The sequence below is a fragment of the Macrotis lagotis genome, chromosome X (assembly GCF_037893015.1).
Source record: "Macrotis lagotis isolate mMagLag1 chromosome X, bilby.v1.9.chrom.fasta, whole genome shotgun sequence".
Taxonomy (NCBI): Eukaryota; Metazoa; Chordata; class Mammalia; order Peramelemorphia; family Peramelidae; genus Macrotis; species Macrotis lagotis.
In genome coordinates this window covers 172891451-173460812 of record NC_133666.1, presented here as the reverse complement: position 1 = coordinate 173460812, position 569362 = coordinate 172891451, and the positions used below count along the sequence as shown (strand labels likewise).

Below are 569362 nucleotides of genomic sequence, written 5' to 3'. Positions count from 1 at the left end.
GCTGAAGAGGTAGCAAGGTGGTGTGGTGTATAGGTCACCAGTCCTGGAGTCAGGACGACCTGAGTTCAAATCCCATTTTAAACATGATACTTTTCTGTGTGACCTTGGACAAGTCACTTAAGCCCATTGCCTTGCAAAAACCTCAAATAAAATAAAATGAACTGAAAAAGGAAATAGCAAACCATTCTAGTATCATTTCCCAAAAATGGGGTCATAAAGAATCAGACATAAGTGAAAAATGACTGAATAACACATGCAAATTACTCTTTAAAGTAGTAAGCTACTTTAGGAAGAGTCTTTTGCCTTTTTTTGGTATCCCCCTAGTGCTTAGCCCAATATCTGTCAATAAATTAAAAAAATGATTATTGATCAATTGATTGAAGTACTGGTACTAAGTAGTAAGTACTAAGACATGAATGACACAATGACTGACCTCAAAGAATTTATATTCTTGGGGGTCTGAAGTGAAAGAAATATAAATATAAAGATTATGTTTCCCCCCATTCTGGACTTGTAATTTCATTTGTCATCTTATGAAAACTACCTATGCAGACAAACCTAGGTTTCTCATCTGCTGCTTAGGGAATAGATTGAGGAATTGAGAGGCTGTGAGTAGCCAGTAGTCATACAATTAGAGTGATAGGGAGAAATTGAGTTCAGATTTTACTGACTCCAAGGCTAGCCCTCTTTGCCACACTATCATAAATTTAAGTATAATATAAATAAAACAGAAATGTGAAAACACTAATAATGGAGATGGGGTAGAGTGAAAATTGGGGGAAAACAGATACTGGGTATGGGGGATGAGTTTGTAAAGGGTTATGAGAATCAAGTGAGAGAATATTAGAATAGATCAAGTGAGAGAATATTAGAAAGCTCTGTGCAATTCTCTTATAATACATATATAATTACACATATAAATATAACAAATACATACATACATACAAATATAAATACACATATAAATATGCATTATATAAATATATGTATATATGTATGTAAATGCTAGCTATTATCATCTTGCTTACTGTTTAGAACAGTATGAAGATCTCCCAAGTTTTGGGAGAGGAAGCCTTTTTCCCCCATCTCCTCAAATCTTTGAATTCATTAAAAACTGGTACTTATATATTCCTCTTAAGTCTGCAAAGTGCTATTCATAATTCTTTCATTTGAGCCTCAGAACAAACTTGTGAGGTTGGTACTATGGCATTTTTTTTAACAGATGACAAAACTGAAGATGGGACACAATTTGTTTGAACACAATTGTTTCTAACTACAAGTCCCCTATTCTGTCCATTATGCGATGCTGCCCATATTCTGTTCATTATTCCATGCTGCCCCCTAGTCACTGGAAAGGGAAAAGATTGAATAAAGATATTAATCTTCAAGTTCCTTATTTGGGGAGGAGGGAAGGCAGGCAGTGTCCAGTTGTTCTTTTCTTCCTACTGAGAAGGGGTGGGGGTAGTGCTGCAGGTGGGGGCATGGGGCAGACTAGGATGAAGGGGTAATGGCAATCAACATTTGGATCTATCAGGTTTGACTTTCAGATTTTCTGATAAAAATTGATCTGCTGTTGTAGAACTCCAAAGCTTTAAGAAATATTGTCTTAAGTATCAAGTATTAAGTAAATAACTATTCTTAAGTATCAGCTAGAATATCTGGGTGGCACCATGGATATAGTGTCAGGCCAGGAGTGAGGAAGACCTGACTTCAAATTCAGCCTCAGACACTTACTAGCTCTATGACTCTGGACGAGTCACTTAATTTCTGTCTGCTTCAGTTTCCTCATCCGTAGATATTTTCTACCTCTGGAGGTTGTTATGAGGATCAAATGAGATGATAATTATAAAATACCTGGCATGATATAAATATTGTTGTTATATACAGGGGCAGCTAAATGGTCTAGTGGATAGAGCACTGAGCCTGGAGTCAGGAAAACTCAAGTTCAAGTCTGATCTCAGACACTTTTGACCATGTGCAAGTCACCGAACTCCTATCTGACTCAGTTTCCTCTTCTGTATAATGGAATCAAATGAGATAATGATTGTAAAGTATTTCATACAGGTCCTGGCACTTAATAAGTGCTATAAGAATTTTAGCTATTATCCTTGCTATTTAAAGGTCTACAAGCACCTTTAACTGAAGTAGCTCAAAAGAAACTTGAGATATGTAACTTGATGGGGACTATTTGTGCCTAACTTGTAAAGCTTTCCAAGCTCATATTGATCTGATCAGATACATGATTATTTGACCCCAGAATAGTGATGTCATTTTGGTTCTCTGAGCATGAAGGACAATCAACCAACTAACCACGTGTACATTTAAGAAAAGAGGTAGGCATTTCATTCACCCTTCTATGGACCTTTATCTATGCCTGCAGTGCAGTCCTCACATTTATTCATAGCTATCAAGAACTTTGGCATTTGGTGAAAGGTCATCAGCTACAATTACAGACTGTGTGGGTAACTCAAACTCGTAACATTTCAAAGTAGCTGCAATGGAGTATGACAGAGCCACCTGGCTGTCAGCTGTAAGGCAGATGGTGCTAGAAATAGCCAAGCCTCCGTGGACTCCCTTTTCTAGTCTAGGTTACAATTCACCCTGGGATAGAAGTTTACTTGAATAGGATGTTGACAAGATGGCATATCACCTCCCTCCCAATTCCACTTTTAGGTCAATGTTTCAATATAATTCCATTTTTATTGACTATCTGATATCATCACTACCACTTCCTAAAATCATAGAATATTATATCAGGAAAAGACCCTAGAGAGATTAACTAGGCCAACACTCATTTCACAAAAGAAGAAAATGAGACCCAGATCACTCAGCAAATTAGTTACTTGGCCAGAAGGAGGCTACTAATTCCCAATCTAATGTCTTTTTTTCACCTTCTCACAACTTTGGTTTTAAGCAAATGCACACACACACACACACACACACAGAGAGAGAGAGAGAGAGAGAGAGAGAGAGAGAGAGAGAGAGAGAGAGAGGTTTTATTGTTTTTTATTTTTACATGAATCTCAACTGATCTCTCATTGAAGTAAGGCAAATCTCACTTATCAATTTTATATTCCATTCATTATGGCAGCTATTATCAATCTTCTCTTTTCCCTTCAAGCTTCTCATAGCACCCCCTAACCCTACCTTTTCAGCTGAGATCCTCTTCTCATATATCACTGAAGAAATTGATGATGTTTGTTGCCTTCTATTCATCTCATATATTCTCTGACATCTATTATTCTTTCCTTCTTTACTCCAGTCTGAAGAAAAAGAGGTCTTACTCCCTGTCAGTCATTCTCTTTACATGGACTCAAAGATCCATTTCCTCTGTATTATTCCTAGTATTTTACCTCTTTTACCATTCTGACTCTCTAATTTTCAATCTCTGTCTACTGACTCCTTTTTCACTGCTTCCTTGCTGTGTGTAAGTTAAGTCAAGACAAACCAATTAAAGTCAAGAAACTTTAGAGCCTACTGTCTAGGTACTATAACAAATACCATGAGTACAAAATTTAAAAAAGTAAAAACTTTCCCCCAAACAAAAAAAAAATTAATTCCTACCCACGGGATGTTCAAAGTGTAATGAGGGAGACATTATGAAAAGAACTATGGACAGATAACCTACATATGGATAAATTGAAAATAATCACAAGCAATATTAAAGAGGACTGGAAAAGGTTTTTTGTAGAAGGTGGAATTTTACCTGATGCTGGAAGAAACCAGACAGATCAGTAGGGAGAGAATTTCTGGCAAAGAGAACAGCCACAAAAAAAAAATATCAGAATTGAGAGATTTGAGTGTTTTGTTCTAGGAACAACTGAGTACCAATTAGGGATTAGGGTATAAGAAGACTGGAATGCAAAAAAAGGGAATAGGCTAATTGGGGTTTAAAAAACTAGAGAAGATTTTATACTTAATCCTGGAGGTGACAAGGAATCACTAGCATTTATTGAATGACATAATGGTTAAGATAGCTTGATTTGTATTTTTAGAATTATTGTTTTGACAATTGAGTAGAGAATGGATTGTAGTGGGGAGAGGCTTGAGACACGGAGACCAAATAGCAGGCTAGAATAGTTTATGTGTGATGTAATGAGGATTGTTGGTGTTAGGGTGTTGGTAGTATCAGAGGAGAGAAAGGATCATATACTAGACATATTCCAAATGTAGAACCTATAGGACTTGGCAACTGATTGTATATGGGGTGGGGGGAGTTGTAATAGAGGGTGAGGAATCAAGGATAGCACCTACATTATGAGCCTTGGTGATAGGGAAGGTCATGGTACCTCTCACACTAATAAGGAAGTTGGAAAGGAGAAGGCTTTGGTGGGGAAAATTAGTTCAGTTTTGGACATACTAAGTTCAAGATATTTATGTGATATCATTTTGGGGAAGGAATCCAGAGAGGTTCTAGGGACTCCATCTTGGTTCATGGAAGATTGTGAAAGAACTCTCATACAGAGAAAACTGTTTCAGCCAGTCTTTATTACACAAAAGCTCTCAGAGTCAAGAAAAGACTTGACTATGGGGGAAAGGGAACTGTTTAATAAAGAAAGATTTTTAGACTTTTGCCAGGTATGCCAGAAGCTAGGGGAATTTTCCATTTGTAAAGCTTTCAAGGATGGCATAAGAGAGGAAGGGAGAAAGGGAGGGCAAAGCAAGGGGAGCTTAGTGATAATGGTACTGAAGGTTGTACTCTGAGAAGGCAGTCTTTACTGAGATCAATTTACAAAAAATATGCTTATGTTCATAATTCTCTGAGACTTCTTTCCACACAAAGCTAGGTGTCATATTATTACAGCCAATCCTTTCATTTCAAAGTCCAAGTTAAGCCCATCAGTTAACCCCATCAATTTTAGTATTCCAAGGTGAAGATTTGAGTCTGAAGGACATGAAAGAAATTAGGGCTGGATAAGTAGGTCTAAGAATCATCCATATACAGATAGCAATCAAATCCTTAGGAGTTGATGAGATCATCAAGTGAAATACTGTAGAAAGAGAAGAGGACCCACAGTTTGTGGGAATGACTGTATGAAGATTCAGCAAATGAGACTAAGAAGGAGCAGTTGATCATAAGGGAAGAACCAGAAGAGAGCAGCATCACAAAAATTTAGAAAATAGTACCAAGAAAATGTAAATTATTAGCCCTGAGGACTATGGAGAAGTCAAGGAAGAGGATTGAGAAAAGGTCATAAGAATTGGCAGTTAAGAGATTGTTAGTAATTTTTGGAGAGAGGGATTCCAATTTAATGATGAGACTGGAAACCAGATGGCAGAGAGTTAGGAAGACATAGAGAAGAAAGGTAATAGACACAGTAATTGAAGATGTCCTTCTTAAGAAGTTTAGTCATGAAAGGGAAGACAGACAAAAGAGGATAGCTATTGGGGTGAGACAGATAAAGAATATCTGGGTGTCCCTGATCCTTAAAAAATTCTCCTATAGATCCTACTATCATCACAAAGTGTTGTCCTATATCTTTTTTCTTTTTAGCTAATATCATTGAAAAAGATATCTATATTCAATTGTTAGAGGAGAGATGTAGGAGGAAAGGAACATTAATGCACTGGAGATGCCATTCTATAAAATATTTTGAAAATATACCCCAAAGTTACAAAACTATGTATAGCTTTGGTCCTATTGATATCACTATTACTATGTACCCTCAAAAGTAAAAAAGGGGCAAGAACCTACATGCACAAAAATCTGTTAGCAGATTTACTTTTGTTGTTGCTGTTTTATTGATTCCATTAGAGTCTTGGCAAATCTGCTCCCTCATTTTTTTTAGGTTTTTTTTTTGCAAGGCAATGGGGTTAAGTGGCTTACCCAAGGCCACACAGCTAAGTAATTATTAAGTGTCTGAGGCCCGATTTGAACTCAGGTCCTCCTGACTCCAGGGCTGGTGCTCTATGCACTGTGCCACCTAGCTGTCCCTTGCTCCCTCTCATTTTACAGAAGAAACATAGGCAAGCAGGGATAAATGACTTGGGTGTAAGAGTCTTCAGACCTGATCTGAAATCCAGATGAGTCATCCTGACTCTAGTCCCAGCATTCTGTCCATTGTGCCATCCAATGTAGTGGAATAGAAGAGCAAGATGAGACATATATGTTCAGACACAATAAATATATGAATTTGGAAGGTTTTATTTTGGAGAGAAGAGCTGTTAGAGGTGAATGTGGGGGCAGTGATAGTGTATAAAAAGGAGAAAGCAGAAAGAAAAGAGTATTAATTAAAAATTTTAAAAATGCAAAAGAGAGAAGGATGGGAATTCATAAGGAGCCTTCAATGAGCAGGGCAGTGATGGTGCTACTTTGCTAAATTTAATATGTTCTTTAAAAAAAAGCAAACTACCTCTCAGACTGGCCAATATGACCAGAAAGGATAATGATCATTGTTGGAGGGGTTGTGGGAAATCTGGGACACTATTACATTGTTGGTGGAGCTGTGAACTCATCCAACCTTTCTGGAGAGAAATTTGGAACTACGCTCAAAGGGCAACAAAAATGTGCATACCCTTTCATCCAGCAATACCACTACTGGGTCTATACCATGAAGAGATGATGAAAAAGGGTAAAAACATCACTTGTACAAAAAATATTCATAACAGCCCTGTTTGTGATGGTAAAGAATTGGAAATTAAATAAATGTCCTTCAATTGGGGAATGGCTTAGCAAACTGTGGTATACGTATGTCATGGAACACTATTGTTCTATTGGAAACCAGGAGGGATAGAAATTCAGGGAAGCCTGGAGTGATTTGCATGAACTGATGCTGAGTGAGATGAGCAGAACTAGAAAAACACTGTACAACCTAACAGCAACATGGGGGCAATGATCAACCTTGATGGACTCGCTCATTTCACCAGTGCAACAATTGGGGACAGTTTGGGGCTGTCTGCAATGGAGAATGTCATCTGTATCCAGAGAAACAACTGTGGAGTTTTAACAAAGACTAAGGATTATTACCTTAAATTTAGAAAAAAAAACCATGGTATCTTATTGTCTGATCTTGTTATCTCTTATACTTTATGTTTCTTCCTTAAGGATATCATTTCTCTCTCATCATACTCAATTTGGATCAATGTATACCATGGAAACAATGTAAAGACTGACAAATTGTCTTCTGTGGGGGGTGAGGGGAAAGATTAGGGGAAAAATTGTAAAACTCAAAATAAATAAAATCTTTATTTAAAAAAGCAAGCTGTAGGTAAAAGAGTCAGATTTTCATGTTTTTGTTGTTCTTTGTAGAAAATTCGCATTTATTATTTGTGAAATTCATAATTCAAAAAATAAAATAAAAAACAAAGATATAAAAAGAATAATTGTTGCAAAGGACAAACACTAGAAGCTTTCTCAGTATATCAAGTTTAAACAATAAAAATGTCTTTCCTTTTATTTGACCAAATCTAGAAGTGTCAAACAGAACAAAATTAAATGTAGTCATTGGTCTGTTCAGGAAAATCCCTGATAAATTTTATGAGACTAGGTCCATTTGATGACTTTGTCATGTACAATTAGGCCTTCTGAATGTGGCTCAGTGAGCACTGTGGGCAGGGAGGGGGAATGTGGAGAGATGTGCATATGTGCAGAATGAGTGCTTTAACTCCCCCCCCCCAAACAGTATAGATTTTTATTTTATTAGGTATCTTGATTCTTTAGATTTGTATATTTTGTTGTTAACTACTCAACATCTGGTGTGGAAAATTTTTTAGAGAACTGAAAGTGAATGGAGAAAGTGACAACTGTCATCTTGTTGGTCATGTGATTCCCTCCCTTCTAATAACTACTTTTATGTATTCTTTATATGTTACCAAATACCAGGACATAGAAAGCATTCCTTAAAAAGGTACCAAGTGCTTTTAAATGGTTTGGGGTCAGATTGCTAATCAAATTGGCCTGACCTAGGCACAGGAACTAGGGATCTGACCCATATTGGTGAGGATCTTAGCCAGATTTCCAGATATATTACTCTCTAGGCAACATGCTGTACTGAAGCGCAAATATCTGTCCTGGAAAGCATCACTGTTATTCTGCCAAGGGCCTCTGGGTGGGGATTGGCGATTCATCATGGAATACCCTTGGAAGACTTCGACCTGAGGAATTGTCTCACCAACACTTTGACTACAAGACCATCACTTCTTGGTTGTCTCCTTAGTTTGAGAAAATAGAGAATGGGAAGTACCCTCTTAATCTTTAGAATCTGATAAAAGAGTCAAGTATAACACTTTCCAAGAATAGATTTTTCTCCTCTGTCTTATGAATGTTCGGTGTCTTCTTCCAACAAAGCTGCTCTAGAAGGATCTGCCTCATTTCTTATCTAGCCTTAATCATTGCTTCAGTCAGATTGAGACCTAGGAAAGACCTTAACTTAAAAATTAAGGTCAAGATTTTCCATTGTCTGCACAGCCATCTCCAGATGTACTAATCTGTATCTTGCTACTGGAACCAGATGATTCTAGAGGAGAAAGTGAGGCTGGTGACTTTCTACAACCCCACTTCACTTGCATGTCATGGCATCACTTCCCTGAAGTGATGGTCCTTTTCTAGAATGAAGGACAAACAACAACAACAAAAATCTAGAAGTCTCCCAATCATGGATTGTCCTATGAAGTCACAAAAAGATATTGCAGGAGATTCTCTGATCCCTATAATCAGTGCTCAGAGTTGTGATTTTTTCAAAATCCAGGTTAGAAGCTAATCCTGGCTGATATTCAAACCCAGAATCATTCCTTTTGAGGAAGAATGCACATATGCAAAGGAGGAGCTATCCTTTCCTAGAGGTACTCCTGAGAGTCCAGACTCTGGACCTATAGTGGTTACAGATATATCAGAAGAGAAACAGGGACTTAAGGTGACTTGGAAATGATGGTATCAAATTCTTGGTTATCTCAGGGAGAGAGGGAAATTGAGCATGGGAATTTTTTGTGAAAAAAAAACCCACTGGTTTCTCTTTACCAAGAATCTTTACCAAGGATCCAGGAGAGTAGACACATTACCCCATGAATGGTGTTTGTAGGGCTTCTAAATCCATTTTATGGTACTTGAAGAGATCATAAAAATAAGCAAGTATCAATTAGGGCCCTATGGGTCTTTACTATTGATATAATATGGAACAATAAACCCCATAATCATTATGTGAACTAAAATTAAGACACCCAAATGAATTTCTTGGCATTGCTAGTGAGTGGTGTAGCATAGGACCTTTCATTTTATATTTTTATTCTTATTTATCTAGTTTAAAGATAATTAATAGGAAGGAAAAATGAAAAGTATTTTTCATTCAATATTTTAAATCAATTGTAAATATAGACTTGGGATGGGATGATAATTTTTAATAAATTTTTAAAATGTCTACAAATAAAAGAAGAAAACTATTAGTGAGAAAAAACCTTGTTTTGTGTTTAATTCCATTTTTGCTATTACTACTGCTATAATTTCAGACACTCTTAGTCAACCTTTCCATTTTAAAAGATGGATAAATTATTTTCAGTATTAGGTATATCTGAACATTTATAAACTGCTTTGGGATGCATTTTGTCATCTGCAAAATAAATTGACTAGATGATCTTGAAGTGACATCTAAATCTATCAATAATATTTATATAATCACTATTGAGAAGTCTCAAGTTCTAGACTTAAGAATCAGAAAATTGTCAGTTTGAATTCTGCTTCAAACACTGTTGTTGTTTGTCCTTCCTTCTCAAAGAGAATCAGACATCTTCTATGAACCTGGGTAAGTCAGTTATTAAGTCATCGCTTCTTTAAAATGAGTGTACTAATCGCCCTTGCATTGAGGATGAAATGAGATTTTATAGATACATACATACATATATATATATATATATATATATATATATATATATATCTTTGTAAAAGTGCTTTATAAATGTTGACTGTTATTATATACAGGTTTGAAATTTTAGGGTAGAAATCCCTAGGAATACTTATTTTTTCCTCTTTAAATAGATATCCTTCCACCCATTAGTCACTGCCACTTCTTCCTCCTTCCCCACCCTTTGATGATACATTTCTGATTTATGTCAAGTGGTGGTAGGTAAGATGTGGTTCACCAGGTAAGTGGACTATGGGAGGAGAAAGCATACCTTCCCTAGGACTTCATGAGGTTCCAGATTTGTTGAAAGGGGGGAGGCATCCTTCTGAAGAGACCTACCAAAAAAGGGCAATCTAGGGAGAACTTGGAAGGGAGATACAGGTTTCCAAAATTTCACAAAAAAAATCATCAAAGATAAAGCCTGATGCTTGAAATAGAGACTAATTTTTGACAAATGAGATTTTCTGAAGTGCCTTAGGTAGGATCATTGTTCCCCAGACCCCACTGATACCCAGAGAGAATATCTTGCAAGGTAACCCTTGAGGCATTCCTCCCTCCATTGGTTTCAACTTTGTCCTACTCTCCCCACCCCCATAGTGGACTGCAGTTGGTGGGAAAGTTTGAAATGCCTGGGGAGGTAGGCAAAGCTATATGATCTGGGAGGCAAAGGCATCTCCAAAGGACAAGATAGCACCCAATGCCTGAAAGGCTGGAGTCAGCCTCTGACTTTCTATACCTAAAATATCCTCTCTTCTTTTCTTATGTAAACTGTATCTCTTTAGCAGATATCCACATATATATATATATATATATATGCATATATATATATATATATATATATATAGTAAGATGGCTTAAGAGAGTTGCTTCAATGAAAAGGGACTGGATCCTTTTGATTAAGTGATGAGTGGGAATGTTGTGTACATTGACAGTTGAAGTTACTGTATCAGATGATTATGTTTAACTAACTTTTAGAAGTAAAGGTTCATTGAGCTGGGAAAAGAGAATGACAGTGATATAAAAAACAAAGACATCAATAAAATGGATTTTTTATATAAGGGGATGGGATAGGGGAGTCCCTGATTAAATCTAGATGAATTAACCTCATTATAGGGAACTGTTTTGAAGGCAAATACACAGTTCCTGATTATTGTCTGAAAGGATTACACTTCTTAGTGGTCTTATAAAAAAGGAAATAATTTTTTTCCATGTTTCAGAATTTCTTCTTCACCTTTCCTCTTGTATTTTCTGAAGGGCCGTGGGTGATCAGAGGGTGGAAAACTTCTACCTCATGTCCTGTTCTTCACCACAGCAACAGTGATGATGTAGCATAAGAATCTGCTTTCACATAGTCTAAGAGGGTAGTTGTAAGACATTAGACCTAAATCATGATACCCTATGGGAAAGGAGGGAGGAATTTTGAGTTCTCTTGACAGAGGCACCCTGAAATTTGACTTGGCTAGTCAGAGAATAGAGTTCTCTGGAAAGTATCAGTTTTGGTTGTTGACTCCCAAGTAATTACAAGGGTCAGTAGTTTCTGAGTTTGACAGTTTAAACATTGTATTTTAGAGAGAGATTTCTTGATATAATGTGCTCCTTGAAGAAATAAGTGAACAAGTCACACCATTCCAGGCTGGTGTCCTATTTGGAAAGTAAAGCCATGTGAGTTACTTGGACATTGAGGTGCCAGTCTGATGGAAAGGCGTCCCCAAAATATGATTACCACCTTCCTGGGTGGTATTAGAATTCTTGTGGATACTGTGTAATAATAATAACAATAATAATAATAATAATAACAACATGTAAATAGCATTTAAAGGTTTATAAAACACTTTACATTTGTTACTCATTTGATGCTCAGAACATTATTGTGAGGCAGTTACTAAGGCTTTTGTTTTACAGGTGAGAAAACTGAGACAAGGCAAGGCTTAAGTGACTTGCCTAGGGTCACAAAGCTAATAAGTATCTGAGACAGGATTCAAACTGACATCTGTCCTGACTTAAGTCCAATATTCAGCCCAACTGTATGGCTTAACTACTTATGCAGCAATAGTAATGATAGAAGGTTGTCCTAACAAAAATGCAAGTTTCTCTATTTGTTTATGGGCTTCTTTGAATCCTTTAAATATTATAATTCTCTATGGAGAGAAGTAAAGACTGTCCCATACTCAATACCCATATTATTCAGCTAGTAACAGTAGAAATTGATTCCTGATGGGGGTAGGTTGGAAGTGAGGAGGAAAGAGAGGAACAGGGACAGAGATAGAGACTGAGTAGTAATATTCCTCTAAGCCTTGCTTGTGTAGCTTGGAAGACATCCAGGATTAAAGATTCCAAAAGGCATTTCCCTGAGGGGTATTCCAAGGTATTTATATCACATGGTTTCCTCTTAAAAACCCTGGCATGGCCATTACATGTTTCTCCTTAGCATTAATATAGTCAACCAGGAGACTCAGCTCTTGAAAGAAAAGAGAGATTTCTTTCACTGAGACAAGAATCTTTGAAATCTCTTGGTCCAAATGGCAGACAAAAGCCCCTTCGAGACAGATATGATCACCCTCACCAGATATGTTATGGAAAAGGGCCGAAAAGCTAAAGGGACAGGAGAGCTCACCCAGCTGCTGAATTCAATGCTGACAGCAATCAAGGCCATCTCTTCAGCTGTGAGGAAAGCAGGTCTTGCACATCTGTGAGTACTAATAAGAAAAGGAAGGTTGAGGTGGGGTTAGAATGTGACCTGAATACAAAGGGTCTCATAGGAGGATTTTTTTTAAAGAAATGCTTCATTGGGCACAAAATAAAAATATTTAAAATTAGTTGTAAGCAAACAAGATACAAATAAAGGAATCTTTCAAAGATATGAATATTATATTAAAATTTAAAACTGCCTAAAAATTTTTGGGACATCCTGTATTTTACAGCAGGGTAATAGTAGTGGCCTAGCACTAAGGAAGAATTGAATTTAAGTCAACCCTTATGCACACTGCCTATGTATTCTGGCCAAGTACATTAACCTCTCTGTGTCCCACTCTAGAAGCTCTCTAAAGATCTCACAAAAGATCTGTCAATCTACGGTGGGATTTACCACCCCCCCCCCCAGGAATTCCTTAGACTAGAATCACTAGTGTGATTCAGAACATCTGTTAGGGTGTTCCTGAATCCTTTTCAAGGGAGGTCAAAACTACTTTCATAATAACACAATGTCCTTTTACTTTCTAAAATAAGAAATATCAATAAATATAGCATAATCAAAAGCTCTTGTAAAAGTGTAAAGGAGATCTGAGACCAAAAAGCTTGAGAACCACTGCCTTACACAAATGAATCACAAGTCAGCCTCTCCCCCAAAACCCTTGTCTTCCAAAAAAGTAAATAGGAAAGAAAAATGCATGTCAATAAACACTGACTGTTATTTTGTTTCTAATGTAAAGGTAGCAGGCTGAAATTTAATTTTTTTTTTTAGTGCATGTACACAAAAAAAAGCGCTATGTGATAGATGGGACCAAATGTGATCTATCACAAATATGGAGCCTTTTCACTACTCACAAAGGCTAATAGACTTAGTAAAAGGGGTTTATGAAAATTTTCATAAATTAATTTTTCAAGATTTTCTTCTGTCTTTCTCTTGACTTTATGCATCAGATTTGTTATGTCTCATTTCCTTCTCTAATTTCCATCCTTTTCCTACCTTTTTATTTTCTACAATCAGATCAAAAAGTGTAGGGTTTGTGTTGTGGTGGGGAGAATTCAAAGAGAGTCATCAATCGATAGTCTTTCTTTCCATCCCTTCTACTTTAATATCAAATTCAATTTGTAGCAAGTTATAAAACTATGGGATGACTTCAGTCCAATTATTTGATGAAAAGAAATGACAATCTTTTGTTTTCTATTTTGGTTTTCTGTGCATTAATGTGAATGTGTCACCCTATACAAATGACTTTAGGGCTGAAAGATAGACTTCCAATTTGGAAAGAGTACACCATCTGGGAATTAGGAAAATTGTTTTGTAATTTAACTTTTAACTCTTGATTTCTCACTAACCACTTGATCCTGAGGGAGTCATTTTACTTTTCAAGTTCAGTTTTAAATACCTGTATAATAGGGATAAAACTACTTTGAAGTACCAAAGTCATTGAGTTTTAATGAGAAAAACAACTTCATAAATCTTAAAGACCTCTGGAAATGAGTGATTTCTTATATTTTTGACTTTTGTCTCACTTATTACTTCTCTTGATTTCATTATCATTTGGTGAGTATTTATTGAGGACCCACTTTGTATAGAGTGCCATCAGGTACTGTTCTTTGGATTCCAACAAAGGGCTCCCTTTGAAAATATTAAAGTGATCTCATCTGGCACTGAGTAAATCTGTTTATGGTCAGTTAATCTATGATGCTATCCAACCAGCAGGTGGCAGGAATAACCAATGGAAACCAGTCTTGGTATTAAGTTTTATTTCTTTGATACTTCAAGAGGATATACTCTGTTTTTCATTTTTCTGTTACCTGCCTTTAACATATCAGTATATTCTGTTTTAAAATAACAACCTGTAACTTTAGAACAACTTTTAATTTAGTCAAGTCAAGTAGCATTTATTTGTTACTGTTGTTCAGTTGCATTGATTCTTAACTATCACATTTGGGGTTTTCTTTTCAAAGATACTGGAGTGGTTTGCTGTCTCCTTCTCCAATTCATTTCACAAATGAAGAAACTGAGGCAAGCAAGACTAAGTTACTTGCCCAAGGTCATACAACTAATAAATATCTGAAGTCTCATTTACACTCAGGTCTACCTGACTCCAGGTCCCAGGTCTACTACCAACTAGCAGATCTAGTATTTATTAGACACTTAACATTTTCCCCATTGTTTTAAGTATTGGAAAAAACAAAGATTAAAAAAAAGTAGTCAGTGCTCTCAATGAACTCATCTAATGGGAGACAAAATATAAATAACTGTACATACAAGATATATGGGGTAATTTGGAAGTGATCTTAGAAGGCAAGCATCAGTAGGACTGGGGAGATGGGATGAGAGGTGGGGCAGGAGAAGCCCTTGTAGAAGATAGAATTTGAACTAAGTCTTGACAGAAGTCAGAAGGTGCAGGTGAGGAGGGAGAGTTAATTACAGGCATGAGGAATAGTCAGTGAAAGGTTATGGAGTTGAGAGATAGAATACCACATGTGGGAAGCAATCAGAATGGTAAAGTATGTGCTAGGGAGAAAAGTATTAGAGGACTGGAAAGAGAGAAAGGGGACACATTAAGGGTTTCAAAAATCAAATAGATGATTTTATAATTGATCCCAGATGAGTAGATGTCGTTACTGTTGTTCAGTTGTGTCCAACTCTTTGTGACCCCATGTTCACTTTTTTAAAAATTTCTGCTTTTTCTTCATATTCCATGGTTTTCTTTCTTTTCCCTTAGTCCTAATTCCTCATATACAAAATGACTAATATATAAATATGTTAAATACAAGAGTCCATCCCTATCATTTTACAGATGAGGAAACTGAGGCCCAGGTCTGATGCAGGTAAGCCTGTACAAATTGCTGTGGTTCAATGTGGCAGGAAACCTAGCACCCAACTGTGTCATATATCTTTTTACCTTTTACAGTAATGTCATTATTTGTCTACTGTTTTTACATCCATTATAAAATCAGGGAATACCAAAAAATTAATAATTATATGTAAAATTATATCACTATCAGCAAATATAGTTTTGTCTGCCAAAGAAGTGCTAATCACTTCTACTACTCAAGCTCTATTATGGTCTTGAATTCCTGGACCTCTGTGAGTTCTGAATTTTTAAAACTCAGTCATAGCTTGGTCCATTCTATGTCCTACATTTATTTTCCTGAGTAGGAAAAAAAAAAAGGAAACGCGACAGAGCCAGAAAACCATTACTTTGTGTTCAAGGCTACCTAGAAACCTGGGTTGGGAGATAAGAGATGGAGGCCTCTCTCTATCCCAGAAGGCTTACACATTCCCCACTCCACCTCCCTTAATTGCCATCATGAAAAGGGATCTTGATCTGGCTGGTTTGAGCTTTTTGTATTCACACTCAGCTCTGGTTCAATAGCTAGTCCAAAGGTTTTTCTTAACCACTTAGTAAGTAGACAGGAAAACAGTCACAGAATACTTGTGCAGGTTCTGAACTAAAAGCAGAAATCTCCAAAATGTTATTGTTCAATCATTCAGTCATAGCCTACTCTTCTTGACTCTATGGACATGACATTCCAGTTCCTTCTGTCCTCTACTTTCTCTTAAAGTCTGTCCAAGTTCATGTTTGCTGTTTCCATTATCATGTCTATATATCTCATTCTCTGCCATCCCCTTTTCCTTTTGCCTTTCATCTTTTCCATCATCGGGGTCTTCCCTCTCTTCTCATTACATGGCCAAAGTATTAAAACTTCAGCTTTACTGTTTGATTTTCCAGTGTCTGAATTGATTTAAGTTATTTGACCTCCTTACTGTCCGAAAGTCTTCTCCAACACCACAATTTGAAAGTGTTAATTCTACTGTGTTCAATTTTCCTTAGAGTCCAAGTTTCACAGCCATACATTGCTATTGAAGAAACCATTGCTTTGATTATACAGTCCTTTTGTCAGCACTGTGATGTTTTAAGGAGCAAATGTAAGGTACACTTTCCATCTGCAGCTATCTTTGAGCCCAAGAATATAAAATCCGCCATTACTTTCATTTCTGATAGAACCAGTTGCAAGATCTTAGTTGTTTTTTTGATGTTCCACACCAATTTTTATACTCTTTTTCTCTCACCCACAAGAGTCTTCTTAATTCTTTTTCACTTTCCACCATCAGAATGGTATCATTTACATATATGAGAATATTGATATTTTTCCTGGTTACCTTAATTTCATTGGTTTAGAAAAATGCAGTTTTTGTTCCAATCCTAAAAAATGGGCAATGTCAAGGAAGTTTCAAATTACCAAATAATTACACTCATTTCACATGCCAGCAAAATTATACTTAAGATTCCACAAGCTAGACTTCAGCAATATGTGAAATGAGAATTACCAGAAGAGCAGGCTGGTGTTTGAAGAAGTAAAGGAACCAGAGATCAAATTGCCAATATTTGCTGGACCATGGAAAAAGCAAGTGAGTTCCAGGAAAATGTCTACTTTTACTTCATTGACTACACTGTGTGGATAACAAAAAATATGTAGCAAGTCCTCAAAGAGATAGAATTACCAGATCATCTTACTTGTCCCCTGAGGAATCTGTAAATGGGTCAAGTAGCAACAGTTGGTTAGAATTGAACATGAAAATTAATTGGCTTAAAACTGGAAAAGAGGGGCAGCTAGGTGGTGCAGTGGATAAAGCACCGGCCCTGCAGTCAGGGATACCTGGGTTCAAATCCAGTCTCAGACACTTAATAATTGCCTAGCTGTGTGACCTTGGGCAAGACATTTGCAACCTAAAAAAACAAAAAAAAAAACTGGAAAAGAAGTATAGCAAAGCTTTATATTTTCACTTTATTTATTTAACTTTATATGCAGCATCATGCAAAATGCCAGCTTAGATGAATCAAAAGCTGAAAATAAGGTTGCTGTGAGAAAGATCAAGAATCTCATTTATGCAGATCTCCACTGTACATTATCTTATACTCATAGAAGCAGGTTCTGTGGGTTGACCACAGGCAGAAACTAATGCACATGCTCTCAGAATTAGGTTCTCATTGGCCAGTTTCCCATTCTTCACAAATAACTGTGTGTGTGTGTGTGTGTATGTGTTATACATATGTATGACTATGTAGAATATGCAACACATATATAAATAATATATATTTATAATTTTTCCCTTGAGCATTTCTTAGTACTTGTGACTCAATGAAGTCAATAGAGTCTCCTATATAGTTACAATTTTACTGAATCAATTTGTTTTTTAAATGTAGCTTTCAATGAAAATGGTTTCAAGCTGGGAATTTGTGGTATAATTTAAAAAAATTTCACTTCTATAATTACAAAGAGTTAAATGGCTTTGATATACATGCTTTATAAACACATAATTTTTCTTTTAAAGTATTTGTTTTTAATTTTAATTTTCAGATTAATAAGACTATCAAAATTCTAAAAAGTTTAAAATTTGACATTCTAGTGAAAACAAGCAAAAAGTATTTTTGAGTAGGTAATTTTAAATGTTACCTTTGTAGGAGTGTTGAAATTGAGAAAAGTTGCAATTGAAAAGTATGTACTGCAATGTAGATTTTAATAATATGATACTTTAATTTTATAATTTAATATGTTCTTTAAAATAACTTTTATTTTCCTCTTTTCTATTCAATTTGTATACCATTTAGGGTATATTTGGTTAAGTTTTTTGATTTTCTATATCAATAGGGATACTGTATAAAGATTTTTATCCCTTTTCTCTTCTCCCTAGTTTTTTGTTCTTGCTGTAGTTTTTAAAAATTTCACTAGAGCTCAGAGAGATTAAACCTCACAAAGGTAGGAACTGTCAGAAGCAGAATTTGAATCTAAGTTTAATCCTTTGAATTCAAAGCTGGTGCTATTTCATGATACCACATATGGAATCCCTATATTACATCTGTGTTCTCTATCTTTTTAGGTATGGAATTTCAGGGGCTATCAATGTGACTGGTGATGAAGTCAAGAAGTTAGATGTATTATCCAACTCCCTGGTTATTAACATGCTCCAATCCTCCTATAGTACTTGTGTCCTAGTAACAGAAGAAAATAAAGAAGCTATTATTACAGATAAAGACAAGAGGGTTTGTATATTCAAATACCTTTAAATCTTTGAATGGATTTGAGATGCGTTCTCCAGTTTACCAGTAGATGGGGCTATCACACTGATTTTGTATTTGTTGTCTGTTTTTAATTGGTTCTTTATCAATGAGTCTATGGTGTTGGCTAACTAGATAAATCATATTTGGAGAGCGACTCATTCAGGAATTATATGGGGGTGATTTAGGGAAATTCTTATTACTGACTAAGTGACAAGAGAACCAGTAAAGCAGGACTATGTGCACACCTTTGTGGCCCTGTCCTGGACAGGCATTTGGGAATACTGGGGCGGGCGATCAGTCTGAGTTAGAGAACAAGGGGAAAGACATGGGATATAAGATCATATGAGAAAGTTTAGTTGCCTTTTCCCCCAAAACAACAAGCAAAACATGGTACAGAAGTGTGCTTCCTGTGGTCTGAGATTTCTTTATAGAAGGAATGTCCTTATCTTTTTTTTTTATGTCATAGACCCCTCTGGCAATATGGTGAATCATATGGTCACCTCAGAATAATGATTTGTTATGATTAGAGGAAATACCAAATTTCATTTAGAGGTTGTAGAAAATAAAGGGCTTTTTTTTCACTATCCAAATTCATGGACCTCTTAAAGCTTACAGAGTCCAAGGACCCCTGTTTTATAGAATCTAGCCTGCTTTCCTAGTTTTTCAAACTGCTTGCTTTTGTAAGCCAGAAAGTTTTCCTTAACAGAGAGTGATCAGGAGTGGCTAGGTAGTGCAGTGGATAGAGTACCGGTCCTGGAGTCAGGAGTACCTGAGTTCATATCCGACCTCAGACACTTAATAATTACCTAGCTGTGTGGCCTTGGGCAAACCACTTAACCCCATTTGCCTTTCAAAAAAAAATAATGAAGTGATCAGAGGTAGACTCCCCCAGGTTGTAGATTCATTTTATATTTTTTCTTCCTCTGGCCTTTAGCCCTTTTACTGCTAGTTAAGCACTCACTTCTCCTTCTGATAAGAAGTTTGGCTTTAATAAAGTTAACCAAATAGACAGGGTCTAGCTTAAAAAGGATCTCTAAATGTTAGATCAATGGACTAAATATAAGAAGATGAAATTTAATGTAGAAAAATATAAATTTCTACACAAATTTGTAAAAATTCAACTTTGAATGCACAAAATGAGAGAGAATAAAAATTTACATAAAAATGGACTAGGATTAGCAGACTACAGCCTAAATATGTGTCACTAGTAAGGTAGGAAAAGGAGGAATAAATATTTATTAAGCACCATCTATGTATCTGACATAGTGCTTAAGTGCTTTAAAAATATTATCTCAGGGCAGCTAGGTGGAGCAGTGGATAGAGCACGAGTCCTGAAGTCAGGAGGACCCAAGTTCAAATCCAGATTCAGACACTTAATAATTACCTGTGTGACCTTGGGCAAGTCATTTAACCCCATTGCCTTAAATAAAAAACAAATGTGCATCAAAAAAATTATCCCATTTGTTTTTCACACCAACCCTAAAAGACAGGTGCTAATGTGGCATGACATAAGTGACATGATCACTAAAAAGACTAATTCAATCTCTGACTGTATTGCCCTGAAAAAGGAAGGTGATAGTTTTACTGAATTCTATCCTTACCTACATATACTGCATAGTGTTTTGCTTTGGTTACTTTATCTTACCACTTTCTTGGAGGAACACATTACATTCTTGCTAAATGTGCTTAAAGGGCATTATATTAACTTATATACTTATATTAACAATTTATGTCCATGAATCATGATTTACCCCCCTGTTTTGGATCAAATCCAAATCAAGAAACAAACTGAATTAAATATTTATGTATATTTCTGAACAAAGAATATACCAAGAAAAAGTCATGTTAACAATCATTTATTAAGCACCTGCTTTATGCTAGCTAAGTACTGGGGATACAAATGGCAATGGATAACTCCTTATCTCAAGGATACTTATTGAAAACAAGGTAGAGCCAGAATAAATTAGGGGGCAATCTCAGCTGAAAGGTACTAGGATTTAGGAGGATTGTGAATCAAATTGTTGAAAGAATATATATCACTAGTTTATTTAACTAGTTCTGATAGATATTTAACAATTTTGTTTTATTAAAAATCTTGTTATGCAATCAATAGTTTTTTTATAAAAATGTTGATGAATCTATTTTATTACTTGTATTACTTATTTGAATATTATTGATAAACTCTAGAATTTATTTTCTTTCATACTGAATAGGAGTATGTGATATTTTCTGAAAATTAGAGAAGAGACTAGAAAAGTTAGGCATATCTATTGAAGGATTCTTAAGTTGAGTAGTTGGACTAGGTGGACTGTAGGGTACTCTCCAATTCTGAAATTCTGCAATTTTTGTTAGCAAAACAATAGCAGATTGAAGACAGCCTGATGGAGTGGAAGGAACACTGAATATGAAATCTAAGAGACCTATGTTTTAGTTCTGCCTCTCTCTCTCTCTCTCTCTCTCTCTCTCTCTCTCTCTCTCTCTCTCTCTCTCTCTCTCTCTCTCTCCCCCCTAAGCTCCTAATAAGTCACTTCTCCTTTAGAGGCCCCTATTTGCACATCTGTAAAATGAGGAGGTTGGACTAGATGGCCTCTAAGCCTCTGTCTAATTATGTAAATTGTATGATTCTGAGAGAGAAATCCCTGATCTTTGAATGGACTTATAATTTTGACCTGCCCATGATACTTCATTACATATTGGGAAGATCCCTGAATAAAGAACCAAAAGACCTGGGTTCTAGTTCTTCCTTTGCCACTTACTCAGGCAAGTCATTTAATTTCTTTGGGCCTTAGTTTCCTCTTCCATAAAATAAGGGATTCTGAATTAATGATTTCTCAGATTCCTTGCAGTTCTAATATCCTCAATCTAATATCCGTACTAGAAGGATGGTCTCTAAATATAGTTGCAAAACAGATAAAAGTTTTTCTTTGGAAACTTCTTCCTATACTCTTCCCCTATCTATCTATATCTATCTATCTATCTATCTATCTATCTATCTATCTATCTATCTATCTATCTATCTATCTATCTATCTATCCTTCTTTAGACTCAGTTCGACTATCCTGAGTAGGAACTTCTTCATTTGCACTTGACCCAATACTGCCATCCCACCTTTCCAGTTTCCACTTGAGCAGAATTCTTCACTGGGAAATTCTACTCTGGTTGATCAAAGGGTCCCAAATTACCCTGAAACCCAGTGTTAAGTTGTTGCCATGTTCTTTTCTTCTATTGAAAACCATTTGTCCACTAACTTGTCCCTATATATATATATATAGGGACAAGTTAGTGGACAAATGTGTGTGTGTGTATATATATATATATATATATATATATATATATATATATATATATATATATATATATATGGTAAGCATGGCCTTCTAGGCATTACACAACCTCCTCTTTTCATCTGACCCAAGGAGTGACTCTAAAGGTAGGAGGAGGAAGGGTGGTACAACCCTGGACTGGTGGGGGTAGATGTTTACTACAGGAAGGGCCTTACCCCTTTGTAGGCAAGTCACCTACATTGCTTATTGGTAGGGCTGGCAACATCCAAGTAAACTGGCCCCACACCCTCCTTATGTAGTTGGTTGGATATCTTTGATAATGAAATTCTTTTTATTTAAATCAAAGGTAGAATTTAAAGCAGGTAGAGGTCTCAGACACTTAATAATAATTACCTAGCTGTGTGGCCTTGGGCAAGCCACTTAACCCCATTTGCCTTGCAAAAAAAAAAACCACCTAAAAAAAAAAGCAGGTAGAAGTATATCTGTTCAGCAGAAACTTACTACCCATCTAGGAGTCCCCTCTAAAATCTTCACATAGATGTTTGAGCAGAACCTGAATGACCACTTTGTCTAGGATATTGAAGAGGAGATTTTTATGTGGGTAGGGTAGACTCAGTGATCTCTGGAATCCTTTCCAATCCCAACAGTCTATGATACTAATGTAGCTATCTATCGGTGATACAGTGTTTGTAATTGCTTATGTATTGTTGTATTTGCTTAATTGAATGTTATTATGTCTATCCTATTCAGGGTAAATATGTGGTCTGCTTTGATCCACTAGATGGCTCCTCCAACATTGACTGTTTGGCATCTATAGGAACTATATTTGCAATCTACAGAAAGGTATGTATCTGTTTGTTCTTATATTTTAGATTTCCTAATCTTTGAGGCCTAGTAGCACACATCTAGGACTAAACATTAGGAGACCTAGATTCTTCTAGTGCTTCCAGATCAGCACTTTCAAGTAGAAATTGTCTCATGTGAAGATTAAAGAAAGATTGATTTGAAGTTGTTTATTTTAATATTTGATTAGTAGTTCTCATAGTTTAAAAAAAAATCAACACCTCTCTACCATGCATAGCTCCAAATGGAAGAAGTGTATTTGCTAACTCATGATGCTCATTTTCTGTCAATTATATAATTAAAATTCAGTTAGTCAATATCCATCTTTCTTGAAGTCAATCTGTTGCTCTTGCAAATGAATTAGAAGGTGTTACATTTTTATATTTTTAACAAATGGTTTCAAAACCCATTGAAATACTTTGTTTCTCTTTCCAAGTTTTCTATGTTGTACAGATAAGAGGCATTTTGGGAAAAAGCTTAGTTTTAAAAAATGCATTGCTCATAGCTTCCTTTTCTCCATTAGCTAATATCTCAAAGCACAATATATACATAGGATGAAGCTCATCATGTAGGACAATGGATATAAATCTGTATTTCCAATAATCCTTATAATTTTGAATTTTTTGATGATCTCAGATAGGGAGCTATCATTATTTTTATTTGACAATGCAATAGAAGAAGAGGTCATATTAGAAGTGTCAGTTCTGTCACTTCCCAGATTGCTTGTACTCATATTTTTAGTTCTAATTTTCAATGTATCCTTGTTTTGTAAAATCTTTTAAAGCCAGTCATCCATTTTATGAATAGCTTATATAATTGGTAAATCCACTTAACCTAGCATAAGGAAACTTCAACAAGTCACCATATGAACATCTCTGATAATGAACTCTTTTTGATTTAAATTATTTTTTGGATGTAAGGTTGTCTGGTGGAATTAAAAGTGGAAGTTCAACAGACAGATTTCTGTTTATTCACTACCCACCTAGGAAATGCTCTAAAATTTCCTCATAGGTATTTAAATAGAACCTGAAAAATCACTTTATGAGGGACATTGAAGAAGATATTTTTATGTAGTAGGGGAAGACTCAGTGATCCATGGGTCCTTTCCAATCCTAACAATCCTAACTAAGGAATAGACTCTTTTACCCTTTGAAACAAAGAACTCCTACTTGTTTCCCATTTGTTTATGGAATGTACTATGTGACTTTCTGACATACAAGCTGAGTGATAGTCATAGTCAATCTGTATAGTAAATTAAATAGCTTAATTTCCTTCCCTTTTACAGTCAAACAGTGATTTATAAAAAATAAAATGTAAAATAATTTTAAAATATAATGCTTCCAAATCTCAGTCATAGGATTCAAGTAAATTTCCTAGAAAATGAAATGGTCTAGTATCAAGTAATTATAGCAATCCTCCAGATTTTGCTAAAGAATCAGTAAGATACACCCCCAACTCTAAAAAAATACAAATTAAAGCAAGACATTCTGCAATATCAAAGTGACCAAAGTTCAAATAATAATTTTAAAATTAGAATCCAGTGACAATAGTAACACAAAAAATAGAGGGGGTGGAGGAGTGAGGAAACCATTTTCATAAGAGGAGAAACAGAGAAAAGGCAAGTTTCTAAAGGGAGCCTGGAGCAGGAGTGGTCTGCCTTAAGACATAAAGGAGGATGATGGCAAGGAGATGGGGCTTGGGGGATCTGAACCTTGGCACGGCTTTTAAAAAATGATCTTTTCTCTTCTGGGAACTTATTTTTTTCCTATATCTAGAAGTAGCTTAATTCTAGCCATCACTCGATTATGATTCTGCTCATTGCAACTGTTGCCCCCTCTGCTGTAGCCCTGCTTTTCATGCACCTGGGAAAGATTATAACTGGCTATAGTTGTCAAAGTCTCCATACTTATTGCTTATAATTGTTGCAGAAGCATTGGTAGCTCCCGTCACTGATTTGCTATTTTAGTCACCATAGCTGTTAATTATCAATTCTTTTGGAGAAAACATTCTGTGATGGCCACCCTGGGAAGTCCCAGCCCCATTGCTATCCTTATCATCTGGATGTATATTTTCACTGGACAAATGTCTTTTTCACCTCTACATAAGGCCTCTGGAAGGAGTGAAAATTTAATATGTCCTGTCTATGAACTTCAAAGGGGTTTTGTATGTATTTGTGTGTGTGAGTGCATGCATGTGTTTGGGAATCCAGGTCATTGTAAGTTACATTTTCTTTTAAATCTCTGATAGATAGCTTATTTACCTTACACATGGGTACCAAGATAGGTAGAGATTTTCCTGGTCATGCTTTAGCATCATTGTGTTGATGTTTAAGAAGTGACACAAAGCAGCCCTAGAACATTGACCTTCTCCACATTGGAGCATGTCATAGAGCTGAACCAGGAAGATCACTTTGTTTGGGGGAATTTAGCCTATATAAGCCATCAACATCCTAAAGAGCCCCCCTAAGCTAGACATGAGTCTAACTTATTTGTATGTTGAAGTCACTGATAAACACTTTCGACAATGGTAAGATCATCAGTAAAGCCCTGACTTTCTCATCATCTTTAGAACTTTGTCTTTCTACTGACATGTAGTTAAATTTCAAGGGTACACACACACACACACACACACACACACACACACACACACACAAACACACACACACAGTATCAAATTGGAAGCAATGCTAGAGGGAAGAACTTTCTCAAGGAAAACCAGGAGAGAATGTCAGGTATGAGCACAACCAGTGGAAATGCCCAAAGTTAGAAGGAAGGGAATAGTATCTATTATGTGGCACGTCATGTGCTAAATTACTTTTCACAAATATTCTTTCATTTGGTCACAAAGTGGGGGCTATTGTTTTCTTCATTTTATAGTTTAAGGGATGAGTCCTGTGCAAGGAATAGCAAAGAAACTGGAAAAGGTAGAAGGGGGACAGATTTTGAAGGACTTTGAATGACAGCAAATTTTATATTTGATATTGAAAATGATAGATAGCCACTTAAATTTATTGAATTGGGGGAGAGAAGGGTGGGCATGCATTATGGTCAAACCTGTGCTTTAGGAAGATCATTTTTACATCTGAGTAGAAGATGGCCTAGACTGAAGAAAGATTTAAAGTGGGTAGATCTAGCAAAAAGTTATTGCAGAAGTCTAGATTTAAGGTGATTTCCTTATTCTTATTTTAGTTGGGACTTAGCTGAACAAGAACAACCCAAGCAAATTTGGAGGTGGGGTGGGGGTAGGGGACTCAAAGCCAAAGGCAACTGCTAGATATACATGAAGAAAACAAACAGCAGAGGTTGGAGTGGATAATGTCTCAGTATGGAAAAAAAGGAGATAGAACAGAAAACTCTCTAAGCAGAAGTGGAATGATGTTTGTCCTTCATTCTTGAAGGAGATCATGATATCTGGAGGTGATGCCATGGTGTGGATATGAATAGGATTTGAGTGAGGAGTGAAGGTTGAGTCACCAGCCTGACTTTCTTCTCCAGAGACATCTTGGTCCAGTGGTCAAATATGAATCAAAATGATTGGAGATGGCCTTGAATCGGGGTTAAGTGACTTGCCCAAGTGTCAGGTGTCTGAGGTCATATTTGAATTCAGGTCCTACTGACTCCAGGAATGGTGCTCTTCCAATGAGTGAAAGAGATGAGATCACTAGAATGGACTTTGACATTTCTAGGAGTGCATGGAAGAATTTTATTTCCTACACTTATCAGAAAAAGAGAGAAACCCAAAGCAGGTACATTTTTCCTTCTTTCCCTTCCTCTTTCTTTCTGGGAGAGCTGTGACTATTGATTTGAATGAGGCAGATGTTTTCAAAATGGAGTTGGAATGAGATATGGTAGGTTGGCCATTTTTCTCTTCTATTGTCTTCAGGAACATGGTTTGAAAAGAAAACAAGCCCTCCAGAGGCTCAGAACCTTATGCCCAAAGGGAATATCTAGGAAGGATTAGTGCCACCTTCATGAAAGTGGGGCCAGAAGGAAAAAGAGATCACCCTCCATCAGAATAACTCTCCCTCCTTCCATTCTTATGCCATACTACTTTTCCAAATATTCAGATAGGGTCATTTGTAACTAATCTGCTGCCTTTACATGGATAATACTATATGCAGGTGTCTTGACAAATAATAACACATTACATAAAGGCAAGGAGAAAATTCTATTATTTTCTTTAAGTATTGTTTTAGGGGACAAAATTTAACCTATTTACAAATTGGATTATTACAGGAATATCATAATTTTAAGAATATGCATATACTTTCATTTTAAAATATTTTTAATATATTTCCATTATCATAAATTTTCTCTAGAATTTTCTGCCAGAGAGATTATTCAGAAGTTGAAAGGTACATGAAATATATCATATGCCAAATTAAATAGCAGAGTATACTGTGATAGCGTATAGTTAGGTTATGATTTATATAAAGTTTAATTTAACATGAATTTTAAAAATGGTATTAGACCAGATTTAATGTGAGAGAGTTGAGGATTTGGGGACACTTAGATGGTGCAGGAAATAGAATACTGGAAGTACCTGAAGTCAGGAAGATAGTTCTTCCTGAGTTCAAATTTGATCTCTGACACTTACTGGCTATAGGACCAGGTGAATTATTTAACCCTGTTTGCCTCAGTTCCTCTTCTATAAAATAAGCTAGAGAAGGAAATGGCAAGCTATTCCAGTATTTCCAGGAATACCCCAATTAGAGTTTCAAAGGGTTCAATATCTGAATGACTGAATAACAAGTTGAGTGTTTTAACAACTCACTATGTCCTCAATCTTCACTTGCTTAAGGATCAGATAAGTTGCTGCATATATTAGCAAAGTTAAAGAATCCTTAACCAAATAGGACAAATGAAATAATCCTTCAGAAAGAAATACTGCCAGTGCAAAAAGAGAGACTTGTTTTTACATTAGAATAAAATTGATATAATTGATGTCAACAATCACAATGTCACAAAACTTATGTGAAAACTAGATTTTTACAAGAGAAATGAACATTCATGTGGAACCTAAAGTGTTCACATTTCATATAGAAGTTCACATATTTATGATAGCAGGACAAAAGAAGGAGATACTAGGAAGGGGCAGTTCATGGGAGGGGGAAAGGTACAGTAAAAGCAGGAAAAGAACAAGTCCTCCCTGAGGAACACAGTCATGACAAAAGCCATATAAGAATATAACAACAACTAGACTATGAGGGTAGGAGGCTCAGCTTATCTGCAAAGGACCCCAGCTACACAAAAAGTTTCCCAGTCTGGCATAGACTGGCTGATGCTTATCTTACCTTGGGATGCAAGCAACAAATTAAATCAGCTCAGGGTGGGGGGGGGGTAGTTTGTCCTTGACACATTCAGAGCCTCCTGATGCTCAGGGTCCAATGTTCCTGGAAAATATGACAATTCCAAAAAGACAATTTCTGGGGACCCCTTAACCCTCCCTTAAAAACCCTCCTGTTAGTCAAAGGCAACCTCTGGGTACACTAATGATCACAAAGAACATATGGTAAAACAACTCCAATTGCAAAGTAGGATCAAAATTATTAAACAAGCACAGTTAATGATTTTTCTGTTAGAATGGGAAAGAATTTAATGACTCAGAAGCTACCATATTTTCCCATGTATAAGATGCACCTTAATTGGGGGCCCAAAATTTGAAAAAATGTATTTAAGGTTATTGGACTCAAGTTTATTCATCATGAAATTCAAGGACCTTCTACTGATATCATTCAGGCATCTTTTGGGTGAGTCTGGTTTGTGTACACATGCTTGGTCCATTCTGTTTCATGAACCTGAAGCACCAATTGTGTCCTTTTGTTCATCAACAATTCTTCTTGCCTCCTGCTGAATCATCTTTGTGGACACAGGGATTCCACTTGCCCTTTGCTCTTCAATCCATCTCTTCAATTCCCTCTCTAACTCAGTTCATTTTGTTGACTTGCCTCTCATGGCCTTCTTATGCTAGGGCATTTTCAGTGGGGTTTCTTCGTCCTGTAGCCAGGCTTGGATTGTTTTCTCAGTTGGAGGAGAACAAAACTGATGTTCAGCAGCATGATTTCCATTCACTTTTGCAAACTGGATCACTTTGAACTTGAATTCAGCACTGTATGCAAATCTTTTCTGAGTCATTTTTGGACAGAACATGGCAAAGGTAATCTAATAACAAATGTAAAACAATGAGCGTAAAGACAACAAGCACAAAAAAAAAGTGGAAAATACAAGTAAAAAAACTACTACCACAGTATAAGACCCAGTTTTTAGACCCTAAATTTTTCAAAAAAGGATGCATCTTATACATGGGGAAATATGGTAAGTCAGATTAGAAACTTCTAGTTTTAATTTCTCTCTCACCAATCAATGGGTAGGTAGGTGGCAGTGGATAGAGCACTGGCCTTGGAATCAGGAGGACAAGAGTTCAAATCCAACCTTAGACACTTGACTTACTAGCTTTGTGATCTTGGCTAAGTCACTTAACCAGGTTGCCTCTCCTCCAGGGAATCTCCAGTCATCCTGATTCATATCTGACTACCAGATTCAGATGACTCTGGAGGAGAAAGTGAGACTGGTGACTTAGCACAGCACTCCCTCACTCAAATCTAATTCTCGTACTGGTATGGTGCCACCTCCCTGAAGTGGTGGTCTTCAAAAATTGGCAAACATTATTATTATCAATCAAGATTTTTCTATTGGCCTACATGAAGGGAATCTGACTTTTTAATTTGTTGTTTACCAAGTCCTGTTTACTATAATCTCTAATTCTAAACTATCCCAGTCAGAGTATTTAATCCAAATATATCAATTTGAGAAACACATTCTGTTTTTCAATTAACTTCATTTCAGTAAATATTTATTAAGTATTCATTATGCACAAGGTATTTTTTTGTTAGTGCTTGGAATTTTAAAAAAAGTTTCTAACTTTAGGAACCAAGCAAACAAAATAATGTAATGCAAACTTATTTCCAAAATGAGAGATAGCTAATAACTGGGGAGAGTGCAGAGTAGAATTAGGAAGTTGGAGAAAGCTGAAGATGCCATGAGGCTAAGGTGAGAAGGCAGTGCATTCCAGACAGGAGTAAGAGATGATACATTGTGAATGAGGAATAGCTAGCAAACCAGTCTGGTTGGAATAGAAAGGATGAAAGGCAAGATAGATGGAAATCATATTGCCTGGTATTCTGCTAAGTACTGGACATATAATAAAGGAAAAACAAAACTCAGAACCTGTTCTCAAAAAGCTTAATAGCCTCATGGGGAAGAGGACATGCAAATATCTATGTACAAACAAGGTATAGATAGAACAGACTGGGAGTATTCTCAAGAGGAAAATTGAGAAGTGGGAAAGGCTTCTTGTAGATGAATGACCTTTAGCTGAGACTTGAAGGATGTCAGAAGGCAGAAATGAGGAGGGAAAGAGTTTCTAATTGAGATAAGGAATATTACTAAGTTGGAATATGGAGTATCATGTGTGAAGAAGAGCAAGAAGGCCAGTTTCACTGGATCTCAGAGTAATGGAAGGGAGTATAAGGCATAAGAAGATTGGAAAGATAGGAAGGGGCTAAAGGACTTTAAAGAAGGAGAGACTGGAAGCAGGAGGCTTTTGCAGTAGTCCAGATATGAGAAGATAAGGAACTCAATCAAAGTCTGTGTGGTCAGAATGAAGGGGATAGATGCCAGAGCTTCAGTAGAGGTAGCATTGCCAAGAGTTGGCAACTGATTGGATATCTTGCAATTGAAATTAAGGGAAACTGAGGCAGAAAATTCTGAGCAGTCAATTTGCTGGTAAGGCTAGCAGTTATCAATAAAAGAGGTCTTTATCTCCTCAGTAAACTGAAAGCCAGATCATTTTTACAAACAAAAGAAGGCACATCCAAAAAAACTAGAAGTTAGCATCACAGATGGGGACAATATGATTGGTCAAAAAGTCTGAGGACCATAGTAAACAGGACTTTGGCAAACTAAAAAGTCAAATTCCTTTCTTGTGAGTCTATACATAAAATTAGAAATCTCTATCTTGATTTGTGTCTGAGTCATTTAATCATTTCTTTTCCATTCCAATAAAAAATGGAATATTATAAAGCTATATCCTAGGTAGTTCAAATAATTAATTCTGTTGAAGTCTCTATGGAAAGCTTAAAATGGTATACACATTTGCCTGGCTAGCTAGTTTCACAGAAATAACAGACCAGACTTTTTTTAAGGACAACCAGTGTTGTAAAAATAACTAGCATTCAACTACATCCTGCATGCATAACAGGTTTCCTCAGTATAAGAACAGAATAACGATTTACAGGAAAGCAGAACTTCCAGACTTATCTTGGAGATAAATTAAGCATGATTTAAGTAGCTACACAAAATATTGGCGGTGATAAAAAGTGAAATCAATTATAGAATAGAATCAATTTGATTTTCTCAATTTTCAGATGTAAGGATTGAGAAAGAAGGAAGAGTCATGAATAATTCCAGGGTTATGAATCAGAGTCACTGGAAGGATGGTGGTATTGATACAGGAAATTATGGTCACAGAGAAATATTATAATTAGAAATAAATTTTTGCAGTCTTTACTGTTAAAATGTTTAAATCTTATTATTTTTCATATATATATATATATATATATATATATATATATATATATATATGGAGAACTGATTTTTGTAATCTTCTCTAGACCTTTACTTTTACCCTGTCCACACACTCACCTGTGGGTCAAGCTAAATTACACAGATTCAATAGAATAGCATGTTAAACCATGTAAAAGTCTCTCCTACAGCCACTCCTCCTATAGCAACTTCTCTGATACCAGATCCCCAACCACTCTTAAAAATGCCATCCCTTCTATCAACCCTAGAGAGACATTTGAAGGAGTCTGCCAAGTGGCTTGCTCTCTTACTTACCTCACATCTCTAGCTACCTCTATGCTGGTTAATCATCAGTTGGACTGTCTGGTTTAAACTATGGCATCCAATACTCATGTAACCTTCAAAAAATTCTTAACTTCCTCATGCTTTCTCTATTTTGTGTTTATAGCAAACTTTTAATAAATCTGTCTTTTTTCTTTTTACACCTGCACTCTGGGGTCAGATAGTCTATGAGTTTTTTATGTAGGATGTACCAATCACCTGTCAATACTACATCAACAGAAATGGGGACCTTCAGAGGAAGGATAGGTTTCGGGGGGGGGGGAATTATATTGTTCTGATTTTTTTTCCTCCAAAATTCTTTTCTTGGGGGCGGCTAGGTGGCACAGTGGATAAAGCACCGACCCTGGAGTCAGGAGTACCTGGGTTCAAATATGTTCTCAGACACTTAATAATTGCCTAGCTGTGTGGCCTTGGGCAAGCCACTTAACCCCATTTGCCTTGCAAAAAAAAAAACCCCGAAAATAAAAAGAAATAACAAAATTCTTTTCTTGAATTCAAACAGAGATATACACATGGGGCTATTCAATAGGATGCTGAGTATTTTCTTAGAAAATTTTTTCAAACATATATTAGATGCATGTCTATCAGAATTTGGAGAGACACAAAAACAGTTTAATATGGCAAGTCCCTTCCTGGAAGAGTCTTAGAGAGACTAATTAAGTTACGTGTACTTAAGCTCAGCACAGTTTATTAGATTCTTAAGAATAATACAAATTTGAATCCCAAATTTGAAAGAACCTCAAAAAAATGGGGTTAAAACAAACATAACAGAAAATATATAGATCAGAAATGAAGTTGTATTCTCTGGGATTTATCAAACAAAACCTCACAATGGTAAGTGGATTCTTTTTTCTTTTTTTTGCAAGGCAATGGGGTTAAGTGACTTGCCCAAGGCCACACAGCTAGGTAATTATTAAGTGTCTGAGGCTGGATTTGAATTCAGGTCCTCCTGACTCCAGGGCCGGTGCTCTATCCACTGTGCCACCTAGATGCCCCTAGCAAGTGGATTCTTGTATCATTTAGGTGTAGAAATTTAAGTCTTTTGTTCTATATTTGTCGATGTTCTAATAGCCAGCTAGGTTATTGTATGTTTTGGCATGTGTTGTCCGTCACATGTTGCTATAGTCTATTTTAAAATATTTTAAAGAGAAAACTTAAGGGGAAATAGTGTCCTCCAAAAGAGGGTATAAATGATGTAAATGTCATAAGATAATGTCAAAAGTAAAGCTAAGTTGATTTCTGTTTGTAACTGAATGCAAATTGTCAACCTCTAAGAAGTTCCAGAGTATTATTTCCTAGTACTAATGGAGATTCCTCAAGTAACCTGAACTGAAATAGACTCTAGAACAACATCTGATCTTAAGGGAAACTGAGGTCCAAATTCTGAGCAGTCAATTTATTGGTAAGGCTAGCAGTTATCAATAAAAGAGGTCTTTATCTCCTCAGTAAACCGAAAGCCAGATCATTTTTACAGACAAAAAGAGGCACATCCAAAAAACTAGAAGTTAGCATCACAGATGGGGACAATGTGATTAGTCAAAAAGTCTTTTTTTGCTTATTTGTTTTGTTGTTTTTGAAAGACAATAGGTTTAAGTGATTTGCCCAAGGTTACCCAGTTAGGAATTATTAGGTGTTTGAGGTCAGAATCCATAACATTCTTAATGACCTATGCATAGAAATTTACTCAATATCTCTAACCAAAACTGATCTACTAAGATTATCCATTTTGTATCTTTTCCTGAATTTTTCTCTAGTCTCTTCCTGGGAGGATAAGATTACAAGATTTAAACATTTTAACAGTACAGAAAATATTACAAAAATTTTTTCCAATTACAATTTCTCTTTAAAATATTTTAAAAATAGACTGCAGCAACATGTCTCCTTACATTCTGAGCATTGTTCTCCTAGATAGTATGATTAACACACCAAGGGTTAATTTCTAACTAGTAAGGCAAAGTGACCTGATCTGAAGCCAAGTATTCTCTAACAAAATTAGCCTTCTATCACAATATAGTTATGAGAAATTATTCTTTCTTTCACAATAGTTTCCATTTTGATCACAGCTGACATTATTTATGTCAATTATAGATCACATAAATAGGTGTAGACCTAGGGTAACTAGAAGAATGGACAGGAAACAAACATAAAGTCAATAGAAGAAGGGAGGGGGCATAAGGATGAATGACACACTTACAGAATCAAGGGGAAGGTTACAGAGATCAAAAGAAAAAGGGGGCAGTCCCCTTTGATTAAATAACCCATACAAATAATGCAAAAGGGAAAAAAAGAAACAATAACATAAACTATAACATAAATTTCTGATCCATTTCTTCTGGAGCCATCTGAAACTGGTCTATTTCTTCTTTTTTATGGAGGTATCTTCATTATGGCTTCAATGTTGGTCTAGAGTCTACTCAAGTTCAGGCTACTTGTAGGGATCTTCCTTAGTACTAGGAAATAAAACTCTGGAACTTCTTAGATCTTGACAATTTGCATTCAGTTACAAACAGAAATCAACCTAGTTTTGTTTTTGACATTTTCTTATGCCTTTTAAATCATTTATACCTTTATACATTATAAAATAATTTAAATCATTTGGAGGATACTATTTCCACTTACATTTACTCTTTAAAATATTTTAAGGTAGACTACAGCAACATGTGACTGACAACACACGCTAAAACTAGTGTTCAATATGCCTACTGGGTTTTGTTATTCCTGGTTCTATGATTCACCTACATTTCTTTGATATTTGGATTTCAGACTTAGGATAGAAGGCCACTTTTCAGTCCCATGAAATCTTTAACAGCAATTTCCTTTAATCAGACAGAGATTTAGCTCTAAACTTTATAGTCTAAAGAACCATACAATGTCATGTAGTGTTTATAATCTTATTATGATAACAATAAGAAAAATATCACAGAAAAAATCACAAAATTTTGTCTGTTTAGATATCATTGCAGAAATGGAGAAAGAGAATGAGTAATAACATTTTTTAAGTATAATCGCCTCAGGGGCAGCTAGGTGGTATAGTGGATAAAGCCCTGGAGTCAGGAGTACTTGGGTTCAAATATGGTCTCAGACACTTAATTACCTGGCTGTGTGGCCTTGGGCAAGCCACTTAACCCCGTTTGCCTTGCAAAAAAAACCCCTAAAAATAAGTATAATTACCTCAAATATATATAAACAGATGGAAAATATTTTCCATAATAATGTTTGATTAATTCAAATTCATTACCACATATCTTAAAATACAAAATTATGTCCAAAAAAATCATGCCTAATCTTATATCAAATATTATACCAATCAGTCCTTTCTTTTGAGTCATTTGGGGGTGAATAACACCAAAAGAATAAGGGACTATAAAATTTTATATTTCTTCAGAGGGTAGGAAAGAAAGTTATTTAAAATATTCCTCATTCTAACCAAATATACTTATATTAATCTTAAAAAGAAAATGAGATGCTTCAGGAACTTAATCTTATACAAGATAATTTCAAAATACCAATATAACTCTTACTTATGCATGAATGGGAAAAAAAAACCTTTTCTACTTGGAATTATTATAGTAAAGACTTTTAATATTAACCCAATAGCTAATTGTTTCACAAATAATAACCTTGAAACATAGAAGCTTTTCTATGACAGCTAACAATAATATCATCACATTATTGCAATAAATTAGCTTACAGATTTGAAAATTTAGTATACCACATGCAAATCACGTAAAAAAAAAACTTTTGCAAAACAGTCTCTAAGTTTTTTTAAAAGCAGCAATAAATATTCCTGATGTTAAAAGGACAATACTTTAATATGAACCTGTAAAATGCTAGATATCTCTCTTGTTCAATCTTCAAGTAATAACTAAATAAGCCCCCCAAAAAAGTTCTTATAAGAATCACTTTCCTTGAATCAAAAAGCCTTTACAAACAGAAAGCTCTGTTTGCTTAAAATAGAGGGAAGATATGCAATAACAAAGTTCACTATTTCAGTTCTCTTTATCCTAACTTTTTCACTAGGAAATAATTTTATTTTGTCTTTAAATTAACCAATATTTCTTAATATTAGAACATTTAAGAATATCACACTATGCCATGATTACAATTATAGTTTAAAACTTAAAAACTCTTTGAGTTAATGCAATAAATAATTTTTAGTAATATACAGAAAACCTACCCATATTTGGGTATCTAATTAAAAAAGTGATCATATAGTTTTAATGCATTTCTTAATTTAGATAGTTCTTTTCCTTTCTCATACAGAACTAATTATGAATTAAATAAAACCAAATCTGGACTTATAAGTCAACTCCTGATACATATATTCCTCTCCTTTTTTTTCCTGCAAAACAAAACAATCCATTTTTTTCCTGCATTTTCTAACTAAAAAAAATTAATATCAGAATAGGATTTTCAGTTTTCATTCTTTATTCAGAAACCAAACATAGACTATTTCATAAGAATTCACTAAGCCAGCACTGTTTCATGATTCTAGGATTCAATCCTAAGCCACTTCAAATCTGTGTTCCACAGTCCCAGAAAGAATTCATTACTTATTTTTATATATAGAGAGAGATAGTAGTAGATCAAACACATTGGTTCACTGTGTTGTGAGATTTTAGGGGACTCTGGCCTAGCCTCCCAAACCCCAAGAAAAGTCCAATGACATCCTCTCAGTTCTCTAGGCCAGTGGAGAGGAGAGAAGGGATACTGGAAGCAACATACTCAGGGACCTCTCATTCAAATTATTATTATTATTATTATTACTATTATTATTATTAATTGAGCTAATTACACTGTCAAAAATTATTTTAAGATCAATTATAATTTTCTTTAGGTACCTCATATTACATATTAAGATTTAAAATAGCCAATCAGTGATCAAATATTCAAATTTATCTCTCATTAAATTTTTCTTTGTTATAATACAGATATCCTTTTTTTAAACACTTTAAGTTATTTACAACCAGCAACAAAACATTTTCAAGTTACTTTATAAATTTATGAAGAATAAGACCTTTTTTAAATACATATATATATATAATACAGATTTTAAAATGTATTTGTTTCACATAATTTGTATCCAAATTCTACATATCCACAATATGCCTTTCAGATCAACAACATTTTCCATTGGAATAATCCTTAACTTGTAACCTTTAAAAATATGCCCAATCAAACCTAAATATGTCTATTCAAAAATAAAAACAAAACTTTCAGTTTAGAATGACAGCTAGTCTGTGCTATCTTTTTAGATTTAGAGAGAGGCAGAGTTAAAAGATGTAGGAGAGAAAATTTCCAATGTGAAATTAGATAAGGAGAGAGAAAGAAGAGGGAGAATTGGAGAACTAGAGAGTTGTAGAGCTGAAGAGTTGCACAGCCAGATTATTAGAATAAAGTTTAAGAAATGAATAGATCAGTTTTAAAAACAAGACTTTCCATGTAAATTGCCATCCTTCCCATGTAAATTGCCATCCTTCCCATGTAAACACAAAAAAAGTATTGGTTCTGGGATAAGCAGGAATGGAAAAATAGATGCTTCATAGATCAACCACAGTGAACACTACAGCAAGAAGGAGGAATGAGAGATAATAGGATGTGGGGGTTCAGTACCACAATAAAGAGAGGCAGGACAATAACTGAAAGAGTTCTGTCCAGGAGTAACAGGAAGAGGAGAAGTTTTAAAAGCTTGGAAAAGTTGTGTGGAAGGACTTTTTAATTCCTGTTTTTTGTTGTTGTTGCGCACAGTTTCTTCCAGTGACCTGGTTCCTTGATTCTCAGACTGCCTCCTAGTGATGGGCAGATTTTGGTTAGGAGTTGTTAACTGCTTAAATTGCATAGTGTACACTTTCTTTCTTAACTCTCAAATTTCTTTTTTTTTTCCTGGAGGTCCTCCTCTAACTGGGTTACTATGAATTGGGGAGGCTTAGTTTGCCATTTTGACTAGTTAATTTTAATATTCCATGAGAGAGAAGGTTGAAGATTGTTAACAAAGTAAGAGCGAAACTGAGTCTGTCTTTCTCCTATCTGATCATGCTTTAAACCAAAATTTGCTTTACAACCCTCTGCTAGGGGCGGCTAGGTGGTGCAGTGGATAGAGCACCGGCCCTGGAGTCAGGAGTACCTGAGTTCAAATGTGACTTCAAACATTAAATAATCACCTAGCAGTGTGGCCTTGGGTAAGCCACTTAACCCTGTTTGCCTTGCAAAAACCTAAAATAACAACAACAACAACAACAACAACAAAAAAACCTCTGCTAAATGATCAAAAAATTGAAATACTTTTACATTATGTCTTTGAATAATGGTTTTGATTTTTGAAAAATCTATTGGTTGGGAGAAAGCAAGTGGGATTGCCTCTATTAAAACTTCTCCCAAAGCTTTGTGTCCAAATAATGTCTGCTGATCTGTATAAGTTACCCTATATGGCTCCTGAAAGTCCCCAAACCTTGTTTTCACTTTGACCTTTCTGAACCCGTTCTTTGCCTCTCTCTCTCTCTGGCCAACTAAAACTATGGTAAACTGGAATTTCAGGGCAATAGGATTGCAGAGTAACTTTAACTTGATCACTAAAGTCTATTGGATCCTGACAGGAGTCAGAGAAATCTTTTTTCAAAATCTGTAATTCACCTCTGACCCTTGGCTTAAATTTATTCTGTGTGACAATATAAAGCTTAATATCAGATGTAGCCCATCCTTCTCCATCTGTAGTTGGAACGGGTCTGAGGGCATGGTCTATTTACTGCCTTAAAAGGAGAGATTCCATCAGGGTCAGGATTTGGGCTCTTAGCTAGAGCTGGAGCAGCCTCATTAGAAACAGGATCTCTCAGAGCAAGTGAAGGAGGAGAGGTAGCAGGGACATAGGAAGGAGTTGTAATAGAAGAACGAGAGGAAGGGACAATGGGATAATTTGGAGAAGAGGAAGAGGGAATGAAATAAGGAGAGGATCAATAGAAAGAGGAGGAAAAGATGGAATAAAGAGGAGATGAAATAGGAGAGTGAGAAGAGTAAATGGACTGAAATTGAATAGAAGAATAAGCAGAACTATAAGAAGATGAGATAGGAATACAAGAAGAGGCAATTGTAGGACAAAGAGAAGAGATAAGGGAGGGATTAATATTGGGGGGATAAGAAAGATGAAACAGAAGGCAGTGGTGGAATTCGAATAAATTAACTGATTCTCTGCCCTAATGACCATTTCAAGTATAGAAAAAAATAGCAAAAGGTAGCTTAATATTTCATGCATTTAATACTCAAATAAGAACAATAAAAGAGTTGTGCATAAAACTAGATTATATTAAATTACACACAGTGAGCTAATATATCCTTATGGAGTGAAAGCAGCCACATGACCTCAGCAGCCAATGTTGGAACATTCTACCTATTCTCTTTTTTTCTTCTTCTATTTCCATTGCTTCTGAAATGGGCAGTAAGATAACTTTTGAAATCTATATTTCTATTGGTTCATTGAGTCCCAGCTTCTTATTTGTTCCACCATTCAGGAAACACCAGCACACTCATATCTTTTTTCTTTACTGGTTAAAGCTATTTTGTTTATTTTTTTATTAAAGATATTATTTGAGTTTTACAATTTTCCCCCAAATCTTACGCCCCGCCCCCACGGAAAGCAATATGTCAGTCTTTACTTTGTTTCCATGTTGTACATTGATCCAAATTGAGTGTGATGAGAGAGAAATCATATCCTTAAGGAAGAGACAAAAAGTCTAAGAGATAACAAGATCAGACAGTAAGATCTGTTTTTTTTTCTAAATTAAAGGGAATAGTCCTTGAACTTGTTCAAACTCCACAGCTCTTTCTCTGGATATAAATGGCACTCTCCTTTGCAGACGGCCCAAAATTGTTCCCCTTTGTTGCACTGATGGAATGAGCAAGTCCATCACCCCCATGTTGCTGTTAGGGTATACAGTGTTTTTCTGGTTCTGTTCATCTCACTCAGCATCAGTTCATGCAAATCCCTCCAACTTCCCTGAAATCCCATCCCTCCTGGTTTCTAATAGAACTATAGTGTTCCATGACATACATATACCACAGTTTGCCAAGTCATTCCCCAATTGACGGAGATTTACTTGATTTCCAATTCTTTGTCACCACAAACAAGGCTGCTATGAATATTTTTGTATAAGTGATGTTTTTAACCCTTTTTCATCATTTCTTCAGGGTATAGACCCAGTAGTGGTATTGCTGAGTCAAAAGGTATGCTCATTTTTGTTGCCCTTTGTGCGTAGTTCCAAATTTCTCTCCAGAAAGGTTGGATGAGTTCACAGATCCACCAACAGTGTAATGGTGTCCCAGATTTCCCACAACCCTCCCAACAATGATCATTATCCTTTCTGGTCATATACACTAATAATATCTTGGGGGAATTTGGGGCATAACACAAAGTGGAAATAAATGATAGCTTGTCACTCCTTTGCCATTTGACACTTTTTTTCTTTATGTTGTATGCTTGTTTATTGAAGTAACAAAAATGAGGGAATTAAAATGTAATATTTCATAAAAATATAATGAATAAATGAATAAATAAATAAATAAATATTATAAGCATAGTCCTCTCAATTTTTTTTCAACTATGGAGGGATGAACATTATTAAGGGCACTTAGAAAATGTTGTTGGGCAGATGAATACTAAAAAAGAGTAAGTATATAGATGTTTGAGTTTCACATTAGGCAGCTGTCCAGGTACCACTTAGAGAGGATCCTGATTATGAGTGCCATTTTAACAACTGGTTCACCGAACTCCATATAAAGCATAAAATTAGGCATTGGTTCTGCAGAACCAGTGTGAGTAGGCTGAATCCTACTACTGTAGGAAGGGGAAGAAATTGGAGAACAAAGAGAAGAAGGAATATTACTGGGATAAGGATTGAGGTAAAATAGAAGTAGAAAAAGAGAGATTAGAACAAGGAGGAGAGAAAAAGAATGAGTGAGGAAAACTAGAAGGACAAGGAAGAGGAGAAGAAGAATGAGAGAAAAGGAGAAAGAAAAGGAGAAGGAATAGTGAGTGATGAGTGAAGATGAGTGGGAGAATGCGAACTAGAGACAGAAGTTTCCTTTGGATTGGGGAGGGCAGGATAGAGGGGAGACGATAAAAATGGGATTTTAGAAGGATTTAGATTGTGACCCAGGTTTGCAGATGGGATGGATCCTCCAAAACAAGAGTCATTATGGGGTAAAGAGAACAATGAATAAGGAGGGGGGAAGCTGAAATAAGGAGGAAACTGAAAAAGGAAGACAAGCTGGAGCTTTTGAAGAGAGGGGAAGAGTAAGTTTGGAAGATTCTGGTGGCTCAGGAAGGGGAGGGGTTGTTGAGGAAAAAGAAACATGTGAAGCTAAAATCTTTTTACGAGTCCTAAGTGAAGAAATTTCAGCTCTGTACTCTCTTTGTAGCATCTCCCTAAACCAATGATGGAAATATTTTCATTTCTTATTAAAAATCTTAATAGTTTTTAAAATTAATTTTGTTTTAAATTAGTTCAATTTAGCTCTTTCATAAGAACCCATCTGGACCAACATAATTTAGGATCATGACTTGTTACTTTACACCAATGCTGACAAAATTCATGGTCATTAGAGTCCTGATGCTTAGTCATATAGAAAGCAGATATCCCTTCTACTGGATCGCTAAGCCTAGATTTAGATTGTCCCATGATCAGATACAACAAACAATTAAACAGCAATAACTATACACAAAACCAAAACACCAAAAGACACAATAAGACACTAAACCAAAAACATATTTTAGATACTGAACAAAGGACAGGGATGCCAGACAAAATTCCTTTCATTTTACCAAAAAAGTACCAGAGATCTAACCACTAGATTTTTTTTTTTTTTACCAAAAAATGTCTCACTTAAATCTAGGAATAAGTCCTCAGCACCTATCCTGCCACTAAAAACCAAAACAATTCTCATCAACCTGTGAGAATTCTCAAAACAAAAAAGTAACCCCCCTAGAGAAACTTCAACTTCAAAAAAAAACCCCAGAAAAACAATAGTTCAAACTAGAGCAGTTAAGTTTGAAAAGTAAAGAAACCTCACCTACAGACAAGACTGTTAGAGGCTCAAACTCTGTCCTGGTTTTCTAGGAATCCCTTCTTGTGGTGTTATCAGGAGGAAAAGTTTTCTTTTCAATGACTGTGTCTAGATTCAGTCAATGGCACAAAAAACTGTGAACCCTAAATTTGTAAGAACCTCAAAAATGTAGAGTTAAAATAAACATAACAGAAAATATATAGATTAGACATGAAGTCTTATTCTCTGGGATTTACCTAAGAAAATCTATTGGTAATAGAGACGATCCCATAGGGATAGCTTGTGAATCTTATATCATTTGAGAAATGGAAAAAATCCTTAACATTCTTAGTGGCTCATGCTCAACATATCTAACCAAAACTGATAGGAAGAATATAGGGTTTTTGGCCCCCACAGAATGTAATTTAATATATAAATATATATATATATATATATATATATATATATATATATATATATATAAATGCATTACAAAGACTGGGGACTACCTATGAATGTACCTTTGGGTAGGTATGTGAGTGAAAGACAAAAGAATTGACCAGACCCAATCAGGCCTGAGATTAGATCAGACCTGCCCCATCTGGTTTCTAGTTGACCTAGGGTCCTTGTCCTTTACAAGTGTGCCTGCTCAAGAAGGTTCATGCATATTACTGTTCACTCCCCTGTGTTCATTAGTATAATGATCAGGAAGTGGGGGGAACATATGGGAGTGAATACATTAATTAGATTGTGGTCCTGACCAATGATTGGCATAAAGGGGAGGAACAAGCCTTTCAAACTGTATATAACACTGGACATTGCTGTAATTCACTGCCTTTCTTGCTAGGAGAGATGGTCCTTTGCAAAAAATTTAATTAATAAAAGCTATTTTAATTACTCTGGACTACGTATTTAAAATTAATAGCTACTGATAACAATTGATCTACAAAGATTATCTTTTTTGTATCTGTTCCTGAATTCTTCTTTTGTCTCTTCCTGGGAGGATGGACACCTTACATTCTGAGCAGCGTTCTCCTAGAAATTGTGATTAACATATTGGGGACTTATTAGGTGACCTGATCTAAAAACCTAGTATTCTCTAAATGAAATTAATCATCTTTCACAATATATTATTGTGAAATATTAGAAATTATTATTGCTTTCACAATACAAAATATTTTATAGGTTCATAAAAAAGGTGCAAAGTTTTCTGATTTGGTGGTGGAAAGTAAGATCATTACTTGGAATAGTAAGGGATAGAATGCAGGACATGCAATCAGAAAGGTCTGGGTTTGAAATCCTATCTCAGTTACTCCCTGATTTTGTGTCACTGAAATGAACTTAACCTTTGTAAAATGAGTGGATCCCATGTCCTTTCAATCTCTAAATCTGTGATCATTTGCTTTAGGAAATAAGAGGAGGCTTTGTTGAAAGAGGTAACATTCAGGGTGGCTAGGTGGCTCAGTGGATAGAGCACCGGCCCTGGAGTCAGGAGTACCTGAGTTCAAATCTGGCTTCAGACACATAATAATTACCTAGCTGTGTGGCCTTGGGCAAGCCACTTAAACCCAGTACCTTGCAAAAACTTCAAAAAAAAAAAAGAGGTATCATTCTAATTGGATCCCCTACAATAGAAAGTCACTTTTCTCAAAGTATCCTTTAAGGTAGTGGTGCCAAGCTCAAATAAAAAATGAGTGACTGAACCCTACATAAAAATCTTGTCAGTAGTTTATTGAATTAAACAGGTGTCAAACTCATGTGACCCAGAGAAGTTCATCAGTGTTGCATGTCAATTTTATGACAGCATGCTTACCTGGGTTCTGGATAGTAGGTGATGCTTTTGTGATTTCCCAGTCACCATTGAGTAAAACAAGAATGTGTCTTTACTCCCATGCTTTTTAGCATGATGTTTTCAGCCATGCTATCAAATGCTTTCACTGAGTTTGAACACAGTTTCAAGGTCAGTTACTGCACCGATGGTAAATTCTTCAACGAAAAGGCTGCAAACCAAGACCAAGGTGGAGGGAGTGCTGGTGCATGACCTTCTGTTTGCAGATGATTGTGCCCTCAATGCAGCCTCTGAAGCTGGGATGCAACATATGTATAGACTGATTCTCTGTTGCTTTTGCTAATTTTGTCCTAACAATTAACACCAAGAAAATACAAGTGCTTTATCAGCCAGCACCACACCATCCATATATAAAACCATTGATAACAGCAAATGGAGAAATTTTGAGTGCTGTGGATAAGTTATTTACCTTGGCAGTGTATTTTCCAGGGCAGTACACACTGATAATCAGGTTGACACAAGCATTGCCAGAGCTAGCTCAGTATTTAGGAAGCTCCAAAAGAAAGTGTGGGAGACAAGAGGAATTTGACTGGCCACCAAACTGAAGGTCTACAGAGACTTTATGCTGACCTCATTGCTGTCTGCCTATGAAACCTGGACAGTCTACCAGTGTCATGTCAGGAAACTGAATCACTTCCATTTAAGAAAGATTCTGAAGATCACCTGGCAGGATCAGAAACCAGACACTGAGGTCCTTTCTCAAGCTAAACTGCCAGACATTCAGAGGTTACTACAAAAAAGAGCAACCACAATGGGTTGGCCATGTTTGAATGCCAAACATAAATTTGCCAAAAAGACTATTTTATGGAGAACACTCATAGGAAAGTGTTCAGAAGGAGATAAACCAGGAGACTCTGAAGATCTTTCTTAAGAATTTTAGAATTGGGACGGCTAGGTGGCGTAGTGGATAAAGTACTGGCCTTGGAGTCAGTAGTACCTGGGTTCAAATCCGGTCTCAGACACTTAATAATTACCTAGCTGTGTGGCCTTGGGCAAGCCACTTAACCCCATGTGCCTTGCAAAAACATAAAAAAAAAGAATTTTAGAATTAATTATGCAGCATGGGAGGCACTAGCTTAGGACCACCCATCATGGTGTGCCCTCATCAGAGAGGGTATTGTAGTCTATGAGCAAGACAGAATTGAGGCAGCTCAAAGGAAATGTGAAAAATGCAAGTTTAGAGTAAACACCCCAGCTGTTAACATGGACTATTTGTGCCCAAGCTGTAGTAGAGCATTCCATAGAGGGAGCATCATCCCCCAAACTTTCCTGCCCCAACCCTTCCCTACTACTTGCCTTGTCTGTTAATTTTGCTTGCTTGTCTTCCTGTGAAGGCAACCGGCACTGGGTGAGTGTGATCCTCCAAATAACCTCTTATAGTCTTTCCTCCCTTGATGTTGTCACCAGCCCAGTTTGTGACTTTTTCTTCTTTACTTAATTTCACTACTTCTACTGAAGCTCTCTATCTTGCTTCTTTACAAAAGAACGTAACCTGTGAACTTCTTGTAGTCACCTATGAACTTTATGGAGTAAGTTGGGTTTTTTGGTTGTTGTTTTTGTGCAATGGGGTTAAGTGACTTGCCTAAGGTCACAGCACTAAGATATATCAAGTGTCTGAGGCTGAATCTGAACTCAGATCCTGACTCCAGGGTTGGTGCTCTACCCTCTGCACCACCTAGCTACACCCTCTGTAGTAACTTGTGAACTTTTTGGTTGGAGCCTGTGAACTTTTGCAGTAATCTGCGAATTAAAATTTAAACCTTTCTTGAAAAATTCTTCACAAAATGAACTCACATAGACCCTTAAGTCTCCCCCTCCCTGAGGTCCGTTTCTCCTGTCTCTGTCCTTATGTCCTCTTTCTCTCTTAGTTAACTTTCTCCTGTCTTCAATTTGATGGGATAAGAATTCCTGAGTTTTCTGGGAGGACTTAGTTGTAAATATCTGCTAGGAGGTGATGGTCAAGATTGAAGTCATCTCAAGAAGCATCCAAATTTCTCAAAACTTTGTTTATTGTTTTTTTTTATTTCATATTGTCATTTCATTTATGGGTGTGTTTTGAGTTTTTAATGCTAACAAATTTACTTGGGGCAAGGTTATTTGTTTTCTATTTAAAATAAAACATAATCTACATATTGCTTTCTTTTCTTATTCAGACCACAGATGATGAACCTTCTGAAAAGGATGCCCTGCAGCCAGGATGCAATATTGTGGCTGCTGGCTATGCTCTCTATGGCAGTGCTACCCTGGTAGCTCTTTCCACTGGACAAGGAGTAGACCTCTTTATGTTGGACCCTGTAAGTATCATTTTATCCATATCTCACATCCTTTTCTGTGTGCGACTTAGAGCTTTAATTAGGGTAGGGCAGATACACATGGATAAGTAACTCAGAAGGTGCTGAAAGAACCTTTCCAAACTATGGCCAGGATTATGACAGGCCTTATTTACCCATCATCTTCTTTCCCCACCCTTTCTTCCCTGTCTGCCCTGCCATTCTCTGAATCCAGAAGTGGTGATCTCTACTGAATCTTGCCTCATCCCTATAGCTACTCTGTAGAATTCCACTCCCAGGAGTGGTAGAACAGTCTTGTCTGCTAGTGATGCCTTTAAATGTGTCATCCTGCTCATCTCTATGTCTGGCAGTCTTAATGTTCTTCTCAACATATCCCCACACACACACACACACACCCAGACCCCATGGGCCCCTCTTTCCCCAGCCACACGTTCAACAAGATAGAAATCGTGAAGTAGCCTAAGGCAAACTTCACCTACACTCAATTCTCCCCTGTCTTTGTCTCAGGTGAAAATTTTACTAGTTCAATTCAAAAAACATTTATTGAGCACTTCCTATAAGACAGACATGGTGCAAGATTCTGTCAGTATTGTCCTTGTTCTGGAACTGCAAATACAAAAACGAAATAGTCCCTCCCCTCAAAGAGTTTACTGGAAGGAAAAATGTACATGGATAGATCAATACTCAAAATCTAGATGAAGAGTTGAGGATGAACAATGATTTATCAGGCACCTTTTTGTTGCTTAGTCATTTTCAGTCATGTCCAACTCTTCATGATCCCATTTGGCATTTTTTTTGGCAAAGATATTGGAGTCATTTGACATTTCCTTCTCCAGCTCATTTTGCAGATGAGGAAACTGAGTCATACAGGGTTATTTGATTTGTCCAGCTTCACCCAGCCAGTGTCAAACTAGATTTGAACCTAGGTCTTCCTATCTCCAGGCCCAATACCCTATACACTGAACCACCTACTTATATGCTAATCATTGTGCCAAACACTGAGAGTACAAAGAAAAGAAAATAAAAATATAGCCTCTGTAAGGTGTTCACCATTAAATGAGAGAGTGAACTCAAAACAACTATGTATATCAAGATATAGACAGGATAAGTTGCAAATCATTTTTGAGGGAAAACATTAGCACTAAGAGAGATTGGAAAAGACTTCTTGTAGAAGGTAGGATTTTTGTTGACTTTTGAAAACAGGGAATCCAGGGGTCAGAGGTAAGGAGGGAGAGTCATCCAGGATAGCTAGTGAAAATACACAGAGTAGATTTAGGAGTCAAGATGGTGGAGTAACAGAAGAAATATAATCAAGATCTATTCTCTTCCAGGATATTTTTATATTACCATATTAAACCATTAATTTTATTTCAACTGAAACAACATCTTTAGGAAGCATTAAGAAAAATTCAAAAAAATCTTTTGTCAAGATCTAGATAAACCAGGATAACCATCATTTAATATAGGCTCTAATACCCAGCAAAAAAAACTCATTTGTAACTTGTCCAAAGATAATATAATTATAAATGCTAAAGTACACTACCCTAGTCTACTGGTGGGGGGGTACCAAGTTTTGCTCTGGGGGGACCCAAGTACTTTTTAGCTTTTGTATCCCTTTCCTTACTACTTTGTTACATAGCTAGTATAAATATTATTATACATATTTTATAGGCAAGGTTCAGAGATGTTGGAATTTATTTGTCCTGGGGCACCAAGTTAATGAATGATAGTGGCATGAATCTAGTCCTCCTTCTTCTCAACAAAATTGCTCTTCTGTTCAGAAGATAATAAGAAACTCAAATACACAACTATCCAAGGGCTGTGAAGATGCATAATCAAGCCAGAACTCCTTGTAAGAAAAACAACCCTGAATACCCTCCCTCCTCATACCTCTACTAAAAATCTGCCAGAAATCTTTAGAGAGTCAGAAGGATAAATTTAGACAATTCCCTTCTTAGACATAGAATCCAATGTGATAAGTAACTAGAGTCAACAGAAAAGTTATATATGATTCATGGGATATGTGAATGGGAAGGGTAGGCACATGACCTGTTAACCTTTTAATTTGTGAATTATTTCATATATTGAATACAGGTAGGCAATGACTCTGCTATGAACTGTCTTAAGTAGGATAAAATAGATATTTTTTTCTGAAATTGATTTATTAAATAGGGAGTGGATGGTACAATTTGTGTTATAAATAGCTCAAGTTGCTGGATCAGGGGAGTAGGGAAGAAAGGGAAGATAAAATTTCCAAATATATTTTTTCCTTTTTTCTTTAGTATTTTATTTTTCCCAGTGACATATAATAGTTTTAATAATTTTAACATTTATTTTTAATACTTCGAGTTTCAAATTCACTCCCATGCTCCTTTGTCTCTCTCCCTTCTTTTCCTACTTGCCTTTGAGAAGGTAATCCATTCAAAACAGATTATACATATATTGTCATGCAATATGTATAGTCTGTAATAGTAATATATAGTCTGTAGCTGGGATTTCCCAAAAAATTCTCCAGAAAAAAAAGAAAAGTTTAAAAAAAGATGTTTCAGCTTTCTGCTGGCTCCGCCATATTCCAGTGAGTTGCCAAAATGATGAACACAAAAGGAAAAAGGAGAGGGACTCGATACATGTTTTCTAGACCCTTTCAAAAACATGGTGTCATCCCTCTGGCTACATATATGTGCATATACAAGAAAGGTGATATTGTAGATATCAAAAGTATGGGCACAGTTCAGCAAGGAATGCCCCACAAATGTTATCATGGCAAGACTGGATGAGTCTATAATGTTCCACAACATGCTGTAGGCATTGTTGTAAACAAACAGGTTAAGAGCCAGATTCAACCAAGAGAATTAATGTACGTATTGAGCATATTAAGCACTCTAAGAGCAGAGATAGCGTCCTGAAGCAGGTAAAGGAAAATGATCAGAAGCAGAAAGAAGCCAAAGAAAAAGGCACTTGGGTTCAACTAAAATGTCAGCTTGCTCCACCCAGAGAAGCACACTTTGTGAGAACCAGTGGCGAGGAACCTGAGCTGTTGGAACCAATCCCAATGACTTTAAAAATAACCAATAAAAGATTTCTTGAATTTGGGGGGGGAAAAAGATGCTTCAATCTGTATTCCAATACAAGCATTTCTTTCTCTGGGACTGGATAGCATTTTCCATCATAAGTCTCAGAATTGTCTTGGATCATTGTATTTCTGAGAATAAATACATCATTCACAGCAGATAGTCTCACAATATTGCTATAATTTTGTAATAGTACATTTTACTTTATATCAGCTCATGTAAGTCTCCAGTATTCCATCATAATTACATGCTACAATTTGTTCAGCCATTCCTCAATTAATGGGCACTCTCTCAATTTCTAATTTTTTGCCACCAGAAAAAGCTACTATAAATATTTTTGTATATTTAGATCCTTTTTCTTTTTGTTTTTGCAAGGCAATGATGTTAAGTGACTTACCCAAGGTCACACAGCTAGGTCATTATTAAGTGTCTGAGGTTGGATTTGAACTCAGGTCCTCCTGATTCCAGGGCCAGTGCTCTATCCACTGTGTCATCTAGCTGCCCCTTTTTTTTATTTCTTTTGTAATACAGGTCTAGTAGGAAATTTTTTTCAGATTACATCTCAAAAACTCATAATCTTGATTCTAATTTTTTTTAAATTTTAAACTAAATGTCGCATATACAGGTTTCCTTTAAGAAAAGGGAAAAGAAAGAAATTCAATAACATAAGTTCATTTATATTTGCTATAAATTGCCCCTTAAGGAAAAATATCTTTTGGAGGAAGCCCACAAAAACTTTCCATAGAGAAACTTCTGTCCCATCATTACTGAAGGCAAGTGATACTTTGCTAATGGGGATGTTAATCTAGGGAACTATAAAGAAATCATGGGACCAAATCCAGAACTACCTTAGTCATGTTACTAGGCCTTTTTATGAGAGTAGGGGTTCTTAATTCTGTGTGTGTGTGTGTGTGTGTGTATGATGTGTATGTGAGTGATGAAACATTGGTAATCTGGTGAAGCTTTTGGACTTTTTACTAGAATTGTGTTTTTAAAAATCATAATAGAAGGAAATGTTGAATTTCAGTTAGAACTTAGTGAAATTAATGGTAGGTGGAGGAGCAGATAGAATACCAGCTCTAGAGTCAGGAGGATCCGAGTTCAGATTAAGCCTCAGATACTTATTAGCTGTATGACCTTCAGCAAATCACTTAATCCCATTGCCTTGCAAAAACAAAAAAGAAAACAAAAAAAATGGCATTTTCTGTTCCAAGTTCATGAGTCCCTGAAATCTATGATGCCAAGTTCAGAACCCCTATTTGTTTGATTGTTTTATTCTTAATATATATTCTTTTTTTTTTCTCTTCAGGCTCTTGGTGAGTTTATCCTGGTGGACAAAGATGTCAAAATTAAAAAAAAAGGGAAGATCTTCAGCCTCAATGAAGGTTATGCCAAGTACTTTGACCATGCCACGACTGAATATTTACAAAAAAAGAAATTTCCTGAGGTGAGAAAGGTTTTGCTTGTCAGCTAGAGATATATAGCTTTACAATGAGACTTGATTAGAGAGGTCTATTTAGATGAATGAAATTCAGTTCATCTAACTATAAGTTGAGTCTACATCTTTGGTATGATAGTGATGTATTCTGTCTTCTTAAGCAAGGAAAAAAATATTCTAGTTAAAACATGCCTATTATTGTCCAGCTTATTAGCTTCCCACTGAAAAAGAGACCCTATATAATGAACAGACACTAAAAAGTTGGGGGGAGAGGGTTGGGATACTTTCAAAAATATCTGCATATGTCAACCTGGAGCAGGCATATATACACCAACAGAATTTAGAAACAAGGTGCAAGTTAGAGGAGATTTATCAGGCAGACTCTTAGAGACATTTACTCAAGATAAACTATAGCTAACTTGCCAAATGTGTGAGAGTGAGGCTAGTCATAGACTAAAGGAAGACGTCTCATCTGATTATCAGTGATGTACTAAGAGATATAGAGCAGGTTGAAGGAACTATTGGAACCCACTGGAACCAAACAGATTCATTAGGGATAGGGAGAGGAGTCACATTCTCAAGGATTTTAATTCTATTAAAAGAAAGGAATTTATAAGTGGTAAAATTGACAAGCAATATTAGCTGAAGCTTTGGGGAGAAAAAATGGCTATTGCAAAGAATGCTACCTTTGTCATATGCTCAGATATGAGTTCTTTCTGTGAGCAATTATTATTTTGAATAAACAAATGCTTTTGTTAACCTAAGTTCTAAGGGTTTGCAGAGTCTTTTGAGAGACAAAAGATAGATTCTGATGTTCTGAGGGGAAATCAGAGGTGAGAACATGAGCTATCAAAATTATTATTAGAGATAGGGTCCTGAAATTGGACCAACTTCTTTGTGTTAGAGATCTGGGTCTGATACATCATTTATATCTGGGGGGCTCATCCATTTATTTAAGTGCCAAGCTGTGCCAGGTGCTGTTTAGGCTTCTGGCATAAGTAATGCCTATTATCTATGTGACCATGGATAAGTTAACCTCCCTATGGTTGATTTCCCATTGAATAGTTAGTCAGTCAACAAACATTTATTAAGTGCTTTTATGTACCATCATTATATTAAATTCTCAGGATATAAAGAAAGGTAAGACTAGTTCCTGACCTCAAGGAATTCAATTCCTAATGAAGGAGATAACATGTAAATACAGTCAGGTCCTGATTCTTAACATAATATGTTAATCAATTTCATATGGCATATTTCTATTATTTCTGTCTTGAAGTAATTACAATTTTTTACACAATTGCTAAATTTGAATTCTATAACTAGGCTACTTTATAGGATTCATCATTCTCACTAATGAGACCTAGGACTAGAAGGCAAGCCAGGTTAAGACAAATGTTAGGGGGAAGGCTGAAGGGATTAGAAATAATGTGCTTCCTTACAGAAAGCATTGTTTGAATTAAGTCTTGAAGGAAGTCAAAGAAACCAAAAGACAGAGTTGAGAAATGCTAGCATTCCAAGAATGGGGGACAGCTAGGGCAAATATCTAGAGGTAGGAAATGGACAGTTGAATGTGAGAAATAGCAAGGAGTCTAAGAATAGCTGGATCATAGAATTCATGATGGGGAGTAAATTTTAAGTTAAGAAGAGGCTTCAGAAAATACTGGCCACTGAGTCCCTCAGCTCTCTCACATTTGGCCTGGGCTATCAGGGGGAAGGAAGGGGAAAGAAAGAGTATATGTAAGGGTTTACTGCAGCAGGTCCTACTTCCTTACAATATTGTGACTGGCTGTCCTTCCTGATTCACTGGCTGAATCTCTCTGACTTAGCCCTTCTTTCTCCTGCCTCCATGTTGCCATGGCAATGAAGACAAACCTAAACTTGAATTTTTGCCTTTGCCTCTTTTGTTTGTTGTTTCATGGTCATAGGCAAATAAGTATTTTGAGGTGACCATATCTAAGACTGGGAGCAACCTTATGATTTTTGAGAAGTATGGAGCTCCTGGTAAGAATGGTCAGTTACCCAGAGTAGAAGTAATATTTGAAGCAATTTAATTAGAATTAAGTATAAAGTCGTCAATTTGGCATCTAATGTTTCCCATGACCTGGCCACAATTTCTTCTTCTGTTAAATGGGAACAATAATAGCATCTATCTCACATATTGTAAATATTTGTAAAATTCTTCATAAACCTTAAATGATGGTTATTACTACTACTATTATTAATTATGTTCACTTATTTTTATAAGATTTTTACTTCTATGCTTTTTGAATATGCTGGGCTTTTGTAAACTGAATGAGGCTATCCCTGCCAGGGTTATGTCATAATATGTTTGGATTAAAATGCAAACTCCTTGCAAATAGGAAACATTTCAGTCTTTATATTTATATATTCAGAAGTCTAACACAATTCCTTCCTTGCAAATTTTCAATAAATGCTTGTTAATTGACTGAATTTCCCAAGGAAGATGTGTGTCAGGAAGAAGGTAGACATTTATTCTGGTATATCTAGAGCTAACTAATCTTTCTATGATCTCACTGAGATCAGTTCTAGCCTATTCATGGTATCAATGGCTCATGAACTTAGAGACAGAAGGTAGCTTGAGGATCATCAAATCTAACCCCATCATTTTACAGAGGAAAACTGAGGTACAGAGAGATTAAGAGACTTGCCTAGAGTTACACAGCTAGTAAGTATCTGAGGTAAAGTTTGGATCCAGATAATCCTATCTCTGAGCTTAGTACCCTATCCTCTTTACCATAAATACTAGCAGCAAACTATGCAAAGAGTCGAAAACATTCTGGTAATCCATGCCTTTGGGACAAAACTTACAGGATAATGGAAGACTGATGGACAAGAGCACTGGGGCTACAAGAAGAGGAATAAACTCAGTGGAAGACTGGGGTGTTTTTACTGTTTGAGTAGACTACATAAGATGTGTCCAAGGGACAGTGCACAGGATTCACTTAGATGACTACAAATTTTTTGTGTAGGGCTCCTGGAAAATGACTTACAGAGAGGGAAAGAACTCTCAGGGTCTTGTCATTCATGTACCTCTCATTTAGTGTGGTATTAAAGATCATAATGAGGTGGATTACTAAAGCATTGAGCACAGTCCATAGCACATGGTAGGGGCTTAATAAATGTTTTTTGCCTGACTATTAAATAAGGCAACTAAGTGTTATGTGATACATTTAAACTGCCCTGTACCGATCTGCTAGGTGGCACAGTAGATTCAGCACTGGACCTGGAGTAAAACTCATTTTTGTTGAGTTTAAATCTTGCCTCAGTTTTCTCATCTGTTAAATGGAAACAGTAATAGTATCTATCTCCCAAGATTATTATGAAGATCAAATGAAGTAGTATTTATAGTTGGAAAAGGAAATGGCAAACCACTCTGGTATCTTTGCCAAGAAATCCCCAAATGGGATCATAAAGAGTCAGGCATGACTGCACAACAACAACAGCAACAAGAACAACTTGCTAGATGACCTCTGGTTCTCAGTGCTGGATCTGTATAATGATCACTCAGATAGATACTGTGGCAGAGGAAGAGAAGGCAAAGACAGTCTTCATCAGTCTATGAAAAATCTACTAATTTAAGTGCATGTACCAGGAAACTCCAAGTATTGGTTTACTGTATGGTCTTATTACATTTAGGAAACCTCTGGAAAGGAAGAGATTATTGAAATTATTAGCTAAGCTAAGAGGTCTAAAGCAACCAATGAACAATGATCACATCTGTTGAAGAATTGGTATAGTCATATGGGTTATATGGTAATCTTATTAGCTTCCATGCATTTAATGATTATCTCCATGAAGATAATTCTCAGATATATAAATATACCTAGTCTAGGAGAAACAATCCAACAGTACACAAACTATCTATTGTACAATTTCAACTGGATATCCTGTTGCTGTTGATATTCAGTTGTTTTTTTTATCATATCTGACTCTTTGTGACATCCATTCAAGGTTTTCTTGATTGAACTAGTTTGCTGTTTCCTTGTCCACCTCATTTTACAGATGCAAAAACTGAAGGAAAATAGGTTAAGTGACTTGTCCAGGGTCACACACCTACTATGTGCTTGAGACCAGATCTGAACTCAGGAAGATGAGTCTTCTTGATTCCTAACTCAGTGCTCTATCCACTGAACCTCCTAGCTGGCCAAGAAAATTCCAATGAGCTCATAAATGGTTGGATTCTTCAACTTTGGCACCAAGAGAATAGAGGTCACTTATAGAGCCTAGATCCTTTAACAGTTCTGTTTAATCTAGGCATTTCCTTGTTCTGTGGTTGCTGATACAAATCAATGAACCTGAGGACAAAGGCTCTTCCACAGAGAATGGAGAAAGATAAATATTCAGAAGAGACAGCAAATAAGAGCACCATAATCTAGACCACATGGTCTAGCTGAAGTAAAACACTCAAAAGTGATGTGAAGGCACTAGACATCTAATTTAGAGGTGCTTGCTAGGTCAATACATCATATTACCTTTAGGGATTGAGAATATGCAATATTTCTAAGATCTATTATATATAATTATAATGGGAAATATTGTACAATGTGTGCCTTCATGTGACCTATGATTCTGGTATGTTCTCCCAGTAACACAGTTGTGTGTGACACATTGATGTGGGATAATGCATGCTGGTGGGAAACATATGCATACTTTTTTGCACATAGCATTAGTATGAATATTTTATAATGTTTATAAATCTGTACCTATAGACTATGTATACAACCAAAGTGATATGTAGAGGCTGTCTATTTTTTAAACTGGGGAGAATATTGTCAACTTGATAATATGAGTAGAGGTAAACCTCCCTATTGCATAGAATGAACAGTAAAGTCAAGGTGACATATAGGAGACCAGCTTTTTGTGATGCTACTCCTAAGATACTAGGGTGACTAATAGAGACTTCTGGTGCCATTCTGAGAAAGTTCAGGAATGAGATCAGCTTTGAATTAGAATGAGGAAGCAATGATGCTACTGTGTTGAGAACAGCAGGCTAGAATATGGGACCTACTGCTGCTCTTGTTCATTCTTAGACTTTGCTTTGCTCAGGATTAATACTTCCCTTAAACTATACTCCCTCTTATTCTCCCTCTTTGTTCTCCCTTTTTCCTATTTCCTTGTTGAGTAAAATGTATTTCTTTGCCCAAATGTGTTTGTGTATGTGTTCCTCCTTTGATGAGTTCAGATAAAAATGAGATTCAAATGTTTCCTGCTCCTTCTACCCTTTTCTTTTTGTCGTAGTCTTCTACTTTTGTACATCAATTGCGTGATAAACTTCCCCTAACCTTCCTTTCCCTTGCCACCCCTTTGCCCCCGTGTATTACTCTTCTCTTTCTCTTCTTCCCTTAAAATCATTAAAACACGATCAATCCCAGACCTTCTGTCTAATTAGATTCCCTCTATAACCCCTAATGATAATAGTGTTCAGAGGGGGATGCATGTATCAACATGTATCTTCTAGTTTCTTATGATTGCTTGTTTATGCTTACTTTATGTTTGTCTTGATTCCTGTGTTTGTACTTCAAAGTTTTTGTGTAGCTCTGATGTTTTCATCATGAGTACTTGGAAGCCCTCTGTTTCATTAAAGTTTTAGTTTTCTCCTTTTAGGATTATAGTCAGTTTTTCTAGGTAAGCTATTCATGACTTTAAGCCCATATATCATTTGCCTTCTAGAATATTCATATTTCAAGATCTTTGATCTTTGCTAAATCATGTGTGATACTTATTGTGGTTCCTTGGGCAGATATGTGGCACAGTGATAAGAGCACTCACTGCCCTGGAATCAGGAGGATTTGAGTTCAAATATGACCTCAGTCCCTTGACACTAACTGTGTGACCCTGAGCAAATCACTTAACCCTCATTGCTCTCAAAAATATATTTAAAAAACAAACAAAACAATATCTTTCCCCCACCCCCCAGTTAAAGGGCAGTTAATGGATAGAGCATCAACCCTGGAGTTGGAAGGAACTCAGTTCAAACCTAGTCTCAGATACTTACTTACTAATTATGTGATCCTGGGCAAGGCACTTTACCTTTCTTATCTCCGAGGGGGAAAAAAAGAATTTAAAGAGAAAGATACTTTACTGTGTTTCCTTGGTGCTTGCAGACTTTGGCCTTTCAGGAACTTGCTACTTCTGTCAGCCACTATGAGTAAGGTGGAATAAAAGTACTAGCTTTTCATTGGTCTGTGATTTTTTTTGCCTTGGTTATTCCTCTGCATGGTTCAAATTAGGCTAGAATTTGGAATGCCTTTTCCAAGTATAGGTTCCTTTTTCAGTCCACCCTGGACCTGAAACATGAAACTGAGTGTTGATTGTCAAAGCTGACTGTTGACACCTGTTCTTGCATCCTGAACAAAGTTGGGGTATTCTGAGATGGTCTGGACCTCTTCCTACTCTAGTGCACAATTTTAATTCTTTTTCAGTTCCTGGAGGCTGGAATTCCCCTATGGTGTTCTACTACGGTCAGACCCCATCCCAATGTCCTCAGACCTTTTTGTCTCTATGCGTATCTGAGCTGGAAAAATGACTCATTGTGACTTTTCTTTTTATTTTTCATCAGGATTTATTCTGGTGTCTTTTCTTGATCTGTATAGAGGTTTGTTGTTGTTTCAGGGGATGGGGTGGATGTCACTGATCCATCATCCTGGTTCTTGATTTTCATATTTAAACTTTTTTAAAAAAAAGGAATTAATTTTTTTAAAAAAGGAATTAATATTCATTTCTAATAGGATTTTCTGTACTATGATAGGATGAACAGTAAAGTCAAGGTGACATATAGGAGACCAGCTTTTTGTGATGCTACTCCTAAGATATTAGGGTGACTAATAGAGATTGCTGGTACCATTCTGAGAAAGTTCAGGAATGAGATCAGCTGTGAATCAGAATGACAAAGCAATGCTGCTACTATGCTGAGAACAGCAGACTAGAATATGGGACCTACTGCTGCTCTTGTTCATTCTTAAACTATGAGTTTCTAGGTTTCTTTAGTTATTATTCCTTTATTATAATAATTCTATAGTATCTAATAAACAGTTTTTCCTCTTCTCTTCCTTTTCATTAATTGATAAGATTTGCAAGATTCTAGGCAAAAGGCATTCTTACCCAGCCTGTTAGGTGCATTCCATCTTCTTTCATTCCAACATTTTAAATCATAGTTGGAAACTCAAAATCTCATTCTCAAAAAGCATCACTCTAACTACTGTTCACTTTTCTGACTTTCTTTTCTGCTCTTCAGTACAGAGCAATGATAAAAACACCACTCATGATCACAGAAATCTTCACTTGCTTGCTGAAGATGCTGTCTTTAGCAATGTTCTCTCTGTTCATTCTTTCTCAATCCTACTTTATCTAAGTCAGTGTTACATTAAGATCATGGGAACAAATGGACTTGGCACATAAGAAGCTGTTCCTTGTGTGTAAATAAACAGTTTATGTGACCTTGTTCCTTTATTTAGTAAACTTATTTGAGGAAGTAGCTATTGAAGAATGAGCTGAGTGTGTTATCTAGTCTGTCCTCAGTATCATTTTTATATAAGAAACAATAGCATATTCTTAGAAATTAAAAGATTTGCCCTAGAGAAAGTTAGATAATAGTTTAGCAATTTTAAAAATAATAACAAAAGGCAAACAATCAGCCCACTTAGATTCAAGTTTGCATTCAGGTTTATTTGAAGGATAATAAGACCAGTAAAATTCTGCCACTACAAGATGGTCCTGAGATAAAGGACAAATCACTTAACCTGTGTAAACCTAACTTTCTTCATCTGGCATATGCATATTAATATCGATAGTATCTATCTCACAGGATTGTATTATAAGATTTGCATGAGCTGTAAGTCATTTCGAAAATTTGAAAGCACAAAATATGTGTGCTTTGATTATTTAACATGTTACTGGATCATATTAATAAAAATTAACATATTAACCTTGTCACATGGATTGTCAATTATTCTATAGATGCCTTTTAATAATGAAATTGATAAATAATAACTAGCATGTATATAGTTCTTTAATGTCTGTAAAACATTTTGCAAATCTTATCTCATTTTAAATACCTACTATGTAAAGTAGTGTCAGACACTGGGAATGTAAATTCAAAAGAGCTGTCCTCAAAGAAATTTTGATTAAATGGGGGAGGGGAGGATAAAACAATATACAAATAACTATGATTTGAGGGAAATGTAAAAGAGCTCAAAGTGTTTTGAGAGAATTTAGAAATGAGACTGCTGTCTTTAGGGTTAGGAGTGGGAAACACTGAACTTAATACCGAGGTGAAAAAAATATAGAGAAAGGGAATCGCAACATAACCTCCTTGTCATCAGGCACTTGCTCTATCACCACATTCTCCCTCCCTCCCAAAACCTCTACTCCACTTTGCACACACACACACACACACACACACACACACACACACACACAACTATTTTGATGGATCCATGACAAAAATAGCAAATTTTTTATTCCTTTCCATCCTATGAAATTCTTGCCCAAGTCTGTTCATAAATCTTCCACAGTTGATCCAATATACTAAAGGTCTTCCTCTTGTTCCTTACTAGCTCAGAGATTGTTATTTACCACCTTCACTGACCATCTCTAGGAATTTCATTTTATCCTATAGATATTAGTGAACCACTGATGTTTTTTTTTTTTTGAGCAGGACCAGCATTATGATCAGATAGACTTAACATCTATCTCTCATGGTTGTGAGGATAAAAATGAGATAATATTTCTAAAGTGCTTAGCACATGTCTGATAAAGACTGGTAACAGTACACTACCCCCTCTCTCAAATTCCAATTCACATGCATATCATGGCATCACCTCCCTGATGTCAAGGTTTTTTCTTTGAGAACAAAGGACAAGCAACAGTGTATGTCTTAAACATAGTGAAACTTAGAAAGATTATAATGGCAACTATGACAGATAGGAGTGGGGAGATACTGGAAGTTCAGAGACCAATTTGAAGTCCAGATCCAAGGTAATAAGGGTCTGAACTGAAATGACCTCTCTGTGTTGTGGAGAATGGAAAGATTGGGGATACAGAAACAAAAATTAAAAAGTTCCCACCCTCAAAAAACTTTATGTACATGGATAAACAAAAACAAAATACACATAAAATAAATGCAAAGTCATGAGAGGGGGTAACATTAACAACTGGTGTAACCAGGAAAAGCACCTTAGAGCAAATGGCACATGAGCTAAGCCTTAAGAAGAACTTAAAGATGAAGGTAAGAAATTTCCCTAGTATCCAAGAGTTACCATTTGTCAGTGGAAATTCATTGCCCTATATAATGAGAAGTAGTCTAATGAAGGCAGGTAATAATGAAATGTTTATTGAATTGAATTGAGATGGATCTTCCCCAATTGCTTTGTTCTTATGTTCAAGAAAAAATGCAACATCAATAATTTGTGTCATATTTTAACTTTCATTTTTGTAAAAATTCTGTTTGCCTGACTCTCCTCAGTTTTCTTAGGGTAAGTGATGGTACAGTAGATGGAGTACTAGGTTTGGTAGCCAGAGACCTGGAGGCTTTCCCTCTTTTTTTTAAAAAAAATCAATTTTACTTTATTTTCAGTTCCAAATTCATTCCTTCATTTTATTCCCTTACTCACACTTTGAGGAAGGCAAGAAGCTTTACCTCTTACTATGTGACTTTATCCAAATCATTTTATTCCTCTAGGTCTCACTTTCTACATCTGTAAAATTATAGCATTGAACCAAATGATCATTTGGATCCTTTCCATCTCTAAAGTTTCTGACCCCCTCCCCCTCTTTTTTGGTAGGACAATGAGATTAAGTGACTTGACCAAGGTTACACATCTAGTAAAGTGTTTGAGGCAGGATTTGAATTCAGATCCTCTGGATTCCAGGGTAAAATCTCTGATCCTAAGGAGGAGAGGAGGGAAATGTTGATAGGTCTGTTTATATAATTTTCTTTTTTATTTGTCAAAAGATGTGCTATGAGCATGGATTACTTGACCAGGAGTTTGAAAAATGTTCATTTTCAGTTTATTTTCCAGCCCTGATAAGAGAAGCAAAAGAACAAGGTCAGGAGCAACTTACATGGCCAAGCTAAAAACAATCATTAATCTGCACAGCTGAGTATGTAGCCTATGTTTGGTAAAAATCAGTCCTCCCTTCATTCATCACATGGCCAATTGGGCTTTGATGCAGTATTAATCAATATTGCTAAATTATGTATCTTTGTGCCAATGGGGTTTGACATTGGGAAAAAAAATCAGTCAACCAACAAATATTCTTTGAACCCCTGCCATCATGTACTATGCTAGGTAAGACACTGAAGGTCATGGAATTTGGAGTCAGACCTGGTTTCAAATCTGTGTTCTGCTGTGATCTTGAGCAAGTCATTTCATCCTAATAAACCTCAGTTCCTCAACTCTAAAATGACAGATTGAAAAAGGGACTTTAAGATTCCTTTAAACTTTATTTAGTCATCAACTGTTTATTAAGAGGGGGCAACTAGGTGGCGCAGTGGATAAAGCACTGGCCCTGGAGTCAGAAGTACCTGGGTTCAAATCCGGTCTCAGACACTTAATAATTACCTAGCTGTGGCCTTGGGCAAGCCACTTAACCCCATTTGCCTTGCAAAAACCTAAAAAAATGTTTATTAAGAATCTATCATGTAGGGCGGCTAGGTGGCACAGTGGATAGAGCACTGGCCCTGAAATCAGGAATACCTGAGTTCAGATCCGGCCTCAGACACTTAATAATTACCTAGCTGTGTGGCCTTGGGCAAGCCACTTAACCCCATTTGCCTTGCAAAAAAAACCTAAAAAAAAGAGTCTATCATGTCCCAGGCATTGTGCTAAGCACTAGAAATACAAATATGAAAAAATAAAGTTCTTTCTGTCAAGAATCTTACAATTTAATGTTGTTGTTCAGTTCTTCAGGACCTTATTTGGGTTTTTCTTGGCAAAGATTCTGGAATGCTTTGCCCTGTCCTTCTTCAGCTCATTTTACAGATAAAAAATTTGAGACAAACAGGTTTTAGTGATTTGCCCAGGGTCACACAGTCAGATTTGAACTCAGGAAGATCAGTGTCTTCCTGACTCCAGACCCCACCATCTAGGACCCTCCAATTTAACAGGGGAAGACAAAAGCCAATAGAAAACTATAAAGGAAAGGAAAGGCTTATTACATACAGGTGTATAATGGAGAAATCCCAAGGAGTGCAGCTAGAAGGGAAATCAATGACTAGCTTGAGTGAATCCTTAAATAGATGTTTAGAGAAGAACTCTCCATTCTGCCCTCCAATCAAAGGGGCCCTGGGGACAGAGGGTACTGATGGAGTATGAGTTCTACAGCTGATATGCTCTTGCTGAATGAAGAGGTTCATGGAGTATGATAAAGTCCTAAGACAACCAGTTCAGTGGTGAATGAATCAAATCTATGATTCTACACTAAAAGTGATGTGCATCTGTCCCCTGGGGGCTTTTTTGTCAATTGGCATATGTTAAATGTCAATCTTAGAACAATTAGTGCTCTTTGATTTTGGAGGAGGAAAAGTTTATAGTGAACTGCAAAATTTACCTTCTCCCAAATAAAATGTAGAGCAAGATATAGTTGAATAAGGAAAGAAAGGAAGAATAAATTTTTCCTGATGGGAAAGGCACCAAGGAAAGACACTGTGTTAAAATAAAGTTAAAACTGTGAATTAAGAGATTTGAATTCTAGTTCCAGATGTGCCACTAACTAGCATTTCTGTAAATTACTTAATCTTTTTGGTGTCTCATTGGTTCCAGAGTTTGATAGATGACAAGGTCACTATATTTTGTGAAATCTTGCAAGTAGACACTTATATGCTTGCATGTTGAAACAATGATTTATATCACATAAGTAGCAGAGAATATGGTCATCTCTTTGAGAGCCTATAAAACTCCTCAGAGAAAGGATGGCTTGAGGCAGAGCCAAGATGGCGACAAGAGAGGATCCTCTCTTAGGCGCTCTCTCATAAAACTTATAAACTAAGGAATCTAACTAAATTTTTGAGATACAGAACCCACAGAGGGACCCAGTGAGGCAATTCTCCTACTAAAGGTAACCTGGAAAAGAGCAGAAAGGCTCTGCTCCCTGGGGTTGGAGGGGCAGCCTGCCAGAGGGGTAGTCTGTCAAAGGGAAAGAACTTCAGTCTCCCAGAGGCAGTCCCAGGGTGCTGGGAGCTCAGGCTCACAGCAGCGGGGGAGTTACCTGATTTACACCCCGGGGAACACCAGGCACAAATTGGGGGAACAACGGGGGACCTCTGCCAGAGTGAGCACGTGAAACCCAGTCCTCAGGGCACACAGCCAGCAGCATGACCAAGGCAGTCCAGATCCAGGAAACAGAAGCAGGCGGAGCCAGTTATCAGGAGCCCCCAGGGAGCCCATTGAACCTAGGGAGGGGAGTGAAGAGAGAGAGACTGCCTAGCTCTGTCCCTGGAACAGGACTCTGGGGTTCTGACCACATTCAGATTCTGATCGCAGTCTAGGCCCTACCCATAGAACAGCAGGCCCCCCCCCCACCTCAGCCCTGTGGCAGAGGGGGGCGCATATGGTCGTTTATAGACCAGGAGGGAGGACAGAGCCCCACACACTGAGATCCTTGTGGGGGTGTCCCAAAAGCTCAGGAAGTACCCCCAAAACAGGCTAAGGCTGGGAAAATGAGCAAGCAGAGAAACAAGAGGAACACCATTGAGAAATATTTTGCCTATGAGCCCAAGAAGGATCAAAACACTCAGTCTGAAGATGAGGAAGCACAAGCTCCTGCATCTAAAGACTCCAAGAAAAACAGAAATTGGGCTCAGGCTATGACAGAGCTCAAAAAAGACTTAGGAAGAAAAACTGGGAAAAGAAATGAGAGAGATGCAGGAAAAACATGAAAATGAAGTCAGCAGCTTAGTCAAGGAGATTCAAAAGAATGCTGAAGAAAATAGCATGCTAAAAACCAGCTTAGGTCAAATGGATAAAACAGTTCAAAAAGTTATTGAGGAGAAGAATGCTTTAAAAAGCAGAACTGGCCAGATGGAAAAAGAGATAAGAAAGTTCTCTGAGGAAAACAAATCCTTCAGACAAAGAATAGAACTCAGGGAGATTGATGAATTTACGAGAAATCAGGACTCAATACTTCAAAACTAAAAGAATGAAAAATTAGAAGAAAATGTGAAACATCTCATTGAAAAAACAACTGATATGGAAAACAGACTTAGGAAAGATAATTTAAAAATTATTGGAATACCTGAAAGTCATGATCAGGAAAAGAGCCTTGACATCATTTTCAAAGAATTACTACAGGAAAATTGCCCTGCTATCCTAGAAGCAGAGGGCAAAATAGAAATGGAGAGAATCCACCGTTCCCCCCCAAGAAAGAGATCCCAAAAAGACCAACCCCCAGGAATATTATAGCTAAGTTCCAGAACTCCAAGTCAAAGAGAAAATATTACAAGCAGCCAGAAGGAGACAATTCAAATATCATGGAGCTTCAGTCAGGATCTCACAGGACTTAGCAGCACCTACATTAAAAGCTCGTAGGGCTTGGAATATAATATACTGGAAGGCAAAAGAGCTTAGAATGCAACCGAGCAAAACTGAATGTCCTCTTCCAGGGAAAAAGATGGACTTTCAATGAACCAGGGGAATTTCAAATGTTCCTGTTGGAATGGCCAGAGCTGAACAGAAGGTTTGATCTTCAAATACAAGACTCAAGTGAAGCATAGAGATTGGAGGAGAAGGGGAAAATATGAGGGACTTAATGATGATGAACTGCATGTATTCCTGTATAGAAAAATGACACTGATAATACTCATATGAACCTTCTCAGTTAATAGAGCAGGTAGAAGGAGCTTTTATAGATGAAGCACAGAAAAAAGCTGGATTTGAAGATAAAATATGGTGTAAAAATGGAGTCAATAGAAAAAAGGGAAATGTAATGGGAGAAAGAAAAGGAGAGGGGGGAATAGGCCAAGTTATTTCATATAATAAGATTTTTCTTTATTACAATGAGCTATTGCAATGATATGAAGGGGGGAAGGCAAGGTGGAATGAGGGAATCTTCGCTCTCATCAGAGGTGGCTAGGAGAGGAAACAGCATATATACTTAATGGGGTATAGACATCTGGAGTAAGAAGGGGGGGATGGGGGAAGGGGTGGGGATGTGAATGAAGGCGATCATGGACCATGGGGGGAGAGTGGTCAGATATAACATTTTCTTTTTTACTTCTTGCAAGGGGCTGGGATTGGATGGCCCATCTGGGACCATAGAGCCAGGTGGATGCTGGGCCTAAGGGGTGGTATGGGGGCTCGGGGCTGGCTTGGGGCCTCTTGGCCCCAGGACCAGGGATCTGTCTGGTGTGCCACTCAGCTACCCTACAGCAGAGTCAGTGAAAGGAGAGAGAAAATATAGTACATAGTAGTGGAGAAATACGAAAGGAGGGAGCTGCGATCAGCAATGGCAACAGTGGAAAAATATAGAAGTAACTTTTGTGATGGACTTATCATAAAAAAATGTGATCCATCCATGACACAGTTGGTGCTGTTAGAACAGACTGAAGCACATTTATTATTATTATTATTATTATTATTATTATTATTATTATTAATTATTATCATTATTGGGGGGGTGCAGGACAAATGGGGCTGGGTGACCTGCCTGGGGCCACATAGCAGGGTGATTGCTGGGTGTCTGAGGCCAGATTTGGACCCAGGTGCTCCTGGCTCAAGGGCCAGTGCTCTGTCCGCCACCCAGCCACCCCTACTATTATTACTATTTTATTTTATTTTAGGTCTTTTTTTTCTTTTTATGGTTTTTGCAGGGCAGTGGAGTTGGGGTGGCTTGCATGTCACATAGCTGGGTGATTGTTGGGTGTACGGGGCTGGTATGGGCTCAGTTGCTCCTGGCTCCAGGGCTGGTGCTCTGTCCACTGGGCCACCTGGCTATGCCTACAATTATTGCTATTATTTTTAAATTTAATTTTAATTTTTTTCTCTCCCCTTTACTTTATCACTCAAGCCAGTCTATATTTTGGGGGGAGGGGTATTTTGTTTACTCTTAAACAAGAATATTTTATTAATGTATAAAAAACATTATTTGTACAAAATGAGAATAAATAAATATTAAATTAAAAAAAAGAAAGGATGGCTTAAGGCTAGTAGGGCTGGTATATGTTTCTGAATTATTGGATGAAATCAGCAATGTATAAAAGGCTTGTGAGTGACCTAAAACCAGAAATAGTCTATCTATCTTCTTGCCGCCAGGGAATCATGCCCTTTCAAATAAAATAATTATAATCTCAAAATCAAAGTCCCAAATCCATGATGGGAAATACTCAGAATTGAGATTCTTTAAAAGTTTTGGAGCATATTTCATAAACAACAGTGCATCTGGCATAAAATATAGGATAGTGTCTTTTAGAATCATGGCAGGAGAAAGAGAAAATTACTGAGAAAACAAAGATTTGTGCTTCCAAGCATATAAATTTATTAAGCAATGCTTACCAGTTGCCCAACAAATCATGAACAATAACCTTCCTCATTCTTGGCACTGTGCTCCAAATATAGGGTGAAATAGATTTTTATTACATTAAAAACAATTAATCAAATAAGGTCAACTAATTAAAATGAAATAAAACATTAGATGGTTTGATTCCTAATTGGAAGAGAGATTAGGGACTTTCCAAGTTGTGAGAGGGAGACAAACTTTTGCAATTTCTTGAATTCAGAAAAAGAGGTGTCTTACTCCCCCAAAACATCTGTGAATAATCAAAGGAACACAGAAATAATAATTGATTGATCATCATGGGGCCAGTTTTCAGATAATACCGATGCGTTACTTGAGATGTACAACTATGAGAAAACTATTTATATCAATCTTAGGATCTGATTGGCTTTCTGGTCAACATAACATAGGTCCAGTTTATTCTTGTTGTTCAGTTGTTTCAGTCATGGCAATCATGTCCCCATTTGGGGATTTTTTAGACAAACGTACTTGAGGCTTACCCTTTTTTTTCCAATTCATTTTATATTTGAGGAAACTAAGGCAAAGAGGGTTAAGTGACTTGCTCAGGATTACATAACTAATAAGTATCTGAAACCATATTTGAACTCAGGTCTTCCTGATTCTAAGCTCAGCACTTTACCTACCACACTAATTAGCTGGCCTAAAGGCCCTTAGTTAATTAAGGACCTCTAAATACCTGGTAGAGGTTGTTTGGCTTTCCAGTTACATAGGGCTATGTTCAAAGAATGCAATAAAATTTTCTTCCAATTTTCATAATTAAATGAAGTTTTCTCACAAGAAAGAAATTGTGCTCCACTCATAACTGATTAGAAAGAGACTGAGGAAGTTACAGAACTGAGTCACAAGATGGAGTCACTGTGTTCACTCAGTTTCCTCCATCATTGTTTCTCCAACCGCCTTAATTCTCACAGTTATATGGATACTGAGAGAACTATAAGAATTCACAAAGGGAATGGAAAGCTCTTCAGAACAAACAGATATAATCTAATAAAGAAGAAAAAGGCAAACTGTTCCCTAATCTCCAACCCCCCACCTCACCCCAAAAAGCACCTATGTGGCTACACAGAGAATTCATGAACAAAATTAGATTAAAGAAAAAAAGAAAAATAACATAGGCACAGAAGATGGAAGCAAGGGCAAGTAGAGTAACTGAGAATGCACACAAAAGAGTATCATATAATCATTTCAGGAGCACTAAGCAAGAGAAGCTGAAGCTGACTGAATTTTAAGAAAATTTATATAAGAAAGGTTTTCAAAGCTATTTTGCAAGAGATAAAGAATTCAAATGAACATTTATTAGCTATCTACTTACATTCTCTGTGGTTACTATCTGTAGGCTAGGATTATTTAGGCACTGTGGTTCTGAACTAGAAACATGAAGACAAAACTGAAACAATTGTTTATGTCCTCCTAGGTAGATTTAGTTTATGCACAAAAAAATAAATACAAGAGCATGCACAAAATCAACCAAGAGTACGAAAGAGCTATGAACGGGGTCGATCAGGAAAAAAACCTGATTGTGGTACTGCTTGAAGGGAGCAACAGATTATGAGGAGAGAAGCAGGGAGAGGAGAAGGAAATGTATTCTGGACTTTGGTTACCACTTACAAAAACGGTATGGAGGGGACAGAGGAAAATTTGCATACCAGTCTGATTGGACTTGAAAGTATCAGAAGGGAAGTAATATAAAATTAAGATTAGAATGGAAGGTGGAAGTCATATTGCAGGGTGTTTTAGGTACTATTATAAAGAGTTTATCTCTTATCAGAGAGCCACTGAAAATTTTTGAGTAAAGGACTGAAAAATTGAAACTATTTTAGGCATATAATTTTCAGAGCTTGTTTGGAGGATGGATTAGAGAGGGGAAAGAGAAGAGGTTATGAAAGGCTGAACTAGAATAGAAGTTATATGAGTACCTAGAAAGGAATGGATGTGAGATATCATATAGGTAGAATTTGTTAGGCTAGATGATAATGAACAATGTATTTTTTATTTTTGTACAGTTGTTCCAGACTCTTTGTGATACTAGAATGGTTTGCTATTTCCTTCTCCATCTTATTTGTACAAATGGAGAAGATGAGACAACAGGGTTAAGTGAGTTGCCCAGGGCCACACAGTTAGGAAGTTAGGAAGTGTCTGAGACCATATTTGAACTCACAAAGATGAGTATTCCTAATTCCAGGCCTGGCACTCTTAACCCTTGAGAAAGTTGCCCTTAATTAATCAATACATCTTACATTTTTTTCTTTTCTGCCAAGATGGATGGAAAGGAAATGGTAAGGCAAATCTTGTAGATAGTTAGCACCTAAATTTCCTCAGTGAGTTCAAGACATCAGAGCTTTATGAATTGCATTTCCCAGGATAATCAGATTTATATAAAATGAATGAACTATGTTCAGTGAGCTTTCAATTACAGGGTATTGATATACTGAGTAGGATGTTGACTTTGAAGTCAAAAAGACCTGAGTTCAAGACAGATTCTGACTCACATGGACTCTGTGATCCTGAACAAGCCATAGAAATTCTCAATGCTCTTTGGCAACTTTCCAATACTAGAACACTCTCCAGTCTACAATAAGAGAGAAGACAGGGGGCAGCTAGGTGGCACAGTGAATAGAGCACTGGCCCTGGAGTCAGGAGTACCTGAGTTCAACTCTGGCCTCAGACACTTAATAATTACTTAGTTGTGTGGCCTTGGGCAAGCTACTTAACCCCAGTGCCTTGCAAAACCTAAAAAAAAAATAAAATAAAATAAATAACAGAGAAGACTTCCTCATTGGGAGAATCCAATAGGCTGAAATCACATGTCCAGATCAAAAAACAAAATATAGTTGAAAAAGATAGTTAACATGATTAGATGATTAGAATCAGGACCCAAAACTCTCTTAAAAATCTAGGGCAATGAAACTAAAGCATCTCTGAGGTACCACCTCACACCTCTCAGACTGGCTAATATGACCAGAAAGGATAATGATCATTGTTGGAAGGGTTGTGGGAAATCTGGGACAATAATACATTGTTGGTGGAGCTGTGAACTCATTCAACCTTTCTGGAGAGCAGTCTGGAACTATGCCAAAAGGGCAACAAAAATGTGCATACCCTTTGATCTAGCAATACTACTACTGGGCCTATACCCTGAAGAGATGATGAAAAAGGGTTAAAAATATCACTTGTACAAAAAATATTCATAGTAGTCCTGTTTGTGGTGGCAAAGAATTGGAAATCAAGTAAATGTCCTTCAATTGGGGAATGGCTTAGCAAACTGTGGTATATGTATGTCATGGAACACTATTATTCTAGAAACCAGGAGGGACAGGAATTCAGGGAAGCCTGGAGGGATTTGCATGAACTGATGCTGATTGAGATGAGCAGAACCAGAAAAACACTGTACACCATAACAGCAACATAGGGTTGATGATCAACCTTGATGGGCTTGTTCATTCCATCAGTGCAACAATCAGACAATTTGGGGCTGTCTGCAGTGGAGAATACTATCTGTATCCAGAGAAAGAACTGTGGAGTTTGAACAAAGACCAAGGACTATTATGTTTAATTTAGAAAAAAAACTGGTATCTTGTTGTCTGATCTTGCTATCTCTTAGACTTTATATTTCTTCTTTAAGGATATGATTTCTTTCTCATCATTCTATTTGGATCAATGTATACCATGGAAACAATGTAAAGACCGGTAAATTGCCTTCTGTGGGGGGTGGGGGGAGGGAAGTAAGATTAGGGGGAAAATTGTAAAACTCAAAATAAATAAAATATTAAAAAAATCTAGGGCAATGGTTTAATCCAAAAGATAAAATTTATTAAAGATAAATATAAAAGGGCAGCTAGGTGGTGCAGTGGATAGAGCACTGGCCCTGGAGTCAGGAGTACCTGAGTTCAAATCTTGCCTCAGACATTTAACCCTATTGCCTTGCAAAAAAATAAAAAATCCTAAAAAGAAGATAAATACAAAGCCCTACTTGGTCATTCAATTTTCAGCTGTGCCTGACTCTTTGTGACCCCATTTTGGAGTTTTCTTGACAAAGATGTTGGAGTGGTTTATCTCATTTTATAAATAAGAAAACTGAGGCAAACAGAGTTATGTGACTTGCCCAGGGTCACAGCCCTAGTAAGTGTCTGAAGATGAGTCTTCCTGACTTTAGACTCAGCACTCTATCTATCTACTGTGCCACCTAACTGCCACTTAAAGTCTTGTATTTACATAAAAAAAATAACTTCCCAAGATGGAGGAGGCCTGGCTAGATAACAGTTCACATGAAAATGATCTGTCTTTCATATGTAGTTATCAATTTAAATTATCTAATAGGTACAAAACATGTGCACTTCCAGTTAAAGGATTCCATTCAACTCAATTCAATTTAATCAACATTTACTAAATGCCTACTATAGTTATTATTTCTAGAATAAAGAACATTTTTGCTGAAGTAGATATAACTGTGCCCTTGGATCAGGAAATCTAGGGTCTAGGTCAAATTGTATATAACATAACAACCCCTCCATAGAACTGACCACATTAGCAGTTTTTGCTACCCCTCTCATTCAAACATCTCTCCATTAGAAAAAAAATCTTCCCTATTTAGCCATTTCACTGAAAAGGAAGCAAATTGACTTCTTTTTTTTTTAGAGAATGTAAATACCAGTTTCTTCATTTATCTGAGGAAAAATAAAAAAGGAACTAAATTTTGGGGGGTAAAATCAATTTATCATGTAATTTTCAGCCCGGTATCACAGGCATTGTTAGATTAAACAACTGTAACTCTTGGTTCCTGGGTGAACAGAATTGAAACTACTTCCCTCCTTCCCTCCTGAGCTTTTTCTGATTGGTTGACTAGCAAGCTGTTTTCCTCATAGTTGCACAGAATTTTTAAAATGAACTTTTTTTTGGCTGACCTGGAGCACATTGTACTTTGGACAGTGTCAAGGACTAGGTATTGTTATTGATTGTTCTTTCTTTTCTTTTTGGTTTTTTTTTTTTTTTTGCAAAGCTGTGGGATTAAGTGACATGTTCAAGGTCACACAGCTAGGCAATTATTAAGTGTTTGAGGTTGGATTTGAACTCAAGTCCTCCTGATTCTAGGGCCAGTGCTGTATCCACTGCGCCACTTAGCTGCCCCCCTGATTGTTCCTTCTAAGACATGACAATGCTATGAGAAGAAAAAAAGGTTTAAGTCTAAGCTTCAGTATACAGTTTTATGACCTTTATCTTAAAGCAAGACCCAGAATGAAGAGAACTGTGGAGATTTCAGTTATTAATGAAAGCTGGTCCTCTTGGAACTCTTAAGTTTCTATATGAGGAGAAATCAAGATTGAGAAGCCACATTGTAGTGGAAAGAGAACTGGAAGAAAAATTTTATTAAAAATAGCTAAATAAATTGTGACATATGAATGTAAATGTAATATTAATTACTTCATAAGAAAGTGAATACTGAAATGTCAAATAGACTGGAGAAAATAGACTTAATCAGGAGAATGATTTGCATGATGAGCACAGCACATTAAAAAAACATGACTTCAGAGTTCTTAAATTCTCAATAAAACTCTCCTTTTTCTTTCTTTCTTCCTCCCTCTTTCCTTTTCTTTCCTTTCTTCTTCTTCCTTCTTCTTTCTTTCTTTTCCTTTACTCTGTCTCTCCTACTCTCAACAAAACTTTGGATAGGAAGAAAGATTTGAGTTCTAGTTTAGTGGTACCACTAACTAGCAAATTACCAAACTTCTGGCCCAGTAATTTCTGCTCCTGAAAATGAGGGTGTGAGAAAAGATGAATTCTGTTGTTACTTCTATCATTAATATGCCATACCCTATAATCTGTACAACCAAGTGGATAAGGTTATCTTTTGAGAAGGAGTGTGTAAGGAGGTAAGTATGCATGAGAAACTTGGAAAAGCATTTAGAAAGTATAGGTGGAGGAGAAAGATGACCTCAGATGACAGAAAATAAAGAAACATAACTTGCCACATGTAAAAGAAAATACAACTTAGGTATTAAAATGGAAAGGATCTGACCTCAGATACATACTAGCTGGGTGACCTTAATTCCATTGCCTCACAAAACCCAAAAAAATAAAAAGGAAAGGAAAACTGACCAGTTTAGTTGGGGCAACTAGGTGGTGTAGTGGATAGAGCTTTGAGTCTGGAGTTCAAGAAAACCTGAGTTCAAATCTTGTCCCAATTACTTAATAATTGTATAACCCTGGGTGAGTCACATAATCTCTGTTTGCATCAGTTTCCTTATCTACAAAATTGGGATAATAATAGAACCTACCTCCCAGCCTTGTTGTTGGGTTCAAATGAGATAATAATTTTAAAGTATTTAGTGCCTGAAATATAATAAGCACTATATTAAATGTTAGTTGTTCTTGTTATTATTATTGTTAATTTTATTATCTCCTAAGGTTTTAATGAAAAAAGCCAAAGGATAGCTTTTAAGAAAAATTTTTTTGTCTTGAAATTCATTCTTGCTCTGTTCACCACATGTCACAGGCTCTGAAAAAAGTAACCAACTATTTTGTATAATCAATCAATCAACAGACCTTGATTAGGCACATACCATGTTCTAGACCCTGTATTAAGTACTGAGAATATGTCAACAAAAAAGAAAACTATTCCTGTCCTCAGGAAACCTAAAAACCAATGGGGGAGTCCATGAAAGATAATCTTAATGGAGAAGGTCCTAGCAGTTAAGGATGACCAAGAAAGACTTCCTGCAGAAGAGAAGGAAAAGCATTCAAGATGAACTATCTTCATCTATTTGGCTTGATCTATGCCCTGACAGCCAGTCCTGAGATCCTGTGAACTGTGCTATGAATATGCAAATCAAGAGACATGATTCTTGATTAGCTAAGAGATCTCTGTTCTATGTAAGCATATGTGAGGGAAAGGTGACTTCAAAAGAATCAGTTGTGATTGGCAAGCATAGGCCTTTGAATGGCTCACTGAAGATCATCCCAGAACTGATGACAGGCTGCTCTTTCCCCAAGCCATGTATCTTGATTCCTAACACCTGTTCTCTAGAAACAACTAAGAATGTGATCACCCAATTCATTTTGGCAAGATTGTTCTCTCTCTCTTGGTTGACCTGAGTCTTACCTTATTCCTGGCGATTAGCTCATTTACTTAATTTTTTTTAGTTGATTCTAATCTGTATAAACTCTACTCATTTCTATTTATTGTTCACTTCATTAAAAGAGGTATAATATTTATTTATGATGGTCTTTTGTGAACCAGCATTTTGTGGAAAGAAGATAAATTAGGAATAATAAGTCAAGTGTTACCCTTCAGAACAGCTAAGGAAAGTGTTATACAAGAAGTAAGCCAGAAAATATTTAACAATCCATTCTCTGAAAAAAAAAGTAAGTATAAAATGCTTTTTTTTTCAAGGCAATGGAGTTAAGTGACTTGCCCAAGGTCACATAGCTAGGTAATTATGAAGCATCTGAAGTTTGAACTCATGACATCAGGGCTAATACTCTATCAGCTGCACCACCTAGTTGCCCCATATGAAACTTTTAAGCTTAACTTGAATTATTATCATTTTCTCCAATATTTTCTTGTCTACACAGTCAACAAAACAGTAAATCAAGCCCTGATTTATAATGTTTGCCAATTTCCAAAGTGTAAACCAAAAGTTAATAATGTTTTCTCAAACCAGTTTGACCTTTTTCCAGGATTTTCCAGTCATAGTGATCCTGAACCTTAAAAAACTTTACCTCTAGACTACCAATATTTGATAGTAAATATAATTCAAGGGTAGGTAGATGAAGTGGACAGAGTGCTCAACTTGGAGTCAGGAAGATTCTTATGGCTCTGTGACCTAAGACAAATCATTTAACACTGTTTGCCTCAGTTTCCTCTTCTGTAAAATGAGTTGGGGAAGGAAATGGCAAGCCACTCCAGGATTTTTGCCAAGAAAACCCTAGATGGAGTCCTGAAGAGTCAGACACAACTGAAAATTATTAAATAACAAAAAACATAATTCAAACCTACTACCCTTAAGATGTCTTTCCTGATTAAACATTTTCCTGGTCTTTCATATGTTTATATGCCCTATAGATAACCTTCTTTCCATAAAAGTAAAGTAAAACCTATATAACCTCGGGCAAGGTAATTAACTTTCTGCTCCAGTATCTTCATTTGTAAACTGATGGGGTTAGGTTAGATGACCTCCAAAGTCACTTTTGACTCTTAACTCCTGACTCTAACTCTATTAAACCTATTAGAGGTATTCCCTCATCATTCCTAGACAATCATAAATACCCTAAAGAAGCTAAATTCTTTGTCTATTCACTAAAACAAACCAATATAATAAACAAAAAGATCTAGGAAATTGGGGCAAATTTGCCATTGGAAAATTAACTGAGAGACCTGATATCCTGGAGATTTTACCAACCTACTTTATGAAAGTCTTCAAATTCTGTCTACTACTACTATACAAAATATATTTTACTAGATACTGTGTTATACTATACTATCACTACACTATAATATACTGCACTATATACAGCATATACTATATAATATACTTTACTATATAATATAGTATACAAAGGTATCTATTAATATATTTTGCTATTACTGTATTATATAGATAGTATATATAATATTATATAGCTGGATGGCACAGTGGATAGAGCACTAACCTTGGAGGACAGGAGTTCAAATCCAACTTCAGATACTTGTCTCTTAGCTGTGTGATCTTGAGCAAGTCACTTAACCCTGATTGACTGGAATCCGGGACCAAGCCCAGTCATCTTGATTCATATCACACCACTGGATTTAGATGGCTCTGGAGGAAAAAGTGAGGTTGGTGACCTAGTACAGCACCCCTTCACTCAAATCCAATTCATGTGCTTGTCATGACATCACCTCCCTGATGTCATAGTCTTCTTCAAGAATGAAGGACAAATATCATCAGCTAGTATATTATTATAGTACAGTATACTGTCCTGCATACTATGCTAACCTATTGTATACTACAATGCTATACACTAGTATGCTATTTCTATTTTATAATACATATATTATATTCTACCATATTTTATATATAATATTTAGAACTATGATAGGATACTGTTAATAGTACAAGATTTGGGTTCCTTTAACAATATCCCATCATTGCTCTAGGTAATATTATGGACCTTAAGAAGAATATGAATAAGAATATGAATAAATTGGCATATAATTCCAATTTTATCCATCTAAAATTAAAATACACATAAAACCCTATCTATTCTATCTCTTTTCTGAAAAGTTCTTTTTTCTGTACCAGCTAGAGTCTATTTTGCCTTAAAAAAACTAGTGGTATACTAGGTCTCTTTCTTAAAGAGATAATGAAAAAGAATTAAAAAACCCACATATACAAAAATATTTATAGCAGCTCTTTTTTGCAATGGCAAAGAATTGGAAATTGAAGGGATGCCCATCAATGGGGAAATGACTGAACAAATTGTGGTTTATGAATCTGATGAACACTATTGTTCTATAAGAAATCAAGAGGGATATGATTTCAGAATAGCATGGAAAGAATTGCATGAACTAATGTATGAAATGAGAACTAGAAGAACATTATACACAATAATGCAGTATGAGGTGATGATCAACAGTAATGGACTTGATCATTTCTGCAATACAATGATTAAATACAATATTAAAAGATTTGTTATAAATAGAATACTATCCATATTCAAAGAAGGAACTGTGGAGTTTAAATGCAAACCAAAGTTTGCTATCTTCAATTTAAAAAAAAATTTGTCTTATGAATGATGTCATTTTTTCTCTCTGTTTTTTCCTTCCATTTGAATGTGACTCTTCTTTCACAATGTGAATAATATGGATCTATGTATAGCATGATTATAGATGTAGAGTCTATATTACATTGCTTTCTGTCAGGGGGAGGGGGAGGGAAGGGGGGGAGAAAAATGTAAAACTCGATTGTTGAAAAACTACTGGCATCCAGGACCAGTTATATATATAAAGAAAAATAATAGAAATGGAAAAATAAAGAAAGAAAATAAAGAAGAATTAAAGAGGGGGGGACTTCATTTGGGTCTCATTGTACAAACCATAATCCCTTTGGTAGTACTCTGGACTTCATTAAAGATAATCTATTTTTGGTTCACATTCCTAAGTAACCATGTATATAGGTTCTAATTCAAATTTGTCAGGTGATTGTTCTCTAAGTATTTTGAGTATATGTCTGAATTCAAACCTTTAAAATATATTATGTTCAATTATTTTTTATTAAATTTGGTCTTTCCTCTTAATATTGTCATCTTTGGTAAATTGCTTGTTATTTGCTCGGGATTCACAGAAACTGGATTTAATCTTAGGGAGTCCTAATTCCAACTTTTACAACATTCTTCTTGCTCATTAGATCTCCATCAGAGAGCTTTGGTACAAATCTTTTAAACAAAACTTAGGTATGGCTCATATATAGTGTCTCTCCTCAAGGTGACTAGCAAGATTTCTTCCATTTTATATACTCAATGGACAAAATAGAGTTTAGGAATAGGATTTTAATTATTGCCTCCACTACAAAAGGAATGCTTAAAACACAAAAGATTCATAAGCAATATTAACAAATACTTAAAATACAAAACAATAACCCAACACTATCAGTGGTAAAGGCAACTTTATGAAACTGATGAATAGCCATTTCTTATCACCTTAGTCCAAATTTCCTGGCCAGTCAAAAATGATTCTTTAGGCGTGGCTAGGTGGCGCAGTGGATAAAGCACTGGCCCTGGAGTCAGGAGTACCTGGGTTCAAATTCTGTCTCAGACACTTAATAATTACCTAGCTGTGTGGCCTTGGGCAAGCCACTTAATCCCATTTACCTTGCAAAAAAAAAACAACTAAAAAAATGATTCTTTAATCCTTTTAGTCAATCAGTCAACAGACACTATTCTAAGTGCTAGTGATGTTAAGAAAAAAGCAAGAACCATCCTTATAACCATGCTAAACATTGATCCATATTATTCATATTATGAAAGAACATAATATACATAAAGTAATATATTAAGGAGCACATGAGACACCTATGGATTATATAGAAAATAACCTTAAAAGAGAAGGCACAAGTGTTGGGTAACAGCTTATAAAATGTCATTTCAGATTCAGGATAATCCAGGTGACTGTCATCTTCTCCTCTGAAGAGTTTTCACAAGTACTATCTACTTGGCTAGATGCACCAACTCAGAAAATCCTGACCTTTTCAAACTCAAGTGGCTATCTCCAGGACAGGGAATATTCATTTCTCAGGATCAGGATTTGGTCATCTGGGCTCAAAAGGAAAGACAAAACAGAAGGGTCAGCAGGGTCTTGAGGTCCAGATTCAAGTTAGCCTAGTCAAGCATACATTTTCTTTGCAATGATCTCATAGTTACCAGGGCCACTGAAGGAGAGAGGGGAAGAATTACTCTTCACTGAAAGTCCAAAGAAAAATGTGTCAGAATGCTGACTGAAATGCTCAAGAACTTTTCTATAACACTTCTAGCTTACTGAGGCAAAGTTCCTTGAGGCTCAATTGTCAATTATCTTTGACACTGCTCCTCAGTCAGAGTACTAAGGTATCCACAAATTGCAGCGTTTATCAAAGGTCCAGAGTATGTTTGCTGTGTCTGAAGTACTTTAATTCTTTTCAAAGCACAAAACATAGAATTGATACCTAAGATATTTCTAGGGATTACCAGATAGTTGAAAGAAATCACAAATGGGCAGCAGACTAGAAAAAAAAACCAGCTGTAAGATGAGGCAGTTAAACAATACACTAAATAGAGGAGTGGATCTGGAGTTAGGAAGACATGAATTCAAATTCTCCCTCAGAACTTAAAAAGATAGCTATATGACTTAGGCAGGTCATTTAACTTCAGTCTGGCTCAGTTTCTTCAACTGTAAAATGGAAACAATAATAATAATAGTACCTATCAACCAGGGTTTTTGTAAGAATCAAATGAAATAAGATTTTTAAGTCCTTTGTAGCAGACATTACAGGCTATTATCATCATTATTCTTTAAAAAGGATTTTTTTTTGGGTGGAGCCAAGATGGTGACATGAAGGGATCCAGTCTTAGGAGCTCTCTGATAAAAACTCATAAGCTAAGGACTCTAACTAAACTTTCAAGAGACAGAACCCACAAAGGGACCCAGTGAGGCAGTGTTCCTGCTCAAGGTAACCTGGAAAAGAGCAGAAAGGCTCTGCTCCCTGGGGTCGGAGGGGCGGCCCGCTGGAGGGGTGGCCTGAGCTGAAAGAACTTCAGCCTCCTGGAGGCAGCCCCAGGGCGCTGGGAGCCGTGGCTCACAGCAGCGGGGGGAGTCTCCTGAGCTGCACGCCGGGGAGCACCAGCACAAAGTGGGGGAACAGCGGGGACCTCTGCCAGAGTGAGCACGGGGAGCCCAGCCCTCAGGGCACACAGCCAGCAGCTTGGTCTTTCTGCAGCCCAGACCTGGAAACAGAAGCAGGCTGAGCCAGTAAGCAGGAGCCCCCAGGGCATGAGCCCATTGAGCTGAGGGAGGGGAGTAAAGAGAGAGAGACTGCAGTGGCCTGTCCTCTGCCCCTGGAACAGGACTCTGGGGCTTTGACCACATTCAGATCCTGATCCCAGTCTAGGCCCCCCCATAGAACAACAGGGCCCCCCCACCTCGGCCCTGTGGCAGAGGGGGGCGCTTATGGTCATTCACAGACCAGGAGGGAGGACAGAGCCTCACACACTGAGACCCTTGTGGGAGTGTCCCAAAATCTCAGGAAGCACCCCAAAACCAGGCCCAGGCTGGGAAAATGAGCAAGCAGAGAAATAAGAGGAAGACTATTGAGAAATATTTTGCAAATGAGCCCAAGAAGGATCAAAATACTCAGTCTGAAGATGAGGAAGCACAAGCTCCTGCATCTAAAGACTCCAAGAAAAACAGAAATTGGGCTCAGGCTATGACAGAGCTCAAAAAAGACTTTGAAAATCAAATGAGGGAGTTGGAAGAAAAACTGGGAAAAGAAAGGAGAGAGATGCAGGAAAAACATGAAAATGAAGTCAGCAGCTTAGTCAAGGAAATCCAAAAAAATGCTGAAGAAAATAGCATGCTAAAAACCAGCTTAGGTCAAATGGATAAAACAGTTCAAAAAGTTATTGAGGAGAAGAATGCTTTAAAAAGCAGAACTGGCCAGATGGAAAAAGAGATAAGAAAGTTCTCTGAGGAAAACAAATCCTTCAGACAAAGAATAGAACTCAGGGAGATTGATGAACTTACGAGAAATCAGGACTCAATACTTCAAAACTAAAAGAATGAAAAATTAGAAGAAAATGTGAAACATCTCGTTGAAAAAACAACTGATATGGAAAACAGACTTAGGAAAGATAATTTAAAAATTATTGGAATACCTGAAAGTCATGATCAGGAAAAGAGCCTTGACATCATTTTCAAAGAATTACTACAGGAAAATTGCCCTGCTATCCTAGAAGCAGAGGGCAAAATAGAAATGGAGAGAATCCACCGTTCCCCCCCAAGAAAGAGATCCCAAAAAACCAACCCCCAGGAATATTATAGTCAAGTTCCAGAACTCCAAGTTAAAGAGAAAATATTACAAGCAGCCAGAAGGAGACAATTCAAATATTGTGGAGCTGCAGTCAGGATCTCACAGGACTTAGCAGCAGCTACATTAAAAGCTCATAGGGCTTGGAATATAATATACTGGAAGGAAAAAGAGCTTAGAATGCAACCAAGCAAAACTGAATGTCCTCTTCCAGGGAAAAAGATGGACTTTCAATGAACCAGGGGAATTTCAAGTGTTCCTTTTGGAATGGCCAGAGCTGAACAGAAGGTTTGATCTTCAAATACAGGACTCAGGTGAAGCACAGAGATTGGAGGAGAAGGGGAAAATATGAGGGACTTAATGATGATGAACTGCATGTATTCCTGTATAAAAAAATGACACTGATAATACTCATATGAACCTTGTCAGTTAAGCTAGCAGGTAGAGGGAGCTTTTCTAGTTGAAGCACAGGAGAAAGCTGAATTCGAAGATAAAATATGGTGTAAAAATGGAGTCAATAGGGAAAAAGGGAAATGGAATGGGAGAAAGAAAAAGGAGAGGGGGAATAGTACAAGATATTTAACATAATTGTTTTTTATTACAATGAGCTATTGAAATGATATGGAAGGGGGGGAGGCAAGGGAGAATGAGGGAACCTTTGCTCTCATCAGAGATGGCTAGGAGAGGAAACAGCAAATATACTCTATGGGGTATAGACATCTGGAGTAAGAAGGGAGGGGGGGGCAGGGGGAAGGGGTGAGGATGTGAGTGATGGAGGAGAGGATGGACCATGGGGGGAGAGTGGTCAGATATAACACATTTTCTTTTTTACTTCTTGCAAGGGGCTGGGATTGGATGGCCTGCCCAGGACCATAAGGCAATGTAGATTCTGGGCCTAAGGGGTGGTATGGGGGCTCAGGGCTTCTTGGCCCCAGGACCAGGGAATCTGTCTGCTGTGCCACTCAGCGACCCTACAGCAGAGTCAGAGTGAAAGGAGAGAGAAAATATAGTACATGGTAGTGGAGAAATAAGAAAGGAGGGAGTTGCGATCAGCAATGGCAACGTTGGAAAAATATGGAAGTAACTTTTGTGATGGACTTATAAAGAATGTGATCCACCCATGACAGAATTGTTGGTGTTGGAACAAAGACTGAAGCACATTTTTTGTTATTATTATTTGGGGGAGGGTGCAGGGCAAGTGGGGCTGGGTGGCCTGCCTGGGGCTACATAGCAGGGGGATCTTTGGGTGTCTGGGGCCGGATTTGGACCCAGGTGCTCCTGGCTCAAGGACCAATGCTCTGTCTGCCACCCAACCACCCCCTACTATTATTACTATTTTATTTTATTTTGGGTCTTTTTTTTTCTTCTTTTTGGTTTTTGCAGGGCAGTGGGTATTAGGTGGCTTGCATGTCACATGGCTGGGCGATTATTGGCTTTACGAGGCTGGATATGGACTCGGGTGCTCGTGGCTCCAGGGCTGGTTCTTCGTCCATTGCGCCACCTGGCCATACCTACAATTATTGCTATTATTTTTTTAATTTTAATTTTTTTTCTCTCCCCTTTACTTTTTTCTCCCAAGCAAGTCTATCTATATTCATGGGGGGAGGGGTATTTTGTTTACTTGTAAACAAGAATATTTTATTAATGTAAAAAAACATTTGTACAAAATGAGAATAAAAAATAAATTAAAAAAATAAAAATAAAAAGGATTTTTTTTTTAATCACTGTAATTTCCTTTCCTAAGAGGGGTTATCCCATGTAAAAATTTTTTGTTATTGAGTCATTTCAGTCATATCCAACTCTTTGAGATCCCATTTGTGATTTACTTGGCAAAGATGGTAAAACAATTTGCCATTTCCTTCTCCAGTTTATTTAATGGATGAAAAACTGAGGCAAGCAGGTAAGTGACCTGTTCAGAATCACACAGCTTGTAATTAATTGAGGTTAAATTTGAATTCAGGTCCTCTTTTTTCCTAGAATTGGTTTAACTACTGTGCCCACCAAGCTGACTCATATAATAAATAGTATTTTTTTTAAAAGAGGAAAAATATCTACAAATCAGATCAATTTAACAAAAAATTCTGAAAATATATACAATGTACAACCCTGTGAACTCACCTGTGCAAAGGTTTTTAAGGGTATGGAGCATCTTCTCTTATCTCTTCTTTCCAGTCAGGTTTGTTCTTTATGCAATGTTAGCTTTTGATCTATATATGATTGCTCTTTCCATTAATGTTGTTAAATCATTGCATCTATTGTTTTCTTGCCTCTGTTTGTTACACTCTGCATGAGTTCCTAAATTCTTATACTTCTTATATTCATCACATTTGTCATTTCTTACAGCACAGTTAATATCCCATTATATCCATGTACCACAATCTGTTTAGCCATTTCTCAATTGACATCTACTTTGTTTCTAATTCTTTGCAATCATAAAAGAGCTGCTATAAATATTCTGTAGTACATGGGGAGCTTTTGTTCTTATCAATGGCTTCCTTAGGGTATAAATCCAATAATGGAGCTTCAAAGGGACTAACAGAAAATTTACTCACTTTATTTGCAAAATTCCAAATTGGTGGGCATCTACTTTATTTTCAATACTTTGCTAACAGAAAAAATGTTTCTTCAAATATTTTGATGTATATGGGGACCTTTTTCTTATCAGTGGCCTCCTTCAGGCATACATCTTATTTTATTCCTCACCCTTCCCATTACATGCAAAAACAAGTTTCAACATTCACATCCAAAACCATGAGTTCCAACTTCTCTTCCTTCCTCCCACCCCACTCCCCCTCATTGAGAAAAGCAAACTACTTGATATAGATTAAAAATGTGTAGGCATAAAAACATTACCACGATGGTCATGTTGTAAAAATAAATATACCCCCCCCCAAAAAATAACTCTCAAGAAAAATAAAGTAAAAAAAAAGTCTGTTTCCTGACACCATCAATTCTGTCTTTGGAATGGATAGTATCCTCTAATCATAAATCCTTCAGAAGGGGCAGCTAGGTGGCACAGTGGATAGAACACCAGCCCTGGAGTCAAATCTGGCCTCAGATGCCTTGTAAAAATAAAAAAAAATAAGTCCTTCAGAATTATCTTGGGTCACAGTGTTGCTGGGAAAAGGTAGGTCATTCACAACTGATCTTCCTACAACCTTGCTGTTACTTTGTATACATATAGTACATTTCCCATTGCATCTGCTCATTAAGTTTTTTTCTGAGAACATCCTGTCCATCCTTTCCCATAACAGAATAGCATTTACCTCAATCAAATGACACAATTTGTTGTCAGTCTCCAACCAATGGGCATTCCCTCAATCTCCAACTCCCAGCCACCAGAAAATTGCTACAGTAAATATCCCTATACATATAAGTTCTTTTCTTCCTGTATTTCATCTCTTCTGGATTATAGACCCAGCAGTGGCACTACTAGGCCAAAGGGTAGGCAAGATATTATAGTCCTTTAGGCATAGTTCCAAATTGCTCTTCAGAATTATTGAATCATTTCACAACTCCTCAACAGTGAATCAATATCTTAATTTGCCCACATTCCTTCCAACATTTCTCATTTTCTCCTTCTGTCCTATGAGTCAATCCAATAGGCATAAAGTAGTACCTCAGAATTGTTTCAACCTGCATTTCTCCTATCAGTAGTAAGTGTGTGGTATAAAAATCCACTTAAAAAAATATGGAGACTCCTCTGAGCAAAAAGGGAAGTTTATTTTGGCTTTTCTCCAGAAAAGGGCACACTCCAAGTCTCACAAAGATAGTGAAGATCAAGGAGCTGCCCCGAGGTGATTGTCGAGCAAGATTATATGGCCTAGCACGATCACCCCCCCCCCTTCCAATCTGATTGGTTAAGGTTTTCAGAGTTACAATTTTTATGCAAAAAAATCTACCCAGCAACAAAGAGAAGAATAAAAGGTTTTCATAGACTATGACCTCACCATCCAGATGGTTGAAGGTATCAGAAGAAGATTTCTAATGACCTTCTGTTAAATTAATTAATGTCTGAGTTTGCAAGGTCTTCTTAGTTTAGCATGTAACCAAACAAGAGAAGGCAGGCTACTGTTCTCACAGTCCATTATCAAATAGGTGGCTAACTAAGCCTGCAAGGTCTCTTCTCTGGAAGTATTCCACTATTTCCCTCCCTAACAGAATCAATGCAAGTTCTTGCTGGAAATAATCCACTGTTTTACTCCCTAGCAGAATCGGGAGGGTGTCTGACTGGGAATGCAAGGCCACTCTCCCTCTTCTAAAAATAGTCTAAGGGGTAATAGTTTGTCTTTGTTTTAAAGATTTTTAACACTGAGAGGACTTCACTAGGAATGTTAAATCTTAAGAGGGAATATTCAACTCATAAGTTAGGTCATTTTAAAAAAATGATTAAAAATTTATTTCATCTGAAAACTGTTCATATCTCTTAATTATTTATCAATTGAGAAATTACTTTCATTTTTTATAACTTTGACTCAGTTCTCTGAGAAATTCTCTCTCCCCTTTCACCCTTTCTCTTCTCTAAAGTATTTTGTATCTGACTACTTTCTCCCACAATCTTGCCTCCATTCTATCACCTACCTCTCTCCTCTCCACTCCCTTTCTCCCTTCCCTTTTGACTCTTACTTTCCTCTATGGCAAAATAGGTTTCTATAACCAATTGAATGTGTATGGTATTCCCTCTCTGAGCCAATTCCAATGAGAGTAAGGCTCACTCTCTCCGCCTCACCTTGCCCTTCTTCTACTCCACTGAAAAGTTTTTTATTGCTTCTTTTATGTGAAATAACTTACCCTATTCTATCTTTCCTTTCCCTTTCTCCTAGTATATTCCCCTTATCCATTAACTCCACCTTTTTAATTATATCTTCAAATTCAACTCTCATCAGTGCCTTGGCTATATATGCTTCTTCTAACTATCCTAATAAATGAATTATCAGTATCATCTTCCTATGCAGGAATATAAGCAGTTCAACATCTTTAAGTCCCTTTCTGTTTACCTTTTTTGTGCTTCACTTGAGTCTTACATTTGAAGATAAAGTTTTCTGTTCAGCTCTAGTCATTTCATCAGCAAAGTTTGAAAGTTCCCTATTGAATATCCATCTTTTCTCCCTAAAGAATATGTTCACTTTTGCTGTGTAGTTGATTCTTGACTATAATTGAAGCTATTTTGTCTTCCAGAATATCATATTCAAGACCTATGATCCCTTAATGTAGAAGCTGTTAAATCTTATGTTATCCTGTGGCTGTACAATATTTGAATTGTTTCTTTCTGATTGCATGAAATATTTTATCCTTTACTTGGGAGTTCTGAAACTTGGCTATAATATTCCTCACAGTTTTCATTTTAGGATTTCTTTCAGGAGGTGATCAGTGAATTCTTTCAATTTATTCTCCACTTCTAGACTATCAGGACAGTTTTCCCCTCATACCATATTTCCCCATGTATAAAATGCTCCCATGTATAACATGTACCTTAATTTGGGGGCCCAAAATTTGAAAAAATATATTATATAAAGTTACTAAATTCAAGTTTTATTCATCATGAAATTGAAGAACCTTCTGCTCATAGCTTTCAGGCATCTTTTGGGCAAGTCTGACCTGTACACGTGCTTAGGCCATTCCATTTCATGAACCTGAAGCACCAATGTGTCCTGCTTTGAAATCAGTAACTAGTTTTTCATCAGCAATTCTTTTTGCCTCATGCTGAACCATCTTTGTGTACACTGGAATTCCACTTGCCCTTTGCTCTTCAATGCATATCTTCAGTTCCCTCTCTAACTCAGGTCTTTTGGCTGACTTGCCTCTCATGGCCTTCTGCCATGTGTGGTGTTTTTCATTGGGTTTCTTCTTCACGTAGCCAGTCTCGATTGTTTTCTCAGTTGGAGGAGGACCAAACTTATGTTCAGCAGCATGATTACCATTCACTTTTGCAAACTGCATCACTTTGAACTTGAATTCAGCACTGTAGGAAAATCTCTTCTGAGACATTTCTGGGCAGAATGTGGCAAAACATAACCTAATATACTGGTAACAAATGCAAAACAATGAGTACAAAGATAACAAACATGAAAAAGTGGGGAATGCAAGTAAAAAATCTACACCACTGTATAAGACAGTCCCAATTTTTAGACCTCAGATTTTTCAAAAAAGGGTGTATCTTATACTTGGTAAAATATGGTAATTTCTTGAAAAATGACATCTTTTTTTGGTTATGACTTCCAGATAGTCCAAAAAATTTTTAAATGTATGCTGGATCTATTTTCCAGATCAATTATTTTTTCAATGAGATATAGTTCACATTTTATTGTAGTTTTTCATTCTTTTGGATTTTTAAATTATTTCTTGATTTTTCACAAAGTGATCATCTTGTTTTTGCTCACTTCCATATTTTAAAGAATTATCTCCTTCAGTGAAATTTTGTATCTTTTTTTTCCATTTGGCCAATTCTGCTTTTTAAGGCATTCTTCTCCTCATTGATCATTTGGACCACTTTTTCCACTTGACCAGTCTGGTTTTTAAAATGTTATTTTCTTCAGTATCTTTTATATCTCCTTCATCAAGCTGCTGACTCTGTTTTCATGTTTTTTCCCACATTGCTCTCATTTCTCTTCCCAATTTTTCTCTATCTCCCTTAGTTGATTTTCAAAATCCTTTTTGAACTCTTCTGTGGCCTGAGATCAATTCATATTTTTCTTGGAGACTTTGGATGCAGAAGCTTTGACTTTGTTATCTTCTTCCAAATGTGTATTTTAATCTTCCATATGATCAAAGTTATTGTCTAAGTCATATTTTGTTTCTTCTGATGTTTGCTCATTTCCCCAATACATGACTTTAACTCTTTGTTAAGGTGAGGCTCTGCTTCCAGGGTAGAGGACACACTTTCCAAACTTTTAAGAGTTTTTACAGCTGTTTACAAGTCTATGCTCTGGTCTGTGGGTGACTACTCCCCTGTGTCCTGGGACCGTGAAGATAGTCCCTGTTCCTTTAAGGTAGTAAACTCTGTTTTGCTTTTTCCTGAGACTGGATCCTGGATCCAAGTATAGGCAAAGCAACAGATTCTTGCCTCAAGGATAGCATAGAGACCCCTGAAATCTCCCCCACCCCACTACTGTTCATAAGCTAAGAGCTCCATTAGTGATTCCAGGCCTGCTTCTGGTCCATTGGAATTGGGTCTGTACTGTTGCCTGGGCTCCACTCTCACCCTAGTGTGGCAGAGTTTTCCAGCCAAGTTGTCCTTCTTAATTCCTGGGCTGAGAGATCAGGAAATTGCCTCTGCTTCCACTGTTCCAGGTGCCTGCAGTCTGTTCCTGAATGACTGGGACAGGTTTCCTTCAGTGCAACCTGGTCTACACTTCAGGTCCTTTCTTATCCCAATGTAACAGACCCTTCCCATGGATCTTCCAAGTTGTCTTGGACTGGAAAATTGTTTCATCTGGTCTTTTTGTGGGTTCTACCACTTCAGAATTTGGTCAAAGTCATTATTTAAAGGTGTTTGGAGTGGTTTAGGGGAGAGCTCCAGTGAGTCTCTGTATTTACTGCACCGTCTTGTTCTGTGCCCCCCATATCTCCAGATAGACATCTAAAAATGGAATTTCTGCATCAAAAGAATGGACATTTAGTCACTTGCATAATGCTGATTAGCTTTCCAAAATGTTTGTATTTCACCAACATAAGTATTAGTATGCCTATCTTCCACAATTTCTCCACATTGACTTTTGCCACTTTTGTATCTTTGCTAGTTTACAAGGTGTGGGATAAAAGCTCAGGATTTTTTGATTTCTATTTCTTTTATAATTGGTAGAAGACACTTTAACTATAATATTAGCTGTTCTCAGTTATATTTTCCCCTCTAAATCCACATACTAACTCTCATTTCATGACTGATAGAAGTCAAGTTTTCCATTGTTCCAATGTTGCATTCCCTTTGAAAAAAATTTTAATCATTTCCCAGATGAATTGAAGTTTGAGCATTAATTGAAGTTCAAACAAATTTTTATTGTACTCAAAGACCTGAGAAAACCTGGGAACAAGATCAGGTAACCCATAATTTCTAGAACTTTCTAACCTGACTGAAATTGTTCTGAATTAAATACAAGGAAAATACCGTATCAAATTTATACAGTTATGAATATACTTGACTTTTCTACAGGGTTCATTTTGATATGGCAACAGTTTGCCACTAGAACCAAGCATTTGTTTTGAGGTTATTAACCTATTTTGGGCCATGAATTCCTTGGATAGTCTGGTGAAATTATGAACCTTTTCAGAATGATGTCTTTAAATGTATAAAGTAAACTTACATAAGATTACAAAGAAAACCAATTGTGTCAAAATACAAATGTAAAAATATTTTTAAAACCAAGTTCAGGGACAGTAAAGGCAGACAGTTGGTGAGCTCTCCCCAAATCACTTCAAATACCTTAAAAATAATAACTCTAAACAAATCTAGAGTGGCAAAATGCATAAAAAACTGAATGAAACAATTTTTTTCAGTCTAAGACAAGCTGGAAGATTGACAAGAAGGGCCTATTACATAGAGGTGAGATAGTAGGCAGTGCAGAATGAGCCATGCTAGAACAAACCAGCAATCCAACAATCCAGGAACAGAGAGTAGGTTGTCTGGATCAGTGACAATGCTGGCAGTTTCCAGAGCTTTAAGTCCAGTGGCTGCCAAGGACAACTGGGAAGTTTAGTAGGAAAAGTCTGTGGCACCCGGGTGAGAGTGGAGCACAGTTCAGTGTAACCCAGGAGTGGTCCTTGGGAAGCATTGAATCAGAAGCAGCAGCTACTTCTGGAGCTCTGGGTCCACAGATGAGAAGGTCAGAAGGAGTTTACAGGGTTCTCTTTACTATCACTGAGGCAGGAATCTGTTGCTTTGCCCATACTCAGTTCCAGGTTATAGTCTTGGGTCCCAATCCCAGGACAAGGAGCAGAAACACAACAGAGCTGACTGCCACAGCCAATCAGGGACCCTCCTCACAATTCCGGGGCTGAAAAGAATACTTGTGGTCACCCACAGACCAGAGCACAGGCCAGGAGGTAGTTAAAACCTCTCCATAGATGATCATACCTTGGAAGAATTGAAAACTTGCAGGTCCCTAGAAGTAGCTCTGAAAACAGCTGCAAAAACCACCAAAAATTTTGGAAAGTATGACCTCCATTCTGGAAATAGAGCCTTATCTTAACAAAGAGTTAAAATCAGATCATAGGCTGGGGAAATGAGCAAACAACAGAAAAAAATCTGACCACAGAAGATCAAAACACACACGCAGAAAAAAATAACAAAGTCAAAGTGTTCCATCCAAAGCTTCCAAGTGAAAGGATTTTGAAAATCAAGTAAGGGAGATGGAAGAAAAATTGATAAGAGAAATGAGAGTGATGTGGGAAAATCATTAAAACTAAGTCACCAGCTTAGTGAAGGAGACAAAAAAATACTGAACCAAATAATATCTTAAAAACCAGACTGCACATCTTATACCAAGATAAGATCAAAATGGATACAGGATTTAGACACAAAAAACAATATTATAAATGATCAAGGAGTAGTATACCTGTCAGATCTATGGAAAGGGAAGCAGTTTATGACCAAGGAAGAGATAGAGAACATTATTAAAAACAAAATAGATAATTTTGATTACATTAATTTAAAAAGCTTTTGCACAGACAAAATCACTATAACCAAGATCAAAAGAAATGTAGTAAATTGGGAAACAATTTTTACAATTAGTATTTTTGACAAAGGACTCATTTCTTTTCTTTTTTTTGCAAGGCAAATGGGGTTAAGTGGCTTGCCTAAGGCCACACAACTAGGTAATTATTAAATGTCTGAAGCCAGATTTGAACCCAAGTACTCCTGACTCCAGGACCAGTGCTCTGCACCACCTAGCCGCCCCAAAGGACTGATTTCTAAAATATACAGAGAACTGAGTCACATTTTCATAAAAACAAGCCATTCCCCATTTGACAAATGGTCAAAAGATATGCAAAGGCAATTTTACAGCTGAGGAAATCAAAGTAATCCATAGTCATATGAAAAATTGCCCTAAATCATTACTTATTAGAGAAATGCAAATTAAAACATCACTGAGGTACCACCTCACACCTCTCAGACTGGCCAACATGACCAGAAAGGACAATGATCAATGTTGGAAGGGATGTGGGAAATCTGGGACACTAATATGTTGTTGGGGGAACTGTGAACTCATCCAGCTCTTCTGGAGAACAGTTTGAAATTATGCCCAAAGGGCAACAAAAATGTGCATACCCTTTGATCCAGCAATGCCACTACTGGGTCTATAGCCTAAAGAGATTATGAAAAAGGGAGAAAACATCACTTGTATAAAAGTATTCATAGCAGCCCTGTTTGTGGCGGCAAAGAATTGGAAATTGAGTATACTTTATTTTTCCTTAAGGATATGATTTCTCTCTCATCACATTCAACTTAGATCAAGAAGGGAAGAGTATGAAAGAGAGTAGTCAGATGCAAAACACTTTTGAAGAGGTTACAGAGTGAAAGGAGAGAGAGAGTAGAATAAAATGGAGGGAAATAACAGTTAGCAATAGTAACTGTGGGAAAAAATATTGAGTCAAATTTCTCTGATAAAGGCATTGTTTCTCAATCATAGAGAACTGAGTCAAATTTATTAAAAAATAAGAGCTATTTTCCAATTGATAATAGATCAAAAGATGTGAATAGTTTTCAGATGAGGTTATCAATGCTCTCTATGGTCATTAAAAAAAGTTCTAACTAACGTTGATTGTTAGAATAGAAAAATTCTAATGTATTACCTTATACCTATTGGATTGACTAATAGAAAAAAAGATAAAATGACAAATGTTGAAGAGGATGTAGAATGAGACCTTAATGCACTATTGGAGGAGGTCCAGAATGATTCATCAATTCTGTAGAGCAATTTGGAACTATGCCTAAAGCAGGCTATAAAATCATGCCTACCCTTTAACAGAGTAATGCCACTACCGAGTCTAAATTCCAAAAGAGAGAAAAAGCTGGAATGAAAAGGACCTATATGAATAAGAATATTTATAGCTGCTCTTTTCTGGTGGCAAGGAACTTGGAATTGAGGAGATGCTCATCAGTTAGGGAATAGCTGCACAAATTGTCATATATTATTTTGATGGGATGCTATTCTGCTATAAGAAATGAACAAGATGCTCTTCGTAAAACCTGGAAAGACTTACATGAGCAGATGCAATGGGAAATGTATTATATACAAAATAACAGCATTATTGTAATATCCTCAGTTGTGAATAACTTAACCTTTTCTCAACAATGCTGTCACCGAAGACAACTCCGAAGGACTTATGATAAAGAATAGTAATCATCCCCAAAGATGGAGCTGATGGTATCTGAATACAGATTGAAGCATACTTTTTTTTTTTACTTTTTCTTGAGGTTTCTCTTTGGGGGGGGAGTGGGAGGGGCTATGTTTACTCTCACAACAAGACTATTATGGTAATGTTTTGCAAGACTACATATTTTTAACCTAGATCAAATGAGTTGTTTTCTCAATGAAGAAGAGTGGGGTGGGAAGAAGGGAAAGAATATGGATTTCAAAGTTTTAAATGTAACTGGGGAAAATACAAAAGGTAAACTAATCCTCCATTAAAAGTTAACTTTCCAAAGCCAGAAATTTCCAATCTTTTAGCTCTTCTCGGTTGAATTGCCAAGGAAAACACCCTAAAAGGCTATATTCAGAATTCAATATCCATTTATGAATACAATGCAACCCACATCATCTACAAGCACAGTAGCAAACATGACATGGGCCTTCTTTGAATGGGCTGGGAGAACCACAGCTTGAACTGACCTGTTCTAAAGAGAGAATATATCATATATAAGGGAATGGTAATAAGGATAATGAATTGATCCATAAGAAATGCAACTAACATATCCTTTATAGTCTTGGTTTTATCTTGCTCAATAAAGTGTACAAAACTGAAATCATTCATGATGGCTCAGCCCTCAGGTGGTGCTATGGAAATTTTTTATTTCCTTTTATTATTTGGGATTCAGGGACATTCTATTCCTGCAAGTTTTGGTTAACTAAATATCTCTTTTAATATTAACCTAAGCTAAACAAAAGCCTTCCCATGGTATGTAAAAATTTACTTGAGAATTTTAAGTCTTTATTAGAAAAGGAAGAATGTCAACTTTCCCTGACTTCTTGGTGACATGTAAATCTCCTCCTCAATCTATTTGTGAGCCCTCTAAATGTAATTTAATCTGTAACCTGACTTTACCTGTAGAGTTGTTTGGTGCATTTTTTTTTCCTTTGGGGAATGTATGAGATTATGATTCAACTTTTGTAATGTTGGAAGAAGTTTAAGATTATGAATCAATCATTTCTTTAATCATTCCCTAAGAGAAATGTAGAAGATTGCAATATGTAAATGAATGATTTCTCTGTCATTTTGATGTAATTTTACTTACAAGATGCCTTATCAAAATCCTCATAATCATTCGTGTTTTCACTGAAACTGGAACCTAAAATTGAGTATACTAATAAAACCTAGGCTTTCCCCTCACCCCTTAAAAATTAAGTTCATGGGTCCCAGATTAAGAATTTCAGGAAGACTACTATACTATTCAGGAAGTCTATACCATGAAGAGATGATGAAAAAGGGTAAAAACATCACTTGTACAAAAATATTCATAAGGGGTGGCTAGGTGGCACAATGGATAAAGCACCTGCCCTGAAGTCAGGAGTACCTGGGTTCAAATCCGGTCTCAGACACTTAATAATTACCTAGCTGTGTGGCCTTGGGCAAGCCACTTAACCCCATTTGCCTTGCAAAAACCTAAATATATATATTCATAGCAGCCCTGTTTGTGGTGGCAAAAAATTGGAAATCAAGTAAATGTCCTTCAGTTGGAGAATGGCTTAACAAACTGTGGTATATGTATGTCATGGAGCACTACTGTTCCATTAGAAACCAGGAGGGATGGGAATTCAGGGAAGCCTAGAGGGATTTGCATGAACTGATGCTGAGTGAGATGAGTAGAACCAGAAAAATATTGTTCACCCTAACAGCAACATGGGGGCAATGATCAATCCTGATGGACTTGCTCATTCCATCAGTGCAACAATCAAGGACAATTTGGGGCTGTATTCAGAGAAAGAACTGTGGAGTCTGAATAAAGACCAAGGACTATTACATTTAATTTGGAAGGAAAACTGATATCTTATTGTCTGATCTTGCTATCTCTTATACTTTATGTTTCTTCCTTAAGGATATGATTTCTCTCTCATCACATTCTGTTTGGATCAATGTGTACTATGGAAACAATGGCAAATTGCCTTCTGTGGGGGGTGGGGGGAGGGAAGTAAGATTAGGGGAAAAATTGTAAAATTCAAAATAAATAAAATCTTTAAAAAAAAGAATTTCAGGAAGCAATCGTGATCAATGTTGGAGGAGATGTGGAAATGTGGGACACTAATTAATTGTTGGTAGAGTTGTGAATTTATCCAACCTTTCTGTAGAGCAATTTGGAATTATACCCAAAGGGCATACCCATTGATCTAGCAATACCACTACAGAGTTTGTATCCTGAAGAGATCATGGAAAAAGGTAAAAATCCCATGTGTACAAAAATATTTATAGCAGTTCTTTTTGTAGTGGCAAAAAAATTGGAAATTGAGGGGATGCCCATCAAATTGTGGTATATATATATATATATATATATATATATATATATATATATATATATACACACATATGTGTGTGTGTGTGTGTGTGTGTGTGTGTGTGTGTGTGTGATGGGATACTATTGTTCTTTAAGAAATTATGAGGGGTGGGACTTCAGAAAAGCCTGGAAAGATTTCCATGAATTGATGATGATTGAGATGAGCAGAACCAGAAGAACATTATACACCCTACCAACATGGGGTGATGATCAATTTTGATGGACTTGCTCACTCCATCAGGGCAATAATCAAGGACAATCTTAGGGAATTTGGGATAGGGAATACCATCCATATCCAGAAAAGGAATTGTGGAATTTAAATGAAGACCAAATCTTATTATCTTCAAATTTTAAAAGTTGTCTTATGTAGTATGTAATTTTGTTATCTCTAATGTATTCTTTCTTCTTTTTGGATCTGATTCTTCTCTCACAACAGGTTCAATTTCAATTTCTGTTTAGCATAGTTACACATGTACAAACTATATGAGATTGTTTTCTATTGGGAGGAGGGGGAAAAGGAGGGAGGAAGAAAAATTATAAAACTCAAAATCTTGCAAAAACTGATTGGCAGAAACTATCGTTGTATGTAACTGGAAAAACAAATAAAATATTTATATAATAAAAAAGAATATTCTCTGAACACGGTGCTGATTTTACAATAAACTTGTTTCCAAATTCTGAGGAAAAAAAGAATTTCAGGAAGCTATTCCTTCCTGTCATTCTATTACTTTTTTTTACACAAACAGACAAACAAGGATAGAAGCATTTCCATGCAAGTTTGTATACTAACAGATATTTAGGCAATTAGGGCATTGGGCAAGAGAAGAATAGGTACTGTAAGTAACATAGAAATTTTTTTTCAGAATTTGCAATTTTGCAAAACAATGTACGTAGTACAATTTGCAATTAATTATGTGACTGAAGATGTGAAAGGGCACAGGGAAATAATGTAATCTTTCTCTCACTGGACTTAAAGGTGAAGCCCTTTGGGATCCCTTTGGGATCTACTATGTAAATCATCATGCATGCACAATGAGTATTGCCTTAGCTATTACTTGGGGGCCACCCCTGTGGCATACCCATTGGAGAAACCTGGTACTAAACCATTCCTCAAGCACCAACCTTGTCCCACCTACTGGAAAGGTATCTATAGACATCTGTTGAGGGCTTGACACTTCCGTCTTGCTTTTCTCCTTTCTGAACTCGTTCTCTGGCTGTCTCTAAGTCATACTCATATGGCCTGGCCATGTGGCTGGAACATATATGGCCCCAGCTCCCTATGACTAGATCTATATTGATCTAAGCTTCTCTATCCTTTCAGCGTGATTACTTTCCTGGCTTAAAACTACCCATGTGAACCCAACTCCAGGCTGGATCCATAGAGGTCTAAGCCCAGTCATCTCTCCATAGCTGTTTTCCTACTCCTTTTCCCCTTCCGCTCCCGGATTTTAGCCTCAACCTTTGTTATTCAGCCTGTATATTAGCTCATTGACTCTCCGGGTGAACTGTTAATTTATGAACTGTTTACAATCTATAATTCATATGAATTTTGCAGGATTGTGAATTTAAATATGAGTTTTTTCATATCTCTGGGATCAATTCATGAGTTTTTCACTTAAGTGAATCCTGATCTTTAAGCTCTTTCACTGAGGGAGTTGTGGTCCTTTCCTGTCTTCACACCACTGTGTGTGTAATGTGTCACTGATGATATGAAAGGCAAAATGAAAAGCAGCCTCTCTGCTCTAAGAGAGTTTCCATTCTGCCAAACATGACAATGAGGCTGTGTCTTTAGCATTGCTGTTCCTTGATAGGGTAATAAGATGCCATTACTTTTATGTTCATCTCATGGTTTTATTTACTTTCCTTCACATCAATTCAATTTATTTCAATTGTGGTATAATGGAAAGAGCACTTATAGTCAGAGACCTAATTTCAAATCTGGGTTCTGCCATCTGTAGCTATGTTACCTTAAACAAGTCACAATCCCTCTGAGTCTCAGAGGGATAAATATATAAATATAAAAATATTTAAATATATTTAAATATAAAAATATAAAATGGGGATATGAAACCTGTGCTACCTTCTTCCCAGAACTGTAGTGAGGATATACTGAAACAATGTTTGTAAAAGTGCTTTACAAATCATAAAATATCATAAAATTAATGTAAACTATCATTACATAGTTTATATAATATGTCAATTATTTATTAGATAAACTATTGTGTATTATTACATAGATGAATATAAATTATTATTATTAAATTATTTGGAGCTATAGGGAAGAAGGCAGAGTATAATGAAAAGAAGGCAGGGGTTCTGGGCTTAGGAAAGCTAAGGCTCAACCCCATTTGGAATCTGAGTTGTTCTAAGCAAGGCTTGACTTCTGTAATTGTCAGGCCCACTGGTAACAACAGCATTATTTTTTTTTCTTTCTGCATCTTTTAGGATGGTAGTGCTCCTTATGGAGCCAGATATGTCGGATCCATGGTAGCTGATGTTCACCGTACCCTGGTCTATGGAGGGATCTTCATGTACCCAGCAAATCAGAAGAGTCCAAAAGGGAAGGTAAACCCCAGATCTTTGTGTCCTTTTCAGTTTACCCTGACTTTTTGATAACTTTCATACATGTTTGCATCTCTGACAGAGAAAAGTCATAGGGAAATAAAAATAGTTAATACTCAACAGTGAATACCAAGATTCTGGAGTGGGGGTGTAGGGAGGGCAGAGAGGTGAACTGTGTCTAGAATGCTTTTCTCATCTACCTTCATATAGCTTAAGAAATTCTTCCTAAGCTTCAAGGTTAAACTCAGATGCTTGAGTGGAACAAGTTTTTACCTCCATTGATCCCTAGCAATCTGAAATGGTATTTCCTTCCCTGGCTGAGCATTTTTCTAAATAGCATTTGGTGGTGGTGTTGTTTAGTCATTCAGTTGTGTCCAATTCTTTGTAACCCTGCACATCATAGAATACCAATAATATTCAAGGGATTTTCCTGGCAAGAGTGATTTGCTATTTCCTTCTCCAATGGATTAAGGGATACAGAAGCTAAGTGACTTACTCAGTATCCCACAACTAGCAAGTCTGAGGCAGAATTAAATTCAGGTCTTTCTGCCTCTCTAGTAGCTAATAGCTGTTATTCACCAAATCCTGTGCTCTATCCACTGAACTATCTAGCTAACTCAGCACTTGGAGGGATCCTCTACCTTAGTCATGGCTCCCCTAGACAAGCTCCTTCAGGTTCATGGTAATCTAAGGGGCTCAAACTCATAAACCTGATCAAAATTATAAATCATTAAATAACCATTTTTTGGGGCTATTCAGAGTACTCAATCAATCCCAAGTAAATGATTTAGCAAAATAGCATAGTATAAGGAAGTGATAATAGGACATTTGCTCTATACAGCTGGAACATAATCTCCCAAAATAAGTACTCACCTAATAAACACACTGGAAAATGCACACATATACAGGATGTGTGCTGGACCCTATCTTCCCAGCCTTCTTATATTTCATGAACATTCATGCATTTTATAATCTAAGATGGCTTACTTATCATTTCTTGAACATCATATGCAACTCTCATATCTGTGTCTATTTATTAGATGTTCCATCCCCCTATACATAGAATGTTTTGCTTATTTCATAATTCAGTTCAGATCCCATCTTCTGCAAAATTCTTTTGCTGGTCTCCCTAGCTTCTACTGCCTTCCCCTCTGATGGTAAATTGAGTCATCCTTTGTGTCAAATGCCATCCAGACCTCAGTTATTAAATGGGCATGGCCTCTGACAAACAGAACTGTGAAAAACCTTAACTGAGAAAGACTAAGATCACCTGCAGTATCATGGGCCATCACCAGTAGCCTCGACCTTTGTATTGCCACTGAACTTTGATGACACTGAAGGACAGGGTGAGGCTGATGACTCTGCAAAATTGTGCTTCACTCTTATCTAATGTATGAGTGTCAAGGCATCACCTTTATGATGTTATTGGTTCTCAAAGGATGATCAACAACAGCTTGGTTGTTTTCATAGATACTAATGTTTTCTTCTACGCAGTCCTCCACTGGGCACAAGTTTGTGAAACTTCTCTCAGTTTCCAGTTTCTGGCTTAAACTGGAATGCTTAGCTAAGGTATTGCCTGTCCTCTATAAGAAGAAGAGTATGCTCTGCTAATAAATACACTTTTAGCTCAAAATCCAGAATCTTAAGCTATAGATAATTTATAAAAGCAAGGCTTTCACAGCCCAGCCCTTGGATTGTGAAAACACCTTTAGAAACTTTTCTCACCTACAAGGACAATCTATCAGTTCTTAGAGTCCTGAATATAAATATTTCCTTTCCAAAAGTAGATTCACCTATTCCAACTTGATACTCTTTGGAACACAGTCAGTTAAGCAATGATTATAAGCTCTAAGTTTGCACTTCCTTTGCACTAATGCCAGAGTGTATCCAAAGTCTTTTTCTGACTTAGAATAAGAAAATTATTGTAACTCCCTACCTAAAGACTAATTATGAAAATGCACCCATTTAGCATAATTTTTAAAATTGCTCTTTCAATAAACCACCAAGAACCATCTAGTTTTTAGTGAGCATTTCTGATTTGTTTTCTAAACTTCAAGATTTTTTTGGTCAGTCATGAAAATAGGGTGTAAATAAAAGCCTTTAGAATGACTGCTTGAGGGTAGGTATTCCTGTCTACCTCAGACTTTTATCTCTGATTTAATAACATTTATGTTGTAATTGTTTGTCCTTACTCTTGAAGAGGACCATGACATCAGGAAGGTGATGCCATGACTTGCAAATGACTGCATATGGCCTTGGCTTTTTTAAGCTAAGGTTTTTCCCAGGTTTTATTTTGGCTCCATTCAGTGATTAAGACTAGATAAGAAATTAAGCAAAGAATGGCCTCTTTTACCTGGTCAATTTAAAAAGAGTTTACTAAGTACTTGGTTCTGTGCTAAGCACTTTGACAATTATTATCTCATTTAATCCTCAGGACAACCCTGGGGAGTAAATGCTATCATTATTACAGTTTTACTGATGAGGAAACTGAGGCAAACAGATTAAGTGAATTGCCCAGGGTCACACAGTTATTAAATGGCTGAAATCAGATTTGAATTAATAATGATGACCTGGTACTCTACCCACTGTGCCTCTTTTTTCTACCTTTAATTCAAAAATATGATTCTCCTCAAACTTTTCAGGCTTTCAGTCTACAATTTTCAGATGATTTTACCATGATATTAAATCAGGCTAAATAAGGAGAAACATGTCATCTACAGAGTCACAATAGGAAAAAAGACCAAGAAGACAAAGAAGCTAGCTTCTTTTAAACCAGGGTCCATCTTTCTTCCCAGAAAAAAGGTTATTTTGCTTATTTTTGCAGTAAGATTTCGAACAAGAAAATCTTAATGCATTGGTCAAGATGACATTTTGCCAGGGAACTTGTTGCTCACTTCTGCATCCTAATTAGAAGGCAGATATCCCAAAAGGCATGAAGAGCAGAAGTCCTGAGTGCTATCATTTCTTCTCAGGTTGATTGGTCTCTGGACTAGTGGGGAATCTAAAGATATTTGAGATGAATGCCAACTGGCAGCTCCATCTCTCCCTGGGGCCGAATTTCAGGTAGTTCTCATAAAAAAGTTAAAGAGACAAAGAAGGTAGAACAATTTTAATTCTACTGTGTATTTTTAAAAAGATTCAGATTTTGCCATGTGTCATGGATGTGTTTTTCTACAGCTTCGTCTCCTTTATGAATGCAACCCAATGGCCTTCATCATTGAACAGGCAGGGGGCATAGCAACCACAGGCACTCAGCCAATATTGGAAGTGAAGCCAGAAACCATTCACCAGCGAGTCCCTCTCATTCTCGGGTCTCCAGATGATGTGCAGGAATATTTGGCTTGTGTTCAGAAACATCAGCAAAGTGGCCAAGATGGACGCTGACTCTACTTTGTTTCCATTCTGTTCTCAAAACCTACAAATTACCCAAAGTCCAGCACTGGCCTGAATGCATATTATCTGATGAAGATAACAAGGATAACTTGATATGTACATTGGAACAGAAAGATAATAAAAAAAACAAGAAATATCTTGATAGAAGATTAAAAATAAAATAAACAAGGTAGTTTTGTCTTGCTTTCTGTTGTGTCTGAGAAATAACAAGATTTGAAATACTACATTTGTTAACACACACACACACACACACACACACACACAGGCAAAAACAACAGCAACAGCTGGCAGCTATTCAATTACTGACAGGGATGAGAGCATTCTTAGATTTCACTACTATTGATTTTGAAATTTGAATCTGACCTACTATGTTGTGGCTGGATTTTTTTTCATACAAAATGAAAGAATATATGCATGTTTGTATTCATATGGATATATGCATATACACATATATTTTAAGTAGTCAATACATTCTCTTGTAAAACATCTGGTACAAAGGCATTATATAACCTTTTCTTCCAGGTTTTCCATATGAACAGCTTAGGACAAATTCTGAATGTGATATTTTTAAAGAGGTAGATAAGTAGTGCAGTGGATAGAGCACTAAGGCTGGAGTCAGGAAGATCTGAGTTCACATCTGACCTTAGCCACTTACTGTGTGACCCTGAGAAAGTCACTCAACCCAGTTTGCTTCAGTTTTCTCAACTATAAAATGAGCTGAAGAAGGAAATGGTAAACTATTCTAGTATCTTTACCAAGAAAAACCCCAATAGGGTTATGAAGAGTGGACATGACTGAACCACAAATAACATGTATTGACCTTGAGTGACCAATAAAATTTGACTTGAATGGCAGAGTCAGTCATTTTAAAAATGACTGCCTCTTTTTTCACTGCTTCTTGACCTCTCTCTTTTATATTCTAAATGTCATGTGGTGCAATGTAAAAGAGCTCACAACCTTCCAGCAGATGACTTTTTTCAAATCCTCACCCTCACCCTCACTACTTATGGAATCCTAGGCAAACCAATTAACTTCTCTGAGTTCTATTTTCCTCATGTATAAAAAAAGTTGTTGGTCTGGATGATTTCTTAGCTCTAAGTCTATGATCCTATGATTTGGATGAGTTGACCTTCAACTCAAATCTCAAGCACTCATGGGTCAAAAGAGAGGAAGCTGTTGTCCTTGAAATTATAGTTTGCTTGAACATGATTTCATAGGAGTTATAGCATCGAATTTATAAAAGTCATCTAAACTTCTGAGCCGAGGCTGAGCTGGAAAGGGACATAAGAGAACATCTAATCCAACCACCTCTTTTATAAAGTAGAAACCTGAGGCTCAGAGAAGTTACCCCCACATCACAGAGGAAGTAAGTGGCAGAGACAGGAATTGATTCCAAAATGAAGAATATTTTCCTATCCAATCTCATCATTACAAAGAGGAGAAAACTGAGGTGAAAGGACTTCCTCAAAGTCATATAAATAATAAAAAGCAGAGAGGGAATTTTTAATTCAGGCCCTCCAGCTCCAAATCCAGGATTTCCCCATTATATCATTCAATTTCTTTTTTTTTTTTAAATAAATTTTTGTCCATAATCTCTGTTATTCTTTCCCTCAGGCTGGGGCAACCTATTACAAAAATGTACAATAATGTAAAATAAATTGCTCCACTGACCATATTTTCCAAAAACATGCCTCAATCTGTACTCTGACTGGGGGTGAATGGCATATATACTTTATCATGAGTCTTTTGGAATTGTGTTTGGTCATTTTATTGAGAGAGTTTCCAAGTTTTTGAAAGTTGTTTATCTTTACAATATTGTTGTTATTGTATATTGTTTCCTGGTTCTATTTACTATACTCTTTATCAGTTCATATAAGTCATTTCAGTTTCTCTGAAACCATATCTTTCATTATTCCTTTTTCTTTTCTTTTTGATTTTTGCAAGGCAATGGGGTTAACTGACTTGCCCAAAGTCACATAGCTAAGTATAAAGTGTCTGAGTGGATTTGAACACACATCCTCCTGACTCAAGGGCCAGTGCTCCTGGCTGCCCGTTTTCATTAGTTCTTAAACACAATACCATTACATCACATTTAGAGGGCAACTAAATGACCTAGATAAAACACTGGCCCTAAAGTCTGCAACTTAGAACACTAATATTTAACCCTGAGCAAATTATTTAACTTGCTTGCCTCAGTTTCTTTGACTGTAAACTAGTACCTACCTCCCAGAATCAAATGAGATAATATTTTTAAAACATCTGGTACAAAGGCATTATATAAATGATAGTTGTCATATTTTAACTTGTTCAGTCATTCCTTAAATAATGAGTTCAGTTTCTAATTCTTTGCCACAAGAAGAGCTGCTATATTATGTTTGTATATTTTTGTAAGGGTTCTTTTTGTCTGATTTCCTAACGGGGGCATTCCAGGTTCAAAAATTTTGCACAATTTAATAACTTCTTGAACATAACTCCAAATTGCTTTCCAAACTGACTGTACCAATTCATACTTCCATCAACAGTGTGTTAATCTACCTGTTTTTCCCATTGTTATTCCAGGATTTGAAATTTTCCTTTTTTTGTCAACTTAATTTGATGAGTGTATAGAATTATTTTGATTTACATTTATCTAATTATTAGAGATTTAGAGCACCTTATATGATCATCGATAGCTTTGCATTTCTTCCTCTTAATATCATTTGATTTCTTTAATAACTTTCTTTCAAAGACCTCAGAAAATATTACATTTATAATCTTTTCACCTCTAGTATTTCATTTATTGGAACAATAGCTCAGAAGGGGGAAAAGATTCACTATCTCATTTCATAAACTGAGAAAACTGAAGTAAAGAATGTTTGAGTTAAATCACTTTACAATAATACCCAAGGTCCCAGTGAGTTAGTGAGAAATCAGATTTTCTAACTAATTATACTATGTTGCTTCTCTGTCATAATCATAAGACTTCATTCTTGGAAGACTGATAATCTGTTCAAAGACAATCTTCTTCTTGTAAACTAATCTGAAAGCGCATGACAGGATCCTGTGATGCAGTCACATTATAAAAGCTACTTGGAAAAAATAGCTTGGAGCAAAGGTTAGGGTATATTAGATAATTCATTGCAAATGTTTCTTTAAATTGGTGGTTTGTAATTTATGTCCATACTTTAGTATTAAATAAGATCAGTATTTTTTCATTTTACTTTTTGACCATATGGAATAATTTACATTGTGTCATAATCAATAAGAATTCATTTGCTTACTATCCTATGTCCTTCATAAATATCATGTTCTTTCTGTACCTGGCAGGAAAAAAATGATGTGGGAAGGGGGACAACGGGAGATATATCAGTGTAGAAGAAGCTACCAATGTTAGAAAATAAATTTTAAATGCCTCTTATGAATTAGCTAATATGTTTATATTATTTGTATAAATAAGCATATTATAATAATCACATTAAATTATAATATGTTTAAATTATAAATTAATAACGTGTTCAATTCCCTCTTAGATCAGCACTCATTGCTCCTCAGTGTTTTATTTTGCTGGTAGGAGTTGGAATAAACAAGAGGGTGTGTAGGAGTCTAAAACTTATAGGTGCATGCATCCCTTGCTCTTCTCAATTCAGACAAAACTCTATATAGATTTCTGAGTCTCCAAAGGAAATGACTCTATGCATCTTAAAGAAAAAGACAGGAAATGTTGCCAACATTACAAAACCATTATTTTCCCTTCAAACTTCTTTTCCCTTAATATTTCTGGTCTTTTTTCTGTTGGGGGCTCAGACTTGTCCAATTCAATTCAATAAAAATTTATTAAGTGTCTACTATGAGTAAGTCATTGTATTCTATCTAGGGGATGAAAATGACAAACTGTCTTCAGGGAGCAGCACACAGATAAGAATAGTACAAGGCAGGGTAAGATGGGAGACAAAGAGTCAAAAAATTTGAAGCAGGGAAGAATATTTTTAGCTAAGAGTTGGTGGTAGAATCAGGGAAAACTCCTGGGATCTGAACCAAGTCTTGAAATGTATTCTGAAAGATAAAGTCCTGTTGTAGGTTACAGATTTATATAATCAAGTAGAATTTCAGAGCAAAGAAGTGCTTTTAGAGATATATTATTTAGATGAAAGGAAATAGCTAAGTAGTACTGTGTACAGAGCACTGGACCATGAGTATTCATCTTCCTGAGTAAAATATGGCCCCAGACACTTATTAGCTGTGCACCCCTGTTTGTCAGTTTCCTTATCTGTAAAATAAACCAGAGAAGGAAATGGCAAACTGTTCCAAGTATCCTTGCCAAGAAAATCCCAAAAGGTTTCTTTTTTTTTAATTTTCTTTTTAAAATTTATTTCCATCCATTTGTACATGTATATTTCCAAGTTACAAAGTTTCCCTCCACCCTCCCTTCCCCCCTCATTTGGGAACAGTCAGGTTAGCATTTTACATACATACTTTGTTTAACATATTTACAAAATAGTAGTTTTTGGCATGAGGAATTAGGATTAAGGAAAAAAGATACATAAAAGATAATTTTTATAAAGTGTCGATCAGATTCAGTAAGGGTGGATTTTTTTTGTGTATTTTGCTTTGTTTTGTTTTTTTTTCCCTCTGGTTGGGGATAATATAATCCATAATCTGTCAAATACGGTTGTCCTAGCTCTCTATACTGCCTAAAGGGGTTGCTTCCATCAAAGTTGTTCATTTCATAATGCTGATGTGTAAATTGTTCTCTTGGATCTACTCCCTTCACTCAGCACCAGATCCTGTAAGTCATTCCATGCTTCTCTAGAGTCCAACCATTTCTTATAGAACAATAATACTATGGAATATTATTTTTCTTATAGAACAATAATATTCCATAGTATTCATATACCATAACTTGTTTAACCATTCACCAATTGATGCCATCCCCTCAATTTCCAATTCTTTGCCACTACAAAAAGGGCTGCTATGAGTATTTTGGAACATATGGGACATTTCCCATTTTTTACAATTTCTTCTGGATATAATCCTAGAATTGGGATTGCTGGGTCAAAGGGTATGAACAGTTTTATTGCTCTTTGGGCATAGTTCCATATTGCTCTCTAAAAGGTTGGATTCATTCACACTCCACCACTAATGCATCAATCCTCCCACAACCTCTCCAAAATGAATCATCTTCCCTTTTTATCATCTGGGCTAATCTAATAGGTGTAAAATGATACCTCATTGTTGTTTTAATTTGCATTTCTCTAATCAATAGTGATTTGGAGCATTTTTTTCATATGCATATATATATATTATATATATATATATATATATATATATATATATAGAGAGAGAGAGAGAGAGAGAGAGAGAGAGAGAGAAAAGTAGTAACAAAATTCATTTGGTAGTTTGATAGGCATGGCACTGATAAGTAATTTAATTTGGGTAGAATTGTCATTTTTATTGTATTAGCTCGACCTAACCATGAGCATTTGACATTTTTCCAATTATTTAAAATTTACTTTATTTGGGTGAGGAGAGCTTTATGATTGTGTTCATACAGTTTCTGGGCTTGTCTTGAGAGGTAGATTCCCAAGTATTTAATGTTACCTACAGTTATTTTAAATGGAATTTTTCTTTCTATCTCTTGTTCTTGGCCTTTGTTGTTCATATATAGAAATGCTGATGATTTAGGAGGATTTATTTATCCTGCTACTTTGCTGAATGTGTTAATTGTTTCAATGAGTTTTTTAGATGATTATCTTGGGTTCTCTAGGTATACCATCACAAAGAGTGAAAGTTTTGCTTCCTCATTGCCTATTCTGATTCCTTCAATTTCTTTTTCCTCTCTTATTGCTACTGCTAGCATTTCTAATACTATATTGAATAGTAATGGTGCTAGTGGGCATCCTTGTTTTACCCCTGAATTTATTGGAAATGCTCTGAATTTATTCCCATTAAATATAATATTTGCTGATGGATTTAAATAGATACTATTTATTATTTTAAGGAAAACACTATTTATTCCTATACTTTCTAGTATTTTTAATAGGAATGGATGCTATATTTTATCAAAGGCTTTTCAGTATCTATTGAGATAATCATATGATTTCTGTTGGATTTACTGTTGATATGCTTATGTTGAGTGTTTTCCTAATGTTGAACCAACCCTACCTGCCTGGTGTAAGTCCAATCTGATGATGGTGTATTATCCTGGTAATTAACTTGCTGTAGTCTCATTGCTAAAATTTTATTTAAGATTTTTGCATCAATATTCATTAGGGAGATTGGTCTATAATTTTGTCTGTTTTGGTTCTTCCTGGTTTAGGTAGCAGCACAATATTGGTGTCATAAAAAGAGTTTGGTAGAACTCCTTCCTCTTCTATTTTTTTAAATAGTTTATGTAGAATAGGAGTTAATTGTTCCTTAAATGTTTGGTAGAATTCACTTGTAAATCCATCTGGACCTGGAGACTTTTTCTTAGGGAGTTCATTGATGGTTTCTTCAATTTCTTTTTCTGAAATAGAGTTATTTAAGTAATTTATTTCCTCTTCTATTATTCTGGGCAGTTTGTATTTTTATAAATATTCATCCATTTCACTCAAGTTGTCCAATTTATTGGCATATAGTTTGGCAAAGTAGCTCTTAATTATCTCTTTAATTTCCTCCTTATTGGTGGTTAGTTCATTCTTTTCATTTTGATACTGGTTATTTGGTTATCTCTCTTTTTTAAAAATCATATTAACCAGAGGTTTGTATATTTTATTAGCTTTTTCATAAAACCAACTCTTAGATTTATTTATGAGATAATGGGTTTTTGCTTTCTATGTTATTTCTTTCTCCCTTGATTTTCAGAATTTCTAGTTTGGTATTTAATTGGGGATGTTTAATTTGTTCTTTTTCTAGCTTTTTAGTTGTATACCCAATTCATTGATCTCCTCTTTCTCCATTTTATTTATATAGGCAATTAGAGATATAAAGTTTCCCTTCAAAACTGCCTTGGCTACATCCAATAAATTTTGTTATAATGTCTCATTAATATCATTTTCTTGGGTATAATTATTGATCATTTCTATTATTTGCTGTTTGACCCACCCATTAGTTAAGATAAAGTTATTTAATTTCCTGTTAGTTCTTGGTTTATCTTTCCCTGATCCTTTATTACATGTAATTTTTATTGGATCATTATCTAAGAAGTGTGTATTTATTATTTCTGCCTTTCTGCATTTGATTTTAAGGTTTTTGTGTCCTAGGAGTGGTGAAGGTGCCATGTACTGCCAAGAAAAATGTATACTCTTTTCTGTTGCCCAGAAAATTTTGTCTAGAGGTCTATCGTATCTAAGTTTTCTAAGATTTCATTTGCTTTCTTAACTTCTTGTTTATTTTGTTAGATTTATCTAGTTCTGAGAGAGGGAGATCTCCCATTATTAAAGTTTTGCTGTCTATTTCTCCTTGTAATTCACTCAACTTTTCCTCCAGGAATCTGGAAGTTATCCCACTAGGTGCATACATGTTTAGTAATGAGTGGAATATTCCCTCTTAAGAGTTAATATTCCTAGTGAAGTTCTCTCAGGGTTAAAAATCATTAAAACAGACTATTCTTAGAAGAAAGAGGGGAGAGAGGACTTGCATTCCCTGATTTTGTTAGAGAGGGAAATAGTGGAATACTTCCAGAGAAGAGACCTTGCATTCTTAGTTAGCCACCTATTTGATGATAGACTGAGAGAACAGTAGACTGCCTTCTCTTATTTGATAAGTACTAAGAAGACCTTGCATACTCAGACATTAATTCATTTAAATAGAAAACAAAAGGTCATTAGAAATCTTCTTCTGATACCCTCAACCATCTGGATGGTGAGGTCATAGTCTATGAAAACATTTTATTCTTCTCTTTGTTGCTGGGCAGATTTTTCTAGTAGAGATTATAACTCTGAAAACCCTAACTAATCAAGTTGGAAGAGAGGGGGCTAGGGAGGGGTGTAATCATGCTAGGCCATATAATCTTGCTTGACTGTCACCTTGGGGCAGCTCCTTGATCTTCACTACCTTTGTGAGACTTGGAGTATGCCCTTTTCTGGAGAAAAGCCAAAATAAACTTTCTTTTTTACTCAGAAGAGTTTCTATATTTTTTAAGTGGATTTTTATCCCACACAATAATGATATAGCTTCATTTCCAATGGTGCCTTTTAAGAAGATGTAGTGTCTTTCATTATTCCTTTTAATAAGACTGATTTTTGCTTTTACTTTGTCTGAGATTAGAATCAAAACACCAGATTTTTTTACTTCAGTTGAGGCATAATATATTTTGCTTCAACCTTTTACATTTACCCTGTGTATATCTTTCTGCTTCAAATGTGTTTCTTGTAAACAACATATTGTAGGATTCTAGTTTTAAATCAATTCTGCTGTTTCTGTTTAATGAGAATTCATTTTATTAACATTTAGTTGATTACTAATTCTGTATTTCCCTCCATGCTTGCTATCTTTCTCCATTTATCTTTTCTCTTATTCCTCCTCACCAAAATTTTACTACCTTTCCCCTTTGATTTATTTAAAAAAAAATTCAAATTTCATTTTATTTTTACTTATACCTTCCCTTCTCTTTTATCAGTCCCTTCTTCCCTTATCTTCCCCTTTCCCATTCCCCCCCTTCCCTGTAGATTAAGTTAGATTTTTAAACCCAAGTGGGAATATATTGAGTGGAATATTCCCTATTAAGAGTTAACATTCCTAGTGAAGTCCTCTCATGGTTAAAAAAAACAAAGCCATATCATTTCTTGAACCATTTGTGCCCCTCCCCCCGGCCTATTTTCTTTTTCCACTTTACCTCCCCCCCTCCAGGATACTTAACACCTTGTCAAGTAAACCAAGGCCCTTTGTCTCTCCCACTTTACCCCCACCCAGGGTACTTAACCCCTTTTTAAGTGAAGCATCCTGATCTGATTAACTGAAAGGTATCTTGAAGATCTCTAAGTACTTGGAGACTCTGGAGATCTCACTGAGAACTTTACAAGTGATTGTAAAGTAATAGAGACACTGTCTCAGGTCCTTGCAGCTTATGATGCCCTCATTAGACAAGGTATTTAGCACCTTGTGATTAAAGCCAATCAGAGTATAATGAGATACTTAAGTTAAAGTTGATACTTCTGCTTTTTTCTGGGGTTTTTATCTCAAACATAGTGATGTGATCTTGGACCTCTTCAATTGAGAGACAAGGTCCAATTAAACCCATATCTTTTAGGTTCATTCTCTTCAATTATATTCTACCCTCTAATTACCCTTAGAGAAGTAATGTTCTAATGATTTAAAATTGTTATATCTTCCCTTTTTAGGGAGAAACATTTCTTTAAAAGTTTTTTTTTTCAGTTCCCTTTTTCATTTACTTTTTTATGTAACTCTTCAGTCATGTATTTGGCAATTGAATTCTCTGTTCAGTTCTGGTCTTTGTGTCTGGAAATTCTGGAAGTCCCGTATTTCATTGAACAATCATCTTTTTCCCTGACAATATATGCTGAATTTTGCATGGTAGTACATTCTGGGTTGTAATCCCAGGTCCTTAGCCCTCTGAAATATGTTATTCTAGTGCTTCCCATCCTTCAATGTGTTAGTCTAATTGTGTTCCTTTGGATTGAATTGTTTTCTTTTTGCTGTTTGCAATATTTTCTCTTTTATTTGAGGGTTCTGGAATTTGGCTATTACAGCCCTTGGAATTTTTATCCTGGAGTCTTTCTGGAGGTGTTCTGTGGATTCTTTCAATTGTTGTATTGTTATCTTGTTCTAGTAGATTAGGGCAGTTTTCCTTTATAATTTCCTGCATGATATTTTTCCAGGTTCTTTGGTTGGTCCAGGCTTTCTAGTAGTTCAATGATTCCTCGATTGTCTTTCCTGAATCTGTTTTCCAGGTCATTCATTTTTTTCCCAGAAGGTACTTTACATTTTCTTCAATTTTTTCAGTCTTTTTTTTGATGGAATCTTATAGTCTTATAGATTCATTGGTTTCTAACTGATCAATTCTAGTTTTTAGAATTTTATTTTTCTGAAATTACCTTTTGTGTTTCCTTTTTAAAGGTGTTGAATTTTCTGGTCAACTTTTCACAATTTTCCTGCATGACTTTCATTTCTTTTTTTCCATTTTTCTTCTTCCTCTCTTCTTTGGTTTTAAATTCTTTTTTAAGCTCTTCAATGAGCTTTTGAATTTGAGTCCAATTTATACAGTTTTGATACTTCTGTAAGTGATGTTTCACAGCTTTCCTCAGACATGACATTGCTGTCATCTTTATCTGTGAAGTATCTTTCTATAGTGAGTGCTCTTTTAGCTTTTTTTGTTCATCTTTATTGTAGTAGTTCTGTTCCTGGGGTATATGGAGTATAAATCCAAGCTTTTATTTTGCTGGGGCTGGGGTCTGTTGTTGCCAAGATGTTGTCTGTGCAATCCAGGTCTTGTCTTTGCAGAGGTTCCCCCCCTTCTACCTTTATGTCCAGGTTCTGACTTAATGGAGGGTTGTTCCCGACCTAGTCCTGTCTTCTACCCCAGTGTTACTGGGTTCAGGCTTTGTTTGTGGTTGGGATCCTCCCTGCTGGCTTGCTAACCAGCTGCTGGAACCTCTGCTATTATTAACTTGTTGGGACCTGGATTACACTGTGGCTAAAAGCCTCTTACTAGCTTTCCCTGCTCTCCGCCTCCTGGACTTTTCTTCCCCTTTTCCCCCCAAAGAGACAGACCTTCACTGAAGATCCTCCATGATATCTACAGTTGAAAACTTCTTTGAATCTTCTCTTTTTCTTGGAGGGATCTGTAATGTGAGTGTCAGAGTAGAGGCTTCATATATCTTTGGTAGGGAAATGGGAGGTTGTTAACTTCTCACCAGCATCTTGACTCCTCTCCAGAAGTCCAACCCCAAAATGCTTCACAAAGAGTTGGAAACAACTAAACAACAGTATGTCCAAAACTCATTTTTCCTTAAGGTGAATAATTGTCAGAAATTCTGAGAAGTCAAATAATTTGCCTAAGGTTACACAATTAGCTCTGAACTGGAAGTAAAAGCCCCATTTCTTGACTCCTTCTCCATCAGGATTCAACGAAATCAGTTTGGAGAAAATTAGATCATATGCTTTGTGTATATCATGGAATTAACATGCATGATAAACTATTCATAGGTTTTTTTAAAAAAATTTTTAATGTGTGTGTGGGGGGAATGATTACCATTGCAACATCTTCATTGTGATACTATTTGGAGTCACAGGTCCTGGGTTCTGATGCAGACTAAGCTACTTTCTACGTGGATGACCTCTGAAGTTCATTTACAAATCTTGATGTAGCTTAAGTGAAGGTGCAGACCAGAAGGCCTTCCCAGCTCTAAATCTATGACTCTGAATTTCTAGGGCCTCTTATCAGTCAGATTACAGAGAAGACCAGAATGTTAGTCCTGCTTTAAGCAAAAATTGAATTGTATCACTCTGGTAACTCTGGTAACACTTCTGACAGTTTCATTTGTAAGATGAAGGGGTTGGAATATATGATTTCTTTCCCTTTCCAGGCTTAAAGTTCTGTCATTCTCTGAATTTAAAAAGAAAAGTCAATCAAGGTAAAGGATGGCAGTCTTGTTAGTTCAAGTGGAGTGCCTGAATGCTAGTAAATTAAGCCTGGGTTCTGAACTTTCAGACTCTGAACACTTGTCACCTCTCATAAACACACACTGTCTCAACAGCGTTCATTCCTCTGCCAACTGGCAGGCTCCAAGCATCTTATTTCTACTTCAGTGCTTAGCTTGGTTTTTGTTGTTGCAGCTGAACAGATGAAACCTGAAACTTAGCATGGAGTAAGAAATGAGCACTCTTCAGTGTTTAAAGAACTAAGAGCAAAAAAGATCGGGGTGGGGGGGGTCTATCTTTTGAGGAACTCATATGGCTTTATTGAGATGTAGCTGTCATTTTTAAAAAATGGAAATTTCCCTCCTGGTATCCCAAATCTGCCCCAGGAGAATTTGGTTGCAGCCTCTCCTGAGAGTAAGTAGTCTTACTCCTTACAGATTGAAAATATTTCTGTTGATATTATCTAGAAGGTATCAAGGCAGATCACAAAGAAGTAGTCAAAGTAACACAGATTGGAAGTATAGAATTGATGAGTTAGAAAGTCTTGTAAGTACCTTTTCAGATTCCTGATCTGGTTATGGCAAGACAAAGAGGAAAAGTCCCTTCTTCCAGAGATTCATAAATGAAATCTCAAACTTGCTCTTATCAACTAAAGCTGGACTCTGATTCTTGTCAAAAACACATCAGTTGCAGATTGTTGTTTTTAAACAGGGAGAGGGAAGTCTTCAAAAAAAGAAGCAAAAAAAGGAATAGAGGGAATAGAAGCAGGATTTGACAAAGTTGGGTGACTTCAGTGGGGTGAAGTGAGCAAAACTTTTTAGAGAAATGACTGGCAACCTGCCACCCCTGGGGCCCCTGGACTGCCTTGGGTCTCTGGAAGAAGGCCAGAGCTTTCTGGTTGAGAGAACTGTAAACCAACCACCAGGAAAACAATCACTGAGCTCAACTCTGGTTTGAGGGGTGATGTACCTAGAGATAAATCCCAGCCGGAGGCAATGTCTCTGGTGTCATAGTCAGTTCAATGTGTAAAACTCATTTTGCATTATAAGCCTTGAGGCATTTAAAGGTAAAAAGGACACCACAGTTCTTTCCTCAGTGACCCCATGATTCAACTTAGTCACTAGAGCAAAAGATTTTAGAATTCAAAACTGAAAGGGGCCAGTGATATCAGCTGGACTAGTTTCCTCATTTTGTAGATGAGTAACCCAATTCCCAGAGAGGCAATCTGATTTATTTGAGGTCACATAGGTAGGAAGAAACAGAGATGGAATTTGAACCCAGATCAATGAAACAAAACACACCAAAATAAACCTACAAAACTTCTCCACCCCACTGTCTGCCTTCCTCAGCTCTGTTAAGCTGTTCATGATAACATCACTTTTTTTTTTATCTTTAGGAACAAGACTTTGCTCTAGACTTTGTTCATCAGTTCTATACTTCCATTCTGTATTAATCTACTTTCTGTTCTGCCTTGACACTTTCTAGATAATATCAACATAAATATTTTCAGTTAGTAGGTTAGTCAGTCAACCACCTAATCAAGGACTTCCTGAATACCCAAAAGAAAGCAACCACAATCCAAGGTGGCCTTTGCTAGGGAGAGGTTTGCCCTGATTGATAAGGATTCTAATTTCAGCAGGGAGACCAGACAAACAACCATGCTAACAATATCATACCATACAGTTGAATATAATTTTTTGTTTAGTGGTAAGTAGTGGAAAGCCAGGGTCAAAATGACAGGTGTGAGAAATTATTGTGGTCTGATAGGTAAAACAGTTTGTAGAAGGCAGTAGCCACAAAATAGCAGTGATAGTACATCCAAGTACAAAATGACAAGTTCCTGGGCAAAAAATTAATTAGTAAAAATGATTATGGTCCTTTTGCATAATTAAGAATAGACTAGTATCCTCCTAAGAAAGAAATTTTTTAAATTAATTAATTTTTAATTTATGTAATAAAACTAGCATTTCCATAACAGTACAATAAAAAGATGATGATTGCATATGAAATTGCAAATCTGTTATGCACAATTTTCTATTCCTTTCAAATATACAAAAAATTATCATGTAAATTTCTTTTCCCTATCAGAGAGAACCACTAATAGACACAGAGATATATGTGTGTATGTATATTAAAGCTTACACATATACTTAAAATCATTCTACACATACTTTTATTTATCCTTACCTGAATGCATATAAAATTGAAGTTATAATATTTCCTCTATATTTTACTCATAAAGAGAAAACAAATCAATATGGGAATCCCATTAGAATAGACCCAATGCATTCTTGATTTTTCTCTATATGCTTAGCCAATTATGTTATGACATGAAGTATATATTCTAACTCATCCAACTAGGGTTTAAGTATCTACTATTTGCCAGCTACTGGGAAACAAAGGATGCAGGCACTGATCTCAAATAATTTACAATATCATGAGGAAAGGATAAATACACAAATAACTTTTATAGATCAAGTAAAATAATAGCAAAGAAGCTCAGACACTGTTGAGAAATTTGAGAAATGAGATCATTTTTCCCCTGGGAGATGGGGAAGAAGGATTAGGAAGGCTTTGCTAAGAAGGCTTAGCACTTTAGTTAGACTTTAAGAAAAGTGAAAGAGTTCAATAGAACAGGACAATAGGGAAAGTCAGTTCTAAGGGCGAGAGATGTGGAATAAGCCCAACTCAGGCTGGCAACCTAGGCAGTTTAGATATACTTTGGAATGAATTAAAACACTAGTAGGTCATTCAAACTAGGTGATGCAAGATAGAGCACTGGACTTTGAGTCAGGAAGACTCATCTTTTGGAGTTTGAATCTGGTCTCAGTTTACTAGTTGAGTGTGCCCTGAGGCAAATAACTTAATTCTATTTGCTTCATTTCCTTATATGTAAAATGATCTAGAAAAGAATATGGCAATTCACTCTAGTATCTTTGCCAAAGAATCAGACATTGAACAACAAGGTCATTTAACTAGGTGGTGCAGGGGATATTGCACCTGGAGGTGTTCATCTCCAGGACAGCCTGGAGGAGTTCAAATCTGCCCTCCTACTAGCTATGTAACCCGAATTAAACCAGTTAATCCCTATTTGTCTCATCTGTAAAATGGGAACACGCTGGAGAAGGAAATGGCGAACTACTTTACAATCTTTGCCAAGACAAAGTCCATGTGATCATGTCGAGTCAGACACAACTGAACAATAACAAGGTCATTCAAAAGTTACCAAAAGGAGGTTGCCTTAGCTGAAGCCCAAGGAGGATATAAATGTCATACTGATTCACCTTAAGATTACTTCCTGTTGTTGATATCATTGTCAAGAGCCTTAGTGAACAGGAACACCTCATGGTCCTCAAGTGACCAGGAAGCCACAACTCCAATGTGAGTCACTCCCCTTAACCAATCAAGTCTCAAGGAAAGTTTCAATATTTATTGAAGAAAAGAACTAGCCTCACCCAGATGGGGTTAAGACCTTAGAAAAATTGACCCAGTCTTCATGCTAGGAAATAGTACTCCTGTCCCATATAGTTTGAAAGCAATATGGAGATGAGAATGAACAGAATGAAAATTGAAGATAGTCAAACAGGAAAGTAATCCTGTTTGATTGAAACAGAGAATACTTGAAAGAGAATTGTAAAAGAAGATTAGACAGGTTGATCAGTACCAGATTATGAAATGTCTTGCATTCTTAACAGGAATTTACCTGATTAGCAAAGTGAAAATATTGAAGATTTTTAAATAGAGGAATGACATGATCAAAGCTGTGTGTTGGGTGATGTAGTAGATAGAGAACTGACCTTGGAGTCAGGAAACTACCTGTCTTCAGGGAGCTTACATTCTTCTGGGGCAGTTAACATGCATACACACACACACACACACACACACACACACACACACACACACACACACAAGTATATATTCACATATACTTACACAAAACCACTCACTTATGTCCCTATGTTTTATTTATAAATTATATAATGTATGTATATATTATTGTTGTTCAGTCATTTTCAGTTGTGTTCAACTCTGCAACCCCATTTAGGATTTTCTTTTTTTTAAATTTCTTTTTTATTCTCATTTTGTACAAATGTTTTTTTACATTAATAAAATATTCTTGTTTACAAGTAAACAAAATACCCCTCCCCCCATGAATATAGATAGACTCAGGGGTGGCTAGGTGGCGCAATGGATAGAGCACTGGCCTTGGAGTCAGGAGTACCTGAGTTCAAATCCGGCCTCAGACATTTAATAATTACCTAGCCAGGTGGCCTTGGGCAAGCCACTTAACCCCATTGCCTTACAAAAACTAATACATATATATATCTATAGATAGATAGATAGATAGATAGATAGATAGATAGATAGATAGATAGATAGACTTGCTTGGGTGAAAAAAGTAAAGGGGAGAGAAAAAAATTAAAATTAAAAAAAATAATAGTAATAATTGTAGGTATGGCCAGGTGGCGCAATGGACGAAGCACCAGCCCTGGAGCCACAAGCACCCAAGTCCATATCCAGCCTCGTAAACCCAACAATCACCCAGCCATGTGACATGCAAGCCACCCAATCCCCACTGCCCTGCAAAAACCAAAATGAAGGAAAAAAAAGACCCAAAATAAAATAAAATAGTAATAATAGTAGGGGTGGTTGGGTGGCAGACAGAGCATTGGCCCTTGAGCCAGGAGCACCTGGGTCCAAATCCAGCCCCAGACACCCAAAGATCAACCTGCTATGTGGCCCCAGGCAGGCCACCCAGCCCCACTTGCCCTACACCCTCCCCCAAATAATAATAACAAAAAATGTGCTTCAGTCTTTGTTCCAACACCAACAACTCTGTCATGGGTGGATCACATTCTTTATGATAAGTCCATCACAAAAGTTACTTCCATATTTTTCCACTGTTGCCATTGCTGATCGCAACTCCCTCCTTTCTTATTTCTCCACTACCATGTACTATATTTTCTCTCTCCTTTCACTCTGACTCTGTTGTAGGGTCGCTGATGGCACAGCAGACAAATCCCTGGTCCTGGGGCCAAGAAGCCCGGAGCCCCCATACCACCCCTTAGGCCCAGCATCCACCCAGCCCTATGGTCCTGGGCAGTCCTTCCAATCCCAGCCCCTGGCAAGAAGTAAAAAAGAAAATGTGTTATATCTGACCACTCTCCCCCCATGGTCCATCCTCTCCTCCTTTATTCACATCCCCACCCCTTCCCCCTGCTCCTCCCCCTTCTTACTCCAGATGTCTATACCCCATTGAGTATATTTGCTGTTTTTTCTCCTAGCCATCTCTGATGAGAGCAAAGGTTCCCTCATTCCCCCTTGCCTCCCCTTCCATATCATTGTAATAGCTCATTGTAATAAAAAAAAATCTTATTATATGAAATATCTTGGACTATTCCCCCTCTCCTTTTTCTTTCTCCCATTCCATTTCCCTTTTTTTCTATTGACTTCATTTTTACACCATATTTTATCTTCGAATTCAGCTTTCTCCTGTACTTCAACTATAAAAGCTCCCTCTACCTGCTCTATTAACTGAGAAGGCTCATATGAATATTATCATTATGATTTTCTATACATGCAGTTCATCCTCATTAAGTTCCTCATATTTCCCCCCCTCTCCTCCAATCTCCATGTTTCACCTGAGTTCTGTATCTGAAGATCAAACCTTCTGTTCAGCTCTGGACATTCCAAAAGGAACATTTGAAATTCCCCTGGTTCATTGAAAGTCCATCTTTTTCCCTAGAAGAGGACATTCAGCCTTGCTGGGTAGTTCATTCTTGGCTGCATTCTAAGCTCTTTTGCCTTCCAGTATATTGTATTCCAAGTCCTACGAGCTTCCAGCGTAGCTGCTGCTAAGTCCTGTGTGATCCTGACTGCAGCTTCACGATATTTGAACTGTGTCCTTCTGGCTGCTTGTAATATTTTCTCTTTGACTTGGGAGTTCTGGAACTTGGCTGTAATATTCCTAGGGGTTGGTTTTTTGGGATCTCTTTCTTGGGGGGATCAGTGGATTCTCTCCATTTCTATTTTTCCCTCTGCTTCTAGAATATCAGGGCAATTTTCCTGTAGTAATTCTTTGAAAATGATGTCAAGGCTCTTTTCCTGATCATGACTTTCAGGTATTCCAATAATTTTTAAATTATCTTTCCTAAGTCTGTTTTCCATATCAGTGGTTTTTTCAATGAGATATTTCACATTTTCTTCTAATTTTCATTTTTTTGGTTTTGAAGTATTGATTCCTGATTTCTGGTAAATTCATCAATCTCCCTGAATTCTATTCTTTGTCTGAAGGATTTGTTCTCCTTAGAGAGTTTTCTTATCTTTTTTTTTCCATCTGGCCAATTTTGCTTTTTAAAGCATTCTTCTCCTCAATAACTTTTTGAACTGTTTTATCCATTTGACCTAAGCTGGTTTTTAGCATGCTATTTTCTTCAGCATTTTTTTGGATTTCCTTGACTAAGCTGCTGACTTCATTTTCATGTTTTTCCTGCATCTCTCTCCTTTCTTTTCCCAGTTTTTCTTCCAACTCCCTCATTTGATTTTCAAAGTCTTTTTTGAGCTCTGTCATAGCCTGAGCCCAATTTCTGTTTTTCTTGGAGTCTTTAGATGCAGGAGCTTGTGCTTCCTCATCTTCAGACTGAGTATTTTGATCCTTCTTGGGCTCATTTGCAAAATATTTCTCAATAGTCTTCCTCTTATTTCTCTGCTTGCTCATTTTCCCAGCCTGGGCCTGGTTTTGGGGTGCTTCCTGAGATTTTGGGACACTCCCACAAGGGTCTCAGTGTGTGAGGCTCTGTCCTCCCTCCTGGTCTGTGAATGACCATAAGCGCCCCCCTCTGCCACAGGCCGAGGTGGGGGGCCCCTGCTGTTCTATGGGGGGGCCTAGACTGGGATCAGGATTTGAATGTGGTCAGAGCCCCAGAGTCCTGTTCCAGGGGCACAGGACAGAGCTCTGCAGTCTCTCTCTCTTCACTCTCCTCCCTCAGCTCAGTGGGCTCATGCCCTGGGGGCTCCTGCTTACTGGCTCAGCCTGCTTCTGTTTCCCAGTCTGGGCTCCAGAAAGACCAAGCTTCTGGCTGTGTGCCCTAAGGGCTGGGCTCCACATGCTTGCTCTGGCAGAGGTCCCCCGCTGTTCCCCCACTTTGTGCTGGTGCTCCCCGGGGTGCAGCTCAGGAGACTCCCCCACTGCTGTGAGCCGTGGCTCCCAGTGCCCTGGGGCTGCCTCCAGGAGGCTGAAGTTCTTTTGCTCTGGCAGGCCACGCCTCCGGCGGGCTGCCCCTCCGACCCTGGGGAGCAGAGCCTTTCTGCTCTTTTCCAGGTTACCTTGAGTAGAACTGCCTCATTGGGTCCCTTTGTGGGTTCTCTCTTGAAAGTTTAGTTAGAGTCCTTAGCTGATGAGTTTTATCAGAGAGCTCCTAAGACTCGATCCCTTCTTGTAGCCATCTCGGCTCTGCCCAGTTAGGATTTTCTTGATGAAGATACTGATGTAGTTTACCATTTGCTTCTCCTACTCATTTTTACAGATGAAGGATTGAGGCAAACAGGGTTAAGTGACTTGATCAAGGTCACAAAACCAGTCAGTGTCTGAGGTCAGATTTGAACTCACAAAGATGAATCCTCCTGATGCCAGACTCTGCCTTCTATTCACTAAGCCACCTACCCACCCCATATGTTTATATACACATACAAATACAGACATATAGGTAGCACCCTTTCTAAGCTATTCCTTTAACTAGAACTGAAAAGTTGAGTACCTCTAATTACCATAGAGTTCAAGACATTTCATTAGACTAAAATCCTAACTCTATAACTCATGAACCCTTGCTAGTATGTTTATTTTTAATAGTTAGCCAGATGAACCAATTAACTCAAGGCAAAGGCATTTACTGTGAAGGTTATTATTTATTTTTCATTATATTATTCAGAAAATGTATTATTTGTTTAAATTCAACTTTATGTGACTAGAGATTATTTGAACCCAGAATGCTGCCCTGACTTCAGTAACTCTGCAGGAATGCCAAAGATGACCACAAGTAATTGTGGGGTCCTCCGGGTTCTGTATCCATCCATAGCATTCTTGCTTTGGACTTGTTTTGGGTCTACCCAAGCTTGTGTGTTAAATTTTTTTGTGTTTTGATTTCACCCAAATTTTATTGAATTTTCATGTTTACTAATAACCATCTCAATCTGCTTTGCTTTCAAGTTGCCTTCTCAGCATAATTGCTTAACCACATCTATGTGGTTCCTGTGTGAGTTCCCTTATCTAAATCTTATATAACTATGTAAACTCCTTTGAGAACCTGGGCAGGATGGAGCCACACCACATTCATAACCTGCTCTCCTCCACCAAATGACCCAATAAATTGCTTTCTAAAACTATTTAAGATTTTGGGGGTTATTCTCATGAATAACAACTAATACGGCATTTTTTTTATAAGCCTTGAGCACTCTCCCACAACTACACAGGGCACTCACTTAGAAATATGCTAGTAGCAAGTAGAGAACATAGGTGGTCAAGACAACCTAAACCTCTATGAAAGCAATATCATTTCCCTTTTTGTGGTATCTTCATGTTGCTCCCTCTAGATGAAGGATCTCTAAAGGTCAAGTTGTTCAACTGGGCAATTTAAGCCTGTTCTTTTTCATAGTCCAGCTTCCAACCAGCCAGGACCTCACTCTCTTCTTGACTCACAGAGGTCACATTCCTCAGAGCTATCTTCTGCCTCATTTATTCAATTCACTCCCTCACTGGGTTCAGACTCTCCTACCAAGAAATTAACTCTACTATAAGATATCATAAGATAATTGGAGGAGGTAGAGAAGAGAAAAATTTCCTTTCTCCCCGAGAGTCAAGGAACAATTCCTTCTCAAGGGTTGAGTCCTTCTTTCATAAGTGGCTCTCTTCTCTGCTGCTAGGACAACACTGCTACTTCATCTGACTCTTTAGATAGCAAGTGTGTCTTGGTTTTTAAAGGACCACTGGGAACAAAGTCAGTTTTTGGCTATCCAATGACTAGCTACCTTTTAATTCAATTAATTTTGATTAGAGAATTTCTTCACACTTAATAGAGGCATATCTGTGTAGATACATTTATATTTTGAGGCCTTATCATCTGTGGTCTCTGTTACTGTCCTTTATCTTCTGTGACTTCATCAGTTAAATCAAGTGGAAATAATTAGGGGACATCTTTATCAATTCCCCTCCTCGCTGCATTTAAAAAAATAACAAATACAAGGTAATTTGGTAGAGAAGAAGAGTTAGGAACTGAGGGATCAAGTACCCATCAATTAATACAAAGGTGGTATTCCTTAATGTGTGTCCTGAAAGATTCTAAATATTTTAAGAGGTAGATTTGAAGTGGGAATGAATTTGAGGCACTGAAGTAAGTCAATGCAAAATCACAGAGATGGCAAATGAAGAATTGCATTTGAAGTAAGGCCAGTTTGACAGGAGCATAAAGTATATGGTGGGGGGGGGGGGGGGTAAGGTGTAATAAACCTGGAAAGGCAGGTTAGGACCAAGTTGTGAAGAACTTTAAATGCCAAATACTGGGAATGACATGGTCAAACATGTACTTTAGGAAAATCCCTGAGGCTTAAGTGTGTGAGATGAATTAGACTAGGGAAAGACTTGAGGAAATAAGACCAATTAGAAGACACTGTAATTGTTGAGTCAAGAGATGACTAGAACTGAACTAGGGTGTTGGCTGTGTGAAAGAGAGAAAGAGGATCACTTTGAGAGTCATTCTGGAGATAGAAACAAGAATGTAAAAGGGATAAATAATGCTTTCAGTACTTAGGTTCACAAAACTAAATGTGTAAAGACAGAAGGGAAAGACATGTCCAGACAATAATTTCTGTGCATAAAGAATCAAGCTTGCTGTGTGGCAGCCAATAGAAGCAAATGTAAACATAGGTTGTATTAACAAAAGCATAGTACACTAGTCAGACCACATCTGGAGTATTGGGGCATTGTTGGCAGCTCTGAATATCACATTTAAAGGGAATTGACAAACTGCAGGATAACTGGGGAAGTGAGGGAATTTCAAATAATACCACATTGTACACACTCATAGACAGACACACACAGTGACTGTATTGATTGGTTTTACTCAACTGTTTTTTTCTGTTATAAGGGAAAGCCCCAAGGGGAGTAGGGAGAAAGGTTATGTCTGGGAATGATTGTGATGTAAAAGCAAAAGGCATCAATCAAACTTTAAAGATATATAAAGATCATTTGAAATAACTGGGGATGTTTTACCTGGAGAAGAATTCAGTTCCTCTTTCTTTCTATTTCATAAGCTCTTCAAAATGCAGCTCAAATGTCGTCTGCATAAAGCTATTCCTGGGGTGGCTAGGTGGTGTAGTGGATAAAGCACTGGCCTTGGAGTCAGGAGTTGCCTGGGTTCAAATCCGGTCTCAGACACTTAATAATTACCTAGCTATGTGGCCTTGGGCAAGCCACTTAACTCCATTTGCCTTGCAAAAACCTAAAAAACAAAAAAAAAACCCCAAAATGAAACTATTCCTGAAACCTCAACTGATATTGCCCTCCTTCCCTAATAAATACCTTATATTCATTTATTATATATATATATATATATATATATATATATATATATATATATATATATATATAATATATACATATATAGAGCATCTAGGTGGCACGTGGGATAGAATGCTGAGACTAAAGTCAGGAAGATACACTATTGTGAATTCAAATCTGGTCTTGGACGTTTACTAGTTTACTAGTAAGTCACTTAACTCTGTCTCAGTTTCTTCATCTGTAATGAGCTGGAGAGGGAAATGGCAAATCACTCCAGTATCTTTGCCAAGAAAGTTGGACAAGACTGAACAGCAACAATAGCTAATTGTTGTCAACAAGATTTAAATGTAAATTCCTTGTGAAATGATGTTGTCTCATTTTTTGTATTTGTATTTCATTCTATGTCTATCCCTGATGCCTGGAACATAGTAGATATTTACAAATTCTTGATTGATTTAAGGGAAATGTGTTGGATGTTTTCAAGTATTTGAAAGACACTCATGTGAGGGATCAGACTAATTATACTTCATCCTGTGAGACAAAATTAATTGTAGTGAATGTAAGTTTCAGAGAGTCAGATTTCAAGTTAATACAAACACAAACATTGGCTTTAGAGCCATCCTAGTAGAAGGAACTGCTTCAAGTCAATGAGTCCTCATCACTGGAGATCTTAAAACAGAGTCTGTATAATTAATTACTTCTTGGGTTTTTATTGAAGAGGCTTTATCAGATAGGAGCTGGATTAGTTGACTACTGGAATCCCTTCCAATGTTAAGATTCTATGTTTCTGTGACTTTTATAGATTCGGGAGACACTAGGAGAAAAGTGGAAATTAAATTTATGGGAATATATGAGCTCACCAAGTAGAAGAATATATAGAGAGATTGTACACCAATGGAACTGGAGAGGTTTGAGGAAGCTGCCCCACCTTCACCACCCATGTATCCCCTGCCCTTGCTAAATCTTAGCCAGGACTATTGTGAACAAAGAAATAGTGGTAGAGACCTGAGTTACTGTTCAGTTGTGGCAAAGAGATGGAGTGATTTGTCATTTCCTTCTCCTTTTCATTTTATAGATGAGGAAACTGAGGTAAACTGGTACTTGCCCAAGGTCACAAGCTAGTGTCTGAGACTAATTTTGAACTCAAGAAGATGGATCTTCCTGATTCTAGGTCTCCAACTCTATTTATTACATCATCTAGTTGTCCAAGACGGCCTGAGTTAGTTTGGGTTAACTTTGTCCCAGGTACATTGATCTGGAAAACAGAACAAGTTCTCCGGGGGTCCCAGAAAACCTCTTTTTTTTAAAATTGCTTTAACCTCCTTGATTATGGCTTTTATCCTCCAGATTGCTTTTACCTGCCTGTTTTTTTTTTGTATATATATATATATATATATATATATATATATATATATATATATATATATTGCTATTTGTGTGTATTTTGTAAATAGGATATTATTTGTATATATTTTTATTAAAATGTTTGTGAAATGATTTATTGTTTGAATCCTAATGCTTTGAGTGATAGATTGTAGCAGATATGATAAACCACTCAGAATATAATGTATAGAAATGAAATGCAAATAAAATGCAAAATCTTAAGGAGGACCCATATATAAAGAGTGGTAGGAACATGAGAAGCCAAAAAGGAATCATAAGAAATGTAGGCACTAACCATGAAAGTGATGTGCCAAAGAAGGTAATGGAGGAGAGGGGTAGTTTGCAGTATCAAATGCTGTGGAAAGGTCAAGAAAGGATACTTAAATGGAGCTGTGATCTCATTGTTTTGGGAGTTCAATCCAAAGATAAGCATGTTGCCCATTCCATGTAACTCTTGTCCATATTATCCAGTGTACTGCACATAGGAAGAACACCTAATATGTTGAATACCTTTCTCCTTTTATGTTTTGACTATCTTGCCCTCTATGAGATGTTGATTTTTAATTCTTTGAAGATTGTTGTGTACTTTTCCTTGCAACCGCACAATAATATTGATAGAATGCTGTTACTTTAAAGAGAGAGAGAGACAGAGACATAGAGACATAGAGACAGAGAGACAGAGACACAGACAGAGAGAGACAAAGAGACTTTTTCCCCCTTTGAAATTTGGTGCAAAGACAAGCTTTTCAGTTTACATAAATCAATCTCAACTTTCAGAGAGAATCCCACTTCAACTTGGTATGGGATCTCTTCCATCACAGGAGTGATCATTTCTAGCAAGCATTTGGCTCCCTTGTTCTATTCCTCATCTGATGCTTATGATCAGAGAGTTGTTAAATAGGGTTATTTCTATATTTTTGTCATTCAAAAAGCCTTGGGGGAGTTTGATGAAATAGATAGGAGATATATTGTTGGAAAAGAGATTTTCAAGGCAACATTTTTCTAGGCCAAATCAAGTGTTTTTTTTTTTTAATTAGCAAATACTAAGCAAAAGGCAATCTTATTTGCACTATGCTTTTCATTGTTGTTCAGTCAATTTTCAATTATATCTGACTCTCTGTGACCTCATTTGGGGTCCTCTTGGCAAAGATACTGCAGTGGTTTGCTATTTCCTTCTCTGACTCATAATACAGATGAAGAAAAGAGGGCTAAATGACTTTTCTAAGATCACACAATTAGTAAGTATCTGAGGTCAGATTTGAAGTAAGGAAAATGAATCTCCCTGACTCCAGGTCAGCACTCTCTCTACTGTGCCCTCATATCTTGACTTTGGAAGATCTGTCCTCATTGATCAACAGTTTGCGCTTATTTGTTTTAGTCATGTCTGATTCTTTGTGACTGCATTTAGGGTTTTCTTGTCATAGAGACTGGGATGGTTTGTCATTTCCTTTCCAATGGATTAAGGCAATTAGAGGTTTTATTTCATTTTCATATTACATATATATGTTTATATATATAAACATATATGTATAGGTATATAGATATATATATACCTAACTCCCTCCTAGAGAAAGCATCCTTAATGTTGTTGTTGTTTGGTTGGTTCTGTCCTGTCCAATTCTTTGTAACCCCATTTTGGGGTTTTCTTGGCAAAGTTACTGCAGTAATTTACCATATCCTTCCCCATCATGAGGACATTGAGGCACATGGAGTTGCCCAGCTGATAACTTTCTGAAGTTGTGAATTTGAGTCTTCCTGATTCCAAGTCCAGTGCTTGACCCACTGTGCCCATCTTAATGTTAGAGAAGCAATACTGATGGTCCAGTAGATAGAATACTAGGCTTGGAAAAAGGAAGATCTGAGATCAAATCTGGTCTTAGACCTTTATTAACTGTGATCCTGGATAAGTCACTTAACCTCTTTTTTGCCTCAGTTTCCTCAGCTATAAAAGGGAAATAAAAATAGTATCAACTCCCCAGGGTTGTTTTGAAGATCAAATGTAATATTTGTAAAAGTGCTTCACACAGTCTCTGGTACATAGTAGATGCTATATAAATTCTTATCCCCTCTCTCTTTTCTTGCAAACTGGCAAGGTGTCTAGTTTTAGAATAGTTTCACATCTACTAATTTTACATCTACCAATTCTATCTTCTTTGTCCCACAGTCACCAAGATACCTCAGCAAAATTGTCACTTGTTGAACATCTTAACAACAAACTTGGGCATCATACCATTACATAATTCTTTCAGTGTTCTTCTGGACTGAAGTTGCAGCAAAGTGCTAAGATTCCTTCAACTTTTCTCTCAGTTTACAGATGTACTAGTTATGAGTGTGTGCAATTTTTCCTTCCTCAAAGATTCTAAGACATGAGCCAGTAGTCAGGCATATTTCTTATGCAAATCACAACATAGGGACTAAAGCCAATGGTATCATTCCTGGTGAGATCTTATACATGTACTAAGAAAACCATATGCTGATTCCACTAAGATTTTTGTTCTTGCTTCAGTATCCCTAATGTTTATTCTTGTAGAGATGAAATGTTCATGTTACATATCCTTGATAGTAGGAAGGTGTTACTTCTCTCTAGCTATATGCTAGCCAGATCTAACATCTCTTCGGTAATGTGCTTGTGCTTTGATTCTCTGATTTCAAAGTCTGAAGAAGAATTTCTCCACAGAGAAATATATTTCTAATGATATTTTAGCAATCATGAAAATTTTTGATTTCTAATTGGCTATGCCTTTGTATACCTTCCAAAATGGTCAATCATTCCCAATATATATCCTGTGTTCTTCCTATTAACTTCCAAACACACCAACAGAGACAAGTTCCAATGTCTGCTAGTTCTTATGATCTCCAAATATGGCAAATGAACTGGTAATACTTTTCTCTGTGATGGCAAGCACAAATCTCACATTTGAGGGACATCTTCAACTGACTTTGTTCAATAAAATCTGTTTGTGGGCCCTTTCTTGAATCTTTCAAGTCCAAAGTCATTATGCCCATGGAGTCAAAGTTTTCATGGCCATGGAGCAATTTTCACTGAGCAAAACCTCCTGCTTTCTTGTATAATATATGGAATCGGAGATATTTTATTGCATGGCCCCAATTTCTGCCATTGTCTCCATGAGAGGGTATTAAAATATTATTAAGAAATAAAAAATAAAAGCAACTTTAAGTTCCTCATCACATCTCTCAGCCTGGCAAAGATGATAATAGAGGGAAGAGAAAAATGGTAAGGAGCTGTTCTAGATAAAATATATGTACATTGTCGGCAGAGGCATGAATTGTTCTAGGTTTTCAAGAATGCAATTTATAACTATGCCCAAAAGTTTAGTCATAACCTTTGACTACTACTAAGTTTATATCCCAAAGAAATGAAATAAAGAAGAAAAGAATGTGCGCGTGCGCACACACATACACACACACACACACACACACACACACACACACACACACACACACACTTATACATTTATAGCAACTTTTTTCATGGTAGCCAAAAATTGGAAATTAAGAATTTCCTCTTATTGGTGAATGACTAAACAAATCATGATATATGAATGTCATATTATTGTTCCATAAGAAATGATGAAATGGACAGTTTTCAGAGGAAATTGGGTAGACTACTATGAATTGACACAGAGTGAAATGAGCAGAATCAGAACAATGTAAATAATGAAATTGTTATAAAGAAAAACAACTTTGAAAGACTTAAAGAAGTCTGTCAGATGTGATAATAAACCATTAATCCAAAAGAATGCTACCTACCTCGTAACAGAGGTGAAAAAAACATACATTTTCAAATATGTCCAATGTGGAAATTTTGTTGAGACTACACAGTTTTGCATTAAAGGCTTCATTTGTTTTTTTTTTTTTATTTTTTTATTTTTTACTTTTTTTGCTCAGTGGTGACATGGGGTCAGATTAATTTTTTAAAAACAAAGAAAAAAGAAATCAAAATGATGTAAAAATAAAAATGTCGATTCCTTTGATTTGTGGGTGGGTATCAAAGGAAGCATAAAGGTAAAAAACAAGTTAGGAACTTCCCCCTAGGCTGGTCCTGGACTTCTGCTGCAAATAATTATTTTTTTCTCCAGAGAAAGAGAAAGGAGAATTCTCCCTCTCCAACCTACCTTCCAGTGCTTTTTATGCATTCCAATCTAGAAGACCAAGAGAAAATAAAAGCATATAGAACAGAGACCAAATCATTTCACAACTCCCTTTTATATAGGTCATAGCTCTTTAAATACTGTTCTGTTCCCTGCTGCCCCCTTACAGTCCCAACCATCAGTTGCCAGGAATTTTGAAGACATTCCTAGTCTCAGGGAACCAATCAGCAGATTCCATGAATACTCTTTATCAAGGGTATATATGTCTACCTTCATGGGAGATGCTCTTCCAACAAAGATCCATGGACAGATTAGGGGATTCCTCAAATTGATGTAGTGTTCCTCTGCTAGCCACTGCTCCCTGAAAACTGATTACTTTTGATATCTCTGATAATTATTAAAAATCCCTTGTGGTCTGAGGGTCTTGAAATATTTCAAATAAGTTGTTGTGGTTGTTGAGTTGTTTCAGTTGTACCTGACTCTCCATGACTCCATTTTGATTAATTATTTAATTCAATTGAATAAATATTTATTAGGCACCTACCAAGTACCAATGCTTACATTCACACTTGATGGGGGGAGGGGGAGGCAGGAGGGATTAGTGAGATGTAATATGTTCAGAGATAAATAGAAAATATATACAAAATAAATGCAAAGTAATTTTATGCTTAATATTGAGGAAATCGTTAAATGCCCTTGGAAGAGACCGTTTTGGGGCTGTATAGTGAAGGAAGCAAGGAATTCTAAAAGATGGAAACTAGAAAGGAGAATATTTCAAATATGAAGTTTAGCTTCTGCAAAGATTTGAAGATGGCATGCATCTAGAGAGCAAGTGGGCCAATGTGAGTTGGAACCTTGGTATATGAGGGAGAGTTGTTAAAAGGGTCCAAAATGATAATTTGAGCCAAACCATATTTGGTTCACTGAAGCAATTTATATTTTAACCTATAAGGAAGGGGAAGTTGTTGAAGTTTCCTCAAACCATTAATGAAATAGTCAGACCTGCTTTTTAGGACTCAAACTGCCACATGAATTTACTAAGTACCTACTCTGTACCAGTTAGGTGACACAGTGAATAGAGCACCAAGCCTGGAGTCTGGAAAATCTGAATTCAATCTGACCTCAGACACTATCTGTGTGACCCTTGGCAAGACACTTAACTTGCTGGACTCGGTTTTCTTACCTATAAAATAAACAGGAGAAGGAAATGCCAAATCACTGCAGTATCTTTACTAAGAAAATCCTAAATGGGGTCACAAAGAGTAGGACACAACTGAAACAACTGGACAGTAACCTAATATGTGCCTAGCACTGTGGATACAAAGATAAAAACAGAAGTTCCCACCCTCAAAGACTTCCAATATGCATATGAGGAGGGGAGAGGGATGATAAATAGTTTCCCTGGTCTGCTCTGCCTGACCCTTTGCCTTGGCTACTTCTAGGGAATCATGTGCCTCAGTTTGGTATGAAGCAGCAAGCCTGGGGTGGGGGGTGGGGGTCTCTTGGTTCCCCTACACACACTTTCACCCACCTCCCAACAGAAGAGGAACAGAGTACTGTATCCCTTTAAAAAGAGAGACAGCTTCTAGTTCTTTTGCTTCCTGTTTCTGGAATGTAGTTCTTACTCCCTAAACTTCTGATGAAAGGGAGGGTTAATACCCTATCCTCTAACCCTGACAGTATGACCTCTGCAAGAAAATGACAACTAAAAGAGGGGCCTCATCCAGGTGATTTGAGCTTGGGCTTTGGATCCCTGACTGTCTTCTATAGTTCATGTATTCTTTTCTTGAATATGAGTGAGGAAACATTGATCCTGAGATTGTCAATCTTCAGCCTTGGAGGCAGACTTGTGACAATTGACTTGCATCAAGAGGAGTTTTCACATGAGAGAAGATGACTAGCATCAGGAAGATGAACTCAACCCTTGCCAAAAACCATGACCTAGGGGTAATTATTTGAATAGAGTAGACCTGAGGTCTTTTTTTTTCAAAGATCAATGCTGCATTCTGACAAATAGCTTCAGGTCCAAATCTCAACATAGCTTGAAGAATATTATAGTAAGTATATCACTTCTATTGCTTGCCTTAAGTCTTTTAAATGCATACTTGCATGTCTTGTGTGTGTTTAGAATTGTTTTTAATCCTATACTTTGATCTGCATTAGAAATTGAACACCTTTCTACTTTTCCCTTTTAGAGCTAAAAATGAACCAAACTTAAACTATTAGTGATTCTCTCTCTGGAGTGGAAGTGTTTATACACTTCCAGAGTCAAAAAGATCAGAGTCTTTCTTTGGAGGTCAAGATTCTCTAGTTATAAATTCAGTCCATGTACAAAGCTGAGAAGAGATCCTTTAATGGAGAGGGAAAATATCTATGACAGCCCATATAGGTTTAGAACCAGCACTTATTATATACAAATATAGGTAGATACAATATATGTGTGTATGTATATATATATATATATATATATATATACATTATATGTATAATTACTAAATCAGTTTGCATACATCATAATTAGCTAATTAATGTAATTCACACATAGCTATAATATGTAATTATGAATATACATTCATGCATGTTTATAATTAATTAGAATGATTAGCATAAATATAATTAGTTAATTAGGGGACACTGGCAGCTGGGGAACCAGGAAAATCCTCATGTAGGATATAACTTAAGTGGGGCTTTGAAGGAAACTAGGAATTCTAATAAGGAAAAGTGAGGAGGAAGTACATCCAGGCTTGCTGGACATTCTATTCAAAGGTATGGAGGAAGGAAATTGAATATTGTATGTGAAGGACAGAAAATAGGGTAGACTACGGTGCACATGAAGGCAATAGGAAGTTACTGGAACTTAATAAATAGGGGAGTGATATGATCAGATCTGCATTTAAGGAATATTATTTGGGGGGGTTGTATTGGAGCGGGTAGGGAATGGAGGCAAGGAGATTAATTAGAAGGCTATCACAGGTCTAGGTTGAGAGGTATGAAAGGACTGAATGAGGGTGATGACCCTGTGAGTCTAGAAAAGAGGAAGTAGAATAGAGATTTTATTGAGGTAGAATTGATAAGACTTGACAGCTGATAGTCAATAAACATTAAATTAGATTAAATTGTGTAAGACACTGCTAAGTACTAGGGATACAAAAAGAGGCAAAAAAAATTTCTCTGCCCCCCCACGGAGTTAATAATCTAGTATTTTATAGTATATTAAGGGGAAGGGGTAAAAGAGAATGATGACTTTCAGATTGCCAATGAGTGTGACTGGAAGAATGTCAATACCTTTAGAAGAAATAGAGAAGTTAGGAAGAATGAAAATTATTTTCTAAACAGACAGAAAGTTAATTTTCACCTTGCCTTATCTTTAAAGCAAAAGAAAACAGTGGGGTCACACATCTGTTTACCCTGATCCATTATTATTCAGTTCTTTAGAACAAATTTGTGTTTATTTATGTCCCGTCACTACTATATTAGCTTAAATGAGATTTCCTATTACCAGAAACTAAGAATCTGAATTAGAAAACAATTTTCTTGCAAATGTCTTAAAGTATAAAAGGAAACATAAATCTCCTTTACTAATTTACTTTACTGATTTCTGCTCCATATCAATGCCCATTCTATTTTGGGGGAATTACTCAGTCAAATGTGGAGTAGGCACACTTAGGAGCTATATGCAAAAGTGATTCTATAGTCTCCACAGAAATTACATACATTTATTAGCTCTGAATGCTCATAAAAATAAGATGAAATGCAATAAAAGAGAATAGAAGGGATATTAACGATAAGAGCAAACCCCTTTAAGGATTAAAAAAACTGAGTCTCAAGGAAGTTTGTTGACTTGCCCAAGGTCATAGGCAGAAAATAACCCTCAGGATTCTGACCTCCCAAATTCAGGGTTATCCCTTGCATGTTTTCCTTTACATTTCACATTTTTTCTCTAAAGAATCCTTGGGTTAATCTAGGCACTAAACCAATAAAAAGAAATGCTCTAAAATAGAATATCAGAACAGATAATGAAATGTTTCCAGTGAATAAATTGAGGGCATATCCTACATCTGGTTCCTGGCCTTCATTATTGAAGAAGAACAAAATGACATCACCATGTTTGAGACAAATTACAGTGTGTCTGACTGGCTAATCAGACCAACTTGAGCTCAGAATGATCTACCATAGGTCGAGCACAAATAGTCCATGTGAATACCTGGGGATGGGTACTCCAAACTTATGTATGTCATGCTTTCTTTGAGTTGTTTCAATTCTGCCTTATTCATTAAAGAGCAGCACCATCACAGATGAGGGCACATGCTGGGCAGTCCTGTGCCAGTGTCTCCCATGCTACACAATCAGTTCTAAAGTTCTTCAATGAGACCTTCAGGGTACCTTGCTATCACTTCTTCTGACTCCCTTATGAGTGCTTACCCTGTGTTATTCTCTTTAAAATAGTTTTTTTTTGGCAGGCCTACATCTGGGACCAGTCCACCATAGTTGCACTCTCTGTAGTAATGTTGGAATGCTAGGTGGTTTAGCTCAAGAAAGGACTTCAGTATCTGGTATCTTCTCCTGCTGGGTGATCTTCAAAATCTTCCTAAGACAATTTAAATGGAAGCAATTCAGTTTCCTGCCATGGCACTGGTAGACTCCTGGCATATAGCAATGATATAGCAATGTCAGCACAGATTTTCAGTTTGGTAGCCAGTCTAATACCTCTTCTCTACCACACTTTCTTTTGGAGCTTCCCAAATGCTGAGCTAGCTCTGGCAATGTGTGTGTCTACCTCAATGCTAATGTGTACCTCCCTGGAAAGGGCACTGCCGAGGTAAGTGAAATTGTCCACAGTACTCAAAACTTCTCCATTTGCTGTAATCAATGGTTCCATATATGGATAATATGGTGCTGACTGATGGAGAACCTGTGTTTTCTTGGTGTTAATTGTTAGACCCAAATTAGCACAAGCAGCAGAGAATCAATTCATGCTTTGTTGCATATTGAGTGCACAATCATCTGTAAACAGATCATGCACCAACACTCTCTCCACTTTGGACTTGGCTTGTAGCCTTTTCAAGTTGAAGAATGTACCATCAGTTTGTTAGCTGATCTTGAGGCCATGTTCATCTTCAGTGAAGGCATTTGATAACATGGTTGAAAACATCATGCTAAAAAGTATGGGAGCATACTCCATTGGTGGCTGGGAAATCTTGAGAGCATCATCTACCATCCAGAACCCAGTGTGTGGGATAAGAATCCACTTAAAAAATATAGAGACTCCCCTGAGCAAAAGGAAAGTTGATTTTGGTTTTTCTCAAGAAAAGGGCACCCCCAAGTCTCACAAAGGTAGTGAAGATCAAGGAGCTGCTCCGAGGTGACAGTCAAGCAAGATTATATGGTCTAGTGCAATTCCCCCTTCCCTAAACCCCTCTCTTCCAACCTGATTGGTTGAGGTTTTTCAGTTACAATCTTTATTCGAAAATCTACCCAGCAACAAAGAGAAGAATAAAAGGTTTTCATAAAATATTACCTCACCATCCAGATGGCCAGGGTATCAGAAGATTTCTTTTTTTTATAGGTTTTTTTTGCAAGGCAAATGGGGTTAAGTGGCTTGCCCAAGGCCTCACAACTAGGTAATTATTAAATGTCTCAGAACAGATTTGAACTCAGGTACTCCTGACTCCAAGGCTAGTGCTTTATCCACTATGCGACCTAGGCATCCCATAAAACTCTTATGTTTTTATTTTTATTTTTATTTTTTTTTTAGGTTTTTGCAAGGCAAATGGGGTTAAGTGGCTTGTCCAAGGCCACACAGCTAGGTAATTATTAAGTGTCTGAGACCGGATTTGCTTTATCCACTGTGCCACCTAGGCGCACCAGAAGAAGATTTCTAATGACCTTCTGTTAAATTAATTAATGTCTAGGTCTTCTTAGTTTAGCACTTATCAAACTAGAGAAGGAAGGCTACTGTTCTCGCAGTCCATTATCAAATAGGTGACTAACTAAGCCTGCAAGGTCTCTCCTCTGGAAATATTCCACTATTTCCTTCCCTAACAGAATCAATGCAAGTTCTTTCTGGAAATAGTCCACTGTTTCATTCCCTAGCAGAACTGGGAGGGGTCTGACTGGGAATGCAAGGCCTCTCTCACTCTTCTAAGAATAGTCTCAGAGTGATAGTCTGTCTTTGTTTTAATGATTTTTAACCTTGACAGGATTTCATTAAGAATATTAACTCTTAAGAGGGAATATTCCACTCACCAGGCAAGCATGCTGTTGTGAAACTAACATACAATACTAATGAACTTCTCTGAGCAACCAAATTTTGACATAATTTTCCATAAACTGTTGTATACAGACCTCTATTCTATTATTCTATTCCTGATGTTTTTCCTGGAGTTGTCAGGTGGCAAACACTGTACTGACTGTTAATCCACCCTTTATGAAGCTACATTGGCTCTCAAGGAGGTGACTATCTTCCAGGTGAAGGATCAGCTTATTGAGAAGGACTCTGGCAAGAATCTTTCCAGCAATGATTAAGAGAGAAATATCCCTGTGATTATCACAAGACAATCTATTCCCTTTACCTTTATAGAAATGGATGATGGAGGCATCCTTGAATTCTTGCCATATAATCTCTTCATGCCATATAACCTGGAAAATTTCAGTCAGTTTTTGTTTTCACTTGTAGATCTCAACTGGAATATGATCAGCACCAGGTGCTTTGCCACTTGAAAGGAGCCTAAAGGCATTCAATACCTCTTCTTCAGTTGGAACTTCAGCTAGGGACTGATTGTCTTCAACTTGAGATAAATGATCAATGGCTTCTGCATTAGTTGATGATGGTCTCTTAAGAACACTATGGAAATACTTAGCCCATCTCTTTAGGATCAAGTCCCTTTTGTTAATCAATTCATCAGCACTGAGGAGCTGAGATGCACCATATATCTTTGGTTCATAAATAACCTTCAGGGTATCATAAAAGCATTTTAGTTTTTTTACTGTCTGCATAAAATTGAATTTTCATCTGCCTTCTTACTGAGCTGAGTCCTCAATCTCTCTTAGCTTCACTTGGACTTCACTTTTGATGGAATTAAATGCTGCCTTCTTAGAAATGGATGAACTATCCTGCAGGTAAACCCTATGGGGTTCTTGATTGTCATTTGGCAGCTTCTGTATTTCCCCATCATTTTCATCAAACCAGTCTTGGTGTTTGTGAGTGCTCTTGTCCAGATGAGCAAATGCAGTGCTGCATACCAGATCTCTGAAAGCTGCCCAATCTTTTTCTGCTCCATAGTTGCCAATTGTGTGTTTGCTCAGTTTTTCCTCCAAGTTAGCAATAAACTGTTCCCCCTCAAAGAGACACTTTAATCTCTTGATATTAATTCTTCTATTTTGCCTTGGGACTGCTACTTTGGTTGAATGTAAATATTTAGCTGATAGAGGATGAGTCTGTGATCAGTCCAGCACTCTGCACCATACATTGCCTTTGTCACTCTCACATCCTTTCTCTCTTCTCCTTACCATCACATAGTCCAACAGATACCAATGTTTGCTATGAGGATGTATCCAGGAAGTTTTATCATATTTAGATAAATGGAAGACAGTGTATGTGATGAGGTCATGAGATGCATAAGTCTTCAGTAGTAGGTGACCATTGCTGTTGCTGTTTCCAACTCCATTCCTCTCAAGGCCTCTCTGCCATGTCTGTTAATCTGAGCCTATTCTAGCATTAAAGTCACCCAGAATTATAAATGTGTCCTCTTTTGGTACATTGATGATCAGGGTCTCCAGGTCTTCATAAAAAATTTTTTTTAACTTCATCAGTATTTGTCATAGTGGGAGCACAGGCTCTGATAATGATGGCATGGCATTTTCTGGGAAGTAGCAATCTTATTGTCATGAGTCTGTTGTTCACTTCTTTTGGTAGGCATTCAAGAATGTTCACTAAAGTAGTTTTAATTGCAAAACTTACCCCGGCTTCACTGTGTTCCTCTTCACCATAGCCAATACAGAAAATCAGCATCCAGCTCTGATTTCAATAATCTGGCCTTCATTTGCCAGCCTTGTTTCACTCAAGTCTGCTACTTCAATATGATATCTCTCTTGAAACAAGAGCTATTTATCTTTCATGGCTATTGAATCTTGTGTTGTCTATGAGTGTGCACACATTCCATATACTTTTGGTGAGGGGTATCTTCTTTGAATAAGTTTTTGTAGAGTTTTTTGTATCTTGACTGCACTGTGAAATCCCTACCTGCCACAGTTATCAGGCCAGGTAAGCAGACAATTTTTAAGGTACCTTTTCTATACTTTCCTCACATCAGGAGGTGAATGGTGTGATCCTTAAAAGGGCTGCTCAGTCACTCAGGGGACTGATGAATCTTACTATGCTTTCAGTGGGGAAACAACCCAATGGCCTGGGTTGCCTTTGTCCAGGGTTGTAACAACAGCTCCCAGTGTATCTGCACCTGCTGCTTCATCACTTGCCTATCACCACAAGACTTTGAGGAATGGTTATGAGTGATGTCTTGTGTGGGTAAAGTGGATTTAAGTGAGGTAGAATTACATGAAGTCATCTGCCTCACTCTCTCTTCAAAAGTCATCATGATCCAGCATAGCAAGGTGGTCAAGACAACGGGTGATGACTCTAGATGCAGTGGATGACCTTGGTATCTTTGATGACTAACCAAGCTCTAAGCACTTAACAGCACCTGTTTCAGCTGGCTTCATGGCCATTGGAACAATTTGTCCTCTTCTGCCCATTCTACCAGTGGATGACTTTACATACTTGGGGTAGACACCCCACCCCCCACTACTCACCAATGATCATGAGACTCCCTCCATTACTCTCAGCCTGGTTCAACATGCCTGACAAGACAGTTTATTGGGGTTTGGCCACTGTACATGCTACAGTTTCTTAGAGTCACAGATGAGAGTTAGGTGGCTCAGGTGGACCTCAGTGAAAAGCAGGACTGAAGAGGGCTGGGTAGCCTTCATGCCAAGGTACTAGTCTTCCTTGTACACAACCTGTCTTTTGGGACCTCTTGAAGTCAGTGATTAGGCCTAAGGAGTCTCTACTCTAACCAAGGGATTCACAAAATGACTTTCTACTTGTCTTTCTTCCCATCCCCAAACTGTGGAATGACCCAGAGCAGTGTGTATGTGATCAGTCAACTAGAAGGGGACAATGTGGTTAGCATCCTACCCTCAAAATCACAGAGATTTTTCTTCTATACAACCTTGTTACAGCCTTCTCCCCTTATTACCACACCACTTGAATCCTTCCTGTGGTTAAGGAAGCTCCCTTCTCCCCTTCTGTACTGGGAAAGGGCTTCCTGTAGCAGTTAAAAGCTATCTTTGGTATATGTACCCTCTGTCCCCAGCATACCCATATACTGACCCCCAAATCACCTTGTAGATGCAGCAGTTGCTTCTTAGCTTACTATACCCTTCAGGAGGCTCTAAACCCCAGGACAATGGTTCATAATTAAGAATCCTCTCTTCCCTTTCCCCTTTGTTGTAGGACTGAGCAGGACTTGTGGAATGAACAGGCATGAATGGGTTGAGATCTATATTATAGATCTCATATTACCTTTCCCTCATCACCCACTCTTTTTCTGAACTCTAACCTACTTTATGACTGCCAAGGACATCATCATTCTTCCAGTCATCTAGATGGGGTCATAATCAATTTTTCTCTCTCCCATACTGTGCATATCTAATCAGTTGTCCATGTTATTCTATATATACATACACAAAATCAGCACCCTAATTTAGGTTCATCATCTCTTGCTATTGTAATAACTTCCTAATTGTTCTCCCTTCCTCAGATCTCTCCTCTTTCTAATCTGACCTCTACCTAACTGCCAAAGTGACTTTCCTAAAAAACAGTTTTGAACATATTGCTATCTTGTTCAATAAACTTCCAAACTTGGACTCTAGTATCAAATATTATTTTGACTTTACCTTATCCTTTAAAATTTTTGTTAACAAAAATTAGTGTATTATATAGAGACCTCTAAATGACCCAGTGGATAGAGGATGATCTGAAGTCAAAAATACCCAGGTTCAAGTTCAGCCTCAGCTACCCATTGGGTGTATGACCCTAGACAAGTCATTTAACTTCCATTATATATATCTACACACATGAATACATTATATTACAATATAATATAATATATTATATATACATATATATACATATATATATATATAATATTCTTGCTCAAAATCTTTTTCCTGATAGGTATGCACAATCAAAAGTTTGGGGAACCTTGTTGCAATCAAATAAGGAAAGAGAAAAATAAGGAGAGAGAAAGCAAGAGCTATTACAGTGTCACAAAAAGCCTGGGGGGCGGGCTAGGTGGTGCCGTGGATAGAGCACTGGCCCTGGAGTCAGGAGTACCTGAGTTCAAATCCAGCCTCAGACACTTAATAATTACCTAGCTGTGTGGCCTTGGGCAAGCCACTTAACCCCATTGCCTTGCCAAAAAAAAACCCCTAAAAAAATATGTTTTAAATGTTTTTAAAAACCTTGGGGAAAGAAACTATAGAGGAGAAATAAGTAAATGTGAGTTATTATTATAAATTGAAAATTTTCTTATTTGTTTCCATAAATAACAGAATATGTAGGTATACACATATATAACTGTGTATGTATCTATATGCATAAGTATGCATATATACATGTATATACATATAGAATAAACCATTGTTACTGACTCAAAATTTATCAGTCACCAAAAATCACCTGTATTATTAATTTAATTCCAGGAAAAATTTCCTATTCAATCCCATTTTTCTCATTTCCTCTCTCTCTTTTTATTTGAGTCTCTTCCCTCTACCTTCTTTCTCTTTCTGCTACTATCAATGTTGTTTGATCATTTGTTTCAGTCATGTCCAATTCTTCATGACCCTTTTGGGATTTTCTAAGCAAACATCCTGGAGTGGTTCACCATTCCCTTCTCCAGCTCATTTTTGCAGATGAAGAAACTGAATCAAATAAGGTTAAGTGATTTGCCTAGTCACTTAACTGAGTGTCTGAGGCTAGATTTAAACTCATAAAGATGAATCCTCTTGACTTCATGCTCAGAACTTTAACCTTTGCAAAGAAACCTTGATAAAAGAAACTTCTTTGAAATTGAGGAGAATGTGGGAGAGGGAGAGCTAGAGAGAGCTGCGTGCTTTAAGGTTAGTAAAACTCTTAATCTTCATAATAGAGCTGTAAGGTAGGTATCATTAGTCCCTTTTTACAGATGAATTATCAGAAACCGAGAAAAGATAAATGACTTGCCTAGGCTCAAAGGGATAATGTGTTGAGGCAAAAATTTGAATTCAAGTCTTCTGACCCTTAAATCCACTGCATTATCCACTATGCTACTTATCTAGAAGGAATATTGTTTACAGAACACATGTTGCAACAGCCTGGATAATATAAGTTCATTTTTATTTTGCCTGAATGTTGAAAAGAATATATCTTGCTAAGCAATAACTAGAAGACAATTAAACTGAAGACTGTTTAAGATTTCCCTAAGAACTAATTTATAATATCAAACTATGCTTACATAAATTTGAGAGAATTATCACTTATAGGGTTAACTTAATTCCACAGTATGTGGATTAAGATCAGTGTTATTCAGCTAATAAAGTTTTAGCCTCAGAAACAAAACAAAATCACTGTTACAAAATGTAAGCTCCTTGAGGGCAGGGATTGCTTTTTATTTATACCTTTGTCTCACCATTATGCTTGTTCCAGAAAAGGTGCTTGATATAAGTTTTTGAAATCCAGTCTAATTGAATATCATTTTTTGACCAAGAAAATAAAATTCCATATTTATATACTCTTCATTCAATGATCTGTAAATACATTGCCATTTTTAGTTAGGTTTCTGAGAAGCATCCCTATTTGGAAGAGTAGCTAAGTGACTTGCCCCATATTTTCAAGGTGAATCATCAAATTCAATAAGGGAGGGAGAGGAAAGTAATTAAAATTTTGACTATTGGAATTAGAAAAATGACTGACATTTTAGGGTCTGAATTGTAATGTTGTCTATTACAGTTGTTTACCCACAGTGATTTGTATGATGTACTTTAGAGTAAAAAAGATCTAGATCAAAATCCTGTTTCTGACAATTGTTAGTTTTATTAGCGAGTAACCTGGGAAGTCATAACCTCATTGGCATCTTGCAGGATTATCGTGAGGATTAAATGGGATAAGCCATGTAAAGAGCAGAAAAGTTTAAGATAACTATATTTTATACATATGACAATGGCCCATGTACGGCAAAGGCTGTTCCTTCACATGTAGCATGTGGTATCTTTGTGTGACTCCAGTAGACATTTCTATCTTTTTCTCCTCCCACCTTTCTTCAAGGGAAATTTTAATTTCTTCCATGAGGTTAGAAACAGAGGTTTCCCTGTACCTTTCTGAGAAAGAGGGTACCAGACTAGAGTTATCTCTATCTGTTCCCTTAAGTGTTATTAATCTAGGGAATGAGATTTTCAGGGTCAATCTAACTTCCAATTGCCATTTCATTATTGTGGACCCTAAACTTTCTATCTGAGGTTTGACTTCCTACTAAACATCAGTTCCACAATGAACATATATAATCCATTTATCCAAATTGGTAGCAAAAAAGAAATCAGAGAAAGTATACATATGAGAATATTGACCAGGCAATACAGAATAAAGGAAATCTCATTGGGAGTGAGGTAAACAGTTCAACTAAGAGAGAGAATCTTAGATTTCACCCAAGGGGAAGTTCCTTGAAATCTCTAGTGAAGCGAGGTGGAGATAGAGACCATGATGATGACTGCTGGTTACTCTTCTATCTTTTCAGTCTTTTTCCTCCAGCTACTTGAAATAGGGTTGACTTCATGTATCTTCCCTCACAAGATTAGAAGCCCAAAGAGCTCAAAGCAGCAATGGGGCCTCCAGCAACTCTAAACTTGAAGAAGAGAATTCAAAGAAATTAAAAGAATTCTCTTGTCTCTCACCAAATCAAATCTGTTCTGTTCCTAATTCAGGGCAGAGCATTATTCTCCTCCAATAAGGAGAGTGCCATACATATCCATGGGGTTTCGGGTTGGGGTTACATGCCATTTATACAATTTTATTTTATAAAATATCATAAAATAACATTATTTAGAACTCCTGCAGCATATCCATCCCTTCTGATGACCAATGAGGATTGCCATATTGGACACTATTTATTATCTAGACAAAGTGGGGTACTCTTATCAAGTGCATCCTCTAATCACTGTTGGTTTAGGAAGAGTGATGGAATTCCCCAGGGAGAAGGTTTTTGATCTTGAAGAAGGAAGAGAATGCTAGTGATAGATCTGGGGATCAGAACAGAAAGAACTCTATCTGGAATCCTTATACTGGACTTTCTCAGCTTGGTAGTTCCTGCTTAACTGACAGGGTCAAGAGGAGCCCTAAGAACTAGAGGCATAAATAGGAAGAGTTATTCCAGATAAAAAAACATGAAGGAACTGGGGACTATTAGTAAGACTAGTGTGAGGTTCCCACCATTCTCTCCTGGCTTCCCTACTTCTCTGATATCTATTTTCATCTATTTCCTGCTATTTAACAATTCCAACAAAGCTTATTTTAATAGTGGGCTGAGTGACTAGCATTTAGAACTGTTATATCTTGAAGCAATAGGGCAATTAATAGAGTTAATAGAGTAGTGCTGTGCTTGAAATCAGGAAAACCGGAGATCAAATTCTGCCTCAGAAACTTACTAGTTGTGTGACCCTGGGAAAGTCAATTAACTCTGCCTCAGTTTCCTCATCTAGCAAATGAACTGAAGACAGAAATGGCACACTCAGATATTCTTACCAATATAGCCCCCAAATGGAGTCACAAAGAGCCTTGGACACAACTAAAATGATGGAATAACACAAAAATTGGATTTTCTTGTTACATGTTTATAACTATTAAGGTAGCCCTTGAATTTGTGCCAATTCTATTTGCTAGAATATGCACAAGGCAGTTGAAAGGGGGGGAGATGAAATTTGAAGAGAAGGAAATCTAAATTACTGAGATTTTATCAACCAATTTGGAGTGTGGAACTATGCATTTAGTAGGGAAAAAATCTTATTTGAAAAAAATAATCCCCAGGAAAATATATGCCTAGTAAAGGCAAGTTCATGTGTCCCCCAGTCCCAAAGGGAGAGGAACTACTGGTAGTCATTTTTTCTTTCCCTTAAAAGATAGTACATACCATAATTGAAAGGAAAGTCAGTGCTTAGAAAAGGAGAAACTTGCTAGGGAAGCTTCACCCTTGTGAAGAGAGGGGAAATGATTCCCTAAAGTTATACAAGAAAAAGGTGGTTGAAAGTTCCTTCAGCCTAGCTCACCCATATTGCCTACTGGTTATGTTATTATAAATTGAATCAGTAAACATTTAGTAAGCACCTACTATAAGCCAAAGGCAAAAACTAGTCCCTACCCTTGAGGAGCTTACAATCTAATGTAGAAGATAACATCAAACAACTCTATATGAACTACATGTTGGATAAATAGGAAATAATCAACAGAGAAGATACTAGAATAAGAAGGATTAAGTAAGGTTTTCTGTAGAGGTGAGATTTTTATCAAGGACATGAAGGAAGCCAGAGAAGCAAGGAGAAAAGAGATGAAGAGGGAGAGCATTTAAGGCATATGGGACAGTCAATGAAAATGCCTGGAATCTAGAGATGGATTTGTCTTGTTCAGAAAGAGCAGAAACAATAGGGCAGCTATCACTGGATCAGAGTATATGGAGAGGGAAGGGGTGTAAGTGCCAAAAAATGTCTGATTTTGGAGGTGATAGGGAGCCAATGGAGTTTCTTGAAAAGAGGGAAGAGCATGGTTTAACCTGCCTTTTTAGCAGTTGAATGGAGGATAGACTGAACAGAGGAGAGACTTAGGGCAGACAGACCAAGTAATGGGGAATTGCATTTGTCCATACATCAGGAGATGTTGATGGCAAATTCCCTCTTTGCCTGTATCAAGGTGGTAGCAAATTCTTTCTTTCCCTTTCCCTTTTAGAATTCTCACTTTCATTCAGTTACTACCTCCTTCACAGGGCCTTTCTTGATCCCTCCAGTGATGAACATCTTCTTGAAATTATGTTTATTTCATTTACTTACCTGTACACATGCTGTATCTCCCAGTAAACTTCTTGAGGGCAAGGACTATTTTATTTTAGTTTTTGTATCCTCAGCATTTGGTTCAATTACTTACACATCATAGACTCTTAACAAATATTTGTTAGATTGAATCAAAATTGACAACTAATATAGACTATTAGATCAATATCACATAGTAACATCTAATATTAAATGTTATTACTATCTAATATTTTATTGATATCTAACTTTAGATATAAATATATAATATCTCTATTAACATCTGATTGAGAGCTCCATTAGTTGCAAATTCTCTCCTATTCTCCACCCCTCCCCCACTCATCAAAATAGTAAGAAATAAGTCATTTCCTTTTGATGAAAGGGAGTTCCATTCCACACCGCTAAAAATGGAACTGACCTCAAGAAGAACTGAGTTCAAATTTCACCTTAGGTATTTATTAGCATTGTGATCTATGGCAACTCACTTAACCTCTCAGTACCCTAAAAAAACTCTTTAAGACTATTGGCTACAGAGAAAACTGTCCGTTTTCAGATGTGATATTTTCCTCAGTGGGAACTCCCTTTGTAGATGAAATCACAGATCTGTTAAAAGAAAAAATACATAGAAAATTACTTGAGGAAGGGAATATGTCTTGGTCCTTAGCTGACTGGATTAGGTACCTCTGATATCATCATGGGATGATAACCTCATAGATAACATCTCTAATCATGAACATCTCTAATCATGAAATTATAGCTTAGAGTTGGAAGGTACATGAGAGGTCATCTCATCCCATCATATCATTTGATGATGAGGAAAATGAGACCCTGAGAGAAATGTTTTATGGTGAGTCAAGTATGTGAATTAGAAGTAAATTCTCCAAGAGCAAAAGTTCTGTGAATTAGAATTTTCACCCTAATACTTAGGTTACTATAATTGTCAACATAAATGAATTAAAAACCACATTTATTTGCTTAAATTAATGGAAAGGTCTGTTTTTTTGACTTTACATTTGAAAAGATAGAAGACTACTGGATTGTTCACACATAAGAAATATATATGGTCTTTTCAAATTTTGGTTTTTTGTCTTAATACTTAAAATGTTGGTACACAGAAGATAGCAATAGAACTTAAAGTGTAAATATTAGTCTTGCTTTCCTAATTACTATAAAAGGCTTTTCCCTCCCTCGTTAACATACCAAACATGATAATATGTATTCTAAACATCTCTAGGCATCTGGATGACTCCCTCTTAATGACTTGTTGAGTCATTTCTATGCCATTGACTCTAAATGAAAAACAATTGAAAGGAAATAATATCCCTGAGATCAAAACTTTAGAAATAGGACTTTTAGAGGTCATATAGTCCAACTCTATCATTTTACAGATAAGGAAACTGAGACCTACAAAGGCTAATTTATTACCCCAAGGTCAGAAAAGGGGGGAAATTGGCTAAGTCAGGATTTAAACTGAAACCTAATCACCACCATTCTATTCTGAGACCTACCCACAAAACTAAGATGGTGAATGATGATGTAAATGTCTTAAGTTTGTTGTTGTTGTTGAGCCATATCAGACTCTATGATCCCATTTGGGGTTTTCTTGTCAAAGATACTGGAATGGTATTTCCATTTCCTTCACTAGCTCATTTTACTGATAAGGAAACTGAAACAAATAGAGTTAAGTATCAGCTAATAAGTGTCTGAAGTTGGATTTGAACTCAGATCTCACTGATCTGACTTTGAGTCCAGTAGTCTATCTACTGTGCCACTTAACTTTCCATTATACTGCCTACTTACTGAACTAAAATAGTGACTGATGATTTGAATGTCTTAAACTCAGAGATCCCTATTATAAGTGAAACAAAGGATATTATGTTTCATAACCAGATTTTCATGAAATTACATTAGTATTTACTTGTCTTCAGAGAAATGAAGGGAAAAGGCTGAGAAGATCATAAAAGGAGAGAAAGGCTTTCCATATGCATAAAGAAACATATGAATATATAAGAATATGAAATCCTTGTTTCAGTTCAATTCAGTAGATTTATGTAGTTCCTAGAAATTTAAGTTGGAAACTTTAAAACACAGATATATCATTGTTTATGTAGTAAAGGAGCAAGTGCATTCCAGACATGTCAAAGTCAGTGCAAAAAGGCGTGAAGAAGAGAGGTGGAGTGTCTTGTTTGTGGAACAGAATCCTAAGTGTAATTGAGAGGTTAATTAAAAGAATTAAAGTAGAAAAAGAAAAAGAACCTGTCAGAGATAGAACACAGGAATGTAGACATTCAACAAGAAATACTATAACAATGTAAAAAAAGACAATCTTTTTTTTTTAAAGGCAAGATCCAACAATTTACAAATGGACTTGAAGGGAAGGAAGAAATGAAAGTCTGATTATCTGAAGCAATTATTATTTAAAGCAGGCTTATCTGATGAATTTCTGGTCCTAAATTTTTTGAAAGTGATAGAATGATGTTTATGGGAAGAATAAAAATTAAAAATTGTAACCTTGACTGCTAGTTGTCTCTGATATTCAAAAATCTCTTAAGATTTGCCATAAATCTATAAAACTAAGAAACATTCTCTAATACACAAGTGGTCAAACAATATGCATAAAGTTTTCAAGATGAATAGATAAATGACTGACTTTATGAAAAATTTTTCAAAATGTGTAATAATCAGAAAAATGTTAAAACAACTCGTGTAGCTACCTATGAAACTAGCAAAGGTGGTAAGACTGAAATATTCATTATTGGAAGGTATATGAGAAGATAGGAACTTTGCTTCTCTATTGAAAATTGGTCAAGAGCAGGTAGTAGCACAGTGGATGGAGCCCTGGCCTGGGGGTCAGGATATCCTGAATTCAAATCTGACCTCAGACACTTAATAATTATCTAGCTATATAACCACTTAATCTTAATTTTTTTGCTTTGCAAAAAAAAAAAGGAAAATTGGTCAAAACCATTTGGAACTATGCAAGAAGTTACTAAATTATTCATATCCCTTTGATTCAGACATCCCACTATTGGGTAGTTATAAGGATATATAGTTATAAGGAAGTTAATGACAACAAGTGAAAAAACATACCTCATTCAATAAACTCCATAAGTTCCTTAACTTCAAGACCAAATAAAAAGTCCCTTTTTTGTTATTTAAAGTTCTTTACATTACCCTTTTCTAGAGAGAGAACTGATGAAGTCTGAGAGCAGATCAAAACATAAATTTTTCACTTTTTTTCTTGTTAGCTAATATGGAAATATTTTTTTCAATTATAGCATATGTATAATTGATATGACATTTCTTGTCTTCTCAATAGGTGGGGAAGGAACGGGGAGAGAATCTGGAACTCAAAATTAAAAAAAAAATGGAAATAAAAAAAGTATTCCTACCTTTGCAATTTTCTTATATTCTGTTCTTTTCTACACATTCTGTGGAAAACACAATACTCCATATCATCATTTCAGTGCCTTCCCAATCTCTTATATTAAAATCATTTTGTTATTGTTCAGTTGTTTCAGTCCTTCTTGATTCCTTGTGACCCCATTTGGGATTTTCTTGGCAAAGATACTGGAATAGTTTGAGGGTTAAGTGGCTTACCCAGGGTGTCTCTCTGTCTCCTCTCTCTGTCTCCTCTCTCACTCTCTCACTCTCTCTCTCTCTCTCTCTCTCTCTCTCTCACACACACACACACACACACACACACACACACACACACACACACACACAAACACAGAGTTAATAAGTGTCTGAGGTCAGATGTCTTCCTTACTAGCTACTCTACTAGGTCTAGGCACTCTATCCATTACACTACCCACCTGCCCTACACAAGTTGACTCTCCTATTAAAATGTAAGGTCATTATCTCCAGAGCTGAGTACATATAAAGCCCTAAATAAATATTTCATTATATATTTTATTTACAGATTTTGGTTATCACAAATCAAGCAAGTAACTTAAATTCTGGTGATAATAAATATAGACCTTCTTTATATTCTAAAAGGGAAATTATGCAAATAGGGAATGGGTGGTCTGGGAATGGTGTTTTGATGTGAGAAGTCATAAAGATAACAGCATATTCCATTGACAAGCCCTTTTCACAGGTCATTAATATTTTCACAACTCAATCAGTCAGCCAAACAGCATATATTAAGCAAGAGTTTATTCTCTAGGCCCAGTGATTTAGTTGCTCCCAGACTTGGCCTTATATGTGACCAATGACTAGAAAGTAGTCAAACAAATTATGGTATATAAATGTAATGCATTATTGTCCTATAAACATTAAAGCATAAAGAATTCAGCGAACCACACTTTGACTAGATGCAAACAGAAGAAAACAGAGCCAAAAGAACAATTTATGTACAATAATTACAACAAAGAAAATAAATCTAACATTAAAAAGTAATAAACCTAGGGTTAAATGCAGACTGTCCCAAAAGTCTTGGTGCAGTATGATGCTTTAATGACTTAAAACTGCACTAAGGCTTCTGGAAAATCCTGTAAAATAGAAAATGACAGTAAAATCTTAATATTGGAAAGTGTTTAATGAGTCACATTCATTCTGTGAAGTTTTTAACTGTAGGAGAGTATGGAGGAAGTTAAAAACTTCAGTTATTTTGGACTCAAAGTATTTATCAAGCCAAAACAAAATATATTGAGATTAAAGAAATTCTAGGAAGTCAATCACCATGGGACCCCCAAGAATAGATTATTTAATCCTTTTTTTAAAGTCCATGAACTTCACATTATCATTAATAAACTTCATAATATTTAATCATAAAAATGTTTTCCATTCTAGAATGAGCCACTTGGCATATTGTGTGTGTGTATATTTTAAAGGAATACCCAGTATAAATATCTCCAGGGAAACTTAGACTTGGTGCTAAGGAGTTACCTTTTTGAAAAATGATTATTGTCTGATATCAATTTTTTTTAGGTTTTTTTCAAGGCAAATGGGGTTAAGTGGCTTGCCCAAGGCCACATAGCTAGGTAATTATTAAATGTCTGAGATCTGATTTGAACCCAGGTACTCCTGGCTCCATGCCCAGTGCTTTATCCACTGCACCACTTAGCTGTCCCTGATATCAATTTTAAAAGGTCTGAGATGTACCATAAAAGTTTCCTTATGACCTCTTCTGTCTTAAACTTTCTTGAACCTAAATGTATTATTTACTCCCTCAATCTTACCTGTCCACATTCCCTCAGTCTTAACTCTTTACATAAGTCAAATCTACCCTTATTTAGAAGAGGCTAAAATCCTAGAAACATCCCTATCCTATCACATCCCTATCCTATATACATGTTGCTCTTTTTCCCCAGATGTTTCAATTCTTTGTGAAGTAGTAACATTTAGATTGTTTGCTAAACACTTTAGAAATATATCATTTGACCCTCACATCAACCCTAAGAAGTAGATACTATTATTTCCATTTTGCAGGTGAAGAAACTGAGGCAGAGTGACTCCCAAGGATCACAGTATCTCAGGCAGTATTTTTTTTAATTAAAGATTTTATGTATTTTGAGTTTTACAATTTTTCCCCTAATCTTACTTCCCTCCTCCCATTCCCCACAGAAGGCAATTTGCCAGTCTTTACATTGTTTCCATGGTATACATTGATGCAAATTAAATGTGATGAGAGAGAAATCATATCCTTAAGAAACATAAAGTATAAGAGATAGTAAGATCAGACAATATCAGTTTTTTCCCCTAAATTAAAGGTAATAGTCCTTGGTCTTTATTCAAATTCCACAGTTCTTTCTCTGGGATACAGTGATATTCTCCATTGCAGACAGCCCCAAATAGTCCCTGATTGTTGCACTGATGGAATGAGCAAGTCCATCACCCTCATGTTGCTGTTTGTACACCCTAACAGCAAATCCCTCCAGGCTTCCCTGAATTTCCATCCCTCCTGGTTTCTAATAGAACAAGTGTTCCATGACACACATATACCACGATTTGTTAAATCATTCCCCAATTGAAGGACATTTACTTGACTTCCAATTCTTTGTGAGGCAGTATTTCTTGACTAGAACTCTATCCATTGCCTTATCACCGAGCTACTTTTAAATTCTTGCTGTATGTTATGCTTTGTTTAAACCTAATCAGTAATTTCCATTTTAATTTTGCATTACAAGTGAACAGATGAAACAGAATTACAAGATTATAGATTTAAGAGCCAGAAGGGAACCTGGAGAGGTAATCTAGTTTTATCGCCTCAATTTGGAGGTGAATGGAAATGGAAGGCCCCAGTGAAATTGTTACTTATCAAAAATCCCTCCCTGGGGAGTAAAGTGGGGTGATTGTCCAAGAGGTTTGCTTGGGAAAGGAATAAAGGGTGACTAGCCACAGCTAGTAAAAGTCTGAGACTGAATTTGAACCCAGGTGACTTGAGTGAGGTGAACCTAGGTGACTTGAGTCACCTAGCTGCCCCTCACATTTCTTCATTTCTTACTGGGTGCATTTCCACCCTATCTAGATCTTAATTTTGTCTTGTCTTCCCTAAAGAACACTATAAGCTCCTTGAAAGCAGGGCTATCTTTTTTCATATTTATATTCCCCAGTAATTACCTAAATTAAGTAAATTATTATGTAATGAGCTTTGCCGACCTTTTAAAATATATGGCATATATGGCAACTGTGTGGCCATCTAATTTAAAAATGGTATATTAGAGTGGAGTTTGAACAAAGACCAAGGATTATTACCTTTAACTTAGAAAATTTAAAAGATGGCCAACTAACCTGTACAGTGATTACTTATGGTTGCTAAAAATTAGTCTTATTCCCATGTTTTACTTTTCAAGTAATTGAAGTAATGACAAAGCCACACCCAGACTTATTGATCTGCACATTCAGTAGGCTGTAAAGAGGTAGTACAAAATGTTGCATTCAATCCCAGAAACTAAAAGGACTCCCCCATCTTAGAATAAAAAAACCAAAAACTCAGCTCTACTATCCTGATACAAAGTGACACATTGAAGGAAATCAGCTCATCAAATAAAACGAATTGAGGTTTATTTAAAAAGGTAAAGCTTTATACATACAATTTTAAAATGAAAATTTATTTATAAGTCTTTGAATGAAGCAATATTACAAGCTATTTATAACAAAGTAGTGCTTATATTTCACAAATGTAAAAATGTTGCAAGAAACTCAAATTGCAACTTGGATCCTGGGTGATTTGAGGTTTTTCCCGAAAGAGACAGGTCAGACAGATCATATCTCTCTGTGAAGCAGTCCTCCTTCAGTCACATCACTAAAGGATAGCTGGCTGCTGTTGCTATTCCACAGTGGTTATTCTCGTCCTTGGTCATGAAAACGTACCCGTCATTGCCCCAATCCTTACCCCAGCTGAAAATCAAAGTATTTAAATTTCAGAGCGCCATCCAAAAGTACATTTTTACTTTAGGGTCACAAAACATTCTGACAGCTACTGATTCTTCATGACCCCATTTTTACTTCTTAAAGTCACTGGAGTAATTTGCAATTTCTTTCTCAAGCTCATTTTCCAGATGAGGGAAATTGAGGTACACAAGGTTAAGTAATTTGGCCAAGGGTCACACAGTTACTAATTGTCTGAGGTTTTATTTGAACTTCCTCTTTGACTATGAAAATGCCTTCCCCTTTTCACAGGATCCCAGGAATTCTTATCGTTCCTCTTCCCTCCCCCTTCAAAATGAAATAACAAAAAATTGTCTACAAGGCAATGACATTCTAGGTAAGAAGTTGGTTTACCTGTTCTTGACAATCCAGTATTTCTTTCCACTTTTCTCCTCCACACCATAGCCTACGACCAGCACTCCATGATCAAGTTCGTCACTACTGCAGTTTGGTTCAAAATAAACACCTAGGATATTCAAGTGAAATATTAACTTGAGAAATACTAGCTATTAAGTGGCAACAATATGGTTTATGTTCATCAATACAGAAATAAGAAAAATGCTTACCAGTCCGATAGAACTGGAAGGATGGATGTCCTGCATCAATAGCAACAGAGATAGGACCTTTAGTTGCCACAGCCTTAGTGAGAGCCTTTTCCTGATGGGCTGGGATGTCTACAAATCCAGTGACATTAGCACCAGAACACTGTACCTTGTACCGACAACTGCCATCCTTTTAAAATGAAACAAATATATGGTCTGGTTTAATATATCAGTGACACTGCCTAGATGAATAATAAATTATATGGACAATGTTCTCCCAGTCAGATAGCTGGATGTGGGAGGATAAAAGACTATTTGAAAGTCACATTGGGAAAAAAAAAGCTGCATAGTATAAACCAGAGGGCTAGTAACATTGCTACACATGCATCCTGCATCCATTCATGCATTCAATGTTCCCCCATTTCAATATGAATGATACCACTGGTGTAAAACAACCAGCTAATTAACAACTGTAAAGAGCCTACCAGGAGTATGCTATAGCCAAAAAAAAAAGCTACCAGTTTAATATAATCATGGGAATGAGGCTGAGAGATTACCAGAAACTGCCCCCTGACAGGGCACTGAAGGTCAATTGAGATTAAGCAAATGGCATGCCTTGTTAACCTTAAGGATGATAAAAACAGCATCTATTGTGCAACATTAGATTTGATTGTTATTTACTTCACTGCTCCTAAGGAAGCACCACCTATTGTGGGAACTAGGTGACAGTGAGGCATGAATGCTAAGATACAAATACAAGAATGAATTTAGGCTGAGGGAATCAGGAAAATATATCATGTTGATGATTTTGAACAAATCATTGTAAAATGAAGCTGTCTGACTAAATAATCTATAGTGTCTGAGATACAGTACACATAGTTCCTAAAGGATCTTATTCATTGACTATTGTATCCATAGTGAAGGCAACTAATTTTAAGTGTTAACATTTTGGATTCAGTTGTAGATTGTCTAATTAGGAAGGTGGGCATTTAAATCTGTAGTCTTTGCAGGCCTCCTCAACTCCCATCCCCCAAACTGAGACTCTCCTTTCAAATATAACTAAACCAATTTGATAGGAAATACAATAACTATGTTTACCTTTCCTTCATAGGGATAGGAGTCCTCTGTGTCAATGCCTCCATTAACCTTCACATATTCAAAGGCATTATCCATCAAACCACCCATACAGCCACTGTTGCCTTGACTACCTGAGCAGTCAACCAAATTCTGTTCACTAAGTGAAACAAGTGAGCCTGTTTTACCATACCATTGGCCTTCGAGGGAACCAGTTGAGCTAAATGCCCAACAAGAACCACATGAACCCTGAAAAAGTCAAAGAAGTATTGGTCAGTTTACAAGGTAAAAAAAAACAAATCTAAACAGTTTTAAATATGAACAGAAACTCAGTCACAGATGTGATCTGAAGTCCCATTATTTAAGAGATTGTTTATCAAGCATAAGCAACTTATAATACCTGATTCTTAACAGGAGTTACATAGCCTTTCTCTCTCCAGTCTATACTTTTAGGGATTGGTGTAAGGAGAGGTTCACGAAACAGAGTTCCTTTGGCTTTCCTCTGAAATTTGTTTTGTCTATAGCCATTCATTGTTTGTCTGAATTCATCACTGGTCTAAAATGAAAAGAAAGGTGATTTATATTAAGTATATTGGGACCAAAAGGTAACTGACTATTCAGGATTATCAGACTGTTAGAACACACCCACCATATCACCAAACTTGTTCATTGCCATCTGGAAATTGTGTTTGCCAGCACTGTACTCCAGATTATGCATTTCAATCCTTCTCAAATTCTTCTCCCATGTTGCTCTCCTCCAATTATCTTCATTCTAGAAGCACAAACATGTAAGGTTCAATAAGCTTATACTATACATGTAAGTTAAATCATCTTCAGACCAAATCCATTGTCAGTAACTAGTTTAGCACCTACTTGGGATGGTGATCACAGAAGGGTTTCCAAACTCTGAAGCTACTGACATCCCTACCCTCTGAACTTGTGGGAAAAGCAGCAATTTTAACTAAATTAAGTTCGAGTCTGGATAATAGTTGACTCCTGGGGCAGGTTCATTTCCTTAGTCTACCTTGGACATCTTGTACTCATCATAGTTAAGAAAAAAAGCAGTTTAAAGCTTACCACTTCGTATGTCCTTCTGTGCTTTGACTTCCATTGGTGCCATTGAGCATCTAAACTTCGATCAATTTGTGGAACTGCAGATACTATCCCCAAGCAGAGGGAGGCTAAATACAGGTAGAAATTCATGTTTCAAACCTTAAGGGGGGAAAAAAGTAAGACAGAGACATAAAATTCATGATTAAAAATCAAGCCAAACCAAAAATCTAAGCTCTTATTTCTTCGGGAAATAAATATAATCTTCCCAATGGAAAAACAAAATTTATTCATTCAACATTTAGTTATATACTAAATACTGTGCGTCAAGTGGGATAAGGATGGAATGAAGGTAAATATAAGAGATGTAACGATGAGTTTAGATATTAAAACTAAAGGCAATACTCGATTGAGTGTCAACGTTAGAAGTTCAAATAATAAAAACGGATATCCAGTTTGAAAACAGTAACTATTTTTAAAAGTTGCAATGTGCTACTAAATTTTATGACACTAGTTCCCAAAATGGAAACCAAGAGCTAAATACAGTGATTAGAGTCAGCTAGATTGGCTCAGTGGTTAGACATGGACCAAGGGTCAGGAAGTCCTGAGTTCAAATTCTGCCTCAGACACTTAATATCTTCAGTTTCTTTATCTGTAAAATGAGGATAAAGACAGCACCTACTTCACAGGGTTATTGTGAGAATAAAATGAGATATTTGTTAAGCACTTTGAAATCTTAAAACAGGCTAAAATTAGACCAAATCCCTCTCCCTGTCTACTTGAAGGCTTGTCTCTAATACAATTACATTAATAATCTCCTACTCAACCTTCTATCTCATGTTCTCAACTTGCTCCAACTGAAGACAACTATGATGAAACTACCAATGGGAAAATGGAGGAAAGAAAGGAGTTGATGCTGTAGTAGTAACTAGTAAAAGAATCCCACAGGATGAGGCAACTGTGACAACTATTATTGTCTAGGCTACCAGTCCTTCCAAACCTTCAAATACCTCTTACCCCACATATCCCATCAGCTACCAAAGCATCTCTCTCTTTTGACTAATTCAGACCCTAATCATCTCTCCAATGGACTTTTGCAAGATCCTTCTATAACTCATCTCTGCTCAGTCTTCCTTCACTCTCACATACCCTCACACAGAAGCCAAATTCTTAAATTGCATTCCAAAGTGACCATTTTGCTTTTATCATCTCTAGTATACTCCAGTCTACTGGTCCTAGGATTGTATTATTTCATTTTATCTGCTACCTTAAAAAAACTTCTATTTGTGTTTATTAACATAGTAGCATTTGCATAATTTACATATACTGAACAAGACAACTCACGATTTTTGTTTTCCTGATGGGGGTGTTTGTAGGATTACTGCTGTCAAAACATTAGAAGACAAAGTTTTCCAAAACTAAGGTCTTAAGCCTGGCATAACAACAGTCCTTTGCACTCACCTTCTAGAGCTGATGGGTCCCTGAGCTCTGGCAAGCACCAACAGGCTCAGACATGAAGCTCTTCTATGAATGAACTTTTTGTTACTAGACAACCTTGCTTCACTGTGGTTGTTGCGCCTCACCATTGTTTGACTCTTTCTCCAGTCATAAGTATATAAATCAGGGTTCAGCTACACTAAAGTGGGTTCCTCCCACTAGGGGCACATGTCTAATCTTCCTTGCTTGTGAGCTCTTTCCCCACTTTGAAATTAAACTTCTGTTTCATTGCTGACTCTCCTCTCTAACTTGCTGTTGCCTTGGACATCCACAGGTTAAACGGCTGTTCTGATATCACAACATTTCTAAGCCTCTCCCTAACCTAATCACCAAATGCACCTTCTTCAGAACTTACAACAACTTCATTTCTCAGGAGCATGACCCAAGCATCATACTGGTCTAGAATAGAGCTGGATTTATTTTCAAGATGACTCGGGGTTCAATCCTGGCCCCTGCCACCTCAGGGCCTCAGTTTCCCTAAGGTCCCTTCCAGCTGTAAATCTATGATCCCACAGAATATAAAGGTAAGGCTTTACAGCCAGCTGCTGTTGAAGGAAGTGGGAGAGGAGGAGGGAAGCTTTTTTTTGGTCTTTTCTACAGCAGAGTGAGAAAGGCACCTCTAAACATTCAGATCTCGCTCAGCCTAGGATCTAAAGACCCTGCAAGCTAAAATTCTTCTTTACTCTGGATATCTAATCCTCCGGCATCCCAAGACAACTTCTTGCCCGGCTCTTTCCAAAGAAGCCCCACCTCTCCCAGCCAGGAGAGAAGGTCACGTGGAGGAGCCTGTAAGCCAGGACCCCATCAACCCCGGCCAGGCAGAAGGGACTTGGCTGGAGACCAAGAGCCACCCTCCCAGCACTGTCCCCATCCCCCAGTCCCAGGGCACCGGGGTTTGCAGGGCCTTCTAAGGGGCCTCTGAAGCGGGTCCAGGGAGCAGCTTTTATCCTCCTCCCTTCGAGCATTACCATAAAGGCACAAACAAGCACAAATCTACTTCCCCGGCCCTCAACCCCCCCCCCCCCCAACCGGAGGGATGTCCGCAAGAGTGGGCAGAGAGGAAATCCAGGACCGCCCCGGGTCATCCGGGAAGAATAAAGCCTGGGAACGAGCAGTCCCAGTTCAGCTCTGGGGGGAGCAGTCCCAGTTCCCGGCGCTAGCCACTCCCTATTCCCAGTTCCATCCAAAGAGCTGACCCTCCTCACTCCGCTCTCCCTCTCCCACCCCCTTCCCTCCGCTCAGGAACACAATCTCCTCCCCCAAGAAGTGTGGGCCAAAAACACACCCAGACTCCATAAGCTCCGGACTCTGCTACCGCGGGAATAGTGGAAATAAAGGCAAACGTGCCCTCAGAGCTTCTGCAGGTCTGCAGAGGGTTTGACGGATGTCCCCCCAATCTTTCCTGGGAAGTAACTGCTGTTCATTGTCCTGGTTTCCCGACAGCTTGGGGAAAGGTTACATCGCCCTTAACTCTCAACTGCCCCCCACTTTAGGCAGAAACACAGACACTGACACTGACACACATACACACACACACTGACACACATACACACACTGACACACATACACACACACACACGCACGCACGCACACGGATGTGGCGACCCTGGAGGACCAAGCTCTTCCACGGGGGGGGGGGGGCTGACCTAAAGGAGCCTGCCCCTGTCCAAGCCCCCCAGTCCCTCGCTCGGAGTTGACAGCTGGGGCTGCCCCAGTCCTCACCTGAGCTTCTCAGCAGCCGAGGATTTGGGAAAAGCGGGACCTCTAGGGAAACTTGCGGGTCCCGGCGGCCGAAGGTTCAGGCCCGGCTCTGCCCGCGGCTCCTTTATGCCGCGGTCCCGGGCTCGGCCGGCCTGCTGCCACCCCCCGTCGTGGCCATTGGCTCTGGCCGGATGAGGGGTGGGGCCGCGGGTGGGTCAGAGACTCCCCGGCGCGTGATGCGCCTCTTTCTCAACCTGTCGGCTTTTGCTTCAGCCTTCAGGGTGGAGACGCAGAGGGGCTGGGGGAGGGGAAGGGAGGGCTCTGGAGATCCCGGAGGCGGGTTTCTCTTACTTTGCTGGTGGAAAGGTGAAAAGGGTCACGGTGTTTCCTAAGAGAAAGAACCTCGGCTTGGCTGGAGGGGCTTGGCGTTGGGAATGGCGGGGAGGGAGGGAGGAATGGCCAAGCCAACCGGGCACGACTGAGATAAGAGGCTCGGCAGAGGTAACCGGGATTGAACCTTTGGTATACTCACTGATTCGTTTCAACATTTAGAAAATGTTAAAAGTTAGAGCTCTAAGGGTTCTTCAAGCTTGTATTCTCTGTTTGAAGAAACCGAGACTCGGGGTTCTAAATGACTTGTCCAAGGTCAAACAGCAAATGGCAGCACCACGATTCAGGCCTTCTCATTCCAAATTCTGAGATTTTCTGTCTGAAGACTCACAGCCAGGAGATTTACAAGCTATGGAGTGCACAAAGACTTTTAACTGTGGAGGGGAATGCTAGCCATAACCAGAAAAATATAATATGCTATAACTAAGGGTAGATGCAACAGAGAAGTATAACCAAATCGACCCCTTTGTGAAATAGGGTTTTACTTGGAGTTGGGTCAAAGGCAAGCTTTCTCATAAAGGTGATTTTGGAATTGAGGCGGTTGGGGTAGAGAGGGTTTCAATTGACAACGTGGTGGCGACAGCATTCTAGGCACAAGAAAAGGTAGTCAGAAGCCTGGAGATGGGAAAGCACCCTTTTGAACTGGGATCTGTCTTCTACAGCAGATCTCTCTTCTCTCACTAATCTTCAGTCACTCTGCTTCCATTAATTACTACAAAAATGCCTGCGGATCCCTTGTCCTCAAAATATCTACACACAATTCCTGCTGGCTATCAATTCTATTTTTTCTCCCTTTTGTGGCTAAACTCCTTGAGAAGGCCAACTATAATTGATGTCGCCATTTCCTTTTCTCTCAATCAGTCCTTAACTCCATTCAACTGAAACTATTGGATGGCCATCTCGTGATCTTGGCAAATCTAATGATATTTTCTCAGTCATTATCCTTCTTGAGCCCTCTGTAGCCTTTGACATTGTTATTGTCTTTTCCTTGATGCTTTCTAAATTTTCATGATACATTGCTCTCCCTTGGTTCTGTTAGACTGTTCCTTGTCCGTCTCCTTTGCCTGAAATTCCTAAACTGGTTTCCTTTTGAGGGTCCCCAAGACTCTGTCCTAACTCTTCTTTTTTGCCTATTTACTATATTATTTGATGATCTCATTAGTTCCCATGATATAAATTATCTCTACGTAGATGTCTCTCAGATCAACTTGTCCAGCCCTAACCTCTCTCTTAACTTTCAGTCTTACACCTCCAATTGCTTTTTAAGCATATTAAACTGGATCCCACAGATAAATTAAATTCAACATTTCCCAAACTGAATTCATTACCTTTCTCCCTAAACTCTCCCCTCTTCCTAACTTCTCTATTACTATCAAGTGTACCATTCTCCCATTCATCCAAGTTCAATACTTCAATTCCTCAGTTCCTTCCTCTTATCTCTCATAGCCAATCATTTGTCAAATTCTGTCAATTCTACCTCCATAACATTTCTTATAAATGCTTCCTTCTTTCTTCTGTCACTGCCACCATGCTGGTGTAGGCCCTCATCCCTTCAAGCTCAGACTATTGCAATAGGCTGATAATTGGTCTCTCTGCCTTATCTTTCCCTTACTCCTATCCATCCTCAATTTAAACTCTCAAACTGATTTTAGCTAAAATGTAGGTCCCCACTGGTTGATAAATTCTACAGGCTCCCTGTTACACAAAGGATTAAATATAAAACCCTCTGCCTTTTAAAATCATTCATAACCTGTCCCCTTCCTTCCTTTCCAGGCTCCTGATACTTGATTTCCTCTATGTACTTTGTGAACCATTGACAATAGCAACCTGTATGTTTCTTGAGCATAACACACAATCTCCCAAATTGCTTTTTTACTGCCTTTCTTCCATGCCTGAAATTTTCTTCATCTCTGATTTTTGGCTTCTTTCAAATTTCAGCTAAAGTCCCATTCTGCAAGAAATCTGTCCTTGTCTTCCTTAAACTTAGTTCCTTCCTTCTCTATTGATCATTTAATATATCCTATGTCTTGTTTGAGAGGCAGCTGGGTGGTACAGTAGATAGTGTCAGGACTGGAGTCAGGAAGATGCATCCTCCAGAGTTCAATCTGACGTCAGACACTTCCTAACTATATGACCCTCATCAAGTCACCTCCCTGTTTGCCTCAGTTTTCTGCTCTGTAAAATGAGCTGGAGAAGGAGATGGCAAACCTCTCTAGGATCTTTGCCAAGACAACTCCAAATGGAATCATGAGGAGTTGGACATGACTAAACAACATCTTATTTGTACCTAAGAGTTGGTATCCTCTATTAGACTGTGAGTTCCTTGACAGCATGGACTATATGTTGTTGTTTTAAAACTTTCTTTATATCTACCAATGCATGGTCTAGTGTCTAGTATATAATAGGTGCTTAATAAATGTTAGTTGGTTAACTGACTGAGCTGGGCTAGTTTCACTAGAATTTAGAACATATGAATGGATAATAGAATGAGATGAGGAAATTGAGGGAATTAGATTAGCAAGTGGTAGTGAGAATTGAGTGAACCATACTAACTCCAATTCTGGAGCTAGCTCAGTTCTATTTCTATTCAATATGTATCTAGCTCAGTTTCTGTCATGTGAGAAAACTTTATTCAATTGTGAGAATTATGAGAAACTTAATTGCATTATTTGAACCTAATCCTGTGTGATTAGGAAACTGGACCATCTCTATTTACTGCTTAAGAGACCCTTAACTAAGGACCGAGGTTTTACTTACCAAAAACCCCAGCAGATCCATAGATTGATTCAAGGAGTTTTCTCACAATTAAACATATCAAGCAATCTGCATGTCTTATCTGAAAACTGGCCCTTGTAATAGTGAATCAATTATTGTTTCCATTTTCCTTTGATTGAATCTATATTTCAGGGAATTGCACCTGTTTGATTTCTCCCTCACAACCTCACACCTTTCAAACCCTTACTCTTTCCTTCAACTAGAAATCAGATTACCTAATTTAATAATCCTGATTGTTTTATTTCAGTTGTTTGATTAACTATTTTTAGTGCATAAAAGTCTGTATTTCAGAATCCATTGCCAAATTTTAGGGGTCTGGAATTGATTTGTTAAGCAATTGACATGCATTACTATAGGCACAGAATTAAACCTTTGTTTCCTTAGTCTTTGTTTCCTTTCACCCACCACAGAAATTAGATTGGAGTTTCTATTAAGAGCCTTGAAGGCCAGATGAAGTGGGATCCAATAGGGAAAAAAACAATGAATCAGGAGACTGATGATGATTCAGCTCATACCGAGAATAATAAGTCATTTGTACCCTCTGGGGAAGAAGATAAATTTCTTTATCTGTTAAATAAATAAAGGATTGGATTAAATAATCTTTTAGATCTCTTTTAGCTTAAAACAAATTCTACAAGGAATTGTAATTGGGAATCACCAAAATTTAAGAAGAAAAATTACATGACTAGAGCATAGGGAAAATTATAAGAAATGACAATGTGGATTAGCAAGGAGAGACTATAAGGAGAAATATTTTGGAGATGCATTTAACAGGATTAAATTGACAAGATGTGGAAGATTAGAGAGAGAAAAAATTCCAAGACACCTAACACCAAGGTCTGAAGATGAAATGCTGGGTGAATGTCAATTTCAGAAATAATGGAGTAAAGGGAAGTAGAATTTTGAGGATTTGAAGTGGTTTTAGATACAATTGAGAGGTAAGTTCAGAACTGAATTGAAATTGCCTCCTAATAGTATCCTTGATTCCAGTTTCTTTTCTCTACATTTATATTTATTTTTTCTATCCTTTATCTACCACATAGCTGCCATTCTGATATTCCTAATTATCCATGTGAGAGAAATTAATATTATGTGTTTATATAAATCACCAATTATTAATTTTAATTTCCCTTCTGTTTCTGTTCAGCTCCAACTCATAAAAAAGTCAGTCACAGAATCTGAAGGTCTTGACTGAATGATAATATTTCTCCTAGTCCCTAAAGCACGTGCTGGTTAATTGGTTGGGCAAGACTCATTGCTATCTCTTAGAATGCTGAATTCCTTTTCAGGTTGACCTCAGGTGCCACTTGCTACCTGACCCTGATCTTGATCCTCCCAGTTGTTAGTGTTCTCTCTACTCTCATACCCCCACCTTCCTTCAAAGTTGCTTTGTGCATTTACTTTAGATATATTTTGAACCTGTCTTTACTCTTGTCCATCTCTTCCCTGCCCTAAACCCCATCCCATTAAATGTCAGCTAGATCCTTCAAGGTCAAGGACAACCTAATTTTTGCCTTTTGTCCCCACTACATGCTACAGCATCATTAGTTGGAGGTTTCCCAATCCTTTTTGACGCTAGTGCCTGCCCTTTGTTGATTATCTCCAATTTATCCTATATATAGTTTATTGAACATAGTTGTTTGCATGTTGCCCCCCAATTAAACTATAAACTCCTGGAGAACATCATCAATCTTTATTATAGATTTTATCACATAGAAAGTGCTTAATAAATATTAGTTGACTTGATTCACTCAAGAGTTCTTTAATCTCCCAAAATCCTTTACTTGATCTGTTCTATTGGTGGAAATGACATCAAAGAAGAGGCAATATTTTCCACTTTACCCTAAGGACCATAGTACCTCTCCATCTGACTGACAGCTGAAACTTTTCATGTGTTGTCTCCTCCATTAAAATAGGAGTTTCTTGAGAGCATAGACAGTCTTACTTTACCATTTATATTTCAAATTTTTTTTTCATTTTTGTATTCATTCACTCATTCACTTATTTATTTGTTTGTTTGTTTATTTATTTATTCTCTTACTCCCCCATATCTAAGTCTTGTTTCTACCTTTATAAATCTCATATATTCCCCTTCTCTTCTCTGACACTATCACCACCCTAATGCAGGCCCTTACTACCTCTCATCTAGACTATTTCAATGACTTTTTGGTTGGTCTTCATGCCTGGAGGTTCTTCCCACTCCAATCCATCCTCAGCTATTAAATTGATTTTCCTAAAGTGCAGGTCTGACCATATCACCCCACTGCTTAATCAACTCCAGTGGTTCCCTATTATACCAAAGATCAAAAATAAAACCCTCTGAGTTTTAAAAGACTTCATAACTTGGCCCCTTTCTACATTTCCAGGCCTCTTATACCGGACTCCCTCATATGCTTGTGATACAGTGCCACTGAGGTTCTTGTTTTTTTTTTTCTCAAGTATCACACTCTTCCCAACTCTTTGTATTTTTTAATGGTTGTCCCCACTTCTATAATTCTCAACCTCTTTTTCCTCAGTCTCCTAACTTCCCTGGCTTCCCTCAAGTCTCAACAAAAACTCTCCCTTTTTAAGAATCTTTCTGTATCCCTTTAATTAAAATGCCTGCCTTCTATTGTTTCCAATTTATCCTGAACCAGTCACTTAAACTTTTTTCCCTCAGTTTCCTCATTTGTAAAATGATCTGAAGAGGAAATGGCAAACCATTCCAAGTCTTTGCCCAAAAAACCTCAAATAAGGTCACAATGAGTTAGACATGATTGAAATGACTCAACAAGGCAAGACAATCTCTCTCTTATTTTGTACTTAAAAGTATTTTCTTTTCCAATTAAATATAAAAATAGTTGTAAACATTCATTTATTTGTAAGACTTTGAGTTTCAAATTTTTCTCCTGTCCTCTCTTCCTTCCCCTTCCCCAAGACAGCAAGCAATCTGATATAGGTTATACATGTACTATCATGTTAAACATATTTCTACATTAGTGATGTTGAAAAAGAAGAATCAGAAAAAAAGGGAAAAAAACCACACAATAAAGAAAAAACAAAAAACAACCAAAAAAGTGAGACTAGTATGCTTCGGTCTGCATTCCAGTTCCATAGTTCTTTCTCCATCCTAGCATTTTGGAATCAAGACAAGAAGATCTCTTAGACTGTGAGCTCCTTGAGAGTAAACTCATGCTTGCCTTTCTTTGTATTCCCCATGCTTATCACAGTGTTTGACATATTGTAAATGCTTAAGAAATGATCAGTGGGGATATCTTTACCCAACTTCAAGAACTAAATCAGCAGAGGGACTTTGCATGTGAGGAAGCTGCCTATAAGGAAGAAATCACACACCAGGACCAAAAACATACAAACAAGCAAGCCTCTATGCATAAGATAGAGCTTTCCTATATATGTGTTATAGGAATAACATGGAATTAGGCTTCTTCTTCCCTAAAAGTTATAGAAATGTCCTTGGTACCTAAATGTTGAGATTCTTCTGTAAAAAGCTAGGTGTCACAGTGGAAAAAACCCTGGACTTACAGTCAAGAAGACCTGAGTTCATATCCTCCCTCATATACTTAATAGTTGTGTGTCCATGGTCAAATCACATTTGCCTGCATCAGTTTCCTCAACTGTGTGTGTGTGTGTGGGGGGGGGCATCTACCTCTCAGGTTTGTTGTGAGGATCAAATGAGATAGTATTTGTTAATGTCTGGCATATAGTACAGAAAGCCCAGTGAAGGGGAAGGCAAAGACAATCAATTTGCTTATCAGGCTTGACCCAGGCATCTCACCTGGATGACACCTTGGAAAAATCAGAGGCTATGTGGTCACACCCAAATAAATCAATGCTATATCCTGGATGGATATTCTTTACATGCTATCATTAAGAAAACCTTTTGAGCCACCAAATTGGCTTGAGTCAGGCATGGCCCAGAACATTTGGCTCTAGTTGAATGGATTGCATGGGACTGATCTCACCATGATTGGAGTGGGGGAAAGACAATGCAGAGGAGGAAGTGGATCCCCAGGTGATTGCATGACCTAATGCCTTTCACGGCCTCAAGCCATAGAGTTTCCTGTCATACCAGAATACCAGAAGGGGGCCCAGGGAACTAGAGGGATTAGAAAATAGTCCATTTGAAGGCTTTATTCATTAGAAAGATGTAAATGGGCTCTGAATCTTTGAGAACCATGCACTAGAGAATATCACTCATAAACAAGATGTAGGGCTAGACATTTATATACATTAAAATATGAAAATTAAAATTTATTAATATTAACATTAAATTAAAGAAATATTAAGTGCATTAAAGAAAGAAAATATTACATTTATATCCATGAATAAATATTAAATTCTATATGTGGTCCTTGGAAAGTTTTGTTGGGCGATGTGGTCCAGAAGAGCCAAAAGATTGAACACCCCTATTCTATGGGATCAGAGAATATGTCTAGTCTTCCATCTTGTTATCAATGGAATTCTCTGGTGCAATGTTCACCTAGCCAATTTATTTGATGAATGGCTGGATATGGTTGGGGAAAGGACTATTTGAAAGTAAAACTTAGAGACCTCTAACATAAGATAAACAGGGAAAACAATACTAGTAAGAAATTTGGTTTTTTAAATCTAGGACATTAGTTCAGATATCTATGAAAAAAGGCTGCAAAATAAAGGGAAAATGATTTCATTTGAAGAGGCAGAAAACTGGAATTTGAGGAGAAAAGGGAAACATAATATGTTATTCTTCAGTAGTTTAAAAGAAAAATGAGAATTATGAGAGAATTTATAGCCTGCACAGCAAAAATAATAAACAGACTAGAGAAACTGGAATTTGCAATGGCAAATCTCACCAAAGAAACAAAAGAAAGAACGTAACTAGGGAATGCAAATACATTGAAGTGAAGGACACTCTAGAAAAAGAAGAGATAAAATAGTAACATTAAGAGAAAATATTTTCACTAAGCAAGCAAAACATAATGATCTTGAAGAAAGGCAACATAGAGACAAGCTAAGGATCACAGATTCCAAAGTACAATGCAGGAAATAATATAAGGGAGCAGCCAGAACTTCTGAGCAGAGACAATGAAATGTCAATTGAAAGAATGAAAAATCAATTGAAAGAAAAAAAAAACCCAAAACCCCAAGGCTCCAAACTCCAAGACAGAAAATAGTTAAATTTAGCAATTCTATTTGGAAACAAATTCTTTAAGGAATATCTAAGTCTGATATTCTTTAATTCTATACTTCTGATCAAAAATTGGTCTCTTAGCCTCTAACTTATAGTTATAAGTCTAAATGTTGTCTCAGTGTGTAAAAAATGCTAGTCTGCTATGTCAAGGCCTGTCTCCTACATCTAAAACGTTGACTTGGCCTGTGTCAATACTACCTGGTCAGTTCAGTGATAGCACCAATAAATTCTTTTAATTTACTTGGGTCAACAAATCACAAGGTGAAAGACATCTTAGATGAAGAGAGAGCAATCCCATGGCTATTTGCAAACATTACCTCTCCAGCCTAAGTAGAATTCTTATCAATAGGAATTTGAAGCAAATATTATAAATTATGAGAGGATCATATTGTAGAACTATGTCATCTATGTGAAATATCACTGGTTACTTTTTATGGTTATTTGTCCTTTCTGTATAAAATTCTCCCCAAATTTTGGATCAGTGTTGACATTTGTAAGGATGCCATCCATCAATGGGTTATTGGTAAGCTCTTAGAGAATAAAACTTCATTTTAAAAATTTACTTTGTTATTTCATTTTTAGCCTAAGAAAATTAAGGTTAACAGGAAAAAAGGAGAAAGACCTTAAAACATAAATGAAAAGAAATCCAAATAACTCAAAACTATTTTGCATCCATTAGAAGATACTGGAGAGAATGGAATGATGTGATCCAAAAAAAAAAAACAGTCAAGATCAGGATACAACCCAGGGTGACTTAACATTCAAATCTGAGCCTAACTATAAATTTAAAATGTTGGACATTCAATAATAAAGAAGTATTTGAAACATTTTTTAAGAAAGAAACCTAGAGGGGGCAGCTAGGTGGCACAGTGGAGAGAGTACCAGCCCTGGAGTCAGGAGGACCTGGGTTCAAATTCGATCTCAGATAATTACCTATGTGATCATGGGCAAATCACTTAACCCCACTGCCTTGCAAACAAAACAGAACAAAACAAATCAAATCAAAACAAAACAAAACAAAACAAGAAAGAAACTTAGACCTGAAGATATTTTGTGGTTCTCAAACATCTCAAACAACCAGAATTTGGGAGGAATGGATAAAATGCAAAAGCCAAGGGCAGTCCAAACAGAGAGATCAGTACCAGAATTCTTTCTAAATGTACACAGATTCACGAGTGAAGATAGAAGGTAGATAGAAAATAGTTTAAGAGGAGTCATAGACAGAATCTGTAGATACTTTCCCTATAGATGAATCAATGATTTATTTGTTGGGACCACATTACAAAATGGGCAATTTGGTGGCACAGTGAACGGAGTGTTGGGCCTGGGTCAGGAAGATCTAAGTTCAAATTCAGCCTTAGATATTTAATAGCTCTGTGACCTTGTGTAACAGTTTTTTATTTATAAAATGAATTAGAGAAGAAAATGACAAACCATTCCAGTATCCCTGATCAGAAAACCCATTGGGGTCACAAAGAATTGGACATGACTTAATAACAATATTACAAAAATGGGAAGATAAATGAAAAGAGATGAAGGGAATGTATGATGTGCATAGGACCAAATTGAGGACTAGCAATGAGAAGTTAACTCTGGTGGTTTTAGGAAGCGAAAAACTTGCAGGGGAATGGTTGAGAAGTTGAGAGAAAAGGATTGAAAAGGAAGAGAAGAAAAGGTGGACAGCCTTACTTTAGTAATGGGAGGGGGTTCCAATGATGACAACTTCTATGGATGAAGAGAGATACTCTGTGAAGGAAAATAAGAACCTTGTACTGAGCATAGTCTATTGTATTTATTGCTTGAAAAGACCACTTGTTCAACCTTGGGAGTGAGGGATTATCCTGGGAATAACTGGCAACTGAAAGAGAGAGAGGAAGGATATGGGCTTAGGGAGGAGATTTTAAAACAAATGAAGAAAAGAAGGTAACTATGGAGAGTGATTTATCAGTAGTGGGCTGCAACACTGGGGAAGTAGAGAAGGGAATATCTACCATCTGAAATTAACTACTTTGTCCTATGTAGGAATTGTCTGTGTTCTGGAAGTAAGGTATAATGGAAAAGGGGAATCTCTACAAGGCAGGGGCAGAAACTGCCAAAAGGGAAGTAGTCCTGAATGGATACCTTAGAATTTATGATTTCATAAGGAATACAGACAATACAGACAAAAGAGAGAAGCTAAATAGTTATAGAAACTAGGAATCAGAGCTTGAGGGGCCTAGAGCAGACAGAAAAAGAAGATGAATATTGAAGAGTGAGAGAAATCCTCCCTGGAAAGGGATGCCAGAAATGACATAAAAATAATAAACTAGTCAAGTTGAAGGGAAGAAGAGGAAGTGTCAATCTATTTGACTAATAGAAAAAAAAGAGAAGAATAAAATAATCACATAAAAGCAGGAAAGAAATAGGAACTAATTGACAAAGAGGTAACAGATGGGAAGAGGGGAATCACTGGTGAAGGGAAAAGAGATACTGGGAATAGGACACCTTAAAAAAGAATAAACCAAAATAACTGAAAGGAACATAATATTGTGTTTACAGCAGAAGATGTAAAAAAACCCTAAACCTTGAAGAAACCTAACATTAGAGACAAATGTAGGAAAATACATTGTTAACAATTTTAAACGTGAATGTGAAGATTAGATAAGAAAACAAAATCCTATAATGTGGTGCTTTAGAAGAAACACATTTATAAAACAAAGACATACTCAAAACTGAAAATGGAAAATTTTTTTTATACTATGTATCAAGGGAATCCCAAAAAGCAAAAATTGCAATCATATTCTCTGACAAAGTGAAAGCAAATAATTCAGAAACTAAAAAGGGATAATAAATGAAACTACATTATGGTGAAAGGAATCATATATTGTTGTCTGGTTTCTTAGTCAATATTAGTAATAAATTTATGTGCTCCAAATGCCTTAGGATCCAAATTCATAAAGGAAACATTAACTGTGATACAAGAAAACTTAGATAATAATGAATACAGTGTATATGATGACTTTTCCATCAAGGTTTTGATATGTAATATAGGTCAATAAAAGAAATTAAATAATAATTTGGGAGGAGTTTTGCAGAAGCTGCAGATGATATGCAAAGGCCAGCAGACAACACAGAAAAAGTTTATAAACTTAGAAATGTATAATATATATGTATAGTATTGTATTCTATTAACTTATTTTATCTTTTAATACCATAAGAATTCAGACTTCTCAGGAACAAAGAGAGGGCCAAGAAGTTTTACATGGATTTTACAAATTGCAGGGGTAACTTGTTCCCAACTCCTTCAATGTAGAAGGGAAAATTATATTAATATGTAGAATTAGAAGTCTGAGCCCTTGCTACATGCACATGAGAATATCCAAAGTATTTATATTATGTTTTCTAGGTGCTGGATTCTGTACTAAACATTTTAAAAACAAAACAAGCTGACCATCTGCCCTAAGACACTTTTTGATTCAGAAAAACATAAGGCAGATATATAATCAGCTGAACCATAAGATAAAGTAAAAATCCTTAGTTATCTGTCTAACTTAACCATGCCCTTTGTCTCTCTGTGGCTATCTTGGAACAGTCGACCTATGGACCAGAAGAATTCTATCCCTATTGGAGATTTTTGTCATTTTTCCCCTTTGTCCATCTGTTATCTAGGATTTTTTTTGACTTTGATCCAGAGTGGGTCTTCAGGTCATAACATTGATGAGGTGGAAGAGGGGAAACCAGATCTGAAACTCAGATCTCAAAGTCTAGTCTTCCTTTTTCTCCACTATTTTTGTTCCCAGTGCTAATGCTGAGCTTATTTTAGTCTCTATGGAAAATGTTCTTTTCTAATTTTTACCTCAGAGACTCTATGTTCACCTATATCCTATGGAAAATTGCCCCAAATTTCCAGAATTTACTTTTTCATTGGGATGTAAGTGACTCACTTCTATTCTTTCCTTTAGCCAAATAATTTAGGATAAGCTATGTGGAAATATTTTTATGGGATCTATGGGAACAGAAAAGTGGTTCTTGAAAAGGAACATTTTTAAACACCTATCAAAAGTAGAAAAGGGTTCAGTTAGTTGATGCAATGGCTAGAGCACAGGCCCTGGAGTCAGGAGGACCTGAGTTCAAAAATCCAACCTCTCGGTAGGTTGGTGTCTCTGGGCAGGTCACTTAATCCTAACTACCTCCAAAAAAAAATAAATAAAGGTAGAAATGTAAATAAACTGGCCAGTCTCTAGGGTTTACAAAAGAAAGGAAACAGAATGACTTTGCAGTTAAAGAACTTCGTCTGTCAGATTTGATATCGGCAGGAGACTTTGCCTCTATGATTTCTGATCCCTCATTCTCTTCTATCCCAAAACTTCTACCTGTCTGAAATTCAGTTTGAACTCAGATCTTTCTTATTCCACACTCAGCACTCTATCCATAGAACCATCTAGCTGTCACTAGTAGAATGGCTTATTAGTTTTTAATTTGGGACTATTTTGAAAAGAGCTGCTATAATTATTCTTGTGGATAAATATTCTTTCTGGCTTTCTTTGATTTCTTTGGGGTATATTATTCCAACTTAGATGATGGAAAGGTTATTTCTAGCAAAAATAGAAAAATTCAGTTCAATTAACATTCAAGTTCATTGTCCATTCTTCATCCTAGAGTCCTTATATTTACTACCTGGATGATTAGAGAGGAAAATCACCATAGTTTTCCATTATAGCAATAAAAGATATCTATTACTGGTATCCCAAGTTGCATAATTAAATGCGTTCTCCCATGAAACATTTTTGCTTACATATGCAATAACAACAGCAAAAAATCTGTGTATCTGTTTCTATTACTTTCTAATCCTATGAGTGAACAGATTTCATTTTATACCTCTGAACCTTAGTCTTAACTAAAGATTGTACTTGATCTATCTCAGAGACTACTGTAAGGATTGGATGGTACTTAGCAAACTCAAAGTAATGATTAAATGTAAACTGCATTATTACTAAAATACTATACTTCAACTGCTTTATAATGATTTGTTTCCTTCTTCTTTAATCTTTATCCCAATATTATATACACCAGTCTTCCCTTTTCTTTTCTGTGGATCCTGTGAGGCCTTATATTCTCCAGTTCAGATACCATGAAGGAAAGTTATTTTTAATTGAATAGAGAGTTAACATTAAAGAATTTTTGTCAAATTTTGCAAGATATTTGTCAACTTTTCCAAGAACATGATGATGAGTTTTTCATTAAATGAAGAATATTATAAAGATAGAATTCCATTCTATTCCATTCTATTCCACAAATACTTGACTCTAAACCTTATATGGTTGAATTTTTAAAGAAATTTAAACACAAAACAATAAAATGAAAGAAATATCAACAGAAAATATTGGTGTCAAACAGGTAAAACTTAACATCTAAAATAGATAAGAAAGCATTGAAAATTTATAATAGCAACTCCCAGGTCATAATGGATATAAATGGAATTTTTAAATGAGGACATATAAAAAATGTATCCCTTGACTTCATAATTACATCATTGGAAATATGAGCTTTGATTGTTATCAGAAAGAAAAGAATATATGTTCAAATTTTTTTGGTTTTTAAAAAATTTTATTTTTAATTTATGGAACAAAACAAGCATTTCTGTAACATAGTACAATAAAAAGATGATTGCACACGAAACTATAAATCTGCTATGTACAACTTGCTATTCCTTTCAAATAGACAACAAAATTATCTTGTAAATTTCTTTTTCTTCTTTTCTTCTCTATTTTTCTCCCACCTTGCCCTAGAGATGTCTACAATTAGACCCAAATACATATATATGTGTGTGTGTGTGTGTGTGTGTGTGTGTGTGTGTGTATAAATAAATACATGTATGCAAAATATTCCCTACATATTTCATGTATTGATACACCTTGGCATGGGGGGGGGCAATATTCAGCTCTAGCACAGGAGTCAATGGTTTGTCTGACTGAGTGGGACTTCATTGTGCTCTGGCACAGAGGGGTAGCCCAAGGCTCCAGTAGAGCAAAAAATGGAAGAGGACAGCAGTGGAAGAAGCACAGAGGGCCTCAGTGGAATGGGCACCAGTTTGGGCAGTGAGATAGGCAGTCCCATGTTAGACCATTCTTAAGGGTAATATGGAACTGAGAAGCCCCTTTGACATTGCTGCTGATCAAATATTCAGGGGTCAATGGTAAATTCCTTCCTAGGAAGGGTTTAGATGTAGGTGTTTTTAACCTGATTAATTGTAACTATAAACTATTTATTATGTGTTCAGAACATGCATACACATAAACATATGCTTATAAAGTATATAAAAACACATCAATAAAATACATTGTGTAATATATAAAATACGTAATTTGTATTATATAATTTTAAATGTATACATATATACACAGAATAATAAAAACACATAAATACCTATATATTATATAATTGATTCCCTTTGTGATTCTATATAATTTGTTTTATGCAATTAAAAACATTATTCTGATAAGGAATCCACAAGTTTCACACTAGGTTATCAAAGGGCTCTATCACCCAAGCAAGGTTCAGAAATCTGCTTAAAAGAACCCTTGTTGTAACTCCATCCCTTGAAGGAGTTTTGGGGACAAGCCTTGATTTCTAGTGACAAGGAAGGAAGTAAAAATTTGTGCTCAACTCTGAACAAGCCAAAGAGGCAATTCCTTAGAAGAAGCAGTTAAGAGGCAAAGAACAATACTTCATGGTACTGATATACCTTGCTAAGGAATCCCTTTAAGGGATATTAAATCAGGCATTGATTTAGCTACCAATTGGAAAATCTGTTCTCTTCTGAAGTCACATGTTCAAGATATGACCCAGAACCTTCTGAGACTCATCAAACTAGACTACTGCCCACTTCTGGTGATTTACATCAGTATAACTATATGTAAAATAATGAATGTTAAAATTTTAATTCACTTCCCCTTTGACATTAATAACAGTTTCAGAGATGTTTCCAGTCTCAGATATTTATTAGATCTGTGACCTGGGGAAATTTATAATCAATCTCTGACTCAATTTTCTCATCTGTAAAATGGAAATAAGACTAACACCTCTTTCTCAGGATTGTCAGGAAGATTAAGTGAGATAATATTTGGAAAGTGCTTTGTACTTCCTATATAAATGCTATGATGTTGATGTTTTCAGGTAGGAAAATTTGAGCACCCCCATGTATTAAAAATAATACTTATTAATATGTGTATGTCAGAAAAGTTCTAAAGTGATTTTTCTAGCTCTAAGTGCAGAAAAGAGAGGATTTCTAGGAGACATGATAGCTGCCTTCAGAAGAATGTTATGTGAAAGAGGGATTTATTTGTTCTGTTTATTTCCCAGAGGATAATGCTAAGAGCTAGGAGGAATAGTTGCAAAAAGGCAATTTTCAGTTTGAGGTCGGGGGGAAAAACCCTCATAAACCTCCTATTGATTAGAGCTATCCAGAAATGGAATGACCTGCCCCAGGAGGTGGTAGTTTCTCCTTCCTAGAGAAAGACCAATTTCACCATTTCAATAATCCAAGTGAGATTACACAAAAATCCTAAATGTGAGTAAAAAGAAAGGAAACAAATGAGAGATGCTATGAGGATAGAGGTCACAAGATTTGGTAACTAATTGGTTATGAGCATGGGTGAGAATGAGGAGTCAAGGATAAACCAAGTTTATATTGCTGTTTGACCAAAAGGATCGGAATAGCCTAGAGAGGTCCCTCTTTTCTGAGTTCTGTCCTCAATTAACCAAAAAAAGAAAAAAAGAAGAAAAAAATCTCTTGAAACAAATATTCATAATCAACTTAATTATCTGTATTTGCAGATAATGTGATGGTTTATAGAGATTATACAAGGGAAAAATGTAACCAAGATGATTAATTGCTTTCATAAAGTAACAAGACAGTACAGTAGATCTAGTCCTGAATTTAATGTAAGGAAAACCTTGGTTCAAATTCTTCCTTTGAATTTATGGAAAAATTTATTGACTGTCTGAATGGAAAAATTACTTAATCTCATTCTGAGTGTGTGTGTGTGTGTGTGTGTGTGTGTGTGTGTGTGTGCGCGTGTGTGTGTGCATGTGTGTGCGTGTGTGTGCATGTGTGTGTGTGCGTGCATGTGTACCAGACAGCTAGGTGTCTCAGTGGTTATAATCCTGGACTTGGACTCATGTTCCTAATTTCTGACCTCAGACACCTACTGTGTGACCCTGGTCAAGTCACTTAACAACAGTCTACCCATTTCTTCTCATCTTTAAAAATAAGGTAAAGAAGGAAAAGGCAAACTACTGCAGTATCTTTTCCAAGAAATTTCCAAATGGAGTCATGAAATGTTGGTCACTACTGAAATGACTAATTATGGAATAGACCCCGTCTATTTAAACATGCTTCAATGGGACAAGAGTGCTAGATATGTATCATAAAGATACCAGAACATAAGTGATCTTCTATCTCTTGGCTCTGTGGGGCTGCTGTGGGGCAATGACAGCTGATTTTAAAAGTATGTAAAAATTCTGAACTCTCATCCAATTTAAAAAATGTAACATAGCATACATATTAATATTTTATATAAGTAATATACAGTATAAAAAAAAGCTTTGAGTTCTCATCCATTGGTTAGCCACCACCTCCTTTTTAAACTGGTTGTATTTCAATGAGTGCTAGTCATGTGACCCTGATATAATGCTGTTACTACTCTCCAAGATAGCTGACACACATATTTAAGTATGGCATACAACATTTTCTCTTAGCTTAAGATGAATAAGCAAATAAACAGTACTTAATAACTAGAAGAATAAATTCAATATCTATGTAAAAGTTATGGCACTGCCACTCTCTTAAACCCCAAAAGTCCCTTAAGACATAGTATCAATCTCAATCTATAAATCCTGGAACACACACAGTTTGACTTCTAAAATTTTCAGTGCTTTTATCTCCTTGCTCAGGAGTGGGTAAAGGTCCATATAATGACATAATTCTCACAAGATGTTTGACTCATTCCTCTGAAAAAGCTAATCATCCAAAACAGAGGCAGTAACTCTGGAAGAACTCTGGAACTAGGGACCCATGGCACAAGGAATAGCTTTAGAATCTTTACCTCAGTTCCAAGTGTGGAAACTGAGATCCATTGAGAACTGAATCACTGGAGAGGTCATGCTTTTCCTGGATTCAGGAATGTTTGTGTACCTGAATCTCTGCCATGTTTTTTAGAAACCAGTCTGAATGCCCAAGGATTAAGGAGCAACCTTCAAGGATCCAGGTCAATGGTGGTTAAAAACAAGGACTCTTCTGACAGTGATGCAGCCTTGGGTCATCAACTTGGTGGAACTACTATTATGTAGAAATAATACCTCCAGTCTCTCCCCAGAGACTGAGTTGGTTTGGGGGGAACTGTGCTTCAAAAGGATGGTTTGTATTCCTATTCTCACTGTATCTCCAAGTAAATATATCTCTGTAAAATATGTTGATATTAATTATTTGAATGGAACTAGAGTGTTTGTCACTGATAGGTAACAGTAGGGGGGGGCACACCTGAAATGGGGGTCTGAGGGGATAACTGTAAAGACATATACCTTAACCCTTCCTCCATAGGAGGGAAAATGCACTATTAATTTAATTAATATAAATTTAAAATATTTGCTCTGGGTTATATAGCTAGTAAGTGCCTGAAGTCAGTTTTTGAAGTCTTCCTAACTCTGAGATCAGTTGCCATGCTAGGAGCAGCTAGAGTATGCAGTGGAGGAGACATCCCTAGATCCTTGAATTTGGGAGAAAGACCTTACCCTACGCACACTTCTCTTCATATATGTATGAATGTATATGTATAGTTGCATATATGTTTGTATGTATGTTTATCGAGACACAATTGTTTTTCTGAGTTTCAGTCCTGAATCATCAATTGCCTATTATTTCAAAAAAGACATTTTTGAAGACATCTCAAATTCAACATAAACTCAAGCTTAGCTCATTATCTTTAATCTCAACTGTTTTCCTCTATTAAACTTCACTATTTCTGCTTAAAGGCACACCTTCCTGTCTCCTAGGTTTGAACCTCAATATTTTCTCACTCCCCCTTATCCCTACATATCTCATCAGTTGCTAAATCTATTTGTTCTCCAAAAATATCTCTTGCATCTTAACCTGTCTTTCCATTCATGAAATCACCACATTGGTCCTTCTCTTACCTACTGCCTCAAGTCTCTTACCACTACAATCCATTCCACTCTCTGCTGGCAACATATTAAGGTTTAAATAATATTGACAGGCACCCCCTAAACTCCTCATTTATTTTTTTATTATTTTCAAGTAATATTTTCCCCAGTTACATGCAAAAACAATTTTAAACATGTAACATTTTAAATATTTAAACAGGGGCGGCTAGGTGGCACAGTGGATAAAGCACTGGCCCTGGAATCAGGAGTCCCTGGGTTCAAATTACCTAGCTGTGTGGCCTTGGGCAAGCCACTTAACCCCATTTGCCTTGCAAAAACCTAAAAATAAACAAAACCCAAAAATAAAAATAAATGTTTAAACATTTTAAAAGATTGAATTCCAAATTTTCTCCCTCCCTTCCTGAGACAGTAAGCAATTTGATATAAATTGTCCATGTTCAATTATGAGACTTCCCTCCTCCCATCAAAAATTTACTCCAGGGGTTCCCTATTGTTTCTCAGATAATGTTTAGTTAGGATAAAATAAATTATATCACTGTGTTTAGCTTTAAAAACCCTTCAAAACTTGGTCCCAACCTTCTTTCCAGCCTCACTGGATATTATTCTCCATCCTGTACACCGATTCAGCCTACCTGGTCTTCTCTCATATGTTTCTTTTATATTTCTCTATGCCTTTGAAATGCCATTCTGCCATATCGGAATACAGTTTTGCATCATGTCTCAGGAACTCAGATATGAATTAGATTAGACAAATTTTAAGATTCTATGTTTTGGTGTTTCTATAAAAATTTGTGGGGCACTAATATGGAGGTAAAAATTGAAACTATGGGGAAAAACTAAACAAGCAAGAGGTGAAGAGAACAAGAGAGGGATAGAGAAAGAATGAGAGAGAGGAGAGGAGAGGAGAGTGGAAGAGAGAAGTGGAAATGAAGGAAGCGAAATAAAAAAGGAAAAGGAAGAGAAGGAAAGAGAAGAGAGGAGAGGAGAGAAAAGAGAAGGGAAGAGAAGAGAAAAGAAGGGAAGAGAAGAGAGGAGAGGAAGAGAAAAAGAAGAGGAGGGAAGAAGAGAGGAGGAGAGAGGGGAGGATAGGAGAGGACAGGAGAGGAGAAAAGAAAAATAGTTGAATTAAAATCTTGAGAAGTCTCAATTTAAGGAATGAGAGTAGCATGAATCACCAAAAGAGACAGAAAAGAACCATCAGAGAAGCAGGAGAAAATCTGTGCTATTCCCCACTCCTGGAACACTCTCCTAACATGTGCCTCCTGGCATCCCTAGATTCATTCTAGTCTGAGATGAAGTCCCACTTTCCGGAAGAACCTTTTCCATTCCTCCTTAAACTTCATTCCTTCCTTTTAGAAAATCCCAAAATTATCCTGTATATATCTTGTTTGTACCTAATTATTTGTATATTGTCTCCTCAGTTAGACTGGGAGCTCCTTGAAGGCAAAGATTTTTTTCTTTTGATCTTTATCTGCCCAGTACTCAGCACAGTTAGTAAATCCTTAAAATCTTGCTCATTTAGAAGTTATCACCAAAGATTATCCACCCATCTCTTGCTATTTTGTGCGTATCTTCCTCCTAGTTTAATACAGGCCTGTCAAACAAGCTAAGCACCTGATATTCTTTCCTTTTTCATTTGACCATCCTATTCTCTCTTCCCATCATTCATGTCTTTGTTGACCTCTTTCAGTTCTAATTTTCTTTAGAATTCCTCATGTAGCAGACTGCTTAGATCCACCCTATGCTTCACCATTGCCCTAAGTGTGATACTTCATTTTAATTCTTTGGACCCTGTTATTCCATGTTCCCTTACTTGCATATAGTAACACCAGGAAAATGTTGATTTTGAAAAGGATGGCTTTCATTTCCATGGGAAGCTTAGTATCATCAAAAAAACCCTCTGCTATTTGCCAAACTCAATAAACCTTACTAAATACTTGTTGATTGATTAATTTCAGAAATGGAAGGAGTGCCAACATAAAGGCATTGAGAAGAGAGTTGTAATATTGGGTACAAGGAATGACAAGAAAGTCAGTTTGCTTGGTTAATGAAGTATGAAAAGAGGAATAATAATGCACAATAATCCTGGAAAGGTTAGTAATATTAATTAATAATAATTAAATCATGTAATTTTTATTTTAATGAATTTATTTTTCCAACTACATATAAATATAGTTTTCAATAATCATTTTTTGGTTAGGTTTCTACCTTGTATGTATAACTATGTTAAACATATTTCCATATTAATTATGTTGTGAAAGAAGAATTAGAACCAAAAGGGAAAAAAAACAATCCATATAATTTTTAATGGTTATAAAGCACTTTATATTTATATCTGTGCTTTAAAAATATCACTTTAGTACATAGAAAAAGAGACATTTCAGGGAGACTTAAATAGGAGACTGCTGTAGTTTAGTTGAGAGGTTAACAAAGGACTAAACTAGTGCTGATAGTTACATTAGTAGAGAAAAGGAGATAGATTTGAGGAATGAGTAGGTAGAATGAATAACATTTATTAACTATGGAAGTGTATTACTATTGCTAATATTGCTATTATTATTGTTAATAATAAAATAACTAACCTTTATATAGTGTTTTAAGGTTTGCAAAGTGCTTTTCAAGCATTCTGTTGTCATTATAGGTGAGGTGCTAGTATCCTCATTTTATAGATGAGGAAATTAAGGATTGGGGTATGTGATGATTTGCCTAATGTCTCACAGCTAGTGTCTGAGGCAGGATTTGGACTTGGATGTTCTTGACTCCAGTTTCAGTGCTTTGTTCAATGATCCATCTAGACATTGTTCCTTTTTAATGTCTATAGAAATACTAAGAAAGTATATTTTTCTCTATAGACCTTTCAAGATATCTAAGAAAATCTCCTTGGAAAATTGAGTGGAATAGATCTGGATAAAAGAAAAAGAGTTTTTCCTCATGTGAATGAATACCAGAAACCTAACAAAGGGTACCTAGATAAGAAATACCCTTCCTTCCCTCCCTCCCCACCCATGTGACCACCATTTTGCCCATTGACCCCAAGGTCAATCTCCTCCCTCTATCTCTTGAAGATATGCTTTCTTAGTTCTGAAGTATGAACCCAGGTTTTTATCTAAAATACCTTTTCCCTGTTCTAGATTTCTAAAAATGTCTGAAATTTTCTTGGAGGAAAGAGTCATATCAGAAGACATAGGATATTATATTAGTTTGGATATCTTTTGGATAAAGATAATGTTAAATAGGATTTTTTTTAGGTTTTTTTTTTTAGGGTTTTTTGCAAGGCAAATGGGGTGAAGTGGCTTGCCCAAGGCCACACAGCTAGGTAATTATTAAGTGTCTGAGATCAGATTTGAACCCAGGTACTCCTGACTCCAAGGCCAGTGCTTTATCCACTACGCCACCTAGCTGCCCCTAAATAGGATTTTTTACCAGTCTAATGTGCCTCCGCACTTATGTGCATAGAATTGTATTATAATCAACTTTTTTTTCCCTTGACAATTGATAGTCTATGAAGAAGGGATGACTCTGTGTTTTTTTGTTTTTTTGATGTTGTTTTTAAAGGATGGGAAAGTCCTGGATATGTTTGTAGGTAGAAGGAAATGAACTAATAAATAGGGAGAGACTGAAGATTAGAGGGGAAGAGGTATGTGTGAAGCAACATTCTAAGATTAGAGAGGTGATGGGAACAAAGATACAAATAATAGGCTAGCCTTGGGGTGAAGAGGGACTATCTCTTTATCAGAGACTAGATTATAGAAAGAAAAATTGGAGGATATTAAGGAATCATAAGATGAGGAGAAGGGGAAAAGAGAAAGCACCTTCAGTAAAACCTCAGTTTTCTTGGTAAAGTAAGCAGAGAGGATGGCTAGTGAAGACGAGTGGAGGAGGTTTTAGAACAGAAGAGATGGTTTTAAATAATTACATTTGGTAATCCATTAGGAAGGAGTAAGAGTCAAGTCAGGTCAAATCAAGGCATTTATTAACTGCCTACTATGTCTATGCAGTGTCAAGCCCTAAACTAAGTGCTAGGGATACAAAGAGAGGTGGGGAAAAAAGATCCAATTGAAGATAGACTACCCAAATTTTTAGAAGACCTAAAATGCATTGGGCTGCTAAGCAGTTTGGTGGATAGAGTCCTGGGACTGGAATCAAAAAAGCTTATCCTCCTAAATTCAATTCCAGCCTCAGATATTACAAAATTGTGTGACCCTTGGCAAGTCACTTAACGTTGCCTCGGTTTCCTTACCTATAAAATGAAAATGTGGTAGAGAAGGAAATAGCAAACCACTCCAGTGTCTGTCAAAAAACCATTAATGGAGGTCACAAAGAGTTGGTCATGACTGAAATGAATGGGCAACAAAAGCAAAGAGGGTAGTCAGATGCTGTAGAAGAGGACAGGTCAAAAAGATGAGGGTTAAGAAAAGGCTTTTGGATTTTGTAATTAAGAAATCAATGATAACTTTGGGGGGGGTCAGTATCAGTTGAATGTTATGTTACAGGGAGGAGGCAGGTGAGCTATAAAGAAAGCATGCTGCCTGACAGATATGATGTTGCTACATACTCTTTCCTCTCCTACATCAGCATTCTTGTTTCTGACAGAATATTCTTCTCTGTGCCTCTGGTTGTTTATCTTTTGATAACTCCTTATGACAAAACCTTTGGTCATTTGAATGAAAATGTCTGGATAAAAATGCTCATTTTGTCTTCAACAACTCAAAAGGGGCACTCTCAAAAGAACATATTTGATAGGAAACATAACTATCTAAATTCTTCCCCTGGAGGAAAGTGAAAAAAATTTCATCAAAATTCTCTACCATTCTGTTATAATTCCCTTCAAATACACCAGCAAGAGACATCTTTTCAAAATAATTAGTAAATTTGTAGGTCGATTTAGGATTATTGAACTTAAAATTTAAGTATTTATTGTGTGTATAGAATATATACATTTGTTATAACTATAACTATTTATCTATCTATATATATACTTAAATTATCTAATATATAATTTTCTTGTCCTTTAAGTGTCATTCCTCAACACCACCCCTCAATAAATTTCAGTGGCTCCTTACTACCTCCAATATCAAATGTTTTGTTATTCAAAGACTTTTATAATCTAGCCTCCCTATTTGTTCAATTTTCTTACATCTTACTCCCTTCCCCCATATTCTCCCCTTCCTCAGCACACACACAGAATAAATTCTTCCATCCAGTGATATCAGCTTCCTTATTCCTCCCACAAGATACTATGCTTGACTTCTGGGGAATTTTTTTTTTGGCTATTCCTCATGCCTGGAATGATTTCCTTCTTCATCTGATTTCCCTGATTTCCTTCAAGTTCTATCTAGCTATTATTTTATTTTATTTTATGACATGCAAAGGTATTTTCCACATTAATCCTTTTTGCAAGTTTTTGAGTTCCACATTTTTCTACAACCCTTTCTTTCCTTTCCCTTCTCCATGACAGCAAAAAATTGATACAGGTTTTACATGTACAATCATTTTTAATCTATTTCCATATTTCATGTTGTGAAAGAATTAGAACAAAATTGAGGGGGGGGATCATGAGAAAGAAAGAAGAAGCATAAAAATTTTTTAAAAAGTGAACATAGTATGTTTTGCCCTGCATTCAGGCTCCAAAGGCTTTTCTCTGGATGTATATGACATTTTCCATAAAAGGTCATCAGTATTGTCCTTGACCCGTGAACTGCTAAGAAGAGCTGCATCTATCATAGTTGATCATCTCACATTGTTGCTGTTAATATGAACAATGTTCTCTTGCTTTTGCTCACTTCACTGAGTATCAGTTCATGTAAGTCTAAAAATCTCATTTTTTTCAAAGTTTTCCCCAATTCCTCTTAAATCTAGCACCTTTTCTCTGTTTATTATTTCTTATTTATCCTGTCTATAGCTTGTTTGTACATAGTTGTTAGACTATAGCTCTTCCATTGGATACTTAACACATTTTTATTAACTGTCTGGTCTACAATTGTTTTCAAATTGTTTTCTGACTCCTTGCCTAATCAAGGATGATTCAGATTGTAACTTTTTTTCTATAGCTACAATTCAGTTTTTTACTCTTCAAAATTTTAACATTAACTAGGTTTTTTTTTTCTCTCTAACTCATTACATAGTCATAGTTCCATTGTTTCCATTTGGAAACCCAGAATAACCAAATTTCTACCATTGGACCTCTACTATAAATAGGACTGATCTCTTATAATTTTAAAAAGTATAATAACTGAACTCAATTCTCTAGTACTCTAATGAAATATATTCAACCCATCCACAAGAAAAATTCTAATAACATAATTATAGAATATATGTAACTATGACCAGAGGCTGTATCTTCCTTAATCATCTTTCTTGTCCAAGTCATTTAATGTAGATCATGATTAATTCTACTCCTTAGTTGGGTGGGAAGTGAGAATTGCCCTTGGAAAATTATTTTCTTAGATCCCAGGTTTAGTTACATACATTTCAGCCATTTTGTGCTGCTTGCTTTTCAAGTCACAGAAACAGAACTGAAGAATTGGAAGAGATCTTAGCAGCTAACTAATCCAACCCACCCTTGGAAAGGAATTCCCACCATAATATTCGTAATGTTCTTCCTTCTGCTTGAAGACTTTCATTAATGACCAGCCTACTGCTTCTCTTTCGGGCAGCTCTAATTTTTAGATATCATTGTCTGACTCTCATACTCTATGTACTTTTTTTTCATGTCCCTCTGTCAATTCATACATACATATATAACCTTATCTACATTCTGATTTCTATTCATTGAAAAACATACTTCACATAATAAGAATTGTCCCTTTATGTTCCCATAAAGCATGATAGGCCAAAGTGGACACATATAGCTCACATTGTACACATGCCTATGGTTGTCCTTATTGTAGTGAGACCACCTGGGTGAATCTTCAGGGAAGAGGAACATAATACTCTGACAGGCTTCTTTCTATTAAGAAATATACCTATGATGAATGCTTCCTTCATCTGAAACTCCCAAACATATGGCAATAAGTAAGCATAGCTTTCTTTCACATCTTCCTATTGTTTTTATATATCATCACTACTGGTGATAAGAATTGCTGGATCTTGTGATGATGCTAGGATTTCTTTGGAACAGTTTTTGAGATTTTCTGTCATAAAGAAATCTTTCCAGATCTTTCTTGGAATAATTATGGAAAGGAGTCAAATTCTGTAGTTTAGACTGCAGGTCCTTCCCACATCCTGTTCATTCAGTGAAAACAAACCAATCCTCTTGCTAATTTTCTGCCTCAACTCATTTCTTCCAGGTCTCTGATCCAAAGGACTCACCAAATCAAACTTCTCAGTATTCAGCCCAAAGGTTAAAAAGTCAGGAACTCCTGTAAATAGTCTTTGGCACCTCTTGTCTCTGTCCTCTTGTGAACTTCTGCATAGTCTCCATAGTCTACATAGATAGTCAAAATGGCACAGGTTGAGCCCTAACTTAGTACTTGTAGTATACTGATAGAATTTTGAAATGATAACTTAATTCCAATCCAATGTGTCTAAACTTTACAAAATCACATTGTTCGTTTTCCTATTGAAACCAAAAACTTCCTGAGGAAATCTCAATTTCACCTTGATGTATCCAAGAGATGGAGAGTCTTATTTATCATTCAATCTACCAACTTCAATCCTGTCATATACTTTAAAGATTTTTCTCAAATATCTGTGATAAAAATTTGTTCTTTTTTTTGGACTTGTGGAAGAAATTTGGAGAGCTTGGAATTTTATGACCTCTTCTTCCATCTTCACAGAATCCTCTTTGAAACTGAATTCTTTGACTCTCTATGTTCTGGAGTGTCTAACTCACCTCAGTCATTATTGGTAATATTTTCTGTATCAGCATAGAGACAAGTGGATTCATAAGAAATATGGAACTAGTCTTTTTCTAATCTTTATAGCCAGATTTTTAAATTTAAACAAGTTTAAATTCAGTTCATGAGCAAGTTAAGATATCATCATAAGTCCTCTTTGAAAATGAAGGATTAACAATAGCTTTCTTAGGACCTATTACATCTATAAGTATAAATCCCAGCAGATATCACTTTACCAGGGTACAGGACTCATCAGACCTTTTCACCTTTATGTCACAGTATTACACATAAAATTAGATTAAAATTCTTATATTGATCCATCTCCTTCAAACAGGCAACCAAAGTTTGAATGCATTTGCTTCAGCTGATGTCTGGATATGTATCAATGAGGTTATTTACTATCATTGAAGCTTTCTTAAACTCTCAGTCTACCTTATCACTTTCTCTGACTTAGGCACCTTCCACTGTTTTAGAATCATGTTTACCAGTCCAACTTGAACCTGTCAGCCATATTACCCTGGGGAACAACAATTCTTGGGTAGAGAAAATGCTAGCCTCTGGTTTTTGTGGTATCAGATTACCACCAAGGGTATGGCCTCCATTTTAGCCACTGATAGAGCTATATTCCTAATTTTATTTTGACATCTAGTTTCTGTGAAAAAGTTTTTTTTGTTGTTTTGTTCTCATGTTTTTGGTTAGCAATGCCTTAGATGGTAGGCCAATATACCTTGGTCCTACTTTAAGCTTTAATGGCTTAATCTGCTTTATTGTTGTTGTTTGGTTACTTTTCAGTCATGTTTGACTCTTCATAACCCCATTGAGAATTTTGTTGGTAGAGATATTGGACTAGTTTTCCATTTCCTTCCCCCAACTCATTTTACAGATGAGGAAACTGAGACAGATAGGGTTAATTGACTTGCCTAGAGTCACACTGCTATTAAATATCTAAGTTCAGATTTGAACAAATGAAGATGAGTCTGCCTGACTCTAGGCCCAGTGTTCTATCCACTGCACCATTTAGCTGCCAAAAAGGATATGTATAATTTCAAGTACTGCTCCTCAGATAGGCATCTATATTCAAATGTCTCAAATAGCCTCATAATAACATCCTTTTGTCTCTTCTGCCTTTACTTACATTAGTGACTTTAATAATACTATCTTTACATTCTTGTTCATATTCTTAAAATAACTGCTATTCTATAATATATAATAATAAATATCCTTCTCCCCATATAACTTAACACTAGTTATGTTCCTCTGGTCTATCACAATAATCTTTTTACTGGTCTTCCTGTCTCATCTCTCTTCACTTTAATCCATCTTCCTCCCAACTACCAAGATGGGCTTTTGTTTTTTGTTGGTTTTTCCTAAAGCAGCAGTTTGACCATATTATTTTCCTACTCAGTGATCTCCAGTGGCTTCTCAATACCTCAAAGATCATTGAATTTAATATTCCTCACAAACTGATTCCTTCCTCCTTTTTCATGAACTCTATGATCCAACTCCATTGGTCATACTTTCATCCATTTCTGAAATGCTCTGTTCATTCACATCCAATATTTATTTTCCCTGACTTCTTTCTACACTCAGTTCAAAATCCACCTTGGGCATGCATGCAGAAGGACTTCCAGTTGCCAGTGGCTTCCCCTTTCAAATCCCTTCATCAACATTCTTTGTATCTTCTTGGTTGTTTCCATATTATTGTACACATGAAAGTATCTACTTTGAGGTCAGGAGCTGTTTTGACCTTTCTTTGTAACCTTAGTGAGCAGCAGCTCCTGACACATAGTAAACACATAATAAATAATATATTGACTGACTAGGTCTCTCCCCAATTTTAGGAGACTTCTAGGCATCCCTGCCTCCTCCCACAGAACACACCGCAATGTAATTAAACTGTTTCAACTTTCATCTTTTTTAAAAGGTTACTCCATGTGTGATATCAATACTGAAATATTAATGCAAGCAATAAATATTCATGATAATAGAAAATAAGGCTGTATATGCAATCAATAGATCAAAGTAATACAACATTAAAGCAACACATATGACCTCAAAACTGTGAAAACAGTCTCAGGAACTTATTCATATATCAACATAAATTACATAATGATGCATCTACCAGGTATTTAAAACTTGCTTATAAACACATAGCACATTAATAAAATTCAGCAATATACATATTGCATAACAATATTTTCATGCTAGCACCAGTTATAGTATGAAGTCAAGTTGGTCTGAATAAGCTCTTTACATCTCCACAGAAAATAAAGAAAATATTTTTAAAAGAGAAAAATGAGAATAAACTGGGAATTCTTGGAATAAGCTCTGGAAAACAATTCCAGGAGTTAGTGCACCAAAATTATTTCTGTGTCCTCAAAACTACTGAAATGAGAAAAAGCTAACAATTGAGAACTTTGCACAAACCACTCCTAACAAAGAGCTTACACTTTAAAAAAATGTATCACAAGTTAAAAAAGGAAAAATGCTTTCCAGTTCCTGAAAAATCACCATTAAAAACCAAACTGATGCAGTTCTTATGGTTGCTTCCTCTCCACAAAATTATGTCTTATAGATGCAACTTTTGTGACCCATAGGCAAAATTTTTTGCCCCATGGCCCACAGGCTCTGCTTCTGTCCTTTGTCTCCTGCCTTTGTCAAAGACTTCTCAGAGCCACTTTTGTCATGTCACCTCCCCTTAACTTCAGGGAACAAATTGAGGAGTTCTTGTCTGATCAGATTAAAAAGAAAGAATCCAGAAACACAAATACCTCCCCATATATCTAGAGATTGGGGATTTGATTTGAAGAGGGTGCAGAAGTCAAATTATTCTGGAAATTCGATAACCATTTACTATTAAGTGTCTTATGGGTATTTTATGAACTACCAGAGGGTCAGAAAACTTAAGAGAAGGAACTCAAATTTGCTATAACTCCCCGATTTCTTTGGGAGATTATAAAAAAAATCTACCAAGAAGGAAGAAGAGAGACAATTTTGCCACCAGGGAAGTAAGCATTCTGTTCAAGAGTGATTCTGATTGACAGGATACAAACTATATGCTTAATAAAGATTTCCTAGAATGATCCTTTTATGATCACTGCTGACTGACTAAGGGGTTGATAATAGATTTTAAAGTCAGCAATCCAGGGCTATTCACACTGAAATTTTTCCTGGAGCAGTTCATCTTCCACTCAATTGTCAAAAGTTATTTTACTTTTAAAGGACAAATCTGACCATGTTAGCCTTTCTAGTTGATAAATTCCGGTGGTTACCTCTCACTATGGTATCAAATATAAAATCTTTTGTTCAACATTTAAAATTTTTGGCATCTTAGCCTTTCTTATCTTTCTAGGCCTCTTATACCACACTCCCTCTATTTCTCCCACTGCTATCTTTTACTCTGTGATCCAGTGACCTTGGAGTTGCTCACAAAATATATGCCTCTTGACTTCAGATGAATTCTTTTTCTCATTTTCATCTCCAGGATTCTCTGGTTTTCATTAAATCCCTAGCTAAAAATTCATCTACAAGAAACCTTTCTTTGCCTCCCTTAATGATCTCTAAATTATTCTTATGTAATTCTTCTTTGTAAATAGTTATTTGCATGTTGTCTCCCCACTAGCCCCGACTCTCATTAAATGATGAACTTCTTGAGATCTGGGACTATTTTTTTGCTTTTCTTTCTCTTCCTTGTATTTAGCATAGTCTCTGGCATACTGTGGTGCTTAAAAAAGTTCTTGTGGACTATTGACTGCAGGACCAGTTTTCAGAAAGACAATTGGAACGTCTGTGATAGAGTTAACTGTACAATCTACATATCTGTTCAGTAGTCTTAAAATGACTACTGTTCTCTAATTCTAATTTTTTTATTTCTATTTTCACAACACTTTTTTGTGTATATATATATATATATATAATATATATTTTCCCTTCTTGTTGGGAGCCAGGGTCTCTAAGCTGTTTGACAAAGTCGCAGCAAGAAGACTCAAGGCAGTCACACTGCCTGATGGAACAACATTTCCTTCTTCAATATAGATAGGGATTTCATGTATACCAATATTTATAGGTTTATTATTGATTGCAATATTTACTCACCCTAATAGTGGAATGACTATAAAGGAAGGATTTCAGAAAAATTCCTTGAATAAAACAGATTGTAAATTCTGTCCAAATTTAACAGGACTGCCTCTCCCTGAGGCATACAAAAGGCTTCAACATTATGAAATCTCTGGAAAACCCAACACTGGGAATTCCAAGGAGATGTCAGAATATATACAGGGAAAACAGATACAAGATGGGGTCAGATAGAATTCCAGGGAAATTAATAGTTTTGCCCCCCTTACCATACACAGGAATATATGAAAAAGATGGTGAGAAAATAGTACAGGTGACTGATATGTGAACTCCAGCAGCCTTAGTTTCATGGGAAAGAATAAAAAAGTCACAGAAACTGTGGTTTCTACCAACAAGGCCTGAAAGAAAAATTGGTTATTTTAAGAATTAACAGATGGGTGGACAAGCATAAAGACCCTCACTATAGATTGTTAAAGAAGTGTATCGAAAAACATTACTTACACAGAAAATAGAAAAAACTTTCCATTAAAAGAATTGCTTAATTAATAACTTTAAAAGAATTAACAATTATACAATGTAGCAATAAATAAGGTAACATACAGCTTGAGGTCATCATGGTCTGAGTAGGGATAAATCAATTAACTATATGATTATTAATTAAACTTGTAATCACATGATTAAAACTTGTAACCATATGAACTATATGATTGATGATGAAAATTGTACACTTTTGTAACCAAGGAAATGATCTTAGCTTGCTTGCTTGAAACATACATGAGTCTGAGACTATAAAAATAAATCCAAGCAGCTGACAGTCAGTCAACCTGCTCCTGCCTTTACCCCCTCATTGACTCAACTCATTTTGCCTACTCTATCCCTCATGTCTGGTTCCAAGGACCCCGTGGAGGCTGGACCCCCGCACCTTCTCTCCACCCATATAACTATAAACTTAATTCAGACCCTCATCCCCTCATTCCCTCATCACCTCTCCTCTGGTCTACAACAATAACTTTTTAACTGTCTCATCACTTTCCACTTCAATGTAACCTCCTCCCAACTGCCAAGGTGAATTTTGTTTATTTTCCTAAAGCATAGGTCTGCTTGCTCAATAAGCTGCAATGTCTTCCCATCACTTCAAGGATAATTGTATTTAATATTCTTCATAAACCGGAACTCCCTCCTTGACTCTCTCTATGACCAAACTTCACTGGTCATTCTTGTAGTTTCTTGGTCATACAAGGGGATTGGGGGAATGGTCCTATTTCAGACTCTGAAGGTAGCAGGTTTAATCTCCATTAGCTTTACTTTCTTCCCACAAAATGTTTTTTTTTATACAAAAGATAACTACAGAAAGCAAGAAAACACTTTATCTAAACAAACTGTAAAAGGGTACAGATTAGTTTAGCTGATAATATATATAAGAATTTAGGGATATTGTTATACCAAAGTGAAATGAAATCTCAGCTCATTTGAGAAAATAATGATCTCTCCCGTGCATAGCAGTCTTTGTGGTTTAGAGATAAAATCAAGGTGCATGTTGTGCTGTTGACTTGTGGCTGTATGGTCATCAGTCATTTAAAGTTTATTACTACTTTTTCTTTTCTCTGATTCCTCTAAGAAATATCTCAGTCAATCAAGATTTCCCCTCTTCTGGGGCAGGTAGGTGATGCAGTGGATAGAGCGCCAGCCCTAGAGTCAGGAGGACCTAAGTTCAAATCTGGCCTTAGATACTCAATAATTACCTAGCTCTGTGACCTTGAACATGTCAAGCATTGCCTTGAAGAAAAAAAAAGATTTCCCTCTCCCTAAATGTCTACAGGATAACAGGACTATCTTTTGGGGACTGCCTAAACCGATGAGTGGAGATGCAAAATTTAAATTTGTATTTACTTAAATATGCACATATTGTTTTCTTCAATAGGAAGTTCGTTTGACCATTCCATTATTATCTTTTTGCTTGATGATTAATTTGTTTTTTGATCAGTAATGTCCCTAATGCCAATTTTTACCTTAAAATCATATTTGTAATATGTTATGTGTTATACAGACTATTTTTTGTGTATGACCTACAGCTTTGATTATTTTGATTTTGTGGTGTCCCATGATATGTATTCATTGACCATCACCAGGAGCAAATTAGAGTCAGGAGCCAGAGAAGCTGTAGAGCTGAGTAGTGAAGGCAGACACAAATGTTCTTTCCACAGAAAGATTTCTTTTCCATAGCTTTTTCACTGTAAGGATGATACAAAGGGAGAATGAGGGATAACAATTCTCTGTAGTTTTTGGAAGCAACAAGAAGCAAGTAGGATAGTGGCATTTATTTTTGGAGGGGCTAAAGGCTGATTTAAGAACTATGAAAATGAATGAGAGGTGGTGATTGTAGTAGGTGTATATTACTGCATTAGCCATGTCCAAAAAAATGCTTCAATCTGTACTTTCAGTCCATTATTTCTCTGGAGATGGATAGTATGTTTCATCATGAAGTATTAGGAACTGTGGTTGATCATGGTGTTGATCAGAGTTCCTAAATCTTTCAAAGTTGATTATCATTCCAATGTTATTGGTGTTTTTTAAAATTCATTTTCTCCTGATTCTGCTTACTCTAACTTGTTTAACCATTCCTCAATTTCTTACCACCATGGGATCACCCCACCCATCTATACTCAACTTTCCATAAAAAGAACTACTATAAATACTTTTGTATGAATGGGTTCTTTTCCTCTTTTGTTGATCTCTTTAAGGTTTATACATATTTGAAATTCGTCAGGTCAAGAAAAAGTATTCTACAATCTGACTCTTCTTCATTGGTTGTGCTGATAAATGCTTAACAATTGGATTTCTTAACAAAAAAAACACTACATATTTTTAAATTTAACCTGCATTAATGATTTATCTAAGTCTGGATGACCAACAAAACAATATATCAGTCCCTGATGTGTGGAATTTGCTGATTTCAGAAGTGTAAAAAAAATGCTCACACTGAAAATTTAACAATTGTCTCTTGAAAAATTGGCATCCTTACAAAATTCAACTTTACTCTCTCTTTAATCTCTTCCTTGAGTGTCTCATTCATTTTCATAGCTTCAATGATTATATTTATAAAGATGGTTTCCAAATCTATCTGCACCTCATTAATCAGTTAACAAGCATTTATTAACTGCTTGCTATGTGCCAAGCACTCTGGTAAGCAATTCAACCACTCCCCTAATCTCCATTCCTAATTTTCCATCTGCTTGCTAAATATTTCTGCTTGGATGAACTCCAGATTTCTTAAAGTCAGTATGTTGAAAATTGAACTGAGAGGTAACATGACAGAGTAGAAATAACCACATTTGATGTTAAGGGATCTAGATTCAAACAATTGTTTTCTTGGGAAAATAACTTAACCCTAACCCCTCTGGTGTTTGTTTTCCTCCATAGTTATATCTGTGCAATGAATCAGTTGGATTAGATGGTCTCTGTTAGATGGTGCCATAGAAGAATCCTAGACCTGTAGCTAGGAAGACCTGGGTTCAAATGTGAACTTAGTCATTAAATGTGTGTCCTTGGACAAGCTGCATGCCTCAATTTCCTCAACTGTAAAATGGGTATAATCCTAGCACCTACCTCCCAAGTTTCATTGAGAATCAAATGAATTAATTCTTGTAAAGTGCTTAGCACAGTGCCTAATACTAAGTTGCCATTGTTTTTGATCCTTTATACTCTAAGAGGCCATCACAATGACATTATGATATTGGGGTAAGGGTATAGTGTGGCTGATCAGTCCAATCCATCTCAAAAGGTTCTACCACAGTTAGAATAAATAGTCTGTTGGATATTTGGGTTGGAGATGTCTCTAGAGTTGTACATCTTATGTTTCCTTTGTTCTATAAGGATTCTGCTTTGCTCATAGAGCACAGGGCCTTTTTTGATGTGGGTACCATGCTGGATGAACATCTCCCATGTCTCACAATGCTTCTTTTAGAACACTGATGATGAGACTCTCCAGGTCTTCATAGAATTTTTCTTTGATCACATCAAAGGCTGTCATGGTGGAAGCATATGTACCAATGGTGTTGCACTTTTCTACAAGTAGCAGTTGCACTGTTACATTGTCATTCACCCCTTTAGAGAGGCATATGAGCTTGCTGTCTAGATTAGATCTGATTGCAAAACCTTTGCAGCTTTACTGCAAAGCTCATCTCTTGATGTGAACAAGGGGTTAGAAAAGAATGAAAATTATCAGCTTCATCCAGCCCTACCCTGCTTACCTCAGGAGTCAGGGATCCCATCTTGCAGTCAAAACACACAAAACTATACAAAAATTAATATATCATAGCTTTATACCTTTGGTACAAGGAAGATATGTATGCTTATGGACAATACAAAATCCAGTAGATCTGAAAGACAAATAGCTCTTATTGCAAGAGAACTCAGCAAGTACCTCATCCAAAGAAAAGCCCTGAGTGAAACAAGGGTGGCAAATGAAGGACAGTTTAATGAACTTGGTCAGAGTTGGATAAACATTTTTGTGAAGTTGTCGCTGTGATGAGGACACTATGAAGCACATACTTAATAAATATGTATCCCCTTCCAGTTTTGAATACAATACTCCTGTGAATTTGTTGGTTTTTTTTAAACCTTAACTTCAACTTCCTTATCATTGTTGATAGTACTCTGTCTTTCCAGTTACCAGACCTAGAATCTTAGAGGCATCTTTGGCTCTTTACTTTTATTGAGCTTTCTCATTCAATTATTTGCCAAATCTTATTGAATATATCTTTACAACATCTATCTATCTTTTGTTGTTGTCTTTGTTATTGTTGCTTCTGGTCACGTGTGACTCAGCATTTAATTTTTTGTCTTTTAAATAGAATGTTATTTTTCCCCAATTACATGTAAACACAATTTTTAACATTCTTTTTTTCTCCCATTTTCAGTCCATGCTACTTTATTTCCAAAAATCAGAAACAACCCCAAAAGTTTTATACATAGTTGCAGTTTCCAACTTAAGGTATTTAAAAATAGTTCCTCTTCATACCATCAAAAGAATAAGTCTCTTCTTCAAACTCCCAAAGATGCACAGATAAAACAGCAAGTTCCCTTTTGTAAAACTTCAGGTTTATACAATAACATTTTATTTTTAAATAAAATTTTGAGTTCCAAATTTTCTTCCTCCTATCCCCTCACTCTTCCAAGATGGTAAATAGTTTGATATAGGTTATATATGTGCAATCATATAAAACATATTTCTTATTAATCATATAAAATCTATCTTAATATCTTAATCACTTGCTGCTACCATATTTTCAGTTCTTTTTTAACTTCCCAATTTTCTCCCCACTTCCTGTCTCTCCCTTGTCCTTTGTACTGATGCCAAAGTTATCTCCCTAATCATATATTCTAGACATTACCAAATATCTGAAACCTTAAAAAACAAAATAAACAACCACAAAAAAAGACTCTCAAACCCTCACTAGACCCTACCATCTCAGGCAAACCTCCAGTGCTCCCCATTTTCTATAGATAAAATACAAATTCCTTGGTCCAGGCACTCTATTCCTTTCACAATCTAATTCCATTTAAAAATTCCTATCTCTCATACTACTCTTCATCATTGATATATACCTTTCCTCAAATAACATTGCATTTTAGCCATCCTTTTCAGTACTTTTGTACTACTTTGTATTACTTCTTAAAACATATTGCTTCTAGAATGGGAGTTAGACTTCTTCTTGCTCCCTATCTTCACTCTCTACTCTTCCTTTGCTTTCATCACTTTGCAACCCCTCTTCCTTTGAGGTTCATGTTACACAAATATTTAATAGCAATATATACAAAAATTTTATACAAAACCAGATCTCTTGATGGCTGTCATCTGTCCCATGACACATTCTCCTTTCTTTCTCAATGAATAAAGTCTCTCTTCTTTCCTCATTCTAGGGACTTCAACATATATCTTAAACACCACAACTTTCCATGTCTTCAGTCTAATTAAGTACCATGATTTGGACCTCATTCTGATCATACACTTATTCTTGCCATCATATACAAGGGTTCTATTTCCCTCACCAAGAAGTCCTTTATCTGAATCCAAGCTTTTATTCAACCTCTACCTATTTATTGCTTCTCCTAAACCTATTCTGTATCTTCAATATGATGCCTATTCCCCCTGTATTGTTCTCCCAGACTATCCTTCTTCTGACAATAGCCTTCTATTTTCCTAATTTTGACAAGTTAGTTAACCAATTCAACTCTATCCTCTACTCTCAGTCCAAGATACCTTGCCACACCCAGACACTGAATTACTTCTACCATTTGCTTCCTCTACTCCTACTCTTTTGTTTCCTAATTATTCTATATAGTACTCCCCACAATTGAGGTTCTAAATTTTTTCTCCTCAAGACTCCTATGGTGCCTTCTGTCCTCACCCTCCAGGCTGAGGACCTCATCTCATACTTTACTGAGAAAATTAAGACCATTACTAGGAACACCCTCTTCTTCCTCTCTCCTCATCCTTTACCCTCTGATATCATACCTACCTTCTCCTTTTAACAAAAAGATGGCATTTCTCCTCACCAAAGCCAACTCCAATATGCATGCCCTTGAATCTTATTTTTTCCTGTCTTCAGCAGATTGCCCCCACAATCATCCTCAGTTCTTTTTATCTTTAGTCTCTCCCAATCTAAGATTCTTTCCTGTTGTTTATAAACATAATTAAGTCTCACCTTGCTAGGTGAGTGCTGGGTTTGGAATCAGAAAGACTCATATTCCTGAGCTCAAATTTGGCAAACAATTGCTAGTGATTTGGCTAACTCATTTAAACCTGTTTGCCTTAGTTTTCTTATTTATAAAATGAATGGGAGAAGGAAATAGTAAACTATCCCAGGATTTTTCCAACCTGCCCATTTTGGGGTCACAAAGAGTTGGGTGTGACTGAAACAACTAAACAAAAGTCTCCCTTGTACACTAAAACAAAAAAATAAATAAAGTATCAGACCCTATCATAACCTCAAACTCTCTCCTTGCATCTCCATTTCTTTAGTCAAACTTACTTTAAAAAAAGTCTTCCCTTGATGTCTTTACCTATTTTCACTATCTTATTCTTCCTCTGCAATTTCGTGTCCTTCTAAAAAAAGATTTTCCTTGAAGAATGAAAGTGTCATAAACAAAACCAATGAAGTTAATATTAGTCAATTAGTCAATCAATAAACATTTATTAGACATCTACTATCTGTTAGGTGCTATGCTAAATGTTAGGATTGTTAAAAAGAGGCAAAAGAAAGTTCCTCCCCTCAAGGAGCTCACAAGTGACAAGGAGAGACAAACAACAAAAGAGGAAATAATACAGGGAAAACACAAGACTTAATAGGGTTGGGTAAGCTTTCCTATAGAAGATGGACTTTAGCTGAGACTTAAAGGAAGGTTAAGAAGTCAGTAAGCAGATAAGAGGATGGAACAGCCAGAGAAAATATCTAGAGCCCAGAGATGATTTTCTATTTGATCCTGGAGACAATAGAGAATCACTGGAATTTATTGAATAGGAGGTTGAACCCATACTTTAGGAAAATCACTGTAGTGACTGAATGGATGATAGATTAGAATGGGTAGAGATTTGAAGCAGACAGACCTACCAATAGGCTATTGCAATAATCCAGGCGACAGGTGATGAGGCCTGAACCAGAATGGGTCTGGTGTCAAAAGGAGATAAGAGAACACATTTGAGAGCTATTTCAAAGATGAGATCAGCAAGTCTTGGTAATAGCTTGGTGGGGTAAGTAGGGATCCAGGTAAAGATAGTGAGGATTCAAGGATAGCACCCATGTTGTGAGACTAAGGGACTGGGAGAATGGTGTCATCTTGGATGGTAATAGGGAACTTGGAGGGAGAATTTTGGGGAAAGATAATTAAATTGATTTTGATCATGTTGAGATTAAGATGTCTACTGAGCATTCAGTTTGAGATGTCTGAAAAGCACCTAATTGTAAAAAGTCTTTTCAAGTAGTTTAGAAAGAGAGAAGACATTATTGGGAATAGAAGGCTCAAGTAAAGGTTTTTGGAGGATGGGAGGAGATATGAGCACATCCTTAGGCAGTAAGGAAGGATGAAATAGACTGGGAGAGATTGAAACTAAATGGTAAGAGTTTGGGTGATAGTACAATCTGTTGGAGAAGAAGGGAATGGAAATTAGAAGAGAAGCAGTTGACTGGAAAAAAAATCTCAGCAGAAAATTTCTCAGTTAAAAAAATCTAATTTCCAGGGTATATATGGAAGTGAATAAATTATAACAAGAGTTCCCCAATAGAGTAGATGTTTTGTTTATGCTTTTGGGGTTTTTTTCAGTTTAAGAAGGCAAGAAGGAGGTGAGAACAGAAAAAATAAGCATTAATTTTTTAAAAGAAATTAAAAAATAACAACAGCACAGTCATTTTATTAAACAAGTGGTGGGTGAGGAATAAAAGGCATATATATATATATCTGATATGTATTTTTATATGTATACATTTACATGAATTTATATTCTCTTTAATTCAACTGTTCTATTGGATCCAATAAGAAAGGAGACAAATTAATTTTTAATATTTAATGAAATTAATTGGAGTAGATAAGATAATTATAAATGTTCAAAGCTGATAATGAAAAAATTCTGACAAATTAAGGCTTCCATTCTTTCTGCTTAGAGAGAAAAGAAGGTCTCATGGGAGAGTTGGAAGAAAAATTCAAACAAAAGTACTAGCATAGCTCCTTTTTAATCTGTGGGAGGTACCTTTCAAGGAAATTTTCAGGACAACAATCTCGTCAAATTGATTAGAAGACTTAAGGTCCCCTAATCACCCCAATACATTAGGCTCTTCATAGCTTTCTCACTTCTTCCCCCCACATAGTATCCAACTATTTTTCTCCCTTTTCCCCTAGTGAAAATTTTGTATTTATATCATCAGATGAACATGATTATAAGTTTTATGATTCCCTTCAAAACTGAGATATTCATTACAAAAGTAGAGTAATATAAATTTTATCTTGGAAACATAAATAGGAAATTTGCTCTTTTAAAAGTTTTATTGTGTGGGGTGGCTAGGTGGAGTAGTGGATAAAGCACCAGCCTTGGAGTCAGGAGTACCTGGGTTCAAATCCGGTCTCAGACACTTAATAATTACCTAGCTGTGTGGCCTTTGGCAAGTCACTTAACCCCATTTGCCTTGCCAAAAAAACCTAAAAAAAAAGTTTTATTGTGAAGAGAATCAACTTAGTAACTCTGATGGATTCAATGATCTACTCAATTCCAAAAGGACTTATGATGAAAAATATTCTCCATTTCCTGAAAGAGAGCTGATGGATTCAGAGTGCAGATTGGGGCACTTTTTTCCCTCTCCTGGAACATGATAAATGTGGAGATATGTTTTGCATGACTTCATAAGTATAATGAGTATGGTATTTCTTGATTTCTCAATGAGTGGAGGAGGAGGTTGAGGGAGAGAATTTGGAACTGGATTTAAATTAGATAATTTAAAAAAGTTTCATTGATACTGTTTTCATGAGGCACACATCTTCCCTTGTTAAGGCCTTCCCTTGTATCAAAAATTAAAACATTTAAGTGTGTTTGACAGTATATTCCATATTTCCCATATTCCCCCATCTCCACTAAGAGATAGGAGGTGTGTTCTTCATCAATCTTGCTGGTAGGCAGAAATTGGTCATGATAATTAATTAGAAATTTCACCACCTTCAAGTGCTGTTTTCTTTTGCATTGTTAGAGACATTGTCATACACAGAAGATAAACCTGTAAAAACCTGGACTACATCTGTATCAAAATTACATAATTTCTGCACAAGTCATAGGCTTGGCCATTACCTAACTAGTTTTTAATAAAACAAGTTTAAGGATTTGTATTTATCTTTTAGTCTGTAGGAGGTATTTATTCCCTAATCCATTCTTCCCATTTCCAGTATACATTTTTATAGATATCATCAGGTGTCAACTAGCTATTTAAAAATTCTGAATGAAACTTATAACTACCATACAAATTACATCAAAGGAACCAAAATTATCTTGTGCAGGAGCATAAAGAGAGGGGAAAACAGGGCCATAATTAGGAATATTTTTACATGGAGCTAAAACAGTGAAGATGGGGGGGTCAGTGGGTGAGAAACAGGACAATTTGACCATTGATAAAATCCACCTAAACTCTGGAATCTATTGGATACGGTCCACTTTAAAATGAAACCCAGTGCCTGGAAGGGTGGGGTTGGGCCCTAAAACTGCTAAGGCCAACAAGCACCATGAAGCAAAGTAGGGGAATAAACAGGTAGGTGGCACCTGGAATCAGGAGGACCTGAGTTCAGATAGCTGTGTGACCCCAGAAAAGTCATTTAACTCTGTTTGCCCCAGTATCCTCATCCGTAAAATGAACTGGAGAAACAAATAGCAAACGGCTTCAGTAACTTTGACAAGAAAACCCCAAATGGGATAAGGAAGAGTTGGACACAACTAAAATGAATTAACAACAAATGGCGGCAGAGGAAATGTAGCATTCTCTTTATCTTCCCAGGAAGGACTGCTTTAGATTTTGTCATATCCAATCTAGATACAACTCCAGGGAGAAGACATTACAATAATTTTGAAATTGCTGACTTCTATTTTTATGAATTTTAAGTGAATGTTAGTTACTTGAGACAGCATCAGAGTTTCCCTGATGCAACTTAGTTAGATTCTAGCTTCCCTGAAAGGTCCTAGCCTCCCTGATAGCCTCCTCCCCACCCCATCCCATTCTACCTCATCCCATCTAATCGGCCTCAGCTTCCCTGACTTCCTCAGCTTTTCCTAGTCGAGACATCAAAAGCCAGAGTGTAATCTGGCCTCTTGATGTGGTGGTTGCCTAAGATCATAGAAGGTACTATACCTGATGACTTAATGACCCAAAAGATTTCCAGATGGAGATATGAGAGACCACAACAAAGCTAGGTGCCACTATATTCTTATTGCACATCCTTGCTGTGCTAGGACAAAGTAAATCTCATCTTTTGTTCAATGTTCAGTGACTTTGGAATGCCTCATTTCATCCTGTGCCTGAACTAGGAGGGCATTTGGAAGTATGTAATATTTTAAAACATTACTTGAGTCTAAGTACAGAGTTTTCCACATTCCTCCTTCCCTCCCACTTCCAAATACTTACACTAGTTTACAAATTGTTAGCTTAAACCATAAAATTCAGATTCCCATTTCTGAACCTGACAAATGTTCAATTTACTTAAAATATGTAAATATTTTGAAAGGTGTTTATAACCAAGAAGGAATTCTATTGAGCTGCTTTGGGAAGATTCGATGACAGTATCCTGAAGCTTTAATAACTGTCCTACTTTTCCTGAGGTTTTCTTGAATAGATGGACTGTTGGATCGTGGCTTAGGCCCTTCCACATACTGGAATGTCTTGGGGGTATTGTTTTCATACCCTGTCTTATTCTCCCTCCCCCAAACTTTCTAGTTGTCTTATAACTTATACTCCACCATCTTTTCCACAGCTTACTCTTCAAACCAATGACACTGGTCTTCTTGCTTTTCCTCACAAATGACATACTGTCTCCTGACTCCCAGACATTTTAACTTGCTGTACCCCATACCTGGAACCTCTTCTCCCCTCATTTCTGCTTCCTGGTTTCTTTGGCTTCTTTCAAGTTCCAGCTAAAAATTCTACCTTCTACAGGAAGTCTTTCTAGATGTCTCTTAATTCTAGTGCCTTTCTTCTATTGATTATCTCCAATTTATTCTATATATAGCTTATATGGACATAGCTGTTCTGGTTTCAAGACCTCTATACCCTTTGTAAAGAGTATAGTTAATCTCTAAAATGTTTTATACTCTTAAAAATATTGAGGACCCTAAGGAGCTGTTGTTTATGTGGATTCTATTTATCAATATTTATCATACTACAAATTAAAACTGATAAATTTTAAAATATTTTCAAATTTCTTTGATGTTTGTTCGACTTAAGAGAAGACAGCTCAATTCACATATCTCCTTCTACAGTCAATCAGCTGCAATATATTATTTTGGTTGAAGAAAATCTGACTCACAGAGATACATAGTAAAGGGAGGAGTATTTTAATAGGCATGCCTTACAATTAATATGAAAAGTTTTGACTTCAAATACTACCTGGAAGATTCTTAGGGAATCTCAAAAATTCAAATCACACTTTCAGAGCTATTGACTTAAAGGTTATTTTCTAGCTTTAAATACTATGATTTAGACAGTTTGTTTCTTGTCCATGATTTATGTTACTGCTGTTGAATTTATTCTAGAAAGGTAAATAATGATTATACAATTGAACTTTCTATCAGAATTCATAAGTTTATTTCTTTTTTCTTTTTAAACTATTTTATTCTCCTATAATGTTCAAGATTTTTCTCTTTTGTTTTCTGTATTTTTTGCTTTTGTATTTTGAATTGCATACTCAGTTCATTAATCCTCTCTAGCTTCTTAACATATTTTTATAAATATAATTTTTTGCTTACTGTTTTAGCTGAAAAAAATTTCATCTCATTTTATCATCCCCTTTTATATAGTAATTTTTATATGATTTATTATTTTTTAAAAAATATTTTGAGTTTTACAATTTTTTTCCCAATCTTACTTCCCTCCCCCCACCCCCCAAGGAAAGCAATCTGTCAATCTTTATTTTGTTTCCATGTTGTACATTGATCCAAACTGAATATGATGAGAGAGAAATCATATCCTTAAGGAAGAAACAAAAAGTATAAGAGATAACAAGATCAGACAATAAGATATCTGTTTTTTTCCCCCCTAAATTAAAGGGAATAGTCGTTGAACTTTGTTCAAACTCCACAGCTCTTTATCTGGATACAGATGGTATTCTCCATTGCAGACAGACCAAAATTGTCCCTGGTTGTTGCACTGATGGAATGAGCAATATGATTTATTCTTTAATTCACTTATTAAGTATTTACTATGTCAAACACTGCTCTAGGCATTGAGGATACAAAGATAAAAAAAGTCTCTGACCTCAAGAATCTGCATACTATTGTGAGAGAAAACATTTCTATATAAAAGTAAATACATACATGTAAGGGTAGAGTTCTTCCCTTCCCCATTAAAAAATCAACCCATTGCTTGTGATAAAGTTTTTAAATGTATTTTTTTTAATGATTTATGAGATGTGAGTATTGTTGCATCCAGAAAGAAAACAATGACTTTCTCAAATTGGCTGAAAGTAACACTTGTCCATTAGACCTATGTAAACAATAGTAGTCAGTCCATTGGTGAGTTTAGTCCAGAGAAGTCCGAGCTAGCAATGGTTAATTTCATTTCTAGAGTTGAGTATTCAGTTTGAGTCAAGTTCCAGGGAAAGAATCTTTCGTGGGATAGGGAACAAAGAATTTCTCCCTCTCTCTCTCACCTTTTCATGCAAGGATGTTGTCTTCAGAAGAATTAGTAGGAGATGTGTATACAAACCAGAGCAAAGAGAGAGATTCATCAAGGACAAACACAGTCAGAAGGACACAGAGAAATATCCACCAGGGTACCAAACAGCTTCAAGGTAGAAAAGCTCAGGGGCAGCTAGGTGGCGTAGTGGATAAAGTACCGGCCTTGGAGTCAGGAGTACCTGGGTTCAAATCTAGTCTCAGACACTTAATAATTACCTAGCTGTGTGGCCTTGGGCAAGCCACTTAAGCCTATTTGCCTTGCAAAAAAAAAAAAAAAAGAATTGAGGTTTGCAAGGTAGAAAAGCTCTTGAACCAGAAAATATTGGTAATTATGGCTATGTTATTGTTATGTTAGTAGAAACTAAGAGGGAGTACTGAGTTTCATTAAGTCATTTTTCTCTGAACTCTATGTGTATTTGGCAGAGTGTGCTCTAGGTATTGTGTATGTGTGTGTGTATGTATGTGTGTGTGTGTGTGTGTATGTAGGAGTGGAGTGGAATTGTTTTATATCAACTGTTTTTACTATATTACCTTAATAAATATCTTTTTCTAAAAACTAAATATCCATGTCTGATAATCAACTAGGAATATAGTAATTCAGGGCTTATGAGCATACTAGAAATACTGATCCCTCAGATCCTGAAAACTATGAAAGGAATAACAGTTAGCCACTGATTGAACATGCAAGTCTTCTGATGTGATTAGAAAGTAGTCTCAGAAAAGATGCTACATACAAATTAAATGTTAGGCACTTTTTTTTATGGGGAAAGGCATTAGTAATTGAGGACAATCAGGAAAAGTCTCCACAAAGAAGTTAGTTCTTGATCTAAACCTTGATGAAAACTAAGGATTCTAAGAAATTTAGGAGCTATAATCTTCATTATCATCCATATAATCTTTAGAGATAAGGCCTGGATTTCTAATGTCATTGATATAGGAAACTCTAGAGAGCTCTCAAAGTCTCTAGTATCAAACTCTAGTAATACCCAACTCAAACAGAAACTGGGGCCACAAAACAGTACCTAAAGAACCTTGTGAATTGCATATTGACTTGGAAACCACATAGTAAGATTATCTTTGTTCTATTATATTTTTATTTGTTAAATATTTCCCATTTACATTATAATCTATTTCCTATGACCTGCATGTTTGACATCTTTGACCTAGAATAATGAGAGGTTAAGCAATTTGTTCAGTCACACAGGCATTATATATCAGAGGTGAGTCTTCTAAGCTCCATAACTTAATTTTTATCTGTGCATTTCATTTTCTGGACTTCAACTTTTGTGGTTGTTTTGTTGTTTTCCATCCTATACAACTCTTAGTGACCCCTTTTAGAGTTTTCTTGCCAAAATTGCTGGAGTAGTTTGCCATTCCCTTTTCCAAATCATTTTCCAGATGAGATGGTTGGATTTGAACTTAGGAAGATGAATCTTTCTCACTGATTCCAGACCCAGCACTCTTATCCACTGTGTCCCTTTTTGGACTTCAGCATCTTGCTTTATCTACAGTTTTACCTGGAACATGCATCTGCAAGCTTCTAACTCCAGAATGGGTCTCTATTTTGATCTTCTCCCAATGCTGAGTTTCCTAGATCCACCATTTGATGGAGGGATACAGGCTGGTTAACCTTCATTATCCTTCTGACTGGGCTGCATTGCATTCCTAGGCAACAAGTTGGTGCAATGGACTAAGTGCTGGATCTGGGGTCAGGATGACCTGAGTTCAAATTTGATCTCAGGTACTTACAAGACATGTCCTTGGGCAATTCTTTTAGCCTCTCTTGTCTCAGTTTCCTTGAATACAAAATAGAGATAGTAATAATGCTACATCTCAGGGTCATTCTGAGAATCAAATGAAATAATATTTGTACTATGTTTAGCATGTGTCTGGTTCATAAAAATGTTAGTTACGATGATGATGATGACGACGACAATGTTTTTGAACTTCACCACTTAAATATTTCTACCTCTCCTTCCTTTTAAGAGTTGCTTTCCCCAGTAGATTGTAAGCTCTTTGAGGGGTAAGGATTCTTTCTTTTTTGCTTAGCTTAGTGTTTAGTATACAGTAAGCATTTAAGAAATGCTTGATAACTTCTCTTTATAGATTATGCCATATTCCTCTCATCATTATCATCACAATCAAATATAAAATATAAATTGAGGAGATCATTCTCTATGTCCTCTTTGTATTGTATTTGTAAAATGACAAATGATTGTCATCCACATAATGTGTGGGTGCTCCATGAAATCAGTTGGTGATGGTGATGATAAGGATGTTGAAGGATGGTCCCCGGAAGCTAATGCTTTGGTTTCTTGGATGGAATAGCGAAGTGATGTAACATAAACAAACATAGATTTTCATACCATAGACTGATGTGGTATATAACATTGGGGGCAGTCATTACTTCTGTTCAGTACTGAAATGATTTTTTTCAGAACCATCCTAAATGTTGTGGGAACCCTGAGCCTTTGGGTGGTACTGATTACTGCAATAGATATTGCTATTTCCTTCCATTCAGATTTAAGCAAAAACTTGGCTCCATTACCAGTTAGCAATTGAATAAATAAAGGATTGAAGCAAGATGACTGAATCAGATAAAAATAAAAACAAATAAGCTCATCCTTATGTCCTAATACAAGGTGATGTGGTTGCCACCCTCTTCTCATGGCAATAAAATTATGTTTGTGGAGGAGAGTGCATCTCTGGGTCATAGCACAGATTCACAAATTCATAATCCAAAAATCCTTATGCAATCACAATATCCCCTAAAGTCCTGCTACTATACACAAGTAAGAAGCAGGGGAATGATAAAAGAATAAACAGCTTATTAGGAAATGATGAGTTATGTCTGGAATCAGAGATTCTGAATTCAAATCCTAACTATACCAATTACTACTTGTGTGACTTTGGGCAAGTTATTTTGCTTCTTATACAGGTAATTAAGTGGCATAGTGGATAGATAACTGAACCTGGCATCAGAAAGACCTGAGCTCAAATTTGACCTCACACTCTAGCTTGGGTGACTGTGCAAATCACTTAACGCAGCTGCCCGAACTGTAAAATTGGGTTAACAGCACCTACCTCACAGGTTTGTTGTGAGCATCAAATGAGATAATATTTGTAAATACATAGCATAGTCCCTGGTTTAAAGTATATGTTCAATACTTGCTTCCTTCCTTCCTTCTTAGGGCTTGAGTTTCTTTATTTGTAAAAATGAGGGACCTGCAATAGATGGCTTTTCATATCCCTTTCAATTGCAAATCTAGTAATATGGATCAGGTCAATGAGTCTGGGGTCATGTATATTTGGAGAGCCTCCATAGAAGTGCCTATCATGTGAAAAAAAAAGAACCTATATAGGCTGGTAATGCTTAAAAATTGTCTCTGAAAGAAAATGTACACAAGACTCACTTTTGATTTGCATAGTTTACATGCTTTTTATCAATTTTTAAAGTAATCAAAACAAGAATAAGTCAAGCCTTGATTTGTAAACTTTGATGATTTCTGAGATGTAAATGCTTTTTATGAATTGACTCTTGCTGAATTTGAACTAGCTCTAGTGACCTCTATCATCTTCATCCCCTCTATTTGAGTTCAGGGGCAGGAGTTCTATGACTGTTTATAATATTCTTACTGAATGTATATTTTTTGATTAGCTACTAAACCAGAATATGTTTGGAACATTGAACAACAAAGGCAAAAATGAAATTCTTTCTTCATAGAACCTGATGCCAGGACATGAACATGAATTGGATTTGAGTGAGGGGATGCTGTGCTAAGTCACAAAGCAATCAAGTTTAAGTGACTTGTCCAGGGTCACACAGTTAGTGTCAAGTGTCTGAGGTCAGATTTGAACTTCTGTCTGCCTGACTCCAAGGCTAGTGCTCTATCCATGACAGTACCTGTACATTCTATTGAATAACCTTTGGCATATCAATTCATTCCCTGGGTCTCAATATTTTCATCTATAAAATGACAGACTAGAATGCCTCCAAGGTCTCTTTCAGCTCAAAATTACAATTCTGTGCTATCTCCTTGTTCATTTCTATATTTCTATTAACATGTCACTTCATGAAGCTGGGGGTAATGCAATAAAGTTAAAAGATAAAGCTCTTGTCTGGGACTTTGATTAATCCAATATGTGACAGTTCTATAACACAGACAGTGTTTTCTCTACTTGAGACCATCTATCTACTTGAGTGTATAAGCAATAGTTCTATGACTGTTGATCTTGTTATAGCATGAATTTTTTGATTAGGTGTTAATTTAGAAAATATGCTTAGAAATATGATAATCCAGAGTTTGTTTAGAAAATAAGGAGCAAGGTGGGGCAACTAGATGTTGCAATGTATAGAACATGAGCTCCGTAGTCTGAAGGGCCTGAGTACAAATCCAGTTTCATGTATTTGATATTACTAGCTATGTGAGTTTGGGCAAATCATTTAATCCCATTGCTCCACACCCAAAAAAAAATGGGTTCTATTTCTAGCCTATAAGAATGGTAAGAGATTTATTACTACAAAATAAAAGTAATCATCTAGTTCAATTTGACAACAAACTTTTATATTGTACTTGCTACATTCTAACATTGTTACTGGTTTTGGGAATACAAAACAACAAAAAATGTACAGTCTTTGCTTTCTTTCTTTTGTAAGGAACAACATGTAAATAAAAAAATTAACAACCATTCCCCAGTCCATAAAGGCACCTGAAATGAAACAGAGTTCGTCATACCAATTAAATGCATTTATTGTCCAGGAGAAAGACTTGAAGTGTGTTAGAGCAGAAAGAATTCTTTAACTGCTCAAAGGGGATAGAAAGGGGAGGGGGAGTTAATATAGTTTCTAGAGGCTTTTGGAGTGGGAGAAGACATCTGTAGATACAAAATGCCAGGGAGTAATGTGTTTGGAAATTCTGAGGCTACAGCAGCCACCTCTAAGTCACCTAAAGTTCCCTTTGTAAAGGATAACTGGTATGGCAAGCAACTTTGAGACTCAGAAATTCTTCTGATTGACTGGTAATTGACTCTTGTCCTACTTTCCTATGAAGAAGAGGAGTTCTAACATAATACAGTCATTATAGAACTCATGCCCACAAAATTAAATACAAAAAAGACAAAAGAAATATCCAAGAGAGCATAGCTTTAAAGTGAAGGGTAATTTATTCCAGAAGGTTCATGGAAGGGTAGGGTAGATTTGCATTGGGGCAAGGGGAGGAATGGAGCTTAAATGATTGTCCCTGATCCAGAGGGCGGGGATTGTTTTTGTTCTTTGGCTTCAATGCACAATCCCTTCTCAGCACTGGAGTAGTGTCAGATTGCTGGAATTCTAAATTTTTGTTCATTTCATGAGAGAAGGGAATATCATGTAATTTTAGGGAATTTGGAGAACCCTTAGAAAAGAGTTGTTAGAACCAAGGAAAAAAGAATAGGTAGAAGAGTAATGAACAGTAGGGAAGGAGAGAGAGGGTGGAGAGAGATGAAAAAGAGAGGGAGAGAAAGAAGCAAAAGAGGGGGAGGGAAGGAAAGAGAGGTATTGGGGGAAAATAGGGAGATAATGTGAAAGTGAGCAGTTTTTAATTGTGTGGGCAAAGAAGCCATCTCTACAGCTCTTTTTCAGTTTTTCTTTTTTTTCAAGGTCCAAGTCCCACTAGAATTTCAAAAAATATGTTATATTTCTTTGCCTCACAGGAGGAACAAAATACAAAAATTCTAGTATTCAGTGTAGGTACAGGGACCGCCTCATATTTCCCCATTATACTCAGCAGAGTGTCTAACACAGAAAATTAATATAGTAAATTTATATACATGCTTGCTGATTGATTAGCTAAGGAAAGGAGATCCAGCTTAGGAAGCTTACTAAGAATTACTAAATCCAGTCAGTGGGAACTAGATTAGCAATACCAATGTTGATTTATCTTTTAATTTTTAAAAATGGTTTGATCTTTAATATTAAAGTCATATATCCATTTAGAATGTATTATGGAAAATTATATAAGGTGTTGGTTTAAGCCTAATTTTTTCCAAATTGTTTTCTAGTTTTTGTCAAATAGAGAATTCTTTCCAAAGTAATTTATGTTTTCCAATTTATCAAACATTGATTTGAGTTCCATTGATTCTACCTCTCTGTTCCATCGATTGATCTATTTTAAACTGATACTTAGAGGTTTTGAGGATTGTTGCTTCATAATAGAGTTTGAGGCACTATTCTTCCTTCATCCCTACTTCTTTTCATTATTTTCTTTGATAGTCTAAATTTTTTATTTTTCAGAATAAATTTTGCCATGATTTTATAGAGTTCTATAAAACATGTCTATTATGATTTGATTTGATATAATTGATACAGTATTAAAATATAAATTAACTCAAGTAGTACTGTTATATTTTATTATATTGACGTGGAAGACATGAATATTCCAGCTATGTAAATTATTTTTCATTTCTTTAGGGAACACTTTGTAGTTGAATCTATACAGGTGTTTTGCATAATGTTGATTTATCAATCCCTGATTAAGTGGTGGGTTGATACAACAATACTTGAATAATGACTGTGAGCCCTTGAGGTGGAGTGCCTGTTTTTCAACATCAGAAGTAGGGGTAAGTGATATCATGGGGCCTTTCTGCTTCTTAAACGAATGGCATGTATTTGATATACTTGCCCTCTAAGCTTCTAACAGGTCAGTTCTGACCCAGGACTCTCTACAGTATTGAATATCTGTTAGTAAAAAGGCATAAATGTATACTGTTGGTGGAGCTAATTGGTCTGTGCTTTCTAGAAAGCAATCTGGAACCATGTCCCCAACGTTACTAAACTTGTATATCCTTTGACCAAGCTATGCCATGACCAGACTTATAACCCAAAGAGATCAAAGAAACAGGAAAAGACCCAATATGTTAAAAAAACATTTATAAAAGCTCTTTCCATAGAAGTCAAAACATTGAAAACTAAAGGATTGTTTTGCTATAAGGGAATGGATAAACAAATTATGGCACAAGGATATAATGGAATATTATTATTTCATAAGAAATAATGAAATGAACAATTCAGGATGAAGTGAGCTGAACTTTATATGTGTATGTATATATTATTTATACACATATATGTGTATGCGTATGTATACACATATTTTTGACATATATATATATATATATATATATATATATATATAAGCAACTATTATAGAGAAAAACAACTTTAAGAGACTTTGGAATTCTATTAAACACAATAATGTACCATGGCAGTGACAGTACAAATGCATATAAAAATAAATACATACATTTATTGTAAAGGAGTTCAATTTAATTCTTATATCCTGGAGCTTCACTGTCTTTTTTTTAATATTTATTAGTTTTCCAATTATATACAATAGTAGTTTCTACTTATATTTTTTTAAGGTTTTGAATTTTACAATTCCCCCTTCCCTCCCCCATCCCCCCACAGAAGGCAGTCTGATAATCTTTACATTGTTTCCATGCTATACATTGATAGAAATTGAATGTGTTAAATCCTATCATCAAGGAGAAAATAAAAGATTAGAGAGAGCAAATTTATGTTGTACATAAGATACTTTTTTAAAAAAAAAATGAAGGTAATAGACTTTGGTCTTTGTTCAAACTCCACAGTTCTTTCTCTGGATACCATTGTTTCCAGGTATCCATTGATCTCAGTTGAATGTGATGAGAGAGAAATCATATCCTTAAGGAAGAAAAATAAAGTATAAAGGATAGCAAAATTACATAATAAGATAATGAGTTTTTTTTCTAAATTAAAGGTAATAGTCTTTTGTCTTTGTTCAAATTCCACAATTCTTTCTCTGGATACAGATGGTATTCTACATCACAGATAGCCCAAAATTTTCCCTGATTGTTGCACTGATGGAATGAGCAAGTCTATCAAGGTTGATCATCACCCCCATGTTACTGTTAGGGTATACAGTGTTTTTCTGGTTCTTCTCATCTCACTCATGCAAATCCTTCCAGGCTTCCCTGAATTCCTATCCTTCCTGGTTTCTAATAGAACAAGTGTTCCATGACATACATATACCACAGTTTGTTAAGCCATTCCCCAATTGAAGGACTTTACTTAATTTCCAGTTCTTTGCCACTACAAACAGGGCTGCTATGAATATTTTTGTACAAGTAATGTTTTTACTCTTTTTCCTTAATCTCTTCAGGGCATAGACCCAGTAGTGGCATTGCTGGATCAAAGGGTATGGATATTTTTGTTGCCCTTTGGGAATAATTCCAAATTGCTCTCCAGAAAGGCTGGATGAATTCACAGCTCCCCAAAAAAATGTATTAGTGTTCCAGATTTCCCACATCCCTTCCAATGGTCATATTGGCCAGCCTGAGAGGTGTGAGGTGGTATCTCAGAGATGCTTTAATTTGCATTTCTCTAATAAATAATGATTTAGGGAAATTTTTCATATGACTATGGATTGCTTTGATTTCCTCAGCTGTAAATTGCCTTTGCATATCCTTTGACCATTTGTCAATTGGGGAATGGCTTGGTTTTTTTTTTTTAATTTGACTCAGTTCTCTGTATATTTTAGAAATGAATCCTTTGTCAGATATAGTAGTTATAAAAATTGTCTCCAATTTATATTTCTTTTGATCTTGGTTAAGTGATTTTGTTTGTGCAAAAGCTTTTTAGTCTAATGTAATCAAAATTATCTAATTTTTTTAAATGATGCTCTCCATCTCTTCCTTGGTCATAAATTGCTTCCCTTTCCATAGATCTGATAGATAAACTATTCCTTGATCTCCTGGTTTGCTTATAATATTGTCTTTTATGTCTAAATCCTATACCCATTTTGACCTTATCTTGGTATAGGGTGTGAGATGTTGGTCTAATCCAAGTTTCTGCCATACTAACTTCTGGATTCTTTGGGTTTATCAAACAGCAGATTACTATAATTGTTTCCTGCTGTCTCTTTTGCACCTAATCTATTCCACTGATACACCACTCTATATCTTAGCCAATATCACAGTTTTGATGACTGATGCTTTATAATATAATTTTAGGTCTGGTAATGCTAGAGCTTCACTGTCTTGATTGGGTAGATTTCCTGCTATTTCAGGAAGGCCCCTGCTATGTTTCACTTCACTCTCTACCCTCCAGTCCAATCACCATGCTGCAGGCCTACCCTTTCCAACACCTTTTTCCAAAACTGATAATGAGAATCAAATGATTCTCAACCTGAGAAACATTTTATAAAAAGAACCTATGCAATGTTTCCCTTCTATCCTTTTCCCCCAATCTTCCAAATTCTTAAATCAGTGTCAGAGCAAGACCATACTATTGGAAAACAGTAATTGCTGTGAAGTCAAATCTCTTCTCTGGGTCTCATTTTCATTATCTCTAAATAAAGGCTATAATATTTTATGATATGATCTGAATTTCTTTACTATGGTCTGGAGGGAAACTTTATGTATTTTACATTTTCCTCAGGGGGAAAAAGTCCCTCAAGACAGAAAAGAATCTCTGCATCATAGAATAATCAAAGTCTCAGATAAGAGCCTTATCCCTTAACTTCATTAAATGATATGATCAATAAAAATATTGACATGAACAAGGAGATAGCACAGAATCATAGATTTAGAACTGAAAGGAACTTTGGAGGCCCCCAATCTAACTCCGCCATTTTAAAGATGAAGACAACAAGATCCAGAGAATGAAATGATATGCCAAAAATGATTCAATAGAATGTAAGCTCCTTGCAGGTCATTTCATTTTTGCCTTTGTAATCCCAAGTACCTAGAACAGTTGTTTGTTGTTCACTTGTTTCAATCATGTCCCTTTCTGTATTGTCTCATTTGGAGGTTTCTTGGCAAAGATACTAAAATGGTTTGCTATTTCTTCCTCCAGCTCATTTTCCAGATGAGAAAGCCAAGCAAACCAGGTCTAGTGACTTATCCAGGGTTATACAGCTAGTAAGGGTCTGAGGCTGGATTTGAACTCAGGGTCTTCCTTGCATTCAGGTCTAGTGCTCCATATACCGTGCCTCCAGAATTATAGGTCACATATATTATGCACTTGATAAATACTTGTTGAATTAAATTAAATTGGAATTAATGAAGTTGTCCTCACCCTCCTTAGAACATTAGAGTTGAGGGGTAGCTAGGTGGCATAGTGGATAGAGCACTGGCCCTGGAGTCAGAAGGATCTGAGTTCAAATCTGGCCTCAGACACTTAATTACCTAGCTGTGTGGCCTTGGGCAAGCCACTTAACCCTACTGCCTTGCAAAAATGGAAAACAAAAACAAAAGAAAGTTGGAAAAGGCTCAACAAATCATGTATTCCAATCTCAATAGTTTCTATTTGTTAACAATGTCACCCTACTTCTAACCATCCAAGTTGGAAATCTCAAAGGTATCCTTCCTTCTTCCTCACCTTTTTCTATCTATATACCCACTGTCTGGTTCAGACCTAGATTACTTCTCCAAATGACAACTGCATTAATCTTCTGATTGACTTTCCTCCCTCAAGTCTCTGTCAAACCTTCCCACAGGAGCTGCCAAACTGACATTTCTTAAGCGCATGTCTGACCATGCCACTTCTTTGCTTGAGAAGTGTCTGGGATTCCCCATAAACCCTTGGATTAAATTCCAAACTTTTCTGTTTGACATTTAAAACCATTCAGCATCTGACTCCAGCTTCCTTTTCCAGGCTTATTGCATAATGCTCCCCTTCAAGCATTCTTGTGTTCTGATCAAACTGACCTACCTGCGCTTCCTATATACTACTTCCATTTCTTGGTGAGTCAGTGAGTTCGTATGTTTAATGAATTCCCAACTGTCTCCTGTTCATATGTTCTAGTCAAACCGACCTACTTTCCATCCCCTCACTTCGGCATTCCACCTCCTGTCCCATGATTTTTGCATCATCTCTCAAAGATCCTGGAATACATTCACCTCTCACTTCTGCCTCTTGGAATCCTGAGGTTCCTTCAATCTTCTGCTTCTAATTCTCAAGTTGCTAGTATCTGTCCTTATCCCAAATCATATGCCACTATTTCAACGCATCTGTGTACTTGGTTTTTCTAAAAAGAATATAAAATCTTGGAGACTGGGGATTCTTCATCTCTTAATAAATGCTTTTTGAATGAATGAATGGAAATGAAACTGAGGCCCAGAGAGGTGAAATTATTTGTCCCAAATCATATAGGTAACAAGTAGCAGAGCCTAGGTCCTTCAACATTTTTTCTAAAAATCATTCTGCCTAGGTGAGTTGGGATGAAATTGGATGAGTATGAAACTGCCTATGCTAAAGGATCTTTTATTGCATACATATTCAAAAATCTTTTGTCCTGCTTTGGTGAAAAGAAATAGGGCTTTCTAAGTTATATATTATAATTCACAGCACTGTTATAAGCCATATAAATTAGAAAGGAGTTACTTGGTAGAGATTATAAGCAATTTAAATAAAAACCTCACTTTAATTTGTTTCCTGAAAGCACTGTTAATTATTGTTAACATGGTGAATAAAGAAACATGTCTCCTGTGCTTCTAGAAGTGGTGAGGACACTAAGCCAAGGAATAGGTACTAAGGGGAATGAACTGAGCCGAAAATCTTTTCCTTTGCCTATCATAGTGTACTGACTTATGCTAACTTTTAACCTTTGATTTTTTTGCCCTAGCCCAGTGGCTAAAGCTTGACCATCAAAAGCCAAGAAGTCCTGAGTTGCAGTTTAAATTTTAAGTTCCATATCTGATAGCTACTGGCTGTTTGATTCTAAACAATGAATTCAACCTCTCAGGGTTATAGGCCAATCTCTAAGACTAGAAGGTGCCAATATTGGTAGAGGGAGTTTCTTCATCATGGAGTTCCCAACACTGATGAAATTAGAGGTCCATTCTCTATCACTATCATTGTGCCCACTAAATTATTACAGAAAACACTTTGGTGTGTTATATCACACTTCTTTATTCCCACTCACTCTGTGAGACAGACCTGTTTTTCAGGTTTGATGGATAATGAGGTTGAGAAAATATTATCAACCTAGCTACTCACACTGTCACTTTGTTCTGTTTGAAAAACTTCTTACGTGCTTTTTATTTTTCCTTTCCAAAAATATAAAGGAGGATACAAATTCTAGAAGTAGTCATTTTCTCCTACTCCAACAAAAGCAAATTAAGCTGACTAATTTTCAAAAAATAATCTTAATTCATTTGGATTTGAGGTTGGTTAATATAGGGAGATGAATTCATTTGCAACAAGGAAGACACTAATTACAACCTTGAATTAAACATCTCAGCTATTAAAATTATTATAACCACATATTGAAGCACAGAGGTGTGATACAAAGAGGACTGGACCTAGCAGAAACCTGGTTTGTTCAAATTCAGGCTGGGCTATTTACTAGGTATGTGAAATTGGGCAAGTCATGGAATCTTTCAACCTCTCTTTCCTCATCTGTAAAATGGGAACAATAATATCTGTACCTCATATGGTTGTTATGAGGCTCAAATGAGTTGATATATATGAATACATTTATGAACTATAAAATATCGTAAATACCTAAGCTAAAAAGGAGACAGACTAGCCTAAATTCCTTCAAGTTCTCTTATTCTCATCTTGGCTTTATACATTGTTACAGGAGGTGAAGATGGATTTCTCTCCCAGTGTTTATACTTCTGTTTGAAAATAGCTGAAATAGTTCACTAAGTGCTACTCAGGTCTTTTGCAGGGCTCTTTCAATGACTCATTCACTTCACAAATACATTGGTTCAATTGCTGGATTTAATTTGTACTCAACTCTTGAAATACTGCATGAGTAAAAGTCAAAGAAAGTCAAACACCAACCAAACCAAAAGGAATAAAGCAAACTGGGGGATGCTCTTATTGTAGAGTTGAAGGGAAAGTAATTTCCCATTTGATTTTCAGCTTCTCATGGTAATTGTTCTTCAAATTGAATTTGTCCTGATTCCAATAAATGTGAACAATGAATTCCCCTGAAGTGGTCTCATTACCTGAAGCCTCACTACATGTTTCCATTGGACTGGAACCAGTGATCATAATTTACATAATTATAACTTGAGATAACTATAGTTTGAGTGCTGCAGAATTGAGCTTTTGAACTGTGGTGTTAGAGAAGACTTTTGAATATCCCTAGGACAGCAAGGAGATCAAATCAGTCAAAATATAAAGAAATTAATTCAGACTATTCATTGGAAGGACAAATAATGAAGCTGAAGTTTTCATAGTTTTATAGCATAATGAGAAGATGAGACTCATTGGAAAAGACTAATATAAATAAAGATTGAAGAAAAAGGGAGAAGAGGATAACAAGATTAAGATGGAAAGTGTCAGGGAAGCAGCGAACACAAACTATGGAACATGATCACAAAGAGCTGGATAAAAATAAATGAACAACAAGAATCATGGAATAAAATGGATTTTAAAATATATTACTGCTTTGGGGAATTGCTATTTTACAAATAATAATTTATTTTATCCTTACAACTCTGGGAGGTAGTTGTGAAGGAGGTTGCTGAGATTATTACTCCCATTTTTATAGATAAAGAAACCAAGGTAGATATAGGTTAAGAGATTGCTAAAGGTCAGACAGCTAGTGCCTGATGTTTAATTTGAATTCGGGTTTTCTTAACACCAGGTCCAGTGTTCAATCCACTACCCTATCGACTTCCCTAGGTATCTTTGAGAACAAAAGTTCTAAATTGATATTACTTTACATGATCCACATTAATATTTAAAATATATTTCATAAGACAGTTAAATGATGCAGTGGACAGCACCTGTCCTGGATTCCAGTAGGCCCTGAGTTCAAATTTAACCTCAGACATTTACTAGAGAAGTGAATTTGAACAAATCACTTAATCCTGATTTCCTCCCAAAAAAGAGATATTTCATATGTTCAGTTTAGTTGGGGGGGGGGGGGAAGGAGAACTAATTCCTCAATATTATTCATAACTCATTTATGGAAGAAAAGATCTTCTTTAACCAGTTTGTACTTAAGCCTTGTCCAAGTCACACAAATAGTAAATGATAGATTTGAATTCAGATGCTTTGTTTCAACATACAGCACTTTCTACTCCTTTGTTCTGATTCCTGTAATTGTATTACTTTTAAGAAGCTTGAGTTTTATTGAAAATTACAGGGGTAGGAAATGGAACTACAGTGAGTCATAACTTCTGACAATAGGATACAGTTTTGTTTTTAATTGTCACTAGCGACTGTGTTGCTGACCTGTTCACTTCTTCTGATCTCCAGTTGATTCTGTTCTTCCACAATTTGAGTTTTTTCTCTGTTATGAAATTTCTATATAGTATTATCTTTATTATTACCAGCATTACTTACTAGTGAATGAAATTAGAATGTAATTTCTTACAGCAGGGCTATCCAAATGTATTGCCAGCTGTATGCAGTCCACCATGTAGATTTTATGTGGCCTGCCCGTGGGTTTTAATTTTCATGAGCAAAAAAAAAATTGCATGGAATGCATATTATATTTTTTAATTCCATCACCAATAAATAATATCATTGATGTTAATTTTCTTTGGTGTTTTTAAGCAGTACTTTGGATGGAACATATTGCATGGAATTTTCAATCAATCTGTGGGATGTGTTCCATTTGTACAATGCAGACTAGTCAGTATGCACCTATCTTTACACTGTTATGTTATTGCTTTGCTGTTTTGTTTGCTTTTGCACTTTGCCTGCCATTTTGATGATGTCCATTCCCCCACTTTCTAAGAAGTTAAAAGTACCATGACTTTTCGAAGCATTTGGTAAATGTAGGGTAAGACAACAAATGAACTGTTATTTTAGTATACTCTATTTTGTATTCTGGGTGCAGTCCTTGAATAATTATTCAATTTTAATTTGACCTTAAGATAGCCTAAGCTTGGACCACCCTATCCTAGCTGGTAGGAAATCTATTATTCTTTTGTCTTTATATTCCTAGAACCAAGAAGAGATCCTTGCTGATGAAGGAGCTAATGATACTAAAACTGAATTACATTAAATTGAATACTTATTGAATATAGGTTTAGTCTAGATCTATAATAGAACTAACAATCCAAAGTTTGGGCTCTGTTTTCTAAGAGTTAAGGTTCAAGCATGAATTTCTAGTTAATGAGACTATCCATTCCAGAAGGCCTCACTGTATTCTGAACATCTAGAAGATGAGAAAAGTGAAGTACTGATATTCAAATTTAAACCCAGTAAGACTTCGTTCCTTTGGAATCTACTATTATGTAATTTGGGGGGCAGCTAGTTGGGCCCAGTGGATGGAATGCCAGACCTAGAGTTAAGAAGATGCATTTTCCTGTGTTTAAATCTGACCTCAGACACTTGGTAACTGTGTGACCCTGGAAAAGTCATTTAACCCTGATTACCTCAGTTTTCTCATCTCTAAAATGAACTGGAGAAGGAAGTGGCAAACTATTCCAAATGTTTTTTGTCAAAAAAAAAACAAACCAAATGCACCCAGGAAGAGTCAGCTGAAATGACTAAACAGCTATGTAATTTGTGATCATATGACCTTGTCAGAATTAGAGTGTGTATTTGCAGTAGTGCAAAGAAAGAATTTGCTGAGCAAATCTTGGGACTGTATCATGATTATCTGTCATATTTAAAAGGGAAATTGTTTTGAACATCTTATTGATTTTAACATTTTATTGAAGGGCAAGCAGCAAAAACCATCTGAAAGGAATTATCTTGTTATGAAAACAAATTGCTTTATTTGGTGATGTTTAATCTGCAATAAAGACATAGGATAGAGGGAGCTAGAGAGGTAGACCTGAAACCAGAAAGTCTATATTCAAGTCCAGCCATAACATTTACTATCTGTATGACCTTGGGCAAGACACTTAACCTCTTCTGAGTGCATTGCAATTATTATCTCATTTTATCCTCACTACAACCCTGAAAGATAAGTACTATTATTAACTCTGTTTGACGGATGGTGAAACTAAGGCAAAAAGGGTGAAGTGACTTTTCCTGGGTCACGTAACTAGTATCTAAGACTGTCTTTGAAATTGTCTTCCTGACACCTAGGTAGACAGCTAGGTGTTGTAGTGGATAGAGTACTGGACTTGGTGTCCAAAAGGCTCATCTTCCTGAGTTCAAATCTGGTCTCAGATACTTACTAGCTATGTGAACTTGAGCAAGTCACCTAATCCTGCTTGCCTCAGATCCTCATCTGTAAAATGAATTGAGAAAGAAATGGAAACTTTTCCAAGATAACCCCAAAAGGAGGTTCAAAGAGATGGACATCACTTAAAATAATTGAACAACAATTTCCTGACTTCAGGGTTGGATCACTATCTCTTGCCCTTAAATGATGAGTTTTTGAGAAGAGAAAACCTGCACTTCTAGAAGGAGTTTCCTTTTGCATGAATTCCACATACCATAAATTCCTATCCCTATAATCTGTAACAAAGCTCAAGCTATTTTAAAAAAATGAAATCATAAGAATCAGTACCAAAGATTGGAAAGTGCTGTATGTAGAGAGAGACAGAGCATCTGGGTTGAAATCTGTCACTTATTACCTGTATAACTTTGAACAAGGCATTTAATTTTTTGTGTCTTCAAGTTCATTGTCTGTAAAATGAACTGGCTGGACCAGATGACCATTAAAGTCCTTCACATATATTTGTGATCCCAGGATGCCACATTTCTTTACAAATATTCTATAATTTGAATTTCCCAGTGATCTGGGATTACCACTGTTCTTCAGTGGTCAGGGCTACACATTGGTAATTCTGTGAACTATATTAAAGAAGTAAAAGCTGCCCCTGAGTTTTGTCAATTCAGTTAGGAATAAAAAGAACTTTTTATATAATTTTCCAGTTATCAAAATTCTAAATAGTTAGCTAGGTGGTATAGTGGAGATAGAGTGCTGGGCCTAGAGTTAGGAAGTCTCAGGTTCCTCAATTTAAATCTGGACTCAGACATTTACTATTTCTGTGTCTCTGAGCAGGTCACTTAACCCTGTTTGCCGCACTTTCCTCATGTGCAAAATGAGTTGGAGTAGGAAATCACAAATCACTGCAGTATCTTTGCCAAGAAAACGCCAGAGTTGGCCAAGACTGAAAACTGACTTAATCACAGTACAGTTGTAGATGAACAAATGCTATAGATATCTTGATTCTGGCAAAACATTTGACAAAGATTCTCATGATAATGAGATGGCATAATATCCTATAACATTCATATACAACTTGTTTAGTCAACCCCAATCCATGGTATCCATTTTGTTAGCTACTCCAAAAAAGTATGACTATAAACTTTTGAGGCGTACATCGAACCTTTTTGGGGTCATTTATTATATGCCTAGCAGTAGAATCTCTGGATCAAAGAATATGGAAATTTTAGTCACTTTCTTAGCTTTGCAGAATGATTGAACCAACTAAGCCACTAATAGTGCATTAAACAGTCAGTTACTCAGTCAAGTATTTAAAAATTAGTTTTTATAATAAGTAAATTAATAAGTAGTCTGTATAAAGTGACAAGGAAGTTAGGTGTTACAGATGGATTGCCAAGAAGACCTGAGTTCAAATCCCACCTCAAACACTTACCAGCTATGTGACCTGTTCAAGCTATTTAATCCTGTTTGCTCAGTTTTCTAAATTGGAGAAGGAATGTTGAGCCACTCTAGTATCTTTCTTAAGAAAATGCCAAATGGACCATGAAAAATGACTGAAGAGCAAAAATAAAGTGGCATAGTAGCAAGTAAGATTGCAAAGGATTTAGAAGTCATTTTATAAATTGATTCAAAGATCAAAGGAGGATTATTCTCAAATTATATCATATATTACCCCCAAATATACCCTCCTAATATATGCTGAATCAGGAGAAGTCATCCAGGCTTCATTGTTAGGGCTTTTTGGTCCTATGACATGCAAATCTCAAATAAATTCCAGATGTCCATAGTAAGACCAGCAGAATACCAAATGGTGCTGGTAATGATGAAATGTAATGGATATGTTGATTTTAAAATTTTATCAACATTCTGGAGATGATTTGAATACATTAATGAATTAGCCCTAAAGTAGCACAGATAAGAATTAGTCTGTTCAGCCGCCCCTGCCAAAAACCTAGAAAAATGAAACATGAGACTCTTGCCCAAGGATTCTTCCATCTTCATTGGGTCATGCTGCCAAAAATGATCCCAGCTCTAATTCATGGTTATGAGAATGATTCTTTCTGTGCCTCATCTCCCCTACTCCCCATCTGTCTGCCTTCCTCCCCCTCTAGCAGTCCCTATTGCATCTACCACTATACCTCTTTTTCCTGACTGTCTCTGTACTTTTTGTTCTATTTGTCCTTCTACCCTTATTAATGTGTGATTGCAGTCTCACTTTCCACTCCCATTGTAGTCTTTCCTGGTGAGGAGCCAAAGAACTGGAGTGTCTACCCTGATTTTATAATTTTATAAATTAACTAGTGATTCAGAATGCTATTATAGTTCAGGCCAAAGGTGACTTTGTGAATAGAGACAAAGGAATGTGCACACACACACACACATTATAGATATAGATATAAATAGAATATATATATTTTGTCTATGTGTATATATATTGTATATACACATTCATATGACATTGTCAAGTTTGGTTGGTTCTTGTCCTTCCTTATCGAAGATGAAAATGACATCACTATGTTTGAGACAAATTACAGTGTGTCAGACTATGGCTGATCAGACCAATTGTATACACACACACACACATACAAATATATATGATAATGTCAAGGTAGAAACAATAGCAATAGTAAGTTTGGGAAGAGAGGAAGTTTGGGGAAAACGTAATGAGTTCTGTTTTAGACATCTTAAATTTGAGATATCAGTGGTATATCCAGTTCAAGATGCAAAAAAAAGCAGTTAGTGATTTGTGATTACTGTTTAGGAGAAAAGCTAGGGCTGAATAAATAGATCTGGGAATTATCTGCCAAAGGATAATAATTTAAACTATTGGAATGAAATAAACAAAAATGTTATGGAGAGAAAAGAGAAGGGAATCCAGGACAGATCCTGAAGGGATGCCAATGGTTAGTGAACATGATTTGGAGGATGATCCAGCAAAGGAAGATGAAAAGGAGCAATAAGAAGGGTAAGCAGAGAAAGAGAAGAAAGAGTGTCAAGAAAACTAAGTAGATAGTATCCTTGGAAATGGTAATCAACAGTGTCAAATTGTAGCAGGGGAACTCTTTAGACACATGATCTCCATTACTTTTTGGTCATGCCCTTTGGGACAGGAGAAGGTTTAGCATTCAGTACATAGTTCCTAGATTACCACCCATATGCAAAGAATACTGTTTTAGTCACTCCTTTGGGTACATTGGAGAATACCTGGAGCCAGGTGCTAAACCACTTCTTAAGCACTACTCTAGTCCTGCCCACTAGGAAAGGTTTGAATAAACTTCTGCCCAGCTTTCATGCTAACTCTCTTTAGCTCTTGGGTTTTTTCCCCTCTTCTGGACTCCCAGCTAACTACTTGCTTTCTCTAATCTAGATCCACATGGTCTGGTCACGAAGCTGGAATAATGCAGCCCCAGCTCCATGTGACTGGATCTACATTGATCCAAGCTTCTTTCTTCTCTTTTTTCTCTCCTGGAGTCCCTGGCATTTCTCTCTCTCTCTTCTTTCCTCTAAGTTTCTTCTCTTTTCCCTCCTTCTCTTTTAATTTGACTACTTTCCCACTACCAATATGGCCATCCACCTAGATCTGTATTGATCTACAATTCTTTCCTTTCCTTTTAAGCATTTAATCTTTTAACCTCAACTTATGCTCATTAGCCTATTTTGCTGCTTCTCTAAAGAACTTAACTTGTGAACTTTTTGTAGTAACTTAGTAAACTGAGCAACCTATGAATTAAAATTTAAGCCTTTCTTACCTCTGGGGTCAGATGGTTTGTGAGGTTTTTTTTTTAATAACAAACCAATTAACCATCATCAAATGCTCCAGATAGGTCAAGAAAGATGAAGACTTAGAATAGACATGAATTTGGCAATATATTTTGGTATTTGGCAATTATTGGTAACTTTGAAGATGGCAAGTTTCAGTTGAGTGACTAGGGTGATGATCCAGATGATGCTATAGAAGTCAGCTGGCAAAGGGTTTAGAAGTGAATGAGAGGAGATGAAATAGAAGGATAAATTTAGTATCTATGGCTTTCACAAGGAGTTTAGTTTAGAAGGTGAAGGAGAGATACTGGATGACAGCCTGTGGTAAAAAATATTGGGATCAAGTGGGAGAGGTATAGATGTGTTTGTAGAAGGGATGAAAAGTATCAATAGATATGGAAAGATTTTAATAAGAGAGAATGATAGTGGATGATCATTGGGGCAATCTGCTGAAGAAGATGTATCCAGGGATTTATTTTAGCAAAAAAAAAAGGTCACCTCTTTATTAGATAAGGTGAGTTTACTGAAGGAAAATAGATGTCTGATAGGTGTGAGAATAGGAGAAAAGGAGAAGAAGAAACACTTGGGCAAAAGATTTTTTTCAGTGAATTATGAAGTGAGTTTTTTTGCAAATTTGAGTAGGATAAGAAATATGGTGAAAGACTTGATGAAGGATGGAAAAGGGTTTTTCCTACAACTTTCTACAACTCTTACAACATTTTCTATTTCCATCTTTTGCATCTTTGTCAGTGTTCTGGGTGTGTCAAGTCTTGTTAGTTTTAAAATTTTGTTTTCTCTTATTATAACTAATGTGGAGCATTCTTTCAAATGACTATTAGCAGTTTACAATTCTTTTGAGAACTATTTGTTCATATACATTAGAGAATTTTTTTACCCATATGTTTCTGTTAGTTACTTATATAATTTGGATATCAGAATCTTATCAAAGTATTTTGATAAAAAGATTTTTTTTGCCAGTCAACTACTTCCCTACTTATGCTAGTTACATTAATTTTGTTTATATTGTTTTGCAATTTCATGTTATAAAAGTTTTCTATTTCATTTTTTGTAATCATATCTAGTTAGATGGCTCAATAGAGCACTGGGACTGAAATCAGGAAAACCTGAGTTCAAATATGAACCCAGAACACAGTAGTTGTGTGACCCTGGACAAGTCACTTAACCAACTCCAGTGACTTTCTCATGAAACCCTCTCTTGTCAATAATTTACAGTGGCTTCCTCTTGTCTCCAGGAGCAAGTACAAGACACTCTTTTTTGACATTCAAAGCCTTTCATAATTTGGCCCTATCCTACCTTTCCAATCTCCTAACACCTTACTCCCCAACACTAACTTCAATCGAGTGACATTGGCCATGAACACGATACTGGATTTTTAATAAGTTTTTTCTCTAATATTGAACCATCCTTTTTATATATCCTATTTGCTCACAATTATTTTTTTTTATAAATTGCAATAGTATTTTTGCAAGGATTTTACTTTAAATTATTTAAATCAGGGCAGCTGGGTGGTATAGTGGTTAGAGCACTGGCCCTGGAGTCAGGAGGACCTTCATTCAAATCCAGTCTCAGACACTTAATAATTGCCTGGCTGTGTGACCTTGGGAAAGTCATTAACCCCATTGTATTAAATAAATTTAAAAAATTAAAAATCAAATAAACAATGAAATAGAGAAGAACTTATAATTTAAATCAATAATGATGATATTGGTCTTATAGTTCTCTTTCTTTGCTTTCTCTGATTCACTTGTTAGGACTTAATTTTTGTATCATAAAAACAGTTTGGTAGAATATTTTCTTTTTCAAATTTTGAGAATAATTTCAGAGTGTATTATTTATAATTTAAAAGAAGATAGAATTATATTAATACATGTATATCAGGAATTTTTAATGTGGTATTTAGTGGTTCATTTATAGTTTCAGGCTACCAAAAGAAAAGACATATGTTAGGCAGAGTAGATTGCTTTATGCCCAACCGAGGAAAAAAAACATAAAATGTTTTATCAAAGTGATGTTTAGCATGCCTTTGGGTTACCCTCACTGCCCAAATACTTGCAAGCTATGTAACCTTGGATGTAGGAAACCATTGTGTATGGAAACATTGTGAATTATCTTCATCTGGTGGTGTCTTTGAACATCAGAACTTTGTTTTGCCAAGTACCACTGGAGTAGGAGTGGATTAGAGACTGGAAAGGTATTTAAGTATCTTTATTTTGGTGAATAAATAGAGCACTTGGAGATCTTGGTGTAGTACTTGTCTCCTTTGTCATCCTTGTATCCTGCCCCTCCAACACTCTCCTGGGGAAGATTGAGTGTCTAGAACTAGGACTCTACACTTGGAAAGTCATTTTGTCTCAGTTTCTTTATTTATAAAATGGAGCTATTAATAGTATCTATCTTCCAAGATTGTTGTTGAATCTCAAATGAGGTAATACAGACTACCTACAAAGTAGGTAATTTGACTGGAAAGAAAACACAATAGTGCATGCACAGAACTTTCCTGCCTGCACCTAGCAGCCTAGTTAGCTCAATGATTAGGTGCTTTGGGGAAAATTGGCTACTTCAGGGATGATTGACCACTTCCTGCTGACCTAATGAAATTTAGGACTAAAGAACTCAGGAACTTATTGACCATTAAGAAAAAACTTCCAATGGGTCAGTGGACCTTTAAAAAGGGAATATTATTGTTCAAGGGCATCTAAGTGGCTCAGTGGATAGAGCACTCTCCTTGGAGTCAGGAGTATGGGAGTTTGAATCCAGCCTCAGACACTTGACTCTTACTAGCTGTGTGACCTTGAGCAAGTCACTTAACTCTGCCTCACAACCAGGGCCATCTCCAGTCTTTTTTTAATTCATATCTGGCCCCTGGATCCAGATGGTTCTGGAGGAGAAAGTGAGGCTAGTGACTTAGCATAGCACCCCCTCACTCAAATGCAATTCATGTGCGTGTTATGGTGTCACTTCCCTGATATTGTGGCCTTCTTCAAAAATGAAGGACTAACATTATTATTAACTCTTCATGATCTCATTTGGAATTTTCTGGGTAAAGATACTAGGGTGGTTAACCATTTCCTTCTTTAGTTCACTTTACAAATGAAGAAAATGAGGCAAATAGGGTCACATAAAAATATATGCAATCAAATATGAACTCACAAAGATGAGTCTTCCTGTTTCCAGGCTCAGTTCTCTAACAATCCATCACCTGGCTGTCCCTCAAAAGGGTAACTCAATTCTGATTTTTCTTTCATAGACCTTTCGGGTAGTGTCATATAGCTCTGGGTCTAACCATGAATAGTGAAGGATGAATGATGACCTCCATCCTAATTGGTAGCATGTTGACTGTTCCCACATGTCAGCTAGAGTCAAGGGCTTCAGCTAGACAATCTGGAACCTGGACCTTTGAATGCCTTTTCTGATTGTGTATTTTGGCCTGATTCTAGATGACTGAACATTGATTTTGAGAACAATATAAAAGTTTGTCTTTGACAAGTCTATTGATCCTAAGTCCTTAGAGTTGGTTCAGCTTTAGGAGACCCGAGCAACTATTGCAAGCAGCTATATTTTTAAAGGCTATATTGTCTGATGAGTTATATGCATATGCATTGGTCTCTTTTCCCTTTTTTCCTCAGTGGAATAATTTCTCTTTTTATCTTCAGAATTTCATCCTTCCCAATCATCTTGAACTGACTTCCTCTAAAGAATTTTAGCACATAGGATTCTATGTGACTTTTCTCTGAACCTTAAAAATTTGTTATCCTAAAGACTAGGGTTTATGACAGATAATTCCTGGGATTTCCTATCTAAAGATATCACAAATTCTACAATAGAATAGTGACTTCCTTCTAGAGTTTCCACCATTTTCTCCCCAGAAACTAATTTTTCTTGTTTGTGAAAATCAGACCTAGAATAGAATCAGAATAGATTCTTCCACCCTTTGAAGGAAGAAATTATCATTCAGGAAAATTGAAAATTGAAAAGTTATTAGTTGCTCTACCTTTGGCAGAGAGGAAGCTCCAGCAAATGTGTGTTAGCCTACAGATGTTTCTTTGGAACCTGATATATTTTCTCTTTCTAAGAAGTCTAGTATGCTTTAATGACAAAAATCGTATCTGTTTCTCAATCCTTTAAACATCACTGAAGTGTTCAGGAGCCTGAATTTTCTCACATCATTATTGATATTTTTAAAATTATAGGCATTCTCTGCTCCATTTCTTTTTGATAAAGTATAATTTTCCAGTCATATCACTGTCATGGATTTTCATTTCACCAAGTCTTAGTGAGTTCAGATTTACCTCCTTGAAATTAGACCCTTAGTTTCTCTTGCTTGCTGCCTAATCATTGGGTATATCGTGCCCAATGGTAGACAAATTGGACATTTGAGCCAAATGGCTTACTGAATCCCTTGGGTTTTGTCTCCTGTGAATTTATGAGTGAATTTATTTTTCTTCCTTCATTGTAACTATTTTTTATGGTATCCAATTTGATAAATATACATAGGCAGTCTTTTTTCTTCACCCATCATTTTTGAAAATTTTTTTTAGTTGTTTTTTTTTTTTGCAAGGCAAATGGGGTTAAGTGGCTTGCCCAAGGCCACACAGCTAAGTAATTATTAAGTGTCTGAGACCGGATTTGAACCCAGGTACTCCTGACTCCAAGACCAGTGCTTTATCCACTATGCCACATAGCCACCCAAAAGTTTTTTTTATTAGATTTTTCAAACACCAAGCAAATATATTTTTACTAGCCTTTGTTAGGGGCTTTCCATCTTCAGCTCTATATTTTAAGCCCTAGATCCAAAGTCCAAATCTCTTTCTCAAACCCTTTCTTCTTACCAGCTGTTTGTTTCCCAGTTCTCTTAGTGTCTTCTTTATCTATTGCTTCAATGAGCTAAAGTGAGGAAAACATCTACACCACCCACCATAGTCTTTAGTTTCTTGTCCTAGACTTCATAACCATTTTGACAACAATTTTCTGGTTCCTCTTCATCATCATATGTGGCCACCTGATTCACCAGAGGTAAATTGTAGGCACTTGTTCTCCAATTATATCTTGAATACATGGTCAGGTGAGATTCCAGAACCTTTTTATTTAAATCATTGTTATCAGGTTTACAAGTTGTTGTTGTGGTAACCTTGGCCAGGAAATCTGCAGCTACTGGTAGTCAGTTGATAAGCTTTTATTGGATAAGCATTGACATACTCTCCCATTCTTTGACCCACACTCATCCATCTCTAACTTCCCAAGAAGAATCAGACTTCCTCTTCTCCACCCCTACCCCCAACCTTTGGAAGTCTCAGCTTTGTTTCATTTAGTAATACTTAATTTTCTTAATAACTGGATTGCTTGACTAGCAGTTTGTTAAACTGAGCTTCTTTAGTCACTTATCCTTATGCACCTAATCTCTAATTGTCCTCCCTATCAGAATTCCTGTGGGTGTGATTTTCCCTTTATGGGAATTTTCCCTACTCTTGCTTCATTGAGGGAAAGTTCTTTAAATCTGCCCAAGGAGAGAAAGGAAGTAGCCAGATATCTCAGTGGAAAGCACTGTTCCCAGAGTCAGCAAGATCTGTGCTCAAAGCTAGCCTCAGACATTTATTAACTGTGGGATACTAGGCAAGTCACTTAGCCACTGTTTGCCTTAATCCCTAAGGAAGGAAATGGCAGACTACTCCATTATCTTTGCCAAGAAAACTCCATTGACAGTGTCCATGGTTCAAAAGGAGAGATATTGGGAAGAAAGTTGTCTGAGGCAGCTGGTTCTGGCCAAGTTGTCAAAACCTCCTTTCGCCAAGAAACTGCTACCTTATCCAATATCCAAATAGTCTGCATTTAGCTAGTGTTTCTCTTCCTTTTGGATAAGAAGATAAGAACTCTTATCTTAGGAACAATCACAGGGGAGCAGCTGGATGGTGCCATGGATAGAACACCAACCCTGGAATCAGGAGGACCTGAGTTCAAATGTGAACTCAGACACTTAATACTTAGCTGTGAGACCTTGAGCAAGTCACTTACCCCCATAGCCTTGACAAAAAAAACAAACTAAAGAAACAATTACATCCTAGAATCAGATACTGCAGAAGATTTCTCTCCACCCAGAAGGCCTTCATCTCATTTACATTCCAAAACTTGGATAAGAAATATTTCATTTGAATATCTTCACTTTCTCCAGAAAGAAGATCAGTCTACTTTGGATAATAGTTACTCAAACTGTGACTAGAAAGCAAGCATCACAAACACTTCCAAAATTTCTCCACCCCTAGTGTTGAAATTTTTAGTCTGGTTCTTATTTTTAAACCACTTATGAATATTTGTATTTAACATTTAGAACTAGGTTAAAACTTTTGCTGCCCATTTTTAACTTTTAATACCCTGACAATTGTTATTCAGTTGTTTCAATCACATTTGACTCTTTGTGATCCCATTTGGGAATTTCTTGCAATGATAGTGGAGTGGCCTGTTGTTTTCTTCTCCAGCTCATTTTACAGATGAGGAACTGAGGCAAATAAAGTTACATGACTTGTCCAGGGTCTCACAGTTAGTAAACTTCACATGAAGTTCAAATCTAACCTCAGACACTTACTAGTTGTATGACCCCGGGTAAGTCAATTAACCCTGTTTGCTTCATCTGTAAAATCTATACTGAAGAATTTCCTCATAAAGAAAGCCCCAAATGGGATCATAGCCACCTAAGTAGCAGCTCTTAAATACCTAGACAACCCCACCCAAATACTTTTCCTTAGACTTGATAACTGTTCCTCAACCACAACTTCTTTCCCCTGGATCCAATTTTCTATTCATTAAACCAATTTGCCTTCACTCTATCATTTTACTTTAGCGTTCAATTGTTTCACTTACTTTTTCTTATCCTGCCTAATCTAGCCAACTGCTTTCTCCTTTTCCTTATTGAGTATTCTTTTTTTAGGTCTTTACTCCATAATCTTTAAACCTCTCCTTCACTTTCCTGATGTCATTATCCTCTTTGAAAACAGGACAAATGATAACCTCTCTCTAATAGAAACCACCAGAAAAATCTGGACCTATTTCTACCTGGAGTTTGTTGTCTTTCAAATTTTCTCCATTCTCACAAATTCCTACTCCCCTCCCCCCAATTTAATCTATGGCCTTCTTTACTAATCCCAACCTCTCCAAATCACCAGACAATTTCTTTTGCCCTCTTATTTAGGGTAAAATCTTTTCTCCCCCTCCCTCATTCTTCTCCCATAGAAGTAGAGTTCCAAATTTAGAAGTCCCAAACCAAACTCATCTTTTCTCCCCAAATCCTCCCCTCTTCCTGACTTCTCTATTTCAATAATTCAGGCTTGCCAAATAGGAAACATCTTCAACTATTCTTTCCCTTACCCCCATATCCAATTAGTTGCCAAGTATTATCACTTCTATCCCAACAATATACCTCAAATTGGTCCTCTTCTCAGTACTCACAGGCTATTGTAATTTCAGTGATCACCATCTCTTGTTTTGACAAGTGTAAAAACTCAGGACCACACAATTAATAATTGTATAAGGGTGGACTTAAACTGAAGTCTATCCTGACTATAAGACCAATAAGCTATATTTTATATTATACATACTAGCATCTTGAAACTCTTTTCAAGGCACTATCAAAATTTTGAAAGGAATAGGAAGTTGTGCATAATAGATTTGCAGTTTCATTTACAGTTTTTATTGTAGTGTTTTGGAAATGCTTAAAAATAATTTTTAAAAGTATACTTCTGATTTGTGTTTAGTACATAATAAAACATTTACAAGTTATTTCCTTCCCTCCTTCCTTTCCACCATCCTTCTTCACCTTGCTACTGAATAATGATAACCTGCTGCTGGGTCAGCTTCCTCATGTCTCTCCCCATTTCAATGCATCCTCTATTCAGCCACTAAAGTGATTTTCCTAAAATGTTGTTCCAATCCTGTTTTCCCCCTTCTCAGTAAACTCCATTGGCTCCTTATTGCCTCCAAGATCAAATACAAAGTTCTCTGTTTGCCATTCTTTAAGAGTCCTTACCTCCCCAGCTTTTTCACACCTCACTCCCTACTTTGATTCAGTGACACTGACTTCCTTGCTATTTCTCAAATAAGACACATGGCTACAGGAATATTCTCTGGCTATTGACCATGCTTGCAATGATCTCCTTTTTCCTTTAAGTCCCAACAAAAATCCAATCTTTTACAAAAAAAAAAGGTTTTCCCAATTCCTTTTAATACCAGTATTTCCACCTGTGGATTTTTTCCTATTTATTCAGTACATATGTTCGTAGTTCTTTTCATTTTGTCTTCCCAGTTAGATTGCAATCTCCTTGAAGGCAAGGATTATTTTTTGCCTCTTTTTGTATAGTGCTCTTTTTTTTTTTTTTAGGTTTTTACAAGGCAATGGGGTTAAGTGGCTTGCCCAAGGCTACACAGCTAAGTAATTATTAAGTATCTGAGGCCAGATTTGAACTCAGGTACTCCAGGGCTGGTGCTCTATGTGCCACCTAGATGCTCCATACTATACTCTTAATAAATGTTGGTTGATTAATTGAAGGGAGTATTAGAGTTTTTATAATATTTTACTCATAACATCTTCTCATCATTATCCCAGGGTCAAATGTCTGAAGCAGAAATCCATCTCAGGTCTTAGGTCTGCTATCTATCTGCTCACTATGCCATGGGGTCATAGTGCTTGTTATTGTTCAGTTATTTGAGTTGTTTCCAATATTTTATGATTTCATTTGACAAAAATACTGGACTGGTTTGCCATTTCCTTGTCCAGCTCATTTTACAGATGAAGAAACTAAAGCAAACAGGTTCACACAACTATTGAGTGTCTGTGGTCAGATTTGAACTCAGGAAGATGACTCTTTCTGATTTCAAACCCAATTCTATCCAATGCACTACCCACTAGATATATAAAAGGGAAAAGAAAAAAAGAAAAAACAACTTGGGGACAAGTTTGTTTCCTAGGTATCCCATAGTGGGTATCCTATGTTTTCTCTTTCTAAACTTCAGTCTCTCCCTTAGTAGAACTTTAAATTTGTGAAGATCTATTTTCTCCAGAAGTTCTGTGACTCTAAAATCAGGCATTAATACCACCTCTAAGGTACTTGATGTCTCTACTAGCTAACTACCTCAGCAGGACCTCCTCAGAGACCACCATAGTGTCCCATTCTCCAGTCTCTCTTTTTTCTATGCAAATGGAAAGTTATTTCCTACTATTCACACCATATAATATCACATCATATACTAACTTGCCCTTTGTTTTGGACTTATAAAAAACTTATAATTGATAAGTTCCTAAACATTAAGCCTATTATTTATGAACAAATTAGAAAATCCTATTAGAACTCTCATCTGGATGAACTGGGCTTACTCTTCCATCAAAGACCAAATTAATAGCCAGAATAAATGGCTAAACATTTGAAAAACCATTTCAAGGGAGCCTTTATTTGTGGGAACACAGGCTATTCTAATAGACCACCACCTGGCAGGAGCTGGCTTGCAGCCCTGAGAGATAAGGTGTACCGGAATCCTTGGGAGCTGGACATTCCACCCCAGAGCCCAAGGGCACAAGACACAGCTGTGTTTTACTACCTCCCCCCAACATACCCCCTTAATCTGTAACGCAAGACGCTGCACTGTACACCCCACTTATGCACCCCCATTACCTCATTATTCTTTGTTCTACCCCAGAAGACCTAACAGTATATATGTAGAAGCTAAGCAGTAATAAATTTGAGCTGGAGGCATAAGGCAGTGGTGGCTTGACTCCTTATTCTCAGCTCCCCTCTGGGAGGGAGGTCATCACTATGGGCCCCAAGGTGAAGCAAGCCACAACAAATGGTGCCAAAATCTGGGATCCCCCCCCCCAATCTGAAGGATGCTTCAGAATTCGCTCTCATCCCTGCTGGCCAAGGTAAGTGCCCCATACCGACCAGTCTCTGATGGTCCCCTTGCCCCAGCAACCCCGTGGCTTCTAGAGCCCCCTGTTGTCCCTTAACATAATGGGGAATCTTCCCCCTTCTTCCCAAGATACCCAAGTACAGGTTCTTAAACACCTCCTAAGTTCCCATCCCCTGAAATGCTCTGAAAAAGAATGTAAGATAACACTCCAGGTGGTTTTGGCTTTGACCCCCTGGATTGAAGCTGGCCATATCCTGGATCCTGATATTTGGGGGGGGTGTGTTTTGACACTTTCCTGCAGAGCTGAGGTCCGTGGTGACTTTTCTCCCCCACTGCCCTTCTATCCTATTGTCACTGCAATACATGCCTGCCTTTAAAGGAGAGAGGAAAAACCTCAAAATATTTTACAGGCAGCTTTAGATGCAGAAAAGGCCAGAGCAGAGAGCCAATGCCACCTTACTGAGGTCTGCGTTGAGGGCACTCAAACTGATGATAAATCCACTCACCCCACTCCTCCTGAGCCCTCCCGGGATCCTACGCCAGACAACCCCCCCCCCCCCAAGCCTCCTCATCTCTACCCTGAGTTGCCTCAGGAAGACTGCGGGATCCATCCTCCCCTGAAACATCAAGATGCTCCCCCCGCCCCCTCAGCAGCAGCTAATGACCTCATGGATGCCTGTCAGATGAGAGATCTTTGCTGTATTGATAACCATTACCCACCCTCCCCTCTCCTCAAGGGATTTCAGCACTCCCTGTCAGCACACTCCTCTTCTCATCTCCCTCCCCTCGACCCATTCCACAGGCTTATGGAGCCTTTACATACGCAAACAGAAAGCACCTGGGCTATGTAATCTACAGTAATGGATCTGTTTTATTCACTCACAGGAGCCTCCACATCCAGTCTGTGCAATGGGCAGAATTGCAAGCCCTAGCCTTGGTCCTTGTCTGCTTGTGTTTTTACCACAGATTGCACTGCTGGGTTGTAGATTCCTGACCATCTGACCCGACCTGCCTCTCTAGTTGAAGCTCACAGCAGCTGCAGCATCCCGCCCCCTTCCAGATCCTGCTAAAGAAATGCAAAGAATGTCTCTAAACAACAATAGATGAAACCCGAGATGTAGAGGACTGAGGAGGAAAAGATGATCCCCCCAACCTCCCCGCAGCACTCCAGGATGAGCTCTTTACCTTGGCAAAAAAGAGCGATGGACTTTAAACCTAGAGAACATTTGTCTCTTCACCAACTCCTTGTTACTATGCTATTCCTGCTGAACATCCCCAAAGCATGGGTGACCCCTCAGTGTGCACTTATCCCCTTCCCCCTATTCTTTTACGATGCATCTCTTTTCCCTGCTCTCTTTGCCAGTAATGGAACTGTAGGTCTCCCCACATTTTCACTGGAAGAACAAGCAGCCAGGACTCTTAAAGTTTCCAATTCTGTTGGTCCTTTGCATATCAGTACTAGGTCCCACTAACCCATTCATTCCTAGGGGACCTTTTTGCCTTTGACTCCTCTGCTAGGAGGATCAAACCCCACACACCCTTCCCTGCCCTTTTCTCCCTGACACTGGACACTCCCCCCACTTCTGGTCTTCACAGATCCCCTGGACCCCATGTAAAAATCCCTATGCATTTCGTGTTGTTTATTATGTTTATTATTATTTTGCAGTGTTTATTATGACTATCCAGGTCCCCCCCAGCCCTTAATGAAAAACAAGCGGGAGATGTGGGAACACAGGCTATTCTAATGGACTGCCACCTGGCAGGAGCTGGCTTGCTGAGAGATAAGGTGTGCCAGAGTCCTTCGGAGCTGGACATTCTGCCCCACAGCCCAAGGGCACAAGATACAGCTGTGTTTTACCACCTCCCCCACAACGTACCCCCTTATCCTGTAATGCAAGATGCTGCATGTACAACCCGCTTGTGTACCCCTCCATTACTTCACTATTCTTTGTTCTACTCTGGAAGACCTAACAGTATATATGTAGAAGCTAAGCAGTAATAAAATTGAGCAGGAGGCATAAGGCAGTAGTGGCTTGATTCCTTATTCTCAGCTCCCCTTCGGGAGGGAGGTCATCACTGTGGGCCCCAAGGTGAAGCAAGCCACAACATTTATTTCTCATAAGCACTTAGGTTGTCAGACTGATATAAATGTCCCCATCACAACCCTACCCCCACTGCCTTTAGCTAAAGACCAGGTATAACGGTGAGATAAACACAACTGTAGCTATGAGCTGGTTTGCCACCTACCTAAATAAGCCAAGGTTCATTGATGGGTGGAGATTGTGGCATTTTCATATTCTACTAAAATTTCTAGACAATTATGGAACCTCCTTGAGTATTATGAATGGTGATAAAACCTAGAGAAAGAGCAATATCAGAATAGAAGCTTCTTAAAGAAAAAGACTTATTTTTATCTTTTTTATCCCTGATGTCTAGTTCTTGACAGACCCATATATGCTTGTTGCATTGAATTGAATTAAATTGGAAGCAATGCAGCAAGGACCACTGCAGAATCTACCCTATTATTCGATGTGTGTGTGTGTGTGTGTGTGTGTGTGTGTGTGTGTGTGTGTGTGTGTATAGCTACCTAGATTCAATTTTTGGTGGAAGGTGGGGAAGATCACTGTGGTTGCCCACTGAACCATTAATTCTCCTATATGACTTCCTCTCTTCTTGTAGTCTTGCTAGTATTTGTCTTAATGACTTTCTTTAAGACTGCAGATCTTGGCCTTTTTATGGTTTTGGTCCTGCTTTGCTTATTATGCAATGCATGGAAGAAGAATCTGAGGACTTGGATTGTGCTCTGGCTCTTCTGCTACCTAGTTGTATGACATAGGATGGGTCATGTCATTTTCTAATGCTATTTCCTTAATGATGAATGGAACTTTAAATGATACATTTCCAACCTACTTCACAGTTATTTTCAAGGTCAAAGGAGATAATATATTGAAGGCTTTGTAAACCATAAAGCTATGTCAAGGTTACCTTATTACTAGATGTGAAATGATAGCAATAACATAGCATTATTGAAAAGAGATGATTAGTTCTTGTAGAGAATGAGATCTCTAAGATCAGGAGTCTAGGCAATTGTCAAAAGATGTATTCTTTATGAGTGGAAAAAAATCCTCCAGATTCCTTGATGTTGAGATGTGGGGATGGGATGAGATAGGCCATTATTTGGAACTTGTCATTGAGTCTCCCAAAGAATCTCCCGGGTAGATAGAGATGGTTTGATTTGGTTTGGCAATTTGAGCAACCTGGGCTTATAAAAGGAAGCAGCCATTTTGGCCATTGATTCTGGGATATAGAAAGTAGAGTTAGATGCATCTATATACAGCCACAAATTGCACAATAACATTTATTAAGTTCCTATTTTGTGTCAGATAGGTGGCTCAGTGGATAAAGCACTAAACCTAGAGTCAGGAAGACATTGTCTTAAATTCAAATCTGGCCTTAGACACTTACTAGTTATGTGACTTTGGATACCCTTGACAATAACAGGGACATTTGAAAGTGAGGGAGAGCTTTGGGGAAAGATAATGAATTCAATTTTTATATATAGGGTATAAGATTTCCATTTGGGGATGTTCAATAGGAGTAGGAAATGAGACTGGAGGTTAATATATAGGCTACAGTTGGATAAGTGAATTTGAGAACCATCAGCATAGATAGGTAATTGAATCCATGGGAGCCAATGAGCTTACCATCTAAAAAAAAGACTCCAATAAGTAAAACCAAATTAAATGAGAGGGAAGATAGTGTCCTGTTGAACATCCAGGGTTAGAGAACATGAAGATCCAGAAAAGGAGACTTGAAGAGGAACAATCAGGTAGTAGAGAATAAGGAGAGAGCAGTGCCATAAAGACTTAGAGAAAAGAGACAATTAAGGATTATAAGGTGATTGACACTGTGAAAGGCTGGAAGCCAAACTGAGAAGAGACTGGGTGTAGAGAAAGAGGAGGGACCTATCTTAGATGACCTTCTCAGGGAGTTTAAACTACAAGACAGATGTGAAAAATGGTATGATAACTAGCAGGGTTGGATGGATCAAATGAAGGTTTTCTGAAGATGAGATTAGGCAGTAAAGAAAGAGAAGATAAGATAAATTCACTAGGCAGAATGATGAGAGGGCAATCTACTGAAGAAGATAAGGTGGAATTACATCTCTTGTACATGTAAATGGGTTTGCTTTGGAAAAGAAAAGAATTATCTCTTTGGTGAGATATTGGTGAAGGATGGGGTAGTTATAGGAGTCATTTGGATGATATAAGGTAAGGAGAAGAGAAGAGGGAGCTCAACTCAAATAGTCACAATTCTTCCTGTAAAATGTGAGGCAAAGTTCTGAGCTGAAAGGGTGGAATGAGGAGGATTCCTTGGAAGTTTGAAGAAGAATAAAAAGTTTTGGAAGAGCCACTGTGGTAAGTGGGATTATGAATTGATTGGAGGAGTATAGAAGCATTCCTTGCAGCACTGAGTGTTCAGTTGAGGTTTGTTGGAGATTTGATCTGCATAGTTTCATGATTTTCTTCAGTACCACATTTGTAGAAGCTAAGGCAATGGATTATAGGAGTTAAAATGGTTTGCCACAGATTTAAGAAGGGGAAAGGAAGAGAATGTGGCTAGTGAATTGTTGATTTGAGAATGAACTGAAGAGTTGAGGGATTGGAGGTCATGGTGTGCACAAAGTATAGGGTTTACAGAAGCAAGGCAAAGGGAAAGAAAGGTGTGATCATATAATGGAATTTTAGAGTTCTTGAAAATGGAAGTGGAGCATTTATGGGTGATGGCAAGGCCAAGGATATGACAACCTTTGTGTGAAATGAGTAGGAGGAACTGTGGAGGTTGAGGAACTGTCAGACTAGAGTGTATAGAGGAGTATCAATACATATGTTGAAGTCCCTTAATGTGAGAGCAGGAATTGGAGAACAGTAAAAGATTCAGTTCCAGACAAAGAATTTAGGAAAGAAAGAGCATGTCCTAGAGGTACATAGATAACAGTACTCAGAATCTTGTGTAGATTCATCATTCATCCTTTGTTTTTGAAGAAGACCAGTGGCATCATGTGATGATGTCTTGACTTGCATGTGAATTGGATTTGAGTGAGGCAGTTACAGAGTTATTAGTCTCACTCCCTTCTCCAGAGTCATCAAACTCTAGTGTAAAAACTGGTTATGGCCCAGGGTGCAGTGGATGACCTTAGCACCTTTGATACCTGACTAAGCTCTAAGCACTTGCTTCAGCCACCTTCATGACTATTGGAACAAATTGTTCTCATCCTCCCATTTAGCTGGGGGAGGACATACCTCTAACCTCCTGACAGGTTTTGAGGCTTAGTTATCCTCATCTTGGTTTAGCTCTGTCGACAATTTGACTAGAGTATAGCTTCTTTGCATGTTATAGCTTTTTGGGGGCCACACATGAGTTTGGGGCAGGTGGACAGTAGCAGCTCTCACACCAGAGATTCTCCTTCAATATCCCACACAGAAATATATTGAATGAAATTCATAGGAAGACAGATTACTAAATGATAATGGGAGAGGGAGAACCTGGAAATAGTAAATGGGAAACTAGGAGTATATCAATTTCCCAACTTCAACCAGTGAGTCAAGAGAATGGAAAGTGCTGCTATTGTTGAAGGATCATGGAGGTTATGATCTTAATGAGATCCAGAAGATGGAATGAGTGGAAAAGGAAAATATCTAAAATCAAAGTAAATTGATTGTCTATATAGCAGGTATTCCTGAGAGTATAGTAGAAGCAGTGGATATCTTTAGAGTAGGACTTAAAGGGCAGAGTAGGTTGAGGGAAATAGGAATCAGAAGTGGGGCAGTGGGGAATAGGTGAATGGGGTTAGTAAGATGATTATGGGAGGTTCAGAATCATTGATGTGGGAAGACTTAAATGAGGGAGGATATTGCCAATAATTGAGGGAAAAGTTTACATATTTATATGTGTGTGTGTGTGTGTATGCACACACATATACCCACACATATATAAATATTTTTTTTCTTGCAAGGTAATTGGGGGTTAAATGACTTGCCCAAGGTCACATAGCTAAGTAGTGTCAAGTCTCTGAAACTGAATATGAACTCAGCTCCTCCTGACTCCTGGGCCAGTGCTCTATCCACTGCCCCACATAACTGCCCTTACTAAAAGTTAGGAGCAAAAGGAGCCAAAGAGAATTATCTTGAGACAATTGTCCAAGACTGAATCTAATGGGTATAATCCTAGAGTTGAGGTTCCAGTTAATGTCAAGAAGTATTTAGTAATCACTGACTGTAAAAAATTGGGTTAGCCAAAGACTGGAATTAGATATAAAATCATCTAGATTAAGTTGATAATTGAACTCATGGGAGCTCTTGAGATCACTAGAGCTAGGTAGAGAAGGATGAGGATAAAGCTTTGGGAGACTTCTTTGATTAGTGGGTGAGGTATAGATGAGGTTCTATAAGAGGAGACTAAGAAGGAATGGTAAACAAGTAGAGGGTGAACAAGGAGAAAGGAATAAATTGTTGGGAAAAGGACTATCTTTTAATTGTTAGAAAAAAGTGGAAAACTGCATGTCATAAATTAGGTATAGGCTAATATACAGGTTGTACCATGATAAATTTTAAATTGATATATTATCTAAATATAAAAGCTCACATCATGGAGTATTAGAGGAGGTCAACATCAGGTGACTATAGTAAGGAGATAATGAGCTTAAAAATATATTTGCATTATCTCTTATTTTTATTTCACCTAGATTTTCCATTGTATTTTTCTCCTTCCCTCTTCCAGAGAATTATTCTTTATAATAAATGAAAACACCTATGTGTGTGATGATGTTTATCCTCTATTCTCAAAGAAGGTCATGACATCAGGGAAGTGATGCCATGATGAGCACATGAATTCATGAATTGGATTTTGATTGAGGAGGTAACTGTGCCAAGTCACCAGTCTCATTTTATCCTCCAGAGCCATCTGGATCTAGTGGTCAGACATGGATCAGAAGTTGGCCTTGAATGTGAGTTAATCAGGGTTAAGTGACATGCCCAAGGCCTCACACCTAGCTACCCACATGTACACAAATATACATATATATATGGAAAATGCAGAAAATTTCAGCAAAACTAATCAATATGTTAAAAAAAATCTAACATTATGTACAAGATTCCATATTCATCGACTCCCACACTTCTACCTCTACAAATGAGAGGGGAAGATATATTCCCATATCTCTTCTTTGGAGCCAAGCTTGTTCTTTATAATTTTGAAACGTATGTTTTTGATTGTTTTGAAATGGTCATTCCTTCCATTTCCATTGGTGTAGTCATTGTGAATTTTTCCCTCCCAACACCATTTTGTTTATGTACATCTTTTCATGATTCTCTGAATTTACTAAAGTCATTGTTTCTTACAGACTAAAATATTCCATTAAATTCATTTACCACATCTTGATTAAGATTATTGAGGTTCTACTCAATTGCTACTACAAAAGGTGTTGCTATAAATTTGAACAGGAAACCTTTCTTTTTGTCATTGACCTACTTAGGTCTAAGACTTTATTTACATAATACCAAATTGCTTTCCAGAATGATTGTACTGATTCACAGTGCCACTAACAGCTCATCAGTGTGTTAATCTTTTTGTATGTCCTCCAATATTGACTATTTTCATCTTTTGTCATCTTTGATGCTTGTTTGTCCTTCATTCTTGAATGTCATCTTTACTAATTAACTGGATGGGGATTGAAACTTCGAGGTTGTTTTGCTTTGGGTTTTTTATTAGTCATTTGAGGTGATTTCCTGTATGGTTGCTAATATTTTGCAAGTCTTCATTTGAGAACTATTTGTCATGCTCGCTTTTGCAGCACTTATACTAAAATTGGAATGATACAGAGAAAATTAGCATGGCCCCTGCACAAGGATGACACACAAATCATGAAGAGACTATTTGTTCATTTCTTTTGACCAGTCTTTTTTTTTTTTCCGCAAGACAAATGGGGTTAAGTGGCTTGCCCAAGGCCACACAGCTAGGTAATTATTAAGTGTCTGAGACCGGATTTGAACCCAAGTACTCCTGACTCCAAGGCCGATGCTTTATCTACTATGCCACCTAGCTGCCCCTTGACCAGTCTTTATTGAGGAATGGCTTATGGGTTTGTATTTTTTTTTTATTAACTATCTTAATGACTTGGCTACCAAGACATTTTTCTCCAACTAGTTCTTATTCTAGATGCATTAATTCTGTTTGTGTAAAAGTTTTTCAGATTCATATATAATCAATTGTATCTTTTGTAGTTACCTCTATTGCTTATTTTGTTAAGAATTAATTTTCTACTATGAAAGGTATATAATCTGCTTCTGTTATGATTTTTATGATATGGTCCATCTTAGACTAGTCATTGACACCAGTTGATAACCAGACTGTATTGGTCTGACGTTGCCAACAGCAGATTAGACTTGAAATTCAATAAATATGGGAGCTTTTTAGTGGTGAATTAATTAAATGTTTGACCAAATTTAGCCTACAAATGATGTTACAAATATCCAAATAACCTTTGGCAGAAAAAAAGTTCCCCACTCCTGGACTAAAGAGAGGACAGAGTGATTGAAAGGGAAACATTTAGGAATCTATTGTAATAATCAAAATAAGAGGTTATGGGGGTGGGGCTTGATGGCACAGTGAATAGAGCACCAACCCTGGAGTCAGGAAGACTTGAGTTCAAATCTGACCTCAGACACTTAATAATTACCTAGCTGTGTGGCCTTGGCCAAGCCACTTAACCCCAGTCCCTTGCAAAAACCTTAAAAAAAAATAAAATAAGAGGATATGAGGGTTTGAACTAGAGAAGATGTGATTTGAACAAAGATAGAGGGACAGATGTGAGAGATATTGAGGAGATGAAAATGTCAAGGATTGGTCACTGACAAACTATGGGAGGTAAAGAGTGAAGAGTGGAGGATAGTTTCAAAGTTGCAAATCTAGATGACTCGAATTATCATGGTACCTGGACAGAAAAAGAGAAAACTGAGAAAGATGAAGAAAAGAGACATACTGAGTTTGAGTCTGGATATACTGAATTTGAGTTGTTGAGATGAAAGGTGTTTGAGATGTTGAGATGAGAAGTCCAGGTAGAGATACCCTGTAGCCAACTGGAGATCTCCAAGCTTAGGAAAGAAATAAATCTATGGATAAATCCATAGAAGCTAGTTGAATTCATGGTAATTGATGAACTCACTAAGAAGCAGAGCAGAACTCACTGAGAAAAAAAAGAAAATGCCAGAACTGAGACCTAGGATACTCCCATAAGCACTAGAGAAGTTCTAAATGATGACAGTTCTGTTACAAATTTCGTAATCTTATCTCTATTATCATTCAGCATGGCAATCCTTTTTATTCCTCCCTAACTTATTCTTTAACTCCATATAACACCTTTTCCAAACCTCTTCTCTCTTCCCCAGTCTCCCAGTAGATGACTTTTCTTTACACTTTGCTGGGAATAGTGGTCTTTTGCCATGATCTCCATTCCTTGCTGCTCTCCATCTCAAAGTCCTGTGTTATAATGCTCCCATTTTCTGCTCTGTCACTCCAGGCTTTTTAAAAAGGTGAACCTTATCCTTGCTGAGGTCAACATTTCTACATGAATTGTCAATTCCATTTGCTCCAAATTTCCACCCTCAATTTACCTTCTAGTCATCAATATTTCCTTATTTACTAGTTCCTTATCTAATGCCTACAAACATATCTGGTTTCCCCAATCCCTTTTAAAAAACTAGGATTAAACTCAATCTCTTTTTTTAAAGTCAAATTCCTAGATTAAAGTTACTGCTACTGACATTTCCTCCCCTTTCAACCCTTTGTATTTTGGTTCTGATCTCATCCTTAAATTGAAACTGACCTCTCTAGGGAAACCATTGATCTCTTAATTGCCAAATCTGATGGCATTTTTTTCAATCCTTATACTTTCTGATCTTTCAATAGCATTTGAAACTGATGATCTTACCAGATCTAAAATCATATTATAAAGCATCAGTCCTCAAAAACATGTGTCATTGGCTAAGAAATAGAGTTGTGGATCAGTGGAATAGACTAGGCGCAATAGCAGGAAATGGTTATAGTAATATGGTGTTTGATAAACTCAGAGTCCAGCTATTAGGGATAAAAACTCTCTAATAAAAACTGTTGGGAAAATTGGAAGTTAGTATGGAAGAAACTTAGATTAGACCAACACCTCATACCCTATACCAAGATAAGATTCAAATGGATACAGGATTTAGACATAAAAAACAATATTATAAGCAAACTAGAAGATCAAGAAGTAGTTTACCTGTCAGATCTATGGGAAACAGTTTATGACCAAGGAAGAGATAGAGAACATCATTCAAAACAGACTAGATAATTTTGTTTACATTAAATTAAAAAACTTTTGTACAGACAAAACCACTGTAACCAAGATCAAAAGAAATATAGTAAATTGGGAAACAATTTTTGCAACTAGTATTTGTGATAAAGGACTCATTTCTAAAATATACAGAGAACTGAGTCAAATTTTCAAAAAAAACAAGTCATTCCCCAATTGACAAATAGTCAAAGGATATGCAAAGGCAATTTTCAGCTGAGGAAATCAAAGTAATCCATAGTCATAGGAAAAATTGCTCCAAATCATTACTTATTAGAGAAATGCAAATTAAAGCATCTCTGAGATACCATCTCACACCTCTCAGACTGGCCAATATGACCAGAAAGAACAGTGATCAACATTGGAAGGGATACAGGAGATCTGGGACACTAATACATTGTTGGAGGTGCTGTGAACTTGTCCAACCTTTCTGGAGAGCAATTTGGAATTATGCCCAAAGAGCAACAAAAATGTGCATACCCTCTGACCTAGCAATACCACTACTGTGTCTGTACCCTGAAGAGATTATGAAAAAGGGTAAAACCATTACTTATACAAAAATATTTATAGCAGCCCTCTTTCTGATGGCAAAAAATTGGAAATTAAATGAATGTCCTTCAATTGGGGAATGGCTTAACAACCTGTGGTGTATGTATGTCATGGAACACTATTGTTCTATTAGAAACCAGGAGGGATGGTAATTCAGGGAAGCCTGGAAGGATTTGCATGAACTGATGCTGAGCGAGATGAGCAGAACCAGAAAAACATTGTATACCCTAACAGCAACACGGGGGTGATGATTAATACTGATGGATTTGTTCATCCCTTCAGTGCAACAACCAGGGACAATTTTGGACTATCTGCAATGGAAAATACCATCTGTATCCAGAGAAAGAATTATGGACTTTGAACAAAGACTATTACTGTCATACTTTATTTTTCTTGCCTAAGAATATGATTTCTCTCTCATCACATTCAACTGAGATCAATGTATAACATGGAATCAATGTAAAGACTAACAAAATACCTTCTGTGGGGGATGGGGGAGGGAAGCAAGAATGGGGGAAAATTTGTAAAACTCGAAATAAATAAAATCTTTCTTAAAAAAAAAAGAAACTGATGGCCACTCTTTCCTTTCTAAGCTTTCATGATACTCCTCTCTTGGGTCTCCTCTTACCTATCCAGCTGCTTTATATTGAATTCCCTAGCTGTATCTGGACCCTCTTTTTTTTTTATTTTAACTATACTCTTTATCTAGTATGATCTCATAGGCTCCAATGATTCTATTTACCATTTATTTCTTTTTTTTAAATTCCTTTTTTTTGAGGCTGTTGGGGTTAAGTGACTTGCCCAGGGTCACACAGCTATTAAGTATCTGAGATTGGATTTGAATTCAGGTCCTCCTCACTCCAGGGCCCATGCCTGATCCACTCTTTGCCCCTCTACATTCATTTCCATACAGATGACTCCAAGGTTTGTTTGTTTTGTTGTTGTTGTTTTTATAAAATCTAGTCTTTCTTTTGAGCTCTAAACCCATCATCTTTTGCCTATTGGACATTTTGAACTGCATATCCCAAAGGCATCTCAAACTCAAGACTCAAAACTCCATCTCAAACTCAAAACTCCTTATCCTTTTTCCCAACCTCACCCCTTTCCTAAACATTCTTCTTTCAGTCACAAGCATCCTTCCAGTCACCTAGGTTTGAAACTCTGAGTCATCTTTGGCTGCAAACTCTTAGTCATTCCACATACCTAAGTGGCTGCCAAGTTTTGTCATTTCTCCCTGATAATATCTCTTATGTCTATTCCTTCCTTCCATTCACGCACCTACTACCCTTGCTGAAGAACTCACCACCTACCTATCTCAACTCTTACATCTCCTCCTAATTAGCTTTCTTGCCTCAAGTCTCTCTTCATCCTTCACACAGAAACCAGGGGGATATTTCAAAGGCATCAATCTGACTATGGCACTCCTCTTTTTAAAAATTCCAATAGCTCCATATTTTCTCTGGGATTAAATACAAATTCTTTGGTTAGAAATTCACAGACTTTCACAACAGCATTGAACCTATCTTTACAAGTTTATTATTCATTGCTCTTCTTCATGTACTATGTGGTCCAGCCAAATAGACCTTCTTGTAGTTCCTGTATAAGGGAGTAGCAGAGAACCATATACTCTCCATACCATAGGTGACAGAATTGTGAGGGGCAAAAGTGCTGACTTTTCAGAAACATAGTATTAGTCTAAGCCATAGGCCTCAGTTTCTATTTTTTAAGAATCAGGTGAGTGTGAGAACCCAGATCTCTGGCTAGAAAAATTATGTCACCCTAACCATATAAAATGTAAACAAAGACAGACCCTCCTGGGAAAGCTTATGTACACCTCCCTTCTCTTCAGATCACCGAGTTTGACCAATTGTTGTAAGGGTTGGCAGAAAAGAGGAGGGGGAATAGGTTGTGTTTTTGTGTTTTTTTTTAACCCTGCTTCGGCTTCTATAATTCGGCCTTTCCTGCTCTCTCTTTCATAGAGAGTTAGGAACTGCCCTGCTTCTTGCAAGAACCAAATTAAATTTTAACTCTTTGCTGCCACTTTGATAGGACTTCGAGTAGTCATTTGGGGTTAGGGTTTAAATTCCCCGCACAGAATCATAAGAAGTAAAAAGCAGGTAACAAAGATAATGAGGCATAATGCATTACTAAAGTGTTCACACTTTAAAAAGTATGAACATTTCAGAGGAAGGGATTTCTCCCACTAGAGCTACTGTCATCAAGAGTCATGAGTGAGTTTGAGGCCCAGTTAGAGACCTGCAATCAGAGGTACTGACAGAGAGAACCTGTTCCTTGAGGAAGGAAGCAACTTGGAGGGAGATCTTGGGCAGAAGAAAAGAAAGGCTATGTATCAGTGAGAGAACTTGAGCAATGTAGTGTTGAAAGGAGGAAAGGAACAGATTATGGAATACCAAAAAAAGCAGAGACATTGGTCCACAGGGAACTTCATGGTACTCCATTAGGAGAGAAAATATTTCCAGACTTCAAGGTAACAAAATAGCAAACCTTGGCTATATTCCTTTTATTCCTACCTCAATACTTTTTGCTTTTTGTGTACTAACTAGCTCCACTGGAGACAGGCAGGTGGCTCAGTGGATAGAGTGCTAAACCTGGAGTCAGGAAGATAGGATTTCAAATCTTGCCTGAGACACTAGCTGTATGACTCTGAGCAAGTCACTTAACCTCTGTTTACCTTAATCCACTAGGGAAGGAAATGACAAACCACTTCAGTATCTTTACCAAGAAAACCCCATGGACAGTTTTAATGTATCATGGTCCATGGACTCATGAAGAATTGGATACAACTGAACAACAATAATAGCAAACTAGCCCTATGCATGTATGTGTTTTTGTGGGACAATGAGCCCTAGGATTAGAGGGGGAAATGTTTTGTAGCTGCTTTTCTTTATATTGCCATCTTAATAAGTGCCTTTGATGAGAACAAATTGGATCTTCTGGCCCACTATTAATGGGAAGCACACTGGGGAGATTGTAAAATTAAAGTCTTATTATGGTAGGTCCACAGTGTAATCTAGAATTTGGGGGGGAGTAGTGATCATCCTCTGGGATGACCACAATCCTCATGTGTGAGTTTCAGGTTCAGGGAGCAGTAGGGTGGGAGTGAGGTTAAATATCACTCACGATATTCCATCTCTCATTTATGCACAGGCCATCAATGTTCTTCTTCTTCCTCTCTATCTCTTACAACTTCAAATTTCCTTCCCTCTGCTCAAATGCCAGCTCCCATAAGAGATATTTTCTGATTCTATTAGCTTCTTGAACAACTTTTGTTGTTGAGTTGTTTTTTAGTCATGTCCTACTCTTCATGACCCTATTTAAAGTTTTTTTTATTTTGGCAACGATACTGGAATGGCTTGTCATTTTCTTCTACATTTCATTTGACAGATGAGAAACTGCAGCAAACAGGTAAGTATGGGGTTAAGTGACTTACCCAGCATCACTTATCTATTGGATTTGAATTCAGGAAGATGAGTCTTCCTGACTTCAGTCCTGGCCACTCTATCTAATGCAGCCTGAAGCTGCCCTTCTAAAAGAATTACACTTCTCAATGAAATCTGTAATTATTTTGTTCATTTTTTGCCTTACTGATGATATATGTATTCCTTAATAGAATATAAAGTTCTTCAGTGACTTCCAAAGGGCAGATCAATCAACAAGCATCAATGTGCCATAGACTCTTCTAGGTGCTGGGGATACAAAAATTAAAGGACGAAACGATCCCTAACCTCAAGGGGTTTAATAAATGCTTGTTGATTGATGATCTAACAAAGCAGACTTAGAAAGACTAGCCAGATGTTAAATAGTGGTGGTTATTAATACTAATTTTGTCTGTTTGGATAGCTATTCCTGTGACTAGAGATAATTTGGCATGCTATTGCAGATTAATACTTGTTATTGTTATTGTGAGAGGATAATAATTCTTTATTTGCATAAGTTAAAAGAAAAAAAAAAACCACACAACCCACACACTTGCCTGAAGCTTAACACAGTGAGCACCAGTAGTGGTTTACAATTCAGTGTTTATTTTTAACTGTGTTTTTCCCTTTATTTCTGTGGGGGAAGAAGAGCAAAAAATATTTTATTGGCCTCTTCCTCAGAGACTTTATTACTACTTACTAAAGGACCAAATGGAACGTTGTGGAAATGGTCAATTTAATTCTCAATTTAAAGAGGTTGTTCAGGGGCGGCTAGGTGGCGCAGTGTATAAAGCACCGGCCCTGGAGTCAGGAGTACCTGGGTTCAAATCTGGTCTCAGACACTTAATAATTACCTAGCTGTGTGGCCTTAGGCAAGCCACTTAATCCCATTTGCCTTGCAAAAACCTAAAAAAATAAAAAAATAAAGAGGTTGTTCAGAGAATAACTTGAAAGAGGTTAAAGAGCTAGTTTTTCTGTATTGACTGGAGAAGTTGGAGAAGACTGAGAGATAACAAGATGAAGAAATCATTTTGTTCTGATAAAATTATTGTAACCCTTATCTATTAAGAATAAGAAGAGGATTCTTGTGAAGAGACTTTATTTAGTAGCCTTAAGGAACTAACTATTGTGGGACTGTTCCCAGAAATGAAGGGAAGTCATTTGAAGTTACCTTAAGGGTAAGGCATGACTCTGGTTATAATTTTTCTCACAGCGAAAATATTGTAAATAATTTATCCATGCCTTTATTGTTTATTTTGTTGTTAATAAATTGCATAATCAGTAACTTTAATATTTATTTGATCCTAGGAGATTAAGGGATTTAACATAACAATTATTAGAAAAGTAGGCTTCTTCAATTTATTAAATAAATGATATTTAATGAACTGGGATGGGGTTCTAAGCTTAGCTGCTGGAGAAGGATGATGAAATTTAATTAATGATGAAATAAACAGACATATCTCTGGATTACCATGGAATTCCATATGATAAGATTAAATGGGAAAGCAAGTCAAGTACCAGGCTGAGGTTTTACAACAAATGAATGTGATTAACTCTAGATCCTGTTTAACCTTGTTCCATTGTTTGTCTCAATTAAAAAAAATATTTATACATTTTATTTTTATTTCACCTTTGCCCCTTGCCTCCCTTCCCTCAGCTCAATTGCTACCTCTCACAAAAGATATTTCCTGATTCTTTTAGCTTTTAGTAGAACTTTTGTTGTTGATATAACAGTATCCCCAGGTGGAATGTGGTTTAATGGAGTTTAGAGAAAGGATTTGAATTAACTATTTACTTATACTTTGAACCAAGACAGGATTTAGCTCCCAATCCTCATATATATATATCCTCTGTCATTTAGGAGGGAATTAATGAAAGTCAACTCCTGGCTGTGACAAAATTAAAATCTTTGTAATAATGGGTTTTCTAACTATGTTAATATTTCATTGTAGATCTACCACAAAAGTTTAATTAAAAGCCTATTTCATCCCTCTCCCCACTTTCCTTGGAAATCCTCTGTATTTCTGAGAGCTTCAAGTTGGGAGCGGAAATTGTTAGGAAATCTTGTTCTAAAGAATTAATGGAGAAATCTACATAGAAATCCAAGAATTATTCATATCAGAGACTCCCAGAATCTTAGAAATAGGAAGGATTTTAGAAATCATCAATCTCAGTTCCACCATTTGACAACTGAGGAAATAGAGCCTCAAAGAAATTAATTTATTTGGCCAAGATTGCAAAGAGTTAATGTCAGAGGTGGGCTTAGAACCTAGGTTTGTTGGCTTCTGGTCTTGGGCTTAACCTGTTTTATAAAATTTGCTATAATAACTTTAGAAATTTAGATAATAACTTTAGATATTCAGACCTATTTGACTATCCCCAATCTCTCCGGAGGACTCAAATACCAGAATGACCTTTTTATTCTATAGAAAATTAAGAATCCTAGATTTAAAGCTAGTAAAGGCCCCAGAGGTGATCTAGAACAAATGCTTCTTTTTTTGTAGATCAAGAAATGAATGACTCTAAAAATTGAAGGTGAAATGATGATCCTAAGATCTTATAGGTAAATACACTTTAGATGCAGGGTTTGAAACCAAGGGCTCTGATATACACTGCAGCACATAGAAAATCAAGTTATATTTTGTCTAGACTCAAATTCAAAGAAAGGATGGGGGGGGGGAAGACTCAGAGATAAAAAGGGGTAATAACGGGACTGAAAATATTGAGGTTTTCTTTGGGTGGCTGTTTCATTTCCAGAGTGTTTCATCAAGTATGTAATGAACCACCAGGATCATTTAGGAGGAAAAAAGGTGGAAAATCCTAACAGGATGAATAAACTGAAATGCATCTAAGGAAGGGTAAAATAATTTCAGGGAAATGGGAGTGAGTAAAAGAAATGGAGGATTTGAAAAGGAAGTATTCTTGACTCAAGCAAAAGCAGGGTTGGTTGTTTTTTTTGGGGGGGGGAATGAAATGGAGGGAGAAAAGAAACAGTTATTAGCTAGTCTTTGAGGGAAATTTGATGTTTCAAGGAAGTTTCTGGAGTGGCTTTTAAAGAGAAAGTTTTCAAATTTTTATTTGTGGTTAGGTGTGGTTTTTTTTTAAGTAAATGTGTCTTTCAGGTTTTTATTTGGTCACATAATTGTGCAGGCTTTGCTATAGATTGAATTGGTTGGTATAGAATACATAAGAGAAGTCCTTGGTAAAATGTTCTCACAATAATTCTCATCTCCTATTGTAGAATGAAAAAGTGGTCTGTGGTCTGAAATAATTAGCACCCGTGGAATTGCTTGGTTAAGGGTTAATCTTATACAAGGGGCAAATAGGTTTCCACAAAAGCATAAGAAATACTTAACTTATCTGCTAGCCACAATTGGTTAATATACAGCTGTCCACTCATGATTTGAAGATGTTTCTTGCCTCCCTCTCTTCCCCCAAGATTAAAGATATAAAATGAGCATTGACATTCCATTACAGCTCTATTCCTTTGGGTCTTGAAGGCTAAGGTTATTCATGAATATCCTTTAAAAATAAAACAATTGTGGAGAAGGTCATGTTTTAAGTTTAATGAGTAAATTCTTTGGTTATTCCACTAAGTTCCTTAAGGACACAGAATATTTCATTTTTATCTTTCTATCCTAAGCACCTTCCATACAGATTGTTTCTTAATATTTCTTAATATAGTATTTATTATTTTATAGATGATTCAACACTTGAGAGCAAAAATAGAAGGGATTAAGACCTAAAGAAGGTGGTGGGGAGAAGTAAGACAGAGGATGGGAGGAAGTTTATCTACTTTATTTTTGCCTAGAACCAAATGTATGGAAAAGTTCCAGACAAAACTAAATCCCTTGTTTCCTTTCATGGCTAGACTGCAAAAACAACTTTCACTACCACCTGTTCTCTTCAATCCTCAGGAGATGCTTGACCTTCCAAGCACTATGGCTTGATCAATATTTATTAAGCCTATGATGTATTAGCAGCAACATCACTAAGGATGGGATCTCAGGCCACAGAAAAGTAGCAAATCCAATTTAAACTTAACCCTGTTTGTCTCAATTTCCTCATCTGTAAAATGAGCTGGAAAAAAGAAATGGTAAACCACTATAATATCCTTGCCAAGAAAATCACAAAATGGGTCCAGAAGAGTTGGGCATGATTGAAAAAGACTGAACAAAACAATAAATGCTAATTATTTGATTGTAACAAAAAAAGAATTAAACAAAAATAATACAATAATAACATGTGACAGTTTAAGTAACAGGTTGCTTCCGTAATCCCTTACTTTTTTCTGAAAGGAAGGAAGCATATTTCATTATCTGTTCTTCAAGGCCAGGATTGAGCATTACAATTACTTTGGTTTCCTTTTAGCATTCTTTTCATTTACCTAATTTTGTCATAATATTGTCCTTCTGATTCTACTTCACTTTATATCAGTTCATACAAGTCTTGCCAATTTTCTCTGAATTCTTCTATTTAATTTTTCTTACTACCTAGTCGTGTTCAATTCCATATATATTGCATAATTTCTTCACCTACTCCCTGAATGAGAGATGTAAACTTCATTTGTGAAGTCCTATACTACAAGGAAAAACACTGCCATAAATGTTTTGGTAATTATCAGGCTTCCTGGGTCTGAGAGGGCCTCTAAGGAAGCTGAAGAAAGAATGAATCAGAATTTCAGAAAAGGAAGGTACTTTGAAGTTCAACTTCCTTACTTTAGAGATGAGAAAGCAAGGGTCTAGGGAGGTAATATGGCTTCTTTAGTGCCATACTACCAGCTATTGGCAGAATATTAAAACTCAGTCTCTAGTTCCCAGTCTTGTATTCTTTCCTCTACAATGAACTGCCTCTATCAAAATTACTTTTTTGTTGTTGCTGTTTTTGGCTTCTAATTGACTACTCCTAGCATTCATCCAGGGCATAATGGCAGTATTTACATAGATGTGACAAAGCACACTTTAGTGAATCCAGGCATAGGACCTAATGAAAAAATGCCTACACTCACTGATTGAACAAGGGTGTGTGCATGTATTGTTAATTAATCAGTGGTAAAGAGCTTAATCTAACCAATCAATTGACTAATGAGCAAGAGACTCACATAGTCTAAACATCCTATCCCTACATATAGTAAACCTAGCTTCCCTAAAATGATTAGTTTTGTCATCACTATCACTGTTCATGGCCTGCTTTTATTGAGTACCTGCTATGGGCCAGGTACTGTGCAAAGTACTTTGGTCAAATTATTTCATTTGATCCTCAACACAACCCTGAGAAGTGCTATTATCTCTATTTTAGTGTTGAGGAAACTAAGTCAAACAGTGACTTGTTGACTGAGGGTTAGAAAGGCAGTAAACATCTGAGGCAGGATTTGAACTCAGGTGTTCCTGACTCCAAACCCAGTGCTTTCTTCACTCTGCCACCCAGTTGCCTTAGGCATTATTATAATATTTATCATTAACCAATAAGTACAGTCAAACTAAGCAAATTCACACATTTGCTCTGAATACACATCTCATTTTTCACTTCTAATAGATCATCTCTCTTCCAAGAAGTGGGGAGCACATTTCATCATCAGTCTTTTGAAGTCATGGCCATTCACTGCATCATTGATCAAAGTTCTTAAGTCTTCAAAAAGTTTTCCTTGCATTATTGTATTCATTCACATTCATTCAGTTATTCATATTCCACAATTTCTTCACCTATTTCCTGAATGATGGATGTGAACTTTGTTCCTAGTCCTTTTCTACCAGGAAAAATACTGCCATAAGTGTTTTGGTAATTATCAGGTTTACTGGGTTTGAGAGGACCTCTGTGAAGGTCAAAGAAAATGCTCTAAATGTATGAACAGACTACTTTCATTTCCAGTCATCCGTACCTATCTTTGAACTTCTTGATGAAATCTTTTGTTTCTTTCTCATAATTCATCATTAGTGGTAGCTACCAAGCATGTATGCACATCAACAAGTTTCTCCATTTCCCTTTAGGTGATTCACAATTTTGATTCTTCAGAAAAGCAGTATGGGGTAGTTCAGGGTGCAGTGGATAGAGCACTGGCCTCGGAGCCAGGAGAACTGGAATCTGAATCCAACCTTAGACATTTACTAGTTGTATGACCTTGGGCAAGTCACTTAACCCTGACTGTCTAGCATCCAGTCATCCCTGGTTGTCCTGATTCATATCTGTCCACTGATGGCTCTGGAGGAGAAAGTGAGACCACTGACAGTACAGCACCGCCTCACTCAAATCCAATTCATGTGCCTGTCAAGGTATCACCTTCCTGGATGTCATGGTCTTCTTCAAGAATAAAGGACAAACAATATGGGGTATTTAATTTATTCCCATTTAGTGGTTTCTGAGCCAACAAGGAATTCACATTTGTCCAAAAGGTTTGTACTAAAAAAACTTTTAATTTTGCCATAAGTAGTAAATAATTGTAGAATATTAGGATATTACCCTGTAAACTCATAACCCATTTTGGTTGTCTGAAGGAATTTGTGAAAGATGTTGGGAAGCTGAAAAATTGGTTATCCCTATGTAGTGAATAAGAAACTGGACCTGGAGTTGGAATGATGTAGGTTCGGATCCCACCTCAGATAATTACTATTTATGTGGCCCAGGGTAAGTCATTTAACATTTCTGGGCCTTTATTTCTCTAATAGCAACATGGAATGGGGAAGTTAGGATATGATAGCCTTTAAGGTTCTTTTGGCTTTGAAACATTTGATTCCTTGTCTCATTTTCTGCTAAACATATTGTGGTTTAAAGTCACATGAAATCATTGGAAAAATACTAGTGTTCAAAAGATGGGCCTTTGTTTTAATATTCATCTTTTTGTAAGTTTTTGAGTTCCACATTTTCCTATCATTTTCCCTTCCCTTCCACCTCCCCATGGCAGTGAATAATCTGATATAGATTGTGCATATACAATTGTGTTTAACATATTTCTATATTAGTCATTCTGTGAAAGAAGAATTAGAACTAAAGGGAAAAACAGCCATGAGAAAAAAAGAAAAAAGAGTTACACAATTTCCCAAATGCAATCTTGACAACTCTCGACTTCTTAACCAATTCTGCCTCAGATTATTGTCTATCTGACTGTCAATCTAACTGCACACATTAATCTATGTAATAGGCATTCTTCATCTACTTAGTTTTTCCTGTTGATCATTAGGTTGAACTCTTGTTAGTGATTATAAAACTTGCTTGGAAAAGTTTGGCTTTTGCAGTAAGCAAAATGCCATCTGGAAATAGGGTCAGGTGATGAATCTCACCTTCTATAGGAAATTCCTCTTTCATTTGAACTCTGTACTGGATATCTTTCATGACAATGGAATTTAGCTTTAGGGATCATACATCTCCCTGTCTTATGCTCTGCTGGATATTGATAACAAAATCAATATTGAACAATTATCTCTGACAAGGAATTTTGTATGGCTTTCATATATGCAAGAGACATATTTTGCAGGAGAGTCATTAAGGCAGCATATTGCTTTACCAAATTAAATGCTTTTTTGTAGTCAACTAACAATACACAAAAGGCATCCTGAATTTTTGTACTTTCCAGGCAATTATGTGATTGTAAAAATGGAGTAGCTAGATGGTGTAGTGGATAAAACACCAGTCCTGTAGTCAAATCCAGTCTGAGACACTTGATACTTAACTTACTAGCTGTGTTTCCTCAGGCAAGTCACTTAACCCCATTTATTTCCAAAAATAAATCAAAACAAAAACATGCCTATCTTCATTCTCATATTTTCATCATAATACAAATGTGTTATTCTCATATAAATTTTGTACAGATGAGCAGGTACTGACAAAATTAAGATACCATCTGTGATTCTTTTTTCTTTATTCATTTTTGATGACTCCTTCCTTTTCAGATTTCTTCAAAATCAAACTGTTAATACTTTCAAAATTGCTTCATCCCCAAAATGAACCACCTCTGTATACTGTCTAGTCAATGGCTCTATGCTCTTTTTGTTGGTGTGATTTCTAAACTTCATATTATATTCTAGGGACTATGTTGTTAGAATCCAAATCAAGCAACTCTACTCTCTTTGAAGAGAAAAGTTTGTTCTAAAGGGCTGACTAATATTTTATCTTTTCCCCCCTGATATTCCACTTACAGTTTCATCTCTGAATGTTCTTAGGATGATATGGTTTATTTGAGTTTAACATTATGCCTTCTGCTAGTTTATTTTTCCCTCATCCATATCTCATGTCTCACTCTTTTATGAGTGGATATTGCTTATAATCTTCCATAATATTCCTCTGGGTTTACAAATGAGCTCCTATTCTACACCATAATTGTCATCAGCAGCCTTATCTTCCACTTGGCCAAGAGATGTAGACTCTAGATTCTTTTACTCTTCTCCTTTTGGTTATTGCCTTACATCTTTAAACTTCCAAAAGAAATGATCAAAATCCATGATAATGTTTGTTTCCCATCACTCTATCATGTATCTATTTTCCATCATTCCAATCTATTTCCCATTTTGAGGAATATTAATTACTTGTTTAATATAGATCATGTTGGAGTGATTTTAGCTGTCTGTTATATATTTAACCCCTCTTTTGTCCTTTATTCTAGTTTGACTTTTATTTTTGCTCTGAGTTGTTGATAGTTTGATTGCATACAGATAACTGACTCAGAACTGACTCACATAGGTAACCAGTCATTTCCTGTCAATTAAGATATAATCAATTTCATTTTTTCTGGGTGATGGTACTCAGTATGCTCAGTACCTCCTGACTCTTCTTTTTGAATCAAGTGTTTATGTTATATAGACATTAGACTTCTTCTTAGCCTGAAAAACCTTTGGCTTCTTGTTTCTTGATCCTGAGTCATATTTCCAAAAAAATTTTTTTCCATATTTTCCTCTACGGACACCCTTGCATTGAAGTCAATGAGTATATGTTGATTAGAGCATCTCATCAAATTCTCCCTAGAATTTCCCTACCTCCTCATCTTCCACAACAGGTGCTGATTCATAGACTGGGATTATAATCATGGTAATGTTTTTGCCTTTGCTCATTATGAGTACTGCAAGGCAAGGTGAGCATAGAATATATCCCAATGAAATGACATTTTTTTAGGTTGTTTTTTTTTTTGCAAGGCAAATGGGGTTAAATGGCTTGCCCAAGGCCACACAGCTAGGTAATTATTGTGTCTGAGATGGATTTGAACCCAGGTACTCCTGACTCCAGGGCCAGTGCTCTATCCACTGCGCCACCTAGCTGCCCCAAAAATGACTTTTTAACCTTTGGATGATGATAAAACAAAATCTGCTAACTTTTTTTATATTTTTCTTTCCAAAGAGAACTATTCAATACTATTCCATTTCACTCCAACTTCCTCTTGTTTTCTGGTTTCATTTATAGGGGAATGATATAATTCAGTTCCTCAAGTAGTAGTTAGAATAGTTTTCTGGTTAGTCAAAGTTCTCACATTTAGAATACATTTAATGTTTATAGATGTTCTAGCATCTATGATATTTTTAATATTTTTTGTCCCCTTTTCTGTCATTCTGACACCATTAGGCAGTTAGGTGATTCAGTAGATAGAGTGCTAAGCTTGGAGTAAAGAAGACTTGAGTTCAGATCTGAAAGCTAGCCAGCCCTGGGCAAATCACTCTCATGTATTATCATGTTTCTATTTTCCATCATTCCTAATCTGTTTCCCATTTTTGAGGAAACCAATTACTTGTTTAATATGTCATGTTGGAGTGATTTTAGTTGTCTGTTATATATATGTACTCCCACTTTTATCCTTTATTCTAGTTTGTTTCAGTTGCTTGGGGATGATAATAGTGCCTTCTTCCCTAAACTATTAAGGGGATCAAAATTTTAAAGCAGTCAACACAGTATTTGGCACATATTATGTCCTTAAGAAATGCTTGTTTCTTTTCTTTTATTACTGTAGGAGCAGAGGAGAGCTGCCCTGAACTGAAATCCTTTTCATAGTTTTCTTTACTTTGTGGATTGCTATTTTATATATATAGTTGTATGTGTAAGCCATAGAAGGATCATTTCTTATAACTTGGAAAACATTGCAAATGGAGAGTGAACAGTGTTGAAATGAATGGTAGAAGACTAGTCTGGATTGCCTTTCAGAGATATATAGTACTTTTTAATCATCCTAGACTTCTTTTAGAAACAATGAACCCATCATTTTAGCATCAATATTTTTCTAGCAATGCTGTATGACTTTCATTTGTGGAACAAATGAAGACCAAAGTCATGACTCTCCTAGAGAGAAGTAGATAGGCACCAATAAGAGGTATCTAGGACATGTCATCAGAAAGTTATAACCAGAAAAATGAGGTAGACCAGTCATATAGTTAAAAATAAGTGATGGACAAACTATATGTTCTGTAGGTATCATGCAATACCAAGAGATCTAGAGGGAGGCCTTCAGTAGGTGGGTGGGATCTACTCTGAAGAATTTATAGGAGGACATGAACAAGAGTCGCAAAAGATGAGAAAGAACAGATGACCTGTGATCTGCATCACTGGAGTGAGAGCATGCATGCCAAAGAGATCACAAATCATTTGAGGTTTCAAAGAGTAAAAATGTCACAGGGTTGCCAAGGTCAAAGCATTTAATACCTCATGGTCAGCCTTTCTGTATTTATCTAGTCTAGTCATCAACAAACTCAGTCTGTCACTTGGGATGTGCTCAAAGTTTTTCCAGCTTGGTCAAACTTGCCAGTTTGCTCTTCACCAACAATGCCCTAAAGAACCTCCATGCTACAGTGAGGAAGTAGAAGTAGTCTGAGGACAGTCTGAAGAAGGGTGACTAGAATGAAGAGGGGAAAATGAATTAGCCTGGATATTTAGTCTAGAGAAGAGAAAATTTAAGTGACATCATCAAAATGAGGGAGGCAACATGTTGGATTTGGATTCAAATTCCACTTCAGATACTAACTTTAAAACCATGGACTACTCAATTTATTGGTCCAGGTCTCAGTTTCCTCATCTATAAAATGAGTGTAATTATACCTATGGCACCTGTCTGTTGTGAGGTCCAAAGGAGATAATATGTGTAAAGAATTTTAATGGACTATTTATGAATCAGTTATTATTATATCACATGTTCTGAAGTTACTCTTCCAACTCACACTCACATTTGGCAGGTTACATCTTCAGAGCCCTACTACTAGTCTGGATTGCCTTTCAGATATGCAGTGCTTTTTAATCATCCAAGGCTTGATGACTGGAAGCAAATGTCCATGTCCCAAGGACAAAGAACTGCCTCTGAAACTCTAAACCAGGAAAAAACATATAGAAGCCTGGAGAAAAATGAGAAGCAAAGAGGATGACGGGAAGCATTATACAATTATACACATTAACTTCTCTTCTCCCCTCAGGATCTAGGAATAGTTAGAGAAGGAGGGGAGAAGTTTATCTTTTTTTAGTACTAGAGGCCTTTTAGGGAGCTTTTAGTCATGGTTTTAAGCTGATATCATCAACCAGTTGGTCAGACTTTTAAGTTTTTTTTTTTTTTTTAGGTTTTTACAAGGCAAATGGGGTTAAGTGGCTTGCCCAAGGCCACACAGCTAGGTAATTATTAAGTGTCTGAGACAGGATTTGAACCCAGGTACTCCTGACTCCAGGGCAGGTGCTTTATCCACTGGGCCACCTAGCCGCCCTGGACTTTTAAGCTTTTAAAAAAGACAGTATAACAGCAGTTGGTACAAAACATAATGCCAAAAATCTGACACATTTTCCCACCTGAAAATACAAAGGCAAGGAAAAATGGGCTTCACTTAGAAGTGTACATATAGCAAAAATGGAACCCATAGTTCTTGGTTTCTGGAAGTCTTTTTCTTTCCTTCCTGGAGTTCTCATGCTCTCTTGCATGCTGTAAGTTTTACTGGAGGTCCTTCTTTTCTAATCTTGACTGTCTTTCCCTAGTGTGTCTTGAGCTGTTAATGGCAACTGATGAAAATGCTGTGTTAGCTATTCTGGGGATGTATGTGGAAGGCCCCAAGTCCTCTCTGACCCTCTAAAATTCAGAAACGCCTCCTCTGGTCAAGTGGGCTGGAATTGGAGTACTGAACCAGAGGCTGGGATTCTTCTCCAAAGCTACCCTTCCTTCCTAGTGTTTCCTTCTTAAGGGGTCTGCATAAGTAGTTTGCCATTTTATACCTGACTCACAGGTGGTGCTCTGATTTTCTTAACCAATCTGAAACATAGTTCTGGTGCAAATATAGTTTTAGCCATTGACTAAAATAAACTAAAACTTTCCTCTTTAATATTAAACCTATAATTTATTGAGTCAATAGAGGAGCTCAAGTCTTGTTTCATATCTGATTGGTTATTTTTCCCTCACAAAGGTTTTGTTTTGTTCAGTATTTCAGTTATGTCCAACTCTTTGTGACTGCCACAATTTGTGTAACTTCCATTTGGAATTTTCTTGGCAAAGATATTGGAGTGGTTTGCTATTTCCTTCTTCAGATCATTTTACAGATGAGGAAACTGTGACATGCCTATTGCTAGTGTCTTGGGTTGGATATGAACTCAGTTCTTTTTTACTCCAGATTTGATACTCTGTCCACTAGAAACCACAGATTTGATACTCTGTCCACTAGAAACCATTAACTAGCTCCCCCTCTCCCACCCCCAAAAGTTATTGGAGTATCACATCTTATCCTTTTGATTCATGATTGATGTATGTCCTTTGCTCTTGAAGAAGACTATGACATCAGAGGTGATTCCATGGCATGCAAATGAACTGGATTTAAACAAGGGGAGCTGTGCAAGTCACCAGTCTCCCTTTCTCTTTGGAAATCATCTGGGTTCAGTAGCCCTGGACAACTGGAGCTGACCCTGATGCAGTGGGAGATCTTGGTCATTTTAAACTGAGGTCTTTCCCAGGTCTTAGCTTGACTGAGGCAACACCCATTCAGTGATTAAGGCAATGTAAGTGGAGTATAATTGATTGATTCATTAGACCTCCACCCTTATATTATTCTTGAATAATGCTTCCAAAGAAAGATTAGAATCTTTTTTTTGCAAGACAATGGGGTTAAGTGACTTGCCCAAGGTCACACAGCTAGGCACTTATTAAATGTCTGAGGCCAGATTTGAAATCTAGGTACTCCTGACTCCAGGGCTGGTGCTGTATCCACTGTGCAACCTAGCACCCAGAATCTTTTTTTGATTGACCTCAAAGGGAAAACTAGGAAGACCAGAAGGCAGATTGGTACTTGAAGTAAGGAAAACCTTCTTGGGGCAGCTAATAGAATCAGACTTAGATTCAGCAAGACCTGAGTTCAAATGAGACCTCATATACTAGTTATATGACCCAGGCAAGTCATTTACCTTCTATTTGCCTCAGTTTCCTCATCTGTAAAATGGAGTAACAATAGAACCTGTCTTCCAGGGTTGTTGAGAGGGTCTAATGAGATAATAATCTTAAAGTGCTTAGCACATAGTAAATGAACACTATATAAATGGTTGTTCTTATTATTTTTAACTAGCTTGATTTATAGGCAGCTAAGTGGTGCAGTAGAACAAACCCTGGGGCCCAAGTCAGGAAGACTTCAGTTCTTATCCAGCCTCCAGACCCTTGGCACAGTGCCTGACGCATACAAAAGTTAGTACTATTATAAATGTTAATTATTATCTATGTGGAATGGAAGCTGGCTACTTCAGGAGGTTCTAGACCATCACCTTCCAATAGAAGGAGAATAACAATGTAGGAGGGAGGTCATTTAAAGAAGGTATGCTTTTCCAGTTAGGTTTTTCAACTCTAAGATCATGCAAAATGCATTGATACACTGATTCATGAAGTCACTTATCATTTTCTCCAGGCTTCTACATGTTTTTCCTATTCACATCATCCTCTGGTTTAGAGCTTCTGAGGCAGTTCTATGTCCTTGGGACAAGGACATTTGCTTCTAGATTCATAAACTGGTGAAACTCATCTTAGCAAACAAACATCCTCCAAAGAGAAATCCTAGGTTTCCCTTCTGAGGAAGAGAGGCCTTGTTAGAAATAAATCTTTAAAAGAAAAACTAAGACTCCAAGGTGAATGAAGTAACTTAAAATTTTAATACATTCATGCAGGAAGGGTGTGGTTATCAAAAACAGACACACACAGAGAAGCAGAAAAGAAGCAACCTTTATCTCTGATAGTGAAACTCCAGTTCCCTCCCTTAAATCCTCATTGGTTGGAGATTAGGTAATTCCCAATTTCAGGGTCCACCTCTTGTATATTACTTCTTGTTATGTCCCCCCACCCTAGTCATGCTTCCACATACATTGAATATTATTATAATGAACCTTAAGCTCCTCCTGAGGTAGAGAAGTTAATGTGTATAAGCTTCTTAAGTATGCTCAGAATAATGAACCCAAGTAGCCCCAAGTCACCTAAAATTAATCTTCTTGACTTCCGCATCCATCTACCTGTCTACTTGATATTGTTCAGTCAGGATGCAGTTATATGGATTAGCTACCTCCTTTGTATTTTACTAACCAAGACCTTCTTCCTTTTATGGAAACACAAAATATTTTATTTCTTTCAGCCACAATGACCCAAGGCCAATCATAGCATGTGAACTAATGATTTATTTTCCTTTTCCATAATTTTTATGCTTCATTTTATAAACCAATTAAGAAAATATATCAGAGACAGATGTTCAACTAGAGCAACACTAAACTTCTCATAGAAAAATAGAGAATGGATGAATTGGGACCCAACTTTGGCAAAACTGTGGCAGAATTGTGCTTCTGCTCCTCCTTACCCCTGTTTTTCCTGTGCCTCTCTCCCCTCTGCCAAACAACTTCTTCCCTTTGCTTTGCAATGCATTTGGGTTACATCTGGAGCTTTTCATTAGTGAGGAAAAGGACAATGATGAGAATCACAGTATGCTATAGGTAGAAGTCAATGGGGGAGGCAAGTCATTCAGGATAAAGTCCCCATTTTGCAGATAGTCAATTGAGGACAGTCAGGTAGAGCAGGGGATAGAATTTCAGGGTTTGGAGTCAAGAAAATTGAGATCAAATTCAGCTTCAGGCACTCATTAGCTGTGTGATCCTGGGCAAGTCACTTAGCCTCTGTCATAATCCATTGTAGAAGGAAATGGCAAATTACTCTAGCATCTTTGCCAGGAAAACAAAATAGTCCACTGATTCACAAAGTGTTGGAAACTACTTAACAATAAATTGAATAGAGAAGTGAAGGGATCATAGGATCATGAAAGATGATAGATTTGGATCTGAAAATGACCTTAGCAGTCATATCACCCAACCTCTTTATTCTGTAGTTGAAAACACTTAGACCATGTGTGTACTGTCAACTTTTTAGCAATTAGCTTTTTTTATATAATCATATTCTCTTGGGGTTTTCTTGGCCAAAATACTAGAGTGATTTATATTTCCTTCTTCTGCTCATTTTATATATGAAGAACTGAGGCAAACAGGATTAAGTGACCTGCCTAGGATCACATAGCTAGTAAATATCAGAGGCTAGATTTGAACTCAGAAAGATAAGTTTTTCTGCTTCCAAGTCCAGTACTCTACCCACTGTACCACCTAATTGGTCCCCCAAACAAGTATCCTCCTCCAATAAGGTAGTAATTCTCAGGGCAGCTAGATAGCACAGTAGAGAAAGCACCAAGACTGGAGTAAGGAAGACTCAATTTCATGAGTTCAAATCTAGCTCCAAACACTAGCTGTGTGACCCTGGGTAAATCACTAAACCCTATTTGCTTCCCCATTTGTAAAATGAGAAGGAGAAGGAAATGGCAAGCCACCCTAATATCTTACCTTGTTGTAAATTGAGCTGGAGAAGGAAATGCAAATCACCCTAATTTCTTTATGTGTCCACATAGAGAGTTGGACACCACTGAAAATGACTGAACAACAACAACAAAAAGAAGTAATCCTCAGAGACAGGATTTATCTAAATACTTGGATTAAATACAATGCCTTGTACCTTGTGGCTGATTAATAAATGTTTGTTGACCATTCTTCTTTACCTTTGCCTCTTAGAATCCCTAGCTTCCTTCAATTACATTTATTTTTACATCTTCATTCTTTCCCCTCATCATTCAATTGAGAAAACAAGATTAAAAAAAAATTCTATTACTAACAAGCATAAACAAGTCATATAAATTCTTGCATTGGCCATTGGAAAAGAAAAATGGCCTCAGGCTATGTCTATCACCTATCAGGAGGTGGATATTTTTTATCTTTCAGTTTTCTGGAATTGTTTATGCATTGCATTGATCAAAGTTTCCAGGTCTTTCAAAGTTGTTTGTCTTTATAAAATTGTTGTTATTTTGTAAATTGTTCTGGTTTTATTCACTTATTCTGTATCATTTCATATAAGTCTTCATGTTTAACTGAAACCATCCCCTTCATTAACTTTGTTGTTGTTTAATCTCAGTTGTGTCTTCTGTATTCAACTCTTCACAACTCTATTTGGGCTTTTCTTGGCAAAGACACTGAAGTGGTTACCCATCTGCTTTCAAAGTTAAGACCAATTGAGTCTGACAAGCTTTCTCAATTTCAATCACTCTACACCCATACACATCCTCTCTCCTTCCTGAAGTTATTTTGTACTTATTTCACAGGCTAAATGGCATGCCCATATTCACACAGGCAGTAGGAAGAAAACCTAGGTCTTATTTCAGATCCATTGTTCTTTATCCTGCCCTAAGTTTTTGTGATATTATGGAGGTTTGTTGATAATAAATTAATTACATTATGGTAAAGCTACATTAGCAAAGCAAGATTATTGGGGGTTGACAGAATACAGAAATCCAACCTGAAAGACAGATAAATAAAAAATGATTATTTACATTATAAAAAGCTCCCTCCCCCCCTGCCCTACCAGTCTTAAGTGTGCAGGTCTACCAGTTAATGTGCAATTTCTAATTCCAAGTAGAATGTTTTCTCTGTCTTCTCTTTGACCTGGTAGACTATAAACCATGTATTTAAAAAACTATAAACTAAAAAACTATAAATCAGAATGGTGGAAAGAAGTTAGGCTGTTTAACCTTAGAAATATAGGCTTAGCAGAAAACACACTATTCATTTTTAAATATTTCAAAAACCAGCATGTGGTCAAGGAATTAAGGTTCTGTATAGCTCTATGAGGCAGAAGAAGAATTTATGTGGGGAGTTACTGGGAAATCCAGTTCAGTTTAAAATAAGGAAGCATTTTCTAATAAGTAGAGTTGTTCAAAAATAGAATGAATTGTTTTGTGAGACAATGTGAGATAACTTGTTAGCTCCTCTTCTCTACCTCCATGTTGCTATGGTAGTAAAGGCAAGTCTGGGTTTTACCCTTGCCTTTTTTGTGTTTGTTTTTTTCATGGTCATGGCAAACAAGTACCCTTGGGTGAATATATCCAAAATTGGAAGGAACATTATAATTTCAAGATATCCAGAGTTTCTGTGGAATGTTTGGTTCCCCAGATTAGAAGTAACAGAATCAGATATAAGGTTCTTAGGTTGGCCTCTAAAGCCCTTCTTACCTTTCTAATCCTTTCACACTTTCCTTCCCATTGGTCTCCTTGTTCCTCAAACATAACAGTCACATTTCCCACTGCTGTGTTTTTGTTCAAGTGTCCCCCACCAGGAATGTCCTTTCTTTTCTCTGCCTCTTAGTTTTAGTATTGATTTCAGGGTTGGTACACTATCCATTAAATTATTCATCTGTTCAAGTTAGGTCAAGTCACCTGAGTTCAAATTTGACCTCAAACACTTAACTAGCTGTGTGATCTTGGGCAAGTCACTTAATTCTGATTACCTCCCATCCAGGACCATCTCCAGTCATCCTGATTCATAAATAGACCCAGATGGCTTTGGAAGAGAAAGTGAAGCTGGTAACTTAGCCCAGCACCCCTTCAATCAAATTCAGTTCTCTTGCTTGTCATGGTATCATCTCCCTGATGTCATGATCTTCTTTGAGAATGAAGGACAAATATCATCAGATCGGTTTCTATAGATTCTTTTTTTTTTGGAAGGCAAATGGGGTTAAGTGGCTTGCCCAAGGCCACACAGCTAGGTAATTATTAAGTGTCTGAGATGGGATTTGAAACCAGGTACTCCTGACTCCAGGGCGGGTGCTTTATCCACTATGCCACCTAGCCACCCCTTCTATAGATTCTTTCAACCCTGCCTCACTTAAATACAAGTCTCCTGCAAGTCAAGTCATCACCCTCCAGATGTCATTGAACTTCTATGAGAGCAAAGGACCACCACTACCACCACTGTTCAAGCAACTCCTTTTGTAAGAAGTATTTCCAGGCCCCTTAGCCTTCCACTCTGAGATCTCTTATGCACCCTGCTTACACCTAGGTCTCATTAGTGCAAATATTGAATACTGTGGAATAGTCTGGTTATATGAATTCAAATGGGCAGCATTTGAAGTAATACTTAGATAAAATATGGTAATTGGTTTTGGCCAGAGGGAAACAATGGAAATATACCATGTGAATTTGAATATTGTAGTAGTGGTACAAATCTAGACCTAGTTGTATTTATACATTGTTCTTTCAGGATTTGAACGCTTTGAGCCAGTTTTGCTTCTCTTTATAGCCTCAGAGTCTAGAATGGTGTCTGGCATACAGCAAGAACTTAATAAATGTTTGTTGATTGCCCAATGAATGTTTGTTGATGACTGCATGAAGAAATATTTTTTTTGTTTATTGTTTGACTGCCCAGTGAAGAAATAATTTTCTCTTCAGGGTTTGGTTTTTTAGGGGGAGGGAATTTAGTACTTCCTATTTCATTATGTCTGGAAGGGATCTTGGACATTGTCTTGTCAAATGAGAAAATAAAGGAGGAGAAACAAATGAGGGAATAAAAAAGCTGGAGAATTTCATGTAAATAAGTAGATGGAGAGGAACACAGATTTAGAGTTGGTTGGGACAGGGAGGAAAGATAAAATATTTTACTTCTGTCACACAGGAAACAGATCCTTGGATTTTATTTTATTTTAAGATTTTATTTATTTTGAGTTTTACAATTTCCACCACCCCATCTTCCTCCCCCCACCCCCACAGAAGGCAGTCTTAGTCTTTACAATGATTCCATGGTATACATTGATCTAAGTTGAATTTGATGAGAGAGAAATCATATCCTTCTATTCACTCACGTTTTAAAGAAGAGTTCATCCCATTCACATTCAAAGTTATAATTACTAACTCTTTATTGCCCTCCATGCTATCTTCCCTCTGTTTGTGTTTTTCCCTTTATCCATATTCCCCAGTATTTTGCTTCTGGATACTGCCTCCTTCAGTGTGTTTGCCCTCCTATGTCAATCCTCCCCTTTCTTTCCCCTTTCCCTTTTCCCCTTCTTCCCTCCCTTCCTTCTGTTAGTTCATTTTTTCTCCCCTCCCTGTCTCCTGCCTTCCCTTTTCCCCTTTTAATACTTGAAAGGTAAGATAAGTTTCTTAACTTGAGTGTTTGTGCAAGTTAACTTAAAGCCAAGTCTGATGAGAGGAAGATTCAGGTGGTTCTCAGTTTCTCCTTTCTTCCTCTCTACAATAGGTCTTTTGTACCTCTTAATATAATGAGATTTACCCCTTTCAATTTCTTCCCTCTTCCTGTCTCCTTACTGTCCCCCATTTTAAGAAGGTATTGTTTTTTGAATCATTCTATTTATGTCACAGAAAAGTCATGAGTGTCTATCACTTCTGGCTAAGTATATTCTCTCTAATAGAGTTACAATTCTCAAGAGTTATGAGAACCTTTCTCCCAAATGGGTATATGGCCAGTTTCATATTTTTGGATAGAAGTTTTTTTTTCCTTACCCACCCCCCTTTTTAACCTTTTCATGTGTATCTTGAGCCTCCTGTTTGATGTCCAAATTTTCCATTAAGCTCTGGTCTTTTCATCAGGAAATGTTGGAAGTCTCCCATTTCATTAAATGTCCATCTTTTCCCCTGGAAAAGAAGGCACAGATTTGCTGGGTAGTGGAATCTTGGCTGCATTCCAAACTCCCTTGCTCTTTGGAATATCTCATTCCAGGACCTTTAAACCCTTAATGTTGATGCAGTCAGGTCCTGGGTAATCCTTACTGTGGCTCCTTGATATATAAATTGTTTCTTTCTGGCTGCTTGCAGGATTGTCTCTTTTATTTGATAGTTCTGGAATTTGTCCACAACATTCCTTGGTGTTTTCACTTTAGGATCTCTTTCCAAAGGGGATCAATGTATTCTTTTTATTTTATTTTATTTTTTTTAGGTTTTTGCAAGGCAAACAGGGTTAAGTGACTTGCCCAAGGCCACACAGCTAGGTAATTATTAAGTGTCTGAGACCGAATTTGAACCCAGGTACTCCTGACTTTATCCACTGTGTCACCTAGCCATCCCTGATGTATTCTTTCAATAACAATTTTGCCCTCTGGTTCCATGATATCAGGGCAGCTTTCCATCACTAAATCCTGTAATATTAAGTCCAGGCCTTTTTTACTCTTCAATGTTTTCAGGGAGACCTATAATTCTCAGGTTGTCCTTCTTGATCAGTTCTCAAGGTCAGTGGTTTTTCTGATGAGGTATTTTACATTTTCTTCTATTTTTTTTTTTTTGATTTTTTGGCTTTGTTTAACAGACTCTTGCTGTCTCATGAAATCATTAGTTTCCACAGACTCCATTCTTTTTTTTTAGAGAAGAATTTTCTTCATTTACCTTTTGCAACTCCTTTTCTAATTGGTCGATTCTTTTTTTGAAAGAGTTTTCCATTTGACCAATTAAGGTTTTGAGAGAATTATTTTCTATTTTGCATTTGTCCAATTGTATTTTCCAATGATTTGTTTTCTTGTTGCAAGGTGTTAATTGTCTCTCCCAAATCTTCCAATTGACTTTTAAACTCCTTCTTGATTTCTTCAAGGAAGTCTTTCTGTGCTGGAGACCAGATCATATTCTCCTCAGAGGTTCTAGGACTCTCTGTGTTAGGGTCTTTTCCTTCTAGGAATTTGACTATGGACCCCCCCCCCTTTCTTCTGGCCTTTCTTCATTTTACTAAGACCTTGTGTTGGCAAGGGGCTAGTTCATAGAAGTTTGGTGTTGAGATCCCTAGAGGCTTTTCTCACTGGGTTTAGTAACTCCAAGTGGGCTGGTCAGAAGGCTGTATTGGTTAGATCCTGGGATTTTAAACACATTCTCTGACTTCTAATCCAGTCTACTTTCCACAGCACTGGTGGTAGACTGGGACTTCGAAGAGCTGCAAATTTACAAATGCTTCAGGACAGTAAGTTGACCTTAAAGAGAAGTTTCACTCAGCACACTAGAAGGGATGATGCTCAAATGAGCCCATTACCAACCACTGAACATTTACTTATTATACCCAGTCAAAGGGGGGCAGCTAGGCAACGCAGTGGATAGAGCACCAGCCCTGGAGTCAGGAGGATCTGAGTTCAAATCTGATCTCAGACACTTAATAATTACTTAGCTGGCAAGTCACTTAACCCCATTGCCTTTCAAAAAACCAAAAAAAAAATAGTAAGAAACTTTTGGTACAGTAATAGTTTTTTTTTGGTAAATTTATGAACTGATGCAGAGTCAAATGAGCAGAAGCAGAATTCAATAATAATTTTATAAAAGAAAACAACTCTGAAAGACTTTAGACCTCTGATCATGCAATGAGAAACCAGTAATCCAGAAGAGTAAAGATGATAAACTACCTATCTCTTGTTAAAGAAATGATGAACTCAAAAGAGAGAATAAGATCTACATTTTAGGAAATGACCAATAAAGAGTTTTGAATCACATAACTATTAAATTTAAAAAGTAAGCAGTTTTATCCTTCTCTTGTGACTGTGATTCACTCCTTGGGAGGTTCTGAATGTTTGTAGCCTTCACATTGCCTATGAAGTAACAATATCAGATTTTTTGCAAAACTATGGTTTTGCACGTGACCAGATCAGAAAGTGGTTCAGTCATCTATTTGCTCATGGAAAACAAGAAGTCAGGTCTCAGCAAGAATCAATGACTGCAAGTAAGAAGAAACCAATTTTTTTTAGTGATATGTAGATGGTTATTTTCCCTTTAAAAACCATTATTTTATTTATTAAAATTTTTAAATTATATTGAATTCCATTAAAGTCAAGTAAACATATTAAACAAAGAACAGAAAACAACCAAAACCTCTACCCTTTAATAAGGTGGAACAAAACAAATTAACAGAGAATTCTTTTTTTTAAAGTTACTTGGGTGGGGCAGCTAGCTGGTGCAGTGGATATAGCACCAGCCCTGGAGTCAGGAGGACCTGAGTTCAAATCCAGCCTTAAAAACTTAATAATTACCTGGCCATGAGACTTTGGGCAAATCACTCAACCCCATTGCCTTGCAAAACCGAAACCAAATAAAGTTACTTTGGGGAGGGGCAGGGTGAGCTCTTACTGCTTTCTTGGGTATACAGAATTTATAAATCCTATAGCCAAATCATATAGTATTTCTTATCTAATAATCAATAAGTTTGGTGGAAAAGATATTGTTCTCTATATACCATTTATGGAATAAATGCATCTTCTGTGATTTCTTCCATCCTTACCCAGTTGCCAACTCCTTATTATTTATTTATTTATTTGTTCTTTATTTTTATTTTTATTTTTTAGATTTTTCAAGGCAGTGGGGTTAAGTGGCTTGCCCAAGGCCACATGGCTATTATCAAGTGTCTGATGTCGGATTTGAACCCAGGTCCTCCTGACTCCAAGGCCAGTGCTCTATTCACTGAGCCACCTAGCTGCTCCTGTTCTTTATTTTTTAGAGGATTTATTTTTCTTTATTAAGAAGATACCTAGGAAGAGCATGGTTAGTGTTAGACTCCCATTATCTGTTCTTGGACCCTTTTAGTGATATCTTATTGATCACAATTCTTAATGCTTGTGAAGATCCTTTGAAATATAGAATATGGGGGGCAGCTAGGTGGCATGCTGGCCCTGGAATCAGGAGAACCTGAGTTCAAATGTGACCTCAGATGCTTAATACTTACCTAGCTGTGGGACCTTGGGCAAGTCACTTAACCCCATTGCCTTGCAAAAACCAAAAACCAAAATAAAATAAAACAAAACAAAAAAAAAAATATAGAACATAAGAGCCATTCAACAAGAGGGGTATTGTAGACATTGTTAATGGCAGACTGGTCAATGAAACTCAGTCCTAGGAGCATTTGGGGATCACATAGGGACTAGGGGAATTTTTTCCAAAAATGTATAATGCTATGGAATGAAAGGGCCCTGCTATACGATTCAGAAGATGCATAGGAATTGTGCACCTTGTAATTGTCTATTTAGCTAGGATCAAGTTTGCATATAAAAAATAAATTGTCTCTTTTTCTTACTTGCTGAGCATGAGGTTTGAGAACATCTCTGTCGATGAGCAGAACCAGAAAAACATTGCACACCCTAACAGCAACATGGGGGTGATGATCAATCTTGATGGGCTTGCTTATTACATCAGTGCAACAACCAGGGACAATTTTGGGCTATTGGCAATGGAGAATACCATCTGTATCCAGAGAAGGAATTATGGACTTTGAAAAAAGACTAAAGAATATTACCTTCAAATTAGGAAAAAACCTATTATCTTATTATGTAATTTTACTATATCATACTTTGTTTTTCTTCCTTAAGAATATGATTCCTCTGTCATCACATTCATCTGAGATCGGTGTATACCATGGAAACAATGTAAAGACTAACAGAATGCCTTCTGTGGGGGATGGGGGGAGGAAAGCAAGAATGGGGGAAAATTGTAAAACTCAAAATAAATAAAATCTTTCTTAAAAAAAAGAACATCTCTGTCCCTAAAGGAATGATGGGGTGGACAAGTTTCATTTCAAAGGGCTTGCACATAGTCTTCTAAGCAAGCTTGTGCTTGAGGTGAGCATCACCTTCTGTGTCTGTCTTCTTTTCTTTGGTATAGGGCTTTGGGAGATCTCAGAAGGCTGATAGAGCCATGGAACTCACTTCTAGTACAATACAGCTGAGAGATGAAACTGCTTCCACACCACACACTCAGTCACCAACATTAGGATCAAGTAGGTCACTTTTCAGGTTTGGCTCAGTCATCAGATCTCTGGTTAGTATAGGCATCTGGACTATTGTGTTCAGTTTTAGGCATCGCATTTTAGTAAAACCTTAGCTTGCATTCTGAGATATGCCAAAGAGGGAGTGTCAATAATAGAATCTGAAGCCAAATTGTGACTTCAAATTTAGTTTTCTTTTGACTCTACCATGCTGCTGTGGTGAAATAATGGAAACCTTGAGAAGTTCATTGTAGAGTTCATGACACAAATCTGGAAAAGTCAGCACAGAATGACCTTAGATTCATAGTGGTTGGATTATGAACAGGAAATCTTTCTCAAACTCTTTTAATTTTAGTTCCTTGCCTCCTCTGTGATTATTTCTGATTTATTATATATATATATATATATTTATTATATATATTATAGATTGATTGATTGATTGACTGTGGGGCAGCTTGGTCTGAATCAAGAAGACTCATCTTTCTGAATTCAAATCAGGTCTCAAATACTTATTTGCTCTGTAATCCTGGGTAAGTCACTGAACCCTGTTTGCTTCAATTTCCTCATATGTAAAATGAACTGGAGAAGAAAATGGCAAACTGCTCTAGTATCTTTGTCAAGAAAATCCCAGATGGGGCCACAGAGTGTTGGGCATGACTGAATATGACTGAACAACAACCACCCAAATTTGTTTTACATAGTTATTTCTGTTTTATCTCTTGCATGAGATTATGGGTTCCTTTTGCTCTTCTTTGCATTCTCAGGGCCCAGTGCCAGAGACGTAATAAATGCATTCCAACAGAAAAGACAGATCAAAAATTCCTAGGTCCTCAAATTCTCCAAGGAAAGTTGGCATGAGAAAAATGAAATTTTTTTTCAACTAAAATTTCATAACAAAAAATTCTGGTGGAAAAGGAAAAGGGGGATAAAGAGAAGATACAACTCTGACCAATTTGAATTTTAGAAAAATACAAGAAGAGGGGAAGCATAAGAAAATAATTGAGTGCAAATCCAAAAACTGCTCCAGTCTTCAAAACTACATGTTAAGAGAAACTAAAGTTTAAATCCAGCTAAAAGTAGAAGGTAAATCCAAAAGTTGGAAAAGTGGCTTTTAAAAAATGATAAATAGGTAGTGGAATTTAAAGATAAGTAAGGAGATAATGAGAACATTTAGAAGTCCTCCAGATTTAGTTCCCCCAAGTCACTGGTCCCATATAAGTTAGTTTTTGGATTGATTGATGAATTTGTTGAAGAGTTGTTCCTTATCTCTGAAAAAATCCAGGAGAATGGGAGATTACTCCAGTGCTGAACATATGCAAGTGATATCTAAATAAATCTAATCCCATGTTTTGAAATTCTTAAAGTGCACTATAAAGGTATATTATTATTATTATTATTTTTAAAATGGCATATAATGAATTCTTCAAATTCATGGCTTGAGAGCTTGATTTAGATCCTGACAAAGTATGTGAAACATTATTGAAGAGACAAAGGGGAGGTAAGCTTTAATTGAGTACCTGGTTCTGTAATAAGTGCTTTACAGGTATCATCTCCAACAACCCTGAGAAGGTTGTTGCTCAGTCATTTTTAGTGGTGTCTGACTCTTTGTGACAACATTTGGAGTTTTCTTGACAAAGATCCTGGAGTGATTTGCCATTTCTTTCTCTAGTTCATTTTACAGATAAGGAAATTGAGGGCAAATAGGGTGAAAATACTTGTGCAGACCCTGTAACTCCTAAGTGTCTAAAGTCAAATTTGAACTAAGGTACTCTTGACCTCAGGCCCAATACTCTATTCACTGCATATATTGTTGCCCATCTTCATTTTACAATTGAGTAAACTGAGGCAAAGGCTAAGTGACTTGATCAGGCTCTAATAACTAGTTAAGTGTCTGAGGCTGGATTTGAACTGAGATCTTCTTGACTCCAGGTCCTGGCTAGAGTCATACCACATAAGGAAGATGATTGACTAATCCTGCATGAGCTCATCCAAAACAAGTCATGTCAGCCTAATCTAATTTTCTACTCTTACAGGCTAGGAAATGCTTTATGGTACCTGGATGTCAGCAAAGCATTTGACAAAATTTGCTATCCTCATGGACAAGATGGAGGAATAAGGATTAGATATTATAGTTAAGGGGATATGGAACTGGTTAAAGACTAGACCCAAAGAGGTGACAAGGTTTCACTGTAGGTTTTAGAAGTCCCAATTGAACTGCTGAAAGTCTTTCTGTCCTTTTCTTAGCATCTTGAGGGTATCAGTGAGGCATTCATGCCATGCTCTTGTCATGCTCCCTCTCACCACAAGACCAACCCATATCAATTTCCATTATGATTACATCCTTTCCTTTTGTTCTTTGGTATTTCTTATTGTTTTGAGAGAAATAGTTATTTCTCTCTCTCTCTCTCTCTCTCTCTCTCTCTCTCTCTCTCTCTGCCCCCCCCCCCACAAGGCAATGGGATTAAGTGACTTGTCTAAGGTCACACAGCTAGGTAATTATTAAGAATCTGAGGTCAGATTTGAATTCAGGTCCTCCTGACTTCAGGGACAGTGCTATAGCCACCTAATTGCCCTTATTTCTCTCTTGTAATAACTAGTTGATGAATCAGGGCCAAGGCTTTTCCTGCTTTATATTTCCTCATCTAAAAATTAACCAGCATAGAAATCTTTCTCAAAGACTTACCTAGTCAGGAGGGTATGATCTAACCAAAAAGTAGTAAAAGAAATTCTCTAAGTTTAGGTGTTGTTTACTCGGACAGGTCTGGGAAAATGTGCATTCTCTCTTTTGTAAGATGGGTGAAATCAAAATTAATAATTCTCTTTAATCAAAATTTGGGTGCTCATTATTACCCATCTCAAGATTCTCATTGTAATAGCCCATTTCTCATTATAATATTAATTTCCTCATTAATTGTGATTGCCACCCTCAGGAACACCTGCTTTTCCAAGGGCATATTAGCCCACAGCTATGGGGGGGGTCTTTTGGCATTCAAGAGTGCTATTGACTTCTTTTATTAATTATATTATAGCCTTATTACTAAATTGATTAAATTACTAAAATGATTAAATTACCCAGAAACCGTGTCTCACACTTTTTAAATACCACCGTTTTAAATAGTACATTCTGCTTACCTCTATTATACACCTTTCTATTGTCTGCTGTGTGACAATTGTCATCCGTTCTTTGAAGGTAGAAGTGTTTTTTCAATGCCATACAGCAATACTAATAAAATGGGTTTTTTTGGTTTGTTTTTATAGAAAAGACAGTAAATGGGCTTTTCAATTTTTCAAATGACCTAGCCCCTTTTCCTTTGACTTCTCAACTCTGGACCCAGGATCTTTTTAAACTATATCATCTGTTCGGAAATAGGTACTTTGGAAAAGCTTTTGTCCACAGGTATCTATTCAAATTCATACTGAAATTTGGGCAACAGTCTTCATCCATTTAGTCTTTCATGTACAGATGGTCAGGCCAAACTCCATTGAGTAATTACAAATCTCTTTCAGGAGGCTCTACAATGATCAGGGATTTAGCAACAGCTAGGTGAACACTGGACCTGGAGTCATAAGGACCTGAGTTCAAATCTTTTGTCAGATACTTAACATGTACTAGCTGTGTGGCCCTGGGCAAGTTGCTTAACCCCAATTTCTTTATCAAAAAAAAAAGAAAAGTCCAGGGATTTGATTTGAGCCAGTAGATCATTCACAAACAGCTCTGTGTGTGTGTGTGTGTGTGTGTGTATGTGTGTGTGAATAGCACTTAATTTCACCCAAGGAATTCTTTATCAAGGCGGTTTTTTCCCTGGATCTTTTCCATTATAGTGAGTACTTTTGTCCAGCACAATTTCCTTGATTTATGACTTGCTTCATGTATACTACCTTTAACACTGAGCACTGAATATTATTGCTGTTGCTATATTTTTACACTTAGTTTAAAAATAAATATAGATAACAAGTATGGGGTGGGTGACTTATGGCTAGATTACAGTTTTTGTAAAAAAGATAAGGAGGTTTTAGTGATCTATATATTCATGTGAATCAAGAATAGGACTAAAAATTCAGTAATTCAAGAAAAATTTATTAAGCTCCTGTTCCTTGCAAAGTACTCTCCTAGGTACTAGGGATACACAGGCAAAACCAAAACAAGCAGTGTATGATTTTAGGCTGCATTGAGAAGCAGGCAATTCCAAATAAAAAAGATGATGAAATCACCTTTTATTTCAGACTGATCTATCACACTGGGTTCAGTTCTTGCACATTTTAGGAGAGAGACGGACAAGATCAATAGCCACAGGAATCACAGGATGGCAAAAGGACTATAAACCATATGGTAAGAGGGACTGAAGGAACTAGAGCACATAAAAAACTAGCTACCAAAGATACAATACATCCTGTGATGTCACTGCCTTGTAGTTATCAATAAAGGCAATAAAGAGTAGCTAAGTACTCTTGGGATTTTTAGGTAATGATTACTATTCTAATTTTTTCCATTTGGCCAATTCTATTTTTTTTGAGGTTTTGTTTTCTTTCATCAGTTTTTGTGCTTCCTTTTCCAAATTGCTTTTTTCACAATTCTCCTGCATAACTGTATCTTTTCCCATTTTTTCCTTCTACCTATTTGCTTTTTTAAATCCTTTTTGAATGCTTCCAAGAGGACTTTTTGGACTTGAGAACCCTAAATGGGATCACAAAAAGTCAGATGACTGAAATGGATGAACATTTTGTATGTAATGGTAATGGTTTAAACAGTTCTAGTCTCTAGCTAGAGAGTAATTTTTATGTACTTCAGTATATTAAGAATTCTGGGGCTATTACTTTTTTACTGATATTGATAGTAATCCCACCAGTTGCCTCCCTGATTAGCTTTATGAATTGCAGTTCATACATAGGGCCAAACTCTGGTGATAAAGCAATTTTTTTTGAGATTTTTCAAGGCAATGGAGTTAAGTGGCTTGCCCAAGGCTACACAGCTAAGTAATTATTAAGTGTCTGAGGTTGGATTTGAACCCAGGTACTCCTGACTCCAGGGTGGGTGCTTTTCTCCACTTCGCCACCTAGCTGCCCCCGGATAAAGCAATTTTTAGTTTAGATAGGTTGACCCTCCAAAAACAGATACTATGTTGCTGGTTTTTTTGATTAGAGGGAAGGACCCACTCATCTGAGAGCTCTATTAGCATGAGAATTCAGGCTCCATTACATGCCCCTAACAAACATTGTTGTTGTTCATTTGTTCAGTTATGTCCAACTCTTCATGATACCATTTTAGGTTTTCTTGTCAAAGATACTGGTGCTTTGCCATTTTCCAGTCATTTTAAAAATGAGGAAATTGAGTTAAAGGAAAATTACTTGTCTAGCATCACACAGATACTGAGTGTCTGAGACTAAATTTAAATTCAGGAAAAATGAGTCTTCCTGATTCCAGGACCAGCACTTTATCCATTTTACCACCTAGCTGCCCAAACTTTCATATGCTTACATAGATATGGGAGCATATCAATGGAGACACTTCTATACTAGTGGGGCACAAGTTATCCATACCTTCTTCTGGGTAATTTTTGTTCATGTCCTTCCAAATTCCTTCACAAATGACCAAGACTGTTAATGTTATGGCTCGCTCTTACTAGGGCTCCTTTTCTGATCATACATTTTCTGGATTATCTATTTTTATGTCACCTCCTAAGCACAAGTTTAAATATATGTAACTTATTTACTCATGGCACTCTGAATCACTTATTATTTCTTTTCAGTAGGATTTCATAATCTGTAGTCATATGACATTACTGGAAGATGACTGATATTAAAAAACCCCGCTAACTTTAAGTATCAGGGAGAAGCTTGAGATGATTGAAAACATCTCTAATTTCCCAATTGAAATCTGATTCCTTCTCTTTCTATATAATCTGGCACCAGGCTGTTGTTTCAGTCCAAGAGTTGTTCAATCCATCCAAGGGCATAACATATTATGGGCAAATGGCTTCCTTCATTCACTTGATTTTTCTTGCACGAGTTGTTGGGTATCATTTGAAGAGGCATGGTATTCATTTAAAAGACCTGTAGTATTCTGAGACTTAATAGAGTTTTTTTTTTAGGTTTTTGCAAGGCAAATGGGGTTAAGTGGCTTGCCCAAGGCCACACAGCTAGGTAATTATTAAGTGTCTGAAACCGGATTTGAACCCAGGTACTCCTGACTCCAGGGCTGGTGCTTTATCCACTGCGCCACCTAGCCACCCCTAGTTATCTCTTTCACATCATAGAGGTTATGAGCATGGCACTCCCATGATTTGGAAAAATCTATATAAAATTTTGTGTCTTCTGCTGCCTTTTGCATTCTTTAACTTATAATTTTTTTAACTTTTAAAAAGAAATTGTATTTATGGCATGAAAGATATATATATATTATACATTTCTGATTTTCTAAACTTTTCCTTTGTCCTCTGATGGCAAATTTTACATGTCCTCTATAGTTTCTGCAAAATTTCCATCTAATTTCTTATGCTGATCCATGATATAATGATGAGGGAAGTCATGATGTGGAAGGGATAACTGTACAATCATCCACAAGCAGGAGCATCTGGAAAATTTCACTCTTTATAACAAATCCCTCTTTGATTGTGACCCTACACAGTTTATGACAAAGGTAAACACCTTTATCAAGCAAATCAAATTGGTTTCCAAGACAATCTTTTCCATCTTATTTTATGCATTTAAACTTGTTATTTTATGCACTTAAGCCTGTTATTGAGAGAAGGGGTCCATAGGCCTCACCAAACTACCAAAGATCCACAAAAGGTTAAGAATTTCTTCATTATTAGATCAAATGCATTTTGTGGAAAATTGTATTTTCAGGACCTCCCAATTATGAGACTAAAGTGGCCTACAGTCAAAAATCAATTGCAAAAGTTGTCTTGTTGTCTTCTCTTATTTTAATGCCGGAGATCTTTGATGTTTCTTTAGATCATTCTAGTTCATGCTAATTTTAGAGAGCTATAGGCCAGTAGCTGTGGATGTCTTTTACTTCATTATTAATGTTTCCATCCATATTCACACACCCCCATTCATTTCAAATTATAAAACAATACTTTAATACTGGTGAATAGTTAACAAGGCACTTTTTCCATATACTGTCATGTGATTCTTACAACAACCTTGTGAGATAGTGCAAATATTTGTATTACTGGTTGTTGATGAGGGAATTGTAGTCACCCAGGTAATAAGAGGCTTGTCTCCTAGTAGACTCATCTCTCCTTAAACCTAAATCACTCCTTTCAGCCATTCCATGATGTAATTAATTTCAGGTATTTTGAATCTGCCAAAGGAACACAGATGCAATTCTTTCCCTTTAAAATGTGAACATGCATAAAAATAAGTTTTGGTTTTTCTTCTTCCTTCCTCTGAAAAGTGATATCTACACAACTTGAAATCAAAAAGAAAAGTCATATGAGGAATAGTGATGATGAATAAAACAACTCAAAGAAATAATTTCTTCTGGAACATAGTCTAACAAAAATAATGCAACAGTCAACAGTTTATTTGATAAAAAAAAAATTCCCAAAAAACAAAGAAACAAAAAATCCAACCAAAAAAACTGCCCTGACAAAACAAAAATTCATTAAGACAAAACAAAACAAAATTTGAAATTTACTACATTTTTAAGTTTAAGAAAAAAATACCTGTATTAATATATATATATACAGACATATTGCATATATATGTATATATACACACATATATTTGTGCCATTAAAGAACATTACATGCTTTTCAGGACATGTTTTCTTCATATTAACTTAAAAGCTATGTATCACAATTTAAAATCATTGCAGGAAAACATCCTTTATTTGTTTTTACTGTTCATACTTCAAGTACTGGAAATAAGCAAACCAGGACCTGAATGTTGAACCTCATCTGCTATGCACCAATAATGATGGACAGCTATAGAAATATCACTGTGGTATCATATACTTTACACAGGTTTTGGTTATCCTACAACAGTATGAACCTTTTACCTGAGATGATATGAAATAATGAAGCAAGACAATTTATAGGCTTATGGGAACTTTACAGTGAGTTTCAAAAAAAAGTAAAATTGGTAACATACAACTCTGTGTAGCAACAGGTGTCACACATGAAACTTTCCTAGGAAAGGATTTTTTCTCTCTCTCCCTATTTATTGTCAAACAATATACTTCAAAACTGGAGGGAAACCAGAGGTGAAGCACCACTTGCAATGATCAGCATGCAATTAGGGACATGGAGGTAGCATTTTCTTTATGAAAATTCTTGGCCAGCCCTGATGATTCCAAACACATCGTCTTCTGCAAAAGGCACTCACAAAATTCCTATTTTTAAATTATACTGTGATATTATGGTATACTGACCACAGACTGCTTAACATTAAACAGTTTTTGATTCCTAAAAAAAAAAAGTTAAGCCAAGGAGATGGTTTAAGGAATAAAACTGGCATATGAAATGTACATTTTGGAAACATGCACATTTAAAAAAGTCAATATGATAACTTTTTTAAAAATTTCAACAAAAAATTGGATATTCCAATTTAATTAGCAATAGGAAGCAGTACATTGATGGACTAGATAAGGAATCGAAAACACTGAAAGGAGACCGGTTTTTTTTAACGGCTAAAGTAAAAGCAACATTTTCTCTCAAAGTCAAAAGATCATTCACATAAAACAATGCATTGTGAGGGAGGGAAGCATTGGAGGCAGCAAAGGGGAAGGGAGACATTGGGGACAAGATTGTATAGAAGCATATAAATGAATACATCTAGAATCCATTGTGATACTGTGCTCCTCTTGCTTCTGCAATTGGAAGAAATTCTACCCATACCTATGGCTGTCCTCATCGTGACACAACTGAGCTAATTGAATTATAAGATGTTCCACTATTACAGCTTGAGGCATAGGCTTCTTGGCCATTGGCATCTAGGTTTATTTTGAACACAGAGGATGCCCTCAGTAAAAAGTCAGCTGCATCACGGCGGCCTAGTTCTCTCAATTTGGACATTAGAATGCCAACAGTACTCTCAGGGTGGTTGCACCATTCCCGGAGGAGAGCATGGACTGGGCTTGGGAGGAAGTCCTTATGAGTTCCATTATTATACTTTGCCACGAGTTCAGGAAGGCCCAAGTTCATGGCAAGAAGGCACCAGTCCTTCCCCATAGGATCAGGTGGGTCCAACAGGCGGCTCAGTTTTCTCCGAGTCAGGAGATTCAAGTCTGAAGCATGAATGTCCATTCCAAGGCTACCCTGAGAGTAGACATCAAGACAACCAAAGCACATAATGCTACTGAAACTTTCCTTATAGCCGCCCATAGTGTTAGTCAATGAGGTCTCTTTCAGTGTCTGGGCTCGGAAAAAGTCTCTTGGCTGGTAAATCATGACAGGCTCGTGATGTTCCCTTAGTTGCTGGGGGCTTAGATAATGTTTCACAGTCAACAGGCCTGGTAAAGTAGTGGTCATAACATTCTCAATGGTACTACACACAGAATCCAGAAGGAGGCAACATTTAATCTTCTCAGTTTCCAGCCCCCTCACCTGAACCTCAATGCCCTGCCCATGATTGACCAGTAGAACAAGTAACTCTGCCCCGCGGTGAGCAATTTTGCAGCCATTCACCCACAGTCGGATATCTGCATCCCCTTCAGTGCTCTGTTGGTGAATCCACCGACACAGATTCACCTGTACCTTGTGAAAAATTCCACAAGGGAAGGGTGTGAGGTGCTCCACGGGGACAATCCGGACTCCTCCATAAATCATCACTTCATCTTCTTCATCAGTCCAGGACCGGTGCAAGTTGTCAGTCTTGATGAGGGCGGGGATATCCACCATAGTCCCACTGCTCAGGTCCCGAGCACAGATGTCCATGGCATCCAGGATCTGGATTAATTCTTCTACGTCACTGTCTGGTACTAAACGTTGAATGTCCTCCATGGTGTACCGCCCCCTGTAATGGTGTAGGGCTTTGGGGGTCTCCACAGAAAGGAGCTTTCCCAAAACATTGGTGCAGAGCCATCGTGGATCCAAGAGTATGACGTCTTGTACAGTCTCACTCTGCATTATGTTAATCTGCCAAAGGAAACAATGAGTAGTCACTTTGTGGGAAATAAAATGTATATAGTAGGTTTTTTCCCTTAGTACACTGAAATGATTGTATCAATGATAAATAAAGTCATCTTGCCCTTTGCTATTGAACAGAACAAATTTCAATAGCTACTGTCCTGATTTCTAACTAATTATCAACTTACTTTTGTCTCTCATCCATGGAACATAGATGTTGGTCTCTATTACATTCATTAGGATTGCCCTTCAATGACTCATTTGTGTGAGTACTTTGCTTGCCTGGAGAAAAATGAATAGGTGCAACAAGCTGATATTTCTCTAGCAGCTTGTATATGATGTTAAGTCTTTTTTGCTATCTCTTACTGACATAAATTTCTGCTGAGAAATTTTATTTCTACTGCTTAGACCTTTCAGGTAGAGATATTGAGATTGCTTGGAAATATGGACCCAATCATGAGACAGATGTTTAACAATTAGTTATATATCATTCATTTGCTCATCCATGGAAATTATGATCACTTTATACATACGTTATTGCTATCATTTGCTGTAATGTTAATCAGTTGTGCATCTCTTAGTTATAATATTCTAGAGCATAGCATAGCATAAGAATCTCTGTAGTTCTGGGGAAAGCATCATTTGAAATTCAGCCCTTAAATATTTTCTGATGTTTCTTTTTTCTTATTTAATTGATGTTATCATTTAAAAATGGAAGAGGGTTTGTTAATTGTTAATTTATGGGCTTTAAAACACAGTCAACTTACAGTGTTTACTACTGGCAATAGGAAAGTAATGCTTTATTCTAAAAATCCAAAATATTGATGCCAAATACAAAGTATACTTTAAACTCAACTTCCTTCCTGAAGTATATATATTTTTTAAATCAGAGGTAACAAAATTAACTTATTGGAGAGTTCTATTTAGGGTTCTAAATTAACTACATGAAACTAAAGGAATTTTTTGTAAATACTCCTCATTCTAAATCGTGCAATTCAAATTTCCCTGGTCTAGGAATAGAATTGAAAAATCAGCCTCAGCCCTGTGATTCCTTAGATCATGATGCTGGACCGTGCCATGAAACAATCAACTTACTTCACAAGGCATTTATTAAAGGATGTAAAAGTCACCATGACATCAGTGCTACCATTGTTGGCTTTCTTTCCTCCTAAGACTAGAAGTCCTTTGCCTGGGAATGGGTCCGATCAGCACAAGCGTAGAAAGTGTTCTTTTAGTGAACATAAAGGAAAAATATGTCTATCAAGAGGACTTCTTAACCAGGGTACCATGAACTTGTAAAGTTTTTTTCCCCACAAATGCATTTCAAAAATAATCAGTTCCTTTGCAATCTTCTGTATTTTCTTTATGTGTTTAAAAACATTATTCTGAGGAGTCCATGCACAGACTACATAAGTTTATGCAACAAAAAAGGTTAAAAATCCCTAGTCTAGAGGGAAGGGTCTACATATCCCTGACATGCACAAAAGCACATCTGAATGAAGTCACTGGCACTGGACTGAAGATCTTTCGCACTTCCTTTGTAATGTTAATTTGCTCAGTGTAGTCATAAGGTTGAGAGAGGGATATCAAGTCAGCTGAGCTATATCTGAATTAGAAAGTAGCCTAAAAAGACCAGAGGGTAACATGTAGAAGAAACTTTGTTGTCAGCTACCATGGTAGAATGGAAATACTGGTGACTCTGGAAAGAGACATAAATTCAAATCCTATCTCAGTCACTAGCTGTGTTACCATTACTAATCTTCTCAATTATTATTACTGGTAATCCTAAATCAGAATTTCTTTAAGACTCTGAAAATCTGAAAATATCATATAAACATCCATAATGTCTATTTGTAGTAGTATACCAAGAATTAATCATGTCAATTATGTCAACTTATATTACCTCTCATATTTTTAAATACAGATTAAAAAGTTTTTTGGGGGTGGGGAGGGGAGCAATGAAGCAACCAGAACTGGCTAATGTTACAAATTTAAGACCTAAAATAACTTGTCATTTTCAATGCATTTCTGGCTACAAGTTCTTTCTGAAGGAGTTGTAGTTGCCAGTCAAGGTTATATAAGTGTTTCAGACCTTAAATGTATTTATTTTTTTCAAAAATTATCATTGTAGTACATTGTTTCTTATCTTACGATTTCTCTGCTATGGGACTGCCTATAGTGTTAGCCTGGGTGATCTGGTCAAAGTGATAACATTTTGTCCCATTTGTCTTCTGCTAGATCAGTGAAAATATATAGTTCCTGGAGAGTGAAGTGAATCCAGGCCCCATCAAACATTCAACCACTGAATCTACAAAGAAGAGAGTAAAATTATGTAGAAAAGAGCAATAGTCTGGGTTTTAAGAGTAAGAGTCAGAGACAATTTAATAACTGGGCAGGGGTTCTGCACTATAGCAAAGGACACTATGAATTTTTTTTAATAATCCCCAATATATGCACTTTTAATGTTCCAATTAAAATTTGCTTAGCTTTAAAAAAATCAGTTCACCATCTCTATTATTCATGCTCATAACTCCATATTTGAACTTTTACAAGAGTGTGGTCAAATTATCCTCTTCCCACATCTCCAAAAACAGACTTTTCAAGAAAAGCAAACAAATACCACAGAAAAGAGAGGGTTTCTTAAACTTCTTTAATTACCACACTGCAGTTCTACTTACTTCTCCTGTGCTGTGGAGCTGCTGAGCAATATGCCTTAAGTCCTCTTCATTTACAAGTGGATTCAGTTGGTCTTGCACATCAAATACAAACTGTTGAAGAGACATCAATTGGTTGGGCCCATTCAGTTTTCTCCAGGATGGCAGAGTGGAGATGATCTTCTCACAAAGGTGTGTCATTGGAGGGCAAACCTAATGAACATCCATTTGTGTAACTAATTCTTGTCTACAGATGAATACTTTCTTTTATTTTAAAGATTTGTAAATTGACTTTTTGTTTTAACATGGACCAATTTCTCCCTTCCCTCCTCCTTGAGAGCCATTTCTTATATCAGAGAAATTTTTTATAAGAAAAAATGGAAAGAAAAAAATGTCAGAAGAACCAATCAGTACACTGAGAAAAGCGGATAAGTCTATAAAATACTCCATAGTAATGGACATTTCACCCCTGCAAAGGTGTCTGGGGAGATGTTGAAGGTACACTTTTAATGAAAATTATTTTTATCCATCATTACATTTTTTTTGGCAAAGGCCTTTTTTTTAAAGTGAGTACTTTGAAATTTTCAATGCCATCTCTAATCAGAATCCAATCATCTGTCTTTTTATATCTGTCAAAAATTCTGTTGAGAATTTTCACTTCTACTCTTTAATGTAAATGGATAACAGTTCCCTGAATATCTCTTAAGAACTTTCAGGCACAGAAATAGAAATGCATACAAATGGGGATATATTCAGACAGCAAAATGTTGAGTGAGCAGGTCCACTTCACTCATGTGCTTATCAGCAGAAAAAAATGGATAACTTTATGGGTAACGAAACAGGAAATGTGGGTGAGTAAGAGTGGTTTTTTTTGTTTTTTGTTTTTTTTTTAGTTTTTGCAAGGCAATGGGGTTAAGTGGCTTGCCCAAGGCCACACAACTAGGTAATTATTAAGTGTCTGAGGCCGCATTTGAACTCAGGTACTCCTGACTCCAGGGCCGGTACTCTATCCACTACACCACCTAGCGGCCCAAGAGTGGTTTTCTAAACAATAATGGTAAGTTTCTATCAAATGAAGATTAGAACTTCTTGGGATGATATTTTTAGTTATATCTATTTCAAAATACTTGGCATCCATTGTTCAGTCATCTATAAAAAAATGCAACTTGTAGAGTTGTATAATTAATATATAACCAAAATTTAAAAAAGTAATAATAATAATGTATTATGAATGGAACAATCTTCCTGCCTCTACTCCCTCTTCCCTCTAATCTTTCAAACTTTGCCAGAATAATCTTACTCAAACATAGATATGGTCTTGTCACTCTCCTGACTCCCAAGTAAAGTTCATATTCCCTTCTTTGACACTCATGATCTCTTGTTATCTTGTATCACCCTTAACTTTCCAACTTTTTCCGATACTGTCATTCTTCATGTCCTTATTCAGTCAAAGTGTTCTCTATAGAAAGGATATCAAACAAAATTAGCTAAGCTCCCTTTTTGCCTTTTTTGACTTCTCTGCTTTGGTGGAATTCTGCTAAAGATTAACTAAAATGCAACCTTTTAAAGAATCCCCTCTTGGGCCTCATATAGCATTTTGTCTTGCAACTTACTAAGTCCTTGGCATGTGATTTTTTTATGTATTGTGCTGTTTTTACTTCTTACATAATACTCCATGAGATTAGACCCTTTTAACTTCTAAAGCCTTTATCTCCCCCAGTGCTTAAGCAAATAATCTACACACACAGATATGTCTTTACAGAATGTACACAGAGAACTGAATTTGAATTTTCCTTTACTAGTCTTATGTTTTAGGTCTACTAAGGTATATTCCTTAAAAGATAAACTTTAAAAAACTACTAAGCTAATAAAGCCCAGTAATTGGAAAGCTTGTCAAATCATTTGTTTGAAGTTCACTGTGAAGCTAAATTACTCTTCATACCTGTATGCCCAGGAGGACATTTTATGAATAGTAGTGGGAGACTATCATTTAATGGTCTTCCCTTATCCCTATGTGGACTGGGGTGTTCAGTGGATGAGCCATGAGTTTTTATGTGTAAAGTTTGGGTTGACTGAGTCAATGGATCAAATCACTCAACTCCACTTAAAATAACTGGCGACAAGATATGCCCTGATATCTTAATAAATTACATCTAAGTGATTAATAAATATTTATTGACTTTGCATTGATACTTAGTAAGTACTTATTTAATTGATCTGTTGAACTACAATCAAGAAGGGATAAAAAGAAGGGAGTCCCATTCAGTTGTGCTATGTCTGAAGATACTAAGGAGGCTTTCATCATCAAATATTCCCTTCGAAATATGAACTCTAACCAAAAGAGGCTAGAATTTTCACTGGCAGGTCCTACTTACAGAAACAATCTGACTTCTTATATCTTGCAAATGATTTCGTAGTAGCTTCATCTCTTTAGATCCAGAAGCACCAGCATCCAAAACAAATAGCTTGTCAGAAATCTGAAGATCATTTCCAAATCTAAGAGAAAGGAGTAGTGGACAAATGAATAGAAAATCTATTTTAAAAAGAGATTGACAGCATTTTGTTCAAGATGCTTTAAAGTGAAATACAGTTATCCTTCCCATGTCCAGAGGTACAGGGCCCCTTGATCTGGAAAATTCACATAAATTTTTTTGCCCTTCCTTCTGTCCCAGAGAAATTGAATTATCTTATTTTTTATGGGATGTATATAGTATATTATTGCAAATTTGGGGCATATTTATAATATTAAAAGATAAAATATGTTGGTATTTTACAAATACTATACAAATATCTTATGCTTTTCTGAGTTTCTAAACTTTTTCTGTGTCATCTGTCTCATGTCATCTGTGATTTCTGCAAAACTCCCCCCAAATTACGATTTGATTTCTTATGCTTATCTGATATATATCAAACTTGTGATAGGGAAAGTTGTGATATGGAAGGTATAACTGTATTGCAAGGTTGTAATGACTAAGGGAATGGACTGACTGAGTAGACCTGAGTAAGAACTTTCTCCTTGTTTTATAGCCGGAGGGTACTTAAGAAAGATCAGAATGAATATATCAAATCTAAGCTCCAGGAGCTATACAAAGCAATGGGAGGAACACTGAAGAAACACCCCAAACTCTGGCTCATATACCCATCCCTTGTGTTCTCTTCCCATGAAGTAGCATAGTTAAAAGTAGATGAAAGGCCTTGGTGTGGTAGGACACACTTGCTTTTCCTGCAATTGGAGGAGGATGAAGCTGATCTATTTTTTTGAGCTTAGGAGTACTGAAATTGCAGTGTGTTAAGCCAATTGGATATCTGCAATTCATCAGAGAGGAATATCTTGAGTCCTCATAGCATGGACCATTAGGTTGCCTAAATACATCCAGTTTAAAAACAAAACAAAAACAAACCAAAGCAGGTGCTCCTGTGCCAATCAGGAGGACTGAACTGATGAGTGGTTGTACTTTCAACTTGGGTGAACGAGGGAGACACAGCCCCCCCCCCCCAAATACCTCTAAGTGTGCTTTTGATTGTGTTTCTCTTGTAAACAGTGTTTGCATTAGAGCAAATACATGTCTGAGATTGTCTTAAAGACATGATACCTTACCTGTTCCTAATTTCTTTCAGCAGTGACATATCTTTATCATAACCAAATTCACCTCCAGCAGGTCGGGGAACATTCATGATATCAGCATGAGTAGCCACAAGTACTACTCGAAGCGGGTTTTTCAGTCTGCCACCAAAAGCTGATGAAGGGAGGAAAAAAAAACACACACAACTTTAAGAGACATTTCTGTCTCTCTTTTCTTTTTCCACATTCAACTAAGCCAGAGTTCATTTCATAATTAGGTAACATTCCAGATCTTCCCAAGTAGGCATAAACTAGGAAAATTATGCTTACAATTATGTTTGTGGACCTCAAAGAAGACAAACTGACTGTTCTAATATCTATAGAATTGTGGCATTGCCCTGAACATGGCAGTAATGTGGATGGATCTAATTCTAACAGTTATTCTTTCCTATGATCAATCCAAAAAGTTTTTGTTTCAAGAAATGCTACTCTTAGAAACTAGATAAAAGAAAAATATAAGAAATCACCAACCAGTATCTATCTACCTTTTCAGAGGAGATGTAACCACCAATGATGATTCCTTTTAAAAGAGCTATGAAAAGTTCTTTGGATACCCCATAATACTATAGAAATGACAATGATGATAAATGGTCCACAACATTCATACTTTGGTATGAATGTAACTGTACAGTACTTACACAAACAATGAACTCTCACTTAGAGGAGAGTTTAAGTAGGAAAGCCTGGAAGATACCATGAAAAAGAATGAAAAGAGAAAGAGAAAGACACAATATGGCAATATGAATGAGATCATAATACTAAACATACATTTAAAAGTTTAAATCCACTCTAGCTTTATAAACTTACAGGTTTTTTTTTTTATAATTTCCTTATAAGAATCGGATTTTACATAGATTTTACTGGTGAAGAATGGCTCTCCCTTTAGATTAAGAAACAAAAGGGAATTTTATTTCAATTTATTCCCTCTCCTCAGAAACAACATTCACACAAGCTGTTTTTGTTAAATTGGCCACTACTCTTAAGTTTGTTTGCTTTTTTACTTTCCTATGACAATTAAAGAAATAATAGCTCTTTTGTAATTTTGTATTTCGTAATTATTAGATAAATAAAATGAGATGATTCATATACTCAATCTGGCCTATGATCCCATTTAGACATTGAGATAAATAGCAAAGCATCAATATCAAATGATTAAAATTCTAAATAAATGAGTAATTATATCATGATACAAATTATTCTAAACATGGAGCATAGGAAAAGTCTTTAGAGGTAATATCCTAAACAGCCATAAGATGGAGATGTTACTCCATAAAATTCTCTCTTCTTCATGCAGCTGCTTCACTCTTCCAGCCTTTTATGTATCCCTACTTGTTTGTTATTTTTATATTTCTTTATCCATTTCTTTTTCTTTTCCTTTTCCCTCCCTTTCACCTCTCTCTCCAATGAAACTGATATTCATTTTTTATTATTTGTTATATTTCATATATAGAATTTTATGTCTTAAGTTCTAAATTTATTAAGAAAAAATGAAATTAATTAGATTTAAAAAATTTATAGAACCTTCTTTTCCCATTGGGACAGTAGACCCTGATAGAAGATTCCTTATCCCTATTTTAAAATATTAGTTAAGTCAGAACACACACACACACACACACACACACACACACACACACACACCAAATACAGACACATACACAGTTTTTTGCAGAAAAGACATTTTAAAATGCAGTATTGCCCCCTGGTGGGAGGAAATTCAACTGTTCTATTGCCGGTTTGATATTGTTAGCAAAGGGAAAATGGTTCAATGAATAGAGTGCCATCCTTGAAATCTGAAAGATTACTCTTCCTGAGTTCGAATTTGGACTCTGATACTTAATAGTTGGGTGACCCTGAGCAAGCCTTAATTTTCTCATCTGTAAAATGAACTAGAAAAGGAAATGGCAATTAGTAAAATATCTTGACCAAGAAAACCCCAAATGGGGTTACAAAGAATCAAACATGGCTGAACAATTAAAAAAAAATGGCAGCAAGGATTATTTTAATATTGCTGGCTGGCTTCTTATGGTTCCTGTGGATTTTCTCTTTCGAGAAATATTAGAGTACACCTCAAAAGGCTTTTTGATTTTTTTTTTTAAAAAAGAAACAATAGCTCCAAATTACAAAAGTTGACCAATTGATATGATCCAAGTGTCAATGAGAAATGGTTAGTTATTAATTTAATGTTTGAGAGAGAAAAACTAAGAAGTGATTTTTTTCATAAATAATAAATCTGACAAGTCTTTTACTTTTTAACCAATCAAGAGAACAAAAATGTTTCATCAGATATTCAGCACTAGGTGTACATGAGATTAGAAAGAAGTACAGAAATATACAATTTGTCAGCTCAAGTTACTGGCAAGATTTGAAAAACGCTAACTGTATGCTAAATTCCTCCCTGAAATCATGAGAGTAGGAGGCACACACACGGGGGGGAAAAATTCAACATCAAAGAAGAAACTACAACATCCTCATCATTAAAGAAACATTCACATGCACACATATTACCTATCTCTTACCTATGGGTTCGTCAACAGGGACAAGTGACTTTAGGAAACTGAGCCAGAAAATCACTTGATTTAACTGTATCTCATAAGGTTCTTCAAGGCTGAATAGCACTATGTGAATTGAAGTGGGATCATTTGCTGCAAAATAATCGTAGCAGCAGAAATAAACAGGATTCCCGGAGAACTCCCACACACTGAAATCACCAACTCCTGCAGAGAGAAAAATAAGACTATTGTGTGTCTTCAAATAGCAAAAAGCTAAATTTCGTTCAGCTTCTCCCATAGTAATCTAGGAGACTGGAATTTGAGGCAGCATTTATTTTATATGTACCTAAACTGTGATTCCAAGTATATCAACTCACACAAATTATTAATATTAATAAATATCAATGCAAAACCACAGATATAGGTGTATTTACACCTGCAGGTACATGTACATTTACATGCAATTTTATATACCTAGCAAAGCAATTTCAAATTCATATTAAAAACTGTTTGCTCCAAGGTGGTATAGAAGAGAACTCATGTGAGAGCTTTCAGGTAATGAAGCACTATCTCTGGCTGTTTCCTTCTTAGGAATCTACTGATGGACAGCATGGGTACTGGCCAAGGATAGACTTAATTAACTTTGAAGCATCTCATCCCCAGAGGGTATGATTAATATTTTGGCTGTATTCATTTCTGAAACAGTCATTAAACATGTAGAAGGTTATGATCTGTGTTGGTTGAGGGTATCCATACTAATGAATCCTGGATCATTTTAGGCACTGAAGAAATATATTTAATATGGGAGGGAGGGAGAAAAAGAGCACAAGTGAAAGAGAAAGAGGGGGAGGGGGAGAGGGAGAGAGAGAGAGAAAGTGTGCTGAACTTGGGAGTCAGGAATATCTGAGTTCAAATCCTGTGTCGGTTACTGTGTGACCTTGGGCAAATTAACCTTAGTTTCCTCATATGTAAGATGAAAGTCTATTTGCCAGGGTTGTTGTGAGAGTCAAAAGAGCAAATATATATAAAATATTTTTCATACTATATAAAGCTAGGGGGCTATTATTATGTTACATGTATATATAATAACTTTTATTTATAATACTATAAGTTTAGTAAAGTGCTTTCCTCACACTCCTATGAAGTAGGTGATACAAACATTATTATGATTCCCATGTTATTGGACAAAGAAATTGAGCCCTGAGTAGGTTAAATGACCTCTCTATGATTTTTTAGGGCAGTTAGGTGGCACACTGGATAGAGTACCAGTTCTAAGGTTGAGAATGAACTCAACTTTCTGAGTTCAAACTTGGCCTCAGGCACCTACAAGTTTGGATGATCCTAGACAAGTCACTTCTCCCTGTTTGCTTCAATTTCCTCATTTGTCAAATGATCTGGAGGAGGAAATGGCAAACCAGTCTGATCTTTGACAAGACAACTCCAATGGGGTCATGGAGAATTAGACATAAAAAGCCTTAACAACAACAAATGATTTTATAGTTACTAAAGTGTTGACACTATATTGTAAACTCCTGACTGGTCTCACAGTCCTACTACAATATGTGATGTCTACCTCTTGGCAATCCTTGTTTGGTCCTGATAGAATATGAACAGTGAAAGAATTGGTTTTATTGCATTTCAGGAAATAGTCACTGAATTCACTTCTGAAAGTTAAATGATTTGTCAATACCAATCAGCAATATCAAGATGTTAAGGAAATGCAATCATAGTTGAAAGAAAGCTGAACCTGAAATATGGGAAGACCTGAGTTTAGGTCCTATCTCAGACATCAGAGATGGGACTGGGGTAAGTCATTTAATCTCTCAGCCTCAGGCTCCTCATCTACTTCACTTGGTTATCATGAGGATCAAATGTAGAGTGCTTTGCCAACCTTGTTATAAAGGATGATCATTCAATTGGTGATTTTTGCCAATGTGGATACACCCTCCACTGGGTCCTTTACAAGGCTATTCTCCCCTCCCCCCTGATTCAGTCCATAGTCTCCAATTATATTCTTTAGTCTTTTCATCTATTACTAGCAAGTATTATTGTATCCTTTGGAAATCTCTCTCTCTTTCTCTCTCTCTCTCTCTCTCTCTCTCTCTCTCTCTCTCTCTCTCTCTCTCTCTCTCTCTCTCTCTCGCAGATTAAAGTTTAGAGATAAATCCTCTTTAAAAAGAAAAGTCAAGGGATTCAGTACCCATTAGAAAAGAATAGCCCTACTTTATAAGAACCAAAAATGGAACATACCATTCAGATAGGCATTCTGGATATCAATCGCTTTGGTTGACTGGTCATCAGCCGAGTAGTGTGAATGATGGGAAGGAGACACAAATACTTCAAGCATCCCTTTGGTGAGGCCTGGCTCAAACATCATGCTACGACTCCTTACACTTACATTTTCACAGCCAGGATACAGGTTATTGATACTCACTGATACTAGGGTACACAAGAAAAAAGGAAGTTAATCACTTAATACACAAGAGAAGGCACATCTCAACTCAGAGGGCATCTTGCTGAACTGTATCGGGTCTTTTAAAGACTATACTGTAACAATTAATTAATATCTAGCTTCTATGGAAAGGTCAAAAAAGAAGACATGCATTTTCACATCTGTAAAACTGATGTAAGATTATATGTTCTCCAAGGTCCCTTCTGCCTTGGAATTCTATTATCTTAGAGAAAGATTCTTTTATTCTTCCCCTGAGCAATATTGTTAGCTGCTGACTTTCCTAGTAATGAAAAGAAAATAGTTAAGTGCACCAAGGGCGGTTTTGGGAACTAGAAAAGGAACAAAGGTAAAAGATATTAATACCTGCTCAGGTAGTGGTTTGAAGATAAAAGTGAAGAAATTATATTATTTCTTTCATTTTATATATATATATATGTAAATACATACACATATACAAATATATGAATATATATTATATAAAATGTTTTTGTGTGTCCTTATACACACATAATATGTTTAGGTTTTTGTTTGATTTTATCTCTCTCTCTCTCTCTCAGTCCTTGACATCTATGAGCAAAATCTGGATGGCTCCTTGTTGAATATTCTGTAGAGGGGAATTTTTGTTCAGTGATAATCCCTTCCAACTCTGAGATTTTGTGATCTTATGATATGTTTCGATCCTGCTTTTTTCACTTTTCATCACAATACAGGAATCATTTCCTGTTTCTTTGTGTTTGTATATCTGAAGAAACAGGCTGATTTCTCTGATAGTTTATGTCCATGTTTGGAATGAATTTTTATACTTGGAATCCACCTGACAGGTAACAAAAGGAAATTTGCTTAGTCATTGAAAGGGAAGAGATAATCATCTAGGATAAAACATTGATAAAGCTGAACATGACTTTCTAGTTTGGTCATCCTGTTGATGTTGGGGCTTAAAAATCTCAGGGAGACTCAGTCCCTTATTTCCTGGCTATTTTGTACCCAAGAAACAAGAAATGCCTATCAAAGGCCTGAAATTATTTCCTTAATCAATTTCAGTTGTAGTTTCAGTACCTTTAAAGGAAAAATTAGCCTAACCATGAAAGAGAGAGAGGGTTTTAATAATATTACTTCTCTTATATCTATTAATAATATATGGTGAAATTTCATTACATAACACTGCTATATCACAAGTTTATCTACCATTTCCCAATCATTACACAAAGAGGTGATGCTCAGCGATATTAGATTTATATTATTTTAGGAATAGGTTTGTTCCTCATTGCCAAATAATTTAAGGCAATAATCCTAGAAGCCTAGGCCTCCCTTTCTACCCAGGATGTTTTTCAAAGCAATGTTATGACCATTTCATGCTACTGGGACTATAAGGAGCATTTTTTAATTCTTCTTGTCATTGGTCAGTATATTACTGCCAAAGTCACACAATGGCTCGGAAATGTGGAGTAAAATCTTTAGGATAGTTTCAAACTACTAAGAGTTGTACTAGAAAATACATTAACTAGATAGAAATCAAGGAGATCATCCATAGAAGGCATGGTCCTCTAACACTTTGTTGTAGCAAAGAAGTGAAATGAAAATGGGTTTCCATTAAAACAAATTGTGGTATATGAATGTACCGAAAAATACTACACCATAATAATCAACTAATATTAAGAATTCAGATATTCTTGAGAAGACTTACATGAAGTGAACCATAGTGCTCAACTGTACTTTTTTCTTTTTTTCTTTTTTTTTTAACTGAGGATTCTATCTGGGAGTTACTGGTAAGAGATATCAATTTTTTAAGAGTATCAAAATCTAAAATAGGAAGTAGTAGTTTACAGTAGTTAAAAAGGAAATGTAATTACTGCTTTAGCTTCTCATGACAATGTATGAAGTATGTGTAAAAGGTATTGTTATATACCCACATTACTAATAAAGAACCTGAGTCAGATAGAGAATGAATAGCTGGGGTTGGTCACAATGCTGAGGTACTAATGGTTAAATCATATGTACCTTTCTTGCCAACTCCCTCAGGCAAGTGTCTAAGTACAAAACCAGATTAAAAACAAATCTTGATTAGGTTGCAGTTCTTCAAATTTATTCCAGATTGTTTTTTTCTTGATATGCCAAAACTTTCACCCCACTTTACATAGGCATATGAAGGAAGAAGAGCCTAACCACTTGGCTTTAAATCAACATAATCATCTTTAAGAAACCATTTCTGTAGTGGTCCTCTAACCTGTAACCTATAAAAGCTTCTTGAATTATTGATTTATTTTTCTTCTTTTTGGTTTAAAACCAGAATTTCTGTTTTTGTTTTTCTCTCTTGCATCCTCCTCTCCCAATCGGGAGTGGTGGACTTACAGGCTAAACAAACCCTACACTGGCATTTCTTTTCTATTGATTAGCATTAAGAACAGATTTGCCTGAACTAGGTTAGAGAAAAAGAAAAGGGAATATGTTTTATTAAAGTTTCCATGCTTACTCATTTTTAAGGTAAAGAACCAAAGTACTTTATCAATCATTAAATTGGTCAATTAACAAGCATTTATAAAAGCTTAATATTTGCTAGGCAATGTGGTAAAATATTGATGTCTCAAAGAAAGGCAAAAACACTTTGTCAGATGAGTGGAGGATGGACTGGAGTGGGGAGAATCTCAAGGCAGGATATTGTCATGATCCAGATAGAAGGACCTAATGATCCAATGAGGACCTAAACTGAGGAGGTGGTGGTGTGAAAGGAAAGAAGAGGGCATGTATTAGAGACATTGTGATGGTGGATACATAGGGCATGGGTGAGAAGTTGTGGATGATCCAGGTTGTGAACCTGGGTTAAAGGTAGGACGGTGGTACCTTCAACAATAATAGAAAAGTTGGGAAGTGGGGAGGATTGGGAATAAAGATGAATTCTGTTTTGGACATGTTAATTTTGAGATACCTTTAGGACAACCAGTTTGAGAAATCCCAAAGAGCAGTGGTAAAGTGCCAAAGTTCAGAAGAGAGACAAGGGTTGGATAAATAGATTCTGGAATCATCTTTATGAAGATGATAACTGAATTTCATGGAAAATGAAAGAATTAAGATGGTAGGTGGTTAATTGTAGGGTTTGAGTGAACTACAATGACTCCATCTTGTGACTCAATTCTGGAGCTAGATCATATTCCTTTCTAGCCCAAATTCTGTCCAGTGAGAAACTATTCAATTGTATATATTAGAAAAAATTTTATTGTACGGTTTGAACCCAGTCCTGCATGACTAGGAAGTTGAATCACCTCCACTAGGGGCATTTTAGAGCCCCTTAACTTAAGATCCTAGGTTATGCTGATCAGAAACTCAGTCAGATCCAAAGAATGATGCAAGGAGTTTTCCCACAATTAATAATCTCAAGCACCCCATATGTTTTACAGGAAAACTTGCCCTGCACTGATTAATTAGGTGTTACCACGTTTCTTTGATTATTTACAGCCAGAGATCCTTCTTTTTCTGAATTCGGTTTATACCTATTCATTCTCCCATTCCCAACTTGAAAAATCTCTAATCTTTCCTCCAATTAGAAATCCGATTATCTAATGTTGTATTGTTTCTCTTTAATTAATTTGTCATATTTGATTAATTGTTTTTAATGTATATAAAGTCTGTGTCCCTCTGTATTCAGGGTCCAGGCTTAAGCTGAGGAGATTTGGTCCCAATCTGTTAGGCAATTGCCATGCATTGCTTAATAAATTGATATGCTTGGATAATGAAAACTTTGTTTCTTCAGTCATTTCACTTTTCATCTGTCACAATAGGAATTAATGAGATCCCCAAATGATACAGTATAGAGGAAAAAAGAGAAGAGGGCCCAGTATTTAGCATGGGAGGCACTCACATAGTTCACAGGCATGACATGGTTGAAGGTCAAGCAAAGGAGACTGAGAGAGATTAGTCAGAGCAATAAAAGAACTAGGAGGGAACAGTGTCATGAAAACCTAAAGGGAAAAGAGTATTTAGAAGAGAGTCATTAACAGTTGTTACAAAGAGGTCAAGAAAGATGATATTTGAGAAAAGACCGTTAAATCTGGCAAATAAGATATAAAAGGTTAAAACTTTGGAGAGAGCTATTTTAGTAGGCTAAGATCAGAAGCCAGATAGCAGATTATTCAGAAACAAATGACAGGGGGGAAAATGGGAGGTAAATATGGCAACTTTCTCAAGAAGGTTTTCCATTAAGGAGAAAAGAAATATAGGACAAAAACTATGGAAGGTTGTATCAGGTTTGGTTTTTTGGTTTTTGTTTTTGCTGCTACTGCTGCTATTGTTTTCAATTGGGCAAGTTAATAGGCTTCAGGGAAGGAGCCAGTAGATGCAGAAATTATTGAAAATAATATAGAACATGGAGATGAAAGTGGGAACCATCTCCTGGAGAAGAAAGGGGAGATAGAACCAAAGGTGCAATTGGAAGAATTTATTCAAGCAAAAGGAAAGGGTCATCTCCTCATCAGAGATAGTAAGAGAAAAGATTGTGAGGATAGCAAGGACTGTGATATGAGGAGAAGGGAAGACGAAGAGCATTCAACAAATGGCTTCATTTTTTTTTTTTGTGAAACATAATTCAAGATTCTTGATAATAAAGTGAGATTTTAAAAAAACTTGAAGAGGGATGAAAAGGTCTGGATTAACCATTGTAGTAATGCGAGACAGTTAATGGATCAAAAAGGTGTGAAAGGATTGCCATGATAGCCCAGCTGAGACCAAATAATAAATCTGAGATCAACCAATCAGTTTCATGGTTTTCTTAAGCTTTATTCAGCAGTATGTTTATTGGAAGAACAAAGGAAACTAATGGTAGAGGTAATTCAGGGTTGGAGTTTGGCAAATCATGATCAGTGACAGGACAAGAAGTCAAAGAATTCATAAATATTGGATTGAGAATTGAATTTGCTAATTATAGAGTTAATGGAGAGAGAGAAGTCAGAATAGGAGAAGGTAAGAATATGAGAACACATTGAGGAATTAATCATTTCAAAGTCTTGATGAGAGTGAAGAATAATTTTAGGAAGGCAGAGACATTGGGAGATATGAAATTATACAAAATTATGATCAGATAAAGCAAAGTCAGAATTTTAAAGGGAATGGCACATATGTATAATGATAAATTCCAGTATCTGACTATCCTAATGTATGATTGAGGGAGATTAGGGAATAAGTGATGGAAATTGAGTAGAATTTGTTAAGTAAGAGCAATTGAGTGTCAAAATGCATGCTTAAGTCCACTAGTATAATGGACCTGAAATTCCATGAACCAAGTACTGAAGAAGTCTTATGGGTCAACAGGTAAGAGCATGTACCTTAAAGAAGATAGAGTTCAATTTTGGTGGTGGAGGAAGAGCCTAGAAGTGGCCATGGAATATGGAGTATTCTAACTCCCCCCACTGTGATCAATGGGGTTTGAATGGGTGGTGGAGTGTGAGTAAAAAAAACACAACTGAAAAATGTGGTCAAATATGCAGTATCATCAGAAAGGTGCCAAAGTTCAAGGAACACTAGAAGATGGAAGGAATGAAAAAGGAAAAAGGTCAGAAAGTTTGCTAATTATGGATCAGGTATTCCAATTGGCACAACCTAAGAGTTAGGCAGATTTAGAGTGAGATACTGAATATGAAGCAGTCTGAAAGCTTTCAAATAATTTGATCAGATGCAACTTAAGAAAACAATTAGTCTGTTTTCCTATCAACCCTTGTGGGGGGATTAACCAATGAGAAGGCATGAAGTAGAAATTTAAAGACTAGCTAGACATTGGAAGAAATGATAAAGTGGAGGAAGCTTTTCAGAAAGGGTACTCTCAAGACAGAAATGCCCTGAATTTTCAAGATATCTTGGGGTAGATTCCTATACAGATTCTTTTAAGAGAATTTAGTCACTATTAAATTTGATGACCTGGGTATATTTAGATACTTCCTGAAGGGGCTCATTACCTTCAGTGGTACTCTGATAAGCTAAACCTTCTGAGTCATATTTTGTGAAGAACCTACATGAAGGGCATCATCTCAGGCAGACATCTAAAATTAGAAGGCACAAAGGGCTAATGTAATTAATTCATTTGAGGGGGAAGCAGATGAAGAGAGTAATACCAATCTATGTGAATACATATCTCAACTTTAAAGCCCCACCTCAGCTGTTATCTGGGGGGCAGGTTCTGGCTGACTCAGAAGCTTGGTTTATTGATAGACCTTCAATTAGTAAGTGAGCACAATGAGCAAAGCCCTATGGGTATATATTCCTAACAACTGGAATTAAGATTGGATCTAACACTGTTTAGCCTCATAAGAAAGAGGTTGAAGGGGTTGTTTACCTTACTCTATTTCTTTTGCCACCCCTACCCTCCATCTCTTTAGGGTGAGAAAAAGGAGGCCTGGGTTTCAAACGTAACTCTGCATCAGACTTGCTGTTTGTTCTTGAGGGAAATACAGGTTTTTTTGGACCTTATATTTCTCATTTGCAAAAAAGGGTATAACTAAGGGTGTGTGTGTGTGGGCCCACTACATTTACACTCAGAAATCAGTAAATGCTACAAATCAGGGCTTGTTTTATTACTTTGTTGATTCAACAGCAATGGAGGAAATGTTAATAATTAAGATTAAAATAAAAATGTGCAATGGGTACAATTTCCAATCATAAAGTGTTATAAAATACAAGCTATTTTCTCTGTTTCAATATTAATTTTAGACTTGGCAAGACATGAGAATCTTCTGTGATCACCTATGAAGACAATATTTGTAGGAATAGAACCACCAAATCGTTACTGGTTGTGAAAATATTTGAGAATCTTAATTTTCACTTATTTAGAATCAATTCCTTGTCCCTGGATGAGAATTTAGGAGACACAATATTATCTTTTACTTAACATGGGTGTTTCAACCCTGGAAGGAGATCATTCAGTGCTGGCATATGAGCAGATCAGATCACTTCATCTCATCATAGAATCTCAAAATTATGAAATGCCTGTAATGAGACTTAAAATGCCAATCTATACTTGAACAAGTATTATTGATATGCTTCATAAGTGATCATCGAACCTTTGCTTGGAGCACTTCCAATGAGAGGGAATATATTTCCTTTTGAGGTAGCCTATCCTGCTCTTGGGTTGTTTTAATATAAGGTGGTTTTTCCCTCTTATGCTAAACCTCATTCTGCCTCTTTATGATTGCCACTAATTTCCCCTAGTTCTGCCCTCCAGTCAGTCCAAACCCTTTTCTTCATGAGAGACCTTCAAACATTTGAAGAGAATTACCCTTCCCATATGAGACTTCATTTCTTCAGGCTAAGTATCCCTAGTTTCTTCAACTGATCTTTCCATGGTACCATCTGGAGTCCCTTTGTCCAAACTAAAGACAACATTCCATTTTGTGTGAAGAACAAATCTCCTAGAGCAGGTGCATTATGCAAATTCATATTGCCTATTTCCATTGGACTGAAAATTATATAATTATAATTCTGAATAATGCAAAATTGAATGCATGGCACTACTTCAAGGGATTCACTATTAGCACTGATTTGGATGTGTCCAGGACAGAATATAAGATGATTATTTCTTTCATCCTGGACTCTATGCCTTTTTATAAATGCTGGCTAAGATAACATTAGTTTTTTTAGCTGCTATAATAATTTACAAATATTTCTACAGTGTTTTAGAATCTGCAAAGTGCTTTTCATATATTATATCATTTGAATCTCATGACATAGAACTTTGACCATGGTTACCCTGCTATTATCAGAAGCAAAGTTTGATTTCAGTTTTTTCTGACTTTATGACTAAAACTCAGTGTCTTATATCATACTATATTTTAGACAGCTGACTTACATTGAACTTGTGGTCTGATCAAATCTCTATATGTGTTTCTAATTGACTGCTGTCTCTAACCACATCTCCCTCAAATTGTACTTCTGGGGTTGACTTTTTGATCCCAAATGTAAGATAAATATTTATTCTTATTAATTTCAACTCATTAGATTCTATCCAATAGTCTGTACTATCAAGATTTTTTTGACTCCTGACTGCTAGCTACTGGGCAGTAGCTTGTTTGTTATTTTAATCTGTTAAATATAATATCTCTACCCCTAAGTCTTTGAAAAAATTGTTAACACTGAATCAATGATTTCAAATTAACATTGAACCATTAATGATTATTTTAAAAAATCTGCCCATCTAATATTAATGTACTGTTGTGGAGTTGTGAACTAATCCATCCATTCTGAAGAGTAGTTTGAAACTATGCCCAAAGGACTATGAAGCTGTACAAAAGCTTTTATCCAACCATACTACTACTAAGTCTATATCCCAAAGAGATCATAAAAAAGAGAAAAGTATTCACATGTAGAAAAAATATTTATAGTAGGTCTTCTTGTAGTGAAAAATAATTTGAATTTGAGGAAATGGATGAACAAATTGTGATGGAATTTTATTGTTCTGTAAGAAATCGTGAGTAGATGGATTTCAGAAAAACCTGGAAAACTTTACATGAACTAATGCTGAGTGAAGTCAATAGAACCAGGAGATGGTTGTACATCTTAACAACATTAAATGATGATCAACTATGACAGACTCTCAGTATTCTTCTTAGCAATAAGTGATCAAAGATAATTCTAAAAGACTTGTGATGTAAAATGCCATTCACATCCAGAAAAAGAACTTTGGAGCCTGAATGTAAACCAATGCATAATGTTTTCACTTTTTAAAATTTATTGTATGTTTTTTCTTTCTCACAGTTTTTTCCCTTTTGTTTGAGTCTTCTTTCACAACCTAAGTAATATGGAAATATATTTGACATGATTGTTCATGTATAACCCATATCACATTACTCAATGTCATAGGAAGGGGAGGAGAAAGAAAAACGTGGAAGTTAAAATCTTATAAAAATGATTATTGAAAACACTTTTCATGTAATTGAAAAAAATGAAATTAAAATTAAAAAATCCTTTGAAAAGTATATTAAACTTCTACATAAAAAAACTACCCATCTGGTTTTCAAATACATCTAAATCTAGTCAAAATTTCTCTCTTAAGGAAACTTAGGTATTAAAATATCTACTTGGGGGTGGCTAGGTGGCCCAGTAGATAGAACACTGGCCCTGGAGTCAGGAGTACCTGAGTTCAAATCCGACCTCAGACACTTAATTACCTAGCTGTGTGGCCTTAGGCAAGCCACTTAACCCCATTTGCCTTCAAAAACCTAAACCCCCCCCCCAAAACCCCAAAACATTTGCTTGAAAAGACCATTCTTTATAAGGATTAGGAGAAAGATCTGACATGCCTTTAAATGGGGATTCTGATAGTGAAATGGCTGAGTCTCTAATCTCTATCCAGACCTCTGGAATTCCAGTGAACTAAGCAGTACTCTCAGCAGGAAGACTATTATGCATCCTCTCATATATCTGCTTAGGTCCATTTCCCTAATGTGAGATTAAAGCCTGAAACAATTCTTCCAGAAGTTGCTACAACAGATGAAGAAATCCAACATAAGTAACTACATGTCTTTTGCACAAGATGAAATGAAGGTACTGGGAGAATTCACATACCATGCTGCACTTCTCATGTTCCCCACACTCCACCTTTTCCCTCTCCTCTTCTCCATAATGCATCTCTCTTTATTTGAATGTATGTATGTAAGTAAATTGAGAGAGAGTGGATTACTTTGACTCAAAATCTAACATTCTTTTTTTATTGTACTATGTATTATATATGATATATTATATATAAACATATGTTACTCTTGTTTTATTCTTAATAATTTAAAAGTGCTTTTGGTTTTTGCTCTCCCTGATTCCCAAGTTGTGAAGCCCCTTTTTCAAATTCTCAAACTGCTAGATATACTGATAATGGACCTCACTATATTGAGTGGGGTCTCCAGGCCTAAGCTTCTATTTTCATGAAATATAGACCTACCAATAACAGCCAACTTTACTAGGGCAGAAGGGTATTTCGGGTAGATTTAGACCAGGGGAAACTTGTAATCCCTCCATTAAAGTTTGTTAAGCAATAAAGGACAAGAATTCCAATGCTGAGTCCAGCCAGTCCTGTTTTAGATAATTACTCTCTTCAGACACTTATCATCTAGATTAATAAGAGGAAAATCAGATACCACTAACAGAAGCTGGCTGCCTAAATTATGAAATCTCAGACTGGGGCATCACAACAGCTACTTATTCCCCATGGATGTGGGAGCTCAATGTGATAGTGGAAATCTGTTGATTAATCACAGGTGTAGGAAGAACATGAAAAGTAGTTATGTTCCACATCTTTCTCCTACTGTGATCAGATTTAGTTAGCTGTACTATTTTCCACCTCTCAAATAAGTCTATAAATCTAGGAGACTTATCTTTTCACTTTTTTTGGCATGCTGGGAGACTTGTCCATTCAGAAAATTTGTTACTAAATCGATAAGAAAAATCTATCATCTCTTCAACATTGATAATAGTCCTTTGAGCCTGAATGGTGAACCTCATGGGCAACTCCTGGATTTTTTTTTTTTTTGACCACTATTAGACAGTTTTTTCCTGCTATTCTTCATTTCAGGTGGCTAGGTAGCTTAGGGGACAGAGTGTCAAGCCTGAAGTCAGGAAGATATGAGTTCAAATATGGCCTCAGACACTTAGTAACTGTGTGATTTTGGACAAGTCTCTTAATCCTGTTAGCCTCAGTTTCTTCATTGTAAAATGAGCTTGAAAAGGAAATAGAAAAATTCCTCTAACATTTTTTGCTAAGAAAATCCCAAATGGTTTCACAAAGAATTGGACATGACTAAGAACAACTGAACAAAATTCTTCACTTCTACTCAGGTTGTTTTATTCTGTGCTATATATAAAAATTTTTTTTTGTTGACTCTAGTCCAGAAGTGTCCAATCCATGGCCTGTGATTGCATGTGACCCTCAAAGCCCATTCCTGTGGCTCAAGTTGTGTAACTAGAAAATGAAGGAATGGGTAAGTGAATGTTCCAATGTTGCAACATCACAGACCAGTTTAACCCTTTACTAATAAAACCTTTAACAAGTAGGGTGATGTGACCCAAAAGAGCTAAAAGGTTGAACACCTTTGCTCTGGTCTAATCTTCTTTAGAGGGGTGTTAATTAGTATATAGCCAAATGGATCTAGTACAATCTTCAGATCATGATACCATAATGTGAAACAACCAACACACACCCACTCCCACCCACATATGCCAAACTAGGAATTATCTTACCTGTTGGCTTGGAAGACAAGGGAGAAGGTGGAAACCTGGTGGAATTTGTTGAAGAAAGCCTGGGTCTTCGGCGTCTGAAAAAGCTCCTTAAGAGTCCACACTTGAGAGACTCCACAAGAGTGGTTTTTCCAGATCCTGAATGGCCAAACATCTTCAGTTTTATTCTTGGCTGTAAATTTTGGGTGGGACGAAGTTGTTGGATGAAGAGTCCTCTGTGTGCATCCTAAACATCAAGAAAAGCAAACCTATTGGTTTATCACTTTGTGGAAAAAAGAAAGCAGACAATATATTTAACTGGAACATATGACTATCTTCTCCGTCTTTGTAGCCTAATTTCTTAAGTACATTCTGCTATGGTCCATTTGTATTTTGATGAGTTATGAATTAAAAGTTGACCCCAAAGAGGATTAAAAAAAAGTGTTCTTTGAACACTGATAAGCCTTGTGTGATTAGTTAGAAATTATTTATACTTAGTATACAACTATTTGAAAAGAGTTTAACAACATAAAAATTCATAAGGGAATAGGGAGCTACAATTCATTTCTTGTAGAAGCCCTGAAGAAACTATAATCTTTGAAAATTTATACAAGGAGTAGTAATAGCTTTTCATTAATTTTTTTTCTTCCTTATGGAGAGGGACTAAAGAGAAGGATAGTCTTGATAGATCTGAGGTGAGATGGCTGAGTGTTTGGATATGCTTAAATTTAGCCTCATCACCATCTCAAAAACAGTAAGAAATGCATCAGATAAAGAATAATATGAAAAACAGAAGGAAAAAGAAATAATTCATCACAAGAAAAAAAATCTCATAAGAACCATAAAAGAAATAAGGGACAAAAGAATAAATCAAAAACAGGCCCAATATAATATTATCAAGTAAAAGCAATATGAAATTCACAAAAAAGTATAATACTGCAAAAAAAGACCCTCAGAAATTAAAATAGAACATTTGTAAAAATCCTTAGTGTTTAGAGTGGTTTAGATGCTAAATAAAAGAACTAAAGGAAGAAATAAAGATGGGGAATTAGGCCTAACATGTTTTTAAAAAATAATTTAAAGAGACAAACAAAAATAGATTTCTTAAAATAAACATTATATACTCTGTCTAAAGTATTAGGTATAGAAAAAGAAATTAGCAGATTCTAACCTCAAAAGGAAAAAAAGAGAGCTGAAACAAAGAATATCATAACAAAATTTGAAGAAAACGACACAAAATTGTAAGCCATGGCAAATAAACCTGAAGACAGAATGTTAGAAGATGATTTGAAAATTATTGTTCTCTCCTTCATTTTATAGATAAAGAGATTGAGACTCAGAGAGAAGAAGCCAATTTGCCCAAGGTCACACAATTAAACAATGGCAAAACCCTAATCATCTAATTCCCACTGAGGAACCAATAAGCATCAGAGAAAAATCTCTGACATTGTTCATCCTCCTTCAAATCTTCTGAATTTAAGTCTAATATGATTTTAAGACATATTTCAGTAAGGACAGCAAAATAAAAGTTTTAAAAACTTTTGTATTTAGTTTAAGGCTACACCCATGTTAAAAAAATAGGGCAACGACGTTGATAGGGCACCAAATGTGGATTGAGGTAGACTTCTCTTACTGAGTTCAAATCCAGTCTTAGACACTACCCATGTGACCCTGAGCCAGAAACTTAACCCTGCTTGCCTCAGTTTCTTCATCTGTCAAATTATCTACAGAAGGAAATGGTAAACCACTCTAGCATCCCTTCCAAGAAAACCCCCAAATGGGTCACAAAGGGTCAGACCTGACAGAAAAATGGCTATACAACTATAAAAACATACAAATATGCTTATTTTGTATGGGCCTATGTGTTTTTTTGAAAGAGTGTACAGCTTTGCTTTAGCCTTAAATCCTATCTTTTTTTGTCAGTTATATTTTTTCACTAAGAAAAATATGAATTTGATTTTATCTTTTGTGCTTTCTTTCCCATTAATAATTCATTTTGGGCACATCTTACTCTAATAATATTAGTTACACAGTGTTTTATGGTCACAGAATGTTTTACAGAATTATTTCATGATATGACAACCATAAAGGTTCTTACCCTAAAGTTGTCATGAGGCTCAAGTAGGGATGTAAGTAAAATGCTTTACAAACTTTAAAATACTAAATGAATGTCAGATGTTATTATTTACATTTTGAAGATGAGGGAACCATGGCTCAGTCTTTTCTCCAAGGTCATGTAGCTACTGAATGTCAAAGCTCAGGTCAAAGTCAGAGTCATAAGATCACAGGATCAGTCAGTCAGTAAACATTTATTAAATGCCTACTAATGTGAAAGGCACTGTGCTAAGCTCCGGGGATACTAAGAAAGGCTTTTAAAAAATCTCATAATCTAATGGGGGAGATAACATGCAGATGAAGAAGCAGGAGAAATTGGAAGTAATCTTCAGAAGGAAGACAATAGAATTAAGGGGATCAAGAAAGGATTTCTGTAGCAGATCGAAATGAGGAGAAAGAACTCTTGACATGGGAGACAGAGAAAATGTTCAGGAACTGAATATCTTGTAGAAGGAATAGTAAGGAAACCAGTGTCACTGAATCAAAGAATAGAGTGCAAGAAGTAGAAAGGAGTAAAAAGATTGGGAAGGTCTTTATAAAGAAGTTAGGAAGGGGTTCTGAATGTCAAATAGATACCACAGATTTGGAGCTGAAAGGAATCTCAGAGCAAAGTGGTTTATCGAGTTTGAATTCCCCGTGACTCATAAAGGTGAGGGATAGAGGCTGATAGGATGATGACTATGAGGCTAAAATTGATGAACCATTGCTAGAGAATTTAGATGGAAACTTTTACTAGATTCCTGTGGATTTTGCTGACTGCCCTAAGTTGAGAGTCTGGAAATATGTTACATAGGGTTCATGGTGAAGGGCAGGAAAGTTTCTTATTTTGTCCCCCAGTAGCAGATTGAGAGTTTGGACTTAATTGGAAGAAATATTCATATTTGTGAAGTTTAATTCATGTGGTCCTTTATTATAAAATTTCAACTTAATGAAATACAAAAACAAAACTAACTTCAACATTTCCCAGATCTGTGATTAACAGGGTAGCAGTATTCCTTTCAACACAGACCCTAAACTCCATATCTGAGTACAAGCCTGTCTAAAATGCAGTCCAAAGGGTGATTTTATGCTGCCACCTGTGGGTTTACTAAATGCTTTAGTAAACAAAGTCGAGCTACCACAGAGCTCTTACTAAAATATCAAATCAAAATATATTGTCAATTGTTTCAATAAGAATTTTTAAAAGTGAGGTTGACAGCTCTGCCTTAGTAGAATATCAGGAATTGCTATGGCTAAAAAAGAATCATTACCTGGGGACCAGTCTCTTGATGTAAGGTTTCTCATACAATTTAGCTAGTTCTCAGTCAACAGAGTTTACATTCTTGACAATACTTTAGAGTTGGCACTTAGCTGGCATAATCTTTGTGAACCCAGTGTCATTTCCACTCCATTTCTGATTATGAAAAAAGGGGGTCCAAAGTAAAATGCTATATTTCATTCAGTCATAGGATCTGTGACTTCCTTGGTGTAGGATACAAGTTGTTAATCTATTTTGTCTCCTGAGATTCCTTTGGCTATCTGTTGAACGTTTTTTAGAACCATTTTTAGAATATTTTAAAATACACAGAATAACAAAGGAGACCAATTATACTGAAAATAAAGACGTAATTTTTTTCCAATCCAAGTTCTTTAAACTCCTGAAATTTACTTCTAAAATTCCAAGTGTAGGTATTTTCTGTCAATAAAGATCACAGTCACAATTATGATACTTTGTAGATAATTTTAGGAGATGTAACCAAAAGAAACCATCATCACTAGTGACCAGCCTTCTAGAAATGAGAAAACCTTTTAAATTTAGTTAGTTCCTCATATGACAGATTCGTAGCCCACTGTTGTCCAGTTAATGTTTGATTGCTTTTCAATTCAACAGAAACTGCCCAGAGATTCTGCTTCCTTCACTGGCCTAGTTTTTAAGGCTTTAAAGTCACCTTCATATGATGAAGTAGTCCTACAGGAGGGAAGAAAAGAATAGAGGGGAAAAAAAGAATAAACTAGGATTTACACTTTAAAGGGAAGAACTCCAAAGCTGAGATTTCTTGGAACTGGGAATCACTGAAGCATCTATGGGGAGTAACATTTGCTGCTCATCCCACTCTGAACCGACTTCCCCAGTTAATGCCTGGTTTCTTGTGCGTGGGCTGGGCAATTCCAAATGAGATTTATAAATACTTGTTATAAAAAAAGCAATTGAAAACAGACAGAACCCTTTCAGCCCTGGATTCTCACAGCAGAAAATGTCACCTCTAATCTTAGCTGCTTTTCTAACTTATGTGTTTATTGAACAAATTAATTAGATTGCTTTTTTTCATCTTTTTGCTCTGTGAGAGCAAATTAAGCTATCCTTGGATAGGTTCCATACAGACTTAGAATTCTACATCCAAAGTAGAGGCCTAGTGATGAAACTATTAAGTTAGCTTAGCTTGATTCAGTGTCAAAATTGGTTCAAGCTTATATATGTGATACATACATGCTATTCCCTAAAGATATCTTATTTTGTATAAAAATATCATTTTACTAAGTTTACAATACTGCATTATAATGTAATTTTCTGCATTCTCATACATATGCATTCACAGGTAAACACATACATAACACAAATATTTGCCTACATACATACATTTTCTGTTTTTTTTCTGGGTTAGGAGGAATGGAAAAGAATACAAAAGGTCCATTATTTTACTTGAGATTGGTGATCAGAAAGCCTGGTCTTATGAAAATAAGGAGAAAACAAGTCTGCATTTTTCCTTAAAGCAGTTTCTTAACTCAGGATCTCTTATCTATCTTAATCCCCCTTGCTCTTTCTCCCAGAAGACTGGGTTAGCCTCAACTAATTTTTTTTATTTTATTTTATTTTTTTAGGTTTTTGCAAGGCAAATGGGGTTAAGTGGCTTGCCCAAGGCCACACAGCTAGGTAATTATTAAGTGTCTGAGACTGGATTTGCACCCAGATACTCTTGACTCCGAGGCAGGTGCTTTATCCTTTAGGACACCTAGCCGCCCCCTAGCCTTAACTATTAATGGTGTTTTCATTCTAACTAAAAAGAGAAGTTGCTGTTTCTAAGATTACTGAGTCAGTGAACATATAAAAAATGATAAGGGAAAAAATTTGCAGACCTTTTACTGCTTAAGGAGCACCACCACTCAATTCTATTAACCCTAATGTGAAGTCATAATTATCTTGCCTCCTACTTGTATGACCAAATCATCTTGTTAAGAGAGATGAGAACTTTTAAAATTTTGTGACACCCTTCTCCCTGGCAGGCCTCACTCTCAATCATTAGATTCTGTAATTCAATCCCTTTTTCACAAATTTAATTCAATTCTATTAACATTAACTAAAAAAAATTCCACTGTGTACAAGCACACAGCTTCAGAGTTAGTGCTACAAAGTTAAATAGATTAAATTCCATTCTCAAGGAGGGTAACAAAATTGCCTCCACATTAAATTCTACCAAGTGAGCAGTTTTATGCATGTAGCCCTAGGCAGAGCACTCCCTTAACTGAAATGTTGATGAAGATAATGTCTTTTCAGAGACTGTTCTATTTCAGATAAATGTCCTCAATAAGCAGAGCTGCCCCCCAAAGTAGAAAGGGCAATCTTGGAAGAAAGAGTGCTCCCTGCTATTCTGAGTTATAAGTGGAATTGATGCAGAGAAAACTGGTCTTGGGAGTGAAGAGATCAGTTGTAGACAAACTTTGTAAATCTTTTGTTTGCATTGTAAAAGGAATCTTCCTTTATCTTCTAATTTAGGCCACACCTGAGGGTCTGACCTTCAATCTGATTTGGGTTACATTGTTTTTGGTGGGGCAGCCTGGGAGCAAAAGAGACCCCTCCCCAAGAGGCAAAATCTCCAATGAGAGACTTGGGTGATTCCCAGATCACCACCTACTCCCATGGACTCTGGGAGAGAATTTAAGGAGGAGGCAGAGTCTGATCTTCCAGTCTCCTGCTGAATCCTGGCCACTTGGCCTGGCCAATTCAATCAGCAATCCACCTGGTTTTCTCTTAAAACTCTTTCTGACTTTTATATTCCTTTCTTAATATGCTGTAACTTCTTTTAATAAATCTCTATTTTGTTTCCAAAACACGCATTCTTGAGTCTGAGTTGCGATTCTTTGTGGAGCAGAATCGAATATAAGAAACAAATCAGCGGCTCCAGAATGACTAGGGTGAGACCTCTATGGTCTTGGGAGTCCTCTTTTAATGCAGGCTAAATGAAATAAATTTTTCGTGACCACATAAAAATAATAATACCTCCAATATAACAAACTATTTTAGAGTTTGGAAATCATCAAGTTTTGCCTTATGAACCAAAATGAAAAAATGATCCTCATTTTTACTCCAATTTCTTTATCTACTGGAGGTTTTCAATCTAAATTCAACCTAAGGTTTTCAATCTAAGGCTGGATAAGCCCATTCAACATTGTAGAGAGGCTTTCTTCTCAGTATGAGTTGAATAAGATGAGCTTATAACTTCTGAGATGCTGTGAATATAAATAGCTATAACATAAGACAAAGGTAATAGAGGAAAGATTCAGGTAAAGTTCCTTTGAGAAATCAGAGAAAGGAAAGGTTCCTTTAAACTGAAAGTGGGGGGAGGCAAGGTCAGGGAAGACTTCATGAAGGATCTAAATTGGGCTTTGAAGGATGAGGGATCAAGAACTGGAGAAAATAAAGGAGTCAGATTTGACTGAAATATAGACAACAAAAAGGGGAATAAAATTAAATGAGTGGATAGATTTATAGACATGGGTTAGATTGTGAAATGCTCTGGATGCCTGACTCAGAATTTTATATCTCACTCAGTAGGCAAAAGCTTATAAAGGATTCTGGACAGGGGATTGATAGGATTATAATAAGAGCTTTAAGTTTATTTGGACGCAGATGATATGATGGTATACTTAGAGAATCCTAGAGTATCCACCAAAAAACTAGTTGAAATAATGAATGACTTTAGCAAAGTTGAAGGATATAAAATAAACTCACATTATTCATCAGTTATATATATTACCAAAAAAGTTCATCAGGAAGAGAAAGTTTTATCTAAAATAACTGTAGAAAAATATAAACTATTTGAGAGTTTACTTACCAAGATAAACCTAGGAAGTTATATGAACACAATTAAGTAACATTTTTCACACAACTAAAGTCAGATCTAAACAATTGGAGAAATATTGTAGGCTGGGCCATAATAATAAAAATGACCATTCTAACTAAATTAATTTACTTATTCAGTGCCCTACCAACAAACTAACAAAAGTTATTTTATAGACCTAGGAAAAATATTAACAAAATTCATCTTGAAGGGAAAAAAAAGTCAAGAATGTAAAAATTTGAAGGAAGGTAATCTAGCCTTACTAGATCTCAAATTATTTTACAAAGTGGTGATCATCAAAACAATCTGGTACTGGCTAAGAAACAGAGCGGTGGATCAATGGACTAGATTAGGTACACAAGGAGTAACTGATTATAGTAATCTAGGATTTTATAAACCCAAAGATCCAAGATTTTGGGACAAGAACTCATTATTGGACAAAAACTGCTGGGAAACTTCAAGTTACTCTGATAAAAACCTCATCTCTCAAATATTTAGAAAATTAAGTTGAATTTAGAAGCTACAAGTCAAAGTATACAAAAACAGGCAGTTTTTTTCAGATGAATTCAAAGTTATTTAAAGTCTATAAAAAATGTTCTAAATCGCTATTGATTAGAAAAATGCAAACTAAAACCACTCTGAAGTATCACCTCCCACCTCTCAGATGAGCTGATATGATAGAAAAGGAAAATGATAAATGTTGGAGTGGATGTGAAAAAACTGGGACACTAATGCATTATTTGTGGAGTAGTGAACTGATTCAACTATTCTGCCCAAAGGGTTATAAAACTGTGTATATCCATTGATCCTGCAATATCACTAAGTCAGAATCTCAAAGAGATCAGAGAAAAGGGAAAAGGACCCACACATACAAAAATATTTATAGCAGTTTTTTTTTGTGGTGGCAATGAATTGAAAATTGAGGGATGCCCATCAATTGGAGAATGATTGAAAAAGTTGTACTGAATGTATTGGAATACTATTGTGATTAAGAAATGATGAGCAGGTTGATTTTAGATATACTTGGAAAGGTTTATGCATGAACTTACATGAACTGAGGCTGAATGAAGTGAGCAGAACCAAGAGAAATTATTTTACTTATTAACAAATTGTTGTTACAACTATGACAGACATAAATCCTTTCATCAATAATTATTCAAGACAATTCCAAGAGACTTATGATGGAAAATGCCATCTATATTCAAAGAAGAACTATGGAGTCTGAATGCAGATTGAAGCATACTATTTTTCACTTTTTATAAATTTTTATTTTGTTTTTCTTTCTCACGGTTATTCCCTTTTTCTAATTCTTTCACCACATGACTAATTTGGAAATACATTTAACATGATTGTGCACCTATAACATATATCAGATTGCTTGCTGTCTTGGGGAAGGGAGGGGAAATGGAGAGTGGAAGAAAATTTTACAAAAATAAATGGTGAAAACTACCTTTTTATTTAATTGGAAAAATACTTCTATTAAAAATAATAAATAAAAAAGTCACACAGGTGGAGAATAGAAGAGGAAGGAAGAATATGGAAGATTAATTAATCATTCAAAATATATATACAAGATAAATTGGAAATAATAGAGGGAAGATACTAGGATTAAGGGGGAGCAGGAAAAGTTTTCTACATAAGATGGGATTTTAGTTGGAATATGAAGGAAGCTAGGAAAGCCAGGTTGTAGAGAGGAAGAAGGGAAGAATTTCAGACATGGGAAGAAGTCAGTGAAAATGCCTAGAGTAGGGAGATGCAGTGTCTTGTCCAAGGAGCAGCAAAGAAATCATTTTCACTGGATTGGAGTCAATGGGAGTGGATATAAGAAGAAGGCAGGAGAGGACCAAGGTGTGAAAGGAGGACATATAATATGATAAGGAGAATACAGATGCTAACTGAATCAGCTAATTTTTTTTTTGGCAAAAGTCTGGAATATTAGGAGAACTAATGTGATTTTTCAAATGTGATACAGTCCAACTTTTCTCTCCTACTCAATTCTGGATCTTATCTACAGTCCTTGTTCAGGATATATTTTTCTGAACTTTATTCTTTCTTCTAATATGATATTTATTCAGATCCTTTTTTTAACCTGAGTTCTTAACCTTTTATGTATAATGGAGCCCTTTGGCATTCTGTCAAAGTCATACTTTCCAAGCATTAAACATATCTAGGGTTATAAAAGAAATTAATTCTATTAAAATAATAATCAAAATATTAAGAAAAAAGTTCAAGGACTTCAGGTTAAGAACGCCTTTAGCCTGTATATTATAATATATAGTAATCCTTCCCAAATCATAACTTTCCCCACCACAGTTTTGATATATTATAGATTGGCCTAAGAAATTACATAGGAATTTTTTGAGAATTTTACGGAAGTCATAAATAACACATGAGAGACAGCAGACAACACAGAAAAAGTTTAGCAACTCAGAAATGTATAAAAATATGTGATTAATATGGTATAGCCTTTAACCAAATACCTTACCCAAATTTTGCAGTAAGGTGCTATAAATACTCCATAACAGAAAATAAAAACTTTTTCTCTGGTATGAAGGGAGGATCAAAAAATTTCAAGATCATGATTGTGCTGCTCTTCTTAAACCTTGATGTGGAAGGGATAACTATAGTCTTTCATGTTTTTGTCATGTTTGGTGTTCAACTTCACACATTTTTCAATTCTTCATTACAAAAGCATTAATGACTCATACATCATATATGAATCTTCTGATTAGCCAAATGCTTTCAACTGAATTCATTTCTTAGTCCCTTTTATCCCAATGTAATACTTCTCTGTGTCTACTTTTTCACTCAGTATCAAAGTATATTTTGACTCAGAGGATGCTGTTAAGTTATTAATAGAATTTTTCTACAACTTCATTCCTTTTTTCAAATGATGTTATTGCAAAAACTGCAATCATCTTCATTATGGCAGTTTGCTCATATTCATCACGTGGACTGTAAGATAAGATGATAAGATGTTCCACAGAATGATGCATCTTGTTGACTTTGGGCACATTACAAAACAAACTCTGCAAACTCATTCATTTGCTCAACTAAGGAGGGGACATGAATCATAAGTCCATTTAGAACAGAGGTTCTTAATCTTTTTAATCTAAGATCAATTTGTCAAGGAGGAGAGACCTATTCTATAGATTCCCCTCTTAGATAATAATGCTTTAAATGCATAGATTAAACTGTACAGAATTACAAAGGGAAGCAAGTTAGTAAAAATAAAAGAGATAACTTCCTCCATTCAGATTGATGGGAAAAATAAATATCAAGTAAGAATCCCTATCTTAGATATTACTTCTTTATGCTTGCTGATTTCATAATTTTACTTATAGAGGCAGCTGTTTGACAGCAGATAGATCAATGAACCTGGGTATAGTGACCACTTACTTTTGAATGCTTCAGTTGCCTCATCTGTAAACTGGGGATGATAATAATAATAATAACATTCATCTCCCATATTGTTGGGGGGTGGGGCAGCTAGGTGGTGCACTGAAGAGAGTGTTGGCCCTAGAGTCAGGAGGACCTGAATTCAAATCCAATCTCAGATACTTAATAATTACCTAGCTGTGACTTTGGGTATGGTACTTAACTCCATTGTCTTTCAAAAAACAAAATAAAACAACTAGAAACCTCTATAAATGAGCTCATGAAGAGTTGGGCACAATTGAACAACATTAACAACAGTTAGAAGAAAATATCTCACATGTAGGCTGAGACAGGGTCATAAAAATTTTTATCTTTATTATTTCAGAGTATTATTTTCTTTTTCTTTTTTTTCCCTACTACATTCCTAGAAATTGAATCAGGGTCATTGGTCCCACTATCATGCCTTAGGTGTGCCACATTGGCATGCGAGGATGAATAGTCTAATTGATTTGTAGAAGTGTCTTCTGATAAGTGATAGGGAGATTATATCTTTTGGAAAAGTCAAGACATGTGCAAGGGCTGTCCTCTAATGAAATGACTTCATTGATAGCTTGAGGTTATCACCACCTGGTGGCCAAATTACATACTACCTCTCCTTTCTAGTTAAGTGACACTGCTTTTCTAGTTTGCAGAGAGCCAGAAATGAATGGGGTTGGGTTGGTAGTAGGCAGATATTACTACAACATCACCTGGTCCACCCCTTCTGTTACAGAAAGACCTGGGAATGTTTATAATTGAGAAGATTGAGGGTGAGGGAACAGATTCATAATAGGTGTCTTTAAATAGGGGTATAAATTGTACAAAGGCATAAACAGGCTCCATAAAAGGGAAAAATGGACAATTAGATCTATATTAAAAATGCTAGGTTATTCCTGAAGGTAGTGGAGACTGTAGGGCATAAGGAAACATCTTATGTTGGGGCTAGCATTAGAAATGAGCTTTAAAAGTAAATTAGGAATCCTAAGGGGTAGAAGTGAGAAAGGATTGAAATCTATGCCTAGTGCAATAGTCTGGCAAAAGCACTGAGAGGGAGTGTGGAATGGGGTGATAGTGTAATAAATAGCAAGGGTGACAGTCTGACTCTACTGAGGTAGCTAGCATTTCTATGAAGTGTAAAATTACAAAACACTTTACAAATAATCTCTCATTGTATCATCATAATGAGCCTGGATGGTAGGCACTATTATCATGTTCATTTTACAGATGAGGCAGAGAGAGGTGAAGTGACTTTCCCAGGGTCACACAGCCATTAAATGACTGAGGTCACATTTGAACTCACACCTTCTTGACTTTAAATATAGTACTCTATTTACTGAGCCATCTACCTGCCTCTAATAATTATAGTCAGCATATATATAGTGTGTTAAAGTTTGTAAAATGTTTCACAAATATAAACTCACTTACCTCCCACAACAACCCTAGGAGCAAGTGCTATCATTGCTGTTGTTGTTGTTGTTATTATTATTATTATTATTTACAGGAGAGAGGTGAAGCGAATCACCTAGGGTCACATAGCAAATTCTTGTCTGAGACTGGATTGGAACTCAGGCCACTTTATCCACTAGGATACTGAGGAGTATGTGAAGAGAAATGTTTAATTAAAGTATAATATATCTGGAAAGGTGGGTTGGAGTTAGTTTATGAGTAGTTTTAAAATGGCAGATGAGTTTCCATTTGTTTCTAGAGATAATAGGGAACTATTAGAGTTTGAACAAAGGAACAACATGGTCAGATAGAAGAATATCTATGGTGAAAAGATAGAGAACATTATAAAATACAAAATGGACAATTTTGATTACATTAGGTTGAAAAGTTTTTGCACAAATAAAACCAATGCAACTAAGATTAAAAGGAAGGAAGGAAGTTGTTTGACAAAGGACTCATTTCTAAAATATATAGAGAACTGAGTCAAATTCATAATACAAAGTCAATCCCCAATTGATAAGATATGAAAAGGCAATTCTCAGATGAAATTAAAGCTATCTATAGTCATATAAAAATGCTTTAAATCACTATTGATTAGAGAAATGCAAATTAAAACAACTCTGGGGTATCACATCAGATGGGCCAATATGACTTAAAAGGAAAATGCTCAATCTAGGAGGGGATGTGGGAAAACTGGCACATTAATGAAGATGGAGTTGTAAATTGATCCAACCTCTCTGGGGAGCAATTTGGAATTATGCCCAAAGGGCATTAAAACTGTGCATACCCTTTGATTCAGCAATACCACCATTCCATCTGTATTCCAAAGAGATCACAAAACTGGGTGAAAAACCAACACATACTAAAATAATTACAGCAGCTTATTTTGGAGTGGCAAAGAATTGGGAAGTGAGGGGATGTCCATCAATTGGGGAAATACTGAAAAATTGTGGTAAATGAATGTTCCATAAGAAATTATGAGAGTCAAGACTTCAGAATAGCCTGGGAAGACTTGAATGACTTGATGCTGAGTGAAGTGAGCAAAACTAGAACAATGTACACACTAACAGCAATTTTGGGTGATGATCAACTATGATGGACTTGTTCATTTCAACAGTACAATAATTAAAGACAATTCTAAAAGATCCGTGAAGGAAAATATCCATACCCAGATAAGGAACTACGGAGTTTAAATGCAGACAAAAAGTTTACTATCTTCAATTTTTAAAAGTTGTCTTATGTATTAAGTTTTTTTCCTGTTTTGATTTGATTCTTCTTTCACAACATGATTAAAATGGATTTATGATTAGCATGGTTATAAATGTGTAGTCTATATTAGATTGATTTCTATCAGGGGAATGGGGCAGGGAAGGGAAAGAGGCAGGGAAAAAATATAAAATACAAAACCTTGTGAAAAATGACTGCTAATAACTACTGTTGCGTGTACTTGGAAAAATAAATAAAAAAATTTTTTTAAAATAATTTCTCTATAGTAGATATGTGGAGGTTAGATAGGAGGCAGAAGAAATCTAATATCCTTGTAATTCAAGTTTTGTATTGAAGAAGATGGCTAAACATTTGAAACCTAGGACAGGAACTGGGTCACATGTGTGAGAAAGGATAAAGCAATCAAAAAAATTGATGAATATTTCTTCCTGTATCAAAATATAGCTAAACTTTATCCACACAGTATTAGTGTTGCATCTTTAATCTCTGTCCTCCCCTCAAACACATATACATTCATTTCTGAGGTTCCCATTCCAAATATCTCAGTAATTGCTATATGCTTAGAGAAGATTGAGAGTCAAGACTATATTTTTAACATTGGCCAGGAAAAACCATAGCTAATAAGATAAAGTTGAAAGACAACTGATTTCCAAAGTAAAGAATATATGACTTCTGGACTATTTCGCTATTTTGAATTATTTTGGCATAGTGAAGAGATTTATGAGCTCACTGCTTGAAAGATTGCTTACTATCTGTATGACCTTGAACCAATTACACAAATTCTCAGAGGCTGTTTCCTCATCTGGAAAACAGTGAAAATATCCATAATAACTTCAATGTTCATGAGGGTCAAGATAATATTTACAATGTATTATATCAATATCAATCATTAGTGAATAAAGAATTGACCTGGGAGTCAAGAAAACTTGAGTTCAAGTTCTTTCTCTGATACACATTAACTATATGACCATGGTCAAGTCACTTATCTTCTCTTTTAATTAGCTCTTTAAGTATATTAGATTACTATGATTTGTCTATCTGCATTGGTGGAGGAAGTGTCAATACAGAGAATTTCTAAGACTAATGTAGTCATAAGTCCAGAACCCAGAATGAGTTCTATTTTATTTCCATTCATTGTTTTTTTGGCCTAAGAGAATTAGGGAACCAATTCTGTGAATAGGTAATAGAAGACCAAGAAAGTGGAGGGATTTCTTTTTCTAAATGCCACAAAAGTCTCAGGTAGATTAACTAATGGAACTAAACACAGACCCACTGGAAGGATGGTGTCTTTTGCTTGATCAGAATCAAATTTTATTCTGTGAACTGTATATTATGCCTACATAAACTAACCAGGAAACAAAGAAAATTCCATTTTATAACTAAAGGTCAAAACATTGATGTATAAACTTTTCACTTAAGATTACAAGATGGTCTAGTCCAAATCCTTCACTTATTTATGGGAGTTTATTTAACACTAACAAAACATTTCTGCTCCTCTCCCCCTACCTCCTAACAATAACACAACTGAATATATTTGGTGAATTTAGAAATCTCCCTGTAACTCACATAACAATTGCACCAAATCTACTTATTCTTAATATTCTGTTGTCCTTGCTTGGTCCTTAACTGCAATGCACACTCTATATAGCTTTCTATATATAATATTCCCTAAAGATGTAGCCTCAATATCTTGATCATTTTTAGTAACCAAATTTTAGCATCAAGTATTCCTAAATACTCAGCCTTTATCATTTAGGGATTTATTCTCAAGATAAAATATAAGACACAAATGAATAATAGAAATGCTTAGCTTCCTTACTTTATGGCCAATTAGAAAGGTGAAACTTCAGGAAGTTTAATCAAATGGCAGGAGATAAACATTCAGACTTGTTTCAGAGCAACAGCTACATGTTAGTTTAAATGAACTGAAATTCTAATATTAACTAAATGTCATTATATTAAGCAGTTTTCTTGCAAAGACTGGCTCACAGCTCTCAGGTTAGTGTCACAAGAATTCAGAAACTGAGGATGGCATAAGGTTTAAGCAAACTGATAAGACTATTTCGTAGTGGGGATCCAATTCAAATGCCTCATATGGAGGTAACTAGGTCCTTGAAAACTGCTTTAGAGTAGATTAAGTCATGGCAAGTGAAACATTTCATAGATACTCCTGACTACACCAGATACTCGAATGAACTCGAAAAAGGATATATAACATTAATATCAAATATGATAAAAAAATTAAAAGAGAAGCATTTCAGTACCTTTACAGCAATGGATAAAAGGTAAGTTATTAACAAATATGTGCAATGGAAAAGTATGATAATAAAAGATAAAAATGGATAATTTTTATTATATGAAATCGAACAGCTTTTGTGTAAACACAATTGCTGTTACTAAGATAAGATGGGGCAGTTATATGGTGCAATGGATAGTGCTGGGTCTAGAATCAGGAATACTCATCTTTCTAGTTCAAATCTGGCCCCATATACTTGCCAGTTATGAGACTCTGGGCAAGTCACTTCATCCTGTTTGCTCAGTTTTCTCATCTGTCACATAAGCTGGAGAAGGAAATAGCAAACTCTTTCATATCAATGCCAAGAAAACCTCAACTGAGGTCACAAAGACCACCAAAAATGGCTCAACAACAACAAAACAATAAATAATATCAACAGGATAAGATGGAAAATGTAAAATTTTTTTGGTCAAGATATTTTAATAACCCAGATTTCCAAGAAATCTAAGCAATTTATAAGAACAAAAAAATCATTCTCTAGTAGATAATTATTCAAAAAAAATGAATAAATATTACTCAGAAGACCTGCAAAATATTTCTAACCCCCCCAGGTTTGTCTATTTCTTTAAGAAATAATCCAAATAACAAATTTTAAAGACTTAAGAACTGAACAAAGCAATGAAATGTACAATTCCAAAGGACTGATGATGAAGAATGTATTAGCCACTTCATGACAGAGACATGATGCATTAAATATATGGAATGAGACACATGACCGATATGTAACTTGGTTTTGTTTGACTATGCACATTTATTAGAAGAATTTTGTTTTTCTCTTTATGCTCAGGACAGCTAGGTGGTACAGTGGATAGAGCACCGGCCCTGGAATCAGGAGTACTTGAGCTCAAATCTGGCCTCAGACACTTAATAATTACCTAGCTGTGTGGCCTTGGGCAAGCCACTTAACCTCATTTGCCTTGCAAAAAAACAAACCCTAAAAAAGAAGAAAAAAAAAAAGAATGCTCAAATGACATCTTTTTCCAAGTCTTCCTTTATCAATCCTAATTCAAATCCTTATTGTAACAATTTTGATAGCTGTAAGGAACTTAAAGCAAAGATGTCCATTGATAGGGACATGGCTAAGCAAATTGTACTATATCAATGTAAAATCTAATATTTGTTGTAAAAAATGAAAAATATAATTAATACAGAATTTAAACAAAGAATAAAGAGAACAATGTACAAAATGATTAGAACAATTTATAGAACAAAAAAAATATCAAAACTGAATGAGAGAAATTATAATGACCAAATTGGTCCCCCCCAAAATGGAAAAAATGAGAATTCATTGCATCCAATTTTCGTGCAAAGAAGAAGCCAGAAGCGTGGATCACTATATACTTTTAAAATATGTTGACTAGGGGCAGTTAGGTGGCATAATGGATAAAGCACTGGCCTTGGAGTCAGGAGTACCTGGGTTCAAATCAGGTCTCAGACACTTAATAATTACTTAGCTGTGTGGTCTTGGACAAGCCACTTAACCCCATCTGCCTTGCAAGAAAAAAAAAACCCTAAAAAAATATGTTGACTAATTTTAAATAGTCCATCTCATGCTTCCTGCACCCAACATTTTTCTTTCTTATAAGGGAGAGTTCTGTGGGAAGTAATCATAACTTTACAGATGTTACAAATTTTAAAGAACTTTCTCCATGGAGTTAGTGAATCAAATTAATAAAATATGAATTGAGGGACTTGTCAATAGTGTAGTACAAAAGAAGGGTTTTTCTGAGATGACATGAACTAGGAATGATTTTTCAGTTTACTTTAGCTTAAAGTTTAACTGGAAGAACATTTTCAGCGGTTCACTGCACCAACACAAGGGTTTCTGAAGTGGCAAACATCACACAGAGATAAGAAAATGTGTGAAAACTTGGATTTCATGAAGCTGTACTCCAAAGTGATTAATTTTCTTAAATAGTGCTGGCCACTGGAAAAATTATTTTAGTTAGAACTGGGAGAAAAATAATAATACTTATGTTTCATAGAGCTTATTTATCCAAACATCAGTTCTTATGAGTGTTCACTATTCTCTATTTGAGAGTTTAGTGGAACTTTAGAAGCTGGTAGAATTTGTTCTACAATGTTAATATTTGAGGGAATCATGGGAATTGATGAATGTATACATGGTGGAAAGTGAAACCTATGTTGAAGAACATTGCCATTATTCCATAGTTAAGTGGTTCTTATTTAAACTACTGGATTTCAAATACAGACTTCAGTTAAGATTTTAATACAAATAAATAAAAAGCTATTCTGAATATTTTAGTTATTGCCTACAATTATACCTCCTGCAGTTTAAGCTTCTTTATGAACTATAGCTAAATACAATGAAAGTTTATTTAGTAGGGAATCTAGAGGTCATCTAGTTCAACCTTCTAACTGATGGAAGAATATTTTGTCTACCAACTCAGGTAGTTGATCTAGACTCTGCTTGAATATTTTTAGTGAAGGGAAGTTTATCAGCTATTGGCACTCCACATTCCACTACTGAACTACTCTGGTTTATAAGAATTCTTCTCTTATATTGAGTTGCCTGAAATTAGTGATAATTATAATAAAAATAACATTTCTCTATTAGTGTCCACAGATACCACCAGGTGTGCCTATTTAATTTTTAGCTTTCCTAAAAGATATGAGTTCAATTGTCATCTCTTTTATGTAGTTTTTTCCCCTGATACACACTAAAACTCTGAAATAATTTCTACAATATTCCATACTCTTATACAAATATACAAATATACTTTCACATTTGATCCTATATTAAAGTAATTTATGTACATCATCTACTCTACAAGACTGTACACTAGATGAAAGCAGAGCCTTTATCTTATTCTTCTTTGTATTCTCTCCCCTTACTTGATATTCAGTACAATAGTTAATATTTGTGGTATTAGTCTTAGTTTTGCCATTTGGAGGCACATATGACTTTCATGTGATTGTACCTTATTTTCCTCATTTGAAAATAAAAAGATTGAACTAGGTCTTTTAAAATTAATTTTTATTAAAGATATTATTTGAGTTTTACAATTTTCCCCCCAATCTTACTCCCCCCCCCCCCCACGGAAAGTCTTTACTTTGTTTCTATGTTGTACCTTGATCCAAATTGGGTGTTATGAGAGAGAAATCATATCTTTAGAGAAGAGACAAGAATTCTAAGAGGTAACGAGATCAGACACTAAGATGTCTGTTTTTTTTTCTAAATTAAAGGGAATAGTCCTTGAACTTTGTTCAAACTCCATAGCTCCTTAACTCGATACAGATGGCACTCTCCTTTGCAGACAGCCCCAAATTGCTCCTGATTGTTGCACTGATGGAATGAGCAAGTCCTTCAAGGTTGATCATCACTCCCATGTTGCTGTTAGGGTATACAGTGTTTTTCTGGTTTTGCTCATCTCACTTAGCATTGAACTAGGTCTTTTCTAAGGTTCTTTCTAGCTCTATAATTTTGACTGTCTATTTCTTCTTTAAGAGCCATTCAATTAAATGAATATAGGTATTATTGCTTCATAACACTTTTTTCTTTTGTTCCTTTTCTTTTAAAATTTTTTTCTACCACTTTTGACTAAAGGAGATGATTAGGACATGTTCAAGATGTTGTTGAAAAATTCATTATGGTTGTATGGATGAACTAAGAAGACCCTTATAACTTTGAGAGTCTATGACTCAGAGATACTTATAAATGAATCATCCTAGAACCCAGAATTATAAAATTATTCAAATGAGTTATGAAAATTGGTGGCTAAAGAGAACCATTTTCTTTTTCTTTGCTTTTAAATAAAAGTCTTCCTTTGTATTTCAAGTCAAAATTCCCACTGACAATAACTAAGTGTAAATAATAATGTAACATTATTGGAAGACATTTCTACTCATGGATCAAAGCACAATGAATCAAAGATAAATTTATATCACTTCTTGCTTAGATATGTAACATGTACACATAGCAAAAAAGGCAAAATGAAGTTTTTCAAACCTATAATTTTTTGAAATCCATAAAAATTCACAGCTGACATGATCTAATGCCTTCCCTATTTATTATCTCTCATTTATCCCGTATGTAGTTTGTTTCTATACAGTTGCTTACATTTTTGTCTCTGCCATTAGCCTTTGAACTCTTTTGAGAAGTTGTTTTTGCTTTGTTTTCCTTCTCCTAGCACACAATAGGCACCTAATAAATGCTTACTGTCTGACTGACATTAGGTCACCCAAACTCTCCTGGGCAACCTTAGTCTCTTCTTCATAGACTATTCATTGAGTCAATTCAACAAAAATGCTTTAAGCATATTTTAATCACCATAAACAAAACTTTGTGTGAAATGCTGGGGATATATAGAGCTTCTATTCCATTGTGGGAGGAGATGCATATGTGTAAAAATAACAATATAAAACATAAAAAGTTCTACAAAATACTTTCAAGCAGGAGAGAACACTAAAAATTGAGGAGTCAGGAATAATTATTGTGATGGAAGCAGAGATCAGGAGAGAGTTCATGTCTAGACATGGGGAAAGGGGGGCCAACTATACAAAAGTAGTAAACAGGTCAATTGGACTGGAATGGGAAAAGCAAAAAAGGCAAGTAATATGAAACGAGACCTAGACTGGGAAGTGGGAGCCATATGACAGAGGTCTTTAAAATGCCAGGCTTTTGTATTTTATTTTAGAGATAAAAAATTTGAATTTTAAAAAAATGAAATGACATGGTAATTGTATTTTAGGAATATCAGTTTGGCAGCTCTATGGTAAATTAGGGAGTTGCTGAAATGGTCTAAATGAGAAGATGTGGGTCTGAATTAGGGGAGAAATTATTTGAATTAAGAGAACAAATGTGATAGATGAACAGATAGAATAAATATGACTTGGGAGCTAGTAGGATAGAGGGGAAGAGGGAAGGAGAACAGCCAAAAGTGGCCCTTAAAGATTGTGAACTATCATAACTGGAAATTGGAATTCCTTCCAACAGAAGCTCTATGGAATTCTAATAAGCTCATATACTAGCTACTAGATCAGAATCAAAGAAATTCCAGAACAACCCCACTCCCAGCCCAACAAAGGAAGAACCATTATGCTCAACTGCAGAGTGCATGAGGGTGAGAACTTCAACTAAGCTTTATCTCTCTACAACCAGACAACCTTTAGGTCTCAGATATCTACTGCCACCACCAAAACGCTGCTTTTGACAATCAGACAGAATCAAGGACTTGCCATTATGCCCACTGCATTCCCAAAATAACTTGCTTAGAGGATGATAATCAAATTATCAGTATTATTGCTATCCAGAAGGACCTATACATGTTGCAAGTTACCTACATGGAAATTTCCCTCCTGGACCCAGCCCTAGTTATTCCTCCTCATGCCTCCATATCTACTATATACTTTCATACTCCAAACTCTCCTTATATCATGCACTTTGAATCATGTCTCCAACTGTCTATCATTAACAAATCTTCCTTCACCTTAGACCTCTTTTCTCTCTTGCATCTTCCATTTCCTTGCAATCATGAAACCTGGCTACTTCCAAAAAAACACTGCATTTCTGATTACCTTCACCAGTACTAGACACATCTTCACTTATGACCTCTCTCTCTACAAGGAAAAGCAGTTAGGTTTATTTGCCCCACATTATTCCTTCTGGATCCATCATCACTAATTAATTCTCTTTTAAATTTTACTATCAGATTCATAACTCTTGCCAAATCCTGATGGCTGTTCTAAACCAGACCCCAGATCATCATTCCTCCTTTTTCAATGAATCCATTATCGGGCTTATTATCTTACTTCTCAGGGAAACTTCTTCCATTATATTTTGGAACTGCCATTTACATATTGATTGTCCCCATCATCATATAGCAAACATCTCTAACTCATTATAATATCTCAAAAGAAGTCATTATAATTTCCTCTAGATTCTCTCTCTTCTTTACTCCCCCTATTTCTATGATTACTTTGGTTTACAGACTTATCTGTCTCTGACCTTCTTGAAATACAGTTGAATGACTTTGGAGCATATTTTTCTATATTTTCTATTATATATATATTCAAAATGTTTGTATATTTATATTTACTACATTTATTTTTATAGATTTTATATTTATAAATTTATTTTTACAAGATTTTTTCTTGGGTGGTTCAGTGAAGAGAGTACTGAATCTGGAGTCAGGAAGATCTCAGTTCAAATCTAACCTAAGGAACTCATTAGCAGTGTGACCTAGGCAATTCACTTAACTTTGCCTCAGTTTCTTCATCTATAAAATGAGTTGGAGAAGGAAATGGCAAACCACTCCAGTATCTTTACCAAGAAAATCCCAGAGATCATGAAAATTTGAACAGGACTAAACAACAAAATTTTAAGCCCCAATTTTAATCCAACTTAGAACTGTAATTGTTGGTATACCCCTCATATGGCTTTTCTAAGCAAAATATTTTTTGTAGGCCTCAGGGTGCATATAAATGAGGTATTACTGCTTATCCCCTATTTGATCATAAACTCCTTAAGAGTAGAACTTTTTCACTTTACATCTTGGTGTTCCAGCCTAAACCTAATCCTAGGGACATGAATCGAGTTCCCCTCCCAAACACCACTCCCAAAAGGCAGCAGGAGTTATAGTCACAGTCACTGAAATAAGGGTCTTTGTCTCCCTTAAAGTGGTGGGGGTGCAATGGGAGGTAGCAAGTAAAGAAAGTGGCTAAATAGGGGGTGGTATGCCCAACTCCAGGGCTGGTGGGACTATTGTGCATGCACCTGAGGGTTCTTTTCCCTGGGAGCTTGGTGCTCATGCACACACACACACACACACACACACACACTCTCTCTCTCTCTCTCTCTCTCTCTCTCTCTCTCTCTCTCTCTCTCTCTCTCCCCCCCCCCCCTTTCCCTCTCTCTCTCTCTCTCTCTCTCTTTACGAGGCAATGGGGTTACCAAAGGCCATACAGCTAGGTAATTAATAAGTGCCTGAGACCGGATTTGAACTCAGGTACTCCTGACTCCAGGGCCAGTGGTCTATCCACTGCACCACCTAGCTGCCTCACTTTCTCTCTTTTTTTGTAAAAACTCCCAACTTACCCTATTTCTACTAAAGTCTACTTAATCATCCATATTCACAACTTTAGACTCTTCTCAAGACTGTCCTCACTCCCTCACCTCTAAAGTGCCAAATATTGTTGATTCTATTTGATATTTCTTCCTTGCATTCTACTCATACATACTCTACCCAAGTTTAGGCCCTCATTACCTTTTAACTATTTCAGTAGTCTGCTAATTGATTTCTCTACATTTAGTCCCTCCCTTCTTTAGAATTCCACGTAGCTACCAAACTGATATTTCTCAAGTATAAGTAAGACCACATCACTTCCTTGCCCAAGAGACTCCACTGGCTCTCTCTTGCCTCTAATATAAAAGAATATTGAGAGTTAACTTTATATAGTGTTTAGTATGAGCTAGGCACTCTAAGCACTTTAACAATTATCTCAGTTGTTCCTCTTAACATTCAAGCAGATGAGTGTTATTATTTCCCCCATTTTACAGATGAGGAAACTGAGACAAATACAAGTGACTTCCTGGAAGTCTCACAGTTAAAAAGTATCTGGGTCAGATGTGAATTCAGAATAAGATATAAAGTCTTCTGTTTGGCTTTTAAAGCCTTTTATAATCTGGTCTCAATCTGGTTTATTATATATTATTACTCTTCTTCATGCATTCTACATTTTGGCCAAACTGATTTATATGCTGTTCCCCACACACAATATTTTAACTCTAATCTTGCTGCCTTTATGTGGGATTTCTTTCCCCTGTGTCTGGAATATATGTCCTCAACAGTTTAGCTTATGTGGCCTGCCACAAGAAACCTATACCTATCCATCCCACCCTACCAACTACAAATATACTCAATATATGTTGCATTTTATTTCTTTTGTATATGCTGTTTTCTCCCAACAGGATGTAAGTTCCTGGAGAGCAAAGATTCTTGTCTTTATATTCCTACTGGCCTGGCAGAATGACTGGCAAACAATCTAAATTTTATCAATGATCTTTGAATGAATAAAATAAAGCAGGAAATGGGGAAGGTGAATGATCTTCCAAACAACATAAAAGACAAATGGGATTATTGGTTTTCATTTTCAGTAATATCTGACTCTTCAAGGTTGGCCTTTTCTTGGCAAAGACTCTAGAGTGATTTGTCATTTCTTTCTCATGATAATTTTACAGGTGAAGAAACTGAGGCAAACAAGATTAGGTTATACTGTTAATAACTGTTAAGGACACATTTGAACTCAGGTCTTACTGACTCCAGATCTGGTATACTATGGTCTACTATGCCACCTAACTATACCCTTGGGAATTAGACTACATAGCAAAAAGTGGAGGGGGATGAGGTGCACCTGCACAGTTTACAAATACTCATATATACCTGAGACAGAACAAAACATTTCCCTATAGATAGAAATGAAATGAGTTATTTCTGGGACATGAGAAAGGCTTGAGAGACCTTAATTTTTTGGCATTGTCAGGTTTTTTCATCTGTAAAATGCTTTCTTTAATTTTCAGCTCTATGTGTCTGGTTCCAGATGCTATATTTTTGTTCCTTATAGAGGTGAATAGTTGAGTAAGAAGTAGAAGCTACAGGCACATGGGAACCAAAGGGTTGCAGGCTACTAGCAGCACATCCTCATGGGAAACTGCTATGTTGGGAGCTAAATACTAGAGGTCTGTGACTGAAGAGCCAGGATGCAGAGTTGCTAGAAATAAAGCACATTGTTTGTAATGCAACTTTACCTTTTATAGAATTTTTCTTCAACTAAATTTTTATTTATTTAATCCTCTTTCATCTTCTTATATTTTGTTTATGGAGAGGTTTGGGTTTTTTAGGGGGTTTTTTTGGTACTTTTTTTTAAAGGGCAACAGGAATGCTACAGAAAAAAACACTGACTTCCTCAATTTACCCATCTATAGAATGAATACTGAAAATCACCTCAAAGATGCATTCCAGCTCTTTGTCTTCTAACACAATACTTCAAACTTGAGAACATGGATCCAAAATGTAAAAAACCCTCTTGCTTCCAAGTTCTACATTGAATACAAAGTCAAGATGTCATTTTCCCTTGCTGATCCCCCTGGAACTTGCTGATCTTACAAGCCATTGAATTTGTAAGGGCTAAAATTTTAAATTTGTGGTTAAATTTATTGAATTAAAACATTTCAAATTATACAGTAATATTAAAGCAAGAATGTTTAACCAGCTTTAAACTGCTCTTCCAGGAAGGAAATATAAGTGATCCCTGAGAGCACCAAACAATGAGAAGAAAGAAAATAAGGAGGCTGTTACCTACCTTTCCTCTTAGAGTTTTAAGTAGAAAGACAAAACATACCCTTCTAAAGGTAGCAAAATTATATTAACTCTGAATATGCAATAAGTGAGTAGATTCACATTAAGCAAACAGTACATTTTTTTAATATCCTGATAAAATAGATAATGATGACAGAAGACCAGCACTGGAGTCAGAAAGACTTGTTTTCAAATCTTGCCTATGGCATAAACAAGATGTGGGACTACAAGCAAGCTATTTAGCTCTAGGCAGCTTATCAATAATTTAACTAACAAGGTAATAAAAGGACCTGAGTTCAAATCTGACCTCAAACACTTACTAGTTATGTGATCCTGGGTAAGTCACTTAACTTCAATAGCTTCCAAAACCCCCACAATAAAATGAAACATAACAATTTAACTAATGGATGAGTTTCCACACCAGGGAGTTCCTCACACTGTTAAAATTACATGTTCAGCTCAAAACCAAAAAAATGGAATGACAAGAAAAAGAAAGAGAAGATTCCTAACATTTGGAAGTATTTAGTCAGTTGTTATCCCTGATAAAAAGACAGGATAAGTAATAGTGTTTCATTCCAAATGAAGAAATAGAATTTCCTACCTTTCGGAGTCTTGAAAGAAGACTGGCTACATGTTCATGTTGCTCTGCTCTTGCAAGGTCTTCAGCAGTTTTCCCATCCTGAGAAATATAAATAAATTGTTATAACACTGTCTTTTTCTCTGCAATTGAAAGGGACAAGTTTCATCTGCCAATTGTCTTCTGGGGCATTAATAGAATAACTGTCACCGGAAACAAAGGATCTGAGGCAGGAAGCTACTAGGATTGTTTGTCTCTCAGGATTCCTCATTTTACTTAACTTTGACTTACTGGATTAAGTGTAGATGTGCTAAGTTAAGTGTTGGGAATACTTTTTTTTTTTACAAATTTTTTTTATTTTTATTTTTTGCTTTTTATTTTTTTAGATTTTTCAAGGCAATGTGGTTAAGTGGCTTGCCCAAGGCCACACAGCTAGGTAATTATTAAGTGTCTGAGACTGGATTTGAACCCAGGTACTCCTGACTCCAGGGCCAGTGCTTTATCCACTGCTCCACCTAGCCACCCAAGTGCTGGGAATACTAAGGAAGGCAAGAAGACTGACTCTTTTTATTTTTTTTTTTTTGTCAAGGCATGGGCTTTAAGTGATTTGTCCAGGGTCATTAAGTATTAAGTATATGAAGTTAGATTTGAACTCAAGTCCTGATTCCAGGGTCAGTGCTCTCTCTCTATTCACTGAGCCACCTAGCTGCCCTGAGAGCTCTTCTCTCAGGGAGTTCATAGGCTAATGATTATAAAAAGAAAAAAATTGTCTTAAATATATCCTGGACCTAAAAGTTCATTTCTTTCTTTAGATAGAATGCTCAAAATTTCAAGTTTTAAACATCCCTTTTCCAATGAAGCAGGTAATATAAGGGTTATCATTCATTACATAAAAAATTTTAGTTGTCATAAACGAATGCCTTAAAAACCTATAAAAGGATAAAAATATCTAATATATACTTATAAAATACTTACTATGCATTAATGTTACATATTATATTAAATTATATCATATGTAATATGATACAAGGTTATATTGTTATAATGTATTATATATAATACAATATCATTTAATACAACATAACACATCATAACATCTACATTAATATAATTGTAATATAATGTCAGTCTATCAACAAGCATTTATTAAGTGCTTATTATTATTATTGTTAGTGCTAAATGCTGGAGATACCCAAAGAAAAGGAAATATCAGATCCCAGTCTTCAAGAAGTTCATATTCTATTGGAACAACATTAGCACACTGAAGAACATTAGTATATAAAGTACAATGAAATGCAGAGGATCTAATTAAGAGTGGGACACAGATTACTGAAGGTTCAAAGGCTTTAGATTTTATAAAAATTGTAAATTAATGAGTTTCAGTGAGCAAAAAGGAGAAACAAAGGGGCCTTTTGCACTTTGCTCTTGACATTTAATTGAACAAGTTCCACAAGTGAGCAATTTAATACAAAATCAACACTTCTATTATTCTAAACGACTACATTAGTGTTTCTGTCTGGCAGTTTTTATGCATCATTTCAAGGCTCCTTTCCTGTAGGTACAGTAATTATTTCACATCACAAGACTTAGTTATTAAATTGCCTTTTCTACCTTACTAATGGTATTCCTGTGCCACCTGAAAAAATTAGCTCACCTCCAAAAAGTAACTAGTTTATTCACTTTTCAGTGGTAGGATCAAGTTTATGATATGTTTTCCTTCTAGGTTCAATCATTAGTAGTATTTTAAGAATCATGTTTTTGAACTAAGGGGGGCATAAAAAAGAGTTAGGGGACACATGAGGTCTAAGTATCTGGAAGGTGTGTGTATAATATTGGCAAGTCTTCCACAGAGAAGGTCGAGGTAATGGTTCAGTATAATTACAGCCTGGGATCAACAAAAACATCTAAATAAATAACAATATAAAATAACTTCCAAATAAAATTTTTTTAAAAAGAAAAATATTCTTTAGGCTTTGGGCTTTAAAAATCTATCTCTGGAGGAAGGAAGGTATTTTATATTTTTAAGATTTTATTCTAGCTTCTCTATAAATGTCTGGTCATAATAACTAAAGTTCTGAATATATCCAGGTGAATGGTACCAGGTGTGACTTTGGATATCAGTCAAGTGCCACTTTTATTTGCCATGGCCTTGGGAGAGCTCCAGGAAGTTAGGGTGGTAGAGCCAAATTGTGGGTTAAAGTCTACTCTAAGGTAGAACAAGAAACCCTTTTAATTTACCTCTGGGATCATGGAGAGTAGACTACCATGCTTCCCAGGTGAGCCACAAAATTGTTCTTTGGACTGGAGAAATAACCCTGGTTTACAATGGGTCTCTAAAGTTGCTTCAATTCAGATTTGCTTCAAGATTCACTTTAAAAAAAACAACAAATCCAATTTTTAAATATCTGAATCATGGCTAAAGTTTTAAAAATGATGATGATAGTTAACATTTGTAGAGTGTTTTAAGGTTTCAAGCATTTTATACAAATGATCATATTTGATCCTCAAAACCACTCTGGGAAGCATTATTATCATTCTTATTTTACAGATAAAGAAACTTATCTGTAAGGAAGTCTCAGGGTTACAAAGCTAACAAATTCTCAGGTAGAATTTGAACTCAGGTCTTCTTGACTTGAAATCCAGGATTTTATGCATTGTATACCTAATGCTAAGACCATTATGATTCAGGTCTTCCAGTACCAAGTCCACTCATCTACAACTGGATAAGGTTTGTCATTTAAGATTAAGGGAAGGAAAATAAATAAGGATTGACATAGAACCTGCTATGTGCTAGACATTGTTACTCTATTAACATTACCTCATTTGATCCTCAAAATAACTCTACAAGAAGTGTTGTTATCTTCATCTTACATTTAAAGAAACTGAGACAAATGCAAACAGCAATCTCATAATTTGTCCAAGATCACATAGCTAATAAATGTCTTAGGTCACATTGGAGTTCAGAACTTTCCAACTCAAAGTCCATCACTTTATCCACTGAATTACCCAGATGTCACTGCATCACCTACCTGTCCCTTACAATGTTAATAGCCAAATTAGTCTTTATAGCTGGCTTAAAAACTCTAATTCTTTCCTCTTTTCTGTTCCTCTGTCCTTATCACTGCAGAAATAGAAATGGACATCCAGGACTGAGTATTATTTTCTAAGGGCTGCCATGACTAAAGAGTTTATCACTAAATAGTTAATCTATTGGTGATATGCTTCTTCATACTTAGCAGGATTGATGCTTAGAAAGGTGTCTTATTCTCAGACTTCCGAACAAGGTAGAACCTTCCAGAACTCAAGTTCTATGAGCCTTTTAGACCCTATAATCAGCTTCACACTGTGAGGAAGCTTGTGGAGGGTGATTTTCTCAACTTCATAAAAGGTATCCATCAGTATCTTAGGATAATGTGGGTCTTTTGGATAAGGGGGGAAAAGAATCAAAACTCTGATCTCCTACAGTTATATTACTTCTTTATTTGGAAACATTCCATTGATTAAAAAGTCCACCACAAGGTGAATAAGATTGGAGAGTGAAAAATGAGTCAAAACTAAAAACTAACTAAAAATTTCAAAATCTATAATAAATTATTCTTTTTTCTCCCCTAGAACTTTTTGGCACACTTTTGTTTTTGAGCCAATATACTGTTTTCTTATGTGTTCATAGATTTATTGATGCAATATTTGAATGCTTTATATGAGATATGTAACTATATGGCTTATACTTGGAGGGATAATGGTGTTCACATATTTTGGGAATAGATTTGTGATGTCTTCTTTTAAGAAAGATGGAATCCCACTCTCAGAACCCTAAGTAGGTAAAAGATTAAAAAAAAAGTCCCATCCATATATGCCAAAATAAATAACTATAATAAAGAAGATGGTTATTAACTGAGGAATAGCTGAATAAGAAGTGATACATGAATTTAATGGAATCTTATGGTGGCATAAGAAATAATGGCTTATGAATATAGACAGGTATTGGAACACAAGTGAACAAATGCAAAGAAAAATAATCAGAATCAGAAAAAAGTACACAAAGATAGTAATGTAAATGGAAAGAACAACAAAACAACTGAAATTGAATGCAGTAAATGTATTGGGAAATGTCAGTGATGTGGAGAAGACCAGAAGACCATCAATAAATATTTATTTTTTAAAAAAGAAAGGTTTAAACAGGCTTGTATTTAAGAGAAGCCAGTAAGTTCTTGGTTAATGAATGATTCATGTGCCATCTGAAGTGGTAGAGTCACTGATGATGACCACAGTGGATACCAACTTTTCTGAATTACTCTGTTTTGGTATATTTGGTCTGCTAATTGAATTCATGCCATCTAATTTTTTTAAAGACTTTTTGGAATCCCAGTCTAAGTATTCCCATCCCCATCTGAAATAATTAAGAACTGTTATTGTCATGTTTCATTATTATATATATTTTCTGCAGATTGTATTATGTGAAGCTATTCTTTTATGTGTGTCTTTAATCAAATGAAATAATGAAGCATTTAGCACAATGCCTGGTAAACAATAGATGCTTAATAAATTACCAAATGTAAATTTTTAATAGACCTTACATGGTTATTCTTGAAAATAGGGATAATAGTGTACCTAATAATGCCTATCATTCCCTTCCTCCAAATAAAGATTTTCATGAACAAATTCAGTATTTTCATTTTTCCTTGCTTCAGATTTTAGTAGTTTCTCAATTTCATATCTGTATCTGATTCTGAGTTAAGGATAAAATTTTATTTTAAGATGGTCTTACACTGGTCAGCAAAATAGTGCTCTTTGATCTCAAGTTAAGGATATCATTAAAAAAGCTCTAGGTGAAAATCTTACAAGCAGCCAGAAGGACACAGTTCAAATATCGTGAAGCTGCAGTCAGGATCACACAGGACTTAGCAGCAACTACATTGGAAGCTGGTAGGGCTTGGAATATAATATACCGGAAGGCAAAAGAGCTTAGAATGAAGCCGAGAATGAACTACCCAGCAAGGCTGAATGTCCTCTTCCAGGGAAAAAGATGGACTTTCAATGAACCAGAGTAATTTCAAATGTTCCTGTTGGAATGGCCAGAGCTGAACAGACGTTTGATCATCAGATACAGGACTCAGGTGAAGCAGGGAGATTGTAGGAGAAGGGGAAAATATGAGGGACTTAATGATGATGAACTGCATGTATTCCTGTATAGAAAAATGACACTGATAATACTCATATAAACCTTCTCAGTTAATAGAGCAGGTAGAGGGAGCTTCTGCAGTTGAAGCACAGGAGAAAGCTGAATTTGAAGATAAAATATGGTGTAAAAATGGAGTCAATAGAAAAAAAGGGAAATGTAATGGGAGAAAGAAAAAGGAGAGGGGGAATAGGCCAAGATATTTCATATAGATTCTTCTTTATTACACTGAGGTATTGCAATGATATGGAAGGGGGGAAGGAAAGGGGGAATGAGGGAATCTTTGCTCTCATCAGAGGTTGTTAGGAAAGGAAGCAGCATATATACTCTATAGGGTATAGGCATATGGAGTAAGAAGGAGGAGGGGATGGAGGAAGGGGTGGGGATGTGAGTGATGGAGGAGAGGATGGACCATGGAGGGAGAGTGGTCGGATATAACACATTTTCTTTTTTACTTCTTGCAAGGGGCTGGGATTGGATGGCCTGTCTGGGACCATAGGGCCAGGTGGATGCTGGGCCTAAGGGGTGGTATGGGGGCTCAGGGCCTCTTGGCCCCAGGGCCAGGGATCTGTCTGCTGCGCCACTCAGCTACCCTACAGCAGAGTCAGAGTGAAAGGAGAGAGAAAATATAGTACATGGTAGTGGAGAAATAAGAAAGGAGGGAGTTGCAATCAGCAATGGCAAAGGTGGAAAAATATGGAAGTAACTTTTGTGATGGACTTATCATAAAGAATGTGATCCACCCACGACAGAGTTGTTGGTGTTGGAACAAAGACTCAAGCACATTTATTATTATTATTATTATTATTATTATTATTATTAGGGGGTGCAGGGCAAATGGGACTGGGTGGCCTGCCTGGGGCCACATAGCAGGGTGATTATTGGGTGTCTGAGGCTGGATTGGGACCTGGTTGCTCCTGGCTCAGGGGCCAATGCTTTGTCCGCCACCCAGCCACCCCTACTATTATTACTATTTTATTTTATTTTGGGTCTTTTTTTCTTATTTTGTTTTTTGCAGGGCAGTGGGGATCGGGTGGCTTGCATGTCACACAGCTGGGTGGCTGTTGGGTGTACGGGGCAGGATGTGGGCTCGGGTGCTCATGGCTCCAGGGCTGGTGCTCCATCCATTGCACCACCTGGCCATACCTACAATTATTACTATTATTTTTTTAAATATTATTTTTTTCTCTCCCCTTTACTTTATCACTCAAGCGAGTCTATATTTATTGGGGGGGAGGGGGTATTTCATTTACACTTAAACAAGAATATTTTATTAATGCATAAAAAAATTATTTGTACAAAATGAGAATAAATATTAAGTAAAAAAGCTCTAGGTTATATCAGACAAAACAAAAGCAAAATAAACCTAATTAAAAGAGATCATCAAGGAAACAAAATTTTGCTGAAAGGTAACATAAACAATGGAAATAATATTTAAAAAGCTATTACAGCAAATTTTTCTGATAAAGATCTCATTTTCCAAATATATACTAAATACAAGATCTGAGTCAAATTACAAAAATATCCAATTGACAAATGTCAAAGTTCATGAACTTTGCTTTCAGGAAAAAAGCAATCAATCTAGTCATATCAATCATAGTCATTTGAAAAAAAATGTTCTAAATCACTACTGATTAGAGAAATGCAAATTAAAACAACCCTGAGGAGCCACCTCACACCTAAAAGAAATGACAACTACTGGAGGGATTGAGGGAAAATAGATTACAGTAATGAACTATTGGCGTAATTAGGAGTGAGTGCAATCATTATGGAGAACAATATGGAACTATGCCCAAAGGGCTGTAAAACTGTGCATACTCTTTGACCAGCAATACAACTACTAGGCCTATACAGCAAAAAGTATCAAAGAAAAAGGAACTGAAAATAGAGGGAATGCTTATCATTTGGAGAATGGCTGAACAAGTTGTAGTATATAACTGGGATAGAGTACTATTTTACTATAGGAAATGATGGAAAAAATAAAAAAAAAGATGGGAAAACCTATATGAATTGATGGAAAGTGAAGTGAGAAGAATTGGAAGACACTCTGCATAGGAACAATGCTATAATTAATGATGATCAGCTGTGAAAAACCTCCCTTTCTGATCAATACAATGATCCAAGAAAATTCTACAGGATTCATGAAAAATGCTATCCATTTCCAGAGAGAGAAAATATGAACTCTGATTGCAAATCAAAGTAAAGTTTTCTTACCGTTTTTTGCTTTTTTGTGATATGGTAAATATAGAAATATGTTTTGTATAATTTCACATGTATGATATTTTGCTCACCTTCTTAACTTGGTGGGGGAGATATATGGGAAGGAGGGAGGCAGGGAGGGAGATAATTTGGAACTCAAAATTTAAAAAGAAAAGTTAATATTATTTTTTATTAATATTAATTTATTTTTATAAAAAAATCATTAGTAATCCTTTTCCCATAATTTGTGAAATCTGTACCTGATTTTGTTTCAATGCAACCCTGGTACAAAATAAAAAATTATCATTGCCTTCAGTCCATTTCATATGCATAAATTTTGCCCTTTTCAGTGGAAAGCAACATCTACACTGAAGCATTTATCATAAGTCAATGATGTACACTTTCCTATTGTGGGACCAGAATATGGAGGAACTACCACCTTCTGTACTGTCCTTCAGGTCAAGTTGAATATAATGGCAGTTTCCAGTAGGGTCACACAGCCTTCACCTCTAAGCCACCATGTCTATTTTCTACCTTTGGAAGAGCAGTATCATCACATTGACTGATTTGCTACTCCAATCAAATGGTATTGCTAAAGTCCAATTGGTCACTATGTCAGAGTTCTTGCCAGACCTTTATTACTACCATAGTCAGGATGGCTAACTGGCCAGGAGTCAGACCTGAGTTCAAATCCAGACTTCAGACACTTACTAATTGTGAGACCTTGGATAAGTCACTTAACTTCTATTTGCCTCAATTAACTCATCTGTAAAATGGGAATAATAATGGTAACTACCTTCTAGGACTTTGAGGATCAAATGAGAATAATTTTAAAGCATTTAGCACAGTGCTGGCACATGATAAGTGAGAGCTATATGTACTAAATATCACTATAATAATTCATATTAGCTGTCTAAGGGTACTGAGCTTGTACATCTTCCATACATCACTGCAGCTGATATTTCCTCACTTTGTCACTGTTCTCCTCCACCTGTCCTAGTTCTAAGATAGTGGCTTTGAGGGAACTATTGTTCTTATTTTGTTTTGGACTGAAAAGTCATAATTTCCCAAGTACAGAAAATGGGACTCAAGCCAATTGGTTGCTGAAACTAGAGTTCTGCAACCAACCAGTTTGGCAGGTAAACACAATAACTGCTCCATGTTTCATCTGCATGCCAGTTTTCTGATTCACTAATTCAAACAAAGAAGGCACGAATGGTTATTGTCTTTGGGGTAAAGGGCAAACATTCAGAACACAAAAATATATATGGCTAATAAAAATTTAAGGATTATTACCTAACATGTGAAACAAAATGACAAAGAAACAGTAGTAGTTTTTAACAGACCTAAGCTGTTGAACTGAGAAGAGGATAAAACTTTAACCAGACAGCAAACTGATTTTTGTGTGGGCAGATGTTTATCTACATTAGTGGAGAAGTTTAAAGCTTAATATTAGCTTGTCTGCTTCAGCATATAGTTGCCAAGCAATGACTTTCCCTTACTCCTTGAGACATTAGGGCCCAAAAGCAAAAGTACAATTGGTACTTACAGACGTTAAAGCTTCCACATTAGCACCAGTGAGACAAAGGTACCGGACCACTTCTAGAATTCCATTATTGGCTGCCAGATGAAGAGGGGTTCGGCCATACTAAGGGGAAAAACAAATCCAAATCATTTTTTTTTGTTATTTTTATTTCTGATAAGATTCACTCAGTGGCCACCATGTGTGGCAGCAACATAGAAATATCAACCATTCTTTAAAAATGACATGGAACCTAAAATGATAGTTAACACTCAATAAAGGAATCAAAATACAAAGTTTAATAAATGTCAGGTCCCACAACTTTGTTCAAAAAATCAACTGGAGATATACAGGGTAGGGGAAATATGTATGGCAAGTAATTGTTTTGCAGGAAAAAAAAATCTAAGGTTTTTTTGTGAACAAGAAACTCAAAATGAGTCAACAGGATGAAATGATGTCTAAAAAAGTGAGTGTAGCATTAAGCTCCATTAATAGATATTTAGTTTCCCAAGTGGGGGAAGGAGTAGTTTTATTATCTTCCACTCTGGTCAGACAACACTGGAGTACTTTTTTAGTTTTGGGCACCATAGTTTGGTAAGGATACTGATAATTTACTGCACATCTAGGAAAAAAAAGTCAATCATGATAATTAAAGGACTTGACATGCTACCATATCAGGTTTGATTGTTGCAACAGGATGTAATGGGTCTAACATCTGTAGAGGGGATGGCTTTCTATCTTTCTTCAAGTATTTGATAGGCTGGCATACAGAGAAGAATTTTACCTTTTTTTTCCTCCTTTGCCCAGAGGGCAAAACAATAAGCCCTGTGTGGAAGTTGAAGAGAAGCAAATTTTAGCTAAATATAGGAGAGGAAATGCTTACTGAGAAGAGTTATCCAAGAGTAGAATGGATGCTTTCTGAAGTAGTGAATTCATCTTTACTTGAGGATTCAAGAAGTGTTTGAATGACCATTTGTGGGGATTTAATTGAGGGGATTCCTATTGCTGTACTAGTTATATTGGATGTCCTTTGATATCTCCTCTAAATCTGATTTTAAACCATTCTAGTTGTGGTTACTGAATGATTTAGAGCAGGGATGGGGACCTTTTTTTCCCTAAGAACCATTTGGATATTTGAAACATAATTCACAGGTTATATTTGGTCAAAGATTTAATTAATTTACCCCTAAACACTTACTAGATTTATTGAATTTTGAATCCAGCCTGTATCAATAGAGCCTGTGGTTCAGAGGTTCCCCACCCCTGATAAGGAGGTACAGATGAGTATGCTAAATCTGTAGAGTCTGCATTAATAATATAAAATTAAGGTAGTTAGAGCAACGATGAGGTTTGTTAGGCTGAGTTAAAAATTAATAGTTTTTGGAGACCACAGACAATTCAATTTAATTCAATTTAATTCAATTTATTGATTATTATTATATATTAATATTATATATATTATTAATATCAATTTATAATGTAACATAAAGAGAAAAAAGTAGTATCTGTTCTACTAGGGCAATGATACATACAATACAACAAAACACTACAATACAACTTAGAACTTGATAAAACATATAGAAGAGAGACTGAGGAAGGAGGTGGGGTGAGAATCCATTAAGACATTATGGGAAGAAGACTACAAAAATTTTACTAGTCAGAGATGTACTGGGAACATGATTCAGATATATGAGGAAGATAGTCTCCTAGTGGAATAATTTGGGAAAGTTCAAAATACAGGAGATATTTAGTGAGTAGCTAGTATTAGGCTAGCAGTAGTTCAACCCACAGTTTGATTGGAAGGTAAAGTAAATGAAAGAATAATCTGAAATAAGGCTGGTCAAAGATCAGTTCAAATAGTGGAAAAAGAAAGGTTTTGAAGAATTCAGTAATATGGTAGGACAGTAGTGGCAGATAATTTTGGCTATGTAATATAGAACTAATGGAAGGGAGGATGGTCAATGAAGAGATGACGTAGCTAATAACTGACCAAGCTGAAATAACAGACATCAAGGAATAGGCCAAAATCCCTTAATTTCTTGCATTTTTAGATCTTGATTTCAATAAGGGTTTCTTTTTTTTCTTCCAATGAATAACCTCTACTTTGGCTTCTTCCCCTCCCCCTAACAAACGTCTAGCCCATAAGAGGTCAAATGGTTATGGTCTTCATTCATTATATGTGCTGTCATTTATTTTACTCTCTTTTGTTCTTTCAAGTAATTATAAGAAAATAGCTCTTCTTTTTAAGGCTCTTGAATGAAGAATAATGACCTTGTTATATAGCCAAGGTTCATATGTTAATAGTAGGGTACTGTAGTTTGAGTCCTAATTTTTTATCTTCTGAGTCATCAGTACATAAAAAATTAAATAAGAACTCTAAGGAAAGAATGGCAGCCCATCCTAAATTTGGTACGATGTCATTACTCAGAAGCCACAATGACAATGTGATTGCTTTCATTAGAACATGGAAGAATGTGATTTGATGAAGTTGGTAGACTTCTTTCAATTGACTGTGTTTTCATAGTTCTAAAAACCCTGCTCTTCATTTCACCTTTTCTTAAAAAGTAAAACAAATAGAAGAAAATTGGTCTAAACTTTTTTTCAAGAGAAAGGGGACTGACACAAATTTATAAGTAGTATGAATTCAACTTTTAAAGTAAGCTGGTTAACGACAACAAAACCCAAGCTTGGCTCCAAAATAGATATAAGAAAACACTTTTTATTGGTAGAGGATGTACAAGTGAGGAATGTTTTATATATTTAAATTCTTGTTATACATAATGACTTTCTGGTGAGGAAGAGAGGAAAGGTATATGAAGGAAATATAGACTCTGTAAAAAATTACCAATAAAAAAAATTAAAAAAAATGAAGATCTCTGAGGTTAAACACTGTCTCATAATGAAATAATGGAATTACCTAGCATTTGTTGTCAATTATTCAAACTTCTTCCCTAAAAATAGTTCTAGATAATGGATCTGGATTTAGTTACCCATTCAAATAGACCTGAACTCTAAAACTAAAGATACTCCTATGGGAAGCAGATGTTAAACAAGTAGTTTTAAAGAAAGAAAGAAAAAAAAAATCTAAAATATTTGCTTTTACTAAAAGCGCTTAATACTTGCTAATTGATATTCTAGGACTGTTTTTCAAAAAACAGACAGGAAGAAAATAGAAACTAGAACATCACATTTTGAGACAATACATTTTTGTGCTGGGTAGGGTGATGGCAGAAAACTTCCTGTTACTGCAAAGCAGCTTGAGAGCACATAATGTTCCTTCACCTTCACACTGCGAAAGATATTTAAAGCTAAATATTAGGCACTGGGAGCACCAGCAGATAACATATTAGGCAAGACTTAGAGGTATCAAATTAGCGCTAGGAATTTTCTCTGAAGCAGTCTTTTATTCATATAAAGATTCCCCAGGGAAAGGCCTGGGCCTATTACATTTGGCTTTACTGTGAAGCTATTTTAAAAATTGTATGACTGATTCAACTATATTAGAACAGACTAACAAAATACCAGCAGCTAATAGTGAAGACCTGGTATATTGCTTTTTCATGCTTCCTAAAATATGAAGTATATTCATTTTAATTTCCATTATTCACAATCTCATAATAGTTTGAGCAGCAACATTTTTTTTGGAGAGGCATAATTTGCCAACTGTCTCAGTAATTAATTTTATGTATATAAAACAAACTATGATAAAAACAGTGTGTCTGTTAGAATGTGTGTCTCCTAAAATATAAGCTCATTCTCAATGAAATCATTTTTCATTCTTTCTGGCCTTTTGGGGGGTTTGTTTCTGAGGGAAAAGAGTTCTTAAAAATATCCAAAATCCTAAATAAACAAGTGTTTGTTTTTCTGACTAAATTGTTAGAGTTATATCCATAAATATAAATGGCAGCAGGCTGGATTCTATTTTATTTGGAAACAAAACCAGAAGACTTATTTCTGAAGACATGAAGATAGTTCAGTTATTTCAGTTATCCACTTCTGGAAATCAACATTTTGTATTAATATTTACATGTACCCTTAATTCAATGTTCTTCCCTCTCTAAATTATTTAGAAAATGTGTCTTTTTGTCTCACAAAATACTTGGAGCAAAGAAAAGACATGTGATTTCTTCATGGCCATATGAACACTCTATGGGAAAAGCTGATGACAGAACTTAAATCTTAAGATTTACAATTAGGTCCTTTATCAAAATAGGGCTGATATTGGTCTAGGACTTGATAAAACCAACTTCCTTTTTTTTTTTGCAGATGAGAAAACTGAGGTCCATAATGGCATACAGAATGTCAAAATGAGAAAGGACTTGGCCTATTTTGTGTGCTAGGATCTGTGGCCAGAAAGGCAAAGCAAAGCAATGTCAGCCCTCAAGAAGTTCACATTCTATTGGGTGAGGTGGGACAAAGATAGGAGAAAGATTTGTAATGTCTAATAAGAGGCAGGGGTAAGATTTGAATCCAAGTCTTCTTACTTTGGCTATACTCCTCTTTCACTATATTTTTCACTTTGCCTTTTGGTAGTGTTAGAATCCCTAGACTGTAACATGCCACCTGTACCACATTCCCTGGTTCCAGTGAGCTTACTGTAGCATAAGAAAATTTAAAACAACAACAGTAATATCAGGAAATGCTCATACTACCTTCACCTTCACATTGAGAAATATAGTTAAAGGTAAATGTCAGGTTCTGTGAGCACACTAGCAGATACAATAAAGTTATATTATCATTACACTCCACTGCCAAACACCCCCAGGTTGCCCATTCCACATTTAATCAGAGAACTAATAGCTTGGATCTCTTGTCTCTTCCTTTCCCTTTCCTCTCCCCCTCCCCATTCCCCTACCACCAAGCCCAGACCCCAAAGGAACCACCAATTAGGTTGCCAGTTTCCCTTGCCTTCTCTTTTCTGCCTTTACCCAGACTCCAAAGGGCCTGAGGATATGAAGAATAACAGAGATGTTCATACTCCTTGGATGACTTGGGAATCACAACTATGAGCCTTCTAGTGAGATGGCAAACCACGAGGACTTGCTGCCACTGCAACCTAAAATCCTTGCTGCTATTTCCAAGTGCCTAGGCACTGTATCTTACCAGCTGGTGCCCCTTAAGGATCTCTAAGCCTTTCCATCTATTTTATAGCTGAACTCTTTTCTTATACCATCTTCTTCAAATGGAGCAGGAGTTCCATGGGAGCAATGATTGTCTCCATTTGCCTTTTTTGTATTGCCAGTGCTTAGGATATACAGTACCAAGTGCTTGCCATATTGTGAGGGCTTAATAAATGCTTCCTAACCAATCAATCAAATTAATTCATAGCAGCACATAATATTTTAAAACAAGGATGGAAGAGCTTGTTATTGTAAGGAATTCTGTTTTTCTTCACTGGTGAATTAAATTTTTTTTTTTAGGTTTTTGCAAGGCAAATGGGGTTAAGTGGCTTGTCCAAGGCCACAGAGCTAGGTAATTATTAAGTGTCTGAGGCTGGATTTGAAGGCCAGTGCTTTATCCACTACACCACCTAGCCACCCTGAATTAAATTTTTTTAAAGTGAAGCAATATAAAATTATTTTATAATAAAGATCTTTCTGGGGCAGCTAGGTGGCACAGTGGATAGAGCACCGGCCCTGGAGTCAGGAGTCCTGAGTTCAAATCCAGACACAGACACTTAATAATTACCTAGCTGTGTGGCCTTGGGCAAGCCACTTAAACCCATTTGCCTTGCAAAAAAAAAAACTAAAAAAAATAAGGATCTTTCCTTTTTTTTGTGCTTTTTACATTCATGGATTCTTTACAAAATGGAAGGAAATAGAAAGTTGGCATAAAATCCAAATCAGATAAATTTAAATTGCAACTAACCCATACTGTCATTTTCTTTTCTTTTTACCTTGTTAGTGACATCTAGGAGACAGCTTGCTTCACACAAGGCCACTACGATGGGCACATTCCCATCTTTGCAGGCCACATGCAGCGGAGTATTTCCATGTCTGTCTTGGAAATCAACAAAGCATCCTTGACTGATAAGGGTTTTGATCACTTCCATTTGACATCGTCTTACTGCAAGATGAAGAGCTATGTGTCCATCCTAAAAATAGATATAACAAATACTGAAACATTTTTTAAATGAATATGGATAAACTTTCTCACTAATTTTTTTCTTCCATTGATCCAGTATCTTCGGTGAAAGAATTTCACAACTACAGAACTCAATGAGACATCTTTTGAAAACAGTTGGGATAAATTTAAATCAGGAATATTTGCTGATTAAGCTTCCCCATCTGACTCAATTTTGGGTTTAGGATGGTGGGTATAAGCAGACGACAGGATATGACTAATGCAATGACTTATACACAAAAAGTGCTGAGAAAGAAATTATGTTTAGAAGATGAAGTTGGTCAGTTGCATGGTGAGAATGAGAGACTATTTAAGAGATAGATACCTGGATATTTAAAGAACAATAGCCCTGTCTCTAGTGTACTAGGGTGATGGATTCTTAATAAAGACTCATGGATATATGTGTGTATATATATATATATATATACACACATGAAAATTGCACAAGATGAAAACATAAGGAAGGGCAGTGATTTAAACTAGTGGAGAGAATGTTCAAGAGGAAGACATACATCCACTTAACAACAAGGTAATGTCCACGCAGTGGTCTTCGATAACTAGAATAGGCATTTTAAAAAACTATCTGCATCAGCAATGGTAAAACTAATAATTAACACTTAAAAAGTACTTTCTAATTAAATATCTCTTTAAAGAGTCATAAAATATTAACTCATCAATCCTCATCAGCTTGCTATGGTTCTAACAGATATTTATTTTTTTTTAGTGAACATCAGGAAAAATTGCTAATACAATATTAAAAGCCTTTCCAAGGGCACATTGTAGGACATGTGGCAAAAGGTTATTTATAACATAACTGATTCTCTAGAATTCTCTAGAATGCTTAATACTTTATAAATCTTGCTATAAATAATATTAGAAACAGATTCAATATTGTAGAATCTCTCATGTATAAGAGTCATGGATTTTTTATGATTATTTTAGCTCTGGACCAAGTAAATATTTCATAATAGGGAAATAATAAAATTAACCATCTGGTCTGTATGAAACTATACACCAGGGACAAAATGTTCTCATTTTAAAGTAAATGTGCACTACAAATGGATTGTATTAAAATTTTTTAACTTAAAAAATTAAATTCCATTATCTTGAATTTAATTTTCTGAATATATTATCTTTCCAATGAAATAGAAAATATCTAAAGTAAATGAACTACTTATCCTAAACATTAACAGTATTTTGTTATATATAAGTTCCAGGGAGGATTTTAACTTTGTTCAATATTTATTACAGTCCCTATCTCAAAATTTAAAAAAAAGTAGAAATGAAAACTAAACATTTAATTAATTAAAAAATCTGTTTCACGATTAATGTCAGATGTTAAAAAAAAAAAGAGTTATTTTTAGGAAAGGTCATACAGATGCTCGTTAAGAGCAGAAAACCTTACTTAGTCTATTTAAAAGAATTATAGCTTCCTGAATCTGAGTGTGTTATTTTAGGAAAAGTAATTTAGGAGCACAAGGAGTTCTGCACTACTCTCATTCGCCACATATAATCTCCCACTAAGTGTGACTCAATCACCCATTACTCACCTTGTCGGTTGCATCAAGGTCAGCCCCATGTTCTGCAAGGCATTCCACAATATCATGGTAACCCCGGGCAGAAGCTGTCAAAAGTGGAGTCTCTCCTTCTCTGTTTTTAATGTTCACACTGCAACCTGCCTCACAAAGTGCTTTGGCTACTGAATAATAACCGTGCCAGGCAGCACAGTGCAGAGGAGTTTCTTCTTCCTGGACAAATTGATGAAGGGAGTAGGAGAGGCAAGGGAAAATGAAACATGTTACATGAGAGTTTCTTCCTCAGTGACAAAGCAACCTGGGGATGTGGAAGTAGAAGGGCTTGCACTGACTATAATTGTATAGTACTCATAATCTAGTACTTATCTGCATAAATATTATACTCTTTCCCTCCCCAGACTCAGGCATATGATCCCTGAACTATTTTTCATCTTCAAAACCCAGAGACTAGTAGAGCACCTTATACAGAGCAGAAACTCAATAAATGCTTGATCAATGAATTTCATTAAGAAATGATAGAGCTTGGAAACATCAGTACTGAATACAGTTCTCCCAGGGAGAATTGTGTACAACATCGTGCACAACAACTCTCTCTCCCCTATCATTTCAATTCTTCAAATAGCTAGAACATCTTTGTAGATTTCTGAAGTTCTTAATTCAGCTGCCTCAACATGTTAGAGATAAATTATGACTTGACTGACATTGTCAGCTAAACTGTGAGCAATGAAAGTTTGGAGATGAGTGAATTTCTGCTATTTTTCTTAAAATTGCTTAACTCAAGATTCTTAAAATTAGAAGAGTTTTCATTCAGATGATTATATTTCCAACAGTATCTAGTCACAAACTGCTCTGATATACATCCAGAGTCATCTAAGTCTGGGATAATTACTGGGTAATTTTCTTCATGATTTTTGTGAGCCAGTGATTACACATATCCAGGAAGGTAGGTAGTTGTGGAGCATTCAGAAGGATGAGGCTTTGATCAACACTATGAATCACTACAAATATTTATTAGAGACTTTGTGCTTTCAGGTGGCCACTATACATCAGGCTATAAAAAAAGAGACGTATATCAGCATGGTTTCTGATCTTTGGGAACTTACTATTTAGGACAGAACCCATAAGTTGTATAAAAATAAAAAGTACTTTTGGTTGGTCTAATTAAAAAAAAAAGTGGAGGAATCCATGGTGAGATCTTACAATCAGTTTATCAGTTAATGATGACTCACCTTGTCCTGAAAATCTGGATTGGACCCAATACTGCAGAGTAGCTGAACCACATCAACATGGCCATAGCGAGCTGCTACATGAAGAGCTGTTTCTCCAGACTGAAAAAAAAAAATCAGAGGCAATGTTTCTCAACCTTATTTTTTAGTACCACAAATCATGTGGGGATCAAAATGCTGTTAGGGATTCTTATACACTCATTCATGAATATATCATTCCTACTTGATTACTTGTGGTTACATCAAGTAACCAAACTAATCTACTCCATCTAGACTGTTCTTTCCATCTGGGACAGAATGGGACAGAAATCAAAGGACAGAATGTCACATTCTTTGGGGAAACCAATCACTTGCAATCACTTCTGTTGTATTATAGTAAAAATAATAATAATTACAAAGTGCTTACTACATAGTAAATTATGTTATCCATTGTAATGTTATCCATTATAATATTAATGTATAAGCTTATATAATGTGTGTGTTTAAATATGTTTAAATATTTATCTATCACTAGATATAAAATAATGTTTGTACTTCATTTTTTTTAGGTTTTTCCAAGGCAAATGGGGTTAAGTGGCTTGCCCAAGGTCAGACAGCTAGGTAATTATTAAGTGTCTGAGACCGGATTTGAACCCAGGTACTCCTGACTCCAGGGCCTGTGCTTTATCCACTGCACCACCTAGCCGCCCCTTGTCCTTCATTTTCAAAGAAGACCATGGCATCAGGGAGGTGATGCCATTACAAGCACATGAACTGAATTTGAGTCACCAGTCTCATTTTCTCCTCCAGTGTCACCTAGGTCCATTGGAGATGATTCTGAATGTAAGGCAATTAGGCTTAAGTGACTTGCCCAAGGTCACACAGCTAGTAAAAGTCAAATGTCTGAGGTCTGACTGATGAGAATGATAATATGCCTTATATCACAGTTTCAAGATCTGGATATCTGCTTCAGCTCTGCCACCAACTAGCAGCAACACTAGATCAAGTCACTTCATTCTGCTTAACTCAGTTTGCTAATCTATAGAAATCTAAAACAATGTTTTGTATCTTTTTTTTTTTTCATAGAGTTGCTATGGAGATTAAAATGAAATCATTTTACTGAGTTTAAATTTCCTAAATGCTATCATTGTGAAGTACAAGACTTGGAGTGAAAAAAGACTTGGGCTCAAAATTTCCTGTGCTGCTTATGAAAGTGACTGTGGGCTAGTCATGTAACCACTCAGTCTCAGGTCACTCTCTAATAAAACTGTTACAAGCTGTGTATGAGTTATTAGGGTGGAAAAAAAAATCACAGGTCCCTGATATATTGAGCTATTTACTAGAAATTTTAAGACTCTCACTAAATCAATTATTTATTACCTGTCAATGAATTTAGTGTGTATGCATCATCTTACTAATTCTCCTAATGCTTCTAGGATGAAATTCGTTATTTTCAACTACTTCACACAACTGAGAAAACAGAGTAGTGAGTAATGAAAATACTTACCCCATGGCAAGGGTAGGTCAAAGAGAAAATAGAATGGAGCTCAGTTCTCTTACTTCAGAACCAGCCCAGTGTTCTGTCCACTAGAACACTGGCATGCTTTTTGTGTTTTCCAAGCTGAAGATGAACTTATTCACCATCTGCATAACAGAGCCTCTTGGCAGATTGAACCAAGTTGGCTGATTTCAATATTATTGCAAAATATCAGCCCCCAATAATATTCACTTTAAATACTCTGCAAGGAGATTTTAGTTCTTAATATTTATCCTTTGAGTAATTTTTCACTCAATAATAAGCAAAGTCCACATATGCATCTTTCCATAACATTCTTTAGTTACACTTCAGAAGATTATTACCCTTACCTTATCTTTAACATCCAAAGGGCATTTGTTTTCATTAAGAAATTTCAAGGTCTCTACATGACCATGTCTAGAAGCCCAATAGATTGCATTTGATCCAGCCTGTTTAGAAATAATATAAAAAGTCACTTCCAGTTAGCTGATGGCTTCTGTTTCCTACAGAAACTCATGCTCATCCATAGTCATTTTCAAATATATCAAGAAATAACCAAGTCAGACATTCCAAGTAGACTCACTTTAAACTTTAGCAAAAAGCCATATTATTTTGTTGGTTATATATATGCATATAAATAAATTATAACATAAAATTATAAATTTAATAAACCAAAACCAAATTCTTTGAGAAACTCATTTCCAAAGAACTAGGCATAACAATAAACAATATATCCTAACAATTGTGTGATTAGCAGATAATCTTCAATAGTTTAAGGGATAAAAGCAAAACAATACAATATTCTATTACTCTAAATTGAATTCTATATTCTAATTCTATAATCTAGTATTCTCAATGAATTCTAAACTCAAAATTATTCTAATTTAATTATTCTAAAATGATTGTTTGAACAATGTAAAAGTTATCAGGAGAAAATCAGTGACATCAGTATTACTACCATGAGATTATTCTTACAGTATTTTTTTTTTGTGGAAATACAATTTGAAAAACTATTGTTTTTGTTGCTCTTTCACTGTTGCCCTTCATGCTAGCACATTTAATTTCTGGTAATGTAAAATAAATAATGGAAACTTTCTCAAACATTATATTTAACATTGTTCAAGAAATATTATGAAAGATAAATAAAATCTGGCAGTATACAAAGAAAAGAAAAAAGAGAGCATCATAGAGAGAATTGAGGTTTTATTAGACTTAGGCTTCATCATAAGATCATAAACTTAGAGATGGAAGGGAGCTTATAAACCATCAAGTCTTCCACCTTCATTTTATAGATGAGGAAACAGGCCCAGATAGGTCTATGATTTATCTGAAACAGACTCATAACTCAGGACTTTTTCTTTTGAGTCCAATTCCCACTGTCCCACATCAGATTCCGCAAAAGTAAAGAAGTCATAATAAATGCTCTTACTTCCTCCTTAATGGGAATTTTGTAGGGAAAGTACTTTGTGAGCTATGCAGAGCTATAGAAATAACATTGTTATTGCTGAACATAGTCTAGATGCAGAGCATCTATCTAACTTCCCCTATAGATGGATATATTTTGATTTATGAAATTTGAAATTGCATAAAAAATGAACTGGGTACCTTTGTGCATTTCCCTGTTATTTTTAAAACAATGTGACACCAGTCCTTAGAAAACCATCAAAATCCTTTTAGTATTCATTCAATTGAAATGAAAAAGCATTATCACCTTATCCTGGACGTCTATTCTTGCACCTCTCTTAATGAGTAATTGCAGCATCTGAATATTCCCACAGCCAGCAGCAATCAATAATGGAGGTGTCCCATGCTGAGAATAAACAGGAGGAATATACTTTTCAAATACTGAGGTTTGGTAAGAAATGAATAAGTGCACATTTAAATGTCCTAACATTCCCCTTCAGCATTTTCCCTAAACAATCAACATCAATGTTGTCCTACTTCTTCAAAACAGAAGATAGTCAAAAGAGCTACATGTATTTTTCTGACCCAGATTTCTCTTTTTGATTCATGATTTAAAGTGACATTTTCATTTACAAGAATGAGTAGCTTTCAAATTTTACAGACAGAAGCACCATCATTTGACTCTCATGTGCCAAAAAATTCTATAGGCCTAATTCAAATCAACGTGTAAACAAAATGACTTTTGTCCTGTGATTTGAGGTTTTACAACTAGTAGGGTACAGGGAAATCAGCTATACTCTTTTCACCTAAAGCTTCTCAGCCGTATCCTACTTTTGATTCAATGGCCTCTTGCTACACAATATGACAAATAAGTCAGACCATGCTAGTAGAATCATGTCATACTTTGTTAGGCTGATTAACATCATAGTTAGTCAAAGAGCCCAGAAGATGTTGAAGTCCAGGAACGTTGTCATCATTGATGGCATGAATGACTGCTTTCATCACAAAAGAATCTTCTTCATCCTTGAAAGAAATAAATAAGAAAAAATAAGAGTAAATTGGCTATTTATACATACATACACATATTTATTAACTCAATAAGGATTTTGGTATAAAATTTTAATTCTAAGAATATCAAAGGTAATAAAGAGAACCATGCATCCAAATCTACTAATATAATTCCTTTAAAAACAAAATTATTGATCTCTTGTTTTTATATGATTTTCATTTTCTAATATACCTTTCCTACTTCCCCTCCCCATGGAGCTATCAAAGAAGAACAAAAATGAACAAAAACATTTCAGCAAAATCAACCAAAATAACAACTGACTTTGACAGTACATGAAACATTCCACACTCAGTTACCCCAGTTCTGCAAAGGAAAGAGATGCATCTTCTCAACTCATCTTCAGAACTATATTTGAACATGTAACTATATATCATTGTTTCTTTTTAAAAATTCACACTGTGATCGTAATTATGTATCTTATTTCCCTGGTTTTGATTCCTTCATCTTGTATCTCTTTATTTTTCATATTTACTATTTTTGTCAGTGTAGTGATATTCTAATACTTCAATGTATCATAGTTGTTTAGCAACTTTCCAATCAATGGGCATTTTTTCTATTTTTTGTTCTTTAATACTTCAGAAACTGGTGCTAGGCCTTGAGTGTGGGAGCTATTTTTTTGCCTTTCTTGGTATTCCTGGTGTTTAGCATAGTGACAGAAACAGGAGAAGTTTAATAAATTCTGGCCCACTGAGTTATATGTAAGGCACCTTGCTGTTTTTCATGTTGTTGGGATAAATACTTATGAATGGGACTTCTGGGTCAAAGAGTATGGAAAGTTAATTTAAACTAATGAACACTGACAGTTTACCAGCATCTACATAAATTACAACTTATATATGGACTGCTAGAAAGGAAACATTCAGTATTTAGTAATTTTTAAAATCAATTACATCTCTTTGTTTATAAAGCATGTCACTAGACCAATTTCAGCTACCCCTATATTAAATGCAATCAGAACCTTAGAGACATAGTCTAGGACTGTGGAAGATCACTCTTAGCTATAGAGTCTGAAGACCTGGAGTCAAACTGTTAAGACACTTAACATCTCTGGCCTCCGTTTTCTCATCTGTAAAAAGAGGGAAATAAACTAGACAGTTTCTAAGGTTTCTAACAGCTCATCATTTATGATTTTACAACAACTTAAACTATCTTTATAAGTAAAGGGTAAAGCAAAAGAGCATGTACTTGAAAATGTTTTCCTAATTAACCATTTTTCAACTAACAATGGTAATGATGACGATGATAACAATAATAATTACTAGCATTTACATAGTATTTTAAAGGCTTGAAAAGCACTTTACATAAATTATCTCACTTGGAAAGAGTTTGTGCTATCTCTAATACATTCATATGTCAGGCTATGCCAAAAATGAGACATATTTAAAAGATCACCAGAAAAGTAAATTTGAAAAAGAAATTAAACCAAAGTATGCTCTATCTTTTGGATTTATAAATTTATGACTCTGTCTTTTAAATGTATAAATACTTTAGAAAAAAGTGTATCTATACAGAGCTAATATTAGTTTTTTTGGCAAAATGCCAAAAACATCTTTTCCTTTCTCTTTTCTGTGTTCTGTAGCCTTAAAAATTCACATTAGGTTTTAATAAAAAATTATTTAGTTTATTATAAGAATAAAGTCTGCATGAAAATGGACTTTTGTATATTCTGAGTTACAGTACACATTTGTTTTTATATTGCTATCAAAACTGGCCCATAGAAAATGTCTGTAAATGAGAAAAGCAAGAAGAATTGGGGAGAAAAAAGAACACAGAAGAGGAAAGAAAATGGAGGATGAAAAGAGAAGGAAACATGAAACTTCTAGTATAGTAAATCTTGTAACTAACATGAGGAAATAATCTCTGAATGGACAATAGTTCATTTGACAAATAACATGCTTGTTCTATAGTCTGTCTTTGTTGACATTAACCTTTTCAATAATTAATCTAAAAATTCTAGATATTATTTTAATCTAAACATTTTACTCATTAGCATCCTTATTATCTTAGACTACTAGTTCTCATTCTTATTTCTTCTCACTATTCATTCTATCATTTGCCTTTTTAAATTCCTTTTCTTTAATTTTATGTTTCCTCTTATTCTATTCTCTTTGTTCAACACCTTAGATTAGTTAAACTAAGGGTCAGGGGAAAAGTCAATGTTGAAATAGAAGCCAAGGATAGAATTCTTGGATGCTATTCAGGAATCATGAAAATATTAAGTTGCTAGAGGCATGACAGTTCCCATAGAAAGCCTGTATCTGTAGGATTCCTGTCCTTTTAGATTTAACAAAAAGCCCTGTTGTTTGACTGTCAGGGAAAGGCTCATCTAACTCAGATGTTTAGAGTCTTATCAGGAGGGTTAATCTGAGATTAACTTTCAATTTGGATTGGAGGAAAAAATCTGTATTCACTCTAAATGGCCTTTGGGCAGTGAGTACATTGTGAATAAATCAAATGTAGCTTTGGCAATAAAGCTTTGGTAATAAAGTTCATAACTTCTCTTAGGGCATAATAGCAATTACTTTTACATTTTCTTGCTCCCCTAGGGTAGGTTTTTTCCTCTAATACAGTTTATAATTTGAGATTCTATATTATCAATGAAAGCAGATAGTTTTCATTTCAGTGGCTGTAAATGGCCTTTTTAGCATGGACTAATTCCTCCCTTTTTAACTGCTCTCTGTTCAAGAGGGAATAAAGAACAACACCAACCATAATAAAAAAGAAAAGGTAGAAGAATATATTCCATCAGTCTCCTCTCAAGAAGAGCTAATAATATATTGCTATGTTATTCAGATTATAAATGATTTAGGTTACAGAGGAAAGGTATAGCTTAAATCTTATACATGTATGATACTAAGAAAAGACCATATGAAAGTCAACATGCCTGCTTACCAGAGTGTCATCACTTCTGGCGACGCTCATGTTACTCCTAGACAAGAAGGACCTGGATAATCTTTGGCACAGTGATATCAATCGAACAGATTGCTTGGAAGAGACACAGACATGTATACAGAAAGAGAGAAAAATAATTTTAGATAACAATGCTCAGATTCCTGTAAATTACGAGCACTCTGAGATATATTTCTCTAATGACACTATAAATTGCTGACTGCAGATGAATACTCTGCTGATATGGGAGAGTGTGTGAAGCATGATTAGATGAAGTGAATTCTATCAGTCTATTAAGTGAACAGTATTCTATTCCCTTAGGAAGTGATCCTACAAGGCATTTAGAACAGATACAAATCTGCTGCAACAAAAGATTCTCTGCTTGGAATTTCATTCCATGATAGGATTAGAACCCCATTTCCCTCTCAGTTCACATCTTGAAATTTCTTTTTATGAATGCTATTTGTATCCTAATGCATACTTTAGAGTTCTCCTTATCAATAAAGCACAGCATGATATTAAACCATTAAGGGTGAAACCATACATGAACATTAATAAATTAGATGATTATGAAATTTCACCAAAGGGCAGAAAACTATCTATGGACCAACACAGAAAGAATTCACAGGAACTAGAACTTGAAGGGATTCTTAGAGGTGATCAAATCCAATCTCTTAACTCTGCAGATGAGGAAACAGAGGCCCGCAGAGGGGAAGTAACATGCTCAAGTTCATACAAATAATGAGTGGCTGAGATTTGAACTAAGTTTGCATGACAATTTCATTTGCAGCACACTGCCTCCAGATGAAGAATTGTTTGGTTTGAGGGGGAAGGACTTGAGCATTTAATGAAAAAAGACAGAAACAACCTGGTAAAGGTTTTGTATCAGAAGCATCTGGATATTTTTAGTAAGTTCTGAACCTTGACAAGAGGATTAAGGCAAAATGAGGCTAAGATTTACTGAAGTGGGTAGAGGTCATATTATCTAGAAATGTATGTCTCCTTTCTCCCACATGGGACCCTTCAATGGTGATTTTTAAACATGGATTTGCTGTGGGGTTGCAAAAAGGAAACATGCTTCAGGCACAATAGGAAAGAGGTCTGGATTTGAAAGCAGAGTGCAAATTTGAATTCCAATTTTGCTATCCACTACGTGGAAGAGACTCTAAAGAATCTCTCCTTATCTGTAAAACAGGAATTGAGCTAGATTACCCTTGATGTTTCTCTCAATTCTAAATCAATCATCCTATGATCCAAGCATGAAGTTGAGGCCATTATATTTAGCTTTTGATTTGACTCCAGGTGCCACTTGTTATATTATGAAACTGAAGGCTAACTTAGAACTTTTATTCTCTTTTTCCCTTCTGAATTTTATGAAAGTAACTGTGCCTCCCATTATTCCTTAAAGGGAAGATCAAAATGAAGAGACAGGTGAATTTGAGGAACAAGAGAAGCTAAATGCTTGTGACTGCTGATTGTTTTGAATATTTCCTTCCAGGAAGTACTAATTGCAAAGCAAACAGAACACTTTTAGCTAATCATTCTTCATTTAAATATTTTGCTGCTTAAAATAATGAATAAATGAATTAAAATGGACAAATATTTATCTGTTCTTGGAATCAATATTTTTTTAATTTTGAGTTTAAAAAATATATAATTTTAGGGGAGGCTAGGTGGCGTAGTGGATAGAGCACTGGCCTTGGAGTCAGAAGTACCTGAGTTCAAATCCGGCCTCAGACACTTAATAATTACCTAGTCATGTGGCCTTGGGCAAGCCACTTAACCCCCTTGCCTTGCAAAAAAAAAACCCTAAGAAATATATATAATTTTAATTATTATAATCATCAACAATGCAAAATACCATTTAAAAGTAGATAGGATATCTTGACGAGAACACTTCAAAAATTCTTTGTAAAGCAGGAAACAGCAAAGCATTAAATAGTTAAACAATTTGATAATTTCATTTTATATGCTGTCAACATAAAACAGAACAGAATTTCACAGTGAAAACAAAAATAATTAATCTACTTGTCTTTGCAATATTCTTACCTTCCATTTTTTTCGGGCTGCAAACTTTTTGAATTTTTCCATATTTACTGCAGATGCTTTCCTACTAAGTGCTTGTTGACTATCTTTAGGCTAAACAGAGAATTAAAAACAGAAAATTAAAAAAATTCCTCCTATATTATTTTATTATAATTAAACTTCTCTGTATTTTCATAGTATTCAGTAAGTACATGCAGCTTATTAAAATGCTTTAAATGGTTTGGGGATAATATGCAGAGAATTTGGAAGCTATTTAGAAAAACTTATTAGAGTATATTATAGGGAAAAAGTCACTAATACAGGAATAGCAAATGCAGATGAAAATTTATTCTAATATAAAATGTAGGTGGTCTATGTAAGAAGTAAAAAAATTCACTATAAGGAAGCTTTATGATTACATGACTTTAGCAAGGGAAAAATGTTATCTAACGTTTCTATGTTTCGAATAATTGTTTAATACCTTTTCATTTGATAGAATCAGGAATTTGATGTTTTAAAATGCCATAGAGACAAACTATTCTCTATACCAATCATATAGTATCTTTAAAATTTTTTTATTTATTTAAAGCAATGGGTTAAATGACTTGCCCAAGGTCACACGACTAGACACTTATTAAGTGTCTGAGGCCAGATTTGAGCTCAGATCATCCTGACTCCAGGGCCAGTGCTCTATCCACTGCACCACTTAGCTGCCCCCCCCGCCCCAAGGTCACTATCTTCATGGACAACCTATTCTCTAGTTATGCCAACTTTGTGAGATCAATTTTCATTGAATCAAAATCTACCTCCAGTTTCTTTCCCTGATTAGTCATAGTTATATCCTAATTCTGTATGTCTTCAAATATTTTAGGACATTTTTCTTTATTCATATTTTGCCTTCATTTTCACTTCTTTAGATTAATTAAGCACACCACACTTAATTCCATCAACCAATCATCTATAATGAAGCACCTTTTTGATTGCTTTCATCTGAAATTTGAAATATGGATCTGGAGAAATGACTATATTACTTTAAATGTGATCTCATGTGATATGCAATAGAGAAAAAGTATACTTTCTTAAGGCTTTATATAATTAGAGATTTTAAAATCTAAACAGATTTAAAATTCATCATATAACACTTACCTTAATCCAAGGATGCTGCAGACTATCTTGAATTGTCATTCTTTTCCTTTTGGGGAGAGAAAAAATGTTAAAACTATAGAGGCAAACATAAAGACTATTTTAATGCAGACAAAGCAAACCATATTGCTGTTGAATTATGTCCAACTCTTCATTTGATTTTTTCTTGGCAAAGATACTATAGAGATTTGTTGTTTCCTTCTCCAGTTCATTTTGCAGATGAGAAAACTGAGGCAAACAAAGTTAAGTAACTTACCCAACATTACACAATCTTGTCTGAATCCAGATTTGAACTCAGATATTCCTAATTCCAGGCCTGGCAAATCATATACAGAAACTCTAAAGTACAGCCAAATAGGGATGGCTGGTTTTTCAGAAAAAGGCTGAAAGCTACACCTACATCTTTGAAAATCATTAACGAAGCCAAGATAAATAAATCTGTGCCTGTGTGGAGGACATGGCATTTTCTAAATTCTCTTCACATAGAAGACTTTCCCTTTGCCAACAAAGAAACAGCCAGTAGTCAAAAAGGTCAAACTTTTTACTCATGCTGATAATGACCAGTTAACATGCCCCATACAGTCAAGGACAACAGATACTTACTTTGGGTCCTTAACTAGAAGTCTTCTTATAAAGTCTTTGGCTAGAGCACTGGTATTACTAAAGAACTCTTCCTCAAATTCATAGTTCACGGCAGATACATTTGCCAGTGTTTCCTGTTTTGTATCACCGAGGAATGGTGAGGCACCACTGAGACTGTAAAAATGAAAATGGAAAGCAGGACATTAATAATTATACCTTGTGTACCAAGATATTTCTCTATTTCCCATTAAGAGAAAAGAGAAAGATTTCTTCTTGGTATGTATAGACATATCATTTCATCTATTTATTTATTTATTTGCTTGTTTGTGTATTTATTTATTTATTTGTTTGTTTGTTTGCTTGTTTTTGCAAGGCAATGAGGTTAAGTGGCTTGCCCAAGGCCACACAGCTAAGTAATTATTAAGTGTCTGAGGCCGGATTTGAACTCAGGTACTCTTGACTCCAGGGTTGGTTTTCTATCCGCTGCGCCACCTAGCCATCCCTAGACATATCATTTTAGAAGGCAGTTATCATTTCTAACATAGTTGAACACAACTGGCAAAAGTTTTGACTTAATTTAAAAAATTCATTTTAAAAAATCAGGTTGGAACAATCTAGCTAAAATTTCCTATTTAAAATGTACTCAGCAGTGATCAACAGCTATGATACAATAATTTTGGGATAACACTGAATCAGAAAAAATTTAATTAACAAAGGGTAAACATTTCCCATATTGTAAAAGAATACAAGTGTGATCCTATTCTATTTAATGTTAAGTGAGACAGAGAAACTCAGTTAAACAAAAGGAGATAAAGAAAATTTCAAAGTCACTAAATATACTTGCTTTCAAAGAAAAATATGCGACTATGTTTTGTGATTTTGGGTACTTACAGAATATAGGTTATTACTCCAATGCTCCTAGGAAGGAAAAAATACATATATACATCAGAAGGGTAGTTAAACAGACTAGAAAATAAAGAGAATCATGGAAAGGTTACTTACCACATATCTGCCTCAAGACCAAGAGGTTCATAATTTACTATTTCAGGAGCTAAGAAAAAATAAACATATCTTAAGTTCTAGAAATGAGTGACCCAATGATGCTATTATTACATAAATTTGAAACAAACAGCTAAAAATTATTCTCTTATAATAAGAAGTATAAGAAATATTACCATGGAAAAATGATTATTCTACCATAATCTAATGCCTACAGGAACATCACACTCACCAACAAATTCTGGGGTCCCAAAGATATTTTTAAATTCATTTCCGAAGTCAATTTTGTGTGCCAAGCCAAAGTCAATTATCTTGATCCGAGGTTTTGGGACATTCCTATCCAGAAGCATTATGTTTTCAGGCTTTTGAAAAGAAAAATTAAGAGCTATCATATATTATTTCTGAAGAAACAGATACAAAATATTCCCGACCCTCTCCCAAGATAACAATGCTTTTGAGTGTTGGGAACATGTCATATATATATATATATATATCACACATATATTCCCTTGCAGACAGTAGGATAGGTCTATTTTGATAAACTAGTTAATTAAGAAGTCCAACCTGGTGGCAGTTAGGTGGCACAGCGGATAGACAACCGGCCCTGGAGGCAGGAGGGTCTGAGTTCAAATTTGTCCTCAGATACTTAATAATTACCTAGCTGTGTGACCTTGGGCAAGTCACTTAACCCTAATGTCTTGCCAAAAAAAAAAGTCCAACCTGGCTCAGCATGCTGTGCTAGATACCACCACATCTCTAAAAAACTGTTGAATATCTCCAGTGGGGATTGGTATAAAGATACAGTTGGAAGAAAATCCTGTAGTATCTATGAGCTAAGTAGATGGAACTGTGGCTTTTAGTCTTTATCCAAGGAAATGAGCAAACTGGAAGTACTTCTTTATTTAGTATATATTGTGTACCTACTTTGTGCAAGTTCATGACCTAGACTAACACAAAGATGTAAAAGACAAAATCACAGCTTTTTATGAGATCACAATCTTTTCAATAAAAAAGGTGAGAGAGCTATACTTTGTATATAAAAAAATTTTTGTTTGCTAATTCCATTTATTAAGGTCTTAAATAAAATCTATTTTTCCCATAGCTTTCCTTGAACTTTCAGTTTTTTTTTTGTTTTTAGGTTTTTGCTAGGCAAACGGGGTTAAGTGGCTTGCCCAAGGCCACACAGCTAGGTAATTACTAAGTGTCTGAGACCGGATTTGAACTCAGGTACTCCTGACTCCAGGGCCGGTGCTTTATCCACTACGACACCTAGCCACCCCAAACTGTCAGTTTTTTAAAAATATCAATAAAAAATGTTTTTTGAAAAACAATTTGTAAACCTTGCTTTATACATAGTAACATACCTTTAGATCAAAGTGAGCAATGTGCTGAGAATGGAGGTAGTAAACACCATTAAGGATTTGTTTGAGAAATTCAGTAGCTTCTTCTTCAGTCAAAGATTCTTTTTCAGCTAAAAAGTCAAAGAGTTCTCCACCTGCAACACTGTGAGAAAGGAAACAGAGTTACTGATGTATATTCAATAATGACATTAATTTATCTTTTGCTTAATCTTCTTTCACAGATGTATGACAGGATGACTGACAGTTAAAATCCTAATCCTGGGAAAAAAGTAATAACTGCTGAAGTCAATATGGGGCAGTATATAGAGCTAGATTATATGGTAGAAAGAGCACTGAATCTGTCCTTAGAGAAGACTCATTTTCCATTTCAAGTCTGGCTTCAAACATTTATTAGCTGTATGTCTCTGGGCAAATCACATAAGTCTGTTTGCATCAATTTCCTCATCTGAAAATTATCTAGAGAAGAAAATGGCAAATCATTCTAGTATCTTGGCCAGGAAACTCTATCTGGGATCACAACTAAGCCAATATGCAAGAAGTCATAAGTACTTTTAGACTTGAATTTTACAGCATTGATTATATTATAATTGAGAGCACTTCGGAGGCAGTTGTGTTAATGTTGAACTGCCTGTTCTAGAACAGAGAAGGGAAAGATAATTTTTTAAAAAACAATTTTAATTTTTTAAAGCCATGTTATATGCATGGATACAAAATACAAACTAACTTCACTGCATGATTTATGGTATGTCTCCCTTTCTGGAATTTAAGATAATGTTCTGAAAATAAGTATAACAGGGAACTCTTTAAAAGAGTAAAATTGACTAATCAATATTTTTATATAATCTTTGTAGTTTAATCACATAGTGAAAGAAAGCCACAACACAATTATAGTAAAGATAAGGTACATATTAGGTAAACTGATTTTTTATTAGGGAAGATATCTATTGAGCACATGTCTTATATATAGTAATAATACATACACACAAATATATAGTAATCTCCATCTGTACTTGTATAGATATTAGTGTATGTTAACTAAAAGGGGGGGAAAATCAGTATCCCTAAAATAAAATGACAAATTCTGAGATTTTTCCCTTTATATGCCATACAATGATTTCATATACATGTATATACATATATATATGTATATATGTATGTTAGGGATCCATACACATATGTATGTATTAATGTATATATGTATGTTCATGGCAGCTATGAGTAAATGACTGGTTCTAAAGTTAAGAGGACCTAAGTTGAAATCTGGCTCAGACATTTACTGCCTATGTGTCCTTGGGCAAGTCGTTTAACCCTGTATTTCTCAAATCTAGGGCCATCAGGACTGGATCTGGGACTGAACCTGTATAGCTCCAAAGGATAAAGTGAGGCTGCTGACTTAGTACAGCAACCCCTCACTCAAATCCAATTCATATGGCTATCAGGGCATCACTTCCCTGATATCATGGTCTTCTTTGAACAAGGACAAATATCATCTCATATGTGTGCCCATACAGCACATATGTAAATATATACACACATAAATATATCTATACACCTATATGTTTTGATTATATCTTCCTTTTTTGAATGTTTTCCTTGATATTTAGAGATGTTCACATATGAAGATGAAATTACTTCTTGTTATTGGGAACCTCTTCCACTCTATCAGCTGTTCTAAAAATTAACATGAGGCCAGACGCCAGGAGGTTCAGAATCCTAGGAAAAGAAGATATTCAGCTATATCAGAGGCTCATTTGATCCAATCTACTCTCACTCAATCACCTCTCTCTCTACCCTCCTTCAAATACCAGTTTAAAATCCTATCATTTACAAGAAACCTTTCCTGATTCCCCTTAATTTTACCCCCCCCATGACTATGTCCAATTCATCTTATCTTAGTTCCCTTTGAACATTAACTCTTTACATACTGTCTTCCCCCATTAAAATATGAACTTCTTGAAAGGGGATTATATTTTTTGTCTTCTTTTTATCCCCAGCATGTAGCACAAATGCATGGAGGAGGAATTTAATACATGCTTCCTTTTGCTGTTGTTCCAGTGCTGCACCTTGAAGCTAATAGTAAATAAGCTAAGGAGAGGTGATAAGAAAGGAGTTGACCACTACTAGGTGACTAGGTGTCTGAGGATAGTAGAATAGAATCAACACCTGGGGCAGTAGACAAGTGAAACCAGAGGGGTGTGTGTGTGTGTGTGTGTGTGTGTGTGTGTGAATCTTTACTGAATTCTAACTCAAATCTCCAGTGTCTCATCATAACACAGAAGTAAGATTAGGTACTTCAAAGCTCTGGTAAAAGAAACAAAGCTATGCTAGAGCTTTGATACTCTAGGGATCTGTAATCTCATAAATGTGGATATTCCAATCAGGGATACAGATTGCACAAGATCCTTCCAGTTCATTTTTCATCCCTCTACTCCAGAAAGAGTCCACTTTAGAACACTGTTGTCCCTTTTCATCTTCTCCTTGCATGGATATCTAACTTGTGTAATGGTTGTTCATGTGATTGGCCCTTTTTTTTTCCTGTTCATATACTTTTCTGATGACATCCCTCACATCACTACTCCCATGTAAATTCTTTGTTTGCAGTGTTTTCCTGCCTACCAAATGGAAAAGGTTTATAGGCCTAGCAACAAATTATTTATCTATTCTCCAAGGAAAAGCCTAGTTAAGTGTGGTGAGGCTCATCATCAGAAACTTGGCAACCAGATGATGAATTTTTATTTTTGTGACTGCAATGAACTGCTCCATTAATTAGTATGGAAAAGGGTTGTGAACCATATAAGTGGAGGGAGGGAATTATCTAAACTGATAAAGTCAAGGACACTTCAACCATTTGTAGGTTGAACTTGAGATTTAAAGCTGTATGGAACCTTGGAAAGTAGATATTCCAATCCCATCATTTGTAGACAGGCAACTGAGAACCACCAGGTGAGTTAATGAGGAATTAGGAGATTAAAGAAAAGCTTCAATTGATGTGAACATTAAAGACTAGTTTAAGGAAAAAAGGCAAAGGAAGAGGAAAATGATGATTCAATTAAATTCTTGGAGAAAAAAGGGAGAATGCCCTGGGGTCCAGGACACATTAGCCACCATGTGGATCTAACTTTTGACTGAGTAGACTTCCTAGGATATGAGGTTGATAATTAATGGTGATACAGGGAGAATGTGGATGTGGCAGTAAATAGACAAGAAGTTACCAATTCTCCTTCAAAGACTAGTATATTAGAAAGTATGAGAATAGATATTGCCATTGTTCAGAAGTATGGTTGGGAAGACATTGTTGGGGGAAGCTAAGTCTTAGTGAAGACAAGTAGATAGAAGGAGGGGGAGAGAAAAGAGATTCAGATGAAGGCTAATTTATTGTTATGCAACAAAGATTCCAGAGGCCATAGTAAAAGGAGTGGGCACAACTGTAATGGGTCATGATTGAAACACAAGTGAAGAGAATAAAGATAAGAAAATGGGAAGTAGGGATTAGTGATAATTTGTTTCTAGACAGTAGATAGATAATACAGGAATAGCAAATGAAACAGGAGACAGGAAAGTGTTAGCCATAAGGATCATAGTAGATATAGGAAAATACTATGAGGGATGCTCATATACTAGAGTTCACACAAGTTCTAGTTCCTCAAAAAAAAAACTCTATTTATTTGACCATAAGTCATCATTCCATTTCTCCATAAGTTTCACTCTTCCTAAACCCATTTCTCACCTTCATTGAGACCTCCAACCCCTCGATCATTTCCTTCCTTTCCATTCTCCACCCTAATATTCCACATCTTAACTTTACACTGTTCTCTGCTCAGGAATATCCTCATCCTTTTGTTCTATTATTTCATTCCCTCAGGATTATTTTTCCTTCAGACTTATTTGCCAGTTGAAAGGAGGCTAGATTCTAGAGAAGGGTATCAAATGTCAACTGGACCCTCATGGCAGAAAGGCAATCCTGTTATTATCCATTAGTTGATGACCTATGTCACTCCTCACAGAGGCTATTCCAAACTTTGATTTCTCTTCCCTTCTTAAGCATTCCATGATTCTTTCTGCTCTCCTCCACTTGGTACCTTGACCCTTACTTTAATGATTGATGTTTGTCCTTCCTACTCAAAGAAGACCATGACAATCAGGGAGGTGATGCCATGATGAGAATAAGAATTAAATTTGAGTGAGGGGCTACTATGCCTCACTTCAGGGCCTCACCAGCTTCACTTTTTTCCTCCAGAGTCATCTGATCCAAGGTCAGATATTGATCAGAACAACTAGAGATTGCATGGATGTGACTTTCCCCGGGTCACATGGCTAGTAGCTGTCAAATTGCTGTCTGTCAAGTGTCTGAGGCCAGATTTGAACTCTTGTCCTCTTGACTCCAAGGACACTCCACTTATAGTTGTCCTTCCCTTACTTTACTTAGAAAATTGAAACCCTTCCCCATGACCTTTCTCCTCACCATTTTCTTCCACTTAAAAGCCATTAATATGATTTCTTTTCTATATCCTTTTCTCTCTCTCAGAATCTGAGAGTGAGGTAGCTTTTCTCCTTGCTAAGTCCAACACTTCTATTTACTAATGTCTTCTCTACTATCTTCAAACACAACCATCTCTTGCATTCTTAAAGACAAACAAAAAAACTATACTATCGTCCCTTGAAGTTATCATTCACCTTCTAAGCTCCTTTTATGCTCCTTAACTAATTTGCAATCTGGTTATTGACCTAATCACTCATCTGAAATTGTATATGACACTAGTAACCATTCTTTCTTCTAAGATACTCTCCATTCTTTAAGTTTTTATGACATTATACTCTCCTAGTCCTTCTGACTGACCAATGCTTCCTTGTTTACAGCTCATCTTTCTTATCATGCTCCCTAATTATATGTATTACCCAAGGTTGTGCCCCACATCTCTTCTCTACCTCTATACTCTCATTTTAGGTAACTTTATCAGCTTCCATGACTTTAATTATCATCTCCACGCAGATGACTCACAGAGTTCTATATCTAGTTTCAAGTTTCTCCTCTGAAACTCAATCCTACTGGTCATCTCAAACTGAATGTCCTAAAAGACATCTCAAAGTTAAGTTGTCCAAAACAGAACTCATTTTCTCCCCCCCCCCCAATCTTATCACTCTTCCAAATTTTTTTATTTCTTTCAAAATGACTACCTTTCTTCCACTCTCCCAGGTTTATAATTTGAACATTAACCTCAATTTTTCACTTTCCCTCATCCCACAAATCCAAATCATTTGTCAAATTTCTCCACATCTACAAGATCTTGCCTTCATCACCTCACACCTATAATACTGGAACAGCTTCGGAGCTTCCCACAATAGTGAATAAACCTAAATAATTCTCCTTAAGTGCTGATCTATCTATGTCATTGTTCACCTCATCAAGGGAGTCACAATTGCCTCTGGGATAAAATGTAAATTCTTCTATTTGGCTTCTTTTTGACCTCAACTGTGCACTATTCCCCTCCCACAGTTTGTGATCAAAACAAACTGGTCTTTTCTTTTGTGGTTGTTTAATTAGTTATGTCTGACTCTTTCTGACCCCATTTGGGGTTTTCTTGACCAAGATACTGGAGTAGCTCATTTTATAGGTGACAAACTGAGGCAAACAGGATTAAGTGACTTGTCCAAGGTCATGCAGTTAGTATATGAACTCAGATCCTCCTGATTCTAGGCCTGGAACTCCATCTATTGGGCCACCTGCTTTATCTATGTTTCTCAAATGTGGTCAACTGTCTATTCTTTTGCCTTTTTTCCACACAAGTCTGAAATACACTTGTTTTTTTTACTTCTCTCTGGAGTTCTCTTCTTCCTTCAAGGTGTAGCTCAAGCACTATTTTCTTCTTGAAGTGTTTCCTGATCTCAACTAACCACTTGAACTCTCTTCCCATGCAATGTTAACCATGGAATACTGGATTGTTCCTCTTAGTCTTTCCCCTTTGCATTTACAACTTGAGGCAGGAACCTAAGTCTAATAAAACGCACAGCACAATCTCAAATACTTAAAAAAATGTGAACTCATTGATAGGGGTGCTCCCCCAGTGAAACAAACTACAAAGCATCTATGCCTGCCCATTTTTTGACTCATCTGTGTCCTTCCATATGTTTGCCACCTGGGGTGCAATGATAGAACACTGAGAGCAACCACAAGGACAGAATGATCACTATGATCACTAAGATAACTTGACATAATGTTAAGGGTAGGAGGTAGGGTTTCAACTTAGGATTTCATGAGTATAGGAAATTCCTAGGAGAAGAAATTCCATTCAACAAGGAATATTGGCACCTTTTTCTGTCACAATCTTAGAGAGTTGCCAGGGGTACTGAGGTTAATCACTTGTCCAAGTTCCTATAGTCAGTAGGTATCTTCTTGGCATCAATGCTAGAACCCCATACACTATCATTGCTTTGTCTTTCAACTTGAAAGAATCAGTTCTTTCTTGGGGTTTCTTGTTATCAGTCTTTTCAGTTTACAACCCAAAATTCTTGGAGTAATTGTACTATTTGTTAATTCACTTTATAAAGATGCCCCATTATTGTCTCTCTAGCTCAGGTTTTTTTCATTTTTAATCCTTAAACTCTAGGATAATCGATATGTATCGTAAGCCTCTTTCTTTTTAGGTTGTTGATTAAATTTCTTTGACTCAGACCATAGGCAATCTCTAATTGTTTTTTTACTAAATTCAAGCCCTAAATTTTCATAATCATTTTCCCTCAGATGAACCACCTATTTCCACCAGCACAAATTCAATTTTCTTTTGTTCTTTTGACTTTCCTTTTCAAACACTTTCCTCTCAGGGCAAGCTGATTTGGTTGCTCCAGATCTTTTACTATGAATGATCTTATTTTGAGTTCACTTTAGCTCCTTTCTAATTGTTTGTACCTACAAATCAGTCCACTTGGCCTAGGTTATATCACTTAACCAAGAGATTCTGATTCAATAGTTCTTAGAGAATTAATTATTCAAATAAACATATATAATCTTCTATTAAAGTAAAGCTATCAACCCAAATATATTTTTCATTCTTTATGTCAGACAAAATAATTAAACAAAGATTTTGGAGGAATAATGACTAGAAAGCATCTTTCCTCTATCTATTCCTCAAAACTTTTCTTCTTAGGACATAGAGTCCTTCCTTCTACTTTGTTGCTTTTTCATATTCAAATATTTCCTTTGATTTCTGGAGTTGCTTGATGTTTGTTTATCCCTAAAATGCTGGAAAGAAGAAAACCATACCAGATAATTTCTTACATGGGCATTTCCCTTCCCATACACACAAGTTACCTAAACTAAATACTTGCAACTGTTGTAGCCAAGAATAATATAAGGATGAAAAAGGAATCAGAAACCTTTTGTGCTTCTACTCTTTGTTTGGAATTTGGTATTTTGTTTAAGAAAAGAATTGACTGATGAAAGGAATGATGAGCAATCTAAATAGCAAATTTGGAAAGTGAGTTTAACCTCCTTTATTACTTTCAAAATTGAAATTAATTCAAATCTAAGTATTATCATGTAAATTTATAAAGTGCACTTAAGTTATTTATGAATTGCATTTTAACAAACTCTTGATGCTTATAGGAAGACTAAAAAAAGAGTTTTTCCCCCATTCACTTTCTAGAAACTCATAAAAGAACCATAAAGGAAATAAAGGGAAAAAATACAAAGATTTTGAAGGAAAGTATCTATTTTGGTTAGGTGGCTATAGAAAACAATTTCTAAATTATTCCAGATATGGGGATTATTAGGCTCTGATGAATAACTCCTACAAAAAATACAAATAGCCTAAAGATTTACTGCCTAAAGTAAATCCACTCCATCACCTAAAGGGGATTAATTCTGGAAAGGTTATATTTTGTTTTGTTTTGTTTTTAAACTAGGTTCCTAGGCTTGGATTTACAAAGAGAGAGGTTCATGTTCTATCTAGATATTAACTCTGTGACCCTGGACAAGTCACTCACTTTTTTCTATGCCACAGTTTTCTTATCTGTAAAAAACAAAGGGATTGGATTTGAGGGCTTCTAAATTCCTTGCTATCTCTAATTCATTGATTCTATACTCTTACAGGTTTCAAGGTCTAAAACTGCCTCAAAATGACCATGCTTTGATTCTACTTTATGAACATGGTGAAAATATTTCAACAGAAAGTGCATGGTAGAAAAATTAACACATTGAATATCCTGAACTCACTTACTGGTGGTTAGGCATGATACCAAGTTGCACCTCAAATTCTAAGTCATGACAAGCAGCAATAAAGGAAAAGACAACAAATGAAATTAGGGATAAAGATAGTTTCGTTGTTTTCTTTTTAGTTTGAATTTTGTGGTTGTCTAGAAGGTTAGATCTCACTAATAGATTAAGACTATTTAAAAGGTACATGGTTGCATTCATCCTTTGTTTTTGAGGATCAATGACATCACATTGTTAGGATAAAATACTCGATGATAGTGATGTCCTGACTTGGGTATGAATTGGATTTAAGTACGGCAGAATTGCACAAAGTCCTCAGTCTCACTCTTTCTTCTAGAGTCATTAGAGTTCAGAAACAAAACAAGTCAAGATTGGTAATGACTCAGGATGCAGTAGATAATGATCACAGTTGTGTCTTCTATGTCTAACCAAGCTCTAGCATTCCACAGTGCCTGCTTCAACTTCCTTCAATGTTGTTAGAATACACTATTCTCAACTGCTCATTCCATGAGAAAAGTCTTCACATGCTTGGGGGTAGATATCCCCCTTACCCTCAACCTGATTTAGCCCAAATGCTAAATATTGCACAATAGATTAAATATGTTGAGAAGCAAATTTCTATTTGATATTCTGTTCTGGTTCTAGAAAATTTTTTTGATCATCATGTAGAGTATTTGATTTTCTATAAAAATAATAATTCTGGTGTGAATGAATGAAAAAGGCTTTATTAAACACTCAATATTCCAAGGATTGTACTAAAACCTGGAGAGGCAAATACCAAAAAAAACCCAAATCCCCCCCAAACAGTTTCTGCCCTCAAGGTGAACATTTTGATAGGGATAACAAAACCTAGAAGGGAGTGGTGTTTTGGGTCTGAGAAGTCACAGCTATGGCCAGGGTGGGAAACAGGGCAGTCAGTTGACAAGTTCTTTTCCAATGACAATATTAAATTAATTAATGTTCACTGAAGCATGATAGAGAGAAATGCAAAGTAAAGCACAAGAATTGTGGTTTTCCCTTCAAAAGTAGAAGCTATTACATATTCACCTCTAAAGGTGAACTGCAAATAAAATTTCTATGCTCTATCTACTTCATTAACACATGCTATGAACACTCTAATCTAGAATGTACAGCTCAGGCATGCCACATTAGCATTCAAAATCTAATCCCTTACATTCCATTTCAAGAGAATAGCAATTAGCTTTGTAGCATACAAAAATAACTCCTCAGAGGACACCTAGAATGCCAATAACCTAATTTACCAGTCATCTTACCACAAGACACTTAAGGCTGGAAAAAGTCACAAGATAAGTGAAAACTAATAATAATTATTCATATTTTGATATTATAGCTTAAGCTTTACCAAGTGAAGATCTAATAATGACCACATAAGTCTCTCTATGATATAAATATTTTTACTTACATTTTGTATTAAGAGGAAACTGAGATTCAACAAAATCTATTTACCAAATGTTTGATGAGTGTTAGAGCTGATTCAATTCTGGGTCTTTTGATTTAATACACTATGCAATGACAAAAGTAACAAAAAATATTTTCCTAAGACCTTGGTATACTTAAATTCTCATTTTCCCTTCATTAAGTTCTGATCCTCTCTGTCCTAAATAATACATTTGCCTAAAATAACATCTCTTCAGAACTCATCTGTGGCTCCAAGCTAAAAATTCAACTTTATCATCGCCTGAATAGTTTTTGGATATTCTTTTGTTAACAAAGTTAAATAGGAATCCTTAAAACACTTAATCCTATAAATAAATACTTGGTTATTAGATACATTTTAAAGCTTCAGTAATCCATTAGAAATATTTGTACCTTCTTTGACCCAGCAATACCACTACTGGGTCTATACCCTGAAGAGATCTTGAAAAAGGGTAAAAACATCACTTGTACAAAAATATTCATAACAGCCCTGTTTGTGGTGGCAAAGAATCAGAAATTGAGTGAATGTCCATCAATTAAGGAATGGATGAACAAACTGTGGTATATGTATGTAATGGAACACTATTGTTCTATTAGAAACCAGGAAGGATAGGAATTCAAAGCCTGGAAGGATTTGCATGAACTGATTCTGAGAAAGATGCACAGAGCCAGAAGAACATTGTACACCCTAACAGCTACATGGGGATAATGATTATTTTTAATGGACTTGCTCATTTCATCAGTGTAACAGTCAAGGACAATTTTAGGGTATCTGCAATGCAGAATACCATCTGTATCCAAAGAAAGAATTGTGGAGTGTGAATAAAGACCAAAGACTATTTATTACCTCTAATTTAAAAAGAAAACCCCTTATCTTATTATCTAATTTTGCTATCTCTTATATTTTATTTTTTCCCCTTAAGGATATGATTTCTCTCCTAACACATTCAATTTAGATCAACATATAGCATGGAAACTGCTTTTTTGTGGGGAGTAGGGGGAGAGAAGCGAGATTGGGGAAAAACTGCAAAATTCAAAAAACAATAAAAATTACAATTTAAAAATTTAAAAATAAAGAAATATTTGAACCTTTACCCTATGAGAGCTCTCTTGTAACAAAGTAAAACAATTAAGTAAAATATAGTGACATCGTTTAAAAGTGCTACAATAGTTCCTACATTTTGCTTGTCTGAGATCAGGATTGCTACCCCTGTTCCCCTCCCCCCCCCCAGTTGAAGCATAGTATATTCTTCTCTGGCCTTTTACCTTTATCTTGTGTGCAGCTTTTTGCTTCAAATAAGCAATGTATTGTTGGATTCTGGTTTTTAATCCACTCTGATATCTGTTTTTGTTTTGTGGAGAGTTCATCCCATTCACATACATAATTATGATGACTAATTCTGTATTTCCCTCTATCCTATATTCTACCTCTTTGTACTTTCTCTCTCCTTTCCCCTTATCCTGCTTCACCAATATTTTACTTTTAACTTCTGATTTTTCTTGATCTGCCATCCCTTCTACCAGCTTTTTTGTCTTTTCTTCTCCATTTTCCCTTTTACTTTATTTTTTTTACTTTCCCTCTCTCTTTTTTCACCCTCACTTTCTCCTTTCTTTCCCCTTCCCCTCCACTTCCCTGTAGGGTAGAATAACTAAACCCATGCCGAGAGCAAGATTTACTCAGTGCTCACACCCTCCCTTCTTTCCCTTTACTATAAGTCCTTTATTTCTCATCATGTGGTGTTATTGATTCTCAGATGCCTTTTTCTCTTAGTATAATCCCTTTTTAAAATTGTTTTATATATCTTGTGCTCACATCCTCTATCAAGGAATACCACTTTTATCTGTCCTAGTAGAGCTAAAATCCTCAAGGTCTGATTAACTGATTTATAAGTTCCATCAGACTTCAAGAGCTAAAAGTTTGATCACATCAAAGTCAATTTATACCCATAACCATTATCTGAATTTGCTCCTTTCAATTGTCCTAAGAGAAGTATAATTCTCAATAGTTACAAGTATTGTCTTCCCATGTTGGGATGCAGACAATTTAGTCTTCTTAACTAATAATTACTCCAATCCTCTTTTGTTTACCTTTTTTTTATGTATCTCTTAAGTCTTGTATTTGAAGATCAAATTTTTTGTTCAGTTAAATTTGAAAGTTCTCTATTTCATTCAAAATTCAATGAACAAGCCCATTAAGGTTGATCATCACCCCCATGTTGCTGTTGGAGTATACAATGTTCTTCTGGTTCTGTTCATCTCACTCAGCATCAGTTCATGCAAATCCTTCCAGGCTTCTCTGAATTCCCATCCCTCCTGGCTTCTAATATAATAATAGTGTTCCATCACATACATATGCCACATTTTGTTAAGCCATTCCCCAACTGATGGACATTCACTTAATTTCCAATTCTTTGCCACCACAGAGCTGCTATGAATATTTTTGTACAAGTGATTTTTTTATACATTATTAAAATATTCTTAAGAGTAAACATAACCCCCCCCCCAATATAGAACCTTGTGAGAAATAAAATAAAAGAGAGAAAAAATGTGTTCTAGTTTGCATTCTTATACCATCAGCTCTGTCTCTGGTGGATTGCATTCTTTATCATAAGTCCATCACAGAAGTTACTTCCATATTTTTCTACAGTTGCTGTTGCTGATTGTAATTCCCTCCACCCATCCCTCCCCACTACCATATATTATATTTTCTCTCTCCTTTCACTCTGTCCCTCTTTGAAAATGTAGGGTAGCTGAGTGGTACAGTGGTTTGAGCACCAGCCCTGGGGCCAAGAGGTCCCAAGCACATATACTACCTCTGAGACCCAGCAACCACCTGGCCCTGTGGTCCCAGACAGGCCACCCAATCCAGCAAGGAATAAAAAAGAAATTGTGTTATATCTGACTATTCTCTCCTATGATCTACCCTCTCCTTTATCACCCACATCCCCCCTCCTCTCCTTTTTACTCTAGATGTCTATAACCTATTGAGCGTGTATGCTGTTTCCTCTCTGAGTCATTTCTGATGAGAGTGAAGATTCCCTCATTCCCCCTAGCCTTCCCCCCACTTCCATATCATTGCAAAAAAAAAATCTTTTATACAGAATAGCTTAGCCTTTTCCACCTCTCCTTCTCTTACTCCTAGTACATTTCCCTTTTAGCCATTGACTCCATTTTTACAATATATTATATCTTCAAATTCAGCTCTCTCCTATGCTTCATCTATAAAAGCTCCTTCTATCTGCTTTATTAAATGAGAAGGTTCATATGAGTATTATCAGTATCATTTTTCTATGCAGGAATACATGCAGTTCATCATCATTAAATCCCTCATGTTTTTACCCTTCTCCTCCACTCTCTATGCTTCACCTGAGTCCTGTATTTGAAGGTCAAATTTTCTGTTCAGCTCTGGTAATTTCAACAGGAACATCTGAAATTCCCTGGTTCATTGGAAGTCCATCTTTTCCCCAGAAGAGGATGTTGTTTTGCTGGGTAGTTTATTCTCGGTTGCATTTCCAGCTCTTTTACCTTCCGGAATATTATATTCCAAACCCTTAATGTAGTTGCTGCTAAGTCCTGTGATCCTAACTTCAGTTCCATGATATTTGAATTGTGCCCTTCTGGCTGCTTATAATATTTTCTCTTTGACTTCGGAGCTCTGGAACTTGGCTATAATATTCATGGGGGTTGTTTTTTTGGGGGAGATCGCTAGATTCACTCAATTTCTATTTTTCCCTCTGCTTCTAGGATATCAGGGCAATTTTCCTGTAGGAATTCTTTAAAAATGATGTCAAGATTCCTTTCCTGATCATGACTTCCAGGTATCCCAATATTTTTTAAATTATCTTTCCTGAATCTGTTTTCCAGATAAGTTGTTTTTTCAATGAGACATTTCACAATTATTTTCTAATTTTTCAATCTTTTGGTGTTGAAGTATTGTGTTCTGACTTCTCATAAAGTCATCAGCTTCCTTTAGCTCCATTCTACATTTGAAGGATTGTTTTCCTCAGAGAGCTTTCTTATCTCTTTTTCCATCTGGCCAATTCTGTATTTAAAGCATTCTTCTCCTCAATAACTTTCTGAAGTGTTTTATCCATTTGACCTATGCTGATTTTTAATGTTATTTTCTTCAGCATTCTTTTGGATCTCCTTGACCAAGCTGCTGACTTTGTTTTCATGTTTTTCCTGCATCTCTCTCATTTATTTTCCCAATTTTTTTTCTATCTCCCTTACTTAATTTTCAAAATCTTTTTTGAGCTCTGTCATAGTCTGAGTTCAACTTCCATTTTTCTTGGAGTCTTTAGATGCAGCAGCTTGTACTTCATTTCAGATTGAGTATTTTGATCCTTCTTAGGATCATGGACAAAGTATTTTCCAATGGTGTTCCTCTTTTTTTCCCTCTGTTTACTCATTTCCCCAGCCTGTTGTCTGTTAGGACACCCCCACAAGGCCTCAGCGTGTGAGGCTCTGCCTGTTCTCCTAGTCTGTGACCACAAGCACACCTCTCTGCCATGGGGCTGGGGGGTGGTTCCTGATTTAATGGGGGGGGGGCGTAGACTGCAATCAGGATCTGAGTGTGGTCAGAGTCCTGTTCTGGCAACAGAGGACAGACCTCAGCAGTCTCCCTCCACTCCCTTGCTTTAGGTGGGCTGGGCACTCAAAGCACATCTGTCTGGAGGCGCCTGCTTCTGTTTCCTGGATCTGGATTGCCACAGCCACTGCCTCTGCACCTCAGCAACTGCCCTGTGGGCTTCATGGTTGCTCTGGCAGAGGTCTCCCTGCTGATCCTCCAAGTTTTGCCCAGTGCTCCCCGGGGTGCAGGTCAGGAAACTGCTTCTGCTGCTGAGAGCCATGGCTCCCAGTCATCCTGGGGCTGTTTCCGAGAGGCTGAAGTTCCTTCACTCTGGCAGGGCCACCCCTCTAACTCCATGGAGTGTAGTTTTTTTTCACTATTTTCCAGGTTACCTTGGGCTATTCTCTTGCCTCACTAGATCTTTCTGTGGGTTCTGTCTCTCAAAAATTTAGTTAGTCATAATTTTAAGCTTTTTGAAATATTTTGGAAAGAACATCTAGGAGAGGCTCTTCTGTTGCCATCTGGACTCTGACACCCTTGAGAAGAGCTGCTCAATTTTACTTTTAAAATTATTGTTTTTGGGGTGGCTAGGTGGCACCTTGGCTCCAGTGCCTAGCACTGGCTCAGGATTCAGGAGTACCTGAGTTCAAATCCAGCCTCATACACTTAATACTTACCTAGCTGTGTGGCCTTGGGCAAGCCACTTAACCCCATTTGCCTCGCAAATAAACCTAAAAAAAATTATTGTTTTTCAGGGGCAGCTAGGTGGCACAGTGGATAAAGCACCAGCCCTGGAGTCAGAAGGACCCAAGTTCAAATCTGGCCTCATATGTACTTAGCTGTGTGGCCTTGGGCAAGTCACTTAACTCCATTGCCTTGTTAAAAAAATTGTTTTCTTTCTATTTTTTTCTTCTTTTCTTTGTTTTTTTAAAATTCTTTTTGAGCTTTTCTAAGAGGTCTTTTTGGAATTGAGCTCAATTCTTCAGTTCCTTAGAAGCTTCAAATGTAAGCAACTCACTATGTCACTGTCATTCTATTCTGAGTGGGTGTTTTTATCACCTCTATCAGAATAGTAGTTGTCAATGGTTGGTGCTTTTAAAAAAAATTCATCAGTTGAGTTCTGTTCTGTGGTATAGGATATATAGTCCCATACTTTTTTTCCCCCTGGGGGACGGGGGCTTTTATCCTGCTCTGGTGTTTCTGGGCTTCCTGGCTTGTTCCCTATGCTAAGGTAGCCCAAAATTACATCAGTTTCCCAGGGCTCAAAACCTTGCTCTCTGAGCTGGAGTTAGAATCATCATGGCTGATGAAGTTGAGCTGGGGTTAGAACCCTCACTGCTGATGAGGTTGTGTTGGCTCTGTGACTAAAAGTCTTTATCTGGCTTTCCAGCTCTTCTGCCTGCACTGGATTATACTCTAGACTGGTGAGTTCTGTCACTTTAGGATCTGTTCAGAGGCTTCATTCAAAATTGTTTCAGGAAAACTCCAGCAGCTTCCTAGCTTCATGCCATCACCTTGGCTCTGCCCCAGTGGAATCAAACTCAAATGGAAACAGGGGACAACTAAATCATATATAAGAATCTCTGCTGGCCATATACTGCCTTTAAAAACTAGATATTAACTTTCTCTATGTTCTATTATGTTTGTATTTATGAGGTTAACTATTTCCTAATTTCATTTTAATCTAGGGACTACACTTAGGAGTATTGGCTGACACTTCTGTTCTAAATAGATTTCTATTCCTATTTTTGTGATGAAAAAATAATATAAGGAAGCCTTTCAGTATGTATTGGGTGGAACCCCACTGGAAAATTTGCTAAAGGTCATAAACAAAGGTAACACAGAAAGGGAAGTCATAGATCAGTTTTGATTTGAATCACTGGATACATAAAACTGTTGAGATCATAGATCCATTGCATTATATTAGATGAAGATGGACAGGGATATAAAAACTGGAAGAAGAATGTACACAAAAATGTTTATATTACCATCTTTTGAAGTAGCAAAGAATTGACAGGAAAGCGTATGCCCACTAACTTCGGAAGAACAGAACAAACAGTGGCAACTGAATATTGAATATTGTGTTGTAAAAAAATGGTGAATATAAGTAATTCATATAAATTTCAGAATATTCAGATAAAATGATGTAGAATGAAATAAGAATTGTCAGGTGAACAATTTACACAATAGCTACAATAGCACCTAAAAAATAACATAAAAATATAGCATTTGGATGAATCTACTGACCAATGGTGACTTCAGAGTATTGACAGTGAGGTACATTTACCACTTCTCATCAGAGGTATGAACAACTAATATACAATGAGGCACACATTTCTCAGACAAGTTCAATGGGTTGATTCATTTTCCTTGACTGCACCTTAAAAGTAAGGTTTCTCTTTGGGGTAGTAAGGAGAATTATTGGAAAGTAACAGTGACTTTAAAAAGTGACTCAATAAGATCTTCAAAAATAAAAAGACAGTTCAAGAGACAGTAACTTCTAATATTTTGTTAAAAGACTGAGTTTAAAAAATTCACTAGTAATCAAAGTAAAATAAATATGATCTATTAATAAAGGAAAGAAGAAAACAGGTAACTTGCAAAAATTTAAAAATAAAATCTCTAGTTAGTAGCCTGTTTTTTTTTTCTAAATTATTTCCCAGAGGTCAAAAGCAATGACTTGGAAGAGAATGGTATTGGAGAAAATGGAAAGTCCACTATAAAATGGTCTTTGAGAGGCACAGACTCAGTGTTTCAAAAATCAGTATACTATAGCATTTCAGGCTATATGATGCTATAGTACAAAAAAAAAGTCAAAAATTTACATGTAACAAAAAATTGTACAATTACAAAATGGGGAAGAACTGCATGCATAGCTTTAAAAAACTAGGATTCAGGGTGATTCACAAGATAAGCATGTTCTCAAGGTAGTAATGCCTGCACAAGGATATATAAACAGGAATACAAAGAACCAGAACTTTTAGGTAAGCCCTTTGTTGTTCTACATGTTGGTCAGACTCTTGCTAGAGGGCTGTATTTCAATTCAGGTTTCATAATTTTAAGATCATTTTAAAGAAATCTGAGATCCTTCCAAGAATAATCCCAAAGAAAATGAAGATTATGAGAACTGAATTCTGTGGCATAAGGTATGATAATTTAAACTGAAAAGAAACAGACAAATGGATTATTCTTTGGTGAAAAGTTCTTATTTCATATACCTTAAGCATTTTTAAAATGTATATATCATACTTCTAGAGAAATTCTAGACAGATTCATTTCTATGTGGGATAACAAACAAAGCTGGGGAGTTTATATCTGCTTGAGGAGTGAGGACTCCAAAAATGCAAATATATAATGCATATCCACTATAACAAAGATTCTGGTAATACAAAGATAAATAAAAGGAAATTTTATTTGCTCTCAAGGTTAATTATAGAGTCAAGATACAGAAGGGTCTGAGGAGTAATGAAGGACTGGTAAGATAGAATGTGGCAATACTGCTGAGGATAAAGAACAGATTTAGAAGGAACAAGGCAAATGAAAAGTCGGGAGAATAGTAGGTAATGATGAGAGAGGAATGAGAAGTAGGAAAAAATGTTTCATGGGCTAGTGTTTAGAAAACATTAGATCACAGAAAACAGCTACCAGTAAAAAAGCTCTGTCTTTATTATTTATTTTCCTGGAAATGAACCAGATGTAAAAACAAAATGTAAGTATAAGAATCTAATTAAAGAATAATGTCTTGAAATCATACTAAAACTTATAGTATAAAATTATCCTTTAGAGTAGAGGAAAAATCTCACAATGATAGATGTTATATGGGGCAGAACTTCAGGTGGGCCAACAAAGTAAAACTTTTATTGCACTTGGAGGTAGACCCATGGGACTTTCTTGACCTACCTACTAACAAGGAGGACAATGAAACCAAAAATGCTAGACCACCACAGTACAGGCTCTGCTTTTTTATTCTAATGCCCGAGTTTAAGCTTTTGTGATCCATAATGACAAGGAGGCCAAGTGAAAGTGGGGCAAAAGGAGAAGCTACACTGGCCAGACATTGCTTCAGACTTGGTAATTATATCTGGCAATAAAACAAAAGGCAAAAAGGACATAAACCAAACTGAGCACAACTGTGGATGGAGTTTCTCTCCAAAATCAGTCTGTCTAGTCGAGATGATAACAATGAAAGGTTATTATCCAGGGTAAACACACAGACACACACATATATTCCTACTCCTCTCCATTCATTTAACTTTCTCTGATTTATCCAGCCAAGTGAGCTAAAATGAAAGCAGTTGATTGTTATTCATGACCTGGAAATCCCAGTATGGAAAACAAAGATTCATTTCCACCATTTGCCCATCAGATATGTGAGTATCAATCAATCCAGAAGAGGAATTTTTGCCCATCCTGAAAGTTCCAAGTCCACACTGCCCTATTCTACAGTCTCTCTTTTAAGATCTAGAAAATTTAGTGTAAAATAAACTCTTTTGCTTTTAACCCTTTCAGAATCTGTATTAGCTGACCTGGTAGCTTATTTTTCTAAAATTCTTTCTCACCTTGCATCTTTCCCCCATTCTGTGAGCAGTAGGTTCACTCTAAAACCTCATCCTGAGGGATTGAGTGGTACATAGGCATAAAATAGAGTTCTTAAGCATTTTTGCCTCATAGATGGCATGATATATAGAACACTAGGTCTGGAGTCAAGACCTATGTTCAAAAATGACCTCAGGCACTTATTTGCTATGTGAATGCTAATAAGTCATCTAATCTGCCTGCCTCAGTTTCCTTAACTGTAAAATGGGGATAACTGTCTTTGCTCTCAAGGTTAACTATAGGTGCTCTCTATGTTAATAGTAGTGACTGCTGTTGTAGTAAGGATCAAATGAGATAAGTACTTTGCAAAACTTAAAGCACTTACATAAATGCTAGTCATCATTGTAGCTGTTATCATCATCATCATCATCACTATCCTCATCATCACCACCATTATTATTATTTTCTGGGAGTTGGGATGAGAAAGAGAAATAAGAGATAAGAAGATGCAAGGGTAGATGAGGAGGAGGCATTTTTTGAAGGTAGTGAAGGAACCAATAGATTGGAAGAAGGTATAGATCAATGAAGGGGACAATGACTGAAGTGGGTGTTCTGTAGCAGAAGATAGGGATTGTATAAAGAGGGTAGGTAGACTAGGTAAGAAGGGTTGCCTGACTGGTAGAGACTCAGGGAGGGAAAGGAAAGTAAGGGATAGATATCATTGGATGTAGAAATAGAGAGGTGAGCTAAAGAGGGAGCTATTGGCAACTAGTTTCAATTTTTAGAGTAAGGCAAGAAGCAGGGTACAAGGCCTTTAGCTGAGAGGGATAGTGGGAGGTTTGAGGATAGATGAGAAAGTTTAGAATAGCTTCTGTGGGGAGAGAGGTAGGGAATTAATTAGGAAGGAATAAAGATTGCTTTATTAGATAACAAATATTCTAGTGTACCCAGTTGCATAACTTCATCCAATTTTGTTAAAGTAGCTCATGAGTAGGAACATAGGAAGAAGAAAGTGGGAGTAATAGAGGACTGAGTCTTGGCAAGGGATAAATGGAAACAGGATGAAGAGGTGAGGGATTTGCAAATATATTACAATGTAGAGTTGAATTGATTAACAATTATTTAGAGTGAAGACTGGGCAAAGAGGAAAGTGAAGTCAGAGCAAGACTAGTGGTCTGAGAAAGAAGGAGTTAAGGGTTTAGAGATCTCCATGAAAATGAATGTGTGTAGAGCACTGATCTGGAGTCAGGAAGACCTGAGTTCAAATTCAGAATCAGACATTTACTAATTGTGTGGCCCTGGGCAAGTCACTTAACCTTGTAAGCTGGGGGGGAGGGGAGAGAGAGAGAGAGAGAAGGAAGGGGTATTGACTTGGGTACATCTACATGACAGCCACCAAATTCATATAAAGCACAGTAAGATAATCAATTCTAGATCTAGAGGGGAAAAGGGGGTCATCTAATATAAGTCTGTGATTTTACAGATGAGAAAACAGAGGTTCATCAGGAGACCTGCCCAAGTGATACCAATAGTAAGCACCAGAGGAAGAGACAGTTCTCTTTCTAAATGAAAAGTTTCTAATGACTAGGTTAGAGAAATAAGTTCTGAACAGAAGCCATTTAACATGAAATCCTATAGTGTTTAAGGGTATGAAGAAAATAAAATGAATCCTTTGGGAGATAGCTGTCACCCAGAGGGGAAATAGAAAAAGAACCTCAATTCAGGTTGAAATATGCCAGGGTACTAAAGTGATCTAAAAATTCTCATTGCATTTAGTGTTGGTTGGGGTGAGAATAAGAAAATAAAAGATTGAAGGGTCTATTCAGATAGAGCTAGGAAGAGAAGAAGAAATGGATAACACCATAAGATGAAGGAAGCACTTGTATAGGCAAGAATGATTATAGTCAACAGAATTTTGTTTCTATTAATGGTCCTATCCTAGAAAGCTGAATTCCCAAGGAATTTCAAAATTGCTAAGAACATAATGGGAGAAACAACAAGACTGTGCTTTTTCAGGGGAGAAAGATGGTATCATAACATTAGGTTGATCAAGAAGACTTGGTTGAGGACAGTGTTCCAAGAATGAATATGTGGAGTCCCTGAGAAAAGTTCAGGATATCAAAAAGATGTTTTTGGTGGTAGCAGCAAATCATTGGCTACATTAAATCTTGATAACATGGTCCTTTTCAGAGATATATTATTTATTTATTTTTATTTATTTGAGGCAATGGGGTTAAGTGACTTACCCATGGTCACATAGCTAGGTAATCATTAAGTGTCAGGTCCTCCTGAATCCAGGGCCAGTGCTCTATCTACTGTACCACCTAGCTGCCCCAGATATATTATTTTTAGCAAAGCCTCCATAGAATCAAAATTATAATGGTTATATCTAACTATATTTAGCATTTCATGTTCAAAGTTTTAAATTAAATTAATTAAATTTTTAAAAACTGGATTCATTTTCAGTAACATCATAAGAGATTTAGGAGCTTCCAATAATCATACATTTTCTTCTTCCATCTTGTAAACACAGAAAACCACTTAAACCAATGCAAATATTTACTTTAACATTTTCAAAGCACCACTTTTAAGTTGAATAGTTGAGGAATGAAGAACTAGGAGTAGACACAGTGCTTTATTTCTCAAGAGAATGTCTGAATGTACAATATTGTGAAAGCCTGAAGCTCTTGCTAAATGTACTTCAACTTTTCCTCCTTGCTCAAGAAGAGATATTTAACCTAGAGCCTGCCAAGAATAACCACAATGGTCCCTGAAATTACACTTCTGAATAAAAAACAAATTTTAAGAAAAGTCAGAGAGATTACTGAACTGGCAAATAGCCATTGGTCTTGGAAGTGTTTGTGAGAAATTGATCATTTTTTATGTATGGTTCTTGTAGAAAGAAGACCAAATCCACATAAAGGACAAATTTGGTTTGACTACTGACATTAAGGACGCTTCATCTCTTTTCTGTAAAGATGAAGTAAAATGTTAGATCTACTAAATACTTCACAAACCCTGTGGCTGTCAAGGATTGCAGATTTAGAGTTAACAGAGATGCCTTAGAAGCAATGTAATCCAAAGCTCTAAGGCCCATAGAAGTTAAATGACTTGTCCAAGGTCACAGGAGGGCCAGCTCATATCAACTATTACCATTACCATTTCTATTACCATTATTATTACTATTCACATTTTTTAAAAATCTTTTTTGGGAGGTTCAATTGAGTAAGTCTCTTTCCTGCTATTATTTCTTATATTTAATTTAATTATATTTAATTTTTATATTTAATTCTACATTGTTGGATAAAATAAGTGCTTTTTGTAACTGAGAGTACCAAGAAGACTACATCATCTGTAGATTCATTAAAGTATATTTAACTCTAGCAGCTCACAGGATAATAGGGGTATTTTCTTTATCCTGTTCCCATATAGCTTTAATTTCTTCTGGAAGATCTCTAAATGGTGCCACATTCCATGATGTTTGCTGAATGTGAATTTAATGATTCCAGAAGATGATGAGAAATATTAAATGAATGGAAAAACAATGAAAAATTAGAAAATGTAAACATATCAAAAACAAATTAGTTGGAAAATAGGATTAGGAGAAGCAATTCTAAAATCAATATATACCCTGGAAAATATAATGACAAAAAAGTTGGATGAAATATTTTAAGAATGCATAAAAGGAAAATTATTTGATTTTTTCAGAAATACCTCATATAAAATACATAATATTTCATAGTCATTTGAATGTTGCAAATATAAAAAAAAATTTCTAAAATACAATTCTCTCAAGTTCTGTGTCATTAGAAATTACAAATTTATAAATAACTCCAAACAGGTTAGGTTCATTAATTAGAAAGTCAGATCATTAATATGTTTGATTTTCATATTAGTGTCTATTAATTTAGAAATATGTAACTTTCCACTTAATCTCTCCAGGAAGTAAAGTCTAGAAAAAAAACTCATTTTGTTCAAACATAAATATTTCAAAATAAAAGCTACATTTGTGTATAGAAAAAAATGTAGTTCATAACTTTTTTTATGACTAAATATCATGCTATGGAGAAAATTGCTCTAGATCATCTAGAATCACAGGGCAAGATGAAAATAGAAGGAATTCAACATTTACTTTTAACCCCCCCAAAACATCCAGGAATCTCATAATTAATACTCACCACATATTTAGGTCAAAGAAAATATAATGCAAATAGTCAAAAAAAGAAAAAACCAAGAACCAGCAAAGATACCAAGAAACCAGAATAACTTTGTTAAAACTATTACAAAGGGAGGCAGCTAGGTGGCAGAGTAGATAGCGCATCGACCTATAGTAAGGAGGACCTGAATTTAAATACTTAGCTATGTGACCCTGGACAAGCCACTTAACCTCACTGCATTACAAAAATAAGAATTAAAAAAAAAACTATTACAAAGAAAAGGAAATCTTGGAATACGATATTCAGAAAAGCAATATCTTTTAAATTTTATTTATTTAAGGTAATGGGATTAAGTGACTTGTCCAAGGCTATACTGCTAGGTAAGTATTAAGTGTCTGACAGATTGCTTTCCATGGGGGGGGGAGTAAGATTGGGGGGAGAATTGTAAAACAAATAATATCTTTAATAAAAATTAATTTAAAAAAAAGTATTAAGTGTCTGAGGCTGGCTTTGAACTCAGTTCCTCCTGACTCTATCCACTGTACCACCTAGATTCCCCCTAGCAATATATTTTTAAAAGAAGGGGACATACAACCCAGAATAACTCATACCATATTATATGGTATGCATTACCCTACAGGGAAAAATAATGGATCTTTAGTAGAAAGGAGACTTTTAAGCACTCCTTGAAAAAAAAAATCACACATGGGTAACCTAAATACTCCTCCTATGTATTAAGAGATTTTTATAAATATTATTTATATTATAAATAATTATAGATATTATTTCCATTAATTCTCACAATAACTTTCTGAGATAGGGGCCTGTATATATCGGAATTCATAATATTAAAAATTATAATTAGATTAAGTAGTTATATTGGTTTTATCCCAATAAAAACATGAAGTATGAATCTAATAATGCAAACACTTCTTGGGATTTATTATCTGCACTAATCCTTAGACCCAGTTGTATACAAAAATGACAGACAGGATGGGAGCTGGACCTCACTGTTATCTGAAACAGGAAAAGGATGGTTGAACACACCCCACCCCCACCCTCACACACATATACACAAAGAATTTGTTGTAGAAACACATTAAATTCAAGAGGGAAAAAATAGGTGGGGACAGGAAGAAGGGACAATAGGATTTAAGAGAGAGGGTAGAGTTGGGAAGATAATAAATCCCAAGTAAAACAAACTTCAGTTTTAGATGTAGATCATTGATGCTCATTCAGTCATGTCTGACTCTGAATTCATTTGGGATTTTCCTTCTCCAGTTCATTTTATAAATGAGAAAACTGGGGCAAATAGTGTTAAGTGACTTACCCAGGGTCACACAGCTAGCAAATATCTATGGCTAAGCTTAAATGCTGGTCTTCCTGACTCCAGACCCAACACTCTATATACTCCCCCACTTAGCTGCTCCTATGTAGATCAAAAGGAAAGATTTGAAGAGTAGAAATAAAGAGTAACAACAATGGTAAGGGTGAAGAAAAAAGGGCAGGAGTGGAATGACTACCTCAATTAAATATTCAGATGTTGACTTCACTCTTTTTTATTTCTTTATCCTTTAATTATCTGTAAAGAGACCGCAAGGCACAATGAGAGAGAATGTTATAACTAGACAAAAAAAGACTGAAAAATACATGACTGTTATAAATGTAAATGGGATAAACTCACCCTTCAAATGGAAGAGGACAGTAAAATAAATTACAAGGAAGAATTGAAGAATATAATAGTTCTAAGAAATCTATTTAAGCATGGACAATGTACATAAGAGTAAAAATGAGAGGCAAGACAAAATAAATTGTGCCTCAGGTAAATTTTTTAAAAATACAGGACTGGCAATGATCCCAGTCAGGACAACAGTAAAAATAGACATGGTTAAAACATACAAGCAGGAAAACTACATTTTGTATGCTTAATGTCATCAAAGATAATGAATTAGCAATCCATATTATCTATGCATAAAACAACATTGCATCTAAGTACCTGAAACACAATGTGGCAACATACCAGCACTTTGGGGATGGAGACAAAGGAGTCCTTACAAGAAAACTTATATCACTAAACCTTTTTTTTTTTATCAACATGAGAGGAAAAAACAGATACATGAATTGACCATAAACAACACCCTCTCCTCCTCCCTCTAAAACAGTAGTAACAAATTAAAAAAAAGTGAGTTGCAATCATAAAAATAGGGGCACAATGGAAAGAGTAGCATCCCTGAATTCAGAAAAACTCATCACCATGAATTCAAATATGGCCTCAGACACTTATTAGTTGTATGACCCTGGGCAAGTCACTTAACCATTTTTGCCTCAGTTTCCTCTTCTGTCAAATGAGCTTGAGAAGGAAATGACAAACTACTCATGATCTTTGCCAAGAAAGCACCAAATGGCTTTACAAAAAGTTGGACATGACTGAAAAATGATTGAAAAGTTATCACAAAAATAAGTATCTAGAAAAATGAACAGACAAAATTGAAAACAAATAAAAAACATTGATTAACAATAAGCAAACTTTTCTTGAGGAAAAAACAAATAAACTAGATATACCATTAACTAATCTGACATTAAAAAAAAGGAAAACAAAGTTGTCAAAACAAAGAAGTGAAAACTTTAACAACAGATGAAGTAAAGCAACTCACTATTAATAACTATTTCTCTAGATCAACAAAATTTTAGAAAATTAAATGAAAAGAATATTTGGAAAAATAAAATACTCAAAATTAGTAAGTCAATACAGAATTTAAATAGTTCAATCTCAGAAAAAGCAATTAAATTGATAAATGATCAAAAGACATTAACAGGCAATTTTCAAAAGAAAAAAATGCTCCAAAATTACTGACAATAAGAGAAATTCAAATTAAAACTTTAAAGTTTTAATTATTAGCTATCGGATTGTCAAAGATGACCAAAGCAAAAGTGATAATCTTTGAAATAGCTATGGGAAGATAGGCATTTTGGAGCTATATCTCAAAAGGATACCATAGTTGATCAAAGACTTGTATGATGTATGATATATATATATATATATACATACATTACATACATAATATATGTATAGATATATAATGCCTATATATAGTATGTATAAAGTACATTCACATAAATTACACACACACACACACACACACACACACACACACACACACACACACTACTCAAAGTGCTACTCTCAGCCAACAATATCACCAGAGCCTAAAGCTAAGAAGTATTTTGGGCTTTCTATAGCAGTTTTAAGTGCCTGCTGTACATTTTCTTGGCTGATATATCCTTATTTTGATCTTCTCACTTCACAAAACCAGTCCTCACCTTAACATTGGTTAGACTTTGAGGGGCTATACATACATACATATATACATACATATATATATATATATAAATTTATAATAATAAAACAAGTAACTTTTTTTTACAAAAAAATTATTTTATTTTATTTTATTACAACTAAATGATATCATTTCACCCATCTTCCATTGTACCCAAGAGGAACAGACAATGAACACTTTTCTCAGCCAACCTGGTGGTTTTAAGGCTGAAATTGAAGAATCAATATCTTGTATATTATATTGATATAATAGATTCATAAATTTTTAAAAATGAAATTAATTAGATTATATCACTGCAAATAGTAATTACTTGAATACATCAAAAAAATTTCTGAATTATTCCCTATGCTGTTTATCTCTTCTGACATAAACAGAAGAGTCAAAGAAGAGGTAGCAATAATGAACAAGGTCTTCTTAGCCTTGAAATTTGAAAGATGAGTTCAAATGCTCTTTCAGACACTTCCTAGTTGAGTTACATTGCACAAGTCACTTCAACTCTTTAGGCCTCAGTTTTCTTATCTATAAAATGAGGAGGATGAACTATATGGCTACTTAGGTTCCTTCCACTTCTAAATCTATGATTCTATGATTTCTATAAAATGATGCAACAATATAAAAAAGATGCTACATGAAGCAATAATAGGTCATGGAAATTAATTCTTGCCTTGTAGCTCACATCATAATAATTTTATTTCTCAATAAAGTGAAAACGCACCTATCTATTGGGACCAACAATAAAAGTTAATAAAATAAAAATAAATCTAGTATTGCTCAGTCTAGAATTTTTTAAGATTGTAGTTTCCAGGGGTGGCTAGGTGGTGCAGTGGATAAAGCATCGGCCCTAGAGTCAGGAGTACCTGGGTTCAAATCCGGTCTCAGACACTTAATAATTACCTAGCTGTGTGGCCTTGGGCAAGCCACTTAACTCCATTTGCCTTGTAAAAAAAAATTGTAGTTTCCATATTACAGGATAATAGGCCATAGTTAAAAGGATCTCTTGATTCATGCTAATTATTATTGTGATTCCAGAGCAGGAGTTCCTAACCTGAAAGGGAGATATCATGGATTGACTATCTGAGTGAATTGAGGGGATGTCTGTGAACATTGAGTGGGAAAAATTCCATCTTTCTTTTTACTAAAATCTACCAGAAATGTAATATTTACTTTAAATATGAACTTCTAAAAAACCCTTATTATGATCTCATAGGTTTTTACCAGATTGCCAAAAGAATTTCTAACACCTTCTGTAGCATCACCATTAATGAATGAATCCTGTTTCTACCCTATCTTGTGGGCAGGGGTCATCTTGAATTACATCTCCCCATTACTTATATGTTTCTCTATGATTTGTTACACAGTAATTATTCTTTTCCTGTCTTTTCTCTTATTTGTCTGGTCATTCCTTAACAGTTTCATTTGTTGGATCATCATTCATATCCTATTCTCCTTGTGTAAATGAACCAAAGGGCTCTCTTTTGGCGTCTCTTTTGTCCATATTCTCTTTTGGTGATCTCATCAGATGTCAGGCTCAACATCCTCATCTCTATGCTGATAACTCTTAAACTGATATATCTAGCCAGTGATACATTAAAGGCAGCATTTACCAGCTCATAAAAATCAATTATTAAAATTTCAATTTAAGCACTGACACCACAGAAATAAGCAAATGATAAAAATCAGAGTTTGATTATTGTACTGCTAATTGTTTAGACAGGAAATGATGAAGAAACAATAAGACAGATAAACTTAATAGTGTGCTGTGTATACATTTTTTATCAAGAGCTAGTTAGAATTTAAGACCATGCTCTTGTATCTAGCCCTAGTTACTTCCTAGATTTTGAATTCAACATCATCAACTTTCTATTGGTCATGTCTAAATGGGTGTCCAGCAGGCATCTAAAACTAAAAACATTAAAAAACAATTCATTAGGTTCTCCACCACCAATTCCAACACTGTCTTCTAACATTCAATTTGAACAACATTTATTAAGCAACTACTATATGCTAGGCACTAGGGATACCAAAAGAGGTAAAATTCAGTCCCTGCCCTCCTGGAGTGCACAATCTAATGGGGGATAACATTTAAACAAATATATACAAAGGAAACTTTATATAAGTAAATAAGAAATAATGAACAGAAGGAAAACTCTGGAATTAAGAGGGGTTAGAGAAGGTTTCCTGGAGGTGGTGGGATTTTAGTTGGGACTTAAGCCAGAGAAGACAGGAGTTGGAGTGGAGAGGAAGAACATTCCAGGCATGGGACACAGTCAGAGAAAACACCCAGAGATGAGAGATGGATTGTCTTGTTCATGGAAAAGCAGGAGGCCAGTGTCTGTGGACAAAGGAGTATGTGTTGGGGAATAAGATATAAGAAGATTGTAAAGGCAAAAGGGTTCTAGGTCTTTTAATGCCAAATAGAACATTTCATATTTGTTTCTGGAGCCAATAGGAATCCAGGAGACTACAGAGTGGGGAGATTGGGTGTCTGTGCACTTGTGTGCATGTGTGTGTGTGTGTGTGTGTGTGTGTGTGTGTGTGTGATTTGAATTTTAGAAGTATAACTTTAATAGCCATGTGGAGAATGGATTGGAATGGGGAGAAACTTACAATCAGTGGACCTCATCCCCCAAGCATGCTATTGCATTAATCAAAGTTTGAGGTGCTGAGAGCTTGCATTACAATAATGAGAGTATAAGAGGAGAGAAGGGAGCATATTCAGGAGATGCTGCAAAGTTGAACTTGGCAGGCAGACTGAGAATGAGAAGATGAGAGATAATGAGAAAACCAGGATGACTCTTACCTTATGAGCCTGAGGAACAAGGAGGATGCTATTGCTCTCTATAGTAATAGGAAAGGTTAGGAGAGATTGGAAAAGGGGGAAAGATAATAAGTCCTGCTTTAGATATTGAGTTTAAGATGTGTACTGGTCATTCAGCTCAAATTGTCTGAAAAACAGCTCGGAATGCAAGATCAGAAGTTAGTAGAACAACTTCAGCAAGAAAGGTAGATTCAGAGAATCATTGACATAAAGATGGTAATTAAGCTGATGGCATCATCAAGTGAAGTAGCATACAGCAAGAAGAGAACAGGACCCAGGATAGCCCTGAGGGACAACAACAGTTAGAGGGTATGATTTGAAGGAAGATCCAACAAAGGAGCCAGAGAAAGAGTGGTCAGATATGTAGAAAGAAAACCAGAGAGGGTGATATCCCAAAATCCTAGAGAAAAGAGAGTATCATGTGGGAGAAAGGGATCAACAGTGTCAAAAGCTGCAGAGAACTCAAGGAGAATGAGCATTGAAAAAGGGCCATTATATTTAGCAACTAAAAGATCATTAGTAACTTTGAAGAGAACACTTCTGGTAGAATGATAAATTGGAAGGTGAATTTTAAGGTATTAAAAGGGAGAGGAGAGAAAGTAGAGGCACCTATTAAAGATAGACTTTGTGTTGAAACAACAATCATTTTTCTATTCTACTCATTTTTACAAAGAAGACATCCTCTATCTTTCCTCTCCTTCATTACCCATACAGAACAGATTGCTAAGCCTTATTAGCTTTAATGTATCTAGTATCTCTCTTTCCCTGTCATATGGTCATCATCTTAGTTCAGACACTCACAAACCTCTCCTATGAACTATTTCAATAGACTCCTCTAAAGGTCTCTCTGTTTCAGGCCTCTTCATTCTCCAATCCATCCTTCACACAGCTCCCCAAGTTATATTACCAAAGAAGAGTTCTAGTCATAGGTCTACACAAAAAACTCCACTGGTTTCTTATTGCATCCAGGGTAATGTGAAAACTTCTCTGGCGTTTTAAAGTTTTTCTCAATCCTCCTCTAAATGACCTTTCCAGGTTTGCACATTAGCATCCTTCATATACTCTCTGATGTAACCAAAATGGAATGCTTAATGTTTCTAACAGAGGGTCTCAAAATTTCTATCTCTGTGCCTTTACAAAAGTTCTGTGCTAAGTGTGGTATGTAAGTGCTTTATATTTATACCTCATGGAATTCCTAGCTTCCTTCAAGGTTCTGATCAAGTGCTATCTCCTTCACATGGCCTAACCTGACCATGCTCCCCTATTTTATCCCTATCCTCCAGTTCTCCATCTTCCAGCCCTGGAAATTTTTATGTATAAATATATATATATATATGTATATATATATATATATGTATATGTAAATCTGCATTCATGTTGTTTCCCCATCAATAGAATTTAAATTGAAATTTAAATTGAAAGTAGGGATTGTTTGGTTTGGGCTTTGCATCCCCTGCACCCAACACAGTGCCTGGCAAACAGTAAGCACTTAATAAATCTTTGTGGAAATTCATTTAATTGAATTCTCAGAACATATGTCTATATTTTGCTGGATCATTGATACTATCATTTAGGGCATCATGCCTAGTGATGCACATTATGACCCATTTGTTCAGATTTTCCTTAAAATTTTCTACAAGGGCTTTTACCAAAGTGGTACGTAGGAGCTGGATCTCTGTAAAATATCAGTGAAATATGTTGGGCATCATGAAGGGTTTCTACCAAAGAATCACTAAAAGAAAAAAGATGCTATATATATGGCATATTATACTAGATGCTCTTGTTCACAGATGACACTGAAGAGTCTCCTAAATTAGATCAATAATCATTCAGAAGAGACCAATTGTATGGACAGACAATCATTTTTGTTCAAGAACAAATAATTCTTAAAGACAGGGATTTTTTTAATCATAGTGCATAATAAAATGCCTCTCATGTAGTAGGTACTTAGTTAATATTTGTTAAATTAAATTGAGCTAAATTATACAATTATAATATTAAATTTTAGAGTTCCTCTAACATTTTCAAGGAAATTTAAAGTTTTACTTTTAATCAATATATTGGTTGCCTTAAAAAGAAATTTGGAGATCCTGATTTACCAATCAGTTTACAGTAGTTATCATATAGTGGGATAAAGGAATATGAGTATTTTTCTTGTATGATAGACATACAGATTATGAACTGAACAATAAATCTGGCATTAAATAGTCTAGTGTTATATACATATTTAAATACAACTCCATGGCTACCTGAGATTATAAAATCAAGTGATAGAAATTATTAACTTATCCTGAAGTCACAGAGCATCAGCAGCATCATTATACTAGCAACTAACATTTACTAATACTTTAAGGTTTGCAAAATGTTCATAAATTTACTCTCATTTGATCTCCAGTAAAACCTAATCTAAAAAACCTAATTCATTAGCTAGGTGATCCTGGCCAGGTCAGTAAGCCTCTGCCTCAGTTTACTCAATTGCAAAATGGGAGTAATAATAGCATCTACTTCTTAGTGTTCTTGTAATGAGCAAATGAAACAATATAAGTAAAGTTCTTAGTACAGTGTACATAATAGGTGCTTAATAGATGCTTATTCTTTCCCCATTGGGTTACCTTGGTTACCTTAGTAAAAAAGCAAAAGCAACAAGAAAATATAAGTGATTTAGAATTCAATCTAGAATTCTCTCTAGACTTCATAGGAATGAGTCAATTTATTTAACATCTAGGGTACTATATACCATTTCCATCTCACCAACCATATAACTCAGCAACAATTCTGAGTGCTCTTAAAGTGAATGGCAGAAGAGGAAACCAAAGGGAAGAGATGAAATGAGTAACCTAAAGATTCCTAACCTTGGGCTCAGAACATTTCTGACTTCTATGCCATGGGCTACTGCACTAGACATAATCAATCAATCACCAAGCATTATTGATTCCACTTATACAGCAACCCTTATATACACATTCCTCCTTTTCCTTTATATCTATAAAGCCTGGACTATTATAGTAGCCTTGCCTTCCTAATTTGGTCTCCCTACCTCAAAAAACTCCTGTCTTCAATAGTATCTTTATGTAGCTAATAAAGTGATCTTCCAAAAGCAGAGGTTTGACCATATCATTTCCCTTAGCCAACCACCTCTAGTTGTTACATGTTGTTTCTAGGATTATACCCCAAATCCACTATGGCTTTTAAAATCCATCAAACCTGGTGCCAAATTATTTTTCTAACTATTTTTTTATAGATTACTCCTTCTGTGCCCTGTCTACCCTTCACATAATTTACAGTCCAGAAAAATGGCGCTTTTGCTGTTCTGTTTATACAGAAATCTATTTTGTTTCCATGTTGCTTAACACAGAGGCTTCTGTCCCCTGTGCCCCTATGTACTCTCTCAACAATTCTCTACCTCTTAGAAGCTCCAATTTCTTCTAAAACTCAGCTGAAATGGCAGTTCCCTAGTTGAAAATGCAAATAAAATGAGATAACCTATGTATAAACAAAATGAAACTAGTTAAGTATGCTTCAGCAAATAACAATGCATTTATTTTATGTATATACTGCATATATTTACATATGTACACATAATGAATATACATATATGTGAAATCTCAATGATCTAAATTTATTTAAATTATGTATTATATCATAACTTTATTAATTATATATCTATAAAAACATCACTTGTACAAAAATATTCATAACAGCCCTGTGGCAAAGAATTGGAAATCGAGTAAATGTCCTTCAATTAGGGAATGGCTTAACAAACTGTGGTATATGTATGTCATGGAACATTATTGTTCTATTAGAAACCAGGAGGGATGGGAATTCAGGGAAGCCTGGAGGGATTTGCATGAACAGATGCTGAATGAGATGAGCAGAACCAGAAAAACATTGTACACCCTAACAGCAACATGAGAGTGATGATTAACCTTTATAGACTTGCACATTCCAACAGAGAAAGACTTGTGGAGTTTGAACAAAGATCAAGGACTATTACCTTTATTTAGAAGAAAAAAACCTGATATCTTATTATGAAATCTTGCTATCATACTTTATTTTTCTTCCTTAAGGATATGATTTATCTCTCATCATATTCAATTTGGATCAATGTATGCCATGGAAACAATGTAAAGACTGCCACATTACCTTCTGTGGTGGGGGGGGTAGCAAGATCAGGGGAAAATTGTAGAACTCAAAATGAATAAAATCTTTAAAAAGTAAAAAATTATATATCTATATCTTTTTCTATATATCTTTCTTAATACATTTTAAGCTTCCTGATAGCAAGAATTTTTAAATTTTCTCATTGTATCCATAGGTCCTATCCACATATCAATTGTTTAAAAACATTTTTTAAGTATTTCTAGGGAAATTTAAACTCTAAAATTAATATTATGGATGCATCCCTTAGTCTAAGAAATATCATTTTCTAATGAAGCTACACAATAACGAGTCAAGATTGGACAAACTTCAACTCAAATGGTGAATTCCTTTCATTTGGGGGATGGTGGTGGTAGTGGTTTTATGTCCACAATTGGCACAGTATTCAGGATCAGATTCTGTCTACAACTTTATCTGTAGCAGCAGCAACAAACACCCAGGCAGATATCCAAATGTTAAGATTTCACAATGGTGAAACATTCTCAGTGGACCCCTCAGTTCCATTCAAGAGTACACAAGGAACTGTCCAACAATACACAAGCGATGGGAAAAAGGACTAAAACAGTTTATAATTAAATTATAGTACTTAAAAGATTCACAAAATTCATCTAATTCAATCCCTTGATTTTTTTTTTTTTTGCAAGGCAATGGGGTTAAGTGGCTTGGCCAAGGCCACACAGCTAGGTCATTATTAAATGTCTGAGACCAGATTTGAACCCAGGTACTCCTGATTCCAGGGCCGGTGCTTTATCCACTGCACCACCTAGCCACCCCCCTTGATTTTTTTAAATGAAGAAACTAAGGCTCTGAGAGATTAACTAATTTACCTAGTCAAATGCTAATTAACAAAATATCTGGATTTTAATCCAGATTCCATGACTTGTAGACTTTATTACATAAGACTATCTACTTCATTTACTCATTTTGGTTTTTCAAAAATTTTAGAATATGGTTTCATCTGTGTGGGTATACCTTCCAATGAAGGTCCTCTACACTCTAGTCAATAATCTGTATGAGTTGCTTAGAAGAGGAGAAGGCTCATTAGGGAAAAATATACTTCTTAGTGGCCAACTTAGTGATGAGACTCTTCCAACTTACTTAACTTGGGTTCATAGATGATATCCAAACTTCTTAATCTGTTATTCAGTTTAATTTGCCAGTGCTGGATATATGATTCTATGATCCTACATGTATAACTCTCCCTTTACTACACAAATCTTCTCTAACCCAAGACATACCAACAAATGAGTGTTGCATTTGGAGGAAAAGATTCTGGGTCCAAATCTGTCACTGATATTCTCTCTCTGTCTCTCTCTCTCTGTCTCTCTCTCTGTCTCTGTCTCTCTCTGTCTCTCTGTTTCTGTCTCTGTCTCTCTCTTTCTCTCTCTCTCTCTCTCTCCCCCTCCCTCCCTCCCTCTCTCTCGAAATCAAAGTGATAACTTTATCACACACAGGCATAGAAGCTAGGATCTAGTTTATTCTGAATCCACTAAACATGCAGATTTAATGAAAGATTTCTATAATGACATAGTGTTATCTCTCCGTGTGTATTTGTGGTGAGGGTAACAGGGACCCAAAGGCTCAGTTTCATTTCAACACTTCAAATTAAAAAAAACAAAACAAAATATCTAAGTTATGAAAATTAAGATTTGCCCTAATAATCAAATAAAATAATTCTTCATTTATAGCTGCTTCCTAGACTTGAAGAATTCTGAAAGGATAGCTCCTGAAATGTATTGCAAAAAATAAATGTCCCTCTGGCACAGACACCAAAGAGTCTCTGTACAAAGGCCAAAGGAGATACAGATATCCTTCTCACAAAGGGTCACTAAGGGTCAGTTTACAAAGTATCAAATGTAGGGATGGTTTTAGATCTCCTTATCTTCATGATAAGAAAAGGACCAGAAGTTTACAAGAGAGAAATAAGAAAAGAACAGAAGCTCTGAGTTTACATGAACTAGAATATATTTTTATGAGCTTTTCACACAAATATTTATCCAATTCTTGCTCCCACTGAGGAATTTCCTAGGTATTTCATAATTAGATTGTGCTAAGTTAAAAGGGTTCTTAACTCCATGAAAGCATTTAAACTAATATAATATCACATGCAAGAAAAACTTTATTAAACAAACAAGGGGCAGCTAGGTGGCGTAGTGGATAAAGCACCGGCCCTGGAGTCAGGAGTACCTGGGTTCAAATCCGGTCTCAGACACTTGATAATTACCTAGCTGTGTGGCTTTGGGCAAGCCACTTAACCCCATTGCCTTGCAAAAAAAAAAAAGACATATTGTTGATTACATTCTCTCATTTCTAAGTCCTTACACCTCAAAATTTCTTCATTTTCACCAATCATCATCTTATTTTCTCATGTTAGAGGATGATTATGGTCCTTCTCTTTGAGGAGACTTGCCTTGCAAAAACCTACCCCCCCCCCAAAAAAAAACAAAAAACAACAACAAAGCACAAATAATTTGCATGCAAGTCAACAAATAGTCCCATTAGGTCTCCTCTTTCAAGTGGGTTTCCTCCTCCCCAAGTACCTATAAACTTCTCTATCATTATAATATTGCCCTTGGTGGAACGGGAAAAAACACTCAGGGTTATTAGAGTCAAGCCACTATCCCTACAATTTTCTCTTCCTCCATATTTTACTATCTTCCATCTCTATCATAGGCTAATATCTCATTTTCCAGACTTTTAATACTCATGAGTTATTAAAGGCTCCCATAAAGAAAAAACCCATGTCATTGCTAGAGAATTCGACACACCCTGTAGATATAAAAGGTCATAAAACCTTTTGCTATGACCAACAAAGTTAAAAAAAATTCATAATATATTCCAAAGCTAAGGTTTAGCTTTGTGCCACCACATAATTACAGTCTTCATGCTTCAAGGATCTGGTTCCTGATTATTTCCTTATTCCCATAAGTTGATTCAGAAATTCACTCTTGTCCAGATACTCCATTTCTTGTAAAAAAATCCTGTTTTTTGGTCACAGCCATCCACTTGCAACCAGTTCATGCATCTGGAACTCCTGGTTTGGTTTATAAATTTGTCATCATATCACTACTGCTTCTATGAGATGCTATTTTAGGTGTCATTATGTTTCCCTCCTCTCCTGAGGTCAAATGATGCCTTAATGGAAAAGAATACAAGACATCCTTGTGAGGAACCTGAATCCATGTATATCTAATGAGTTTCTCTGACCATTTCTTTTTTTGATTCTCCCTAAGTGTCTCTTTAGTTCTTGTTCTCCTTTTAAAAGTCAAGTCCAAGTTATTGTATAGCAAGTCCAGGCATAAAACTAGTCATCATGTACTAATCATCTTCAAATGTATTCTATTATTAAAGAGTCAACAGCTTCCAGGGCAAAATATTTATATTTTATTGCTAAGTCATCATCAACACCAGAACAATGGTGTCCATGTTGACTTTGTTAACAAAAAGTTGTCCTAGGGCAGCTAGGTGGCTCAATGGATAGAGTACCAGTCCTGGCAACAGGAGGACCTGAGTTCAAATCCAAACTGAGACACAAACAAACAAAAAACCAAAATCCAAGACAAGGATTTAATTTTGTCAAGCAAATATCACATAAGAGCCTTCAAATCCTCTTCTTTTATTTAAAAAAAATTATTTTCTGCAACGTGAGAATGCTTCACTTGAATTTCATATTTGCTATAAGGATTTTACTTTTGTCTCCAAGGGAGGGAAAGGTAAAGAGAGGGTGAGAAATTAGATTTTTGTTCATTGAAAAAAATTTAATTTATTTTAAAAAACCTATGAAGACCCTGTAAATTAAACCAGAGTACCATAAATACAGTTCATAGGTATTCCCTCCCAAACAAAGATTTTCTTTTTTTTCTTCTTCTTTTTTTTTAGGAAGCAATGGGGTTAAGTGACTTGTGAAAGATCACATAGCTAGTAAGTAGTAAGTGTTTGTGAGACCGCATTTGAACTCAGGTTCTCCTGACTTCGGGGTCAGCACTCTATCTACTGCACCTCTTAGCCCCCAGTAAAGATTCCTCCCTTGCCTGGGATGTCTTCTTTATTAATCTCAAATCCACTACATCACTGCACAAAGATCCTTTAATCTCATACCTTTCAGTGTCCTGCAAGATCCATGCAAAAAGTTGTAGATTGTCCATGCAAAAATAGAGACCTTCACAAATGGAATAAAACCCTGTCTATTTTTTTATACTAATACAAATTCAAGAGGTCCAACACATTCTATGGTAGATAGCCTGCATAAAAGATTAAAAAGACTATGGATAAGCCTATAGGATATAACCTATATGATAAAATCCTGGACCAAGTCAGAAACTATAGGATCTTGAGTAGCACTGGAGTAGTAGGTAAATGGTTAAAAGAGTTTCTGAATTGTGCAGTTGCCAATGTTAAGAGTTGGCAAGAAACAGTACAATGAAAAAGAACAAATTCTAACTTTGTCCTTCCTTAATACTCTGAGTTTCCTGGGCTGTGCAGGTACAGTGAAGAAAAGGGAATCAATTTTCTAGATACATGAGTGCTTTCAACTTCTGCACATATGAACTATAATGGAAGCTGGGACATCAGAAAACAAAAAACTGTCTTCACTGTTTATAGGGTTGGATGAGAATATGCTTGAGTTTTTTTTATTTCTTGTGGCAAAGGTTATCCTACATATTGTTAGCCTAATTGCTCTCATTAAGAACTAATGGCTCTTTATTTTTTCTGTAGAGATCTAGATAGAAGCCATTTCTGAGGTTTCCAGAAGAAATAATGGGTAGAGAAATGAGGACTACTCCCTCACTCCAAATAAGATTATTGAGAACTTTCTAAGATTGAGCCCAATATACTCATTGTCAGAGCTGTGGTCCTAGGACCCTGATTACAAATATTAAAGAGATTCATTAGTGTAAATCAAAATAGTTAATGATAGAATATAATTTATTCTGAGGCTTCAAAGATGTTTGTTTGTGTGTGTGTGTGTGTGTGTGTGTGTGTGTGTGTGTGTGTGTGTATGTGAGACTTGGAGTCAGGAAGCTCTGATTTCAAATCCCACCTTAGATACTTACTAGTGTGTGATCCTAGACAAGTCACTTGACCTCTGTTTGTCTTAGTTTCTTCATTGGTAAAATGGGAATAATAATAATAATAAAAATATTAACACCTACTTCATAAGATTATTGCAAAGATCAAATAAGATAATACTGCAAAGCACTCAGCAAACCTTAAAGAACTATGCAAATGCTATTTATTATTAATACTAATTTTTTATTCTGTATCATAGTCATTCAAATACTATTAGTGAAGGGGAACTTGACACAAGTAATAACTACAAGTAGAAGATAGAAATCTAAATTTGTCCTATCTGATCTGCCAAAAAGTAGGGCCCTTTAAAGTTTCTCTACATCTTTGAAGTGGTAACACCATAAGAATGACCACTTTTTAAGTAATTCTTAGTGTTTGTTAGGAGAAAATACACTGGGAACAGAGATAAAGAATACTAAAGCAGAGAAAAATGGAAAGATTGAAGACTAGGAGGTTTACTTCTTCAGTCCTGTGTAAGCATTAGAGGGTTAATCTAATTACAAATAATCTTGCCCTACTTCTCCCCCACCCTGCTGCCCTTTAATGTTTGTCCTAGGTAAACTCTCCAAATGTTTAACTTTCATTAGATTTAACCATTTGAAATATTATGCTACACAGTTTGTGCTCAGTACAAATAAAACTATCTAAAACAAACTGAAATTGAATTGTAAATACACATTTAGGTTTGAATAAGGACTGCACATCACATACACACCAAAACATGTGCTTAACACATTGATTTGAGAAACGATTTTCTAAAATAGATGAACATAAATTGGGGGATTTGAGGAGCACAATGATATTTCTAGACTTCAAACATTAACAGTAGATAAAAAGTAAATGTCTGAATTCTAAGACAGCAAGAAAGGCCCCATGTATACCAAAAAGGCAGTGTTCTTTGTTTGGAGAATGGCTAAAAACACTGTGATCTATGAATGTAACAGAATATTGTTATGTCAACAAAATATTCTTAAACCACAAATGAACAACATTAAAAATTCCTAGAAGCATTGGAAGCCCTAAATTAACTGATGCAAAAAAGAAGCAAAAACTAGAACAATATGCACAGTAGCTAATATAAAATAAACAAAAGTACCACTGAAAAGTACCCAAACAAGTTAATTATAATGATCAATCTTGGCCTTTGAGAAAAAAAGAGTAAAATATACTTCTCTTTCCCTTATTAGAGGAATAAAAGGAAGGAAACAGGCTTCTATTAAGTTCCTATTTTGTGCTGTATACAACAATGCTGATAGACAGGTGCTATTTTTCCTATTTTAAAGCTGAAGAAACTGAAGCAGAGAAAAGTTAAATGATTTGTCCGGGGTCACAGAGCACTCTATCTACTGCAGAACACTATATCAGGGTCACTATATTAGCTAGGCTGAGCTGTTTTTTTCTATATTAAAAAAGGAGGGAGGGTGTTAGGAAAAGACTGATGAAAAAGCAAATTTTATATATATATATTAATATATATATATAGTAATTGTGGATAAAGAAGTATCACGATAGGAAAATATCTTTGTCTAAATCTTTTTATTCTTTCCCACAATATCCTTTATAAAGGATAGGGAGTAAACCTGTGATTTCATTGGCAATGAGCAAGTTGATTCTTCTCTATAAATGCAAGTTGGCACCTTCTCATCTGTTCTACCAATCAAATGAGATAATATTTATAGAGCATATATTAGTGGAGTACCTGGTACCCATCCATTCTTTCTCTGCATTTTCTTAGAGAACTTACTTAAAAGTCAAATGACTTGCTCAGGGTCACATAGCCTGTCAGAAGCAAAATCTGAACTCAGATTTTCTTGACAACTAGATCAGTTCTCCTTCCATTATTCCATGCTGATTCTCGAACATAATATCCTAATAAATAGCATATACTTGATATACATACACAGGGACAGATTCCACAGCTATCAAAACCTTCCTTTCACATCTCTTTCCCTAGAGGGGATATTAGCTTTGACTCTTAGGAGTGACAAAACTCATGGGAACAGTCTTGTTAGCTTTTTTTCTAACACTCAACAAGTTTTTGTTTTAAAAAAAGTTCTAGCAGGACAGTAAAAAGCAAGAGTATCTCAGAGTATCTCAGTAAGTATCTTTTGACTGCTTCTTGCTAGGTTTCCATTGTGAAATAACACCAGGTCCCTTTGTCCAACCTTTAGTCTCTTCTACTGAGGCCAGGTCTGGCTGTCCATTTTCCAGTCTTGCTCCATTCTTTCAATATAGGAACTGTAGTATACAACATTCTTTGTTGTCGCTGTCAATACCTACTTCACATGTCAGCTAAAAAGTGAATTGGCTTCCAAATTAAGCCAGCTATTCCCTATCATTATTTTAGGATCTGCATGGGTATTTTCATTTTATAATAGACCTTTTCTTTCACCCTATTAGTCAAATTCTACTCTTTTCCTCAGGGAATTATGTTCAATCATATTCCTGCACAGCCTGAACTAATATTTAAGCTGGTACTCATCCAAAAGTCTTGTCTTTTTATTATCTAATACTTCTTTTTATTTTTCTCACCATTCTCTCAATCGTCTATGTGACCTTGAATAAAATCATCTTTCAAAGCATTAGGTTTCTTAGCTATAATTTAAAGGAGATATGTTAAGGAAGTGATGCCCTCCAGTATGCCAACTGGCTACAAATCCATTGCCCTATGAATATCATTGGAAGATATGGGGTATGTGTACTGGAGAACATTTATTAAAGATTGTTCTCTAGACTGCTTAAGGGAGCACAATACAATGAGAAAGTCATGAAGGAGACTGGAAAACAAGAGACAGTTTAAATCAAGAAAAAAATTTTAGGAATCCATGTGCCATAACCAGTCACCAATATTGTTTGTTCAGGGCTTAAGGAAATAAAATGCTTTAAACCTTAAGTTCTAATATCTGAGTAATATCAGTCATGTTTACAATTCCTTTCTGTTAAACCTACTCCTATACTTAGCTCAGGCAGTTTGAAGAGACCAAAAGCAAGGGAGTCTGCTTCATTGAGCTAAAATTGTTTATGTTGCAAAGGAGAACTATGGGATGGGAAGGGGGGAAAAGGAAACAGAGGAATGTATAATAAACAAAGTTGACTATGATGTAGCATGGAAAAGACTGATCTGTCAACTTCCCAATTAGGTGGGAAAACAACAAATGAAAGACTTAGGCACAATTTGTTGAAATGTGAATCTACCCAGTTTCCTGGCCAGGTGGTACACACCCTACTTTTTTAAGTATAAAGTAAATACAATTTCTGACTAGGGACAATAGAATATCTCTGAATATGTCATTTCATTTTATACATCTGAGGAGGAAGTTCAATGCAGAACAGAGTCATATATTCACCCTCTCATTGGAACCATTTAAATTTTCCACCCAATGCCAGTGAAATCATAACACAAAAATGACTTACAGTTCCAAAATAAGAATGACATCAGTTTTGTTCTCATAAACATCATGTAAGGTGATCACATTTGGATGCTGTATCTCTTTCAATATGTTAACTTCTCGTTCAATGTCTTCTCGACTCACTCCCCGTCGGCTGGATTTAGTCCTCCTTTTCTTAATGAATTTAGCAGCATATTGTAGACCAGTGCTTTTCTCACGGCATTTTTTCACAACTGCAAACTGTCCACTGAAAAACGAGAGTTGAAAAAGAGGAAAAATTAAAATGAAACTTTTATACTTTTCTAAGGAGAACTAAAGGGAGGAAGGAGAGAAAATAAGTGCTCTAAATGACTGGAAAAAATACAAATTGTGGACAATTAATAATTTAAGTAATATACTGTGGTTTATTACACCTTAATAAAATTATAAGTAAAATTTTGGTACAAGTCACAGGAAATCATGGGCAAGTCTAAAAAATGTAGGTTTAGAAAGCAATATTGTTGCTAGTCTACTATTTTCAAAGAGGACCAACGACATCATAGGTGATGTCTTGACTTGTTTGTGAAACTAGATTTAAGTGAGGCAGAGTTGCATAAATTCATCAATCTCACTCTTCCTGAGTCATCAAAGTTTTGTGGCAAGACAGAAGTCAAAGAGGGCTGGTGATGCTCCACAATTCAGTTAGATGGATATAGCTGAACTCAAAGAGCTGTTGAGAACACTTATTATTGGTTTGGAAGGATGTCTCAAGTCAAGTGCCTCAGAGACCTGTCAAGTAGGCTCTGTGCTGTTTAATTTTTTTGAAACAATTGGGATAAATGCAGATATACCATGCTTATCAAGTATATAGATGACATCAAGCTAGGAGAAATGGCTAAAATAAAGGATGACATAATCAGGACTCCAAGAGATTTCAACAGGCTAGAATATTATGTTGAATTTACCAAGATGAAATTTAATAGACAGAAGTGTAAGTTCAAAAAATAAAGTTCAAGAGGGGTAAAATAGTTATTTGTCTGAAAAAGATTTTGATTTCAGTGAACTAAAAGTTCAATATGAATTAACAGTGTAATTTGGCAGATAAAAAAAGTGAATGCATTCCTAGGTTTCATCAAAAGAGGCAGAGAATGCAGGGTCTAGGATAATCCTGTTATCAATTTTGTCCTAAAGAGAGCATTGTGTTCAGTTTTGATAGCAAATACCTGGAAACAAAATTTGTCCCTATTAGATTTTAGAAAGAATATTAACGACTATAAGAACATCAAAGATGAGGATGGAGAATTGTTTTGAAAATGTGCCTTATGAGAATGGGGAGTTTTGTTTAATGGGGGGATGACTTAAGAAAGACAGGATAGCTAGCTTCAACTACCTGTGGGGCTATCTATCAAAAGGATAAAGGATTAATCTAATTATCCCTAGCCCAGAAGGCAGAAACAAAGAAGACACAGAAAGTTAGATTCAATATAAAGAAAATTTTCCTAATAATTAGAGATAATAAAAGTTAAATGAGCTAGACTTTATCTGGGAGTTGGTGAATTTCTTCTCATTATTGGCCTTCAGACAAAGGATAGATGAATATTTGTCATGTGGATTGTAGAGAGTTTTATTCAGGCAATGGTCATACCAGACAATCTTAGAGGTACCATCAAAATTTGATATCCTGTGAAAATATTTTTACTGTTCATATAAAGAGGTAATAGCAATTGTAGATTTGGAGGGAGCCCCCAAATCTCTCACTTCTATCTTGAAAGTACAAGTAGATATTTAAAAAGAACCTGCATTGGGATCCAGAGTTACCGCCTATTGGACACAATAGACTGGATGTACTGAAGACATCTCAACTTCAGCAAGTCCAAAACATAACTGCTACCAAACTTCCCAATTTCTATGAGGGTCTTACCTTTTTTCCCCTTCTCATTCTCCCACATTCATCACCTCAGCATTTTCCTTGATTCTGAATCTCTCTCAATCTCTTCAGTGGCAGATTTCTCACCACCCCCCCCCCCCCGACTTCTCTCCTTGTTTATTTATTTTTCAATTACTTACAAAGATAGTTTTCACATTCATTCTTTTGCAAGTTTTTGAGTTCCATATATTTCCATCACCCTCCCTTTCCATCTCCTCCCCATGGAAGTAAACCTGTAAAATCGTGTTTAACACATTTCTATAGTAGTTAAGCTGTGAAAGAAGTAGAACTGAGAGGGGGGAAAAAAACAAGAAAAAGAAAAAAAAAACATGTTTTGTTTTACATTCAGAATCTATAGGTTTTTTCCCCCCTCTGGATGAGGATTGCATTTTCTTAAGAGGTCTCTCAGAATTGTCCTTCCTGAGAAAAGTTGTGTCAATCATAGTTGATCACCTCACAATGTATTTTTAGTCTAATTTATTATCATTTTTTTCCCGGTTCTGTTCACTTCACTCAGGCTCAGTTCACGCAAATCTTTTCATGTTTGCCAGGTTCTCATAATTTTTTAAGGTTTTTTTTTTGCAAGGCAAATGGGGTTAAGTGGTTTGCCCAAGGCCACACAGCTAGGTAATTATTAAGTGTCTGAGACCAGATTTGAACCCAGGTACTCCTGGCCAGTGCTTTATCCACTGCACCACCTAGCTGCCCCGGGTTCTTATAATTTTTTACAGAACAATAGTACTCTATAACATTCAGATACCACAGTATATTCAGTCACTCCCCAATGCCCTCAATTTCCAATTCTTTGTCAGTGGCATAATTCTGCCATTTATATACATTTGGTCCCTTCTCTCTCTTTACTCTCCCACCACTAGTTTGCCTAGACTATTGCAATGGCTTTTTAATTGATTCTCCTAACTCAGGTCTCTTCTCACTGAAAATTCTCCTTATAACAGACTAAATAATTTGATCTGAACATGCCACACACCTCAGTCCTCTATTACCTCTAGGATAAAATATCAACTCCTCTATATTTGGCTTTTAAAAACTTCACAATCTAGCCCCAAACTCTTTTCACTGTCAGTATATAGGCAAACCACATTTTTATGGCACTTCACTTTATTGTGCTTCACAGATATTGCATTTTTTTACAGATTGAAGGGTTGGGGCAACCTTGCATTATGCAAGTATATCAAGCACTATTTTTCCAACAGCATATAATCGCATTGTGTCTCTGTGTCACATTCTTGTAATATATTAACTTTTGCATTATTATTCTATTTGTTATGATGATCTGTGATCAGTGATGTTTGATTCTACTCTTATAATTGTTTTGGGGGCATTATGAACCACATCTATATAAGATAGCAAAAGTTAATAAAGGACATGTGCATTCTGACCACTCTGGCTATTCTCCTACCTCTCTCCTCCTCAGGCTTACCTATCCTCTGAAAACCAATATTGAATTAGGTCAATTAATAATCCTTCAGTGGCTTCTAAGTGGTCAATGAAAGGAAAACTCAATCTGGGGGAGGGGAACTTATTTTAAGAAATTATCATAGCTACCCTAATTTACAGCAACAACCACCCCAATTGGTCAGCAGCCAACAACAATGAAGCAAGACACTCCACCAGCAAAAAAGATTATGACCCACTAAAGGCTCAGATAATGGGATTGGTGTTTTTTAAATAATAAAGTATTTTTCAATTAAGATAGGCACTTTTTAAAAAATAGGATACTACTGGACACTTAATAGACTACAAAATAGTATAAATATAACTTTTATATGTATTGGGAAACAAAAAATATTACTCCTTTTATTATGATAATCATTTTATTGTGTTAGACTGGAACCCACAATATCTCTAATGTATATCTGTACATAAAGGCAGCCATATGGTGGGGTAGATAGAGTGCTGAGGGCTTGAAGCTAGGAAGAATTCTTTTCCTGAGTTCAAATCTGACCTTAGACACTATTAGGTTCTGTGACCCTGGGCAAGTCACTTACCTCTGTTTGCCTTAGTTTCCTCATCTGTAAAATTAGCTAGAGGAGAAAATGGCAAACTCTTCCAGTATTTTTAACCATGAAAACCCAAAAGACATCATGAAGAGTAGCGTAGCGTATGACTTTCAAAATAAAACAAGAACATGCCTGAACAGTTTTTGCTTTATATAAAAGGAGGAGGGAGGCAGGAAAGGGACCCTGCTCCTAGGAAGGAGGTACCTACACATGGTTCAAGGAAATGTGGGTAAGACAGACCCAAAAACCAGGCTGACAGGCTGGTAGGTGGACAGAGCAGAGCAAAGGTTTACTCTTAAGCCAAATCATCCACCTGTTGGAGAGGCATCTCCCCTTCTATTCTACTTTCACTTGGGAGGATTAAAAAAAAATTTTTTTTGGTGGTAGAGGGCAGTGAGAGGTCAGAGAGTCCCTAGTGGAAAGGCATAAGCAAACAAAGAGTCCACCATATTTATACAGTAAAGTCAACATAGGCATTGTTTGGAATGTAGATTTTTTTTCAGAATTATTTACATAAAGTCAAATTCACTTTACATAAAGTGAATTTAAGTGCAAAATGTCTATATTTTACTCCCTTTCCCATTCTCTACAGCTCAGCTCAACCAGCCTTCTCTCTCTTTTCCATCTCCCTTCTTTTGGCCTTTAAACTATCTGTCCTCCAAAGCCAGGAATGCATTCCTTTTCTACCTCCATCACTTAGAATCTCTGTCTTCTTTCAAGATGTGGTTCAAGCCTTACAGTCTATTGGTCCTCCCTCAGTTATGAGGTCTAGGACTAATGCACCTTAGCTGTCTTGGATTTTTTTATTTATTCAGTATATATTTATATATTTATACAGTTTCCCAAAATAGAACACAAAACTCCTTAAAGCAGGGATTGTTTTCTTTTTTAAAAATTTTGTATCCCCATCAGCTAGGAAAGTGCATAAAACTAGTAGATATTTAATCATGCTTGCTAAATTATTGATCTATTAATTATTGATATTATTGTTTTGGAGATTTCCAAATGTGAACCTTTATTTATTTCCCCAGGATTCAGTAAACAGCTTATTCCCTTTTTCTGTAAAAAGCCACTGAGGTTCAATATTTCCACTATCTAACCTCCCACTCACTTCTTAATCCCTTAAAATCTTGCTTTCATTCCCACACATTGAATTAAAATCTCTTAAAAGTCACTAATGATCTTTTTTCATGTTAAATTAATTGGTCTTGTCTTAATCATCATTTTTTCTAGAATTTTTTTGCAGAATTTGACACCGTTGACTATCTTTTCCCCTTTTAGCAGTCTTTTCTTTTAGGTTTGTAATCATATTTCTATCCTGATTCTCTTTCTTTTTACCATAGATCATAATTTGTTCAAACATTCCCCAATTGACAGGTAATCATTTGTTTCCAGTTCTTTGCTACCAATAACTGGAGTTTGATTTGAACTCAGGTCTCTCTGACTCCAGGTACTCCATTCACTGAACTATCCAGTTGCCCAAATATGACTACCACCCCTCATAAATGACTATATTTGAGTTAAAATGGATTAGAGATTTTTCCCCATCAAGCCCATTGGAAACCTCATGAGTTTTTATAGGCATTATGAAAACATTTATTAAATGTTCCTGTAAAATAAAGATACCTTATTTGCATTGAAAGGATGTTTCACTTAGTTAATATTCAAGTGCTACCAGTTTTGCAAAACAAGAGTTTAGTATTCTTGGTTCTTTGCTTGAAAAACTACAATATAAAGAATCATTAATTATTTGGGGCAGACTGTAGCCTGAAAAAAATTAAACTCTCTTCAATTTTAAAAATAGGGTCTGAACTGGTGACTTCATTCATGTAAGAAGTCTTGATACGGAAAGTTCTTCCACTAAGGCAGATTGCCATTCGTATATAATTTTAGAGTCTTAAGAAAGTAGAAAAAAGTTAAGTGATTTATCCATGTTTATAAAGCTAGTCTGTCTAAAGGATAGAATTTGAAAACCAGCCTTCCTGATTCCAAGTTCAGACATTTATTTCCTATATTACACAACCTCTCATTTATTAAATATAAAAAATTATTATCATGAGACAACCATTTAAAATGATATTAGTTCACTTCAGCAACAGGAAGCAAAGAAAGTAAAAAAAAGGCATTAATTTTTTTACCAGTAATTAAGTAATTAACATTTAAAGTTTTTCTTCCCTAGAGGGTTTCTAACAGAATCATAATAATTAATGACATTAATATGAAGGTTTAAGATTTGTTTTTTACATATTATTTCAAATATTATCATTATCTCTAGTCTACCATTGAGGGAACTGAGGTGTAGATATGCTGAATGGCTTGGCCATGGTCATACAGCTAGAACATGACAGACTGAGAATAAAACTTGAGTTTAATTGACTCTAAAACCAGCCATCCTTCACCATATCTCATGCTTTTACTAAGGTATACGCACAATAATAGCCTGTATTCTTATAATTTCATATAATCACAAGATTTGTGACTGCTTTCATATAACAATTCCAAATTTCTTTCTTTCTTTATTTATTTTTGCTGGGTGGAGAAGAAAGTGACAGGGAGAAGAAAGCTTAGCTTGACTATAAATCAAATTTAGTAAATATCTCAGGGAAATAGGCTTTTAAATACAAATATTTACATATCTTCCCTCTTCTCAAAAATGATATTAAAAACTAAAACCTGTCACAGAATGGATTCTGCCTACGATAAACAAGCTGAATGTGCTTCTTTCTAAAATGAGGTCATATTTGTAAAAGCACTTTGCACAACTCCTAACAAATGCTTAATAAATGTTTATTTATTATCTTCCACAACTCTATTCCACTCATAGGCATTTTAAAAATTACACTTAAAATTTTAAGTGCCACAGTATTCATTACAATCTCTCTTGTTTTATTCATGTATCACTTTGAAGATGTTTTTAAGCCCAACTGGATCACTCTGAACTGCCATCCTCAAGGGTTTAATCTTAAATCCCAGTTCTCTAACAGGGAACACTCACAGATAAAAACAAATCAGGAGTTTCTATATTGTCAGATGACTTGTTTTTGTTTATGGTATGCACCAGTGACTTAAAAGTCCAAGTAACTGTAAACTGTAAACTAAACATCCAAAATCCAGTAAGTTAGAAAAACATGAAACTGAGCATACCTGTGAAAGTAATCATTACCCAACTGCTTCTTGGATAACATCTCCCATTACTTCCTTTTCTATTACATGTGAGAAATCCTACAGTTCAATTACCTTGAAGACTTATCTCCCTCACTAGCATGGATAGGAACAAGTATGAAGTTGGGAACACATGATGTGTGTGTGTGTATATATTTAATTTTTAGTAAGAAGGAAGGGAAAGAAGGCTAAAACATATAAGAACAGTAAAATGATTCTAAGTGAAGCCAAATTTATAAAGCATGACCTCAGAATTAGGAAAACGTGAGTTTGAGCTCTTTCCCCTTCAGATATCTACTAACTGTATGACCTTGGGCAAATGACTGTATATCAGTCTCATAGAGGGCAACATGAAGGAAGGGGTTGTGTTCAATGACCTTTAAGGTCTTCCCTTCTATTTCTAAATAGATCCTATAAACTTCTGAGAGCTGGATCTGTCATAAATTCTTATCACCACCTTGGGAGTAACATTAAACAAATGGCATTTATTTTACATTTTAAGATTTTCTGTCTGATTTGACCCTTAAAATAAGCCTGAGTTTGAATTCTGCCTGTTTTCCTGGGCAAGAAAAGTCTGTGTGATCCTGAACAAGTGATATAACCTCTCTAGGTCTGTTTCCTCATCTAGTAAAATGAGCATATTAAATTGGATGACCACCTAGATATTTAGCAATATCTATGACCCTGTGATCCCATAAAGTAAGGGCTATAGGCATCCTTATCTTCATTTTAACAGATGAACAAAATAAGGCTCAGAGATTTTGACTGGCTTCCCTTCCCTAGCTCCCATTTCAGTACAATGCTGTCTTATCAAAAGGAGCATCCCTATAAATGATATAATGAACACCACACCTACTCATAATGTGGCTCTCAGATTCAGAAGCTTGAGTCACAAATTGAACTGTACTGAAAGGTACATAAGGTTGCATGGGCACATGCAAACTTGCCCCCAAAGGCCCTTGTGTGTGCTTTCTGAGACACAGAACTAACTCACATCAATTATTTTTTCAGAAGCAAAAACTCATCCTGAGTAAAATGTGGTGACAGACTGGTGGGAGAACAAATACTTCTCTAATCACAGTAATTTGCTTTGTGATCCCATAATTCCTGTTGAATTGCTGGTTAATTACTGCTCCAAATTCATTCTTTTCTGAGCAATTGGCACTCTGCCTTCACTGTCTTTATTTGCACTCATTTTCCACAGTGGCATCTGACCATGCTCAGTTCCTTTCCATACCTCCCAAAAAAACAATTAAAATAAAAAAATTCTAAGAAGTGTTTCCAACTCCTGGGCTACCCACTAACTACACATGGTGTGACAATGATATGGTTTTGAGGATGAACTAAGATACACACAGGGAAATCAAAACATCAAAAAGAAATGAAACCCAAGTCTTAACTACCATATGCCCACCCCAGAGCTTTTCTTTTCTGTTGCAATTTCCCTTTGTAAATACACTGAATTGAAACAGTAATTAGCATGAATACAGATGGCTGTAACTGCTGTCAAGTCTGCTATTTGGGCAGAGAAATGTGATTGCTTTAGAGGAAAATTCAGAATTATTACCTTTTATTTATGCCATTTAAAGCTGACATTGAAACATTTATAACACTATAAAATTATTCAGTGCTATAATTATGATGATAATTCACCTATTTAAATGAGATCTGCTTACCATTCGACAAGTATTTATTAAACACCTACTGTATACAGGCGCAAGATAACAATGAAAGCTAGGTATGTAAATTTATAAGAAATAAAACCTACATATATAAACTAAATTACAAAGTAATAAAGAAGAAGCCGAGAAAGACTTCCTTTAAAAGGGAAAACATTCCAGGAATTGGGGGGGGGTTAGTTTGTACAAAGGCACATAGAAGGTAGTTGGGATGTCACACAGAAGACATATGGATTAGATAAGGTAGTTAGGTTGCCCAGTAGACAGATCAGACCTGGAGTCAGGAAGACTGGAGTTCAAATACAGACTCAGACACATACTTTTTCTTCCCCTTGTGCAAGTCACTTAACCTATTTGCCTCAATTTCCTCATTTGTCAAATAAGCTGGAGAAGGAAATGGCAAACCATTCTAATAACTTTGCTAAAAAAGCCCCAAAAGGGATCACATTGAGTCAGAAATGACCAAACAATAACAATAACATAAAAGAAGCCTATAAAAATGGTAAGGGTTCAGAATAGCAGAGAAAATTTTAGATTTTACCCGAAGATAAAAAAGAGCAAAGAAACTTCTTGAGCACGGAGTGTGTTGTGCTTTAGAAAAATCAATTTGGTAGCTATATGGATGATAAATTGGAGAGAAGAGAGAAAGCTGGCCATATAACTATTTCCTCAATTTCCTCTGCTCTTACTTTGTACCTCTTTGCAAACTTGCATCCAACTTTATCAACTGAAATTCTCACTGGCACACAGTAGATGCTTAAAATACTCATTAATTAATACCTTTTTCACTGGGGTTATTGGCATAGTTTCATCTTGTCTAATGCTGCATAAATGTGTGTGTGTGTGTGTGTGTGTGTGTGTGTGTATGAAATCTGCAAGAACTTAGGCAGAGGGTTGGGTTTTTTTTAAAGGGTAACAATTTATTTGGAAAAGAAAAAAATTGGAGTATAGAAAATAATTAGAAAGCATGCATAATTCAATATAAGAGATAATGAGGTCCTGAACAAAGGTACAAATGGAGTCAAGATGAAAGGTATAGAAGTAGAACAAATAAGATTTGCAATCATTTAGATATGAGGAGGGGAGAGTCAAAGATAACTATGAGGGTCTGACTGGAATGATGACAATGCCATCAATAGAAATAGTCAAACAGGAATATGAATTAGGGGAATGATAATGGGCTTTAAATCTTTTTAAAAACTGGAAAGCAATATTCTTTATGACAGACTTTTTAATAAAGTTACTGAATAAATTATTTTTTTTTCTTTTCATGCATTCCTAGAAAAAATTTTAGGGGAGAAAGTTGCCTACAAAATCTGCCTCAGTGTCCTCTCTTCCTTTCTTTCTCAATCCTTTGCAAATCTTGTTTTCAATCTCATGATTTAGCTTCAGCTATTCTTTTCAACTTGTCAATGACCTCTTATATGCCAAATCTGAATGTGAAGGCTGACCTCTCTCTCTATATATATATCACTGTTCTAATGTTCTATATTTTCCAGCAGATTCTCATGATATTTCTTTCTCTATCTCTCTTTGGTCTTCAATTAACTCCATATCTACTTTACCCATATCCTACAGCCTATAAATATGACCAAGCCCCCCCCTTCCTTAAAAATCAAAATGCAAAAAATATAAAAATTCTTCACTAGATTCTACTATCCCCTCTAGTATTATACTATCTTCTCATTTACAAACTCCTATAAAAAATTGTAGAACTGTTTCCTGAAATTCCTCTACTCTTACTTTCTATTCCTTTGCAATCTTGCTTCTAATTTTATTAATTGAAGTTGTCACTAGCACACAATAGGTGCTTAAAATACCCATTTCATTGGTGTTGTTGGCATAGTTTCTTCTTGTCTAATGCTATATATAAATATATATATATATGCAATAATATCTTAAAATCTGGGGAAATATTGAAATTCAAGCATAGAGCTGGTTTGTGTCTTTAAGAGGCATTAAATTCATTTGGAAGAATTCTGTAAGAAAATATCCAAATAACAATAAACAAAGGAGTTAGTTAACATTGAGTTTGACCCTTTCTTCTTTTGACTAAGCTTATTCATGTATTGTGTTCCCTTCTAATTCTATTCTATCATATATTTTTGTTTGATGGACAGATGCCACACAGGATGGGAAAGCATGGAAAGGTTGTGATCTCTATCCCTTGAGAGAATATCCATAACAATAAGATCAGAGACCCATCAAAGAATGGGAAGGAGTAAGAACTGCTCCTATGTTTTCCCAAGAAGTCAGTTTCCAATTTTTGAAGCACTGACACATAGAAGATGGTTGGTACTGCCATTAGGCATTTGTGATAGAATGAACTAGGCTATCTCCTAGATATGAAATTCATGGTAGAGTGGAGAATGTCTTATTGTGGTTTCTTCCTTTATGTTTTGTTACCATCTTGGGGATGAAGGTAGGAAGGGAGGAAGGGGAGAAATTTGTCATTGGTGGAAAAAAAGCACTATTAAGATTTTTAGGATAAAGAATTATGGATAGAGTACTCAAAGAAACAGTTTTTGTCTCACAATTAAAAGGTCCTTTTTCATTGAAGTTTACAGCCATATTCTTTCCTGTAATTTTCATAGATCAATCACCTTAACTTGTACCCAGAAAAGAACTTACCTAGAAGAGGAAAGGACATTTGGTAAAGTAGGGGACTGGGGTAAGGACATAGAGGGTCAGTTCAGGGCAAGACGGAGTTGGCAGGAAAATTCATTGCTGTAGTTACCTGAAGAGAGAGAGCGACTTAGATAACGGTGAAAGAAAATAAGTTAAGAAGAAACCAGAGATGCTGGGCCACCTGTGGTATTCCCCCAATGGAAGCAAAACTTCCTGGATGGCCGCCACTAAGGCATCTGACCTCTTCCAAGAAGGTTGTTGCTATCCTGAGCCTTATTATTAGAGTCAATAAAGCAACATAAAGGCAATGGCTGAAAATAAATGTAGAAATCTCAGAGAATGAGATTTCTAGAACTTAACTAGACAGTAAAGAAAATAAAAATAAACAACTCGTGTTTCTATAAGTAAAGTGTATTACTGCCAGAAAAAGGAATTCCAAGAACCAGGAATGATCTCAAGTAAACACAGTTTTGTTTTCTGAGGAGTTCTAAACTCTGAATTCAGTAATTTGGAAGCACAAATAATTCAACTCAATTCAGTTAGTAAAGCAATAAAAAAAAAATAGAAGCAACAGGACTAAGAGAAAAGCCAATGTAACTTTTGCTTTCCATAATTGATATGATTATTTATGTAGAAAACCCCAAATATTGATATTAAAAATTATCTGAAATAATTAACAACTTTATATCCTGCAAAGCTGCAAGCAGGATATAAAATAAACACACATAAAACAATAGCATTTCTATATATATAAAATCCAGCAGAAAGGGATAAAGAAATCAATTTAATTCAGTTGAGATTTATCACATGTTCCTTTTTTTCCCCCCAGAAACCCTGAGCTCTATAGATTCTGACTGATATATAAAGTTTGGCTACAAAAAGGTCCTCTGCCTTCATTGGTCCCAGGCTAGGAAGCATAAAAAATTTATCTTTATTATTTGCATCTTTTGCAATTTATATTTAATTGGGAGAACCAGTAGATTTTCAAAATAGTCAAATGGACATTTAAAGATGTTAAGTTCTTTTTCTGAAAACTATATATACACATATGTAAATATCTACACACATCTATTGGGCTGAGGGAGGGACATAATTGTACTGTGCCTTCAGAAATGAATAGATTTGAATATGAAACAAAGTTCTGTCAAACATAAAAATCATAAAATATTTGAAAAACTTGGCAGGGATTGATAAAGGCAAAAAAGCTAATAAGAATAAATAGGGTGGCTAGGTGGCATAGTGGATAGAGCACAGGCCCTGGAGTCAGGAGTACCTGGGTTCAAATCTGGTCTCAGACACTTAATAATTACCTAGCTGTGTGGCCTTGGGCAAGCCACTTAACCCCACTTGCCTTGCAAAAAAAAACCAACCTAAAAAATAAAAGAAGAAATAGATAAACATCTGAAGAAAATAACAATCTCAAAGAACAAGTATCTCACACCTAAGGAATATAAGGCAAAATTCCATAAGGAAACTGGTATATCATGACAAATTCTGTGAGATTCCCAGAAATAATAGAATTCAACAAATTCCAAGAATAGTCCAGGAAAAGAATAAAAGAATTAAGAGAAAATGTCAAAAAAAATTTAGAGCAGAAATCAGAATTTTCAAGGAGAAATTATGATTTTAATGAAAGATGAGAGAATTTAGGGGGGAAAGGACAGGCATTCTTCAAAACAAAGACATAAAAAAGAGAATGAAAGCATGAAACAAATTTGTAGGGAGAACTTTTAAAAAAAATTCCAGGCAGGGCAGCTAGGTGGCGCAGTGGATAGAGCACAGGCCCTGGAGTCAGGAGTACCTGAGTTCAAATTTGACCTCAAACACTTAATAATTACCTAGCTGTGTGACCTTGGGCAAGTCACTTAACTCCATTGCCTTGCAAAAAACCTAAAAAAAGTGCCAATGGTACTAAAAAATTTATTAAAAATCAGAGACAAGTTCCTTTTGTGCTATAAATATGATTGGTAAAACTTTGTAGAAAAGGAACTATAAAATAATGTTACAAATGAATATTACTGGAAAATTTTTAAATAAAATTCTTGTAAGGATACTACAGAAATAAATAAATGATTTGCTATGAGCAAGTTAGAGTCATAACTGGTATTCAGGGATAAACAATAGGTATAGCTTATATAAACAAAGAAAACAAAAGTATATGATTCAAAAGATATATATAATATTTTGAAAATATGCCACACTTATATAATATTAATGACAATATATCACACTGTAAGAAATTCTTAAAAATAAATATAGAAGAATTCTTTAAAAAAGAAGTATATATTTAAACTAAAAAATAAGAATTATTTGCAATGAAATAATACTACAAATGATTTTCTTTTATGAACAGGAGTAAAGAAGAACACCCTTCTCTCCCTAATATTACTTCATATAATTCTAGAAATGTCAGCTATAGCAAATAAGACAAGAAAACTAAAATAATGTCAAGGAAGAGACGAAATTTTCATTTACAGCTGATGTGATAGTGTACTTAGAAAACTGAAGAAAATAAGCAAAGAAAATCAATGACACGATTATCTGCTTTAGCAAAGGTATAAAGATGCAAAATAGATCCAAATAGATCATTGGTTCATATATGACAAGAACAATAACAATAGGAAAACTTGGAAGAAACAATATTAAGAAAACTTCATTCCATTAAAATGCATTAAAAAATCTGGGTACTAAGCAACCAGTGCATGGTGCAATAGTACACAAACACAACTATGAAATTTCTTTATAGAAAAAAAAAGAATTTAAAGAAGCAGAGAATTAGTTATCACTAGGATGTACTATACATAAAAGATACTAATCATATATATTTGCATGTTAATGTTATACCAAATTATTGAGGAGATATTGTATAAAGCTAGAAAAAAATAGCAACAAGTCTCCAAGAAAAGAACAAAAGCGTAAAATGATGAGAAAAATCATTAAAGAAAAACATGAATTTACAGACCTCAAACTATATCATAAAAATGGTCATTCAAACTGTTTTTTTTAAGAATAAGAACAAGAAGACTAAGAACAAGGCCAAGAACAAGGAGAAAAGAGGAAGAATAAAAGGAGGAATGAGGAAAGTGAAAGATGTAAGGAAAAGGGAGAAAGGAAGAAAAATACTTAAATAAGATGGTATATGATATCTGTGAAAATATTTAGGCTCTATTGAATCCTTTGGAGTTGAAAAGTAAGGGAACCTGGTCATCAGCTTAAAATTTTCTTCCAATTCTTTGCCTTTAGACTCTTTAATATTAATTATATTTCCCAAACCATCTAAAGCAGAGAATACAAATGAAATAAAGAAACAATTATGGGTGAGCTTCTCCAAAGCAGATTAAAGAGATTAATTTGCAAAAAGTCTGATTAAATGGTTTGCATTCATGAAAAATTCTAGGATTAGGATGCTTAGGTCAATGACCATGGTTTAGACTTTATTAAGTATCCTGGACAAGTATTGAGAAAGGTGGAAAAAGGAGATGAGGGAAAAAAATGGGAAAATTTCCATTTTTTGAACCTTTGGGAAAAAATAAATTACATACTTTTTACTTTAGTCTTTGCAAGGCAAATGAGGTTAAGTAGCTTGCCCAAGGCCACACAGCTAGGTAATTATTAAGTGTCTGAGACCGGATTTGAACCCAGGTACTCCTGACTCCAGGGCCGGTGCTTTATCCACTATGCCACCTAGCTGCCCCTAAATACTTCTTTATGCTTTTAACCAACCTAGGTTAGGGAGTCAAATTTTAATATATAAAGATTTCATCCTTAGATGAAATATGCTGCTACTCATAAATAATCTCTGATAGCTAGGGCTAAAATGAACCCCATTTTGCAACTTCTTTTGACTAATCTATTCTCACATAACTCTGTTAAAAGACATCCTCAGACTTGCTTCCTGACATCTATTAATTTTTAAAATTTGCTGTACTAAATATTTTTTGTTTTATGGGAATGGTTGGGGGAGGGGAAGGAAAGGATTTCAAGGAAGAAAGTTGATATAAAAACATATCAAAAATTTATTTAAAAATTTTTCTTCTAAGGGAAGGATTTCTGAAAAAAGGAAGAAGGAAGACACAGGGGAAAATGGAGGTAATGAAATAACAAGACATCAAAAAAATCTATTTTTCAAAAATAAAAAATAAAGTCTATTACAATGTCCAAAAAACTTAAATCCACAGTTATCTTGGGCAACAGAAATAATCAACAATGACCTCTGAGATCTGAAAGGTCTTGAGATTCAAGCATGTATAAATCAGATTGCTGTAGGATTTTATGATGCTTATTTTATCTTTTTGGGGGTATGTGTAAAATATTTATCAGTAAGACAGTCAGCTAGTATTTTGTAAGCATTTACCATGTGCCAGACCCTGTCTTAAATATGAACAAAGAGGGGCAGCTAGGTGGCACAGTGGATAAAGCACCAGCCCTGGAGTCAGGAGTACCTGAGTTCAAATCCAGCCTCAGACACTTAGTAATTACCTAGCCATGTGGCCTTAGGCAAGTCACTTAACCCCATTGCCTTACAAAAAAAAAATTCTAAAAAAAAAGATATGAACGAAGAATAAATGAGGGAGACTGAGATAGAATGGTCTGACAGAAAGAAGAAGTTGGGACAGAGCAATGTCAAGAAAATAGAGAAAAGTACCCAGGAGTAGTAGGTGATCAACAAGGTTAAATGTTGCAGAGGAGTTAAGAAAGGGAGGACTGAAGAAAGATCCTTAGATATGTCAGATTAATAGATCATTGTTAATTTTGTAGAGTCCAGTTTTAGTTAAATGATGAAGTGAGAAACCAGATAACAGATTTAAAAGACTGAGAGGAGAGGAAGTAGAGGCATAGGGTAGAAGATTTTTCAAGGAGTATATCCACAAAGGAAAGGAATGATATAAGATGAAAGGCAATGGGATACTAGAATCAGTTGAGGGATTTTTTTTAAGGATGAAGAAGACTCCTATCTGTAGGTATCAGAGATGGAGAGAGAAGGGAGGGAGAAATTGAAAATAAAAGAATGGAGAAGACAAGGATGAGGGTGGTAATTTTAGGGTAAAGTCACCAGAGGACTGTATCAAGAGCCTATGTAAAGCAGATAAACTAAGAAAGGAGAATTGCCATCTTTTTATCTGAAACTCAAGTGAAAGAGCAGACACAGAGGAAGATGTATAAATGATGTGAGAGCAGGGTGGGGGAAGGGGAGAGGGAAAAGTTATTTAAGATTGGTCTCATTTTTTTTTCAGTAAAGTATGAGATGAGATTCTCATATGTATGGTTTTAGAGAGATCAGAAGGCTGTGAAAACCTTTGGAACAGCTGCCATAGAGAGTGGATCAGTGAATCAATTAGGGAGACATACAATATTTAATTTGATATAATATGGATTCAGTTGAAATTAGATATAAATTTTTAGTTACTAACGTTTGAGCAGGGAGTCCAGGCAGAGTATCAACAGTTGTGGAGAGGTTCCTTGAGGAATATAAAATTAGATAAAATACTTCTCTGTGCAATGAACACTGTGAATTTCCCCTTTTAAACCTTTGGTAATAGTGCTTTTCAGAAGGAACCACTTAATCCTGAGTAGATAGTAAATGTGAACACCCACCCAAATCCCCAGATTTCTTTGCCACTAAAACAAATCATTTTTCTTCCAGATGGTTGTTCTTTTTTATGTTCACATATCTTTTTCCAGTTCTAGCACCATTAAGAGGATGAAGATATATATATATATATATATATATATATATATAGATAGATAGATAGATAGATAGATATATAGATATATATAGATATATATATATATATACACACACATATATATATATATATACACACACATGTATATAATTTCCTTTAAGATAATGTCAACTTCCAAAGGTCAGTTCATTTATCATCTTCTTAACCATTTCATTATCCTTCTTCTTCCTTCATGCTACATACAATCCACATGTCTCACAGTCATCTAACATAGTATCTTGGACACAGGTCTTAGTAGATATTTTTTTTAAATGCATGTCTAATTTTTGGCAAGGCAGGTGTAAAAATGCAACTATAAGTCCTTGAATCTCTTGAGTTTCTTTTGCTCCTGTTTATTCCATTACCATAGTCACCAAAGAGAATGTCAATAGAGCTATTTCCACTTGAATTCTTAGCCCCATTATAAGTGTATGTGTAAGCTGGTTGAAGAAAAGCATTTGGGGAACACCTGGAGCTGGAAAAATGCTCTGTATCATTATATTCAAGGTAAAGTCAATGGAATATTAACCTCAAATTGGCTACAACCTCTTTATAGCTTACATAAGCAAACTAAATATATAGATTTTCTAATGAAGACTGCAGTGAATTGCATCCATGAAATATAGGGTGCATAGGATTTAAATCAAACCAATTCTGTAAAATGAAGGAGTTAAACCAGGTGATTTCTGGTTTCAACCCTAACTGCTTCATCATGGGCCAAGAAATTCTTCATTTTGGAAGATCATGGAATTCATACCTTGGAAGTATCCTGCAGTCTTTCAGTCCCTACCCTCTAATCAAAAAACCTCCTAGAACCTTCATTTAAGGAGGGCACCCAGGTCAGACATTTCTCTTCATTTCTCACCAGGTCACAATCAGAACTCCAGGAAACCTACCCCTATATCCTACCTTTCCCCATCTCCTTTCCCTCTTCAGCTTCCTTCCAGGTGATGTTTATGCCCATTAGAATGTAAGTTTCTTGAGAGGAAGAACTAAGTATTTCTAACAGCATAGTGACTGGTGCATAGTAAGCATTTTAAAAATGTTTATGGACTGATTGATTTAAACCTCTATTTAAATTATAAGCTGAAAAGACATAATTCAGCAACACTGAATTTGGAGTCAGGTAGTAGAACTAGACCTAAATATCTAAGAAAATATAGTTTATTAATCATCTATCAAAATATTTCTATATTAATTATAATTATCCAAGATAATAATTATAGTGAAAATATTTAAATCCATTTTCACATTAGATTATTTTAATCATTACTATATGTTAACTAATCCAAATACATAAACATATAAATATATATATTTATTTAAAATCACAACTTGATGCAATTACAGTTCATCCAGAACATATGTTGATCTCTTTATCTCCAGATGCTTTCAGCCTATTTAACTTAAAGTGATAGAATCACAAATCTACAGCTACATAGGATTTCAGAGTCCATCTGGTTCAACTCCCTCATTTTATAAAAGACTCAGGACCAAGGAGGATATTTTCCCAAGAGGTAGTGGGGTTTGGACCAGGACCATGCTACCTCTCTGAAGTTAAGGATGTATGAAATTAATGTTAAGCAAGGATTAATTCAATAACAAACTCTGTTCTTTCTATTTTGTTCCTAGAGAGGCATGAACCTAGAGAACAATATAGGTACACAATTTGAAGGAAATATTTGTGCCCAAGAAACAGAAATCTAGTTCATCTCCTAAATTTTTGTTTTTCTAGAATCACAACCTGGTGAGGGGGCAGGTTGTGGAAAGATGGTATAGGGGAAGACAGAATGAGAAACAGGATGACAGGAGGGGGGAAAAGATAGGAAGGAGAGTGGGGAAAGAAAGGAAGAGGGAGAACAAAGGGGAGGAGAGGGGAGGAATAGAAGTAGAGGAAGACAAGAACACCTGAATGTTAGAATATGAATTCAAGGTCAGGAGTCAGGATAAAGAAATGAGGAGTTTATTTTCCAGTAAAGATGATAAGACAGGGCAGCTAGGTGGCACAATGGATAGAGTACCAGCCCTGGAGTCAGGAGTACCTGGGTTCAACCCCCCGCCCCAGACACTTAATAATTACCTAGCTATATATGGCCTTGGGCAAGTCACTAGCCCAAGGTCATACAACAAGTGAATGTAAAAGGTAGAATTGGAATCTAGGTCTTCCTGACTCTAAGACTAGTACCTTAACTGCTAAGCCTCTTAGCACATACTTCATGGATTTCATTAAAAAATTTTTAAAAAGTGACTAAAGGGGGTGGCTAGGTGGTACAGTGGCTAGAGCACCAGCCCTGGCGTCAGGAGTACCTGAGTTCAAATTTGGCCTCATACACTTCATAATTACTAGCTGTGTGGCCTTGGGCAAGCCACTTAACCCCACTGCCTTGCAAAAACTAAAAAAAAGGTGACTAAAAAAGATAAGCTGTGAACTGATCAATTGTAATGTTTTCAAAAAGTAATGTCACAGTAGAACTACAGAGATAGGCATACAGTCTTGAAAAAGTCAATGAGTTAGAATCTGACAGTGTTTATCTAGTATCACACAAGGGAAAGACACAGGACTGGCAATATCCCTCAAGACTATGCAACTTCCTCTTCTTTGATTCACTAATCAACCATTTGACTGCTAATTATGTTTCTGGGTATCTGGAAACTGAATTCCTAGCTTTTCCTAAGGCTTAGAGCAGGTGCCACTTCCCACCTAAAACCCTTCTGGAACCTTTGTTCTCTTCTCAGAGCTTCCCCCCCTTAAATTAACTTGTATTTATATGGGTAACTATTACATCTACCCAGTACATTGTAAGTTACATGAGGGTAAGGATTAGCCTACAATAGTGCTTTAAAATAGCATTTAAACATTAAAAAAATATTTTAGGTTGAACTAATTACCTGGTAACTGTGTAACAGGACTATTTGAGTCAATGTAAAGTTCTTCTAGTCTTCTAAACTAACTGCTAATTTTAATTTATAAGTGATAGGTATGAAAGCAGTTCTTTGAAGCTTGATAATCTCATCAAAGCACTGACACATATGGTAAGGTTTTGACCAAGGAGTTTGCCAGCCAGGATCCCTCTCACATGAGGACTGCCAAAACATTATTGGATTTTGGCTTAAAGAAAGGCATAGAAAACTTTTAAAAAGGAAAATTAAGGAATGCAGTGAGAGCAGAAGTCAGACTATAACTATATAGAATTAAGTAAAGAAGAGATGACAAGAAGATAGAGGTTATGAATTTAGAATATTCAATTAGAGGAAACTGCCTAAAAGAGGAAGAGATACAAAGGGTTGCAAAGTCAAGTGAACTTTTTTTTAAAATCTATTCTTTATTTTAAAATAGGAGAAACTTGAGCAAAAGAATGAACAGTTTTAAAATTTTGTTTTATCTTTTTTCCCACTTTTCCCCTTTTGTTCTGAATCTTCTTTCACAGAATGACTAATATGAAAATGTTTAACAAGATTGAACATATATTAATCATTGTTAAAGGGAGAGGGAAGGGAATAAAAAATGTGAAACTCAAAAATCTTAAAAAAATGAATGTTGAAAATTATCTTTACATGTAATTGGAAAAAATTAAAATAAAAAAACAACAAAAAGAATGAACACAAAAGAAGTGACCATGTTAAGGATGAGATTCAAATTACTGGAAGAGAGTTTAAATATTGAAGAAGGGCCTTCAAGAGGAGATGCAAAAAAAAGCAGAGGAAACAACAGAGAGAGAGAAAGGAATGCTTCTCTGTCTGAAACTGTAGAGGGAAAGATGAACACAGATCTGAGATGAAAAAATAGTTACAGGGAAATGTTCCAGGCAACTTGTCTGTATCAGCAAAAAGGAAGGTTGGATTAAGGATTTAAGGAAAAAGGAAAAGTTCTGAAAGTCACCTTGGAGTCTGAACATGGGAGCTGATAAAGAAAGGGAAGGAGAAATACACACACACACACACACACATATATGTATTCATTTTTTGTTTCATGGAGATTCCAGCCTTCTTAATAGATTTTAGAATTTTAAAGCTGAAAGGTCCATTGGGGTTCTCAGCTATCCCTTTCATTTTATAGATGAAGTAAAAACCAAGGAAAGATGAAATGATTTGCAAGGGTCACTTGGGGGATGAATCCTGATCTAAGTTCTGCTACTTATTTTGTCTCTGGACCTGTTTCTACCTCTATAAAGTGAAGTAATGGATTAGACAATCTCTAAAGACCCCTAATCTATGGTCTCATGATGACTTAGTCCAATTTTTATCTTCTCCAATCTAAAATATTTTCTGTCCCTAAAATTGCATTTGTAAAGTACTGAGAAAAGTAATTACTTGTTGAAAATATAATAAAAACTTCCAAAGGAAATAGTCTCATTCTATGGTCCTCTACTTGAAGAAGAAAAAAAGCATGGTCCTAGTAAAAAAGGGACAAGAAGTAACATAAAATAATCACTTCTGTTTCTTACTGTCAAAATCCCCATGTATTACCCCATTTGGAGATTTCACTTCTTCATAATCAGATGTGTTTAAGGTAACCAGGGAAAAGAAAAAGAAATGATATCAAATACAAATCTTTCTCCAATTTCTCATCCTCATTGATCCTCAACAATTCCCTGTATTGTGCCAATTTCCTATTATCATTCTATCTAGAAAGCTGAAAACAACAAGGACACATACCTTACTTTGTCTTTTTTTTGTTTGTCTTTGTCTTTTCACCTTAGATAAAGGTGTTCTTATAGGTTTCCAAAATAAAAAGTAATGGGAAGATGGTTTTCTCCCTAAAGTTTTGGGCTTAGGGTAGAACCTGAAAAAAATTATAGTTTTAACAGTAGTTTAGGAGTCAAAGACTTCTTTCCTTCCTGTCTCTTCATGAATTTACACCTCCTCATATTTCTTTTAGCTTCTTAACATTAACAAGTGGTCAGACTATTGCTCTTACTCCTGAGTTGAAAGATGATACCTCTAGTTTCAAAGACATTCTGCTGCCAACTGCATAATAGGACTCAAGAAGAGAGACACCTACACTTTTAAATGAGAAGAAAAGGCATCAGAAAAAAAATGTAATGTTTTGAAACCATCAAGCTGCTCACTTGCTTGCTAATTGCCATTATACTCATCATGACCTCCATCCTTTCCTAGCACTGGGGGGGGGGGGGGGGGGGGCGGGGCAGCGTTCCATGAAGGAAGGAATCCCGCATCTACACAATGACTTGTCTTGGCTTCATCTGTACAGTTGAGGCATTTTGACAAGATAATAGCTTACATTGGGATAGCTGCAAGCTGTTAAAGCAAATATAGGAATTTTCTTTTCCTCCTCTTTATACTAGTTTTGAGTAATGAGTATTCAATTTGAAAGTAAGTATGAACTATTATGAATCACTCACTGCTTCACAATCAAATAGAATTTGGAAAGGAAGGCATCATTCTTTGATTATTTCAACTTTGTGCTTTTCCAAAATGACAATGAAGATTCTTTTTCAAAGTATTCTGGGTTAAAATGATTAACAATAATAGTTTGCATTTAATTATTTGACATGATCACATATGTTATGCCATTTGATCCTTATAACGATTGGGAAGTAGGAAGTTTATATAATATTATGTGCATTTTGAAGAGGAGCAAAAGTAAGGCTTGGAAAATGTTCCTCATATAGCATAGTATTGTCTTGGAAATGGAAAAGGTTTGAGATATATTTTAACTTCATCCTCTCCACCTAACATTTTACAAATAAGAAACCTGATATTCAGAGATCATACAACTACTCTGTCTAAGCTTGAACTGTTGGTCAACCACAGAGTTCATAGAAACTATGAATCTATTGATATTCTTGAGTCCTATCATAATTTTATTAACTATGTTATGGTGTAGAACTAAAAAGTTAAAATTCTTAAGTATATATTTATAATAAAGAATTCCTTTTAGGTAAAAGTTAAACTAATTATCTGTAGAGGTCCCTTAAAATCAAAACTCTGTGATTCAAAGAAATCTAAAAAGTATTGTTAAAGATTTCAAAGTTTTGCACAAAAATTCAGTGATCAAAGGGACACTGTTTATGTTATCATTTCTTTTGCCCACAGAAGGAAAATAGAAAAGAAAAACTGAGCTGGAAGTATACAGCTAGTTAAAAAGGTGAGAACTTTGTGCCAGAGAGAGAGACAATATATAAAAGTCTGGAAAAATGTATTTGTTAAAAGACTTCAAGTTAGGAAGGATGGAGGAAGGAAAAATAGTTTTTGTGTGTATGAGAGAGAAATAGAGAAAGAAGAAAGGAGAGACACACAGAACAATACTACAATGAAGGAAATATAGATAGGAGAAGAAATAAATTCTCTAGAGACAAAATCCAAGAAAAGAACCAGTTATTTGTAAAACTCACAACCTCAAAGACTTGAACAAAAAGGCCATAGTTTAGTCAACAAGAAAAAGAAATGGAAGTCCTAATCCAAAAAGGTGGGTTGATCTTAGAATTATCACTGAGATTTAGTAGGATCAGATCCATGATGGAACATACCTCTCTGTAGATATGCCTTATTCAAAAGAAAAATAATAGGTAAGTTGGGACAGATATATTAAAATGGTGCACAATGTAATGAATCCCAGAAATTAGAATATAGAACTAAAAGTGAATGAAGAAAGTCTGGTGCAAATCAATGGAGGAAGAAAAAAAAATTTTTTTTTCATCATACTATACCATAGACAACCTGGTCAGAAAGAGAAAATAGATGCAAAATTAGGAAACAGATCACAAACCAGAATGAGAGGTATGATATAACAGTGATGAAAACTAAAATTATCCAGACTGGATTTCTCTTTCCCTCTCTTTCTCCTCCCTCCCTTCCCCCCCCCCCAAATCCAAAAGGCTTGCTTAATGATATTTTTACTTTTTTTTTTTTTTTTTTTTTTTTTAGGTTTTATAGGCAAACAGGGTTAAGTGGCTTGCCCAAGGCCACACAGCTAGGTAATTATTAAGTGTCTGAGACGGGATTTGAACCCAGGTACTCCTGACTCCAGGGCCAGTGCTTTATCCACTGCGCCACCTAGCCGCCCCCTTGATATTTTTACTTTTTAAGAATGAAAAAAGAATGGGCTAAAATTTTACAAGGGATAATTCCCTTGTAAATAAAATTAAAAATTAAATAAAAATGCAAGATTAGAAACTAGAAGATGAATAGCACAGTGCAGAAAAAAATCAATAGTGTTAAAAGCTCAGACTAAGGGACAGCTAGATGGCGCAGTGGATAGAGCACCGGCCCTGAAGTCAGCAGTACCTGAGTTCAAATCTGACCTCAGACACTTAATAATTACCTGTGTGGCCTTGGGCAAGCCATTTAACCCTATTGCCTTGCAAAAATCTAAAACAAAAAGCTCAGACTGAACTGAAATTAGCCTAGGGTAAAAACAAGAATAAGTTTTATTTTAAAGCTATGTTGAAGGAAAAGAAAAGTCAAAGAAAGAATAAGATTATTTCCTGGGATAGGAGAGTAATATAACAGAGAAACTAGCTACTCCATTCTTCTTTTGCTTCTCTTTTCAAAAGGACTTTTGCACTAGAAATGAAAGAACAAGAGGAAATAGAGGGAGAAATGGAGGAAGAAGTAGAGAAGAAAGGAGGAACAATAGATAGTCATATAAATGTATAAGTACACGCACACACAATACTATGGTTTTTGAAGCTTTTTATTCCTATTTTTTTTTGCAAGGCAATGGGGTTAAAGGGCTAGACCAAGATCACACAACTAGGTAATTACTGAGTGTCTGAGTCTGAACTTGAACTCAGGTCCTCCTGACTCCAGGGCTGGACTTCTATCCATTGATCCACCTAGCTACCCCTTTTTGAAGTTTTTAAAATCCATTAGCTCACTTGAGCCTCAAACACTTGGACATAGTACCATCATTAAAATGCATTTATCAAGTATATAAACATTTGTACTAGAAATATAAAGGAAACCATGCAGTAATACTTATGCTTTATGAGCTTATACAATTAAGTCAGATAAAAGCAACAATATTAATGCTTACCTCCGAGTATAGCATAAAGACAACTGCATAATAAAAGATGAAAATTGCATGCTATTAAGATGAAATTTTACACTCTTTAGAAATAAAGGTTAATGTCATTTAAGGGGTAGCATAAAGTAAGGAACTGGGTTGGGTTGTTTAGGTGATATGTCATATATTTCCACTATCTTGTGTTTACAGTTGTGTCAAGTAAATTTTCTACTAAAAAAGATGGTTCTAATATGCCAAGTTGAAACTTAAAAAAATAAGTTATGAAACTACATCAACTAGACTGCTTTTCAGGAGAGGAGTTAATAATCCACAACTGTCGCAGTTTCTAAACCTGAGCTTATTTAAATTTACATTTTCAGCATTGCCAATTTTTTTTTTAATCTAACTACATCATGGAATATCACCAGGTGATTTAACTTTTGCATAGTATTGGGTCTCTGAATCTTGCTCAAGTCTTCTTATCCCACACTGGCAGACAAACAGGCAGGTCAAAGTCTGAGGATTTGAGGACAAGGTATAGTCAAGTTATCTGTGGCTGATTTGGTGCTTACTCCCCCTATACCCCAAGCCCCACACAGAAAGACACTACCCTGACATCTAGCACAAAGGACTTTTGAAGAATTTCAAATACCCTGGACTGAACAGTCTGAAATCTTGAAATCCATAGTAAGCATCAGTCAAGGGCTTATAATATTCTGGGCAGTTTGCAAGAGACACAAACATGACGCCTGCCCCCAGTGGAATGGAGGAAAATTAGGCAAACAATTATCTAATTAACAATTATTTAACACATTATTAATTAACAATTATTTAATATATTACACAAAGAGGAGATGAAACATAGTATCAGAGATGGGGGGGCAGTTTAGAGATGGCTATTGGGAAAGCAAGGTTATTGCAGAGGGTGATTTGAGCTGGGTTTGGAAGGCAGCCAGAGAAGCCTTTCAGGAGACTTTCCTGATTTTCTTTGTAATGGTCTTCCCTCTTAAATCTCAAATAGCATTTGGGAAGTCACTAAAGCAATCACCACATAATATTTAGTAATTAGTCAATAGAATGCAATATCAGTGAGAACAAGAATATTTCAATTTAGTATGCATCTAGGGTTATTAGCAGAGTTTGGCATATAGCATGTTTTTTTTTAAAGGTTTTTTTTTTTTTGCAAGGAAAATGGGGTTAAGTGGCTTGCCAAAGGCCACACAGCTAGGTAATTATTAAGTGTCTGAGGCTGGATTTGAACCCAGGTACTCCTGACTCCAGGGCCGGTGCTTTATCCACTACACCACCTAGCCACCCCATAGTATGTTCTTAATAAATACTTACTGACTGACTCTTTTCTGTGTATGCTTCCTCTTTAATTATCAGACCCTAAGCTCCACAAATTTAGGAACTTTTAAAGACAAGTAATTTAATATTAAGTGTAATGTTAAATGAGTAGTTATATCAGGAATTCATAAATTCGTATTTAGATAGAATAGAAAGGGTAGAAGTATTTAAGGCGTTGGATAAGGAAGAATGCAGATGTAGAAGCAAGGCATATTGAGGGTAAAATAAGCAGATCATGGTTTGATCAAAGAAAATTCAAGTCACAAAAAGACAATTCTGGAAAGTATAAAGAACTCTTATGGTCAAACTAAAGGAAACTGGACTGACTCTGGTAGGACTTTTGTCACCCAAGATTCAACTGTCTTCTACTGTCTCATACTTTTCCTTGATGCCTGTGGTCTTCATACTTTGGGACAATCCTCCATCACATGCCGTCTCTCTTGTCCCACTAGTAAGTTCCTTTCACAGAGCTTCATTCTGAAGACCACTCTCTGGACTCTGCTACCCCCCCACCCCCAAAGACTTTACCACTGTGTCACCAAAGGTCATTATCATCTTCTCACTGTGTGAGAAATTTTGCCCTTTCACATGAACTTCAACTTCCTCTTTAAGCAGTCATTCCCCCTACACTCTTAGAATGTAAGCTCCCTAAGGATAGGAACTGTCTTTCTTCTTGCTTTTATTTTTATCTCCAGTCAATGGCACATAGGAATTACTTAACAAATATCAGTAACCAAAAAAAACTCAAACCCCAAACCAACCCCCAAAACAAATATCAGTGTACTGCCTGACATATATAAGGTATCAACAGTGCACAGGATGAGAAGATAAGGGGAGTTTGCAAGATCACAACAGAGACAATGTTCTTGAAAAAAAGAACCCTGAAAATTACTGGTATATCAGCCTCTCAAGAAAATTTGAATTATCCAAAAGAAAGTCTGGAGACATTGAAAGATAAGTCTGGCTTCAAAAAATGATCATTGGATAAAAGGAGACTTTTATGATAAGAATACAAGGTTTGAGGAAAACATTCACCAAAAGTAAGTTATAAGGCATGATATGATAACCTAAAAGATCACTTCATGTACTAGAGTCAAAACCTTCCTTTCTTTATCTCAACCAGAGAAAACAAAGAGATTGCTTTAGATGGTCTCTGAGGTCTTTTCCAGTATCTTGGGTGTGGTCTTTAAGGGTATGTCTTCTATACCTCCAATAAATTTATTTGATTTAAAAATAATAAACCCTGATTATAATTATTTTAGAATATAATTTATAATGTAATATTATTTCTTATCTCTTCCTGTGCATTATAGGATGACCTAAAAAGGACAAGAATTTGGGAGTCAATCTTTCTTCTTTTCAATACTTCCTGTTTCACTCAAATTAATGATAATAATTTTTTAAATTTGATTACTTATATACACATACACCAACCGATTTTTTTTTCCTTTATGACACAGAAAAAGTCACTTGTCCAAAATAAAGTTTTATGTTGGTATACATATAAGATTATACATTTGGAAGTAGATAGGCCCACAGAGAATATTTAATCCAACCCTCTCATTTTATGTGTGGATATTGAAACCCAAAAAGGTTCAATGATTTATCTAAATGTCACCTTTGTAGGAACTAACAGAACATATTCCTTCTTTGGTGCTATATACTGCCTTAACAAAATAATGGTTATGACTGGGAAGAATAAAATACATTAATCTTGTTTGAATTTCCACTTCCATTTTCAAAATGAAGGAAAGCTGTATTGAAATACTATTGTGCTCTAAGAAATGAAGAAGATAGTTTCAAATACACCTCAGAGGACTCATGACCTGATGCAGTAATGTGAATAGAACCAAGAGAGCAATTTATATTTTAGTAACACTACTGTAGAAATGAAAAACTTTGAAAACCTTAATTAGTCTGACAATGAAATAATCAATCTTGACTCTAAGGATCTGATGAAGAAACAATATTACTCATCTCATGTCAGAGAAAAAAAAGGACTAACATTCAGAATTTGAAATGCATTTCTCTGAAAATAGTTAAAATTGAAATCTCTTTTGCTTGACAAGCTCAAATGGTATAACAATAATATATGTATATATATAAAATTCTCTTCCTCTCTTTTACATCTTTTTTTTCCAGGGGCTAAAGGGAGGAAAAATGCTTAATAAAAGAAAAAATAAAGCAAGTCTTTTGATCTTCTGTGTTTCTAGACCAATCAGGGATCCAACTCTCCAAGATTATTTTGGACAAGATTTGTGATCTGCATTGATAAAAGGAATTCTCAATTGCATTAAAACCACAGGTCAAAACTGAATAGATCTGTACTGATACTGACATGTGCATAAATGCATCTCCAGGTGGCAAAGTGAATAAAATGCTGGGCCTGAAGTCAGGAAGAATAATCTTCTCAAGTTCAAATATAGCCTCAGGTACTTCTTAGCTGCAAGTCCCTGTGCAAATCAAAACTGTTTGCCTCATCTGCAAAATAAGTTAGTAAAGGAGATGGAAAACTACTCCAGTGGCTTTGACAACAATTTGAGAGTGTTTCTTTAAAATTTTTAAACAAAAGTATATATTGTATATATATATATATACATATACATATATGTATATGTATATATATATATATATGTTTATACTTCCACTTATGATACAATCTGATTTTTATTTTCCAGGTTGTTTGTATCCATATTCTTCTCATCCCCATTCCATACCAGAATTTACTTAGCTAAGATTATTGACTTATTATTAATTAACTTATTATTAATTAACTTATTAAGATTATTGACTTATTAATGACTTAGCTAAGTCATTAAAATTTAGGGCTAGAAGGGCCCCTACAGATCATCTAATTTAATCCCCTCATTTTATAGACAAAAAAACTGAGGTCCAGAGAAGTAAAGTGACTTACCAAAAATCACATGCATGAGCAGGTTCCAAATCCAGGATATTTGCAAATTGAATGCTTTCATCTAAAACCCAATTATTTTGGTGAGAATGAAGGTTAAGATATCCCCATTAGATTTCCTAACTTAAATATTTGAGATAATCCTTTTCAATTTTAAGGCAAGGCATCATGTCTTTCTAAAATTTCCTATCTACAGTATCAGGGTAAATGCTTGATACATATACACATACATATACACATATATGTATGTATTTTTTATGAATTGATTTTAAATGAATGCATATATTTCATCTAGAAATTAATTCCTCTGTCTTTGTTAAGATGAAAATTTGCAAAGATAAAATACATTTATTTTTACTGCTCCTGATGGAGATTACCAAGCAAAAAAAAAAAGACACAGAAAATGTTATTCTATAGGGATAGAGATAGAAGGGGTAAATCAGGTGATGTAGACAAGAGGTGTCAAACCCGCAGTTAAGACCTCAGTATACCCAAATGCATCTGTGAACCAGATTAAAATGTAATTGAGGGAGGGAAGTGAGGTGGCACTGTGGAGTCCTGAAGTCAGGAGGACCTGAGTTCAAATCCATCCTCAAACACTTAATATTTGCCTAGGTGTGTGACCTTGGGCAAGTCACTTAATCCCATTCCCTTAAATAAATAAAAAATGTAATTGAGAAAGTTAACAAAATAAATATAGAACACAGATAAATGTTAAAAAGTGATTTTCAGTGTTGATATACAGCTGCAGGAATGTTTATGGACATATAATATTCTTTGACAATAATGCTCTTTGGCTTTGACAGTAATGATCTAGAACTATCCCACATTTTATGGAGAAGGAAACAGGTCTTAAATAATTGCACAAATAAAAAAAGGATTCAAAGTAGGGTCCTCTGATTCTAAATCCAGAATTCTTTCCCAATGCCTAATGAAATTCCTGGCACATAGTAGGCAATTACTATGTGTTTGTTCATTGATTTTTCCTTTGTAAAATGTTGCCTTTCAGCATGTTTGTGAGTTTTAGTCTGCTAAGAAATCTATGCTAGGTATTTATTTAATTTGGTATTTATTTAATGTAGATTGAGGGAAAGACAGAAAAAAGAAAATGGAACAGGTTGACTCTACACTGAATTTAGGTTCTTTGATTTACACTGAATTTAGTGTGTGTGTGTGTGTGTAAGGGTTTTGATTTGGAGAAAAAGATAATTAATTCTGCTATGAACATGTTGAATTTGAGATAGATGATATTCCAAGATTCCTTCCATAACAGTGAACACAAATAAATCATACAACTATTATTTTGTTTTTAAAAATTTCCAATGGTTTGGCTTACCATAGTTTCAAATTTTTTCTAACATTTAAGAGTAAACAGATGAACAGGGGTTTTAAATTCAGAAGCAATTTGTTTGCATGAGTTACTTTCACAACCAAACCTGATATGGTACAAGCATTTTTTTCTATGCCTCGATGGATATCAGTTTCTCACCTATAAAACAAAGGGGTTAGACTTGTTGACCACTTGTCCCCTATTTAATGATACTACTGACACTTTAACAACATTCCTTTATTCAACAAAATTAAGTATCTACTATTTATAATTTACTGAGCAAAGCATTGGGAAGATATCAAAAGAACTAAAGCTGCAGTTTTCACAGAATTTACAATATAGTCGATCTAATAAAACATGTATACAGATAAACATTATACATATTTGAATGAAGTTTTTTATATGAGATTATAAAAGTACATTAAGAGTAATGCAAGGTACTAGGAAAGCATATTAAGTAGAGATCACTGAGCTCAGGAGCTTAGAGAAGGCTTCACTTGAGGAGGTATCATTTGAGGTTAAATCTTTGGAAAATGATTAGGATGTCAATGGGAAAGAAGGAAAGGGAGGATATTTCTAAGAGTAGAGAATGGCATGAACAGAAGCACAGGAGTAGAGAAGGAAGGCAAAGTTAGCCTACTACAAAACACAGACTATCTGACTATCAAAAATTACATTTCTATGTCCAGGTGGCATTGCACTACTTTTGCCATCTTACAAAGGGCATCCTTTTGATAGAAAATTTTGGGATGCATTCAGTTCCTCCAGTTTGGCTAGATCAAACAAGTACAAGAATAAAAAGCATAAGATAAAGACAGAAAAGAGGGATGGAAACAGATTAGGGAGGATCTTAAATTTCAGGTCAAGAAATGTGGACTTTGGAAATCAATGGGGAACTAGTGAAAGTTTCTGAACAGAGGAGTGAATTGAGTAGATCTGCTTAACCATATAATTTTGCTTTTCCTTTAATCTCTCAAGACAAGGGTGGTACCCATTTCTTGAGCCTCCCTCATTGGCTTGGTATCTTTGACTTGGGTAGCAATTTGCTAGCCTATCTTAATGGAAAATATAACCCTGGCTATTTCCTTTAAGAGGCAAATTTATCATACTATGTGATATTTAAAGGATCCAGTAGATCTATTACATGAAAATACTGTACAAACTAAGTATAATTTCACTGTCTTACTGAATGAGAAAAGCAGTCATCAACCTTAAAAATATGAATACCAAGCACAAATTCTCCAGTAAGTATGCATTCTCTACATGTAGATAATTAAACAGTGGGTATGGACCTTTAAAATTAATTGAACCAAAATTTAACTGTTGGCAGGCAGATGGAAAACCACATGACATGCCATCAATCTGGAATATTAGTAGAAGAATTAATTGTCAAGAGTTGTTGCAAAAACCCAGCACAGTGTGAGGGAACCAACCCCTTTCTCTGTTCCTTTTTTTGCACCTTCCTTCTGCTTTCTCTGTTTTTTAGGGAGGGTAAAAGAGGAATAGGACACACATTCTGGAGCTTTTGAAATTTCTTAGGCTGTGTCTGTATTACATTCTGCCCACTTTTAAGTGCAAGAATAAACCACACTGAAATCACACACTGAAACACCATAAAGCAGTTCAGACGTCTGCCAAGGAGTTCCCAGGAATTTTGACTTTTCAGGGGAGGCCTCTGGGTAGGCAGCCTGGGGTCTCCCATCTTGTCACTGGTTAGTTTCTGTTCATAGGGTACACAATGGAGTCCCTGTTCATTTTCTTCCACAGCACACACAATACCTTTCATTCTCATTTCCTAAAGTAAATAGGCACTGGCATGAGGAGTCCACATTTTCTCTAACCAACTAAACAGCCCATCCCGAAATTCAAGTGCTAAACTTTCAAGAGCAAACAAAAGAGCTCATGTTCCTGGATGGTCCACTGAAGCCAAGTGACTTTTATATCAGACTAGAAGACTAAATTACAGATTTATTCTTCCTCTTATCATCACCTTTGGGGTCAGTTCCACCAGGTAAACAGAGAGGACAAAATGAGCATATGACACTTGGGATGAAAAAAACCTATTACTTTGCTCCCTTTTCCTGAAAAGATTCTGATCATCTCTAACTGTTGTAAAACTCTAGGGAATCAAATATTTGAGATAATTTGAACCAGGTGAGCAAACCTTCATAAGGAAAAATTCTAAAGGCCACTATAGGTGATAGCTTCTGACTTGTATACTTCTCCCCAAGGAAATTTAGAGTTTTAATTCTGAACATGAAAAATTTCCTTGAAGTAAGTTTTTCAAGATTTGTCAGCAAGAATTTCAAATACTTCTTTAAAAGTTTAAAAAAGGTAAACTATTAAATCATATCATTTATGTTATTTCTATGAAATACAAGTTATTATTTGTCTAATAAGTTAATTCATAAATCATTTGAATTGACTGTATACAAAGGCACAGAAAAAAGACTCCCAGCAAAGATGGCTACATGAATAGTTCCAAGCAACCACAGCTATCTCTAGCAAAGGGATCCTTTACTTTTTCTGGTGTGGTCACTGCCCCCTACTCCGAATAATTTTTTTAAAACATAACACAAAATAAATAGAATTACAAATGAAACCAAGACTATTGAAAATAATGATGCATTTTTTTCCCTCTATGGACCCCGAAGAATACTTACTCTAAAACTCACCTCAGAAATGGTAGAAAATGTATGAAGAAGAACAATAAAAAGAGAAATAAACTAAGAGGAATACCACTGATATAATTCTCATGGGGAAAAACAATCTAAGAACCCTTCCTTCCACATCTCAATCTCCAGATACTTCAAACTATCCAGAAGTGGAAAGGAAGGAACTTCAGCCCAGGATTATCTATAGTGTAGGAATAGAGCCTAGAGCCATGGTATACACAGTTTAGCTATCTCCAAATCAGACCACAGTTTATACAAACATGGGCATGGTAATGGAGAAGCACACATCTTATGAAGATCATTCTTATCTATGCTAGTTAAGGGAAGACTACAGAAAAACAAAGTATAGTATAAAAATGAATTAAAGTCAAGAAACTGTGAGAGGAAAGAAGGGGGCTTAAGAAAAAGAATTCATAAAAAAATGGCCCAAGCAAAAAAAAAAAAGCAGAGAGAGAGAGAGAGAGAGAGAGAGAGAGAGAGAGAACTGATTATGTAGGGGTGATTAAAGGAAGAGTGAAAGGGGTCTGCATCTGGATTTGATTTGCATGAAGACTAAAGGGGAAGAAAATTGTTTTGATGAGAAAAATCCAAATAAATACTATTGCTTATTTTATTACCTTTAACCTTTTCCTTGTAAAGAGGAAATTTGAGGGGGAAAAGAGGGGAAAAAATTAAGATGAAGTGATGATGACAAAAATACAATTACTAATTTTAACTGAACATGAATGGGAATCATCTAACCAATTAAATTAAGGCAAGCAGCACTAAAATAGTCAAATAATATGTGAATTTTAAGAACCACACTGGAAATAAAACTTTAAATGTATGTATTTAAAATGGAATATAATTTATCACAGATGAATTAAAAGAACAAACTCCAATCATGAATTCAGACAATGTAATAGAAAAAAGACATAATTAAAAGAGTTGAGGAGAGATTACAGTATGTTTGAAGGCACCATACATAATGAAATTATATGAATTACTCAAAATATACAACAAATGGTAGAGTATCTAATAAGTACTTTAAGTACAAGAAAAGGCTGATTTCAGAGAGAAATAAACAGGAAAAGTATAAGTCAGGCTTGCCCCATTTTATGCAAGAAAAATCTAACAAAAAGATAAATGAGAAGTAAAGGTCTTTAAGAGAGTTTTCTTTTTCAATTAGCTACAGTAGATGTCTGATGATCAGTGAATGAGAATAATAATGAATATATACACTGTTCAACTTTGCCTGGAAACTTTTAAAATAGCCACATGATAGGAGATGAAAAAAAACCCCATCTCATACACAAATATAAAAAAAGAAACATAAATAATAAAATAAAGGTTTTAATCAATAAGGGGATTTGAAAGAAAAATTCCAAATAATCCATTAATAAATGCTTGACTTAAGTAAATAATTAATGTAATAATAATAATAATAATAATAATAAAGAATAAATGGGTAAAAGAACAACTCACAGAAGCATTAATTTTATTTTAAAAATTATTATAATGAAACGATAATAAAACTTTTTACACAAATCCCAAACAATTGTTACAGCAGCATTTTCATCTTAAAATACTTTCATTAATTGAAGAAAAAGAAGAAAACATATTGATTCATCAAAATCATAAAACAAAAAAACTAGAAAATCAACACATTTAAGTACCAAGTTGATGAATAATATTTTGAGTTTTTAAAAGATTGATAATATAAACATTATTAGCTAATTTGATAAGAGAAATAAAAAACATATTATCAAAGTGAAAAAATGGAATTCACAACAAGTGAAGCATAAATAAAACTACTGAAAATTATTATTCAAAATTATAAGTCAACAAAATTGAAAATTCAATGTGGATGAATGCTTAACAAAAATATTTAATTAATAAAACAAAAATTAACAAATTTCCCCACATATGATGCACCCTTTTTTGAAAAATTTGGGGTCTAAAAGCTGGGAGTCTCTTATACAGTGGTTGTAAGATTTTTTAATTTGCTTTTCCCACTTTTTTGCACTTGTCTTTGCGCTCATTGCTTCACATTTATTATTGGTTTGCCTTAAGTTTTGCCATGTTCTGCCCAGAAATGACTACAGTGCTAAATTCAATCTGGGACTGGTTATGGGAAGAAGAAACCCTACTGAAAACGCATGGCAGAACAAGGTCATGAGAAGCAAGTTAGCAAAATGAACTGAGTTAGAGAGGGAATTGAAGAGATGGATTGAAAAATAAAGGGCAATTGGAATTCCTGTGTCTGTCTACAAAGATGGTTCAGCATGAGGCAAGAAGAGTTGCTGATGAAAAAGAAATGACCGATTCCAAAGGAGCACACAATTGGTGCTTCAGATTCATGAAAAGGAATGGACTAAGCAAGCATCCATGCACCAGACTTGCCCAGGGAGTGCTTGTGGTCAACCACAGACTAGAACACAGGCAGGAGAGCAGTCAGAGCTTCTCCTAATACAGTGATTTGTAATCAAACAGATGAGGACAAGCTAATGGATGGGAGTCTTGACAGTGATGAAGAGTTTTATGTATTTCATGATTAGTAAAACTTCAGTTCAATAACTTTATGAAATATATATTTTTTTCAAATTTCAGCCCCCAAATTAAGGTGCTTCTTACACATGGGAGCATCTTATTCATGGGGAAATATAGTGACAGAGCTCCCAAACAAACCAAAAAACCCCCAAAACTCCAACATAAATAAACCTAGAAGTGAATTCTATCAAACATTTGAAAAATAATTAACCATTTTTTTCAGAAATGGGTATTCCAAACTCTTTCAATAAGAAATATGTTCTTGATACTAAAACCCAGAAGAGATTAAGCAAAAGAGAAAAAGGATTGATCAATAGAATTAATGTCTATTGATATAAAATATTAAATAAAAGGAGACAAGAATCTAAAAAAAATTCATGATTATCTAGTTGCATTTCTATCAGGCAATACATTATTTCAGTATTAGGAAAAGTACAATTATGGTAGACATAATAACATAATAAAAATTACAGTAGGAAAAAACCTTCAATGAAATATAGCACTCACTCATGTGAAAAATAAATATATTCAATACATAAATGGCCCTTTTATCAATATATTAACATAATTAATATATGAAACCAGTCAGTTAGGAGGCATAATGAATAGGGCATAGAGTCTAGAATTGGGTGGCCCTGAGTTCAAATACAGCACCAAATACTAGTTGTGTGAACATGGACAAGTAACTTTAACATCTGTTTGTATCAGTTTCCCCAACTGTAAATGGAAATAATAATACCTCATAGGGTTGTAAGGATAAAATGAAATAATATTTATAATATAAATATATACTTGGAACATAGTGTTATATAAATTATTTTTCCCTTCTCTCTCCTTCCCAAGAGCAAATTAAAAAAAACACTAAAAAGTTTTTACAATAAGACCAATGGCAAAGTTAGGAATTCTATTATTGTTACTATAGTTTAATGCGATTCTAGAAATGTAAGTTGTAGAAATAACACAAGAAAATAGAAAAATAGAAAGGAATAACCTTAGGTGAGAGATGGTAAAGTTAACTCTATTTACTTATGAAATGTTTTAGTTAGGGAATCCTAGAAATTCAATGAAAAATAATAAGAAAATAATTAGTAATTTAATAAATTAGCATATCATCAGTGTTTCTATATATTATAAACAAAACTGAGGAGATAGAATATATCTTTCAATTCAATATGACTACAAAATGCATAGAAATCTAACAGGCAACCAGATATAAAATATTTGAATTTTTGAATATAAGAACTGTAAAATTGCACAGGAGAATATAAAACTTGCTAACAGAAATGCAGTGATAAAGGTTAAGTTCTTATAATGTTCATAATACAATTTCTCATCTAAGAAGTTGATACTTCTACAAAGCCCTGGGGCACTTATTGACTTTTCATTTTGGAAAATATAGTAATTTCCTATATAATGAAATATATTTCTACAAAACTTGATTACTGAAGAAAGAATATATATTTTAATAAATCCAAAGAGTTTTTGGAAAATACAAGATGATGGGTTTTTTGAGGCAATTATTAGAACAGCCAAAGACTTACTAGCTATATGACACCCAACAAGTTACTTCACCCTATTTACCTCAGTTTCCCCTTCTGTAAAATGAGCTGGAGAAGGAAATGGTAAACACTCCACTGTTTTTGTCCAGAAAAACCAAGATTCACACTTGACTGAGAGACTAAAGTACCACAATACAAGGTAGCCTACTGGTCTCTCAGTCTTGTGGGCTACCTTCTTGGTGCCAGACTTAGGGTAGATGCCCAATTGGCATGAGATCTATTGCAGTTCAGAAAACAAGAAATCCACTGAAACCAATGGCCAAGAAGTATAGGCATATTCCATCATTTCTTCTCATATTTGTTTCTAGAGAGGCTTTAATCTAATGATATTTTTAAAAAGAGCATCAATAAACCATTTTTTTTTTAGATTTTTTCAAGGCAATGGGGTTAAGTGGCTTGCCCAAGGCCACACGGCTAGGTAATTATTAAGTGTCTGAGGTCATATTTGAACCCAGGTACTCCTGACTCCAAGGCTGGTGCTCTGTCCACTGCGCCACCTAGCCACCCCAATAAACCATTTTTGAAGAGGAAAAATAAACAGGGTTCAATTAAAGAAAAATATTCTCAGTGCTGAAACAAACTGAAGTGTTTGACAACTCTATAAAGGAACATATGGCAGCTATACACCCAAGCCATTTATATCATTTCCATTTTGGGACAACATTTTAATAATAAACATTCTCTCCTCCACTGCTTGTTGCCATTATTAATGAATTTTTATATATAACATTTCCTAGGGAGAGGAATTTTGGGAGGCCAAGGTAGGAAATGAAGTTACTGTTAGAGAGTGAACCTAGTGAGAGAAGAATGATGAGATGCAAAGGCTTGTAAGAGTCATAAAGAACTGTACAGGTTGAATCCAATCTATCTTTACAGATGAGGGTACTGAGGTGCCCTCATTTAAAAGCATTAAATGGCTTGTCAGCTAGGCAATTGAAGAACTGCCATTATCTACTGCTGACACACCTTAGTGTTTTTAATTCAGGACACAGTGAGCTGGAGCAGAAAGGTTTCCCTAACTCCTAGATACTACCCTTCAAAAAGAGAGTACAAATATATCCAGATTAAAGAAGGCTCTTAATAAACCATAATTTTAGATAGCTAGATTTTTTAGTCCCTTGCCAATAAAACTCCAAGCAATGTCTGTCTGCCATAGGCATACACAAGAGGGAAAACTAGGTCATGTCAATAAAGGTTTAATGGTATTTGTATTGGTTCATTCTCTTTCCTGGATTGCAATTCTTCTCTTATCACAAAACATGTGAGGGGTGAATTTCAGGAAAATGACTCAGATATGCAGAAAGAGAGAGACTCCCAAATTACAAGTATAAGAAACAGATCATAACAACACTTTAAAATATTATTTCTGATTTCCAGACTTTCCCAAATCCTTAAAACTGAGAAATTACACATGCTGTCTGACCAGCATTCACATTTAATGGTGTCCTTATTAAACAAACGGTTGTAAGAATGCAAGTCATTTAACTTACTCACTTGATCAGAGCTATATTTCAATATCTAGGAAAAGAAAACCCAAGGACAAATATAGTTTCAGTTTATGTTATCAGCTGTTGGATCACGTAATTTGTGTTCAATTCCTAATCCTGGTAGGAAGTAAGGATATATGATAAATGGACCGGAAGTTCCATCTTCTATAAAGGATGAGTTTAACAGTATATATTGTATATCACAACGACTTAGAAAATGATACTATCTAGCTCTGTGGTTATTCACTACAGTCATTACCTATTTTGACTTTTAATTTACCAATAATTACACTATTAATGATAGTCTTGAAACTTTAATTGAAGTCAATATAAGATACCTCTTTCACCTTGTTATCAACAAAGCAATAGGCTATATAATTCCTATTTGTTATGAAAAATGACAGCTAAATCAGGAATGTAAGAACTTAGTTGTCAACATTGAATTTTTTTGTATAGATGCCCACATTAGATAAAACTCATATATAAAACTAAGTATCTGAATGAATTATGTCAATATTAACCATCATCTAGCACCTCAAATTTGGTCATTTTTCCCCACTCTCAGTCCTCATGTGCCCTTTGCCAAAAGACTAATTCAGTCTTTGTTATATTCTTTCGCTCTGTTTCTAAATTTTTTCCCCCTTATAGGACCGATTGCTAACCCTTACCACCATGACCTATGGGACAAAGACACAACTTAAGTATTTTTTTAGGTGTTTTTTTTTTTTGCAAGGCAGTGGGGTTAAGTGGCTTGCCCAAGGTCACACAGCTAGGTAATTATTAAGTGTTTGAGGACAGATTTGAACTCAAGTGACTCCAGGGATGGTACTCTATCCACTGTGCCACCTAGCCGCCCCCAACTTCAGTATTTTCTAAAAAGCATTGCAAAGCATCTCTCTCCTCCTCTCCTACCCTCCACCTCCTCATACACAAAATAATTAGCAATTATCTTTTTCAAATGTGTGTAACAAAAATGGGTCGATCTAAAAAGATTAAAAATACAATTGGATTGTCATTTCCAGGCTCAATATAATTTTTATGGATCCAAATAAAGAAAAACTAAATTAAAAATAATTTTCTATTTCCTATGTGGGATTCTCCCCCCTCCCCCCAATCAGTGTTATAAAAGAAAAAAGATCCCTGAGGGTGAAGGGGTAATAGTTAAGCTGCTGTCCAGTTGCTATGTAAATTGTATGTATTTTACACCCCTCCTCCTCCAACTCTTGTAGACTCCAGGTGGCCAAAATGGGATCAAAAGAAGGCCTTAGGCTGGAAAAAATATCTTTCTAACACTTTTATTCAAATGAGGTCATAATATCACAGATTTAAGCAGGAAAAGGCATTCAGGGATACTTTACAGATGAGTGAACCAAGGTCCACAGTGGATAAATGGTTGCCTCAAATACATACAGATACTAACCAGCAGAACTAAAATTAAAATCTTTGTCCTTTGATAACAAATCCTGATAATAAACTTCCACTGGCATAATGCTAGTGTGCATGAAAAACATACAGACAAAATGTTAGTAATACATAATAGAAAGGAAAGGAACATGGAAGACAACCAGCATTTGTTAAATGCCTACTATGTCATATACACTTTACAAATACTCTAATTTGATCTTCACAGAGCCTCTGAAAGATGCTATTATCATTCACGTAGAAACTGAGAAAGACAGAGTTTAAGTGTCTTGCCCATGGGGACAGAGATAGTTAAGTATATGAAGTGAGATTTGATCTTGGATTTTCCAAATTCCAAGTCCAGCACTTTATTCACTATACCACCCTGCTTCCCTTTAATTATATAGTTTTAACCAAAAGCAATCTCACAAAATGGACAAACAACCCAAAATAATTCCTGCAAAGAAACCAAAGATTGATGATAATAAAAATAATGTGAACACAGTGAACAAGAAATTGAAAGAAGGGACATTTTGAGTCCTAGGATGAGCTCCTTGTCTGACACATTACAGGAAATAAATGGCCATCTACTTAAATTTGGCAAGAAGTGAACCCTCCAAATTAAATTTATCAGTTATTTGAAATATGCATTCAATAAAGACAATCACAAAACACTTCACATAAATAAACACAGATCTAAATAACTAGAAAATATTGTTTGTTCATGGGAAAGCCAAAGAACATAATAAAAATGACAATTCCACCTAAATTAATTTACTCATTCAGTGTTATACCAAACAACCAAAGAATTATTTTATAAAGCCAGAAAAAATACTAACAAAATTCATAAATAATCATAGCAATCTAGCATTTGATAAACTCAAAGATCTAAGTTTTGGGGTTTTTTTTGCAAGGCAATGGGGTTAAGTGACTTGCCCAAAATCACTCACTTAAGTATTAAGTGTCTGTGGTCAGATTTGAACTTAAGTCCTCCTGACTCCAAGGTCAGTGCTCTATCCACTGTGCTACCTAGCTATCCCCAAAATCCAAACTTTAGGGGCAAGAACTGTATCAGATAAAAATTGCTGGGAAAAGTGGAAAGCAGTTTGGAAGAAAAAAGGTACAGACCAACACCCCACACCATATATCAAGATAAAGTTAAATGCATAAATAATTTAGAGGTAAATTGTTATGTGGAGAGCATAGAAAATTTTACAAGCAAGATCTATGGATAAAGGAAGGACATATAATCAAATAAGAGTGAGATATCACTACTAATTAGAGAAATACAAATTAAAAATGATTCTGAAGTACTACTTTATAGAGAGATCGACTAACATGATAGAAAAACAAAATGACAAATGCTTAGTGGGGACATGGAAAAATTGGAACATTAATGCACTGTTGGTGAAGCTTTGAACTGATCTAGGCATTCTAAACAATAATTTGGAACTATGTCCAAAAGGTTATCAAACTGTGCTTAGCCTTTGATTCAGCAATACCACTACTAGGTCTGTATCCCAAAGAGATCAAAGAAAACAAAAAGGACCTATATGTACAAAAAAAGAGTCCTTTTTTTAGAGATAAAGAACTGGAAATCAAGGGGACATTCATCAATTTAGAAATGACTAAATAAGTTTGATCTTATGGAATACTATTATGCTATGAGAAATGATGAGCAGCATAGTTTCAGAAAAACTTGGGAAAACTTATAGGAACAAAATAATCTGAGCAAACCCAGTAGAACCTTGTATACAAAATAGCAATATTATATGAGATCAACTGTGAATAATTTTGTTATTCTGATTGCTATAATGATCCAAGACAATTCTGATAGACTTCTGATAAAAAAGATGCTATCTTCCCCCAGAGAAAGGATTAGTCTGAGTGAAAAATTAAACTTCAGTTTTTCATCTCCTTTATTTTTCTTCCTTCTTTGCAAAATGGTTAATATAGAAATATGTTTTGCATGATTTCACATGTATAGCTGATATCACATTTCTGGTCTTGAGGAAGGGCAGGAGGAAGAGGATTTAGAACTTAAAATTTTGGTGGCTAAAAATTAGAAATGAAAGGGAAATTCATCAGTGGGGGAAATGCCTAAGCAGACTTTGGTATATAATAATAATGGAGTATTAATTGTGCTATAAGAAATGACAAGTAGGATGATTTCAGAAAAACCTGGAAAAATTTACATATACTGATGCATAGTGAAGTAAACAGTACCAGAAGAATATTGTATACAATAATAGCAAAATTGTTCAATGAAAAACTACAAATGATTTAGCTATGCTCGGCAATATAATGATTCAAGGCAATTCCAAAGGACTAATGATGAAACATACTATCTGCCTCTAGAGAAAGAAATTATTTTGATTGAATACAAACTGAAGCATTCTATTTTTCACTTTCTTTCATTTTTTATTTTAAGTCTTCTTGTACAAAAATGACTAAAATGGAAATGTTATACACAATTCCACATGTATAGCCTATATTTGAGGGAGGGGAGAGGGTAGGAGGGAAGGATATAATTGAGAACTCAAAGCATTAAATGAAAATATTAAAATAAATAAGAAAACTTTTGAAAAGGTGAACTGTGCCTCAAAATATACACTAACGATAATATAACACCATCATACTTGGAAAGATTTTTAAATCTAAGCTTTTAGAGATGAAAACAATGTGCTACCTAGAAAAACTATGTAGACTTTAAAAAGCTAAGCAATACGAATTTCTAAACATTCAAAAATGTACTATTAATTAAAAATATTAAAATCCAACACTAACGCTTTGGTCTACTTTTCATAATTCTTTCCCTAGTCTTTGGGTTGGTTTACCTCTGCAAACTTTGTGGCTTGACACTGGAACAACATTCTGTTTACCCTTTCAAATCAGTTTGAACCATTTCCTTTATTCCTCAGGCACCACTTTCCACTCAAATAACATATTTTATCCTAATCACTGGCACAGGTTGGTTCCTTCTTCGGAGAAGGTAGTAATCCTACACTATATCCTTTATTTAAAGGATACAGTGCCAAACTAGGGCATTTAAACAAGATGTTTAAGTGAAAGATCATATCTAAATCAAACTTCCTTTATCATTTCAAAACAGTAAGAAATATGCCAAATAAAATAAGAGAATAGCATAATAACAAAAACAGGGCAAGAAAAGAATTTGTTGGAGGTAAAACTTGTAGAAAAATAAAAAATGAAATGAAAATAAAAGAGAAACATTGAAATAAAAACTATGGATTAAAATGAGGAAAGCCCCCCGAGAAGAAAAGAATAATTCTACAGCAATAATTAGATCTCTAAGAATGATAATATAACAATGATATTAATAGTGTCACTGGTTTTGAAATTCAATAAAAGAATTTAAAAAAATAGAGATTAAAAACAATAAATATTAAAATTCTCAAAAAAGAAACAAGAAAATGGCTATGAAAAACAGATGGCCACTTTCAAAATTCAAAAATTCAGAAAATAATATTTATAGGTCTTAGAGTAAGGTCTTAGAGTAAGAAATAAGTTAGAAAAAAATTCTTAGGGTTCTTAAATAAGAATCCTAGCTTTTATTTTTGCTGTAAATGTAATCTTGGGCATCTCACCTGATCTCTCTGGTGCTTCAGATTTCATCCTCTATAGAATAATGAGGGTGGATTTGAGGACTTCTAAACTTTTTCATGCTCTAAATCTATAATCAATACTCTAAATCTGGATGAACATTTAAGTTAGCCTTCAAGACAATAGACTTAGAAATCAAATTCAGTACATAATGAGAATTCCAAGCCTCCCTTTTCATAACTTTCTATATGATGAAACTAAATATCTGAATACAATACTTTAGAATGCCATACTTTAGAAAGTTGTACACAAAACTGTCCTGATAGTATTGGAAAAAGGAAGCAACTAATGAGGAAACAATTTATAGAACAAAATCTGTAAGAACTATAAATTTAACTAACAAAGAAATACAGTCATCAAGTACTAGCATTTCAGCATTAAAGAAACAACATTGCATTCATTTGGTAAGGAAAAGATCCTTTACTTTTGATGGAAAGACAGTATGAATCACACAGTTTATCAATCATGAGACTTTTATAAAAGTCTGAGCTGTAATATTCCAAAATGTAAATGAAGTATTTGCAAACCAAAAATGATATACACTACCCATATGAACAAACCTCCTCCTTGGAAAAAGATATAGTTTCAGCAGAATCTTAAACACTTCTATAAAATAATAACAATCTTTGGAATTCAAAGTAATCTGAAGTTGACAAAGCACTCTACATAATTCAAATCACACAACAATTCTACAATTAACATTTTACAAACATTATCCCTATTTTCCAGATAAAGAAACTAAGACTCAGAGATGTTGACTAAGATCACACCTAGAAAGTATCACAGAATTTGAATACAGGTATTTCTTTCTTAAGTTCATAGCAGAGAATTTGATACAAAAATTCACTAAACAAAAGGCACTTAGAAGTAATCAAGTTTTTATAGCATGAAAAGATCAAATAAATGTTTATATTCTGCAAGAAAGAGACTTTAGTGTTTTTTAAGTCTCACTTGGACTGAGGGACACAGGAAACATTTATTTCTGTCATCTGTGTGACTGCATTATATTAATAAAAGAATGATAAATAAGAAAACAATTAAATTATTATTTTGTGTAATTATTTATCACAATCAACTAAGATATATATATATGTATATATATATATATATATATATATATATATATATATATATATATACACACACATAAACCCCAATGGTTCAAAGCATATGTGGAAAAGATTGAGGTATTAATTATGTTACTCATTCCTGGAGAGGGGCAAAATAACCACTAGGATAAAGACTTTGGCATATATATGGCAAAGAATTCTCTGTCCATTAGGGAATATATTTGTTTTGGTAGATAAATTCTATTCGTTTATTATTAGAAAGAACTAACTTCTAGCAATCTGACCTTGGAATAATCATTATCTTAGTAAGAGGAAAGGATTCTAGAAAGGTAAATTACAGGCATAAGAAAGTCTGAAAAAAAACCAATGGTAAAATAATACAGTGTTTTTGTATAAAGAGTGTAGGCAAGTTACTGTAGTTTGGCTACTACTAATGAAACTTTGGACAACTTCTCTAACTTTTCTGTTCCCTCAGTTTCCCCTTTCTCACAGAATAAAGTGTATACAAGGGAATAATAAGAGAAATAATAAAGGAATAATAAGAGAAATGACCAAAAAAGGCAATATGTGGCTGTTTTTTGAAGACTTTGGTGGGCCTCATGTAGAAGGTTTGAACTTTATTCTGTAGGCAGTAGAGAGGTGAGATGCTTTCTTATCATGATTTAAGAGATGTGAATCAGCAGCGGAAATCTAGTTAGAGAGGATACAACCCTCTTATAAATCACTGAATTTACTCACAATAGGTCAAATTGTAACATACTTTTGTTCTATAAAGTGCCACTGCAACACATTAGCCAGGTGATGGGGTCATGGCTTGAGAATAAAAAGTATTTTATTGCCAGAATTCTTTCAACCATCACATTGCCATATCTTCATTCAAGGAGACTGAGCAACAATGGTTTCACTGACCAGTCAGATTCCATCATGTAAGTAATATGAAGTCTAACATCTGGAGTGGGATATCCTTTCTTACTAACCCAGGGGAAAAAAGTTTTAATTAGGTACATGAACACTTAATGTTCTACAAATCTGATTCTAAAATTAAAAAAACAAGAAATGTAAAATGTAAGGTAATAAATAGAATAAATATTTTAAAATGTGTTTGTATTCCATATTATATAACAAAGCCTAGGAATCTTTTCATTGGAGGAAGAAAGGAAGAAGAAAAAGTGAAAATAAAAGCAGAGATAAGACAAATGATGGAGAAACACTATATAGTAGGAAATAGTATACATTAGGAATTAGAAAACTTTGATTCTGATCTGTTACTGATTTGCTACAAAATCTTGTATCTTACTCAGTTTGCTTCCTCATCCATAAAATGATGGTTATTATGACGAAGCAGAGGGATAAAATCAGATCTGGGTTCAGAGAAACTTAATTCAAGACCCCGTTCTGCCAGATACTATTTGTGTGACTTAAGACAAGTTTCTTAATTTCTCTGAGCCTTAGTTCCCCTAGCTGTAAAATGAGGCATTTGAACTGATTTCTAATGTCCCTTCAAGCTTTGAAATTACAAGATTCCATGATTCTAAAGTCCCTCCCAATTGTAACATTCAATACAATTCAAGAAACACATTGTTGGTAAACAGTGAAAGACTAAATAAAGGGAAAAAGGGTGATAAATAGGAATTTAAAAAAACAAAACAAAACTAGATCAAGATGGTTCACACTCTTACAGAGGAGCACAGGATCTATGATTTTTATGTGTATAGGAGAACTCTCCTGCATGAGGAAGTTCTCTTTACCAGTGCAGTTAAGCACCTTCTCAGTCAAATATAGTCCTACAAAGTTGCCTAGTGTTCTAAGTTTGTTACTTACCCAGAGTCATATGCTTCACTAAGAGATTGTGGATACAAAGTTGACATTGTTTATCCTTCATTCTTGAAGAAGACCATGACATTAGGGAGTAAGGTCATGACATTCAAGGGAGAAGATTAAAGTGAGGGAGACCTATGCAAAGGGTATGGTGGCAAGATACAGGTCAGGATAACTGGAGATGGCCCTGGATATAGCAGGTAACCTTGACCTTTGAGGTGGGATATGAAGCTAAGTCTGCCTGGTGATAAGGTCAACTTTGTATCCACAATCTCTTAGTGAAGCATATGACAAGAAAATAATTATAATATGAAATAATACAGTTATCCCTTCCATATCATGACTCTCATCACATTTTTCATATATCAAGAGTTGACATAAGATATTAAATGGGAATTTTAGGGGAGACTTGTGGAAGCCACAGATGACATGCAAAAGCTAGCAAATTACACAGAAAGTTTAGACAGATATGAATAAAATACATGTATAGTATTATATAATATTAACATATTTTATCTTTTTAATATATTCAATTAAATTTCTTTGGTATGAAGAGAGAATCAAAAATTTTTATGCAGGGGCACTGTTCCCTTAACTCCAAGATATGAAAGGGATAATTTTAGTTGATAACATGCTTTTTACATTAAAAAATAAAACAATAATGAAATTTTTTAAATCTTCAAAAATGGTAGATGGGACAATTATAATATTTCACCAAAGGAGAACTTATTTACTGGATTCAACAGAATTGATCATGAATTCCTCCCACTCAACCTTTGAGGGCATGGGTCAAAGGAATTTTGACAAAGTATTTATGTTAGCACTTGGGTGTGTATTTTTTTTTACAAGAATGTATAGTATTATTGAAAGGAAAATGGCTATGGCTCAAAGGTATATCCAATATATAAATCTTTATAGACCACTATGACAGCTATCTACAAAATGAAGTGCATATACCCCAGGGAAAGGGCAGAGGTACTGAAAAATATGAAGAAACTATTATAATTTTATATTTATTTTTATGTTTCAAGAAGAATTAAAGCTTTACTAATATTTAACATGTAGATTGACTCTCATACTCTCCTTCTATCCCTGGATCAGATGGTCATATGCTATCTCCTGTAGGAAGAGGGGTAATTCACAATACAAAGGGGCTTGACAGTGGCATTTTCATCTGTAATTTTTGCATGCGGGGTTAAGTGGATTTATGGATTATGGTATCTACACTAAACTTCACAAAATGTACAAGGGGCTTAAAAAGTATCCTACAAAGAAATATCAGATTGAAAAAAATGTTATATGAGCACAAATGAACAATAAAATGACAGAGGAAGTCTCTTCTACATCTTGAACGTATCAGGATCATCTGAACTACAGATCTATATTCCCTTTAAAGATGAATTTCTTTCTCATATTGACACTGCCTTGATTAACTACTTACATGAAGTTATCATGATTAATAAGATATTTAAAAACTAAGTTTTTGCTACCAAAATGATTCCTTATGTCACCCTTAAAACTGCCAACTTTGCACTTTTAAAAAGCTTTGTACCAGATTTTATAACCTGTTTAAAAATATTTGAAATGAAGAGTTTCTGTGAGTTTTGAACCCAATTGTTAAAAATCTAAAATGTAACCTTCTGATTAATTTACAAGAAAAATTTATAAATATCAAGAAAAAATGAAAATTTACTAGACCAGTTTCAAAAAAAGACCTGGTAAATGGCAGTCATGATTCAGTGATACATGCACAGTAAGTGGCAAAGCTGGGATTTGAATTCACATCATCCAACTCCAAAATCTTGTGATCCTTTTGCTATATCTTGTTTTAGCCTACAATCTATCTTGGAACTGAAAGTGCTAACTTTGTTGGATCTTAGGCTAACATGTCTACAAATCTGTTTCCACCTAAAATATTTCTTGTTATTTTGTAATGATATGTCTTGTGATCATCTCTATTCTTTCTTCTTTGTAATATTTTACAAATGATCTTTTATTCTCAACTTTCCTTGTGTTTGTCATCCATGACTCTCTATTTGGCAAGGAAAGCAAGCATTTGTTGGTTGAAGTGGGTTCTGGGTTCATGTATGACTTAAAATTTCCAGAGAAACAGTATCAGCATCAATATCTTAATTTTTGTCAACTATGCATTTTTCAAAAGTAACAGTTTGAACAAATCAGTGAAGAATGGCAGTAATTAAGTTCATTGACTTTCCTCACCTTTATTTCCTCTTTTAATTTGCACCTTGCTCTAACTACTCAATGCATCTGACTACTTATAGGCAAGTAATTCAGAAATTATACTCAAATCAATAACCAGTTATTTCTTAGACTTTTAGATACAATTTCTCTCTGTAATGTTGCATGATGCATATTACATCCAGGATCTTCCAACTCTCATCTTGAAGAAAGAATTCATGATAGAAAGTCATGAGGAAGCTGAAAAATCTAAAAGGCTATTTATTGCCACCTTCACTTTTTGACTCTACTATTTTTTCTAACATTTTTCATCATTTTCCTTCATATTCACCATTACAATGAAGCTTCACAGTACACTAAAGCAAAGCACAACTTAGTTTGGAGGAGTCTGTTGGGTTATCTATAAAATTTCTTTATATCCTTAATGGACATTGAAGTGAAAAAATGCTAAAATCTTCATGGGTTCCCCAATTGATTATAAGCTCAGTATGAATGATCCAGGTAATGTCCCTTGAAATGATGTACCTTGATGTCTTTGTACACAAGAGGAAGCCAACAATTCAACTTAATTTATATACTTTTTTATATCTTGGGGTTTAATTTATAGGAAAAATTTCAAGGTGGATATTATTTTTTGTCCAAGTTTATCACTGTACAAATATACATTTCATCAACACTTAAATTACTATTTGTACATAAGTTAAAACTGTGATTCTTAGCTCCTTTCACTCTCTTTACTCCATTTTGTTGTTGTTTATGGAAGTAGGATGGAATTGTACAAGACTGAGGGCCACTTTGTATATTTTTAAAATTTTTTTACTTTGTATTTTTATCTATTTTATCTATGTTTTAAAAATTATTCAACTAGTAAATATCTTCCAAAATATCCTGATCTTTGGACAGCCGGCACAGTCTGTCACTGGGACTAATCAAAGACTTGACAGCTTGGAAGGGAATCCCAGAGCTTATGGTCCATTGGCACAGCAGTCCAGATTACTATTTACAACCGCACCAAGAGAAGGTAGGTCTATTGGGAAAGTGGTTCCAAAATAAATCCTGGAAAATTCTGACAGAGAAAAGGAATATTTTCCACCTATTTTTACTGCCTATCTATTAAATTCTATCCATCTTTCAAAGCTCTTCTCACATTCTACCTCTCCTATAAGTCTTGTTTCTCCAACTAGTGATAATTTCTCCTTAAGTCAAAGTAGTTTGACTCTCCTATACAGGATTTAACATTTTGCTTTCTACCTTATTTCATAATCATATCTGTACATATCCCACTTGTCTACTATGTAGCAAGCTCATTATAGACAGATATTCTTGCACTGATTTTCACAAGAGCTTCTCTAAACCTGTTATAACATTACATATTATAATTCTCTAAAAACTTATGACATAATTATATAACAGTTATATGTCAATGTCTTATCTCCCTACTCAACTGTGACCTTGCAAGTCATTAAAAGAATGACTTTAAAAGACTATGAAAGAATGGATTTTAGCTTATCTAAATTTGTATCTTCACCAGGATCTTGCACAGAACACTGCAAAGTAGGACTTTTTTTTTTTAGATTTTTGCAAAGCAAATGGGGTTAAGTGGCTTGCCCAAGACCACACAGCTAGGTAATTATTAAGTGTCTGAGGCTGGATTTGAACTCAGGTACCCCTGACTCCAGGGCTGGTGCTCTATCCACTGCGCCACCTAGCTGCCCCCAAAGTAGACATTTAATAAAGGTTTATTGCTGGTCTATTTCCTACTTTGCCTAATACCATACCCATCACTTAATAAGCATTTGTTGAATAAAGAATAAACGAATGAATGACATCGCTCATGACCCTCCTTTAAGTAGCAAACTCCATGGAACTATCCCTTTACTTTCAGCATTCATCTAGAATGAAGAAAACAAATGACAAGCAGTAGTTTCTCTTCCCATGTGTCTTATTTTACTAGCCTATTAAGAATCTAGCTCTAGGGAGTATTAAACCTTGTGACATTTCAGCACACTGAGTGAGACTCATGAGACCAAGCAGGGTTATGTCTGGTTTGTGACCTCACAGCTTAGGTATACGAGGGACTTTAAAATCCCTGGTCTGTTCATTTACTTAATGATTAAGATTTAGAGAATGAAGGTTGCTATTAGTATCAGCACAGAACCTTACATCTCTGATAACAGCAATATCTTTGCTTCAATTTAAAAAAAAAGAGCGACCAAGGACTGGCTTTGCTGCCTATGAAATACCTACATCCCTCAAAAGGGTCATAAGTGAACAAGAAATATAGGAATTACAATAATATTATCTGTAAGATTTGTGTTTTTGCTTAAAACTTCCAAGTGGTTCTGAGTTTCTTTGTCTATAAAATAAGGTTAACAACAGTATCTAGCTCACAGTTGTGGGAATTAAATGAGTTAATATTTGCAAAGTGCTTTGCAAATAAATGCTATAGGGGAGGCTAGGTGGTGCAGTGGATAGAGCACTCACCCTGGAGTCAGGGGTACCTGAGTTCAAATCCAACCTCAGACACTTAATAATTACCTAGCTGTGTGGCTTTGGGCACTCCATTTGCCTTACAAAAATCCTTAAAAAACCTCAACAAATAAATACTAAGTATAACAATAAATATGGAATGACTTTTTAGCTTTTAAAATTTCTTATTTCTCTCTTTGGTTCTCATGATCTGGCATCTTGTACAACAAAGTGGACATGGTACCAGATAAAGTTCAGGAGATAATCCTTTTGAGTCACTTCAATACTTTTCTGTGATGTTTCAAGGAAGGTGGGTATTAAAAAGACTAGGAAATGCACAACAGAGATAAGAAACCAGCCTCTGTAAAATTCAGGGACAGACATTTAAAAGCATAATTGCCTTCAGAGGAACAAGATTAAACAATCTGTTTTCTATTCTGCTAAAGCAAGTAAAGATATTGGAATTTGGGCCTCCAATTTTAATAATTAAGAAGAATAAAGATAGGCTATGGAAAGTGAGAGAAAGATGCAGAAACATTAAAGGACTAGTAAAATTAATTTTTTTCCCAAAGGAACACCACTGAGTACACATAATAGAGGTGTTTCTTTAATATTATGAGATTTCATATACAATAGCTAGAACAATATAAATGAAAAGATTGCTGAAAGGTAAACTCTGAGTAACTGAAAAGTAAATAATGTTCTAGAGAACCAATAATGAAATTAATTTCTCTCCATTGTTAGAGATGGCTACATGTAGAAGAATGTTGTATTTATTTCAGACCTTGCCACTTCGATTATTGTCTGCTTAACATTGTTGTTTATGAAGGAGGTTTTAATTCTAGGCAGAGATAGTTTGGGATGAAGAAATTGTATCTGGAAATGACTGATAGTATAAGTAAAACTTAGCCAGGTCTTATAAATTTTCTTTCTTATAAATAGCCTTTACAACAATAACAACAGCAATTGCAACAACTCCAAAATCTTTTGTTGTTTATCTTGATATTTTGGAAAGTATATTATTGTTTTTGGAATTTATGTCATGCACTTAATAGCAGTATAATTTTTTCTGGGCTTCAGTTTCCTTATTTGTAAATTAAGAGTGCTAGAATTAGATCTCCAAGGTTTATTTCAGTCCTATGACCTAATATCAATTTAAAAATGCCAAGCAAACCTTTAAGCATTCTTATACATTCTACATGTTGAGTTCCTCAGAAAAAAGGATACAATGAGACTGAAGTCTGAAGAAACTTTTTTTCTTTCTCAAGCAATAAATTTACATTCAAAAGAGGAACAAGTTACCCACTGTGACCTTTGCCCCTCTTTCAGTCTTATCCTTCTATAGTTACTACTACTCAGCTGCTATTAGGTTCCAAGTCCAAACTACTGTGAGAACTCACTTTATACATTTACTTCCTACATTCTTTTAGGAAAAATGAGGATATGGAAGCAAGAGAAATGAAGCTGAATTTGTCAGGAACCCCTTAGCCATCTCTTCAACATTCCCTTCTTCCACATAATGCCCCACTTAAAAAAATTTTTAAATCTTTTTCCATACCAGTTTCAGAAAACTGAACAGAGTCTAATTAGACCCAAGCCTAATTTCCTAGTTTTTCTTCTTTCTTGTTTTTGACAACAGCCCTCAAACAGCATCTCACCACCCACACCCCTTTCTCATAGCCCCTCCAACACTGACTGTGATGTTCTTATGGTCTCTCACTTTATTCTTCTTTCTACAACTCCATTTCATTCTTCCATTTATTTACTTTTGGATATATGTATATATGTATGGATGGCTTGGCTTTTCTAAGGTCAAACTGCCAATAAAGCAGCTTGAATTTCTGAATCATTTCATTTTTCATTTGGCCATTTTTCATTATAGTGTTAAGTCATTTTGATAAGAAATGTATATGCCTCTAAGTTAAACAGATTTTTTTTTATTAGGGTGCTCCTTACAAGGCAGTACTTCCATAGTTAATAGCTATGCCTATATTTGGGGATTAATTTGGGAGAAAATTTAACAGTAGGTCCTAGGCTTTAGGATATATTTAGTGAAGGGTGAAAGAAATTAAGACATAAACCTTTTAAAAAGTAAACAAAATGTTCTTGCTTATTTTAAATTCTGCCTAAGAATTTGGGATGTGAGACAATGGACAAAGGGATGTGGGGAAGGATGCTGTAAGGAATGAGGAATGAGGAACTGTGTCTTCTCATGCTACATATATTGGGAATAAGGAAGTGGACTACATTTTTATAGGTACTTTAGTTCTTTAAAAATCTAGTCAACTTACCACTTGCAATCATTCTTATTAAAATAAATATTGGAAATGAAAGTTCCTTGGTAACTTTACGTTAATCATATATGAAAAAGGTCAGAAACAGCCAGACTGGGTTTTCCTGTGTGGTTGCCTTAATTCTGTATAATTTTGATTCACAAAAAAGGGTTGTAAGGCTGATAATCCTAGTTTGTTTATTTTATAGATGTTTATATCTTGTAAAAACAATTTTTTTTAAAAAAATTCATTTTAATTATGAATTTTAAATAAAACAAATATACAAACCGAAGGACAAAATATTACCATCTCCCTAGATTTTAATAAAGCAGAATTAGAGTATAGAAGCTATTAAAATGCTTTTCTTATGTGTCCTTTTCCTGTTTAAAATTATTTTTTGTTCCAGTTTTTCTTCCTTTTAAAAAAACAACTGGAATCTAGGTGTACATAGTTTTAGATCTAAAGATTTCAATATATATCCTCCCATGTAAGTCTTTTTACATTTCCTCAGATGCTTCATAAAATGGGTCTTTCTTTTTAACCATATGTCATTAGCTCTATTCAATAAATTTCACTGTTTTGCTGTTCAGTTGTTATCAACTTTTTGTGACACCATTTGAGGTTTCTTGACAAAGATTCCAGAGTGCTTTACCATTTCATTCTCATGAGTAAACTAGGCAGAGTTAAGTGACTTGCCCAGGGTCACATAGTTTCTATGTCTGAGACTGGATTTGAACTCAGGTCTTTCTGACTCCAGGCATGCAGCTCTATTCACTGTGCCATACAGCAACTAATATAATCCACTGGCTCCCATGACTTCCAGGATCAAATATAAAATCCTCTGTTTGGTGGTCAAAGCCTTTGACAACCTGCTTGCTAAGTATAATAGAGTTCTGGGAATGGAGAAAGGAAGACCAGACTTCAAATCTCATCTCAGATATTAGTTTTGTGACATTGGGCAAGTCATTTAGCCTCTATTAACCATAATTTTCTCATCTGAAAAATTGAGGTATTAACAAGGACCTCCCATAGTTGTTGTATCAAATGAGATAATAAAATTTAAGAAACTTAGCCTTATACATAGTAAGCACTATATAAATGTTATTATTATCTTTATTAATATCATTTTTCTAGTCTTTTAAAAGCTTAATCAGTTAGGTAGCACAGTGGATAGAGACTGGGTCTAGAAGATCTGAGTTCAAATTTTCCCTCTGAGATTATGTCTGTGTTTTTCCCCTCATTATGCATCATGTTTGTCAATACTTGTATACATATTATGAAGAGTTTTAAATAATAGAGAAGTTTGCATTTGAGGCTAGAAGTACTAGCTTACTGAATAGAGGGATAATATAATTATAATTACATTTTGGGATAATCATAGTTGAAAGTGGTGTTGTAGAGTACAAAATCAGAATCTGTAAAACTTCTGAGCTTGAAGTTGATTAAAAGGTCATTGGGAAATGTTTAACAAAATAAACATATAATACAATATGGGTAATGTTAATTTATGGTTTTCTCAATTAATATGTTGTCTACAGAGATCCATTTCTATATGAGTTTGAAACCACTGATATATAGAGGATAAACTGGAGGAAGAAAGGTAAACATCTCCAGTTTTCTTATTCTTTACCAACAAAATATAAGCTTTTCAAGGGCAGGAGCTGTTTTCATTTTTACCTTTCTAACACAAATGCTTAGCAGAGTATGTAGATCTTAGTAGTTGCTTAATAAATGTGTGTTGTAAGATTTTAGGTTCTAAATTACAATTCCCCAAAATCAATTAATTCTTAAGATTTGGGAGTTTAAAAATAAGACTTTTGGGATATCTTGTGACATAAATAAGATTTTAAAAAATCATTAAAAAACAGTCCATTTCCAATGGGTCTGTACTATATTCAATTCCATTTATTCCCATGGCAAGGTCTTTGCTGCTTCTATGGATATTCTGAGGTTCAGTTTTGAGTTCTCTATATGCTGGTTACTTTCTTCATTAATTCCTTTCATCCTTTTTTTCTTGGTTTTTTTTTTTTTTGGCAAGGAAATAAATAGGGTTAAGTGACTTGCCCAAGGTCACTTAGGTAATCATTAAGTGTCTGAGGTCAAATTTGACTCCAGGGCTGGTACTCTACACACTATGCCACCTAGCTGCCCCCCCAAATTTTTTCTTGAATGTCTTGAAACCTCATTTAATTTCCTCATCCTATTTTTCTACTTCTAACCTCTTCTTTTTAGGGTCTTGTGATTTTCTTAGGGTCTTGTGATTTTCTTAGCATAGTCAGTTCTTGCTAATTTTCTTTCACTGAGGCATTTATCCACCTGAGGATATCTCTTGGGATGTCAATACAGTTTCTTTTTTTAGAGGCATTGCTTCATATATTTCACCTGATTTGGCTATTCTAAAATATGCTTGAATTTTCTTGATATTCATCTTTGATTTATTCATTTTAAAATTTCCTTGTTTTAAAAAATTTCATGCTATGCTTTTTAAACAATTTTTTTAATCACCCAGAAATTTTAGGTCAATACCAAACATTTCTTCTTTCTCTATTATTCATTTCTTTTTTAATGTTAGATTTTTGTGATTGTCACCAATGCTTTCAAATGAGATAATTATTTTAAAGAATGATTTTTTTAATGAAAACTCTGGACACTTTAACAATGAAGGGGTAAGCCCCCACACCCCAATATAAAATTAAGAGCATGTAAAATGATTACCCTTAGACTACAATGATGTGTTTTCTTTTAAATTTATACCTCCCTTAGATTTGCTTAATAGAATGCCAATAACATTGGATTTTTAAATTTGAATATAACATGCTGGGCCAGTATTTTTTTAAAAAAAATTTATTTAGAATTTTACAAATTTACCCCTATTCTTGCTTCCCTCCCCCCGCCACAGAAGGCAGTCTGTTAGTCTTTTCATTGTTTCCATGGTATACATTGATATAAGTTGAATGTGATGAGAGAGATATCATATCCTTAAGGAAGAAATGGGTCAGTATTTTTGAATAAATATATGCAATTGAACTGAAAATCATATTCTACATAGTGTAAGATCTAACAATCTTAATTTTTACTTGCTATATTTTTACTTTTTAATTGCTTCTAAAATTTGGAAGTGGCACTATTCAACCTTAATCAATCCAAAAAAGGTGTTTCAACTTGCCAGGGAAAACCACCAATAAATTAACTCATTGCTATCCCACAGTATAGTTTTTCTTTCCTCTCCTATCTCTTCCTACATATATACATCTTTACCTTCATTGCTATTAAATTAGTGAGTGCAAAAAAACTCAGAACAAAGATGTACATACAAAAGAAATAAGTATTTGCTACCTACCAAACATAATTGGGAAACTGATAAAGGAAGAATCAAAACTAACATGGGATAACATAAGGGGAGCACACTTGCTCATTAAAGTGACTCAAGAGTCTTCCATCAGCCCTATTCCACCCCACATGATCACATCCTATTCCCTTATCTACACTACCAAGGTTATTACTTTCTCAGGGTCTCATAGTTATGATGTCTCTTTCCCTCCCTTCCCATCATTGTGCCAATACAACCACATCTAATTGTTTCATGCATTCAGGACTGGAGATTTGTATCACTATAGATATTCATTATCAATGATAGTAAGAACAGATATCATCCTCTTTACCAGTAGCCTTGAGGAGTCTCCACACACACACACACACACACACACACACACACACACACAAACCTAATGTACCAGAATCCGTATAATTACAATCTTTACAAGAGATAAAGAATATGAAAGGAGTAGGTCAAGGCATACAAAAGATCTAAAAAGACTGGCCTCCTGCAATCAATCAGAGCTTTTATTCACCCTGGATTCTGGGTTGCTAGTTGTATGGACATCAGCCAAGGAAAGTGAAGTAAATAAGGTTAAGTGACTTAACTAGGATGATATAGCTAGGAAGTGTCTGAGGTTAGATTTGAACTCATGAGTCTTCCTGATGCAAGGCCCACTGCTCTATCCACTAAGCCACCTATCTGTTCATAAAGCATAGAAACTCTATGACTAAATTGAAATGAAAAGTAATTGCTAAAAATAAGTTTCAAAATAATAATTGAATCTTAAAAATAGTACTCTGAGGTTTCTAAAATGCTTGATGTGCATCATCTTTCAATTCTCATAAAATCCATGGAAGTAGAACTGACATTATTATGTCTATCCTGCAGAAGAGGTTCAGAGACAAAGTGACATGGGCATGTGGCCACCCAACTAGTAAGAAATTTTAAGTTTAGAGTCAGAGGTCTCCTAGTTCCAAGTCTAGCATTCTTTCCACTAAACCATAGTGCTGCCAAAAGGAAAATAGGAGGTTTCTAACAGTTTTCCATAAAAGCAGTTTTAACTGGGTTGAATTGTTTTCCAAGACTTTAATGAGAACAGATACTTTTATTTGGAAAATATTTCTCAAATGTATTTATATTCAACAAAGTTTCAATCTAAAAATTGGATGTAATAGTATTTTTCTATTATTTCACAGATGTCTATTTTTAAGCATTTTTGAAGTTCATGAAAATCAGCCAACATATAAAAAAATTTGGTTATAATGAGGAAGAGGGGTAAGAAGTGGTGTATACAAAAGTTATATCCTTTCTGAACAGAAAAAAATATCATGTTCTAATTCTAATTTCAACATTAACAAAACATTACTCCAAAAACAAATAGCAACTGAAGATTCTCAACCGAAAAACATATGAAAATCTTCAGTATATTTTCATCCATGATAAAATTAATGACATTCTTCCCACCAAACAACTTGAAAAAGTATTGACTAAGAACAGAGCTCTTAGGAAGGAAATTACAAAAAAAAAAGGAGAAATAAGATATATTTTTCTGTTTGAGAAAGCTATAAATATTTGGATATGTAAATTATTGCTTCTTTCTTCTCCAAGGAAGCATAATCTGAATTGTATTATTAAACTGAATAAAACTAGGCATAATTCATTTTAATTTTTAAATATCTGAATACGACTTTTCTTTTCAACAAAGTTTTTACTTGGCAGCAAGGCAGAGAAAATGAGCAGGAACAGTTTAGCAAATAGATTCAAAAAATATTTTGTTTTTTTATCCAAAGCATTAAGAAAACCCATAATTACTAGGATGGGCCTCATTCTATGGATTTTCCTAAGTTACTTACAAAACTAAGATCTACTATTATAGTCTTTTTTTTTTTTTTTTTTTTTTTAGTTTTTGCAAGGCAATGGGGTTAAGTGGCTTGCCCAAGGCCACACAGCTAGGTAATTATTATGTGTCTGAGGCCGGGATTTGAACCCAGGTACTCCTGACTCCAGGGCTGACTCCACTGCGCCACCTAGCCACCCCTATTATTATAGTCTTAAAAGAATAACAAACTTTTATTCTGGGGAAAAGAAGGAGTAAGTGGCCTGGCTTCTGATAAAATAGAATTACAATAATGGTTCAACATAGAACAGGTAAATAGTTATATCAGGTATATTTTAAATGTAACATATAGCAATCCCTCTGAGAGCTATCTTCCACATTCCCAAACCGACAAGTTTGCAGTCAAAATCCTTACGAGGTAAGGGAGGTAGTTACTTTCAAGTTTAAGGGTACTCTGTATATCACTACTTCTAAAGCCCACAAGACCCAGCCTATAAATACACTTATCTCAAAAACAAACACGCATTTATTAAGATGACAAAGTATACACAATAGTGAGTACACACTATTCTCTTCATAAATAGGTATATTCTACCACATATGCAAATAAGATTCATTAGGAAAAATGAGCAGAAACTTAGACTATATTAAGAGAATGAAACATGCATAGAGAACACATAACGCAACTCACTTTCTATGAGGTCTTATTCACCCTAGGAGACTGAGGTAGAAGGTAGAGACTGCAAGAGAACTGGGTATTTTTGTTTATTTCACGGAGTGGATTCATTTAGCAGGATAAATAAGTCTTCTCATCGTAATGTTTTTAAATGTATAAAGTAAGATACATAAAATTACAAAGGAATCCAATTATACTGAAATACAATTTAAAAAAAAATTGAAAAACCAGTTTATGGGGGCGGCTAGGTGGTGTAGTGGATAAAGCACCGGCCCTGGAGTCAAGAGTACCTGGGTTCAAATCCAGTCTCAGACATTTAATAATTACCTAGCTGTGTGGCCTTGGACAAGCCACTTAACCCCATTTGCCTCGCAAAAACCTAAAAAAAAAAACCCCAAGTTTATGGACACCAGGGCAAATTTTCCACAGGAGAGGATAAGAAGACAGTCTTAGCATCACCAATCTGAATTAGAGTAGTATTAGCATGTAGCCTATATGACAAGGTCTACTACCCTATCCAAGACTGTGGAGGGTTAGGTTTAGGGGTTGTTGGATCTGAATGTTTCCAATTGAGGATATAAACCTAGAGAAGAAAATTCTGAATACAATGAAGAAAAACAGGGCATGTGACTCCAGAATATGTAGATTCATTTGGTTATAAGGACTCATAAGGATGAATGGAAGAGATTTTTTTAAAAAAGTGAAATCAAAAGTTCTTGGAGAAAGAAAAAGGGAAGGAGAATAAACAGTTTATAACATGAAGATGGAAAACCCTATTCCTGTAACCAACTTCATGAAAGCTAGAATGGATCAAATAGCTCCACATAGCTAATATTTTAAGAGAGGGGACAGCTAGGTGGTACAGTGGATAGGGCACTGGCCCTGGAGTCAGGAGGATGTGAGTTCAAATCTGACCTCTGACACGTAATAACTGCCTAGCTCTGTGAGCTTGGGCAAGTCACTTAACCTCATTGCCTTAAATAAATAAAAAATATTTTAAGAGAGACAAAAATAAATATTAAAAATCAAAAATCTGAAAATTAAAACATGTAAAGCCTCTTAAAAGAAAAGAAACTGACCTGGAAAACTGGTCAAAGAAAGATGATTTAAGAATCATTAGACTTGGGGGGGGCAGGTGGTACAGTGGATAAAGCACCAGCCGTGGAGTCAGGAGTACCTGAGTTCAAATCCAGTCTCAGACACTTAATAAGTACCTAGCTGTGTGGCCTTGGGCAAGCCACTTAACCCCATTTGCCTTGCAAAAACCTAAAAAAAAAAAAGAATCATTAGACTCCTTAAAAATCAGTATCAAAAAATACCCAATATAAATTAGTTCAAGAAGTTAGTTATGAAAATTGCTCAGAGGGGAAATTGAATAAAGAATCTACCAATATCTCCTGAATGAAACCCCAAATTGAAACATCCAGGAATGTTACAGTCCAAAAACACTGCTCTCAAAGAAGTCAGAAACAAAGAATTAAGTACCAAGAAACCAGTCAAGACCAAACAAAATGATACTGCGACAATTACAAAAAAATAAAAATATACTGAAATACAATATTCCAAAAAGCAGAAGAGAAAGAATCAAGAATAATACATTTAATAGTAATATTCATGCTAGTTCCTGTTGAAAAAGTACAAAAGTGGATAAAGATAAATACAGGAACAAAAGCAATACAGAAACTACGAAAATCAAATACATTTAAGTAACTGAAAAGAGCTAAAGAATTATGAAGTGTTTGCATTCTGACAGGGAAAAAAACAATGTCCCTTTAGAAATCCACTCTCTAGAAGGTTCACAGAAGGAGTAAAGAAATACAAACACAAGATCCAGGGTGGTTTTGTTCTTTTTTTTTTGTTTGTTTTGTTTTGTTTTATTTAAAAGAGGAAAGAAAAGGGGGGGGGGTGAGAATATAGTAGGTGAGAAATGAGGAAAAGACAGTTGTTCATATTTGAAATATACAAGAATACCAGAAAATTAAGGCAGAGTAAAAAAGAGCTGGGTATTTCATGGACTTCACTTATATTGAATGGGGCAAAGGAATGTTAAATACACAGGAAAACAGACTGGCATGAGTGGGGGAGTAAGAGAAAGGACAGAATTGTGAAGGCAATAGTCAAAGGAAGGAAAACATAAGAACAAGTAACTAAAAATCCAGATAGGTTGGAAAGAGAAGAGAAAAGAATAGACTCTATTGTAGTTTAATTATCTCATTTTATGTCTTTCCTTATCTTCTTATTTGTAAAGAAGAAATCTGAAAGGAAAGAGGAAAAATTTTAAGAGGCCATGATGAAGGTAGAAACACAACTTACAATCATACCCATCCTATGAATGAATTCATCTTGGAAAAAAAAATGGAGAACGATAGAAAGTTGAATCCAACAATCCAACATCTATTATTAACAAGAAAAAACCTTGAAATGAAAATTCAGTAACAGGAGTTACTATATTTCAGGCAAATTTAAGAGACAAGGTTACTAATCATGGACCAAACAAGATAACAGTAAAAATAGACATAATTAAAAAATATAAGCATGGAAATTATAATATTCTCAAAGGAACCTTAAGCAATGAAATAATATGCATACTTAAGGTGCACCAAATGTCATGGCATCTTGGAAAAACTAACCAAATTATAAGAAAAATTAGACAGAAAAACTGTAATAGGACTTCAGTGTGCCCCTTTCAGAGCTGGACAAAAATAACAGAAATAAACAAGAAATAAAGATCTGAATAGAATTTTAGAAAAGATAGATGTGATACATCTCTGGCAATTATTAAACAGAAACCAACAAAGGATATGCATTTTTCACATGTGCCTAGCCTCTTTACAAAAAATAACCATTTGTTAGAAAATTAAAAAATTCACAAATATAGAAAATAAATGTAAACATAACGCTTACTGTCCACAATATAGTAACAATGGACAATCCTGATTACACAAAACTGAAAAGCCTTCACATAGATAAAATCAGTGTAGTTAGAATTAGGAATAAAGCAATTGAGGGGCAGCTAGGTGGTGCAGTGGATAAAGCACCAGCCCTGGAGTCAGGAGTACCTGGGTTCAAATCCGGTCTCAGACACTTAATGATTACCTAGCTGTGTGGCCTTGGGAAAGCCACTTAACCCCATTTGCCTTGCAAAAAACCTAAAAAAAAATAAAGTTGGAATAAAGCAATTGGGAAGATATTCTTGAAGCAAATTTCTCTGATAAAAGTCTGATATTCAAAATATATCAAGAACTGAAAGTAGTGAAAAGAAAGCTGACCCTAGAGCCCATAAGGACTAAGTTCAGTTCTTGCCTGACACATATTGCATGACTCTGGACAAGGCATATAACTTCTTTCTATATTAAGACATAATTTTACAAAGTAACAATCTGTATGAGAAAAATGAATTTTCTCATTTGGGGAGTTCTCTATATAAATTCAATCATAAGTTCAGTTTCTATACCTCTATAAGAATACAAGCTACTATTCCTCAATGGACCATAGTTTTTAAAAAGTTCAAAATCAATACTAAGAAAAATTTAAATTAAGGAAAATCTGAGATTCTTCCCCACACCTAGAGATAAACAAAAATAACAGTAAATTGAAGAGGGTGACAAGAAGGGATTGAGTCTTAGGAGCTTTCTGATAAAATTCATCAGCTAAGGACTCTAACTAAACTTTCGAGAGGCAGAACCCACAAAGGGACCCAGTGAGGCAGTTCTCCTACTCAAGGTAACCTGGAAAAGAGCAGAAAGGCTCTGCTCCCCGGGATCGGAGAGGCGGCCTGCCAGAGGGGTGGCCCACCAGAGCCAAAGAACTTCAGCCTCCCGGAGGCAGCCCCAGGGTGCTGGGAGTGTCAGCTCAAAGCAGTGGGGGAGTCTCCTGAGCTGCACCCCAAGGAGCACCAGGCACAAAGTGGGGGAACAGCTGGGGACCTCTGCCAGAGTGAGCACATGGAGCCCAGCCCTCAGGGCACACAGCCAGCAGCATGGTCTTTCCCCAGCCCTGATCCAGGAAACAGAAGCAGGCAGAGTGGTAAGCAGGAGCCCCCAGGGCATGAGACCATAGAGCTGAGGGAGGGGAGTGAAGAGAGACTGCAGAGCTCTGTCCTCTGCCTCTGGAACAGGACTCTGGGGCTCTGACCACATGCAGATCCTGATTGAAGTCTAGGCCCCACCCATAGAACAGAAGGCCCCCCCACCTCAGCCCTGTGGCAGAGGGAGGTGCTTATGGTCATTCACAGACCAGGAGGGAGGACAGAGCCTCACACACTGAGACCCTTGTGGGAGTGTCCCAAAAGCTCAGGAAGCACCCCAAACCAGGCCCAGACTTGGAAAATGAGCAAGCAAAGAAACAAAAGGAAGACTATTGAGAAATATTTTGCTCATGAGCCCAAGAAGGATCAAATTACGCAGTCTGAAGATGAGGAAGCACAAGCTCCTGCATCTAAAGACTCCAAGAAAAACAGAAATTGGGCTCAGGCTATGATAGAGCTCAAAAAAGACTTTGAAAATCAAATGAGGGAGTTGGAAGAAAAGCTGGGAAAAGAAAGGAGAGAGATGCAGGAAAAACATGAAAATGAAGTCAGCAGCTTAGTCAAGGAAATCCAAAAAAATGCTGAAGAAAATAGCATGCTAAAAACCAGCTTAGGTCAAATGGATAAAACAGTTCAAAAAAGTTGTTGAGGAGAAGAATGCTTTAAAAAGCAAAATTGGCCAGATGGAAAAAGAGATAAGAAAACTCTCTGAGGAGAACAAATCCTTCAGACAAAGAATAGAATTCAGGGAGATTGATGAATTTAACAGAAATCAGGAATCAATACTTCAAAACCAAAATGAAAAATTAGAAGAAAATGTGAAATATCTCAATGAAAAACAACTGATATGGAAAACAGACTTAGGAAAGATAATTTAAAAATTATTGGAATACCTGAAAGTCATGATCAGGAAAAGAGCCTTGACAGCATTTTCAAAGAATTACTACAGGAAAATTGCCCTGATATTCTAGAAGCAGAAGGCAAAATAAAAATGGAGAGAATCCACCGATCCCCCAGAGAAAGAGATCCCAAAAAACCAACCCCTAGGAATATTACAGCCAAGTTCCAGAACTCCCAAGTCAAAGAGAAAATATTACAAGCAGCCAGAAGGACACAGTTCAAATATCGTGGAGCTGCAGTCAGGATCACACAGGACTTAGCAGCAGCTACACTGGAAGCTCGTAGGACTTGGAATACAATATACTGGAAGGCAAAAGAACTTAGAATGCAGCCAAGAATGAAATACCCAGCAAGGCTGAATGTCCTCTTCCAGGGAAAAAGATGGACTTTCAATGAACCAGGGGAATTTCAAAGGTTCCTTTTGGAATGGCCAGAGCTGAACAGAAGGTTTGATCTTCAGACACAGGACTCAGGTGAAGCATGGAGATTGGAGGAGAGGGGGGAAATATGAGGGACTTAATGAGGATGAACTGCATGTATTCCTGCATAGAAAAATGACACTGATAATACTCATATGAACCTTCTCAGTTAATAGAGCAGGTAGAGAGAGCTTTTATAGTTGAAGCACAGGAGAAAGCTGAATTCGAAGATAAAATATGGTATAAAAATGGAGTCAATAGAAAAAAAGGGAAATGGAATGGGAGAAAGAAAAAGGAGAGGGGGAATAGTCCAAGATATTTCACATAATAAGATTTTTTTTTATTACAATGAGCTATTGCAATGATATGGAAGTGGGGAGGCAAGGGGGAATGAGGGAACCTTTGCTCTCATCAGAGATGGCTAGGAGAGGAAACAGCATATATACTCAATGGAGTATAGACATCTGGAGTAAGAAGGAGGGGGGAGCAGGGGGAAGGGGTGGGGATGTGAATAAAGGAGGAGAGGATGGACCATGGGGGGAGAGTGGTCAGATATAACACATTTTCTTTCTTACTTCTTGCAAGGGGCTGGGATTGGAAGGCCTGCCCAGGACCACAGGGCCAGATGGATTCTGGGCCTAAGGGATAGTATGGGGGCTCAGGGCTTCTTGGCCCCAGGACCAGGGATCTGTCTGCGGCACCACTCAGCGACCCTATAGCAGAGTCAGAGTGAAAGGAGAGAGAAAATAGAGTACATGGTAGTGGAGAAATAAGAAAGGAGGGAGTTGCGATCACCAATGGCAATGGTGGAAAAATATGGAAATAACTTTTGTGATGGACTTATCATAAAGAATGAGATTCACCCATGACAGAGTTGTTGGTGTTGGAACAAAGACTCAAGCACATTTTTTATTATTATTATTTGGGGGAGGGTGCAGGGCAAGTAGGGCTGGATAACCTGCCTGGGGCCACATAGCAGGTGATCTTTGGGTGTCTGGGGCCGGATTTGGACCCAGGTGCTCCTGGCTCAAGGGCCAATGCTCTGTCTGCCACCCAGCCACCCCTACTTATTATTACTATTTTATTTTATTTTGGGTCTTTTTTTTTTCTTCTTTTTGGTTTTTGCAGGGCAGTGGGGATCGGGTGGCTTGCATGTCACATGGCTGGGTGACTGTTAGGTTTACGAGGCTGGATATGGACTCGGGTGCTTGTGGCTCCAGGGCTGGTGCTTCATTCATTGCGCCACCTGGCCATACCTACAATTATTACTATTATTTTTTTTATTTTAATTTTCTCTCTCCCCTTTACTTTTTTTGCCCAAGCAAGTCTATCTATATTCATGGGGGAGGAGGGGTATTTTGTTTACTTGTAAACAAGAATATTTTATTAATGTAAAAAAACATTTTTACAAAATGAGAATAAAAAATAATTTAAAAAATAACAGTAAATTTAAAATGATCATTTTTTGTAAGGTTATCAAAGGGAAAGGACATTGATAGCCTATTGGTCAAGGTATTAATGATGCAATCATTTTTTTTTTTTTTTTGCAAAGCAAATGGGGTTAAGACACAGCTAGGTAATTATTAAGTGTCCAAGGCCGGATTTCAACCTAGGTACGCCTGACTCCAGGGCCAGTACTCTATCCACTGTGCCACCTAGCCATCCCTGACTCAATCATTCTGAAAAGCATTTTGAACTTTTCTCAAAAGTTATTAAGCAGTTCATATCCTTTTGTTCAATGAAATTTATTATTGTTGCTGAATTATTTCAGTCCTAACTCATGATCCCACTTGAGATTTTCTTGGTAAAGTTTTGGAGTGGTTTGCCACTTCCTTCTCCAGTTCATTTTCCAGATGAGGAAACTGAGGCAAACAGGGTGACATGACTCACCCAGTTTCACTTAACTAGTATCTAAGGCCAGACTTGAACACCAGAAGAAAAGTCTTCCAGATTCCAAGCCCAGTGTTCAATCCACTATGCCACCTAATGCCCCAATGATGTCACTACTAGGCTAATATACCCAAAGAGATTAAAGATGGAGAGAAAACTCATTTGTACAAAAACATTTATAGCATCATCTTTGTGCAGGGGTTGTTATATCAAAGAAATAGAAACAAAATGGGTGTCCATCAATTGGAGGATGGCTGAACAAATTGTAGTATATGAATATGATGTGATATTACTAGGCTAGAAGTAACAATTTAAGAGGATGAATTCAGAGAAACTTAGGTTCATAAGAACTGAAAAAGCAGAACAAGAACAATTTATACAATGATTACAGCAATGTAAAGATAAACAACTTTGAAAGACTTAAGAACTTTGATCATATTCAATAACCAATCATAATTCCAAAAATACTATTAAGGAAACATGTTAAGGGAAGTTAAGTGACTTGTCTAAAAGGAAGCACACAATCAAAGTCTTTGATCACCTAAAGATCTAAGGTATAAAGGTATGTGCTGAGAGTAAGAAATAAGGGAATGAACTTGGACCCTGAAGTAAAGAGGTCAATATTTGGAATAGAAGCTGTATGGAGTGATAAGGTGTACTTACAGATCAACTAAGGGATTGCCCCATAGAAATTAAGTCTAGATCAATTTATAAGAATTTCTAGGGGTGGCTAGGTGGTGCAGTAGATGGAGCACCGGCCCTGAAGTCAGGAGTACCTGAGTTCAAATCTGACATCAGATATTTAATAATTACCTAGGGGGGCCTTGGGCAAGCCACTTAACCACACTGCCTTGCAAAAAAAAAAAAGAATTTCTAACTAATTCAATCTACACAATTTCATGACAGCCATACTTGGCTTGGCATTTAGTCTGAGATACAGAAAGTTAGAAATAAGTTTTAACTTTGAATAATTCATCCAAACAATGATAAATATTAATGTAGCATTAAGAATGAATGGATAAGTGAAAAAAATCCCTGAAAAGCAAGGTTTACTTTACAATCCTTTTGGATTCATTTGCTTCTTTAAATGTCTTGATGCACTTATCTAATAACCTGAAACATCTATCATCAAAATTTATCAGATCACAAAATATACAAAACAGTAATTGAAATGTTTTTTGCAAAGAACTCATAAACAAACAAATTTGTCAATGAGAAAACTAATCAATAAGCTTAATAAGCAACATTTTTATAGTATTCAAAGTAATCCATATAGAAAAATATTTCACAATGAATTTTCTATCATCACTTCTTAATAAGGGCAACTTCATTCTGAGAATAGGTAAAAATAACTGAGGTAACTCTAAGTAGAGATTGTTTTGCATACAAATTGTTTTGATAAATAGTATATGTCTATATTATGTAAATTATTTTAAAAGTTTCTTCTTTAATCTATGTTGGTTTAATCTACAATGAGTTTCTTAGCATTTGGACAAATGTCAAGATAATCACAGACAATATCAATTTAACAAACACTTTAAAAGTACCTACAATGCCACAAGGCATGAGAAAAACTATAGTCCCAGGGCAGCTAGTTGGCACAGTAGATAGAGCATTGATCCTGGAGTCTGGAGGTCAAATCTAGCCTCAGGCATTTAATAACCTTAATTACCTAGCTCTGTGACCTTGGGTAAGTCACTTCACCCTACTGCCTTGCAAAAATCAAAAAAGAAAAAAAGCAAAACAAGACTACAGTCCCTGCCTTAAAGTACCTTACAATTCAGTAAAGAATACCATCAAAACTATGTCCTGTGCTGCTACTTGAGAACACAAAATTAATGCTCAATAATGAAATCAACTATTTGAAAATAAACTTAGAATTGGTTTAAAATACTATATTCAAAAATGCCTGATGAGTATGCTTTCTCCCTCTCCCTTCCCAGACTGCTCTGGCTAGAACAAATCCCACTGGAGCATACATGGGGCTGTGGTCCCCCAACCACACCAGGGGACACATACTCAGCACTGAACTGAAGGTATCTGAAATGACAGCAATCCCTCATTTCCCACAATGGCAGGGGAGAGGGTTGTCTAGTAGTGCAAGAAGAGCTCAGTTCAAGGAGAGAAATGCTTATTTCAGAATCACTGGTTCCCTCTGCTCAGGGAAAGACACACAAAGATGGTTAGGCAGCTGGGCCTGGCAATCTGGGTGCAGGTTTATTGAAATTATACATCAAGCACATTTTCAAGCAGCCATCACAGCTGCAGGCAGTGGGTGGGAGAAGAGTCCTTCTCCTGATCCCTTTACAGAATAACCAAGATAGCCTAGTAGACTCCCCACACTTCGATAAGACTGGAAGAGAGAGAATGCCAGAAGGTTGTCACTCCTTTTAAGTTCTACTGAATGAGCTACTTCTGGTTCTATGGGCAGACTTCTCCCTCCCCTGCCAGTTCAGGGATTGCTATATCACCAGCAAAGACCTTCAGCACTGAGCACATGTATCTGTGGAAATGACGTGGTATGTGAGGGGGCAACCTCTACTAGAGTCAGTGCTTTTCCCTTTAAAAAAATAATAGAGGGAAGTTAACTCTGAGGCTTGATAAATGGTTTGATAAATGCAGAGAACTAAGGCTCAAGTCATTGCTTTGGCTTTCCATTTGCCTTGGTCATAAAGGAGACATAAAGAATCAAAGCCTTTCATATTGGCAGATAGTCCACTATCCTGAGTCACCATACCCTTCTGACTCAAAAACACCTCCTGGTCAGATAGCAATATAAATCTACCTAAACTTGTATGGTATTGCCAGAACAGGTATAAGGTAGGAGAGGGAAAGAAACCAGATTACCCTCATTACACTAGGAAAATCTCAGCTCACATCTTACATCTTATACAATGGTAAGCAATATACAAGTTAAAGATAAATTAAACCGAGGACCCAAATCAAAACTCTCCATTATATTACATAATCAGATTCCCAAATTCTTTTTTTTAAAGAACACTATTTAGTGAAATGTAGAAAATTTTGCTTTTCAGCTCTGTTAGAAGAGCAAAGGATTCAAATTAATCAAAATATAGTAATTCTTGGTAAACCTGAATCTAACATTATCAGGTTAATAAAGGACTATTCTGCTTAACAGAATTAATATATCTTTTAAAATTTCAATTAAGTAGAATCACTTGGAATTGCAAATATTCCGGGTAACTCATTTCTAGCTAATCATGGTTTAAGGTTTAGATAGTTGTTATCAACTCTTCTAAAATATATTAGCAAATTCTCCTCTTAGTAATTAAAAGTACATATGCTCTTTATATGTATATATATATGGCTATATTCTCTGCATATGTATTATACAGTATGCAAATACTGTATAATTTGGGATCTTTGATGATTCATGATCTTCCAGCAAACCAGGATCATAATTGTAAAAATTATTGCACAGATGTTATGTTTAAGATATTCAGTTTAATCTATACTAAACTTAGAAGACATGCTGTAGTTTTTATTCATAGAAATCCATGACACATATTGGCTTTGCTTCAATTTGCCTCTTTGAGTAGGTGAGCTGTGAGCTGAGGCAATACTGAGCATAATAATTATTTGAGTTTGGCTAACGAAGTATTTTCAGCACCTTGCTGGCATATCATCAGCTTAATGAATATTTATGGACTATTGTAGATAACTGAGAACTTTGATAACCATAAACAAACTGTATATAATTAGGATGAAAAGAGCAAAATCATTTCTAAGAAATAGTGCTTTGTATAATCCTACTCTAGTCAATTGCAAAGTACTTAATTATTAAGTTATAGATAGTTTGTAAGAAAGGATAAGGTGAATTCCCAAGCCAGAAGTTCCAAAAGCTGATTGACTGGTCACAGAGCACTCATGTTTGTGTAATTTTGTGTCTGGGAAAAAAAAAACTACTGAATTAAAAAAATTAAATTGAATTGTGTTTAAATACTTCCTAAAGCTGCCAAATTGCTGACAAGTCAATCAATCAAAATCAAGTTAAGTCTATTCTCTCTCCTGACTTCCAGCCCCACATGACCAATTGCCTATTGGTCATTTCCAAAAAAAAATGTCTCATAGTTACCACAAATTTGACAAGTTGAAAACAGAATTTATCTTTCTTTCAATTCCACCTATATTCCACAATATTTACCTTTCAAGGACAAGCACACATCTTTCAGTCGCTCATTTGCAAAACCTAAAAGTTATTCTTGACCTATCTATTTTTTCATTTCCTATCCTGAATCAGTTGCTAAATTCTACTCCTACCACATCCAGAACATTTCTCAAATCTCTCCCTTTCTCTCAATTCATATGACTACCACTCTGGTTCAGATTTTCATCATCTTTGTTTTACTGCAATAGTTTCCTGGTAGGTTTCCCTTCTCAAAAACATCTCTGGAGAACCCCTACCATCTTTTGAATAAAATACAACTCTTCTACTGGCATTTTAAATCCTTCAAAATTTACCTCCTCCCTCCCTTTCCAAGTTTATTACAAATTAATCCTCTACAACTGGATTGGTCTATTTGTTCTCTACCCAAGACACAACATCATTCAAATTTGTACCTTTGCATGGACAGGATTCCCTCCCTTTGTAAGAACTTCTTCAACCCCTCTGTTTTTTTAGAATCCATAGATTCTTTCAATGCTGGGCTCAATTACCACTCTAGATATGATTTTTTTTTATTTTTCCAGATATGAAAACCTCATTTCTATATTACTTTACATTTACTTTGTATGTTTATATTTACATTGCATTTACTTTGTATGTTTATATTTACTTTGCATATATACACCATTCTTTTCCATTAGTAAAATGCTTGCTTCAAGAACAAGAATTATTTTGATTTTGCCTTTGTATCCCTAGCACCAAACACTGCCCAGCACATCGATGAGGGCTTGATGAATGAATTGCTGAGCCAACATTCTCACTTAGATTGTAAAGAGTATTGAGACACACATTGATAATTTTAAAATGTTAAATGTATACTATTTAACAGTATCAACTCTTAGTGCATGCCAAGGACACATTATTAAAAAATATTTTCTCAATTCATTTCAACATAAGGCCTTGTTGACTTCTAAGAGTCTTCCAGTGGCCACAATGGAAATGGTAGACTCCTGAAGTCACTATAAATGCTATCATTTTGTTGAATTAGTAATAAAATATGATTCTTTGGTGAAACATTCTTTGGCTTCTAACTTAAGATTTTCTACTAATATATTTTTGGTAAATAATCATGGAATACATGTTCAGCATCTACTCTTCCAAACTCCACTTACATTGGTAGGTCAGGACTCCATTGGTTAACTACCATATACTTATAAGGGTCCTGGGGGAGCCATGAAAGATTGGAAAATATCTTTCAAATAGTTTTATTCTTTATTTGATATATTTCTAATATCTTTTAATTCTCACATAGTTTCATTAGATCTAGTATCTTTCCTTAGGAGCAGAGTATGCTTCCTCTTGATTATCATTAATTAAGGCCACCAGCTATGGAGACAATTAGCTTTTGGCTGGAGTTTTTATTAAGACAGATTACGTGTTGGGTAAAGAAAAATCCATGCCCCAAATTCTATGACATATGCATTCAGTATTACATATTGAATCCAGGAGAAAGCAGGTTCAATGTTAGAGAACACATATGACAGAAGTAAGGCAGTTCTAATTTGAGAGATATTCACGAAATTTTCTATGGTCATGTTAGAGCTTTCCTGATGGGTTTGATGCTCCTTTCTCTCAGATTCTAGTTTGTCCTCTGCTCTTGATGCAAGATGGTGTCAAAGGTGCTGCTGAGACTAGAATGCTGATGGGAAAGCACCAAAGCCTCTAATCTAAAGTTCAAAAGTTCAACTTCTATCCAAGGTGGAGTGGGGAAAGACCAAGGTGCTTTCTTCACTGCTCACCTAACCAGCAAAACCTTCTCAAAGGCTTAACTGGAATGGGTCTCCAATATGAATAACAGATAGACAGAGATATAGGTGAATGAATCATTTTAAAAATAAAGCACAAATCACTAAACAAAATAAAATAAATGAATTAAATGCATATTATGTGCAAAACACTGTGCTTAGTATTGGGAATACAAACAGAAAGTATCCAAGTCCCTTCTCTTTGCATTTCAGAGGCTAGTCAGATGGAAAGGTCCCATGGTCCTTATGGACCAGGGGTAAAGTAGAGGGTAATGTTTCTTTAAAATCATTCCTAGTGATAAAATCCTATACCAATTTCTGATACTGAAATATTGCTACTCTAAAAGGTTCCTGGCATCAGGGGCCTGGGCTGTTTCCATCAAAGTTTGAATCTTTATGTTGATGAATGCTTAAATTTCTATTCAAAGCTAGCTTGTCAGTTTGATATATGCTTCACCACATTTAACTAATTATGCTCTACCAATCTCAATAGCCTTCTTATTGTACCTTAGTGAAATGCCTTTGACTGGTTAATTGATTTAATAATGAAGTTTTCATCATAAAGATTTTAGTGTTAAGTGCAAAGGGGAAATTGTTTCTCTCAATTAAATCAACTGGCCCCCACCTTTTCATTAACAAGGACACCAAGATTTTAGGTTTAAATTTAAGTCATATTCTTCTACAAAGCGGTTCCCTGCCTCTCAAACTACCTTCAAGACTGAGAAACTTAGCTATTTAAAAATAAAGGAATTTAGGGGCAGCTAGGTGGTGCAGTGGATAGAGCACCAGCCCTGGAGTCAGGAGTACCTGGGTTCAAATCCAGCCTCAGACACATAATGATTACCTAGCTGTGTGGTCTTGGGCAAGCCACTTAACCCCATTTGCCTTGCAAAAAAAACTAAAAAAAATAAAGGAATTGACCAATTTTCAGCAGCATATAGTATTGAATCTTCTGATTTAAACACAGAAATATATTCAGACATCGTAAAGAGATAATAGGATATTAATAACTTTTTCACATTTTAACCTCATTACCTTTGCTGTGTACAGCCTTTCTTCCATGACCATACTCTGGGGTGGAGGTGGGGTGTGTGTGAGAAAGTGATAGAAGAAATCAATCAGGTTAAAGAACAGTTATTCTGTAAATATTCCTTAAACAAACTTTTGGACTTTTGTTCTTTGAATTCATGATCACCTTAGCAGGGGACAGTTTCTCAGAGATTAACCAAGTCCATGAGATCTCACACCTAAATGAGAACAGGCCCAAAGTTAGCTTTGAATCAATCAGACTCAAAGATTCCAAAGTACAAATCTGAGAATGAAGTTAAGAGATAACAGCTTGCTCCCCCACCAGTCTCTACCCTCCAGCCCCTGAGAACTGAGGAAATACTAAGAAACAAAAGTCAAGGATAAGGTAATATTTTCAATTTTGGATTTTTTAAATTGAAGTAGATATTTATTAAAATGCTTGGAAAATAGTTTTAAAAATACAGTTCTGTCTCTTAAAAATTATCATCCAAATTTTTTCCTTGCATAAGCAAATGTATTCCTGTCTGCAACCCTCCTGTTTAGTTCTGGTTTAGGAGGAAATAGTTTTCTGAAGTAGGCCCAGTTGACATTTGAAAAAGTGGTTTCTTTTTTTTTTATAGGCAGCTTTTCTGTTGGAGCACTTTATCTTCAAATGATTGTTTTCTTCCCAAAAAAGTTCAGGATTTTTCCTATGCAAAAATCCAATAAAAAGGCATCTTTATGAACTATTATTCCCTTCTCCACACCCCTAAACATAAATCACAATGTCTGAAGACTTGGGAATTTGGAGTTCTTCAACTCTTTAAAGACCCTTTGTAGACTATAAAGAAAATCATTCAATAAATTTCATTTGGATGTGCAAATTTTGCATTTGGGCTCTCTTTCATTTGAAGGAAAATGATTTACCACAGAATTACTATTTGGAGAGGTAGCTCCCAAATATAAGCATTAATACCAAATTAAAATTAGTAGAAGAACTTATAAATTCTTCACATTTTAACAAAAAAATCCTTTGGTCCTAGAAAAATAGCTTTAAGTTAAACTGACATCAAGCGTGAAGCCAATTAAAGTCTCATAACATCTGTTGCTTACTAAATCCTAACATGTCACCAAGATCCTTAACTTTTCAAAAAGGCCACACATTCAGTTCTTTCCCAAATTACTGGGGAAGGAAAATATCTAAGCTAGTATTAAGATGGATCAATAATTTTTTTTATATACAACCTATGTTAGATTGTCATGAGGAGGGTGGTGGAAAAATGTGAAACTCAAAAGTGTGCAACAGGATGAATGTTGAATTTACATTTCTGTGTGTAATGGAAATTAAATAAAGGAAAAGGGATGAATCAATAATTAACCCAGCAGGTTCTATATATTGAATTTCCCAACTGTACTGTTAAAATGGACATAAGCTATTTGGAAATAGTGTGTATCTCAAAGCAACTGATGTTTCTAATGAAAACAAACAAAAGTTTGTTAAATTCAAAGTTTGATTATTCATTTACTGTTTAATTTCTCAAAAGTTGAATGAATATGTCCATATTACAACTTATGTCTTTTATGAGAATTAAATAATAATAACAAAGTTCTAGTTAAAGGCATGGGCATGAGGTCTAAAGGTAAATGACAAAAGAGCTACAAACTGATTTTTAAAATTGAGGTAAACTAAATTATAAACCTTAAAACACTATATGTATCACAGGATAATATTACTTTCGGAAGTTAGAATCAATTCTACATAAAACTTACTCTGAGGTAGAAATGCAATTTGAGCTTTGACTAATTTTTTTTTACAGCATTATAAATTTATTCATTAGCCCAAGGAATACTTGAATTGTTGATTTGATTTCTTTTAATCAAATTCAGCTGATAGAATTAGTAAGACTTAGTTTTAAAAATCACCACATAATAATAAGATTTTCATTCCTTAACACTTCTTGGTCCAATATGAAAAATAAGCAAAACACTGTGCAAATATGTATAAACATTAATCAAATTCTTATTTACAGTTTAAACAAAAAGAATGGCAAGTTTTCATTATATACGTATTCTATAGTGGGAAAGAGATCTCTTCCTCTTTGTAATCACAACTTATCAGAAATACCTCTAAGTCAGTTTCTGTGTGTTCTCTCCTCTGTGCTAAAAAGGTTCTAATCATTAAAAAATTGACTTTCAATTTTCAAAACAATAAGGTCTATCATTTCACTTACTCTGTGAGACCCTGGTTTAAGATTAAGATACACCCTGTGAGGGGTGGCTAGGTGGTGCAGTGGATAAAGCACCGGCCCTGGAATCAGGAGTACCTGGGTTCAAATCTGAGCTCAGATGCTTAATAATTACCTAGCTGTGTGGCTTTGGGCAAGCCACTTAACCCCATTTGCCTTGCAAAATCCTAAAAAAAAAAAGATACAACTGTGGTAACAACTATAACTTTATTCTTTTAAGGCCAATATTAATATTTGAGAATCTTTTTCAGAAATAATGTTATTTTTAAAATAAAGATGAAAAGAAGTTTAAAAGTGAAATACAATTCTGCTTAGTCTTCTCAAGGTAAGGGTCTTACTACAGAAGACTTTGAGGTCAATGAGATTTAAGTGAAGAGTCTTCATTCTGCTAAATAAACATTACTGAGTGATGATGATGGTAACTGGAACCTACATAGTTCTCAGTTGTTAAGCATATATCCTTTGGGGACCTACATCTAGGAATTTCTTAGATTTGGATTCCATAAAGCACAAATTATCTAAATAAACTTTCTCTATGAAAAGTTGATATATTTAGCTGTCACTTAAACCATTCTTCCCCAAGATCTGCTGAGTTGTAATTTTCTAAGATTATGTTAAATTTAAATGCACCAGAACAAGAATACAGCCTTGCTCCCCCCAAAACTGTGTAGCTCATTAAAAGAGCATTAAGTAGTCAACTTAAAAAAAATACTTCTCTATAATCTAGAGCAGTTGTTAATCACTCAGCTTGATTTTCCATGGGAAATCCCAAACACTAGAAAAGCTAATTGCAGAATTTTTTTTTTGCAAAATTCCAGTATACTAGTGTCCAAAAAAAGGGCAAAGTTTAAACTTTTTTTTTCTTTTAGTTTTTGCAAGGCGATAGGGTTAAGTGATTTGCCCAAGCTCACAGAGGTAATTATTAAATGTCTGTCGCTGGATTTAAACTCAGGTCCTCGACTCCAGGGCCAGTGCTCCATCCATTGTGCCACCTAGCTGCCCCTAAACTTTTCACATAACTCTTGAATTACAAATGAATTAGATAATTTTACTTGTTGTATAAGTCAATATAGCAAAGAAATCAAATACTTCTACAAAATCAGTTTTACAGAAGAGTAAAGAGAAGGAAAGAACACAGGATTAAATGTGAGGGGGAACTTTAGCTAGGTATGGAAGAAGATACATCAAAAGCATTTTCACAGAACTTTAGAATCTTGAAGTTGGAAGAGACATCATGGGCCAGCAGATAAGCTTATATTTTTTTGAATGTAGGTAGGAATATCTTCATTTATGTTAGATGCCTGGTACCAACTAGAGACATTAGCAATGAAATTACATTTTAGTAGGGGAATAATACAGTTACAAACAACTATAATACAAATAATGCAAGGGATTCTCCTTGAAAGTTTATTTTACTCTTTTATATCAATAGTGTGTACTTCTTGCTGACTGATACTGCATGCAAAAGAAAGGTGCAAAGTGACTTGTAAGTTCTAAGGGAGGAAGAGGCCTCATTGACTTGGCGTAAGGCAGGACAAAGATGGCCTCTAAATATACATTTCTGATGCTGTTGTTATGGAATTGCATGACAGGTAGACAGACAAAACAACATGGTAGTCTATGAGTATTTAATGGAAATAGATCATAGATTCTGGTGGAAGAGTATTTTTAAACTTTGCTTGTAACTGCTATAGTTATCATTAATCCTGAAGTTGAAACATGTGTTAATACGTTCTAAAACCTCACCAATCAATGGTCATTCTACCTTTACTTGAAGACTTGCAAGAATGTGAAAGGCACTATATCTCCTGAAGCAAGGACATTTATAGGAACCTCTGATTGTTAGAAAAATTTTCCTTACAAGTTAAAAACTGTCTTTCAATAACATTCACCTATTTTTTCTTCTTCTGCTCATTCAGGATAAGCAAAATAGGTTTAAATTCTTTTCCACATAACTCTTCACATATTTTAGACTAAAATCATATCTGATTTAAGGCTATGCTTTTCTGGATTAAAAATCTAAAATTCCTTCAAATAATATTTGCACAACCATTTCCAATGCCCAGCACCACCTTTAAGCATACTCCACCATATCATGGTCTAATAGACCAGAGCATGCCAATAACAATCAATGAATCCTCACTCAGAGGATTGTAACTGTATTGTTATCCAAATATAATTTTCCATCTTTTCCCCAAGCATACTGTAAGAGACTTTGCTGCACTGCAGCTATGACTCTGGTCCAGGCTGGTAACTGAGACCAATAAAATTAGCGTAGCATAATGGAACCAGAAGAGTTTACAGGCAAAAATTATGTCCCAGCATCATTTAAATAACTGATTCTAGACTTTTACTAAGAATAGCTCAATCTAATTTAAATCAGCTAAATAATAATATTAATATTAATAATAATAATAATAATCATGGTGATGGCAATGATGATAGTAACAGCTAGCATTAAGTAGAACTTTAAGGTTGCAAAATTTTCATTTGATCCTCACAAAACCCAAGAGGGAGGTGATATTATCCTTATTTTTATAGATGAGAAAACTGAGGCATACAAGAGTGACTTACCCAGGATCACAGTGCTAGTAAGTGTCTGAGGCAGAAATCAACCACAGGTCTTCCTGCCTCCAAGGCTCTGTGTACTATACACTCATCATGTGCTTAACTAGTTGTCTGAACCATTTACCTTCTTTTCCTTTTAGAAAATCGGTTATTTGCCCATCTCCAGCACATGACATCTACATCTACTTTCCTACTCTCTTTGACCTCTTAAAGATCAGCAACTTTGGTAATCCTATCCATGAGGTCTTCACATTCCAGCATCTTTTAATCAGTCATTTGACAAGTTGATTTAGAGCCACAAAGTACACTCTTACAATCACTTCACTTAGCTTGGAACAGTTAAGTGGACTCAAAGTCTCAAAATTGATGATAGTTGAGATAAACCTGTAGCTGTCCATCTATGACTTTGATGAAGGAATAAATGATAAATTTATTAAGATTTCAGATGGAATAGAGATCCAAAAATTTTGAAACTCTAGAATGGAGTTTCCAAGATGAAATTTAACAAGAATAAAAGTAAAATCAGGCATTTACATTAAAAAAAATAATTTAAATATGGGTAGTGATTAAAAACTGTTAATTAAGCAATTGAAGATTAGGGACTCATGCCTAGGAAGTTCCTATATGGACAAAAAAGATCTAAAAGAAAACTTGATTCTCAATTTAAGTCAACACCAGGATACAGCAGCCAACCTCCTTCCTTCTCCCCACAAAAACCACCCTAACTCAGTCTTAGGATGCATTAATAGAAGTAAAATATACTGTGGGAATGAGAAGAGGCTTACAATTCCAGTGCATTCCTCCCTGAATAGATGACATTTTGAATATTGTGAACCAGACTGGCAACCATATATAAGAAGACTATTAAGAAACTGGAATGGGTTCACTCTTGATTCTCTGGACTTTTTCCACAGCTCCCCACCAAACACTGGTGATAATTCTACCCTTGCAGCCCTCTTCTCCCATTGGTAAGTTCATGCCTAGAACATCTGACAAAGTGCCCAGGTCCCTCATGCTCAGTTCTAAGCATGCACTGACCTTTTCAGTTCCATTTTGTGCATTATCTTCTCCCATTAGAAATCATTTTTTTGCCTATGTTTATAATCCCAGAGTTTAGCACAATTCCTGGGCATAGTAAGCATATATTAAATTTTTTTCTGATCCAGATTAATCTTATCCTGGGAAAGAACCCATATCTATGAGATCATGGATTCAGGTGAAGAACTATCCATCTGTCAGCTTAGCATCATTTTAGCCTATAGACAAAGAGGTAGAAGTGGCCTCAGAGGACATCTAGTTCAACTCTTCTCATTTTACAGATGAATAAAGTGAGGCCCAAGAAAGTTAAGCCACTTGCTCAAGCATCAGACATAGGATTTGATCTACATCCTCCAGAATTCAAGTTCAGCATTTCCTCTGCAGCATGCAATCTTGAATCTACTTTCTGTGGCATCCTCTTATTTTTAACATATTTCCTTAAATAAAATTAAGTCAGATTTGAATTACAACTCAACAGCCTTTTAAATTTCTCCATTTCTTTTAAAATTTAAAAGATTTCCCCACATAAAGGCGTAAACCCATCAGGATATACTATAATCCTAAGATTAACCACAAATGGATCACAGGAGGAGGGCCACCTGCTCCATATCTCATTATAGTAAACCAATGGATTCCAGCAGGTGGCTGACAGCAATTTATTGTTAGATAATATGTTTATCAAAAGAATAATTTCAATGTTTTAATATAAATCTACAATAATCTTCTCCACTTCCAAATTAGGCTAAAGCCAGAGAGATGAAACCTCTAAAGAACTAATATGTATGTATGACTTCTTAGTTTTAATAAAACACTTCCAAGCAGAAGGCAATAGTACAGTTTACAGAGACTCACCCACATAGCAGAATTCATGCTAATCAGTAGAGGACTCACAAACACTAGTGGAACTTGGGAGGAAATGCATAACACTAAGCCAGGGAACAATATAGGAATTTCTCTTTATGGATAATTTCTCCTTATTCCTTCTTACATTTTATAAATTACAATCCTCTGCTTCTTTTCCTGAGTTGTGGTTAACAGTGATCTGCTAGTTTAAGGTCTGGTTGAGTACTACAACTCAAATTATTGTTTTTTAAAAAAAGGAACATTTTGGGCCGGCTAGATGGCGCAGTGGATAGAGCACTGGCCCTGGAGTCAGGAGTACCCGAGTTCAAATCCGACCTCAAACACTTAATAATTACCTACCTGTGTGGCCTTGGGCAAGCCATTTAAACCCCATTGCCTTCCAAAAACCTAAAAAAAGGAACAATTTGCTCTCTGAGAACTGGCAGTAAAGAAAACTAAAGAAGGAAAGCACAGGATTCTTCTGAGAATTCATTTTTTTCAATATTCTATTTATTAATATTAAATCATACTGTTTACTTTCCTGCTGTCTTCTATTTGACCTTTTAATTATCCCTTTTCTGTGTCAATATTTTGGCAGTGGTTTACAACCTAGTATAGTATATTCTCACATGAGAATTTAGAACATAATATATGAAAACATCCCTTCCCTCAACTATAACTCTTTAGCAGCAAGTAAGGTTGGTTTCTGTTCATCATTTTGAGTTGGTTCTTTTTTGAGATACTATCTTTGCAGACATTATACTTTAAATTAGGACCCTTTATACCTATCCCAGAATAAATCTTGCAAAATCCCCATCTTAAAGGAGGTGTTTGCTAAATATGTGTCTAAGTCTTGTAAAAGTGAATTTTTTTTTTAAAAAAGTTGGCACTTGACACATTGACAAAGATGACAAAATGGCAACTATTAAAGAGATGTGGGAAGACAGAAACTCTATGTACTCACTGGTAGAGCTGAGAATGATTGGGTCAACCATTCTTGAAATCAACATGCAACTCTACTCCAATACTTACTAAACAGTATATAATATCCTTTGACCCAGTGATAGCATTACTAGGTCTATAATTCAAATACATCAAGATGTTCGTATCTATTGGTGTTTGTCAAATTATGAAAAAAAGCAAAGTAGTAGGAGAAAAATACTAGTAAATATAAGTAAAATTAAACAGTAAAAAGTCTCAGATTCTCTGGGAAAGAAAGGGAAGGTTCAGCTCTTCTAGACCACCTTGATTTTAGTTTCTTGTCTTCTCCCATTTCTCAGTCCACACATTCCAAAACCTCTCTTCCCCCTATTCCTTTCATAGAATAGTTAGGTGACACAATAGATAAGAGTGCTAAGACTAAAGTCAAGAAGATCTGCGTTCAAATCTAGTTTTGGATACTTAATAGCTATTTTATCACAGGCAAGTCACTTAGTCTCTCTCTTAAATTCTCTAATTGTAAAATAGACACAGTTGAAATAGCTACGTAGTACAGTGGACAGGGTATACATGGCCTGAAGTTGGGAAGAGGAGTATTCCTGAGTTCAATTCTGGTCTCAGGCACTTACTAGCTGTGTGACCCTGGGTAAGTAACTTAACCCTAATGGCCTCAGTTTCCTCATCTGTAAAATGAACTGCTGAAGGACAATGATATATCTCTCCAGTATCTCTGCCAAGAAAACACTAAATGGGGTCATGAAGAATTAGACATGAAATAACAGAAATTGGCATATAGCAAGTAATAGTTAAAGTTGTTACTATTATTACTTATATCATTATTAGCAGATGCTTAAACATGCTTATTCCTTTCTATAGTTCTATTTTACAGTGAGGGGGCATCTAGGTGGTGTAGTGGATGGATAGAGCACTGGCCCTGGAGTCAGGAGGACCTATATTCAAATCTGGTCTCAGACATATAATAATTACCTAACTATATGACCTTGGGCAAGTCACTTAACCCAACTGCCTTAAATAAATACAGTGAGTTATAAGTATATACTAGTATCTTATTGCATAATATAAACTCAATGTAATCAAGTTTTTCTCATTGATCTTTAGTGCCTTTTAGGCATTGAAAGGGTATTATTGGTGAAGATCAGGACCCATATCCTCTTAAGAAATTATTTTTGACTGACAAGCTAAAATGGAATGTTGTCCTCATAAAAACCTCAGAACACCTGCAGAATGTAAACACTCATTTTCAGTTAAAACTCAAAGAATTCTCCTGCCTAATAAATATGAAAATATATGCAAAAAAAGAAAAACAGTGATATTAACAAATTAAGTTTGATTTTAATACCTTAGGGGCCTGAGATACTGGGTGCTGAATGAAAGTTCTCTAACCAATAGATTAACTGATAAAACTATAATAAATGTCTGTCCCAGACCACTTTCACAATGGTCAGTGCCAGAGTACTAGAACTCTACCACCTACAGTGGGATAAGAACTGTAAAATGTGTAGGAAGCAGCAGTTACAAGACTAAAAGAAGAGGCAGAAGGCTGGCCACATTGACAGTTGTGCAAATAAATGGTAAATTAGGAAAATAACTTTGAAAGAAGATAATGAAGGAGAACAGAAAAGAAATAAAAAGCAGGTTTGCACAGTACAAATACATATTTGCAACCCCCCCCAAAAAAAAAACAGTTAGTGGGCAGCATCCACACTACAAAAAAAACCCAAGTCTTAAAATTTTTTTCATATAAAGTTGTATATATATATGTATATATATATATATATATGCTTTTATATATCTATATACACATCTGTAAACAGACACATACCACATATGTGTATCTATACACACATATATATTTGTATATATACACACAAACACAATTAGCAAGTACAGAGTTCAGATAGCATACATGTTTCAAATTTACTGGTTGGTATTTTAATACTCCTAGTGCTAATCCCTTACCCATACCTACTTAAACTCCCTGGGGTATAGCCTGCTTTTAAAAGAGCTCTTTTAGAAAGAGATCAATACAGAAGAGAGCTTCACTTTGGGGGCTTAGCCATTTGATGGAGACTAACCTTTAAAGAGCCCCTTGGGTTTCCACTGCATCTTTTCCATATATGCTAACCAGAAAGAGAAGAAAAAAATAGAAAATGAGATCAATCCAAATGATTAACATATTAATCCACAACCCATTTTATTTACTATAACTAAAGAGGACTTTATTTAGGCATACAATGTCTTCTCATTTAAAAAAAATGAGCAAAATATCCATTACTCAGTGTTAAAAAATAAATTTCTTTCAGGCATAAGCTGGCAACATTGTGATGATTAAAGACACACACATTAAGAAATGGATTTGGTCCTCTAAATCACTATTGATTAGAGATGTAAATTAAAGAAAAACTTTGAGGTACCACCTCACATCTATCAAACTGGCTAAGGTGACAGAGAAGGAAAAATGATAAATGTTGGAGGCGATATGGGGGGAAAAAAGGACACTAATGCACTATTGGTGAAGTTGTGAACTGATCCAACCATTCTGGAAAAACAATTCGGAACTATACCCAAAGGGCAATAAAACTCTCCATACCCTTTGATCCAGCAATAGCATCACTATGTCCTTACCCCAAAGGTATCATAAAAAAGGAAAAAGGACCAACATGCATAAAAATATTTATAACAGCTAAAATTTTGTAATGGCAAAGAATTGGAAATTGAGGGATACTCATCAATTAGAATATAGCTGAACAAATTGTGACATACAAATGTGATAGAAATACATTATTCTGTAAAAAATCATAAGCAGGCAGATTTTTTAAAAATCTATTAAGACATAGATGAACCGATGCTAAATGAAGTCAGCAGAATCAGGATATCATTATACACCTTAACATTAAAAACTATGTTAGACTTAGCACTTCTCAGCAACACAGCTATCAAAGACAGTTCTAAAAGACCCGTGATGGAAAGGTTATCCACATTCATAGAAAAAACTATGGAGTCAAAATGATGCAAATCAAAGAATGCTATTTTCACTTTTTAAAATTTGTTACATGTTTTTCTTTCTCATTTTTTCCCCTTTTATTTCGATCATTTCACAACATGTATAACCTTTTTCAAATTACTCACTCTCATGGAACAGGGAGGTAAGGAAGGGAGGCAGAAAAATATGAAACTCAAAATCTTACAATAGTTTGAAAACTATCTTTACACATAATTGGAAAACTTTTTTTAAAAAAATTAAAAAAGAACTGTTGAAAAAAAGAAATGGGTTTGAGAGTTTGTTGTCAGGATTAATTTTTCTTCATTACAACAAAATTATATGATTTGTGGGGAAATTTCATTCATTAACTATAGACCATTATCATGAGTCCATGTGGCCAAACTTTTGGCATTGAGTTTCTTTACTCTTAGGTAGTCTAGTCCTCAAATAATAGACAATCCATTACCAGGTCAATATTCAGAATCTTCCTAGTTTGATAGACCTGTATGGGTCTGTGGTTGGCTTGAATAACCATGCAGTACCCAGGCTCATCTCCATATCATGAGGAGGCAACTGGAGAATATAGAGAACAAGAATACAGAGATGAGGCATAATAACAAAAGAAACTAGTAAATACTCCACAAATTCAAGGTGTTATAAAAGTATAACTTCCCCCAAATAGCACTTAATAATCTAACATATACTTCAGACAAGATAAAAAACACAGTTCCTTAGTATTTCAACTAAAATCTCAAGTTCAAATAAAAATTATTATTGATATAAGGCTTATCTTCTCCTCACCAGTTTAGGTCAAATGCCTCATTAAGGCAAAGAATTGATCCTCCACGGTTAACAATCTGCAAGCCTCTTAGAACTTGACTGCTTTAATTCTGGGAAAGCAAGCACCTAATTCTACCAGGCTAGAAAGGAATGGCAACAACTGCTTCTGTTATCCAAGAACCACACTAGATAAGCTAAAGGATGCTTGTCCCTAGATTGGACACAGGAGACTTTTTCTGGTAACAGAAACTCTGAAGACTATTTACTAAGTGGAAGGAGATCACTATCTGTGTAATGGAGGGAGTACCCATCCCAATAAAATTATAGAACTCTGAAGAGCTTAAGTAATATTATATGCTAGAGAAAATTCAAGAATGAATGTATGTATATGTGCATACATGTAGTGAGGGAATACATGGATTAGAAAAGTTTACTCTAATGCTTAGTGTTTGGGGATACCAAATAAAGGAAGAGCAAAAGGAGAGTTTTGTACTATAACATGAAAGAAAATGAGTCAACCATAATTTGAGATGTTAGAATCTCCTACTCAAGCTTTGCAAGCAGATTTTTTTTTATTTAAAAAAATTATTGAATCCAAATCAGTGATAGTGTGCAAAACTAGTTTTGGTATCACTGTATTGCTAAAGAGGTCTTCTTTTTGGGTCTTCTTAAGTATCAATAGTATAAAAATTTTTTAAAAAGATCTGAACATATCAAAGGAACTCAGAGTTCCTCAAATTATATATTCCCATGGAAACCAAACAGGAAAAGAAAAAGAAAAGATAAGGAGAGGATAGGTAGGTTTGGTTAAGATTTAAGATATTCCACTTTTGTTTAACCAATTCCACATTCTGACATTCTTTTGAACTAGTAATAGAGAAACTTGACTCAATATAGAAACAAGCATTTATAACTAAGCTTAATATATGTAGACACTATTCAGTTCTAGGAAAGTAAGCTCTACACAGTATCAACTATACACAAACAACTGAAATGCTTTGCAAAGCACTGGTGGTAAAGGAAAAGAAACTGAATTTAGTCAAAAAACCTGACTATCCACCTCCCTGTGTGACCCTGAAAAAGTTAACTTACTTTCCCTAGACCTGAATTTCCTCATTTTTTAAAATATAAGTTAACTTCTAGTTCTAAATCCTATGACCTTGATTTGTAAAATATTCCATCTCCAAATTACTTTAGATGTTGTAATTAACAAAATAACTCAATGAACTTCAGAACTGACAATGACATAGAAATGTGTGTGAGGTGTTTATGAATATGTTAAAAATTCCCAAATTATTAACAAATATTCTGGGGTGGGAGAGACCAAAATTTCATCAAGAATATCTCATAGCATTTAAATAGAGTTCAACAAAAGACATGAAGACAAAGAAGTGTTTTTATTTTTAAGGTACTGTCACTTTATAACTATGCCATGCTTTTTGGATATTCTGTGTAAATGGAAGATTTTAAATGAAGTTTATATATATAAAGAAACAAGAGTAAATAAATGTATTCATTTTAAAGAAATTTGAATATAGAACAGCAGTTCTGACAACATTAAGTTTCTTCAATGTTTTTTCATATTTAATTTTTATATTTGTAACAAAGTTTATAAAACATTTAAAACATATTAAAGAATATGAATATCAGATGTTCATATTATATTTATAAAAACTCAGCTAGGTAAACAAGAAACAACACATAGTTTGACTTTTTGTTGCTCAAAGATTTATAAAACGAACACAGATGTCAAGTTTTTATGTTGCACATAGAGAAGTTAAATTGTAATTGCTTTTGTAGCTTCAAACATTGATTTCAAAATACATTGCCAAAAAAAGGCATAGGCTGGGCTTCTCTGAAAGACATAAATATGGTAGTTAGCCTTCTAGCACCTCTTGGAGTCTTTCCTAATTAAAATTTATGGTTTTTGGTTGGAAGGTTTTTTTTAATGTTTCATGTTACAAGGAAAGGATCCCCCAAGGAGTGAGCAAGTTATGCCAATTCAGACATATTTAACAATCAACAATCTATTTTAAAAAGTAGGTTTGTCTCCAATTAGTTCGCAATGCAGAAAGCACCAAAAATCTGAAGGTTTAATTAATTTTTAAAAACAGGAAAAGATTGTCATAAGGGGGAATTCATAAGCAATTTTGTTACTACTTTTTAAAATTACAAACACACAATGTATACCCATATACATTTCTTTAAAAATGAAGCTGTATTTAATAGTCCAGTTTCTTAAACAATCACCTTTCTTATTCTTATAACAAAATGCCTGTGATCATTAAATTCAAAATATAAAAGAAAATGTATTTTGAAAAACACAACAAAAATTCAAAAGCAGTCTTCAGTTAAATCCAAAGGTCCTGAAAGTATCTAAAGGGTATGGGAGAGTAGAATGATAGCTCTTTTGATCCATGACACGGAGGAAAAACGTTTCTTGTTAATGTTCACAGCAAATATTACAAAACTCTCCCCAATCCAGGATGAGGGACAATACTTTCCCTTTCACTTGTGATCCAAACACATGACTACTACTGTTTATTTAGTGATTAACTTGGAATAATACGGAAGTTACTCTTGCAATGAATTGCTTTACTTTTAATTTTTTAACTCTGTGAGCTGTCCAATAGTAGTAGTGAGAGTAAATGTACAGCATTTCATCATATCTTAGAGAATGGAGTCAGAAAATTTTAGAGGAGGACCTTGGGATAACAGATTTATAGCTGAAAGTGACCTACATCTAGTCCAAACTCAATATTTTACAGATGAAGAAACTGAGGCCCAGAAAATATATGCTACTGACCTTAGGTGACACAGACAATAAGCAGTAGCTAGGTTCCATGGTAGATAAAGCACTGGACTAGGAGTCAGGAATATCTTAGTTCAAATTCAGTTTTACATCAGTTTACTCTAGATGTGTGGCCTTCAATAAGTCACTTAACCTTAATCTTAGTTTCCTCATCTGTAAAAATTATGGATAATAGCACCTACTTCTCAAATTTGTTAAGATAAAATATATTTGTAAAGCAATATAGATATACCCTCATAATCATACATATAAAACATACATTTATATACATACACACATTTACCAGAAAAATAAGAAAATAGCAGAGCAGATTTTGAACCTGGGATCTCAGACTCCATCTCTACTGCTCTTTTCACTGCATAATACTGTCTCTTTTCTGTAAATCATCTATCCAAACCCTTCATTCTATAGATTAGGGAAGGCTCTTAATTGAAGCAATATGTCCAAGGTCATTGAGCTAATTAGTGGTAGAGTTTTTATTATAGCCCAGGTCTACTAAATCGTCATCTCCCTGTAATTGGAGAAAAGCAAACAAACATCTAGAGAAGTTTAAGATTGGCTGTAAGCTACATATTAAGTTAATCATAGGACTGGGAGTAAATCCAATCTAATTTCTGACCCAGAATGGGCTTCAGATTCTCTCCTCTCATCTCTTTTTCATTCTTCTCTGCCTACTCTTTTTCACTATCCTAAAAGAAAGTCTCATCTAAATAGTGGGTTTCCTTCAGTCATTGGAACCAGAGTTTTTCCAGAATGTTATCTTGGTAGCTCTAACTGATCTCTATATAAACACATTTATCCAATTATTATAGAAAACAGGTTCTTAACTTGGGGTCTATGAACCTCAAGGTTCCAGTGGATAAATTTCAGGCAGTGAGACTGAATTTTCTTTTAAAACATTTTTATAACTATATTTTAATGTAATTGAGTTCACTGATAATCATCACGTATTTTTATTTTTCAAGCATTGCTATGAGAAAGGGTCAGCAGATTAACAAAGAAGATCATATTACTCGAAAGATTAAGAATTCTTGATGTTGACTGGCCAATATGACCAGAAGGGACAATGAACAATATTGAAAGGGATGTGGGAAATCTGGGACCTAATATATTGTTGGTGGAGCTGTGAACAGCAACATGGGGGTGATGATCAACCCTGATGGACTTGCTCTTCCCTTCAGTGCAACACCCAGAGAAAATTTTGAGCTATCTACAATGGAGAATACCATCTGTAACCAGAGAAAGAACTATGGACTTTGAACAAAGACCAAACACTATTACCGTCAAATTAGAAAAAAAAAGTTATATTATTATGTAATTTTACTATCTCATACTTTATTTTTCTTCTTTAAAGATATGATTTCTCCATCATCAATTCAACTGAGATCAATGTATAACATGGAACCAACTAACAGAATGCCTTCTGTGGGGGGGGGGAGAAGCAAGAGTAGGGGAAAAATTGTAAAATTCAAAATAAATAAAATCTTTCTTAAAAAAAGAATGCTTGATGTCAAAAAACATGTGAAAAGTAAATAAATTCCTAGCACCAATGAATGCTTCACCACCACAAAAAAGGATTTATTCAGTATAAGGCTATTTTAGTTTTATCACCTATTTCTGCCACATTGCATTGGTAATTCATATTGAGCATATAGATTACTAAAATCAGATTTTTTTGTCCAAATAAGTGGCTATATTGCCACACCTCATCCAAATCATTCATGTGACACTCATTCATTTAAAATCAAAGTTTAAGATTTAACAAAGCAGTAGGTGATAAATACCCACAATATTGAACTTTAATTTTAATATTACAAAAATATGATTTTTTTAAAATAAGCCATTCCCCAATTGATAAATGGTCAAAGGATATGCAAAGGCAATTTACAGCTGAGGAAATCAAAGTGATCCATAGTCATATGAAAAATTGCTCTAAATCATTACTTATTAGAGGAATGCAAATTAAAGCATCTCTTTGATACCACCTCACACCAGACTGGCCAATATGATTAGAAAGGACAATGATCAATGTTGGAAGGAATGTGGGAAATCTGGGACACTAATACATTGTTAGTGGAGCTGTGAACTCATCAAGCCTTTCTAGATAGCAATTTGGAATTACACCCAAAGGGCAACAAAAATGTGAAAACCCTTTGACCCAGCAATGCCACTACTGGGTCTATACTCTGAAGAGATGATTAAAAAAAGGGGGTATAAAGATCACTTGTACAAAAACATTCATAACAGCCTTGTTTGTGGTGGCAAAAAATTGGAAATTAAGTGAATGTCCTTCAGCTGGGGAATGCCTTAACAAACTGTGGTATATGTATGTGATGGAATACTAACTATTGTTCTATTAGAAACCAGGAGGGATGGGAATTCAGGGAAGCCTGGAAGGATTTGCATGAACTGATGCTGAGTGAGATGAGCAGAACCAGAAAAACATTGTACACCCTAACAGCAACACGGGGGTGATGATCAACTTTGATGGACTTGCTCATTCTATCAGTGCAACAACCAGGGACAATTTTGGGCTATCTGCAAATGGAGAATATCATCTGTATCCAGAGAAAAAATTGTGAAGTTTGAACAAAGACCAAAGACCATTACCTTCAATTTAGGGAAAAAACCTGTTGTGTAATTTTGCTATCTCTCTTTTTTTTGCAAGGCAAATGGGGTTAAGTGGTTTGCCCAAGGCCACACAGCTAGGTAATTATTAAGTGTCTGGGACCAGATTTGAACTCAGGTACTCCTGACTGCAGGGCCAGTGCTTTATCCACTGCTCCACCTAGCCTCCCCAGTTTTGCTATCTCTTATACTTTATTTTTCTTCCAAGAATATGATTTCTCTGTCATCACACTCAACTGAGATCAATGTATACCATGGAAACAATGTAAAGACTAACAGAATGACTTCTGTTGGGGGGGAGAGGTAGAGGGAGCGAAGCAAGAATGGGGGGAGGATTGTAAAGCTCAAAATAAAAAAATCTCTTTCTAAAAAAAATCAGATTTTTTTATTCCATAAAATCGTTTCATCTCTTGATGTCCCAACATAACCTTAAAACTCTCACCTTACTGCTTGTAGTAACAATTGACATAAGGACAATGTTCAGATGAGATGGTTTAGAAAAGTTCACCTATAAATCTAATGTTTGAAACTCATAATATTTTAGTTTTTTCATCCATTAGCTTATTCAACAAACAATAATGGTATGCCCACTATGGACAAGGCACTAAAGGACAATCTGGAAGACAGAAAAAATGAATAACACTATGCCGTCATAGAGCAAAGAAACAGTATTATAAAGTAGTTAGGTTGTCATGTTGGTTCACAGACGCCTATTTAACTTATGTTATGTCTAACTAGAAAGGGATTGTATCAATGAAACACTTAAATTCACATCTTCTAAGTCATAGGACATATAAAGAAGGAAACCTGTAGCCATGGTGAAGTCAATGATACTCAGGGTACTGAATAAAATGGCAAAAAGGAGACCAAGAGAACCATAGAAAATTCAAAATTCTCCAAGGCTCTAGGGGAGACTACTTGAACCAAGCATTCATTTACATGCATAATAATAAAGTATTCTTAAATCTAAGAATATATATATATACCACATATGCATATATACTAGAATATGGGTGTGTGTGTATATATGATAGGCAGTATTAGAGTATTTTTTAGGTTGGTGCAAACAAATAAAGTATATCTTCCTTTATATGTCAAAGAAGACTGTCCATTTTCTTCTTAACCAGTTTATCTCACTCACTCAATTTCCTCAGCAAGAGTTCTATAATCTTGGCAGTTCATTTAAAATAAAATTCTTTGGCCAGCATATCTGCTCATGCATATCAATAGTTGATTTGTGATATTTCTTAGAATGGAATTTCTTCCAAATCTAAAAATTGTCTGTAGTCTAGGATCTTGCTGCATGATAATGGGAAAATGCTGAAAAACACTATTCATACCTCTCAAAAATGCCTTCTTTCCAGGATCCTGCATTCAAATTACACTTCCCTTATCGCTCACATTTTTATTTAAAGTATATACTAGGGGCAGCTAGGTGGCGCAGTGAATAAAGCACCAGCGCTGGAGTCAGGAGTACCTGGATTCAAATCCGGTCTCAGACACTTAATAATTACCTAGCTGTGTGGCCTTGGGCAAGCCACTTAACCCCATTGCCTTGCAAAAAACAAAACAAAACCCTAAAGTATACACTAAAATTAGAGGGCGGTAGAGACATTTATTTCCTTCTCCATGTCAATGTTTCAGTTTCCATTACAATATTTATATTCTATGACCTGGAAAAAATTATTTCACTCTTCTGCTTCAATGTTCTCATCGGAAAAAAAGAAAGACTTGGACTAGATAATCTCTAAGGTCCCTTTCAACCTTACATTCTAAGATTTTCATATGATCAAAGTATGAAAAGATGAGTTTGGGAAAAGTCCCTTTCTCTTAACATAGATAAACTGAAAAATTATCTACTCACACCTCAAAGAAGCAAAAAAAAGAAGTTTTAGCATGGAAAGGAAAGGGAATGTTAATCATTGACTTGGTTCTTTATCGATTGTGCCACCTGAAGTCAGGAAAGCTCATTTTCTTGAGTCCAAATCTGACCTGAGACACTTTCTGGATGTGTGACCCTGGGCAAGTCGCTAACCCTGTTTCCCTCAATTTCCTCATCTATTGAAATAAGCTAAAGAGAGAAATGGCAAACACCTCCAATATCTTTGTAGTCAGACACAACTGAAACGGGGGCACAAAAAGTCAGACACAATTGAAAATAACGAAACAACAAAATTATTATTACTCTTAAAGGATGACCACTTGTCATTTATGCTTTACAATGGATTCCTTTACAGTCACAAATTGAGCTAAGGTTTTGTGATTTAATGATCTGAAAGTGGAAATACTTGCAAAACTTATCTTCATAGAATCATAGATTTTGAACTAAAAGGAATCTTAGAGCTCACCTCCTTTAAATACCCCATTTTGTAAGTGAGGAGATTGAGGTCCAAAGAAGTTAAGTGATTTGCTCAAGGTCATTTATAGAGTAAGCAGTAGAACCAGTATTCAGCAGCAGAACCAGGATTCAAATCCAAATCTTCCTTTATTAAATCCACTGATCCGACTAGGACATGCTTTTGTTAATCTTTTAATGCTCCATAAATGTGAATTATTATAGTTTCCATTCAATTTAAAATGTTCCATTGTCATTAAAGACAGGCCTCAAGTTGGAAAACAATTATACTGACGACCCCCTATAATTCTGTATTTTTGGTAATGTAACTATCTATCATGGATCATATTTGTTTTTAGCCTTGGATAAACAAACATAAATCTTTTTAAAACCACAATATTTAGTTCAACCATTTTCAAAAGAATTTAAAAAAGAAATTAGCATAAATATTCTAGATTAGATCATATTATTTCATGATGAAAGTCTCCCCATGCTTTTTGGAATAACTTCTTTTGCTAGGAAAGTAGGTTTTTGAATGTTACAGAGCTTACTTTTTATGTCTAAGAAAAAGGTAATCTAATAAGTACTTAGAATAAAACATTTTAAAATATACTTCACTCAGGTGACATAGTCCCTTCAAGAAACTAAACTATAGCTGAAGGAAACAAAGAACAGCCAAGTATTATGTATGTATGTGTATATATATATATATATACACATACATATATGTATGTGAATTTATGTCATTGTGAATTTATCCACAAAGAGCTGACACATTCCACACACCTGTAAATGTATCACAAATTCTGATGTCAGTCAACAAAAAGGCATCTTTTGGCCCAAGTGGCTCTTGCTCAAAAGATTCATTTTTCTCACAACTTAAATTAGTATATGTCAGAAATAATAACAGCATTATCTTATGTCTTTCATTTTCAAACAAATGTAACTGTTACTAAAGACTCCTAGCATTGACATGGGTCTTTTTTGTTGGTCAATCAAGTCAATAAATATTTGTTGGTGCACCCTAGGAAGACAAAGAAAGTCAAAACCACTGTATCTACTCTTAGAGAACTCATACTCTAAGTGCGTAGAGGCAAATACCATGGCAGTAACCATGCACATCTAAGAAATATCTAGTGTAAGTGGAAGGTAATTTGAGAAGGATAGCACTAGTATTGGAGTTGGAGGGATAGGGAGACCAGAAAAGTGATATATTCCAGAAGAATATATAATTTAAGTCATAAAGTAAGCCAGAGAACCAGAAGGCTGAGGTGAGAAAGGAGAGATTTCCAGGTATGGATAACAGCCGGAACAATATAGGTTGAGTGCTGTGAGAAAGAGCCTAAATGCAATGTTTTAAAACACTCTTCAATCCCTAGATCTCTCACTGAACTGTTAACTAAGTTTCTAGTTATGAAGAAAACTAAGTTAAAGCAGGAATGGTTCAATCAAGTTGAGATTAGATATACAATTTTAGGCAAAAGGCTCTTAATATATGAAATGTGTTTACTCAGATTCACAATGGTACTACTATTGGTCTTCATGCTCAAACAATAAAATGAGAGCAATACTACAATTCTCTGAGATTCCTTTTAACTTGATATTTATTATTCTATAAATGATTGACATCAGAAAACTTAATTGTCAGCCCTATGTTCAAAGCACTGCAAACCTAATTCCATACAGAAAGAATGTTTCAGACTTTTTTGTAGTACTAACCATTAAAAAAAATTACAGCTAGTAGAAAGGGACCTTAGAGATCACCTATCTTCCTTAACCACTTTCAAATGCTCTGGGTTCACATGTGAAATACAGTGTTACTATGATTGCCTAGTGCTAAATCCTTTCTGTTTCCTCTTCCCTATGGATCAAAGACAGTGCTGAAGAAATCTCAACAGTCATACTCTTTGGATCCCAAAGATTACTCCTAAGAATACTGAAATTTTCCTTATTTTGTTCTCCACCTCCAAACTCAAAACATTTGAATTTAGCATATAGCTATAGCTAGATAAATGCTCCCAAAAGAAGGGAAAAGGACCTTCAGTTCTCATGCAAGGACACAGACTAACAATATACAAAATACACAACTAGTCTTACTTCACAGGGAAGAAAACAGACTCACTATTGACTATAAGCAATCAAAACAATTCTCTATGCTACTCAGGTAACTACCATCTCCCCTTATCATCGTTCTCCCCCATCCCCTAGGATATACACAGTTCTCCAGACTTACAGTACAATCCTGGTTGTCTCTCTCTCCACTCTCCTTCCCCAACAATGCAAAGTTCTAAATGCTGTTAATGAATGATATGAAACAAGAAATCCTTCCTTCTAGTGATTCCCAATTTCCTGATGACCTACTTGCACAATACTCCAGATTTATTATACTATCCTTCTCAGAGAACACTTTTCCCCAAAAAGAAAATGCATTGAAGTTCTTAAGAGAAAACCACCACTCCTCTGGGATAGTAATGTACAAAAACCTCTCAGCATCAGTGAAGAGCAAGATCTGTATTTGCTCCTTCCCTATTTAACTTTGGCTCCTATTTGTTCTAGGGAACCATTAATTACTTTACCATTTCTTCTCTATTGTTCTTACCTCTGGGAGAAAAGAGTACATAGAACCCTCTCACTTTAAAATCCAGGTCCAAAGACTAGTTACAGGTTAACTTCATTGGCAATAATGCATCAATTAGCCAGTAGTTAACCAAGAATTTCATAATCAACCTGGGGCTAACAGTGTTACCTTGGACAAAGCTAGTCACAACTTTTCAATTCAAATTCAGTGGAATTTCCCACTTTGTTAAGAAGCCATCAATGACAGAACAAAGTTTTCATCAGTGGGCAAGATTTCATCACTTTATAGAAAGAGTTTCACATCTTGACCAAGGTGTGAAAGATCTAAATACAGTCTCTAATTTCCCCATGATTAGAAATTCTGTCCCTGATTATTAGACCAATGTACCTAGCTTGGAGCACAATTTTGCAAGTTTCTCTGGGTTGCTTGGGAAAGAGTTCTTCACAGGAACAAGCAGTTAACTTAGTATGGCAGTCTCATTGTCTTCTCTAAATATCTTCCCAAATACCTTAAGTTATTTGAAAGAGTAAATAACAGTATATAATTCATTCAATGGCATCACTATCACACTTGACCTACCTTCATTCCTTTATACTTGTTTCTCCATAATAATTGGAATTTATAAAAAAGTTTTACAAAGTTTACAAAGCATTATTTCTATTATCTCATCTGAGATTCATAACAATTCTATAATTGTTATTATTATTATTATTATCATCTCTGTTTTACAAATGAGTAAATTGAGATCAAGAGAAAATAAGTAACTTGCCTAAGGACAGAGATACTAAATGTCTGAGGCAGTATGAACTTGTCTCCCTAACTCCTAGACCAGAGCTGAGTCTTGAATCATGCATCTCTATCCTTGGAATGTATTCTTCTTTGACGTTCCTTTCCCTCTTAAAAGTTGGAACCCTTACTTCCTTCTTGGTTGAATTCAGAGGTGCCTTCTTCTAGATAGTGTGGACATCTTGACATAAGTACTGACAAAACTCATCTGTCTCCCCATAAACAATGAAGTTCTAACTTGGACTTTCAAAAATCTTATTTTCCAAACTTAGAGAAACTAATCCTCTCAGCTTCCAGACTTGTCCTGGGCTGAAACTACCTTCATTAAAAGATGAATAAACAATTTTTAGCTAAGCTTCTTATTTCTATCCAATATCAGATGCCTAAAACTCCCAAGTATATGTCATTTCAGTCATCCAGGACACCAGAGTTCAGCCTCCACAGGCATGATACTAACTTCCCTATAGTTCCACAAGTACGTATATTAGCTTGAACTGTACAAGAAACATGTTCCAAAGACAGCCAAGGTTGAATAGTGAAGAATATTCAAAGGAGATCGAAAAGTTCAAGGATACAAGCTGGCAACAGTGTAACAGCAGTGACTTAAGAGTTACTTTTAGTACAATAATTCCAGGACTAAACTCCTAATGGCATTCTCATCAAAACAATTTATAACAAAATGGGAGATATAACTAACCCACTAGATTTTAGAGTCAGGACTTTAACAGACTAGGATAATGGATTGAAAATACAAGATATAAAATATTTTGAAAAATACAAGAATAAGGATAAATACACTTGGATTAAAAATAATCAAATGAATAATAAGGGGAAAGAAACAGCAATTTGTCTGAAAAGATTTAGAGGGTTTCATGGATTGAAATTCAATGAGTCACCAACATGACATGGCAACCAAATCTGCTAATGCAAGCTTAGTATGCATTTAAAATCCATCAATACAAACCACCAATCCTGAAACTGTGCTAAGCCTGAAGATGTAAGAACAAAAAACAAAAACAAAAATAAAAACAGTTCCTGTTTTTAATGAGCACATATTCAATGGGAATGAGGAAGAGACAAAATACACATATATAGGTAGACCTAAAAATGATGAAATTTTCTTCTGGAGGGTAGGAACTAGAAGCTGGAGGAAAAGGTCTCATATAGAAAGTGATAACTGAACTGATCCCAGAATGAAGTTAAAGTTGTGTGAGGAAATAGAACACCACAGACAAAAGAAGATACAAACACATGAAGAGAAGGTGTGGAATGTCATGGATTAATGAAGAATAGCAAATGGGTTAGATTGGACTAAATATATCTTAAAAGATAGTCAAGAGTCAGATGTCAAAATATTTTATATAACATAACAATTATCATTTAGTGGTTCTAAAGCACTTCTCAAATATCTAATTTTATTCACACAAAAACCTTGGGAGGTAGATGAAATTATTATTCACATTTTTACAGATGAGAAAACTGAGGCAATTAGAGGTTAAGTGACTTGTTCAGGGTCACAGAGATAGGTGTCTATGGCTGAATTTGAAATGAGATCTGGCAATCTAACTAAGATACCTAGTTCCTCTACAGGCAAACCAGAATATAATTCATGTCAGAATCAATCTACTGTCCGCCAAGATGTTAAAATAATTATTTATTATTGATACTGATATTTAGCATAATCTACAAAAAAGTCAATTTGGGTAATGTAAGATATAGCAGAGTACAAAAGGTAAAATGAATTGGATTCTATAAAGAGGTATCAAAAGATTAGTAAAGAAGAAAGAGTCAAGACCAACAGTGGCCATACTTCACAGAATAAGCTAAATGGTCTTGGAGAGAGAGAAAGCAAATGGTGCTTTTCTCAGGATTAATCCATGGATGAAAGCAAGAAGAAAGGAAAGGGGGGGGGATAAAAACAATAAAATAATTAAGGAATGGTTGAATAAACTTTGGTATATGAACATGATGGACCACTATTGTGCTATAAGAAATGAGGAAATAATTTTAACAAAGACACAGAACTGATGCAGAATGAAGTAAGAAGAATAAAAAAAATTATTTATAACAATATTACAAAAATGAACAATTTTGATTATTTTTATAAAAACAGAAATAGGAGAACAGTTTATATAATAACACTAGTCCTAGATTCTCAGGGCTTCAGAAGTATCAAGGAAAACTTTAACAGACTAGGATAATGGATTGAAAAATACAAGATATAAAATATCTTGAAAAATACAAGAATAAGGATAAATACACTTGGATTAAAAATAGTCAAATGAATAATAAGAGGAAAGAAACAGCAATTTGTCTGAAAAGATTTAGAGGGTTTTATGGATTGAAATTCAATATGAGTCACCAACATGACAGTGAGGAATATTCACACGAGACTGAAAAGTTCAAGGATACAAACTGGCAACAACGTAACAACAATATTATAAAATGATTCCAAGAGACTGATGATGAAACATACTATACACTAAAGAGATGTGACAGATCTGATACATTTAGGGTGCAAGACAAGTTACAATTTTGTAGCTAGTCTGTGGGGGAATTTGTTTTAATTTGCTATGTAAATTTTTTAAAGAAATTTGGTTTTCTTTTTTTTCCCCAGTAGGATAAGAGATGAGAGAGAGAGAGAAAAACAATTGATTTAATTTAAAAAAAGAGAGAGAAAAGTGCAAAGGAGTGCTTCAGATTTGAAATGTTGCATGTACTTTCATAGAAGAACATGCTATTATTAGTTTTTATTAGGGAGCAACCTGTAAGTATATGTAATGTAAAACCAAGACTCATCAATAAAACAAACAAAAAAAAAAGATGCTCTGGCTAGCACTCCAGGTAGTCAGGAGTAAAAGGAGTGATTATACCCACAAGGCTATTTTTTGGGTTGGGTCAAGTAGAAATTAAAATCATGTAATATAAGTTTCTCTTCTATGTTCAATAATTTAAAAACAGAATCCTTGGGCGGCTAGGTGGCGTAGTGGATAAAGCACCGGCCTTGGAGTCAGGAGTACCTGGGTTCAAAATCCGGTCTCAGACACTTAATTATCTAGCTGTGTGGCCTTGGGCAAGCCACTTAACCCCATTTGCCTTGCAAAAACCTAAAAAAAAAAAAAACCAGAATCCTAACTGAATATCAAATAATTAAGCCTAAAGAAATTCATAACAAATGATACAATTATCTTTGCAGATGAAGAACTAGCACTTATTTCACATTTCAAAGACCTACATGTTTTTAGATCATTTGATCCTAACAACAATCTTGTTTTTACAAATTGCCCTTGGTCACAAATTCACTAAGTTTATGAGGCAGTATTCATTGCTAGATTCTCAGGGCCTTCATAAGTGTCAAAGAAAAATAAATTCAGGCTAAATATTTTCCTTTTCTGTTGTATAATTCCACCCCAGAAAATATTACCTTTGTCCTGATTCCCTTATACCTCCAACTTCTGGTGTTCTTAATGTGATTTCTAATGAAGGATAGAAAACAAGATGATGGTGTCTCCTCCATTAACTCTAAATTTCAATTCTGCATTTCAAAATATCTTCCACTTGTGAATTTTATTGCTAGGGATATATATTTTTTCCATCAATGCCTTAGTAGATGGGCCTAATGTTCAACATGAATTGATATGGTTAAAAAAATTCAAATCATCTGGCATCTAACCTTCCTCAGAGAAGCTTTTCCGAACTCTGGATAGCTAAGTCAGCTCTCGGACAAAAAAGATAAAAATATAGTCTGTTGCTTAGACTGTATTCAGAACCATTCTAGTTTGACAGGATATATCTGAACTGACATTCACAGATGGTATCACCTTTGAGAATCCAGGGTCATCAAGGTATAGTTTTTACTGGAGACAAGTAGCTATAATTTTATAATGTGTGTGTGTGTGTGTGTGTGTGTGTGTGTGTGTATGTACACATGTGAGTGAATATATATATATATATATATAAATATATATATTTACATATACATTGAAGCAGCTCAAAGGATACATGACATACATAAGTTTATACTATCCACCCCAGGTGTTCACATGGACTATTTATATCCAACTTGTGGTAAAGCATTCCAAGCTTGTATTGGGCTGATAAGCCACAGTCAGACACACTGTTGGACACAATTTGTCTCAGACATAGTGATGTCATTTTGGTCTTCTTTGATAACAAAGGACAAGAACCAACCATTCATCTATAAAATAAGAGCTGAAACTAATGGCCTCTAAGATCCCTGAATATCTATAATTCTATAATCCAAGTATACAAGGCAGTTTTGCCATCTTTAGAATATATATACATAAATTGCATATATACATATATTACATATATATATGTATGTGTATATATATATATGTATATATTACACACACACACACACAGATATACTCTTTAAGGTATGCCATTTAGGGAGATAGTGAAATGAGCAGAGCTCAGGGCCTTAAGTCAAGGAGACCCAATTCAAATCCAGCCTCAAACCCTTAACTAAGTGATGTAACCTGGGAAAATTGCTTAATCCTGTTTACCTCACTTTCCTCATCTGTAAAATAAACAAAATAGAAATGGAAAAACCACTCCAATATCTTTGTCAAGAAAACCCCAACTGAGATCATGAAGAGTCTGAAACAACTGAAGAACAACAACAAATTTAGGGAAATAAGTAAAGTCTTCACCTATGCAATTAGAGATACCAATTCCTGAAAAGTTTCCATTGATTACTAACAGTAATTCACAAACTGTTTTTTTTTGTGGTTAGAGTGTCCAAGAAAGCTTGTAGCATGATCACTATCTAGAGGTACCCCTCCTGAACTGCTTAAATTTATGGAAATTTCTCACATTTACAGTGGAAACACACAGCAGGCTATGCTTTTAATTTATACCAATTTAAAGGAGACCAATAAAGTGTAATAGGCCCCTTGTGATTCTGTTATTTCATGACTTAGTTTTGTTTTCAATTCCAGGAAATAGCTGCTGAGTGCTTTTTGAGTTTACAGAATTTCCAAGGGCATTTAGACTTTGGATCTTATACGATAAAACATTTCAAAATTCTGTAGTTATCAGTTAAAAACAAGTTAATCTTCCAAACATATGTACATAATCACAATTTAGTTTTGCCCTTTTGAAAAGTAGCCGCAGCTTGGAACTTCTAAGTCCATTAAACATTTCCTTGAAAAGTTTGCTTTTCTCCATTAGAAAAATTTTCTTTGGTGGGGAGGGTCTCACTAGGGCATACCCAGAATTGATTAGAGAGAAAAATAAAAAATAAGAACTCATACTTTTGTCATAAAACTTTTCATTTTCCAATCTCTCCCTGCACATTATACTTTCAAACCTAGTTTTAGCATGCACAAGAAATAAAATATAAATAATAGCTTTAGCAACATACAAGAACACTATTAAAAAGACATATCAAACTCTGCAAATTTCTTAAATAAAATGAATAAATTAAAAATACTCAGTTGTATATTAGTCCTAGAGTTTAGGTTGATAATCCTAAAACATGAATTATCAACTTAAACTATAGCTATAATCCACCCCATCCCATCCCCAAGAGGAAAAAACAGAATCACAGATAGCAATTTTTTAAAAGAAAATTCTGTATGATAGCAATCTACATCATCATATATGTAATCCTCTCCTATGATATAAACAGAAAGGCCAATAAAGGTCTGCATAAAAATGAAACTAAATTGAAACACTATATGCATGATCTACAACCTGGAAACGATTATTAGATGTCACGTATAAAGGTAGAAGCTATGAATATATTACATGGTTTTGATTAGAATGGAAAATAAGACATTAAATTTAAAATTCAATGTTTTACACTATTAAAAAACCTATTTTCCCATCAACTGTGTAATTTGAATATAGTCTACATACTTATTTTATTCAGAAAAAAACCCCAGTGATTGTAAAGAATTATTTTCAAGAGAGTAAATTCCAGGGGTGGCTAGGTGGCGCAGCAGATAGAGCACCAAGCCTGGAGTCAGGAGTACCTGAGTTCAAATCTGGCCTCAGACACTTAATAATTATCTAGCTGTGTGGACTTGGGCAAGCCACTTAACCCCACTTGCCTTGCAAAAAAAAAAAAAAAGAGTAAATTCCACCTTTCCCCTCTATAGCAGATGGTCTTACCACTTTATCATGTTATAAAGAAATAAAAGCTATCTATAGTCATATGAAAAATGTTCTAAATCATTATGGATCAGAGAAATGATTAAAAAAATTCTGATGTACCACCTCACACCTATCAGATTGGTCAACAGGACAAAAAAGGAGAATGATCAGTATTGGAGGGATATGGAAAAACTAAGACACTAATGCATTGTTGTAGGAATTATGAACTGATCCAACCATTCTGAAAAGCAATTTGGAACTACACATTAAGGGCAATGAAACTGTGGAAACCCTTTGATCCAGCAATACTACTACTTACAAAAAATTAATGAGGGAAACTTTTCATGTAGTTGGAAAAAGAATTTTTTTTAAAAAAAGAAGACATAGGGGTGGCTGGGTGTCACAGTGGATAGAGCACGGGCCCTGGAGTCAAGAGTACTTGAGTTCAAATCTGGCCTTAGACACTTAATAATTACCTAGCTGTGTGGCCTTGGGCAAGCCACTTAACCCCACTGCCTTGAAAAAAAAAAGAAGACATATTGTTGATTACATTCTCTCATTTCTAAGTCCTTACACCCTAAAATTTCTTCATTTTCACCAATCATCATCTTATTTTCTCATGTTAGAGGATGATTATGGTCCTCTTTGAGGAGACTAATCATTCCATTTATCCCATTCCATACTTTTCCTTTAGGAGTTAGCCCTTTGAATTATTCCCTTTACCTCATCTTCAATCTCTCCTTAACTATTATCTCCTTTCTTACTACCAATAAAATGTGGTCAGGTCTTTCCAACCCTTAAAGAAATCATTCTTTTGAACTTGTCATTCTCCAAAACCATAATCCTTTATCTATTTCTCTTAGCTTTGTAGAGTTATAAGAATTGCCTATACTTCATTATCACCCATTGATTCCCTCAACCTATTGTAATCTTACTTCTGATATTACCTATCTCCTGAATCATTTACTCTATAGTCATCAATAACTCTTTCAAACTCTTACATCTGGAAGATTTTTAAAAATCTTTATTGTTATTACTATTTCTATTGCATTTGACCTTTTCATCATACTTTCTCTTGAACAAGAAAGCTAAGGATAAGAAATGGTTGTTTTTAAATTATATAGAAGACAAAAAAGAGAAACAAAGAGGCAAAGCTTACATTAATGACCTGAAGATTTGTCCTAACTGAAAATTTAGTGAAATTGTTTGCTCAACTTTTACTTTGCTAACTTTCAAGCAGAAAACACTAAACAAAAAATGTAGGTAATATAGAATTAAATATCCAAGATTTTCTGACCTAGAATATAATCTAAGTGACCTTATACACATGCTCCCTTCCCCCCCCCCAGTGTTAAAGGCCTTTTCAGTCACCCATGATTTCCCTTTATCTGAGGAATACTATCACAAGTGATATGACTCTATGACAACAAGGAAAGCTAATTCAAATATAATACAAAACAAGAAATGTATACAATTCAGGCAATAGTCCCACTTTACTCTACCCTGAGTTAGATTACATCTGGGTACTGTGTTCAATTGTGGATGCTACATTTTAGGAATGACCTATTCAGGTATATAATAAGGAAGACTCTGGTTGAGGTATGGGTTGCATTAAATGGCCTCAGAGGTCCTGACCATCTCTAAGATTTTAGAAGTAAGACTTTTAACAAAATGATAAATTGAAAATTAGGATTTAAAATTCACTCCCACTCTACCTTTATGAGGAAAGAAAATTGTTGAATCTTATTTTGTGATGTATCACTGAATTACAAAGCAAAGTTAGATACCAGCCTCATTTATAAAAAATAAAACAAAATTTCAAAATCATATGAATCTTTTAATATGTTTCCTGGTATCTCTGTAATAAAATGAGAAGTATTAATTATTTAGAAGGCAGGCAATTGGGCAGACACCATTTATAATTAGAGATTTTAAGCCTAACTGATTTTTGGTACTAAAAGGTTAAATCATTACAAAAGGTATATTTTTATTTTAGGTTAAAACATTAACCTCAGGAGTCAGATTAAACGATGCATGTTGCATACTAATGACATTTATAACTGCAGGGAACTGCAAGCCTTTTGTGAAAAGGTTGGGAGAGAAAAGGCAAAAATTGTAGTAAAGGATTTGTGGGAGTCTATTTAAAATGCAAAGTCACACTAATTTCAACAGGTAAGAAAATTAAAAACTGCAGGTATGCTGGTTCCTATATATTCCCTATGCTATTAGAAGGGATAATCTGGAGCTGCATTACATAAAAGATCAATTTTGGGGGGCTTTTGATGGAAGCATTTCACAGAATAATGAAAAAGTAAGGAGGTACACTTTAGAAACCAAAGGGATATGCATATGTATATAATTTTTTCTAGAGTATTACAAATTAAAAAAAAAAACAACACTAGAAATCAAAAAGACTTGGCTTTAGATCTTGATTTCTGTTAACAGTATGTAGTTGTGTTACTTTAGATGAGTTCCTTTACCTCTCTGATTCTGAGGTTACTCACAAATTAATTGATTGCATTAGACCATCTCTTAAATCCTTTACCAATTCTTAAGTCATCAATTGAGTCAAGAGGCACTTATTAAGCACCTGCTATATTTTAGTCACCTTCACAAATTAGGAAGATAAAAGCAAAAATTATTATCTGCTGTCAAGAAACTCTCTTTAGTTAAGTCAATGTCAACAAGGAGTTATGAAACACCTAGAAAGTGTATTCTGTAAATACCTAGGCCCTGTGCTAAGAACTGGGGATATAAAGGTTCAAAAGAATAAAGGCAAAGAGAACAGGTGAATAACTAGGTATATATAAAAATGGACTAAAGGTAATCAATCTCACAATGGAAGGTACTAGGAGGTGGGAGGACTGAAAAAATTCTCCTATGAAAGATATGATCTGAACTGAGCTTTAAAGAAAGCCAAGGAAGCTAAAAAGGGTTGAGAGGTAGAAAAGTTATGGAGGAAGGAACATCTAGTAGAACAGAGTGGAACAGCAGAGCTGGATGGGAAGAGTATAAGGAATAAAATATAAGGGTAGGGAACAGGTAATAATGAGGTATACATGGAAAAAAGAGAGGGGTTTATAATTTAACCACATGAAATGGGAAACACCAAAGCTTTTTGATTAGTGGAGTGACAGAAGAAGCAGATTTATGATTTAGGAAAATCACTTTAGCACTAAAAGGAGGATGATCAGACTCAAGACAGGGAAACCCAGGAGAGAGCTGTTACAATAGTATGAACTGATGTTGATGAAGTCTTGAACTAGGGAAGTGATTGTGTGAAGTTGACACACATAGGAGAAAGATTCTGTGAAGAGAGAAAACAAAGATCTGACAACAGCAGATTGAAGATGTGAAATGAGTGAGAGTGAGAAAGGAGGACAATGAGGTTCTGAGCCTGGCCAACAAGAAATAGGGTGAAAGAAGGATCTGGAGAAGGAAATGGCAAACCATTTCAATATCTTTGCCAGGAAAACCCCAAACAGGGTCATAACACGACAAACATCTGAACAGTAAACATGGAAATATGCCTGAACATTAACAGAGAAGTTCAGACGAGGGGAAGATTTGGAGGAAAGATGAGTTCTATTTCTGACATGTAGTGTTTTCAATGCATAATAGGACATTCAGATCAAGAAGTGCAAAAAGATAGAATCTGTGTACATGTACAAAGAGACAGGATGTGCTTTTATTCATTTTTATGGTAATAAGAATAAATGTGTATTGAGTTCTCATCCAGTATTACCAAGCCCACATTTTCAGGTGTAACCAGTGGTAGGGTTAGAAATGCCAGTTTAAAATCATGAAAGTCATTGAAGGTGCTTCATAAGCATTTTCTGAATGGGTCCACATGAAAAATATAAAGTTCTCAACTTTTTTATTATTGCTATCATCATTTAATTAACAAATGAAAAATATGAAATTATAGAGGAAATCATGCTCAGAAATTCTTGATAGGCTTGAAAATGTCTGGAGTGCAGGGAGCAGGATGATGAAGGGCACCACAATCATACCATATGAAAAGTGGTTGAAGGAAGTAGAGAAAAGAAGATGTACATGACACATACTAGGTTAGCCTGGGCAACTGTGCTAAAAGTTTGACAATTATTAGCTCATTTAGGCACCCGGCATGGAATCAAGAAGACTCAAGTTCAAATCTAGTCTCAGATACTTACTAGCTATATGACCCTGGACAAATCACTTAACTGTTGCCTCAGTTTCCTCATCAGCAAAATGAACTAGAGAAAGAAATGGCAAAACCCTAGTGTCTCTGCCAACAAAAATCCCAAATGGGGTCACAAAAAGTGAGAAATGATTGAAACAATTGAATGACAAAATTATTCATCATGGTAACCCTGGGGCAGGGGTGTTGAGGTAAGATTCAAATAATAAATTTCTTCAAATATATAAAATACTTATGTTGAAGGAGGGTTACAAATTAGGTCTGCTTAACAATAGAACACATCAAAGAGCAACTCCTGGAAGTTGCAAAGAAAATTTTGCTCATCAGAAGGAAATACTTTCTAACAATTTGAGTTATTTTCCATAAATGGAATGTACTGTTCCAAGAGCTCTTGGGTCTCCTCTCATCAAAGTTCTTTGATCAAAGATGAGATGAGCATCTGACAAGGCTGTAGTAGATGGGGACTATTACTACACTAGTCTCACTGAATAGCCTCTGAGGTCCTTTCCTATTCTTATATTCTAAGATTACAGAATTTATTATAATTATTGCACAGAATAGTTTCTGTCCTTATGGAGTTAGCAATATAATTGGGAATAGAAGGTTAACATACATGAAGTCAACATGTGAGAGAATATTTTCTTTTTTCAAATGTAATTTGAAATTTACAATCAAATGTGAATTACATTCAAATGTAATTTGAAATTCAATTTACATAATAAGTATTAGTACAATGTTTTTTGCACTATTTATCTTATTATATCTTAACATGGATGCCCAATGATGCATTAGATCCAAATTTCCTATGAAGAAGAAGTAATACCTAATGAACTAACTATTAAGCACCCAGTTCTATCTAAAGCCATGTGGGAGCTTAATAAATACTTTTCAATGATCCACAACCTCTCCTCCAATACAGTTCAAACCCATTCCTTCCCATCTGGTTATCAAGTGGACAAGAAAAACTGCTATTCATTGACAGCCTTATATTATCCCTTCACTTACCTGAAAACTATTATTAAAGTGTTATGGTACACGCAGCATTTAAAAATAATTGAAATGATATTTGCTTAGAATGCACATTTGAGCCCAATCTCTTTGAAGTCTCTTCCCATCCACACCTGATATAGGTAATAGTATATACATTTAGGGTAATGTAGGACAATGGAAAGAATCAGAGGCCACGGATTCAAATCTACCCTCTTCCATTCATTATTGTGTGACACCTCTTATGTGTAAAAGGAGGGAGGTAGAATACATTACTTCTAAGGTCCTTTTCAGTTCTAAATCTATAATCCTGCTAATTGAGCATAAAATGCCAATAACTAGTACAACACACTAGGATTTTTAAAGTTTTTTAAACTAATATTTTCTCTGATATCCAAAACAACCCTGTGAAATGGAGGTTATCACCCTCATTTTACAGATGAAGAATCCAAGGTTCAGAGAATTTAAATGACTAGCTCAAGGTCAAACAGCTAAGGAGGATCATAAATACAATTTAAAACAAACAAAATTTTATTAAATCCCTGACAAGGTGTAATACTATATTACTACCATTACTACAATAATAATAAATATTCTTATATATGTGTATACATACATACACACACACACACACATATATATACACTCAACATACATACTTTTAAGTTTGTAAAGCACTTTGCAACTATTATCTCATTTGACTCATAACTACCCTGGGACGCAGCTGCTATTATTATTCCCATTTTACATATGAGGAAACTAAAGTAGAGAGGTGAAGTGATTCCCCTAGATTCATACAATTATTAAGTGTCTGAGGGGAAAATCTGTCTCAGATCTTCCTGACTCCACATGCCCAGCATTCCATCCACTGTGCCATCTAGCTATAACTCAAATGAATATCACCTATTTAAAGTGCTTAGAAAATTATGTCCAACTAATATTTTAAACATGAGTTATTAGCTTCAATTTTATCTCACTAATATAAAATTTGTCAATAAATTTATTTTGCTTAAAAATGATCCTTTTTTGTATTTTCATTATTCTAATAATTTAGCCTCCAAAAATAAAATTAATTTAGATAATATAAGGCTATGATAACTGGGTCTCAAGTTCATTATCACCATTACAAACAACTAGCTCCAAAGTTTAGGAGAGAGGGGATCTAATGTAAAGGTAAAAATACCACAGGACATACCCATAGTTAACCATTCCTTTGCTGATTGACAATTATGTACAATGCACAGGATGGAGGATGTAAATGACAACATATAATTTTGGAGGAATTCATAATCTCTCTGAGGAAAAAAGGATACAGAATTATTTCAGTGAATACTTGAAGGATGTAAGATTCTAATGAAGAGGAAAATATCCTCCACTTCTATAAATGAGAAGTTCTCTATGGTTTTGTAAACTATTCATGAATTACTGTAGTCAAAAAAAATCTACTACCTGCTGATCAATCAACCTTTTGACTTAATTAGTAAGGTTCTTTTAGAGACAACATATTTGATGCCAAGTCCACACTCAAACTCTTTTCAAGGTAGTAATGTCTTTTAGAGTTTGTTAATTGGCTGCTAGGTGATTCAACACAGTACTGAGCCTGAAGTCAGGAAGCCAAATTCCACCTCAGACACTTTTTATGACCCTGTATGACCCTGGACAAGTCACGTAACCCTGTTGGTCTCGATTTTCTCATTTGTAAAATGTATTTTTGCCACAAAAAAGGAAGAACTCACACTGGATTACAAAGCATTAACCATGACTAAAAACAACTAAATAACCGTATTCAAGTTTTTTTTAAAATATAGTTGTATCTCCCAGAACTTGTTAATATTGACTAGCTGTTAGCCTCCAAAAAAACACACAACAATAATATACTTTATCCCTAAACTATTTCTTTTCTTGGTAGAAGAACATACATAAAATTGATCAATACAAGAATTAAATAATATAAAAACAATACCTCATGGTCATATATAAGAATCATTATAGACTAAGATTTAAAAGTGCAGCACCGAAGGTCAGATAAGATAGCTATGCAGATGGAGCAAGGGAAAGCATTTTGACAGCAAATTATTATTCACATGACTTTATTATAGCTACATGGATGATGAACAACTGATAATATACTACTGAAAAAAGATATGTCAACAGTAGAAATCCCTAATACCTATAATTTTTTTTCTACAATTCTACCTTCCTTCCTCTCCCTCCAACTCATATTTTTCTGCTTTCTATTGAAGCACACAGTTATGAAACCAATATGCTTTCTTAATCATTTAGAATAAATCTTTTCTTGCTTTGGGCAAGTAGACATTTGCAATGCAGACATAAAAATTTACAGGCTTTGAAAGAGCCATCAGAGATCATCTGGTCCATCGCTTTACCTCCAGGCTAGTCTATGAATAAAGTTCCAAACCATTCCAAAACAAATGCAATATATAGCTTTCTAAACCCCATACTTTATTCATTGTTTTATTATTAACTGACATATATGTAGAATTGTAATATTAGCAAACCGTGTTTCTATACTATGTGATTTGAGCCTCATAATAAAATTTGTAAAGTAGTTACCAGAGCTATTAACTCCATTTTACAGTTGAGATTAAATTACTTGCCCCAGTGAAACTAGTAACATAGGTAGATTTCAAATCCAGGTTCTCCTGACTCCAAGCCCAGAATCTAGTGCAAATGAATCAACAAATTCATTCATTTTGCTCCCCAAAATGTAATTATTGAATGAAAATTATTTTGAGCCACACTTGCCCCACACAACAGACATACAAATGATATGATAGAAATGGGGAAAAAAAACTCTTTAAGCATATAGCTTACACAGATTACAAAATTTTCCTTGACAGTAAGCCTCATTTTTTACTTTAAAAAATGACCAAAATGTCTCCAGGAAATTCAAGTTTCAGAAAGAATATAGAAGTATACTTATCTTTACTAAATCAAGCTTTCAACTGCTTTTAAACCACACCTTTCAAATAAAGAAATCCCTATAAATTAGTCCATTCTGCCCAAAATGAGCTAATGCCACATTTTTTCACCTCCTTTTAGTCCCAAAGGACTCCTCCAAAATACCACAACTCTTGCTGCATAAACCACAGGAATCAAATGACTTTCTTTAAGCCAAACCAAATATTTTGACCACATATCCCTAAAATGCCATACATGCATACTTCAGGCCCAAAAAACAGAAAACTGATAAACGTATTCACAAAAAGTTACTTAAGTAGATTTCCTGTATCTAAATCTCCAATAGCAATACCTAAATCTCCAGATTTTTACAGCAATTATGAACATGCCTTCAGAAACACATAGAAGTATCTTAATAAATGTCAGTCACATTACATTCCTACAAAATTTTTAAAAATTACTTTCAGATCATGCTGTCATCAATGGTTATAGACTGGTTTTCCTTTTCTTTTTTTTAATCAAAGATAAACTTGGGAAATTATATTGAAGCAGTCTAGACTAGGTATGGTTACAATTCTCTTATAGAAGACAAAGGGAACTCACTTTGGGTGATACGAATTGGATATGAATAAATATATAATTATACACATTAATGAATACATAACCTTTTGGGGGGGAGGGTTCTGGATCTTTCCATCTACTTTACTCATCACACACATACACCCATTGGCACTACATTTTAACTTCATTTTGAAGTTTGAAAGATTTTCTGCCAAATGCATGATAGCAAGGAATGATGCAGTGGATTTGGAGTTAGAAGACTTCAAATCCTGCCTCATCCACCACTAGTTTTGTGACTCTGGGCAATTTAAGCATTTGAGCTTACTGTGGCTTAACTTTCTCATCTGTAAAATGAAAATAATAAATAGAACCTACCTCTCAGGGTAGCTATGAGGATCAAATGAGATAAAATATGCCCTAAAGTTTAAGCAATAAAGGATAGTCATCTACCAAGGGAAAGGTAAAAAGGAACCCCCTGCTAAGACTTGTGTTTTGACAAATTAAAGAAAAATAACTATACACAAATTCTTATAAATTCAATAAAAATAACTGAACAGAGAGATTTTACATTAAGAATCACAGTCCTCATAATCAAAATCGAAACTGCTATAAATGAAAAGATAGAATATATTGGGTTTTTAAAAGATTTCCTAAAACAAAGTGGTGTGAATCAGACAAATAAAAAAATACCACGACAACTAAATTTTCAAATTACTTTGAAGTTAAAAAAAATCAAAGAACTCCATCAACAGATGTTTGCATCTCTTATTTCTACGCAGATGGTGATTTAACAACTTCAAAAAAATACCAGTACACAAATGCCTAAAAAGAAAGCAATTTTAAAATTGAACCAGAAAGATTTTTACATTGAGAATCCCCAGCTCTTGTAATCAAAAGTTCAATCTCTGAATAAAATTAAACATTTAAAAATTCAATTAGATTTAATACTGTGTATTATTTAACACAAATTTATTATTTTTGCCATACTTAATACCAGTTTCTTTAAATCATTCTCCACTTGCAATAATATTCTCAGACCCTTTCCTAACTTCTCAGATGGGCAAAACATGATAGTGTTAAAACTGGGAATTAGATGGGCACTTGCCTGGACTGACATTTTACATCAAAAGGTAACAATGAATTTCTGTGTGGGCGTGTAGTAGATAGATTCCTTCGGACTGGACCACTTATCTTTAAACCCAAACAGTCTTAAAAAAAAAAAAAACCTGGTAAATCTCTTTTCTAACAACTACTCCTTTTAGAAGGGACAGGGGAAGACCTGCTGTTAGAGAAACCTCAGTCAACTAGGGAGGTTTATATTAGCTGCCTCACACATTCCCAACCCCAAGGCCCCCCAGTATTACTCATCCCCACAACAGAGAAATAGGAGTCCCACTGCCTACTGTACCTGCCAAGCTCCTCCCCTGTGTCATAGTAATCATCCAGGTTCTCTTGCCTGAACACCGTCATGATAAGCTGTCAGTCCTCACCAAAGCCCCACCGACTTCAGTTCCACTTCCCAAACCATCACCATGTCTTCAAGACTCCGTGGACACCTCATGCATTATTCTTCCAGCCTTATAAAAATACAAAAGAATAAGATTGCCCGATTAGCCTCTTTACGATCACACACTAGTAATGCTTAGCAAGCTGTATCAGGGCAACATTTGTACCTTGCTTCTAGGGAGGAAAAACCGCCTTTGTGTAAGCATAGATTATTTTGGGGGGGGGGGTAAGATTTACATCTGGTCCTGAGCCTATCCCTGCTGTGTGTGGCTATGTACACAGGGAATCTAAATATTCATGTTTAAACGGGTTTTATCTTCCTAGATCAGCTCACAGACAGAACTGGACCCAACCTAGCTTCCTCCTTTCCTTTCTCTCAACACACACACACACACACACACACACACACACACACACACACAACAGTCTCCTCCATTCTCTGCCTAAGAATGAAACGGAGTAGAGGGCGGAATGCGCCCCCTCAAAGAAGAAGCGTGTTTGGGGGCAAAAGCAGCTTAAGGAAGCTGCTGTTTGTAGCCGAGTTTCTGCCTCGGTGGTCACCTTCTGCTCCCTCCTCCCGTATACCTTCCCTCCCCTGCAACACCATTTAACCTAGATCCTGGGAAGGCAATTTCCAGCGGCTGCACATTCCACAATGCCTTCCCCTCCGTTACCGGGTCAACTAGGACGTGCAGCTGCCAGCAGGCGAGGCAGCCCGGGCTGGCTCCCGACTCACATCCATCGCCCCACACAATGCAGCCCCGCAAGCACGCACGGAGGGAGGACAGGCCAGCCTCCTCCCTCCAGGAACCTGGGGGGGTCCCCACCGGAGTCCAGTCCCAGCTCCCAGGCACCTCGGCACGCCCCGGCCCCGATCCACCTGTTTCCGACACAGCCCCAGCCGGCCAGCCTGGACTCAGGCGGAGGAGGGCAGATCTCGGGGGGGGGGGGGGGTAGGTAGAGGAAGCTTTCTCCACCAACCCTAACCTGACCCCACTTCCCAGAGCCTAGTTTCCGAGAAGCCTGGGCCTTCCCACGTCCCCTGGAGGCGCTGCCCGGGAGAATCAAGCAAGCCGAGCAACCAAAGCAAAACAAACAGCTCGGGTGGGGGGGTGGGGGGGCCACTTACCCCCAAACTCTGCAGCTGTGGAGGGAGCCGGGTGCGGGGGAAGTCTCCGGAATCCTCCGGAGTTGCTTTCGGAAGCCAACCATAGGCTCGGGGAGCGCAGAGACTAGAGGGAAAAGAGGGTGGGGAGGGGGAGAAGGAGGGACAGAGAGAAAAAGGGAGAGAACGAGAATCCCTCGGCCACCTCCCCCTCCTCCTCCCCACTGCTTCCTCCTCCCCCACTGCTCCGGTGCTGCTGCTCCGGCAGCTGCTCTTCTGCTCCCGAGTCGGGGAATGGACCAGGCTGAGGAACAATGTCCCCGGCGCAGGATCGGGAGAACCAGAGTAGGACCAGCTGCACCAGTGCTCGGCTGTCTCCACCCGCTCAGCTTCACTCAGCCTTCCCAGAGGGGGAGTCCGGCAGCCAGCCAATAAGGGAACACCGCTTGCAGCGACCCACCCACCTCCGCACATACCTTCCCCTCCGGCTCCTGCCCGTGCAGATGGTGGGGACGGTTCGGTTCTGTTCTGTTCTCGCTCTCAAACTCCCAGCCATCCACTCAGGCATGCATACCCACGCATGCACAGATACCCACGCCCTGGGATCCGTGGGAGCGCTGCTTGAAAATGGTTGCACGTCTTGCGATTGCCGACTTGAGTTGCTTTTAGTGCCTCTTCTCTCCAGGTTCTTAAAAGTATAGTCCTGAAAAGGGATGGGGGATGGGGGTGGAAGAGATCCAGGCCGGTCGCTTATTGGCCCACTGAAGTCTGGAAAGTGTGAGGGGCTCCTGTAAACCTCACTCATTTGTCTGAGTGCTCAGGATCGGTTTTCAGAGGGACTCCACCACCTTTGCCTCCCACACCCACCCTCCAGAAATCTCAGCTGTACACTGATACATGGCCTCGGAGGTACAAAAGCCCTACTCTGTTCTGGGGTTTCCCACCCAATGCTAGCAGATCTGGCGTTCTAAAACTCCACGATTTCAAGCACTTCCTCTTACTAGGGAATTCCGTCTTGAAAACTAGAATTTTTAAAATAAGTCCCTCATTGAGGAAATGGTGCTTTTTCTGGACATTTTCCTCTGTTTGGAGGAGTGATAGAAGTGTAACAGGTCTAGTGTGAGGCCTGGTCTTATTACATACTTGTTTTAATGGTTTGTAAAAGGTAGCACTGCTCTTTTGGATGAAATTTGCTGATGGTTTTAAACTGAGGTGGTGTGAATATCAGTAATGGGTTGCAGAACTAATACAAAAGGATCTGAAGGTGAGAAACAGGAGCAGAAAATAACAAATATGATTCATCTTGGAGAAATGCAAATGACTGCTGGAAAAATAATCTAACACAGATGTTAGATTCGAAGGAGACACTTGAAAGTAAGAAAATGATCGTGCTTTTGAAATGCAGTTGCCTGCAGAATAAGTGTGTGTGCCCTCCAGTATAACTCAAATGATTGTGCCTATTTAAAAGCTTGAACCAAAGAGCTTTTATGTTCTCCCAGAAGAATGACCTTTTTTTGTAGTCATTTCACTAGAGCCACTTTAAACTAGGGCAGGAAAGCAGAGGACTCTGGCTGATATCATGAAGTCTAGATACCTGCTACAAGAGTCAACACAAATATACCAGACATCAGGCCAATTAGACAGTCAGAAACAAGCCAAAGGAAAAGTCACAACACAGGAATGCTAAATTCACCCAGGCTTAGGGCAGCATAGGACAAAAATGGGTAGTGCCTCAAAGCCAATTCTTAAGTGATGTAGATTTTGAATTATAGTATAAAGGCAGGCTGACCCTGAGTGGAAGAAATCCCCTGATTCTGAGATGTGACAATGTACAAGATTCAGAGTCATAGAATCAAGAATTTTAGTCAAGACAGCTGTTTTATCCAATTTATTTACCCAAAAGGAATCCTCACTGTAATCTATCCAACAAGAGGTCATCCATCCTCTGCCAGAAACATTTCTAAAGAAAAGGTCACTATCCACTTTTGGATAACTCCAATTAATAAATTTTTCCAGACTCAAATGGATCCATGATCAGTTTGGAAGTTCACTCCAGCCATTCAAGTTACATCCTATTCATGTTTGTCCATCTTATGGCTTTTGTCCTGTTTTCCCCACTAGTTAAGAGTGGAATATATCCCAAGTCCTACAGGATTTTCTCCTGTCATCATGTGGGTACCAATGGAACACTTTACTTATAGCTCCATCAGTCTTCACCCTTGTTACATGATGGCCTGACCTTTTTTCCTAGCATTTCTTGAAGACATCTTTAATTCCTGTTTTTTGAAGTTTTTAATTATATATTATAGTCTCCACACATAACCATTTGCTTTTCCACTGTCCTTTGTGTGATATTCTTTTACTTTTTTCCATAAACTTGAATTCCATCTCTCATTACCATATAGCCACACCATTATTCATATAAAAAAATATGAGTCTTTGGGCAACTTGAGCTGTTGAAGGAGCTTTTTGTTTTCCTGCAAGCAACCAAACTGGCTGTCTTCTTATTCAACTCTGGCCTTAATTCGTTGTCCATCTCTATTGTCTAGCCAGGTGTACATCCATGCTGATGAACAATTTCTATAGGGTAGCCATTCAATTACACATAGTAATCTATGCAACACATGCTCTTCATTAACTTGGTCTTTCCAAGTGGAAGGTCAGGCCAAAATCATTTACTTAATCACACATCTCCTCCAGGAGGCTCTGTAATATTCTGAGGCTTTAATATAATTTGTACAATATCATCCACAAAAAGGAGCATCAGGATATCACCACCCACAGAAAATCTCCCTTCAACTTGAACTCCATGTTAACTTTGGCTTCCATGCTCTCTATTTAGCAAGATGGAGATGTGCTTACTTAGGTATTCTTGGTTGCTTCATTGTAGCAATTAATTTCCATTAGTTAAGTAATGAATAAATTATAGGTAGTGCCAATCATCTGTTTCCTTCCCATTTTTGGTAGTCAATTGCCTGTTTAAAAAATTTAAGATTGAGTTTACAACTGTACATTATACCATTTTTTCTTATTCTTTTGCTTTTTAATAACGGATTTCAACTTTGATAAATTAATTATCTGACTTTTACACATAGTAGATTCAGATTTAACTCCCATATTAGTATTAGGGAAGCATTTCCTGGTATGTGATAATAGAATCCACTATGATTAGTTTTGTTTTCTGCAATATTTGACATTTGCCTTGGTCCAAAACCTTATCCCTTCACCTCCCCCCCCCCAAGAAAAGCTTCATGATACAATCAACAAATACTTGGCCTTCCTTATTCCTTTTTTTTCCTGAATTAGGCTTTCCTATGTTTCATATGTATTTCTCCCAATACTCAACTTTTTCCAAATTTGCAATGAACACTATATATGTGTTATGTTCATTTGGGTATCAAATTCTACACTGAACTTTTCATCCTCAGCAAACCTAAGGTTATATCTACTCATTGCTCTTATTGCTGCCCCCTGGTCAAATAGAACAAACCTAATTTCTATTTTACATGACAGCACTTTCAATACTTAAATGAAACTATGGTATCTCTCCGGAGACCTCTGCTTTTCAGGTTAAACCTTCCAGAGTTCTTCCTAATATTCATCAAGTGATGTGGACTCCAGTCAAGACCCCATTGTAGTTGACACCCTTTGATGTTTTCCAGCTTATAGTTCTTCCTAAACTAAGGAACCTAGGAAACAAGTTGAACAATAAAAATTGAACTTGGGATGCCTGAGGGCATTAACATCAAGAGTTGACAAGAGTAATAATTCATGTCAGATTTTTCAACTCCTCACTACAGTGTTATCAATAGGAGTTATTTTTAGGGAAATATGATTAAAAAGAAATGGAATATTTTGACTGTTAATATGAATTAGATATAAGTAGCTAGATTCCCAAGGTATCTATGGATTCTATCGTTCAACTTGATTCTTGAAACATTTAGTATAAATTCAAAATATTAATGATGCAATAAGAAGATAGGATTAGCTCTGATTTCAATGATTTTAAGGTAGTATAATGGATAGAGTGCCAGACTTGGAGTTCAGAAGACCTATCTCCCAGAGTTTGAATCTGGCCAACTGTGTGACCCTCTGAGAGTCAATTAACCCTATTTGTCTCAATTTACTCATCTGTAAAATAATCTGGAGAAGAAAATGCAAACTACTTCAATATCATTGCCAAGTAAACCCCAGATGAGGTCAAAAAGAGCTGGACATGACTGAAAAATGATTTAATTGAAGGAACTTCCGAGCAAGGAAACTCCCTCAGTCAATATAAGTCAGTATATTCTCTGCAGCTCAGTCTTATAGACTTGCCTAGAATGTGGCAAAGTTAAGTGACTTGCCCAGTCATTATCTATCAGAAGAGAGACTTGAAGCCAGGTCTTCTTGGCTACAAAGGTACTACAAAACATACTGGGTCTATCTGAAACAATCTTATTTTAAAATGCTGGCCTGTTGCATTTTGAGTTTATATTTTAGATATACTTTTTCCTTTTTGATCATCTATGGAAGCTAGGCTAATTTTCATAGAATCTCAAATGAAAGATTTTTCATAGTCTTTCATTTAATTTAAGTTAAATGAAAAAGGTAGAAGGTAGAAGAGACTTAGAGTTGTTCAGTTCAACTTCTCAGCCCATGTAGGAATACCACTTATAATGCTTCTCTTGAGTAGTCATTTAATCTCTTGAAAATTTGAGAGATATTTCAAAATAACTCATTTTGTTTTAGCCCTCTAATTATTAAAAAAAGCTTATCCTTATAGTAAGTTAAAATCTAATTCTCTGTAATTCAATTACTGTTTTTCTTCATATATTCTTATTCACAAGCTTAGAATCATCCTCTACCCTCTTGCATCCCATCTATACAATCAGTTGTCAGTTTTTATGTATTCTCCCCCTATAATTCTTTTACACATTTGTCATTTCACAGTATCTCACCCAAATTACTGCAACAGCCTCATTGATCTCCCTGCATTGTTTCTTCATTCCAATACATCCACTCCATCCATAACTTTCGAACATCTGCCAAAATGAATCAGACCATGTAATATTCCCTATCAATAAATTCCACCAACTTCTTATCTCCTCTAGGATCAAATACAAACTCTTGTTTGGCATTTAAAGTGCTTCACAAACATCATTCCCCTTCCTATACTCTACACTCCAATTAAATGGGTCTTCTTGTTCCACACACACACATATTTCTATTTCCCATGTCTGTGCTGTAACATAGTCTCTCCCACAAATCTGCAAAGTATTATTCCCTTTTTACCTCTGCTTCTTAGAATTTTTAGCTTCCTTCAAGGCTCAGTTCAAATGCCACTTCTTATACAAAGCCTTTCCTGATTGCTTCTGCAATTCTCTTCTCTCTATTCACAGCTGATAGACATAAGAAATTCAGCTTCTCAATGCCTCTCACCTGAATTTTTTTCAGTAGATCCACAACTTGACTCCTTACTCCATCTGTCTTCTCTACTCTCTTCATGATCAACACCTGACAAAATCTTCACCCCTGTGCCTAAACAATAGGTCAGATGACGTCATACAAATCCTACACCCTCCTAGTACATTCCACTGGCTACCTATTGACTGAAGGATCAGAAATAAGCACCTTTTTTTTTTTTTAAAATGAATCCTCTTCATGACCTGGTCCCAACCTATTTTTCTATTTTCATTAAATATTATTCCTTTCCTGCAGTTTAAGATATAGCCAAATAACTTTCTTGCTGTTCCTCTAATTCACCAAAAAAAAAAAACAAACCCACAACTAAAATATCCAAGCATGCATAAGATATTGAGACAAACCATTCATGAATAACTACTTAAAGAAAGAAGAAAGGATTATTCTGAAAGTTTCCTGCTTAGTTGAAATTCACTTTTGCTTGTTGTTTTTGCCTTTGTATGATTAATATCTACATAAAGAAAAACATGACTCCTACTGAAAAGCTTTTATATTTACTCACTCTTATAACCTTTTATTTTCTTGTATCTTTCCAAAAAAGAAAAGCAACTACAAAAAACAAACTCACCTGCTTGGGATAATTACTAATAATCATTAATTATAATTCAGTCCTATTCAGGACATAGTAATATTTAAAATTAATTAAAGAATATTCAGTTATGTGACTCTCACTAAAATATTTATTTCAGAATTGTAATCTAGCAATGAAATATAGAAATATTATTTATTTAAATTTATCTCATCTTTTTCATTTTAATGTGTATTTGTTTCATGACATATATTAATATAGTAATACATTAGGATATTCCTTCTTCATTGGTAATCCTGAGCTACACAAGTCTTAGTATAGACATGAGGACCTCTTAGGATGAATTCCCTTAGGGCAAGAGCAAAGATTGTTTTAATGACAGTCTTTAATCTATAATGCTATAAATTTATTGTGTAAAATATACAATATACATTACATATTTAGAGACATCTTATTTATAATACAAATTATACTCCATGATATAAAAGGAAGGTAAGAGGAAAGATCCAGTAGTGGAGGTATGTTGGAAGACCTCTTTGAGGTCTTTGAGCTGAGCCTTAAAAGGGGTCAGGGAAGCCAAGGGAAAATTTTCCTTGTATGGGGGAATGGCCATTATAATGGAATTAAGTTAGAAGAAGTATCATGTACAAGGGATAAGTCAAGTCAATAAATATTTATTAATTGATTATTATTTTTCAGGTGCTGCTACTAAAAAATTCCTGCCAGAAGTTCTTTTTCTACTTGGGGAGAGTACATGCAAACAACTATGTACATACAATCCATATATAGTGTAAATGGAATGAATCTCAGAAGGAAATAACTTTCATTGAGGGAGACCAGGAAAGGTCACTTAAAATATTTTCACCCAATTTCATATAAAAACAATTTTTAATATTTGATTTTTAAAAATTTTGAGTTCCAAACTCTCTCCCTTCCCCCTTTCCCTCTTATTGAGGAAGGCAAGCATTTTGAAATAGATTATACAAGTGAAATCCTGGAAAACATATTTCCATATTATTCATGTGAAACAAAACACAGACCAAAACAAAAAAAACTAACAAAAAAATAAAATAATTTTATATTTTTAAAAGTATTATGCTTCAGTTTCTATTCAGACTTTATCAGTTCTTTTCTGGAGCTAGATAGCATTTTTTATGATGAGTCCTTTGGAATTGTCTTGATCAATGTATGCTGTAACTAAGTCATTCACAGTTGACCATCGCACAGTATTGCTGATACTATGTACTATGTTCTCGGGTTCTGCTCAATTCACTGTGCTTCAGTTCATAGAAGTCTTTCCAGGTTTGTCTGAAATTACAGGAAAAGAATCTTGAAGTATCTTAAAGAAGGTGGGATTTGAGCTGAGACTTCAAGGAAGCCAGGGAATCTAAGAGGTAAAAGTAAGGAGAATGAGCATTGCAGCTATAGGAGATGATCAGTGAAAAAGTAGTCAGGAGATGAAGTGCCTTATGGGAGCAACAGGAAGGTGGTCCTTATGTTGAAATGTCATCTTTTTGTGGGGAATGTGGAGGGGAGTAAAGTATAAAGTTTTGATTAATGTTGTAATGGACTAAAAATAATAAATTTGTCATTTTACATCAGGTTATCAGGGTTCACAGTCCCAGCTTATAGAAGCAACAAGGTGCTACAGTGGATAGAGCTCTGAGCCTGGAGTCAGAAAGACCTGACTTTGAATCCTGGACTCAGACACTAACTGTGTGACTTTAGGCAAGTTATTTATTCTATTTGCATCAATATCCTCAACTATAAAATAGGAATAATAATAGCACTGCAACTTAGGGTTGTCATGAGGGCCATATAATAATGTTTGTAGAGAGCTTAGCATAGTATCTGGCCCATAGTAGGAGCTATATACTCTAGAAAGAGTAGTAGAAGCTTCTTCTGGTACAGAAGTTTCTTGAATTCAGTATCCAAGTAGAATTATCTGATATATACCTGAATATATATATAGTCCTGGTTTACCTGCTCCCACTCTTTCCTTTTTCTATCCCCTCCATAAAGTCATTAACCTTAAGATTTCCATTCCCTTCCACTGAAAATTCTGTGGAAAATATTTCCAATCCCTTTTATTTTTTTATTATTTATTCCAATCCCCTTTTTGTCAGGTTTCCTTTTCCCTAGGATGGGCTTAGGGAAGCAACAGTTTGAAATTGTTGAGAAATAATTTGTTTCTAATGACATGGGGAGATGAAACTGTCTTTGCATAATTATAGGGAATTGAGTTCATTGGAAGAGAGATCCCTTACACAACTCAATGGAAATTCTGAGTTCCTGGATAAAGGTGATGGGGAGCCTTAATGCTGCTCTCTAAAAAGGTAAAGATTTGATGTTGTCACCCAGGAGTTAAGAGCTTTTTACTGATGGATTGAAAACCACTGAGTGGGTTATTGTGGATTGCCTCAGCATTGGTGCAGTTCCTGATGAAATTACACATAAGAGACTTATAACTTCTTAGCTACCTTGCTATAGGTCATCCTGACCTTAATAGGTTTCAGTAACTGCATTGGAGGTATTATTTGTTCTGAGTTCCTAGTGCTCAATGCCTTATTTTGGGAAACCCATTGTGGAAGATCTGATATCAGCCTCATTGCAATTCTTTTTTTTGCAGAGTTTTAGAGACAGTCAAGTGGTTTAGAGTCAGGAAGATCTAAGTTCAAATCTAACCTTAGCTATTTGCTAGCTCTGTTACCCTGAGAGTCTTTAACCTTTTTTGCCTCAGTTTACTCATCTGTAAAATGAACTGGAGAAGAAAATGGCAAACAACTCAGTATCTGCCAATAAAACCCTATGGGATTATGAAGACTCAGGCATGACTGAAAACTGAACAATAACACACCTGTTTTGATATTTTGAATTTTTTCCATATATCTTTAGGTTCTCCTCAAGTACTGCCTCTATTAGGTTTCTCACATGACTCCTGAGGTCAGACTTGTTTAGTAATGTCTTTATAGTTATTCAAATGATAACAGTTTACCTAGAAAATTTTGGGAATCTTACTATCGAGAGGTATAATTTATCATTCTCATATTTATTATTAATAGCTAGCATTTACACAGTGCTTTAAATTTTACAGAACACTTCATAAGTGTTATCTCATTGGATCTTCACAACCCTTGGAGATAGGTGTATTAACTCCATTTTAGAGATTAGGAAATTTAGGCAGCCAAGTTAAGTGATTTGACCAGGATCAAATATCTAGTAAGACCAGAATAGAATTCAGGTTTACCTGACTCCAACATCAGCACTATAATGATCAATGGAATTTGTTTCACAAAGGCTAGGTCCTTACCTAGGTTAGGTTCCCTTCAATAGGGTAAGGAGGAGGTACTTAGGCTTTGACTGGGGTGAGATTTGAACCAGTGACAAGGCTTTCTTGTCATCAAGTCTAGGGCGAGTTGCTGTTCCTGAGGTTTGGCAGAATTCCCATTTCTGTATGGGGTGTCTTTCTGACTCAGCATTGAAGGAGGGGGAGAAACATTCACTTGAATGAGTGATTGTAACCTTTTAGACTTTTGAGCTTATTATTAAATAAATTTATTTTTATTTGAATTGTATACATTCCAGGAAAGTTTCATTGTATTACAGGCCTGATCAGAATCTCTGGATTGACCTGATACGCAGTCTTTTTTTTTTTAATTCATAAGAGAATGTAATTTAGACAGGTTTGGAGACCATTCCTCTAGAGGCCATGCCCTATCTATGAACCAGTTAATTGCCTCAGTTTCAGAAATCCTGTCCTTTGTCTGAGGTGTCCTGTTGATGAGTTAATATAACCTCACCTACCTCACCATATCTGGTCTTTTCCAGATCATATTTCGCATTCAAATATCTCTCACATCATGGAATCTGTACTGGCATAGAACTCTTTCCCCACTCCTTGTTTTTCCTCTTGCTATGGGAACATTAATCAAACCAATACCATGGTTGTTTCGGGAAAGGGTGTATCAACTCTCCTCTATCTACACTCACCATTTCTGTGACTCCCCAGATGGAAACTCTGTTCCCTGCCTATCCCTCCCCTCATCTTAGCTCCCTATTTATCACAATTTACTATTGGCTCTCACCGTCCTCATTACCAAGTAAACTCCTTGAGGGCAGGTACTATCTCTTGTTGATATTTGTTTATCCACTGTCTAGCATTATACTTAGCATACACTAGGCCTATAATAATTGCTTTTCCATTCATGCAAAAGTCAGTAAATAACAAACTAAATTCCTAGTCTCTATTTGTTTCAATTTCTCTTGTTTTCCCATGGGATGAAAATTTTTTATCCCAAAGGATAACAATTTAGTAGTGACAAAAAATCAGAATTTCCTTTCATTTAGGGTTCACCTGCTATTCTGTTTCTATTGGCAGAATATTCCAATACTGTGGGAGACAGTATTTCCCTATGAGAACATTTGGATATAATTAGGAAATGGAGGAGTGGAACATTCAAAAGAGTTTCTGTTTGTCAAATAAGCCAGAAGCATAATTGAACAAAATTCATCAAAGATAAAATATTTAAAATTATTCACAAAGAATGGGTAGAATTAATAATAATTCTGGAATAATTAATAGATTTACTTTCTTGTATCATGTGAATTTTGTTGACTTGAAGCTATGCTGTGTGAATAATAAATCCTTTTCAACCATCAGACTCTAATTTAATTATATTTATTTCCTCTTATCAAAATAGTTGACAAATAACTTTTCCAGTCAATAACAGGATGATTTTCTAAGTTTGTTTTTTTAAAGTACTAGGTATTATAGAAAATTCAGTGTCATTAAAAGCTTCTAGGGCTTTTTGACATGGTATTATAAAATAATAATACCATTGCCTAAGCCAGACAAATGATTTATAGTCTTATGCAGCTGTACTTCAGCAGGATTAATAAAGATATACCTGGGGGGTGGGGTGGGAAGCAAACACTATAAATTTTCCTTTGCCAAATAAGTTATTTGACTGATTTAGATTTTTGCATTAGGGTACTGTTTTTCTATTGCTAACCTTTTTCTGTTTTATAGTTAAGAACTGTTACTCTGAACCCTAATACCCTCAATATTTTATGTTAAAACAATAATTAATTATTCTTTTCTTTATATTCTACTTCTGAAAAATATATGGGGGGGGTAGCTAGGTGGTGCACTGGACAGAACACTGGCCCTGGAATGAGGTAGATTTGAGTTCAAATCTGACCTCAGACACTTAATAATTGCCTAGCTGTGTGACCTTAGGCAAGTCACTTAATCCATTGCCTTAAATAAATAAAAATTTTAAAACTATATATACTATATTGCCACAAACTTTAAGCATTATCAGACTGAACATACAATCTTCTATAACTTGAAAAATCAACTTTTGATATTTTTTGTCTATTCTTAAAAGAATGTAGTACTCATAAAAATCATGGAATGGACAATCCTAAAGCAGACTGTTTAGGGAGGAATAGCAACCCTGGTGAGAGGGCTTGCTGAGCCCTTTTCAGGGTTCCTCACTCACCTTTGGTGTTTATCTTCACCCAACTCTCACCTGTGACTCCAAGAATTTGCAGCAGTCATACCCTGGCCTAACCTGATTAAGGGTTACTGATAGGCTTTAAACTCATTGATGAACTAAAGGGATACCTACCCTAGCATATGAAGACTCTACCCAGCACAATGGACAGATGAGAATAATGACCATGAAGGTTACTATAGCAAGCACTGTGGAACACTTTGAGCTCGGTAAGACATTGGAGGTACCAAGATCATCTTGGCATATCCCGTCATCCTGACTTTTGTCTTGTCCATTGATTTTCTTTGGAAGAGAGAGTGTTGCTTATGATTTTATATAATTCTGTCTCACTTCAATACAATTTGCACAGAAGTCAAGACATCACTTATAGCATGCTGTCATTGATCTTCTTTGAAAATAAAAGACAAGAGGGGCGGCTAGGTGGTGCAGTGGATAAAGCACTGGCCCTGGAGTCAGGAGGAGTACCTGAGATCAAATCCAGCCTCAGACAATTAATAATTACCTAGCTGTGTGGCCTTGGGCAAGCCACTTAACTCCATTTGCCTTGCAAAAAAAAACCTAAAGAAAATAAAAGGCAGACAACATGATGTTTACACACACATATAAAATTTGTGAATTTATTGCTATTATTATTAATCATTCATATATATGTCCTATATGACCTAGGGCAAATTTTTTAAATTCTCAGTTTATTCATCTGCATCATGGGGATGAAATAATTTCAGCAGTCCCTTCCAATTTCAAATTCCAAGTGTTATTTATGTTGGCTAATTAAATTCTCTAAATAGGATTAATGTTTCAAATCATAACAAAAATTGGTCATAGAATTGTCTCTAACAGGGCAGGCAAACTGATCTATTGAAGCAAGAAGACATCCTAAAGGAAAAAGAAGTAACAATGTGTGCCAGGCAAGTCAAAACAGCCCCCATTCTGATGGAGACAGCCCAGGATCTTGAACTCAAGAGTCTTGGGAAAAGTAGTGCTCTCCTAACCATCAGACCTGATACCAGCCCAGCTCCTACAGCCATCACTGGGAGGAGAAATCATTGTGGATAACGAATTCTCCTTGTTGATCAACAACAATTGAGGACCAACCACTACCAGTAGATAGATAAGCACAGGAACCCAGGGAGTGATGTCACAATCTTTCTAGTCATCAAATAGGGAAACAATTCCTGTGAAGAAACTATCTCCACCAATTGCCACCCAGAGAGCAGGAAGTCTATTCAAGTTGAAGTTGAAAGACACCCTAGAGGAGAGACAGGTGACAACCTGTTCCAGGCAAGTCAAACTACTACCACTACCACTCCAACAACTATTTTCCCTCAGATTCTGATGGAAATAGCCCAGCACCCTGAACCCAAGAATCATGGGAATAACAATGCTTCCAACCCAATGCATACAGCCATTATCCTGGGAAGATGATTCCCTTAGGAGATGTAGCCTAGAGACTGCTACCATCGAAGAAAGCATGGAAGGAAGGAAGAAAAAAGCATTGATTAAGCACTACAAATAGTAAAGTAACAGTCCCTGTTTACAAAGAGCTCACATTCTAATGAGAAAGATAACACATATGGAAGGTTTCAGATATGGAAAGTTTTCCATGATCCTTGAAGCATGGTAGAAAAGCAAATGGTGATGCCTATTCTTTAATGTCATCTTCACTTAAAACATCAAATCATTTTCTGCTATTGAAGCATTTAAGAGTACAAAGGACTTTGGACACAAAAGCTTTCTTTTCTGGATTTTCAGTAGCAGTGGTTATAGCATCTGTGAGATGAAAGACCAATAGGTTTTACAATAAGATGGAAGGGTCAAAGAGACCTCCAGGCCTTACTATTTACCCTCCAGGTGAACCGTCCTAATATTTTTTTGTCTCCAATTAGAATATGAACTTTTGAACTCCATTATTTTACTATTTGCATTTCTAGTGCTTAGCACAACAATCCTTGCATATGTTAAGTTTTAATAATTTTTTTCTTTTTTTTTACTTAATTAGAATAATTGTGTTCTCAAGAAGAAATGAAGAGATATGGACTAAATGATGCTTAAATAAATTCAGAATTGGTCAGATGACAAGCCTTATAGAGTTGTCTTTAGTGATTCAATGTTAAGGATCCATGATTAACTTTTTTTATTGTTTAACATTTTGTCAATAATATATATAAAGGCAGGGATGAAAAAACAGCATGCAATTGAGGCAACTTAGTTTGACCTATTTAAACAAGATATTTACACAGATGCTATATAAGTAGGAAATGGATAAAATGAACATTTATTTAAACAAGCTATTACCATTTCTCTTTTAAAATGTTATATATTAATCTTTCAAATTGCATGTAAAATGATTTTTAGCATATTTTTAGAATTTTGAGTGCCAAAATTTTTTCTTTCCCTTTATCCCTATTGAGAAGGCAAGCAATTTGATATAAAATATACATGTAGAGTCTTACAAAACACATTTCCATATTAAACATGTTACAAAAGAAAAAAAACCTCCCCCAAACCCCAAAAGGTAAAATTTAAAATAAGTATGTTTTGATCTATATTCAGACTCTATCAATTCTTTCTCAGGAAGCAGCATTTTGCATCATAAGTCCTGAATTGTCTAGGAACTTTGTACTGCAGAGAATAACTAAATCATTCACAGTTCACCATAGCACAATATTGCTATTCCTGTGTACAATATTCTCCTGGTTCTGCTCACCTCACTTTGATTCAGATTATATAAGTTTTTCCAGGTTTTTCTGAAAGCATCCTACTTGTCATTTCTTATGGCATAATAATATTCCATCACAATTACATGCCACAACTTTTTCAGCCATTACTCAATTGATGGACATCTCTTCAATTTATTGACATCACAAAAAGCATATGTATGTATATATGTGCATATTAGATACACACACACACACATATATATATATACATATATATATATATATATATATATATATATATATATTCCTTTTTTTAAAAAAAAAGTCTCTTTGGGATACAAACCTAGCAGTGGTATTTCTGGGTCAAAGGATTTGCACAGTTTTTTAGTCCTTTGGGCATAATTTTCAATTGCTCTCCAGAATAATTATCACCATTCCTGAAGGAAGTTTAATCTATGTAAACCAATTACCACAATGAAAAATCATCCAAGCCAACAAACAGTTTATCTTCTTAGTTGGAAGATATAGCACCTAAGGGCAACAGTCATTTAAAATATGAGTCATTAGTATGAGGACTGGGTCATTTGTTCTTGACCAGTTGATTTTCACACCTACATATACTTCACCAGTCCAGATATTGAAACCACAGAATGGGATTAGGTGATGGAGAGGCTGAGTTGTTCATGGTGTTTGTATGTTAAACAAGGTCCACAACATGTAAAAAACAGTTCTTCCTGCTGTAATTAAAATTAGATAGGTAATTTGCCATTTACTGCCTGAAGTTTGGTCATTCTAGTAGTTTTTAAAAGCAAACTTGCCAGGTGTGATTTGACAGAATCTATGCAAGAAGCAGGTTTGTGAAGGAAGAATTCTGTTCCTCTCTGAGAGGACACACTAGAAGTCAGGAGGGGAATTCTTTTTATTTACTGTTTCTCCATTGACCACAGCATCTGTGTTTTCTGGCCAGTAAGAAACACTAGGATCAGCAGAAAACAGAAAAAGGGGGGAGAGAAAGAGAGGGAGAGGGAGAGGCAGGAGGAGGAAGAGGAAGAAGAAGAAGAAGAAGAAGAAGAAGAAGAAGAAGAAGAGGAAGAAGAAGCAGCTTCACTAAGTATTACCCTGATAGCAGAGATGAAAACCATTCATGTATTCTAGGGAGAATTTGCCTTGACAATTAGGTACTGTTCTGTCAAGAGGAGCAGACCCAGATGATCAAACTCTGAAAAGAATTATGTCCAGGTAGACACAGGATGAAGATACTAGATAAGGGGAGGAACCCCAGAAGCAAACATGTAATACCACACCCTTGTAATATCAACTGGTGTTTGCAAAGGCTCCCCACCAGTTTTACCACAGCATCCACCAGATGTTTTTCTTTCTTTTTTTTTTTATCACAAAATCTCTTATACTGAAACACACATCTGGTGGATGCTGTGGTAAAACTGGTGGGGAGCCTTTGCAAACACCAGTTGATATTACAAGGGTGTGGTATTACATGTTTGCTTCTGGGGTTCCTCCCCTTATGTTATCATTGTGGTGTGGGGGTGTTAATGAGTGTTTAGGGTTTCCAGGTCATGACTTAGTTGTTACTGCACCAGAGTGGCAATCCAGTGATCAGGTCTAGCTTCATTTGAGTTTTTTAAAGTTTTTTCCCTCTTTAAATTAGAACATTCAGTTATTAGGAATATTTTTACATGCTGAGCAGAAGTTCATAGAAATAGTATTAAATATGTTCAGTGCCAACTGAGAAGCATTGTACTCAGAAGTGGAAACAAGTTAAGTTGCTATCATTTTTATTCTTTAAAAATTACCAGTTTCTGAAGCATTAGAATATAATCAAATAATCTTCAAAAAATATATTTTTTTGTGATGGAAAAGGACTTTCTAGCTTGGTAAAATCTTCTTGATACTGTAACCTTTAAAAACCAGGTCCACCAATAAAGTAGAACTTCTGTGACAAGAAGATATTTAAAATGAAACGTATCCTGAGTATAATCTCATCTTTTCCTTTATGATTCAGAAAATATTTAAAAATCTTACAGTACCCTATATTCATCACTATGAATCTCTATTATCATTTTATTAGAGAAATGAGGAAGAGTCAGTTGAAATTTCCAGTTGACAATTCTATCAGAAAAAAACTGATTTGTGTTTTTTAAAACTATATAAAATAAAAAAGAACATCAAGCACACTGCTTCTTTTTGCTGCTAAGTTCAATTTAGCATGTTATACATTATTTTTAATCTTTAAAGATTTAGATTAAATAATTTACTTGCTCCCTCATGAATGACAGCCAGTACTTGATTTTCTCTTTTAATCTCTGAAGTTCTTATTTTCTAAGTCTTATTTTATTGTTCTCCAGAGACAAACCAAAACCTTACTTTAAGTATGCATTAAAAAAAGTGAAGACCTAGCTCATTCAAAATGTTTTCCTTGGCATGTTTCTGCCTCATTTATTCTGCCTCACAAGAATGCTGCTAGAATTAATGAGATGATGTTCATAAATTTGTCTTAAGCTCCCAAAATGACAAAGTGGGCTATATTATTTTTAATCATAGTGTGAAGCAATAGATATTAGACCAGACTCAGAATCAGGACACCTGGGTTCAAATTCTGACTCTGATAGACACTAGCTTTGTGACCCTGGGAAAATTACTTAATCTTTCAGTGACCAGGGAAACTCTAGTCAGTCTGCCAACAGACATTTATTAAGTGCCTATTATGTATGTGCTAGGCACTCTCCTAAGTACTGGGGATACAAAGAAACTCCAAAGTCTGTCAAGTTACAAAGAACTCACAGTGTAATGACAAGATAAGATAACTATTTTACAATTGTGATACATACAGGATAAAGTGGAGATATAATAGGAAGATACATTATCTGATTCTTTCAAAGGAAAGACACCAGAATTAAGGGAGATTGGGAAAGCCTTTGTGTAGAACATGGGGTTTTAGCTGGAATTTGAAGGAAACCAGGGAAGAGCACAACTGAAGAGGGAAAGTATTTCAGGTCCAGGATATAGCCAGTGAAAATGCCCAGAGTCAGGAGATGGAGTATTTTGTTTAAGGAACAGCAAAAAGCCCGTGTTCACTGTGTCACAAAGTATCTGGGGGATAATGGTAGTATAAGAAGATCAGAAAGGTAGGGAGGGTAGGTAGATAATGAAGAATGAACCATTGCCAATTTGCATAAGTAGAGGGAGTTTCTTTGCCAGGAAGATTCTGTGACAATGAAATTTCAAGTCTAGACAAAAAAAAATTAGCAATGTATAATTGGAGTATTTCATTTTAAAAATGTCTAATGGTCTTCAAGGACAAAATGTAGGGAAGAATGTAGACTTAATATTATAGAGAAAAGACCAAAATAATGAAAGAAAATGAAAAGAGGGTACTTAAAATCATTTTATTGATAAGCAATAAATGAAAATTTTGTGGACTTTTATGGTAAGGAACATCAACAAAGTCCTTATCCAATGACCCATTGTGGCAAAGAGAACAAAGTGGAGTCTTAAGGACTGGGCCAGTGGAGCACAAACTCTTTTGGGTTTGTCTAATGGTAGGTTCTTATAATCTTTCCTAGTCCTTCACTCTCCAGATTATTTTTCCAACTTTCTTCCATGGTCTTCTCATCCTGGAGAAGCTTCTGTCTCTATAGTCTTTTCATCCAATTGATGAGATCCTCTTCAGAACCTCCATGTAAGGGGGCACTTATTACAGACATGCTCTCCTCTAAACTTATTCAGCAAGAACTAACTTGACTCTACAGGACTACTTTTACACTTTCTATACTTCTCATTTTCAGTTCCCCTTTATGTTTTGTCTTCCTCTTTTAGAATATAAACTCCTTGAGGGAAGAGACTTTTTCTTTTACTTATTTTGTATTCCTAGCACTTAGCACAGAACTGGAATATTTTTTACATAAACTATTCCAGTCTATTATGCTTAAAAGGATTTGAGCACAAACCCAGAAAAAAATGATGTGTTTTCTGAGGAGTTTCCTAAAGACTTACAATTCAGTGATAAATTATTTGTTCATGGCAACTGATAGCATAACAAAAAATTCAAGAAGACCCTCAGTCATGTGTATCTCTTACTTGCAGAATAACAGAAAGTAAAGTAGAGGATACTAAGACTTGCAAAACTTTCTGAGCATTTATAAACATTAATTTAGTTGTTGATATTCTTATATGTGGATGGCAGCTAAGTGGAAGAGTGTCTAAGAGTGTCAGGCCTTGAGTCAGGAAGATTCATCTTCTTGAGTTCAAATCTGACCTCAGTTACTTATTAGTTATATGACCTTGGGCAAGTCACTTTACCCTGTTTGCCTAAGTTTCCTCATCTGTAAAATGAACTGGAGAAAGAAATGGCAAACCACTCTAGTATTGTTGCCAAGAAAACCCTAAACAGAGTCTCAAAGAGTTGGACATCACTGAAATGACTGAACAACAAAATGACAACTCTGTGAGAATAATGTCCAGTGATGAACACAGACATTCTAGTGAACATTTAAGATCAAGGATTACTTAGTTTTGGTCTTTGTATTTTTTCCAGTACTTAGAATAGCACTTGGTACATACTAGGTGATTAATCAAAGTTTGTTAAGTGATCAGTAGATATTCTTGTTATAAATGAAACTGGAAAAAAAAGAAAACAATAGCTAAAGAGAAAGAAAACTCAGAGAACTTTTTTTAACAGGTGATAAAAGGATGAAATAGTGATTAGAATTGACTTTATTGAGCATCTAAAGGTAACAAGAAAATTAAATTTGTGGGACACAGTTATCTCATTCATCATGATCATAGAATCAAAGATCAAGGTCTGAAGGAGATCTCAGAGGCTATTTAGGTAAACATTTTTATAGACAAGGAAAGTCAAGTGATATGTGCATTATATTATTAATCATAAACTTTGCAAAAAAAGAATACCATGAAGATAACTGTGACTTAAGTGCCAGCCTATGTTGTAGATGATAAGGAAATAGAAAAAAAAAACAATCTATGACCTCCATACTCTGGTATTATATTGCATTGGCAAATAACCAAACAAGGTGTTTCCTCCAGTGATGTGAATCATAACTTATCTGTTCTTAGCCATCCTGTGTGATTTTTGTGCATCTCTTCCCATAAATTCACCAAGGTGTGGCATTTAAAAAGGTTTGAGAGATATAATTTGTGAGCAATTTAATAATTTTATTAATAAAAACATAGTTATTTGGCAGTCTCTCTTTTAGACCAAAGATAATCATGATGGTGAGCACACAGTTTTTATGCCCTTTGAAGAGTGGGTGTTCCTCAGGGTGGTAACAACCCTGATTGGTTAACAAATAATGAGAGAATGAATATTACAATGAGGGATGGGACTTGAACTTTGATAATGTCATCCACTTTTAAGTCCTCTCCCAACTCCCTACTCCAGCCTTGATCAATCTATTCAAAGAATTTATTTCTCACCCAAGCTTGAGCAAAACAAATTGGTTACCTATAGATAGAAGAGGTCTTGAAATAAAGATTAAGAAAAGAGGGTACTCTCAATTTCCCCAAATCATTGGTTATTAATGCTCATTTCTCTCAAAGAAGTTTCATATCACCTGACTCAGTATAAGGGTATGGTGATGTTTTAAGTGTGTAAATAAGTTTATGTACATATGAAGTGTAAATCTGTTTGATTGAATCAAAAAGGGAACAGTTGATTTTACCAAATAAGTTAAATACACTTCTGAGGGCAATCCATGATGAAGGTATAAGTAGAGAATTGCCAATCTTTCACAAAAAACCTTTGACATCCTGAGACCACATCTTAAAGATCAAACAATAGAATGAACACCAGAGAGAATGCATCCTACTGAGATTGTTTATTGAGTATTAAAAAATTGTTATAGTAGTACAAAGTTCTACCTTAGGGCTGTCCTCCTACCAGATACCTCCCCATGACTATTTTAAAATCATAAAAAAATTTTTTGTCTTTAAAATTATGGGTCACTCAAATGGCAATGGAGAGGCACATGATGAATAAGCCTCAATGTATTACTCATAAAAAATTGTGCAATAGAGGTGGAATAAAACATATCATGAGGAGATTTAAAGAACTAAAAAGGATGTTGAGTTGGTTAAGTAGAAATAATGAAGGATAACAAATGGACATCCTTTGTGCTCCAGTAGTATCATGAAATGTCAAGCAATGTAGAGGAAGTCCCACAAGTATTTGGTGGATTCCCATGGAAGACTGATCGAAGGATTTGGTCAGGAATCACACAGTGAGAGAAGATGTGGATGAACTATTTTATATGCCCCATGGGAAGGAGTACACGTATTGATGAGATCATTAATTCATGGAGAGATAAAAATATGATAAGCAAAACATAATATTAGCATTAATATAAAAGTCTGTTATTTTTAGTCCTGTGTTCTGGAAGAAGACTGACATCAGGAAGGAACCAGCAAACAGATATGAATCAGGTCAAATGGAGGAGACCTTGGCTGTTTTTTCCCAATTCACAGTTAACTGAGGCAACACCTATTCAGTGATTAAGGCTAGATAGAAGGCAAAGAGGCCAAAAATGTCCATTGCTGAAACAATGGCATTTACATTTACTCTGAGGAAAGAAAGAAAAAAAGAACAAAAGAAGAGAAAGAATGTTTACATATTGTCTCTCTTCCCCTCCCTCTCACTCTCCCTCCCCATTCCTCCAATAGTAGGAATTGTCTTTTTTTGTTATACCTAGCACTTGACCCAGTGTCTACACATGTTCTTATTGTTTAGTCATTTTGCTCATGTTCAGTTCTTGACCTCATTTGGGGTTTTCTTGGCAAAGATACTGGGGTGGTTTGTCATTTCCTCTTCAGTTCATTTTATAGATGAGTTAACTGAGGCAAAAAGGGGTGAATGACTTACACAGGGTCACACAGCTGCTAAGTGTCTTAGGTCATATTTGAATCCAGGACGAAGCATCTTGACTCATCCCGACTCTAGACCTGGCCCTCTACCAATGTGACATCAAGATGCCTGGTACAAAGTAGCCTAATGTTTATTGATAACTATTGATTTTGCAAATAATTAAAAGTGTCATTTTGCAAAATGAAAATAAATATAAATTTCAACCCAAAGTGAAAATTGACCAGATTTCCTGAATGCTCTAGTTTCAGAGTAGAAAAAAATGACCATCAGAAAGAAAATATATAATTGGTTAGTGTGAACAATGAATTTTGCCTTTTATATATAGAACAAAAGTGGTTGGGAAGTCACCTTTCATAAAAAGAAGGCTTCCTGGTAATAAGAACAAATTAGCAATTATAAAGGTGAAACTCCTCTTTAAGAGAGCTAGCCTCCCTGTCTTCCTAGATCCCTTCAAGATAAGACTTGTTCCCATGCTTTGTGAAGATCTTTTAGCATAACTGATAAGCCCCAAGGTGTGGAGTACGGAAGGACTTTTTCTGAAGTTAATGAAATTATTGTTAATGCTCTATCTGTCTTTGATGGATGTGACTCAAAACACATCAGGGAACTCCTTGAAGGACAATTACCAAAAATCCAACCTACTGAAGATCTATAAATATGCTCCCCTAAAAAGTCTTTCTGAATTCAGTTTTACTGAGCTCTCTTTCATGCATAATTGACTGAAGACCTGAGTGAACAATAAACACATGAATGTTGCTCTCTCTCTCTTTTATTAAAGCCAAACTCTAGGTAACCTTTTTCACTATAAGCATCTCATAATGAGAAAGAAAGAAAATTCCTAATTGCTCTTTTGAAATTAGACTGAAATGTGTGTATATGCTATATGGATAAGGAGGTATGATTTGAAGCATACATTTCATTTTTACTCAAAGTATACATCTAGGATGAAGTTGAGAAAATGCTTTATTTTAAAGAAGCTAACAGGGATTATTATTTGATATGTAGGAAGAGTATGCTATGTTTAAATATTTTTTGTGATCAATAACCAAAACTACCTTGTCTAGAATGTTATATATTGAATTTAATTTAGTAATTATTTCTAAAGCACCTATTATGTATAAAACAATATGCCAGTTGTTGGGCATACAGAGATGAAAAATGACACCATTCTTTCTATTGTGGTTAGGCCTGTTTTGATTATATGTTTAAATATATCATCCCCTCTATGCCTACTCCCTGAACTCTAATTGGGAGTTACAGGATGGGTCTCCAGAGTGTGGGTGACTGTTATTCTCTATTGGTGTTGTAGTGGTGACTCTGAGGAGCTGACTAGGTGGTGCTTATTGCTCTGACTAGGTCCTGACAGTGACAGGCACCTTGGATGGACAACTTTTAGAACTGGCCTATCATTGCATTTTCTGGATCATGATACTATGACTGGACAAGGAGGTGGTCACAGAATGGAATAAGAGAAGAATGGACTAGATTGTATTTAAGAAATTGCACAGTTCTTTTAATGTACCCAAGCTTGTCCCTGAACAAAGTATTATTGATACCTTATATTTTTATATCCCAAGCATGTTTAGACAAATCTTCCTCCCCATGCTTCTCAACAATGAATAACTATTAAACAAAACCAACTTCCATGGCAACAATATAAGTAACATTCTGTGACCATGATCTATTTTTACAGCAAAAGAAAGGATGTGCATTTCATCATTTACTCTCCTGGGCCAAAATTGATTATGTCAATCACTTAGAATTAATTTTTATTTTAATATTCTTGTTGTTTACATTATTATAGTAATGCATGTTATCTTCTTACTCTGGATCAACTCATTCAAGTCTGCTCATTTCTCTGAATTTCCTATATTCATAATTTCTTATTGGTCAATGAAATTTCATTCATGCACTATAATTTGTTCAAAATTTGCTACCCTAAAAAATTCAATTATGAATATTTTGGCATATATAATGTGGAGAGGTATATGATAAGTGCCACAGGAAAAAATATATCATTCATGAGGAATTTATGAAAAGGGATGCAAAAGTTGTCTTCAAATAAATATATGAGTGAAAAAAGTAATGGGCCTATCACTTGGTAAATATAATAGAAAGTCTATCACTGTCGACATCCAAATGACATGAAGATAAAATAGTGAAGGATCCAACACACTGAGTAGGTTGCCTTCATTTCCTCACTCTTCTCAATCCCAAACATGGTGAATTGATGAGAGAACATGGATTAGAAGAGGTACAAAGGATTGGTAGGCATGAATTAGTTGTGTTCTTCATCCATGGAGGGAATGCCTACCAATATAAAATCACATTACTATATTGGAAAATGAGTAAACCATTCAGGTAAATAGGTTATCTATTCTTTTCTTCACAACTCTAAGGATTGACACACTACAACCACAATCTTCCTTCAGTATATTATTGCTCTGATAAGCAGCCAAGAATTTCTTGTTAATGCTCTACCAAAATTTCTTCCACTGTAACCTAAATTCATTTCTTTTCTTTAACCTAATGACAATTTGTCACATTCTCATGCAATTTGAAGTTTTCCCTTGTGCCTTTCTTCAGTTAAGAAACCCCAATTATTTTAAATTTAATTCTTAGTTATTAATTTTAACTAACTAGTATCAATAAGTATTGCCTCATGGGATACATTTTCTTTTTTTGTTTTGTTTTTTTTAGGTTTTTGCAAGGCAAATGGGGTTAAGTGGCTTGCCCAAGGCCACACAGCTAGGTAATTATTAAGTGTCTGAGACCAGATTTGAACCCAGGTACTCCTGACTCCAAGGCTGGCGCTTTATCCACTACGCCACCTAGCCGCCCCTACATTTTCTATGTTTTTAATGATTCACATTATTTTTCTTTGGACATTCCCCAGTTTATCTGTAGCCTTTGAAAAAGTATAATGGCACAAGCTGTCTCCCCTAAGGTCATATTTTCTCTGCCTATAGTTTTATAGATTATACTTGTTTTATTAACAAAAACATTTTTACTAGCTAAAGAATTCAAGAGATAAGAATATGGGACTTTTAAGATAGGGGAAATTAGTTGGATGAGGAATTCTAGCATCAAAATATAACATAATTAGGACCTAAACACAAAATTTTGGGTTTTCTTTTTTTTTTTTTGCAAGGCAAATGGAGTTAAGCGGCTTGCCCAAGGCCACACAGCTAGGTAATTATTAAGTGTCTGAGACTGGATTTGAACCCAGGTACTCCTGACTCCAGGGCTGGTGCTTTATCCACTGCACCACCTAGCCACCCCAAACACAAAACTTTGAATGAAACCAAAGAATTTCAAAGATCCCAGAGAACATTTATTATGGTATTAATTGAATTTTTATTTGTTGTCTGAAAACTTTGGGCTTCTTTTAGTTCAATTTCTTAAAAGAAAACACAGGTCAAATATTTTATTTGCTTCTTATTCCATAAAATTTTCATACTTTAACAAAATTATGCTGAATTTCTTGATCAATTTCAATTAAATTATTCTAAAACAGATTAGATGTATAAAATTGACATGTCTGGGAAACTCTATAAAGACCAAAAAAATCATAACTTTCACTCCAGGTATACCTTATAGCACAAATGACCTGGATAATATTTTAGAAGTCTAATCACATTTGTTTCCATTGGCATCCTTCTCCATTTTAAATTTCCCATTTGAAGCATTGTAGTTAAAATTACTAGAGAAGTCTGGAAAAACAACTTTTAATAATATGACATTTCCTGTAGGTTTGTCTATTTCTATTTAGTTCCTATCCTGCCTCTTACTATTAGGGACATTAACACATCAGTATATACTATCTCCCTTCCTTTTATCAGAAAACCTACACATGGTCATCATATCAGACAATATCAGAGAAATGAAAGTCATTTAGTTCAGTTGTTTAATTTTGCTGATAAATTTAGGAGCCAGAGAAATAGGTGATTTGTCTAAGGTCTCAAAGTAATGACTTAAAATAAAGATTATTTTTTAACTACAAATGTATTGGTCTTCTCACTGAATTGTGCTGCTTCTACTTTCTTCAAGTACTCTGAAGTGGAATTACTCTAATGTAGTCCTCAGAATCAATGTGCTGGTGCTAAGCTTGGTTTCTATGTGTTGCTTATTTTGTAATCACCAGCTCTTATCAGCTATGATATCAGCTCATTAGCAAACAAGTCCATTGTACCCAGAGGTGACATATCTCTATGCTCTTGGTCTTAGGTCTTGATTTCCTTCCAAACCTACTTTGAAAGATGGTGGGATATCCTTCTCCAGGAGACTAAATTGCCATGAGGTTCTGAGTCACTTTGGATCTTTTCCCATTATGCCCTCAGGTCCATTGTGCAAATTCAATATACACTTAGCCAGGGTTTTATTGTGTGCATTATTGGTATTTTAAAGCTCTGAAGAATTCACCTCCTTTGTCAGATTTTCTTTTTCAAAAGGAGATGAATGGATAGGAAGATAGGCAAGCCACTATTTGACCAATGGAGAGAGGGCAGGAATTGGAGTCAGGAAGATCTGAATTAAAGTCCTTCTTAAGATATTACTAGCTAGGTGACTCTTGGCAAGTAACTTTACCATTCTATGCCTCAATTTCCTCATATATAAAATGGGAATAATAATAACACCCATCTCATAGGGCAGTTGTGAGGATCAAATGAATTAATATATGTAAAACACCATAGAAATACTAGTTATTATAATCATCAAAAATAAAACTAGCTAGATAGATGATAGAGCATTAATCAAGCATTTACTATAGACAACTAGGTGAGAGTAGAATGAGTTCCAGGCCTAGAGTCAGGAAGACTCATTTTGCCCCAGATACTTACTAGCAGTCATATACATGACCCTAGCCAAGTCATTTAACCATATTTACCTCAGTTTTCTCCTCTGTAAAATGAGTTGGAAAAACAATCCATTCCAATGTCTTTGTCAAGAAAACCCCAACAGGGTCATAAAGAGTTTGACAGGATTGAAAAACTACTAAGCAACAATAGATTATTATGATCCAAACTAAGCCCTGGTAATATAAATAAAAGCAAGTCAGTACTTGTCCTCAAGAAACTTACTTTTAATTGGGAAGGGTAAAGGGGAGCTGAAAGGAGTGTGGAGATAAAAAAGCAATGAAATAATTGGTGATTTAAGGAAGAAACTAAGGTTGAAGCTGATCTAGCAAAGTCCAGAGTGGCTACAGGAGCAAAGTCCCTTTCTTGAGTGGTTTAGTAGTAAAGATGTACACAGAATAAAGTACAGAGAGCAAAAACAAAAAGACATATATAACTTTGGGACATGGATATGGGCATTCTATTAATGCAAGATCCTATTTGTTCTTGCACATAAAATCCCTTAATCTTTTATTATTAATTATCATCATCATCATCATTTAGATGTGTACATAGCATTTTAAGGTTTATTACATGTTTTCCTAGAGGACTTGGAGAGTTGCTGTGGTCATAAAGTTTCAACACTATGTTGTTAACTTTGTGATAACACCCTCCAAACTTAGCTCTCTGAGTTTTTGGATGACAGACATACATTTCATTGCCAGACCTGTACCCAAAGACTTCTGAGTTTGAAAGGACTGCTAGTAGCTATTGTGGTTCACTGGCTTCATTTTCATGAAACTAAGATTAAATTCCTATGTTGTGATAAAGGATTGGTGCAGGAATCTAGTGGTCATTTCAGCTATACAGTTTAGCTCCAAGTATCAATCTGTCCCAATATATCCAGTTAGCTAGTTAAATGCTCTGGAATAAGACTGGGATCGCAAAGGATGGTGCCACATGAGAATTTATGAAAGAAAATAATAAAGGATCTATACTGATTATAAGATGGGGTATTTTGGGGTTTTTGTTTTTTTGGTTAGGATTAGGTGTGGAGGTAGTAAGGTGAGATAGTACTTTTATTTTCATTATGCCCAATCTAGCTGAATTGAATATTACTACGCTCTAGCTAAGTTTTCTAATTTTTTTTTTTTAGGATTGATTTTGCAAGGCAAGCAGGGTTAAGTGGCTTGCCCAAGGCCACATGGCTAGGTAATTATTATGTGTCTGAGACCGGATTTGAACCCAGGTACTCCTGACTCCAGGGCCAGTGCTTTATCCATTGCACCACCTAGCCGTCCCTCTTTGTTTGTTTGTTTTTCTTTCTTCCTTTCTTTCTTCCTTTCTTCCTTTTTTCCTTCCTTCCTTCCTTCCTTCCTTCCTTCCTTCCTTCCTTCCTTCCTTCCTTCCTTCCTTTCTTCCTTCCTTTCTTTCTTCCTTTTCTCTTTTTAAAAAAATTTATTAAATATTTTATTTTCCTCAGTTATATGTAAAACAATTTTAAACATTATGTCCTATGTTTCTTAAGTTCTATTTCCTCTTGTGGAATATTCTAATAACACTCTGATTGTTGGATCTCTACATACCCAACTCATATACCTGTAAGGCCATGTCAAATATTTGTGAGGGCTCACTTCACATTTCTGTAGTACCTAAGAATGGTTTCTGAACAAAGGGAGCTTCTTTGTAACATTCTGTAACATTGCTACCTGAGAATTTCTATATTATGAAGAATAAAATATTATAAAGAATAAAAAATAAAGAATATTATACTATACTATAGTCTATCATCTATTCCTGGCCTATTTTATCAAAAAAGGAAAAACCCTGAAATTTCATAATTTTATTCTTGACATAGCATGGATCAAATTATAACTATTGAATATATTAAAGATCACAAACCATTATGTGTTTCTTAGAATGATCATATTTTTTTTCTGGTCAGATTCAGAAATACAAAATAAATGTTATTTGCATAGATGATATATGTAGACTATTCAATCTCAAAATTATTTTGGTATGGCTTAGGCATTAATATATAACATTGATTCCAATATAGTCATTTCAGCCTTTTTCAGCTATTGTAAAACATACTATTTTACTCACAATTCCAAAGGGTTGATTGTCTACTTTAAAAGAGCAAAACAAAATTAAGTCTGAAATTTGTCTTCACAGAAATGGTAATTTAAAAATCAACAAACAATTAGTAATGATGGTATTTTGGCATTCAGATTTACTTAGACTAGTTAGATATAAGAAAACCTAATTATTTTATTAGGCCTATGATCTCTTCACTAGGGATGTTCATTCCATCAATGTTGATCACATTCTACCCACATTCTCTTATTCTAGGTTATTCTTGTGTACCTTTATAGTTTTCCAGTTATGCTGGAGACCTTCCTGAAGGTATTTTTACATTTGATGGCTACCCAAACTTTATAAATGTATGCTCCTTGCTGTTTGATTGGCCCATATCCTTTTCTGATCACATATTTTTTGAATGAAATTCCTTGTGATTCTACTTGCACAGGTTATCACTGTAAATATGCATAACCTACTTATGCTGCCATGTTTTTTCCATTGCCCTTTAAGTCATCCATAATTTTGAATTTTTAAGAGATTATAGAGTTCTAAAATTCACAAACACACAGCATAATCAATTTCCCATTCTCTTTATATATATATATATATATATATATATATATATATATCTTATTTGTATGTAGTTGTTTACACATTTTAAATTACTTTATAAATTGGAAAGGGAAGGTACTAAGGTTAAGAAGTATGAGGAAAGAACTCTTGTAGAAAATGAGGCTTGAGTGGAAACTTGGAGGAAGCAGAGGTTGATAGGAGGCAGAGATTATGAGAAAGAGTTTTCAGGTGTAGGGGACTGCCACTGAAATTGTCTAGAGTTGAAAGATGGAGTGCAATAAATAGTAAGTGAATTATTTTGATTGCCCATATCAAAATTTTTGTTGAAGTACGAAATAGTCTATAGTAAAGAGAATGGGAAATCAGGAAATGTGTTATATTCCTAACTCTGCTCCTAACTATCTTAGTGACTTGGGCACTTTATTCTTCTGAATATTGATTTCCTCATTGGTAAAATGAGGGAGTTAGACTAGATGAATTTAGAGGTACTTTACAGATTTATGTTTTCATGATTCTATTTTAAAATGACTATAAATTCCAATCGAGAATGGTTTGTGACCAAAGAAAAAAAACACTTTGAATTATTAACTGTCACAATGAAAAATATGGAACTAAATTCATTTTAGGTTAAGTATTTGATTAAACACGAAAATTCCAGGAAATTTTAGATTCATATCCAACAATGGAAACAGGTATTCCATTTTGGCATTGTCTTGATTCTTTTAGGTAGAAGTACAGTAGGTCCACATCCCCCCCTGGGTAGCTCTCAGCAAATAGTAACACAGGTTTTTAATTTCATTGTGCCTTCAGCTACCTATTTTGGTTGAAACTATAATTCTTTCTCTGACCAGGATACCTTTATTCACATTTGAAAATATTAACAGGCTGTGTAGATTTGAGCAGAGATGAGCCACTGATTTTGCTAATCTAAAGTTATATTAACACAAATTCTTCTCTCTCATTCATACTTCTATAAGTAGAGATGGTCAGTTCAGTCTTTGGTGGATTCCTATTGTCTTTTGGCTAGAGTTCACCTTCTTTATTTAATATTTAAACTCAAGATCCTGCACCATCTTTCCTTTCCAGCTTCCTTTCACATTGTTTTCCATGGACGCTTATGATTCAACTAGGTTGAATAATCTTTGTCACAAAAACATTTATTATACCTTCCTCCTTTCTTGAATGTTCTCCCTCCTCTTCTTTCTGTCTTGAATTCTGAACCAACTTTAAAATACAACTCAAACTCCATAATCTTTATCAAGCTTTCTTTCACCCTTTTCTAATGACTCTCCAGAATAACTTTACACATCATTTTGTCATCTGTAATGCTAATAATGTAATTATTACATTTAATTAATATATAAGGTATATTATGACTACTTGTATTTATGTCAGTGATGTTATATGACTGAGAGTCATGGGATGCCACAATTTCCAAAGCAAAAAAAGTGAAGGGACTCCCATAGTGAATGGAAAGTGACTGCAATAATTTACCAACTAAAAATTGGGCAAGAGAAATAGCAATAAAGGATATCATTAGAGAAAGACTGATTACAAAAAAGGAGATGGGCTGCTGCTGCTTGCTTCACTTTGGAGTCCAATCAGCAACGACCTCACTCCTGGAGGGGAGCTGAGAATAAGGAGTAAAGCCACACAGCCTTATGCCTCAAGCTCAAATTTATTATTGCCTAGCTTCTACATATATACTGTTAAGTCTTCCGGGGTAGAACAAAGAAAATGAGGGAGTGGGGGATGCGACAAGCAGGATCTACATGCAGCACTTGCATTACAGGATGAGGGGGTATGTTAGGGGGAAGGTGGTTAAACACAGCTGTGTCCTGTGCCCTTGGCCTGTGGGGCAGAAAGACCAGCTCCCAAGGAATCTGGCACACCTTATCTCTCAGGGTGGCATGCCAGCTCCTGGGAATGTGTCCAGGTGGCAGTTATTTGGAAATGACCTGGGTCATGGCCATTAGAATAGCCTGTGTTCCCACAATGGGCAGGTCATGTGTCATAAGGGAAGGATAACCACATACTACATTATTATCTGTGTTGTTATTGTTTTTCTTTTTTCCTCTCTCTTCTCAAGACATTGCAAATTATATCCCTTGCTTCCTCCCTGCTCTCTTCCCTTCTAGAAATGGTAAGCAGTCAGATATAGGTTATACATATACAATTATGTAAAACATTTCCATATTAGTCATTTCCTTCAAGAAGAGTTGAATAACAGAAAAATGAAATAAAGAAGTGAAAAGTAGCATATTTCAGCCTGTACTCAATAAATACCAGTTCTTTTTCTGGAGACAGATCATATGCTTCATCATTAGTCCTCTGGGATTGCCTTAGATCACTGTATTGCTGAGAATAGCTAAGTTATTCACAATTCTTCATCAAACAATATTGCTACTGTGTACAATGTTATCTTGGTTCTGTTAACTTCATTATGAATCAGTTCATGTAAGTCTTGGCAGACTTTTGTGAAATCATCTGCTGGTCATTTCTTACAGTACAATAATACTCCATTACAATCAAATTCCATAGTTTGTTTAGTCATTTCCAATTGACTGGCATCTCTTTGATTTCCAATTCTTAGTCACCACAAAAACAGTTACTTTAAAGATTTTTGTACAAACAGATCTTGACAGGATGCTTAGATAACAGGTCCAAAATTATGTGCAGAATACATTATGTACATATCACAGCAGTACATGCATGCCTATAAAACAAAAGTAGATATACAACAGAAAACAGACTTAAAATGCTAACAATATCAAGATTACAAAACAACTAAAGAAGAAAATTACCAAAAGCTATGCATAGCTAATAATTAAATAGGATCACCAAAGAAACATAATATCAATACCAAGTGAATAAGTATAATAAGTAAATGATTAAAATAGAAGAGTACATAAACATGATGTAATTAACAGGCACATAAACTTGTACAATTGCATGCAAGGTCCACATTGTGTTGGTAAGCATTAGCACAATCCTCTGGTTACATATATAAGCATTTCACTAGTTCCACTGGACTTTTTATAATTGCCCCAGTCCTCCCAGAGCCCTAGACACTTATTCTGTTCCTGAACTTCACACAACTGAAGTACCCTTGTCCCTGTGGTCTTTCACTGTGATTGACTAGTTCCTTCCAGACCATTTAAGGAGGAGGTCCAGGCCAGCTATGTTTTCCTTCCTCTCTAGGGCATACTCCTGAGTCTCTTGGAATTTTTACAATGTCCAATGGGTGCCTTAATCTCTTCTTCCTCCCCTTTAATTCCCTTTTATGCTTCCTCATCTCCCATTAGAAGTAACCTCCTCAAGGTTTAGGACTATCATTCTTTTTGCTAACATTTGCATTGTCAACATTTTTACACTATTAACTGATACATGGATATTCTCAATAAATGCCTGTTGACCACTTTTTCCTGAGCTATTATATATTAGTCTGGTCTCCTGTGGCCTTTGGACTGAGTTACCCCTATATTTGTGCTAATTTTTTTCATTTTATTTTTTCCAATTACATGCAGATAGTTTTTTGACATTCATCCTTTTGTAATCTTTTGAGTTTTACATGTTTCTATCACCTCTCTTTCCTTTGCCCTCCTCAGGGCAGTGAACAATCTGATATAGATTGTAAATGTTATAAAGATGTTTAACATATTTCTGTATTAGTTATATTGTGAAAGAAGAATTACAATTAAGGTCAAATAAAAACCATGAGAAAGAAAGAAAAAAACATAAAAAATTTAAAAAGGTAAGTTTTAAAAGGTAAAAAGTAAAGTTTTAAAAAGTATGTTTTGCTCATATTCAGAGCCCATAGCTTTTTCCTTTGGAGGTGAATAGTATTTTCTATAACAGATTTTAAAAATTGTCCTTGACCACTGAACTGCTTAGAGGAGCTGTGTCCATCATAGTTGCTCATCTCACAGTGTTGCTCTTCATGAGTACAATGTTCTTCTAGATTTGCTCTCTTCACTAAGCATCAGTTCATTAAGTCTTTCCAGGCTTTTCTGAAATCTTACCATTTCTGATTTCTTACAGAATAATAGTACTCCATCATATACCATAATTTGTTCATCCCTCTTCCAAATGATGAACACTCCCTCATTTTTCTAGTTCTTTGCCACTATTAAAAAGAGCTGCTATAAATATTTTTGTACATGTGGGTCTTCTCTCCCTTTTCACAATCTATTTGTGATATCAACCTGGTAGTTGTATTGGGGAATCAAAGGACATGTACAGTTTTATGCCCTTTGGGCATAGTCCCAAATTGTTTCCCAGACGGTTGAATAAATTCACAACTTTATCATCAACACCGCATTCTTGTCCCATTTTTCCTACATCATCTTCTTCAAAATTTTGTCATTTTAGTCACTTTGTTAAGTGCGAGATGAGACCTCAGAGTTATTTTAGTTTGCAATTTTCTAATCAATAATGATTTGGAGAACATTGTATACCCTAAGAGCAACATGGGAGTGATCATCAACTTTAATGGACTTGCTCATACCAACAGGGCAACAATCAGGCACAAATTTGGGATACCTGTGGCAGAGAATGCCACCTGTATCCTGAGAGAAAATTGTGGAGTTCGAACAAAGACCAAAGACTATTACCTTTAATTAAAAAAAAAATGTTATTTTATGTAATTCTGCTATATCTCATACTTTATGTTTCTTCCTTAAGGATATGATTTCTCTCTCATCACATTCAACTTAGATTAATGCATACCATAGAAACAATGTAAAGACTAACAAACTACCTTCTGTGGGGGGAGAGAAGCAAGATTAGGGGAAAAACTGTAAAATCCAAAATAAATAAATAAATAAATAAATAAAATCTTTCAAAAAATAATGATTTGGAACATTGATTTCTTTGTCTGAAAACTGGGTGTCCATATCTTTTGATCATCTATCATTGGGGAATGACTTATATTTCTTATAAATTTGATTCAGTTTTGAGAAATGAAATCTTTATCAGAAGTACTTATAAATTTTTCTCCAGATTTCTTATTTCCTTCTAGTTTTGGTTGTTTTTGTAAAACCTTTTAAATTTTATAAAATCATTCATCTATTTTATATTTTGCAATGCTCTTTCTATATTCTTTGGTCTCTTCTTTTATCCAGATATTTGTCAGATAAACTATTTATTGCTCTCTTATTTGCTTAGGGTAATAACCTTTCTATATGTAAATCAGGTACCCATTTTGACCTTAACTTGATATATATATATATATATGTATATATATACATATATATATATATATATATATATACACACACACACACACACACACAATGTGAGATATTGGTCTATATCTAATTTCTGTCATACTGTTTTTCCAGTTTTTCCAACAGTTTTTGATCAAATAATGAGTTTTTGTTCTAAGAGCTTAGATCTTTGAGTTTGTCATAAACTATATTACTATGATCATTTACTATAATGTAATTTGTATATAATCTATTCCATTGATCCACAATTCTAATTCTTAGCAAGTATCAGATTATTTTGTTGATTATCATTTTATAATATAGTTTGAGATTTTTATGGTTAGTGATCTTTACAAATTTTTTTCTTGATTCCCATGACATCCTTGAGCTTTTGTTCTTCCAGATGAATTTTGTTTTTTAATCTAGTTTTATAAAACAATTTTTGATAGTTTGATTGGTATGGCACTGAAAAACAGATTGAGAATAATAATAATTTTGTTATAATTGGCTTGGTCTACCCATGAGCAATTAATATTTTTATAATTGCTTAGATCTGACTTTATTTGTGAGGAAGTGTTTTATAGTTGTTTTATATAATTCCTGGATTTGTCTTGTAGATATGACTCCCAAATATTTTATATTATCTACTGTTTTTTTTTAGGTTTTTGCTAGGCAATGGGGTTAAGTGGCTTGCCCAAGGCCACACAGCTAGGTAATTATTAAATGTCTGAGACCGGATTTGAACCCAGGTACTCCTGACTCCAGGGTGGGTGCTCTATCCACTGCGCCACCTAGCCGCCCCTATCTACTGTTATTTTAAATGGAATTTTTCTATCTCTCTCTCTTGGTGCTGCACTTTGTATAATATATAGAAATGCTGATGATTTATGTGAGTTAATTTTGCATATTCTAATTTCAAATAACTTTTTAGCTGATTCTCTAGGACTTTCTAAGTAAAACATCATATCATCTGCTAAAAGTAATAGCTTTGTTTCTTCATTGCCTATTCTAATTCATTTAATTTCTTTTACTTCTCTTATGATGGACTAAAATTTATAGTAAAATATTAAATAATAGAGGTATGGGCATATCTCTTATAATGGCCATTGTTGCTTCAACCCTGATTGCATTAGGAAGCTTCTAGCCTATCTTCATTACAGGTGCTTGCTGATTGTTTTAGAGAAATCTTATTTATTATTTTAAGGTAAGCTCCACTTATTCCTGTGCTCTGTAGTATTTTTAATAGGGATGGGTTCTGTATTTTATCAAAGGCTTTTTCTGTGTCTATTGAAATAACCATATTATTTCTTTTTCTTATTTATTGTTGTTATTGATATGGTCAATTATACTGACAGTTTTCCTAATATTGAACCTGCCTTTAATTCCTGGTATAAATTCCACCTGGTTATACTGTATGATTTTTGTGATATACTGTTATAATCTCTTTGCTTGTATTTTAATCTAAAAAATTTGCATTGGAACAGTTAGGAAGCACAATGGATAAAGATCTGCCCTGGAGTCAGTAGGACCTGAGTTCAAATCCAGCTTCAGATTCTTGACTGTTGACACTTATTAGCTTTGTGACCATGGCTAAGTCAGTTTCAATTGCCTCATCAAAAAAATAAAAGTAATTTGCTTCAATATTCTTAAGGGAAATTGGTCTATCATTTTCTTTCTCTGTTTTGGCTCTTCCTGGTTTTAGTATTAGTACCATATTGGTAGGATTCTTTCACCTATTTTTCCAAATAGTTTACACAATATGAAATTAATTGTTCTTTAAATTTTTGGTAGAATTTGCTTATGAACCCATCATATTTTCTTTATTTTTAAAAAAATTTTGATTGCTTTTATCTTTACTTGATATCTCATAGAGTCATTAGTTTTCACCTGTTTGATTCTCATTTTTAAGGAATTATTTTCTTCAATGAGATTTGGAACTTTTTCTCCCCATTTAGCCAATTCTATTTTTTTAGGGAGTTATTTTCTTTGGCAAATTTTTGTTTATCTTTTTCCAAGTTAGTGATTCTCCTTTCATGATTCTCTTGTATTACTCTCATTTCTTATCCCAATTTTTCTTCTACTTTTCTAATTTGCTTTTTAAAATCCTTTTTAAGCTATTTCAGGAATTCTTCTTGGGCCTGAGACTAAATCACATTTTTTTGTGGCTTCATATGTAGCCATTCTGACAATATTATCCTCTTCTAAGTTTATGCCTTTATCCCCTCATCATTAAAGTAACTTTCAATAGTCAAACCCTTTTTTTGCTTTTGTTTTTGCTTTTGCTCATTTTTTTCTCTTTTTTTTCTGACTTGGTGTTTTTGGTTGTGGCCCTGCACTGTCCCAAGCTTTTTGTGCAATGACTCTGGGTCTTATGGCTTGCTTTCACTGGGCTTCAGGGTGTAGTTGCTTGCTTTCTCTGTAGGATAGCCTTCCCTTCTGTCTTGTACCAATGGGGTAGACCCTTCCCGTTGACCTCCCTTAAGTGTGTGGGTGTAGCTGCTCCATGGGTGAGGCCTTGCTGCTAGGTTGCTATAGCAAGCAGAAGCTTTCTGGTGACTTGCTGTGGAGGAAGGATCTTGTTGTTGGTCTTCCCAGGGGTGAGGCCCTTTTGCTGGCCTGCTATGGAAATAGAATCTCTCTGCTGTAGACTCCAGGTGCAGAGTTGCTCTTGTCCAGTCCTGGGGCAAGGCTTCACTACTGGTCATCAATAGGGTCAAAGCCTAGCTGGTGGCTTTTGCTGGAGGTAGGGTCGCTGGGGGGGGGGGGGCTTGCTGTGCCACACACACTACTCACTTGCTACTGCAAGGCTACTGATTTACAGGTCTCCTTGGTGGATCTCCTCAGGCTTAGAGTCCTTCTCCAGTCCCCTGCTATGAGGCTAGCTGCTGCTGCTCCTCTCACCCTACGAGACAGACCTTTCCTGCCAGGCTGCCAAGTTGCTTCCCTGATCCTAGGTCAATTCTGAGGGAGTTTCCTAATTGTTTGGAGGGGGATTTAGGAGGGCTTCAGAGGGTTCCTTCCCTCTGCTATCTGTTTCTTCTTTCTTCATTCTTTTTAAAAAAATTTTTTTTATTAAAGATATTATTTAAGTTTTACAATTCCCACCCCCCAAATCTTACTTCCCTCCCCCACCTCATGGAAAGCAATCTGTCAGTCTTTACTTTGTTTCCATGTTGTACCTTGATCCAAATTGGGTGTGATGAGAGAGAAATCATATCCTTAAAGAAGAGACAAGAAGTCTAAGAGGTAACAAGATCAGACAATAAGATATCTGTTTTTTTTTCCTAAATTAAAAGGAATAGTCCTTGAACTTTGTTCAAACTCCACATCTTCTTATCTGGATCCAGATGGCACTCACCATTGCAGATAGCCCCAAATTGTCCCTGACTGTTGCACTGATGGAATGAGCGAGTCCTTCAAGGTTGCCCATCACCCCAATGTTGCTGTTAGGGCATACAGTGGTTTTTCTTGTTCTGCTCATCTCACTCGGCATCAGTTCATGCAAATCCCTCCAGGCTTCCCTGAAATCCTGTCCCTCCTGGTTTCTAATAGAACAATAGTGTTCCTTCTTTCTTCATTCTTGAAGAGGACCAATGACCTCATGAAAATGATGCCTTGACTTGTGTGTGAATTATATTTAAGTGAGGCAGAGTTGTGCAAAGTTGGCAACCTCACTCGCTTGTCCAAAATGTTGTAAAGAAAGATGAAGATTCTTAGCATATTGGGTTGACCTGCGATGGAGAATTTAAAAAAGCAGATAAGAGCTGACCAGGTTGAGAGGATATAGAAGGGTTGTATTCTGCATCCCACTGAATGGAATACAGACACATTGAGACTGTATAAGATTTAGTGAAGTGATTTGTCCTAATACTTATTTTATTGTAATCTCCATGAGGATAGAGCTTATCTTTTATTTAATATTTATATTTCCTAGAGCCCAGTACAGAGCTCCACTAATAGAGATAGGGATAGAACTAGACCTGTGATTTCACTGATATAGGGAGAATTTCCTGATGAGGAAGTTTCCTTTGCCAATGCAGGTCAACTGCTTTTCCTCAACCTATCATCTTAGAAAGTTACCCAAAGCATGGAGTGTTTCTGTGATTTGCCCAGGGTCATACAATCAGTTTATATCAGACATGGGTCTTAAATATAGATATTTTGGGTTTGTCTCAGAACAGTCTTCTGGTAGTTTAGATGCAATACTGGAATAAGATTAATACTTGTAGGATATTCAACAATTAGTAAAAGGAGTTTTGTTGTCCAGTAATTTTTCAATCAAGTTCAACTTGTGAATCCTTTTAGGGTTTCCTTGGCAAACAATGATTTTCTTTTTCCTTCTCCAACTCATTTTACAGATGAGGAAACTGAGGCAAACAAGGTTAAGTGACTTGTCTAGGGTCACACAGCTAATAAGTGTCTGAGACCAGTTTTGAACTCAGCCACATGAATCTTCCTGACTCCTGGCTTGGTGTTCTATATCCTCTATAGCATCTAGGTAATCCAAAAAGATTTACTTAGCTATAAAAGGGAAAGGAGAGTCAATAAGGATATGCAGCAAGGACACCACTGATTTAGCTGAATGCACTTCCCCTGTCAGGGTTGCCCATGTCTTTCAGTCATCTATCAAAGAGAAACTGGAGCTCACTGGCTTTTTAACTCAAGAAAAAAAGGAAGTGACATAATTGTCCTGGTCTTTAATCCCATGAGCCAATTAAGGATCCTTTCAGTACCTTTTAAGGAAAAGAACCAGTCTGGAGATTAATGATAGATTATAGTTCTATTAACTATATCTTCCTGTCTCTGAATTCTAATACCAGCTCTCCAAGGTCAGAGGTACAGTACCTCATGTTGCTTCTCTATCCATGGAAAGCATTTAATAAATGTTTGTGGAAATGAACCAAATTATCTTGAATTTCTTATTCTAAGTTCCCAACCCCATTATTCTAAGAGTTAACTTAATACAGTTCCATTTTGTCAAACTTAAATTTCAACACTTCCTCAGAAAGTGATCTATCATTTTTAATCTAACACATGATATAATTTTACTTATTTATTTGTTTACTTTGAGTTTCGCAGTTTCAGACATTTTATACTGAAGCACAACTTATCCTGGACAGGAGGATATTGTCACATTATACTAAAAGGCTATGAGGTTGAGGCACATTGGGAGGTATTGCTCTAGAGAAAAACTGGAGAAAGACATTTAGAGTGGGGATGCTTTTCTATTATAAATGTTTCTTTCTGAAATTTACTTTTTCCTTCCCTTTCAATTTCCTCTAATTTTTCAATTCTATCAGTGTAATAATAGCTTATATTTATATACTTTGCAAATATATATATATATATATATATATATATATATGTAAAATACTTTGCAAAGTATTTTCAAATGCACAGTCTAACAACCATCCCATAAGGTACACTACTCAACTATATTACCTTCCTTTTATTAATGGGGAAACTGGGATTCAGATTGAGGAAATGACTTTTCAAACATCGTGTCTAATAATGGGCAGAGTTCGGAGTAGCACTTAGGCCTTCAGACTCATATAACCCAGCGTTCAAGCTTCTTTATCATCTCATCCCTTCTCCTCAGATGTCTTTTTTTCATCAGTAGGAAAGTGAAACTGTTAAGGTGTTCAGTGCCTGCAGAATTCTAATGGTATGAAAGAGGGGTGGGTGGCTATTGAGTGTTGCAGAAACCTGAAAGAAAGCCAGCATGATATAATTTCATACTGGGAAACCATCACTATGGCAACAAAGAGCAGAATTTTGAAAAATAAGATTCACTATTAAAAAAAATTAGGGGGAAAAGAGTATTGGGGGGAAAAACTCTTTCCCCTTTCTTTTACTACCAAGTGAATTGTTTGTTTATTCCAAGTGCTCAAACCCAGAGACCTGTGCCCAAGAGACATTCTTGTAAGCTATCATATCTTAATTATGTTTGCATGTGGTGAAATCATAATAAGAAGATATTTCTTGTCATGTTGATTTTGGTGACATTCATAAGACAGTACATAATTTAGGTTTTTAAATTGAAAAGGAAATAGTATAATTATTTAAGAAATCCACAGAAAAGATAAAATTATATTTTTTGACAAAAGAATTATCCATGAAGATTTTTGTTTCTGTACCTTGTCATTATATCTGCATTATTTTGTTTCAAGAAATGCAGTGCAGCTCTTTTTTATAGTGGCAAAGAATTGGAAATTGAGCCGATGTCCATCAATTGGGGAATGGTTAAGAAAGTTATGGTACATGAATATTATGGAATATTATTGTTCCATAATAAACCATAAATGGTTGGACTCCAGAGAAGCATGGAAGGAATTATAGGATGTGATGCTGAGTGAAGGGAGCAGAACCAAGAGCACAATGTACACATTAACAACAACATTGTGAGATGATCAACCCTGATGGATGTAGCTGTTTTCAGAAGTTCATAGAGCCATATTAGACCATATTAAACCAGCTATGGACAATACTATCCCCCATCCAGAGGAAGAAAAAAAAAGCAAAACAAAACAAAACAAAAATCCTTCAGAATCTCAGGAATACTATATTAACTTTTTAAAAAAAATCTCTTATGTATTTCTTTCCCTTAATCCTAGTTCCTCATACCAGAAATGGCTAATCTGTAAGCATGCTTTGCACAAATGTGTAAGTACAATATTAACTGAACTGTTCACTGCTGAGGGGAGGGGGGTGGGAAAGGAGGGTGGAAGGAAATTTTGTAACTTAGAAATATGCATAGACATATGGTTGAATGTTAAAAAAACTTTCATAACATATATTTGGAAAAATAAAACATCAATAAAAAATAAAATTAAAAAAAGAAATGCAGTGAAGGCAGGAAAGGATAATACATAACAAATTGATTCACAGCAGGAGTTCTTATTTTGGGTTCTACATGCTTCTCTGGAATTTGATTTCAAGGTGTCCATGAATTTTTTTATAATATTTTAGTAAATATATTTTAACCTAATTAGTTTCCCTTGTAATCCTCTGTGTTTTAGTCATTTAGAAAGATTATTCTGAGAAGAGGTTCATAGACTTTCCCAGACTATCAAAAGGAGTCTATGACATAAGAAAGGTTAAGAATTCCTGCTTTAGAGTGAAGAAAAAAAATTCAAAAAGCTAAAAAAAATAAACTGCATGCTGTCCACAGAACTTGAATAAGTCAACTTTAAAAAGAAAGAAAGTCAGATGTCTGATCTATGCTCTCAGCTGTGTTTAAAGAAAATGATATTAAGTCTTGTGATTTGTTTAATTATGGTGCTCTGGAAGATTAGTCCTAGAAATCAATAGCTAATAGTCTGTGTCCCCAAGTTGTAAGAAGTCAGTCATGAACTGATTGCCTTCTCTGATCAAAGTAGCTTGGTCCTAGTCTTCTTCCTATCTAATTATTTCTTCATATTATCTCATATTCTTTTAAGACCCATTTCTCAACTTTGGTTAATAGGAATATATTAAAGTCATATTAAAATGAAAATTTGTCTCAGTGCTTTTAAGCAGAGCAGACAACTTTACAATTGGTTTTTATAATTTTGAGGCTCATCAGATTTTTATTTCACCTATAAAATTTGCACTGATCTAAATCAAATTGACTGTAAAGTATGGAAATTTGCTTGTATACACTGAAAAGTCACCAATAAAACTGCCTTCTGAGCATTTGTGTTAGTTTCACTTCTATTATAAGGTTGTTTTGCTATCTTCCTTTTAAATTCTGCATGAATATATTTTATCTCTAACTGGAATATAAACTCCCTGAATTGAAGGGCTATCCTTAGGTTATTTTTATCTCTTCCTACAGTACAGCATTCTAGTCAACACAGGTCTCCATAGTTAGAGGCACAACCCTAGTTGGTCCACAGCAGATGGTCCACAAAAATAAGTCTTTGACTGGTTATTCATGCTGGTTGCTATTAATTACGCAAGAAGATGAAAATTTTCCTCAAAAAACACAGTAGATTCTCCTAGAGCTAGTGAAATAGAATGTGTGCATGCATTTATGTGTAGAATGTCCTTGTATGATAAGAGCCCTGAGAAAATGTTCTGTCTGTAAAGAACACTAAACCTTTCTGCAAACCATTCTTTTAGGAGGTATACCTAAGAGTTACCATAAAAGCATCATTTACTGACCTTCCTAAGATACAGGAAAATGTCAGGAATAAGAAAAAGGTCTATGTCAGCATTTCCCTGCTCTTAGACCACCAAATACACTTTATGGATTTTAAACCAATAGTTCTTAGCTTGGGGTCCATGAATTTCAGAGGATCTATAAACTTGGATGGGGGGAAACTTCAAATATTTCTTTGAATATGATAGATTTTCTTTGTAATCTTATGTATTCTATTCATTTAAAGTATTTATATTAAAAGGAATTTATAGGCCTTACCAGCCTGCCAGAGAAATCCATGACACACTCAAAAAGATTAAAACACATGCTAAGACCAAGTGTCTTGTTTACAAATATTTTTTACAATACAAATGTTGCTTAAAAAAACTACCATAATGCCCTTCAATTGGGGAATGGTTAAACAAGTTATGGTACATGAATAATATGGAATATCATAGATCTATAAGAAACCATAAATGGTTGGACTCTAGAGAAGCATGGAATGAATTACAGGATCTGATGCTGAGCAAAGGGAGCAGACCAAGAAAACAATGTACACATTAACACCAACATTGTGAGATGATCAACCTTGATGGAAGCAGCTCCTCTCAGCAGTTCAGAGAGTTAGGACAACTGTATTAGACCGGCTATGGACTACGTTATCCCCATCCAGAGGAAGTAAAACAAAATGAAACAAAAACAAAACACAATCCTTCAGAATCTGATGAACACTTTATAAAAATTATCTCTTATGTATCCTTCCTTTAATTATAATTCCTTATAAGGAAATGGCTAATCTGTAAATATGTTTACCAAAAATATGTATGTACATATAACTGTTCACCACTGAGGGGAGGGAGATGGGAATGGAGGGTGGAAGGAAATTTCATAACTTAAAAATATATATGTACATATGAATGAAAAAAATTAAAGCTACTACTCATAAAAAGCTACCATTGAGCATATAAGGTTACATTGTATCAACTAAATTTCAATTGAATTCAACTCTTTATGATCCTTTTTGTGATTTTCATGGCAAAGACACTAGAGGGGTTTGCCATTTCCTTCTCCAGCTTCTTTTACAGATGAAGAAACTGAGGTAAATTGGGTTAAGTGACTTGCCCAGGGTCACAAAACTAATAAGAGTCTGAGGCTAGATTTGAATTTAGGAAGCTGAGTCCTCCTGATTCTAAGCCAGGTGCTCTATCATTGCACCACCTAGCTGTCCCAATCTGAAATATTTCTTTCATAATTAACTGCTTCTCTATCTCATATCTTACAGAAGGTATTCCAAATCTTTTTTCTGTTCATGTTACCTGTATTTCCTCTTCCCCATTCTCATTCAGCTGAGGACTTTGTCTCTTAGTTTTTTTTAAAAAATAAAGATGTTTTCAGAATTCATTCTTTTTTCTTTCTCTTAAAAACATTTGATATCATACCTGACTCTTGTCTCTTTTCCTTCAATCTCTGATAACTTAGCTTTTATCCTTATCAAGACCAATCATTTTATATGTGTCCTTGATTATATTGCTTCCCATCTTCTCTAGCAGATGCTCCCTCAGTAATACTTCTCTCTAATTTTCAATTTTTCCCTATAATTTAGGGTTTTCCTTATTGTCTTCCAGTATTGCTTAAAAACCACCTTCTCTAGACTCTACAATTTTTTCAAGTTATTATCCTATATTTCATCCCCTTTTCTTTTTTTCTTTTTTCTTTTTTAGGTTTTTTTCAAGGCAAATGGAGTTAAGTGGCTTGCCCAAGGCCACACAGTTAGGTAATTATTAAGTGTTTGAGGTTGATTTGAACTCAGGTACTCCTGACTCCAAGGCCAGTACTCTATCCACTGCACCACCTAACTGCCCCTCATCCCCTTTTCTTAGCCAAACTTCTAGAAAAAGTTATTTATATTCATTGCTGCCATTTCTTTTCTCAAGCTCTCCTCATCCTTTACTTGTCTGGCTTCTGTGACCTCACCAGTTGCTCTTTCCAAAATTACTAGTGATCTCTTGATTGCCAAATCTGATGTTCTTTTCCTAAGTCCTCATCTCTCTTGACTTTGGGGCTACATTTGAAATGCCTCCTTTTTCCTTATCTTCTCTGAATTGTCATGACTTTACTCTCTCCTATTTCTCCTGTAACCAGCTTTTTTCACTGACTCATCATCTCCATTGTGCTCCCAACTGTGGTGGTTCCCTAAGACTCTGTTCTGAACCTCCCCTTTGCTTTCTCTATACTGTCTTTTGGTAACCTCATCAGAATCTGTGGTTTTAGTTATTGTTTCTGTGAAGATGACATACCCATCACTATATCCAGTTTCAGCCATGTTCGTTTTTATTGATATTTTATTTTTACAAATGCATATTATAAAAGTTTTTCAACATTCACCCATATGCATATGTATACTTTTAAGTTACAAAATTTCCTTCCACTCTCCCTTCTCATCCCCCTCCCCTCAGTGATGAACAGTCAGGTTAACATTGTACATACATATTTGTAATAAACATATTTACAGATTAGTAATTTTCAGTATGAGGAATTAGGATTAAGGGATATACAAAAGAGTTATTTCTTATAAAGTGTTTATCAGATGCTGAAATTTTCTTTTGTTTTCTTTTGTTTTGCTTTTCTTCCGCTGTTATGGGGATAGCATTGTCCACAGCCTATCTAATATGCTTGTCCCAGCTTTCTGAACTGGTGAGAGGAGCTGCTTCCATCAAGGTTGCTCATCTCACAGTATTGTTGTTAATGTGTAAATTGTTTTCTTGGTTCTGCTTCCTTCACTATAGTATTCATGTGCCATAACTTGTTTAGCCATTCCTCAGTTGATGGGTATTCCCTCAATTTCCAATTCTTTGTCACTACAAAAAGAGCTGCTTTAAATATTTTGGAACAGACATGCTTTTAAGTTTCAGTTTTGCCTTACCAGTTGCCTATTGGACATTTCATGAAACATATGAAACCCATCATGTCAAAGCAGTACTTGCTATATTTCTTCCCAAACTCTACTATCTTCTGAGCTTCCCTAGTCATGCCTAAAGTATCAATATTTTCCAATCTCCCGGTTCTATAATCTTCAAATCATCAATATCCAAATCACAGAGCCAAATTAGTTGTTTTATTTTACCATTTTCTACCTTCACACTATCTCTTTTTTTTAGGTTTTTGCAAGGCAAATGGGGTTAAGTGGTTTGCTCAAGGCCACACAGCTAGGTAATTAAGTGTCTTAGGCTGGATTTGAACTGAGGTACTCGTGACTCCAGGGCCGGTGCTCTATCCACTGAGACACCTAGCTGACCCCACAATATCTCTTGCTAACAATTCTTTTTCTAATAAAACAACTGTGAACTTTTTTTGAAACTTTTTTCCAATTTTTATTTTTTGAAAATTACTTCCAAAACAGTTTACAGCATTAATCTTTTTAGTTCCACATTTTTCTACCTCACTCCCTTCCCTCCCCTCTCCTCATGATATAATCTTATATATATATATATATATATATATATATATATGTATATATATACATATATATATATACATAATCTTATATAGCTATATATGTACAATCATGTTTAACATCTTTGTGAAAGAACAATAAGAACTAAAGGGGGAAAACCATGAGAGAGGGAAAAAAAAACCATAAAATAAGTTTTAAAAAGTGAAAATAGTGTGTTTTGGTTTGCATTCAGTCTCCATAGTTTTTTTTCCCTGAATATGGATGGCATTTTCCATTAAAATTCTTTTAGAATTGTTCTCGGTCACTGAACTGTGAGAGGAGTTAAGCCCAATGTAGTTGATCATCACACAGTGTTGTTAATGTGTATAATGTTTTCTTGGTACTGCTCATTTCACTAAAAATCAGTTCATGCAAGTATTTCCAAGCTTTTCTGAAGTTTACCAGATCATGAGTTCTTCCTTTTTTAATAGAAATTTATTTTTTTCTAACTGGATGCAAAGAGAGTTTTCAACATTAATTTTTGCATTTATTTATTTTATATTATTACAATAATTTTGTTATAAGAGTAAACATAACCCCCCTCTCCCACAAGAAGATGAGAAAACTAAAGAATAGTGAGAGAGAGAAAAAAATGTATTTTAGTCTATGTTAAAATTCCAATGGCTCTGTCTCTGGGGTGAGTTGCCTTCTTTATCATAAGTCCACCAGAGAAGTTGTTTCAATATTTTTCCCACAGTTGCTATTGCTAGTTGTATTTCCCTCCCTTCTATTCCTACCACTCTCATTTATTCTATTTTTCTCTCTCTCTCCTCTCAACCTGTCCCTGTCCAAAAGTGTGTTGTATCTGAGAACCCTCTCCCAATCTTCCCTTTCTTCTATAACATATTCCCCCCCTTCCCTCCCCCCATTATCCCTTATCCTAATCCTTTCTTCTCATTTTTCTCTAGGGGAAGATAGATTTCTATACCTTATTAACTGTGTATGTTATTTCCTCTCTGAGCCATTTTTGATGAGAATGAAGGCTCACTCATTCCCCCTTGCCTTCCCCCATTCCACTCCATTGAAAAAACTTTTTCTTGATTCTTATGTGAAATATTTTAGCTCCTTCTTCCTCTCCTTTCTCTTCCTCTCAGTACTTCCCTTTATCACCCATTGACTCCTTTTTACTATATTATACCATTATATTCCATTCCTTCCTGTGCCCTGTCTATATATGCTCCTTCTAACTGCTCTTATAAATGAGAAAGTTCATATAAGTTATAAGTATCTTCTTCCCATGCAGGAATACAAACATTTCAATATCATTAAGTTCCTCATAGTTAGTCTTTCTTGTCTATCCCCTCTGTGGCTCACCAGAGACCTGTACTTGAAGATCAAACTTTCTGTTTAGTTTTGGTTGTTTCAATAGGAAAGTTTGAAAGTCCCCTGTTTCATTGAAAGTCCATCTTTTCCCCAAAAGAAGATTTTCAGTTTTGCTGGGTAGTTGATTCTTGGTTGTAAACCAAGATCTTTTGCCTTCCACAATATCATATTCTAATCCCTATGAACCCTTAATGTAGATGCTGCCAGATCCTGTGCAATCCTGACTATGGAGCCACGGTAGTTGAATTGCTTGTTTCTGGCAGCTTTTAGTATTTTCTCTTTGACTTGGAAGTTTTGAGATTTGGCTATAATATTCCTGGGATCACTCCCAGGAGGTGACTGGTGAATTCCCTCAATTTCTATTTTACCCGCTGCTTCTAGGATCTTAGCCCAATTTTTCTGTATCATTTCTTGAAAAAATGAAGTCTAGGCTCTTTTCCTGGTCATGACATTCAGGTAGCCCAATAATTTTTAAATTATTTCTTCTTCATCTGTTTTTGAAGTCAGTTGTTTTTCCAAAGAGATATTTCACATTTTCTCCTAATTTTTGGCTTTTTAGCAAGAGTTTTATTTCTTTCTGATTTCTCACAAAGTCATCAGCTTTCTTTAGTTCTATTCTGCATTTGAAGGGGTTATTTTCTTCAGAGAGCTTTTTTATTTCCTTTTTCCAACTGGCCAATTCTGCTTTTTAAGGCATTCTTCTCCTCATTTGCCTTTTGATTTGCTTTTTTTCCATTTGGCCTACTGGTTTTTAACATATTATTTTCTACAGTATTTTTTTTGTATTTCTTTCACCAACCTGATTTGGTTTTCATGATTTTTATGCATTGCCCTCATTTCTCCTCTAAATTTTTCCTCCACCTCCCTTAATTGCTTTTCAAAGTCTTTTTTGAACTCACCCATAGTCTGAGCCCATTTTCTATTTCTCTTGGAGGTTTTGGATATGGAAGCTTTGATTTTGTGTCATCCGAGTATGTGTTTTGATCTTCAATGGGACCAAAGTAATTTTCTATGGCCAGATTCTTCTTTTTCTGTTGTTTACTCATTTCCTCAGCCCAAGACTAATTTATAGCACTTCCAAGGCTTTGGGTTTTTTTGGGACACCCCACTGGGACCTTTATACAGCCAAGGTCCTATGCTCTCCTGCCTGTGCTTTGATATGTAGATGAGCAGGCCCTCCCCTCTGCCCTGGGGCTGTGAGTATGTTAGTATGGAAGGCTAAACTGCAACCTGGATTTGAGTGTGGACAAACAGCAGAGTCCTGCCCTAGGGAGAGCACAGAGATTTCTGCAGTCTCCCCTGACCCCCTGACTATCTGTAGGCTGTGCTCTGAAGGTGCAGGCTGGTTTCCCTGATTCCTACTGTAGGTTCTCACAGCAGGGCTGCTCTGAGACTAGTGCTCCTCACTCTACACTCATTCTGGTGCAGCAAAGTTCTCTCACCGTCCCTTCAAGCTGTTCCAGGTGATCCCTGGGCTGGGCTAGGCTGTGCTGAGCTGTGGCTGGGCTTTTTTCCAGCCCCTGGTCCTAGTGAAACACATCTTTCCTGTAGAACTTCTAAGTTATCTTGGACTGGGAAAATGTATCACTCAGTCTTCCTGTGGGTTCTGCCCCTCTAAATTTTGGCTAGAGTCATAATTTGATGACTTTTGGACTTTTGGGGGGAAGGAGTTTCTGGGAAATGGTGCCTTCATGCCACCATCTTGGCTCTGCCCCCCTCACATTCACTTATTTGTGAGATTTTGAGTTTCACATTTTTCTCCTTTCTTCTCTTCCCTCCTCCTCCCCATGACAGAGAGTAATCTGATATGTTATATATGTATAATTATGTGAAACATAATTCCATATAGCAAGTTGTAAAAGAAGAATCAGAACAAAAGGATGAGAAAAACTAATCCACTCAGGATTTCTTATGGAATAAAATACTCCATTACATTTAGATACCATAATTTGTTCAGTCATTACCCAATTGATGGACATCCCCTCAATTTCCAAATTTTTACCACTATAAAAAGAGTTGCTACAAATATTTTTGTACATGTAGGTCTTTTTCCTTTTATTATTATCTCTTTGGGATACAGACTAGTATTGTTGGATCAAAGGGGTATGCATAGTTTTATTGCCCTTTGGGCAATAAATTGCTCTCCAGAATGGTTGAATCAGTTCATGGCTCCACTAACAGTGTACTAGTGTTCTATATTTCTCACATCTCCAACATTGATCATTCTCATTTTTTTCATAATTTTAACCAATTTGATAGATGTGAGGTGGTACCTCATGTTGTTTTAATTTACATTTCTCTAATCAATAATGATTTGAAGCATTGTTTCATATGATTATAGATAACTTCAATTCTTCATATGAAACCTTCCTTTGACAATTTATCAATTGGAGAATGACTTTTATTCTTGTAAATTTGACTCAGTTCCCTAGATGTTTTAGAAAAGAATCCTTTATCAGAAGCACCAACTGTAAAAATTGTTTCCTAGCTAATTGACTTATGGTATCACCCTTTATGTCTAAATCCTGTGCCTATTTCTTGGTAAAGGTTGTGGGATGCTGCTATATGCCTAGTTACTGCTATACTATTTTTTGCAATTTTCCTAATAGTTTTTGTCAAAAAATGAGTTCTTAGCCCAGAAACTGGAGTCTTGAGTTTATCAAACAATATATTACTATAGTCATTTACTACTGTTTCTTTTGTATTTAATCTGTTTCCTTGATCCACCACTCTCATTCTTAGCCAGTACACACAGTCTTGATGATTGCAACTTTATAATATTGCTTTAGATCTGGTACTACTAGGCTACCTCCATCTGAATTTTTTTCATTAGTTCCCTTGATAATCTTGACTTTTTTTCCCTCCAGATGAATTTTGTTAATAGTTTTTCTAGCTCTGTAAAATAATTTTTGATAGATTGATTGGTATGGCATTTAATAAGTATTTTAATTTAAGTAGTATTGTCATTTTTTATTAGATTTGCATACTCATGAACAATTGGTATTTTTCCAATTATTCAGATCTGACTTTATTTTTGTGAAAAGTGCTTCATAATTCTTTTGTTATATTTTTTTAGGTTTGTCTTTGTAGGTAGACTCTCAAATATTTTATGACACAAAATCCATGAACTTTATTCAAATTCTTTATCATCTTTTATCTGTATTACTGAAATAGTGTCCTACTTGGTCTCCTCCATTAAGTATCTCCCCATTCTAATCCATCTTCCAGTACAGCTGCCAAAGTGATTTTCCTAAATCTCAGATCTGACCATGACATCCCTTACAGAGTAAAATTTAGTGACTTCCTATTGCCTCTAGTATAAACTATCTACTTCTTTATTTTATTCTTAAAACCTCCATCCAATCTCTCTCTCTTTCTAATCTCATTTTATATAATTTCACTTCCCACTCTCTATAGTCCCCCCAACTGGCTCTGACCCTCACCCATAGAATATCATCTTTCTTATCCTTTGCCTTTGTTATCCCCATTCCTGAAATGTGCTCTCTCCTTACCTCTACTTCTTAGTGTCTTCTTTCAAGACACAAGTCAAAGGCTCCAAAATGCTTTTCCTGACCTTGCCAGTTGCTAGCTCCCTTGCCTTCTGACAATCTTGCATTTATTTGGCATTTGTTCTCTTTATGTGTCCTTGTTTCCCCCATTAGAATATCAGTCCCTTGTGAGAAGAGATTATTTGATTCTTTGCAATTTTATCCCATAGGGCTTTGTGCACAGTAGGTACTTAATAAATGCTGACTAATTAATTGAATGACTGTATATTATAAGAAGTGAATTAAGGAGCAAGAAATTAAATTCAACCAATATTTATTAAGCTCCTATGATATGGCAAGTTCTTTGTCAAGTGCTGGTGATGAAAATACAAGTTCAAAATAATTCCTATCCTCAAGGAGTTTATGATATTTGCTGGGATTTTTTTTTTTTTGCAAAGCAATGGGATTAAATGGCTTGCTCAAGGCCACACAGCTGGATAATTATTGTGACTGAAGCTGAATTTGAACTCAGGTACTCCTGACTCCAGGGCCAGTGCTCTATCCACTGCACCACCTAGCCGCCCCTTGTTGGGATTTTTAAGAAAGGTCTTAATGGAGATTGTTGGTGGTATTCTGTGGGCCTAGACTTTTAAGTGAGTTATGATTAGATTCGGGCAAATCTGACTCATATCATTGAAAAGCAATGTAAAATTTTCCATATATTTCGATGAGAAATATGACTTTCCCACAGACTGCTATGATGCCTTGATTACCTCTGTGCACATAGCATCTGAGAGACTGAAAATATTTTTAATATGCCTTCTTTAATTTTATCCTGACCAGAATCCTGTGAAATAGTTGGGGCATAGACAATTAGCTTTCTTTTTCAGATGAGGAAATTGAGATTCAGAGAAATTAAGTGATTTTTCCAAAGTGTTACAGAAGAGTAAAGGGGAGGGAAATAGATCCATATATTTAGGCTAGAGAGAACATTAGAAGTCATTGAGTACACACTGCTGTATTTTACAGAAGAGGAATCTGAGCTCTGAAATGAATTGCATGAAATCATAGAGCTAGTAAGTATCTGGGATCTAATTTTAATCTAGACCTTTCTGACTTCTTATCCAGTACCCTTTCCACCATGCCTTACCACACTGCCTCTTGGACTAGAAATCAACATTTTCTCATTGAATCATGATTCTGAGGGGCAAAGCCAAGATGGCAGAATAAGGTAGGAACTTATCTGAGCATCTCAAATTCATCTCCAAACAACCATAAAATAACACCTCAAAATGAATTCTGGAGTGGCAGAACCAAAAAACGACAGGGTGAAACAATTTTCCAATCCAAAACAATTTAGGTGAGAAGGTATGTTTCACCTGGGGGAAAAGGGGAATGTAGTCCATTGCATGCAGAGTCTGGGCAGATCATTCAGAGGTTACACTCTAGCATACCAACAGTGAGGCTCCAAGTCCTGACATAGGTCAACAGTTGAGACCCTGCGCCTCTGAGTGGCAAGTCCCCATGCCCCATTGCTCCTCAAGTCCCAATAAGGAGCAGGCCAGTGGCAAGGTCTTGTGTCCCCAGCACAGGAAGCTTGAGACAATAACCCCTTCTACCCCAGGAGCAGAGTTCAATTTTAACAAAAAATTAAAAGTCATAAAATAGACTGGAAAAAATGAGCAAAACCCAAAGGACCTGAGCAGAGAAGTAACTATGGTGACAGGGAAGATCAAAACGTAAACTCATAAAAGGACAACAAAATCAGAATGGCTACATGTGAAATTTTAAAGAAAAATTTGAATTGGTATTAGGTCCAAACAGGACTTCTAAAAGAACTCAAAAAATAATTATAAAAATCAAATAAAAGAGGTAGAAGAAAAATTGGGAAAAGAAATGAGTTATCCAAGAGAATCATGAAATAAATCAACAGTTTGGTAAAAGAGAAATAAAAATGGAAAAACATGTACAGGGACAGGTAGGTGGCACCGTGGATAGAGCACTGGCTCTGGAGTCAGGAGAACCTGAGTTCAAATGTGACCTCAGATCCTTAATATGTACTTAATATTTGTGACCTTGGGCAAGTCACTTAACCCCATTGCCTTGCAAAAGCCAAAGAAATGTATAAAAATTCACCAAAGAAAACAACTTCTTAGTTTTGCAACACTAAAGAGAAAAGATTGTAGATAAAGATCACAAAATATACCTCAAGTACTAAATAAATAAGGAACTTGGAGTAGTTTTATTCTTTGTTCTCAATTCATATGCTCACAAAGTAAGTCTTCTGATATTAATCTCATTTCCCTATTATCATTTTCCCTACTAGAAAGAGAATGTGATGCAATATTTAACAATTTAAAATTGTTTTCAACATTAAATTGTCTTCTATTGAAAACTTCATTTATTCAACAAATATTTATTGTGCATCTACTATGTACAAAGAATTGTAGTATAGGAAGAAAAAAAAGAATAGCTAGTACCTATCCCTGCCTTTTTTTTTATAATCTCATTAAGATGTTGTGTATTTTTTAAAATTTTGATCAGGCCCTGGGATTACATTTTGGTATAGGAAATTTCTGATGAGGAAATGTTCTCAGCAAAGCAGATTAGGAACTTCTCTTCAATTTTGAATTTTAAAAAAAATTGCTTGTAGGGGAGGGAGGGTTAGTATTGGTGGCAAATCATTGAGAAATAAAATGGTTCTAGGATAACAGAGTCAAGTATGTGTCAGAGGCAGAATGTGAACCTTGGTTTTTTAAGACCAGTCATTTATGCACTTTGACATGTAAACCATGCACATAGATAACTATACTAGAAAACAGATTGTGGCAAAAACCATATGCATGGTCCTGGGTGGTGTGGTACTAAACTTCCGTTTTGATATTGTTGTTCTCTTATTTCAGTCATGTCCAACTCTTTATGACTTCATTTCAGATTTCATTGGCAAAGATACTGGAGTGGTTCTCCAGTTCATTTTACAGATGAAGAAACAGAAGCAAGCAATGTAAGTGACTTGACAATGGTCACATAGTTAAGGATTTGAGGCCAATTGAACTCATACCCTCCTGACTCCAATCCACTGTGTCAACTACCTGCCCCATCTTTCTTTAATATTCTGTTATTTCTGGTTGTTTCTAACATCTCAAAATATGACCCTGTATACCTTACATCATCTCTATAAAACTCAGTTCCCTCAAATGTTAAAAAGGCGAGCAGGACTGCACTTGATGAAATCTAAAGTCTCATCTAGTTCTAAATATATATTCCTCTTAATCACTGATATTCCATAATTCTTTGGAACAGTTGTACTAGATTGTTGCAATATCTGATGACAACACAATGTTGCACCATCTTGTTCTCTACCATTGCTGAACAAAATCATATTTAAAGTCAGAGTTGAAAGTGTGCAAAATAAGGAAATAAAATTATTTGAGATCTTTTTAAAATTAGAAAAACAAGATTCAGTCATTCCACTCCACCAAGAGAATATTAGTTTATTTATCATCTGTGTCTTGTTCATACATACATTGGGATAGTTTCTGATCATCTGGAAAAATGAAATAGAATTATACCTCATGCCATCTGACTACATCTGAATGGACAGAGCTATGATTTCCAATGTATATATCCCATCTAATTCTAATTCACTTGATAGTTATTTGAACACCTACAACTATTCTAGCCATTATATAGGATAAAGAAGGATAAGCTATTCCTTTTATATATATAGAATATATGTATATGACTATAAAAATCTACATATAATATATGGTATGAGATATGTATATATTTTGTATTTATATTTTTATATACATATGGCATATATGTATATCTGTGTATATATATATATATATATATATATATATATATATATATATATATATATATATATGATTAAAAAGAAATAGAAGGGGGCAGCTAGGTGGTGCAGTAGATAGAGAGAGCACCAGCCCTGGAGTCAGGAGGACCTGAGTTCAAATCCGACCTCACACACTTAATAATTACCTAGCTGTGTGGCCTTGTGCAGTTAACCCCATTTCCTAGAAAAAAACTAAAAAAAAAATAGAAGATAGTCCCTACTCCCCAGGAAGTTTTAATTATCTTTGGGGAACCTCACATAAACAAAGAAATAGTCAGATGTTGCAGAGAAAATGATGAACAAAATAGTGGTTATATATAGAAAATGCAATAGTAATTTGGAGAAGGAAGAAGTCAATGAAGGCTGGAAAGTGGTCAGACAAAGTGGCCTGCAAGAAGTAGAATTGGCAATAACCTTTGCAGAACATAATCCAGGTAGAGGCAATAGGATGAGTGAAAGTAAGAAACAGAAAACAAACTTGACATGTTTATGTAGTAACTGAAGATTCTAAAAGATATCCTAGAGGAGTAATCCAAGATGAGGCTGCATAGAATTTGGAAAGTTAAGCTGAGGTTCTTGAATGAATTATAATGGAAGGTTCCCTTCTGCTAGATTTGACTCGGAATGAACACTCCTTTAGGCAATAATGGTGCCAAGTACACATTTCCTGGGCATAGTTAAAGGATACAGTAATCAAGGATGCATGATGCAAAACCAAACCAAATCACAATTACAGTGATGGGATGATGCTTGTTTATCACTCTGAGTCTCTCACAGTGAGAACATCATAAACATCCAGTAGCTTCCAGTCTCGCAAGGTCAGAGCAATGACAACTTCCTTCCCTGTAATTGTTTTTATCTTCAGATACTGAGTTTTGTCTCAGCCTAGTTGTCTCTTAGCTGCTTGCAAAACAAGAACTACATGCTTCTGGACACTCTTTCCTATTTTATAACCTTATTTTCTGACTTTCCCTCACATTTAGTCTTGTTTTTCTTATCCCACTTAGCTAAAATTCTTTCCATGCTCATTACTGGATCTGAAATCAGGAAGAGCTCGGTTCAAATCTGGCTTCAGACATTTATTAGCTGAGTGACTCTGAGTAAGTCATTTAACTGCTGTCTGTCTCATTTCCTCTTTAAAATGGGAATAATAATTGTACCTCCCACCCAGGCTCAACCTGAACTACAAATGAGATAATATTTAGAAATATTTAATATGTGGGTCGGCACTAAAAGTTTGTTCCCTTTCTTCCTTCTTCTAGTCTAGGGAGAAGAGTGTTCTTTCTCACTCAAGATTTAGTTTTCAGCAATAAGGAACAAGCAGAGTCACAGCAGGGCCTGACCAAAGCCCTGGAGACTCAAAAGACAGATTGCTGATTCTAGGCAACCCCTAGGGCAATCAGGTAACACAGTTCCCTCCTATGTGGTAGTGCGGTCTGGATCCCTCAATGGGATGAGTCATCTTGAATCTCAGAACACAAAACAGTATTCTCAGCTCATCATCTGTTCCCTACAGCTGACTCTTCATGGATACTATTTCCAAACAAGAAGGTGTTTGGATTATAGTTTAAGCTTTGTTTTTTTTGTTTTTGTTTTTTTTTTTTTTTTGTCAAGAGAGTAGTTGTACTAATCGATGATTGCTTATCTTTTGGGTGCAGTCTGCATCCTCATAGACTATCTCATAGGAAGTTGTGCTAGAACAACACCATACATTTGTATTAGGGAAATAACAGGGTTGATTCAGTTGATAGGCCGCAGGCTGTTTGTGTGATTTTTTTCCTTTTGATATATTAAGCAAGAAAGTACTAAATTTCTTCTTTTTTTCTGGTTGCATTTGTTCAACATCCTTTATAGTACTAAATCTAAGGATGGATCACTTGTTCAGTGGTTTTTATTTTATCTTTTAAATTTTATTTTATTTTTCTCCAATTATATGTTAAGATAGTTTTTAACATTCATTTTTTGTAAAATTTTTGAATTCCACATTTTTATCCCTACTTCTTTTCCCTCCCCTTTTCCCTTGAGAGAATAATATGATACAATCATGTTAATCATACTTCTGTATTAGTTATGTTGTGAAAGAAGAATCAGAACAAAAGGGAAAAACAATGAGAAAAAAGAATAATAAAACAAAATTTAATAAGTGAAGATACTATGCTTTGGTCTGCATTTAGACTCTACAATTCTTTTTCTGGATGTGGAAGATATTTTAAAAATATTTAATATTTTATTAAAGAATTACTTTGAGAATCTAAAGGAATTTCTCTATTAATAATAAGCATTTGGGGGGAAATTGTAAAACTCAAATAATACCTTTAATAAAAATAAATTGAAAAATAATAAGCATAATGAGTCATAAGCCTTTGCAATTGTAGTAGGGTTTCTGGAAGTTTCTTTTCATCTTTGTTATCTCTAGTACTTTATTAGTTTTAGGATACTTTGCATAACTTCACTGTACATACCTGGGGATGAGGAAAAGTCTACTGAAAAGGGGTGTAAATGCTTTTCCCCAGTATAAAATGGAGCACCAGGGTGTGGTGGAATAGGGACAACCTGAGTACTGAGTTAGGGAAGAGGTGGGTGACAGTGAATTGCCCTAAATCAGGTAAAAGGACAAACTGAGGACCAGTGAGTAGAGGTTCTAATAATCTTGTCAATAGCTTGAGCAACTCTTTTAATCTGAGTGGAGTTATGGACCTGATAAGGAAATAGATGGAGAAGAAGGGCTCTGAAGCATGTTGGTTCCAAAGTTGCTCTATTCTAACTAACAGAACTGTAACTGAGGAAGCAGTAGTAGCTGCAGCAAGGGTAAGTGAAAGATGAGAACTACAGAAACTGTAACATTACAGAGTCTACAAGACTGAACCTGATTGAGAGCCTGGGGGATGCTGGATGGTACAGAAGTCATAGAGCAAGAGTAAGAGAGCCCAGATCCAGAGAACCTGGAGGCAGTGGTGTATGGAGTAACAGAGCATGGAAGAGAAATTAGTGTATCAGGGAATTCTGAACCCAAGGAGCAACAGAGTTGGCAGAAACAAATAATGAAGAGGCACAGGAAACAAAGTGAGGAGGAGCAAACCCAGACTTTGTTTTGGTGAGGGCTGTCAATCATATAGACCATAGTTGTTCAATCTTTTAGCTCTTCTGGGTCACATCAATCAACAAAAACTTGTCATGGACCACATTTATTATTTAATATTTACTTATGACTGCAATGAGACTCATATTACCAATGAATAAAATAACAAAATGTAAAAATGTAATAATGATAAAATGTTTGCTTTTAAAACAAAAAATAAGAACATTTCATTTTTAATGTGAACAGTGAGCCTACTTTTTCAATTGTGCAATCTTGCACATATTGATGTATTGCAATATTAGCTATATGAAAAACTTGAGCCATGTTAGTTAAGGGTTAAGATGGTCTGTGATATTGCAATATTGGCACATTATACTCACCCATTCCTTCATTTCCAGTTATTGGCTGTAGAGCTCATGAATGGACCTTGAAGTTCATGTGAGGTGTGTGGGTTGGGGATTGGATATACCTGATATAGACTGTGCAGGTCTAGCAGCCCTGAGTTCTTTCATTTTCTGAGGCAGGTTTATGTAAGTCTCCATTAACTGATAGAAAGCAATTGGAGATTACAATAGTGGTGGGTTGATTTACCAACTGGGAAGCCTTACTCTACTTAGGAGAACTTACGAAGTTTAAGGAGTTTAGCACTCTTCTTCTTCTTCTTCTTCTTCTTCTTCTTCTTCTTCTTCTTATTCTTCTTCTCTCTCTCTCTCTCTCTCTCTCTCTCTCTCTCTCTCTCTCTCTCTCTCCCTCTCCCTCTCCCTCTCCCTCTCCCTCTCCCTCTCCCCTCTTTCTCTATGTATAAACACACACAGACACACACACACACACACACACACACACACACACACAGACACACACACCTCCCCCTGGGGAAGACTTTTTTGCTTAGGTATGATACTATTGGAATCCTTTGTCAGGGGTAGTAAACTTTTCCTGAGTTTGAGATGTAGCATGGAAAAATAGTGACAGTGCTGAGGTAGAAGCCAGAAAATCCAATTTTGAAGAGTGATCTTGCAAAGGCAAGGAAGGGTGCTACTATTCCAGATTGGTTCTTTTAAGCTAACCCACCTTCTGGTGGCATTAGATTGGTGTGGGGGGGGTGGGGGAGGGAAAGGATGGGACAAAGAAACCAGGCCATTC

General features: G+C 35.7%; 3 protein-coding genes and 1 non-coding gene across 5 annotated transcripts; 2 read left to right on the top strand and 2 right to left on the bottom strand.

The window, feature by feature from the left end:
• Positions 1 to 12246: 12246 nt before the first annotated feature.
• On the top strand, positions 12247 to 102430 carry FBP2 (fructose-bisphosphatase 2). The gene is made up of 7 exons (XM_074200834.1): positions 12247 to 12522; positions 18412 to 18574; positions 22627 to 22719; positions 45678 to 45818; positions 50196 to 50333; positions 95535 to 95654; positions 98829 to 102430. The coding sequence occupies exons 1-7, from the start codon at positions 12353 to 12355 to the stop codon at positions 99033 to 99035; spliced, it is 1032 nt and encodes a 343-aa protein (XP_074056935.1). The 5' UTR covers positions 12247 to 12352; the 3' UTR covers positions 99036 to 102430.
• A 46314-nt stretch (positions 102431 to 148744) lies between these two features.
• On the bottom strand, positions 148745 to 155178 carry CTSL (cathepsin L). The gene is made up of 8 exons (XM_074200016.1): positions 155018 to 155178; positions 151826 to 151960; positions 151398 to 151520; positions 151149 to 151304; positions 150773 to 150997; positions 149699 to 149864; positions 149487 to 149598; positions 148745 to 149102 (listed from the first exon to the last, which is right to left on the bottom strand). Exons 2-8 carry the CDS (start codon positions 151949 to 151951, stop codon positions 149000 to 149002), a joined length of 1011 nt encoding a protein of 336 aa, XP_074056117.1. The 5' UTR covers positions 151952 to 151960; positions 155018 to 155178; the 3' UTR covers positions 148745 to 148999.
• An 81263-nt stretch (positions 155179 to 236441) lies between these two features.
• LOC141503638 (U6 spliceosomal RNA) lies at positions 236442 to 236550 on the top strand. The gene has a single exon (XR_012472982.1). It is a non-coding gene; the product is annotated as a U6 spliceosomal RNA (small nuclear RNA).
• Positions 236551 to 270191: 33641 nt separating this feature from the next.
• Positions 270192 to 511794, bottom strand: DAPK1 (death associated protein kinase 1). 2 transcript variants are annotated; one of them, XM_074207911.1, is made up of 27 exons: positions 511569 to 511794; positions 511117 to 511219; positions 509890 to 510058; positions 397384 to 397605; positions 355680 to 355818; positions 354548 to 354677; positions 354319 to 354367; positions 354208 to 354234; positions 353338 to 353490; positions 352738 to 352783; positions 351616 to 351705; positions 349570 to 349662; positions 346512 to 346631; positions 345916 to 346014; positions 344555 to 344653; positions 342713 to 342811; positions 341499 to 341696; positions 339722 to 339919; positions 333853 to 333951; positions 324950 to 325027; positions 299459 to 299681; positions 288055 to 288243; positions 285832 to 286029; positions 283292 to 283430; positions 282069 to 282189; positions 279718 to 279906; positions 270192 to 277048 (listed from the first exon to the last, which is right to left on the bottom strand). In XM_074207911.1, the coding sequence occupies exons 3-27, from the start codon at positions 509949 to 509951 to the stop codon at positions 275822 to 275824; spliced, it is 4287 nt and encodes a 1428-aa protein (XP_074064012.1). In that variant the 5' UTR covers positions 509952 to 510058; positions 511117 to 511219; positions 511569 to 511794; the 3' UTR covers positions 270192 to 275821. The 2 variants fall into 2 exon arrangements, with proteins under 2 accessions (XP_074064012.1, XP_074064011.1); XM_074207910.1 differs by lacking the exon at positions 511569 to 511794 and having other exon boundaries at positions 511117 to 511501.
• Positions 511795 to 569362: the final 57568 nt, after the last annotated feature.

Bases quoted from the DNA above. Each gene is read 5' to 3' on its own strand.
- FBP2 (XM_074200834.1), top strand. From the start codon at position 12,353: ATGGCAGACAAAAGCCCCTTCGAGACAGATATGATCACCCTCACCAGA. The intron at 50,334-95,534 runs GTGAGAAAGGTT...TGCATCTTTTAG, and splicing joins AAAAAAAGAAATTTCCTGAG to GATGGTAGTGCTCCTTATGG. The intron at 95,655-98,828 runs GTAAACCCCAGA...GTTTTTCTACAG, and splicing joins AGAAGAGTCCAAAAGGGAAG to CTTCGTCTCCTTTATGAATG.
- CTSL (XM_074200016.1), bottom strand. From the start codon at position 151,951: ATGAATTTCTACCTGTATTTAGCCTCCCTCTGCTTGGGGATAGTATCT. The intron at 151,521-151,825 runs GTAAGCTTTAAA...TTGTGCTTCTAG, and splicing joins ACAGAAGGACATACGAAGTG to AATGAAGATAATTGGAGGAG. The intron at 149,599-149,698 runs GTAAGCATTTTT...TGAATATCCTAG, and splicing joins CTTCCAGTTCTATCGGACTG to GTGTTTATTTTGAACCAAAC.
- DAPK1 (XM_074207911.1), bottom strand. From the start codon at position 509,951: ATGACGGTGTTCAGGCAAGAGAACCTGGATGATTACTATGACACAGGG. The intron at 352,784-353,337 runs GTAAGTATCTGT...TCTCCCCAAAAG, and splicing joins CTTCTAGTTAAGGACCCAAA to GAAAAGAATGACAATTCAAG. The intron at 339,920-341,498 runs GTGAGTAATGGG...ATCTATTTTTAG, and splicing joins ACCTTGATGCAACCGACAAG to GATGGACACATAGCTCTTCA.